General features: G+C 37.2%; 1 protein-coding gene across 6 annotated transcripts; it reads left to right on the forward strand.

Annotated features, from left to right (window-relative positions):
- Positions 1–102,634: 102,634 nt before the first annotated feature.
- On the forward strand, positions 102,635–478,687 carry PDE1A (phosphodiesterase 1A). 6 transcript variants are annotated; one of them, XM_043894606.1, is made up of 16 exons: positions 102,635–102,650; positions 103,060–103,170; positions 355,058–355,171; positions 381,237–381,419; positions 388,543–388,609; positions 392,245–392,361; positions 393,201–393,341; positions 401,404–401,504; positions 406,959–407,084; positions 418,929–419,030; positions 419,139–419,259; positions 429,491–429,572; positions 431,623–431,743; positions 432,811–432,956; positions 474,762–474,875; positions 477,169–478,687. In XM_043894606.1, exons 2-15 carry the CDS (start codon positions 103,070–103,072, stop codon positions 474,830–474,832), a joined length of 1,593 nt encoding a protein of 530 aa, XP_043750541.1. In that variant the 5' UTR covers positions 102,635–102,650; positions 103,060–103,069; the 3' UTR covers positions 474,833–474,875; positions 477,169–478,687. The 6 variants fall into 6 exon arrangements, with proteins under 6 accessions (XP_043750541.1, XP_043750539.1, XP_043750538.1 ...); XM_043894604.1 differs by having other exon boundaries at positions 102,641–102,779; XM_043894603.1 differs by lacking the exon at positions 102,635–102,650 and adding an exon at positions 102,737–102,826 and having other exon boundaries at positions 474,762–474,832.
- The last annotated feature ends 16,038 nt before the right edge of the window (positions 478,688–494,725 follow it).

The following is a 494,725-nucleotide window of genomic DNA, read 5'->3' on the forward strand; positions in this document are numbered from 1 at the left end:
AAAGGTGCAGTCTCAGAAGGAGAATCGTAAGTAGAGATTCTGAGTTAAGAGAATGCTTTTCTACTGGAGTTGCTGAGATATCCAAAGAGACATGCCAGTTCTCATGAGGTGTTACTCTACTATTGCTAAGCTGGTTTTCTGTATGTTTCTTTATCCTTAGAGTGGTCATTAACTATCAGAGTCATCTGTGTTTGTGCTATGCAATTTGATTGAGTTTACCTAATACTCTGGCTGCTGCCTCTTACCTCCCGAGGCAGGTTAGTTAATCCTTTAAGTTCCAGTTATCTCATTGGTAAATGAGTGGATACCTTATAAGATATTCTAAGATTAAATAATCAAAATGTAGCCACTGCACCAAATTGTTTAACTTAATACATAATTTATTTAATTTTTGTAATGTCCCAGTGAAGTAAGTGCCATTTTAACTTTCATTTAATAGCTGAGAAACTAGGACTTCTTAAAATTCAATAATTTGTTCAATATTGTTCATGGCTTATTTCATTAATAAGGCTACTGATGAAGTTAATTTATTTGTCTTAATCTACTAAGTATATTATTGTCACCATATTTATTTAACTTCTACACAGAGCACATCATGAAAAATGCTGGGCTGGATGAGTTACAAGCTGGAATCAAGATTACTGGGAGAAATATCAACAACTCAGATATGCAGATGATACCACTCTAATGGCAGAAAGCAAAGAGGAACTAAAGAACCTCTTGATGAGGGTGAAGGAGGAGGGTGAAAAAGTTGGCTTAAAACTAAATATTAAAAAAAAACTAAGATCATGGCATCCGGCCCCATCACTTGATGGCAAATAGAAGGGGAAAAGGAGGAAGTAGGGACAGATTTCCTCTTCTTGGGCCTGTAAAATCACTGTGGATGTTGACTGCAGCCATGAAATTAGAAGACAGTTCTTTCTTGGCAGGAAAGCTATGACAAATGTAGACAGTGTTAAAAAGCAAAGATATCACTTTGTTGACAAAGATCCGTATAATCAAGTCTATGATCTTATCAGTAGTCACGTATGATTGTGAGAGCTGGACTGTAAAGAAGGCAGAGTGCCGAAGAATTGATACTTTCAAACTGTGGTGCTGGAGAAAGCTCTTGAGAATTCCTTGGACAGCAAGAAGATCAAACATATCAGTAAAGGAAATCAACTGTAAATACTCATTGGAAAGACTGATGCTGAAGCTGAAGCTCCAATACTTTGGCTACCTGATGGGAAGAGCCAACTCATTGGAAAAGACCCCAAAGCTGGGAAAATTGAGGGCAGAAAGAGAAGAGGGTGACTGGATGACATCACCGATGCAATGGACATGAACTTGGGCAAACTCTGGGAGATGGTGAGGGACAGGGAAGCCTGGCGTGCCACAGTCCATGGAAGTCATGAAGAGTTGGTCATGACTTGGCAACTGAACAACAACATCTACTAATAAATAAGTTTCTTATTTAGCATCTGATGATACATGGTTTTGTATTGGTTTTGAATTTTTCCAAGTGTAGTTTTGTCTTTCCAATGAAATTATAAATTTTATATTCCCCATAAGATTTTAACTTTCCAATAAGATATAATATACAAGTAACCAACTCTTATGTTTTGTTTGCATCCCTTGCTGCTCTTGGAGCAGGAGGAGAATGATCCTGTTATGTTAAAGAGAACCAAACTGATACCTAGGGAGGTAAAATAATTTCAAGTTACTCACTGAAGGGGAAGTAGAACCTCAGTCTACTGACTTTTATTCTGGAGATTTTCACTGGACCTCATTCTCATGGAAACAGGAAAGAAATTTATGTAACAATTGCACACCTTCTCAAACCATCTGCCATAGCTACATGGTTTTGGAAACAGTGAAAATGACATAATTCTGAACTCAATTACAAATGAATTTTCAGGAAAATAGAGTATCCTAGTTAACCAAATATTCCGGTTAATGAAGACTTTCTATACATGTCATATAGGAATTATCTATTGAAAAATCTCATTATATGAAAACTATGCAGCATATATCATACTTACATTTGATAAGTCATAAAAGTCTGCTGCTGTGGTTTAGACCACAGGAGCATCACTCAGGTAAGACTGAAGAGATAAACTAAATTACTTTAAATACTATATAATAAAGTAACTTTATAAAAATAGCAAAGAAAACATTTTCATATAATAATACTGCAAAAATGAAAAAATAAGTTAATTAGGAAGATAGAGAATTAAAATTTATAGAGTTTCTATGATCATTATTTTAGATACTTTTACTTCCATTATGTACTGTTTTGCAATAGCAAATTCCTCCTTTCTGTTATTAATATTTTCCTATCTTGAATTTGTATCTTGAATACATGTGAAATTTATGTCTCTGTCTAAGCAACCTGATAATACACAACTCATAAGGACTAAATTCTTATATATTAACCATATTCATTCAGAACATAGAATTCTTATAGAAGAGATGACTAAATAATCTGCAGTTTTCTCTGAATACTGAAATACTGTACATACATATCTATTTTGGTTGAAATTAGTACTGGGCTCATGTCCTTTGTGAAGCAAAGTATATTTGAGTTGACTCTTTGTTGTCCTATTACAAGCTGTTGCTTTGATACAGTTCAGTGTTGAGACTGAGACTTTGTCAGCAGGATACAGAAAGTGTCTGAGCAACAGGCCAAGCCAATCTTGTTTTGAGTAAAGTCGTAATTTGGCCAAACATTATCATTCATTTATATTTAACTTTGCTGCCTGAAGTCAATTATCAGTTTCAGGTATTACAATTTTTAATATCTGCATACGTTTGCAATTCTTTTGCTTTCACATAAATCTGATTTTTTTCTTTTTCCCTCATTCTCCCCCAATACATATCTCATGGCAGTAAATTGTTAAATTTAAAAACAATGACTAAGGGAAGGTATAAAATCATCATCTTTGGAAGTCTTTAACAATAGGATAGATTTTCTATAGTTATTTTAGGCCATAGGTTAAGGTAGAGGAGAGACTCTGCCTGCAATGCAGCAGACTTGGGTTTGATCCTGGGAAGATCCCTTGGAGAAGGGAATGGTTATCACTCTAGTATTCTTGCCTGGAGAATCGCATGGAAAGGGGAGCTTTGAGGGCTACAGTCCATGGGGTAGCAAAGAGTTGGACATGACTGAACTACTGACACTCACATTTTTGGGAGGGCAAATCTTTAACAATAAGACAGATTTTCTAGAGTTATTTTAGGCCATAGGTTAAGGCAGAAGAATAAATTTGTGTAATTTTCAGAGTCTACTAGCCTTAGGGTTCTGGAATCAATGCTATATAAAGCAAAATGAAAGATGAATTGAGATTTAAATTTACTGACTGCTGGTACTGGTTGAAAGTGAAAGTCTTTCAATCGTGTCCGACTCTTTGAGACCCCATGGACAGTCCAGTCCAGGGAATTCTCCAAGAGCTTCCCTGGTGGCTCAGATGGTAAAGAGTCTGCCTGCAATCTGGGTTCAATCCCTGGGTTAGGAAGAGCCCCTGGAGAAGGAAATGGCAACCCACTCCAGTACTCTTGCCTGAAAAATTCCATGGATGGAGGAGCCCGGTAGGCTACAGTCCATGGGATCACAAAGAGTTGGACATGACTAAGCAACTTCACTGGTACTGGTTGAGAAGATTAGATCAATGAAAAGTATAGCAAAAAGGGAATACTGTGCCATGGCATTACTTTATGGTGAATCTTTTGGCATTTACATTTAGATACATTTTTGTGGGGTAATGTTTCCCTTCTTTGAAATCACTTTTACCTAGTTTAATATTGAAGCTTATTTTTCCTTGATTTTCCCTAATTCTAAGCTACCCACATACCCACATTGTAGGTGGTAAATAGTTTGGAATTCTGTGTGACTTAGATGCTGAGTAATTCTATGTTATATAGTGTCTTAAAATGTCAGTACATGGAATTAGCAGTGGGCTGAATCACTTAATTGTACTCTTTAGGTATGGAGGTCAGGGGACTGGAGGGCCAGGGAGACACAAAGAAAATTGGGCAGTATAGGGCAGAGCACACATTCACTGCCCGAATGTTGATATGTCCAGGAGGGATGAGTGAGAGGAATGAGGGACAGAGGTGACAAGGCTGTCTCTAACGGCCTTGATAACCTCAGATTCTGCTTTTAGGCTTAAAAACTTTCCTCAGATCATATGACAATTCTATCCTTAATTTTTTGAGGAATCTTCATACTGTTTGCCATAGTGGCTGTACCAGTTTACAGGTCCACCCACAGAGGAATAGGGTTCTCGCTTCTCCACATCCTAGCCAACACTTGTTATTTCTTGTCTTTCCCAATTATAGCCGTTTTGACTAGCATGAGGTGATATCTTATTGTGGTTCTGATGTGCATTTCCCTGATGATTAGTAACATTGAGCATCTTTCCATGTGCCTATTGGCCATCTGTATGTCTTCTTTGGAAAAATGTTTATTCAGATCCTCTGTCCAATTTTTTAAAAAATTTATTTTTTATTGAAGGATAATTGCTTTACAGTATTTTGTTGTTTTCTGTCAAATCTCAACATGACTCAGCCATAGGTATACATATATCCCCTCCCTTTTGAACCTCACTCCCATGTCCCTCCCCATTCCACCCCTCTAGGTTGATACAGAGCCCCAGTTTGGGTTTCCTGAGCCAGACAGCAAATTCCCATTGGCTATCTATTTTACATATGGTAATGTAAGTTTCCATGTTACCCTCTCCATACATCTCACCCTCTCCTCCCCTCTCCCCATGTCCATAAGTCTATTCTCTATGTCTGTTTCTCCACTGCTGCCCTGTAAATAAATTCTTCAGTACCATTTTTCTAGATTCTGTATATATGTGTTAGTATATGATATTTATCTTTCTCTTTCTGAATTACTTCACTCTGTATAATAGGCTCTAGGTTCATTACCTCATTAGAACTGACACAAATGCATTCCTTTTTATGGTGGAGTAATATTTCACTGTGTATATATACCACAACTTCTTTATCCACTCATCTGTCGATGGACCTCTAGGTTACTTCCATGTTCTAGTTGTTGCAAATAGTGCTGCAATGAACAATGGGATACATGTGTCATTTTCAATTTTGGTTTCCTCAGGGTATATGCCTAGGAGTGGGATTGCTGGGTAATATGGTGGTTTTATTCCTAGTTTTTTAAAGAATCTCCATACCATCTTCCATAGTGGCTGTATCAATTTACATTCCCACCAACAGTGCAAGAGCATTCCCTTTCTCCACACCCTCTCCAGTATTTATCATTTGTAGATCTTTAGATGATGGCCATTCTGACTGGTGTGAGGTGATATCTCATTGTACTTTTGATTTGCATTTCTCTAATAATGAGTGATGTTGAGCATCTTTTCATGTGTTTGTTAGCCATCTGTATGTCTTCTTTGGAGAAATATCTTTGAAGACCTGTTTGGGTCTTTTTCCCACTTTTTGATTGGGTTGTTTGTTTTTCTGGTATTGAGTTGTATGAGTTGCTTGTATATTTTAGAAATTAATCCTTTGTCAGTTGTTTTATTTGCTATTATTTTCTCCCATTCTGAGGGTTGTCTTTTCAACTTGCTTCTAGTTTCCTTTGCTGTGCAAAAGCTTTTAAGTTTAAGCAGGTCCCACTTGTTTACTTTTGTTTTTATTTCCATTACTCTAGGAGGTGAGTCATAGAGGATCTTGCTTTGATTTATGTCATTGAATGTTCTGCCTATGTTTTCCAGTTTTGTAGTTTCTGGTCTTACATTTAGGTCTTTAATCCATTTTGAGTTTATCTTTGTGTATGGTGTTAGGAAGTGTTCTAATTTCATTCTTTTACATGTAGCTGTCCAGTTTTCCCAGCACCATTTGTTGAAGAGGCTGTGTTTGCCCCATTGTATATTCTTGCCTCCTTTGTCAAAAATAAGGTACCCACAGGTTCATGGGTTTATTTCTGGACTTTCTATCTTGTTCCATTGGTCTATATTTCTGTTTTTGTGCTAGTACCATACTGTCTTGATGACTGTAGCTTTGTAGTATAATCTGAAGTCAGGAAGGTTGTTTCCTCCAGCTCCATTCTTCTTTCTCAAGACTGCCTTGGCTATTCAGGGTCTTTTGTGTTTCCATATGAATTGTGAAATTTTTTCTTCTAGTTCTGTGAAAAATGCCATTGGTAATTTGATAGGGATCGGACGGAATCTGTAGATTGCATTTGGTAGTATAGTCATTTTCGCAATATTGATTCTTCCTACCTAGAAACATAGAATATCTCTCCATCTGTTTATGTTGTCTTTGATTTCTTTCATCAGTGTCTTATAATTCTCTGTGTACAGTTCTTTTGTCTCCTTAGGTAAGGTTATTCCTAGATATTTTATTCTTTTTGTTGCAATGTTGAATGGGATTGATTCCTTAATTTTTCTTTCTGATTTTTCATTTTTGTATATAGGAGTGCAAGTGATTTCTGCCTATTGATTCTGTATCCCTTGAGTTTGTTAAATTCACTGATTAGCTCTAGTAATTTTCTGATACTATTTTTAGGGTTTTCTATGTACAAGATATTTCCATTTGAATGTAGAGTTCCAAAGAATAGCAAGGAGAGATAAAAAAGCCTTCCTCAGCGATCAGTGAAAAGAAATAGAGGAAAAAAACAGAATGGGAAAGACTAGAGATCTCTTCAAGAAAAGTAGAGATACCAATGGAACATGTCATGCAAAGATGGGTTCAATAAAGGACAGAAATGGTAGGGACCTAACAAAAGCAGAAGATGTTAAGAAGAGGTGGCAAGAATACACAGAAGAACTGTACAAAAAAGATATTCAGACCCTGATAATCACGATGGTGTGACCACTCACCTAGAGCCAGACATCCTGGAATGTGAAGTCAAGTGGGCCTTAGAAAGCTTCACTAGGAACAAAGCTAGTGGAGGTGATGGAATTCCAGTTGAGGTATTTCAAATCCTGAAAGATGATTCTGTGAAAGTGTTGCACTCAATAGGCCAACAAATTTGGAAAGCTCAGCAGTGGCCACAGGACTGGAAAAGGTCAGTTTTCATTCCAATCCCAAAGAAAAGCAATGCCAAAGAATGCTCAAACTACCTCACAATTGCATCCATCTCACACGCTAGTAAAGTAATGCTCAAAACTCTACAAGCCAGGCTTCAGCAATATGTGAAACGTGAACTTCCAGATGCTCAAGCTGCTTTTAGAAAAGGCAGAGGAACCAGAGATCAAATTGCCAACATCCTCTGGATCATCCAAAAAGCAAGAGAGTTCCAGAAAAACATCTCTTTCTGCTTTATTGACTATGCCAAAGCCTTTGACTGTGTGGATCACAATAAACTGTGGAAAATTCTGAAAGAGATGAGAATAACAGACCACCTGACCCACCTCTTGAGAAACCTATATGCAGCTCAGGAAGCAACAGGTAGAACTCGACATGGAACAACAGACTGGTTCCAAATAGGAAAAGGAGTATGTCAAGGCTGTATATTGTCACCCTGCTTATTTAACTTATATGCAGAGTACATCATGAGAAACCCTCGGCTGGAAGAAGCACAAGCTGGAATCAAGATTGCCAGGAGAAATATCAATAACCTTAAATATGCAGATGACACCACCCTTATGGCAGAAAGTGAAGAGGAACTAAAAAGCCTCTTGATGAAAGTGAAAGAGGGGAGTGAAAAAGTTGGCTTAAAGCTCAACATTCAGAAAACTAAGATCATGGCATCTGGTCCCATCACCTTATGGGAAATAGATGGGGAGACAGTGGAAACAGTGTCAGACTTTATTTTTTTTGGGTTCCAAAATCACTGCAGATGATGACTGCAGCCATGAAATTAAAAGACGCTTACCCCTTGGAAAGAAAGTTGTGACCAACCTAGATAGCATATTTAAAAGCAGAGACATTACTTTGTCAACAAAGGTCCATCTGGTCAAGGCTATGGTTTTTCCAGTGGTCAAGTATGGATGTGAGAGTTGGACTGTGAAGAAAGCTGAGTGCTGAAAAATCGATGCTTTTGAATTGTGGTGTTGGAGAAGACTCTTGAGAGTCCCTCGGACTGCAAGGAGATCCAACCAGTCCATCCTAAAGGAGATCAGTCCTGGGTGTTCATTGGAAGGACTGATGCTGAAGCTGAAACTCCAATACTTTGGCCACCTCATGCAAAGAGTTGACTCATTGGAAAAGACCCTGATGCTGGGAGGGTTGGAGGCAGGAGGAGAAGGGACGACAGAGGATGAGATGGGTGGATGGCATCACCGACTTGATGGACATGAATTTGAGTAAACTCCGGGAGTTGGTGATGGACAAGGAGGCCTTGGTGTGCTGCGATTCATGGGGTCGCAAAGAGTCGGACACGACTGAGCAACTGAACTGAACTGAACTGATGTACAGGATCAAGTCATTTGTAAAGAGTGAGAACTTTCCTTATTCTTTTCTGATCTGGATTCCTTTTATTTCTTTTTCTTCTCTGATTGCTGTAGCTAGGACTTCCAAAACTATGTTGCATAATAGTGATGAAAGTGGGCACCTTTGTCTTGTTCCTGATCTTAAGTGGAATGTTTTCAATTTTTCACCATTGAGAATAATGTTTGCTGTAGACTTATCATATATGGCCTTTACTCCGTTGAGGTAGATTCCTTCTATGCCCATATTTTGAAGAGTTTTAATAATAAATGGTGCTGAATTTTGTCAAAGGTTTTTCCTGCATCTATAGAGATTATCATATGGGTTTTACCTTTCAATTTATTAATATGGTGTATCACACTGATTGATTTGCATATATTGAAGAATCCTTGCATTCCTGGAATAAATCCAACTTGATCATTGTGTATTAGATTTTTGATGTACTGCTGAATTCTGTTTGCTAAAATTTCACTGAGGATTTTTGTATCTATGTTCATCAATGATATTGGCCTGTAGTTTTCTTTTTTTTGTTGCCTTTGTCTGGTTTTGGTATCAGGGTGATGGTGGCCTCGTAGAATGAGTTTGGATCTGGTCCTTCCTCTGCTAATTTTTGAAAGAGCTTTAGAAGCATAGGCATGGAATACATTCCTGCCCCCGCCCCCCCCCTCCCCTTTCAGTCTATATGTGTCTTTAGGTCTGAAGTGGGTTTCTTGTAGACAGCATATATATGGGTCTTGTTTTTTGTATGCATTCAGCCAGTCTGTGTCTTTTGGTTGGAGCATTTAATCCATTTACATTTAAAGTAATTATTGATATATATGTTCCTTTTGCCATTTTCTTAATAGTTTGGGGTTGATTTTGTAGATCTTTTTTCTTCTCTTGTATTTCTTGACTATATAATTCCCTTTAACATTGGTTGGTTTGGTGGTAGTGAATTCTCTTATCTTTTGCTTGTCTGAAAAGCTTTGTATTTCTCCATAAATTTTGAATGAGAGCCTTGCCAGGTATAGTAATCTTGTCTGTAGATGTTTCCCTTTCAGTACTTTAAATATCCTGTGATTCCCTTCTGGCCTGCAGAGTTTCTGCTGAAAGATCAACTGTTAAGTGTATGGGGTTTCCCTTGTACGTTACTTGTTGCTTCTCCCTTGCTGCTTTTAATATTCTTTCTTTGTGTTTAGTCTTTGTTAGTTTGATTAATATGTGTCTTGGTGTATTTCTCTTTGGTTTTATCTTGTATATGGACTCTTTGTGCCTCTTGGAGTTGATTGAATGTTTCCTTTTCTATGTTGGGGAAATTTTCAACTATAATCTCTTCAAAAATTTTTTCATATCCTTTCTTTTTCTCTTATCCTCTGAGACTCCTATAATTTGAATGTTGGTTCATTTGATATTGTCCTAGAGGTCTCAGACTATCCTCAGTTCTTTTCTTTCTTTTTACTTTATTCTGCTCTTCTCAAGTTATTTCCACTATTTTATGTTCCAGCTCACTGCTTCGTTCTTCTGCTTTAGATATTCTGCTATTGATTCCTTCTATAGTATTTTTAATTTCAGTAATTGTGCTGTTTGTCTCTGTATGTTTATTCTTTAATTCCTCTATGTTTTTGTTAATTGATTCTTGCTTTTCTCCATTTTTTTTTCAAGGTTTTTGATCATCTTTACTATCACTATTCTGAATTCTTTATCAGGTAGTTTCCCTATTTCCTCTACATTTATTTGGACTTCTGTGTTTCTTGCTTGTTCCTTCATTTGAGTAGGATTTCTCTGCCTTTCATCATCATCATTATTATTTTTTTAAATTATTGTGTTAGAGGTCTCCTTTTCCCAGGCTACACAGAAAGTTGAATTCTTTCCTTGAAATAGGTTCAATTCTTTCTTCCTTTTTGTTTCTTCCCTCCTCAGGTTGGTCCAGTGGTTTGTGTAAGCTTTGTATAGGGTGAGATTTGTGCTGAGTTTTTGTTTGTTTGTCTTTCCTCTGATGGGCAAGGCTGAACGAGGTGGTAATCCTGTCTGCTGATGATTGGGTTTGAATTTCTGTTTTGTTGTTGTTTAGATGAGGTGTCCTGCACAAGGTGCTACTAGTGGTTGGGTGATGCCGGGTCTTGTATTCAAGTGGTTTCTTTCGTGTGACTTCTCACTACTTGATACTTGCTAAGGTTAATTCTCTGGTCTAGGGCCGTGGGGTCAATGCTCCAACTCCTTGGAGTCAGTGCTCCAACTCTAAAGACTCAGGGCTTGGTCTCTGGTCAGGAACAAAGGTTCCACAGGTAGTTTGTGATGGCATTAAGTGAGATTAAAACAAATATTCAAAAATGAGAAAACAAAGAAGAACCCCAGACAAATGACAGTTACAAAATCAGGCTAATAGTAATTAAAATAATGGAATATACATATATATATATATATATACACCCACAAGCAAAGTCAAAACAGTCCAACAAAAATACAGTAGATTGACCTGGTGAACAAGAGAAAAAGTTATATATACCAGTTAAGAACAAAACTAACTAAAGCACAAACTGGAAAAGAAACCTAAAGTAAGGTGCCAAGTGGGGAATAAAGGAATGAAAACAAAACTAACAAATATGTTGAGAGGAAAGGAAAGAAAGAAAAGAAAGAAAGAATAGATATGCAGAGTTAAATAGAGGTAGATGAAGATTTGTATACATTAAAGATTAACTGCAAGGGAAAAGAACAGTGGAAAAGGCATACAAAGGAATGAATGTAGAAAAAATATAATAAGTTTAGAAAAATTAATATTATACAAAAGAGAAAAGAAAAGAAAAGAAAAAGGAAGAAGAAAGAGAAAAGGAAAAAAGGAAAACTCCACAGAATTGCAAAAGCCCAATGTAGAGGCAGAGGTTTAAAACAACAATATAAAGTGTGACTGAATATACATATATACATATACACCCATAATCAATATTAAAACAGCCCAACAAAAATAAAGTACAATAGACTGACCCGGGAAACAAAGGAAAGCAAAAATTACATCTACCAGAACAAAGCTAACAAAAGCACAAACTGGAAAACAAAACTAAAGCAAGGTGCCAATTGGGAGATAAAGCAATGAAAATAAAACTAACAATATGTTGAGAGGAAAGAAGAGAAAGAAAAAAGAAAGAATAAATATTCAGAGTTAAATAGAGGTAGATAAACAAGATTCATATATGTAAAAGACTAACTGCAAGGAGAAAAGAACAGTAGGAAAAGAAAACAAAAGAATAAATGTAGAAAAAATAATAATAGGTTTGAAAGATTAAAAATTAAAATTTAAAAAAGAGAGAGAGAAAAAAAAGGAAAATTCCACAGAATTGCAAAAGCCCAACATAGAGGCAGAGGTTTATAACAACAATAAAAAATGTGACTGAGAAAAAAAGCTGAAAAGCTTAATTGGATTTCTTAGTGTCAATAAAATTGACGACTACAACAGTGGGGGTAAAAAAGGAAAAAAAAAGAAAAAGAAAATAATCCAAAAGAATCTACAGAATAAGTGAAAACATAAGAATAATAAATGTTTTTCTTGAGTCACTGCTATCAGAGTCCTTTCCCCCTCTGGGAGTCACAGTCCACCTCACCTCCCTAGGATGCCCTCCAACACTGTGCTGGTCTCTGGACCTGCTGTGGGGGCAGCTCAGATTCTAATCTGGTCCTACTCCTGTGTGTTCTTGCCCCCAATGTCCACAGCTATCAGAACTAGTGCATCTTCTTTTGTGGGAGGTCTCAATGGCCTTTTATATATTCCATAGACATAGAGTCTGTTGAGTTGATCATGTCGATTTAATCAGCAGCTTGTACAGCTGGTGGGAAAGTTTTGGGTCTTCTTCCTTAGCCACACTGCCCTTGGGTTTCAACTGTGGTTCTATTTCCACCTCTGCATGTGGGTCATCCACTGGGGTTTGCTCCTGGGGCTGCCCTGGAGGACTTGGGTTTGCCCTTGGGAGGGCCAGGTGTGGAGGTGGTGCAGCTGTTTGGGTCACAGGGGTTCTGGCAGCACCAGGTACTCAGGAGTTGGTGGCTGGGGTAGCAGGAAATATGGTGCTCCAGAGGGTATGGCAACCAGTATTGGCCAATATTCTTGGATGGAAAACCCCTCTCCCTGACAGAGAAGCCTGGCAGGCCACAGTCTACAGGGTCGTGAAGAGTTGGACATGACCAAAGCGACCGTGCATGCATAGACACAAGACCTTTTTAGCCTGTGGCAGCTCTGCCCCAGTGAGAGTTGGTGTGAAGGTGGTGCAGCTGCTTGGCTTGCGGGGACACTGGCGGCATGAAGTGTGCAGAGACACGGACTGCCTCCATCGCAGGAGTTATGGCCCTATTAGTGTCTTTTTTCAAGCCTCTGGTAGCTGGCAATCAGAAGGCCTCTTTGGCCAGTTTTTCTCCACAGCTCCGCCTGTTCAGGCGCTTAAAGGGCTCCCTTGCCTGGGGTTCTTCTCTGTTGTTCCATGCATCAGGCACATAGAGGGGGCCCCTCTGGCTTGGGTCCTACCTGTAGATTGGCACATCAGGCACTTAAAGGGGCACCTGGGTGGGGCCCTACTCTGTTGTTCAGTGTGTCTGGAATTTGCTGGGCCAGCCTCCCTATTGTTCAGCTGCAGATGCTGGCATTTGGGGAGAGAGAGGCTATGGTTATGGCTTCACCCCCTATGCGTGACTCAGCAGTATCGCCTTGCTTCCATGGCTGCCTGGCGTTCCTCCACTGGCATTTCCCACCACAGTGTTCTACCCCACATCCCCTAGATCTGTCTCTCTGCAGTCAACAGCAGCCCTCACCCAGGGATTGCTCCACAATCCCTAAACTCCAGCTTCCAGTTACTGCACATTCCAGGGGAGCAGCATTCTTGTCCGGGGTACCTACGGCTGCAGCAAGGACTGTCTGATGTTCATTCCATTTAGGCTGCCACAGATCAGCTGTTTCACTCTCAGCCTTAAATGTTTCTCCTCTGACTCAGACAATTGCCCCGATGTGGGGATCAGACCCCTGCTTCAGTTCCCCCACCCACTGAGGGTAGGTCCAGTCCTACTAACACTCCTGTTTTTCCTCCTAGCTCTTTAGTCCTACCAAGTTTTGTGTGGTTCTATATATTCTTTGGAGAAGGAAATGGCAACCCACTCCAGTGTTCTTGCCCTGAGAACCCCAGGGACGGGGGAGCCTGGTGGGCTGCCGTCTATGGGGTCGCATAGAGTCGGACACGACTGAAGCGACTTAGCAGCAGCAGCAGCAGCAGCATATATTCTTTTCCACTGGTCAGGTACTCCTGCTTTCTCTCAGCTGGTGTTCATCAGGCACTTCTATATCTGAAGGTGTATTCCTGAGTTATGCGTGGAGAGAGGTGTACTACAGGTCCACCTACTCCTCTGCCATCTTATTCTCCCCTCCTCGTTCCACTTTTTAATTGGCTTCTTTGTTGCTTTTTTATATTGAACTGTATGAATTCTTTGTATATTTTGGATAGTAACCCCTAATCAGATACACAATTTGCAAATAAATATCTTCTCCCATTCAGTAGGTAGTCTTTTAATTGTATTGATTTTTTTTTTTTTTTTTTTACTGTGCAAAAGCTTTTAAGTTTTATTAGGCCCCATTTGTTTATTTCTGCGTTTGTTTCCCTTGCCTGAGAGACAGATCTAAAAAAGTATTTCTAAGACTGATGTCAAAGAGAACACTGCCTATATTTTCTTCTATTTCTGTGGTTTCCAGTCTTAAATTTAGGTCTTTAATCCACTTTGAGTTTATTTTTGTACTTGATGTGAGAAAGTGTTTTAATTTTATTCTTTTACATGTAGCTGTCAAATTTTCCCAACACCAGTTTTGAAAAGACTCCCCCCTCCCCCTGCCCCACTTATGTTATTGCCTCTTATGTTAGAGATTAATCCAGCAATCCCACACCCAGGTATTTATTAGGAAAAAATGAGAACATTAATTTGAAAAGATATACATCCATCCCAATGTTCAGAGCAGAATTACTTACAATAACTGAGGTATGGAAGGAAACTAAGTGTCCATCAACATATGAATGGATAAAGAAGATGTGGTATTGTGGTATATATAATGGAATATTGAGTGAGTGAAGTGAAGTCCCTCAGTCGTGTCCAACTCTTTGCGACCCCATGGACTGGCGCCTACTAGGCTCCTCCATCCATGGGATTTTCCAGGCAAGAGAACTGGAGTGGGTTGCCATTTCCTTCTGAGCCATAAAAAAGAATGAAAGTTTGCTATTTGCAACAACTTGGATGGACCTGGAGGGTAATATGCTTAGAGAAATGAGTCAGAGAAAGACAGATATGTTTTCACTTATATGTGAACTCTAAAAAATATAGCAACTGAACAAGTATAACAAAACAGAAAGAGACTCACAGATACAGAGAACAGACTGCAAGTTGCCAGAGGGGAAAAGGGTAGGGATAGGTGCAAAAAGGGTGAAGGGGATTAGGAGAAACAAACTGCTGGGTGTGAAATAGATAAGTTACAAAGATGTAATGTCTTGTCCCCCTCAACTTCCTCATGTTCTCCATATTCCTAAACTGAACAAATGATTACGTTTGTCATTTTAAATGGCTCTTCATAAGAAATGCCTTTTCCCTCTTCCCTGAATATGACTATCTTCTGTGATAATGAAATGATTGACATGTTTAAAATAAACATCATTCAGTTGTGTTCTGACCAATTTCCAAAAATTAGCAAACTTCCCTTTGAAAGTAATTGTGTAATGACTTCAATTTTCTATTGCTAGTTTAATCATGGCTTAAAAAGATGATAACACTTTGAAATTGTTAGACTGGTTATCCAAACACTTCTACATATAAATTAAATATCTATTTTAGTGCACAGAAACCACAAGTTAACCAAAATTATTACCAAATAATACCAAAATTATAACCAAAAATAATAACCAAAATTATTCCAAATAAAAAATTAAGATAACATTTGATTATAATACTTAATTAGAATCACTTTCAAATATGAATTTTAAAATCTTATTCTATATTGCAATTTCTCCATAATTTATAGTTTAGGAACAGTGTATAATTAAAAACAACTTTTTTTGCTAAAAGCTACATTTTAAGAGTGTTAGTCGCTCAGTCGTGCCTGACTCTTTGTGATTCCATGGACTGTAGCTGACTAGACTCTTCTGTCCATGGATTTCTCCAGGCAAGAATACTGGAGTGGTTTGTCATTCCCTTCTCCAGGGGATCTTCCCGACCTAGGGATCGAATCTGGGTCTCCTACATTTCAGGCAGATTCTTTATGTCTGAGCTACCAGGAAAGCCTCACATTTTAAGAAATAATGTGTAAGTTATTTAATAAAATATCTATTTTAATTCAATGAAATATTAGTGGTTTGAGATATTTCAGAGTAAAATAAGATTACAGACATCACTCTATGAAATTAGGAGTTTAATTTGCTGCAATTTTGAATCTTATTAATACTGTGACTCTTTCTTGATATGGAATTCAGATTTTTGGATGATGTTTCTAATTGGCATGAGTTTTATCTTTAAAAATGAATTTAAGTTAAAGCAATATCTTGTAGAATAAAATAAACCTTCTGTGACTTAATTTAGACAAATTATTTTTCTATTTTGCTTTTCTCACAGTTTGCATTTTACTTGAGTACCTTACCTACACCCTGCAACTGTTAATAAACTTTACTCATCCCTTCTTTTTCATTCTCTGGTGACCAGTATAGTTATAGTTGGGCTTCCCTGGTGGCTCAGATGGTAGAGAATCTGCCTGCAATGCAGGAGACCTGGGTTTGATCTCTGGATCAGGAAGATCCCCTGGAGAAGGGAATGGCTAGCCACTCCAGTATTCTTGCCTAAAGAATTCCATGGACAGCAGAGCCTGGTGGGCTACAGTTCATGGGTTTGCAAAGAGTTGGACACGACTGAGCAACTAACACTTTGACTTTTTCATAATTACAGTTAATACCATTTTCATGGAGTGAATATTCAGCAAATCCAATGACATATTCCTCAACCACTACTTACTGACAGGAAACATGACAGAACTTCTAGAAGCAAGGAAAGACACAGTACACCTCAGTTATGACCATGAACTTATTCTTTCCATTGATTTGGCCTATCTTTAGACCTGACCATATTGCCTTTCAAATTAATATCATAGATGAAAGATATAGGGACTATTTCCACCTCCCCTACCATGGCATTATTTTTTTCTTTTTTAAAGTACAATCCAGTGTCCACTCCTTAGATGCTCAGAAATTCTACTGGGTTATCTTATACTCTTAGATTTAATATAATTAGGTTCAACGTCCAACCTGAAGATCTGGGTGTAGAATATATGATTTCACTTTTTGATTCCTGTAGAAGGAGTAGAGTTTAGTACTCTGACATATGTAGTTATTCAGAAATATAATCAGATATCATATTTGAATCTTTAACAGCCATAATTGAAACTCTCTGGTACCTATATCACTAGGATATGTGCTTGAGGAGGGCAATCTGATAAAATGTGGGACATTCAATTAAATTTGAATTTCAGATAAACAACAATTTTTTTTGTGTGTAAGTATGCCCTAAATATTGCACTGGAGATTCTATTTATGCTAAAAATGATTGATCTGAAATTCAAATTTAATGGGGAATTCTGTATTTTTATTTGGTTTTCTGACAACCTTGTCAGTTTAGAACAACATGAAGCTTAAGAATCAGGATATATACATAAAAAGTATAAGTAGAAATACAAGGAAATACCTTGTGGTGGTTTAAACATATATATCTACAAATTCTTGGGCACTCCTTCATTGAGAGATGGAGAATATGTCTCTTTTTTTGAATCTGGTTTGAATTTAGGGATTTCCTAGTAACCAAGAGAATGCAGAGGAGATGCCACTCCATGGCTACCAAGCCTGGGTCATAAAAGGCAATGTGTGCAGACACTGACTATTAAAGCACTGAGCTACCAGATAAGAAGACTAATTACCCTGGGGCCTCCATGCTGTCTGGAAGCCGAGGCCACAGAGACAGGCTCAAGTGGCTTCTTTAGTTGACAGCCCCAGCTTAAGTCCCGGTGAGGCGACAGCTTAGAGCCAACATCAATCACCAGGCCTGTGAGTGAAGTCATCTCCAGATGGTTCCAGACCCTAGCTGCTGAGTAATTCCCAGCTGAAACCCAGATATTGTGGAACAGAGATAAGCTATTCCTGTTGTGTCCCATCTGAATTCTTGACCTACATCATCTGAGAGCATAATAAAGAGGTTGTTTTAAGCCACTAAATTTTGGGGTAATTTGTTATGCAGTAATACTGATTGTGATACACATGTAAATACAAAGTGAATGATTAACAAACTGTGACTCAGTTTAATGGAGGGAGAAGTCACCAAAAGCTTGGGTGGGGATGAGGCTCCCCTGCTTGGCTTTCCACACTTGAAAGGAAGTGCAAGACATGGACAATGAGAAAGCGAAAGTGTGAAAGCAGGTTTAATGGCAAAGATCTTTGTTCTTTTTCCTTTAAAATTCTTCTCATAGAGCAATTGGAATTTAAAATAAATCAGCTTCCAAAGCAGTGGGAAAAGAAGATAAAAGGTTGAATGGAGAAGGAATAAATTAAACTCCCCTCTTCATTTGTGGACTGTGCTTCTGAGTGTTTAAAGATGAAGCTATTATGACTGTGTATAGGACTTAATAATCTTTAGGCAGACTGATAACTGAGAAAGAGATTGCCGTAATTTTGGTTTGGTGACCCACTAGGCTGACTCAGTCACTTAAATTTCACATTTCTTTAAAATTCTGAAACAAGGGCATTCTTAAGTGTTCTATTAAAAGAACAGAAGAGTTTCATGGGAGAGCAAAGCAATCCGGTGGAAGGAGTCTTTTCTTCATGATTTAATGCCTTTGAGGAAGTTTCCAAACTGCAGGATGATGAATGATAAAGGCAAAAAAGATTATTTTGCCTTTATTTGTGGAAAGATTTTTTTTTGACAGCTATCATGTGCAGATGGTGTGGCAAAAGATACTGAAGGTTGAGTCCTTTTCTTTGAAAACTTTATAATGTCAGGAGATGTTTATAATGTGAAGAATGTTTGTACACTTCTCAAAGGTAACACCTAGAGATTGCTATGTACAAAGACAGTAGTATACTTTGTGGTTTAGGAGTGGACTTGGAGCAAAATGTTGAGGTAGGTGTTGCTGAAACAGCTTCCTTCCTCTTACTGTATTCTTGCTCTACACACTCCTGTTCCCTCACGTCTCTCTGGACCTTCCCAGAACCCCTCAGTTCTCATGCTATCTGGGCCTATCAATCCCTCCCTTTCTCTACTACACTTTGCCAGCACTCATTTTTCTGAGTTTCCTCCAAGCTATGCTTTGAGGCTATTGATGGCTCCTTCACGTGTGCCCATCCAAATAGATGTATCTTTCCTTGGTGAGATGTGGCAATGACATGGACTGGGTTTTCCAGGATAGGTAGTATACAAGTAATCCCATTATCTCCTTATACTGAAATTCCTCAGAAATCCCAACATTTTGATATTAAACTGTATGTCTCAGAACTTCACTCAGATTGAAGAGGGACCCCAAATCCTTTTAGATCATGTGTTTAGATTCCGTGTGTTAAAAATTCTTGTCCTCCATACCTCATTACTCTATCTTTTAAAAAATCAGTGTTTTGGTTACTCTACAGCTTTCATTGGATACACTGGCATTTGCTTTACTCTTCTTGTCCTTGCCCAAGTTACGGTATTTTCTCATCCACCCACCCATCCGTCCATTCAGTTTTCTATTTATGTGGACAGCTCATATTATACCATAGCTTCATAGTTACTTGTAGTTCTTAACTTTGATGCCTTTATTTCTTTTTCATTTTAGTTATCTGGCACATAGTGAACATTACGTTAAGGAAATAAAAATACTTGAAATACAAGCATCTGCAGATTTTTGTAACAGATGGAATCATCAGGTACTGATAACACAAATTTCACTCACCCTCACTCTCTCTAAGGATGTGGTACTTTTATTGTTGTTGTTTAGTTGCCAAATCATGTCCAACTCTTTGCAACTCCATGCACTTTAGCCCGCCAGGCTCCTCTGTCCATGGGGATATTCCAGACAAGAATAGTGGAGTGGGTTGCCATTTCCTTTTCCAGGAAATCTTCCTGACCCAGAAATTGAACCCAGAAATACCTCCTCTAAGCCCTGCAAATTTTCACCCAGTTAAGACTTTAATCTCCCTGAATGTGAGGGTGGTGGTGGTGTCTTATATACGCCTCAACAGTGTCAGGTTCAGTCGCTGTACATTGTCTCTCCTGGTTTTCCTCTGTCACTTCATGAGCTTCTCAATCTCCTTTGCCTGAGGGGATGCTTGTCAGTGCTCTACCTGCACGTTCAGTTCAGTTCAGTCGCTCAGTCATGTCTGACTCTTTGCAACCCCATGGACTACAGCACATGAGGCCTCCCTGTCCATCACCAACCCCCAGAGTTTACTTAAACTCATGTCCATTAAGTCGGTGATGCCATCCAACCATCTCATCCTGTGTCGTCCCCTTCTCCTCCTGCCTTCAATCTTTCCCAACATCACGGTCTTTTCAAATGAGTCAGCTCTTTGCATCAGGTGGCCAAAATATTGGAGTTTCAGCTTCAACATCAGTCCTTCCAATGAACACCCAGGACTGATCTCCTTTAGGATGGACTGGTTGGATCTCAAGGGACTCTCAAGAGTCTTCTCCAACACCACAGTTCAAAAGCATCAATTCTTTGGTGCTCAGCTTTCTTTATAATCCAATTCTCACATCCATACATGACTACTGGAAAAACCATAGCTTTGACTAGATGGACCTTTGTTGGCAAAGTAATGTCTCTGCTTTTTAATATGCTGTCTAGGTTGGTCATAACTTTTCTTCCAAGGAGTGTCTTTTAATTTCATGGCTGCAGTCACCATCTGCAGTGACTTGGGAGCCCCCCAAAATAGCCTATCACTGTTTCCCCATCTATTTGCCATGAAGTGATGGGACCAGATGCCATGCATGATCTTAGTTTTCTGAATGTTGAGTTTAAAGCCTGTAGCTATCTTCTGTGAAAACATCCATGCTCATGCCACATGTTGATTATTTTTGAATTTCCATGGTTTCCAGATCTTAAGGTAGGAAAGAATGCAATCTGTTGTTACACTTTTGTCTTGGTGACTCAGCAACTTCACTAGGCCTGTCTTATCTCAGATATTCCTTCATGAAATAAATGGTTTTTACAGTTTTGATTTAATTTTCTTGTGCTGCAGGCTTTTAGCAGTGGTTTTCAACCTCGACTGTGCCTTAGAATCGCCTAGTTAAACCATCCACTTAAAAATGCTGATGCCCTACCCCCCAGAGATTCTGATTTAATACATCTGGGTGTGACCAACATTAGGTGATTCTACTGTGCTGTGAGGGGGAGAATCTTTGGTTTATAGGCACTGACAGGAGGTGGACATAGTGCTTATCTCCTCCCAAGCTTTCTTTCAGGTGCCTTCAAAATGGTGTTTCTCCTCCTTTGGATCAGAACAGCCTTCGAACTTCAGCAAATCTTATCAAAGCACCTACTTGAAGGTGAGAGAAGTCTGCATTTTAGTTTGGTGCTTAAAGTAAGAGTCCATAGAAGTTTTTATAAGAAAAAATTCCAAACACAGACTTCCTGGGGGAGAAAAAGCCTTACTGGGACTGGAGGCTTCCCCATTCTAAGCTATCAGAAAAATTTTTGGTCCAGTTTTGGAAAAGATTGACAAAAAAAAGCATGTACTACCTCATTTTCATCTTTAACCTGTCTGATTTTTCTATTAAATGTATAGGAACACAGTTAATGTCACATATAATATTAATTCTGGATTTTGATAGGTTTCTCAGTTTCCCAGGGTCACACACTAAGCACAGGCAAATCATTTGAAAAGTCAATCAATTGTGTAATTTTCTCTGAATAATCTACAAGGTGGGTTTAGTGATGACAATAAAGTTGGGACCTAGAAACGTTGGGACCTAGAAATGTCTCCCTTTAATCATATCTTTGTAAAATTTTTATAAGAAGGCTTTTTTATGTTAAGAAGGATTTTCTTCCCCAAACTGCAAAAGCTTCAGCCTTGCCTCAACTTGATCATGTGGAAACCTTGAGGGTTGTGTCAAGGTGAAAGAGTTCTTATTTTAATGTCTTTATCTTTCATTTTCTTTTCTACTAGAAAGAATAGCAAGAAAGACTTAACATAGGCTTAATTTAAGCCAATATGTGCCACTAACCATATACAGTTGTTAAATGAAGTACCACTCTACCTTTTGGTATAAGATCCATGCCTCAAGCCCCCAAATGCCCGCCTACACTACCATTCCATCTTACTGGTTGTTCCCGTGAAGCTGACTGATGCCCCAAGGATCCAACCCCTAAGAAGGCAACATCCAGCATACCAGGGAGCTCTTCAGAACTCCGATTCAGTGCTATGACTACCAGCATCCAATCTGATTGGTCAATACCTGTGCTAAATTAATTATTAAATATGTCAATTATTATTCTTGCTTAAAAACAACTTCAATATTCTGCAGTTATGTATCATAGATAGAAGACTAAATGTTTAATGAAATATTTTTATACAATAAGTGACACTATAAAAAAACCAATCTCTTTTAGAAATTATTTTTGGAGATCTGTTTTGAGCCCATTCAATATCTGGTTTCGATATGACTAAGAAAATTCATGTCATATAGAAACCAGATCTCAGCTCAGTCAAAAAGGATTTGAGGAATACCTTAATAGACCTTTAATTTACAACTAGGATATTTCTTAAAATATATTGAAAAAAGGAAGCCAGCTGCTAACACAAAGGAATACACAACTTAATAGACATTGTGTAGGAGTTGCTGTGAGTTCTAGAAAGGAGACAGCACAGATATTCAACAATTGCTTAAATCTTTACCAAGAAATACATTTGGGAAGGTGCTGTACTTACACTCTATTTAAAGTTAATCCACATTTTAGGTTTAGAGAGTTATGAGCTCAGGTCATTCTATGCATAATTTGGCAAACTAAGAGTTAATACATCATTTGGATCAGATTTGATGCACATGAAAGTTGAAAGTATATGAAAAATTAAAACTAAGTTGTTTAAAACATATAAGCTCACTTTAGAACATAAATCATAGCATAACCTTTGCAAAGAATAACGTCACATTATTATTTTCACAGATATTTTAATTGTAAACTGAAAAGAATCTTTGGTTATGCTACTGGTGTTTTGTTGTTTAATCACTAAGTTGTGTCCAACTCTTTGCGACCCCATGGACTGTAGCTCGCCAGGCTCCTCTATCCATGGGATTTCCCAGGCAAGAATACTGGAGTGGGTTGCCATTTCCTTCTTCATGGTTACTCTATATTTATAGATTTAAAAACCCTTGTTTGTTGTTGTTCAGTCACTCAGTGATGTCTGACTCTCTGATTCCATGGACTGCAGGACTTCAGGCCTCCTTGTCCTTCACTATCTCCTGGAGTTTGCTCAAATTCATGTCCATTGAATCGGTGATGCCATTCAACCATCTCATTCTCTGTCATCCCCTTCTCCTCCTGCCTTCGGTCTTTCCCAGCATCAGGGTATTTTCCAATGAGTTGGCTCTTCTCGTCAGGTGGCCAAAGTATTGGCGCTTCAGATTCAGCATCAATTCTTTGGTGCTTAGCCTTCTTTATGGTCCAACTCTCACATCTGTACCTGACTACTGGAAAAATCATAAATTGGACCAAACGGACCTTTGTTGGCAAAGTGATGTCTCTGCTTTTTAATATGCTGTCTAGGTTTCTCATAGCTTTCCTTCCAAGGACCAAGCGTCTTTTTAATTCATGGCTGCAGTCACCGAAAAACCCTTTGGTAATATAATTATTAATAAACAGATAAAAATAAGCAACACAGGGGACATGTAAAAAATATTTTTGGATAAAAAATTATGACATAAATACTTTTTCAAGGCAGGTTCATTTGAAGTTTCACAAATGGCCCAAAATCACTCAAGGGTATACTCAAATTTATAGATGCCAGTAGCTTTTCTGAGTAAAAATCTGCCTATTCATTCAAGACTGAAAAAATATCCTTTGTTGAGTATGTAATATATTCCAGGTATTGCATTAGACTATACATATAAAAGGATGAAGATGACACAGTCCCTGTCCTAAAGGGCACATTCTCAGTGGTGGAGACAAACAGGTAAGCAGAAAGTTCCACTCAATATAGCATGTAAATGGTTTGTAGAAATGAACTAGTGATCAATATAATTATATATCTTTTTAGTATAGGATTGCTGCTTGGCAGAAACTCCAGAGGAGTTTTCAAACCCAGCATGGATTCTCTCCCACGAGTATGACTCATCAGGAGAGATTATTCTGTCCTTGTTATGCTTGGAGTCCAGATTCCCTGAGTACTTCATTGGTACAACAGTGCAGCAGTGGGGATTCCATTTGATCTCCGCCAATCTCTCCCATTTTTCTGGCCCATCTGTACTGCTCTTCTGCCCATATTTCTGAGACAAATACTATCTGTTCTCTGCTTCTTTCATAATGAAAGAAAACTTAGCCATAATTGGATTCAAGTGCACACTTGCTCAGCTTAATCCCCAGTTTGAATCCCAAATTCCACCAGCAGGTGGTAGGGAAGTCAAACACAGTAAGCCTGTTTATAATTGTTTTGGGCTGAGACCACGGTACAGTAATGATTTTGACACTTCTGGGTAAATAACATCTTCTATGTTTATAATAACACTTGTAGATATTGTTCTTGATTACTTTATTTGGCTCCTAAAATTTATGTATTTTTTTTTAAATTACATTTTTAGTCTCAGAATTTCAAGCATCAGCATTATTATTATTGTTAAAGAATACTGCATGAGTGTATTTTTATTTGGCTATTTAAAGCTTGCTTAAAATGAGTCCCTGGGGGCTCAGTTAGTAAAGAATCTGCCTGCAGTGCAGGAGACCTGGGTTCGATCCCTGGGTCAGGAAGATCCCTTGGAGAATGGAATGGCAACTCCACTACTCTTGCCTGGAGAATTCCATGGACAGAAGAGCCTGGCAGCTACTGTCCATGCGGTCACAAAGAGTTGGACGCAACTGAGCGACTACCACACACACACACACACACACACACACACACACACACACATAAAGCAGCCACAGTCTTCATATTCAAGAAGAATACCATTTTAGAATCTGAAAACGTAATTCAAATGTGTAAGTACAATATCTAGTAAAGTCCTCTTTTTAGAATAAAAAAATCTGAGAGTCCATAAGGTTGCATTTTAAGTATACTTTGTACCAAATATCTCCATGAATGTATTCTGAAAAGAAATTATTTTTAAAGGGTATAAAATCTAGGGTCTGTCTACTTTTAAAATTGACCAGTTATGATTTTTTTTCAAGACAGGATCCCATCCCAGTGAGAAATTGTTTGGAATGAATAGAAAATTGGCCAGTAGAGCGACAAGTAGAGGACCAAACAAAAATGTTTAGGTAAAACTGGGGAAGGAGACAAGACATGGGAAATCTCAGCAAGTTGTCTTATTACTTACCTTTCTAAAAATCACTCCCCAGAACAGGGAGCTCTGAAGTTAAAAACATATCTGAATTTAATGTCATAAAAATTAATGGAAACCAATTTTACATAAAAACCCCAGAAATTATTGATGTCAAATAAAAAAAAAATTATTACAAGAATAAAAGAAAATAAAGATGAGAATAACATTTTTATAGATAACACAACTCTGTTAAAAAGACATGTTCCTAAAGCAGGTAAAAGTGGTAAAATCTATTATACTACTTCAAAATGAGTTGACAATAAGAAAATGATGCAAATTATGAAAATAATATAGTTAGAATTAGAAACTCTAAGAAAGTAAGTTATGGAATGTGAGAATTAGAAAAGATAAAGAAATACAAGAGTGAATAAGTACAACAAATAATGCTTTAAGAAAAATATGAAACAAAGAAGAGAAAAAAAATTTAAATCAAAAAGAAAAAAATAAGGATTTGAGAATAAATTATAGATACTGAAAACAAACCGAGAAAATCTAATATAAGGATAACAGAAGTCATTTAAAGAAAAACTAAAGCAATGAAATAAAATATCATAATATGAAATTTAAGAAAAATCTCCTGAATTTATAGAATATGTATCTGAAACTATATTTTTGAAACAGCATATAATGAACCTGAGGATACTGGCCCAAATGACCACCACCAAGACATATAGTAATGAAATTATTGAAGGAAGAACTCCTATATTTCCTAATTGAACATTACATGGAAACTAACAATTGCATACCTCTTGTTTGAATGATCAAACTTGTATGTGATTAAATAGAAGTATGTAAAAGTCTAAATGTGACAAATTTGTTAGGTATCTTGAAAGCAATTACTTCAGATATTTTGTCTGTTTACTGGATGTTTGAGGCAGGAGGGTAAGTTCTATACCTGGAACGCTTTCTTGACTAGAAATGAAAGTGCAGTTTGGCTGCCTTTTCTTTATGTCTTACTTTATCTGTGCTTCCCCAAGACTCAAACCCACAAAATCTTATAGTTTCCTCAAAGCACAGGAAATATCTGTATTTCTACATAAAATAAATGATTCTTTGACATTAAATCTTTAAGTCTTTGAGTGTTTTTCCCTGATGTTCCTTGTCACATCACCAAATTGTCTGTTTACCTCGTATGTTTATACCAATCTTCAAGGAATATTATAATATTTTATATTGTTGCTGCAATACATTATCACAAATTTCAAAACTCAAAACAGTCCAAATTTATTATCAAACAGTCTGTCGGTCAAAAGTTTGGGCATGGAGTGGCTTGAGTGTTTCCTTTGCTTCCAGCCCCACAAAGCTGGAATCAAAGCGCCAGCTGGTCTGTGATCCCTCCTGTAGGCTCTGGGGGAGAATCTGCTCCCAGGGTAATTGTGTTGTAGAAGGAATTCAGTTCCATGCGGTTGTAGGACTGAGGTCCCTACTTTCTAGGTGTCAACTGAAAGGGGGGATGCCCTTGTCCTCAGAGCAGGTGAAAACTGGAGTCTGTACTTGCAAAATGTGTTTCTTAGCACACCACTCCTGACTTTATCACCCAGAGGTGACATATTTAGACAATGGCAACATAGCACTATGGTTTTCCCATTGGGTGGAGAACAGCTTAGAGTGTTCCCTCCTTCTCTGTTGGCAGGAGGATCCAAAAGTGAAACCCAAAACATGCTAAGTCAAACAAACTCATTTCTTTTCCCAATTGCATTAATTCATTTCTTTTCTTTTAGAGGGAGTTGATTAATGAGGGAATTGAGAGACATCAGGAAAATAGAAGATGAGGAGTAACATTTCCTCTTCTCCCCATCACCAGTTTATAGGGATGTGTGATTTCTAATCATGGACAAGAGGTTCTTTCTCCCATGCAAGTCAATGAAAATGGTATTAGGAGTATATGGGACAGATTACCCTATTCCACATGTCACAGGTACCACACCTCTAGCTCTCTTGCTACACTCTCCTCTGAACAAATTCTTTGTAGTTCCTGCACAGATGTCCACTCTCACCAAAGAATTTTTCCTTGGAAGAAATAATACTATAGTCTTTCCCCTGGGGGCATGTAACTCTCTTCATATCTTAAGCAGTTAGTATATATGAATGGTATCTTGTGTAGATAAGCTTAGCTGTTGGGTAGAATTTGTTCCAGTTTCTCCCGAGACTTCAATTGCATCTGTTTCTGGGTGGGTTATTCACACACTAGCACACCTTCAGAGGTAAGGCCTCTGGGTCATCTAGATCTTTTACACTTATAGTTCTTTGGTGGGTAGATTAGAAGGTCTCAGTACACTGTCCAGGGAAGGAGAACAGTATGTGTGGAAGAGATGTCTGTCTTGATAAATTTATCAATTGTACTCTATTCCCTCTCTGTTTTACTTCCTGATTCCCTCTTTCTTTTTCTCAGCATGTCAGTCATAAACTCTCTGCCACTCTGCCCAGGGGTATAATTTATCTAAAACATCTCCATGGGGCTGTGATTATTTAACTGGATTCACTTGATTTGGCCTGTCCTATTTTTGCTTGTGTTTTATACACAAGAAAGTAGCCTCAGCATATCTAATCATGGATGGGGACTAGCCAGTTTTTATCAGCATAATCATTATTTTACACAGGTCTGGCATAACTAAAATTGAAATCAGAATAATCTAAAACCATCTCTCAATTTTCATTTAGGGTAGTGATGGGAAGATATGCACCAGTCCTCAGGTTAAAGAGAGCCCGTACGTGGATTCTTCACTATTCAAATCTCATTGTCCAAATATTTACTTTACATATTTGCAAAAATTTTTCCTTATAATTCCTCGAACTGAAAACCTGCTATAATAAATGTGTTTGTGCACCATCAAAATCAGTTTAATTGGGCAGGACTCAGGGGGAGAAGATGTAAAATATTCTGCATCTCAACTGTTCTCCTAATAGAAATAGAGTATGTATGTTTTTATTGTTCAATGAGTTTGCATTATTGCTATCAGGTTTATTACTTTTGCCCTGACAGTTCAGCCTTTAAGTTTCCCAGTGTCTGTCTCCATGAAGTACCAGCAGGTCCTGCCAATTACAAATGGTGATTTTATTTGAAACCAGAAGGATGGTTAGTTAGCATTTGAAATACTCTAATCAGGCATACTTTCTCAACATGCAGTTAGTTAGCATTTGAAAGAAACTAATCAGGAGAGCGCTCTCCAGAGGCACCTGCTACTAGCACTTTCACTTTCTGCATCTAGATCAATACCAGTAGATGTCCTAATTACAGCATGTGGGAGGTTGAAATGATTTTTCATTGGTGAAATGACTGTTCAAGGTATATGGGTTGGTTAGAACTACTGCAAAGACATACATAAAGAGATATACATTAAAAGAACCAAAGTGACCTGTGATCCAAGCAGCCTAGATTGGGAGTCCTTGACTAGGGGGTAACTTTTCAGTTTGGTGATGTTTACAGTTTTGCTTGTCTCAGTTGGAAGGAGGGGCTGCTGCTGACATCTTGGGGGTAGATGACAGGGATGTTACTTACAATGCTATAATGTACACCACCTCTGCCCCACCAACATCCTCCCGACAAAGGATTCAGTTCAGTTCAGTCGCTCAGTCGTGTCCCACTTTTTGTAACCCCATAGACTGTAGCACACCAGCCTTCCTTGTCTATCATCAACTCCCGGAGTTTATTTAAACTCATATCCATGGAGTTGGTGGTGCCATCCAACCATCTCATCCTCTGTCATCCCCTTCTCCTCCTGCCTTCAATCTTTCCCAGCATCAGGGTCTTTTCAAATGAGTCAGTTCCTCTCATCAGGAGGTCAAAGTATTGGAGTTTCAACTTCAACATCAGTCCTTCCAGTGAATATTCAGGACTGATTTCCTTTAGGAAGGACTGGTTGGATCTCCTTGCAGTCCAACGGACTCTCAAGGGTCTTCTCCAACATCATAGTTCAAAAGCATCAATTCTTTAGTGCTCAGCTTTCTTTACGGTCCAACTCTCACATCCATACATGACTACTGGAAAAACCATAACTTTGACTATTCAGACTTTGTTGGCAAAATCATGTCTCTGCTTTTTCATATGCTGTCTAGGTTGGTCATAGCTTTTCTTCCCCAAGGAACAAACATCTTTTAATTTCATGGCTGCAGTTACCATCTGCAGTGATTTTGGAGCCCCCCCCCCAAATAAAGTCTCTCATTCTTTCCATTGTTTCCCCATCTATTTGCCATGAACTGATGGGACTGGATGCCATGGTCTTAGTTTTCTGAATGTTGAGTTTTAAGCCACCTTTTTCACAACAAAGAATCATCCAGCCCAAAATACTGGTAATGTTAAGGTTGAGAAACCCTCACCAGGACTCTTCAGGATGGTGCCCTAGGTCTAGGGATTTATTTGTCTCTATGCATCACTATTAACTGAGGATTTTGTCTTCTGCTTTTAATTAGAAGTTTAGCTGACATTGGCTGCCAGAATACTGCTACAATTCCCTCAAGTAAATCTTTCATGCAAGGTGCTACTTGGAGTTCATAACAGGTCAGAGAACTGAGACACCACTATTATTGTGCCTGCTTGCTAATATATGTTTGGATGGAAAGAACAAATAGTCAATATTATGGTCAAGGTGTCCACTTGAGAAAGGCTGGCTGATTATTAGGTGTTATTATCTTGCTAAGTGTGTAATCATAAATCTTGTGAGGTCACTCTGAGAGTGGATGTGCTAATCACTGATGTGATGAACTCCTAGTAACCAGACTCATGAGGCTGATGAACAGAATACATGTTAATATACCAATATTTATGAGTGTTGGCATATTCAGGGTATTCTTGACCTTCAGGCACATCTATCTGGAATCAGAATCAGGGCACTGAGATTCAGATACAAATTTCTTTAGTGTGATGTATCTATCTCCCTGAAAGGAAGAACATTTTTCATGAGAAGATAGTACTCTAAGTGTAATTGGCTAAGATGTTTCCTCTCTTGAATAAAGTTTGTCTGGGCACTCCTTGTTTTTACTCCTTGAAATTTCAGTTTTGATAATTTCATGAGAGAACACTCCTACTTTTCCATGTCCTCCACCAATTTATGATGGACACATTCTTTCTTTAATTATATCATTCATTCAGATTGAATTTTGTCCTTTTGGCCAGGAATCTGTGTACTCATGAATTAGTTATTGATTTAAACTCTCAATTAAGACTGTCACATATGCCATCGATGAATTACAACATTGACTGTGTTTCCCCTCCTTCTTCCCTCCTTCCCACCCATCCTCTTTTCTTTACTTTAGTCTTCTGTCTCCCTCTCTTTCTTCTTCCCTTTCTTACTCCCTCCCTTCCTTCCTTCCTTCCTTTCTTTCATATTCTTTTTCCCCTCTCTTTCAGAATCATATCTACTCTTGTTAAATTAAAAAATTATAATAATATATTTGTGACAAAAGCTCATAAAAATTTACTCTTTTAAATTGTTACTTTTATTGAGTGCCAATGCAAATTTAAATAATATTAGGAGCAAAGAATTAAACCTCAATCCTTGTGGTAGATTTATAATCTTAATTAGACATTTAAATATGACCACTTAGACAGGCGGAGATACCTTCTAAAATCCAGACAATAGATATGATAAAATTGTCACACAGGTGTTCATTTTTACGAATCTTGCAGTGATATTTAAATTTATTTCTGAAGAGAAAATTTGACAGAAGTTAAGAGCTTCAGGGGAAGATTAAGTTTCTAGTACTTAAAAGGTCTTCTAAACATTCAGAATAAGAGAAAGAATTTATGGAAATTTAATACTTCAGGAATTTTTTTACCTAACAGAAAATTCAGCAGACAAGAACTGCTTTGAAGTGTGCTAAGGGTCAAAGATAAGGGCCCCTGGCCCACTTCTTGAGATGTAAAGACGACTCTTAATAGAGCTGCAGGGAAAAGTTCAGCTCTGCTCCATTTTCCCCAGAGTTTGTTTCACGCTATAATGAACAGATGATAAGGCGGAAATGCTTTCAAATTTATTTACTTTCAAATAGACATTCTACAAAGCTTTGCTTTGAGTAAGGATAGTTAATAGCAAAGCAGTGCTACCGGTTCTTCATTCTTCAAATTTCAAACTGATTCCATCAAAAACACATTCTGCTGAGACACAGTAACCCCGCAGCCAGAACAGTCTCCCAATATGTTGAGCATTCGTTTGACTTTCTTGTTAGTGACTCAGATATTACTCAAAGTCACATCAAGTTGCTTTTTCTCTCATACTAAATGTCTTCTTTAGTTGTGTGGTATATTGAATAAACATCACCTGCATATTTAATGTTTTTAATTCACACAAAGAACTAAATTCAATGCTTACATAATGGATGAATTAGACACTTAATTTTTTAAAAATTATGTTCTTATGATTCAGAACTGCCCAATAGAATTTTAGACAAATACAACAAGATATAGCATCAACTCTTGGAGAGGGGAAGTCAGTAGGCTTTTTCCAAACCCGCTTTTGATTTGCTCCCATCTTGGTTTAATCTATAAGTAGCAAATTAATGATATACTTGCCTTATTTTCTTAAAGAACTTCTTGGAGCATTACTTGAATTAGTATACAAAAACTTGATTTGATTATAACCACATGAAATATCTTTAGAGTTACTTATGTAACAGTGAAAAAATATAGAATAGTTTTAGTTTTAATTACAGAGATACTTTTCATTCTATTATAGATAGACCTGAAACATTGATGGCTTCTGTCTGTACCTGGTTAAAGAGTGAGAAACTGGAGACGTTTTGGGCTGGCATAGACACATTTAAGGACTGACAGCAGAAGAATAGTTATCTGAAGTTACAAAAGTCACAGCTCGCCTGTCCAGAGTCATCATCTTGAAGGGCAAGACCACTAATCCTAGAATAAAGTCAAAACTCTTTAAATATGAAACATAGGACCTCAAACTACCATAAAATTGTGCTCATTTCTCATGCTAGCATGGTAAAATGCTCAAAATCATTCAAGCTAGGCTTCAAAAACACATGAACTGAGAACTTCCAGATATACAAGTTGCATTTAGAAAAGGCAGAGGAACCAGAGATCAAACTGCCAACAACTGTCAGAAAAGGTGACAGATTTCATTTTCTTGGGTTCCAAAATCACTGTGGACAGTGATTGCGGCCACAAAATTAAAAGATGCTTTCTCCTTGGAAGAAAAGCTATGGCAAAGCTAGAGAGCATATTAAAAAGCAGAGACATCACTTTGCCAACAAAGGTCCATATAGTCAGTTTTTCCAACAGTCATGTACGGATGTGACAGTTGGACCATAAAGAAGGTTGAGTGCTGAAGAATTGATGCTTTCAAATTGTGGTGCTTGAGAAGACTCTTGAGAGTCCCCTGGACTGTGAGATCAAATCAGTCAATCCTAAAGGAAATCAGCCCTGAATTGGAAGGCCTGATGCTAAAGCTGAAGCTCCAACATTTTGGCCACCTGATGTGAAGAACTTACTCATTGCAAAAGACCCTGATGCTGGGGAAAATTGAGGGCATGAGGAGAAGGGGGCAACAGTGGATGAGGTGGTTGAATGGCATCACTGACTCAATGGACATGAATGTGAGCAAACTCCAGGAGATAGTAAAGGACAGGAAAGCCTGCGTGCTGCAGTTCACAGGGTCGCAAAGAGTCGGGCATGACTGAACAACAATGGCAACAACAAAACCTCAGGTAACCTGGTCTTTGCCTGTCGCTTTCAGGGCCCCAGTAATGCTGAGCTGCTTTCTCACCCACAGGTTTTTGCTTCATTGTCCTCTTTGTCTAGAACACTTTGGCCCTCTTTAATTTTTCACTGAGCTGATTCCCACTCATCTTTTTGATGTCTGCTTAAGTGCCTCTTCCTTTGTGAAAGCCTTGATACCCCAAACTGGGTCAGGTGTCCTTTCATTATGCTCTAGCACCTCTGTGGTAATATTTTACATACTAAACTGTAGTTGACAGTTTTCTTGTCCACGTCTATAACTAGACTTCACGTTAGGAAAGGATAAACACTTTATCTTTCCTACTTTTGTATTCCAGTGCTTGATACACAGCATGCATCTGGTAGACATTTACTGAGTAAATTGATGCATAAATAAACAAATGTTAACGTAAACCAGTGGTTTTCAACTGTGGTGCTTGATCTTGCTTACCAGGAAACATTTGGCAATTTCAGAAACATTTTAATTAAGATTTGGGGGAGGTGGTACCATATCATTTAGTGGGTAGAGGCCAGGTATGCTGCTAAAAATCCTACAGTGCACAGGTCAGCCTCCCATAATAAACCATTATCTGATCCAAAATGTCAGTAGTGTCAAGATCGAGGAACTCTGGAGTGAATAATACCATGTTTATTGTAACAGATAATACAAAACTGTATTCAGGAGTAAGTAATAGAAAAAAGTGGGTAGCAAATGTAAATAATTGGCATGTTTGTAAGGCATTCAAACTGAGATACAAGGAGAATTGTTCAAAACCAAGGTCATGGAGAGCAATAGGAACCAATCTTCCTGTGATAGTTGTACTATGTGTTGCGGATTAAGTAGTGAAGTTCCAAAGTTTCACGCTTAGATGTACTCTCTAATATATTTGTTATTCTTTTCTTACCCCTTCTAGTTACTGCTTTTTTGTTTTGCCTTAATTTCTGCCTACTTTCCATTAAATATTTGTCACTCAATCCTGAAGTTTAAAAAAATATTCTTTTTGAATATTTCAGACTGTATACTGAGGAGGAAAGCTGAAAATGAATTCCCCGTAATTTGTAGGAAAAAATTGAGGGAGAGGGTGATAGCTTATGGTGAACGGTGTGAGATTCATGATCTCTGAAGAGGATTTAGCTTCAGGATCAGGGATCAGGCTTGGTCACTCAAGAGCTTTTGTGTAGGAGAGTTTTATTACAGTGTGAAAAGTGACAGAGAAAGCTTCTGACATAGACATCAGAAGGGGGACAGAGAGTACCCCCGCGCTAGTTTTAGCGAGCTGTTTCATGTCTGTTAGAAAGCTGTTATTCAGATAGGAGAGCCACCTCAAGGCTGAAGGAGTTTCACCAGGCCCCTCTTACACAATATGCATTTTTGAGATAGGATGGCATGAGGTATGTCATTCCCCAGCCATAAAACAATTGATACGAATACTGGTTTATTGAGCTATTATCAGCCTAAGGTTTGAAAAAAGTTAAGTTCAGGTGGAACCAGGTGTTGTCATGGCAACACAGAATTTTAAGAGACATTTGCAGCCTATTTCCTCCTGCCATTTAAGGGAGAGATAAAAAATGTCTGACACTTGCAACCTGTTTCCTCCTTTTGGAGACCCCTGGCCTTCCTGCCTGTTACCCTCTCAATAGAACCTCAAGTGTTTCCTATATAAGAATAGAGACAACATTGTCTTTCTGGTCTATCTCGTTAGAAAACAGGGGTATATTATGTTTTACGGTCTATATTACATTTTTCTTTGATCATGTTTTGTCTAAAGTTAAACATACTAAGACTATTTTTTCTATATGTACATTTGAAATGCACCTAATGTTAAATAAAATAGGCTTTTAAAATCATATTCAGTATAATAAAAATGGAAGCAATTTGTAAACAAGAAAATGTTTGGAATATTGAATAAGGACAGATGATATTTACCTGGCTTTGTAATTTATGGTCTATCATTCTGATTAATAATCAGACTTACTGTATCTATGGAAACGAAGGGAAAATTACTTCTGCTTCCAACAAATGTACAAAGATGAAAAATATTTTGCTTCTCTAAATAACTAGCACAGATGTTGCCTTCTTTGTTAACCTTGTGTTATTACCTGTTTTATCACAAAAAGAGCAAAGTCATGTGGGTGGAGATCAAAAGATGTAAGATTAAGAAAATGTATTGAAGATGACTTAAAGAAAATTTTATACTATCTATTAACTGAGGAAATGAAAAATGTCCAAATCTAATGGTTTCTAAATCAAGTCTGTGACTTGACTTATAAATATGACCATTTTCTGTATACTTTTAAGAGAAAATTTTATAGAAAATTTTTAAGATTAAGAACACAGAAAAAAAAGAACATGAAAGAATGAAAATTAGCCAAAGTGGGAACCCAAAATATATTTCATAAAAATAATATTCCATTAATTTTTAAATGAGATGTCCAAGGAACCATGCTGATATCATGAATCTGGTTTTCATTAGGGTATATAGTTTGATGAGATTTCCTGAAAGATATCAATACTTTCCAAGTTATTCTCACCAGATATTAAAGAATAAATAGAATTTATATGAGAGTTGGGCTTCCCAGGTAACACTAATGGTAAAGAACCTGTCTGCCAATGCAGGAGATGTAAGAGATGCTCGTTTGATCCCTGGGTTGGGAAGGTCCCCTGAAGAAGGTAATGGCAACCCACTCCAGTATTCTTGCCTGGAGAATTCCATGGATAGAGGAGCCTGGAGGGCTACAGTGCAGTCGGACATGACTGAAGCAACTTTGCTTGCAGGCATGCGTGTGAGAATTAGGGCTGAAATGCAATTCCTACCACCCCACATTCATCATCCATCTCTTATCTCTCTAAAGAAGTTAAAAGATTGATGTATTCCTCTATTTCAGCTTCAAGGTTTTATAATCAATACAGCTTTTTAAAGATCAGGGAATTGAAAAACCCTCCTATTTGTTTATATCAGGTTTTTTGTTTGACTTTGTTTTGTGGTTTTTATGGAGGGGAGGGAGTAGAATCAGATGAAAAATGAAGTTTTTCTCATATTGCTTTTCATGGTGGATTGAATGTATTCTGTCGGCATAGTTAATGGTTGGGCTTGGTTCTTTTCTTATGCTCTAGAAAGTCTGAAGCACTGTTCTCCTGGATTAAGGGAAAGGAGAGCCAGTTACCTCATGGATCCAGGCAGGTGCTCCATTTAGACACCCTGCTAAGGGGTGAGTCACAACTGAAAATGCTGACAGGACCCTGGTAAGAGGCTCCCATCACTTTAAGAAGGAGGGGAGGTGGTGAGAGCAGAGTCTCCCCTGCAGGAGTCTGTCTTTGCCTTAACACATCTAGTCAACACCCTTGGTAAACGCTGGAGCTCTGCACCGCCATCTAACACTCTAGTGGACTGAGACGGTACTAAAGGCTGCCATGTTCCTCACACACATTTCCTCACATACAACCCACACAACTCCCTGGCCAAGGGAGTAGGTGTATCTTGTTTTGTAAAGACAAGGAAATAATTTGCTCAAAGTCAAAATCAGTGGTAGAGTTACATTTCGAAATGAGGTCTCTCTAACCCTAACACTGCTGTGTTCTCTCTCCCCAACTCCTTGTGGTTCCTTGCAAGTGCTCCAGAGTTGTCTTTCCAACTAAATGAGGAAGTAGCATTGGTCATATTTCCAAGTCAGATCATACAGAAATTTTGTTTTCTAGTCTGGCAATCAGAGGTTAAAGGATTTTATAATATTCTAGAATCTCTTAATTAAAATCTTGACTCAATTATATTGTTAACTTTGAATAATTTTGACTTTTTCTGTGCAAAAAATTCATCACTCCAGTGTGTTATCTCATACAGCAATTCTGTGGAAAACTTGATGGATGATCTTAAAGTTTCTGCCATGAGACATCACATGATGAAGGCAAAGTGTCATCACTGACTGGGAACACAGAACAGCAGGAATATATCAATAGCTTTTGATGTCGTTAATCTCAAAGAAAAATTGCACTGGACAAAGAGTAACAAGTAGGGAAGGCTTTTCCTCAAGACGACTGCAACCAGTGACAGAGACTGAACTCAATTTCACTGAAACAAAGGGCTGTAGACTTTTTAAGAGTTGGGATGAGGAGAATCATAAACCATCTGTACCTCTGAATTGTCCTAACCCAAAGAAAAAGTAAACTTTCTCACATCTTCACAACAGAAGGAAGTCTTGTAGCAAGGTATCCACTGAAATTAGGCTCTGATCCTTGCACAAACTCTCAGAGATAGGGGCAATATCTTAATGCATGTGATTCAAAATGATGACTGTCAAGTCTTTGGGAAAGGCATTCCCATAGACTGGGTCATAAAACTAGCAAGACGCTTCTAATGAGATCTGTATACATTTTAAAGAGAGCAGAGAAAGAATTTGTGATTGTAAGTTTTGTAAGGTAAATGCTCTAAGAAAAGGGACTGCAGTTTGGAAGAAACATTTAAAGTTTAGTCAAGCTGAGGGGAAGGTTGAAGTCATCTTGGTCATTAACAATAAGGCTTTGCTGAAGCATCACTACAAACAAAGCTAGTGGAGGTGATGGATTTCCAGTTGAGCTATTTCAAATCCTGAAAGATGATGCTGTGAAAGTGCTGCACTCAATATGTCAGCAAATTTGGAAAACTCAGCAGTGGCCACAGGACTGGAAAAGGTCAGTTTTCATTCCAATCCCAAAGAAAGGCAATGCCAAGGAATGCTCAAACTACCACACAATTGCACTCATTTCACACGCTAGTAAAGTAATGCTCAAAATTCTCCAAGCCAGGCTTCAGCAATACGTGAACCATGAACTTCTAGATGCTCAAGCTGCTTTTAGAAAAGGCAGAGGAACCAGAGATCAAATCGCCAACATCCTCTGGATCATCAAAAAAGCAAGAGAATTCCAGAAAAACATCTATTTCTGCTTTATTGACTATGCCGAAGCCTTCGACTGTGTGGATCACAATAAACTGTGGAAAATTCTGAAAGAGATGGGAATATTAGACCACCTAACCTGTCTCTTGAGAAACCTGTATGCAGGTCAAGAAGCAACAGTTAGACCTCGACATGGAACAACAGACTGGATCCAAATAGGAAAAGGAGTATGTAAAGGCTGTATATTGTTACCCTGCTTATTTAACTTATATGCAGAGTACATCATGAGAAACGCTGGGCTGGAAGAAGCACAAGCTGAAATCAAGATTGCCGGGAGAAATATCAGTAGCCTCAGATATGCAGATGACACCACCATTATGGCAGAAAGTGAAAAGGAGCTAAAAAGCCTCTTGATGAAAGTGAAAGAGGGGAGTGAAAATGTTGGCTTAAAGCTCAACATTCAGAAAACTAAGATCATGGCATCTGGTCCCATCACTTCATGGGAAATAGATGGGGAAACAGTGGAAACTGTCAGATTTTATTTTCTTGGGCTCCAAAATCACTGCAGATGGTGACTGCAGCCATGAAATTAAAAGATGCTTCCTCCTTGGAAGGAAAGTTATGACCAACCTAGATAGCATATTAAAAAGCAGAGACATTACTTTGCCAACAAAGGTCCATCTAGTCAAGGCTATGGTTTTTCCAGTGGTCATATATGGATGTGAGAGTTGGACTGTGAAGAAAGCCGAGTGCTGAAAAATTGATGCTTTTGAACTGTGGTGTTGGAAAAGACTCTTTAGTCACTTGGACTGCAAGCAGATCCAACCAGTCAAACCTAAAGGAGATCAGTCCTGGGTGTTCATTGGAAGGACTGATGCTGAAGCTGAAACTTCAATACTTTGGCCAACTCATTCGAAGAGTTGACTCATTGGAAAAGACCCTGATGCTGGGAGGGATTGGGGGCAGGAGGAGAAGGGGATGACAGAGGGTGAGATGGTTGGATGGCATTACCAACTCGATGCACATAAGTTTGGGTGAACTCCAGGAGTTGCTGATGGGCAGGGAGGCCTGGCATGTTGTGATTCATGGGGTCACAAAGAGTTGGACACGACTGAGCGACTGAACTGAACTGAAGCCTAAAATTAGTGCTATATTTGTTATACATTACAATAAATATTTGGGAGCTGGCGTTACTTGTTTCCCAAAGACTTATGGGCTCTGAATAATCATATTGTTTTGAAGTCTGCAGACTAAGAAAGAAAAACCCAGATATTTTGGATAAACAGACAACCATATCTCCATCCATGTAGCATAGTCACAAGTATGTCGTAGGCATTCAATAGTTTTTTGTTAAAATACATCGATCAGTTTTTATGTCTCTTTGGAGAGAATACCCACATCACCATGCCAACTGACATAACTTTAAAGATTCCTGTCCAATTTCTTGCTTTATATTTCCAACTCTGTGGAACGGTCCATCTAAATGGACATTTTGATACTTTCCACCTTTGCATTTAAGTCCAGGACAGCCTATAATGTGAAATCTTGGAATGTGAGTTGCAAGTTAGAGTGAAGGGGGCAGGCAAGTAATTTGCCTTTCTTTAATGATAGACTAGATCACTTAAAATTCTATTACATAAGAAAACTATTGTTCACTTTGGTGCATAATTCAAATACTACTTTAGGTTAAAACAAACAAACAAACAAACAGATTGCTGTCAGTATTCACAGATAATGGAATTCTTATACAAAGTCTCTTCAGTTGCAGAATATGTTTGCTTAGCTGGTGCCGCCCATTTTTCAAATCTACAGAATGCTGCTGAATGCTGACTGAGTCTGTAGACTCTCCTCTTGGGATGAGAAAATCTCCATGAAGTCATTTGTGCTTTTTTCCCATTCTGTCCTTTTGTGAGTCTACTCTCTAATAATTAAAACTATGAGAATACTTCAACAACCTTTATTTTTCCTTTACTAGGTATTTCTGGGGCAGTTCTTGTTCACTGAATTTGTGTGACACCTATGAAAAAAGTATTTTGCCCAGGGACTAAAATTTGCTTTGGTATAATTAAAACCAGCTAGTGGGTACAGTTTTAAGTTACTAAATTTTCTCTCATCATTTTTTATTGCCATAAAACTCAATTTGTGAAGGAAATTATGACTGCTTGTGTGATTATCTTACTGGATATTATCTAATATTGTAACCAAAACTGAAAGCAGTAGAAATGGGATAACACACTTTAGACTGGGAGAATAAGATTGACATGATACAGAAAAGGCACATTTAATTTAACAATTGGATATCATTTTTACAAGGCATACAATTACATGGAACAATGGGAAAAAAGAAAAGCTTAAATATTCTCTAAGCTCAGTGAATAATTACTCTAAAAAAAGATAAACAATGAAGCTATACAAGACTAACGCTTTTGTTGAGCAGGTGTTAGGCAAAGAATGTTTATGAAAGCTGTTGAAAAGAAGTTCCCCGTTTGTTAAAGATCTCTTGGATTTTAGTATGCTCTTTTATTAAAAACTTTACTATACATTATTCCTGGTAGTTAGAATGACACTAAATACATTGAATAAGTTGGTTGAGAGCACAGTTTTTCATTAAAGTAGTAGTAAAATCTTTTCTTTGACCTTGTTATGAGCTGAATTATGTCCTCCCACATGCATATATTAAAGTCCTAAGCCTCTCAGCATGTGGCTGTGTTTGGAGATAGGGTTTTTAAAGAAGTGATTAAATTAAAAGGAAACAATAGGATGGGTCCTAATCCAAATGACTGGCACCCTTATAAAGTGCGGAAATCTGGACACAGACAGGCATAGAGGTAAGACGATATGAAGACACAAGGTGAAGATGGCTATCTGTAAGCCAAGGAGAGAGGCTTCAGAAGAAACCAACCCTATCAACACCTTTATGTCAGATACTAGCCTCCAGGGTGAAAATAAATTCTATTGTTTAAGCCACCCACCCAGTCTGCGGTACTTTGTTATGGCATCCCTAGGAAACTCACATAATCCTTGAGACTAGAACTCAGTAGTTTCTAAATGATTGATTTTGCTTTGATTTTATGACAGATAAATGAATTTATTAATAATTTTCATTTATAAGAAATAAAAATGTAATATCAAGTTTAAAACTAGAAGCTCCTAAGCATTTTAGGTATAGTGCAATTCACTACAACTGGCCTGTTAAAGGATTACGTCCATAATGAAAATGTAGTATGTGTCTCCTAGAGTTGCTGTAACAAGTAACAAACTGGTGACTTAAAACAGAAATATATTATTTCACAGTTTTGGACTCTGAAAGCCCCAAATCAAGGTGTTAGCAGGGTCACTCCCTCTGAAGCCCTAGGAAGGAAGGAAAATCCTTCCCTGCCTCTTCCTAGCTTCTAGCAGTTGTCTGGCTAGCTTCGATGCTCCTTGACTTGCAGCAGCTGCAGAACTCCAGTCTCTGCCTCCATTACTGTGGGCGCCCTTCCTATGTCTCTCGTGTCTCTTCTCTCATAACGCTCAGGCATACTGGACTAAGGGTCTATCCTACTCCAATGTGACCTCAACTTAATTAATTGCATCTGCTATGACTTTATTTCAAAATAAGGTCACATTCTGAGGTACAGGGGCTTAAGATGTCAGCATATCTTTTAGTGTGACACAATTCAACCCATAACACATCCTTTAGGACAGCGGTCCCCGACTTTTTTGGCACCAGGGACTGGCTTCATGGAAGACAATTTTCCCACAGATCGGGGTAGTGGGGATGGTTTCTAAATGACTCAAATGCATTACATTTATGGTGTACTTTATTTCTATTATTATTACATTAGCTCCATCTCAGGTCATCAGGTCATCAGGCATTAGATCCCTGAGGTTGGGGACCCCTGCTTTAGGATATTGTGAATTTCTTGCTACTGGAAGGGCAAATTCAGGAAATTCAAATGGTTGTTTATTTAGTGTTAGTAGTCAAAAGAGTGGTTATATATAGTTTGTTTCACAGATGTCATTAGCATCTGGAAAATTTACCTGCCTTTAATTACATCATATCGCATATTATTAGCCACTAGTGAAGTATGTACTGATGACCTCATGAGGAATATGAAGGTTTGCCAGACATTTTTTTATTAACCACTCTTCTTGTGGAATGAACACTCTCTATATTCATTCCAGTCCCAGAGTCATTATTCTTTTGCTAAAATCATATGTTTATATTGATTTATTTTAATAATTTATATAAAAGAAATTTAGATTTAAAAGCTCATTTCTCCTTTTCTGAACATACCATATATTTGCTTCCAGGTATGAGGGAAAACAGACATCTTCCTCTTCTAAAACTTGCTCTCTTTTCAGACTTATGCCAATAATGATAGTCTAAGTGGCTATATATACCCTTGGCTGACCTCCAAGCTGCTACAGAACATACCACTTGGGAGAAATTAAAGATACTTGTTATTCTTTGCAGAAGAAATCTTCATTAGCTAGGCTAATTGCTAATTATTTAGAAGTTTATGTCTCTGTTTCACTAGGAGCTACTTGAAACAAAACAATCATACAGCATAGCACCTAACTCATTTATTGAAAACTTATGTGCCTGGCACCATTTTAGGGGAATATCTTTTATTTTGTAGATAAGCAGATGGAGGCCTAAAGATAGGTTAAGTAATGAGTTAAATACTCTACTCCAAGAGAGTGTCAGGCAGAATTTGAATTCAGACATTGGACTGCAGGGCTTGGGGTTAGCTCCATTTAGTCATTCTGCCTTCTTACATTTAATAGACTGCTAACCAATAAATAGGCTTCCCTTCTGGAGAAGGAAATGGCAGCCCATTCCAGTATTCTTGTCTGGAGAATTCCATGGACAGAAGAGCCTGGTGGGCTACAGTACATGGGGTCACAAAGAATTGGACACGACTAAGTGACTAACAACATTGTTGGCTCAGACAGTAAAGAATCTGCCTGCAATGAGGGAGACTTGGGTTCAATCCCTGGGTTGGGAAGATCCCCTGGAGGAGGGCATGGCAACCCACTCCAGTATTCTTGCCTGGGGAATCCCAATGGACACAGGAGCCTGACAGGTTAATCGGACATGACCGAGTGACTAAGCACAGCACCACCAATAAATACATTCTTTAAATTCATGGTAGGGTGTTTATATGGGGATTCTCTCTAATAATCAAGTTAAAGTTAAGTGTTCATGACCTCAAAAACTGTTTTCAAGTTACTTATTTCACTCAAAGTAAAAAAAAAAAAAAAAAAAATTCCCTTTCAAGTGACTAGATTACTACTAAATGTCCTTTAGGAAAAGGAAAGGTAAACAATTTCATTGCCTAGAATTTAATTTTAGAGATCGTATTTTTTGAGGTCTGTGCAGAACTTTACATTTTTTCTTTACTAGGTTAAAAAATTACAGAGCAGTACTTAACTGTTGCAAAAGATTGAAACATGTGTCTTTAAAGAGCCTGATCATATCCTTCAACTCTTCCTCCGGTCCTAAACTAATTAATATTTATATCCTACTGTCTGCCCTCCTACACTCCATCCAAGTAGGAACAAAGTATATACATTTCTGCAACTTGCTGTTTTTATTGAGCAGAAATATCATTCCCTCACATTCATATGTAAAGATTTATTTTTAAAATAACAGTATAATTTTCCATTGTATAAATGCACTAATTCAACCATTTCCTTAGTGAATGGTTTCAGGTCATCTGTACCCTTTGTTGTTAAAAAGTGAGTTTGTTGGCCAAAGTATACATAGATTTAAAATTAGATGTTGACAGATTATCCTAATTTACTTCTTTAACACTTTATAATATAGACTTTCTTTCTGAAATCAGACACTATTGCCTTTTATATATATTGGAAGTTTTAAAATCTCTATTGCAATCTTTTACTTGTCTGTTATATCCAGAATAAAATTCATCAGAAACTCAGGTGATATGCTCAGTAGATATATAACTAAAAGGAGACCTTTAATCTTGCTTCACGATTCCTTCCAAAGGGTAGAAAGGAGTTTGGAAGAAAATAGATCCAGGTTATATTTTATTATGAGGGTTCCATGACTTAGGTTGGCTCATGATCTTGGTGGGATTTAGGTTGGTTCATGATTGAAAGCCGGAGGAGAAGGGGATGACAGAGGATGAGATGGTTGGATGGCATCACCAACACAATGGACATGAGTTTGAGTAGGCTCCGGGAGTTGGTGATGGACAGGGAAGTCTGGTGTGCTGCAGTCCATGGGGTTGCAAAGAGTCAGACACGACTGAGCGACTTAACTGAATTGAACATGGCCTTTGGTTCCTTCTAGACCAAATTTCACAGTTCAGAAAACAGGGAGAAAAAGCTTTCTTTATGGTCCCTGTGCAAAGATACTTTTTATTTTAACTAAATTCTTCCTCATTCTTATTTATTGAAAGGGTGTGCATTCAACTGTCTTCGGCAATTCCATAAACTGCTGAGTGCAATTTTAGAGACTATCTCAAACAATGGACCTGCTGCCATATTCAAACATTTCCTGACTATCATAGTGTTTGAACCCTTCAACTCTTTGCTTAGTTATTCCAAAAAGTGACAGTCTGCCAGAAGTTGTGACTGTTTATCTTTCCCTGAGTCTAAGTACTTCACAAGTCAATGAAGATTATATGTAAGATATTTGGCTGTCCAAGCTCTGGCATGTGGGGAAGAGTATCTCTTAATCAATGTAATCAGACTGTATGTTTGTAGAACTGAGAAATATGCACATTCAAGATGGGACAGAAAGTTTATTCTAATTAATTCTTAATTATGTAAAATATAAATATTTATATCAGTACTACAGCATAGTTTAGTAGAATGATGCAACTGAATTTGAAACTCAGCTTCACTTTGTAGTAGTTGTGTGGACTTGGCCCAGTTAATCATATTCTCCAAGCTACAGTTTGCTCAGGTATAAAACTGGGTTATAACACCAGTCTTTCAGGGTAATGTAAAATAAAACCAGATAGTAACAAAAACAAAATTAGATAAATTAAACTATATAAAAATTAAAGACTTTTGTGCATCAACTGGCATAATCAATAATGTGAAAACCAACCCATAGAATAGGAGAAAAATATCTGCAAATCATAACCCTGATAAGGGGTTAAAATCCAGAATATATAAAGAACTCCTACAACTTAACCACAATAAAGATACTCCAAATTCAAAAAATGAGGAAAAAACATGAATAGACATTTCTCTGAAGAAGATATACAAATGGCCAATAGGCACATGAAAAGATGTTGAACATCATCACTCATCATTAGAGAGAAGCAAATCAAAACCACAAAGCCACTGATATAATCACATACTCATTAGGATGGCTACTGTAGAAAACTTAGAATATAAAAAGTGTTGGCAAGGATATGGAAAAATTGGAATCCTTAGGCACTATTTGTGGGGATGTAAAATGGTGCACCCACTATCCTCAAAAAATTTTAATTAGTATTACCATATGATTCAGCAATTACACTTCTGAGTATATACCCAAAAGATTTGAAAGCTTCACCTTTCAGAGATAGTTTTACACCCATGTATATCGAAGCACATTCACAATATCCAAAAGGTAGAAGTAATATGAGTATCCATAAATGGATAAATAAAATTCAAGCTGGAAAGAATTCTGAAGGTGGGTGGTGGTGAAGGTTGCATAACAATGTGAATATACTTAATGCTTACTAAACTGCATACTTATAAATGATTAAGACAGTAAACTTTATTTTATGTATATTTTAACACAATTTTGAAAAAAGTGTATCAGGTAATATATGTATTGCAATTGGTATGGTTTCTAGTTATAGCAGATGATTAGTATATAGTTTTTTTTTTACTAACAACAGTGATAATTAATCTCAGTGGGTTACTACTTTTCTCTGATGTTTTATTTTTAATTAAAAACATCCTTTTATATATGTAAGTTTTAAAACATACAGAAAAGGTGAAATAGCTCAGTAAACAACTATAGATCCTTAGCGAAGATTCAGCAGAATTAACTTTTGCCATGTTTTATATCTACCTATCTATATATTTATGTGTTTATGTATGTTTGTATACATTTATTTCTATTTGACTGATGTTATCGGAATTTTGTATATTCTATGAAATATATTTTTACTGAACCATTTAAGCTATTATTTAAAATAAATTGAAGAAATCATCACACTGTACTAAATATTTTAGCATGCATTTCTTAGGAATAAGAATAAACTTCTACATAATCATATGACTATTGTAATAACTAAGAAAATTATGTATCACACATTCATACACAAATATTATATCCAATTATCTCCAAAATGTTTTTAACAGATTTTTTCAAACCAGGATCCTTTTAAGATTTATGCTTTACATTTGGTTATTATATCTCTTTAGACTCTATTCTAGTTCAGCCCCATGTTTGTTTTTTCCTGTGACACTAGTTTTTTGAAGAGATCAGTCTAACTACTTAGAAACATCACCCATTCTAGACTAAAAAAAAAAAAATGATTTCCTTAAAGCATGGTTCAGATTGTTCTTCTATGTCTTCTATTTCTCTAAAGCTGGAAGTTAGGTCTAAAACCTTGATGATATTCATATAAAGTATTTTAAAAAATAACTTTACTGAGAAACATCTTTGACATATAAAACCTATACATATTTAAGGTGTGCAATTTAATGTTTTAATATATGTGTACCTCGTGGAAAGATCACCACAGTCAAGCTAAATATCTTATTCTTCACCTCTACATAGTTACCATTGTGTGTATGTGTGTGTGTGGTGAGAAAATTTAAGATCTGTTCTCTTAGAAAATTTCAAGTATATAAGATAAAACATTTTGGCAGGAACCACCTCACCAGTAATGTCTTTATATTAGCTCCCAAGAGGCACATAAAAGCAGGTTTTGCTTCCATGAGTTTGCTAAGATAGATCAATGGGGTAAGAGAGGGTTGTCAGATCTTTGTGCTATAAAGGATATAATGTGATTGCCAAGCAATCTGATAAAAACATGCGTGAAGCCTGCGTCCTACCAGCCTTACTGCACATGGAAAGTGAAGTGAAAGTGTTAGTTGCCCAGTCATGTCCGACTCTATGAGATCCATGGACTGTAGCCTGCCAGGCTCCTCTGTCCATGGAATTTTCCAGGCAAGAACAGTGGAGTGGGTAGCCATTCCCTTCTCCAGGGGATCTCCAGGACCCAGGGATTGAATTGGGTCTCCTGATTACAGGCAGACTCTTTAACATCTGAACCACCAGGAAAGCCCTTAATGCACGTACCTTTAGCATTCTTTGATTAAATCAATATTTCATTGGGAGTTTTAAAATGAACATGAATTAGAATTCCTCCAAAACAAAAGAGCAAGTTAGATATTGAATTCTTCCTCTTTAATGATCAATTTTCAGGGTTAAAATTGGGAAATACCTGTCTCTTCCAGTTGTGGTAAATGAGATTTGTCTTTCACTTTCAAACACTGTAGGTCATATAAATGTATAGCAATGGATTTTACAACAAAGTAAACAATTCTTAACAAGTCCACAGCTGATATCTTGCCATAATTTCCTAAACTGGGTTATAGTGATCATGATTTAAGGTAACAAACTCAGATCTAAGAAGAGAAGGAGCCTGTTTATACCAACAGAGGATTAAACAACCTTCTCTTGCCTTTCTCCTTTACCAGATCCCTCTAGAGTTACATCAAATTATTCCCCTTGGCTGAGAGGAGACATTATTGTATGAATCTCTTCCTCACTCTTTTTTAGTGAATGCTCTTTATTCCTTTTCCTTCTGCCCCTTCTGTTCATAAAATAAAGGCTCCTTACAAGCACACGAAACCTACTCCTGGGAATACCTTCTGCTGACGTCCATTTGAGCAGCAAACCATTTTGAACAGCTGCCTAATGAAAGGCATACACTCAGTTTCTGGAGCTACACAGAGATAAAAAGCACTGTCCTCGTCTTTTAGGAGCTTATGATTCATTTTGAAACTATCTTTTGAAGAGTAGTAAGCTGATGCTTCATGTATAAGAGAAATAAGCTATGACCAATTAGGAGGTCATTGCAAAGATGACAGCTAGTCATTTGTAGGAAGTGAACATAGAAAAAGGTCAATTTTAAAAAGAACATTATCTGGATAATGAGACAGGGTTAAGCTGTTGCTTGGTTGAAGATTTAAAATCCTGCTGACATAATGCATCATAATCTCTTTTCCAAAAATTTGCTACTACATTGGAGATCTAAACATTGTTCAACCTTTGATGCCACTCTCAAAAATCAAGTTTACTGGCATGTAAACTTTATACGATTGATATTATTTTTTTTTTTAATACAAGTTTATAGTCTATTTAGTAGCTACTACATTATTTTTTCCTAATGTGCCAGGAGAGTAGCAATTCATGTTACCTTTAATTCAGTAAAAAGTAGTTCTTGCATTTTACCAAGATTTTCATTTAAACGACAGAAAGAGATTATCTTCCTTATAACTCATGATATTTTTTTTTCACCATTCCATACTCACTTTAGATAAAGAAATTAAAATCAGTGACTAAATAAATCTCCAAAATCTTACAATTCATAGATGACCATCTCATGCCATTTTCTTATACTTCTTTTAGTTTGGCCATACCAACTTTTCTATCATTTTATTCAGAGAATAATACTAAGTATATCTGTATTTTCCTTTTCCATTCTTTTCTGCTTGGTAAGACTACAATGACTCAAATTTTATTTTATCTTTTAAATTAACTTATTTATTTTAATTGGAGGCTAATTACTTTACAATATTGTAGTGGTTTTTGCCATTCATTGACATGAATCAGCCATGGATTTACATGTGTTCCCCATCCTGAACCTCCCTCCCACCTTCCTCCCCATCCCATCCCTCAGGGTCATGCCAGTACACTAGTCCTGAGCACCCTGTCTCATGCATTGAACTTGGACTGGTGGTCTGTTTCACATATGATCATATACACATTTCAATGCTATTCTCTCAAATCATCCAACCCTCGCCTTCTCCCAGAGTCCAAAAGTCTGTTCTTTACATCTGTGTCTCTTTTGCTGTCTCGCATATAGGGTCATCGTTACCATCTTTCTAAATTCCATACATATGCATTAGTATACTGTATTGGTGTTTTTCTTTCTGACTTACTTCAGTCTGTATAATGGGCTCCAGTTTCATCTACCTCATTAGAACTGATTCAAATGTATTCTTTTTAATGGCTGAGTAATATTCCATTGTGTATATGTACCACAGCTTTCTTATCCATTTGTCTGCCAATGGACATCTAGGTTGCTTCCATGTCCTGGCTATTGTAAACAGTGCTGCGATGAACACTGGGGTACATGTGTCTCTTTCAATTCTGGTTTCCTTGGTGTGTATGTCCAGCAGTGGGATCGCTGGGTCATATGACAGTTCTATTTCCAGTTTTTTAAGGAATCTCCACACTGTTCTCCATAGTGGCTGTACTAGTTTGCATTCCCACCAACAGTGTAAGAGGGTTCCCTTTTCTCCACATTCTCTCCAGCATTTATTGTTTGTAGACTTTTGGATAGCAGCCATTCTGACTGACATGAAATGGTACCTCACTGTGGTTTTGATTTGCATTTCTCTGATATTGAGTGATGTTGAGCATCTTTTCATGTGTTAGCCATCTGTATTTCTTCTTTGGAGAAATGTCTGTTTAGTTCATTGGCCCATTTTTTGATTGGGTCATTTATTTTTCTGGAATTGAGCTGCAGGAACTTATATATTTTTGTAATTAATTCTCTGTCAGTTGCTTCATTTGCTATTATTTTCTCCCATTCTGAAGGCTGTCTTTTCACCTTGCTTATAGTTTCCTTTGTTGTGCAAAAGCTTCTAAGTTTAATTAGGTCCCATTTTTTAATTTTTGCTTTTATTTCCATTACTCTGGGAGGTGGGTCATAGGGGATCCTGCTGTGGTTTATGTCAGAGAGTGTTTAGTCTATGTTTTCCTCTAGGAGTATTATAGTTTCTGGTCTTACATTTATATCTTTAATCCATTTTGAGTTTATTTTTGTGTATGGTGTTAGAAAGTGTTCTAGTTTCATTCTTCTAGAAGTGGTTGACCAGTTTTCCCAGCACCACTTGTTAAAGAGATTGTCTTTTCTCCATTGTATATTCTTGCCTCCTTTGTCAAAGATAAGGTGTCCATAGGTTTGTGGATTTATCTCTGGGCTTCCTATTCTGTTCCATTGGTCTATATTTCTGTCTTTGTGCCAGTACCATACTGTCTTGATGACTTTGGCTTTGTAGTATAGTCTGAAGTCAGGCAGGTTGATTCCTCCAGTTCCATTCTTCTTTCTCAAGATTGCTTTGGCTATTCGAGGTTTTTTTGTATTTCCATATAAATTGTGAAATTATTTGTTCTAGTTCTTTGAAAATTACTGTTGGTAGCTTGATAGGGATTGCACTGAATCTATAGATTGCTTTGGGTACTATATACATTTTCACTATATTGATTCTCCCGATCCATGAACATGGTATATTTCTCCATCTATTTGTGTCATCTTTGATTTCTTTCATCAGGGTTTTATAGTTTTCTATATATAGGTCTCTTGTTTCTTTAAGTAGATTTATTCCTAAGTATTTTATTCTTTTTGTTGCAATGGTGAATGGAATTGTTTCCTTAATTTCTCTTTCTGTTTTCTCTGCAATGACTCAAATTTTTAAAACAAAGCACATGAAAAACATTATTCTAAAAATTTGAATTGTGAGCAAAACCTTCAGTTTCTTTCATAATAATGGTTCTTGCCATTCTCTTCATAATAAGGAAGAACTGAGTGAATAACATGTGGGCATCCTTTGAGATAAAATCCTTGGCCTGCCTTCTCAATTTTCTGTTAAGTATTTCAACATTACTATCTGTTTAACATAAATTAGTAACTATTTTATATACTAGTTATCACATGCCAGCTCTTGTTCAAACTTTATCAACATTACTGTTATAATGCTCATATCAATTCAATGATATGGGTACTATTATTATTCTCATTTTGTAGATAAGGAAATTAAAGCAAAGAAATCTAAAGTAACTTACCCAATGTACTACAGCCAATTATGTGGCAGAGCCTGTGCATTTATCTCTATCCTGTGCCACTTCCCCACAGAATGTCACATGTCAAATATATGGAAACATTCACCTTAAACTCTCCACCATCTGGCCTACCTCAGAAATGAGGTTAAGAGAGTATTACATATTGATGACTGAAGGATATGTTCCAATTATTTTTATTGTGTCTATTAATATGATTATTTATTTCAAATAATAAGAAAAAGAATATTAAAACAACTTTCACTGCTGTGTTTGATGTCATGCCTTTTATTGATGAATGCTATAAGATCAGCCTCATAAGCCCATCACTGTATTTGACATGGGAATGCTACTAAGGACATTCTCTACTATATTACTGACTCCTGCATTATAAAGCACTGAGTGAGAAATTCCTTTTAAAACTTAGTGATAGGAAAGGGATTTGCTTTCACTGATAATTCCCCCTCCTTCACTTTTCAATAGTAATTTATAATTGGTCATATTTCTGTTTTCTATTTAGCTACCAGGAATAGCATAAGTAGCTTAGTCAAATATGTTTTTTGTCAAAAATGTAGCCAATGATAAAAGTTTTAAGAGTTGGTTCTTACAACCTCCATTTTTATATTTAATACTTCATACTTCTGTCCTTTTATGTCTTGGCTTCCTATTTTAGCTTATATTTTTTCTGCTCCAGTTTTTAGTGCACATTATTACTTTTGAACATTCTCTGTAAGTTATCTCAAATGCCTCATGGAATAAGACAGGTACAATCTTATGTCCCAGGGATGCAGAGAAGCAAAAGGCATGGTGTCTGATCTTATGAAGCTCAGACATTACATCATTGGAAACATAGCACATAGTCACAAAAATAAATTGTTAATGAGGTTGAACACGCTATGAATTCCAAATGAGTGGTATAGATAAAAAATTCTATCTGAATCTTGAGTGAAGTCCAAGGAAGTTGGAAAAAATAGAAAGAAAGAGAAACTAAGTTGGACACTGAAGAAAAGCTAGAACTACAATAACAATAATATGGAATGGAGGAAGACATTTCAGGAAACGAAATTTTGCTGAACAGAGATACCGAAATGGAAATATGTTTTATTTGAATAACAATGGATATATAAATATGGCAGAAGAGTGTTAGTTCCTTGCTCTGACATTCATTCTCCTGTTTTTCCTCAATTGCTGAATCTTAGTTTTATTTCCAGTAGTTATGTATGGATGTGAGAGTTGGTCCATAAAGAAGGCTGAATGCTGAAGAACTGATGCTTTCAAATTGTAGTGCTGGAGAAGACTCTTGAGAGTCCCTTGGACTTCAAGGAGATCAAACCAGTCAATTCTAAAGGAAATCAACTCTGAATATTCATTGGAAGGACTAATGCTGAAACTAGAGCTCTAATACTTCGGCCACCTGATGTGAAAAGCTGATTCATTGGAAAAGACCCATATGCTGTGAAGGAATGAAGGCAGGAGGAGAAGAGGGCGACAGAGGATGAGATGGTTAGATAGTATCACTGACTCAATGGACTTGAATTTGAATGAACTTGGGAGATACTGAAAGACAGAGGAGCCTGGTGTGCTGCAGTCTATGGGGTCGCAAAGAGTTGGCCATGACTCAGTGACTGAAAAACAACAATTTTATTTCAAAGCCAACATGCAACCACATTAAAAAAAAAAAAAGTTTTCCAGCTTCACGTTGAAACTAAGTTCACTTAAGTATTAAGCTTTTGGTAGTGACATGTAAGCACAAGTGTTACATCACTGCAAGGGACTTTGGAAGGTCTCCTTTAAAAGAAGAGTGATAGAAGGGGAGAAGGAGGACATCCTCCTTCTATGCTGAAAGACATAGAAAGCCTTCTATCACCCTACTGCCCAGAAGGCCAAAGAACAGCTGGAGCTTAAGTGGGCATCTTAGACCTTCAGGATAAGGGACACACATCACCATGGAGCTCAGAGCCGAAAGCAGCTTGGGCCCCTGATGCCTCCATCAGTGGCCAGACAGCGCCGGACTGCCCACTTCTAGACTGTTTTCTGTGAGAGACTAAAGCCTTGTGAATTTAAGAGGGATCTTTTCTACGTTGCTCTGACTCATATACTAAGTGCAGTTCTTCCCTGATAAAACCATTAGCCAGAGTAGAGAATTTATATAGAGCATAATGAAAAATTGAGGGTCAGAGCTAATATCAGGCAAACAAATACGGACTTTATTACTGAAGAAAACTGATTGTATGCGGACTTTCAAGGAAAAGTTTCTAAGTTGTTTTATTCAGTTAAACTTGTATAAACCAATTTTTTTTCAAGTGAAATTACATGTTTTATACCAGTGAGAAATATAGAAATACATACCTAGTCTGTGTTTACTGTTACTATAAAAACATTTTATAATAGCACAGAAGACACATTTGGAATAATTTTTAAATGTCTTTAATAGCAGCTAAGGAAATCAGGAATACAAGTTCAATGAAAAATATATCCTTTCTTAAGTTTATAAATACTATCTTCAGTTTAATAACTCAGTTTAAGGACAATAAAAATTGAACAATAGTATTAAGGTGAGGGTGGGATGTTTCAAAAGAACAGCATGTATACTATCTATGGTGAAACAGATCACCAGCCCAGGTGGGATGCATGAGACAAGTGCTTGGGCCTGGTGCACTGGGAAGACCCAGAGGAATCGGGTGGAGAGGGAGGTGGGAGGGGGGATTGGGATGGGGAATACGTGTAAATCTATGGCTGATTCATATCAATGTATGACAAAACCCACTGAAATGTTGTGAAGTAATTAGCCTCCAACTAATAAAAAAATTAAAAAAAAAATCTAACTAGAAGTAACTACATAAAATTGCTATACAAAAAAGTTGTTTACAAAACTTAAGCTTTATAAAAATTTATTATGTAAAAGACCTTGAAAACTTATTATTAAAAGAGGACTTAAATTTTCTCTTAACTAAGAATGTAAACAATATCAATTTGAATATTATTTTTTTCACTATCCAGTTTTGCAAGTTGAGATTTACAACTAACCCTTTAAAACATTTTTCTTGGTCTTTGCATCTTCACACCTATGTAAATTTAAGGAAGTGTATTTTCTTTGATACTCTATTAAAGAAATACAAGGAAGATGAGAAGATATATACACGCTGTTGAAATCTCCCAATTTGGAGGCATTTCAAACCTAAATGAGTAACGATTTCATTTTTCACAGCTGATTGACCCTTAGTTTGTTAGCCAGGTGTATCACATTCCAGGTTTCTTATGTAGGTGCCCCCAAAATAAATTAACAGTACTTCTGCTATAAAACTCCTTCCTCCTGCTGAAAATTACCTGAGAGTATCCGGTCACCAGCTGGCAGAGATCCTAAGAATGATTATGAATCAGCTGCCAAGAAAATGAAGTTTCTTACTCATTTGACTCGATGATCACAATTGGAACTGAGACTTTTGTGGTAATCAGCTAATTTTCTTACTTATTTCCTTATTCTTGACCTCAGCAAACAGTTGTGAAATGGCATCAGTGGGAGTGATTAATAATATCATGCAACAAAATTGGTTACAGCAGAAAAGAATGTTTCTTCATTTGAGTGTTATAATTAACTAATTGCCTAATTAATTAATTGCCAAGCTAGACACTTCCAGGGCTTTTAACTCTTCAAAATTATTCACTCTAAAAGAAAATTCACTCTAAATCATAAGCATATAGGGAACAAAATTTATAAGGTTATTATGGATTTATTTCTATGTTGCAAAGCAAGGATAAATACTAAGCCAAGTCTAGGTGTTCACAAAAACACATTCAAAATTTGATTGCTTGAACTTGTTATGCAAAGGCCAAGTTTATAAAAAATATTTGCATAGCAGTGCTGCAATTTAGAGAAGGTGTAAAGCAAACTCATAACTGGTAGATGGTCTTAGACTGTTAACAAAGAAAGAAAGACTAGGCAAAATCACCACGAATTGGTTTTCCATATTTATAGAAGTTTTCCTCAAATACAAACTACAAAACTTTAAAGGCATACTATCAAAATAAACACCTAAAATTGATGCTTTATCCAGTTCCATGCTAGAAGTCATACCTTGAGTAACTGGAAAGAAATATTTAAAGTAAAACACCCAAAACTCGCCTCTTATTCCTGTATCATAGCATTTATACTTAACATGTTATTATACAAAGTAATATATATTTGGAATATAAAACAAACAGAAATCTTTGTCCTCTCTCCATTATTTCCTATCTTTCTTCTTTCTTTTCCTTTTAATCTTTATAGGTAGAAATATTGATAACTAGGAAGTTTCCCAGAGTTACATGAAATATAACTTTAAAAATTATATTATTAGGAGCAGTAGGGACAAAACTGTGGCAGATACAGAATGAATGGAGGATGAATCGATGGAAAACTGGAGAAGTTTAACAAAAGGTTCTGACCCAGGCTGGTTATATTTCAAAAAGGGAGGATGTAGATGTGAGATATAAAGGAAAGTTTGTGGATGGCCTGTATAAAAACAAGTCAATGTTTTTAAACTTGAAGTTTAAAGTAAGAATGTCAAGAAGAGGATCTGGAAGCTAGTTTTAACCATCCTTAATGCTCTCAGAGCTCCCTCAAATCACTGATGTGTGTTCTCAATGCTAATGTGTTTACTAATCCCTCCACCTACTTTCCAGCCACTGGCCACACCCTACCTGCTCAAAGGGTAACCATTACTTTGTCCTTTAAAAATGTAGATTAGATTTGTCTGTTTTAAAATTAGATTAAATTTATTTTAAAAACACCTAATGGAATCTTTACTGTGAACTGTTTTGTGTTTTTGTTTTTGTTGTTGCTGTTCAGTCACTAAGTCCAGTCTGACTCCAAGACCCCATGGATTGCAGCATGCCAGGCTCCTCTGTCCTTTACTATCTCCTGAAGTTTGCTCAAATTCATGTCCATTGAGTCAGTGATGCTATCCAACCATCTCATCCTCTGCCGCCCTCTTCTCCTTTTGCCTTCATTCTCTCCCAGCATCAGGCTTCTTTTCCAATGAGTCAGCTCTTTGCATCAGGTGGCCAAAGTAATGGAGATTCAGCTTCAACATCAGTCCTTCCAATGAATACTCAGGACTGTCTTCCTTTAGGATTGACTGGTTTGATCTCCTTGCTGTTCAAGAGACTCTCAAGAGTCTTCTCCAGCACCACAATTTGAAAGCATCAATTCTTTGGTGCTCGGCCTTCTTTATGGTCCAACTCTCAAATTCATACATGGCTACTGGAAAAAACCATAGCTTTGACTATACAGACCTTTGCCAGCAAATTAATGTCTCTTATTTTTGATATGCTGTTTATGTTTGTCATACTTTCTTTCCAAGGAGCAAGCACCTTTTAATTTCATGGCTGCAGTCACTGTCCGCAGTGATTTTTGGAGCCCAAGAAAATAAAATTTGTCATGGCTACCACTTTTCCCCCTTCTATTTGCATGAAGCGATGGGACCAGATGCCATGATCTTAGTTTTTTGAATGTTGAGTTTAAGGCAGCTTTTTTACTCTCCTCTTTCACCTCCATCAAGAGGCTCTTTAGTTTCTCTTCACTTTCTGCCATTAGCGTGATTTCACCTGTATGTGTGAAGTTGCTGATATTTCTCCTCACAATCTTGACTCCAGCCTGTGATTCATTTAGCCCAGTATTTTGCATGATGTACTGTGCATAGAAGTTAAATAACCAGGGTGACAGGCTTGTCATACTCTTTTCCCAATTTTGAACCAATTTGTTGTTCCCTGTCCAGTTTTAACTGTTGCTTTGACCTGCATACAGGTTTCTCAGAAGACAGGTAAGGTAGTCTGATACTCCCATCTCTTGAAGAATTTTCCACAGTGTTTTGTGATCCATACAGTCAAAGGTTTTTCTGTAGTCAGTAGAGCAGAAGTAGAAGGGAATTTATGGAATTCCCTTGCTTTTTCTATGATCCAATGAATGCTGGCAATCTGCTCACTGGTTCCTCTGCCTTTTCTAAACCCAGCTTGTACACCAGGAAGTTCTCAGTTCATGTAGGGTTGAAACCTAGCTTGAAGGATCTTGAGCATAAGCTTGCTACTAATAGCGTGTGAAATGAGCACAACTGTCCAGTAGTTTGAACACTGGTTGACACTGCCTTTCTTTGGGATTGTAATGAAAATCAACCTTTTCCAGTCCTGTGGTCACTGCTGAGTTTTCCAAATTTGCTAACATATTGACTGCAGCACTCTAACGGTATCATCTTTTAGAATTTGAAATAGCTCACCTGGAATTTCATCACCTCTACTAGCTTTACTCATAGTAATGAGTAAGGCCCACTTGATTTCATACTCTTGGATGTCTGGCTCTAGGTGACTGACTGCACTATCATGGTTACCCAGGTCACTAAGGCCTTTTTTGTATAGTTCTTCTGTGTATTCTTGTCACCACTTCTTATCTCTTCTGCTTCTGTTATTACCGTTTCTGCATTTTATCATGCCCATCCTTGCATGAAATATGCCATTAATATCTCCAATTTTCTTGAAGGGATCTCTAGTCTTTCCAATTCTATTGTTTTCCTCTATTTATTTGCATTCTTCATTAAGAAGGCCCCCCCCCCCTTTTTTTTTTAAATCTCTCCTTGCTAGTTTCTGGAACTCTGTATTCAGTTGAATATTTCTTTCCCTTTCTCCTTTGCTTTTCACTTCTCTTTTTTTAAAAAAAATTATTAATTTTTTAATTGAGGGGAAATTCCTTTACAGAATTTTGGTGTTTTCTGTCAAACTTCAACATGAATCAGCCACAGGTATACGTATATCCCCTCCCTTTTGAACCTCCCTTCCATCTCCCTCCCCACCCCACCTCTCTAGATTGATACAGAGCACCTGTTTGGGTTTCCTGAGAGAGCAAATTCCCGTTGGCTATCTATTTTACATATGGTAATGTAAGTTTCCATGTTACTCTTGCCATACATCTCACCCTCTCCTCCCCTCTCTCCATGTCCATAAATCTATTCTCTATGTCTGTTTCTCCACTGCTGCTCTGTAAATAAATTCTTCAGTACCATTTTTCTAGATTCCGAATATATGTGTTAGTATACGATATTTATCTTTCTCCTTCTGACTTACTTCACTCTGTATAATAGGCTTTAGGTTCATCCACTTCAATAGAACTAATTCAAATGTGTTCCTTTTTATGGCAGAGGAATATTCCACTGTGAATATGTAGTACAATTTCTTTATCCAATCATCTGTCGATGGACCTCAAGGTTGCTTCCGTCTTCTAGCTATTGTAAATAGTGCTGCAATGAGCAATGGGATACTGTGTCTCTTTCAGTTTTGTTTTATTCAGGGTATATGCCTAGGAGTGGGATTGCTGGGTAATATGGTGGTTTTATTCCAATTTTTTAACAAATCTCCATAACATCTTCCAGTGGTTGTATCAATTTACATTCCCACCAACAGTGCAAAGGCATTCCCTATTCTCCATACCCTCTTCAGCATTTATTGTTTGTAGACTCTTTGATGATGGCCATTCTGACTGGTGTGAGGTGATATCTCATTGTAGTTTTGATTTGCATTTCTCTAATAATGAGCGATGTTGAGCATCTTTTCATGTATTTGTTAGCCATCTGTATGTCTTCTTTGGAGAAATGTCTTTGAAGACCTGTTTGGGTCTTTCCCACTTTTTGATTGGGTTGTTTGTTTTTCTGGTATTGAGTTGTCTGAGTTACTTGTATATTTTAGAAATTAATCCTTTGTCAGTTGTTTCATTTGCTATTATTTTCTCCCATTCTGAGGGTTGTCTTTTCAACTTGCTTCTAGTTTCCTTTGCTGTGCAAAAGCTTTTAAGTTTAATTAGGTCCCACTTGTTTACTTTTGTTTTTATTTCCATTACTGTAGGAGGTGAGTCATAGAGGATCTTGCTTTGATTTATGTCATCAAGTGTTCTGCCTATGTTTTCCAGCTTTGTAGTTTCTGGTCTTACATTTAGGTCTTTAATCCATTTTGAGTTTATCTTTGTGTATGGTGTTAGGAAGTGTTCTAATTTCATTCTTTTACATGTAGCTGTCCAGTTTTCCCAGCACCATTTGTTGAAGAGGCTGTGTTTGCCCCATTGTATATTCTTGCCTCCTTTGTCAAAAATAAGGTACCCATAGGTTCATGGGTTTATTTCTGGGCTTTCTATCTTGTTCCATTGGTCTATATTTCTGTTTTTGTGCTAGTACCATACTGTCTTGATGACTGTAGCTTTGTAGTATAATCTGAAGTCAGGAAGGTTGTTTCCTCCAGCTCCATTCTTCTTTCTCAAGACTGCCTTGGCTATTCAGGGTCTTTTGTGTTTCCATATGAATTGTGAAATTTGTTGTTCTAGTTCTGTGAAAAATGCCATTGGTAATTTGATAGGCATTGTATTGAATCTGTACATTGCATTTGGTAGTATAGTCATTTTCACAATATTGATTCTTCCTACCTGGGAACATGGAATATCTCTCCATCTGTTTATGTTGTCTTTGATTTCTTTCAACAGTGTCTTATAATTCTCTGTATACAGTTCTTTCATCTCCTTAGGTAAGGTTATTCCTAGATATTTTATTCTTTTTGTTGCAATGTTGAATGGGATTGATTCATTAATTTCCCTTTCTGATTTTTCATTGTTAGTAAATAGGAATGCAAGTGATTTCTGTTTATTGATTTTGGATCCTGTGACTTTGTTAAATTCACTAATTATCTCTAGTAATTTTCCGATACTACTTTAGGGTTTTCTATGTACAGGATCATGTCATCTGCAAACAGTGAGAGCTTTACTTCTTTTCTGATCTGGATTCCTTTTATTTCTTTTTCTTCTCTGATTGCTGTAGCTAGGACTTCCAGAACAATGTTGAATAATATAGGTGAAAATGGACACCCTTGTCTTGTTTCTGATCTTAGGGGGAATGCTTTCAGTTTTTCACCATTGAGATTAATGTTTACTGTAAGCTTATCATATATGGCCTTTACTATGTTGAGGTCAGTTCCTCCTATGCCCAATTTTTAAAGAGTTTTAATCATAAATGGATGCTGAATCTTGTCAAAGGCTTTTTCTGTATCTACCTAGATTATCATATGGTTTTTATCTTTCAATTTGTTAATATGGTGTATTACACTGATTGATTTGCATAAAGAATCCTTGCATCCTTGGAATAAACCAAACTTGATGATGGTGTATGAGCTTTTAAACATGTTGTTCAATTCTGTTTGCTAAAATTTTATTGAGGATTTTTGCATCTATGTTCATCAGTGATATTAGCCTGTAGGTTTTTTGTGTGTGTGTTGTCTTTGTCTGGTTTTGGTATCAGGGTGATGGTGGCCTTGTAGAATGAGTTTGGAAGTGCTCCTTTGTCTGAAATTTTTTGAAAGAGTTTTAGAAGAATAGGCATTAGCTCTTTGCTAAATGTTTGATAGAATTCTCCTGTGAAGCCATCTGGTCCTGAGCTTTTGATTTTGGGAGATTTTTGATCATAGCTTCAATTACAGTGCTTGTAATTGGGTTGGTCATACTTTCTGTTTCTTCCTGGTTCAGTCTTGGAAGATTGAACTTTTCTAAGAATCTGTCCATTTCTTCCAGGTTATCTATTTTATTGCCATATAGTTGTTCATAATAGTCTCTTATAATCCTTTGTATTTCTGCATTTTCTGTTGTGACCTCTCCTTTTTCATTTCTAATTTTGTTGATTTGATTCTTTTCTCTTTTTTTTCTTGATGAGTCTGGCTAAAGGTTTGTCAATTTTGTTTACCTTCTCAAAGAACCAGCTTTTAGTTTTATTAATCTTTACTATTGTTTCTTTCATTTCCTTTTCCTTTATTTCTGTGGTGATATTTATTCTTTTTTTCTTTCTGCTAATTTTGGGTTTTTTTTTCTTCTTTTTCCAGTTGTTTTAGGTGTAAAGTTAGGTTGTCTATTCGATGTTTCTCTTGTTTCTTGAGGTAGGATTATATTGTTATAAACTTCCTCTCAATACTGCTTTTGCTGCATCCCATAGGTTTTGAGTTGTTGTGTTTTCACTGTTCTTTGTTTCTAGAAATGTTTTGATTTCCATTTTGATTTCTTCAGTAACCTGTTGGTTATTTAGAAATGTGTTGTTTAATCTCCATGTGTTTGTGTTCTTTATGGGTTTTTTCTTATAATTGATATCTAGTCTCATAGCATTGTGGTCAGAAAAGCTGCTTGATATGATCTCAATTTTCTTAAATTTAATGAGGCTTGATTTGTGACCCAAGATAGGGTATATCCTGGAGAATGTTCCATGTGCACTTAAGAAGGTGTATTTTTCTGCATTTGGATGGAATATCCTGAATATAAGAGTGAGATCCATCTCATCTAATGTATCATTTAAGACTTGTGTTTCCCTATTACTTTTCTTTTTTGGTCATTGTCAATTGGTGTGAGTTGGGTGTTAAAGTCTCCTACTGTTATTGTGTTACTGTCAATTTCTCCTTTTATGTCTGTTAGTGCTTGTCTTATGCATTGAGATGCTCTTATGTTGGGTGCATAGATATTTACAATTGTTCTGTCTTCCTCTTTGAATGATCCCTTGATCTTTATGTAGTGTCCTTTCTTATCTCTTGTAATATTCTTTAAGTGCTATTTTGTCTGATATGAGGATTGCTACTCCAGCTTTCTTTTGCTTTCCATTTGCATGGAATATATTTGTCTACCCTCTCATTTTCAGTCTATATGTGTCTTTAGGTTGAAGTGGGTTTCTTGTAGACAGCATATATATGGGTCTTGTTATTTGCATCCATTCAGCCAGTCTGTGTCTTTTGGTTGGAGCATTTAACCCATTTACATTTAAAGTAATTATTGATATATATGTTCCTATTGCCATGTTCTTAATTGTTTGAGGTTTGATTTTGTAGATCTTTTTCTTCTCTTATATTTCTGGACTATACAAGTCCCTTTAACATTTGTTGTAAAGCTGGTTTGGTGTTAGTGAATTCTCTCAACTTTTGCTTGTCTGAAAAGCTTTTTATTTCTCTATCAATTTTGAATGAGATCCTTGCTGGGTTCAGTAATCTTGGTTGTAGACTTTTCTTTTTCTGTACTTTAAATATATCTTGCTATTCCCTTCAGGCCTGCAGAGTGTCTGTTGAAAGTTCAGCTGTTAAATGTATGGGGTTTCCCTTGTATGTTACTTGTTGCTTTTCCCTTGCTGCTTTTAATATCCATTCTTCGTGCTTAATCTTTTTTAGTTTGATTAGTGTCTTGGCATGCTTCTCCTTAAGCTTATCCTGTATGGGACTCTTTGTGCCTCTTGGACTTCACTGACTATTTCCTTTTCCATCTTGGGGATAATTTCAACTATAATCTCTTCAAAAATTTTCTCATATCCTTTCTTTTTCTCTTCTTTTTTCTGGGACCCCTATAATTTGAGTGTTGTTGTGTTTGATATTATCCCAGAGGTCTCAGAGACTATCCTCAGTTCTTTCGTTTTACTTTATTGTGGCCTTCCAAAGTTATTTCCACCATTTTATCTTTATCTTTAGCTTACTGATTCATTCTTCTTCAGATATTCTACTATTGATCCCTTCTACAGTAATTTTAATTTCAGTAATTCTGCTGTTTGTCTCTGTATGTTTATTCTTTAATTCTTCTAGGTCTTTGTTAATTGATTCTTGCATTTTCTCCATTTTGTTTTCAAGATTTTTGATCATCTTCACTATTATTGTTCTGAATTCTTTTTCAGGTAGTTTTTCTATTTCCTATTCATTTATTTGGACTTTTGTGCATTTGTGCAATATTTTTCTGCCTTTTCATTATTTGATTTTAAGCTTATTGTGTCTGAGGTCTCCTTTTCCCAGGCTTCAGGGCTGAATTCTTTCTTCCTTTTGGTTTCTGCCCCCCTAAGGTTGGTGCAGTGGTTTGTGTAAGCTTCATATAGGGTGAGATTTATGCAAGTTTTTGTTTTGTTTTGTTTTTCCTCTGATGGACAAGGCTGAGCCAATCCTGTCTGTTGATGATTTGGCTTGTATTTTTGTTTTGTTTATTGTTTGGATGAGGCATCTAGGGTCTTGGAGTCAGTGCTCCCACTCCAAAGGCTCAGGGCTTGACCTTGAATTTTTCATGGTTCTATATATTCTTTTCTGCTGGTCAGGTACTCCTGTCTGCTCTCAGCTGATGTCTGCATGCACTTATGTGTCAGAAGGTGTATTCCTGATGTATTTGTGGAAAGATGTACTCCACGTCCATCTCTTCTCTACTAGAGTAGATGTACTCTACTCCTCCGCTATCTTGTTCTCTTCATTTTTTTTTCTTTTATTAGCTATTTGTAAGTCCTCCTCATACAACCACTTTGTCATTTTACATTTCCTTTTCTTTGTTATGGTTTTAGTCACTGCCTCCTGTAAAATGTTAGGATCCTCCATCCATAGTTCTCCAGGCAGTCTGTCTACCAGATCTAATCCCTTTAATCTATTCATCACCTGCACTATATAATCATAATGGATTTGATTTAGGTCATACATGAATGGCCTTGTAGTTTTCCCTACTTCCTCAATTTAAGCCTGAATTCTGCCATAAGTAGTAGATGATCTGAACCACCATCAGCTGCAGGTCTTGTTTTTGCTGATTGTATAGAGCTTCTCCATCTTCAACTGCAAAGAAAATAATCAATCTGATTTTGGTATTGACCATCTGGTGATGTCTATGTGTAAATTTGTCTCTTTTGTTGTTGGAAAAGGATGTTTGCTATGATCAACATGTTCTCTTGACAAAACTCTATTAGCCTTGCCCTGCTTCATTTTGTACTTGAAGACCAAGTTTGTTCTTACTCTGGGTAGCTCTTGACTTTCTACTTTTATATTCCAATCCCCTACGATGAAAAGGACATCTTTTTTTGGTGTTAGTCCTAGAAGGTCATGTAGGTCTTCATAGAACCATTCAGTTTCAGCTTCTTCAGCATTAGCAGTTGAGGCATAGACTTGGATTACTATGATGTTGAATGGTTTGCCTTGGAAATGAATTGAGATCATTCTTTCTTTCTTGAGATTGCACCCAAGCATTGCATTTCAGGCTCTTTTGGTGAGTATGAGGGCTATTCCATTTCTTCTAAGGGATTCTTGCCCACAGTTTTAGATATAATGGCTATCTGAATTAAATTTGCCCATTTCTGTCCAATTGAGTTCATTGATTCTTAAGATGTCTATGTTCAATCTTGTCATCTCCTGCTTGACCATGTTCAATTTACTGTGATTTATGAGACTAACCTTCCAGGTTTCTATGCGATATTGTTCTTTACAACATTAAACTTTACTTTCACCACCAGACACATCCACAACTGAGTGTCATTTCTGCTTTAGCCAGCCTCTTCATTCTTCCTGGAGCTATTAGTAATTGCTCTCTCCTCTTCTCCAGTAACATATTGGACACCATCCAACCTAGGGGTTCTCATCTTCCTGTCATATCTTTTTGCCTTTCTTACTGACCACGTGATTCTCCAGGCAAGAATACTGGCGTGGTTTGCCATTTCCTCCTCCAGTGGATCATGCTTTGTCAGAACTCTTCACTATGACCTGTCCATCTTGGGTGGCCCTGCATGGCATGGCTCATAACTTCACTGAGTTATGCAGGGCCCTTCATCATGACAAGCCTGTGATCGATGCCTAATGATATTTGTGAAATTCATTCATGTTGTAGATTCGTTTTAATTCCTGTGCAGAACTTCATTGTGTGAATAGTGCACACTTTATCCATTGTACTGTTGTTGGGAATTTGTGTGTTTTCCAGTTTGGGGCTACTTGAATAATGCTTTAAGAATAATTCCATTAAAGCATTTGTTTTTGTTGGACATAGGCATGCATTTCTATTCAGAATATACCTAGGATGGGTTTGTTGGGTCAAGAAATATGAGTGTGTGCAGTTTAAGCAGACCTTGCAACATAGTTTGCCAGAGTGGTTGTATCAGTTTACATTCTCATCACTTCTCATCAGGAGTTGTATCAGTTCACAATTCTCATCAAGTGTTTGAGAATTCTGGTTGCTCCATATCTTCACCAACATTTACTATTGTCAATGTAATTTCAACTGCGCTAATGAATGTTTTGTAGTCAGAGTGATTTTTATTAAAGCCATGAACAAGATTACATTTCTTCCTTTTTTAAAAAAACCCTGCAGTATCTTCTAACCTCACCTAGAATAAAATCCAACCTTGTTGTGATTTATAGACCTTTAAATGATCTAGTCCTTCTTATCCCTGATTTTACTTTCTGTCACAATCTCCCTTATTCTCAGGATTCTAGACTCACAGACTTTATTTCTGCCTTTTGAAAATTAAAAACTCTGTCTCACTTAAAATTTTACTCAAGGTTTTAATTTCAGATCTTTACTTATCCAATTTGCTATTTTAATTCTAAAAAGCTGATTATTTAGCCAGAAATAAGGAGAACAAACATGATTTGGAATGTTCACTTTGATTGGGGTATTGTATCAAAGTTTGAAAACAGTGAGACTTAAAACATCCATTTTGTTTTCCCTTTGGATTTAGGTTTAGCCTTTGTTGGTAGTGAGGATCATCAGAATGTGTTGCCCAAGTAGTGCTAGTAGCTCAGTTCTGTTTGACACTTTACGATCCCATGGACTGTAGCCTGCCATGCTTCTCTGTGCATGGAGTTCTCCAAGCAAGAATACTGGAGTGGGTTGCTATTTCCTTCTCCAGGGGATCTTCCCTATCCAGGGATCAAACCCAGGTCTTCTGCATTGCAGGCAGATTCTTTACCATCTGAGCCATGAGGGAGAAGAGAAAACTCTTCAATAGCCTTTTGGAGTCACCAGAGTCAAAGTGTTGATATTAACTCAAACCCACTTCCTGATCTGCATAAATTTCTTTTCCAAATGCAGACAGGACGGAGAGTTCATTTTTTTTTTTCCCCTGTGGAATACTACATGGTATGAGCACCGACTGTTTAAATATTGTACACTATGATTTATGGAGAAATGGAAAGAACATCTATCATTTTTGGAAATCTTTTCTCTTCAGCATGGCTCTTATAAATCATTCTTGTCATGCACTATGAAAGAACGATTGGACATTTTATTGTTACTATATTCTTTGTCAGTGTTCTGAAATTTTAGTTGATGATATATTTGCTGCAAAGAAAAGATTGACAAGATCTTGTATCTTTTACTTCTGGTAACAGTAGTGGTTTTACGGGAATTTGAAACAATTATGACTGTCGTAGTATTTATGTGCTAAAATAATTAATGATTATTAAAGCTTTAATATTTGTGTTTTTGTATTATTAAGAACTGGTAAAGAGTTAAATAGGGAAAAACAGTGGCAATGAATACAAACATTAAGTAAGCATATGAGGTATGCAAGTTTGGAAAGATCCAATATATTCTTTTTGAATCAACAAATATTAATCAAATCTAAACATAAAACAATAATAGATATTAGATTCTAATTCTAATCTTTGTAGACTCACTTGTTGTGAGTCTACAACTTGTTGTGAGTCTATAACTCACTTGTTGTGAGTCTATAACTAATTATAAAAATTAGTTGTCAAACTGTTTCATATTTCTTTGAAAATTCTTCACATCTAACGAGAACAAATTAACAGAAAGATATTGACCTTGACCCTTCTAAATTTACAAGGAAGAAAAATCCTACAAAATTATATAAAGCATCAGTGATAAATAATATTCAACTCAAACATAGAAAAGAACATGGAAATATAAAGAACGGTGTTAGAGATAAACAGGGCATCCAAACACATTTTGTACTTAGTATTTAGTACAAAATGTTCAAAACAACAGATTTTTATAACAACTTCTTAAAAAGAAGAGCTCAAATTTTTGTGGCTATAGCAGTTAAGAATTTCAACAGAAATCATGTTGAAATGATTGCTACAGACTGCTAGCCATTTTCAATAGTTGATAATGAAGCCTTTTAAAGATTTGCTTAAGTAATGAAACGTTAGCATAAAATTCTCTCTAGGAAATATACTGTTTAAAACTGTTTCCTGAATTATATTCTTCAGAGCATAGAAAAGTTAAATACATTATTAAGTGGACCAATTGAAGTAGGAATCTATTGTATACTGACTGCAAGAACAATCTAGAGATGATAGGGCTGAGAACTTATTCTGAGACAATGATATAAAAATTTAGAAAACTGAGGACTAGAGTTTTAAATAACCTGAAGTAATAAGTGTTTTTGATAACATTTTATTTATTCTTATGTAAGATGCTTTTTCCATGGTGATGATATTTGGTTTTGAAAGTGAAAAGTGAAAGTTGCTTTGTTGTGTCCTACTCTTAGTGACCCCATGGACTATACAGTCCATGGAATTGTCCAGGCCAGGATACTAGAGTCAGCAGCCATTCCCTTCTCCTGGGGACCTTCCCAACCCAGGGATCAAACCCAGGTCTCCCACATTGCAGGCAGATTCTTTACCATCTGAGCCACCAGCGAAGCCCAAGAATATTGGAGTGGGTAGCCTATCCCTTCTCCAGCAGATCTTCCCAACCCAGAAACTGAACTGGAGTCTCCTGTATTGGAGGCGGATTCTTTACCAGCTGAGCTACTGGGGAAGCCCTGTTGGCTTTGAGAGACTGTTAATTCTAACAAAGCTTTGTGGAAACACATATTTATGGCACCACTGGTTTTATATACTCATTAATGATATGCATGTACTAATAGTCTGAGGATTTTAAGTTCAAAGCCTACTATCTTAAGTACACAGTAAATTAAATGTATTACAAAATGGACAGAGAAATGGAAATAAAGGCTGAAATGAAAAAGGCTGAGTTAAAAATGACATAAACAGTATTTTTAAATGTCAGCTAATTATCATGATTTCCTAATATCATTAAGTAATATTTTAAGAATTAAAATTAGGAAAGTGCATTCATCATAAGTAAAAGTTAATGTAAATCCATCTTATAAATAGTCTTCACAATTTTAGATCTTTAAAGGGATGATTATGCTATTATTTTAAATTCCTACTGTGGCTATTAAAGAGCACTTCCTAACAGGAGAAGTGTTAACTTCCTCCATTTCTTACTGTTTGCTGTTACTTGCAGTATTATTATATTATTAATCTTTAATTTATTTACAGGAATATTTTTAAACCATTTCTGCATGTTCTGAGAATGATTCAGTTAACACTATAGAATAATCTATAAATCAATTTAACTATTTATAGGTAAACCATGAAGACTTAAATATTCTGGTGGCTTGAAACTCTGTTCCTCTCTCACTACCCCGACAACCAAATTGTCTTTAGAACTCAGCCTCATCACCATACTTTCTTTTGGTTATGGTCTTTGGTGGGAACCTTTAAGATGATTTAAATAGATATTTATTTCTTAAGGTTCCTCTTGCTCCATGTTTGTGGATACTATTTTAAATAATTTTAATGTAGTCATATCTGACTTCTTTTAAGTACTAACAATTTCACTGTTGGCAAGGATTTTAGATCTAATGTATGTCAACTCCCTCATTTTAGTCTTTGATTTCCTTCTATTAATAGTTAGTTTTAATTTTTTCCCTTCTTTAACTTTCCAATTCTTCTGTCTTTCAGCTATCTAGCTAAATTATAGACTGCCTTATTTTTAAGTCAAAACAACACTACACTCAAAGAATATTACCTTTAAAAAATTCCTGATAACTAATAATGACATTTCAAACATTTCCTTTGTTCTAAACATATTTTGGCAAACATTTTCTCAGTGCAAAGTATATTCATTCTCAATACATGCATGTTTTTAAATGGTGAAGAAAGGATTTTATGATTTTTAAGACAGTCATTTTTTTCCCCACTGTAAAAGAACTGGATAATTTGCATGAAAAAAGAAGTTAATTTACATATACAAGAATTTACTAGTTATGGTAAGTGGCATCTACATGGATTATAAATAATTTATTTTATTGTTGTTCTTGAAATCTTGATTCTATTTTCTTACTTGTATTATCAAATGCTCTGAGCATCTTGACAAAACATTTCCCAGCAGTGTGTTTGAAAAATGTAATGAACCTGATCAGATAGCATGCAATTTGTTTCCTGTGAGTTAGAAAGAAACTTCACAAAAACCTCTCTCTCTTTTTTTTTTTTGGTTAAGGTTCTGTTTATTGTCTAGAGGATTTTTTTTTTTAATTAATTAATTTATTTTTTCAGTGGGTTTTGTCATACATTGACATGAATCAGCAATAGATTTACAGCATACTAACACATATATATGGAATTTAGAAAGATGGTAACGACAACCCTATATGCAAAACAGAAAAAGAGACACAGAAGTACAGAACAGACTTTTGAACTCTATGGGAGAAGGTGAGGGTGGGATGTTGCGAAAGAACAGCATGTATATTATCTATGGTGACACAGATCACCAGCCCAGGTGGGATGCATGAGACAAGTGCTCGGGCCTGGTGCACTGGGAAGACCCAGAGGAATCGGGTGGAGAGGGAGGGGGGAGGGGGGATCGGGATGGGGAATACGTGTTTATTGTCTAGAGGATTTTGAATCAATTAAAAGCTCTGAAGTCAGGGAAGCAATTACTGAATCTATTGAAATTAAATTTGTCATACAAGTCATTGCCCAGTTGTGATGTCAGGTAATAGATTACATTTGTTCACATTTCTTTACTTTATATGAGTGTTACAAAACAGATAGCATTGATAAGGTTTTATGGATTATTTAACATTTCAGGTCTTTCTCTATTTATACTTTTGAAACCTTGAAATCCTAACAGGGTATCTATGACATTATCCACAGTTTTTGCAAGGAATTCCTTTCAGATTTTATGATGAAATGTAGCTAATGGGTGGAGCATTTATTTTGGCAAATTTCACCCTGAAACCAAATTTTTCTATGGGATGGTAGAAAGAAGAAATTTCTGAGGCAGCTATCCAATATTGAAAGATGATGCCTTGGAAGTTAATAATACTGGCATGAACAAAAATAATGATAATACTATCAATCATTTATTGAGGAGTTACTTTGTGTTGGGCACTGTGCTGAGTGCTGTACATGCCTTATTTCTTTAGGATAACACTATGACTTAAATGGTAATTATATTTCCACTTTATAGATTAAGATTCTGGAACTCTGAGAAAAAAGTTAAATAATTTGCCAAAGTTCACATGAGTGGAAGTGATGGAATAGGAATTTAAATGTAGGTCTGCTTAATTCCAGAGCCCACGCTTTTAAGCACCTATCTAGATATATCATCCTTGGAGATGCAAGCCTAGACCAGGAGATGACTTGGCAAGGATATGCTAGAAAGGCTTCCAATATCAGCTGGATGGTTGAACCAAGTGAATTAAAACTTTCAAACCCTGAGAATCTGTGATTCTATGTTTATATCACTAAGAAATGTATTTTTATGTACCTTTAAACTTCAGAAGAAGAATCGTGACTAGAGTTTCATCAAAGATGGATTTAAAATCAGTTTTAATTTGAAACACTAAAAAGGAATATGAAATAGTTTAGAAAATTTGGTTCCAAAACAAATGTTCGCTTCAAATTGTGAGTTAAATTTAGTCAAAGAAAAATGGTGCAATGCCTTTGAAAGATGCCTTGTTTCAGGCCCTTGTATCTCATCTAAATATTGAAGTTCCTTCTTCACTGGTCTCCCTGCCTGAGACTAATTTCAATGCACCATTTACCCTATTCATGTCAATCACCACAGAAAGTCCCAGATTTCCTGGTCAATCCATCTTCAGCAAAATCCTGGTATTATTGACTCCTTGAATGGTCCCTTTACCTTCTTGCTCCGGTGGAAATCGGCCTTTTTACAAGAGCAGTGCTTTCCTGTAGCCTTCTTAGGTTATGGCTGCTTTGTATTCTACAGTTCTTATACAGGTTCACCTGAAGAAGGGAACAGACATTCTCTTTGTCCCTAGCTGCTGTTTTCACATCATTCTTTTCCCATCCTCTCTAAAGCTCTGAACTCCATACCGAATTGCCTACTGTTGCCGTTATTAACTAATTCACAGGGTACCCCCAATCCTGTATTCTCTATGATTTTGGTTTGTGGCTCAAAATCCACTTTCCTTAACATTGTGACTTTATAGGTAAAGATGAAGATCAATATAATTGGCATCCCACTTCTTTGATCTTCTCTTCTCCAATGATCTATCGTCCATACTACTTCAGTCACCAACAGCCACTGTCTAACTCCCTTCTCCCTCTTACCACACTTGGTGTTTTCTTTCCTTCTCTCCCCTCCATCCCTAGCTGCAACTGTGTTATTTTTTACCTTATAAAAGACTATATGATTTAATTTATTCTGTTTAATTCTGCTTTTGTTTTCCCCCATATTGACTGTAAATACCTCAAGACCAGAGATTTTTTTTTTTTTAATTGATTGCAGGAAGTATTGGCTAGTTATTTTTCAAATCTTTCTTCCTGGCACACAGGTAGACTGTATTTCCCAGTTACCTTTGTGATTTGTTTCGGCTAAGGAAATGTGAATGAAGTGATACCTCCACGTTCTCTCTCTTCCTCCATCGGCTCTATGAATACAGAGAATGCAATCTATGACTGATGCTGTCTTTATGGTAGTGGAGCCACAAGACAATAACAACCTGGGTTCCTGAATCACCTCCTGATGGCAGCTCAGCAAACATACTCACTGATCTTTTTACCTGACACAGAAGTCGAGTTCTATTGGATTAAGCCTTGAGAATGATTGAGTTGTTTGTTATGGCAGTTAGCTATTCTGAATTACACAGTGTTATATCTCAAGCACCCGGATTGTGACTGAAGCATGATAATTGTTCATAACAGATTCATTTCTCCTTTACACTTCAATATGATGGAATTAAAGATCATAAAATAGCTAGCACTTGCTTAGCTAGAATTTCAAAACTAGTCATATACGAAGGCTAGCACAGCTTGGCTCAATTGCCCTGAACTTTGATGAGCTATGTCTAGAAAATAGTAGCCCAGGGCATGATTTCCCTGGAAAATCAGGTTTTACTCTAGCTGTAACAAAATAGAATGGAAATGCTAGTGAAATACTTTTGTGAATTAATCTATTCCAAACTAACTTATTTATTTCTTTTTTCTTAGTGTTTAATACCTTTGTTTAGTGCTCAGGACATTTTTGATGTACTTGGAAAGACCAATTAACTGATTATCTACCATTTTCACATTTACTTTATTTATAGTAACAGTTTTCTAGTATGCCGAACATAGTTGATGCCCTATTTTAATGCCAATCTTATGATTTTCTTAGATATCTGAGCTTAGGAATATACTGCTTCTTTTCTAGGAATTGCCAAGATTTACCAAACATTTACCAAAAATATTTCTCTTCTTATTCATAAACGGATAAAAAATTTGATGATGTTGAATGACAATGAATATATAAGTAAAAAAGTTGCCAGGGAAAAGTTAACTACTACATAAAGATAATACCTAAATTCAGAATAATAAGGCTTTCTACCTGATTTCATGTGTATATCAACTTGCCTTAACCAAATGTTATTATTTGCACAAACAAAATTATATATCACAGACAACACAAACCATTTAATAACCCTGGCCATAAGTGGCATGAACACACACACACACAAACAAACCAAGAAACATTTCACTGAAAGAACCCTAATAACTTGGGAATTAAAGGAAAGTAATATATGTTAGGAATACTATTGTTGCTTCTTTTTTCTGTATTACTTCTATTTAATTTCAAATATTAATAGAGTTTCTTAGTTTTGCCCTTACCTATAGTGAGTGACTTGAAGCAATAATAAAATCTAGACTGAAAAGGCATTTGTTTTTATATTTAAGTACACAATTTGATCATATTTACAGACATTTGCCAGAGATCTGCAAATCGTATTTTGATTTCCTAATTCACTCTTTTCTTCTGCCACATGCTATATATTCATGTATAATACAATCCTCTGTTGCTGATTACATTACCATTAATTCATGACTTAACATATGATTTTAAATAGCCTGTGTTCTTTCAAAAGTATTGGCTTTATGTCTTTTGAGATTATTAGTCAGTTTGTCACTCAGTCTGTCTGACTCTTTGCAACCCAATGGACTGCAGCATGCCAGGCTTCCCTGTCTATCACCAACTCCTGTAGCTTGCTCAAATTCATGTCCATCGAGTTGATGATGCCATTCAACCATCTCATCCTCTGTCATCCCTTTTTCCTCCTGCCTTCAATCTTTCCCAGCATCAAAGTCTTTTCCAGTGAGTCAGTTTTTCGCATCAGGTGGCCAAAGTACTAGAGCTTCAGCTTCAGCATCAGGCCTTCCAATGAATATTTAGGACTGATTTCCTTTAGGGTTGACTGGTTTGACCTTCTTGCAGTCCAAGGGACTCTCAAGAGTCTCCTCCAACACCACAGTTCAAAAGCATCAATTCTCCCATGCTCAGCTTTCTTTATGGTCCAACTCTCACATCCACACATGACTACTGGAAAAACCATAGCTTTGACTATACAGACCTTTGTTGGCCAAGTAATGTCTCTGCTTTTTAATTATTATTATTAAATTATTAGTAATGCTTGTAATTTAAAGAAGCAAAATATAAATGAATAGAAACATAGCTCTGGTTTGCAAGTTAAAGTAGAGACTATCTCATAAAAACCTTCAACAGGAATTGACTGTGTCTGGTGTTATAATTTTTTCAAGATTTTTCTTGAAAAGGCTATTCAGATATATTTCTAATGCTTTTTGAAACATTTCCCCCCACCCAGAAGAATATGTTTCTCAAGGTATTATGAAACACTGATGACTTAAGGATTCAAAATTTCTATAATCCAAAGTGTATTACATTTGAGAACTTCAAAGTGGCTTATAAATGATAATTTGTTTTAAAATGTGTACTAGTATACAATTATCTTCACTCTGTATTATAAGCTGGACTTAAAAATATTTAATATGTCTCTTGTTAGTCTTGTAAATTGTGATTTTAGGAAATGTTTTTTAGTTGGCTATCCCATGGAACATTCCTCCATTGCAGTAGAAGTCTCCAAACATTTACAGAACATGTACTGGTCAGTTTTTCCATTGTGGAGTTGCTATTTGACCTTAGCATGACCTATATGAGGGAACCCAGAACCACAAGTGGAATCTGTTTCCAAGTGGGAAAAATATCTTATAGTAGTGTGCATGAACTAGGAAACTACCAAAGAGTCCTAAGCTACCCCAGATGGGAGTTTAGTCATTGAAAGAAAGAATTTCGTCCACAAAGGTAGAAATCTTTAATTTGGGGGAAAGTGCCCTAACACTCATTAAAAAAAAATTCCTTAAAAATGCAAAGAGAAGCAGCATCTGCCTCTTTGTTCTGTGTGTGCTTTTGAATAAACTCCCCAGTGTATCTTTGACCTCAGCACAGTTTATTAAGAGCAGTTGGCAGGCACAGATTTGGGCCCACATTTTCCTAATCTGCCTTCCAAATTCCTTCTTTCATTTTACTTGGTTGTATCCTGTGCACTTCAACTTGGCATTTCAGCATTTGTCACTGATCCTATTTTAAAAATCTAGCTTGCCGTTGTTTTGGCTCAGGTACTTTAAAAACAAAAATTGAAAAGCAACCAACTATTTAGGAGGTCTTGGGAAAGAAGGCAGGCCAGCAGCTATTTCCTGTTAGTAAGAGTTGAATGTGTAACATAGGATTTCTTCAGGCTCTGTCTCATCTTCTGTCCACAATTTCTCTTTTGAAGTCTAAGAAAATATCATATCAACTGAGTTAAGATGAGAATAAAAGCAAATTCCCCTTCCAAATTTCAGGGAAGTTCTTTGGGAAAAACACAAGGTTATGAAAGGAGTTATGTTTATTTTAAATTTGAGATAAGAATTAAATGGAAGAGAAGTCTGATCCTAGGAGAAACTGTGATATTTGCTTTAGGGTGAGCCATTTCCAGAAAGGAGATCCAACTAGTCCGTCCTAAAGGAGATCAGTTCTGGGTGTTCACTGGAAGGACAATACTGAAGCTGAAACACCAACACTTTGGCCACCTCATGCGAAGAGTTGACTCATTGGGAAAGGTCCTGATGCTGGGATGCTGGGAGGGATTGGGGGCAGGAGGAGAAGGGGACAAAAGAGGATGAGATGGCTGGATGGCTTGATAGACATGGGTTTGGGTAGACTCCGGGAATTGGTGATGGACAGGGAGGCCTGGCGTGCTGCAATTCATGGGGTCGCAAGCAATCGGACACGACTGAGTGACTGAACTGAACTGACTGAACTGAAGCCATTTCCAATTCCAGGGAGGTGTGGTGTGCTTCATTCCATGGGTCACAAAGAATCGGACATGACTTGGTGACTGAACAGCAACAACTCTTAGTCTCCATTTACCAGATCCTCAGATAAGCAGGGTGACCATCTACAGCCTTGATGTACTCCTTTCCTGATTTGGAACCAGTCTGTTATTTCATGTCCAGTTCTAACTGTTGCTTCCTGACCTGCATACAGATTTCTCAAGAGGGAGGTCAGGTGGTCTGCTATGCCAATTTCTTTAAGAATTTTCCACAGTTTCCTGTGATCCACACAGTCAAAGGCTTTGGCATAGTCAATAAAGCAGAAATAGATGTTTTTTCTGGAACTCTCTTGCTTTTTCGATGATCCAGCAGATGTTGGCAATTTGATCTCTGGTTCCTCCGCCTTTTCTAAAACCAGCTTGAGCATCTGGAAGTTCACGGTTCACATATTGCTGAAGCTCGGCTTGGAGAATTTTGAGCATTACCTTACTAGTGTGCGAGATGAGTGCAATTGTGCGGTAGTTTGAGCATTCTTCCAGATGTTCAAGCTGGTTTTAGAAAAGGCAGAGGAACCAGAGATCAAACCAACATCCGCTGGATCATAGAAAAAGCAAGAGAGTTCCAGAAAAACATCTATTTCTCCTTTATTGACTATGCCAAAGCCTTTGACTGTATTGGTCACAATAAACTGTGGAAAATTTTAAAGAGATGGGAATACCAGACCATCTGACCTGTCTCTTGAAAAACCTGTATGCAGGTCAGGAAGCAACAGTTAGAACTGGCCACGGAACAACAGACTGGTTCTAAACAGGAAAAGGAGTATGTCAAGGCTGTATATTGTCACCCTGCTTATTTAACTTCTATGCAGAGTACATCATGAGAAACGCTGGGCTGGAAGAAGCACAGGCTGGAATCAAGATTGCCAGGAGAAATATCAATAACCTCAGATATGCAGATGACACCACCTTTATGGCAGAAAGTAAAGAGGAACTAAAGAGCCTCTTGATGAAAGTGAAAGAAGAGAGTGAAAAAGTTGGCTTAAAGCTCAACATTCAGAAAACTAAGATCATGGCATCCAGTCCCATCACTTCATGGGAAATAGATGGGGAAACAGTGGAAACAGTGACAGACTTTATTTTCTTGGGCTCCAAAATCACCTCAGATGGTGACTGCAGCCATGAAATTAAAAGACGCTTCCTCCTTGGAAGGAAAGTTATCACCAATCTAGAGAGCATATTAAAAAGCAGAGACATTACTTTGCCAACAAAGGTCCATCTAGTCAAGGCTATGGTTTTTCCAGTGGTCATGTATGGATGTGAGAGTTGGACTGTGAAGAAAGCTGAGCCCCGAAGAATTGATGTTTTTGAACTGTGGTGTTGGAGAAGACTCTTGAGAGTCCGTTGGACTGCAAGGAGATCCAACCAGTTCATCCTAAAGGAGATCAGTCCTGGGTGTTCATTGGAAGGACTGATGCTGAAGCTGAAACTCCAATCCTTTGGCCACCTTGTGAAGAGTTGACTCATTGGAAAAGACCCTATTGCTGGGAAGGATTAGGGGCAGGAGGAGAAGGGGACAACAGAGGATGAGATGGCTGGATGGCATCACCGACTCGACAGACATGGGTTTGAGTAGAATCCGGGAATTGGTGATGGACAGGGAGGCCTGGCATGCTGCAATTCATGGGGTCTCAAGGAGTCGGACACAACTGTGTGACTGAACTGAACTGAACTTGAGCATTCTTTCGCATTGCCTTTCTTTGGGATTGGAATGAAAACTGACCTTTTCCAGTCCTGTGGCCACCGCTGAGTTTTCCAAATTTGCTGACATATTGAGTGCAGCACTTTCACAGCATCATCTTTTAGGGTTTAAAATAGCACAACTGGAATTCCATAACCTCCACTAACTTTGTTCATAGTCATGCCTTCTAAGGCCCACTTGACTTTACATTCCAGGATGTCTGGCTCTAGGTGAGTTTGAGTGATCACACCATCGTGATTATCTGGGTTGTGAAGATATTTTTTGAACAGTTCTTCTGTGTATTCCTGCCACCTCTTCTTAATATCTTCTGCTTCTGTTAGGTCTCTACCATTTCTGTCCTTTATTAAGCCCATCTTTGCATGAAATGATCCCTTGATATCTCTAATTTTCTTGAAGAGATCTCTAGTCTTTCCCATTCTCTTGTTTTCCTCTATTTCTTTGCATTGATCGCTGAGGAAGGCTTTCTTATCTCTCCTTGCTATTCTTTGGAACTCTGCATTCAAATGGGAATATCTTTCCTTTTCTCCTTTGCTTTTTGCTTCTCTTCTTTTCACAGCTATTTGTAAGGCCTCCTGAGTTTTGCCATTTTGCTTTTTTGTATTTCTTTTTCTTGGGGATGGTCTTGATTCCTGTCTCCTGTACAATGTCATGAACCTCCATCCATAGTTCATCAGGCACTCTCTCTATCAGAGCTAGTCCCTTAAATCTATTTCTCACTTCCACTGTATAGTCATAAGGGATTTGATTTAGGTCATACCTGAATGGTCTAGTGGTTTTCCCCACTTTCTTCAATTTAAGTCTGGATTTTGCAATAAGGAGTTCATGATCTGAGCCACAGTCAGCTCCCGGTCTTGTTTTTGCTGACTGTATAGAGCTTCTCCATCTTCTCCATATACAAGGGTATATATTGTCACTCTGATTATTTAACTTATATGCAGAGTACATCATGAGAAATGCTGGGCTGGAGGAAGCACAAGCTGGAATCAAGATTGCCGGGAGAAATATCAATAACCTCAGATATACAGATGACACCACTCTTATGGGAGAAAGTGAGGAAGAACTAAAGAGCCTCTTGATGAAAGTGAAAGAAGAGAGTGAAAAAGTTGGCTTAAAGCTCGACATTCAGAAAACTAAGATCATGGCATCCAGTCCCATCACTTCATGGGAAATAGATGGGGAAATAGTGGAAACAGTGTCAGACTTTATTTTTGGGGGCTCCTAAATCACTGCAGATGGTGATTGCAGCCATGAAATTAAAAGACGCTTACTCCTTCGAAAGAAAGTTATGACCAACCTAGATAGCATATTAAAAAGCAGAGACATTACTTTGCCAACAAATGTCCATCTAGTCAAGGCTATGGTTTTTCCAGTGGTCATGTATGGATGTGAGAGTTGGACTGTAAAGAAAGCTGAGCCCCGAAGAATTGATGTTTTTGAACTGTGGTGTTGGAGAAGACTCTTGAGAGTCCGTTGGACTGCAAGGAGATCCAACCAGTTCATCCTAAAGGAGATCATTCTTGGGTGTTCATTGGAAGGACTGATGCTGAAGCTGAAATTCCAATACTTTGGCCACCTAATGAGAAGAGCTGACTCATTTGAAAAGACCCTGATGTTGGGAAAGATTGAGGGCAGGAGAAGAAGGGCACAGCAGAGGATGAGATGGTTGGATGGCATCACTGACTCAATGGCCTTGGTTTTGGTGGACTCTGGGAGTTGGTGATGGACAGGGAGCATGGCGTGCTGCAGTTCATGGGGTCGCAGAGTCAGACATGACTGAGTGACTGAACTGAACTGAACTGATCCTCAGATACTGCTATGATAAGCACTGTTATTTAACTTTCTTGAAGGTTCTTCTTCTTCAAAACTTACTTATCCTATGTACTAACCTCTCAGAGAATTAGAATTCAATAATTGATCAATTAATTAATGCAAAATGTTAAAAAGTAACTCTTAAATGCACTGGCTTTTACTTTTAAGTAAGCAGCACTGATGCACTTTATCCTAATCATAGAAATTTTTAGATCTGTAATAGGTCATTTCTGAGTGTCATTTTGGTCAGCGTGAGTCTTCAGTAGCTGCCAAATCTCATTATATAGGCAACAACATCCTTGATCTCTTACATGCGAATGAATGTAGACCTATATTTTTTTAGGATGTTTGTCCATGCATCCTTCCTATGCAATCTAAAGAGTTTGACAAGTGTCTCTATGAATTACGTGTTTTACTTAGCCCTTTCTGGTGTTATTGGTAAAGGAGGCCTGGCTTCTTTTTCTGGTTCTTCTCAGGGAGACAAATGTGGAGAGAATCAAGAAGATATAGATAATATAGGCAGAAAAGCAAAGCTAGTTACTGCAATTATAAAGTGTTGAAACAATATTACATACACAGCATTTTAAGAGACATTCTCCCAACTGAAATGAGAAGAAGGAGAAGGGATTGGGAATGAGAAAGAATATATATCAAACAAACCCACCTCTACTGCATTTTTTTCCCTTAGGCTGACCTTGATTTCTTGCCACCAGAGCAGGTTCCTCAGATGTTTAATTTTCTGAGCTAGCAGTATGTCCCCAAGCTCATGTTTTAATGAATATTGTACACAACACTTTTTCTTATGACTTAAACTCATCTAGACTCAAGGATCTACGTTTGGACAGTAGAAAGAAGCATAAACAATAAAATGAAGCATCACTCTTCCTATAGAAGAGAAAATCCTTAAAAGTGGACTATAAACAGGGGAGAGAAATGAGACGACTGTGTTGTGCTTCAGTTCTTTTTTGTTTACTTCTGTCAGGGATAGTCTAGCTGCCACTCTGAGCAATTTGCTCTGCTTTAATTTTGTCAGTTTCTATTCATCACCTAGCCTTGGGCTTTAATTATGGCCAAGTAATTGCTTCTCACCTCTAATCTCCATTTGGAGATGTTTTATATGTTGATAGCCCTATAACTTTAAGCAAGTCACCAATTTTTAATAAGGTTAGGGTTCTTTTTATTTTCTGCCTTTTATGATTAGGAGATCCTTACTGAAGAACACAGAGACCACTGTTAAGTAATTTATACCAGAGGCACCCAATATCATGACAGAATTCAGGATGTGGTGGGAGACTGGCAGGTGCGGAAGGAGACAGAGAGGAGTAGTTGGCAGGACCTGTGTGTATCATCTTCTTAGTTTAGAAGCCCATATGGTGCTTCATAATGCTTTGCTCAATTGCCTTATAGGTTTAGTCTAAATTCTATTAAAAATAAACTCTAATAGGAAGAACATTTCAGATAAATTATAAATCTCATAATCTACAAGAAATTTTAAGTAAGAGTGTTCTAAATTTAATATAGACTAACCTTGAAAGATAAGACATTTACTTTTTTCATGAAAAAATATACTTATTTCTGAAAGGTTTTTCTGCTATTTAAAAATTACATGTAATTTTTTAATTAGACTTAGTCTATTTTTTAAAAATAGACTTAAAATAAGGTTAAGTGCAATTTTAATGTCATGAACAAAATAAAACAAAACAAGACATAACAAATAACCCCCCCCAAATTCTCCCACACTCTACTGTCCATCACGGAGTCATGCTCTGTTCCTCTCATACCCTGATGGATAAAGATGTAAATTGTAATTTTGAACACTGGGGATGAAGTGCCCCAGAGAAGTCACAGTCCTTGACCTTTAGAATCTTGTCACTTAGTTTGTCTGATTAGATACAGCTATAAGAGCAGGTTGTAGTGGTCACAACAATAGTCAGCAACTTCTTAGGGACTAATCTTACAGTTGACAGTGTGCTGCTTGGAATTAGTCATACCAACCTGTAAGTTCTATTGATTTTTTAGGACATATTTTGGAAAACATAAATAAATATAATTAGAATATTGATATTTTTACATCTGAGCTGTTTACACCATCAACATTTCATACACAGTCAGTTACAAAGAGTATTTGGTGGTCTTCAATATTTGCCTTGACTGTGTCAGTGTCAGAGGTTCACCCTGTCCTCTGATGGTTATACTTCCTACTGCCCAATGCTTCCTGGATTTATAACAATAAAACAGAGCAGCTGACTTGGGTAGACTTATTTAGAGCACACTCACAAAACAGAGACTCCTACAAATGCCAAAGAGAAAGAGAGATATGGAAGTAATGAACATCAATGATAATTTTGATAAATGTACTCACCCTCTGATCTGCTTTATCATTGTCCTGTAAGTTCTGGCTTTTGAAGCTGGAGACATATGCTTATTTTCATTAGCATGATTTCTCCCTAAAAGACAAATATATGGGTTTGGCAGAGAATTCTAAACAAATGCGAAAACTGAGAAACATCCAAGTTGTTATCTTGACAACTGGCTTTTATGCACTAGTTGGACATCTTTAAGAACTCAGATTTATCATCAATTGACATAAATATATGGTGTAGAAATTCTAAAGATATGCCATGGAACCAAGAGATTTCTATTCCCAAAATGGGTATTACTATTTTATTATTTTTAATTAATATTTATTGGAGTATTGTTGCTTTACAATGTTGTATACATTTCTGCGTACAGCAAAGTGAATCAACAATACATGCACATATATCCTTCTTTTTTGTATTTCCTTCCCATTTGGGTCACCACAGAGCACTGAGTAGAGTCCCCTGTGCTATACAGTAAGTTCTCATTAGTTGTCTATTTTATACATAGTATCAGTAGTGTATATATGTCAATCCCAAGCTCCTAATTCTTCCCACCCTCTGTTCCCCACTTGATATCCATGCTTGGTTCTCTACATCTGTGTCTCTATTTCTGTTTTGCAAATAAGATCATCTATACCATTTTTCAAGATTCCACATATATGTGTTAATATATGATACTTGTTTTCCTCTTTCTCACTTTCTTCCCTCTGTATTACAGTATAACAGACTCTAGGTCTATCCACATCTCTACAAATGACCCAATTACATTCATTTGTATGACTGAGTAATATTCCATTGTACCACATGAACTACATCTTCATCATGGACCACAGGTACCACATCTTCATCCATTTCTCTGCTGATGGACATTTAGGTGCTTGCATGTCCTGGCTGTTGTAAACAGTGCTGCAGTGACCACTGGAGTGCATGTGCCTTTTTGAATTATGGTTTTCTCTGGGTATATGCCCAGTAGTATGATTTCTGGATCATATGGTAGTCTGTTTTTGGTTATTTAAAGCTAAAAACCTTCCCTACTCTTCTCTATGGTTGCTGTATCAATTTACATTCCCATCCAACAGTGAAAGAAGGTTCCCTTTTCTCCACAGCCTCTCCAGCATTTGTTGTTTGTAGGGTTTTTGATGATGGCCATTCTGACCAGTGTGAGGTGATACCTCATCGTGGTTTTGATTTGCATTTCTCTCATAATGACTGATGTTGAGCATCTTTTAATGTGTTTGTTTGTCATCTGTACGTCTTCTTTGAAAAATGTCTGTTTAGCACTTCTTCCGATTTTTTGATTGGGTTGTTTGTTTTCTGATATTAAACTGTGTGAGCTGTTTGTATATTTTAGAAATTAATCCTTTACCAGTTTCTTAATTTGCAAATATTGTCTCCCATTCTGAGGGTTGTCTTTTCATCTTACTTATGGTTTCCTTTGCTGTGTAAAAAATTTTTAAGTTTAATTAGGTCCCATTTTTTGAGTTTATTTTTATTTTCATTGTTATTTTATTTTTAATAGGATAATAAAATATACTATAAAGAATAAAAATGAGATTCATAGTAATCTCAAATAATAAAAATAGCAATAATAAAAGAATGCAATCAAGTTTTATATTTAGAATATATGAAGTATTATATATAATTTAATTCACACTGAGCAAATGAGAGAAAGAGACTGGCAAATCAAATATTCTGGTTGATAGTAACAATGTGAACATTAACAGTCTCTTAATGAGGTCATTAGTGTAAGCAAACAGGTTACAAAATTTGAAAAAGTTGCCTTTAATGTATGCATAAACTATTTAGTTTTTCTTTCCTGATTCCAAAGTTATGTCAGGCTTATTATTTGGATCATAAATTAGTTTCATATAGCAACTAACTAGCATGGTACTCAGTAAAAATTTATAGAAGAATAAATATCTGCAAGCAGATGGTAACATAATTCTGCTTGAGAGAATGAGTGGCTAACATATTATATAGAACATGTAGCACTTACATTGACCTTACAAAAAATTTTAATTTATACATAATGTTAAATATTTTCATACATTCCTAGTGATTTTTTTTTACCCCAAATTTGCTTGATAAAACTACTTGGTAGCAGTTAAAAAAATTTGGCATTTTCTCTAGGGTTATAAAGTAATTTGGTCTTAAAGCACATATATAGATACATCTGTCAAATAAAGGCTAAAATGCATCTATTTTTTGTTAAATTGAGCATAGTTAAAAATAATCACAGAATATATGTTAACATATATTGAAGTATTTAAGGTTGAGTTTTTAACTTTATGTATTTCCCTGAAATTGTTTAAGTTTAGATATTATAAAATGACAAACTAATTTGAAAAGACAATACCTAATTTAAAAATTATCTAATAAAATCAATATATTTTATAATTATATAAATTATACTAGGTTTTAAAATATTTTCAGTAAATATTTCTAAATACCCAATGTATGACCCTCAAATTCATTTTAATTTTGAATCTTTGGACTTAGAATTGATAGGTTTATTAGTTGGAAAAGGAATTTTAATGTCCAGGCACAGCCTTCAGGCAGTCATTTCCTGCTCTATTCATGTAAAACTTCATTTACAGTAGTTAGTTTGGGATTTTAAAACTTAATTAATATTTCCTTTTCTAACATTTGGAGGTAATTAAGTCAGAGCAGATTTGCCTATAAATATTCATAACTAAGTAACTAAATACTTCTAGAGTTTCTCCTATGTTCATTGCATTAATACTCTATTATCAGTTAAGTTAATTAAGTATGAACAAATATAGGCCTAATGGTCAATCTGGAATGGCTTTAAAAGTAATTTAGACGTGTAATAATTTTTCATAAGCATTAGAGGCTGAGCCTCACAAGAACAGTCCAAGGTTGGCAGGGCGGCTTTTCTTAAATCTCCTTATTTTGTAATGATAATTCTCATTTGTTGACTCTTCTTCAGTGAAGGACCATGGTGACTATGTTACATGCATTATCTCTCTGTGACTTCATGACAACCTAATGAAGCAAGTTCTATTATTAGTGGCACATTATAGTTGAGGAAACTGGAAATGTAAAGTATAATAATTTCCTCTAAGATTGGGTAAATGGTGAGGCTAGAAATAGATATGAGCTTATCTTTACCACTTTGGCTTCTTATTTATAGACTAAGAAATTCAAAAAGTAAAAATGCATAAGATGACTAGCAAAATTAGATTACTAGCAAGGTGTAGGGTGAGAAGCTGAACTCAGTATTAGTTCTAAAGTATTTCCAATGAATATTTAGATTTAAAAATCTCTATTCACATGTATTGAAGTGTTTCTGTTGTCCAGAGTCCATTTGTAAGGTATGAATAATTACTAGATTAATTTTGGAATTCAAAGCTGAACATTTGAAAGGAGCCAAATATTTAAGCTATTTTGCTTATATTGCACAAAGCAAATAAGATTAGAGATGAAGTTCCTGCTCTATTTAAAAAACATGGTTTTTAAAAAATTAAAAAAATGTTAAACTGGGGAAGAGAAAAATAAAATCTAAATTCTCTAAATTAACTGTAGATTAATATCTTTTCATACATTATATCACTTAATCTTCACAATATCTATGGAAGATACGGTTGTTCATGACATTTACTTAACTAATATTGGTGGAGCACCTACTTTATTTCAAGCACTATTCTAAGTGTTGTAGGCATATCAACAAGCAAGAAAGATATGGTCCCTGTTTTCATGGAGCTTACATGCGAGAAAGAACAACACGCCACAAAAAAGTAGAATACAGGATGATGTGACTGAAAGTGTCACCAGAAGCGGACTGGTATTTTTGGTTGGATAGAGAGACCAAGGATACTAACGGAAGCACACATTTGAAGGTAAGAGACAGGTGCTGGTGAAAGGGAGAGGAATTTCAAAAGCCCTAAATGAGGCAAGAGCTTTGTATGTTTGTTTAATCAATGGGGCTCCCCAGGTGGTACAGTGGCAAAGAATCTGCCAGACAATGCAGGGGATGCAAGAGACTTGGGTTCAATCTCTGAAAGATCCACCAGAGTAGGAAATGGCAACCCACTCCAGTATTCTTGCCTGGGAAATCTCATGGACAGAGAGGCCTGGTGGGTTGCAGTCCATGAGGTTTCAAAGAGTCAGACATGACTGAGTGACTGAACACACATACATACATGTTTAATCAGCAGAAAAAAGGCGAGTATAGCTGGAGCAAAGTCAGTGAGAGAGACAATATCAGGGTAAGTCAACCTGAGGGGGCTTTTAGTACATAAATCAGAACCCTTGACTCTCCTGCTCAAAATCCTTCAAAAGAGTCCCATTTACACCCTGGTGGCTAAGTTGGTAAAGAATCTGCCTGCGATGCAGAAGGCACAGAGAAACAGGATGGATCCTTGGGTCAGGAAGATTCCCTGGAGAAGGAAGTGGCAATCCACTTCAGTCTTCTTGCTCGGGAAATCCCATAGATGGAGAAGCCTGGTGGGCTATAGTCCATGGGGTTGCAAAAGAGTTGGCTATGATCAAAAACAACAGCAACATGGTTTCATTCACTTCATTTTCATTCTCTGCTCAAGAGTTACATCACTGCAGAAACCTTTCCTGATTATCAGTAAAATCTAATGCCCTCCTATCATTCTCTTTTCCTTTACTCTGCTTCTTCCAGTTTCTAAGGCTGCATCAGAAATTGTATCAAAAGCTGGCTGCTTAAAACAACAGTAATCATTGTTATCTCCCACAGTGTCTACAGGTAAGGAATTTGAGTTGCTTAGCTGGGCAGTTCTGGCTTGGGGTCTCTCATGAAGGTGCAGTCAGACAGTTGTATCTGGGGTCACCTCTCAGCCTTCATTCACATGACTGGCATCTGGTCTGGATAAGACTCAAAAGACTGGGAACTGGAACAGCTGGATTTCCTAAGTTACTTTTCTCTTTCTCTATAAGATCTCTCCTGCATGGTGGCTTCAGGACAGTCAGAACAATTACTCTGAGAGAGACAGAGAGAGGCATTAAAAGAGAGGCATTAGCCATATCACCATTTATGATCTAGCCTTGGGAAATCAGGCAGTGTCACTTCTGCTGTTTTCTGTTAGTTGGGGCAGTTACAAAATTTTACCCAGCTTCAAGGGAGGAGAAGGGTATAGGCCTTGTATCCTGATGGACAAGTGTCAATATATTAATAATATTGTAAGAAGAACATGTGGGATGAGAGATATATATTCTCCAATATTTGGAATATAAAATCTGTCACATTGCTTTATTCTTTCTCCAAAGCAGTTTTCAACTGTGTTTATTGCCTGTTTCTTACAACTCTTGATGGTCTTCTTTGCTGATGGTCAATCTTCTTTACTACCCAAATCAATGATTAGCATATAGTAGGCACTTAAATTTTCTATTATTGAATAAATAAATATTTCTTGAACCAAAGATCTATCAAGCACTAGGGTTTTAGAGATGGAAAATTTTTTTTATAATATTCTGTAAACTGTTACAGAAATGTTGTAAGAGAATAGAATATACTAAAATTATGCTAAAAGTGAGTAGGCACATAATGTGTGCCTAAACAGAAAAATAAATGCCTCTTTTATAATATTTTGGAAAAATTAAGACTTTTAAATGACATTATACTTACTAAGTTTTTGGTTGATACAAGTCACAATAGTGAAAGAAGTGTAAATTCAGGATGTAATCTGCTTATGTGTGCAGATTGGTGCTGCTGCTGCTAAGCCGCTTCAGTCGTGTCTGACTCTGTGCGACCCCATAGACGGCAGCCCACCAGGCTCCCCCGTCCCTGGGATTCTCCAGGCAAGAACACTGGAGTGGGCTGCCATTTCCTTCTCCAGTGCATGAAAGTGAAAAGTGAAAGTGAAGTCGCTCAGTTGTGTCTAACTCTTAGCGAGCCCATGGACTGCAGCCCACCAGGCTCCTCTGTCCATGGGATTTTCCAGGCAAGAGGACTGGAGTGGGGTGCCATTGACTTGCAACATTGCAAATAGCACATTAATCTTGCAGTCACAGCTGTACAAATGCCATCATTCAGCTCATTCTAATATCAATGAAGATGATCAGGCTCCTTTACTCTCTATTTTTGACTGTTCACTTGACCATTTTCAGTGGGCCTAATTTTTTGCTTTTTAAAAAAATTGACGTATAGTTGGTTTACAATGTCATGTTAACTTCTTTTTTTTTTTTTGAAAAGCAGATTGTTGACATCCAGAAGGAAAGTATTTCTTCAATCTTTACAGAAAAAAAATGTAATTTTTCTGAATCCAAGAAATATTCATTTGAAATTCATTCTTCATAAGGGTCAGTTAGTGATTTGTAACCACAGCTGTAGGAATGTGACTTAAGGTTGACATTTTAAGAATAAGTCTCAAGGACATGAGAATCACTACATGAACAAGAAAAATGGTGATTTTTTTTCATTCAAATTTAAAACAACCTAAATGCTCACCAAAAATAGTCTAGACATTAATTATGTACCACAGGTTAACATACAGGCACTTAAAAAGTTGTTGCAAAAGAGAAGGCAAAAGATAATTTTTCATAGCTGGCGGGATTACCTAAACTAAACTACATAAGGCTCCAAGATAATTAACTAAAAAATCAGAACTAATATAAAATTCATTGTTAATTTGGATAATATGAATTATAAAAAATGAATAGTTTTCTGATAAACAGCAAAGATTAGAAGACATAATGGGAAAGTAAGAAAGCATAAAAGCAATGAAATATAAAACAGGACTGGCAACAAGCTGAGATGGACCAGAGACAAGGCAATACATTTAAGGATCTCAGCCCTGCTCCATGCTCAGCCCCTCAGCAAGTAGGCTGAATGGGTCTGCAGACCTTAAATGACAAAACTGTCCCTGGTGACAAAAGTATTAAAAATTGCGATTTTCTGTTTTCACCACCAGCACTTACTGTAAGAGCATCTATTCTTTTTCTGATGCAGAGTTTGCCATCCAAGAATGTAGGCAAAGCTAGAGGACTTTTCAGTTTCCTTTGCAGGGTACAGATGCACAGAATTTAATGTCCTAGCATGAGAAGTGAGCCTCAGGCTTGTTTTGCTTCGAAGACACCACTGAGTTAGAAAACTCTCCTCAAATCTGGACCCAGAAAGAATCAAGTGGACATCAAAATGACCAAAGGAATTCTCCAGAAACAGCAGTGGGGTAACCCCCTCCAGGGTACATGAAACCAGCCTTTGAAGACAGGCTTCCTGCCGTCAGACTGGGCTGCCCTGCGTGGCCTGGACACCTCAAGCCCTCACAGGTCCAGGGGGTTTTCAAAACAAATGGTACTTCCAAGGACCAACATCTGGTTCTTACTCTTCAGACACTCCTTCCATAAACACATAACACCCACCCTCTAATTCCGAGAAGACCCTTCAGGGATGCTGTCCCAAGACAGAACTGGAGGGTCCTCGGAGGCCAGCAGAGAGGAAGGGCCCCAAGCAGACCTACCCAGCCTGACCCCTTCCCTGTTCGACACTTCTGCCTCTGGGAAAGTGGCTGCTGTCCCTTGGGAGGACTCGGAAGGGAAAGGCCCATGGCCAAAAAGTCGACCATTCCAGGTGTGGCACAAGAGACTAGACTTTGGCTTCTCTGATGATGCCACCAGCAAAATGCTTTCCTCACTGAAGATACTTGATGTAGTTTGTTCAGGATTACATAGAAAAAATTGAAAAGGAAGGCTAGACATACCAGACACTGCAGGCCCATTCAGGAGAGAAACTCAAGGTCACATATGAGTACACTGCCCAAGTCTGAAGCAAGGCCCAAGGGGAGGCCTTGGCCTTCCAAGTGATCTTGAGGAAGAAGCATTTGCTCACTGGAGGACACTCAACAGTAAACTAAAGAAAATGATGAGTTGATCAGAATCTGTTGTCTATTTCATGTATAAGATCTGATGTAGAAGTTTCTGACCAATGTCCACCTCTCCTTCCTGTCTGTCTGTCTGGTTCTTTGTTAGATTTCATGTTCTTCTCTCTTGACCTCAACTTGTTTTTAAGCTAGATTGCTTCAAAAAGAAGAGTAAAGAGGATGGACCTAGGTATTAGCATAGTGAGAAAGCCAGATAGAGAAAGAAAATATTGCATGATACCATTAATATGTGGAATCTAAAATGATATAAATGAAATTATTTATAAAACAGAAACAGACTCAGACATAGAAAACAAACTCATGGTTATCAAAAGGGAAAGGGGCAGGTGAGGGATAAATTAGGAGTTGGGGATTAAAATATACACACTACTATATATAAAATAGATAACAAACAAGGACCGACTGTATAGCACAACTGCTACTGCTAAGTCACTTCAGTCGTGTCCGACTCTCTGCGACCCCATCCCTGGGATTCTCCAGGCAAGAACACTGGAGTGGGTTGCCATTTCCTTCTCCAATGCATGAAAGTGAAAAGTGAAAGTGAAGTCACTCAGTCATGTCTGACTCTTCACAACCCCATGGACTACAGCCTACGAGGCTCCTCCGGCCATGGGATTTTCCAGGCAAGAATACTGGAGTGGGGTGCCACTGCCTTCTCTGGTATAGCACAAGGAACTACTTTATACTCAATATGTTGTAGTAACCTATAACGGAAGAGAATATAAAAAAGGAATATATATATTTATATGTATGTAAAACTGACTTACCTTACTATACACCTGAAACTAACACAACATTGTAGATCAACTGCTGCTGCTGCTACTACTAAGTCACTTCAGTCGTGTCCGACTCTGTGCGATCCCACAGACGGAAGCCCACCAGGCTCCCCCGTTCCTGGGATTCTCCAGGCAAGAACACTGGAGTGGGTTGCCATTTCCTTCTCCTATATTTCAGTTAAAAACAAAAAGAAAGCTTCCCTTTCATAAAAAAATTAAAAAAAAAAAAAGAACTTCAGAGTACTAGTTTTGGAATTAAAAATTTCCCAAGTAGCACAGTGGTAAAGAATCTGCCTATCAGTTGTGCAGGAGACACAAGAGATGTGAGTTTGGGTTTGATTCCTGGGTCTGGAAGATTCCCTAGAGTAGGAAATGGCAACCCACTCCAGTATTTTTGCCTGGAAAATGCATGGACAGAGAGCCTGGTGGGCTACAGCCCATGGGGTTGCAAAGAGTCAGACACAATTGAGTGACTGAACATACACACACAGTTTTGGAATTACATACTAGATTTAAATTCTGACTCTGTCATGTGCTAGCCATAGGGTTCAATCTCTTCCACCTGTTTCCTTATTGATAAAATGAGCATAATTATTGAAATATTGATGCAACATTGATAGATGATGTATGCCTGGAAAAGGCACTTGAAAATAATATCTATTAAATATAGTTTAAAATGCATCAAAATCTTATTAGTAACTATCTGTGAGAATTACATATCCGACAGATGGAGCAATAAAATAGCACAGATGCTTCAGGGTCAAAATACTAGTATGTATAAAAATATAATGTTTGATGAAAGCCACAATACAAATCAGTGAGAGCTGAAGAAAATATTAAAAAAATGGTTTTGGACTTCGGGTGAAATCTTTGGGAAAAAATAGCTAGATGTGTGCTTTTCATGTAAACACACATAAATTCCATAAAAATTAGATTGTTAAATAAATAAAATGAAACTATCCATCAATTAGAATAAAATTGAAGTCATTATGTATTCGCTACTGACGGGGGGGGGAAACCTCCAGGTTGGTCATAGCTTTTCTTCCAAGGAGCAAGCATCTTTTAATTTCATGGCTGCAGTCACCATATGCAGTGATTTTGGAGCCCAAGAAAATAAAGACTGTCACTGTTTCCACTGTTTCCCCATCTATTTGCCATGAAGTGGTGGGACCAGTTGCCATGGTCTTAGTTTTCTGAATGTTGAGTTTTAAGCCAACTTTTTCACTCTCCTCTTCACTTTCATCAAGAGGCTCTTCAGTTAATCTTCACTTTCTGCCATAAAGGTGGTGTCATCTGTGTATCTGAGGTTATTGATATTTCTACCAGCAATCTTGATTTCAGCTTGTGCTTCATCCAGCTCAGCATTTTGCATGATGTACTCTGAATATAAGTTAAATAAGCAGGGTGACAATATACAACCTTGACGTACTCCATTCCTGATTTGGAACCAGTCTGTTGTTCCATGTCCAGTTCTAATTGTTGCTTCATGACCTGCATATAGATTTCTCAGGAGGCAGGTAAGGTGGCCTGGTATTCCCATCTCTTTGAGAATTTTCCACAGTTTGATGTGATCCACACAAAGGTTTTGGTGTTGTCAATAAAGCAGAAGTAGATGGTTTTATGGAATTCTCATGCTTTTTTGAGGATCCAATAGATGTTGGCAATTTGATCTCTGGTTTCTCTGCCTTTTCTAAATCTAGCTTGAACATCTGGAAGTTCATGGTTCACGTACTGTTGAAGCCTGGCTTGGAGAATTTTAAGCATTACTTTGCTAGCATGTGAGATGAGTGCAATTGTGCAGTAGTTTGAACATTCTTTGGCATTGCCTTTCTTTGGGATTGGAATGAAAACTGACCTTTTCCAGTCCTGTGTCCACTGCTGAGTTTCACAAATTTGCTGGTATATTGAGTGCAGCACTTTCACAGCATTGTCTTTTAGGATTTGAAATAGCTCAACTGGGATGCCATCACATCCACAAGCTTTGTTCATAGTGATGCTTCATAAGGCCCACTTGACTTCATATTCCAGGATGTCTGGTTCTAGGTGAGTGATCACTCCATCATGGTTATCTGGGTCATTAAGATCTTTTTTGTATAGTTCTTTTTTATACTGTTATCACCTCTTCTTAGTATCTTCTGCTTTTGTTAGGTCCATACTGTCTTTGTCCTTTATTGTGCCCATCTTTGCATGAAATGTTCCCTTGGTATCTCTAATTTTCTTGAAGAGATCTCTAGTCTTTCCCTTTCTATCGTTTTCTTCTATTTCTTTGCATTGATCACTTGGGAAGGCTTTCTTATCTCTCCTTTGCTATTCTTTGGAACTCTGAATTCAAATGGGTATATATTTCCTTTTCTCCTTTGCCTTTTGCTTCTCTTTTCTCAGCTATTTGTGAGGCCTCCTCAGACAACTATTTAGCCTTTTTGTATTTCTTTTTCTTGGGGATGGTCTTGATCACTGCCTCCTGTACAATGTCATGAACCTTCATTCATAGTTCTTCAGGCACTCTGTCTATCAGATCTAATCCCTTGAATCTATTTGTCACTTCCACTGTATAATCATAGGGGATTTGATTTAGATCATACCTGAATGGTCTAGTGGTTTTCCCTAGAAATGTAAATAAGGAATGTTTACAAATCAATAATAAAAATTGTAAACCCACTAAGAGAAAAATGAACAAAAAGTGGAGCAAGTATTTTGCTATAGTGGTACAAAGAGTCAAAAAATACCCCAAAACAGTTAGTATAAAAAAATCTCAACAGCAAATTTAAATTAAAGACATTTTTTGCATATCATAGTGGTAATAATTCAAAAGAAAAGTAGATAATTATTATCATTATTAGTCAGGGTACCCTGAAATTTGAGCATTCACAGATTGCAGATGAGAGAATAAATCTGAATAAATGTTAAGGAAATCATACTAGATTTATAACTCAACATAAATTTTTTTACAAATTTATCTTAGGAAATAGAGAAGCAAGCAAGTACTGATACACCAAAATATTCATTAGTGGATTATTTTAATAAAGGAAAATTGGAAAAAATAAATGGGGATGGCCTAAATTATGGTACAACCAAATGATGGTATATGCAGCAGTCAGATGGACAATTTTGAAGTAAAGTTAAGGTAATGGGAAAATGTTTATGGTAAATTTTAAAAGTATAAAGGAGTACACAATCTTATAAACTTCTATATCATAATCTAATTTTTAGTGGTTATTTTCTCTTAGGGGTTATGGATAGCTTTCGTTTTTTACTTTGCTGTTTTTCAGTATTGTTTAAAAATTGTCTTTAATATTGATATGTAGTTTTATATTTGGGGCTTCCCTGGTAACTTTATATGTAGTTTTATATTTAGGAAATGTGCAAAATGCTGCTCTTCATAGTAAGTAAGTGAAACTATGAAATGTATGTGCAGATGGTCTTAACTATATAAATGAAACTATCCATTTTAAAATCATTTTAAAGAAAACATAAAAAGGCAAGAGCCTGAGAAGAAAGAGTTTTAAGTCTATTGGCAACCAATGGACAAGCTGAGAAAGTCTGTGGGCAGGGCATCATGTGATCAAAACAGCAGTTAAGATGAATCACTTAAGAGGGGTCTAACAGCTGTTAGGTAAAGATGACTCAGATCAGGTTGTGGTAGAGAGATGGCAAGAAGGGGTTAATGTTGAGTTGTTACTCAGTGTCAGGCATAGAACTGAAAGTACTTGGAGAGTGGGGAGTGGGTCATGAAGGATATGTAGGAACCAAGAACAAAATTTTCTTAATATTAAAAACATATATGACTATTGTATAAAATTGAAGTTATACAAAAAGCACAAAAAAGCAAAATAAAAATAACAGTAAATATTTAAAAACAAAGTGCCAGTTTACATGGAAATTTGGAGGAAAAGCTGGTTTGCAATAGACGATAAGTTAATTCTTAAACTTGAGTGGAATGTGTGCCAATAGGGTACTAAAGATATATTCAAATATCTCCTTTAGTTTTTATTATGTAATATATGAGCATAGTAACAACAATCAAATAGAGAAAATTATACATTAATATCAAATTTTCCACTGACTTTCCTGTACTACAAGTCCTACTCTTCATTAGTAACCACATTCAATTTTCATTTACTTCCTCTGATGATCAATTCCATATTTATGGAACTCAAATCTTGATATTTTGATCTCTCAATATCAAATGTTACTTATTTTCTTCATACTCTGAGAGACCTGGAAACTGTCCTCTCTTCTTAATCTTACGTTAATAATTACTTTTGGACATTATTGGTAACAATTTTAGCATATTATATGTACACTTCTGTAAAAAGTTTAAACTTTTATGTCTCCGTTGATCAGCTTCAGACAGTATGGCTGAAATCCCTCGATATAAACTGAGTGCATCTGTGATTACAAATTCCACCTCTCATCCCTCTTTTTTTCCCCTGTATCTACCAGCTTAGCTATTACTTTTAGCAAGGTTTAAAACATTTATATTTTATTCTATAACTATAATAAAATAATTTATATTTTGCCTAGAGGTTGAATTCTAAAAAGTAAAACTGATAAATAGAATTTAATAATTGTATGATTATGTAAACATTATTGATGTAGAAAATATTCAGGACCCATTGAGAAAGAAATAGAATTCTTTTTTTTTTCTTTTTAAACAACTTGCACACTATAAAATTCACCCCTTTTAAGTATAAAATTCAAAATATTTAGTGAACTTACCAAGTAGTGCAATCTTCACTGTAACCCAGCTTTGGAACATTTTCATCACTCCAGTAAGGTCCCTCATCTCCATTTACAAATAATCCCCTTTCCAACCCCCAACCTTAGGTAAACATTAATCTACTTTCTGACTCTGTAGATTTGCCTTGTCAGATTTTTTTTTCTCTAAGAAACATGGTTTTAAGATTTATAGATGTTGCAGCGTGTACCAGTATTTTGTTCCCTTTATTGTTAGATAGTATTACTTTATTTTGGTTTATCATGACACCAGTTGATGGACATGTGAGGTTTTCCACTTTTTGGATATGATGAAGAACTCTACTAGGAACATTTGTGTGCAGGTATTTGTGTGAACTTATGTTTTTTATTTCTCTTTGGTTGATACATAGGAACTCTAACTTTGTATTTTTCTATACCAGTCTACTCCTGTAATATTGTACAGGTGGTGGGTGACCAGAGCCATACCAAAGAAAATGAAATGCAAGAAGGCAAAATGGTTGTCTGAGGAGGACTTACAAAAAGCTGAGAAAAGAAGTAAAAGACAAAGGAGAAAGGGAAAGATACCCAACTGAATGCAGAGTTCCAGAGAAGAGCAAGGAGAAATAAGAAAGACTTATTAAATGAACAATGCAAAGAAATAAAAAACAATAGAATGGGAAAGACTAGAGATCTCTTCAAGAGAATTGGAGATACCAAGTGAACATTTCATGCAAGGATGGGCACAATATAGAACAGAAATGGTATGGACCTAGCAGAAGCAGAAGAGATTAAGAAGAGGCAGCAAGAATACATAGAACTGTACAAAAAATGTCTTAATGACCTAGATAACCATGATGGTGTGGTCTCTTACTTAGAGCCAGACACTGTGGAGTGTGAAGTCAAGTGGGCCTTAGGAAGCATTATGATGAACACAGATAGTGTAGGTGATGGAATTCCAGCTGAGCTAGTTAAGATCCTAAAATATATTGCTCTTAAAGTGCTGCACACAATATGCCAGCAAATTTGGAAAATTCAGCAGTGTTCACAGGACTGGAAAAGGCCAGTTTTCATTCCAGTCCCAAAGAAAGGAATGCCAAAGAATATTCAAACTACCATACAATTGCACTCATTTCACAGGCCAGCAAGCTAATGCTCAAAATCCTTCAAGCTAGGCTTCACAAGTATGTATTTAGAAAAGACAGAGGAACCAGATTGCCAACATCTGTTGGATCATGGAGAAAGCAAGGGAATTCCAAAAAAATCTACTTCTGCTTCACTGACTATGCTAAAGCCTTTGACTTTGTGGATCACAACAAGCTGTGGAAAATTCTTAAACAAATGGGAATACCAGGCCATCTTACCTGTCTCCTGAGAAACCTGTATGTGGGTCAAAAAACAACACTTAGATCCAGAGAAGGAACAATGGACTGGTTCCAAATTGGGAAAAGAGTATGTCAAGGCATATATTGTCAACTTGCTTATTTAACTTAGAGGTAGAGTACATCATGGCAAATGCCTGACTGGATGAATCACAGGCTGGAATCAAGATTGCCAGAAGAAATATTAATATCCTCATATATGCAGATAATGCCAGTCTAATTCTAGAAAGTGAAGAGGAACTAAAGAGCTCCTTGATGAGGGTGAAAAAGGAGAGTGAAAAAGCTGGCTTAAAATTCAACATTCAAAAAACTAAGATCATGGTATCTGGTCCCATCACTTCATGGCAAATAGCTGGGGAAAAAGTAGAAACAGTGACAGATTTTATTTTCTTGGGTTTTAGTATCACTGTAGCAGTGAGTGCAGCCATCAAATTAGGATACTTGCTCCTTGGAAGAAAAGCTATTACCAACCTAGACAGCATATTAAAAAGCAGAGACATCACTTTGCCGACAAAGGTTTGTATAGTCAGAGCTATGGTTTTTCCAGTAGTCATGTCCAGCTTTGAGAGATGGGCCTCAGAAGGTTGAGTACTGAAGAACTGATGCTTTCAAACTGTGCTGGAGAAGACTTTTGAGAGTTCCTTGAACAGCAAGGAGATCAAACCAGTCAATCCTAAAGGAAATCCTGGATATTCATTGGAAGGACTGATGCTGAAGCTGAAGCTCCAATACTTTGGCCACCTGATGCAAAGAGCTGACTCACTGGAAAAGACCCTGATGGTGGGAAAGATTGAGCAGAGGAGGAGAAGGAGATGATAGAGGATGAGATGGCTGGATGTTATCACTCACTCAATGTGCGTGAGTTTAAGCAAACTCCAGGAGATGGTGGACAGGGAAGCCTGGTATGCTGAGTCCATGGGGTAAAAAGAGTCGGAAAGAACTTAGTGACTGAATGACTGATGACTATCCAAAGGAAAATATCCCAATTATTAAGAGCCTCTGGAGTTTTTTTTTTTTTCTTATATGTCATTAATTAACTTTGAATTGTTTCATATTTTATTATCTAATCATGGTTTTTCATTCAGATATTTTCTCTTAGAAATTTAAAACAATTTTAAAATTAATATTGCATAAATGCTAAAAGTATAAAGATATTACCCATAAACCTTCATATTTACAACCTACTTAAGGAATAAAATACTTCCAGAACAGTTGACAGATCTTATGCATTTTACCTCAATAGCATCCCCTCTCTTCTTTTTAGAGATGACCATTATATAAGTTTATCATCTTTATGCAGTTTTAAAGACTTTTACTAAGTATATAAGTATTTCTCAATTAGTTAAAAACAAATATTTATGCAGTTTAAATTCTAACTGGACTTGACTTTTTTCTCAACATTTATTTGAGATTTATCCATGTGGATAGTTTTTTTAGCTGAAAATCATACATTTTCATTGCCATATTGTATCCCATTTTATGAATATGCCAACATCTACCCATTTTTCAGTTAATTGGAAGTTAACGTTTTTTTTTTCCACTATAAACATTCTTTGTCCCCGATCCAAGAATGTCTTCTATCAGCATCCAGCAAACTGTTGTAGGCTGACATGACAGCTTGTATAAATGGTGACATCTCAGAACCATAACAGCTCTTAACATTTTATTTATTAATAAGATATAGCAATTTTATTGATCTTCTCAAAGACCCAAATTTTTATTTCATTGTTGTCTCTATTGTTTTTGTTTTCTATTTTATTGATGTCTGATTCATTTTCTTTTTTTAAACTTATTTTGTGTTTAATTTTCTCTTTCTCTTCAAGTTTTTTAATGTGGATCCAGAAGTCATTACCAGGGGAGCTTTGTTTATTTCTAATATACTGACATAGTGCTGTAAATTTTCCCATAAATACTGCTTTAGCCACAGCTCATAGATTTTAACATGTTGTGTTTTCATCTTCATTCAGTTCAAAACACATTTTGTGTCCTTTTTATTTTCTTCTTTGACTTGTGGATTATTTAAAAGTATATTATTTAGTTTCCAAGTATTTGGGGATTTTCCAGAGAACTTTCTGTTAGTTACATCTAATTTAATACCACTGGGGTGAGAGAACCTAGTTGGTATGATTTGAGTCTTTTTAATATTATTGAGGCTTGTTTTATGGCCCAAAATGGAGATTCTTTTGGTAAATATTCAATGTGTACACTTTAAAATAATGTGTATTTTGCTGTTGTTGAGTATACTATAAATGTCAATTATGCAAGACTATAGATAGTGTTGTTCAGATATTTTATATCCTTAATGGGTTTCTCTCTATTGGTTTTAAAAATGAGCAATGTCAAATATCTGACTATTTGAGTGTAATTGTAAATTTGTCTAGTTCTCTTTAAAATAGCATTATTTTTGCTTCATGTATTTGAAACTGTTATTATTAATATGTGCATATTCATTTTGACACCTTCATTTTATATAGGCCCACCTCTGTGTTTAAAATTATATTTATTATTATTTTCCAAGATTGGAAAATGTTTTTTAGTCTATGGCCATACCACCCTGAACGCGCCCGATCTCATCTAAAAATGTTTTTTAGCTTGGAAATTTTCTGCCATATTATTAAAATTTATATCTTTTCTGGATTTTTCTCTTGTCAATTAAAAAAATATGCTGTCATTTAATCAATAAAATAATTAATGTTTTTAGTTTGTTGCAATTCTTGATAAATTTAATTCTTTTTTTTTTCCTTGAAGCTATCCCTTTGGTTTCTTGTTTTAATTTGAACGAATTTCTTCTTAACCATTCTTCATAGATGTAAACCTGGGATTTTGCTTTTAATCTCCATGGCTAGGTTAGGTAAATGCCTCTGATTTTTGTCACTAATCACTTTTTTGATTTTCAAGTGTACTGACTCATGCAATTATTTTAGAAAAGTATTTGAGTGATATGGTTTTTGAATTTGGAGCTTCTGAATGTCATCATTTATCTTTGTCATTATATTATAGTTTGCTGGATGTTGAACTGTAAGTTTAAAATTGGATCCACAGTTTATGCTGTACTATATTTTGACATCAATCGATACTGAAAGATCATTCTACAATTTCTGTCAACATTTCAATTAAGTATTAGGTAACAAGAATAAAGGAACTTCTTATTATAATAGAGATAATTTATGTGAATATAGAGTTAAAGTAAGAGATATAACACCTGAAATAAGAGACATATTAGATCAACTTTTGTCATATTCAGGACCATGTTCTAAATTCCTTTCAGAACTAACATTGACTGTTTTGTTTTGGCAAGCATATTTTAATTTCTTAGAATCCATTCTTGTTGTCTTATTTCTTTTTCTCAAGTCAAACTTTTTTGATTTAGTTTAATTTTACGAATGCAACATTTCAAATTTTTCTCAACATATTAATTAGAAAAAAGTTATATGCTATACCCTATGTTCTACTCTGTTCTCTTCAATGTGACTTATTTTTTTATTTCATTAGTATAACTTGCAAACAATAGTTACAAATTAGAAAATAAAACTGTTTTGAATTCTGTATATTGACAGAAATAGCTTTTGATGATGCTTAAGGCTGAAGATTATTTTGGCTAAGTATTTAAATAATAAGCTGTTTTATGTAGCTTATTCAAAATTTTATTTTATGAAACATTTAAGGCAATAATTAAGCATTTTTGAGTTTTAAGTCAATATTTAATCAATATAGTGTGAGTTCTTAAACATCAATTCAATATATGATTGAAGTGACATGCTGAAAGCAAAGGGCAAGTGAATTTTAATGAGGAGATAGCATTCACCAACAAATATTTGAGTAGAATAGACCTCACTCTTTACATTGCAATACGATTGGTGAGCTGGCCAATGTGAGGGCTTGAAATTTCAAGGCATAATTAGAAAATCACTTGTAGCCTCAAGGACTTTATCTTGGCTCATAAAATAATAGAGGTGGAGTACTTGCTTTTTATGGATATTTTCACTGTGATTCATCTTTGAGAGCCGAATTCATATGTTTGTTGCTTATCTCACTACAACAAAATCAGGTAAGAGATTATTACGTGAATGTAGCTACGGTTATAAATGAAGGCAGTTATAAATGAAGGTAAACTCAGTGCTTTCAGAGCAAAGACTAACTTCTGACAACTCTGTTAACTGCTCATAAAAGTGAGGCTGTGATTGTGTAAAGCTGTCTGCTAGCTAAAGACATTAAATTCAGGTGTCAAGTTCAGGAAATAGCTTTTCAGAGAGGAAAACTGAGGTTTCACTTGATTTAACCTCTTTTTTTTTTTTTTCCTTTCCTAGAAACCGTTTATTCCGTCAACATTATTTCTATCCCGTGTTTAAGAGTCAGAGAGAGACTAGCTTAAGCCCACTCAGTGGTTGCCCCTACCCGTTCAGCAGTCGCAATGGCGGACCGCACACAGCCATCGCCAGCACTGAGGCTCGTCCGCAGTGGGGAGCTGCTGGGTGGGCACAGAGGACACCAACGCCTTCAGACTCGTCTGTGACCTCGGATGCGGTAGCAGTGAGTCGGGGTGCTGAAAGTCCCCCTCGGTCACAGCCTTTCCAGACCGGCCTGCTGTTCCTTTCCGTCTCTTGGGGATCTCTGTGGAAATGGAGGCCCGGCTGACCTCTCAGGATTGCTGACAAATGATCCTTCCGCGCATGCGCAGAACTTTCCGGGCCAGAGTCTTGTCTCGTCAGACCCCCAAGCGGGAGCCCCATTGCCCTCCTGAGGTGATGACTATGTCCACATGGTGCAGAGGAGAGTCTGTGTCATACACGGTGAGATCGGTGAGTTCACATAAGGACCTCAGAGGCTGGTGGTCAGCCCTCGGATTGGTAGCCGCCTGAAGCTGTGACTGTGGAAAGGCGGCCAGTAATAGGAGTGGCCTCGGTGGCCAGTATCCCTGGAAGATATGATACTGGCATCAGCCCGTTTTAACAGCGGAGCTGCTTGAGGAAGCATCTCCTGTTCTCCTCAGATTTCTGAAATAGATGCCCTCACTTTTTATTTTGTAGATGATTGTTACACTTGGAAATCAAGGTTGGTGCCCCCTCAGTAGGTTCCTGAGGACATTCTCTTTCTTCCTTTGCAGTATGTCTGGGACTCAGGACACGGTGAAAATTACCCTTTGAGTTACCACAGGAACCCAGTCAAGATATGTAGCCCATTCTCTGAGTAGCATTGAAAAACCATCTCTTCTAACTTGTTAATCAGAGGGAAATTCAAAGATCCTTTTTTTCCTACAGCTGACTCTTCAACAACACACATTTGAACCTGTGTGGGTGTGCTTATACATGGATTTTTTTTAAGAGTTAATACTGTAGTACTACACTGTTGTAGCCACATGTTTCGGGAAACAAACTCACTCAGAAGGACAATGCAGATAGTGGACTGCAGTTTATTACACCGGCGGGCCAAAGGCAGAGTCTCCTCTTAGCCAAGGACCCCAACCAGTTTTTGTGAAATGGCAACCCACCCCAGTATTCTTGCCTGGAGAATCCCATGGACAGAGGAGCCTGGCGGGCTGCAGTCCACGGGGTCGAAAAGAGTCAGATATGACTGAGCGACTTCACTTTCACTTTTATATACCCTAAGTGTATGAGCACAAACCCACCTCTCCAAATTCCCTGACAATCAAAGTTAACCTGTGATTCATATGCCTTAAGCCTAGGTGGTTAACAGTGGGCAATTATCAATAGGCCTGTGGCCATACCCCATAACATAATAGAATGTATGATTCTATTCAGTTACACAGATAATTAAGGTATTCTTTTAGGCGATGGAGAGCCTTGGGGCTCTTCCTTCTGGGAGCCTGGTTTTCCTGTTGGTACGTCGTTTCCATAGATACTGGGCATATAGCTCCAAGTCCACAGTCTGGCCCAAGATGGAGTCCTGCTTTCAAGATAGAGCCTGTTCTGTTTCTTCCTTCAACGCCATCTGCTGATGAGGAACTGTGGCTACTGAAGAATAGTGAATACAGATATGGAGAACAATGTGTATGGCGGGCTGACTGCAATCTAGATGCAGATTTTCCAATGAGGGCTGGGTTGGCGCCCCTAACCCCTGAGTTGTTCAAGGGTCTACCGTTCATAGGAGAAGGAAATGGCAACCCACTCCAGTATTCTTGTCTGGAGAATCCCGTGGATAGAGGCGCCTTGTAGGCTACAGTCCATGGGGTCGCAAAGAGTTGGACACGACTGAAGTGACTCAGCACGTACATACTACTGTTCATATTACAACTTTAACTACTAGTTATGGTCAGTGTTTCTTAGACATAGTAGCTTTATAGTGGAAGGTTTCTTTGACAGTAAAATCATAGTGCTTGTTTTAAAGGATTGGATTTAAATCTGAGGACTGTCTTTATTTCTCAGTTTTCTCAACTATTAAATGGAAATATTACCTACCTCATAGACTTTTTATAAGAATTTGAAAAAGTAATACTATTAGGTACTGGGAACAGTGTCTGACACATAATAAGTACTCAATAAATATTAGAGATTGTTACTTATCTACTGTCTGTGAATATCTCTACCTTAAACCTTAGGCTAACAGACAAGCTTTCTTGCAGGGAGGAATAAAACTACATTTGTGTCTCTAAACAAACACAAAGAGGTATTGCTTTTAAGTATATTTTTCTTAGCAGCTTGCACATAGCAATAGCTGTTTTGAAGCGCATACTCGAGGTCTGTGCTTGTTTCAAAGAAAGCTCACCATGTGTTGGGAGTTTGGCAGACGACTCAGTTCTGATCATTTTATGTCCACTTTCTCTCATTTTTCTTCTGAAATGCACAAGCAGCACAGCGTCGTTTTCTCTCTTCTTCTCCATCTTCTCTTCCCCCTCTACCCTCCCTACCTTTCTTTCCCTTCAACACATGCACGCAAGCATGCACGCTAGTTTTCTCTTATTTATTTTTTTAATCCCCAAGGGACTCATGGAGCAGTCTGTGTGCAGCTGCTGTGTTTTCCACTTGTTAAATTGGCAGTTACCTACTGTGTAGAGTTGCTAGGAGAAGGTGAATAAGCATGATTGGAGCATCATCGGTGCACACATTTTTTTCAATAACAACCTGTGGAGCTCTGTGGTCTGTCTTCTGTGTGGCTCTTATGTTATTTTTCTCATTGTTGTCATTAATATTTGTTGAATTTATCGTTAGAGCCTTGTATTTTTTTTAACTCTTTAAATCCCAGATCAATTGAGAGACAAAAACCTTGGCATTTAAACCAGCCACTTTTTTCTCAGGGTGGTGCTGCGGATACTGGTTCCTACCATCTGTTTTCTTATTACATCCAGCCCTCCTTCCGTTGGTAGAAAGGAATTCAGCTTCTTCTGGTGCGCTAAAAGTCATTCATGTTTCTCTTTTGAATAATAGATCTCAGAAACTGTAGGAATTCTGATGTGCTTCAGTGCATGGAACAGTAACAGATGAGCTGCTTTGGGGAGAGCTGGAGCGCTCAGTCGGTCAGTAGTACAGTAGCAGGCTCACATGTGCCGATTGTTTCTGTGAGGTCAGAGGATCTGTTTATACTGCTGTCTGCTTGAAGGGGGGGTGGGTGATGTGGTGAACGGTGGATATGCCTGTCAAAGTCAATAGCAATTCTGGCAGAAGCTGCCGTCAGCTTAGTAAATCTGCAATGTTTTGATAGATAAGAGATGCTAGTGTATAACTGTTTAAGATTTGTAGTGGACTGAGGAATGCTTGTTCTAGCTGCTGAAACTGACTGTAAATATATTGCCTTAGGCGTATCATCATGGGGTCTACTGCTACGGAAACTGAAGAACTGGAAAACACTACTTTTAAGTATCTCATAGGAGAACAGACTGAAAAAATGTGGCAACGCCTGAAAGGAATGTGAGTAAGCTCTTTGCTGGGTTCTGTGTTTTTATCCACCTCTCTGATAAATAATTTTTTTTGAGTATTAACATATTGAATTATTGGCACTTTCTGACTGTGGATTAGTGTTTCCTTTAGAAAGATTTTCTCTTAAAAAAATGTGTCAGTCTCAGCTAACAACTTGCTTGAAGGGTGAATAGTTTTTGTGCAGGTATATTTTATGTAAAGTAAGGTAACTCCCTAAGAATTCACTTCATTGTTAGACTGCATGGCTTCTTTTATACATTCTGTATGTGTTACTTAGATACGTGGTTTAGATATGCAGAAAAGTAATTAGAAAAGCTGCTTGCCAGGGTACTTGCGGAAATAAAATTTCTCTCAGATAAAAAGAGAGATTGCTGTTAGCACTTATTTCTTTGTGATTAGATTTTGAAGAAAAAGGACAGGATTAATATGATAATAGATCATTATATTCCATTGTGCTTATTCATTATGCCTTAATTAATAGTACATTTTTAAGGAGAAAAAGTTTATGTTGTAAAATTACTAGCAGCACACCAAACTTGCTTGAGAGTTTTGGCTTAAATCAACTCATTTCTGAGACTACAGAATAGCTCATGGTATGAAATAGACTTTTGTAAGATGGGTCAAGAAGTGTGCTTATGTCCGCATGAAATGTAAGTACTAGAGTCAAACTTTAATTGCAGTGCTATTTACCTTGCTATTTAAAGAGCATCTAGGTTTTTTTCCCAGTGTATGTAAATTATTCCTGCTTAGTGTTCCAGCACACTATGTTTATATGCTTTAAAAAATTATGTCATAATTGTAAAATCAGATTTAATATTTGTATAAAAATATGAAATATGAATTTTTACAGCCAATTGCAATTACTTAGCATATTTGCAGACTTCATATGAAAATATATTTGCTTTTCTATAATAATAGCTGAAGGAATCCTACAATAGGAGATACAGAGGTTTTTCAGAATTCTTATTTCTAATGTTATATATACATTTTGTTGTATAAAATGCAATATTTGAATAAATTTAATGTTGCTGTCTTGATATATATGATTTTTTTAAAGAAAAATTATATCAAACTATGTTAGGTAAAAATTCTACTTTCCTCTATTTGAAATGTATTTAATGATGTTTATATAATTAGTGTTCACTGTATATTTTTTTACACTTGAAGTAGTACATGGTGTTACAGTGCACTGGTATAAGAACACACTAATAATGCAAACAACGTTTAACAGAGAATCACTTTTTAAAAGGAAGCCATCTTTACATCATTTGAATGAATTAGAGAAATATGTTTCCAAGACTCATTGAAGATTTAGAAATCACAGGTTTTTTTTTTTTTTTACATAGAGGTGGTTCTCTAGTAAAACAAATAATCCTAAAAAGCAAATAACAGCTTACAAAATTAATCAGTACAGATGAAAATTAGACATTGGCAGTCATCAGATGATTTGCATCCTAACCTAATGAGTGGTTGAACATCTGTACTGGAAAAATTATATTTCATATTTCAACCTAGTTTAGATTTTCTTCCCTTTAGCAGGACAGGATGGTTTTGGTTTTTAGTTTGTTCTATTTTTCTGCAGTTATTTGAATGCATGAAGATGTATGGTAGTGAGTTTATGCATATGTCTTTAAAAAATTTAAAAAGTGAATGTGTGTCTACCTAACATTTTAGGGCGAAGTTATCCGACTTTCACTTTAACACTTGCTGTCAAAGATCAACTTCTCTTTTTTGTTTTCGGAAGAAGGTGATAGAGTCATTTAGCAGTAGAGCTTCATGACTTGATATTCAACATGGATGTAGGATATTATTATATACATACCTATATAAATTTTGAATTATGTCTACGTGGAGCCACTGGATGACCATATAGAACACCAAATGACCAAATTACTAACCAGTTTTTCTGTTTTTTAATGATTGCTAACCTGATGGAAATAACTGAACGCTTTTGCATCCCAAAGCAAGAATTTCATTTTGATACTATTTTAACTTGTACTTTGACTTAAGACATTTCCAGTATTCCAGGTTTAGAATTGTCAAAACAAAAAGCTCTACATCTAAAATCTGCATGACTAATGACAACCGAATTGTTTAATTATGGTCTTTTGTGTAGTCTGCATTCAAAGGCATGATGTGAGGGACTCCCTATTCCATTGCTGAGATTGTCTTGCCTATTTAAAATGTTATATGTTATATTGACTCAAACAGAATTTTAACTTATTGAAATGTCTAGTATGAGAATTCCAGTTTTAAGTATTGGCAATTAAAATTATGTTACTCATGAATGCTATCAAATAATTTTACAATAATTTCTTAGTTTGGCAAAAAAAAAAAAAAACCAACTCAATCCTTAGGATGTTTGTTTGGAAAGTAATTTTTAAAAAAATTTTGCACTGCAAAATGCAAACTTTACAAATGTGTTTATTTACTTCAACAGGATATTCTATTCTTAAGTGGGTTTACAATAAGTACATTTCTGAGGTTAAACAAAAATAGAGACAAAGGTTAAAGTAAAATAAGGTAATTCCAGTATACCTTAAAAATGGAAAACAAGAATCACTACAGGTAGATATTTACAAAAAGTATTTTATAGGTGTTTTTATATAACATTATATTTTAGAACACTTTTTTTTTTCAGTCCATAGAAGTAAGTTTTATGTTTTGTAGCACATGTGAAAATGTTGGTAAACTGAATTAAAATATCAATTCTTCTCTATCATTTTGTTGATTTCTTTCATTGAACTTTTAAATCTCCTCATACAATATTAATTAAAACAGTATATTCAGTGATGTGCTAGGAAATCTCTTATTCCTTTGTGGGAACAAAGGTGAAACAGTTTTCCTTTCCCATTTCTGATGTAGACTTGTATGCTTTGTTCTATTAATTTTCTTTTTATAGTTGTGGACTTTTCTTTAGCTTTCTTCAATCCATCTTCTACTACTAATTTGTCAGTCAGAATGATAATTTAGGTTCTACACAATGACTCACCATCTCTGATGGTAGGAATGTTAGCAAATGACTATGGCATCATGTTATTCATAAACTACCTTTAAAAAAAAATCATATACTTGTCTATTAATTACCAGCTGTTTAGGATTTGGAAAACACTTAATTCTTTTGCCGCCTTTACATCTGATGAAATTCTGGTTCAGAAGTTTCCTGTGACTCTGGGGCCTATATTACTTCTTACACATTGAGAATAGTTTTCTAACAGTGGTCTTTGCAAAGTTGTTAAGTTTCTTATTTTCTATGCAGAAAGTTGAAGATTTTATATTTTTTTCATTTATAGATAGTAGTTTTTTCAATTTAAAAATAATCTTTTTGTATGTCATGATAAAATTGCTGATAAATCCCAGTCTCTATTCTCATGTGGATGAGTATGTGACTCTTGATGGCTTAGCCAGGCAAATCAGTTAAGAAAATCAGTTCGTTAGTCATAAAACTAATTTGAAGAAAACCATCTCATGAAACTTATATTGGTGTGTAGATAAAATGTTAATATAAATCTCCTTGCATAGCATTATGTTGTGCGTAACATTATGTTATAGTTTCTCTAATAGGCATTGCTGAGGTGAAATACCTTAGAGATTAAGAAATTGAACTCTGAAAACAGTCAGATATTTTCTAATGCTATCCATTATTTAACTGAGTGACTGGAAAGATTCTTAGCTTTTTGAACTTCACTTATTTGTAAAATTGAATTGTTTATTTAATCATTCATTCAGTCATTCAATAAATACCTACTGATTGTGTAGCGTCAGGCACAGGCACTTACATTCTTGATGAGGAAACAAATGACAAAAAAGTAAATTACAGAAAAGTAAGCTAAAATGGAGTAAGAGATGACCTGAAGAAAATGCACCAGGTCATGTGATCAAGAGTTACTTGGAGAAGATATTTTGGATAGTCAGGGATGACTTCTTTCAGGAGATGACCCTTCAGCTAAGATGGACAAAAATTGATACCTATCCCATTAGATCTTGGGACAAGAGAGAGAGCTAATGAATGACACAGATAATCTTTGCCCAAGTTCAGAATTAAGTGAGGGACAGATATAGGAGTCCATAGATGGAGATAGAAATGACAGTGAAAGTGAAAGTATGAAAGTGTTAGTTGCTTAGTTTTGTCTGACTCTGTGTGACCCCATGGACTGTAGCCCACTAGGCTCCTTGGTCCATGAGATTCTCCAGGCAAGAATACTGGAGTGGGCTGCCATTCCCTTCTCCAGGTGATATTCCTGACCCGGGAATCAAACCCAGGTTTCTTGCATTGTAAGCAGATCATTTACTGTATGAGCTACCAGGGAAACCCTAGAAATGACAGCCTTATTGAAAAACTAAACTTTTAATGAAGGGTAGGTTTTTGGTTTGCAGCAAAAGAAGCCAAAATGCTTCTGAATTCAACTGACTCCCCCAAACTGTAGACTTTCCCAAACAGAAACAAAATCACTTCTCCTAAATTTACCTTATGATCTTTAACATGTGAGATATGCTTTCTTACAAGTAGAATATCCCTTCCACACCTCCTGAAAAGGACAGCTTAATACACCTAAGTCTAATTTCTTCTGCACAATTCACCAACCAAATGTTGCTTCTCTTCCTTTGTGAAAGAGTGTGAAAAGCAGCAAAGAGAAGTCTGGAAGGCTTTTCAAATAAAAGGTCTTTCTACCTAGAAGGAAGTTTTAGGATCTGGAAATCTAGGTTTGCCAGAATCAAGATAGTGAAAATTATAAATAATGTATAACTGAAAATGGGAAATATATCCTTATCAATTTTATAGTTGTTGGGAAGATTAAATGCATTAATGCTTATAAACTGCTTAGAACAGTGTCTAGAATTCAAGAAACCCTAAGTGTATCACCATTAGTACTGATAATATATGCAGAAGCAAAATACTATTTCTTAAGGTAATTTTCTTATCAGAATCAGTAGATAGAGCAGGATTGTCAAGATGAGAAAAGAAAGCTTTCTTTTAGCTCAGAGGAAGTGGTCTCACCAAGAGACCCAGGTTTCCCTTTACCAGAACAATTGCACTCAAGGATTTACATTTCTCTGGGGCAAGCGCCTGTTATGTCAGAATAAAATGCTGAGGCAGAGAAGCAAACTGGTCTTGAGAGTTTCACTGATAGACAATTGCCTTGATGGATTCACTGTCTTTTGTTCAGCATTTTGTAGTGGTCTTAGAATAGATTTTAGGTCTCCATAATCAGGTATGACCTAGGGCTAATCTGGTTTTCTGAGTCACTCAGGCTTGAAAATCACTCATTAGGTCTTTTCTTATCCCTGTCTAGGTCTGATTCTTAAGAGAGTTTATTTCCAAGTAATAATTGTCATGTCCCATGGTCATTCCTTGTGTCAGTTCATCTTAGAATATACCAGATTACCATTATGTTATTAGATTTTGTCCTTTATTCTAACATATTTCAGTCAGCTAATCAAATTAAATATTTGAGCAAGTCTGATTCCCATCCGAAAGGACTGTGCTATAAGCCATTTGTATTTGAAAGAAACTGTTCATTAGCATTATTAAACAGATGAGAGTGTTAAAGGCTTATGAGAATTCTGGTATTCCTCATACCTGATCTGAGAAATAACTATTTATTGTTAAGAAAAGTTATAAAAATGTTAACAAGTTATAAGAGGCATATTTGTGAGACATTTTGACTCTTGGTTTCTCCTTTTTTTTTTCCTTGAAGTTGTTCAAAGAGATTATATTTTATTTTATAATTTGTAAAATATTTAAAAACACATTTTTGTTAAATAGACCCCAAAATGCTCAAAGCAAATAGTTTCTTGTGGGTAAAATTTTCATATTTATAGCTATTCAAAGAAAGTTCATAATGAGTCATGAAAAAGTAGTAAAATTTCTAAGTGCCATTGTCTATAGGGCAGCAAAACAGAAGTCGGCCTTAATTAAACTCTACATAATCATGGAGCATTAGAAGATTCTCGGAATTTTGTATATGAATCAGGTCCTTGATAAATTAGAAGAAAATCACAATAGACTCATTAGATAAGCAACAGCATGATGGCTTTAATTCATTTAAAATTGATTAAAGACTTTCTAAGACTTGGTTAAAAATAAACTGCATTTGGAGCAAGCCAAGAAAAAAATACTTAAAAATCACCTTACAAGTGAATCATAGTGATAATCACACCTTATAATTCTTTTGTGTTTTATTCCTTCTAAAATATTTTTCTTTTGATCTATATAGTTCAGATTTACATGGTTCAAATTATCTTGTTTTTCTGATGAGAAAACTGAGCCTCAAAGACATTAAATCACCTGACTAATGTTCCTCTATTAGTAGGAGGGGAACAAGATACCTAGGCCCATATCTATTTCATTTAATACTGACTTAGATAATTTCATTTAACATTTGAGACTCACTATAAAACCTGACATTTCAGGAGTTAAAAGCTGCTCTCTTATTTTGATTTTTCCACAATCCTGCCATCTGTTTGCCTAATTCTAAATACTCAAAGATGAATACTAAGGGGAGTTATCACTTGGCATATGCTTTAGATGTTGGAAACCTCCCCAGTTCTATTTCTCTCCTTTTCTAGGGTATGTATCACCATTATCCCTTTAATTAAATTATTTAAACAATGATCCTAGCTAGAATTTAAAAAGGAATTTGACCTTTCCTAAACTTTATTGCCCTTTTCGAGCTTGGACTCTTACAAAATTATTCTAATTTATTTGGCCGTTAGTAAGCCAAACAACAGAGAAAGATAACCGTGCACAGTGGAAACATCAGGATGTCTGTCTCTGAAGATTTTTATTTACCAATGATAATAAAGCCAGGAGTTCTAATGATTAACACTAAATATTTTATTTTGACTATGCTTTCTCTTCTTTCCGTATTATAAAGGATTTTAAGCATATGGTACAGTTCTTTTTTAAAGTGAGCATTTCTCCTTTTGTTTATTTTAGAAAAATCACCTAAGTGGAGTTTATTCTGCTTTATTGCCCATAGTTAAAGGCACATAGTATTTTCCTCATTGTTTCATTTGGAAATGGTTACTAGATGGGTTAAGGAGCTCTTTTGAACTGTAAGAATTCTCAAAATCTTTGGTACCTCCTGGTGGTTCCAATATGAAAAAATATCTTTATTTGCGTGACCCTTTTGATATTTCATCCCCCAGCCCATCTGTGCTTTAATCTCTCAAGTTTTCCAAAGAGCTCTCTATTTTCCAGGAATTCTTTTATGCTGTTGTTTACTATTACAGTACGGTCTAGTTTGTTCATTACTTCCTGCATCCACTCTGGGATTATCCCTCCCATACTGACCCTGAGCTTGTGTGTTGGCTGACTTGCTTTGGCCAATGGGATGTTAGCAAATGAGATACAAGCAAAGGCTTGGGAAGGGCTTATGTTTTGGGGTTTACTCTATCATGTTGCTCTTTGGAACTCTCATATTAGTGCTGGAAGAAGCCTGGTTAAGCCTATTGGAGAATGAGCATGTGGCACAGATATAAGCCATTTCCAGCTGAGGCTCCTCTAGACCAACCAGACCATCAACCATCAGATGTGTGAGTGAGATCTTCCTGGATTATCCAGCTTCCTCAAAATCATGACAAAATAGTAAATGTTTATTGTTTTTGGCTACTAAGTTGCAAGATGGTTTGTTATACACATACATAGACCCTCCCCCTACATGACATCAACTGATAAATAACTAAAATCAAACTCTTAGCCTCTAAATTTTTTATATACTTCTCTGGCTTCTAGTTTTTTCCTGCTAACTCTCTTCTTTTCTTTTTCATCATCTCCTATCATTCATTTCTTTTACCCAATCAAAAATTGGGAAATATTTCAGAGATTATAAAAATAAAAATGGAAGTCCCTATTTTCAGAAAGTGAGTCCAATAAAATTCTCTTCCATGTTATTTTCACCAGTAACAATGTCCATGATACTTACACACACAGTATTTCTTCCAATACATAATCACTCAGTAGCCTGTGCATTCAAGTTATATTGATCTTAGATTTCTTTGAACAAATATAATTTTCCACCAAATAGAAGAGAAACATAGAATATGGCAGAGAAACTGAATAGTTTCATAAGAGAAGATGGTTCATATCCTGTTACCCTGGCAACAGGCACTGGGAACGCCAGGGCTCCCCACACATCCTGTTGCCCTGACAACAGGTCAGGCAGGGCATGGGAAGGCCCGGTTCCCACTTTTCTAGGCCTTTTCCTTGCAACCACAAAGAAAAAGGAGAAAGTGATTTTGCATTTTGTTCTTCCCTACCGGAATATTTCTTCTATTATCTGAATCATTCCAGTATAAGATTATCTTTCCAGATGTATGAGAGGGTAAGAAAATAGTGACCTGAATTTTTATATTCATAATCTCCGAAACATTTGCTGATTTTTGACTGAGCTAAAAATGATAGGAAAAAAAGGAGAGGGAGGGAATAAAGCAGTAGAGGTAGTAAATCGTGGACACCAGATCAGTAGTGTACGAATAATACAGCAGCCAAGAGCTGATTTGGAGTCTGTGTCATTTAGCTACATTGGTTAGGCTTAGTTAAGTTTTAAGGAGTTCATCTGGGAAAGTCAAATCTGTGAAATGGTTGCTTATTTGGTTCCTGTATTTTGTGAACAGGCAGTGCATAGCCAAACACCATAAAATGACATTCTGTTATAAATTGTTTTGCCCAATTAATTTTCAGTTCTGTAGAACTTTTCCTCTTCTTTATTCTTATTCAACTCATTATTTTTCATCACTTATCTTTTCTTATGATATAGAGTTGATAAGAAAGCAAGCTGTTTGAATTCTTATTTTCCTTCCTTCTCTGTTACTTAAGCAGTTGGTTTGATTATGTAAAAGAAATACACTTTATTTTGGGGGCTGGAAGTTATTTTGTCTTTATAATATTTAGTTTTGTATAAACTAGTTGTCTGTTTAAAACTGACAAAAACATTTGCTGTTGTTTAGTTGCTAAGTTGTGTTTGACTCTTTTGCGACTCCATGGACTATAGCCCTCCAGGTTCCTCTGTCCATGAGATTTCCCAGACAAGGGTACTGGAGTGGGTTGCCATTTCCTGCTCTAGGGGATCTTCCTAACAAGGGGTCAAACCTGTGTCTCTTGCACAGGCAGGTGGATTTTTTACCACTGAGCTACCAGAGAAGCCCATGACAAATAACATCAGTTATGCTGTCACTGCTGCTGCTGCTGCTAAGTCACTTCAGTCGTGTCCGACTCTGTGCGACCCCATAGACGGCAGCCCACCAGGCTCCCCTGCCCCGGGATTCTCCAGGCAAGAACCCTGGAGTGGGTTGCCATTTCCTTCTCCAATGCATGAAAGTGAAAAGTGAAAGTCAAGTTGCTCAGTCATGTCCGACTCTTAGCGAGCCCACGGACTGCAGCCCACCAGGCTCCTCCGTCCATGGGATTTTTCAGGCAAGAGTACTGGAGTGCTATTACTAGTCTCCACCAATTTCCCCATGAGTTAAAATATTAGTTGATTCCTTTAATTTTAAAGGTAGAATAACAGAATACCTAGAATTTCTAGGTAGAGTAGCAAGCTTAAAATTCTATGAAACAGAAATCTTGAACTTCTGTAAACCAGAGTCTTATTGTTGAAGAGAAGAGAAGCTAAATCTTTCACTCAAAAAATAGGAAAAGGGATTTGTGGAGAAAAGACTAAATTTAAATGGAGTGAAAAAGGAACTATAGGCTGTAAAGAGGAGGTATCTTTGGGAGACTATAGCTAAGTTAAAGCTGAATTTCTGAAAGACGGGGTAAGAAAACTGAAGCCTAATCAGAATATCACTAAAATCTGTGAAAAAACACTCAAGACTATGTGAGACTAGATAAGATGACCCATCTAGGTACTCTAATTGTACTTCATGCATTATTACTGGGGGCTTCCCTGGTCGCTCAGATGGATTTTCTGCCTTCCTGGCAACCCTTCCAACTTCCCAAGAGGTAACAAGAGGGGAGAGGTAGTATCCATTTGCCATTTGTTTAGTATTATATTCTCAGTACCTTAGAATAGTACATTACATAAAGTAAGAACTTAAAAAACTGTTTCACAATAACAAAAACCAATAATTAGGCAATGTGTAACAACAACTTCAGCTAGTAAAGCTGTATTGTTTCAGTTAAGTTCAGTCGCTCAGTCCTCTCTGACTGTGACCCCATGAACCGCAGCATGCCAGGCCTCCCTGTCCATCAACAGCTCCTGGAGTCCACCCAAACCCATGTCCATTGAGTCAGTGATGCCATCCAACCATCTCATCCTCTGTCGTCCCCTTCTCCTGCTGCCCTCAATCTTTCCCAGCCTCAGGGTCTTTTCAAATGAGTCAGCTCTTCGCATCAGGTGGCCAAAGTATTGGAGTTGCAGCTTCAAAATCAGGCATACAATGAACATGTATGGATGTGAGAGTTGGACTATAAAGAAAGCTGAGCACCGAAGAATTGATGCTTTTGAACTGTGGTGTTGGAGAAGACTCTTGAGAGTCCCTTGGACTGCAAGGAGATCCAACCAGTCCATCCTAAAGGAGATCAGTCCTGGGTGTTCATTGGTAGGACTGTATTGTTTAGCAGCAACATTAATTCAGGCTGGAAGGTCAAGAAGATTTGATGGATTGGTAGAGATTATTGCGGATGAGATTACATGACAAACAAAACCAAAACCAAAAGATAAGCCTTATAATACAGTAGTTAGAATCTCAGAGGGTGGTCATATTGTGGCTGTTCAGTCTCTCAGTCATGTCCGACTCTTTGAGACCTCGTGGACTGCAGCAGGCCAGACTTCCCTGTCCTTCACTCTCTCCCGGAGTTTGCTCAAAGTAAAGTCCCTTTAGTCTGTGAAACCCTCCAACAGTCTCGTCCTCTGTTGTCCCTTTCTCCTCCTGATTTCAATCTTTCCCAGCATCAGGGTCTTTTCTAATGAGTCGGCTCTTTGCATCAGGTGACCAAAGTATTGGAGCTTCAACTTCAGCTTCAATTCTTCCAATAAATATTCAGCATTGATTTCCTGTAGGATTACTGACTTGATCTCCTTGCAGTCCAAGGGACTTTCAAGAGTCTTCTCCAACACCACAGTTCAAAAAGTCAGTTTTTTGATGCTCAGTCTTCTTTATGGTACAACTCTCACATCCGTAGATGACTACTGGAAAAACCATAGCTTTGACTATACGGACCTTTGTTGGCAACGAATGTCTCTGCTTTTTAACATGCTGTTTAGGTTGATCATAGTTTTTCTTCCAAGGAGCAAGCGTCTTTTAATTTCATGGCCGCAGTCATCATATGCTGTGATTTTGGAGCCCAAGAAAATAAAGTCTCTCACTGTTTCCATTGTTTTCCCCATTTATTTGCCATGAAGTGATGGGACCAGATGCCATGATTTTTTTTTTTAATGTTGAGTTTTAAGCCCACTTCTTCACGGTCCTCTTTCACTTTCATCAAGAGTTCTTTAGGAAATCTTTGCTTTCTGCCATAAGCGTGGTGTCATCTGTATATCTGAGTTTATTGGTATCTCTCCCTACAATCTTGATTATAGCTTGTGCTTTATCCAGCCTGGCTTTTCGCATGTTGTACTCTGCATATAAGTTTAATAAGCAGGGTGACAATATACAGCCTCAACATACTCCTTTCCCAAGTGGAACCAGTCCATTATTCCATATCCAGTTCTAATTGTTGCTTCTTGACCTGCATACAGGTTTCTCAGGAGTCAGGTAAGGTAGTCTGGTATTCTCATCTCTTTAAGAATTTTCCACAGTTTGTTGTGATCCATGCAGTCAAAAAGGCTTTAATGTAGTCAGTGAAGCAGAAGTAGATGTTCTTCTGATATTTCCTTGTTTTTCCTATGATCCAACAAATGTTAGCAATTTGATCTCTGCTTTCTCTGCTTTTTCTAAATCCAGCTTGAATATCTGGAAATTCTTGGTTCACGTACTCTTGAAGCCTAGCTTGGAGAATTTTGAGCATTACCTCGCTAGCATGTGAAATGGGTGCCATTGTGCAGTAGTCTGAACATTCTTTGGCATTGCCTTTCTTTGGAATTGGAAAGAAAACTGACCTTTTCCAGTCATGTGGCCATTGCTGAATTTTCCAAATTTGCTGCATATTGAGTGCAGCCCTTTAACCACTTCATCTTTTAGGATTTGAAATAGCTCACTGGAATTCCATCACTTCCACTAGCTTTGTTCATAGTGATGCTTCCTAAGGCCCACCTGACTTTGCACTCCAGGATGTCTGGCTCTAGGTGAGTGATTACACCATTGTGATTATCTGGGTCCTTAGGGCCTTTTGGTGTAGTTCTTCTGTGTATTCTTGCCACCTCTTTTTCATATCTTCTGCTTCTGTTAGATCCATACTGTATCTGCCCTTTATTGTGCCCATCTTTGCATGCAGTGTCTCCTTGGTATCTCTAATTTTCTTGAAGAGATCTCTAGTCTTTCCCATTCTGTTGTTTCCCTCTGTTTCTTTGTATTGATCACTTGGGAAGGCTTTATCTGTCCTTACTATTCTTTGAAACTCTGCATTCAGATGGATATATCTTTCCTTTTCTCCTTTGCCTTTCATTTCTCTTTTCTCAACTATTTGTAAGGCCTCCTCAGACAACCATTTTGCCTCTTGGCACTTCTTTTTCTTGGGGATGATTTTGATCAGCACCTACTGTTCAATGTTGTGATCCTCCATCCATAGTTCCTCAGGTACTCTGTCAGATCTAATCGCTTAAATCTGTTGTCACTTCCACTGTATAATCATAAGGGATTTGATTTAGGTCACACCTGAATGGCCTAGTGGTTTTCCCTACTTTCTTCAATTTAGGTCTGAATTTGGCAATAAGGAGTTCATGATCTGAGCCACTATCAGCTCTCAGTCTTGTTTTTGCTGACTGTATAGTGCTTCTCCATCTTTCACTGCAAATAATACAATCAATCTGATTTCGATATTGACCATCTGGGTGATGTCCATGAGTAGAATCGTCTCTTGTGTTGTTGGAAGAAAGTGTTTTCCATGACCAGTACATTCTTTTGGTAAAATTCTGCTACCCTCTGCCCTGCTTCATTTTGTACTCCAAGGCCAAATTTGCTTGTTTCTCCAGTTATCTCTTGACTTCCTGCTTTTTCATTCCAGTCCTCTATGATGAAAAGGACATCTATTTTTGGTGTTAGTTCTAGAAGATCTTGTAGGTCTTCATAGAATTGTTCAACTTCAGCTTCTTCTACATTAGTGGTTGGGGTATAGACTTGGATTAAATGATTTGCCTTGGAAACAATCAGGGATTATTTTGTCATTTTTGAGATTGCACCCAAGTACTGAATTTTGGACTCTTTTGTTGACTGTGTGAGGGATACTCCGTTTCTTCTAAGGGATTCTTGCCCACAGTACTAGATATAATGGTCATCTGAATTAAATTTGCCCATTCCAGTCCATTTGAGTTCACTGATTTCTAAATGTCGTTGTTCACTCTTGCCATGGTAATTAGACCACTTCCGAATTACCTTGATTGATGGACCTAACATTCCAGGTTCCTATGCAATATTGTTCTTTACATCTTAGGACTTTACCTTCACCACCTGACCCAGCCACAACTGGGCATTGTTTCCCCCTTGGCCCAGGCTCTTCATTCCTTCTTGAGCTATTTCTCTGGTCTTCTCCAGTAGCATATTGGGCACCTGCCAACCTGGGGAGTTCATCTTTCAGTGTCATATCTTTTTGCTTTTTTGTAGTGTTCATGGGATTCTCAAGGCAAGAATGCCGAAGTGGTTTGCCATTCCCTTCTCCAGTGGACCATGTTTTGTTAGAAATGTCTACCATAACTCATCCATCTTGGGTGGCCCTACACAGCATGGCTCATAATTTCATTGAGTTAGGCAAGGCTGTAGTCCGTATGGTCCAGTTTGGTTAGTTTTCCATGATTGTGGTTTTCATACTGTCTTCCCTCTGATGGATGAGTATAAGAGGCTTGTGCAAGCTTCCTGATGGGGGGCACTGACTGTGGGGAAAACTGGGTCTAGTGTCTTGCTATTGTGGGCGGGCATGCTCAGTGTTTAATCTGTTTTTCTGCTGATGGGTGGGGCTGTGTTCACTCCCTGTAGTTTGGCCTGAGGCCGCACTATGATCTTGTTTCCCTGGACTGTTGGAGTCAGTGCTCCTGACCCAGCATCAGGCCACTATAGACCAACACTTCCACCAGACCTCTGAAACAGACTCTTGTGCCCTTCAAGAGTCTGTTTCCCCAGTCCCATGGGAGTTCTGTAATCAATTCGCACTGGCCTTCAAAGTCAAATTTCTGCTAAGATGGTGGAATAGAAGGATGTGTGCTCATCTTCTGCAAGAACACCAAAATTGCAGCTAGCTGCAGAACAACCATCAACAGGTTATTAAAGATGGTAGGAGGGGCAAAACTGTGTTTAGACTCAAACTTCATACTCACCAGAGATGCTGGGAGGGCATAAACAAAAGCTTGTGCACCCTGTGACCCAGGGAAAGGAGTACTGACCCCCATTGGAGACTGAACCAGATCAACCTTTGAGTGTTTGTGTGTCTCCTGCAGAGGCAAGGTTAACAGTGGCCTGCCACAGGGACAGAGGCTCTGGCTGCAGCAGACCTGGGAGGCGCAGCATGTGGCATAGTCCTCTTGGAGGAGGTTGCCATCAGCCCCACCGTAAAGCCAACCCACAGACTGTAGATGATCCACAAACTGAACAAATACCAAAGAAGTTCTCACACTGTTGTGAAAGTCCTAGGGCCCACAACAGATTTCCCAACCCGGGGATCCAGTGAAGGGACTGAGACCCCCCCAGGGAATTTTACTTCCAGGGCCAGTGAGATGATCATGAGGGGTAAAATAATGGAGTTAAAGTACCCATACCCTGTGTCCGGCACAAAATGAGCATCTGCAATTATAAATTGCCTTTGTGGCACAACTCTGTATGAGACAGTGTGTTTGTTTTTGCCCATTCCTCTGCCAAATATAGATTGAGATAAAAGTTGACCCTAAGAACTGTATGATGGGTAGAGGCAGAGCAGATTAAACATTGAGTGAGCTTCCCACTCCAAAATTCTGATTTCCTAAGTTCTATAGAACTCATATCCTTGGAAAACTCAAATTTCTGTTCATTGTGTAGTTGAGCTGTTGGGATTGTACAGAGAATATCTTTCAGTGCTTAGTGAATATTCTGAGTTGACTTGGCCCAGTAGCCCAGAGAATTCTTGGCGAGTGAAGACTGCTGTGTATCCCATGAGAGTTAGTTTCCTGCTAGAATTTCCAAACTAATGAGTCAGACAAAAGGTGATAAGCTAACCGAATTTGGAGGAGATCAGCTTAAATACTTTATATTGGCTTCTGGGCTGTAGCAGTTTGTCTGCTACTGAGTTGGAGAAGACAAACTAATCCTCTTTGCACAGTTCCTCAAAGAGAGACTGCAAAAGAAGTCTTAAAATGTCACAATTGACTGAGAAATTTTAACAGTGCTTGAGGTTTATTTTTACCAGACATTCAAGTCCAAGGTGTGTGACAAGGCTTCAACTAAAGTCATAATTTTCAAGCTGTCATTTAATATTTGTGTTCTCTGACTTCATGCTGTCATGTGAATCATATTTCAATTCAGGATAAATATTTGCAAAATGTGTATCAAAAGATGCCTCTGAGAGCAAACCCTCCTACCATTAATGGAGTCATGAATTAAAGAAAGAGCATACATACTTAATGAGTGAGAATGTTCCAAAATGAAATTCACAACCAAAATAGTAGTATACAATTTAAAGAATTAAACTATAACTGGTATTAGTCCCCAAATGACTTTATTATATATACTTTCCCTCTGTTTTACCTAAGGTATTATAACAAATTTTTGATTTGTTACCATAATGGTTTTAGTTTTCTAAATAAAAAAATGATTAAATAAAATGCTAAAAATTCTTTTGTTTACCATTATTCTAATAGTTCTTTAATTTGTATCTATAACAAATTAGCATAACATCACATTCTCTTATTAGATAAGTTGGTTGATCCATTGATAGTTATAGCACATGGAAAATAAGAAATAACATGGAATTACTTTAGAGCACTTTGGAATTAGAAACAGGTTGCCAAGTAATCTTAGTTCACTAGAAAGAGGGAATGTTTAAGTTTAGAAATAGGGAATTAAGAAAGAACTCTCCTTGATAAACTCGAATTGTTTTTTTAAGTATATGTCTTATGGGTATCAAAGTAAACACTAATTTACACAGTGTGAGTCAATCTATGGTTATTTTAGTCACTGATTAAACTATCTTAAGAATGAGAGTAAGAAATAAAGTTGTAGCAGTTCATCAGGACTATACTGACATTTGTAAAGATATTGAGGTACTTTGTAAAGGAGAACTAGTATTATTCAATTTGCCCAATTCAGATGGCTTGTTAATAAAATTTAATCATTTGTTCATTCAGTGACTACTCATCATTGGGCACACAGAGAGTCCCAGCATCATTCTAGGCACCAGGGATACAGTGATAAACCGTACAGTCATGATCTGTACCTACATGGAATTAATCACATTTTGATGGTGAGGATGGATGATAGACAAGCAAACAAAAAAACATGCAATGTAATCTTAATAAAAGCAAATAGAATAAAATGGCAGTGTATCTGGGAGGTTCAAATGTGGCTATTTCGGTAGAGTGCTCATGGAAGGGCTTCCATGATACTGACTTGTGAAGAGGGCCCTTAGTAGGATGAGGAGTGAGCTCTGCCAAGACCTGAAGTAGTGGGGTCCTAGACAGAGGGAGCTGAGGGCACAGCCCCCTTGATTGGGTGCATGTGGCATGCGGAGGAAAAACCAGACCAAGAGGACCTTGGATCACAGTGGGTGAGGAAAAGAGAGGAAGAATTGTGTGTGGAGAGAAAGGGAGAAGCCAGATCATCTAAAACCCAACAGGTCATGATAACAAATTAAGATTTTATTCTGAGCCTCGTAGAGAGATTTTGGAGCTTTGAAGCCATGGAGTGGAGTGTCTGACATAGGCTTTAAGAAGACTTCTCTGGTCATTTTGTGGAAACTAACACTGACGAGGGGGAAGTCAGGGAAGAACAAGATTAGAAAAAGCATATGTTAAGAGGTTATGGCAATTGTTCAGTTGGTAGCTTTGGTAACGCTGGTACTTATAGAATTGGTAAGAAATATTCAATATTCAGATTTAGGACATGTTTAAGATTCAAGCTGGAGGACTCATGGTGATTTGGATTGGGAATGTAAGGTTTGAAAAGAATGAGATATAATGCCTTATTTTGTATGTGTGCGTGTGTATGTGATCCTTATCAACTGGGTCTGTGGTCCCTTGTCTGAAATCCTTGGATCCAAATGTGACCTGAATTTATAACTCTTCAGATTTTAAAATGGTAATAAGATGCCTATTCAAAAAATTACTGAATATTCTCAGTGGAATCCAGGGTACCTGCCAATGAATACTTCTGGAACAAAACAAGTAAATATTCACTTAATAAAGACAAAAATCATCTGTGTTCAGTTCAGATTTTGCTGCCACATAAGTTCAGGTCAGATCAGATTTTACTGCCAAATGAAAATGTCTGGTTTTAGGATTTTCATAGCTATGGATAAGGGATTATTATTAACCTGTTACATCTCCCCACATGAGGAAGTTGGTGGTGAAGACAAAAATTTGTTTTGGAACCATGAATTTTCAGATGCCTAGTAGACATTCAAGTAGCCTTGCAAATAAATAGATAGCTGGAAAAATTAGAGGTCAGGGATGAAGGTATAAATTTGGGAGTCATCAATATATGGATATAAAGTCATGGAGCTAAATGAGATCATCTGTGGAGTTAAAATTGGTATAAGTGAGAAGAGAATCAAAGGTTGAGCCCTCAGCCACTCCAATAATTAAAGGTTGGGAAAGGAGACAGTAAAAGACACCGAGGAGTAGCCATTGTGCTGTGGCATCTTGGAAGCCAAGAGAAGACTTTTAAGAAAGTGAGTGTTTTGTCAAACACTGCTGAGGGGTCATGCAGCATGAACTGTGCCTTGGCTATTGGCTTTTGTGTTGTAGAGGTCTTTGGCTACTTTGGCAAAACCCTCTCAGTGAACTGAATGGACAAAATTCTAATAGGACTGGGTAGAAGGGAAGACAAGGTAAAGAAGTGGGGGCAGCATGAATAGCTAACTCTTCAGAGAATTTTCTGTAAGGGACAGCATAAAGGTAGGGTGACAGCGGAGGTGGTTAAGGGTAGAGAAGTTTATAAAATTAGAGATGCTATTAGAGGATTCTGATGGGAATGATGATAGAAATGATTTTGTAGAGAGTGAAAAATCAGTGCAGAGAAAGAGAGAGAGATCTACAGCTCCTTGAGTAGGTGAGAGGTAAGGACTGCTTAAGCATAGGGACTGGATATAAGAGCAAGGTTGATCATCTATGGCAACAGGGAGGAAGGTGGAATGTTTGGGAACACTTGCAAGTAGATAGGTGTAAACATGGTGATGATCCCTTCTGGTTACTTTTATTTCCTCATGGAAATGAGATAAGAGGCTATCTGCAGAGACTGAGAAGGGAAGAAAGTAGTGGAGATTTGAGGAGAACATGTGAAATAATCACCTCAGAAAGAAGGACTGTGACTAAGGTGGACTTGATGGGCAGAGCTCATCCACTTCAAGGGTATATTTAAAGGGGCATCAGCCTACATCCCTGTTTGCTTTTTTTCCTGCTTCTATGGAGGGTCAGAGCAGATGTAGAACTGGGTTTACAGAGTTACTATTTTGTCAGAAAATGTAAATGCGGTGGATGAAGAAGGGGAAACTGGGGTTGAGGGCCTCTTTAAGGTTAAAGTCAAGGGGAAACGTGAGAGCGTGGGCAGAATGATGGCCAGTGAAAAAGTGGATAAGGTCAGAAGGTTGGATGTAGAGACAGAAATAATGAATTTCTGGAATGAGATGCTAGAATCAGTGACCTTTTTCTCTTCTCAAAGACACAAACTGATATAATAAACACATATTATGCGTAGACAAGCCTATATAAGAAATACAATTTGTGAAATGAATCTATGGTAGGTGATTTTATTTTCCCCTCTTTACAAAAGTCTGCTCTGAGCTCCTTTACATTTTGTTACTAGGCTTTCTCTTCAAAACAGAAGAGGCTGTTAGAAGTGTGACCATTCCTGCAAAGAAAACAAAGCTGTCAGAGCTAATTTTAGGATGCTTTTCCTTGACAACAGCCTTTTAAATATTGCTTATACAACAATATAAATTGGCTCCAGAAATTAATGAGAGTGCATTTGGTCAGGGAGGTTCAATTCCCTTTTACACTTGAGCTTTTCACAGTGTCATGAGAACATATAATAGGGTTTTCCCTTCACTTTGCTCCAGTGACTGATGTTTTACTGTTTATAGTGTTCTTGTGGTAGATGGTGAATTTTAATATATGTATCAGTAAAATGGGCTGAACATGAAATGAAGGACTGCTGTGAAATATGGTTTTCACAATAGGATATGGAGATTGTTTCACTACATAAGAGTTGTTATGCCTCTTTATTTTGATGGTAGCTTAGATAACCTAAATAATTCAGACTTTAAGTTCCTGCTTGAGAACCAAATCATGTTGTGAATCTGTACATGCTAAGCAACTACTTGTCTCTTTTTTTTAATGATTTTATTAGCAAGAGTGAAATATGCTTGGTTGAAATTGTGTAATAAAGCAGTCACATACATAAATACACACATATTCACACAAAATAATGATATTTAGTTATGTACTTTGGTATAAATGCAACTTCCATTTAGTAGCTATATATAATATTAAGCTGATCAAGTGTAAAGTGAATTAAATGTTGTAGTTTCTTTTGATATTTATTTATTTATTTTTGACCATACTATGCAGCTTGAGGGATCTTAGTTCCCGGAGTAGGGATTGAATCTGGTCCCAGCAGTGAAAGCACTGAATCCTACCCACTGACCTGATTTTTATCATGATGTCATTATATATAGAATTTGGTAGGTCATGACATTAAACAGTTATAAGACTTAAATGTAAAAACCACTTGTGGATAGACTTTATGTTTACTCTTCCCAGTAAATTGAATCTTCTGTTTTTGTGAAATAAATTGAGGATAATCATATGTGAGTTCTATGAATATTTGAAAATTATTCTTCTAAAATGGTTGCTGTATTTTCTGTTTGGCATTTGAGGGTTGATTTTATTTGAAATTTGGTACCAGGTTGCTTACCCCAAAATAATTCTTATAATTCTTAGACCCTTGTTGAGATGTCCCCATAGGTAATGCTATGCATTTTACTGTTGGAAAATTAAATTTCTTTCTCCAGTACATGGAGATCTTCCCTCCTGATTTTCCTTCCTTTGAGGATTGGCATGAATATGATCTGAAACTACATGACTCCTATTTATTTGCCATCAAAGCTGTACTTGAATGTCTAAAAATGCCAGTCACATGTTTTGGCTGGGTCTTTAGAGAAATGTAAACTTGGCTTCCTTGGTACTAATCCTGTACATTGTGTAATACTTTTAATTTCAGAAATTAATTCTAGTTTTTATTAAAGTATTAAAGTAGTACTGTAAGACAAGGAAACAAGTTTACTCCCCCACCCTTTGATTCTACCTGGGTCGTCTTCCTGAGACATCGACTTTCATCTTTTAGTTCTTTCTTCCTATAAGTTGTCTATAGTTTAAAATACCAATTTTATATAGTTGTTCCTTGATTTATCTATTTTGAACATTATTTGACTTCATACAGCAATGGATGAAAATGTAGCACTCTTAGATCAAGTTCTAGCCACCCCCTGCTTGACTTGCCCCTCATTTTTCTACTGCAGTTCTATTATCAATCCAGTGAATCACTATTTGGTGCTTATAGTATATGACTGAATTGTCTTCACTTCCAAGCCAAGAAATGAAATATGGATATATTTCCTGTAGAAATCGCCCTTTGTTTTTTTCCTGAAATTATTAACTATTTCATTTTAATTGCTAGTTTATTGACCTCGATTACTATACACCTATCCCTATTTCGTTCCAGAGTCATCAAAAAAATTGTAAGACACTCTTCAATATATTTCCCACATTTCCAAGCACACCATGTGCTTTTTCTGCCCCACTCTTTTCCTTGGAGACATTGCTCTTTGAGTCTTTGTCCCAGCTCCTTCTGGAGCTCTCCATGCCCAAGGCACAACTCTCCCCTGAGACTTCCCATTGCCTTCATTCTGGGAAATAGCATCAACACCCTCAGGAGTTGGGTCTGTTATTTCCTGGGTCTCATTCTTTCTTGGTTTACTTTCATTTAGGGTATGAGCTTCCTGCAATAGGACCCTTGAGAAACACACTCTCTTAAAGTACATTCATATATGAAAATATACTTTTTCTTTTATTTTGCTACAGCTTGATTGGCTCTGAAACAATAAGTTAAAATAATTTTTTCTCAGAATTTTGAAAGTATTGCTTCATTGTATTTTAACTTTTAGTATTGCTACTAAGAAGTCTGATGCCATTTAGCCTTGATATTTTTCTGTGATATTCTGCCCAACATCCATAAGCCAGGACTTTGTTTTTATTCTCTTTTCTTTGGAAATTCCATGATAATAACATTGGTGTGAGAATTTTATAATGGAAAATTGGTTGGTCCTTTCAGTCTGGAAATGGATGCCCTTCAGTTTGGGGAAAATTTCTTCATTTTTTTAAATTTGATTATTTTCTTCTTGCCACTTCCTTCATTTAATCTTTCTGGGATTTATATGTTTTTCCTTCTGCATTAAGCCTCAAATTTTCTTATATTTACTCTCTTCTTGTCCATTTTTGCTTTTTACTTTTTATTTATTGAAGCAGCATCAGTTGATAACAAGTTTCATGTGCACATTATATTTTGACTTCTATATATACTAACAGCATGTTCACCACCACAGTTATTTTGACCATATAGTCATTTTTACTTTTTAAAAAAAAACTTAAAACTTTAATGCTTATCTTTCAATATCTCCAATACTTTCCAAGACCTGATCTCACTCTTATTTTAATGGATTTCTATTTGTAGCATTCCATGTTTAACTATTAATAATGCATTTAATAACACTTCTTACAGTTCTGAAATTCATTTTTGTTGATTAATGTTTTTCTTCTTCTATTTGAATATATTCCACTGAGTTGCTGTTTTCTGTGTGTTTGTTTCAGTTTCTTTCATGATAAATACTCTTCTTAAAGGTCTGGTGATTCTTGACTATCCCCTCACTTGTAAAAGGGAGACACAGCGAAGCTAACTGAAATAAGCATGTGAATGGACACTGCTTGTTGACGTGTGGGCTTCATAATAGGGTGTGAAGTGCTCAGCTACTTAGATGATTACAAAATGCCTGTAATCAAAGGTCTTTTCTCTGGAGCTACTTATTTTCTATCTGGAAGACAGTCTAATCACCAGTCTTGAGATGTTAAAACCTTATTGTCCTTATTCTAGGACTAAGAGTTGGGGTCATATATTTCATTATGTAGTTTTAAACTTAGTTTCCTTTTTTACAACATAGAAGCTCACCTCTCTCATCTCGGTGGCTTAATGTCACTAGAAGATAAACATCTAACTAGATAAAAATCTATCTTCCATGGTGACATGAAGGGGGCAGGTAGTTGTCAGATATTAAGGAGGAAAATGAAGAAAATCCTACTTTCAGTCCTACTCTCATTCTCTGACTTTTGCAATCTGGTGCCTCCAATTCCTGCATCATTTCATGGTTCTTAGTGTGAAACATTGGAGAAGGCAATGGCAATCCATTCCAGTACTCCTGCCTGGAAAATCCCATGGACAGAGGAGCCTGGTAGGCTGCAGTCCAAGGGCTCGCTAAGAGTAAGACACAACTGAACGACTTCGCTTTCACTTTTCACTCTCATGCATTGGAGAAGGAAATGGCAAGCCACTCCAGTGTTTTTGCCTGGAGAATCCCAGGGACGGGGGAGCCTGGTGGGCTGCCGTCTATGGGGTCGCACAGAGTCGGACACAACTGAAGCGACTTAGCAGCAGCAGCAGCAGTGTGAAACATTTGTTTCTAGCTGATGTTCTTTGCTAAGATTTCCACTCTCCTGTTTCCAAGTTTCCAAAAAATAAGTAGATTCTCTTGTGTTCTGCTTGTTTTTTCCCACTTACTTTGTAATTATGGGAAATTTACAGTGTCTTTATGTCTTTACAGTGATGATAGTGGAGCTTTAAGGGTTAGCAATGATGAATGCATGTTCAATTAGCATGATTAAAAAGATATATATGTTGGACTGGGTCCCTTTGCTGTTCACCTGAAACTATCACAACATTGTTAACCAAATACAAAATAAAAAGTTTTTTAAAAGTATTTCATAATTTTAAGATTATTTAGGATAAATTCAGGATATCTGTTCTTTATGACTCTCCATAAGAATCCAGTTAAATGCCAATTTAATCAAGTTATTCAGTAAACCATTCCCAAACTGGAGGTTAGCATCTGATTTACATTATTAAAGATGAGCATCATCAATAAGGTATCTTACTATACATGAGAGTATTAACAACTTATAAAGTATGTATATACTTGTTAAAGAAAAATGATAAAATTTGTCTAGTAACTAAATCTTACTTAAATGTGTATATGTTCATATTTCACATTCTAAATGTTTCTTATTTTGATGTCTCTAAATAAATGAATCTAAATGGAAGTAAGGCTGAAAAAGCAAATTAAATGACACCAAAGAAAAAGCCTTTGAGTTGTATAAATTTCTGTAGGAAATAAACATATAATTCTTCACTTTTGAATATGTACATATTTACCTAATAAAAATCCTAATTAAGAAATGTGTAACATCATTAAGAATAGGAAAAAAAGAGATGCAGTAAAGTTTTTCAATAATTTTAAAATTAGTCCAAATTTTCTTTTCTCTTTAATTCTCTTGAAAACCTGTGAGGTAAGACCATAAGTTCTTTTACATGTAAGGTAACAAAAAGAGGTGATCTTAGAGATGATCTTCTCAAAGAAGTAATTAAATTACACGGGGTTCAGTGCAGGAAATAGAAACCATGCTGGCATTTGAAATAGAAGGGGACTCAATATAGGAAATAGATGTTTACAAAATCATAGGAATGTTTGCAGGGGCTAGAAGTCAGGAGCCACCACTGGACTGGTAAACTGAATGTAATTCAGAGGCAGGAAGATACTACAGCTGGGCTTCCATAACTACGGCTACCACCCACTGCCTCTAGACACCTGCAGAGCCAGTGGCTGGTGATGAAAGATGGAGTCCAGCCAGTAGAACTGTCTCATGGCCTTGTTTGTCAGTCAAAAACAGTGGCAGGAACATAGCTTCTCCTAAAATTTAAACATTTAATTATAAAAGAATATAAATCACATTCAATTGGTGGCCCAAATGAAATGAGTATCTAAAATACAATAACAGTGTAATTGGCAAGATTTCTTTTAAGGCTTTTGGTCCCAGCAGTATTTGGTAATATTGAAATGGAAGATTTTACTTTGATTTTCATTGCACAGAGCACATGGACCTATATTACATGCTGAATATTATACGAGACCACTTGAGGAATACAGAAGTAAAAGTCTTAGTCTTTAAATGGGTAGATAAAACTAACTTGTATCAATTGGTGGTACATGATAAAATATGGAAGATAAATGTTTTCTTTGTGGATGAGCAAAAGACTGTTAGGAACTATATTTTAATCTTTTTAAATCTTCATACAAAATTTGTAAGTTAAAATTGCCATCCCTAATTTAGAGAGCGGTAAATTGCCACTCAAGAAGTTTAGAGAACTCACCAAATCATGCTGACATTGGACTATAGAGAAGGATTTAAATATTAGACTCTTTCTTTTTACCAGTATCTCCTTTGAGATTTAATATGAACCTGGAGGATACGAACTTCATTCAAGCTGGTTTTAGAAAAGGCAGAGGAACCGGGGATCAAACTGCCAACATCCGCTGGATCATCAAAAAAGCAAGAGAGTTCCAGAAAAACATCTATTTCTGTTTTATTGACTATGCCAAAGCCTTTGACAGTGTGGATCACAATAAACTGTGGAAAATTCTGAAAGAGATAGGAATACCAGACCACCTGACCTGCCTCTTGAGAAACCTTTATGCAGGTCAAGAAGCAACAGTTAGAACTGGACATGGAACAATGGACTAGTTCCAAGTTGGGAAAGGAGTACGTCAAGGCTGTATATTGTCACCCTGCTTATTTAACTTCTATGCAGAGTATACATCACGGGAAATGCTGGGCTGGAAGAAGCACAAGCTGGAATCAAGATTTCTGGGAGAAATATCAATAACCTCAGATATGCAGATGACACCACCCTTATTGTAGAAGGTAAAGAACTAAAGAGCCTCTTGATGAAAGTGAAAGAGGAGAGTGAAGAAGCTGGCTGAAAACCCAACATTCAAAAAATGAAAATCATGGAATCCAATCTTATCACTTCATGGCAAATAGGTGGGGAAACAATGGACACAGTGAGACTATTTTTTGGGGCTCCAAAATCAGTGCAGCTAGTGACTGTAGCTGTGAAATTAAAGATGCTTGCTTCTTGGAAGAAAAGTTATGACCGATCTAGACAGCATATTAAAAAGAAGAGACATTACTTTGCCAACAAAGGTCCATCTAGTCAAGGCTATGGTTTTACCAGTAGTCATGTATGGATGTGAGGTTTGGACCATAAAAAAAGCTGAGCACCAAAGAATTGATGCTTTTGAACTGTCATGTTGGAAAGACTCTTGTGAGTCCCTTGGACTGCAAGGTGGTCAAACCAGTCAATCCTAAAGGAAATTAGTCCTAAATACTCATTGGAAGGACTGATGTTGAAGCTGAAGCTCCAATACTTTGGCCAACTGATGCAAAGTACTGACTCCTTAGAAAATACCCTGATGCTGGGAAAGATTGAAGGCAGGAGAAGGGATGAGGATGAGATGGTTGGATGGTATCACTGACTCAATGGATATGAGTTTGAGGAAGCTCCAGGAGTTGATGATGGATAGGGTAGCCTGGTATGCTGCAGTCCATGGCATCACAAAAAGTCAGAAATGACTGAGCAACTGAACTGAACTGAACTGGAGGATATAATTGGATTTGGATGGAGAGAGGGATAGGTCATAGTTGAGTCAAATCCCACATAGGCCATTGTTGAGGAAGGTGGGTTGGATGGTGACTATGGCAACTCAGAGGATACCTGTTGCCTCTTTAGTCAGCAGCCTCTTAGCTCAGCTTCTATTTATTTGTTGTATCACCAGATAACCTTAGAAATAGCTGAGAAAAAAAGAGAAGCGAAAGGCACAGGAGGAAAGGAAAGATATACCCATCTGAATGCAGAGTTCCAGTGAAGAGCAAGGATAAGAAATCCTTCCTAACTGAACATTGCAAAGAAATAGTGGAAAACACTTCTTTCAAGTGGAAAGATTTGAGAGCTCTTCTTGAATTTTCTTGAGCTCTTCAAGAAAATTAGAGATACCAAGGGAATATTACATGAAAAGATAGGCACTATAAAGGACAGAAATGGTTTGGACCTAACAGAAGCAGAAGACATGAAGAAGAGGTGACAAGAATACACAGAAGAAACTATTCAAAAAATATCTTAATGACCTGGATAACCATGAAGGTGTGATCACATGCTTAGAGCCAGACATCCTGGAATGTGAAGTCAAGTGGACTTTAGGAAGCATCACTATGAACAAAGCTAGTGGAAGTGATGGAATTCTAGTTGAGCTACTTCAAATCCTAAAAGATGAAGCTGTGAAAGTGCAGAGTGAACCGGTGGAGTTGGGGTTGAAAGAGGGAGGTGTGAGTGGTCAGGTAGAGGACAAAACATCTCCTGCCCTAGGAACTGCAGTCAGAGGACCCAGGGGGAACATTTCCAAAAATCCTGTGTGTGTTGGGATCACACCAGAGTAAAAGTCAGTATCTAGAAGGAACTGACTTAGGAAATCAGTTGTACCTGCTGAATAAAACTGTGCTATTCCTCCTAATTCACTTTCTCCTCTGCCCTAGTGACTTAGAGAGTTGGGCAGGAAGGAAACTCTCACCTGAAGCAGGGCTGAGCTTGGGGGCGGGAAGATGAGGCTAGAAAATGCTTCATTTGGAAAAAAAAATATAGTTCTGATTATTACACTGGATGTAGGACATTTTGACTTCTACAGTGAAATTCATCTTGTAACTGAAAGGGGCCAGAAAATTTGTGGGAGCTGGCTTTCATCTGGTAGTGGAAACGAAATTCAGAGGGTGGGTGTGAAGGGTCAATGTGGGAAAAGAATAAAAGTTTCCTTACTGATTCTAGCATGTTTCTTCAACATATATCTGTAAGACATGTGTCTGCAAGTGAAGACTGTGTGTCTTCATTTGGAATCTCTGGGATAGAGAAAGACAGGTGTTTTGGGGACAGGGAGCAAGCACAGGATGAGAATGTATAATCAATAATCAATAACACTAAGTAATAAAAGCTTGGAAAGCTTTCTGCATAAAGATTCAGCATTCTATTTTGCCTTTTTAAAAAAATTTGTAGAATCCAAATGACTTTGTAAGGTCCTTACTTCACATTTAGATGAGTGAACAGAATTGAGAGTGCTGCTGCTTTTAGACAGGTGGGTGGTTAACATTTATCTTAGCTTAGGAGATAGCGCAATAAAGATCATTCAACTTTTCTTCAAATAATAACACATTACTCACTGACGACTCAGTAAATGATTTTGTAGCTCCTTTGGAGTCCACAGCAGTTGATTTTTAAGATGTACATTTTTATGATGTTAAAACATTTTTTAAAGTTTTAACAATATCATCAAATTAAAGAACAGTATTGTTTTCTGATTACATAACTTTTGAAGTGTGATTATCTGGAATTTGTTCAAATAGTGGTATAAAATGCATTGCAAAAGATCATCTGAAAAGACCTCTTGCTGATTGCAAGTTTGTGTAAGTGAAGGGGGAATTTGTGTTATGTATGGCAAAGAATACTTTGACTAATTGTTAACATTTTTGCTTTGAATTCCTGTTAGTGTCTTCTTGTCTTGGACTGTGTAGCTCCTGCAGTGATTATGACTGAGGTTAGCACAGAGTAGATGTTTTACACACACAAAAAAGACAGTGTGGTTGAAAACCCTGCTGGTCCCTTGCCCAATTGCTGTCACGCCAATAGAACACATGGGCATTGCACTGCCTGACACTCATTCTTAGCCTGGAAATTATTTGTGTTTCCCCACACAATTAAGTATGTGAGTAACAAAGGCGGTACTAATGACTTTTTGGCATGTGGATATCTCTTGTCACAGAAATCTCTTTGAGAATCAGGCTTTATTTAAAAACATGTTTCACTGGATTAAAAATAAAATTCATTTAGCATTGTTTTGAAGTATCACAATAAACAGCAGTTTGTGTTTCACAAAAGCACATGATAGGAAAATTGATTCCCCCCTAAGTGAAACTAATTCACAAGATGAATAGTTTTCTTTTGATCCACAGTCTGTTTTAAGGTCATATAGGCAAAGGTTCTAATTTATGTGATGCTTTTATAACCCTAAAACATTTAGATCAATAGGTCAGGCAGTTAAATTTAATTCCAGAGTTTGATAGAATCTTGCTACTAGATATTTTATGTAAGGTTTAGAATTGAAATTTGAAAAGTATACATAGATCTTCATTTATTCATTCATCATCCATTAATTCACTCCCTGCATCAACTCACTCATGCACTCATTCAGTAAAATGTACTGAACTTCTACCAGGTGGACAGCCTGCTTTTTAGGTAAATAAAAAGACTCTGAAACCTTAGGAAGTGGGGTGCTTAAAATCTAATTAGAGAATTTGACATTAGCACAAATAATCAGATGCGATATATTTATATATTTGTAATATATGTTTATGTAAGCACATATTTATATATGTATGAACACATACAATGTGGTATGCATACAACTTGGTGTCTGACTTGTTTCTGTTACATTTCATTCCCTGCTGCTTCATTTTCTTTATATATTATGTTTTACTTGGTAACGTGGTGTTTACTGCTTCTTTGTTGCTAGACAACTGTGTTGTTTCTAATTTAGGGCTGCTGTATAGATAACACCAGGAAACATCTTTTCCATAGATTATATTTTTCTTTCCAACACATTTCCAGAAGTAGATATGCTGGGTGAAATCTAAATTTAAAGTGGCCAAACCTCCTCTTATTTTTAAGCCTACTCCTCCTAGCACCTCCAATCCAGGAGGTTTTCACCCTACTGGGACCCCCAGTTCATTATCCATCTACATTATCTTCTCTTTGCTCCTCTCATGTGCTCATGTTTCCCCAACGAGCTTTAGATTCTTTAGTTCATTCTCATATTTCTTGCTTGTGTACTCATTGACTCCCTTGTTCCTCTCATAGGTACAATTCCAGGAAAATCCTATTTCTGGTTAGTCACACTTTTTGATCATTCATGCCCACACTTATGTAGGTGAGTCTGGCTAGACAAAAACACACTTCTATGCTGACTGCTGTTACTTTAAAATGCAGGGCTAGGAAACTCAAATGGACCCTAATTGTCCACAAACACATTCTTGTGTCCCCTGTAACCAAGAATGGCTGTTCTGGACCATCTCCTACCTCCTGAAACCTTAGATGCTTCCTTCCTATTTCTCTGAGAAAATGTATTACTACCCAGAACCCTCCCCAATCAAGTCTTCAACCCCACGTGTCCCTCCCCACCCATATTCTGCCTTCCCATCTGTTACAATGAATGAACTGTCAGTGCTTCTATCTAAGACCACCCCCCATTCGTGTACTGAAGTGTGATTGTCACTCAAAGACAACATCCCTATAATTATACCTGCTTTAGATTGCATTCCCCCCTTTTCTACCATATAATTATATCAGCATATAAGTATATGGTAATAATTCCAAGTTGTGTTACCTTCCATTTAAGTCAGATTTCCCCTTTACAGTAAAACCTTTCAAAAGAGTTGTCTGCACATACTGTTTCTACCCACTCTCCTTCCATTTGTTCTTGAATCCACCTTAATAATTTTGCATATTTATTTGCTAATTTTTTTGTCTCCCATTAGAATGAAAACTTCATAAAAGCAGTCACTTTTTTTTTTTCTTTTTTGATCATTCTCTCTCTCCAGTGCCTGGGTCATGCCTGCAACTTTCTTGACAGCTACCACTTTTTGTGTTGAATGGATGAATCAATAGTCTATTTACATTGATATTGTTGAATCATATTATCAAATTTTATATTACATAATTTCTGTGAGAGCTGTTTTCATTGCACACCTACAAGTATTGTGTAATATTTTAATTCTTGCTAGTTTAGAAAAATAAAATTACATGTTTTTGATTACTTATACATTCCACCTTTCATTTTTCACAAAGCTAGTGGAGGTGATGGAATTCCAGCTGAGCTATATTTCAAATCCTGAAAGATGATGCTGTTAAAGTGCTGCACTCAATATGCCAGCAAATTTGGAAAACTCAGCAGTGGCCACAGGACTGGAAAAGGTCAGTTTTTATTCAAATTCCAAAGAAGGACAATGCCAAAGAATGTTCAAACTACCATACAACTGCACTCATTTCACATGCTAGCAAGGTCATGCTCAAAAATTTTCCAGCTAGGCTTTAACAGTATGTGAACTGAGAACTTCCAGAGGTACAAGCGGGGCTTAGAAAAGGCAGAGGAACCAGAGATCAAATTGCTAACATCTGCTGGATCATACAAAAGGAAGGGAATTCCAGAAAAACATCTCCTCTGCTTCACTGACTAGGCTAAACCCTTGACTGTGTGAATCACAACAAATTGTGGGAAATTTTTAAGGAGATGCAAATTCCAGACCACCTTTCCTACCTCCTGAGAAACCTGTATGTAGCTCAAGAAGCAACAGTTAGAATCGACATGGAACAACGGACTAGTTTAAAATTGGGAAGGAGTATGAAAGACTGTATATCATCACACTGCTTATTTAACTCTGTGCATAGTACATCATGGGAAATGCTGGGCTGCCTGAAGCACAAGCTGGAATCAAGATTGCCGGGAGAAATATCAGTAACCTCAGATATGCAGATGACACCACCCTAACAGCAGAAAGCGAAGAGGAACTAAAGATCCTCTTGATGAAGGTAAAAGAGGAGAGTGAAAATGATGGCTTAAAACTCAACATTCAGAATACTAAGATCTTGGCATCTGGTCCCATCACTTCATGGCAAATAGTTGGGGAAGCAATGCAAACGGTGACAGACTATTTTCCTGGGCTCCAGAATCACTGCGGACAGTGACTGTGGCCATGAAATTAAAAGACACTTGCTCCTTCGAAGAAAAGCTATGACAAACCCAGGTAGTATTTTAAAAAGCTGAGGTATCATTTTGTTGACAAATGTCCATATAGTCAAAGCTGTGGTTTTTTTCAGTAGTCATGTACAGATGTGAGAGTTGAACCATAAAGAAGGCTGAGGGCCAAAAAATTGACGCTTTCAAACTGTGGTTCTGAGAAGACTCTTGAGAGTCCCTTGGACAGCAGGAGGATCAAACCAGTCAATCTGAATGGAAATCAACCCTGAATTGGAAGGACTGGTGCTGAAGCTGAAACTCCAATACTTTGGCCACCTGATGTGAAGAACCAACTCATTGGAAAAGACCCTGATTCTGGGAAATATTGAGGGGAGGAGAAGAGGAGGTGTGACAGAGAATGATATGGTCAATCACTGACTCAAGATATGAGTTTGAGCAAACTCCAAGAGACAGTGCACGGTATGGAAGCCTGGCGTGCTGCAGTCCACGAGGTTGCAAAGAGTTGGGCATGAGTGAGCAACTGAACGACAACAGTTTCTAGTGGGAATATAATAGTAATTGTATCTCATTTTGACTTTAATTTATATTTCTCTAAAGACATAAGTGTGAACACCTTTTCATGTGCCCATTACTTACTTGTATAGTTTGTTTCATAGAATATTCAAGTTTTTGGCCCATTTTAAAAATTGTGTAATTTATTTTGAATTTTAAGCGTTCTTTATACTTTTGTTGCATGTCTTTTATCATATCTGATATACAACCTACAAATACATATATTTTTCTCTATTGCTTGTCTTTCATTTTCTTAATGGTATCTTTTGAAGAGCAAAACTTTTAAAATTTATTGAAGCCCAATTCAATTTTTTTTCTCATATGGATTGTGGTTTAAGTATTATATCTAAAAAAATATTTGCCTAATCCAAGGTTACAGGATTTTTCTCCTATTTTCTATTAGATGACTTTGTAGTTTTAGGTCTTACATTTAAGTCTGTTATCCTATTTGAGTTAATTGCTATGTATGGGTTGAAGTAAGGGTCTACGTGCATATATTTGCATGTGGATAACAAATTACCTGTCAACATATGTTGAAAAGACTATCTGTTTCCCACTGGTACCTTTATTCAAAATCAATTGATAAAAATGTAAGAATATATTTCTGGTCTCTTAATCCTGTTCTATTTGTCTATGTGCCAGTTTACACCGTACCAATTGTCTTAATTATTGTAGCTGTATAGTAAGTTTGAAATCACACATATAAACCTTTTAACTTTGTTCTTCTTTTAAAAAATTATTTTGGCTATTCTATGTCCTTTGTAATTTTATATCAGTTTTAGAGTCAACTTTCCAATTGCTACAAAAATGCCTGGTGGGATTCTGATAGGGATTTTATTGCATCTATAAATTGATCCTAGGGGATTACCATGTTAACAACATAAAGTCATCAGCTCATAAACAGTCACCAGCTCATAATGAAAAGTTCATTGATTTTTATTTTCTTTAATTTCTCTCAATAATATTTTTGTAGTTATTACTATACAAATCTATGATTCTTTTATTAAATTTATCCCTTAGCATTTTATTCTTTTTGATGATATTTTGAATGAAATTTATTTTTTATTTTGAATAGTTACTATAAGGACCCATGTCCGACTCTTTGTGACGCTGTGGACTGTAGCCCTCCAGGCTCCTCTGTCCATGGAATTCTCCAGGCAAGAATACTGGAGTGGGTAGCCATTCCCTATAATTGAATGTTAGCTAAACTTAGTGTGGTAATCATTTCACATTAAGTTATATAAGTTAAATCATTTCTTATACAGTGCTATATATCAATTGTATCTCACTAAAACTGGAAAAAATTTATAGGCAGAACAATAAAAAATGGAACATTATAATAAAAAATATAAATTAAAAAAATGCAGTTTAATTTTTATATTGATCATGTATGCCCCAAACTTGCTAAACTTATTTATTAGCCTCTAGTAGGTTAATTTCAATAGTTCTTTAGAATTTTCTACATATAGGAACATGTAGGCTGTGAATAAAGGAAGTTTTATTTCTTTCTAATTGGTATGCTTATAATTGCTTTTAGTTGCCTTATTGCCCTGGGTCAGTCTTCCAGTATGATGATGAATAGAGTGCTGAGCACTGATGTCCTTGCCCATCTTAGGTGGAGAGCATTCAGCATTTCTTTTTTCAACTAAAGATGCCTTTTAAGTTGATGTTCCTTTTTATGCCTTGTTTGTGAATATTTTTTAATGAATATGTATTACATTTTGTGAAAGTTTTCTTACATCTATTGGGATGATGATATGCTTTTGTCCTTTACTAATATGATATATAATATTAATTAAATTCCACATTTTAAACCAATCCTTCATTTTTAGAATGGATATTAGACATAATCCTTTTACATATTGTTGGTTTGTTCTTATTTTGTTAAGGACTTTTTTGTAAGTGTTCCTGAGGGATATTACTTTGTAATTTTCTTTTCTTGTGATGTTTTATCTAACTTTGGATTTATAGAATAAGTTGGGAAATGTTCTTCCAGATGCTATCAGATGAAAGAATATTATTTCTTTAAAAAAAATTTCTAGAATTTACTGGAGAAGCCATCTGGACCTCAGTTTTCTTTTTTTGGGAGATTTTTAGTTACTTGACAATGTCTTGGGTTTCCCTTGTGGCTCAGCTGTTAAAGAATCTGCCTGCAATGTGGGAGACCCTGGGTTCGATCCCTGGGTTGGGAAGATACTCTGGAGAAGGGAATGTCTACCTACTCCAGTATTCTGGCCTGGAGAATCCCATGGCCTGTATAGTCCATGGGGTTGCAAAGAGTCGGACATGGCTGAGTGACTTTCACTTCACTTCATTCAATGTCTTTACTTGTTACAGATTTATTCAGAATTCCTGTATCTTCATTAGTCAGTTCTGATAATTTATATCATGCTAAAAATTGTCCAGTTTTATTTAAGTTGTCTAATTTTTATTGTAGAGTTGTTCAAATTATTCCCCCATTGTCCTTTAATTTCTGAAGGGTTGATAGTGATGTTTATGTTTTTATCCTTAATTTTAATGATTTGTGTCTCATCTCTTCCTGGATAATCCAGCTATACAAAAACCAATTTTGTTCATCTTTTCAAGGAGCCAACTTTTTATTTCATTGATTTTTCTCTATTGTTTTATGTTATTTATATCATGCATTTCTGAATTGTTATTATTTTGCCTTTTGCTTGCTTAGGATGTAATTTAGTTTTCATTTTTAGGCTATTAATGTGGAAACTTGGATTACTTTTTGAAACCTTAATTTTTTTTCTAATGTAAACATTTAGAGATATACATTTCCTTTTTAACACTGATTTAGATGTGTCTCACACAACTTGATATGCTGTATTTTCATTTGTTAGGTTCCAAGTATGTCCTAATTTCCATTGCAGTTGCACCTATCCATGAGTTATTTAGAGTATGTTATTTTTTATATATTTGTGAATTTTCTCAAATTATTTTCTGTTGTTGATTTATAATTTAGTATAGATGTAGTTGGTAGGAAACCATACTTAAGTGATTCCAATTATTTAAAATTTATTGAGACATATTTTACAGGCTAGCATATGGTCAATTCTGGAGAATATTTGTGCACTAGAAAGGAAAGTATATTCTGTTGTTTTGGGGTAGCATGTTCTTTAAATGTCAGGTCTAATTGATTGTGTTTTTCAAGTCTTCTATATCTCTGTATATTTTCTGTTTAGTTTTCTATCAACTATTGAAAGTGCAGTGTTGAAATATACAACTCTATTTGTTTAATTTTCCATTTTCTTTTTAATGTGATCAACTTTGCTTCAGGTTGTTGGTGCCTCTCTTTGGTATACATTTCTAAGTACTTTATTTTCCTGAGGAATTATGAATGCTCCTCTTTGTCTATGGTTACATTTCTTGTTTCAAAATTTGTGTTGTATGTTATAATAGAGGCAGGTTACTCTTCTTGTGATTGCATGGCATATCTTTTCCCAGTGGTAAACAATATTCCTGCTAATGCAGGAGATGGAAGAAACGCAGGTTCCATCCCTGGGTGGGGAAGTTCCCCTGGAGTAGGGAATGGCAACCCACTTCAGTATCCTTGCCTGGAAAATACCATGAACAGAGAAGCCTGGAAGGCTACAGTTCATGGACTTGCAAAGAGTTGGACATGACTGAGAGACTAAGTGTGCATGCACACATGCATTTTCAATTTATATCTTTTGTGTCTAAAGCATGTCTCTTATAGATAGCATATCGTTTCATCTTGCCTTTTGGTGTAGTCGGACAATCTCTACCTTTGGAATTTTTAATCAAATCACATTTAATGGAATTGGATTAATGTCTCTTATTTTGCAGTTTATTTTCTCTATGTCATATTCCTTTTTGCCCTCCATGTTTTTTGTTGTTGTTCAGTCTCCAAGTCATGTCCAACTCTTTGTGACCCCATGGACTGCAGCACACCAGGCTCCTCTGTCCTCCACTGTCTACCGGAGTTTGCTCAGATTCATGTCCATTGAGTTGCTGATCTAACCATTTCATCCTCTGCCTCCCCTTCTCCTTTTGCCTTCAGTCTTTCCCAGAATCTGATTCCAATGAGTCAGCTCTTTGCATCAGTCAAAATATTATGTTTCAGCTTCAACATCAGTACTTCCAATGAATATTCAGCACTGATTTCCTTTGGGATTGACTAATTTGGTTATATTCAGTCCAAGAGGCTCTCAAGAGTCTTCACCAGCACCACAGTTTAAAAACATTAATTCTTTGGTGCTCAGTCTTCTTTATGGTCCACTCTCACATCCATACATGACTACTGGAAAAACCATAGTTTTGGCTATGTAGACCTTTTCTGGCAAAGTGAAGTCTCTGTTTTTTAATATGCTGCCTAGGTTTGTCATAGCTTCCCTTCCAAGGAGCAAGCATCTTTTGGTTTCATGACTACAGTTGACATGCACAGTGATTTTGGAGCCCAAGAAAATAAAATCTGTCACTGTTTCCACTTTTTATTCTTCTGTTTGCCACAAAGTGATGGGACCAGTTGCCATGATCTTAGTTTTCTGAATGTTGAGTTTTAAGCCAGCTTTTTCACTCTCCTCTTTCACCTTCATCAAGAGGCTCTCTAGTTCCTCTTCACTTTCTGCCATTATAGTGGTGTCATCTGTGTATCTGACTTTGTTGATATTTCTCCCAGCAATCTTGATTCCAGCTTGTGATTCATCCAGCCTGGCACTTTGCATGATGTACTCTGCTCATAAGTCAAATAAACAGGTTGACAATAAACAGCCTTGATGTACTCATTTCCCAATTTGGAACCAGTTCGCTGTTCCATGACTGGTTCTAACTGTTGCTTCTTGACCTGCATACAAGTTTTTCAGGAGACAGATAAGGTGATCTGGTACTCCCATCTGTTTAAGAATTTTCCACAGGTTGTCGTGATAGACACAGTCAAAGACTTTAACATAGTCAGTGAAGCAGAAGTAGATGATTTTTAGAATTCCCTTGCTTTCTCTATGATACAACAATTGTTTGCATTTTGATATTTGGTTCTTCTGCCTTTTCTAAACTCAGGTTGTACATCTGGACATTCTCAGTTCATGTACTGCTGAAGCCTCGCTTGATGGATTTGGAGCATAACATTGCTAGTATGTGAAATGATCACATTGTATGGTAGTTTGAACATTCTTTGGCATTGCCCTTCTTTGCCCTCCATATTCTGCTCCAGATCAAGTTAGGCACTTCCAGCAATGAAGTTCCTGGTTTTTAAGCCCAGCATCACTGTGGTAAAACTATTATGTTGATCCAGCTAAAGTGGTAGATGGAGAGTAGCTCTAGGTTAGAATGCCATAGACTCTCAGCTTTAACTGATGGTCAGAGTTTTTGGTGAATGTATGCTTTTAAATTTGGGTAATTTTTTTGCCTTTGGTTGATTTTTACAGTCCTGACAGTAGATTGTTTTTGACAGTATTTCACCAGTTGCATAACTTTTGTTTTTATGGAGAGTATTTTTATTCTTTCACTCCCCCATAACCAGAATTCCCCAACATTTTAGATTTCATGAAACATTTTGATGAAATATGTGGGCTTTATTTTTTCCAACAAATAAAATACAGTAACTTTAAAATCCTATATTTATAGTCTTTTCTCTTATAATTGATTAGATTGTTAAAGTTAAGATAAAGGTCTTGGGAAATAAAAGTTATCCTCAATATTGATATATTGTTTGATCTTCTGGCAGTCTAAAGAAAAGCTGATGACCTAAAAGTTATATAAATTTTATAAAGCTTAAAATTTATTTTTTAAATCCGTACTTCCTACAGTTATTATGGGGAGAGTTTATTTGGTTAGTGTGCTTATATTTTTGGTTTTGTCAGATTCTAAATTGTAATTAAAGGTATACAAAGTGTTAATAACAAAGTGAAGTGGTTATGTAAAAATTCTACTTTGTTACTAATATGTAACAAAAGCAAGGAAAAGGCAGAGACTCTTCACATTTGCTTTTAGTTAAATCTCTGGTCTATTCTTTTAGATTTTTGTCCCTGCAGAGCAGACAGCTCAGGGCCCCCTGTGTGTGCTTGTTACAAAGGGTTGATCAGAAGGAGAATGTCTCATATGACTAATAGGAGATATTTCTTGTGGGTAAGAACATTAATTTTAGAATCAGGCAGACATGGATCCGCTCTGCCCGTCGGTAGGGCTGGGTGACCAAGCAAGAATAATTTATCCCTAGTCTTCGTTTCTTTGTCTATCAGTTGGGTTGCTCTTCACAGGGTTTTCATAAATAATATATACAATAACATATTCCAAGCACTTAAAACAGAACTTGAAAATTAGTAAATTTTTGATAAATGCTGGTTATTATTTATTGATTTTTAGGTTAATTCAACAGATATTTAGTGAGTACCTACTATATGCAAAATACTGCACTAAATGTTGGGATTATAAACAGTAATATTTGTTGGAAACAAAAAGCTATTAAAAGCAGTAAACACACACATTTTGGCTTTCATGGAGCTTATAGACTTGTGGAAAATTCTAGATAGATAGATATACACATAAATGTATAAATATATGAAAAACCATTAGTGTTATTATACTTTTAATAATAAGGGATATGTACAATATTTCTTGAGGTCTAAACATAAATTTTTTCTATAATTGTACCTGGTTATATTATTAAACATCTCTCTTCCACACAAAATAGTGGCCCCCTTAATAAAATATCAGTGGCTTTAGAAAACTTCTCAATCTCTTTTGGTTATTAAATTAATGCCTTTTGTTTCATTAAGACTTGGTCTTGTTATTTTAAGCTATCAGTCTTATATTCAATTTAAAACTCTTCTCATCCCTTCCTTAACCCCAAGTGCAAGAGAAGGAATGGCTTTTTCTATTCAGACAACTTGCTTGCCACACCTTTCTCCTTGGCACCAGATGCTCTGATATTGAACCTGGGGAAACAGCAGAACAGACCAAGGGTCCCCAAGTTACTGCAAAGTACAGGTGATGGCTGTAGCAGAGAAGGAGGGGAGGGAATATCCTTTCCACGAATGCAGCAGCCTTTCCTCAAAAGTGACCTCCTTCCCATCAATCATTCCTTTATACCATTCTTCTGTATTAGGAGACATCTGTGTGTGTATGTCAGGATTTCTAGTTCTGTTAACCAGTCCTTTTTAAGAAAGCCCTTCAGGTAGGTGGTTATCTGTAACAGGTGAAGCTCTCTGGCCTTTGGAAATGATCCTTGTAATTGGTGCTTTTGCTCCTAGCTATGGACTTTAATCACCATGTACAGGTTTCAGCATGTGGCACCGCTCTGTTCCTAGCTATGAAAGAAAATAAATGCTACTTGGCCATAGATCTACTTGGTAGTGGATTTTTGCCATTCGGAGGGAACATGATATTGGATTCTTTTTTATAGAAAAATTACTATTTTTTTAATAAACTTTTCTTTTTCTTAGCTGTCATATATGTAAATACTATCGATGATCTAACTGGTGATAGTCTATTTTTTTGTTGTTATTCTTGAATATAATGGTGCTGAATATGTAATTGCAAAAATTGTTTGTAATTAAAAGGAGAAGATAATTTACACCATGATTTTTAAGAAGTTCTTTTCTTTGTATGACGTAGATGTGGTAGAACCATTTTTTATCAGGTTATCAATGTCAATAGCACAGAATTTATATCTACTAACTCTGTTAATATCCTGTAGAAGTCTACATTGCCTCTCTTCCCTGTATACATAAAGGAATCAAATGATTTTGCAATAAAAACCTTTTATAAGAATGTTATGATAATGTAATAAATAAAAACAAGAAATTGTGATGCAAGATATGATATATATGAAAAAAATGAAAGTGAAATTTTGTTCTGTTAGAAGAAAAAGGGTTTCCCTGGTGGATCAGCTGGTAAAGAAGGCGCTTGCAATTTGGGAGACCTGGGTTCAGTCCATGCATTGAGACCTGGGTTCAATCCGTGCATTGGGAAGATCCCCTAGAGAAGGGAATGGCTACCCACTCCAGTATTCTGGCTTGGAGAATTCCGTGCACTGTATAGTCCATGGGGTCACAAAGGGTTGGACATGACTGAGTGACTTTCACTTTCATGATATATATATATTTCTATAACATTTCTAAGACACTATGTATACTTTATTATGTGTTCAATATTTAATTAATAAATACAGATTACAATAAAAACGGAGATGCATTGTACATTTATCTTTTCTTTTATAGTATTTAATGTTGTGCCAGTTGCACTTTAGGCATTTTCATCTTTTGAGACTAGATCTAAATCAGTTTTAGATTCTAAGCTTGCCTGTCTGTCTTCTTTATTTCTTTTCCTGTTTTTTTTTTTCCCATGAAGAAAAGGACAAAATTACATCTGCAAACTTGACACTAATGATTCTGTAAATTAGAGGTTCAATTAAAGCTCTCACATTTCATTAAAACTTGTAAAATCCAAGTTTATCTAAGAATTATTATAAGTGTGAGTGTGGTAAGCTGTCAATTTAACTATCTTTTGGATGAACTTTCAAGTGGGAGTAAATGTAAAGACAGGCATATTGCTTTCATGTATTCTTGAGGTTGCCTACAACTGCTGATTTTTATAAAAGTGAAGTTTGCTTTCCATGCTTTGGGTTTGTCTAAGAAAATTGTAACACCTCCTATATAGATTGTCCTATAAACATGTTCTGAAAGGATTATCTTTTGCTAGAATTAACATTAACAAGTACTTTTTGAAGTACTTTAGGCTTTCATCTTTTATCTTCATTTCTAACTAAATGGGATCAATAGGAAGTGACATGTATGTGTGGTTTCAGTAACTTCAAGTTAAAGGAAGCATCATCAATCAAATCCAATGTGGTTTGGCATAAAATATTCTGTTATAACATTATACAACAGGAAAGGAGTCATTTATCAGACATCGTGACGTTATAGTTTTAGTTTGGACAAGAAAGTGTTTTAATAGTCAAGTCATCAAAGGCAAGAACAGAGGCATTCCCACATGATGCCATTAAGATCCCATGGGCCAGAACTAAGACTTGAGACAGCCAAATAGATAACATTAAAAAAGAGAATGCTCCTAAAATGGGAATTGTGTACACGTGGCATGCATGAATTTCTCTGCCAAGGTCAGACATTGTTCATCTATCATAGCACCCCTTCCCAGTGAGTCTGGACAAGTCCCTCAACACAGGGCTCCAGGTCTACTGCTAGTCTGCCAGAATTAGGAAAAACTTGTGTATGTTTGTGTGTGTGTGTAACAGTAGTAACCAACTGAGTACTCATTAGTGCCTAATGGATATTTGCTTCATAAATGAACTGAACAAGATTGTCCTTAATTCATAAAATTTTCTTGGTGTTTTGTGAGTTGTGGCAAATACAGCCCAACAAAGAAATTTCTCTTTGGAATTATTTTCAAACTTCCAGTCAAAAGAAATACTTGTCAAGAAAAACACACAGAAAAATTTAGTGATGGATCCCTTATGTTTGTTTATATTGGTTTGAACAGCTTCAAGATTAATTTCAACCCAACCCGCAGGTGCTCTTTTGCTCTCCTCACTTGGAGGGGACTCTGTCCTTTGTCATGGCAAGAGTATTGAGGCAGGTTCCATGACTTCTCTGCAACAAAACCTCCCTGTTTTCTGCTATGTACCTGACAAGAGCAGAGATCCTCCAGACCTCCACTGACGACACCGCCTGAATGACCTTTTCGTGACTGTGTTTTGAACTATGCCATACAGCTTCTGTCAGAAGCACAGAAGGGTTTGGGTTTTCCAGTTTTGATATCTGCCCAGTTTAAGCTAACTATGCAATTTTGGGCTTTATATGACTTCAATTTTCTTATCTGTAAAATGGACATTGCTATAATAGCACTATCTACTGTTTGGAGTGGTTTTATGAAATGAAATTACGTATGTGAAAATGCTTATGAAGTTGTAAAGAAGTGTCAGTTAGTATTCAGGCTGTGCACTATGTCTTTTAGAACATGGCACTTAACAAATGGGGAGGCAGGATAATGTGAGAATTGAAAGCATTGTCTTTGAAACCAAACACTTTAGGGTTCACATGTCAGTTTCAGCATTTACTAACTCTGTGACTCAACGTGGATTTCTTGACCACTCTGAGTCTCACTTTCTCCATTTGTCTAGAGGAAAGCCAACTGTTATGAGGGTTAAATTGTCCCATGTTTAAAGCACTTGGCTCCTTGCTGATGTCAAGTAATTAGCCAATTAACAACAGCTATTATTTTTTTTACTGTTCTATTTAAAAATGTATTTTATTGAAGTACACTTGATTTACAATGTTGTGTTAGTTTCTGCTGTATAGCAAAGTGATTTGGTTATACACACACTTATAAATATATATATACATGCATATATTTTTTATCTTACTCTTTTCCATTATGGATTTTCAAAGGATATCGAATATAGTTCCCTATGCTATACGGTAGGACCTTGTTGCTTGTCCATTTTGTATGTAATAGTTTGCATCTGCTAATCTCAAACTCCCAGTGCATCCCTCTTCTCCTTACCTTCTCCATTGCAAACACAAGTCTGTTCTTTATGTCTAACAACAGCTATTATAATCGATAAATACTAGTTGATGTAATGAAAATTATAATCAGAGAAATGCTACCCACTGTGCTTTTTTTTTGGGGGGGGGGTCCCTGGTGGCTCAGACAGTAAAAGCGTCTGCCTGAAATGCTGGAGACCCAGGTTCGTTCCCTGGGTTAGGAAGATCCCCTGGAGAAGGAAATGGCAACCCACTGCAGTACTCTTGCCTGGAAAATTCCATGGACTGGAGCCCCCAGAGTCTACAGAGTCAGACATGACTGAGTGACTTCACGTTCACTTTCATACATTTTTTAGTGTAACATGTGTCAGATAATCAAAAAGCTACATATATGAATTGCTATGTATTATCCTGCACTACAATTATCACTACAGAACATCAACATTTTTTAATTGGCTTTCTGTTGATGATCTTTTATTTTATTTTATTTTTCCATTTATTTTTATTAGTTGGAGGCTAATTACTTTATAATATTGTAGTGGTTTTTGTCATACATTGACATGAATCAGCCATGGATTTACATGTATTCCCCATCCTGATGCCCCCTCCCACCTCCCTCTCCACCCGATCCCTCTGGGTCTTCCCAGTGCACCAGGCCTGAGCACTTGTCTCATGCATCCCACCTGGGCTGGTGATCTGTTTCACTATAGACAATATACATGTTTCAATGCTGTTCTCTCAAAACATCCCACCCTCGCCTTCTCCCACAGAGTCTGAAAGTCTGCTCTGTACATCTGTGTCTCTTTTTCTGTTTTGCATATAGGGTTATCATTACCATCTTTCTAAATTCCATATATATGTGTTAGTATGCTGTAATGTTCTTTATCTTTCTGGCTTACTTCACTCTGTATAATGGGCTCCAGTTTCATCCATCTCATTAGAACTGATTCAAATGAATTCTTTTTAACGGCTGAGTAATATTGCATGGTATATATGTACCACAGCTTCCTTATCCATTCGTCTGCTGATGGGCATCTAGGTTGCTTCCATGTCCTGCTATTATAAACAGTGCTGCGATGAACACTGGGGTGCACGTGTCTCTTTCAGATCTGGTTTCCTCAGTGTGTATGCCCAGGAGTGGGATTGCTGGGTCATATGACAGTTCTGTTTCCAGTTTTTTAAGAAATCTCCACACTGTTCTCCATAGCGGCTGTACTAGTATGCATTCCCACCAACAGTGTAAGAGGGTTCCCTTTTCTCCACACCCTCTCCAGCATTTATTGCTTGTAGACTTTTGGATAGCAGCCATCCTGACTGGCGTGTAATGGTACCTCATTGTGGTTTTGATTTGCAAAAATCCTTAACAAAATTCTAGCAAACAGAATCCAACAACATATTAAAAAAATCATACATCATGACCAAGTGGGCTTTATCCCAGGAATGCAAGGACTCTTTAATATCTGCAAATCAATCAATGTAATACACCACATTAACAAATTGAAAGATAAAAACCATATGATTATCTCAATAGATGCAGAAAAAGCCTTTGACAAAATTCAGCATCCATTTATGATTAAAACTCTCCAGAAAGCAGGAATAGAAGGAACATACCCCAACATAATAAAAGCTATATATGACAAACCCACAGCAAACATTACCCTCAATGGTGAAAAACTGAAAGCATTTCCCCTAAAATCAGGAATAAGACAAGGGTGTCCCCTCTCACCACTACTATTCAACATAGTTTTGGAAGTTTTGGCCACAGCAATCAGAGCAGAAAAAGAAGTAAAAGGAATCCAGATAGGAAAAGAAGAAGTGAAACTCTCGCTGTTTGCAGATGACATGATCCTCTACATAGAAAACCCTAAAGACTCTACCAGAAAATTAGTAGAGCTAATCAACAAATATAGTAAAGTTGCAGGATATAAAATTAACACACAGAAATCCCTTGCATTCCTATACACTAACAATGAGAAAACAGAAAGAGAAATTAAGGAAACAATACCATTCACCACTGCAACAAAAAGAATAAAATACTTAGGAGTACATCTACCTAAAGAAACAAAAGACCTATACATAGAAAACTATAAAACACTGATGAAAGAAATCAAAGAGGACACAAACAGATGGAGAAATATACCTTGTTCATGGATTGGAGGAATCAATATTGTCAAAATGACTATACTACCCAAAGCAATCTATAGATTCAATGCAATCCCTATCAAGCTACCAACGGCATTTTTCACAGAACTAGAACAAATAATTTCACAATTTGTATGGAAATACAAAAAACCTCGAATAGCCAAAGTAATCTTGAGAAAGAAGAATGGAATTGGAGGAATCAACCTGCCTGACTTCAGACTATACTACAAAGCCAAAGTCATCAAGACAGTATGGTACTGGCACAAAGACAGAAATATAGATCAATGGAACAGAATTGAAAGCCCAGAGATAAATCCACGAACCTATGGACACCTTATCTTCGACAAAGGAGGCAAGGATATACAATGGACAAAAGACAACCTCTTTAACAAGTGGTGCTGGGATAACTGGTCAACCACTTCTAGAAGAATGAAACTAGAACACTTTCTAACACCATACACCAAAATAAACTCAAAATGGATTGAAGATCTAAATGTAAGACCAGAAACTATAAAACTCCTAGAGGAAAACATAGGCAAAACACTCTCCGACATAAATCACAGCAGGATCCTCTATGACCCACCTCCCAGAATATTGGAAATAAAAGCAAAAATAAACAAATGGGACCTAGTTAAACTTAAAAGCTTTTGCACAACAAAGGAAACTATAAGCAAGGTGAAAAGACAGCCTTCATATTGGGAGAAAATAATAGCAAATGAAGCAACAGACAAAGGATTAATCTCAAAAATATACAAGCAACTCCTGCAGCTCCATTCCAGAAAAATAAATGACCCAATCAAAAAATGGGCCAAAGAACTAAACAGACATTTCTCCAAAGAAGACATACAGATGATCTTTTAAAATGACGAAAATACATGAATGCCTTTGAATCATTATGCTGTTCTTTTTGTTCTTTGGTTTCCTTATATAACAACTCATGTAACAAACTCTTAATAGAATTTAAATATTTAAAAAGTTTCTTCTGATTTATGAGGTGAAATAAGTTGTATATAATGCATAGCATTTCATTTTTTACCTCAGCTGCAAAGAAATTTAGAACAATGGTTAATTCACAAAAACTTTAGCCATATTAAAAATTGAAATTTCCTTATATAATTATTGCTCCCTGATCACTTATACTATTGATCATTACATTTTCATGTTAAAATATTCCAGTTCTATAGCTTAATTTTTTTTTGGTAAACAGGCACAAGTCTCTTTTTAAGTAGATGGATCACTGAAAATTAGAAGAAAGAAACTACTAAGTTCTGATAAACTTTGATTCTCCCTTTGCTATCTTGTAACATTTGGATTTAATTTTGAGACTTAATTAAATGAAATGCTCCAGTAAGCAAAGCAATGTGTTGTATATTATGACAAAATGAGTGCATATGAATTTAGCCATAAAATAGGTAACACTAATTATGATAAATATATTTTATGCTAATTGACAGTTAACCTGTAGATGTAGAAAATACATATTTTTTGTCCCAATATTTCCTTTAAAGGAAAATTAGTCACAATATTAAATAGGCTTTTCAATATTATTATGAGTTTTTGAGCACATGGATGAAATTTAGTTTTCTCGTGGTGAGAAAAAAAGAAAATTTGTTTTATTCTCCAGGGCTTCCCTGGTGGTTCAGATGGTAAAGACTCTGCCTGCAATGCAGGGGATCCGGGTATAATTCCTGGGTCAGGAAGACCCCCTGGAGAAGGAAAAGGCAATCCATTCTGGTATTCTTGCCTGGAGAATTCCATGGACAGAGGAACCTGGTGGGCTACAGTCCATGGGGTCACAAAGAGTCAGACCCAAATGAGCAACTAACACTTTCACCCTTCACTTACACCTTAAATGCATGAAGTTCTTTATCTGTATCCTACCTTCTCATTAGTTTTACTGTGTTATTTTAAGAGCAAAACTGAATTAACTAAAATATTATTATATAACATTTTAGGAAGTAAACATTTAAGGATTAAAAAAAAGCTCTAATTTCATTCATAGTACTTTTTACTAAGTATATAGTCTGAAGAAACTGAGAAAACACTTTTGATAAGTGAAATAAAATAGAGTTGTTCCTTATTTTCATTAAAGGTAAGAGAGTTGAAAAAAAGATCTGTTGTATCTGAGAAACATTTTGTGGTACTTGTTTAATGATGGAAGAAAGAGTGATGAGAATATTTTTTTCAAGAGGATGTAAAATAATTTCGGTCACAAAGAAATGTAACCTTAGCTTTTCTAGAATGTATAATATTAGTAATATATCACAGCAGTAATGGAAATGGTAAAACAATGTAGCCCGACTCCCAGTTCCAACCCCTTGGAGTTGCTTGGGCTGCAAATCCCCTCTCATCTTTCATATTTATTCTCCTCAGTCAGCTCCAGGCCTGTTTGGGGTTGGAGTCTGGGCAGAGGAAGCAGGGAGATTCATTAGTGTTAGCTCACATCTCTTTCGGGCTTCCCATATGGCACAGTGGTAAAGAATCCGCCTGCCAATGCAGGAGACACGGGTTCGATCCCTGGGTCCAAAAGATCCCCTGTAGGAGGAAATGGCAACCCATTCCAGTATTCTTGCCTGGAAAATTCCATGGGCAGAGGAACCTGGTAGGCTACAGCTCATGGGGTTGTAAAGGGTTGGGCATGATAGAGCATGCACACACACATGCACACACATCTCTTTCCTGGTCTAGCCTCTATCAGTGGTGTTAATCAACTAATCAATACTCTGTCACCTGATGGTCTCCAGCTGCATTTTTTCCTACTAGCCCAAGCAGCACTGATCTGGGTCTTTTATCTGGGGTCTCACCTTGACATTGGTGACATTTCTCACCATGATATGAAAGTCATCCCATTGTTGTCACACACCTTGGAGTAAGGGAAGATTCTGTTTTCTCATTAGGTTTCTAAAAGGGTTTAACTTTCTTTCACCTTCTTCTTTTTTTTTTTTTAAAGAAGCTATAGTCAATCCTTACGGCTAGAGAAGAAGCCATTCAGGGGCAACAAAGAACTACATCTAAAAATGCTGTTTCAAGAGATCCCTGAGGGTGAAGCCCAGGTTCCAGCCACACTGACTATTCTCTCTTAGAGACTGTCCATTTTCCATTGGACATGGGAGAGATTGCAGAGATATTTGTCTTCACTTTTCAAGGGAGTCTTAATTTCTGTACATCTGAACCCAGTTGTCCACATTACTATATTCTTCTCTTAGAATAGCTTGTGGTCTTCTGTAAATAGGACTCTTCAGGGTCAACTTAGACAATGGAGTTTCTGGTCCTTCTCTCTCTCCTTTTTTAAAGAGCAAACTAATGTACCTATATATATATATAATTGTTTTCATATTCTGTAGTTTCCTTTTTCCATCTTATTGAGGAAAAGCATCAACTTTAGAGGCCTCCTCTATGTCACTAAAATAAATAACCCAGTTAAGCAACTAGTATATGCTCCACAATAATCTCCTTGAATTTTCACAACATTCACGACAATAGAAATGTATATTTTATGGATAAGGAAACCAAGATTCAGAGTTGAGTAGATTGCAGATTTACTCCTCAGACTTTTAGAGAATTAAATAACCTGCCTTGCTGTCATATGTTATGTGAATACATTTCTTTGATAAAAATGTTTACAAAGACATATTTCTCCACTCAGAAGTGAGTCTGTCTTAAGTAAAAAGTAAAATTTTCATGATAGTAGTAAAATACCTAGATCCAAGTAAATATGTATCTCTATGTTTATTTATCACTTTCCACAAAATAGTTATACAATATATAAGCATCAGTTAATTGGTAACATTGAGGGAAGCTTATGAATCTGGATACTAAAGGTAGATCTTTATATTAAAGAAGTACCTCTTTAAGTCTTAAATGGATTTTAAGATAAGAAAGTTCGGGAGGAAGAGAGTCTCATGAAACTCACTTTGCAATCACGTTGCTGAGCCACTGACTTTTCTATTGATATTCACTAAAGAGTTGGAACACTAAAGAGTGTGATAATTTCTTTCCTGTTGAAAAAACTTTCAGCAAAAGAGTGTTTTTTAAAAAGAAGAAAATGCCAACTTAAAAAATTCTCTTCTCACAGTTCAGTATAACTTAGTAGTGAGCAGTGCATAGCATCTGAGTGTGTATAAAGAATTGGGTTGGCATATCTTGAAGAAGAAACACTTAAGAAACTTTTACTTTACTTTCTACCCTTCACTCAAAGGCGATTCTCACTTTAACCCAGATTTCTTTGTTTTGCTTTATTTCAAGTGGGCTTCCTATGACAATAGCCAATAATTGTACTGTTTATAAAAAAATCCTGGGGACTTCTAGTAGTTGTGGGATTAGATGAGGTCAGTTCTTTAGTGGGCATAGGGAAAGTTTCCTGTTCGTATTATTTCATCTGCTTAGTAAGTATTACCTTTGTGATATATTATAACTTTAATTCAATGAATAATTACTGAAATTTATCTCCATTATAATTTTTATGTGTTCTAAAGCCATATGATTATGTATTATACTGGTGGTTTTAGAAAATATTTTCCCTCTGGATCTAAATGTATCGATCTGTAAAGAGATTTGATTTCCCTGAAACTATTTAGAAAATTTAGTTCACTCAGTCGTGAAGATTGTCATTTGCCTACCCTCTGTGTTCTAGATAAGTGTGTATAATTTTAACTGTTTGAAATGTTATTCCACCTACATGCAGCACTCAAGTACAAAAATCACTTAGAACACAGACAAGGTAATTCATGAAAAACAAATCACTTTATCAAAATAGTCATAGTATCACTGTAAAATGTGAAGTCAAATGTCATCTCCCACTGGATTGAGCCTAATGTGCCATGTGCAAAACCTTTTATTCTAAGTGTTCTGTAACAGGGTACAGGCTCTCTTCACTCTGTGAATGTATCCATTTATACTTCCTACTTGTTCCATGAGCAGTGTGTATTCTCTCTTGCAGCTGTCCTCACTCCTGCAGGTCAGCTCCTCATCCTAGGGTCTCATTTGACATCAGCCCACTCTCTGAAGCTTTCCTGGACTAGAAGACTGGGTTAGGGGCACCTTAATCTTGACTTTACAGAATCCTGTATTTGCCAACATCACAATGTTAGTCATGCTTTTATTGAAATCTCTGCTTTTCCTCTTTCACTAAACTCTAAAGTTCTCAAAGAGAGAGGCTATCTTCTTGTTAATTGTTAAATAGTTATTCCTATAATAATTGCTCATAGATGGTAACTGCTCAATTAATATTCAGCAGAGAGAGTTGCATGTAACTGAACATTTAGAATTTTATATTGAGAAATTTATTACCCTGGCACAGTTCATGATGGGAATTACAGGCAATAGCATGAAACTACCTAAAATGCCTAAGTATGCATCACTACTATTGATTACAGTACTACGGCCTGCACTTTACATATAAATAAGACGAGCCCAGTCCACTAAAAGTTTCTTGTGCATCATCCTATTTCACATAGGCTATGTAGACCAGTAGCTCTGTGGTTGTTGAGTGAGTGAGTGATGCGTGCTCAGTCATGTCCGACTCTTTACGACTCCATGGACTGGAGCCTACCAGGTTCCTCTGTCCATGGGATTTCCCAGGCAAGGATACTGGAGTAGGATGCCATTTCCTTCTCCAGGGGATCTTCCCAGCTCAGAGATCTAACCCACATCTCCTGTATCTCCTGCACTGGCAGATAGTTTCTTTGCAGCTGAGTCACTGGGAAGCTCTGTGGTTGTTGAATGTCTTTCTAAATCCACAGCAGTATTTGAAAACAGACAACTTGGATTTATGCTTTTTCTGAGATTTAGAAATAACAAATATACAGCACTTTCTTTTCCTATTGAAGCTCAGATTCTAAAACTATCATGTTAAAGAAAAGTTGATAAAACTTTTCCTGGGAATCTACTATTTTCAAGGAACTGGGCTAAACATTGTTTCAGGTATGAAGTCATTGGTCTCATTAGCCAAGATTCTTAGAGGAAATTATTTACTATTAGGTAAAATCCATAGATTCTGAGAGATGAACTTTTTGCAATTTTGGCAGAACCTAAAATTTTCATTATTTTTGTAGTTGTCTAATTACAACTTTGGGGTTTTAGAGGAGGCCATGATTAGTAACTATGACCCAGTGGGTGTTTGCTTCTGTGACTTTGCTATTGTAGGACTGATCTGCTCCTTAATTTTTCTGAGTTTTCTAGGAGAACTGAAGTCCAGAGAGGTGGCAAAAATTGATCATTGTCAAACACTTGAGAGAATTGGAATGAGAATTCAGATCTAGAATTTTTCTCTCTTAGTCTAATTTTTCTTTCTTAGTCTAGTGGATTTTATGTGGTGAGGAATAGGGAGCCTTTTTAGGTTCCTAGGAAGATAACTCATGGGAAGAAAATGTGATCTGAGCAAGATAAATATGATCTCTTTAAATAGCAGGGAGCAAGATGAAACTCTGACAGGCACAGGAGCCAAGAGGCTTGAGGTATCCCTGAGAATACAGGTCAGGTTAGACTGTGGGTCAACTAGAAAGGTATGAATCTAAAGATATTGCAAAGAAAACATGTGACAACACATATAAGACCTTGGGAAATAAGAACTGGCAGGGTACAAAAAAAATAGGATTGGACCTACCTTAAAATTCTTGCTCTAGATTAGCATACATCTTATCATATTATGTCTGGTATAATAAATATTAATGTGTTTACCTATTTATATAAACTATTTTTACTACTTAATGTTTCCAGACTTATTCTAGATACTGGGGACACAAGCTTGAATCATTTATTTAATGATGCTCTCACCATCAAAATACATATGCCAGAGTTTTACTAAGATTGTTGAAAAAGAAAATTTTGATTCTGCAGTTATTTTTTAAGAGAGGAAGTCATAATCCTGAATCTGGAAATACTTAGAAATAGATTCCAAGTTTGTTTGTGGATAACACCATTCAAGTAGGCATGAAAGCAGAATATATGTATTTTTGTTTAATGAGGACAAAAATTATTGTTTTAACTTGCATCAAACAGGCTTTAAATTTAATGTTATCGGAATAATTTAAGTAATGCTATTCTCAAATACCATACTTGACAAAGAATAGAAAAAAGGAAATGCTTCTAAACTGAAGAGAATTTTTTATCCTCTTTAAAAAATACTTGTGATCCCTGTGGTTTGTTGGAAGTACATAGCTCCTCAGTATATCAGTATTATATATGCAATTAAAATTTTTTGAGACACTGCTTTAAATTTGTTTATCAAAATATACTTAAGTTTCTCAAATCCCAATTCTATTATATGTATATTTGGAAAGAAAAAGTGTAAAATCCTCAGATGTAGACATTTACAGGATTTTTGGCAAAATGCAATGGCACTCTGAGTTGACCAGCAAACTTTAGGTTAAATTTGAAATATATGATGGGCCCAAATTCCTGTTACATTATCATTGGTAGAATCTTTATGAACCAAAGGCATTGTCTCTTCCTCTGACTCTCATGTCTTAGAATGAAGCCAAAGAAAATGAGGTAATATCGAGGTAATCTACCCAAAATGATTCCCTAAGAAAAGTGAAACAAAAATAAAAGGCAGTGAAAAGTGCACATTCTCACTATTTCTGTTTAAGTCTCTGTTAAGTCTTTAAGTCTCACTCTTTGTCATTCAGTCAACATATTGTTGAGGGCTCATCATATGTCAGTCTTTGCACTTTGCAGGAGAAATACGGAGGTGAAGAAGGCAGAGGGGTCCATCCATAACAGTGCTTTCTTCTAGATAGTGAAGACAGGTATTAAAGAGTTAGCAAATAAGTAAACAGGATACTTTCAGAAAATGACAAGTGACTTGAAAGAAATAAGCTATGGAATAGAAAATCAGAAGCTGTTGGGTCTACTTTATAAGAGAGTGGCCAAAAAAAAGTCCTACTGAGATGTATTACTTGAGCTGACCTGTGGAAGAATTAGAATTTACTAGATTCACAAAATTGGATGCAGGAGAATGGACTTAGCTTTGTAATGTCCCCAAAATAAATGAGCCCCTTATAATAGATTAGGTTCTAAAAGGAAGTAGCTTTGCCTCTGCATCCAGGATGACATTTCAGTTTTGACACCTTCCCAACCCGTATGACAGACTTTCAAAAGACAGTAAGAACAAGGCAAACGGAGGACAGTTGTTGCTGGAAGTAATAATAAAGTTTGGTCTTTACACGTTTTCCTTTCAAAAGTGTTATTTTTACAACTAAAAAATTATCCTCTGGATCTGAAGAATGATTCTGAATATGGTATCTATGTGTCATTAAATTTTTTGATTCGGGGCTTTAAAAATAATTGACTCCTTTTGTTTCCTATACCACCTAGTTGTTCTGACCATAGTACATCTTTTGAGTTGAGTGGAAATTTGCTGTTTCTATGGTAACTTACTATGACTAGAAAGAAGTTATATCAGTCGAAAATAAGAATAATCACTTTGATAAGCCTTTTTATTATTTAATTAAAAGCAAAGTTGAATGTACTCAAAAAGCATCCTGAAATGCTTAATGGGTTGACAAAACTGAAGTGGTTTTTATAATACCCAAATTATTTAACAATAACTTTCTCTTCAGTTCCCAACACACAAATATTATTTCTCTTTCTCTCTCTTTCTCTTCAGGATTTCTTAGATTCACTGTTTAAAGAAGGGCAATTTTCAGTCTTCAATCAGAGGCCTGGTTTTCGCTCTTAGGTAGAACAGTTCTTAAATTGTTCTAGATAGATGTAGATTCTCTTCTATTAAAAAAAATCTTTTAAGAAGAAATGTTATGTTCTCCTTTAACAGCCCATTTCTGGCATGAGAGCCTTTCTCTGTAGAATCAAATATAAAGCTGATGGTTTTGGAATTTCCACTCAGAGTTTTAAGGGGTGAGAAATTCTTCTAGTCTCCACGAAACCAGTATTCTAAAGAAAACACAAGGAGTTGTTTTTTTTTGGAGTTCTGGATCCTTGGTGCTGTGTGCTGTAAATGACCAGAACAGGATGCAGAAGAGAGATTTGGTAGAGTCAGCATAGTCATCACCATGGCTCTCAACTCCTATTCACTTCTCAAACAGATAAAGTGAGAGATGGGGCTGGCATAGAAACAACTCTGTCCACATCATTACCAGCTGAGTCCCGTGGCAGGAGTTTCCCTGCCATGAGATAACTCAGTTACCAAGGGCTCCCAGAAGTGTTCCTTGGCAGCTCTGAGTGAATCTAGAGTGTGATTTCATGCTTTTGCTTTTTTTCTGCTTGTTTTGCCTGTGATTTTTGAAAAACTAACTATGAATTTTTAATTATTTGTTCATATTTTGCATATTATCTGAACTCTATAGGAATTTGGACATTATCTTTTATGTACTTGTTAATTTTAACAAGACAAAATTTTTTCCTCTTGAAATGCACTTTTTCTTCCTTATATAGAGCAGTATGTGTGAGGGAAGATTCTTGAATTCTTGCTACTTATGTCTGCCAGAAGAAAATAAAAGTATGTCTTCCATAACCATTTTCTTATGGTAGCCAGTGTTATTTGAGGCTGTTAAAATGCCAGCAAGTTGCCCCCTTTCTAGTCCAATCCAGTGCAACATAAATATTCTCTTCTTTTCCATAAAGCAGCTGAATCAGAGTGAATTTAATTCTTATATCTAAAGGTTAAAGGCTAAGGGATAAACTGAGCCCAGTATATTCTTTGTGATGTGGCTGCTGTAAGATTCCTGGGGATGAGACATAGGTTAGCTTTGTAATAATTTATTTTTTTAGTAAACTAATATTTTTAGATACATCGAGATCCTTAGATTTGGGGTCATTTTATTAATAAGATGCAGAAGATCAGTTGTAGAAAAATATATTTAAATTTGACTTGAAGCTCATAAATATAAAACATATTGTGAAAAAACATAATCGTTGGGTTGATAAACCATAGCAAATCCAGACAATAGAATATTATTCAGTGCAAAAAAAAAATGAGAAGACATGGAGGAAACTTAAATGCATATTACTAAGTGAAAGAACCTTATCTGAAAAAGATATATACTGTATGATTCCAACTGTATGACATTCTGGAAAACACAAAACTATAGTAACTATAAGATCAGTGGTTACCGGGGTTGAGGAGGAGGAGGAAGGATGAGTAGGTAGAACACAGAGGATTTTTAGGGCAGTGAAAATGCTCGATATGAAACCGTAATGTTGGATATAGGTCATTAACATTTTTCCAAACCTATAGGATGGGCAACATTAAGAGTGAACCATAATGTGAACTATGGACTTTGGATGATTATGATGTGTCAATATAGGTTCATAAGTTGTAACACATGACCCACTGTGGTGGGGAATATTGGTAATGGGGGAGGCTATGCATGTGTTAGGCAGGGAGTACACAGGAAATCTTTGTGCCTTCTTAATTTTGCTTTGAACCTTAAATTGATCTAAAAAATAACGTCTTCATTAAAAAAATCCATAATCTCTTATTTTCTCCTTAAAATTTCAACAAAGAAAAATAATTCAGTGTTGATATTTTATTTTTAATTTAAAATATTTTGCAGAGGAAAATAATGCAAGAATTTATTATTGAGGGTGGTGGGCAGGAGTGTTTGCCCCCACTCTCCACTCCACTACTGCCTTGCCAGCTCCTTGCCTATTTCTTTTTCTTCCTGATCCCCTCAAAGGTGGAGATATTGGTAATGTGACTAGTCAGTGTCTGGGAAAATTGGGCAGAAATATTGCAAGCTAAAAGGCAGAAGCCATGCCCAATTCCCCTCTCCTACTTCCCAGTGCACACCTCGAGCAGATTAAGCCTACTGAGGGCAGTCCCTGTAACTGTCACTTCCTACAATCAGGCCTAAGCCCACTTGAGTTCTCAATCCCAAGATTTTGAATATGAAATTGCTGAATAGGGAAAGAAGCATGTCAAGCTGTATATTGTCACCCTGCTTATTTAACTTATATGCAGAGTACATCTTGAGAAATGCTGGGCTAGGTGAAGCACAAGCTGGAATCAAGATTGCCAGGAGAAATATCAGTAACCTCAGATATACAGATGATACCACTTTATGGCAGAAAGCAAAAAGGAACTAAAGAGCCTCTTGGTGAAAGTGAAAAGGAAAGTGAAAAAGTTGGCTTAAGACTCAACATTTAGAAAACTAAGATCATGGCATCCGGTCCCACCACTTCATGGCAAATAGATGGGGAAACAGTGGAAACAGTGACAGACTTTATTTTCTTGGGCTCCAAAATCACTGCAGATGGTGACTGCAGCCATGAAATTAAAAGACACCTGCTCCTTAGAATAAAAGCTATGACCAACCTAGACAGCTTATTAAAAAGCAGAGACATTACTTTGCCAACAAAGGTCCATCTAGTCAAAGCTATGGTTTTTCCGGTAGTCATGTATGGATGTGAGAGTTGGACTGTAAAGAAAGCTGAGCATCGACGAGTTGATGCTTTTGAACTGTGATGTTGAAGAAGACTCTTGAGAGTCCCTTGGACTGCAAGGAGATCCAACCAGTCCATCCTAAAGCAATATATTCTGAATATTCATTGGAAGGACTGATGCTGAAGCTGAAACTCCAATACTTTGGCCACCTGATGCGAAGAGCTGACTCATTTGAAAAGACCATGATGCTGGGAAAGATTGAAGGCACGAGGAGAAGGGGACGACAGAGGAAGAGATGGTTGGATGGCATCATTGACTCGATGGACATGGGTTTGAATGAACTCCAGGAGTTGGTGATGGACAGGGAGGCCTGGCGTGCTGCAGTCCATGGGGTCGCAAAGAGTCGGACACGACTGAGAGACTGAACTGATTGACTGATGGGAACCTAGTCTTTTTTTCTTTCAATAACAGATCCAAACTGCTTTTGAAAGCCAGCCCTCCTCCATTATTATTGGTTGATGGAATTGACCTCATTCCCAACACACAATGGACAGAAGGGCAGGAGGAGCCCTGATTGGCTTCATCCAATAAAGATGGGCTACCTCCCTGGTCCTGAGACTGGTTCACAGATGGGCATGTAACCCTGTCAGAACTATAAGATACAAGAGAATATTTTGGTAGCTTCTGAGAAAAAATAGCTAGGGTCTTCCTTCTGCTAAATGTGAGAGTGTGAAGACTCAAGGATTAGAACTGCGTGGCCTTTTTCCTACCAAAAGGGATTTACCATGAGGATGAAGCTGACTCACAGAGGAAAGCACAGCTGAGACACAGAGAAACCCATTTCGATGACATCAGTTCAGACTCTGGGTCAAATCACAGCTGAAGGAAGCACTAGCACTGAATCATCCTTTTATAGGTCTGCATATTTCCTATTTTTCTTTAAATCAATTGAGTTCAGTTCTTGTTGCTTGGAAAACAAGGATGCCCCTGAGCCCTCATAGCAAATAGGCTAATCTCTGATACGTGTAATGCCCTCTGAGCCTACCAGCTGAGCAATATGCTTGCTAAGAATCTATGTTTCTTTCCAAACTCATTAAAGCCCATTGTGCTTTACATAGTAATTATACAAATTAGTGAAATGTTAAATTAATAAAATGTAAGTATGAAAAGAAAGTTATTGTTATATCAAAAGTAAGTTTAATATTTTGAAAAGACTCATGCAAATTAAGTCATACTAAAAATGTATCTAATTTAAAATGAAAAACATAAGAACAAGTGTTTGGAAGAAGAATTAATTAAATAAAACTAGTATGGTCTTGACCTTAGTTTGCTTTGCAGATATCTTAAATTCTCATTCCACTTTAAAAAAAAAAATGGAAACTAAGATTCACAGAGAGGCAATTTGATTGCAGTTCATACTAAAAATTGAATTGACGCTCTGATTAGCAGACTCATGCAAAGAAAAAGCTTTGCTTCTAAGCAAATGATTGGCCAATAAAAGCATTTTCACAAATTTCAAGTTAAATTAAAAGTTGTTAATCATAGTTTAATGCTTTCCTGCTTTAACCAACACTTTGGATGACAACTCCACGTTTCCAAATTCTATGCAATCAGGAGTTTTTACTGCTCTTAATTGGAAGGAGGAACCAGGGATGAGAAAGTCTCATTGATGAAGTGATGCTCAAACTGTCCAAGGAAATGAATGTGCACCTGTTATAGGAGAGGCTGGAGGCACTGTGATGAGGAGAAACTGTTAATTAGGGCATCAGGGTGTGAGATATTCTCCTCTTTGCCTTTGACGCAGGTAACCCTTGTAGGTAGTCAGCAGCTAATTACTGATGGATTTTTAGGCAGATTTATATTGTAGAAAAATCACTCTGGTGGTATGTAGGAAGATGAATTGGAATGAACAGGAAATATATTAAAGGAGGATTGTATCAATGGACGCGGTCACCAACTAAATAACAAGAGTGAGGAAAAAGCAGGAACAAAGGTTGGCTTGGCAGTTGTCAGTGAATGGAGAATGAGGTGCCTAAGAAACAGACACTTTGATCTTAAAGAGGTTAAAGTTGAACAGTGTGCTGAGATGAACAAAATATTTATTGGGCCATTTTGGTGCTAGATATGGTGTTGGCACAATAGGGAAGATTACAATTCTCTAGAAGCTCAAGAGTTTTGAGAAACCATGCTACAGTGGATATTTTCTAGGGTTTAAAATTATTTATTTTTGTTTGCTCACATTCAACCCTTTTTGTAGAATTCCCCATGGGATGTTAGCAAAAGGGTTGTTTATCTCCCATTACGGAGGCCAAAGGTGGCCAGACATTTCCTCTCCCTTCTCCCTGAAAGTTATCATTCCTTTAGGGGACCCAAGATCAGCCAAAGGGATGTTCTTGACCAAGCTCAGAATTTGGAGTTATTGATATAAAGATATTGGGTGGTTGGAGATAGGGTGAGTCCAGCTACATAATAGCCTTCCAGTAAATTCCTTTTGTGGCCAAGTTTGATCAGAAAGATATAAATGCAGGCATTACAGGATAGAACAGAAAGCATGATTTCATAGAGTAGGAAAGGGAGAGGCCGTTAAAGCATGCCATCAGTACTGAAGGAAATTCTCTTGGCCCACCTTCCTTCTAATATGCTTTAGGAAGACCCTTCTCAAGGGGGATATTGATAATAACATTCCCTCCTCTGAGAGCTTAGCTTACAGAGGAGCCCTGAACTCTTTTCTTAAGATATTAAGATTTTAGAACCATATAAGGACTTCTGTCTTTGGCATTGGTATATCAAACTTTCATTAACTGCATATTGACAGCTTACACTGGGAACATCTACATGTTTGTTAGGGTTAGTTTAATGGCAGATATAAATGGAATAAGCCAGACAGCAAAAAGCAAATACCACATGGTATCACCTAAATGCAGAATCTTAGAAAAAAAGAATTCATAGAAACTGGGTATAAAAATGGTTGCTGGGGCCTAAGGGGTGGGGGAAATAGGAGAGATTGGTAAAAGGATTCAAACTATCAGTTATATGATGAATAAGGTCTGAGAGTCTAGGGTATATAATGGTTACTATAGTGAATTCAGTATAACTGAAGCTTTCTAAGAGAGGAGAACTTAAATGTTCTCACACAAAAAAAGGTATATGTGTGAGGTGATAGACATGTTAATTAATTTAATGAGAGGAATTCTTTCACAGTGTGTACGTCTGTCAAATTATCACATTGAGCATTAAAATATCTTACAACTTTATCAATTATACCTCAGTAAAGCTGAAAAAATAATTTAATAGCAAATGATAAGTGTATGTATTTTACATTTAAGGGTTGAATGAAAATTGTTATAAATCAAATGCATTTAAAAAAGAGTTTATGAGTTCAGGAAACATCGCAAATGAATTTATTATGTTTATATGTTTTTTTAACTATATTGTATAAAAATAAAAAAGGAAAAGAAGAAAGATTTTAAGCTTAAAGAGTCATCTTTAGAATATGATAATTCAAAATTTGGACCACTAATAAATAGAATATCTGTGATACTCTGTTTATCTGGCATAGATAACTATCTGGCATAGTTATCTGTGCAATGAGAGCACTTAGCATCATTTTAATTAGTGTAAATTTATAATGTTGTTTTTGCTCCCTAGTGTTTTTAAAAAGTAGTTGCCTACACATCAGTCCTGGCTTCTCTCTCATTTTGCTCTATTAAAGAAAGCTCTTCAAACCAGAATAATTTCTCCTGATCAGATTTAGATGGTATAATAATATGAGTACAAGGCTGAGCTGGGAACCTAAGACTTAGTACTGGATCTGCTTCTTCCTGTGATTCTCTCTGGGCCATAATTTTCTCATCTTAATATAAGACTCAACTAAACCCACTTTATTTCCTTCAGAGTGCTTTTGTGAAGATTAAAGTAATGACAGATAGAGAATATCACCCCATCACTCTCCATCCCACACACTGATTGTTTATTCTTACAATACCTCCTATCTTTGCTGTGTTTGCTTACCCAATTATTCTCTACCTGAGCTAGAATGGAAACTCCATGAACACGGAGACTTTATGAGTTTTGTTCACTGCTTTATTCCAAAAGAATAGAGTGGTTCCTGACACAGAGCAGGTTCTAAATAAAATTTGGTTGGCTAACAAGTGAAAAACGCTGGGCTGGAAGAAGCACAAGCTGAAATCAAGATTGCCGGGAGAAATATAAATAACCTCAGATATGAAGATGACACCACCTTTATGGCAGAAAGTGAAGAGGAACTAAAAAGCCTCTTGATGAAAGTGAAAGAGGAGAGTGAAAAAGTTGGCTTAAAGCTCAACATTCAGAAAACTAAGATCATGGCATCCAGTCCCATCACCTAATGGGAAATAGGTGGGGAGACAGTGGAAACAGTGTCAGACTTTATTTTTTGGGGCTCCAAAATCACTGCAGATGGTGATTGCAGCCATGAAATTAAAAGACGCTTACTCCTTGGAAGGAAACTTATGACCAACCTAGACAGCATATTAAAAAGCAGAGACATTACTTTGCCAACAAAGGTCCGTCTGGTCAAGGCTATGGTTTTTCCAGTGGTCATGTATGGATGTGAGAGTTGGACTGTGAAGAAAGCTGAGTGCCGAAAAATTGATGCTTTTGAACTGTGGTGTTGGAGAAGACTCTTGAGAGTTCCTTGGACTGCAAGGAGATCCAACCAGTCCATGCTAAAGAGACCAGTCCTGGGTGTTCATTGGAAGGACTGATGCTGAAGCTGAAACTCCAATACTTTGGCCACCTCATGCGAGGAGTTGACTCATTGGAAAAGACCCCGATGCCGGGAGGGATTGGGGGCAGGAGGAGAAGGGGACGACAGAGGATGAGATGGCTGGATGGCATCACCGACTTGATGGACATGAGTTTGAGTAGACTCCGGGAGTTTGTGATGGACAGGGAGGCCTGCTGTGCTGCGATTCATGGGGTCGCAAAGGGTCGGACACGACTGAGCGACTGAACTGAACTGAAGAACTGAAAACAAATACTGCTACCCTGAGCTATGAAAGCCTTTCTTGGAAACGTTGTCTCGGGTTGAGATTAGGCCCAAAATCTTTGATTCAAGGAAGTTTTTTCAATTTGATGAATGATCTTCTCTGTTTGTTTTCCATTGTACTACTATTTTCGCACATTATCTCAAGATGAGATCTACTGCATCTTCCTGAAGTTTTTATGCAAACTATTTGCTATAGCTACTGTTTTTTATTTTTAAGTAAATATCTCACTATCTTTATATTGCTTTTATTTGCTAATATCGGTCCTTTCTACATGACTGTTTCCTTTATTGGTAGAGAAATATATGGGAATTTTGGCTCAAACATTTTACTTTGCCCAACACATCATAAATAAATTTTTGTATAAAAGTTAATACATTTTTAGAATCAAAGTTGCTATAAATTAAACAGGACACTCTTGGGAAAAAAAGACTTCAAGGGCATAAGTGAGAAGCAGGAATCTAATCTTTGTAAGGGCAGCATGTGTCTGTCTTGTTACTGCGTATAACCAGCGCGCAACAGAAATTCTAGCTCTGAGTTGTCACTGATTTGAATGAGGAAGGAGAGATGCTTGAAAAAGGCAGTACAGAGTGGAAGTAGTAAGGGAGCAAAGCAGTAAAGAGGGCAGAAGAGAGTAAATATTCTTAGTGCAAAGGCAGCTCTGAACTGGCACCGGAGACAGCGGCACGGCACAACTCTTAGCTTCCGCAGGTTACTCTTGCTCTCTTTCCACAGTCCTTGCACCATCAAGGTTTTAAGCAGCCAGAAGATAAGCTGTGCCCTGGGGGGCTTCCCACTGACCTCAAGTCCCTGTGGCCTCAAGTCTCTGACCCTGGCTTGAAAGAGGAGCAGGATCCCCTGTAATTCATGATTTCTTATATAAGTTGAGGAGTGTTTAATACATTGCAGTGATTTTTATAAAAAATGGTTAAGCATTTAAAAAAGGCTGAAAGAATCCAGCTGCAGTTGCCTAAACAATTAAATAAGATATGGTATTTTCTGATGGTGACGGTTGCCAACAAAAATACATGTGGGGACAGTGTGTATTTCTGCATTTCTCTTTTTATATATGCAAGTATATTATGATACATTTAAAATATTTTTACAAGAAGAAAAATACCTTTCAAGTACATATTTCTATAGTATTGGTCATTGAAATATAATTAGGAACCCAGCCTCTAAGTTCAATGGCAGTTACAGAATACAGGCATGCATTCTTTGTAAATTAAATTTGTTGGAGGAAGGCACTTGCTTATGGTGATTCATGTATTTTTGCCTTTCTCTGTTATTTTTAGAAACTGGTACACCAAATAGTGCCAGCTGTAGTTATCTGTTTTCCCCGCTTTGTAGTCAAGATACATTAACTATTTACAAATGTAAGCAATTCTTATTTTTTTGTGTGCTTCTCATCTTTTTTACACATAGTGAAAAGCCAGCAGTTCACATACTGTATTGCTAATATAACATCTCTGATGAATAAATTATAATTTCCGAAGCATGACTCCTTGGAAATTTGAAAAACAAAACAATAGCATTAAAAGGAATGAGCCTGATTTGATCTTAACCAGTTCTTGATTTAATCAAACTGCAGGGGATTTTCATTTCCTTAGTAATGTTGTTTATTTTATTAAAAAAATATTTTTGAGAGCTAGCTTGATGTCATTAGTATATTGTTTCCTTCCATAAGCCAATAAATTCACTTTCATGGGTAAATACTTAGTTTTTGGCCGCTAGGCACACGAACTGAGGTGGAGTCATAAACTGGCGAGTCCTGAATTCTGCTCAAGGAGGATTTTATAATTTTTTTTCTCCAACTGGAAACTATCTGGCTCAATTTGGCACTTTATGTCCCCATTTCTTCTAGTTTTCTTTCATCCATTCCATCATTCTCTCTAGTTAGTAAATTTTTATGAGTGCCATAGTCCTTTGAAGACATGATATTTGCCTGAGGATCCTTTTATTTCCTTTGATGGGGAAAAAAAGAGAGAAGGCAGTCGGCATGCATACTTGCGTGCTAAGTCACTTTAGTTGTGTTGACTCTTCATGACCCCATGGACTGTAGCCCGCCAGGGTCCTCTGTCCATGGTTTTCTCCCAGCAAGAATACTGGAGTAGGTTGCCATGCCCTCTTCCTGGGGATCTTCCCAACCCAGGGATCAAACCCTCATCTTCACTGGCAGGAGAGTTCTTCACCACTAGTGCCACCTGGGAAGCCCAGGCAGCTGGCATAGGAATAATTAAGAATATTACCAATGAGAGTAATGATGGTGATAATGAAAAAGCCGATACTTATTGAGCTCTTGCTATGTACCAGGTACTGCACTCAGAGATGTGTATGTTTGTCCTATCTTATTTAATCTTGACAACAGCCCTATGAGGTAACAATAATTTTAACTAACAAGTTTTATGTGATAATCAATATTATAAAGGTTTTAAATGAATTATCTAAGTTGATTTAATTTGATGTGTTACAAACATTTAGGCTGAAGTCTAAACATTTTCAAAAATGTAAGTGCTATACACATTATAGAAGTGTAAAAATCTATTGTGATTACATTTAACTATTAGGGCAATCCTATATAGGATTTATTACTCTCAAGTCTACTTTACAAATATGGAAACTGAGGCAAAGAGATGAGAAAGTTATCCAAGTTCAAATAACTAGTAGGTGGTGAAGGCCAGTATTCCAACCCAGGTCTTTTTCATATTTGTTTTTAATGAATATTTATACTTTATGATGCTTCTCAGTAATAGAAATACAGATGAACATGCCAAAAAAGTGTTGAGTCCCTCTCAGTGACTGTGGAAAACAAACCTGAATGAAATAAAAATTAGATAGCTATACTTTCTCCTTTCAACTTGAATTACTCTTGCCAATATTTAGACCTCAAATACCCTCTTTCTTGCTAAAGGAATAGGGTAGAGGTAATGAGGGGAAGGAGTTATTTTTCTTTTCCTTTTTTACTGTTAATGACATTGAATGAATTTTTCATTGAGGTTTCACTTTTTTTTTTAAAGCTAAATGGGTGATCTTTTCATTTGATATTTTTTGGTATATTTCCTGGGTCAGTCTGGATATTTAGCAGGGACACTTCCACATTTGGCTGTGTTGTCATTTTGTGATACCTTTTCTTTATAGGCTTGTTACAAGAACTGACAAGACTAGTATCTAAGATCTTGAGGGGTTTCTCATCTGTGTGTATATGTGTGTGTGTTCCTGTAGATTGTATGATTCTATCAATTGCCAATAATTATTTTAAATTTAAAATTGCATTTGAAAATATAGAGAAGAATTAACTTCAAGTTTGTGAAATAGAGGGAAAGGAAACTGCTTTAGTGTGTCTTGTGGCCTCAGTTTTCCCCAGAGGAAAATACAGGGTCTGAAGTACTGATAGATGTTCTCTATAGTACTTCTTCACATTGGAACCATAATACATGTTTGCACCTGCCATTGAATGGAATCATAATAGATTATGACAACTTCTGTAATACACACAGCCTTTAAAAAATATCATTTAGACTTCAGCCGTTAAGCCACACTAAATTAATTTAAAAGTCTGTGGAAAAGAACTGTAAATGAATACATTTGTTGATAGATGAACACTGGTTGGCATGCACAGTCATTAGCAGTGGGTGATAATTTTTTTGACTGTAATGTGGAAAGAACAGGAAGCAATTTTGGAATGCCTTTGAAGTTTTTCTTTCAGTTCTAAATATCTGAGATTCTTTACATTTTTCACAGTATAATGCTCAATAATTTTTCCTGGGTCTTAAAAAGTCACATATGCTTTACAGTCATGGAATTTCAGGGTACTTGTAAATCAGACTTCAATAAGAAAAACTTGTAAGTTGAAAACAGTAATTCAAAGGTAACTCTAAATTCCATGTCTTTAAAGGCCGCTTTTAATATGAAAAAGTAAAAACAATCAAAGTGATAAGATTAAGCAAATCACATGGTTTTAAGTTTTTTGTTTTTTAATTTGAAACATATGCTCCAACATGGTTCAAATGGTTTAAAATAAGAAAGGAAGGAAGAAAATCAAAAGTTACTGAGCATACCCAATGTGCCAAGCATGAGTGTCAGGAGCTTGAAATGCTAGGAAAGCCAAGGATTTGCATAATTAGAAGAGTCATCGACTTCATAATGGAGTGCTAAAATGCTAAAATGCAGCTTCAGGTCATATGAAGTGCCTGGAGTCTGTGAGAACAGCCGTGACATTCAGGGACGTGGAATAAGAGCTTCCAAGGAGATCAAGCCAGGGCTCCAAGAAAAGCTTGTGTTCTAGCTTCGTAATGTAAAAAAAGTTTTCCAATGTCAATACTCATCAGAAACATCCTTGTAACAGAATATAGACAGAGCTATGAAGCACAAGACAGTCCAGACAGTTTAGAAAAAGTTCAAAGGGGGCTAGTTGATATTTATTTATTCATTCACCCATCCATCCATTCATCAAGTTACTAACTACAATGCACAGAAGCCTAGGACAGATGTCATTGCCATAAGGAGTAGAAAGTGAAAGGTATACGTCAGTTTTGTGACTTTCCACAGAGTGGGGGGCACCAGGGAAAACATCACTGAACAGATAGGCTTTGAGCTGAACCTCACTGGGCAGGCGTGGATGTCTCATAGAGAGGCTCCTTTAGTATCCAAGACTTCCTAAGTTAGGATCCTTACTGGGATGTGTGCATGAGTGCCAAGTTGCTTCAGTTGTGTCTGACTCTCTGCGACCCTATGGACTGTAGCCTGCCAGGCTCCTCTGTCCATGGGATTCTCCAGGCAAGAATACTGGAGTGGGTTGCCATTTCCTCCTCCAGGGGATCTTCCGGACCCAGGGGTCGAACCCGTGTCTTATGTCTCCTGCATTAGTAGGTGGGTTCTATACCACTAGCACCAGCTGGGAAGCCCAGGTGGGAAGTGTAAAGACTGATTTGGTGGTGGATTTCCAGCATGTATCTTCTTTTCCTACTTGTGATATTTACTCCCATCAGCAAAGAGGTATCTTTATGAACTGAAGTAGGGAGGGTTGGTGAGGGAGGTTAGAATTTGGTTGTAAGGGGGAGAAGTTGGGGAAGGGGGTCAAGGTGTATCTGTAATCTGTAAAGACCCCAGCTGATCCTTTTGTGGTTTCTTTGGATGGCCATCTCTCATTCACCTACTTGGAAATTATTACTCATAGATGACATGAGATATTAGGACATCAAAACTAAGTGCAACTTTATCTAGGAGTATTTGGTAATTGAGAGATGCTAAAATTTATGGGAAGGGGTTCCTTATAATAAAGAGAGTAATATAAAATATGAACAGAGTATACATGTATCATAGGGGTGGAGAGACTTTCCTTCCACCTTCCTAGTTTTTTCTTTAAAAAAATTTTTATTTATTTTAATTGGAGGATAATTTCTTTACAATATTGTGGTGGTTTTTGCCAAACACTGACATGAATCAGCCACAGGTGCACATGTGTCCCCCATCCTGAACCCCCCTGCCACCTCCCTTCCCATCCCATTCCTCTGGGTTGTCCCAGAGCACTGGCTTTGACTGCCCTTCTTCATGCATCTAACTTGCACTGGTCATCTGTTTTACATATGGTAATATACATGTTTCAATGCTATTCTCTTGTATCATCCCACCCTCACCTTCTCCCACATAGTCCAATGGTATGTTCTTTACATCTGTGTCTCTTGCTGCATTGCATATAGGATCATTGTTACTGTCTTTTTAAATTCCAAATATATGTGTTAATATACTGTATTGGTGTTTCTCACTCTGTATAATAGGCTCCAGTTTCATCCACCTCATGAGAACTGACTAAATGCATTCTTTTTTACAGCTGAGTAATATTTCATTGTGTATATGTACCACAGCTTTCTTTTTTTCTTTTTCTTTTTTTTTATTTTTTATTTATTTATTTTTTTTATTAGTTGGAGGCTAATTACTTCACAACATTTCAGTGGGTTTTGTCATACATTGATATGAATCAGCCATAGATTTACACGTATTCCCCATCCCGATCCCCCCTCCCACCTCCCTCTCCACCCGATTCCTCTGGGTCTTCCCAGTGCACCAGGCCCGAGCACTTGTCTCATGCATCCCACCTGGGCTGGTGATCTGTTTCACCCTTGATATTATACATGCTGTTCTTTTGAAATATCCCACCCTCACCTTCTCCCACAGAGTTCAAAAGTCTGTTTTGTATTTCTGTGTCTCTTTTTCTGTTTTGCATATAGGGTTATCGTTACCATCTTTCTAAATTCCATATATATGTGTTAGTATGCTGTAATGTTCTTTATCTTTCTGGCTTACTTCACTCTGTATAAGGGGCTCCAGTTTCATCCATCTCATTAGGACTGATTCAAATGAATTCTTTTTAATGACTGAGTAATATTCCATGGTGTATATGTACCACAGCTTCTTTATCCATTCATCTGCTGATGGGCATCTAGGTTGCTTCCATGTCCTGGCTATTATAAACAGTGCTGCGATGAACACTGGGGTACAGGTGTCTCTTTCAATTCTGATTTCCTCGGTGTGTTTTCCCAGCAGTGGGATTGCTGGGTCATATGGCAGTTCTGTTTCCAGTTTTCAAAGGAATCTCCACACTGTTCTCCATAGTGGCAATACCAGTTTGCATTCCCACCAACAGTGTAAGACAGGTCCCTCTTCTCCACATCCTCTCCAGCATTTATTGTTTGTAGACTTTTTGATGGCAGTCATTCTGACTGACCTGAGATAGTACCTCATTGTGGTTTTGATTTGGATTTCTCTAATAAGAGTGATATTGAGTGTCTTTTCATGTGTTGATTAGCCATCTGTATCCCTTCTTTGGAAAAATGTCTGTTTAGTTCTTTGACCCACTTTTTGGTTTGGTTGTTCATTTTTCTGGTATTGATTTGCATGAGTTGCTTATATATTTTGGAGATAATTCTTTGTCAGTTGCTTCGTTGGCTGTTTTTCTACCATTCTGTAGCTGTCTTTTCACCTTGCTTATTGTTTCCTTTGTTGTGCAAAAGCTTTTGAGTTTTTTGAGTGACATTGTACAGGAGACAGGGATCAAGACCATCCCTATGGAAAAGAAATGCAAAAAACCAAAATGGCTGTCTGAGGAGGCCTTACAAATAGCTAAGAAAAGAAGAGAAGCCCCAGTGTTCATCGCAGCACTGTTGATAATAGCCAGGACATGGAAGCAACCTAGATACCCATCAGCAGACAAATGGATAAGGAAGCTGTGGTACATATATACCATGCAATATTACTCAGCCGTTAAAAAGAATTCATTTGAATCAGTTCTAATGAGATGGATGAAACTGAAGCCCATTATACAGAGTGAAGTAAGCCAGAAAGATAAAGAACATTACAGCATACTAACACATATATATGGAATTTGGAAAGATGGTAATGATAACCCTATATGCAAAACAGAAAAAGAGACACGGATGTACAGAACAGACTTTCAGACTCTGTGGGAGAAGGCGAGGGTGGGATGTTTCGAGAGAACAGCATCGAAACATGTATATTATCTAGGGTGAAACAGATCACCAGCCCAGGTGGGATGCATGAGACAAGTGCTCGGGCCTGGTGCACTGGGAAGACCCAGAGGGATCGGGTAGAGAGGGAGGTGGGAGGGGGGATCGGGATGGGAAATACATGTAAATCCATGGCTGATTCATGTCAATGTATGAAAAAAAAACACTACAATATTGTAAAGTAATTAGCCTCCAACTAATAAAAATAAATAAAAAAAAAAAAAAAAAGAAGAGAAGCTAAAGGCAAAGGAGAAAAGGAAAGATATTCCCATCTGAATGCAGAGTTCCAGACAATAGCAAGGAGAGATAAGAAAGCCTTCCTCAGTGATCAATGCAAAGAAATAGAGGAAAACAGCAGAATGGGAAAGACTAGATCTCTTCAAGAAAATTAGAGATACCAAGGGAAAATTTCATGCAAAGATGGGCTCGATAAAGGACAGAAATGGTATGGACCTAACAGAAGAAAAATATATTAAGAAGAGATGGCAAGAATACAAAGAAGAACTGTACAAAAAAGATCTTCACGACCCAGATATTCATGATGGTGTGATCCCTCACCTAGAGCCAGACATCTTGGAATGTGAAGTCAAGTGGGCCTTAGAAAGCATCACTACAGTCAAAGCTAGTGGAGGTGATGGAATTCCAGTTGAGCTATTTCAAATCCTGAATGATGATGCTATGAAAGTTCTGCACTCAATATGCCAGCAAATTTGGAAAACTCAGCAATGGCCACAGGACTGGAAAAGGTCAGTTTTCATTCCAATCCCAAACAAGGCAATCCCAAAGAATGCTCAAATGACTACACAATTGCACTCATCTCACACGCTATAAAGTAATGCCCAAAATTCTCCAAGCCAGGCTTCAGCAATACATGAACCATGAACTTCCAGATGTTCAAGCTGGTTTTAGAAAAGGCAGAGGAACCAGAGATCAAATTGCCAACATCAGGTGGATCATCAAAAAAGCAAGAGAGTTCCAGAAAAACATCTCTTTCTGCTTTATTGACTATGCCAAAGCCTTTGACTGTGTGGATCACAATAAACAGTGGAAAATTCTGAAAGAGATGGGAATATCAGACCACCTGACCTGCCTCTTGAGAAACCTGTATGCAGGTCAGTAAGCAACAGTTAGAACTGGACATGGAACAACAGACTGGTTCCAAATAGGAAAAGGAGTACATCAAGGCTGTATATTGTCACCCTGCTTATTTAATTGCTATGCAGAGTACATCATGAGAAATGCTGGGCTGGGAGAAGCACAAGCTGGAATCAAGATTGCCAGGAGAAATATCAATAACCTCAGATATGAAGATGACACCTCCCTTATGGCAGAAAGTGAAGAGGAACTAAAAAGCCTCTTGATGAAAGTGAAAGAGGAGAGTGAAAAAATTGGCTTAAAGCTCAACATTCAGAAAACTAAGATCATGGCATCCAGTCCCATCACTTCATGGGAAATAGATGGGGAAACAGTGGAAACCATGACAGACTTTATTTTCTTGGGCTCACTGCAGATGGTGATTGCAGCCATGAAATTAAAAGACGCTTCCTCCTTGGAAGGAAAGTTATCACCAACATAGAGATCATATTAAAAAGCAGAGACATTGCTTTGCCAACAGAGGTCCATCTAGTCAAGGCTATGGTTTTTCCAGTGGTCATGTATGGATGTGAGAGTTGGACTGTGAAGAAAGTTGAGCGCCAAAAAATTGATGCTTTTGAACTGTGGTGTTGGAGAAGACTCTTGAGAGTCCCTTGGACTGCAGGGAGATCCAACCAGTCCATCCTAAAGGAGATCAGTCCTGGGTGTTCACTGGAAGGACTGATGTTGAAGCTGAAACTCCAATACTTTGGCCACCTCATGTGAAGAGTTGACTCAATGGCAAAGACCCTGATGTTGGGAAGGGTTGGGGGCAGGAGGAAAAGGGGACAACAGAAGATGAGATGGCTTGATAGCATCATCGACTCGATGGACATGAATTTGAGTAAATTCCAGGAGTTGGTGATGGACAGGGAGGCCTGGCGTGCTGCAGTCCATGGGGTCGCAAAGAGTCGGACACGACTGAGTGACTGAACTGAAATGAACTGAGTTACCTTCCTAGTTTTGATAGCTGGACAACAGGTAGATTAATAGGAGAAAATATATGTAATTTATTAATTTTTAATATTACTTTCAGGAGAGCATAACAGGAAAAAAAGAGCTGAAATTCAAAAAAGCATTGAGAGTTGAGATCTTACATATTGTCTTAATAGGGACACACAAACACAAATATGTGAAAATTGTGGTTCATTCAGCATTTAAGAACTGTGATGCAAAGAAAAAAAATCCTCAAGGTAAATATTTTTCCCAAGGTTGTCCTTCTGAATCTAATCAAATTGTAATTCTAGACTTTTGTGTATAGATTCAGATGAAAAATGAAACACATGCATTTACCAGGGATATATATTATCTCATTCAAAACACACCAACTCCCACGCAGGTGGTCACAACTATTACTCCTTCTTTGCAGATGAGGAAATTGAAACTCAAATTTATAAAATAACTTTCCAAACGCCACACACCTTGTTAGAGAAGTGGCTGGGATTCTAACCAGTGTAGGTCTTTTCAGAGATTTGATGCTCTTTATATCAAAGATGATATCATTTAAAGGTGCATAAGAGTACTTATGCAAACATTTAATTATTTGAACTTAACATTTCACATGTGTTATGTGGGTCAGTTAGTAAGCAAACATCAAAACCACTGAACTTGTTAATTATACTTTTATCCTTCCACTTCCATGCATAAAGCAATTTGTCTGTCTGAATAATTACTCTGCTTCGCAGTAAATGGACATTGATTGTTAGTTCTAAAATCTGACATTTCAAACAGAGCATTGTTGGTCTCAGATGAGGTATGTTGTAGTAAGCACTCTCTACCAAAACAGCAGACTGTACTTAATTTAACAATTGTTTAATGTCAATAATATTTCTTTCCACCCTTTGACCTGATTTTATTTGTAGTAAACAACATACCTTTATGTGATCAGTGGCTAAGATAAATTTATCTTTGTCCTATGTTAACTGAACCTTGTGAGGATATTCACGTCACTGGTATGCTGTTTTAGTAGAGTGGCGTGGTCCACAATCTCTTCCAGGCAGGAAGTTTGGTATCAGTGCATGCTTTTCATCTAGTGAGCTTTTTAAGATACATAAAATATTCCTGAGAAACCATTGCTAACCATTTTACTTTTTAATTAGTTTATTCTACTAAATTAATAACAAAAGTTGAGATGATAGAAACATGATGCCAAGACTACCATTTAAGCTGAAATGAATTGAAAAAAAAACTTATTTGTACTTTTATCTTGCATATTAGCATTTTAATTAGGATGACACTTGTACTTTTATCCTGCATATTAGCATTTTAATTAGTGATAAATATTGAATATTCATGTCCCAGCATGCTATCATTTCTATCATAACTAATTGCCTAATAAGGTTTGATGAAATTTTGTTTTGATGGTAAAGGCCTTTGACCATATCAAACGTTTTAAAATATTAAGTCATGATGAGGGTTAAAGAAAATACTCTTAAGAGGCATGAGTGATTTTATGCCAGCATGCTAATCTTTAAAACAGCCCAAGTATTTTTGAGCTGCAATAATGGAAAAAACAACAATATTGGGCAGGAATGAAACAGGAAATGTTTAAACTCTTATTGCCCTAAGCAGAAACTGATGTAAGTAATGGTATTAAAATACAGTATTTTGTCTCTTAATATTGCCAGAATATAGACTTTCCTCTTATGTATAGCTTTCATACTGAAGCTAATTTGATTTTTATTGGCATAAGATATTTTCCTTTAAACTCCCAGATCAGCTAAAACAATATTTATAGGTTTCAATTCTCCTGAAGGGAATCACCAACATTCATGGACCCTAGGAAAAATAACCTTGTTTAGAAGCAAAACAGTGTCATTTGATTCTCTGTCAGATGGGAAATGGAATGTTTATTTTGAGGAGATAGCTCAAGGCATAAACTATTTACTCTGATTTGTTTTACTGTTGTTTTTTATACCAATAAAATGTTGACTTCAGACCATTCTATCAACTCTGTTGAAGTCTTTATATTTAGAAAGAAATTCCTTTATACTTCCTCATTGTCTTTTGCAGATATTTGCATTTCTATGTCTTCAATAAATAGTCTTAAGTTAAACTCCATTGCCTTTTATCTGCATTAGCCTCAAGTGCTGAGAAATATACAGTCATTCACTTTTCAGCATATACTTAAATTATTTAGTTGCACTGAATGCTCAAACATCATGTTATACATTTCCAAACACAACTGTAGTATGGCCCAATGTAGTCTAAAATTCCATTTTTCACAGCCAATAAAAACAAGGTTTTGGATCAGGTCCAGGGTATGCCAAGTTTAACTTGTGTATCATGGGACTGATTTAGCATATTAAACCCCAAAGCGTTAGCTATCTTTTCCACTCTTTCCCCCTTGTTCTTCTAAAGAAGAATAAGAGTACTAAATTAAATACTGAAGCCAACCTCTAGGAAAATATAATTATATATGCATTCATGTATGTGTGAGTAGATGATAGATATATAGGTAGGTAGATAAGTTTCTTTTATTAGAGGACAGTATATAGAAGCCAAGATCTGGGTGCTGGATGTGCCCATTTCTACTGAACTGTCACTGCTTGCAGACCTGCCAGTGGACAGAACAAGGAAATAAGAGAGAGAAATTTCTCCCCAAACTCAAAATTCATAGGTAGCATTTTGCAAAAGTACAGTACAGATAGACATTTAGTTATTGCTAATGTATTTTATGCAAGGCAGTGAAAGATGTTTGTTATTTCTCCAACATCAGACAGGAAAGTTACAGTTAATGGTGGACCAAAAGAAGTAAAAAAAAAAAAGATATTGCAGTTATGCTATAGATTCCTTAGAAGTAAGACGTGGAAGTAAGGATGCTCAACGAGCAGAGAAGGGGCATCCATATCAGAGTTGGTTCTCAGCGAAGGCTCTCAGAAGCAAGGGATATCCACACTGAGAGTTGACCAGTAAGCAAGAAATGGCTGGAGGAAGAATTTGAAGGAAGTGTATTCTAGACTGAAGAACTCAGAAACTGTAAATTTCTATAGAGAACATAATGATCTAAGTGAAATGAAAGTAATTCAGTATGGTTGTATATCTATGTAATGAGTAGTGGGTGGCAGATTTTGAAAGATATAGCTGGAATATATAATATGTATTATATATGAAACATATAATACCATGTAATGTATCATTTTATATAATATGATGTTAAAGAGTTTACACCTTGTGGGCATCCGGGAATCATTGAAAGATTTTAAGCAAATTGGAATTCTACCTAAATTTAAAGAGCTTTATTTAGCTCATTGTCAGAGATAATACGTGTATAAATAACTGTTATCCAAGACAGAAGGTTTTATATATTCCAGAAAAGTTAAAGAAACAGTGGTATATAAGCTAAGAGTTAGAAGATTATTCCTACTTGAAGAGCTAAGGGAAACCTTTGTGAAGGGAGAACATTTGGTTGGGCTTACAACTCAGCCAGGGTAGTACATTACTTATTTATTACTGATCATTTGCCTTTACAAAATAATTGTGAATATAAATAACACACAGGTGTCATTCTCCTAAAGTTAACCTTGCTTCTGAAAAATGACATTTATGTTTTGATTTGCAAATTTTATTGTAAGATACAAAATTTAAAGGTAATGCTGAATTATAAGTTACAATGAAAAGTCAATTGTACTTTGATTTTTCAATGTCTAAGATTTCAATCCAGATTCAAAAATTAAAGTTGTAACAATGTTAAAAATTTTTTTTCATTTCATAAGATTTTAAAGTTTAAGAAAAATTACAGGAATAGTACAAGGAACTCCAGGAGCAATTGTTTATATTTTGCTCCATTTATCACTCTCTCTCTCTCTAAATAAATAAATATATATATTTCTTATTTTATTCAATGGGTAACAATAGGTTATAATCATTATTTACTTTGTTGCTCACATTTCCCATATTTGATCAATATAGCCTCTTTAAGCTGTTTCCTGTATTTTTTTATGTCCTCTTCATTCTTTGAACGTTTCCTTACAGGTTTATCTTGCACTTTCCTTCCCCAGCCCTAGATTCAGCTTATTTTTTAAGGAATTCTGATTTCTTTTAGTAGTGAGGGGTATATAGAAAACAAAATTTGGGTGATTGTCGTGTTAATTGTTAATGGTGTCTCATTGCTTCTCAGCCTCTTCAATGAACATAGCTAGACTTATATTTATTACCTATAGTTCATACCACTATCTCTAACTTCTTTGCAACATCACAGGATATATTCTAGTCTTTCACTTTCCCATATGTGGAGTTCCCTTCTCCAATCATGAAAAACTGGCTCCTGGCTCTTTAACTTTTTATATTTGATAAAAGAAGAAAAATTGATAAGGAAGAATACATTTTTGTAGAAGAATAACTTGTATATGTACTGAAAAAAATTTTGTGGGAAGGGGGAAAACTGAAGGAGGACTGGTACTACCCAGTATTCAAACATACTGAAAGCTTTGTTAAATAAGCCAGCGTGATACTGGGGCACAAAAATCAGCAGAAGAGAAGAGACTCTGGGCCAAATAAACATGAAAATTGAATGTCTGTGAAAAGTGGTACTTTAAGGTAAAAGAGAGAAAATAAACTAAAGGAGAACTTTTATCTTGCTGAACATATGATTATTCCAGCATAGAAATTGCTTTTGTTAAGGCCACCAGTCACTTTTATATTGATAACTTTGATAGAGGCGTTTCTGATTTTTTTTCATGTCTCTTTAAAGCTTTAATTTGTTCTCTTTTTAATTGCTCTGCACATTTGGTACTAGTGGCACCTTTCTCTTCCTTTTCCTTCCCTCCTCTTTGGTTGTGGGACGAACTTTCCCTCCAACTTTCTAGTGTCTCTGAGATCTTCACTGGATATGCTTCCCTCTGTATGTCAGGTTTTATTCTTGAGTCTTCACTCCTCTAACTTACATGTTCTCTCTGAGCAGTATTATCCACATTCATAGTTTTATACTTAGGTAGCAACACCTCCACCTTCCATATGCATATTTTATCTCTATAACTGATTTCTTTACTTTCTCCCTGTAATTTAAATATCTACTTGTCCATGAAACATCTCCATTTGGGCCATCCTTTAGTACTGCAAATTCATTATGCCCCATCAATGAACTTTTGATTATACTTTTTTCTTTTTTATAGTTTCATTATTTATATTATTTCATACTTTCATTATTTATTATTTTCACTTTTTATGCTTTCATTATTGCCCTTTTTACTATTTGGTTCTTGGTGGTGGTATCATCTACTCAGATAATAAGCCAGAAATGAAAGTATTGTCTTTACATCCTCTTCTTTCTCATTCAGTATACCAAATCATTCACTAAGCTCAATGCTTTATGGGCTTCCCTGGGGGCTCAGTTGGTAAAGAATCTGCCTGGAATGCAGGAGACTGGGTTTGATCCCTGGGTCGACAATATCACTCCAGTATTCTTGCTTGGAGAATTCCATGGACAGAGGAACCTGTTGGGCCACAGTCCACGGGGTCGCAAAGAGTCAGATACGACTGAGTGACTGGCATTTCACTTGATACTTTATACCTGTTAGTGTCTGGAAGAGGCTCTTTTCCAATTATGTCTTTGCCTTACTTTAGGTCATTTTCATCTCTTACCAAGATTACTCTAACAGATCTTTTACTGATACCACTATACCTGGACTTACTCTTCTCAAAATGTCTCCCACATTTTTATCAGTAAGGTTTTCCAAGACTGTAAAGCTGAAGGTGCCATTTCCCTGACTGTAGCCCACAGAGTACCCATTGCTTGTTGGATATAGTCTAAGCTCCCTATATGGCACACACAATGGCATTTGTTGATTTTCCAGCTTTATTTCCTGCCACTCTCCCTCACACCTATACCCTCAGTCATAGCAAGATACCGACCAGTTTGTGAAACTATGGTATTTCATGCTTCTATGTTGTTTTTCATCTTCCTTTGCCTAGACTTTCTTCACTGTATCTTGCTAGTAAACAATTTTCCCTTGCTGAACTTCAACTTACTGGATAAAACTTGGTAAAATATAATATATTCCTCTGTGAGTCTTTATTTCTTTCCCTTCTGGGTTTCTTCTGTCCCTTTTATTTTATTAAATCACTTATTAAATTGGATTGAAGTTGCTTTTAAAAGTGGATGATTTCTTTCCTTTTAAACTTGAGCTCCCTGAGGAAAGAGCCTGTGTTTTACTAATCATTGTTCTCTTAACCTCTAGTAAATCCTTTGTCACATTGGCTAGTGAAATTAAGCTGTGCTATCTTTAAAGGTAGTGTATAAAAGGCAAAAAATTTACCTAAAATAAAAATTTACTTTTCAATGTGCATAGACAATGACTACATTGAGACTAAATACTACTTTTCTGTACTCCCAACACAGCCAGTTTTCCCTTGTTGCTGGAAGAGACTGTTGTTCGATTGTGTACCAGGTGTAGAGGTTAGTATACTGAAGTCTCTATCTTGAAACAGAAATAGCATTCAACAAAATGAAACTCTCATGTTATGAGAGGTTCTTGGGGAACGGAGATCAAAGAAACAGCAGATTCACTTCTTCCAGCTCAGAGACATTACTGTAAGCCTTTTCTGAGAGGACAAGCAAGAGGAATTCTGCAAAGGATTGAAAGGTGAAAAACTTAATGGCAAAGGTTCCTTTGGATTCCAGGAGTCTATGATTCTATTTATAACAAGTAACTCATTACCTCAAAGCCAAAAATAAAAGCCCATGAGCTCTTATACTGAGACAATGTGTACATTTAAAACAATAACAGTGTTCTGTATTTGTCGAACAACTGAGGAGAATGAATTCACAAGCAGCCACAATTTTAAGAAGGTTAGAACTGATGATCTTGGAGTTCATCACTGGAAAACGGAATTGTTCATGAAGCAGGAACAAAAGGAGAGGGAGAAGATTAAAAAATACTAAGTGACCCTGAGAAACAGAGAAAAGGAAATCAAAGTGAATCAGATAGCCCCGATCACGGGAGTCGTTGAATGCATGGGCAATGGAGGAGAGAAGTCCTGGGCTTAAATCTTTGCTTAACCAGTCCCAGCTGTGCAACATTAGCTTTCTCTAAAATAGAGATCCAACTCCTATCCCAGGTTGCTGTCAGGAGAATTCAATGTAATAAGTTTTGTAGAGTCTTCAGAGTGCCTGGCCCATAGGATGTACTTAGTGAAGCAACAGTTGTCAATATTATCCTTGTAGTAGAATATAGAGGGTAGGTAAGGCAACTCTGAACTTTTCAAGTCTATGACCCATCCAACTTTCTGGTGAAAGTTAAGTATTTAATAATGCAGTTTTGAAAGAGGGTGAAAGTGAAAGTGAGAGTGAAGTCACTCAGTCTTGTCCGACTCTTTGCGACCCCGTGGACTATAGCCCACCAGGCTTTTCCGTCCATGGGATTCTCCAGGCAAGAATACTGGAGTGGATTGCCATTTCCTTCTCCAGGGGATCTTCCCGACCCAGGGATCGAACCCAGGTCTCCTGCATTGCAGGCAGATGCTTTAACCTCCAAGCCACCAGAAAGAGGGTAGGGAATTCTAATTAATGGATTAATTTTTTAATGATTTGGATTTTTTGTGAACATGATTTTAAAGAGAGGATTGCATTATATACATACACTTCAGCATTGCAGAGCCATTCTGTATATTGGGGATAGAACCACAACTTCACTTATATATTTAGTCTGAGTTTTTTTTTCCTTAGAGTTTCTCAGTGATATTTTGACCAAAGTTTTATTTATCCATTCTTCTTCAGTAGAGATTATAGAGCAAAGAATAGTAAAACTTAAGCTTTAAGATCTTGAAGTTTAATCTTCTTTTCTTCTGGTTTTTGGGCTTCACTCATCCATGTATGTGTGAGGCCTATATTGTGAGAATGACCCAAAGCGAGCTAATGTGTCTCTGAAATTAAGCCTGTATTCTCTCTAGGGCTGTACCTAATTCAAATGGTCAGTGTATTATAGTTTTCAAACTGTGGTAGTAAACTAGCATGCCTTTTTCTTTAAGGCTGCTATTAAAACACATTCTAATGTGATCATGAGGAGGCAGTGTTAGTAAGAATTAAAATATCAGCATCAGACAGAACTAGATTTAAACCCTATTACTGTAACATATAAGATATATAGCCTTTGGCAACTTATATGGTTTTTCTCAACTCTAGATTCCTGAGTGTGCCTTGAAAGTAAGAGAATCTGCTTTCTAGGTGTGCTATGTATAATTAACTGAAATAGTGCATGTAAGGTATTCTGTCTAACATACAGTAAATGATTGATAAACACATAACAACCCTCTTGCTTCCATACTTTCCATTGGGCTAGATGGAGAAAAGAATAGATGGGGGAAGACTGTCATTTTATGACTATACAGCTTGATAGAAGTTAATAATGTTTAGAAAAGATGCAGAATTTCTAAGATAGACATCGTTTCCAATATTTTGATAGGCATTGGGCCTTGTGTCAGATGATACAGTAGAAAATGTGTTTGGTGTTGGGCTTGGGAAAATATTCAATGATCAGTTTAAATCCTCTATGAATTTAAATGTAGATTTTAATTAAATGAATGTAAAAATAAATTATGATAAGTGTAATATGTCATGGAATAATTGACTGAAATGATGTATTTATATGAAAAATAAGATATGTAAAGCCAGAGATGAAATTGGCAAGGATAGATCATTTCAGTGGATGTGGAGTAGAAGAAAGTCAGCTGAAATAGAAAGAAAAGCTGAAGCTGGACTGAGGTTTTTGAGAAATGAATGGGTATAAAGGTACAAAGTATGTATGGCCTATAGTTATTATAAAATAAGATAGTTTTTATTTAAAAAGGTATAAGCAAGTACATTTGAGTTATTTATCAATATATAGAAACTAATCAATATATAGAACCTACCACACATACTATTATAAGCTTGGCAAACTGAGTGATTGCTTCTATTCAAAGTCACGATTATCTCTATTTCTGTCTAATTCTAAAATCTTGGAGAGTCGATAGGTTAACATTTAGAAATTTTCCACTTACTGACATTGATTTGATTCATTTCTTGGTGGTAACTCCACACATTTATTCATAGGCATTACTGGAAGCTTAAGACAGATTTTTTTAAAACTGCTAATTGGATTTAAAGTCATGTTGAAACCAAGCTTAAAATATTGAGGAAAGCTGGTAATGATGACTCAGTACTGATGCTAAGTTAATGATTTAGTGATGAATTTCAGACCTACAAGGAAACTCAACCAGCCTCGGTGTTTAACTACCTTTGGACAACTTCCACTGACTGAAAAATTGCAGATAACATTTTTGATGTATTTGGAGAGTAATGGAATCCTTTGACTCATACACCTTTAAACCGTGATATCATATTATTTTCCTAATTGTGACCACTCTTCTTTTGTGATGGTGGAGTCTGTGATTCTACAGATAATGTGATAGGACTTACTCCACACTGCCTCAGTTGTAGTGTGCCCTCCAAATCCCGTGTTGTTGCCTCATGCTTAGCGATGAAAATACCCAGCTTGCCTTTCCTCTTAGCCTGCTTGTTGAATATCTATTCTTCCTTCAAGCCTCTGTCCAACCATCTCTTTCTTAGTCCTCTGACTCAAAGGGCATTTTATATTAAGGAGGTCTCTTTTTGTAATGTTTATTCACTATATTTACTCACTATGCAAAAGCCATTTCCTTTTATAGTAGATTTGATGTTGCTTGATACACATTGGTGTTTTGGCATTTGGCTATGAGAATATTTTTTAAATGATTCTTTTTGTTGTTGTTGTTGATGATGATATTTTCACAGAATGCCACATTCATTCAAAGGAAGTTGAATAACTGCCAGCACTAAAGGCTGTCAGAACTTGTGTGCGTACTGAGTGGAACCAATCAAACTTTAGTTGACCTGTTTGTATAGTTCAGTGACAAAGAGGAATTTGTCCTACTATTTGAACCGAAAAGGCTCTATTCTTACACCAGGCTAAAGGGTTAGCCAATTTGAAGAACAGTTTTTCCTTGCCACTTGAAGCTATAAACCAGGTCTTCTTTATTAATTAATTTTAGAAAATAATTCTGATATGTTTTTTTATTGAATAAATGACCAATAAGTGTTAAGTTTGACACACAAGATAAGCAAATCTAATTTAAATCTCTTAGCTAGGTAGGTGCTTTTTGCCCCTAAGGCAGAAAACATTTCTTAGTCAAACTGAGAACTATTTCCAAAGTGATTTTTAGTTGCCCTCAATATTAATAATCCTATTATATTTATTCTCAGATAAGTAGAGTTTCTGATTTGAAGAAGTATAATGACAAATATTTTAAGATGGAACATGTATGTAATCAGAAAATGTTTTGAAGCATTGCAAGAGATCAGTGAGTTTATTTTTAGGTTATTACAGACACACATGAGGACAAACACACTTTCAGAGTAACTTGACTAGATTTATTTATTTATTTTTTAGAATAAGAGGTTTATTTACAGGACCAACAATATTTTTAAAATTGAAATATAGCTGTTGTACAATATTATGTAAGCTATAGGTGTGCAGTATAGTGACAAGGACAGATCATTTTTTTTTTTCATTTATTTTTATTAGTTGGAGGCTAACTACTTAACAACATTTCAGTGGGTTTTGTCATACACTGACATGAATCAGCCATGGAGTTACATGTATTCCCCATCCCGATCCCCCCTCCCACCTCCCTCTCCACCCGATTCCTCTGGGTCTTCCCAGTGCACCAGGCCCAAGCACTTTTCTCATGCATCCCACCTGGGCTGGTGAGACAGATCATTTTTAAGCAGGCCAGGAGCAGGGATAATGTGGTGAAAAAATGAAGATTTAATTTTAAGGTAGTCAGGAACAGTTAGATGTTCTGATCTTTTCCTCAGTTTATTGCATGCTGCAGAATGGACATGTTCATTCATTGAACAGATGGATTTGTAAATGAATATAATGCAAACTATGATACTTGCTTTGAGGGAAACAGAGACCTGAAGGTGTATAAAATACATATGGGCTTGTCAGAGGAGTCACCTTTGTGAGGAGGGGAAATTGCAGCTACATATGAGTAGTGAGCAGGAGAAAGAACATTTTAGGCAGAGCGAACAGTACATGGAGAAAAGGCAGGGAAGAGGGTGGAGTGTTTGAGGAACAAAATGCCAATATGGCTAGGGAAGAATTAACCTAAATGTTAGGGTTTCGAGATGGAAGTATAGGTAGGTGAGTGAGGGCTAGATAGGGCAGATGGTTAATATCGTGATATAGTTACTCACTGTGTACCCACTGAAATGAATGAATACGAATGCTTCATAACATAATGGGAACAGTGTGATTTTCTTTCTTTCATTTTGATGTATATGATCTTTCCTTTTTCCCAGTCTGTCAGGAATCCATTTGCCTCATGCAGTGTGGTGAGAGGGGTTAATGTTAGCCAAGTTGAAAGACAGACTTAGAGAGTCTTGCAGCAGTCTTGCAGTAAAGGCTGATTGGGCTCAATGAGATGACCACCGTTCCCAAACTGAGCCAATTGAACAGACCAGCTACAGATTTCAGCAGTGGATGTCAGCAGTGAGTGAAGTGACCAGACAGTTAAAGGACATTGTTGCAGATTCCAGAGAACACAAAGGATGGCAGGAACCTGCTGGTTTGGGTTTGAGACTCCCTTCTTTCTGCTGCTGAAAGGTCACAGAAGCCCGCCTGTCTATAAACTCAGATACGTCTTTGAAGAAAAATAGTGGGTTGGAGGACATAAAATTGAACATTTACCAGATATGCCCACGTTTTTAGAAAAAGAATATACAAGAAAATAATGAGGTAGCATTAATTAGCACTTTGTGTTCATTCATTCAATAAATAACCATGACTGTCTCTTACATGGGCTTCCCTGGTGGCTCAGTGGTAAAGACTCCGCCTGCAATGCAGAAGACAGAGAGAGGTTTGATCCCTGGGCTGGGAAGATCCTTAGAGGAGGGCATGGTTAACCCACTCCAGTGTTCTTGCCTGGAGAATTCCATGGACAGAGGAGCCTGGTGGGCTGCCATCCATAGGGTTGCAAAGAGTTGGACCCGACTGAAGTGACTGAGCACACATTCATGTCTCTTATATATTGTGCATAGGGAATACAACGGACACCAACCCTTGTCTTCCTGGATCTCACATTCAAGTGACTAGTTCCCAGTTGAAGCTATAGAAAGAAAGAAAACTGCCTAATTAGAAAAATGAATATGTAGTTGCACATTCAATAGTAGTATGTTAGATAGCTTTAATTTCACAACAGTAGTAACGGAAAGTATTCTGGTGGTATGCACGACCTTGTTGTGGTCAAGAAAAGCTAAAAATGATTACAGAGTTTATTCTTGCTTGGACACTAAGTTTAAATAACTTGACATCTTATCATATGTCAGTCATAGAGTCATAAAAAGTTAGGACTGGAAAGATCTGAGAGGTCATCTAGCCTGACATTTTAGTTTGGCTGGTAAGGAAACAGTCATAGAATTGAAGAGGATATCACTGCTAAAGTTGGGATTTAAATATGTGTTCCTTGACATTAGTTCAAGGCTGTTTGTAATGGAAAAGAGTTTCCATTCAGATCTTTGTAGAACATATTCATTGATTATTTCACCTTGATATCAATAGACCATTTCTTGGGCTGGCTCTTGTAAGTATTGGAAACATAATGAGTCATGCAGTGATGTTTAAGTAAGGATGAGGATTAGGAGAAGAATAGACACTCATCAGAGGGGTTAGTTTCTTTTGTTTCTCTTTAGAATGTGGATGATAGCCCAGAAAGGACGCAATGCCTACATTTTACCCCTTCTCAGTAGGGGTAAAAGCAGGGGCTCAGGAGCAAGGCATCTGGGTTCATATCCCAGCTCTACCATCCATCAACTAGCTTCATCATCAGTGTGAAACCTGTAAAAAATTTTAAATCATATTGTATGTATACAATGAGAAAATCTATAATCCCATCTGATCATTTCTTTCTTGCACTTCCTTCCTCTTTCTCCACTTAATTTAAAAACTCACTTAAACATATAACTTGTAACACTGTGATTAATTGAATTGTATTGGGACAAAAGCACACCCTCTTTGTCTCAGACTGATATTTGAATGGAGTTCTGCGGTGAAAAAACAACCAGTAGCTGCACTCAATTTCCAGTTCTTGGACTGACGTATTCACAATACTATATGATTTTTATACTATTGCATGCTATTTAGCTCTTGTATATCACAAACAGGGTCAAAGAATAGATTATTACAATCAAAAAACAAGAAAAAGTAAAGTTTATCATTTTCCATGAGGCTTCACACAAAATGCCATGACATACTTAGTACCCACTTGGTTGGAAAAATCATGCAAGTTAATCCATGTTTTTCATCATATAAAATGAGTTGCTTATGATGGATATGTTCTGTGTGTTGTGCTAAGAATTCTAATAAATTAAGAAATATTTGTTGAGCACCTATTATAAGAGTCTAACAGTGCTGAGTTGGGGGAAGTGTGCCGGTATATGTACGGGGGTGTGTGTGTGTGCAGAGTAGTGGTAAAAGTGTTAGGCTAAGTCACACTGAGAGTTCACCTTGATAGAAAAAATATAAAAACAATTTCTGACAGCCAACCCCTGAAAAAACTATTCAAAATAGACTATACTTAGCATATTTTAATAGGAGACAGCCTGTATGATGTTTTAGCATTTTTCACAGTATAGTTGTGTTAAAGACTATATTTTTGGAATTTAAGCAACAACAGTGAGGTTATTTCATCTTATTGAATACTACATTAAATTAACAAAGCAAACTTTTCTTTCCAATATTAAGTTTAAATGCTGTTTGAAAAAATATTAATGAAAACTTTTAAGAAATAGATATTTTTCTCTGTGTCAAATGACTATTTAACTTACTGTTATCGTCTATGGATCCTTAAGTTTTAAGATTGGACTTTAAAATAAATTCAGTGCTTGATGTAAGTGAGAATCTAAGTTTTCTACTTTAACTTCAGAGCAAAAAGAATATGAACCTAATGCAACAATGATGTTATGGATTTTCTGTAATTAGCTTAATAGCTTTCAGGTTCTATGGTTAATAATCAAGGCTTTGAGCCTCAAGTAAGAGTGTATGCTTGCTTGTCATTTGAATTGTACCTTGGCTATATGTTTATTAGTATTTTGTTGAATTCCTTCCAACACGTTAATGAAGAAGTCATCACACTTTTCTAAATCAAAAGTAGACAAAGTGGAAGTTATTTTTTAAAAGTTGATAGGCTTATTTTTCTCTTGAGTTGTTCCTCAGGGATATTTATGCTAAATTAATAGTGATATAGATAAACCATGAGTACAGAAATTGAATGCCATCCATAAATGCAGAAATCTTTCCAGAAGATCTCTGTAATGTGCTATTACATATACAAAGAAAGCAAAAGCATAAGGTTGTAATGAAGCCACTACCCTAAGGTCTGCATATCAGTTTACATGTAGATGGTCTCTGGATATAGCTGTAATATTGCACACATGTCAAATTATGGTTGAATGCTTATTGATGGTGAAGAAAACCTTGATTTATACATAATTATATTGATACATAATAGCTACATAAATATATAAAATGATCTTCCTTTTTATTACTTCACATAATGAAAATGTATTTTTTGGAGTATCATGTACCATAAGGCCCATGCTAGTATCTCTGCAAGCAGCAGACTAATCATACTTAGAAAGAGTCTGTTGGAATGACTACAGCTGGACAAGAACATAGAATTCAACTAATATTATAGCTTTATTTTACAAACAGAAACTGGAGCTCAGATAAGTCAAGAAATTTTCTCACAATGGCCCAGCATATTCATAAAACTAGGACTAGAAGCCATTTATTTTATTTTTAGTTCAGTGCTTTCTCAGACTGATTCCATTTCCTAGCATGGATTAGAACTGCTCAATGTAATCAGTGATTTATTTTTAATTCTCTTTTTCTTTGTCTCTCCTGTGGGAGGAAAATAAAAAGGTGTTCTTGCTTCTGTGGACATATCTGGAGGGTGCTAAGAGTTACAGACTGCTATCACATAGAGCATATCCCCCTCTGTGACATTTAAATCTTATTTTTATGGATCATTCAGTGAAAGCATGTGTGTTTCTCAGTTTATCCTCCTTTTAACATGTGTACTTTTAAAACATTTAATCATGCTTTGAGAATTTTTTTTTTCATAACAAACCTCTAGCCTGGAATCTCATGACATTACTGATTGAGAGGAAATTTGTTACTGATTTAGATACAGGAATGTCTCCAGAATGTTATATTAAAATATGAGAATTCACCTTATTTGTAACTTGAACAAAAGTCCCTACAGTGTGAGTCTGTCTTCCAAGTAAAACAATTTTTACTGTTTATTTTCAGTTCACAGCTTCTCTCTTATACCTACTTTTCTTCCTTTTTATTTTCATAAATTAAAATTTGATTTTATCATATAAAAACCTTAGGTTCCTAGGGAGTTTTGGGAACTAAAAAAAAGTGTGATGTGTGTGTGTGTTTCCATATCTTTTTGCAGTGTCCTTTCTTAGTTGAAAAGCTGCATTTGGGTACAGTGTCACTGATGGAATTGAGCAATTTTTGTTTTTCTAACTTCTGTAGCTCTGGCCAGCTTCACAGGGCTTCTATCAGTTGAAATGGCATCTTTGACTTTAGCCAAGTGTAGGTTATTAGGTTATGAGTGCCAAAAATGATGAGTTGTCTCCACACTTCATCCAGCATGAATAAAAGCAAGATTGTAAAATAATTATAATCTCTCGGAGCAAAGCCAGCCATGCAGCTTCAGCCCATCTTTCTTCATTAATTTGTATACAGTTCTTATTTTAACAGAACAAACTTTCTGAGGGTACTCACATGGGACTGCTGAGCCAGCTGGACAACTTTTATTTTGAAGAAAAAAAGTTGAGCCTCGGAACGGGCTGTTTTAAAGACAGGGAGGGACTTAGCGTTTCCGAGCTTGACCAGCATGTGGAAGGAGCGCTCTCATGGCTGCGATAACTTAGGGAGCTCCTACCTGGGTGCCACAGGGGTAGGAAGGTTTCTGTTCGTTTTGCTCTGTTTCCGAGGGTCCCGTGCACGTCCCTTGCCCATGTCAACGTGACTGTTGGTGTTTCCGCACACCCGGCTCTGTGGGGGAGTGCCCCATCGTGCCTGTCTTATGTGGCCTCTATGGACACATTACTCAGCTGGCAGAGAGCAGGGAAGTTTTCTCCCAGCACCCAAAAAGAGAAAGAGGAAACCACTTTTGCCTTCTGGGCTCCTTGCAGGACAATAGATCAGGATAAGCTTCCACATTCTCTCCCTGGATTTCTGGAGTGGTTTCCAGGAACAAGCTAAACTTTCACCTTTAAATGGATGACCATGTCACAATCAGGAGGAAACATCTCCAAAGACCCATCTTTAGGTAAGTCATGATGTATCCTAGATGGCTCCAGGGCTATCAGGAAAAATAATTTCTTTTTCATCCTTAACTTGTGAATTCTGGCACTAAGTTATAACAAAGCAATAAAGACTGTGCCTAAAGTGTAACTTCATGCATCCTGAAGGAGTTCTTTTATTTTTTATTTTCTGAAACCCAAAGCACAAGCTTTTATCAGTTTTTCAAGATGTATTTTAAAAACGTATTAGCTTTTCATGTACTTCAGTGACATAGCACTAGAAAAACTTTTGAAACATTATGCAATCCCTTGCTGTTTCTAGTGGTTGCATAGCCCTGTAAATGGGAAACGTGTGGTTCTTTCAACTGATTTCTCTCAGAAGTAGTATTTTAGTGCTGTGAATGCTATGCTTTTTTGCAGTAATGTATGGGGAGACAAATTTGAACTTGATGGCTATTGTACTATAGTACGTACCTTTTACAGCTAATTTAGGAGTATCTGTATAGCAGTTAAAGAAACAGCAGGGCAATAGGAGATATTTTGCACTGGGGTGGAATCTTTGCCCAGGCAGAATGTAGATCTCGCATAATAGATTGGGCTAAGGTTTTATTTTGAGGGGGGAGAGACTTTTTCACTAAGAGACAGCAATTTCTTCTGTCTTGATTCTTTAGTTACCTGTTATGTAATTTAGAATCCAGAATTTGGAATTAAAGTTAACCATATATCAAATTTGGGCCTCCCCCCAGATACTATCTTAAATATAGCAAAGATATCACATGTTAACAACACTAAATGTTAAGTTGTAGTCACTGGCTGTTGATCTTGAATTAACTACAGGGTTGTAGAAGTTTATGGATGAAATTCCTGACATTCTGTGGATGTTAAATAATGAGTGGGCCTTCAAGGAATAGAATTATATATAAAATGTTTCCATTCTTATGTACTAATTAAGCATTACTATAATATTCCTAGTAATATCTATATACTTTCATAATGCTTAAAACAAAATGTTAGCTCAAATCTGTTTTAAAATCTTTTGAAGATATTTTCAAATCTCCATTACAAATTTAACATTATATGTCTATTTAAATATGCACTTGTAAATTTAACCAAAAATCCAAAAGGTGTATTCACCTCCGTGTTTCCTATGGCCGGAGCTGGAAATGTTCTTTCAGTTCCTGTGCAGTTTGCTACTATTTTCTTTCCAAGCACATGTGTGACTTCAAGGAGGCGTGAAAGTTGCACAGACAATCCCAAACTCAACCCCACTGAGACGTCACTTAAAGAGGGTACCTACAGAAGTTCAGGAAGGCAGGGCTCTTTTGGATAAAATCAGATGCACTTAGCCATCAACTTAAGTGTCTTATCCCATTGTGGAACTGTTGCTGGCAGGTGGTCATTCACTGCTTTAATGCCGAATCCTTGTCCGCTCCCGACGAATGCTATGTTAAGGTGCCGCTCTCAGGGGAATTGCCATTCAGGTGTGCTGCTCTTCTGTATAAACAGTAGATCCTTTGTGGAAGGTGGGATTCTTTGTCCAGATGATTAGAATACAGTTTGGTAGATTCAAATGATTGTTTCATGATACTGATGACCTAGAAGAGAACACACAGCTACCAAAGAGGATATACGTTTACCCAGGCAATTATTTCAAGCAAGTGCTGAAATGGGTTCCCGATTGAACACAGGTTAAGGCCAGATGTGGAATCATGGGTCTACTGGCATGTTGACAGCTGGCTTTGCTTTTATCAAGATATGACTGTTATGAAGGAAAGGAGGGTGGAGAGTATCTTAAAAAATCCAAATGACTAGATACACTGTCTCAGAGAAAGTTTTAGGCTGTTCTTTAGTGAAATGCAGCATGGGCTTTCTAATAGCTAGTTGTGCTTTTGGGCAAGTTGAGAAATGGGTTAAGCTTTCCTTTGGCATCTTTGGGCTTCTCTGGTAGCTCAGACTAGAGAGCCACCTTTTTTAACTCTGGTGGCAGTAAAAAATTTGCCAGCAATGCAGGAGGGCTGGATTCTATCCCTGGGTCAGGAAGATCCCCTGGAGAAAGGAATGGCAACCCACTCCAGTATTCTTGCCTGGAGAATTCCATGGATAGAGAGCTTCGTGGGCTACAGACTCAGTCCATGTGGTCACAAAGAGCTGGACATTACTGAACAACTGACTCTCTCTTGGCCACTTTGGCTCTTATCCCATGTCCCACTTTATTTTCTTTGTTAGCCTCCTTTCCCAGCTCCCCTGTTCCCTTGGCTTTCCCTTGAGCTGTCCAGCCTTTCACTCTGAGACATCTTTCTAGGCTTCCTTTTCTGGTCAGAGTCCCATGAACAGACTTTTCCTTGTCAATATGTACAGTACGTGTACACCCCACTTCCTAAGAGATTTGCACACCTGTTCTCAATCTGTATGCAAGTCTGTGCTAGATTGTTTCATATGTGCTAGGTACAAGTTTAATAGAAATTTTGTGAAATATCTTTGCTATTTTTTATAAAATACTCATTTAAAATTTTTGTCTTTAAGAGATCAGCCTAGGATTTTTTTTTTTTTTTAGAAACATCTGACATTGACACCATTCAAATTTCTATATACAGGCTATTTTCTTCTGCAGTTGAGCCCACAACTTTAATTCAATTCACCTGTCATTCTCTGCTTGACTAGACATGACCATATCTGGGCTAAGGCATTGGGGAGGCCAGGGTTCCCAAGTGGTAAAGAAACCACCTGCCAATTCAGGAAATGCAAGAGATGCGGGTTTGATCCTTGGGTGAGAATATGCCCTGAAGTAGGAGACAGCAACCCACTCCAGTATTCTTGCCTGGAAAATTCCAAGGACAGAGGTGGGTTACAGTCCATGGGCTCACAAAGAGTCAGACACAACTGAGTATGCATGCACCATTGGAGAGGCCAGACACAATAACAAAAAAACAGCCTTACCTGCCCTTACAAAGCATATCATCTCGTGTGTATCTAGGTAACCATGACACAGGCAGGTGATGGGTGCCAAAAAGAAAATAACAACATCCTGGGAAATTATAATGGAAAAGACAAATTTCAGTGAAAACTAATTCTGGCCCCTAAGTGAACTGAGAAAGATAAGAGCAATATTTTTTATATTATTATTATTTTTTAATGTTATATTTCCTTCAATTTCTAATTTTTTAATTAGTTTTTATTGGAGTTACAGTTTACAATATTGTCTTAGTTTCTTCTAAGAGAAAGATTTTCTTTTAAATTTAATTTTTGAGACAGAATTAATATTAATGTTTCATCAGCATGATCTCCCTAAATTTCAACTAATAAAAATCATCCATCAAGTGTAAAAAATTAGCTGAGAGGTTTTAGAGGAGATGATGAATATTGAAATTCCATGGCTGGTATGCTGTTGGGAAGGCTGGGAGGAGTCTTATATGCTATTTAGAAACTCTCTAAGAATGTCTTGGTCTCCCACAATGCTGATTCCCAAATCATTTCACACAGTTAGGTTATCAAATCCATGTTTTAAAAGTCTTCCATGGAAAATTTAGATATACATTTTCATGTCAGATCTGTAAAGCAAGGAACAAAGACAAGGCTTCTTTTATGGCCAAGGCTGGAGTCTGTACGCACACGTTCACACATTTTGCATGTTACTTTGGGATAAATGAGACCGTTCAGCCTGGAGCGTATAGAAACGATGCATCGCAGACACATTTTGTGGTTCACTCGGCAGATATTCTTGCCACTCAGAATGGTACAGAGAAATCACTCTCCCTTTACTCAAGAGAAACACTTTAGGCTTTATAATTTTCCAGGAAGGAAATACTGTTACAAAACATATATTAATGTGTTTTCCATCAACAACAGAGTTTGTTCCTCAGCACTTAGAAAATGAATTTGTATAGATCTTTAAAAATCTAAGATTTGAATCAGCACTTGATATTAGAGCTCTCTGATACACACATTCTTTAGACATTTAAAAACTTCTTTTTCTGTGTTACCACAGAGTTTGATCTAGTAATTACAATTAATCTACTTATGTAAAAAGATTCATCAATTTATAGCACATTTCAGATGAAGTACCTTTGTCTAACTTCAATAAAAGAATTGCTGAAGATACTTCCATCTTATTGCATGCTCATAGCTTAGTGAACTTTCTATATTCCCAGAATATTACTCAATCTTAGACTTTGATACCAAGAAAAATCTATTTCTCCTAATAAAACTGCATCAGTGAAAGTAATTCTTACCTGAATTACACTGCTATGAAATATATAAGTCTGGGTTTTTGTTATAATTATCTTCCCCCACTTGATTTGATATTTTATTTTTATCAAATTCTACTATATATGCATCTTTTTTTTTCTGTTTGTTGCTTCAAAGCCTTTCTGGAAGTATGTAGGAAAAATGAATTAAAAAAATAAATTGAAATTTTTTTCTTACATGTTAAGCCTCATTTAGTTTTCTTTGGAACCAACAACCTTTTGAACCTCTCTCAGGATTCAAAAGTGGATGCTACTTTTGTGGTGACTTTACATTAGAAGTAGCATGAGAAAGCTACAAATGAAATCATGCAAATGGTTCTTCCTCAGCCCTAGAACTGAGAACTGGTCGATGAATCCAGGAGCTGAGACAGTAAAGTGCAAGTCGAACGGCTGCCAGGGCCCAAGACCAATGAAAATCATGTTGGGTTCCTCACAGCATTTAGAACATGCTGTTTCTTCTCTTTATGCCTTTTCAAAGTTTTATTTTTACAAGTGGCTGTTAGCAGAGGAATTCTGAGTGTGTTTTTGGCAGGCATATTCTCTTCACATGGAGATGTAGAAAGCAGTGAGATGCCTAGGAAAAGAAAGGCAGTCCTAATTTTGTTTGTGTACCTAATGAGGATGATTAGTACCCTATTGCTGGGTCTGAATTCTTATTTCAAGGTTGTGATCTATGCTTTATAGAGAAATAGCATAAAATATCTATTACATATTTAAAATTGTATGCCTTTTGGAGTGTAATCATTTTTATTTAGTCCCACATTTAAGCTCAGTGTGTTAACATCGGTGTTAAAGCTAGTTCAGAAGTTTCAGAGGTGACACCATATTCCTGATTTTCAGATAGGAATAAGTAATCAGTAATATTACTGATTTTTTAAAAAAATTTTAAACAGTAATAAGGTGGAACACCTGACCACTTTGCTGATTTACAATAGTTTTCTAGGCAGTTTTCTACTCAATGTTTCAGAGTCATTTACTTCAGTGTTTTGGGAATAATAGAAAATGGGAACAAGTAACATAAAATGTAAACTCACTTCAAAATTTAAAGAAATTGTATTGTTCATACATTATTGATATTGGCATTTTCATCTCATAAATATGTATTTATAATATCCTGTGCTTTAATTTCTTTTTAACACTTCCTCAACAAAAAATGTGTACTTTAGCCAGAAATTTTAGTACAAAGTCATCAGAGTGAAAATTACATAGAAAAAATTAGCTGGTGAAGTAGTATAATATATTGGGGCTTCCCAGGTGGCTCAGTGGTAAAGAATCTGCTTGCCAATGCAGGAGACTCAGGAGACGCAGGTTCAATACCTGGGTTGGGAAGATCCCCTGGAGGAGGACGTGGCAACTCACTCCAGTATTCGTGCCTGGGAAATCCTATGGACAGAGGAGCCTAGCGGGCTACAGTTCATGGGGTTGACAAGAGTCAAACACGACTGAATGCACACACATACACACCCACCCAAAAATGTGTGATTCAGATAGAAATGTATATAGTACAAAGTCATCAGAGTGAAAATTACATAGAAAAAATTTATTAACTATTGAAGTAGTAGAGTATGTTAAATACCTTTTATTTTATGAAATGTATTTTCTCCTAAGAAAAAGTTCTATGTAAATCAAATCCAAAACTTAATACAACTTTATATATATGAAGATATTTTGCCAGTTTTTGTTTCTAAGACAAGTGATTGTGAATTCATTTATTTAAGAGAGAAAAAGGAAGTTGAATTGACTTGCAATGGAAACTTAGGCTCAAGGGTTTTCTTTAATAAATGATAATTTTAAAGTAAGTGACATTTGATAGAACAAAATAATTGCATTTATTTCTACTTGCTATAAAAGTGAAAAATACTTCTGGAAAATAGACATAGTGATATGAATTTAAAGTTTATGACATTATCAGACACATTGCTAATTAATAGAACAAATATATTTTATAACAGACATTTATTAATATTTTTGTTGTCAAGATACTATTGCTGCTGGTCAGAAGTCATTGTGTGACATTTAAGGAAGAAATAATTACAAATTGATCTTCAAAATAAATTATGAAGGTCAGAGTAAAACAACAAATACATTTGAATGTAAGGCAGAAAATATTTATCAAGAAAACATCTTAGACATTGTTGAGCCTTTTTCCCCAGTTGTGAAAAAAGTAGCTCTAATTTTTAAGTGGTTATCACAAATAAACTGTAATTTGTTATACATTTTGAAGTCAGGCAATGAGTAATCTACTCCCATACTATTACTTCATCCACAATTTACAAAAATTTAAATTATTTCCAATAAACTTATAACTAGTGGCAACAGCAGCAGTAGATATTAAAATTAATACTGAGAGCTACCATTCATCACAATCTTAGCATATTTTTAGACAAGATACAAGCATATAATCTTTAGGGCAACTTCATGAGGAAGTATTAAATTCATAAATAATAATTTTGGGTATAGGACTTCCCTGGTGGCTTAGATGGTAAAGAATCTGCCTGCAATAGAGGATACCCAGGTTCAATCCCTGAGTTGGGAAAATCCCCTGGAGAAGGGAAAGGCAATCCACTCCAGTATTCTTGCCTGACAAATTCCATGGACAAAGGAGCCTGGAGGGCTGTAGTCCATGGAGTTGCAAAAAGTTGGACATGAATGAGTGACTAACACATACACACACATGGATCCAGGAACAAGGAATAGATAAAACACAAGAAAGCACTTCTCACTAGGGAGCTATGCAAGTCCTATTTTCTAAGCCAGAGATGCTTGGTGTTGTTTGCATTTATCTTGGATATTGGTATTGTTTAGAAACTGCTTTTCAAATGTTTGTAATGTTTGAAATGAGGAAAATCAAGATTATGCAAGTAAAATGATCTAGTGGGGATAATTTTATGGTTTATATTATCTTGAAATTTTTTTATTTGAAAATAAATTTGAAATAATCAGCCTACTACTTATAGTGTTCAGGTAAAAAGCAATGAAAAATAATAATAATAGCAATGAAAAAATATTAGTAAGCTTAAAAATGACCTGTTGGTTTACAGAGAACAAGGTTAAAGAAGTCTGCATTATTTATAAACCTAGTCTCTGGTTCTGTGACTTGACATGACATAATTTCGATAGTTCTCATGGGAAAATTTCAGTTTATTTATATATTTGATTAAGTCCATTTGGACATGATCTTTAATTGAGCAAAATCCAACATTTCCTGAATTGGAGCTGCTGCAAGTGTAGGGGCAAGTCTACAGTGCATTTGAAGGAAAAGATGATAAAGCTTCCAGAGTTATCTTTGAAACATCCCAAGCGTGCTCTGTTAGAGTCATATTTTTGTTTTGAAGAAGTGTTAATTCTGAGTCAAATTTGTGTCCATTTTTGCTATTTTGGTGACTTTATCTTTTATTTTATTATTATTATTTTTTTACCCATATTTCAAACAAGTTTTATTTATTTTGGTCAAGAGAAAAGTCCTTTTTTTTTTCTTTTTTTTTTCCATTTATTTTTATTAGTTGGAGCCTAATTACTTTACAATATTGTAGTGATTTTTGCCATACATTGACATGAATCAGCCATGGATTTACATGTGTTCCCCAACCCGATCCCCCCTCCCACCTCCCTCTCCATCCCATCCCTCTGGGTCTTCCCAGTGCACCAGCCCTGAGCACCCGTCTCATGCATCCAACCTGGGCTGGTGATCTGTTTCACCCTTGATAGTATACTTGTTTCAATGCTGTTCTCTTTGAACATCCCACCCTCGCCTTCTCCCACAGAGTCCAAAAGTCTGTTCTGTACATCTGAGTCTCTTTTTCTGTTTTGCATATAGGGTTATCGTTACCATCTTTTTAAATTCCAATATATGCGTTAGTATACTGTATTGGTCTTTATCTTTCTGGCTTACTTCACTATGTATAATGGGCTCCAGTTTCATCCATCTCATTAGAACTGATTCAAATGAATTCTTTTTAATGGCTGAGTAATATTCCATTGTGTATATGTACCACAGCTTCCTTATCCATTCATCTGCTGATGGGCATCTAGGTTGCTTTCATGTCCTGGCTATTATAAACAGTGCTGCGATGAACACTGGGGTGCACGTGTCTCTTTCAGATCTGGTTTCCTCAGTGTGTATGCCCAGACGTGGGATTGCTGGGTCATATGGCAGTTCTATTTCCAGTTTTTTAAGGAATCTCCACACTGTTCTCCATAGTGGCTGTACTAGTTTGCATTCCCACCAACAGTGTAAGAGGGTTCCCTTTTCTCCACACCCTCTCCAGCATTTATTGCTTGTAGACTTTTGGATAGCAGCCATCCTGACTGGCGTGTAATGGTACCTCATTGAGGTTTTGATGTGCATTTTTCTGATAATGAGTGCCTCATCATCAAGACTGTATGGTACTGGCACAAAGACAGAAATATAGATCAATGGAACAAAATAGAAAGACCAGAGATAAATCCACGTACCTACGGACACCTTATCTTCCACAAAGGAGGCAAGAATATACAATGGAAAAAAGACAACCTCTTTAACAAGTGGTGCTGGGAAAACTGGTCAACCACTTGTAAAAGAATGAAACTAGAACACTTTCTAACACCATACACAAAATAAACTCAAAATGGATTAAAGATCTAAATGTAAGACCAGAAACTATAAAACTCCTAGAGGAGAACATAGGCAAAACACTCCGACATAAACCACAGCAAGATCCTCTATGACCCATCTCCCAGAATATTGGAAATAAAAGCAAAAATAAACAAATGGGACCTAATGAAACTTAAAAGCTTTTGCACAACAAAGGAAACTATAAGCAAGGTGAAAAGACAGCCTTCAGAATGGGAGAAAATAATAGCAAATGAAGCAACAGACAAAGGATTAATCTCAAAAATATACAAGCAACTCCTGAAGCTCAATTCCAGAAAAATAATTGACCCAGTCAAAAAATGGGCCAAAGATCTAAATAGACATTTCTCCAAAGAAGACATACAGATGGCTAACAAACACATGAAAAGATGCTCAACATCACTCATTATCAGAGAAATGACTCTAGCTTTTAGGATCTTAAGATGATATTTTTAGACATACTGTTTATTAAATCAAAACATATTTAAATATTAATTATATACTCATTAACCAGGTGTTTGGTAGGCATTGAAAGTCATGGACTTTTATTATGAAAATCACCACTTCAGCTTTAAAAATATGAATATTTAATTTGACACTTTTAAGGATCAAAGAGCTTAGAACAAATTGTTTAGAGACCACTGGTAATAAAAAACAATAGGATTGTATCTTCAACATACAAATGTGGTGATTTTCTGAGTCCTAGAATGGAAAGAAAATTCTAATAGGTCAAGTAACTTTTTAAATTGTATCATTAAATTAAAATTTGGATGAAAGCAGAGACATGTGACAATCTGGACCACCTGTTTGTTGGCAAACTCTAATAAAGATTTCAAATGCTTATAACAATTCCAGTGGTGATGTCTTTGAGAAACAACATAAAAAGAAGTCTGTAGTTTTTCAGCCCACTAATTGCGCATTGGCTTCATAATCCAGCTACATTCAATTGTTTCTAATTCTGTGATCCATCTCATTTTATCTGTATCTCTTTCACTGCATGTTTTACTTCAGTCTATTATAGTTACCTAAGGAAATCACCTCTTCTCCAAAACTGTAGGATTCCTGAGGCTAGAATTCATATTGAATCTCTGTATTTCCTATAACTTTTGATAGAATGTGAGTCATAAGTAAAAACTTCTGTTCAGTTCAGTCACACAGTTGTGTCTGACTCTAAGTGAGCACATGGACTGCAGCATGCCAGGTATCCTTGTCCATCACCAACTCTCGAAGCTTGATCAAACTGATGCCCATTGAGTCGGTGATGCTATTCATCCATCTCATCCTCTGTCATCACCTTCTCCTCCTGCCTTCAATCTTTCCCAGAATCAGGGTCTTTCCTAATGAGTCGAATCTTCCTATCAGTTTGCCAAGGTATTGGAGTTTCGGCTCTTGCCCACAGTAGCAGATATAATGGTCATCTGAGTTAAATTCACCCATTCCAGTCCATTTTAGTTCACTGATTCCTAAAATGTTGATGTTCATTCTTGCCATCTCTTGTTTGACCACTTCCAATTTGCCTTGATTCATGGACCAAACATTCCAGGTTCCTATGCAGTATTGCTCTTTACAGCATGAGACTTTACTTTCATTACCAGTCATATCCACAACTGGGTGTTGTTTTTGTTCTGGCTCCATCTCTGCATTCTTTCTTGAGTTATTTCTCCACTGATCTCCAGTAGCATATTAGGCACCTACTGACCTGGGGAGTTCATCTTTGTGTCCTATCTTTTTGCCTTTTCATACTGTTCAGAGACTGAGCCAGAACTGTATTTGAGTGTCTCCAGTGGAGGTATGGGTCAGCAGTGGCCTGCCACAGGGGCAGGGGCTCTGAGTGCAACAGATGTGGGTTATGGCCTAAGCGCTCTTGGAGGAGGTCACCATTACTTCACCATAGAGCCTCCAGAACTTACACAAAACTGGGGAAACAGACTCTTGGAGGGCACAAACAAAAGCTTGTGTGCACTAGGACCCAGGAGACGGGAGCAGTGACCCCAAAAGAGACTGACCCAGACTTTCCTGTGAGTGTTCAGGAGTCTCTGGCAGAGGCGTGGGCCAGTGGTGGCCTGCTGCAGGGTTGGGGACACTCAGGGCAGCAGTGCATGCATGGGACCTTTTGAAGGAGGTCACCATTATCTTCATTACCTCCACCATAGTTTGACCTCACATCAAACAACAAAGAGTGAGCACAACCCCACCCATCAACAGAAAATTGAATTAAAGATTTACTGAGCATGGCCCTGTCTGTCAGAATGACTCAGTTTCCCCCTTAGTCAGTCTCTCCCATCAGGAAGCTGCCATAAGCTTCTTATCCTTATTCATCAGTGGGCCAACAGAATGAAAACCACAATCACAGAAAACTAACCAAACTGATCACATGGACCACAGCCTTTTCTAACTCAATGAAACTATGAGCCCTGCCATGTAGGGCCACCCAAAGTGGACAGGTCATGGTGGAGAGTTCTGACAAAATGTGGTCCACTGGAGAAGGGAATGGCAAACCACTTCAGTATTCTTGCCTTGAGACCCCAATGAACAGTATGAAAAGTAAGAACTTACCCAGTCTTAACTTAAATACCTAAAAGAACCAGGTCAGTATTATAAATATTTGAAATAGGAAGTGTTGGGAACTGTGATAGATGAAAAGCAAAAAGCATTTGGTCTCACATTTTTAAAAAACACTGATAGACTAGACAAAATCCAACTGCAGTCTGTTAGCTGATAACTTTGAATGAATGATAGAACAAAGAATAATTTGTTTTCTTAGGTCCACATAGTGGTTATCTCTCCATTTTCAGGGTAAGTTATGGGGGTAAATCTTGACTGAGAATTCTGGCAACTATATCAAGAGGATTACTAGAGGAATGGGTACATGGCACTTGTTTCTAATGCCAGTTAAAGAATGAGAAAACCACTATAATCTACAACACACTTGTACTGATAATCTGTATATAATTTTGTAGCACTAAAGGGATAGATGAAGAAACATATAATGATTAAGTGAATAAAATAGATTCATTTTAGGCCCATCTTGAATCATCCTAGAGTCAGGGAATTCAATGTCTATAGCCCTATCCTTCAACAACTATGATTTGTTAGAAAGTACCTTGTCAAATGGAAATCTGTCTTTCTATCAATATAACCTTTTTTTCTCTCTTAGTAGAACTGGCACATGAAGGATCCAAATGCTGTCTATAATAGCACAACCTTTCAAACACGGGAAGACAATTGTGTCTGCTTTTAATGTTTATAAATCTCCCTAATGGACTTCTCAGGTGGCACAGTGGTAAAGAATCTGCCTGTCAATGCAGGAGACGCAGGCTCGATTCCTGGGTTGGGAAGATCCCCTGGAGCAGGAAATGGCAATCCATTCCAGTATTCTTGCCTGGAAAATTCCATGGACAGAGGAGCCTAGTGGGCTGCAATCCACAGAGTTAGATAGCATCAGACTCGACTGAGCACACACACACAGCATAGCAACTTAAAATGACGTGAGTCTACAGATTAAGCCAAGAGGCTTGGTAATCTGTGTCAAATTCGATAGATCTCAGTGGAGCTTTCTCATGCATCTATGGCCAGAAGATGAGTTTGCTGTGAGCTGGCTGGTCTAGGAGGACCTTGGTTATATCAATACAACTTGGATTTCCTCCATGTGTCCCCTTTTATCCCTTCAGCAAATTAGCCTGGTCATGTTCACATGGTACTAACAGAAATCCATGAGAAGCAGCATAAACTCACAGTTTTCAAGGCTCTGATTCAGTCTGCTTTCTACTTCCCATTGGAAAAATCAGAAAGTTACATGACAAACCCAGAATTGGGTGGATGGCATTAATAAAAAGAAACACATGCGGCTGGGTCAATTAATACAATTAATGCTCTCTGAAAGCACTTTCTGATTTTCTTTCTGATTCTTCTTTCCTTTAGTCCATCTGTAGTTCATTCAACCATTGAAGAGACAGCAATAATTTGAATTTTCCTTTCATTCTATTAAAGTTATCTGAGTGACCAGGGAGAATAGGAAATATATACATATATATTAGCAGAATAGTGAAGTCCAGTTTTTCCTTAGGTGGCTAATAGGCCAAATGTGGCTCACCTGACTTCAGGTTATAGCATGCCTGAAATCATTGGTTTAAAAAGTTAAAAAAAGAAAAAAAGCTTAAAGTTAAAAAAAGTTTCACTTAATTGCCTAAAACATGAGCTGTTAAATCCGTAATGATGGCCTATACTTTCCTAATTCCTTTTGGAGAATTGATTTTTACTGTGTCATGCTAACAGACTTGAGAAAATTAGTTATCTTAATAAAAGCTGAATAAAATTTATTACATGATTTTGGGCAATTCTATTCCAGTTCCACTAAAACTATGAAAAACTATTAGAAAAAAAGGCCTTGTAAATAGTAAAATAAAATAATACTTCCTTTTGCATTTGAATAATAAAGTTTCATCAATAATGTGTCTTCTCTAGGGATTTATGATTATATTCTTTTAAAAAGGATTTATTTTTTATGAGATAGATTTATATTGTTTTCTACTACTAGACCCTCCAAAATAGTACAATAATAAGTAAATGTTTTCATAAAAGCAACAAATTATAAAATTCCTCTTAAATCAGTGATTCACAGAATGAATGTTTGCTATTGATACTAAAATTACTGTTTACAAAACTAAACTCAACTGAACTGAACTAAACTAAAATAAGACAAGTTCTGCAGTCCCAACCTCAGAGATTCTGCTTCTGTAGGTCTGGAAGTAGAAAGCTTTGATAATTTTTACGTGCTCCCCAGTCTATTGCTGATTTATAGCTAGATTGGGAGCCACTTTCCTTAATGATATAATTTACATACAATAGGAATGGAAAAGCAGAGTAATTTGGAAACCCTTTTCATAAGATTAGCATCAACATTGGAAATATAAACCAAACAATTTTTTTCAGGTGCAATGAATGTTGTTAATTAAATAAAACAGTAATTAATTTTATTTAAAGCAATATATCCCTTCCCCTTCCCACATCTGGCAACCAGCAATCTGTGCTCTGTGCCTATGAGCTTGTTTTGTTTTGTTCTAGAAATGCATAGGCGAGGGCATATGGTATTTTATTTTTTCATTCAAAAATTTCTGTGAGTACAGGGGACCTACGAATATGAAGAGGGCTAAGTTTCTCCTCTAAAAAACCTTAAACCCCTTTTTAGGATGTAGGTCTGTAAAATACAGAGACAAATTACCATGAACTCCAAAGCAGTGGTTCTCAGCTTTGGCTGTTTTACAGTCACTTGGGAATTAAAAATCCCCACCTATTATATCAAAATTTCTGGATGAGACTTAGGAACACGTGTTTTAAAAACTCTGTAATTATTCCTAATGCATTAGGAATACAGCCACATTTGAGAACTTCTGCCTTTAAGAGGAGCACACATGAAAGATGGTGACAGGAGAGGGAGGAACAACTGAACACTGCGCAGTACTAGGCTTTTGACAGGCAAGTAGAAGAAAGAAAAGACATCAAAAAGATGGCGCAGCATAAGCAAAGGCATGGGCATGCAAAGGTACATGAAGTGTTGGAGAGTATTTTGCCAATAGGGAGAATTTCTGAAAGGCTAGCATAGAACTGAGTTTTGTATGTGGAAAAGGCTTGTGGCTGAAAGCTTGGTTGGGGCTAGTGAGTCAAAGTCCATACTACATTTATCTTGTAAAGGTGTGCGTGGTGTCACTCCCCTGGTCTGTTGTTAAAACCGACAGAACTGATGAATCAAACTCTTGAGCTCAGTATTTCCAAAATGCTATTTTGCTTAGAGCACTGTCCCCCAGAGATACTCTGAACAAAACCATTGAATAAGTTTGGAAAATGCTGCCCGTCATACTTTTTCTCCTCTTAGAGATTTATAAAGAATATTAGAATTCTTGCAGTGAAACAAGTTTTTTACTCCAGTATTACCCAAATCATATTGTTTCTATATGATGCTTACTAATAATCTCCAGAAATTAATGCTTCAAAGTATACACTTTTATTCCCCTAGATTTTTTTTTCAAAAAATGGCTCTCTTATTTTTCTGAAATTCATTTTATTTTTCAGGTAGTCTTGTTTTCTTCCTTTAATTATTTCTTCTCTTATTTATGTTACTTAGAATAGAGTTTGACCCCAAGAAATGTCTTCATAGTTAACATTTTTTATCCACTCTTAGAGAAGCTTAGGCAAAATAATGTTGCCTAGTTGAGTGAATAGGTAATATTCTATTACATAACTGTGATGGTGTGAGTTTAAAAAAAGGAAAAGAAATATTTTGAAAAGGTTGAGAAGTGATGAACAATGTCACATTATTGAAACAGCTGAGAGCAAATTAAGAAATAACAGATGGGAACTATGTGTGGATTATCACACCCAGGTATCACTATACACACAAATTTGGCTGCATTTTACCCACATCTTGTGCTTCATCATCTGCAAGGTTCTTTCTGCTACCTAGCAAAATGAAGTTTATATTATGGTAGAAACAAATCTCTTCTGTTTAGAAACATTTTCAAAGTAACCATCTGAACTTTACCTTTCTATTCCCTCCTCTTTAATTTTTCTAAAGACAGTATTTTATATCCTAAAATTCCTAGTAAAGGCTTTACATATGACATGTCAAAACTGTATAATTCTCACAGTAAATCATGTGGCTCAGAGAACACATAGTCACTTACTTTTGCTCTGTTTTTCCCTTGCTTTACCTAGAGAAAAGAAAATGTTCATGTGTATCATGTGTATTAAATAATTGTGAGTAGCTAATTTTAAAAAGTGATTCGGATGACTACATTGTTAAGTGAGAATGCGTTATACCTCAAGGAATGATCGTATAACTGCCTTGACATCCACATTAAGTTCTCCTAATGTTATCTGTTATGAAGGTGCAAGCTATAATGGAAGCCAGGCTTAAATGCTTGCTCTTAATGTCAGCATTCTTTACTGTTTCTTCCTTTGACTTATTGTGACCCCTTGAGTGTCAATTTCTTCACCTATGAAATAGTTTTCATTCTATTTCATAAGGATATTGTGTGAACAGATAGTACAATGGATGTAAAGAAAAAATTTTTAAGGCCTTGACATGAGATTCTACACAAGCATAAGCCATCATTATTAAAAATTGTGTTATTTTTAGATTAAACAGTCTACATTTCACTAAACATGAATTTAAGGGCAATGCTCTTTTAAAGCATTTTGTTGGTACTAAGTACATTCATATTGTTGTACAATTCTTACCATCATCCATGTACTGAATTTTTCACTTTCCTAAACTGAAACTCTGTTCCATGAAACACTAAGTCCCAATTCCTCCTACCCACCTCGTCCCTGGCATCTACCAGTACACTTTCTGACTCCATGAATTTGACTATTCTAAGTACCTTGTGTAAGTGGAATCAAACATTATTTGTCTGTACCTACTGTATATTGGAATGCATTTTTAAGGTTAACTTTAATGTAGTACAGATTGTACAATGGTGCCACTTGCAGAGATGGAGATGGACCTAGACAGTGTCCTACAGGACGAAGAAAATCAGAAAGAGAAAAGAAAAACAAATATCATGTTAATATATAAATGCATATATGTGGAATCTAGATGAACCTATTTGTAAAACAGAAATAGAGACAAAGACATAGAGAGCAAATGTGTATATCAAGGCAGGAAGGAGGGTGGAAAGAACTTGGAAATTGGGATTGATATATATATAAAATAGACAACTAATGAAAATCTACTGTATAGTACAGGGGAAAAAAGATCATTCTTGAGTGCCATAAATATTCCATGTTTTGTTATTTTAAGATGTTTTACTTTATTGTGATAGCTTTTCTAAAAAGTTATGCTAAAAATCTATTTTTTGGAGGGAAAAATATTAGGTTAGGTTGGTGCAAATGTAATTGAAGTTTTTGCATTGTTGAAATTTGCCATTTGATATTGGAATACATTCTTAATAAATGTGGTTATGTTATACATCATTTTCATGCCCATTTCTTGCTTTATGTTTTTGCTAATGACTTATTATTACTTGCTGTCTATTTTATAGTTATTTTAGACTATGGTAAATGTTGTTATTAATAGACAAAAAGCAAATATAAGCAAATTTTTAAATTTGAGTTCAAAATGGTTTATAAAGCAGCAGAGACAACTCACAACATCAACAACGCACTTGGCCCAGGAACTGCTAACAAATGTATAGTGCAGTGGTGGTTAAAGAAGTTTTGCAAAGGAGGCGAGAGCCTTGAAGATGAGGAGCATAGTGGGAGGCCATTGGACGGGGACAACAGGAAACTGAGAGCCGTCATCGAAGCTAATCCTCTTATAACTACATGAGAGGTTACTGAAGAACTCAGCAGCTGACCATTCTACGGGCATACGGCATTTGAGACAAATTGGAAAGCTGAAAAAGCTCAATAACTGGGTGCCTCATGAGCTGACCACAAATCGAAATAATTGTCATTTTGAAATGTCATCTTTTCTTATTCTGTGCAACAACAAGAACCATTTCTCAATTGGATTGTGACGTGTAATGAAAAGTGGTTTGTATATGACAACCAGCGATTACCAGCTCAGTGGTTGAACCAAGAAGCTCCAACGCACTTCCGAAAGCCAAATTTGCACCAAAAAAAGAGATCATGGTCACTGTTTGGTGGTCTGCTGATGATCTATTCACTCAACTTTCTGAATCCCAGTGAAACCATTATATCTGAGAATTATGCTCAGCAAATCAATGAGATGCTTGAAAACTGCAACACTTGCAGCAGGCATTGCTCAACAGAAAGGGCTCAGTTCTTCTCCATGACAGTGCCCGACCACACATCACACAACCAATACTTCAAAAGTTGAACGGACTGGGCTACAAAGTTTTGTCTTATCTGCCGTATTCATCTGACCTCTCGTCAACCAACGACCACTTCTTCAAGCATCTTGACAACTTCTTGCAGGGAAAGCACTTCCACAACCAGCAGGAGGCAGAAAATGCTTTCCAAGAGTTTGTTGAATCTTGAAGCACGAATTTTTTATTCTACAAGGAATGAGCAAATTTATTTCTCATTGCCAGAAATGTGTTGATTGTCATAGTTCCTATTTTGATTAATAAAGATGTGTTTGAGCCTAGTTATAATCATTTAAAATCACAGTCCAAAACCACAATTACTTTTGCACCAACATAATAAATGCTACATTCTATTAGGCAAACAATATAGTGCACTTGTAAGGCTATTTTCTGTCTTAAGAATCAAATATTTAGGAAAGTTTAATAAAGGATATTTGTTTTGTGGCACAGGGTGATAAAGATGCAAGTTGTTTAAAACATATTCTGTTTCCAGATTGGATTCATTATTTCTTGATATTTGCTTATTTAAACAATGGAAAACACTTCCTGAGTACATTCTATCTAAACAGCTGTTGTTACTAAATAACCATTGACCTAAACTTTATGTAAAAACTCCTATTAATTCTGTATACGAACTTTTAGACAAACTCATGTGGAATTTAAATTGCTAAAGCTGAATAATTTTGATTAGTGTGTATAATCAGGATAATTTGTTCTGCTTAACCCTTCTTACCTTCCAACACATTATTCTCTCTCTTTTTAGCCCAGCTGAGAATTCAGCTCCAGTTACCCAACTTGTCTAGGTAAAAATTAATGTTACTCCTTCTTACCCCCTGCTCTTTTCTTTCCTCCTCCTCTCCTGCCAGACCCCAGAATGCCTAGCATTTCCTGTGTGAGAAGAATTTACTATACACGGAGAAAACTAATAGTTATGCCAATTAGTGTGTTATCCTGAGGTGTTCTGCCTCCAAGTATAAACATTAGAACATTTAAGGCCACCTTACAGCTGTGAGTTTAAATCTGAGACAGTGGCCCTAGGACTTCCAGGTGGAGTATCAGATCTGAATTTCCCCTTAAATATTGAGATGTCAAGAGAAGAATCTGGAATTCCATATTTAAGACTTGTCTTAGACTAAAATGTTTAGGTGACATCTCCATAACTTGCTGAGTAACTTGAAGACCTCATTCTGAAACAGTTTTCCCTTAGGTTTTCTACTCTAAGTTACAGTCCAATCTCTCTTCCTTTTATGCATTAGTCTTTAAAATGTAGACTTATGTTGTTTCCACATCCTCTTAGTAGCTTCTCCAGTCCATTGAAAACCATCTCCTTTTGTAATCTCAATGATCTGCTCTGCTAGGAGATTCCTAAGTTTACATTTATAGATCTCAGCTCTATCCAGAGTGACGCTATCTTCCCACCTCAGATACATTCACCTGAATGACCTCCGATGTGTGCTGTGCTGAGTCTCTCAGTCATGTCTGACACTGTGACCCCATGGTCTGTAGCCTGCTAGACTCCTCTGTCCATGGGGATTCTCCAGGCAAGATTACTGGAGTGGGTTGCCATGCCTTCCTCCAGGGGATCTTCCCAACCCAGGGTTTAAAAACAGGTCTCCCACATTGCAGACAGATTCTTAACCAACTGAGCTACCAGGGAAGCCCTGACCTCCCAATACCTGATACTAATCTACCCCAAGGAGATTTATTACACCATGAACTTCCTTTGTAAGAGTAAGTTCAAGAGCATACATGTGCCTGTCTCTCCAAACTTTGTCTCTTGCAACATAAGCGCCCCATGAGAATTAATAGTTTTATACACACACATGTATACACACACATATTACTATACTATTTCCTAGAACTTTATCATGTTTATGTAAAATGTAAATATTTAGGAGGATGATATGCTATTTAGTGTTTCTTAAATTGATTGTGGAAATCTTTGTGTCAAATAACTACAAAGATATTAAAGTCTCCAATAATACTTTTTGAAAAATATTGCTTAGATGAACAGCTTAAGCCTAGATACTGTGTTGATAGCTATTAAGGAAAGCATAAATTTTTTCCCTGCTCTTTTACTTCTCTTGCCATTTAGACTTGAAATCGCAGTTATTTTTAATGCCCCTCTACTTCTTATCTTCCATAACAAAACAAATATCAAGTTCTTTCAGTTATGTCCTTAAAAATTACATATTTCTCTCTTTTCTTTGTGACTTTTTACTTCAAAACCCTTTCTCCCCATCTAAAATTTTATGATATTTTCAAACTTATTTTTTAGTCCATGCCCCTCCCTTTCACAATTCCTTGTTTCTAGAGTTTTCAGGTTAGTCTTTAGATCTCTGCCATAGTTATGTCACTACCTTCTTCCATAATTTACAATGACCCTTCATTTTCAATTAAGACAGCTATTGATTCTTCTAGCATTCCAAGCGCCTTTTACCTACTCTCCATTACCTTATCTCCTTCCTTCATTCACAAATCCCAAGCTACAGTCATGTTTGATGACTCCTTTTCCCATAAGACTGTCTTACATTTCCCTTCTTGAGCTTATTATATCCACTCTGCTTCAGTGTTTCTCCTCCATCTCCTGTCTGAACTTTATCCTCTTCAAGTTGTAATTCAAATGCTACTGTCTTCATGAAGTGTTCCCTGAATTTTCCAGCAAAAATAAGCTTCTCTTCTCTTGAGCTTTAATGGGAGTACACCATTTTTTCTTGTAGCTCTGTATTTCTGAGTATATTTGCAAGAAATTGATAGGATTTAGTATATATACTTCTTCCCTTACTATGAATCTGTTGATGACTGAAACTTTGTCATGTTTATAGAATTATAAAAATGATTAGGTTGAATACCTTATATCTTGTGAAACTCTTTTTTCATAGATGAATAAACAAAAAAACTTCAAGACACTAAATTTCTTGACCAAGTTCATACATATCATATATTCATCAAAGACAGGTACATACATATAATATATCAAAGACTTGTACAAACATGTTCTTAAAAGCACTATTTGTAATAAACTAAAATATCATCAAATGTTCTTCAAAAGTAGAAAGCATAAATACATTGTATTGAATGCTATTAAGCAATGATAAATAAGGAACCAAAAATACATGCAATAATATGGCTAAATATCACAAAGATCTGTTGAATGAAAGAATCCAGACACAAAAGAGTATATATTGTACAATTCCATTTAAGGTTTTTCCATACAGGAAAAACTAATTTAGGTATTAAAAGTAAAAAAAGCAGTTATCCTTGGAAAAGAAGCATGAAAAGAGATTCTAGGCATGGTAACATATTTTTATGTGGCTTCTTGTTACATCAGTTCAGTTCAGTTGCTCAGCACTGAACATGGACTGCAGCACACCAGAGTTCCCTGTCGATCACCAACTCCCAGATCATGCTCAAACTCGTGTCCATCGAGTTGGTGATGCCATCCAACCATCTCATCCTCTGTCGTCTCCTTCTCCTCCTGCCTTCAATCTTTCCCAGCATCAGGATCTTTTCCAATGAGTCAGTTCTTCACATGAGGGGGCCAAAGTACTGGTTTTTGCTTCAGCATCAGTCCTTCCAATGAATATTCAGGACTGATTTCCTTTAGGATTGACTGGTTGGATCTTCTTGCAGTCCAAAGGACTCTCAAGAGTCTTCTCCAACACCAGAGTTCAAAAGTATCAATTCTTTGACACTCAGCTTTCTTTACGGTCCAACTCTCACATCCATATGTGACTACTGGAAAAACCATAGCTTTGACTAGATGGACCTTTGTTGGCAAAGTAATGTCTCTGCTTTTTAATATGCTGCCTAGGTTTGTCATAGTTATTCTTCCAATGACCAAGTGTCTTAATATCATGGCTGCAGTCACCATCTGCAGTGATTTTGGAGTCCAAGGAAATAAAATCTGTCACTGTTTCCATTGACTTGCCATCTACTTGTCATGAAATGATGGGACCAGATGTCATGATCTTCATTTTTTGAATGTTGAGTTTTAAGTAAGCCAGCATTTTCACTCTCCTTTTTCACTTTTATCAAGAGGCTCTTTAGTTCCTCTTTGCTTTTTGCCATTAACGTAGTATTGTCTTCATATCTGAGGTTATATATATTTCTCCTGACAATCTTAACTCCAGGTTATACTACATCCAGCCCAGCATTTGACATTAGGCATGATGCATATAAGTTAAATAAGCAGGGTGACAATATACAGCCTTGATGTACTCCTTTCCCAACTTGAAACCAGTCCGCTGTTCCATGTCCAGTTCTAACTGTTGCTTCTTGACATGCATACAGATTTCTCAGGAGGTAAGTAAGATGGTCTGGTATTTTCATCTCTTGAAGAATTTTCCAGTTTATTGTGATCCACATAGTCAAAGGTTTTAGCATAGTCAATGAAGTAGAAGTAGATGTTTTCTGGAATTTTCTTGCTTTTTTGATGATCCAGCGGATGTTGGCAATTTGATCTCTGGTTCGTCTGCCTTTTCTAAATCCATCTCGAACATCTGGAAGTTCTCAGTTCACATACTGTTGAAGACCAGCTTGAAAGATTTTTAGCATTACTTTGCTAGCATGTGAGATGAGTGCAACTGTGTAGGTAGTTTGAACATTCTTTGGCATTGCCTTTCTTTGGGACTGGAATGAAAACTGACCTTTTCCAGTCCTGTGGCCACTGCTGAGTTTTCCAAATTTGCTGGCATATTGAGTGCAGTGCTTTCACAGCATCATCTTTCAGGATTTGAAATAGCTTAGCTGGAATTCCATCACCTCCACTAGTTTTTTTGGTAGTGATATTTCCTAAGGCCCACTTGAATCATACTCCAGGATGTCTGGCTCTAGGTGAGTGATCACACTATCATGGTTATCTGGGTCATTAAGTTCTTTTTTGTATAGTTCTTCTGTGTATTGTTGCCACCTCTTCTTAATATCTTCTGCTTCTGTTAGGTCCATACCGATTCTGTCCTTTATTGTTCCCATCTTTGCATGCAATGTTCCCTTCGTATCTCTAATTTTCTTGAAGAGATCTCTAATCTTTCCCATTCTATTGTTTTCCTCTATTTCTTTTCATTGATCACTGAGGAAAGCTGTCTTACCTCTCCTTGCTATTCTTTGGAACGCTGCATTCAGATGGATATATCGTTCCTTTTCTCCTTTGCCTTTTGCTTCTTTTCTTTTCTCAGCTATTTGTAAGGCCTCCTCAGACAACCATTTTGCCTTTTTTGCATTTCTTTTTCTTGGTGATGGTTTTGATCACAGCACCATGTACAATGTTACAAACCTCATCCATAGTTCTTCAGGCACTCTATCAGATCTAATTCCTTCAGTCTATTTGTCACTTCCACTGTGTAATCGTAAGGGATTTGATTTAGGTCATACCTGAATGTCTAGTGGTTTTCCCTACTTTCTTCAATTTGAGTCTGAATTTTGCAATATGGATTTCATCATCTGAGCCACAGTCTTTTTTTTTTTTTTTTTCTGACTATGTAGAGCTTTTCCATCTTTGGCTGTAAAGATATAATCAATATGAGTTCAGTATTGACCATCTGGTGATGTCCATGTGTAGAGTCTTCTCTTGTGTTGTTGGAAGAGGGTGTTTGCTATGACCAGTGTGTTCTCTTGGCAAAATCCTGTTAGCCTTTGCCTTGCTTTTATTTTGTACTCCAAGGCTAAACTTGCCTGTTACTCAGGTCTCTTTTGACGACCTACTTTTGCATTCCAGTCCCTTATGATGAAAAGGAGGTCTTTTTTTGGTGTTAGTTCTAGAAAATCTTGTAGGTATTCATAGAACTGTTCAGCTTCTTTGGCATTAGTGGTTGGGACATAGATTTGAATTACTCTGATATTGAATGGTTTGCCTTTGAAATGAACAGAGATCATTTTGTTATTTTTGAGATTGCACCCAAGTACTGCATTTCAGACTCTTTTGTTGACTGTGATGGCTACTCCATTTCTTTTAAGGGATTCTTGCCCACAGTAGTAGATGTAATGGTTATCTGAATTATATTTGGCCATTCTGGTACATTTTAGTTCACTGATTCCTAAAAATGTCAGTGTTCACTCTTGCCATCTCCTGTTTGACCACTTCCAATTTACCTTGATCCATGAACCTAACATTCTAGGTTCCTATGCAGTATTGCTCTTTACAGCATCAGACTTTGCTTTCATCACCAGTCACATCCACAAATGGGTTTGTTTTTGCTTTGGCTCAGCCTCTTCATTCTTTCCTGAGCTATTTCTCTGCTCTTCTCCAATAGCACATTAGGCACCTACCCACCTGGGGAGTTCACCTTTCAGTGTCCTGTCTTTTTGCCTTTTCATACTATTTAATACTGTGCCTTTTCATATTTTTCATACTATTCTGTTTACATGGTGTATTTTATTTTCAAAAATTCATCACCCTAACACATGATTTGTATGGTTTTTCAGTATGAATGATATAATTTAGTAAGAAGCTAGAAGAAAACTAGAGCATTTTCTATGGAAAGACCCAAACACTCCATATTAACTGACTGCAGATGAAGCTTCAGGGAAAACTGGATTGTGGTGCTGGAGAAGTTTTGATGGGGATACATTTTGCAAATGACTCTAGATTGTATGGGTGGGCGTGAAAAGAATGAACAATACTTCCCTTCTATGCCTTGTTAATGGAAACCTATCAGAGAAATTATTAATAAATGTAGAAGACAAATTAGAAGTTGATGGGAATACATCTAACTTTTAAATTTTCTATGTTTATCCACACATCTCACAAGCTTTATTATTTTATGTCATTAATGAAAGTGATTAAACTAGTCTCATGGAGTAGAGTTTGAGAAATGGAAATGCTTTACACATAATGACACAGATCATGTGATCCAAGCTATATTATTCTATTATATAGCTATATATTAATTGTATTGTGATTTTTATATGTTCATTAGCCAGATATTCCCACATTCATAGTTTAGATTACCAGTCATTATTTTACAGTTGGGAACAATTCATATCAAGGTACAGGCTTTATATAAGATAAATTATACTTTAATAAATGTTTAGTTTCAAACTGTGGGTATATTTTAAAGTGATAAGTTCATTGATTTTTTATTATACACTTTTGAATTTTTTCACAAGTTTATTCCTATTAAATATAAATTTAGAAGCTATTCATTAGGAGATATCATGTGGAAGCATGAGAAATGCCCGGTTTCAGAGGGAGAGAGGAGAATAAGGAACGGAGGAAGTCACCAGAGTGCCACACAGCAGTTACTGACTAGTAGTGAAAACGGAGCAAAAAAGGCATGCTTTGGAACAGATCTGTGTCTCCGCCCAGCCTCTCGCTAGTGAGATGAATTGCTTCACTAGTCCGAGCTCCAGTTTTCTTTTGAAGGGTGAGTGAATTGGCCACAAGCAGATTTTGCAGTCCCTGAATTTGTTGAACCCTTTTTGAGAGAATGAGCAAAGGCCATAAAGTTGATCTTTGTTGATAAGTGAGGCTTTTAGAAGAATGGAAGAAAGCATGAAACCATGTGGTGCTAAAGAAGGGGCAATGAGTGTAGATCATTTATATCAATAGTTTGTAAGAAACTAAATTTTTAGCAAGAAAGATATCATGATTAGTTTTAAATGTATCTTAGGAAAATAAAATAAACCCTATGTTTAGTCCATCACCTATCACAAGTAATTGCTGCCCAAAGAGTTTGAAATATTTAAGAGTTGGTAGGAGATGGCGGATGCATGGCCAAGACTAAGGGATAATCATGATAGTTATGCTGAATGAGCACCTAAGGAGTAAAAGTGCCTCTTCATTTGTTACATGTGTAAAAGTTTTGTCACACTGGCAAGTATTTTCTAAAGTTGAAAAATTAAAATTGAAGGGGTAGCTAACTTGCTTTACAATCTCACAGTTAGAAAGCTAGAAAGTAGCAGAGCCAGAACTCAAACTCAGTCTTCAAGACTATGCAATCCATGCGGTCTAAACACATTGTATTGTCTCAAATAGCTGGGAGTAATAGTGTGGGGGATACAATATCGTCAAAAGATCAGGTAGCCACTGTTTTTTAATTGACTAGTACTTTAAATATTATTATTTTTGCATTAATTAACTGACTAAATCCCTTTGGCTCAAACCAGTGGAAATTGGCAAGTGTGGGACAAGGCAGTTGTCCTTAATGGCAGTCAGGCACTATGATTGACATTTTCTGTAGAGAATTTAAAAAACAGTAATAACCTGCTAAAAGTCAGCTTGCTTTTAATTATTACCATGTTCCAGCAATGCTAAGCATTATCAGTCCTAACACCTCCTAACTCCTAAATAATTGGTTTAACTTCTAAAGAATTCCTGTGGTACTGATGAGTTTTAATTATTTACGTATCTATACACATTATACATGTATACATGTATATATCATGTGTGTGTATATACATATATAGAGTATGTTTTTGTGTTTATACATATATTTTATACATACATACATATATTACTCTATCTTTAATAAACATTATGTTCTACATGGGAGATACTTTGAGGGAAATTCCACTTAGTCTCCCAGAACATGAAGACTCAGCTACATCCATTTGTTTCAGAAGTAAGCAGTCAGCCAACTTTTGTTTTTTTGGTCACTGTGTAACCAAAAGTGTGGTCTGGCTGCTTTATCATTTATACCCAATTGTCACACAAACATTGTACGTGTGCTTTTAGCAGTAAACTTAAAGCCAGCAGTGATATACATCATGAGTAGTTATACTCTGTGACAACTTAATTAAACAATTTTTTCCATCCTGAACATTGGAGTCAAAATTATGGTTAGAAGCAAAATAATACCTTCCCATTAGAATTCTCTGTTGTCAAAATCAGATCAATATTCCAGGAAAACCTTGTTTTCTAAACAGAGAGAAAAGAGCAAATTCAGTCTTGCATCAATTTACAGTTAAAAAAATTCTTTACCTAACTAAATTCAGTATAACCTTAATCCTGAAAATGTAAAAGTTCTTTTCTCAAAGTTCCTTTTTCACAAATTTTTTAAATCATTTTCTGGATCCATACAATTTTTCCCTTTTACCCATTCAGAAACAACCAATTGTAGGACAAAGTTAATCATCATTTTTCCTCAACAAAAATATCTCCATTCTTTATAATTTCTCTCTCTGACAACATATCCTACTTGCTTCACACACCGTAATGTCTCCCTTGCCATTTGTACTTATTATGATTTTTAACCATTGAAACTTCAACAAAACCAAGAAACAAGTGATTGGAATATTATACCAGCATTTTCTTGTTGGCAAACTTAAGAAAATATTCCTTCATAGCACAATTTCTCTTTAATGTGGTACCATGTGTTTTTAATAAACCCAAACATCTTTAGTTTCCCTCTTGGTCTTGTAAGAAGACAAAAGTAAGTAAATTTAAATTTGACTTACAAAGCACTTAGTTTTAAAAGCCAATTAAATAGAACTCTTTATAAATTAACCTCATCAATTTTATCCAAAGATACATATAGAGACATACATACATCCAAACAGAGATCTCATTATTTCATCTTTTTACATTTCATGAATTAGGCATCACAGTTAAACTTATCAGTTTGTGAATAACAGTCAGAATTATCAAATTTATACACTCAATTTTAAAAGGTTTCTTTTTCTTCCCTCCTTTTTCCCCCCTTGGCTTGAAGTTTTATTAATTAACCAAAAGCTGAGGTCCCAGGCAAAGTGGGCTGTGTTTGTATTTCAATGACATGATTAGAGTTAACTTCAAGTTTTCTCCTAGGATGTTTTTGTTATCTCAGGATCAGAATTCTGAAAAAAGTATTTTATCAAGCTAGTTTTCTCTAACTGCATGTGCAAAAAAGAACTTTTGGCATTTTCAGTAGTGTCATCTTAAGCAATTTTTTCCAGAGTCTAATACTGTAGCCATATATCGGTTTAAAAAAAAAAATCTTTCTTCTTCGATCATAGTTTTATAGCTTAATGAATTGAACCTGAATTTCTCATTTTATAAAAGGCAACAAGAGCACCAATCACATAGATAGAAAACACATTCACACAGGAGGCCCAAACACTTTTCTGACACAAATGGTCCTTAATGGTGGACAAACATCAGAACCAATTGGCTAAATGCCCCAATGACCCTCAGTGCTCACAAACGGTTCTCAGTATTAGACACACATCAGAACCAATCGACAAAAATGCCCACATAGCATTTGAGCACTTTGTAAACAAAAGAGAAGTTTGCCTGGGTGCCCACTGGTGAACTTACCCGTCTTGGAGCTTGTCAACTCAGCCAGATGCCTGTTTCCATCCCACCAAGGAAGAGAATAAGTTGGCGGCTAGTGATGAGCAGAGGAGAAATAGGGAGGATCTCCAAAACAAATGGTTTTGGCAGCTGCTAGGAACGTCCCCCAAATCTGCTTCTCTGGGCTAGCTAGCCGTAAGAAGCTAGCTCATGACAACCATCCCGGTGTGTTGTGATGGCTGTGACTCTCCTCTGGGAAACCGAGGGGCGTGAGATGTCACGAGAGCATAGGAGCCGCAGCAGCCCCATATTGGTTGCCAAAATCCGCAACTGAAATTGGGGTCTGGCTCTAGCCACTGAAAGTCATTAAAGAGGCAAGGTTGGTGGAAAGGAAAGTTTGCTCTGTGTGGGATACCGGCAACCATGGTGGGGAGGGGGTAGGGCAGATGCCCGTCCAAAGGCACATGCCACACCCCCCGCCCACTGACAATCAGTGGGAAAGAGCTTTTATGGGCTGAGGAAGGGGGCCACATGCAGAAATAGCACAGTCAGCTCTTATAGTCTTCTTGAAATTGATTGTCCATGGTCTGATGAGTGTCATCTTGATTGTCTTAAGTACAGTTAATCTTTAGTTTCAGGGTTGGCTTGTTTCTGTTTCCAGAGACCAGTTCTCGAAGTTGTTGGAACTTTTATCCTGGCTACAGTCTGGTCATCCTGTAGTTAACTTCTTCCACATGATGGGGGTTTCAGGATCTATAAGACAGCTCACAGGACGTGGCTCAGAATAATATCTATAGCCCTTGAGAAGGACTAAAAGTCCTTGACTATGCTTAATAACTAGACTCTAATTATTTGGTCTCCTTTGACTCTTTTTGCTTCTACATTTTCTCACTTCTCTGATTAACCTTATTTGTCGACTAAAGTTTTTCTACAGACAAAAGGCAGACTGAGGGCATGGTGGTGGTGGTGGTGAGGACCTAGAGTCCTGCTCTGTCTCAACTGGACTATCATTCATTTCAAATGTAGTGTTTAAAATGTGCTGAAGAGAGTAAAAACTGTACTTAAATCAGACACAAACAATTCTGAGCAATTATAAACTTTGGAAAAGTTTACCAAGTGTAATACAAATTAATGCAGACTTTGTAAGTTTGCAAACTCTTCCAGTAAAGATATTTTAGTAGCAATATTTTGACCAAAGAGGTATTTGAAAGCAATTAGAATCAATTCTGAAGAACAAAGACATGAGCAACATTTTATTGTTGAGATGGAATTTTGTAAATCTCTGCCAAATTAGGCTTTAATACTTTTCCTATAATTTGATATTGGTTGCTTCATGTGAAGGAGATATTTTTAGAGTAAAATTCAGATAAAGTGCTTTTTGAATTACTCTGAGCAAAGATAGATCAATTAATCTGGTTACACTGTCTGCTGAAAACGACTATGTAAAGAAGATCAATTTTGACAACTTTGTTGAAAAATATTCAGAAGTTAAGGCTCAAAGGAAAAACTAATATTAATGATGTCCTTAATAAAATCCTATGTAGATATACTTTCGCTACCTTTCATAATTAAAAAAATCAATCCATTCCTTTTACATTTTTCTGTAATATCTCTAATTAATACATTTGAAAAATTTTTTTATATTTGTATATGGGTATATGGGCACAATTCATCTAGAGAAAATGTTTGCTCTCTATATTTCCTTTCTGGCCATTTTTATTATTGGTCTCATTTCATGATTATTTCTGAAAACAATTTTTTTCATATATATAATAGGAGGATTAAAAATGACCTACTTTGGGTATCCAATGTGCTAGATGTGCCACTGCCTAAAACAGTTGTTTTTTAAAATCTTAAGTGATTGTGGAAAACTGCTTTTTATTGCTTTGCTTCTACCAGAGATCTGAGCATAGCAGTTGATCATACATACTTATTGAATGAAAAGAAAAATGATGAATGGATAATAAACAAATGCTTAAAATAAGCTATGTTTGGTCTGCTAACATTACTGGAAATCTACATTTTTACTGTGAGCCAAGATCCTAAAAATAATTTGACTGCTTATCAAAACTACTTCTTTAGGTTTATGGCTGAAGATGAAAAGTACTAAATAAATTCAGTAAACTTTAGAATTTTTAAAGCCTGATCCCTTAAAAAGAATCTGTAAAGAATTTTGGAATTTCAGTCCTGGCTTGACCTTTTGTTTTCTTCATCTGGTGAAGTGAGAGTAATATTAGTAGGGCCATTTAAGGTTGGGATGAGAGTAAAATGAGATAATACAGAGAGAGAGGATTTAACAGTGCTCAAAGTAGTCTAAGCATTTGATAAACTATAGCTATCATGATCACATAGAAACTTAATTTTTTTGGTTAATTTACTCTGACCTAAAATGAGTCCATAATCCTTTCCATTTGAGGTGAACATATTTGTAAGTCAATGTTTTTTTCCTTAACACATCGTAAGACACTAGGACTTGGTGACTATAGTTCTTGTCAGAATCAAATGAAAGCCAGAAAATGATGAAAATGGGAAGGAATACAAACATAAAGTAGACAAAGTGATTAAATCTTTTGCGAGAGACAGACATATTTATAGTTGCCTGCAAGCTAACATTATGTCAGACCATTCAACAAAATCCTAGAACTTAGGCTTATGAGATGCCAGTTTCCCCCGACCCTGCTGGCATCTTGCAGTGTAGAGCAGCAGTAGGCTCCCTTTCAGTATCAGCTCTGTCTTCTTGTTTTCCTTGTATAAATAATACTGGAGATGTAGAAGAGTGACAGAGGATGAGATGGCTGGATGGCATCACCGACTTGATGGGCATGAATTTGAGTAAACTCCGGGAGTTGGTGATGGACAGGGAGGCCTGGCGTGCTGTGATTCATGGGGTCGCAAGGAGTCGGACACGACTGAGTGACTGAACTGAACTGAACAGTTCACTTATACATTTAATTTCCTGTGTACTTCTCATTTTATCCTGAGATAGGACTGTGCCACTGAATTTTGTATATTTCTATACCACTGAAACTCTGTTCTCAGTTATGCCATCCACCAACATGGCTGTGATGTGCCTTCACTGCCTGTAAGTGTACACCACTTTGTGTGGTTCATTCTGTTGTCATTTGGATCTTATTGACCCATAGCAGACTCTCTTTATTGCCTGCTTGTTTTGGGAAAAGCAATAGTCCTCTCTCACATTTTTTTCTTTAGGCCAATAAAGAAATAATAAAGTTAACTAGTCTATTTCTATAGTTCATATACATTCTTCTTCTATTGTTTTAGATTTAAATCTGATGCAAACCCCAGAGGAAGAGGCAGCACTTATTATTCTTCCTACATATGTCACAAAAGAGATGGTTATGGGTTGGAGACCATAAGTGCAGAGTCAGGAGTAACATATTTAGTAAGTAGTGAATTCCCATCAGGAGCACCTTAGAGTTTATGATAGAAATTTGCAGTGAAAATACAGTTCGTAGCAAAACAATATTGGATTGAGAAGGTACAATATAAGATAATAAAAGCTAACTAGGAATTTGAATTTTATTTTGAAACCAAGTTCAAAACTTCTGTTGAACAAGTAATCATGTTAAGGGAGTGATTGTATTGTTATTACTGATACAGTAATAATTCCACAAGTGTGGAAGTCTCTCAAGCAACTCCGAGAGAACAATTTTGTGTGACTCATTTTTCATCACTGTTGTATTTCAGTAATTTTGAGAATAGGGGACATGTTGGCCACCAGTAAAGCAGCAATCGATAGAGATTTATGCCCAAATCTAATTCTTGACAAGCAGTCTTCTATTATTTTCACTTATAATCATTGTGAGACTAGGCAGTTTATTTTCTCTTGACTTCAGGTCCTGCCTACTAAACTACACTTCTTATTTTACCCCTTTACTATGTGGTGCACTGATATTAAACATCCCCATGCTTGCAGCTTATTGAGTTTCATGTTTTTCTTAAATAGAGATAGAAATAGTGATGACTGGTAAATTACCTCTATAAAAAGAAATATAAAAGCCTTTACTTGTAACATTAGCCAGTTTCCGTGGTGTAAATATTTCCATCATGGACTTCAAACTGGGAAGACAGCACAAAGAGCTCTCAAGAGATGGAGGGGCTGGCTCCAGCCCAGGACTGGGAAGGGGATCAGAGACCACCCCGCTCCAACCTCATAAGTCACAGAGGAGGAAACTGAAACCAAAGCAAAAGTGAATGCTCACCCTTTCTCTTTTTTCTCCAACTGTGAGTACATAATTTAGTAATTTACTATAAACTACCTGAGGGCTGAGCCATTTATCCCAAAGAGGAGGTAGAGGTAAGTAGAGGGCAGGATTTTACTCTATAAAGTATATATGGTGGATCGGTGGTAGAGAATCTGCCTGCCGCTGTAGGAGACACGAGATGTGAGTTCACTCCCTGAGTTGGGAAGATCACCTGGAGAGAAGGAAAGGGCAACCTACTCAGGTATCTTGCCTGGGAAATCCCGTGGGGAGAGGAGCCTGACAGGCTACGTTCCGTGGGATTGCAAAGAGCTGGACATGACTTGGCAACCGAGCATGAGCGTGGGAGATGAAATAAAGCCAAAATGTGTTGATAGCTGGAAGCCAAAAGAGCTGATGGCAGAAAAACGCTCTTCTTACCTATAGATGTTATTCTGTAACCACACAGATTAGATTGACAAATTAAAAATCATTGAGCACTGGACTGATGCTTGGAGCTCTGATGCTCTATGATATTGGAGAGATATCTGTCACTTTATTTTTTAATATTTATTTATTTGGTTGTGTCAGGTCTTGGTTGTGGCAGGTGGGATCTTTCGTTGTGGTGCAGGGGCTCAGTAGTTGTGGCGTGCGAGCTTATTTGCTCTGTGGTATGGGGGATCTTAGTTTCTCGACCGGGACTGAAGCTGTGTTCCCTGCATTGCAAGGCAGATTCTTAACAATTGAACCTCCAGAAACATCTCCAGAAATATCTGTAGCTTTAAGTAATCTGTTACAAGTTTGTATTTTTCTATGTCATTGATTGGCTAAGTCACAGATTGACTTCCTTGCTGTTGTTCAGTCGTTTAGTATGTCTGACTCTTTGCAATCTCATAGATTGCACACACTAGGCTTCCCTGTCCTTTACCACCTCCCAGAGCGTGCTCAAACTCATGTCCATTGAATTAGTGATGCCATCCAACCATCTCATCTTCTGTCATCCCCTTCTCCTCCTGCCTTCAATCTTTCCCAGCATCAAGGTCTTTTCTAATGAGTCAACTCTTCCTATCAGGTGGCCAAAGTATTGCAGCTTCAGCTTCAGCATCAGTCCTTCCAGTGAATATTCAGAACTGATTTCCTTTAAGATTGACTGGTTTGATCTCCTTGAAGTCCAAGGGACTCTCAAGACTCTTCTCCAACACTACAGTTCAAAAGCATTATTTTTCAGTGCTCAGCTTTCTTTAGGGTTCAACTCTCACATTCATACATGACTACTGGAAAAACCATAGCTTTGACTAGATGGATCTTTGTTGGCAAAGTAATGTCTCTGCTTTTTAATATGCTGTCTAGGTTGATCAAGCATTTCTTATAAGGACCAGGAATCTTTTATTTCATGGCTTCAGAAACCATCTGCAGTGATTTTAGAAGTAAAATAAAATAATGTCTGTCACTGTTTCCATTGTTTCCTCAGCTAGTTGCCATGAAGTGATGGGACTGGATGCCATGATCTTTGATTTTTGAATGTTGAGTTTCAAGCCAGGTTTTTCACTCTCCTCTTTCACTTTTATCAAGAAGCTCTTTAGTTCCTTTTCACTTTCTGCCATAAGGATGGTATCATCTACATATCTGAGGTTACTGATATTTCTCTTGGAAATCTTGATTCCAATCTGAATGAAATGTGCTGCATTCAGCCAAGAATTTCTCATGATGTACTCTGCATATAATTTAAATAAGCAGAGTGACAATATACAGCTTTGATGTACTCCTTTCCCAATTTGCAATCAGTCCATTGTTCTAACTGGTTCTAACTGGTTGCATCATCTAGTCCTAACTGTTGCGTCTTGAGCTGCATACAGATTTCTCAGGAGGCAAGTAAGGTGGCCTGGTATTCCCATGTCTGATCCACACAGTCAAAGGCTTTAATATAGTCAATGAAGCAGAAGTAGATGTTTTTTCTGGAACTCTCATGCTTTTTTGATGATCCAATAGATGTTGGCAATTTGATCTCTGGTTCTTCTGCCGTTTCTAAATCCAGCTTGAATATCTGGAAGTTCTCTGTTCATGTACTGTTGGAGCCTTGCTTGGAGGATTTTGAGCATTACTTTGCTAGCATGTGAAATGAGTGCAACTGTGCAGTAGTTGGAACATTCTTTGGCATTGCCTTTCTTTAGGATTGGAATGAAAACTGACCTTTTCCAGTCCTGTGGCCACTGCTGAATTTTCCAAATTTGCTGGCATATTGAGTGCAGCACTTTAACAGCATTATCTTTCAGGATTTGAAATAGCTCAACTGGAATTTCTCACCTCCACTAGCTTGTTCTTAGTGATGCTTCCTAAGGCCCACTTGACTTTGTATTCCAAGATGTCTGGCTCTAGGTGAGTGATCATGCCATCGTGGTTATCTGGGTCATTAAGATCTTTTTTATGTATAGTTTTATATATTCTTGTCACCTTTTCTTAACATCTTCTGCTTCTGTTAGGTCCATACTGTTTCTGTCTTTTATTGTTCCCATCTTTGCATGAAATGTTCCCTTCAGTTCAGTTCAGTTCAGTTGCTCAGTTGTGTCCGACTCTTTGCAACCCCATGAACCGCAGCACGCCAGGCCTCCGTGTCTATCACCAACTCCCGGAGTCCACCCAAACTCATGTCCATCGAGTTGGTGATGCCATCCAGCCATCTTATCCTCTGTTGTCCCCTTCTCCTCCTTCCCTCAATCTTTCCCAGCATCAGGGTCTTTTCCAATGTCAGCTCGTCGCATCAGGTACCCAACGTATTGGAGTTTCAGCTTCAACATCAGTCCTTCCAATGAATACCCAGGACTGATTTCCTTTAGGATGGACTGATTGGATCTCCTTGCAGTCCAAGGGACTCTCAGGAATCTTCTCCAACACCACAGTTCAAAAGCATCAATTCTCCAGTGGTCAGCTTTCTTTATAGTCCAACTTTCACATCCATACATGACCACTGGAAAAACCATAGCCTTGACTAGATGGACCTTTGTTGGCAAAGTAATGTCTCTGCTTTTCAATATGCTATCTAGGTTGGTGATAACTTTCCTTCCAAGGAGTAAGCATCTTTTAATTTCATGGCTGCAATCACAATCTGCAGTGATTTTGGAGTCCAGAAAAATAAAGTCAGCCACTGTTTCCACTGTTTCCCCATCATTTTGCCATGAAGTGACAGGACCAGATGCCATGATCTTAGTTTTCTGAATGTTGAGCTTTAAACCAACTTTTTCTCTCCTCTTTCACTTTCATCAAGAGGCTCTTTAGTTCTTCTTCACTTTCTGCCATAATGGTGGTGTCATTTGCAAATCTGCATTTCTCCCAGCAATCTTGATTCCAGCTTGCTTCCTTCAGCCCAGCATTTCTCATGATGTACTCTGCATATAAGTTAAATGTTCCCTTGGTATCACTAATTTTCTTGAAGAGGTCTCTAGTCTTTCCATTGTACTGTTTTCCTCTATCCTTTGCATTGTTCACTTAGGGAGACTTTCTTCTCTCTCCTTGCTATTCTCTGGGTCTCTGCATTCAGATGAATAGATCTTTCCTTTTCTCCTTTACCTTTCACTTTTCTTTTCTCAGCTGTGATAAGGCCTCCTCAGACAACCAGTTTGACTTTTTGCATTTCTTTTTCTTGGGGATGGTTTTGATCACCACCTGCCATAGTGTTATGAACCTCCGTCCATAGGTCTTCAGGCACTCTATTAGATCTAATTTCTTGAATCTATTTATCTATTTGTATAATCATAAGGGATTTGGCTCACCTGAAGGGCCTAGTGGTTTTCCCTACTTTCTTCAATTTAAGTATGAATTTTGCAATATGGAGTTCATCATCTGAGCCACAGGCAGCTCCCAGTCTTGTTTTTGCTGACTGTATAGAACTTCTCTATCTTCATCTGCAAGAATATAATCATTTTGATTTCGGTGTTGACCATCTGGTGTTGTCCATATGTAGAGTCTTCTCTTGTGTTGTTGGAAGAGGGCGTTTGCTATGATCAGTGCGTTCTCTTGGCAAAGCTCTGTTAGCCTTTGCTCTGCTTCATTTTGTACTTCAAGACCAAACTTGCCTGTTACTCCAGGTATCTCATGACTTCCTACTTTTGCATTCCAGTCCCCTATGATGAGAAGGACATCTCTTTTTGGTGTTAGTTCTATACGATCTTGTAGGTCTTCATAGAACATTTCAACTTCAGTGTCCTCAGCATTAGTGGTTGGGGCATAGACTTGGATTACTGTGATGTTGAACGGTTCACACTGGAAGCAAACTTCTATCATTCTGTCATTTTTGAGACTGCACATACGTACTGCATTTGGAACTCTTTTGTTGACTATGAGGGCTACTCCCATTTTTCTAAGGGATTCTTGCTCACAGTAGTAGATGTGATTATATCTTTATGATTATACAAATACATAAGTAGACTCAAGGAATTAGATCTGAAAGACAGATTGCCTGAAGATCTATGGATGGAGGTTCATAACATTGTATGGTAGGCAGTGATCATCTGAATTAAAATTGGCCATTATGGTCCATTTTAGTTCACTAAAATGTAGATGTTCACTCTTGCCATCTCCTGTTTGACTACTTCCAACTTACTTTGATTCATGGACATAACATTCCAGGTTCCTATGCAATATTGTTCTTTACAGCACCTGACTTTACTTCCATCACCAGACACATCCACAACTGATTGTTGTTTTCCCTGTGGCTCAGATCCTTCATTCCTTCTGGAGCTATTTCTCTGCTCTTCTCCAGTAGCATATTGGGCACCTAATGACCTGGTGAGTTCATCTTTCAGTGTCATATCTTTTTGCCTTTTCATACTGTTCATGGGGTTCTCATGGCAAGAATACTGAAGTGGTTTGCCATACCTTTCTCCAGTAGACCACATTTTGTCAGAATTCCACCATGACCCATCCATCTTGGGTGGCCCTACACAGCATAACTCATAGTTTCATTGAGTTAGACAAGGCTGTGATCCATGTGATCAGTTTGGTTAGTTCTGGATTGTGGTTTTCAGTCTGTCTGGCTGTGACTTTCTAGTGGGTCACTTAGATGCTGATTCAGTGATGGTTTTGTTGCTGTTCCTCCTGAACCACACTTAACCAGTTGAGTGTTAGATTTTATCTCTAATCCTTAGCTTTTCATTTGCACTTGGTAAAGTTAACTGGGACTTATGCACAGATGAGGCTTGACACTGCCATTGTTTCAAGATGTTCTGATTCTACTTTCAGTTTTTCTGGCTCTTCATGTAGATTCTGACATCTGTTAGGCTTGGTTTTTGCCATCTCACTCCTGGTTTCTTTGTCATTAATTTTTTGAGATCAGTTCTGCTGGGTTATTCTTTGACTCCTATGGGATTATCCACCTGTCAATGCTCTACTGTTGTCTTCTGATATCTTCTACATTAGCTAACTCTTAGCTTTTATTTAGCAGGCTTCCTGGGTGGCTCAGTGGTAAAGAATCTGCCTGCTAATTCAGGAGACACCAGGAGTCCCAAGTTCAATCCCTAGGTTGGGAAGATCCCCTGGAGGAGGCAGTGGCAACCCACTGGTATTTTTGCCGGGAAAATCCCATGGACACAGGAGCCTCATGGGCTACAGTCCATGGGATCACCAAGAGTTAGACCTGATTTAGTGACTGAGCATGCACTCACCTTTTGTTTAGCATCTCGACTTGAATCTCCTAACCTGTGCTCTGTCTCTGGTCTCCCCATCCACCACGCCCATGTCTCTGGTCTGAAATTATCAGATATAAGGTGAAAAGGATAAAGACACCATTTTTTGTCTTGTATAATACTTAATTATTAATTATAATTTTAAGTATTAGTTAGTTGAAAGATGATTTAATGAAGATTCTCTCAAAAGGCTAATGACTTCTAGTCAATAAATTTGAATAACAGTAATAAAATGGATGTATTCCATTCTGTATTTGACCATTTTTTTCCAGATATGGAGGGGCTTGAAAAATTGACTAAAAGTGAACTGTTAGTAAAAATTGCAACTGTCAGGTGAAAGAAAAAGTTGGACTTTTTGGTATAGAAGGGTCTTCTTGGGATGTTCTTTTGTGTGCCAAAGTATGAGTCATCTCTCTTGAGTAATTTTTTAAGATCTATAGGATGGTCTGTCTATACATGGTCTATAGAATATAAAGAATTTTATATGCTTCTCATAGTAATTTCCCTCTGCTCTTCTCTTGGGCCATTAGTCAAAATGTATCCAAGAGAGAAAAAGATGGAGCCACCAGGTTTGGGGCTTGGATGAACTTCTAGTCTGCCTGTAACATGGAACTTCTTGACTTATTCCATATTCACTGAAGACATTTTCAAAGCATACTTTTCTTCTAATAGAATATAAATTTTTAAAAAATTTATTTTTATTGGTATGTGATAGCTCAGATTAAAATAAGCCTTTTGCCTTATTCTATGAAGAAAAGCCTTGGGAGATAGTTTTTTCATGTGCACTTATGATTCATAAATAAGGACTTATAGCAAAATGTGAACATAGTGGAATAATAAAAACTCCCCTTTAGTAGGAGTTGTTTATGTTTTGCACTGGACTCGAAGGCCAAAAATGCTGATATTTTTGACAAAGGTGGTATTTTCTATTACGTGGAAAAAAATCTCTGTGGCAGGTTTAGAGCAGGTCAACCAAAATAGTGCCTCCGATTATTCATCCCAACAAGTGGTCCTTCTCTGGCCTGCTGTTTTGGCCTCATTTTCCTAACCTTTTCCCCAACCTGTCCTTCCCTTCATTGTATTAAACTCAAAATATATAATGTCATCTTCTCTTCTGGCCATAAGAGAATGATTCCTTTGAATATAAACACTGCTATGCTTAGTCCTTTTGTGGCTTAATTTGAATCTCTCCCCTCAGGCTTGTGCTTCAGTCTTCTGAAAAGATAATTAGGGCTACAGCATCTAAGGAGACATTCACAGACTCCTGCAAGTCAAACTGTAAAGAGCTAGGGCAGTCATGATATGCATGCTGGAAAGCTCTTCCTGCAGCCGTAAACAAAGGCACATTGCCTGGGAGCATTATTCCTAAAGGGTTTATCTAAAGTTACTATAAAACAGATGAAGCAAGCATTTCTCAGTTTGTAGAAGTCTATTTTAAAATGTAAAAATCTACTGCCACCGTGTCAGAGAGGTTGCTAACTTGAGACAATGCTTGGGGAAAAGAAAATGGGAAATTTTAATATAGTTTGCTCGGTATCTGCTATATATCAAGGAAACTTACTTTTCATTTAGTCATGTGAAAACTCAAATAGTTTGATAGAAATGTGTTCAATGACATGAACAAGAAACTAAAGATTAAAATCAATTACTACTAATTATTGTGAGTCATGTTATGACCAAACTTCTCCCCAGCTACTGAAAAGAATGAGTTCTGTATTAATCTAGTGTGCGTCTTCAGTCATTCAGCCATGTCTGATTCTTTGCAACTCCGTGGATGATAGCCCACCAGGCTTCTCTGTCCATGGAACTTTCCAGGCAAGAATACTGGAGTGGATTGCCATTTCCTCCTCCAGCAGATCTGCCTGACCCAGGGATCAAACCCCCATCTTCTGCACTGGCAGGAAGATTCACCACTGTGCCACCTGGGAAGCCCAAAAATAATCTGGAAATATTCCCCAAATATATTAATATTGAAAGAGTAAGCTTGTAAATTGTACATTCAAATGGTTTCACTAAAAAAAAGTATAAGAAAAGAAAGAAAGTGAAGTCACTCAGTCGTGTCCAACTCTTTGCGACCCTGTGGACTGTAGCCTACCAGGCTCCTCCGTCCATGGGATTCTCCAGGCAAGAATACTGGAGTAGGTTACCGTTTCCTTCTCCAGGGAATCTTCCCAACCCAGGGATCGAACCCGGGTTTCCCGCATTGGAGGCAGATGCTTTAACCTCTGAACCACCAGGGAAGCCCCCCCCCCCAAAAAAAAAAGTATAGGGCTCTATAAATTTAAATATATATATATATATATATATAAATGATTTATAAATTGAGCATGGAGAAAGTTGTAGAAGGGTACATATCATACTATAATGTTGATTAGCTTAGAATGAATGGAATTGGTAAAAAGAATGGGAACACACTGATTTTTAAATTTAGGTACTAATGCATATATTTTTAACTCTTTAGAGTAAGCATGTGTTAATTTTACTGTTAAAATGTATAAAGTTGAGGAACATATCTGTAATTTCTGGGGATGAAGTGCTGGGGAGGGTTTGACTCAAGAGAGCAACATGAGTGGCTTTCAGCTGTTGGACCTGTTCTGTATTTAGTGTGATGGTAAGGGTTGACACATGAATCTGTACATGTTCCAAAATTCATAGAATTTTACATCAAAAAAGCACATCTTATTGTATATGAGTTTGTATTAATAAGAAACTAAAAATCAGTGAAGGAAAAAATTGAATGTTTTTTAAAAGTTGAGAACTGGATAATTAAAAATAGTTTCTCCAAATCTACTAATTACAGACTGGACTAAAAGACAATTTTTTTTTTCCCAAGAGAAAACCATGCTATTGTGTTGAAAGCTTTAATATTATTTTCCAATTTGAGCCCACTTAGTCATTGACGGTCAGGACAGTTAAGCCAGTTAATTGATAGGATAGATCAATAGGTATTATTCACCCAGTTTTATAAATAGCTAAACTAAAGCTTAGGACTATTTAGTAATTTACCCAGAGCTACATAGTTAATAGGACTTCAAGTTTAAATCCAAACTTCAGGAAAAAAAGGAGGTCAAGATTTCTAAAAGTGGAAAATACATGGGATACAAACTGTATGAATTAACTATAATGTCAGCAATGAAAAATCTAGCAAGATTTGAGATAGCAATATGCTCCTTTACAATAAGAGTAATAAAATGACCTTAAACATAAGTAGTTACCCATCTACCCAGGCACTCTTGCAGGCACTATGGATAAGTGATCACAAATTATTGGAATTATCCAAGTGCATAGTTCCATGATGCTGAAAATAAAGTAACATAATTTTTTATAAAGAATCTTAATTCTATTCTGCAAAAGAACTTGACTTACACACTTGCAAAAATCCATTAAAAAGTGAAATAGTGGAGGGTAAAGAGTCAATGGTAAATGATTTAACCTCGGGTCACTGCAGTAAGAAGAGGAGTATAATAAATTTGAAGTCTGTTTGGTAGTGCTTCATTAACATCTTATGACAATGTTGAACCCTGCGTTTTCATATCAATAGGAGTTAAGTGGCAAAAGAGATCAGAGTTACACAGTCAAGGTTGACAGTTTTCATTGTAATTCATAGATATGTACATTTCCAATACTAGTAGTAAATATGAAATATCTGTCTTCCTTTTAAGTGATCATAATTTAAGACGGTCAGTCACACTCAGTTACTCAGTCATGTTTGACTCTTTGCCACCGCATGGACTGTAGCCCACTAGTCTCCTCTGTCCATGGAATTTCTTAAGCAAGAATACTGGAGTGGGTTGCCATTTCCTCCTCCAGGCGATCTTCCTGACCCACCTTTCTTGTCTTCTCCTGCATTGGCAGGTGAATTCTTTACCACTCAGGGCCATCTGGGAAGCCCCTATAATCAAGATAGCACATTGTAAATATAAACTGTTTTACAAAAGTAAAACAGGAATTTCCTCACTGCCTTCATCCAAGTCAAGGTTATTTATTTATTTATTTTTAAATTTCCTTTTATTTTTCTTTTTCAGTGTCAAACACTGCTTGTCATTTTTGTCTCATCTGTCTAAACTGTGTTCATCCTTTCTGAGCTCAGTTGAAAATTTTTATGTAAACCTCTTTGGAAATAACACTTTTTATTTTCTAAAATCTTACCATACTTAGTATGTTAATTTCATCTCTCCAAACAGATGTGAGTAATTTAAGTGCAGAGACTATATCATGCTCCTTTGACAGTTCCCTAGCATCCATTCATTCAAGCAGTTAATAGGTACTGATCACCTTCTATGCTCAAGGTACCATATTAGCTGGGGAAGGAGATACAAAGATGATTTAGAATTTGTCTTGATTTTAAAGCAGCGATCTCCAACCTTTTTGGCAGCAAAAACAAGTTTTGTGGAAGACAGATTTTCCACGGATGGGGTGGGAGGATGATTCAGGGATGATTCAAGCACATTACATTTATTGTGCATTTTATTTCTAAACTAATGCTGACCCTGGTCTGACAGGCGGTACCATTCTGTGACCCTGAGTCTGGAGACTCATGCTTTAAAGAATTTATCATTCAGTAGAAGAGTTAGAACTTGCTGTTCATGTTCCTCCATTGTGTGGTACAAAGTGATGAAAAAAGAGATTAAAAAAACACTGGAGTATTGGTACAATTGGTGGAGGGTATTTTTTTCTGATTTTTGAAACAGTTAATGAAATTTCTATCCTAGTCTGGTTTATTATCCCAGAAAATTTCCCTTATGTCTGACACTAACAATAAAAATTATATATAACTTTTTTTTTTCCTGGGAAAGAACTTACTGAAAAATACCATTTTTTCCCCCAATTCATTGCAATGATGTACAATCCCCTAGATTAAAATATACCTGAAATTAGGTGGTGTCTTTTAATAAATGATGTCTTATGATGCTTTTTGAGAAGATGACAATCATGACATATCCGGTTAAACAGTATGAAACTGATATAAACATTTTTTGGCCTAAAAAAGCAGCAATTTTATATGACATAATTGCCAGCCCATTTGTAAATTTTGTTATTTTTCCCATTCATCTTTTCATCAACTCAGGTGATGTTAGTTATCGTCTTTTTACCATACATGTTGAGTTATTAATTGTCTGTGAAGAAAGGCATGAAAACAGGGCAGTGGGCCCTATATTTGACACTGTAGCAAATATTCACTGTGGGCTTCCCAGGTGGCTCAGTGGTAAGAACCTGCCTCCCAATGCAGGTGATGAGGGTTTGATCCCTGGGTTGGGAAGTTACCCTGGAGAAGGAAATGACAACCCACTCCAGTATTCTTGCCTGGGAAATCCCATGGACAGAGGAGGCTGGTGGGCTACAGTCCATGGGGTGGCAAAGAGTCAGACACAACTTAGCGACTGAGTATGCATGCATTCACTATGGGGTGCTGCCAAGTCGCTTCAGTTGTGTCCGACTCTGTGCGACCCCATAGACGGCAGCCTACCAGGCCACTATGGGGTAAATTACCTCAATTATCCATTTTCTTGCAAATCAATAACCAAAGGCTTGAAGAGATTTCAGAGGTGACAAACACAGATAGATAAAACTGTGCTATGTTCTTCCTTAGGTATATGCACAAACATTGCTTTTACTCTCCAGCTAATACAACTGAAAGTAATAGCAGTTTGCAAAATCACCTGGATTGGTGAAATAAATACCAAAGTGATGATAAGTACTCCAAAGTGACCCTCAGTGCATGCAGGAATATTGTGAAATCATTCTTTTATGGTTTAATTGACAGTTTTTGTTTCTTTTTAGTGATATGAAATTAATAGTGTCTCACAAAGTTTTAGATTCAGTGCCACTGAATAATTTATATATTTGTTCTTTCTTTTAAATACTTGCTCTTTTAGAAACATTTGAAAAGCTGTTTACACAAATTATACTATACAGAAATATAGATTGTTCAAATGACTATATTCTTTCAGTTCAGTCGCTCAGTCGTGTCCAACTCTTTGTGACCCCATGGACTGCAGCACACCAGGCCTCCCTGTCCATCACCAACTCCCAGAGCTTATTCAAACTCATGTCCACTGAGTCAGTGATGCCATCCAACCATCTCATCCTCTGTCGTCCCCTTTCCTCCAAGCTTCAATCTTTCCCAGCATCAGAGTCTTTCAAATGAATCAGCTCTTTGCATCAGGTGGCCAAAGTATTGGAGTTTCAGCTTCAGCATCAGTCCTTCCAATGAATATTCAGGACTGATTTCCTTTAGGATGGACTGGTTGGATCTCCTTGCAGTCCAAGGGACTCTCAAGAGTCTTCTCCAACACCACAGTTCAAGGGCATCTATTCTTCAGCGCTCAGCTGTCTTTATAGTCCAACTCTCACATCCATACATGACCACTGGAAAAACCATAGCCTTGACTAGACGGACCTTTGTTGACAAAGTAATGTCTCTGCTTTTTAAAATGCTGTCTGGGTTGGTCATAACTCTTCTTCCAAGGAGTAAGCATCTTTTAATTTCATGGCTGCGGTCACCATCTGCAGGGATTTTGGCCTGTGGCTCAGATCATGAACTCCTTATTGCCAAATTCAGACTTAAATTGAACAAAGTAGGGAAAACCACCACACCATTCAGCTAAGACCTAAATTAAATCTCTAACAATTATACAGTGAAAGTGAGAAATAGATTTAAGGGACTAGATCTGATAGAGTGCCTGATGAACTATGGACTGAGGTTCGTGACAATGTCCAGGAGACAGGGATCAAGACCATCCCTAAGAAAAAGAAATGAAAAAAGCAAAATGGCTGTCTGAGGAGGCCTTACAAATAGTTCACAAACACCCATTTGAATGCAGAGTTCCAAGGAATAGCAAGGAGAGGTAAGACAGCTTGATCAGTGCAAAGAAACAGAGGAAAACAATAGAATGGGAAAGACTAAAGATCTCTTCAAGAAAATTAGAGATACCACGGGAACATTTCATGCAAAAATGGGCTCAATAAAGGACAGAAATGGTATGGACCTAACAGAAGCAGAAGATATTAAAAAGAGCTGGCAAGAATACACAGAAGAATTGTACAAAAAAGATCTTTATGACCCAGATAATCACGATGGTGTGATCACTCACCTAAAGCCAGACATTCTGGAATGTGAAGTCAAGTGGGCCTTAGGAAGAATCACTATGAACAAAGCTTGTGGATGTGATGGCATTCCAGTTGAGCTATTTCAAATCCTAAAAGATGATGCTGTGAAAGTGCTGCTCTCAATATGCCAGCAAATTTGGAAAATTCAGCAGTGGCCACAGGACTGGAAAGGTCAGTTTTCATTCCAATTGCTAAGAAAGGCAATGCCAAAGAATCCTCAAACTACTGCACAATTGCACTCATCTCACATGCTATAAAGTAATGCTCAAAATTCTCCAAGCCAGGCTTCAACAGTACATGAACTGTGAACTTCCATATATTCAACCTGGATTTAGAAAAGGCAGAGGAACCAGAGATCAAATTGCCAACATCAGGTGGATCATCAAAAAAGCAAGAGAGTTCCAGAAAAACATCTCTTTCTGCTTTATTGACTATGCCAAAGCCTTTGACTGTGTAGATCACAGTAAATTATGGAAAATTCTTCAAGAGATGGGAATACCAGACCACCTGACCTGCCTCTTGAAAATCTGTATGCAGGTCAGGAAGCAACAGTTAGAACTGGACATGGAACAGACTGGTTCCAAATAGGAAAAGGAGTATGTCAAGTCTGTATATTGTCACCCTGCTTATTTAACTTATATGCAGAGTACATCATGAGAAATGCTGGGCTGGAAGAAGCACAAGCCGGAATCAAGATTGCAGGGAGAAATATCAAGAATCTCAGATATGCAGATGACACAACCATCTATTTGCCAAGAAATGATGGGACCAGATGCCATGATCTTAGTTTTCTGAATGTTGAGTTTTAAGCCAACCTTTTCACTCTCCTCTTTCACTTTCACCCAGAGGCTCTTTAGTTCTTATTCGCTTTCTGCCATAAGGGTGGTGTCATCTGCATATCTGAGATTCTTGATATTTCTCCCTGCAATCTTGATTCCGAATCTATGATCCATATAGAGCAATGAGTTAAGTAATAGTTCAAGATGACATTAGAGATGACAGAATAAATATGCTGGCAAAATAACTGGCGCAGACAAGAAGTGCTTCGGAATTCTCAAAGGGAGATGATCTTGAGAGTGGGTGTAGAATTTCAGGAAGGATTTTGTGTCTTGAAAGATGGGTGGCAAAACATTTGTTTAGGTCCTTTGCCTATTTTTAGATAGGATTATTTACTTATTTGCTGTTGAGGTTTATAGAGTTTGGATGTTAACCCTTTGTTTATCTGATGGATATATGGTTTGCAAATAATTTCTCCCATTTCTTAGATTGCCTTTTCATATGATTTTTGTGTATGTTGTGAAATAAGGGTCCAGTTTCTTTGTTTTGCATGTAGATATTCAGTTTTCCTAACACCATTTGTTAAGAACACTATCCCTTTCTCATTGTGTATTCTTGGTATCAAAGATCAGTTGATACACATGTGTGGGTTTATTCCTCGGATCTTTATTCTGTTCACTGGTTCATCTGTTTGTTTTTCATGCCTGTACCTTACTGTTTTGATTACTATAGCTTTGTAGTGTGAATTCAGGGAGCATGATACCTTCATCTTTGTTCTTCTTTCTCAAGGTTGTTTTGGCTATTCGATCTTTTGTGGTTCTGTTACAAATTTTAGAATGATTTTTTCTTGTCCCATCAAATATGCCATTGGGATTTGATTGAGATTACATCAAATTGTAGACTGCTTGGGGGCATATAGATACTTTAACAGTACTGATTCTTCCAATCCATGAACATTGAATATCTTTCCATTTTTTGGTGTATATTCTTCAATTTCTCTCATTTGTGTCTTAAAGTTTTCTGAGTACAAGTCTTTTACCTTCTTGGTTAGAATAATTCCTAGGTATTTTATTCTTTTTGATGAAATTGTATGTGAGATTTTCTTAATTTTTTTCCTGCTAGCTTGTTATTTGAAATGCCACTGATTTCTGTATATTTATTTTGTATCCTGTGACTTTGCTGAATTCATTTATTTATTTATTTATTTTTCCTTTAAAATTTTTTTTTAAATTAATTAATTAATTTATTTTACTTTACAACATTGTATTGGTTTTGCCATACATTGACTTGAATCTGCCATGGGTGTACATGTGCTCCCCATCCTGAACCTCCTTCCCACCTCCCTCCCCATCCCATCCCTCTGGGTCATCCCGGTGCACCAGCCCTAAGCATCCTGTGTCATGCATTGAGCCTGGACTGAAGATTCGTTTCACATATGATAATTTACATCTTTCAATGCCATTCTCCCATATCATCCCCCCCTTGCCCTCTCCCACAGAGTCCGAAAGACTGTTCAATACGTCTGTGTCCCTCCTGCTGTCTTGCATACAGGGTTATCATTACCATCTTTTTAAATTCCATATTCTTTTGGTGAAGTCTTTAGGATTTTCTATATGTAGTATTATGTCATCTGCAAATGGTAACAGTTTTACTATTTCCTTTCCTATTTGCTTGCCTTTTATTTCTTTTTCTTGATTAATTGCTGTGGCTAGAACTTTCAATACTCTGTTGAATAAAAGTGATGAGATTGAGCATCCTTATCTTGTTCCCAATGTTAGAAGAAAAGCTTTTAGCTTTGATGTCTTTGATGGCCCATTTATTGTTTAGTAGCATGTTGTTTAATCTCTATATTTTGTGGGTTTTCATGCTTTTTTATTCTTGTGATTCTTTTCTAGTGTCACGCCATTGTTTTGGGAAAAGATGCTTGATACAGTTTAAACCTTCTGGAATTTATTGAGACTTGTTCTGTGTGAGATAATTTCTAAATAGCTTTTTAATTTGGTAAAAAAATTAGCACACATGCTATTATTCTCAAAATGAATAAGGAGATGTATCACAGGGGTATAAATGGGTAGAGGCAATAGTTTATTCTACCAAGACAGGAGAGAAAGAAAACTTGGAAAGTTTAAAGAACAGCTGGGTTTTCTAAGATGAACTAGTTTTGGAGAGGGGATCAGGGCAAGCATGAATAAAGGCAGAGGTACATGATAGAGCCCGGGACTGTGATGGAGAGCCTAAAGAGAACGTATAGGAAGAGAAGACAAAAGAAAAGAAGAGAATAAGACTTTGGTGGATCTGATCTATAATGCTTAGAAGTGTGTCATATTGATGGTGTTCCAGATTCTTCAGGTTAGCCTATGATTTGCTGCAAAGTAAGGTGTTCATTCAAGTCCCTGGACCGTCACGAATGAGTAGAATAGAAAATATTTCATCTTGACAGAATCCACACTGACTTCTTTAGGCCAAAGAAAGATGATCCTGACAAATATCCACTTTTGAAAAGAAAAGATATTTTATAAATAATGCATGTTTATCTTTGAAGTAAGAACAGCCCTGTTAACACTTTATGCTTAAATATTTGTTTTATATTATGTTACTGTACATTTCTTTCTACCTAAACTTTGCAGAATGATGCATTTTTATTTCCTCCATTTGCAGGATTATTTAGTCCTACAAAATCCTTGCCTGTGAGCATTGCTTTATTCCTGTTTGTGCTGTTAAAGTTCAGCCAGATGGAACTCTTCCAAGCCCTCATTTCAGTCAGACATGTGAGCAGCTGGGATTGTGTTGTTTCTGAGTTTGAAGGAAAGAATCTGTAGAGCTTGTGTCAGCAAGGGCATGAGCTCTCATGATCTCTCTCAGTAGTTTTATATTCACACAGTTTCACTTAAAAAAGACTAACATCTTAATATGTGCCAAGATCAAGAAAGTGAAAAGAAATTGCATCTAATATCTGACTTTTAACATTTCAGGCCACTTGTGATTGCTGTATTAAACTCACTTTAGAAAATTGTAATGATACAATGTAATGATTGTAATGATGATTCTATCTTGTGAAGTCACTTGGCATGAAGTATGTATTAAAGTGGCTCTAGGATAATTTCTTTTGAAAGGGGGTTGAGATTCACTATGTTCAATTTAGATCATTAAGTGGAAGATAATTATGAAAAATTGGTGTTGCTGTAGCATGTGAGATTTATCTCAAAGATAAAGTAAGTTTCGAAAAGTATTCCTTATACTATTCAAAAAGGATAGAGTTTATTTTAAATTCTGATAGTTGTTATAAATGAGATTTAACCAAAATTTTTTTTCTGTTCTCATTTTTCATAGCTTAATATTCATAAAAATGATATTTAAAAATGAATGTTAAAATAAGTAAATAAATTCCCACTTATTGCGTGTAATTTTGTGAGTCATGTTGGAAGTCTAAGCAAATGCCGTGATCAGATTAGAAACCACCGAGTTTTGTTGCAGATAAAGTTATGCTAAAATAGTATTGACTCTTAAAAATAAGATAACATTGGATAATAAAAAGATTTCATAGTAAAGATTTGTAATAAAAAGCAGAATTTTAATAGTAATATAATCCTGACTGGAGATGAAATGAGAAGTTGGGAAGATTGAGAGCCTTTGAATAATATGGTGAAAGACATCTGAGTCACAGCTCATTAGTTGCAATTTGAAACTCATTAAAGAGCTATGTGATGTTAAACTTCTAAAATAATAACATGCAAATAGCTCTAAGTATAATCTATGGAGTCCCTTCAATAATTATTTTCATGGAAGCTAATACTTGGAAAATTGTTACAGTTTTGATGAAAATTTTAGAATAGAAAGGGACTCCTAGAAATCATGTGGTTTAATTTCAGTTCTGTTTAATTGATTGGGGCATAATTGACATACAGTAAAACACAGATTATGTGTTTATTCCAATGAAATTTGACAGCTGGGCTTTTGTCTCAGTCCCCTTTCACAAGTAACGAGTAGATACCTCACCTGTACGTGCTGCCAACCTCAATCTCTGTCCTTATGCCATCCCTGCTTCTGGGTTGTCGTGTCCAGTCTTTCCTCTATCCAGGAAACAGCCTTGCCTTATGCTTCAGGTTGGTGTTTGAGCATATTCTGCTTATGGGAATGCTCCCCAGATGATAACCACTTGTCCGCCTTACTCTTGAGCATTCAGACGGTTCTGAAATCCTCTGTTTGGTTCTCCAGTGTTCTCAGATTGGTTATCGAGAATGAAAGGATTTTGAATTTGAAGCGGAGGTTGTGGCATTGGCACCTTCTTAGACTTTGTGCATTCTTACCCTGAAGAGCCAGGCCTGGGTTGAAGTGTGTGTCTCACTTCTCTACCCTTCCTGGCCCTGGATTCCTCACTAATTCAGAATGTTGTGCTTCCCTTGTACTTTAGGAACTGCTCTGATACTGGTGTTTAACAGTGCTGTTTAATTCTTTGTCATTACTATTTTCACATCTTCACTGTTTCAAACAATTCACAGTGTCTGCTGAGATACAGTGGGGAGAGTTTGCTCTTACTTTTATTTGCAGTTGTTGGCATCTTATCTCAGTACAGTCCTTTCCCTTCACTCAGCTCCCTCAATCCTGTTAATAGTAAATGTTTGTCAGAATAAGTTTTCATCTCAGGAGACCTGATAGTCATATTTAAAAATAACATTTCAAATAAGATATTGCTTGGAAGTTTCTTCTGATTTTCTTTCCTTAACAAAACAAAAGTTGGCAGGATCTTGATCTTAAATAGAAACTGATGCCTGTAGGTATTAAAAGAGTAATTTAATATGGAAGAAATCTATATTTAATAAATGTTTATAATACATATTTTATAACCACTTTTTCCATGATCTTTTTTGGGACTGTTGTTCTAGTGTTTATCAGTGATGTTAGAATTGTGTGACGTTAAGTTGTGATTCTACGCAGCTGCTACTTTGGATAGGCAAAGACTGTGTGCCTAGCCTGTACCTCTGGGAAAGTTTTTTCTCTTTGTAATTCTCAGATATGTTAATTTATCCTATTTGATTCATTCTCCCTTTCTTCTTTTCCTTCTCATGGTAAACGTTATAAAGCTTCTCTCTGAAGTTTTTTTTTCTTTCTTCTTTATTTGTTGGAAGGTCCCTGAAGGCATCTAAAAGATCACAGTTTCAGTACCTTCAGTAATAGTCCATTTAACAAACTCGTAATAAATTCTTTAATCCAGTGATTTCCCCGCTATGTCAGCATCACACTCCCATAGTCCTATTTTTGAGATCTTGAATTTTGAAAGTTCCTTTCTGGCCACAGTTTTCTTCCTATCCTTGCCTGAATTCTTCTAGCTGTTCATAATTCTTCCTCCCAGTTTGTTGCCTACTCTTGGCCTTCTTTCTCTCCCTGCCCTGATCGGAGAGTGTTTTAATAATCTCTTTAATAGCAGCCTTGCCAGTAACAACAGTCTCCTCACATTCTTTGGGTCCTGCCTTCTAGAGTCAATCATCAGCTTCCTCTTGGCCTGCTTCTGGTCCAAATAGTGCTCAGGATGGATTGCCTGACATCATTGCCAGTCATTCTTAAGGAAGCTTCCAGTCACAGTCAGTCCTTCTTGGTTTCTAGTTGATGTCATTCATATTTACTGACTAACTCATAGAAATCTTTACAACTTTTCTCAAAAACTCAACACTCAACAAGTTATCCATTTATTGGATATTCAAAAAACTGGAATCCATCAGGTATAGTCCCTATTAATTTCATCCATCTTCATCTCAAAGTTTACCTAATTAATCAGCCACGTTTTCTCCTCTTATCTGAAAAGGAAAATCTGAAATTTCTTTTCAAGACTTTCTTCATACCTACCCTCATTTGAAGTTGTGAATTCATCTGTAGTCTTTAATTTAATTAAAACTTAATTTAAATTCATAGTTTCTCATGTATATTACTATATGTGAAATAGATGACCAGTCCAAGTTCGGTGCCTGAAACAGGGCTCTCAAAGCTGGTGCACTGGGACGACCCAGAGGGATGGGATGGGGAGGGAGGTGGGAGGGGGACTTCAGAATGGGGGACACATGTACACCCGTGGCTGTTGTCATAGGAGTCAAAATAGTTAACAGGTTTAATAACAAATCAATAAAAGATGGCTTTTATCTCAAGGATCCTTAATATTCACACTCATTTAGCATATACATTTTTTTCATCTTTTCATCTGGTTTCCAAATCAAAAGAATGAATAAAACAGGCTTGCTAATTTTTCTAAATTGCCAATTTTGTGAACTATTAAATATTCTTGACCAAAAGAAGTGGTCTGTTGTTTGCCATAGTGGCCAACAGTAATTTGAAGAAAGATGGTCAACAAGTACTTGAAACTTGTTTTTATAGTTTGTAGTGTTTTGTTAGGTTTACAGCTATCTTGTCATAATAAAAAAGCCTGTGATGACTTAACATGGGCTTGTGACAATGATGCTTTCGTCTGTTTATTTCTGTACCACTCTTTTTGCTGAAGGAGCTGCTTTCTTCATCCCACATTAGCCAGGACTGCCAAGTCTACTAGTCAAAACAATTTTACAGTTGAACATTAATGGACTCAAGAACATTAGCAGGAGCAAACATAAGCAGGATGCCATAGTAACCCATGGAATCTGAGGAAATGATGTTCTGTTAAAGGGACAGATGATGTCCAAAAATAAAGTTTTACATGAACAGATTGACTTCTCATATTTGAAATATCTCTTAATGTGAAATGAGCTTCCAATTTCACACTGTCTGTATTTCTCACTATCATCATAGTACTTCAAAAATTCTATTAATACTTAATTCATTTTTAAAATTTAAGATTGAAAGATTATTAAATTAATTGGGGGGAGAAGATACTATTACGTTATATAGAGGTAGTTTTGAGTTTTTAAAGTTGTCTGATAAATTAAAAAAAATAGGCAAATCATAGGTAATAGATTACTGTGATTTTAGATTCAGCATTCACAGAAATGTCACTTCACCTGTAAAGGCTCATAGGAACACACCCCTCATTCTATTTCTTTTTTCTCATCTTTTTAATTATTTTGGTCAGTCACCTCTCTGCAAATGTTTATTACAGTGGATTTCATACTTTTCATGTTTGAAGCAAACTCTTTAACACTAGAAGTTTTGGAGCCTCCCTTGAAAGAATATTTTAAAAAGAATACCGCTAAACACAGAAGGAATAAGTAAATTTTCAAAACTGCTCCAGTAGAGATACTTCTCACAGAGTCTACTCCTATAAAAGTAATCACAACTGCACAGAATTCATGTCATCACCTTTCAACAGCGTGTCACTGAATATAACTGTTTATTGCCACATGAACCTCTTTTAGTACTTAGGAGGCAAATTCCTGCACGTTGCACACACTTTAGCATCTTTCAACATTTGGCTACACACCTAGGAAAAATGTGGTAAATAGCAGAGGTGAGAACCACTGGTTTATTGAGTGTTTACCGGGTGCAAAGCCCTGTTAATAAGTTCCATGCACTCTCTTCATCTCCTACTTTGAGTTCAGTTTCTTTGAGGGCAATAAAAAACGAGGAATACCTTTCTATGCAAGGGAACTAGCAAGAGAGTTTTTGTATTTTATTCAATCAGGATTCTAGGATGAGTCAGCACATTTTTAATATTGAGAAAAAAAGCACAAATCTAAACAATATTAATTCTGTTATAACAGGCCCTAGAAACTGGTAAGGAGGCGGGGGAGTTAAGGAGAAGAATATAGTGTAAACAGGAAGAGGGAAAGATAAGGCACATGTGGAGTCAGTGATTCACAGGCAAGAATTAACTTAGAAAGGTGCTTTTCCATTAGTTTTATGTCCATTTTGTGATTGAGAGGCTTTAGTTTAGAAGATTTAATTTGATTCTCCTTGCTTTGTAATACATAGTTAATATATTTATACTCAGCTGAGTTAAATGTGTAATGCTCAAAGTCATGCCAGCAGAGGGATGATCTAAAACAACATGGTTATATTTAATTTCATGAAGACAGGAGAAAACAGTGCTAGTATTTGGAAATCATCAGTTATTTGAAAGAATAGTTTGTAAAGGAGGAATCATGTAAATTCATTATGACCCATATGTAGGATGCTGTTTACTTATTTGCCTGGCATTATCCCAGTTTATACCCGCTATCTCCCCATGTTTACTAAGGGTGTCCTATTTCATTCTCGGAAGTGTTCTGGCATGCATGATAAAGAATATAAACACCCTTTTCATGTAGTGAAATTATAGTGATACAGATTTATTAATTCAAGTTTAGAAAGAACTTTCCGTAAGTAAAAATTGTTCAATAATGGAAGGAATTGCTTTAAGAGCCAGTTGAAATGTTTGTAGTTCTCAATCAGATGCAGAAAAATGATTAATCAAGGGGCCTAAACCAGATAATGAGCTTCCCTGGTGTCTCAGACGGTAAAGAATCTGCCTGCAATGTGGGAGACCTGGGTTTGACCCCTGGTTTGGGAAGATCCCCTGAGGAAGGCATGGCAACCCTCTGCAGTACTCTTGCCTGGCGAATCCCCATGGACAGAGGAGCCTCGTGGGTTACAGTCCATGGGGTCACAAACAGTCAGACACGACTGAGCAGCTAAACACAAACCAGATAATGGTTAGAGCAGCAGATTTATTAACTTGAATTACACAAAGGTGCCAATATTTATTAAATTTGCAAAACTGTTATTTTTATATGGTTCAACCTAATATAATGACTGTCAAACTCTAGGAGTCTGTATTATGTTTATAGTCTCTGAAAAGATGTAGACAGATTATCTATATCTATTTGAAAAGTAATCTACAAATTGTTTTGCTTTGAAATCTTATCAGAAGTAATAAGTTTTCTGATGAAAACTTCATCAGAAATAATAAAAATTAAGCTATTCCTTTATGTGCTATGCCTTTAATGGAATAATAAAATGTATGAGTCAGAGGGACAGCCCTGAAAGCTTAAGAGAAACGTTGAATGTATTTTGATGCCAAGCTGTCATGAAATGTCAGAGCACTATACTAGCACTTCCTGTAACGGATAAGATTCCTAGAAAAGAATTCAGAGTACATTTTTTAAAAACAGAGTGTTCTAATGTAGTCTGGGAATGCTATAAAAGCCATGTTAAATTAAATCATGATTGATAATAGTTAAGATTAGTGAAAGGCTTAAAAAGTAGATGAATATTTATTGATTTGTAAGACTGCATTATAATTGTGTTTTCCAAACAGATAACAGTCTCCAGGGCCCCTGTTATTTGGGAAATTGTATTGAGGCAATGGTTGCCTGTAAGCATATTAACTGACAGACATTCTTAGGAATGAAAGGACAAAAAGACTCACAGACCCAAACAAAGATACTTGAATCAAATGGTTTATTGAACCGAAAGAAAAACAGCAAGAAGCAAGTGAAAGAGTAGAAGATAGGTTAACATACTTGGGATAGAATACTATCTGAATCCTGTATTGCAGAATTTGTATTTGTTCTGCCTCTCTCTCTGCTACATCAGACTTTCTTACTGAAGATGTGATCAAATGTTACATTGAACAACGGGGCTTAGGGAAGGTAGGTGCTTGATAGCAGCACATTCTTGTTCTATTTAGGAGGAGGACCTAATAATTTGCTGTCACTTTCATGTGACCTGGTGAATAGCTTTGCCTTTTCCCTGTACATGTGGGGCAGAACACATATGGAACCAGTAGGAATCATGATACGTGTCACAAATGGGTGGCTGACTTAGTGATGATGTTCCTTTCAATCTGAAGGTGTCATGATTTATGTCTGGTGACTTGGTCCTTCACTTTCCATCTATAAATGATACTCCTGTTTATTCCATTCACTTTAAATCATATATTCCATTTACTCTGTCTATAATAGAGATATCCTTCTCTTACAAGTTACTAATTTACTTTTTATCTATACATAACACATGAATTTTACCTAAGTTTCCAAAACTACTTGTTTGCTCACCATCTCATCTTAATATTTCTTGTGAATTTTGTTCATTTCATTTTATTTTCTACAAAGCAGAATTGAATATTCTTAAATAATATGGCAAATATACATTGCAGTCCCATAAGAGGAAAGTAAGGAAAATAAGCGAGAAAGGCTGGACATCTCTATTTCAGCTTCAACCTGAGTAGCTATAATTTGTCCTTTTACTATTTTGTATATTTTGTTTGGGATCTTGGGCAGCTTAGTGGTGCTAATAAAAGAATCTGAAAGCCAGTGCTACAAAAGGTTATCTACTTCATTATTTACTATTTAGATTTGATTAGTTATTTCATAATTATAAATGAATTTTAAAATGCATGATTGCAAGTAAGTCAGAAAGAGAAAAACAAATATTGTATATTAACACATATATATGGAACCTAGAAATATAGTACTGACGAACCTATTTGCCAGATAGGAGTGGAGATGCAGACATAGAGAACAGACGTGGACATGGCAGGGCAAGGAGAGAGTGGAAGGAGAGAGCAACACTGAAACATATGCATTATCATGTGTAAAATTGATAGCTAGTGGGAAGTTGCTGCATAATGCAGGGAGCTCAATCTGGTGCTCTGCAACAACCTAAAGAAGTAAAAAATCTATTAAAATCCAGTATGTTAACACTTTTAAGGGGTCTGTTTTAGAGACAGAGGAGGAGTGGAGTGGGGGGACATGTAAAGAAAAGTTTCATAGAAGAATTGAATATTGAACAAGGATTGAAGGAGATGAGAAAATAATTAGCATAAGGATAGGAGAAACACCTGTAGACAGAGGAAATGGCATTACTGAGGGCATAAAGGGAAAACAGATGTAGATTCCAGATATAGAATTATCAGGATATAGGACCAAGACATATCTGGTAGATTCCAGATATAGAATTATCAGGATATAGGACCAAGACATATCTGGTTATGGTTCTTTTATGCTATGAAATAAAGATTAGAACTCACTCTAAAGCTGAAAAAGAGCATCTGAAGAATTTTAAGAGACTAGTGTTATCATGTGAATATATTTGCAATTGGAAAGATAACTATGGGAGAGAAGAATGAACAGAAGCAAGACTCAATTGATTAATAATCCATGATAACAATCCAAACAGAAAGCAAGGGGTGGAGAAGATTCTCAAGTTATTTAGAGAGCTGTTGTTGTTTATTTGAGAAGTCATGTCTGACCCCATGGACTGTAGCCCACCAGGGTCCTCTGTCCTTGGGATTTTCCAGGCAAGAATACTGGAGTGGGTTGCCATTTCCTCTTCCAGAGGATCTTCATGACCCAGGGATTGAAGCTGCATCTCTTGCATTGGCAAACAGATTCTTTACAGGTGAGCCTCCTGGGATGTACATTTAGAGAGCTACTGAGGATTAGATCACATCTCCTGACTTCTCATTAGCCCAGTACTATTTCTAGCTCCTCATTCCATCACCATTACAGAGCAAATACTGGTTAATACCATACACATCTGTAAAATATTTTTTGGCTTGCACTTCAGTTTAGAAGATGTGTGTTGACTTTTTAGTCATTTCACATGTTGCATCAGAAACATTTTCTCTAAGCTTAGCTCCCTGTAATGAAATTTAAAACTGTTGAAGTTCACATATGTTTGTGAAATGAAATCAGTTTTCTTTATTAATATCACTGTAGTTAATATCACTGTTGCCTCTTATTGAGATACAAAGCAAATGACTATAAACATAAAATGATGCTGTTCGTATTATATAGAAGTTATTTTCTAAAGTTGTTTATGTTCATTTTTAAACACTATAGGTACTGACTTCTCTCTCCTCAATCTATAAACCTCTTACTCATCAGAGCTCTAAGTCTTTCAAACCTTGTGTCTATAATTTGTGGGAAACATCCCTTAGTGAGACCATAGCCTTGTTAGTCTCTAAAGGCATTAGTTTCTAATTCTTCCTGATGAAACCACTCCATGATTTTTTTTTTAAGTATTTTTTTTTTTTATTAGTTGGAGGCTAATTACTTCACAACATTTCAGTGGGTTTTGTCATACATTGATATGAATCAGCCATAGATTTACACGTATTCCCCATCCCGATCCCTGCTCCCACCTCCCTCTCCACCCGATTCCTCTGGGTCTTCCCAGTGCACCAGGCCTGAGCACTTGTCTCATGCATCCCACCTGGGCTGGTGATCTGTTTCACCATAGATAGTATACATGCTGTTCTTTCGAAACATCCCACCCTCACCTTCTCCCACAGAGTTCAAAAGTCTGTTCTGTACTTCTGTGTCTCTTTTTCTGTTTTGCATATAGGGTTATCGTTACCATCTTTCTAAATTCCATATATATGTGTTAGTATGCTGTAATGTTCTTTATCTTTCTGGCTTACTTCACTCTGTATAATGGGCTCCAGTTTCATCCATCTCATTAGAACTGATTTGAATGAATTCTTTTTAACGGCTGAGTAATATTCCATGGTGTATATGTACCACAGCTTCCTTATCCATTCCTTATCCCTGTACCATCCATTCCTTCCATATCCAACCTAGATGCTGATGGGCATCTAGGTTGCTTCCATGTCCTGGCTATTATAAACAGTGCTGCGATGAACATTGGGGTGCACGTGTCTCTTTCAGATCTGGTTTCCTCAGTGTGTATGCCCAGAAGTGGGATTGCTGGGTCATATGGCAGTTCTATTTCCAGTTTTTTAAGAAATCTCCACACTGGTTTCCATAGTGGCCGTACTAGTTTGCATTCCCACCAACAGTGTAAGAGGGTTCCCTTTTCTCCACACCCTCTCCAGCATTTATTGCTTGTAGACTTTTGGATAGCAGCCATCCTGACTGGCGTGTAATGGTACCTCATTGTGGTTTTGATTTGCATTTCTCTAATAATGAGTGATGTTGAGCATCTTTTCATGTGTTTGTTAGCCATCTGTATGTCTTCTTTGGAGAAATGTCTGTTTAGATCTTTGGCCCATTTTTTGATTGGGTCATTTATTTTTCTGGAATTGAGCTTCAGGAGTTGCTTGTATATTTTTGAGATTAATCCTTTGTCTGTTTCTTCATTTGCTATTATTTTCTCCCAATATGAAGGCTGTCTTTTCACCTTGCTTATAGTTTCCTTTGTAGTGCAAAAGCTTTTAAGTTTTACTAGGTCCCATTTGCTTATTTTTGCTTTTATTTTCAATATTCTGGGAGGTGGGTCATAGAGGATCTTGCTGTGATTTATGTCGGAGAGTGTTTTGCCTATGTTCTCCTCTAGGAGTTTTATAGTTTCTGGCCTTACATTTAGATCTTCAATCCATTTTGAGTTTATTTTTGTGTATGGTGTTAGAAAGTGTTCTAGTTTCATTCTTCTAGAAGTGGTTGACCAGTTATCCCAGCACCACTTGTTAAAGAGGTTGTCTTTTGTCCATTGTATATCCTTGCCTCCTTTGTCGAAGATAAGGTGTCCATAGGTTCGTGGATTTATCTCTGGGCTTTCTATTCTGTTCCATTGATCTATATTTCTGTCTTTGTGCCAGTACCATACTGTCTTGATGACTGTGGCTTTGTAGTAGAGTCTGAAGTCAGGCAGGCTGATTCCTCCAGTTCCATTCTTCTTTCTCAAGATTACTTTGGCTATTCGAGGTTTTTTGTATTTCCATACAAATTGTGAAATTCTTTGGTCTAGTTCTGTGAAAAATACCGTCGGTAGCTCGATAGGGATTGTATTGAATCTATAGATTGCTTTGGGTAGAATAGCCATTTTGACAATATTGATTCTTCCAATCCATGAACACGGTATGTTTCTCCATCTGTTTGTGTCCTCTTTGATTTCTTGCATCAGTGTTTTATAGTTTTTTATGTATAGGTCTTTTGTTTCTTTAGGTAGATATACTCCTAAGTATTTTATTCTTTTTGTTGCAATGGTGAATGGTATTGTTTCCTTAATTTCTCTTTCTGTTTTTTCATTGTTAGTATATAGGAATGCAAGGGATTTCTGTGTGTTAATTTTATATCCTGCAACTTTACTACATTCATTGATTAGCTCTAGTAATTTTCTGGTAGAGTCTTTAGGGTTTTCTATGTAAAGGATGATGTCATCTGCAAACAGCAAGAGTTTTACTTCTTCTTTTCCTATCTGGATTCCTTTTACTTCTTTTTCTGCTCTGATTGCTGTGGCCAAAACTTCCAACACTATGTTGAATAGTAACCACTCCATGATTAATTTTGTCTTTCTAGGCAGTGTTACATGCTGCAGCTAAATAGTGTAGGATTATTTGAATTTTCTTTCTGACTTCATCTCTTACTACTCTGTACCCAGCCCAACACTGGGCTTCACTTTCCCTCAGATATACAAAGCTTGCTCCCTCGTTAGAGTCTCTGTCTGTGTTGTTCCTTTTGCCAGGAACACACTACTCCCCAGTGATCCATGTTGCTGACTTACTTTTAATAATACCTTATTCAAGTTTGTGTTCAAATGTCATCTTCTTAGTAAGCTTCTTCCCTGAATATCTTACTTAAAGTTGCTTCCTTGGGTCAATCCCTCTCCTCTGTTCTAGTTTTTCAATGATACTTAGCATTCCATAATGTGTTTTGAGTTTCATTTATTTATTGTGTTTATTTTCTATCTCTCTTCCTCCATTAGGACAAAATGTCGTTGAGGTAGGGATTTGTATCTTGTTTTCTTCCTTCTGTTCTGTGTAGGCATATATGTGCATCTATCTGTATGGTTATTAAATATCAGCAACTGCATTCTCAATAAATAAGTTTGAAAATAGAAGGAAGATAAAAGGAGAAAATTGAAAATTAGACAAACATCTTTGACATCTTATTATGGTTTTCCTGGGACATAGTTTTTAGCACTAAAAATTCCGTGTCTTGGGAACCCTCTTAACCTTTAGCAAACCAGGACAGTAGGTCACCTTTTATTCTTGTAATTGCCTGTCATTGTTTAATGTCTTTATCACCTATTTCTGTCTTGGTGTGAGATGGCTATGCCACTGCTGACCTCTATGTTTCTAATAATTCTTAATAACATTGTGTATGCTTACCCCATCAATGGCCTGACGGGCTTCCTTCTTTAACTGACGAATTTCTAAGTTGTCATTTCTTTGTCTTCTGACTTGCATTGCAGGGTGAATGCATGTTGCTCTCACTAATGCTTCTGTTATTATGAAGGAATGACAGACTAGTAAACAAATTCTGCCACTAATCCGCTCAAATCATCTCACTACTTTAGCCTTGGCTTTTTTCTTTTTTAAAGTGAAGAGAACAGATGTTAAACCACATCCTTTTCACCACTAACATCCTTGAATGCTCGTCTGTGGGTTTCTTCTGACTTGCAGTTGTAACTGTTGGTTTTGCTCAGGAGACGGCCTAGCCACTTTACCCCCTCAACTGGAAAACTGGGCACTTGGGAACGAGCAGGAGCCTTCTTGGGCCACAAAATGTTGAAAAACTTTATTTTTTTATTTTTTCTATGTTAGAGCCTTCCCTACCCTTTTCAACTAAGATTTCCCCATGACAAACTGTGGTATGACTCAAAAACATTTTCTTCTGAAGTAACTTTGTTTCCTGCTGGATTAATTTGTTTTTTAAAGGACCCAACTGTCTTTTGAACAATTTAAAACTTAATTTGAATTTCATAATTTACCAGCAAGTTCCTCATAAAATACACATGTGCATGACTGGAAAAAAACACACGTCTCTGAGACTGAACTGCATGTGTGTGTATAGATTAAAGGAAACCTAACAGCTCCTGTATTTTCCTCGTTTAGGTTTAAACTATAGTTTTATGACTTTGACTAAAACCTGGATGACAAACAATTAGTTTTGTTTATATACAGCTCTCATATTTGGATCAAAAATGCTTTGGGGAAAAATGTTAACAAAAGCAAATGTCATAATTTGCAATTAAATGCTTTACATTTAAATGATGCTTAGGTATTAAGAAATCTCTTCCTTCATCTGTGGATCCTCATAATGACTCTGGGAAGAGAAAAGGTATTCAAATGTGTACCTTGAATTTGTGGGTTCATATGTTTGCTCTACCACTCCCTAATGTGGGTAATTGGGGAATCAAGTCAGCTCTCTGATCCTCAGTATGGGCAGGTGTATAATGGTGATTGCAATGTCTGCCTCATTCAGGTTAACCTTTCTCCGAGTTGCCGTAGGACTAAATAAATTAACACTTGTACCTCGGACAGTGTTAAATACATAGCCACTGTTATTATTACTGCTGTTTATAGAGAAAGAAACTGAGAGTAGAGAGGTTAAGTGACTTTTCCAATTCACAAAACTCCTAACTTGTGGAACCAGGATTCTAGTCTAGGGTGTTTTCTCTGCCAGCCACAGTAATAATCTGAAGCTAATCAAGAATCAACTCAACAAGAGTTTACCTAAGTTCAAGGCTGCGTTATGACTTTCTTGGACTGTGGACACTTTGCTTTCATGGGCTTCTTTCACCTTAGAAAAAAGTCCAGGTGAGATTCATTGCAATATATGCATTACTATTATATTTACTTTTGTTCATATTTTAAGGAAATTAAAATAAGAACATATCCATGGGTCTGTAAATATATCATGGACTCTAGACACTGTACGCACTGTACCTAATGGTTAAATGAACCTTAAGTTAGAAAAAACCTGCTTTGTACTGAGACAAGCAATAAAATAATGCATTCTTCTCTCCTGATGTTTGGTCTTGCAATTCAAGGTTCTAATGAGGTCTTTCAGCTGTCCCCACAGTGTCTTGCAAAATATGCCATGGTTAGCTTCAAAACTAAGTTAGACAAAACTGGGACATCAGCCAAATCCTATTCCCTCATTCTCTGAGGATGATGGAGAGGATTATACAAATTTAAAGGATCATGATAAGGAAGTTAATATTTTAAAACATAAAATTCAACAATTCTTCCCTATGTCAGATAATGTAATCTAAGATTAATCACAAACAAAGGCTCACTAGGAATTGTAGTAATTCATCATCTGTTCTCCAGAAGTGGTTGTATATTGAAAGTTCCCAAACAGTGTCAGAGTCAGTGTCTGGAGTCAGTGTAATCAGGAAAGAAAAGTGGCCTAGAGTCATGCATTTTAAACCTGTAGATGTCCTGTGCTAATTTCCATGAGGAAGAGGAACACTACAGCATTTGGGCTCCACTTTGAAGACTGTAGAACTTAGGAACTGAGGGCTTGAACTGTATAGAATCATTGGACCATCTTCAAGAAACAGAGATAAATAAACAAGTCATTGCTGTGTAATCTCAGGATAAACCTACCCTTCTTTGCTGGGTATTTTTTGGTGTGGCATGACTCCCCAGACAAGAAGGTTTATGAATGCGGGGAATAGAAGCTCATGGGAAAATGCCTTCTGTAACCTTTTCCCTGTTACTCTTCTTAACTAGTGGGAGCTTTAATCTCAGCAGCATAAAGTGTGTCTACAACACACAATCCTGTACAGATTTTAACTAGTCAATTACTATGCTGACATGGACATCACACCACAAAAAAAAAAAGTACTTTATTAAAGTGACATCAATAATGTTTCTGACACGCAAAATGCTGCTTCAACTTGGGGGAAATGTATTAGTTCAGATTAAACTTAGGCATCTGAATTGTTGCACCGAGCAACTGATCTCAAACTGAAAAAGTTGTTTACATTAATCATTGAGGTGTCAGCTGAAAGGTTATAAATTTGTCATCTCTAAAAGAGATTTTATGTGATAAAGTCACTAAAATGAAACCCTTCAAGTATGAGATGGAGGGGTTTATTGCCATTATTTATTACAAATTCTAACATAATCATTTCTGTTTTTCCCTTTAAAAAAATCAATTAAATGAGTTAGTGTGCCCTGAAAGAGTATACTTAAATTTTGCTTCAAGTGGTTTCTGGTTTTCATCAGTTACAAACTAAGGAAACAGAACTGTTTATATATAATTTACTTAGATCTGTCATACTTTTATAATGTTTGTTTGGGAAGACACTGTGCCTACCTTTACTTAAGATCCATTCATGTGTGTTCAAACAGTGTTAATTAATGTTCAAGAAACATTTCGAACTACTATAATAGGCAATGAAAAGTGAAAGAAAGAGCAAAAGGAAGAAAAAAGGAAGGAAAAAGACAGGGTAGGGATAGTTAAGAATGAGGGTTATGGAGTCTGATGGCTTGAGTTTGAATATTATTTCTTCCAATACTGAATGAGAAACAAGGCCTTGAGAATTTACTTCTCTCTGCCTTAGTTTTCTCATCTGTAACATTGGAATGATAACAAGGTTGTTATAAGGATCAAATGGGTTTATGCATTTTAAGTGCTTAGATTCATGCCTGGCACTACTGAGTAAGCCCTCCATAAATGTTAGCCGTTAACTGACTATCCCTGCTGTCAAGAAACTCATACTATCTCAGGAAAACAGCAAAATACAAATGCAGATATACCATATAATACAATACTATAAATACTATGATATAAATCTGAACAAAGTCCTAGAGAAGGCACAGAGATTATTCTAAAGGAAAAAAAATAATATTAATAGGCAATGGAGGTGACAACTGACAGAATTTATTTTCTTGGGCTCCAAAATCACTGTGGATGGTGACTGCAGCCATAATATTAAAAGACACTTGCTCCTTGGAAGGAAAGCTTTGATAAACCTAGACAGTGTATTAAAAAGCAGAGGCATCACTTTGCTGACAAAGGTCTGTATAGTCAAAGCTATGGTTCTTCCAGTAGTAATGTACAGATGTGAGAGTTGAACCATAAAGAAAGTTGTGTCCTGAAGAATTAATGCTTTTGAATTGTGGTGCTAGAGAAGACTTTTGAGAATCTCTTGGACAGCAAGGAGATCAAACCAGTCAATTCTAAAGGAAATAAACCCTGGATGTTCATTTTAAGAACTGTTGCTGAAGCTCCAATACACTGGCCACTTGATGCCAAGAGCCGATTCATTGGAAAAGACCCTGAACCTGGGAATGATGGAAGGCAAAAGGAGGAGGGGGCAGCAGAAGATAAGAGGGTTAGACCACATCATCAACTCAATGCACATAAATTTGAGCAAACTCCAGGAGATGGTGGAGGACAGAGGAATCTGGTCTGCTGCAGTCCGTGGGAATGCGAAGAGTCAGATATGACTTAGGTACTAAACAACTGGATAACACAAAGGAGGAGAGATCAATTCTGATTAGTGAGTTAGACAAAATAACAATGTAAGTTGACTTAAGAAATGTCAAACTGTAAGATGTCCCTCGAGGGAGGGAGTGGCTGAGTGGAGGGAGATGAGTCTGGAAAGGAAAGTTAGAATCAGGCAGTCTGGGGCTTCTGATTAACATATGAGGACTATGAAGCCATTAAAGGAATTACCTAAAAAGGTGATACCACTGGATCTGTCCTTGAAAAAAAAAAATGAGTGTAGAAGAGTGGAGTTATGCACACTCAAAATGGAGCTGGGAAACTAGAGTAATTATGAAGAAAATAGAAGGTGGCTAAGAAATGGTTGAAAGGCAACCAACAGGTGTCCATCCACTAGAGGTAAGAGCTGCAACACTGCTCATCAGAGTGAAAGAGGTGCCCACTGCCCATCCCACTTCCATCTCCCTTGATCTAGAGTTCTAGAGTTTAGGCATCAATCACACCAAATGCTACCTTGGGGCAAAATGCTTAGAAATCTAATTCTTTCATGATCTACTGATAATAGTTTATTTCTTTGAGGCGTGTATTTAACTCAATGGAGCTACCTTTGAAATGCATTATTGTTATTCAGTTGCTCAACCATGTCCAACTCTTGTGGCCCCATGGACTGCAGCACGCCAGGCTTCCCTGTCCATGACCAACTCCCGGAGCTTGCTCAAACTCATGTCCATTGAGTTGGTGATGCCGTCCAACCATCTCATCCTCTGTTGCCCCCTCTCTTCCTGCCTTCAATCTTTCCCAGCGTCAGGGTCTTTTCAAATGAGTCAGCTCTTCGCATCAGGTGGCCAAGTATTCGAGCTTCAGCTTCAACATCAGTCCTTCCAATGAATATTCAGGGCTGATTTCCTTCAGGATTGACTGGTTTGATCTTGAAGTCCAAGGGATTCTCAAAGACTCTTCTCCAACACTATAGTTCCAAAGCATCAATTCTTCAGCACTCATCTTTCTTTCTGGTCCAGCTCTCACATCCATACACGACTATTGGAAAAACCATAGCTTTGACTATATGGACCTTTGTTGGCAAAGTAATGTCTCTGCTTTTTAATATGCTGTCTAGGTTTGTCATAGCTTTTCTTTCAAGGACCAAGCGCCTTTTAATTTCATGGCTGCAGTCAACATCTGCAGTGATTTTGGAGGCTAAGAAAATAAAGTCTGTCACTGTTACCATTGTTTCCCCATCCATTTGCCATGAAGTGATGGGACCAGATGCCATGATCTTAGCTTTGAATGTTGAGTTTTAAGCCAGCTTTTTCACTCTCCCACTTTCACCTTCATTAAGAGTGTCTTTAATTCCTCTTTGCTTTCTGCCATAAGGTGGTGTCATCTGCATATCAGGTTATTGATATTTCTCCCAGCAATCTTGATTCCAGCTTGTGCTTCATCCAGCCCAGCATTTCGCATGATGTACTCTGCATTTAAGTTAAATAAACAGGGTGACATCTTTCAAATCCACATTAAACATCCAATAACCATTCAAGACACTTTCTCCAAAGAAAAGCTGTAAGAGTCTTAAACATGTTTCTATATTATCTGTGAACTTTTCAAAAACACTTGGCATATAAAGAGATAATAAATACTTAGACCACAAAGTTTGCTCTTTTCCATAGAGTGTCATAATAACACTTTATTAAATTTTGTGTTTTAGTTCAAGTCTGGAACCTTCCATTACATATGCAAAACAGAGTTGGTTATAAAGCTAATTATTTCCAGGCTCCCTCCAAAGCAGTTTTTTTAAATTTATTTTTTTTTTGTCATGGGGAGAGGGGAGGAGAGGGTGAAATGTATGGAAAAGAGTAACATGGAAACTTATGTTACCTCCAAAGCAATTTGATAACTAAAATAAAATATGGACACAGTAATATTGTATTCTTACTCTTACAGGTTACATTATTGGTTAGATTTTTAATAAAGCATTTTTATGAGGCTCTATGGAAAAGTAAACTTTGTGGTCTAAGTATTTGTTATCTCTTTATATGCCAAGTGTTTTTGAAAAGCTCACAGATAATATAGAAACATATTAAAGACTCTTACAGCTTTTCTTTGGAAAAAGTGTCTTGAGTGGCTATTGAATGTTTAATGTGAATTTGGAAGAATTATTATTTTGTACTTTTGTCTTTTAAAGTTGAGTTATGTTGATTTCAAAAACATTGAGAGGTATTTTGTGTAAACATTTAAATTCCTTGTAATTCTTTTCAGGAGGGCGATATTAGTAGTTTTTTTCTGCTGAGATTTGATATTAATAAAGTAGTGATATTCTTATATAAATCATAATGATCTTAATAGCCAAGGAAATAAGTAAATTTTCTGCAACTCTCAAAAGCTTTTTGGTAGTATAATTCAGTAAAACTTAGTCTTTTAATATTGTAGGTTGACTTCTTATTTTAAAGAAAGGCCAGTGAATTTGTGATAATTAATGTTGTTTCAGTTTTTTCCATATACACTTGTCAACAAATATTAATCAGTTAATTAATTAATCTAAGAAAGAAATGGAAAATTTTATTTGAGCCATATTTGAAGATTATAACACAGAAAGAGCATCTCAAAGCTCTGAGAGCTATTCCACCAGTCAAAGCACAGTTATGTGCATTTTTTAAGACAGGACTGTATGTTAAATGATGTGTTATTAACAGCTTAAAATCCAGATCTAAATGTCATCATGGCCGTTTATATGATGGAGAAGGAATGTTATCTTTTTAAGGACTTGTCTTGTTGCTGCTAGGAGAATATTGGTCTTTATGGTTGAGCAAGTATTTCTGTTGATGGGGGAGGCTTGGTTGTGATGATGTATAATGTAGATACACAATGCACAGTGTATGGAGAGAGGAGGCCAAAACAGAGAAAATTTTTGGTTAAATTTTCCTTGTTTGCCATAAAATATAAGTTTTATTTCACATCGGTTCAGTTCAGTTCAGTTGCTCAGTCATGTCTGACTCTTTGCGACCCCATGAACCTCAGCACACCAGGCCTCCCTGTCCATCACCAACTCCCAGAGTTTACTCAAACTCATGTCCATTGAGTTGGTGATGCCATCCAGCCATCTCATCCTCTGTTGTCCCCTTCTCCTCTTGCCTTCAATCTTTCCCAGCATCAGGGTCTTTTCAAATGATTCAGCTCTTTGCATTAGTTGGCCAAAGTATTGGGAGTTTCAGCTACAGCATCAGTCCTTCCAATGAACACCCAGGACTGATCTCCTTTAGGACGGACTGGTTGGATCTCCTTGCAGTCCAAGGGACTCTCAAGAGTCTTCTCCAACACCACAGTTCAAAAGCATCAATTCTTCAGCACTCAGCTTTCTTTATAGTCCAACTCTCACATCCATACATGACCACTGGAAAAACCATAGCTTTAACTAGACAGACCTTTGTTGGCAAAGTAATGTCTCTGCTTTTTAATATCCTGTCTAGGTTGGTCATAACTTTTCTTCATTACACTAAGATAATTTAAAGCAATAAACTGATTTCAGGGATGATGAAAATATTAATGTCATCTAAGTGTTTAGACAGCTACCTCTCTTCTCCTCTCTGGTCTTCCTTTTGTCATTCCCCTCTTTAAAAAAATTTCTTCCTTGTTCTCTTTCTCATAAAATGTTTATCATAATATTTATCATAAAATAGCTAGATCATTAGAAGCCAAGGAGAAATTTCTATTTGGGTTAATAATTTATTAATTAATGTTATAAATTGGTATAATAAAATTCTCAAGATTATTATTTTTTATTTTTAAATGGATCCAAAAAGATATTTAACATAGGCATATCCCCAAGGTCATGTAATCTCTTATTTTTTTTGGTTTTTTGCTCTGTAGCTTATTATACTATCAAAGCATTTCTTAGTTATTATTAAAATCTTCTGTCTCTGGAATTCAGCAATTTTGTAAAATATCTTTGCATTTTTTGTGTGGTTCAATTGTATCTTAATATCAACACTCAGCAGGGTAGATTAAAAGCTCTTATTACAATCAAACTGACCTTTAGCTATTTTCAAATTGTGCAACTTTTACATAGGAGATGTTATCCAACTTGGACTTCCCTATCCTGAAATATAAACAACTCATAAAATTGTTGGTAAGCTTTGTTTCTTTCCAAATCCCTATAACTCAATGTGACTTGAAAGTATTGCAAACAAATCATTTTAAGGGGGAGAATCATTTGAAATTAAAAGCCTAAAATTTCATTAAATATGTGCTCAATTAGAATTGTTCACTTTGAACATTACATTGAAAGAACTACACTAAAATAATGAGCTGTCATAGAAATAGCATTGCTACCAAAACTCTACCTTAATTAAAATCATTTAAAAATATGTGCCTTGAAATTATTTTTAAGAAACAGATGTCTTATGTAGTTTTAATTTGATAGCAATGATTTTAGTATTAATGGATACATGTAAAATTCAAATGAGGATAATATGATTATAATAAAAGCCACATAAACCATGTAGATGTGAAATCCGGTCATTTAGAAATGACTGAAATCTCTTGAAAGTTTCTTAGTTTTACAATTTTATTTTCAAAGCTAGACTCATTTTATAAGAACAAGAAAAATTGGAATAAAATTTCCTGTTTAAAATGACAGTAATTTTGACCTATTATATTATAATACTTCCATACTCTTATCATCTTCCTGTGCTATGAATACCAAGACAAATTCTGACATTGATTAATTTACATATTGACGGGAATATGGTACTATGCTTTAAAGATAGGAATACCCATATTTATTTTAGTGTAATTGAGCTATTGATAGACTGTCAGTAGAGTATTCACATATATACATTTCATTTGCATTTAATTACATTTTGGGGGGTATATGAAAAGATAGGCTAATAGTAAATATTCATGTGAGTTAAAATATGAGACCTTTACATATCTTCTATTTGTGTATTCACCAAATTCGCTGACAAGTCAGTAAACTGTATATTTTATTTATACTTAAGTTCAGAATGGCAAGAGTTAGAGCATACATATTCAGATGTGGAGTGATCAGAAAGTAAACCTATATTTGCATTCCATCAGTATACTTGATTTTCATAATATGCATGTCACACCAAAGAAGTCTGGATTTCGCAAATGCTGTTAGGCTACTATCTTTGATAAATGTTGGCTATCTAACAGTTAATCTAAACAGTTAATTAACTGATTAATTTTTAGAATACAGGTAAAAGAGAAGCATAATTGAATTCAATGTGCCTGTCTACTATGGCCATTAGTAAGTAGTTTCCTGCTTTGTTTTACAAGTTTTCACCTGTAAAATAGACATGAATTTTCCGTGTGTAATTGTGATACTAGTTGTCAAGGCACAGTTTTGCCTATCCAGATGTTCTAATTTAACTACTATTACTTTGTAGTTACAATGTTTCATTGGAACTCTACAGTCCAGCCCAAGTGAAACGTGTTATTCAAGTACTGATTTTTGATTTATATGTGTCATATATTTGAGACACACTATGTTAAGTTGTTGGCTTAATTTTTTTTATGATTTTAAAGTTCTCACTTTAAAACAGATTGGCTAATGGTTTTCTTGACTCAAGATGAAATGTGTTTACTGCTTAAATAAATGCAGCAGCTGTGTTTTGTTTATGAAATCTTCTCTAAAATAAATGCTTTCTGCCATGTATCAAGTCAACTCTTGTAGGCAACTCCTTTAGTCCAGCTGGCAACTGGGCAGAGCACCCATACAATTAAAAGGAAAATTAACACTTTTTAAGGAGATGAGCATTAGTTGACAGTAAGTTAAATGTCCTAGTCTTGATATCTATGATATAGTTTTTTTCTTTTTTATTCCTTAATTTATTTCCTTCTTTCCATTTTCCTTGGAAATGAAATGTAATGTTAATTATGCTTCAGTATTTTTTATTTGTATCCCTTTGTCTTGGAATAGATTAACCCGGTGCTCAGTCCTTCAGTCGTGTCCGACTCTTTGTGACCCTGTGGACTAGAGCCCGCCAGGCTCCTCTGTCCATGGGATTTCCCAGGCAAGAATACTGGGGAGGGTTGCCATTTCCTCCTCCAGGGGATCTTTCCCACACAGGGATCAAACCCACGTCTTCTGTGTCTCTTGTATTGCAGGAAGATTCTTTACCACTGAGCCATCTGGGTAATTCCAGATTTAACCCTAGTTACAAGCAAATAAATTAGCCTATTACTGCTTCATAGATGCTGGCAGAAGACATGAGACTTCTAGGTCGGAAGCAAAAACTTTATTACTTGAGGCACTGCAAGCAGCATGAGTATCAGCATGTGTGTTTGCTACCCTTGACCCCAAATCCCACAGGCCAACTTATATGGATCCAGATGGACACTGCCCATGTAGTCATAGCTAAGGAACACTGGGCTAGAGGAACCCACCTTTTTATAGCAAATAGTAACCAAGCCTTCTCTTTGTCCTAAAGAGAGACATTATCACCTCGTCCCTCAAAGTTGTTTACTGCAGACACAACCTGAGAAATGGTTTGGATGAAAAGATGAAAAGCAGCCATCGTCCTGAAATCTCAGCATACTCGGCAGGACATGCAGGAGGGCTAGAGACCTATGGAGGCCTCCATCATGTAACACCCTTATGTGTGGATATTATAAATGCTTTGACATGCATAACCCTACTTTAGGGAGATATGTGTGAATATTTTTCACATTTTTTGGCATGTGACTAACTGAACATGTATATGACAAATTATATATTTATCAGTTCACCTTATTAGTCCAGGTTATGTCCTAGAACATTAGCATCAAGTAACTTATCCACATTAATTAGTTATAGTTCAGGTTCATTGCCTTAAAAAATCAACTTATAGGTTCAATAAAGTTTATATGCACACAGCAGAATACAGCAGGGTCTCGAGTGTGGTTTTACATTTGGAAGCTAGAGTAGACTGCTGTGACTGATTGTAAAATGTCTGTGTAAGGAGCCCATGCTGACACCTGAAATACTTCAGATGAAATGATTAGTTCATGACAAGCATTCCAAATTTGGAAAGAAAAATGACTTATTCTCTGATATAACCCTGTTGAATATTTTCACTTCATACCCACTGTTTGGGCTTCCTTGGTGGCTCAGATGGTAAAGAATCTGCCTGCAATGCAGGAGACCCAGGTTCAATCCCTGGGTCAGGAAGATGCCCTGGAGAAGGAAACAGCAACCCACTCCAGTATTCTTGCCTGGAGAATGGGGTACAGTCCATGGCGTTGCATAGAGTTAGACACGACCAAGCAACTAATAGATTTCATCAGATCCACTGTTCAGTTTTTACATTCCAAGCTTCTATTGATAATCTTCCAGATGTGGGCAATCACCTGACTTTCAGTTATTCTATGAGAAATTGACTTTCATCAGTTTGAGACATTTAGAGAAAAATAAACATCTAGAAACTACCCCTAACTGTGACCATTGTTAATGTATTAGAAAATTCAAGCACTTATCTGCATTTATGACTGTTGAAAAAAATGGAAAATTTGATAACTACTTTGATAAAACAGCAGATTAAATTGTAGAAGCAGTGAGCTAAGAGGGCAAAATCATTTGTGCTGCTCAAGTGGTGCTAGACATCAGAGTTTAATGAAATTATTTTTAAGATCCCTAGAAGTCAGAACCTGCCTATTTCAAATGTATTTTTGTCTTCAAATTATCCTAAGAAGAACATGTTCTGTAGCTCAATGTGCTTTTTGTTAACATTGCTGAAACAGTAAAAAAGCAAAATGGCCATCCTTTGCTATGTCGGCCTTTAATTTGTCATAATTCATAAAAATAAAAAGCTGTACAAGTTGTAACGACCAGAGCCCTTCTCTGGGAGTCAGGAAAATCAGAGATCAGAATATTGTAGGTTAGGAAGTAAAGACAGATGGGGGAGTCAGCTGGTGAGTGTGATAACAGTGGTGGTTGTGGCGGGGGGAGTCAACCATCCTTACAGTTGAGTGCTGGGGGTCTCTACCCTGGTTCCTGCTCTAGCCTCCTCTGACCATGCCCACAGACAGAGAAGTCCACAGAAGCAACTGGAAATGTTCTCTGAGTGCCTGTACATGCCTCAGTTCTTTTTTTATAATTTTATTTATTTATTTTTGGCTGCACTGGGTCTAAATGGTGCACGGGCTTTCTCTGGTTGTAATGAGTGGGGGCTTCTCTCTAGTTACAGTGTGTGGGCTTCTCATCACTGTGGCTTCTCTTGTTGTGGAGCACAGGCTCAGTACTTGTGGGGCATGGGATTAGTCACCCAAGGCATTTGGGGTCTTCCTATACCAGGGGTTGAAACCCAGGACTGGCTGGCAGACTCTCAACCACTGGAACACCAGGAAGTCCACAAGCCTCTCTTCTTGACCACATTTGAGGAGCTTGGAATGCCAGGATTCCATACCCATGTGGATTAGAATCTGATTCTAGGCCCTGCAAGAGCTTCCTCCCCAAGTCTATCTTCCTGAGGGTGGACTGATCCACCTCAGTAATAATACCATTTACTTCCTCTCCTATTTTGCTTCAGTTGAGTCTCATGTGGTTTCAGAACTTCTCCCTCAGGAAAAGGCAGATTTCACCTAAATGTCTTAAAATTCTGTCGCTGATGTCTATAGGTCTAACTTTACTTTCCTTCAGTCATTAAACACTATAAATAATTATATTGCAAGTGGCCTCCATTGAGAGCTCGCCACTCTTACTGTGGCTATTTCTCTTGACTGGATCTAATTTGTAGAACTTTAATCTACAAACATGTATGGTGTGATTTCTCTCTTAGGACATGCTTGACTTCCAAGAGCTCTGGAAATTTCCTTTTCCTTTTTACCTTAGCTGACCTCCTGAACTTGACTCTGTTTTTGCTACTCTTCAGCTCTCTTCTTTTCAGAAAGGTTCTTGTCTTGGTCTCTCTTTGATCATGGTACTTTCCCTTTCTTTTCACTATCATTTAATTTTCTCTAGATATTGTCTTTTACATAATTTTCTCCTTTTTCACCTCAAAGATGCTTTTGTTCCTGATTTTAGTATTTCAAATATAATTGCAAATATTGCAGAACAGGATAAGGAGGTAGAAGGGATTTACCACAAGCATTTCTTTTATATAAATCCCCTTGTGATGAATGGCCGGTTTTTGTACATGCCTAGGGATGGTTTTCGGAGAAGGCAATAGCAACCCATTCCAGTACTCTTGCCTGGAAAATCCCATGGACGGAGGAGCCTGGTAGGCTGAAGTCCATGGGGTCGCTAAGAGTCAGACATGACTGAGTGACTTCACTTTTCACTTTCATGCATTGGAGAAGGTAGTGGCAACCCACTCCAGTGTTCTTTCCTGGAGAATCCCAGGGATGGGGGAGCCTGGTGGGCTCCTGTCTATGGGGTCGCATAGAGTCGGACACAACTGAAGCGACTTAGCAGCAGCAGCAGCAGGGATGGTTTTACTGTAGATTGGGGCAGGGGGGCTCATGGAAAGGGGAGATGCCTGCCTCAATTTCCCTAAAGCCCACCCTGGGACCTGGCATGTCACTCAAGGAAACTGGCATTCCTCAGAACTGGCCTATTCACAGGTGGGCTCCTGGTTTCTTATGAGAGTCTGCAGGCAACTGAGAATCCCTTGCCCCACTGAGAGAGATTTTTGGCCAAATATGTGCCTAGGGACCCTGCTCTTCCTTCTTGTAGCCTTGTTGAGTCTGGATTGTGATTGTTCTGGTCAGTCTGAGGGAATTATGCAACTTTGGTGACTCCACATATAAGCTATAAGCACTCCACATGAGTGCTATTATGCATGTGTGCTCAGTCGCTCAGTTCTGTCTGACTCTTTGCAACCCCATCGACTATATGACCCTCCAGGCTCCTCTGTCACTGGGGATTCTCCAGGCAAGAACACTGGAGTGGGTTGCCATGCCCTCCTCTAGGGGATCTTCCCAACCCAGGGATCGAACCCAGATCTCCTCCATTGTTGGAGGATTCTTTACAGTCTGGGCTACCAGGGAAGACTGAATGCTATTATAGTTGCATTTAAAACTGGTATTCTACAACATAGATATAGAGGGCACAATTCCTGCTGATAATTTTAACTTTAAAATTTTTCTTTACTGGAAATCTTGCTATTCACCAAGTCAAGAGGAAGAGGAAAAAATTATACCACTAACTGCACTTTTCCTGCTTTTTAAAAAGGGAACATTGTATTTTTATTTTGTACTGTGCCCTGCAAAGTTTGCAGCCAGCCCATATGTAGACATTCTTTGTGAGAAAACACTTCTGCTTATGCTCAAATAAGGATGCAACAGTCAGCACACTAACGCTGAGCAGAACATGCTGGTAAAATCCAGCAATTCAACTCCTAGGGAAATGCCTAGTAGAAATACATAATATATTCATCTAAAGACATGCACAAGAATAGTCGTAGAAGCACTTTTTCTCACAGCTCTAACCTGAATGCTATCCAAAAGCCCAATAATGTGGGGAAAAATCATGTCTAAAAGGAACAATATGCTAAGGAATCCACAAAGATCATGATGAATGAAAGAATCCAAATATGGAAAAGTGCATACAATATAATTCCACTTATATCAAGTCAAAAACAGGCTCGACTACTCTATAGTTTTAGAAGTCAAGATAATAGTTACTATTTTGAGGGGTTGGGTAAGTACAAAAGGAAGGCATAAGTGGAAATTTTGAGGTACTGATAATATTTTCTTTCTTGATCTTGATCCTGATAAAAATGATATGTTCATATGTGAAAAATTATCAAGTTGTAACTTAACATTTGTGCACTTTCTGTACATGTATAGTTCAATAAAAAGTTGAAAAAAATGTATCATGAAACAGCCTCCCTTCTTCTCTTCACCACTACTATATAGTATGACCTGATTCTGTTCATGTGAAGTTCAGTGGAAGAAATAATATAGCAAAATGAATTTACTTTCTTGTTTATGCTAAAATTACTATAGGGCTTGTAAATAAAGAAGAAACCTTTGTTTTTGATTAAAACTTTGTAAAAGTATAAAGAATAACAAGAGGCAAAATACATTTCTATCACAAAAGTCCCTCTAGACAGCAATTGGCAATGACTTGGAAGGGGTGACATTATAAGAGATGTCCTATGGAGTATAGTTCATGAATTAGAACCATCCTTGGTGAGGTTAAAGCAATGTGCTTTTGTAATTAAACTAAAAATGGGTATATAAGAGGAATGTACTCCTGCTGGTTTAGTCTAATTATATATTTTCTCTGTTTTGTTAATTGTCAATATTGATTTACGAGCAATTAATTCAAGCAGTTTCAAATATCCTCAGACAGTTTTCTCATAGAAACAGTGAAAACTTTGTATATTAATAGATTTTGGCAAATTGGAGAGGATTAGGCAAATAAAAATTCTTACTAAAACATAAATTTGTAGAATATTTAAAATAATTAATATTCTCTACTTTCCAATATTTGACATTTATTATTGTCAAATAGTTTCAAATCCATGAAGGTTGAACTATAATAGAAAAATAAATGTCTGATGATAGAATATTTAGCTAACTTATTATTATCTGTCCCTACCATATTTGCAGATTCCTATAGAGTTTCTCTGGGGCTTCCTGGGTGGGTCAGTGGTAAAGTATCCTCCTGCCAATGCAGGAGATGCGGGTTGGATCTCTGGGTCAGGAGGATCCCCTGGAGAAGGGAATGGCAACCCACTCCAGTATTCTTGCTTGGGGAATCCCATGGACAGAGGAACCTGGCAGGCTACAGTCCATGGGGTCCCAAAGAGCTGGACATGACTTAGCAAGTACCCAGCAGCAGCAGTATAAGGTTTTTCTGCCAATGGTCTCTTTAGACAGTTCAGCTTCCTTTCTATCACAAGTTAGTTTATTAAAAAACAAATCTGATAATATTAATTATGTAGTTACAAGTTTGACTTCCTATTACCTTTTGAATAAGATCCAGTTTACTTAATCTAGTCTACAGTGCTCTGCACGGTTTGTTCCTAACCTGGTCACAAACTGTTCCTTTGAGAAGAGGCAATAAATTGAAATTCCAATCTGCTCCTACTATATAACCACAGCAGGACAAAATATTCTCCTACTGTTACCCTCCAGAGACTTTAAATATCTTTCCTTTTGAATATATGTGTGTGTGTTTGTGTTGGTGTTTTAATTTTCAGACTAAGTATCATATCTAGCAGCCTATGGCTTTGGAAAGGAATGCGGTTTGACAAATCTTAATCTTCCTAATCAGAAAATTGATGGTTCACAGAAATTTCAAGTGCCTTTCAACGTCAGAAATACTACTAAAAATTCCACCAACCTGATCTCTGACCAAGTACAACAGAAAACATGACAGAAAAATCTAAACATAAATGCCTGTCACTGGAAAGCTTTTCCATTCAATTTGTTGTTGTAGTTAAGATCCCAAGGACTCAATGGCCATATTATTTTACTGACCTGTACTGGCTCCATTGGAGGTCAGTACATGATTTTGGCAAAGAGAAATGGAAAGTGTGTCTTTTTCAGACAGATTCTATGTTTATCCTGTTTACTTATAATATTTTAAAAAATTATATTGTTCACCCACAGATGCTTCCCTTTTCCCCCACTGAGGTCCATTTTGTAATCTGGACTTGAGTATATCAAAATCCTGCTCCTGGCATCCACAGCCAAGAGCTTTCTGACTAAATAAATTTAGCAGTCAAAGGTCTGGCCTGTACACTCACTTGGGTTATTTTCAATTCTCCTGAGACTAAAATCACCATAGCAATGACATTTTATTCTACCTAACTCCTTATTGGAGATGCCTATTAATATACCATTTATCAGAACAGATTCATTTATTTTGGTACTACAATAACACTTTTTACAGGAATTCAAACTATCCCTCCTCTTTTGCACAGCCTTTTCTTTCTTGAATTCTTTCCTCTGATCACAGACAAAATCAATCTGTTTCCCTACGGAAAAGCATAGAGTAATTTGAACCACATATTTAGAGTAAGATACAATTACTGTCCCAGGTGTGTAGGAGCCCAAAGCTCTGGCACAAGGTAAGACTCTGAGATGCAGGGCTGGAGCTTCGAGTGTAACTGGACATGGAGCTGAAGGGAACAGACTACTCTGTACTGCAGGAACAGAATGGGTAGGATCACGTGCAGTCCAGAGAGACCGATGGCTAGATGTGATCCACACACATCAAACACAAATGTGCCGAAGAAAGGAAATACATGTGTGAGCAATGAGGAGAAATCCCCTAAGCCACGTGAAACACAGGAGGAAGCTTTCCTGGGGAATCTGTGGTCCACGGCTAGGTGGTCTGAGCTCATTTGTATGGGAAATGAATATGCCCAAATGCCAGTGACCAGCAGAATACTGCTGTGCTATGCACGTTCTTGGCCGCATTCACCTTTTCTATATACTCCTTTCCTCTTAACTCTGATCATTTCTCTTTCTTACTAGAAGGCTCTAACAATCTCCCTGAATTCCTGAAGATTCTTATCAATATACACAGACTAGGAAAGTGACCCTTTTCTGCCTTTTGTATTCTTTCGTTTGCCTGTCCTGATTTCTTCAGGTTATTGATGTAAAATCACTATATAATTTAACTGGTACATTATTTTTTCTTAAACGATTTGGGTTTACAGAGAAGAAGTAGGTCCGGAAGAAATAGCAAACATACTATTGGCTTTACATCATCATAGCATTATTGAGTTTAATAATGTCTTCAAATTTCCAGGAGTGGATTTATTTCATTTGTGGCTAGCACTAAATTTTTCCTATAAAGTACCTGTTGCTTCCTTTAAAAATGATCTTGTACCACCATAACACTGTGCCTTTTTCTTATGCTTTTTCTCTCATCTAGCGTAAATATTTAAAAATTTTCAACTTTCAAGTCCCTCCTTCATGATGCTATTTCTGATCCTCTCTGTCAAAATCAATGCTTTCTCTTAAGTGCTCTCATTGTACTTTATCTCTTTGTTAATGTTTTCACATTATGATTGTTTATGCATTTCCCATCGGATGGAAATCTCTTTGAGAATGGAGAACATGCCCTTTTCATTCTTATTGTACAGTATGTAGTGTGGCACCTGTCTTAAATTAGGCATTTGATGTATATTACAGAAAATTCATGCTACAATTAACAAAATTTTCAATCCATAATTGTATCAGAGGCAAAGGAAGTGATATTATTAAGATCATAAGAGAAACATAATTTTAACAAAATGAAATAGATATCCAAGTGCATTAATATTGATACTGAATAGATGAGTTATATACTGGGATAGCACAAATTAGTTATAACATTGCAGTCTCCAAAGGCTTTAGTATTAATTTCAGAGTTTACAACTTTAAATTAGATTAATAGGTGAAGTTAGCAAATTGCTTTCTTTGTAGCAGAGTCTGTGTATACTCCCTTCCCCTTGGGTTAATGAGAGATAAGGCCAGTTATCTATTAAAGGAATAGCTGGAGCTTTATATAAAATTACAATAGTAATTAGCCTCCAACTAATAAAAATAAATGGAAAAAAAATAAAAAATAAAAAATTTTGTATCAGGATTTAAACATATTTATGACAAAATAGCTTTTACATTCAGGCCACAGGGAAAAACAAAATTTTATTGTTTATTGTTGTATTCTTTCTCACATGGATGAGGATTTAACCCTTAATGTTCAGATCTGCCTTTGTAGACCTTTATCTCAGATCTTATTTAGAAGAAATTTATTGGAAAAAACAAACAGAAGGTCTAACTACTTACTTCTTAACTAACTGTCAAGTGAAGGAAAAGTGCTTCTATGGAGGACAAGTCAATTTCTTTTCAGCTCTTTTGGGGCTTCCCTGTTGGCTCAGATGATAAAGAATCTGCCTGCAATGGAGAACCAGCTTCAGTCCCTGGGTTGGGAAGATCCCCTGAAGAAGGGAATGGTTACCCACTCCAGTATTCTTGCCTGGAGAATTCCATGGATAGAGGAGCCTGGCGGGCTATAGTCCATGGGGATGCAAGAATACATGACTGAGCAGCTAACACTTTCACTTTCACTTTCTGGGTGAAATACCTGGGATTTTTCTTGGTTATGGGCTTTAAAATCAGACAGGCAGTAGTTCAGACACCAGTTCATCCATTTATTTTCTGAATGATTGTGGGATTGTCATTCAGACTGAGTTAATTTTCTTATTTTTAAAACAGGACTCAACTATCACTGGTGTAAAAATATGTCAATATGCATACATTTGTATGTGTGTGTGGATCACTTCTAGAAGGTTTTCAAAGAAATAGTTATAGTCTTTCCCTCCAGGAAAGAAACAGGTGACTTCTGGGTGTCAGGAATGGAGGACAGATGTATTTCTTATGGTATATCCTTTTGCACATTTAGAACATTAGAACATTGTATCATTACATGTATTATCCCTTCCAAAGTAAGTTTCTTAACTAAAAAAATCAAACACAATAAAATATAAAATAAAAATTTGAACCCAGTTCCTGACCTGGCTGGGGAAGGCTACCCACTCCAGTATTCTGGCTGGAGAATTCCATGGACTATATAGTCATGGGGTCACAAAGAGTTGGATACGACTGAGTGACTTCCACTTTCCTGACTTGGTATTCAATAAATATTATTGTTTACACCTTTCCTATTTCATCCTCTAACTTACCCTCACTGAGCTGATATCCGTGGAAAATATACACACTCTTCTATGGAAATTTTAATTCTATTATATTTTATCTCAATTCATCTTTGGGTTTCACCAAAGGAACTTTTATTTTGCTTTTTCAAGCGTTTGTGACCATCAGTTCAGTTTGGTCATTCATTCATGTCTAACTCTGCGACCCCATGAACTGCAGCATGCCAGGCCTCCCTGTCCATCACCAACTCCCGGAGTTTGCTCAGACTCATGTCCATTGAGTTGGTGAGGCCATCGAACAGTCTCATTCTCTGTCGTCCACTTCTCCTCCTGCCTTCAATCTTTCCTAGCGTCAGGGTCTTTTCAAATGAGTCAGTTCTTCACATCATGTGGTCAAAGTATTGGAGTTTCAGCTTCAGCATCAGTCCTTCCAATGAATATTCAGGACTGATTTCCTTTAGGATGGACTGGTTGGATCTCCTTGCAGTCCAAGGGACTCTCAAGAGTCTTCTCCAACACCACAGTTCAAAAGCATCAATTCTTCAGCACTCAGCTTTCCTTATAGTCCAACTCTCACATCCATACATGACTACTGGAAAAACCACAGCTTTAACTAGACAGACCTTTATTGGCAAAGTAATGTCTCTGCTTTTTAATATGCTATCTAGGTTTGTCATGACTTTTCTTCCAAGGAGCAAGCGTCTTTGTGATCATAAAGTAAGCTAAAATTCAACACTAATTTGAAATAGTTCAAGGTTTTTTGTTTTTGATTATTACTTCTTGTGGGTAGGGATACTATATTTTAGAAAGTTAAATCTTTTAGGCTATTTCAGCTAAAATGGATAAATGTTAAAGATGTTGATGTTTTAGGAAATTCAAATTTTGAGCACTTAGCTTGTCATTTGTGTAATGAATATATATATAAAAGTCTGATGATAGCACATTCATTCCTCTAAGAGATTTATATGTGTAGGTGTCTATTTTTGCTGTGGGTGTCTATTCTAGACTCTTGAGCAAAAAAGATAACTCTCCTTCTCCTTGCTGAGTTTACATTACATGAGACAGATGATAAACAATAAACATGATGAATAAGCAAATTATTTAGTATGTTAGGAGGTAGAATTTGCCATGGAAATAAGACAAAGAAGATCAAGATAAGGAAAAATGAGGGCGCCAGGGTTTGTGATGACATTCACTACAGTAGTCAGTGTGGTAATATTGAGAGAGACTTGAGCCAAGACTTGCAGTAGATAAGAGAATCAAACCACACAGATCCCTGAAGGCAGAATAGAGAGAACAACCACCATTTTAGATTCTAAACAGAAGCATGCCTGAGTGTTCAAGGAATAGCAAGTGAATGATGCAAGAGGAATGAGCAAAAGGAAGTGTGATGGGAGAGGAGGTTTGGGAGCAAATGGGTTAAGATCATGTAGAGTCTTATAAGATGTATTAAAAAGAAATCAGTTTTTACTCTGAGTGAGATGGGGAGGCACAGTGGACTTGCACAGAGGTTGGCTGCTCTGTTCAGAATAGACTGTAGGAAGGCAAGAAAAGAAGCAAGAGCTAGTATTTATCAGTGTACTGTAGGCAAGGAATTGTGTCCAGAGTGGCAGCCTTGGACTTGATAGGGGATGTAATTGACAGGCAAAGCCCAAAATAACTTGAAAATATGTAAGTGGGACACCTGGAAGAAGGGCTTCTCCATTAACTTAGATGGGGATAACTGAGAAACAATTGAAGATGGAAGGGGGTGATATTGGCAGTTCATTTTTACACATATTTATTATGAGATATTTATTAAATATCTAAGTGAAGATGGAGATAAGCCAGAGAGGTTCAGCCTAAAGATATAAAGGTGGTAATCATCAGTCTAAATAAAGACTCTGAAGCTAGTCACCTCCTTCCAGCACGCACCCCCCCCCCCGCCCCCACCAAACAAGTTCAGGGATCTATCTACCTGTAAAGGAGATCCTTGTTGATCTTAAAGCAGAGAGTACAGATCTCATAGAAAGCCAAGGGAAAGGGCAGTGGTCACTGTATCAGGCTGTAGAACACATAGCTCTCTCTGTGGTTGCTTAAGAATAAAGTGCCCGTTTCTATATACTGTGTTTGGGACCAGCTCATTGTTTTTCTGCAAAGGTTTCTTTCAGGGAAGACAGATAACCATAACTGGCACTTTGAACCAGACCTCCGGATAAAAATACCCTTCTGAAATCTTTGAAATCTTGTGTGTGTGAGAGAGAGAGAGGGAAGAAACAAAAAAAAAACAGGCAAAGAAAGCCCAACATACACCACACTATTAAAGATGCAAGCCGTTTTTTGCCTTGCAAAGATAAAGATACCTTTAGTGCAAATATTTCTTTGTCCAGAGGAAAGCACAAAAGTAATGACATCACTGTGAAGCAGAAGCCGTGGCTGGAAGTGGAGGTGTTTAAGAAGCCAGGGCAACAATGAGCTGAATGAGCTGAGTGATTGTGTACAAATGGTGGGGATTTGGGGATGCTTATAGACTAAGTTTCCTTTGTAAAAGATCTAGTTGTAATCATTAAGTTGTATAAGTAATTTCTGGTCTTTAACAGGGAATGGTTTCATGTTAAAGCCTGAACTTAACTGTGTTGTAGAATTTAGAAGGGAAAGTTTGCTATCCACATTTTGGCCATTTAGGTTGCTAAAGGAGAGTAGTGGGCCCCCAGGCAAGCGTCAAGGGCCCAGAGCAGTTTAAGTGAGCTGCAAGGGTATGCTGAGGGAGGCAATAATGCAGTGCTCTTCAAAACTGGGAAGTAATACACTCACAGCTTGGACTTCCAGTACACCTAAGGATGGAGGAAACCCCAAAAGGAATCTCCTTAGGTGGAGGTCAAAGCTAGCAGAATCTTGGCTTACATATGAATGTGATTTTATTCATACACTTAGGGTCGTAAAATCTGGAGACAAATTATATATAGCTAAGTAATAATAGCTGAGAGGATTGAAGCCAATTTGCAATCATTACTAAGAATAGTAAAAGTAACCATGCAGTGAATTTGTATATGCTGATATATATATTTTTAAACTGGGGAGTGGGGGTAGGGTTTAAGCTTTGTTTCTTTTTCTTTGTAAATATTTCATTGCATATTTGAAAGCTTTCACATATTCATATGTTTTATAGCATAATTCAAGACATAAATAGTATTTTTCAATAGATATTAATGATGGTATCAAAAACATTGTGAATACACGTTGTTATATAATTCAGAAGAAATATTAAGTATAGACTATGGATAATCTTGTCAAAGATGACATTTACTACTTAATTCCTAAAAATGAGAAATCATAGTTATAATAATTCTCCCACTTTGGTACTCAATTTAATCATGATGATTTGGATAACTATATCCCAAAACACTTTAATAGTCTGAAGATGTAGATCTGTATAAAAATCCAGCCTTGTCAATTAGGCTGCAAAAAACTTTAAGAGTAATAATTTTTAAAGAAGGGGCAATTTTAGTGACAGATTTTCTAGTTTTTTATCTTAAAGGAAACATTGTATTCTATGGTTTCTATGAGAACAAAATTCAAAAGAAGTGTCACCTAGTTTGGTCTATTGCTTATTAAATTATACTGAACACCCTCAAACCCCTTTTGTATTTAAAGGATGTATTATACGATAAAGTGGTTGATTTCATATAGTGTTGTATATCCATCCAATAAAAAAATTACCAAATGAATACCATATGCTTGCACAATAAGCATTAAATATGATTATTGAATTTAATTTATAAATCAGCCCATATTTTTTTGATTTTTGTTTCTCATGATATCATTATATAAAGATGTTTACTGTATTAAAATTTTCACTTTCAAACCATAGACCATATGAGAAAAGCAATATATACTTTGCAACTTTTCCTAATTTCTTGAAATGAGTACTAAAGTCATTATTAGCCTTTCTTCATTTCTAATATCTACATTTAGTGATATATGATTTTCCTCTATTTTGTCTTTTCTGCATGTAAAATTGCATTTTTGTTAATAATTCAGCTCAAAAATAGCTTGTATAAGATTGTCTCTGACCCATGGATTAATCACAAAGGTATTTCTTAGTTTCCAAGCATATAAGGGATTTTCTACTTATTATTTTGTTGTTGGTTTCTGCCAGTGAACTGCAAACACACTCTGTTTCCAAGTGTTTGAGATTTGCTTTATAATCCAGATTCTCAGTAGCAAAATATGAGCAAATTCTGCTACTATAGAGCAGGTAACTAAAGAAAAGAATGTACCAAATTTAAAAGTTTTTTCAAAGAAATTGTACCATATAAACACAATAAAACACTAGAATAAGAACAATTTTCTTCCTGTGAAGTTACAAAGAAAGTTTTATAGGTAAAGGCTTATGCTGTGTCTGTAATAGCAAGAACAAAACTGCATCTTACACTCTGTATTGAAATATCTGACCAGGTCAGGATGGAGTTTCTGGGGATGCTGAATCTCAGGGAGGGTTACCAGAAGGTAGACTGTAAAGGTCCCATTTTAGATCACCATTTGGGTACATACTGATGATAGAAATGACATCTATAAACACGTCATTAAAAGACATGCAGGAGTAAGAGCCACAAATATTTCTGTTTTTTCATAGTTAGAAACTTAGAAAAGTAACCTACCTCGACAATAACCATGACTCAGAAATGACTTCATTAATAGAGTTCACTGGTTGGGAGATCAGAAAATGAATTTGGCACCGGATTAGCTACTCCCTGCATTTACAATTTAGGTAGACTCTAATTCCCTTGAATTTTGGTCTCTCCTTAATGAAATGAAAAGAATTACTACTGCCCCTCCTCTCAAGAGATTGTGAGAATTGGGTATCAAAAGTTATGGTGTTTGAAAAAGACATTTTAGACTGTAAAGTATTATTAAAAATTTAGATTTTATTATTAATGAATAGTCTAGTGTCCACAGGCTCAACACCACATTAAGCAGTACCAGAGGATGCCAGAGAAACATAGTCACTGACCTGAAAAAAAAATGTGTACTTTGGAAAATTCTAGGAGAAAAGCATTATTTTAAGTCAGAGTGCTAAGAACTCAGAGACATTAGAAATTTAAATTACATATCCAAACTCTCCATTTTACAAATGCAAATTCTAAGACCTAGAAAGACTGTTTCACTCGTTCAAGGTTCCACAACTAGTAAGCCTAGGCTTTATTACTCTAAGATGGTCCTACCACACCATTACATTGGCTAGTAAGGAGGGGAAAGTATGCCATCAGTAACATCTTATTATTTGTGTGATATTTCTAAACATTCATGTTAAAGTTGAACATTTATGTTGATCTAATATTTGTAAATATGTAATGAAATGCTTGTTTAGAATTTGAATTGGATTACATAAAATTGGGTGTGGGTTCATCAAATAATATATTTATATTTTAAAAATGTAGTACTTGTAGTACTTGTGTGCCAAGTACTGTGGCATGAGCCTGCTCTTGTTGCAAAGGCAGTTATCACATTTTGGAGCCTCTTTAACCTTTATGATAATTTCCATCCATTTAACAGTATCTTGGGGTGTCAATAGAGAGAAAATATATCTTAAAAAATTTTTATTTTTAAATATTTTTTCTTGTGTTTCTTATAAAAAAGCCTACAGAGTAAGAATGTATTTATATTCCTTTTCTAATGGGAAGACCACTTTCTGCCATGTCTTTTTCTGAATTCAAGGAACTATTTTATGCAAGTCCAAAAGGTTTCTAAATAAAAGTTAAAAAAAATTATCTACAGTTAACCCATTTGATGTGTGAAAATATTCATCCCCATTAATAAATTATTAAATTATATTCAGTTCCCATATTTCAGTTTATTTCTCCCTGTTTTAACATCAGGGCTATTTTCCCTGACATTCTAGCTATTTTAATGCCATGCATGGCATAATCATACAATTTTTAGGGTAAAATCTTCCTTAAAAACTTTTCCTACATGAAAATCTGAAGATGCTGTATCTTCTTAATATCTAGCTTTTTTTTTTTTTGTATTCTGTTTCTAGTTTCAAAGTTTTCACTTTCTCCTGTTTTACAAGGGGTATTTTATGAAGTGAGTTTTATGAGACAAGGTTCTTTGGGCTTAGATTAATGGCCAAAAGTAAAAGGAGGATTCGGGGACCAAAACAGGCTTCAGAAATTTTGTTCTTCAGAATTTATTCCACTGGGAAGCTCTCTGAAAGTTTGACAGCCAGTTAGTCTTCAATGATGAGAGCAAACATTAGCCATACAGAAGTTATGGTTGTGCATTTTATTAGACAAGCTTTTTGAAGAATAAAATTTAAATTTGATGTAATATCCCTGAGAGCAAATGAAAACACACATGTTGTATTTTTTACAAATGGCCTTAAAAGTATCTATTTGGTTATTTTGAAACTATTTATACTTTTGACAGTTCATAAATCCTGCAGACTGAATATACTTCATTTTACTATTTATCTTGGCTTTATCATAATTCAACAATCCCCATAAACTACTCTTCAATAAAAGCTGCATTTTATAGTATAATCTCAGTGATCTATGCCCAAGCTATGAAACAGGAGATTCTTTTATCACTTGGAGGCAGTTTTATATCTTTACAATGACAGGATAATGAATATATGGTTATTACCTCCTCTACCCCAAGTAAATTGAGTTAAGACATTTAGAAAATAAAAATTACATTCCTCCTTTCACAAAACATAAATATAATTGCATTATGATTCACCTTATGAAATTCATATAAAGCAGACCTGCTCAAAATCTCACAGAGTGTTATTATTTTTAAAAAAGTTCCGCAGGTATTTATGATTCAACAGTTTTGTGAACTTTTGTCATAAATAGAAGTGGAATATTTACTTTTGCCTGAAAACGGGATCAGCCCTTGCCTTATAATTCCTAGTCATTCAAGATTTAAAAATGCATACGTTTCCCCTAGATTGAACAGAACACTTAGAACTTGGGGCACTTTTATGTTAATATTTTTACCCAGAGAATTGGATTGAGTCTCTTTTCGAAGGAATTACATTTTGATGATTATTTAAGACTACATATTGTTAATGAAAAATTTTTATTTAAATTAAATAAATTAAATTTTGTTTCAACTAGATCATGTTTGAAGTTTATAGCTCTCTTTATAGTGCTTTTCAAGGAGTAGATTTTGTTACCATATTTTCATTTATAAAATGGAAATTTATGGGTACTTCATAACCATAACATCTAGTTTATACTAAACATTTCCTTCAGTTCAGTTCAGTTCAGTTCAGTCGCTCAGTCATGTCTGACTCTTTGTGACCCCATGAACGTAGCACGCCAGGCCTCCCTGTCCATCACCAGCTCCCAGAGTTTACCCAAACTCACGTCCATTGAGTCAGTGATGCCATCCAACCATCTTATCCTCTGTCGTCCCCTTCTCCTCCTGCCCCCAATCTTTCCCAGCATCAGGGTCTTTTCAAATGAGTCAGCTCTTCGCGTCAGATGGCCAAAGTATTGGAGTTTCAGCTTCATCAGTCCCTCCAATGAACACCCAGGACTGATCTCCTTTAGGATGGACTGGTTGGATCTCCTTGCTGCCCAAGGGACTCTCAAGAGTCTTTTCCAACACCACAGTTCAAAAGCATCAATTCTTCGGTGCTCAGCTTTCTTTATAGTACAACTCTCACATCCATACATGACCACTGGGAAAACCATAGCCTTGACTAGACTGACCTTTGTTGACAAAGTAATGCCTCTGCTTTTTAATATGCTGTCTAGGTTGGTCATAACTTTTCTTCCAAGGAGCAAGTGTCTTTTAATTTCACGGCTGCAATCACCATCTGCAGTGATTTTGGATCCCCCAAAAATAAAGTCAGCCACTGTTTCCACTGTCTCCCCACCTATTTCCCATTAGGTGATGGGACTGGATGCCATGATCTTAGTTTTCTGAATGTTGAACTTTAAGCCAACTTTTTCACTCTCCTCTTTCACTTTCATCAAGAGGCTTTTTAGTTCCTCTTCACTCTCTGCCATAAGGGTGGTGTCATCTGCATATCTGAGATTATTGATATTTCTCCTGGCAATCTTGATTCCAGCTTGTGCATCTTCCAGCCCAGCGTTTCTCATGATGTACTCTACATAGAAGTTAAATAAGCAGGGTGACAATATACAGCCTTGATGTACTCCTTTTCCTATTTGGAACCAGTCTGTTGTTCCACGTCCAGTTCTAACTGTTGCTTCCTGACCTACATATAGGTTTCTCAAGAGACAGGTCAGGTGGTCTGGTATTCCCATCTCTTGAAGAATTTTCTACAGTTTGTTGTGATCCACACAGTCAAAGGCTTGGCATAGTCAATAAAGCAGAAATAGATGTTTTTCTGGAACTCTCTTGCTTTTTCGATGATCCAACAGATGTTGGCAAAGGTAACACTTTGTTACCTTTCTTAGGTAACAAAGAAATCAAAAGATAACATGAAAAGGTCTTGGTATGATAAAAGCAACATTGAAAAGTACAAATAACCTGGAAAGATCTCACAATCTATTAAGCAAACAGCAAAGCCTTCTTCTTGTGGTTCTTTTAGCTCTACCAAAGACCTATAATTTTTTTTGTGTGTGTGTGCAATGATTCAAAGAGAAGGAAATATGCCTTTGAGGTTAGAGCAAAGTTATCCTTTCATAGTTATACAGGAAAAAAGAAAAGCCTTCACAAATCCATGAAGACTTTCATGAAAATTCATGTTCTTCAGTAAGACACTAATAAGAACCGAGCGAAAACAAGGTTAAGAAAGGGTTTCAAACAGATCATTAAATGCAGTCTCATTACCACTGAAATATTGTTTTTTGCCATCGGTGCAGTCATGCAAGAGAAAACAGATGACTTACCTGCCTGTCATCTCAGACTCTTGCCTCCTGGTTACAAATGAAACCATATGCTTAGCAGAGGTGACAGGGACCATCGTGAAAGTGAAAAATGGTTTTGATTGCATAGGTGCTTATGTCAGTTGCCGTCCTAAGAGCTCAACTATTAAGAAAAGGGCTCTCATGTTAGTTCAGTAAGTGACCTGACATTGATTGAAAGCAGTTAATGTGCTCAATTCTTTAATTCATTGAGAAAGTGGTATTATCCTCATTTTACAGGTGAGGAAACTTAGGCCCCAGAGGCCCAAGTAACCCCACATCAAATACTGGGTAGCAGAATCCGAGTTCAAGGGCAAGTGTTTCTGGTTCCAGCACCCTGCCTTCTACCCTTGCCCCATTTGTGACAGGAAGAGAATGAACTCAGTGGGTCCAGAGTTCCATACATTTTAGAATGATTGCTCATATCTCTGGCATTATTTCTTGAATGACGGTGTTAGAACTCGTCAGTCAGTCCTCTGTGCTGACAGTGTGAAGGTACTGCTGATGGATATAAAAACCTGGGGCATCCAGTAGGAGGAATACAACTAACAGTTGAAAATGATATAGGCGTAACGGCTCTGGAACTTCAAATGACAGGTAGCTCTTAGAGGACAAAAATTGACAAAGAAGGTTTTGGTTAGTGTCTAATGTTTTACTGGAGACCACCTGCAATAGAGCAGATGTAGGTTTGATTCTTGGGTCAGGAAGATCCCCTGACAATGGCAATCCACTCCAGTATTCTTGCCTGGAAAACTCCATGGACAGAGGAGCCTGGCAGGCTACATAGGCTCCAGTCCATGGGGTTGCAAAGAATTGGACATGACTTAGCAACTAAACCACCACCACCAATGTTTTACCCTAGATATCACCAATGATAGTGGGATATCAGCCTTTCTCTGAAGAAAAAAAAAATCTACTGATGTAGTTACCTTTAGTATACTGAAATAGATCATCCTGGTTTTTGTCAAAAAGACAGAAATATACATTTAGTCCAGTTTGACAAAACCCTCAAGTTCAGATCAGTTCAGTGGCTCAGTCATGTCCGACTCTTTGCGACCCCATGGACTGCAGCATGCCAGGCTTCCCTGTCCATCACCAACTCTCATTACAGGGTAGACAAAACTCTATCTTTTGATAATTATTACAACAGGTGACTCTTTGGGTAGGAACCAAGCCTATCAGTCACGTATAGGGAAAGGAAAACAAGACGTCTTTAAAAAAAATAAATAATTGGAGTACAGCTGATTTGTCAGTTTATTTCAGTTCAGTCGCTCAGTTGTGTCTGACTCTTTGTGACCCCATGGACTGCAGCACACCAGGCCTCCCTGTCCATCACCAACTCCTGGAGTTTACTCAAACTCATGTCCATCAAGTTGGTGATGCCATATACAACCATCTTATCCTCTGTTGTCCCCTTCTCCTACCACCTTCAATCTTTCCCAGCATCAGAGTCTTTTCCAATCAGTCAGTTCTTCACATCAGGTGGCCAAAGTATTGGAGTTTAAGCTTCAGCATCAGTCCTTCCAGTGAATATTCAGGACTGATTTCCTTTAGGATGGACTGGTTGGATCTCCTTGCAGTCCAAGGGACTCTCAAGAGTCTTCTCCAACACCACAGTTCAAAAGCATCAATTCTTCAGCACTCAGCTTTCTTTATAGGCCAACTCTCACATCCATACATGACCACTGGAAAAACCACAGCTTTAACTAGATGGGCCTTTGTTGGCAAAGTAATGTCTCTGCTTTTTAATATGCTATCCAGGTTGGTCATAACTTTCCTTCCAGGGAGCAAGCATCTTTTAATTTCATGGCTGCAATCACCATCTGCCCTGATTTTTGAGCACAAAAAAATGAAGTCTGTCTGTTTCCATTGCTTTCCCATCTATTTCCCCTGAAGTGATGGGACCAGATGCCATGATCTTAGTTTTCTGAATGTTGAACTTTAAGCCAACTTTTTCAATCTCCTCTTTCGCTTTCACCAAGAGGCTCTTTAGTTCTTCTTCACTCTCTGCCATAAGGGTGGTGTCATCTGCATGTCTGAGGTTATTGATATTTCTCCTGGCAATCTTGATTCCAGCCTGTGCGTCTTCCAGCCCAGCATTTCTCACGATGTACTCTGCATATAAGTTAACTAAGCAGGGTGACAATATATAGCCTCGATGTACTACTTTCCCAATTTGGAACCAGTCTGTGGTTCCATGTTTAGTTCTAACTGTTGCTTTCTGACCTGCATACACATTTCTCAGGAGGCTGGTCATGTGGTCTGGTACTCCCATCTCTTTAAGTATTTTTGAGTTTATTGTGATGCACACAGTCAAAGGCTTTGGCATAGTCAAAAAAGCAGAAGTAGATGTTTTTCTGGAACTCTCTTGCTTTTTCGATGATCCAACAGACGTTGGCAATTTGATCTCTGGTTCCTCTCCCTTTTCTAAATCCAGCTTGAACATCTGGAAGTTCATGGTTCATGTACTTTTGAAGCCTGGCTTGAAGAATTTTGAGTGTTACTTTGCTAATGTGTGAGATGAGTGCAATTATGTGATAGTTTGAACACTCTTTGGCATTGCCTTTCTTAGGGATTGGAATGAAAACGGACATTTTCCAATCCTGTGTCGACTGCTGAGTTTTCCAAATTTGCTGGCATATTGAGTGCAGCACTTTCACAGCACCATCTTTTAGGATTTGAAATAGCTCAATTGGAATTCCATCACCTCCACTAGCTTTGTTTGTAGTGATGCCTCCTAAGGCCCACTTGATTTTGCATTCCTGGATGTCCAGCTCTAGGTGCGTGATCACACCATAGTGGTTATCTGAGTCATGAAGATCTTTTTTTTGCATAATTATTCTGTGTATTCTTGCCAGCTCATCTTAATATCTTCTTCTGTTAGGTCCATACCATTTCTGTCCTTTACTGAGCCCATCTTTGCATGAAATGTTCCCTTGGTATCTCTAATTTTCTTGAAGAGATCTCTAGTCTATCCCATTCTATTGTTTCCCTCTATTTCTTTACATTGATCACTGAGGAAGGCTTTCTTTTCTCCTCTTGTTATTCTCTGGAACTCTGCATTCAGATGGGTATATCTTTCCTTTTCTCCTTTGCCTTTCGCGTCTCTTCTTTTCTCAGCTATTGGTAAGGCCTCCTCAGATAGCCATTTTGCCTTTTTGCATTTCTTTTTCTTGGGGATGGTCTTAGACCAGACCAAGGCAGTCGATTTGTAGTGTTGTGTTAACTTCAGGTGTACATCAAAGTTAATCAGTTATATATGTACATATACTGATTCTTTTGTGATTCTCTTCACCTATAAGTCATTACAGAGTATTCTATAGGGTTCCCTATTTGGTTCTTATTAGTTATCTATTTTACATATAGTAGTATATATATGTCAGTCTCAGTTATACAGTTTAGTCCTCCCCACCTTGTCCCCCTGGTAATCATAATACTATTTTCTACATGTGTCACACTATTTCTGTTCTGTAGATAAGTTCATTTGCACCATTTTGTTTTTAGATTCCACATATAAGTGATATCATATGATGTTTGCCCTTCTCTGTCTAATTTACTTCATTCAGTATGACAATCTTTAAGTCCATCCATATTAATGCAAATGGCAATATTTTGTTCTTTTTATGACTGAGTAGTATTTCATTGTATACATGTGCCTATCTTTTTTATTCATTCCTCTGTCGATGGGCATTTAGGTTGCTTCCCATTTCAGTTACTGGAGGAAACCATAATTCAAAAAGATACATGTACCAATGTTCATTCTAGCACTATTTACAATATCCAGACATGGAAGCATTTTGAACTACTTCTTTTTGATATGTTTCTGTTTCGTTCTAAGTTCTTAGATATCTGAAAGTATAAGACGAGGCCATTCTTCATTATTTGTTTTTTGTTGTTCAGTCACTAAGTTGTGTCTGACTCTTTGCAGCCCCATGGAATAGAGCACTCCACGCTGCCCTTTCCTTCCCGACCTCCTGGAGTTTGCTCAAACTCATGTCCATTGAGTTGGTGATGCCATCTAACCTTCTCATCCTCTGTTGTCCCCTTCTCCTCCTACCCTCAATCTTTTCCAGGATTGGGGTTCTTCCAGTGAGTCAGCTCTTCACATCAGGTGGCCAAAATATTGGAGCTTCAGCTTCACCAGTCCTTCCAATGAATATTCAAGGTTGATTTCCTTTAGGATTGACTGGTTTGGTCTTCTTGATGTCCAAGGTACTCTGAAGAGTCTTTTCCATCATCACAGTTCAAAAGCATAAATTCTTCTGTGCTCAGCCTTCTTTATGGCCCAACTCTCACGTATGTACATGACTATGGGAAAACCATAGTTTTGACTGTAAGGATCTTTCTGGAGAAGGGAATGGCTACCCACTCCAATATTCTTGCCTGGGAATTCCTTGGACAGAGGAGCCTGGTGGGCTACAGTCTATGGGGTCATAGAGTTGGACAAGACTGAGTGAAGACCTAAAAATAAAAAAAAAAGGCTTTTTGTCGGCAAAGTGATGTCTCTACTTTTTAACACACTCTCTAGGTTTGTCATAGCTTTCCTTCCAAGGAGCAACCATCTTTAATTTTGTGGCTGCTGTCACTGTCCACTGTGATTTTGGAGAACAAGAAAATAAAATAAAATCTATCACTACTTTGACTTTTTCTCCATCTATTTGCCATGAAGTGATGGGACCAGATGCCATGATCTTCATTTCTTGAATGTTGAGTTTTAAGGAAACTTTTTCACTCTCCTCCTTCACCCTCATTCATGAGGCTCTTTAGTGTCTCTTTGATTTCTGCCATTAGAACATTATCATCTGCATATCTGAGGTTGTTGATATTTCTCCTGGCAATCTTGATTCCAGCTTGTGATTCATCCAGCCCAGCATTTCACATGCTGTTCTCTGCATATAAGTTAAATAAGCAGGGTGACAACATACATCCTTTTTGTATTCCTTTCCCAATTTTGAACCAGTCTGTTGTTTCATGTTCACTTCTAACTATTGCTTCTTGATCTGCATACAGGTTTCTCAGGAAACAGGTAAGGTGGTCTGTCATTCCTATCTCTTTAAGAATTTTCCACATTTTGTTGTGATCCACCCAGTCAGAGGGTTTAATGTAGCCCATGAAGCAGAAGTCGATGTTTTTCTGGAAATCCTTTGCTTTCTCCATGATCCAGTGAATGTTGAGAATTTAATCTCTGGTTCCTCTGCCTTTTCTAAACACAGTTTGAACATCTGGAAGTTATTTGGTACTGCTAAAGCTTAGCTTGAAGGATTTTGAGCATTATCTTGCAAGCATGTGAAATGAACACAGTTGTATGGTGGTTTGAACAGTCTTTGACATTGCCTTTCTTTGGGATTGGAATGAAAGCTGACCTTTTCCAGTCCTGTGTCCACTGCTGAGTTTTCCAAATTTGCTGACATATTGAGTACAGCAGTTTGACAGCATTATCTTTTAGGATTTAAAATAGATCAGCTGGAATTCCATCATCTCCACTAGCTTTGTTCATAGTAATGTTTTCTAAGACCCACTTGATTTTACACTCCAGATGTTTGGCTATAGGGGAATGACCATACCACCATGGTTATCCATATCATTAAGGCCTTTTTTGTAGTTCTTTTATATATTCTTGCCACCTCTTCTTCATATCTTCTACTTCAGTTAGGTCCTTGCTGTTTCTGCCCTGTGTTGAGCCCATCTTTGCATGAAATATTCCCTTGATATCTCCAATTTTCTTGAAGAGATCTCTAGTCTTCCCATTATATTCTTTTCCTCTATTTCTCTGCACTGTTCACTTAGGAAGGCTTTCTTCTTATCCTTGCTATTTTCTTGAACTCTGCAATCAGTTGGATGTGTCTTTCCCTTTTTCCATTGCCTTTTGCTTCTCTTTTCTCAGCTGTTTGTAAAGCTTCCTCAGACAACCACTTTGTCTTCTTGCATTTCTTTTTCTTGGGGATGGTTTTCGCCATCACTTCCTGTGCAGTGTTACAACCCTCCATCCATTGTTATTCAGGCACTTGTCTACCAGATCTAATCCATTAAATCTATTCATTACCTCCACTGTATAATCATAAGTGATTTGATTTAGGTCATTCCTCATTATACACAGGACTTAAAACTATTAATCTGAGTAAAATTTGAAGATCTTATTGGCTTTATTCAACAGTTCATGAATCAGGCAGCATTGGTCTAGTGACAGAAAGGAACTCTGAGGAGCTGTACAAAATGAAAGACTTTACAAGCAAACTCCAGGGAGCAGAAATAAGGAAGTACTAATAAGAAGTTGATTGGTTATGGCAAGGTCATGTTACTTTAGGGGATGGCAGGGATCCATCAAACCACCTCATTAGTCCTGATCGAGGGATTCCAGATTGTTGGGTTTAAAATTCCATTTCTGGGAGAGGCCAAAGTTGATTAACGTGCCTCAGTTTGGTGATATGAGGCTTCGCATATGTGACTCCGTTCTGAGTCCGCTGTCATAGTTTTAGCAGTGGAAACACTGGTGAAAGCTAATTTCCAGATTGTAGAGGCTAATTTTCACAGTTGAGAAGATAAAGTGACATATTATTTACCAAAAACTTCAGGTAATTAATAATTTTATGACTTTGAGATGACAGAATTATTCATTATTCTGTCAAAGATTCCACACATACTTTCCATTTAGATGGTAAAGTCAATGTAACTTAGTCTTACGATGTGATAACCTAAATATATTCCAAATAATGTTAAATGAAATTAACTGTGAAGCTCCGTTATTATGTAGGAGATTTTTTTTTCTTTCCATTTAGTTTACTACTGGTTTTTCTTTTGTATATCTTTCACGTAAAAGTTCACAATCTTTCTGTCTGTCTGTCTTTCCCTGCCCAAATCCTTTCCCCACATTTGAGAATTTGCACTTTACACTGTAACATATAATGCAAAGGGAACAGATTCAAACCTTAGGTAAGGAAAATAATGCCTAACATGTACCTACCATTTACAATGTATCAGGTACTCTTCTAAACACTTTATAGTTTTATTGCATTTTAATTCTCATAGCCAACTTATGGCATAGGGGCTATTTTTTTAATCCATTGTTATAGATGTGAGAACTAAGATACTGAAAATTTAAGTAACTTACCCAGTTACTAAAGTATGATGCTTCTGATCAGCTGCTCTATAACTGTGTGATTTCTCATTGCTGTTGTTTAGCCACTAAGTCATCCCTGAATCTTTGTGACCCCATGGAGCCCACCAGGCTCCTCTGTCCATGGAATTCTCCAGGCAAGAATACTGGAGTGGGTTGCCATGTCCTTCTCTGGGGGATCTTCCCAACTCAAGGACTGAACTAAGAACCTCTCTGTGCCTCCTTGCTCATCTGTTATGGAGGTAGTAGAAATACAAAGTAAATAGATAAGCTTCAAAGAGTTTGGAGTCTTCTTGGTAGAGATGTTGAATGAGCAAGTTAAAATGTGAGTCTGGAATTGAAGAGGCAAGGTAGAGCTCTAAGCCTGGAGACCAGCCCCAGGGAAGCCCTGAGGGTAAAGGAGACCTTCAGGAAGAACTCACTGAGTGAGCGAGAAGATTACCAGGGCAGGACTCGGTGGGGCAGGGGGAAGAGGAAGTATGACCTGGGTGCTGAAGGATGAAAGGCAGAGTGTGGGAGGGAGGTTAGAGAGGCTGGAGCAGCACGGAGTGATACTCCTGAAGCAAAGGACCTGACCAACGAGGTCAAACCTAGCTTTTATATTTAAAGCCTTGTCATTGTGTTTGGCGATGAGGTCATTCCTGACCTTTTGAGAGACGCCTTCCTAGAGCTGCAGTGGTGGAAGTGGGCTGGCAGCAGATTCTGCGGAGGGAGACGAGGAGGCTTAGGCAGGGTGGGGAGTGACTGTCCCAGCAGTTTGGTGCAGAGGGCGGGCGGCAGCCCGAGAGAGTGCAGTGCTGGGAAAAGGGCTTGTGGACAGGGCCCATCTGCGTGTGTTTCTACACAGCGTTTAAGGATCAGAGGAACAACAGGGAGAGCCTGAGAAGAGGGAGAGCAATAAAGTAACCTTCAGGAGAAACAAACAGGCCTAGAGCCCTTCTGAAAACATTTGCATTTTACCAATTTTTCAGTGCTATTGCTCAAGAAATAACTGATGAAAATTTGAGATTCATTCAACAATTAATTTTTATTAAGTTGTCACTACATATCTGATACCACTTTAAGTGCTGGAAATCCAACAATGATAGTAAAAGCAATATAAACAAAATTCCTGCTCTTAAGACACTTTCATTATGGAGACTGTTTAAAATAAACAAGAAACATGCAAATGAATGGATAGAAAGTGTTAGTATGTCCAGTGGGAATAAGTAGTATGAAGAAAACCAAATTGGAGTAAAGGAGTAGAACTGACCCCTAGGGGGTTGGGATTGCTGTTGTTGATGAGGAGTAGGAAAGCTTATTTGACAGGGAGATGTTTGAGTGGAAATTTAAAGGAATGAGAATCTGACTTTTATAAATATATGGTGAGAAAATATTTCAGACAGATGAACATGAGTGCAGCAGGCTATAAGTGCAAAGATTTTGTCAGATTCAAGGAATAGCTGCAAAGCCTCTGTGGCTAAAGTGAAATGGGCAAAGATGCCAGTGGGAGCTTGGCAAATGTAAATTGTATAAACAGGAGTCCCTATGCCTATAGGTAAAGACAGCCTTAGGAATGCATTGCATTTAAAGGATTATTTTACTTTTCTTATATATAATTTTTTGCCTTGGTAGTAGTTTATGTATTGGGGGATATATGACTATTGTGAGAACCTATTGAAAGCCATGGATTCTTAAAGAAAAAAAAAGGACATAGGTACCCAAAGAAAAGAAGTTGCTTACAATTTCAGAAGATTCTGGAATTTCTAAAATCCTTTCCATAGACTCTAGGTTAAGAATTCTTGCTTTAGAGGAAGAATTGGTGAAGCGGTTTCCAACACTGTTCTTCAACATCACTTTGATTTAAATAATGCAGAGACCCTTGCTCACTTATCCTTGAAGAGTTAATCATCTACCTCACTGTTTCTCCACATAGAATACTGGCATCTCAATTCCTTGATCCCATCAGCCATTCGCAACCACCTGCCACCATGATCATACTCTGAGCTGAATGACTGTGGCCCTTCCACATTCTCAGCTTTTAGCCTCTCAGGTTCTAAAAACAACTTCCTGTTTTTCCAGTTCACTCCCTCCAGTGTCCCAGCTGCAAAAACCTTGAACCAAATGAAACCTCCTATCCATGGGTTTCCCTGGTGGCTCAGACAGTAAAGAGTCTGCCCACAGTGCAGGAGATCTCAGGTTGATCCCTGGGTCGGGAAGATCACCTGGAGAAGGAAATGACAACCCACTCCAGTATTCTTGCCTGGAAAATCCCATGGGCAGAGAAGCCTGCTGGGCTACAGTCTATGTGGTCACGACTGAGGAGCTAGCATGTTCACTTTCACCCATTAATCCTACCACCGTTTTATTTCGCCCCCGTCCCTGAACTGTGTCTTTATTTCTCTTCTCACACACCTCATACTCAGTGGTCCGTAATTGCATTCATGACCTTCCTTACATTCTCAATGCCCTTGTTGCCATGACTTTCTGTATTATTCTTCTGGCAAAACCCTGACACTGTAAAATTCCACTTTCAAACTATTTGTACCAGTCCTTGGCAAATGTGGTTGAATAAAAACAAAGTCATGATTAATATTCTATGTTCAAATTCATAATCACAAACCTCAAATAATCGCTTAAGCTTGCCTGGCAATCATACTGTTTCCCTACTGCTTCAGGCTCAAACACTCTCCTAGAAAATATTTTCCATTTTCCTAGTCTTTCCTTTCATGTTACCTGTCCCTCACTCTCAAATGGAGTCTTTGTGACTTTGTTTCCTATTTCACTGAGAAAGTAATTCAGGCAAGAACTTGCAAGATTGATAGCATACCCACCCTCCTAATTACACCGTTTGTATATTCTGCCTTCAATCCTGTAAATGTAGGTAAGCGTGCCCATGGGAGCCATCACTTCTACTTATACCTTAATTGTATTCCTTCTCTCCTTCTCAAAGATTTTATCCATCACTCCTTCTTTTCCCCACATCATTTGTCCTTTTGGACCAGTGCTTTCAGCATAAAAATATACTTTTACATTTTCCATTTAGAAGAAACTGTCCTCAAACCACATTTCTCTCCAGCTTTCTCTCCATTCTCCTTTACCATTTATAATAGCAAAATCCTAATGTGTTATCTGTATGCGCTTTCTCTACTTCCTTTCCCCCCCCCCGTATCTCTCAACCCCGCTTGGATTAGGATTTATTCCCACCTCTCCTCTAAAATAGCTCTAGTCACTCTTCAATGACCTTACATTTCTAAACTCAGTGGTCCTATCTCTGTCTGCTCATAACTAAATTCCCTCTCCTAATTGACGTGATTTCTTTTTTTAAAAAAAAAACACTCTTTAGTTATTTATTTTTGGGTATGCCAGGTCTTCATTGCTGCGTGAGCTTTCCTCTAGTTGCAATGAGCAGGGGCTGCTTTCTAGGTGGCCATGAACGGGTTTCTCCTTGCAGTGGGACCTCTCATTGTGGCTCCAGGTTGCACCGGTTTCAGTAGTTGCAACACGTGAGCTAAGTAGTTGTAGTTCCCGGACTCTAGAGCACAGGCTTATTGCTTGTTGCTCACAGACTTAGTTGCTCATGGCATGCGGGAACTTCCAAGACCAGACCTGTGTCTCCTACATTGACAGGTGGATTCTTTACCACTGAGCCACCAAGGAAGCCCCTTGAGACAGTTTCTTCACTTAGTTCCACCCTCATCTCATTGGTGACTCTGTCTCAGTGACTTTGATTCTCTCTCATCTTCTTATCTTTAAAATTTGAAGCATTTTTTAAAAACCTCTGCTGCATTCATACTGACTTCCACACTTTCTTGAATGCCTGTGTTTCCTTATCTCAGGGCTTCAGCAATTCCATTGTCCTCTGCCTGGAATCCTCTTCCTGCAGAAATCCACATTGCTTATTTTCCTTTCATTCAGATCTTTAATACCACATTATCACTTTTTTTTTTCAGACAGGTCACTGGCCACTTCATAAAACATCCCTCACCTGCTCTCACCAAGGTAGTCCCTTCTCCCCCAAACACTGCTTTATTTTTCTCCAGCATTGATCACCATCTATTGCATATTTACCCAGTTGTTCACTGTCTGTCTCTCCTCAAGTATGTCAGCTGTATTAGGACAGGAACTTTGCTTTATACACCATAGTGTCCCCAAAGCCTAGACTAATTCTTGGTGTGTGCTAGACATTCAATCATTATTTGTTGAATGAATGAGAGGAAACAAACTGACGTAGCATCACAGGTTTGTGTGTGATGTACTGTTTACTCAAAATAGCCTGTGAACGTTTTGAGAACAGGAGCCATGACTTCCTTATGTTATATAAATAGTGAACAAAACCCTTGATACATAAGTATAAAATGTTGACTAAATGAACAAAAAAGCAGCTGCATTGCCAATATTTAAAGTAATGTGTGTCTTCCCTCTAACTTTGACCCCAATCCACACAAGTACATTTTTTTAAAGGGTTGTAAGCTCAAGGGTTGTGAGCTCACCTTCTTAAGTAAATGCAGGCATGTATATTTTTAAATTGTGGTAAAGTATACATAACATAAAATTTACTGTTTTAATAGTTTTTAAGTCTACAGTTCCATGGCATTAATTACATTCATATTGCTATGCAATGACCACTATTATTCCAGAACTTTTGGATCATCTTCCCAAACTGAAACATTATTCCCATTAGACAATTCCTCATTCCTGGTAACTACTTATTCTAGTTTGTTTCTATGAATCTGACTACTCTAGGAATTTCATGTAAGTGAAATCATAGTGTATTTGTCTTTTTGCCTCTGGTTTATATTACTTAGCATAACATTTTCAAATTTCATCCATGCTGTAGCATATACTAGAATTTCTTCCCTTTTAAGGGTAAATTATATTCTATTGTATGTGTATGCCACATTTTGTTTATCTATCCATTCATCAATGGACATTTGGTTTGTTTCTATCCTTTGGTTATTATAAATAATGAGTCTATAAACACTTATGTACAAATATCTGTTTGAGTTCCTGCTTTCAGTTTTTGGGGGGATATTCCTAGAAGTAGAATTACTGGTTCATATGATAACTCTATGTTTAATTTTTTTGAGGAGTTGTCATAATATTATCTACAGTGGCTGCACCATTTTAAATTCCTATCAGCAGCACACAAGGGTTTCAATTTTTCCACATCCTTGCCAAGGCTGCTTATTTTCTGTTTCTTGTTTTTTTTTTATACTAGCCATCCTAATGGGTGTGAATTGTAATCTCATTGTAAATTTGATTTGCATTTTCTAATGATCAGTGATGCTGAGTATCTTTTCACGTGTTTATTGGCCATTTGTATATCTTCTTTGAAAAGATTATTATTCAAGTCCTTCGCCCATTTTTTAATTGGGTGGTTTGAGTTTTTGTAGTTGAGTTATAAAAGTTCTTAGCATACCCTGTATGTGAATTCCTTATCAGAAATATGGTTTGTGAACTTTTCCTCCCATTCTATATGTTGCCTTTTCCTTCTTTCTTTTTTTTTTTTTTGATAGTGTCCTTTGATGCACTTTGTTGTTGTTCTTCAGTCTCTCAGTCCTGTCCGACTCTTCGAAGCCACGTGGACTGCGGCAGGCCAGGCTTCCCTGTCCTTCACCAACTCCCGGAACTTGCTCAAACATTGTGTTGGTGATGCCAACCAACCATCTCGTCCTCCGTTGTCCCTTTCTCCTCCTGCTTTCGATCTTTCCCAGCATCAGGATTTTTTCCAATGAGTCAGCTCTTTGCATCAGGGTGCCAATGTATTGGAGCTTCAGCTTCAGCATCAGTCCTTCCAATGAATATTCAGGGTTGATTTCCTTTAGGTTTTTAATTTTGAGAAAATCAAATTTTTCTCTTGTTGCCCAAATTTTTGATGTCATGTCCAAGAAATCATTGACAAATACAACGTTATGAAGTTTTTCCCATTTCTTCTAAGAGTTTTGTAGTTTAAGCTCTTGTGTTAGATCTGTGATCCTTGTTGAGTTAGTATTTGTATAGAGTGTAAGGTGAGAATACATGTATACTTTTCAGTCATATGTGGTTGTCATGTGTTGGCACATGACACAATATCTATGTGTCACTAAATTATTAATCAAAGAGTCTATAGTTGCCAATAATTGTCATATTGAAACTTAAATCCTCCTACTTCTAATTTCTCAACATGGTCATCCTTTATTACACTTTTTGCTCCTGTTAACTTAACAATGGCATCACCGACTCAATGGAAATGAGTTTGAGTAAGCTCCAGAAGTTGGTGATGAACAGGGAAGCCTGGCATGCTGCAGTCCATGGGGTCGCAAAGAATCGGACATGACTGAGTGACTGAACTGAACTTAATAAATGTTTATTCATAGCCTAAGATGTTAGCCAAGATGTGTTGTTGGCATACAAAAAAAAAAAAAAAAAAAAGCAATGAATTCAAAGTCCAAAGCATGGATTAAATCCTAGCAATAACTAGTTCCTGAGCAAGTCATTAAACATTTCTGAGCTGCAGGAGTAATTGTGCCTACCTCAGAGTTTGTTGTGATAACTTCTGTTAGAGCAACTGGCGCATAATAAACACATTAATGTTTGTTGACTCTATTGCCCAACAGTGAACCTCTAATTTTTTATGAATGACTAAGATCAGCTGACTAGTCCTGTGTTGAGGGCAGTCAACAATGCAGTAGACAGAAGGTGAAGAGGGCAAACCACCCACGCTGGAATGATAAAGGCCGGCTGCTGAGGGATATCACAGAGGAGTGTAGGTGTGGAGTGAGCACGCTTACTTCAGTAGGGACCCTCAGAGCAGTGGTTTTGTTTTCTTATAGATTGGGGCCAAAATATAAAACTTCAAGCAGAAAGTAATGGCCATAGCAAATTTGATCTCTAAAATAGAAAAATTCTTGGCATTAGGTAGAAAGTACAGTGCTTGGATTGGGGAGAAAGTCTGAAGTTTTAAGATTACATAGGAGATCTCTGATTTCCATCTCTTTTAAATTTTCTCACATACAGGTAATTATTAAAAGTAAGTTTTTACATTTTGAAATTCCCTAAATTGTGCATATAATTTTTATAAGTAGCATAATTATAATTTCAAAATACCCTTAAAGTTGTATACATTGATCTGAAAATGGATGATCCCAAAATGGAGTTTTAGAAAAAGGATTAATATGAGGGAGTCAATATCTAGTGAGGAAATTAAAATTGGATAGATTCTGTTCCCTGATACTTAACTACTGAGGCATAGAACTTTTAGTGTTTTAGTCTCTCCTCAATAAAACTGAAATAATATTTTTTACCTTATCTCCTTCACAGTACTATCATGAGGTATAAATGAAATGAAGCATATAAACTTGTAATGAGTATTTTTTCCAAGTACTAGTCTTGAAAATGGACAGTAAATATTAATAGCACCACTAGTATTTATGGCTCTGTCTTCCACTCTCCTACAGTATTTCAAAACTGGGATGTCTCCTGTCCTAGCCGTACTGAGTCTCTGATTGATTCCCTAGCTCATTAAGAAAATCTGTGCTGTACCTGAAAAAATTGTTTATTACTCTAGAAATCTGCAGAGCAGAATTTCATTGCCAGGCTCTGTAGCTTTGTGTAGGAAGGTAGGGCTATACCCTGGCCTAGCCTGCCAGGATGTAGGGCTCCTGCCAGAAGCCCCTTGAAACTGATGCAGCCTCTCACTGCTAGAAGGAGGGCGCGCGGATGGCTGCTCTGAGTTCCTGCACTTTTCAACACCATCCTTGTGGTCTTTGGGGACTTCCTCACCTTGTTTCATTGATGACAGTTGGACATACTTCCCCAGGCAGGATCTACAAGCAGGGCTTACATAGGAGGTAGATTTAGCCAGTTCTCCTCTGACAGACACTTATGTCTTTCCAAAGAATTCCCCCTTCTCTCCATAAACTTGAAAGAAATTTTTAGCTCCAATTGCTAGACATTAGGGCAGCAGTTGAAATGTTTTCCAAAAAAAATTTGTTTGGTCTGGTTTTAGTCTGTGTTCAATTTCCTAACTGTCCCTGTATTTCTTCTTAGAAAAATATTCATTATTTTAGTTATTACTTCCTTAGTAGAGAATTTCTCTATATAACTTTTGTGACTGAATCCCGACCGAAAAAACAAAAACAAAAACTAGTTTCTTATTTTGGGAGGAAAAGTGTGAGTTTTTTTTCTTGTTAATATCATAAGATGTATTAACCAGCATTGACAATAAATGAATATTTTAAATTATTAGACAAAAAGGAAAGAAACTGGATGTGTTTTCCTGTTCTTTACTTGTATATATCTTCTTGAAATATCCTTTTCTTCCCCCACTGCTTTAACTTGTTTACAATACCAAAAGCCTTTACAAAGCCATTTATTTTAGATCTGTTTGTTAAAACTCATCAGAGTAAACTAATATTTCCTTATTTTGTAGCTTCCAGCTTCACCATTAGAAATTAGAAAAACAAAACATTTTGTAAAACAGTTGTATTATACATAACACTCAGAATATTGAGCACTTTTGGGAATTCAACTAAAATTCATTTTGTGGAAACTAAATGTGTTTAAAATTTTATTAACTCAGGTAGTTACAGTATTTCTTTCATGGAACACCATCTCTGATATGATTTCTGGGTCTAAAGCCTATTTACTTATTCATTTCTGAGAAGCCACTTAATCTCTCCTCTATTTTTTCATAAAATAGAAAGAATAATAAGAAAAGAATATAGCTTCACCTATTTATTCCACTGGCATGTTCTACAAATGTTTTTACTAAAATTCATGAAGTATTCTAAATATCTCAAGTAAAAATTCCATCAAGTTGAAAATGAAAAATATTGGTGAATCACATATAATTTTACTTGTGTAGCAGATTTTACATCATGAGAAATGAATTCAGCTTCTAATAATCCAAGAAACTGTGAAGTCTAGAATTGCTTCTGTGGCTTATTAGCTGTCCAGCACCATAGTAAGAAATTTCCATACAATACTGGATTTAATCCTGGGGATGTAGAGCCTACTCTCACTCCTTTTATAAAAGAAGTCTAGGGAAAAAACCTAACTTGTTCAAGATCACCTAACTGGTAAGTGGCAGGGAAGGACTTAAAGTCCAGTGTAACTTGATAGCTCTCATTTCCAATGATTAGTGACAGACCAACAACTTTTATTCTAAAAACAGTTACTTTGAAGTTACAGAATCAGAGGAAGACAACATCCTAGAATCTTTGAATGGTGAAGCTGGAAGAGATCTTAAAAGATTACCTCGCAGTTTATAAACTGGTTCTTAGCCTTGAAACTCTACCTGTAACTAAAAAATTAACTGGCAGCTGAAATATGTATTTGGAGTCACTGTGCAAATTCAGAGAGCTCTATCAAAATGAGTAAGGGCAGAAGGTAGCCTTGTGCAATTCTCAGTTCGAGATGCTTTCTGAGGGAGTCCCAAAGAACCTTGCCAGAATCAAGTCCTAGGGGAGTAATTTGGAGAACCACTGTTAAGGTCCAATTATATTCATTCCAGAAATGAAAAACAACAACAGCAGATTTTTAGTAATGTAGTTAAAATGAAAGAAATGCTATCCAAGTGATAAGGTCTCCCCTGTTTATGCTTTATCTCTCTCACTGCAGATTCATATGGCAGGTCACTGACCACATTTTTTTTCTTCTACTTTTAATTACTGAAGCTCATTACCAGCTGCCTGGCACCTAATGGGAACTCAACATTTTTTGTGTGAATAAATTAAAGAATAAATGCACAAGATAACTTTCTTTAAAATGTGTGTGCGTATGCTAAGAGTTGTGGGGGGAAAAGAATTTTTATAGTTATGTGTACATCTGTAACTAAAATCTTCAGGCTTGCTCCAACACATTGCCTTGGGGAGAGTTTGTGAACTATTAAAAATGGGGACACAATGTCCCTTCACAGAGAAATAAGCAATAAGTGGAGAAATATGCCAATTGAAACTCCAGGAGAGCTCAGAAATTTTGGCTGCGATTTCATGAGTTGGAATCCGGGCAGAGGGCATCAGTAAATGTTCTTAGTGGAAAATGCCATTACTGCTGTTTTTAATGACCCTTTTAGTTTTATATCTTGCTCAGTACGCAAAACATCTATCTACTTTATAGTTACACAGAAGTCATTAGCCATCATTTGCCCTAAATAGTATGTTTTGCTTCTCATTGAAAGCAGATTTATTTTCCTCAAAGCACTTTATTATCACCTATTGAAACAGACTGAATGTGTAAATATTAAGATAAATTGATATTTAGTTAATTATATTCCTGCTAGTGGTATAGGACAAAATATTTTGCAGATATGTAATAATTTACTTGCAAGATATTTCTAGTTTAGGATAGCAACTTGGAGATCATCCCATGGAAATTAAGGAGTCACAAAATCAGAAATGGTGAATCTGCTATTCTAAATCCTCAAGATAATCTGTCAAATAATATGTGTAACTTTATGTTTAACAGAGGCTTTTGTAAAAACTAGCTCATTTGCAAACTGTTCAATTGAAGTTAGCTAAGAGCAAAGGAAAGGTGATTCAATACTAAAAATAACAGTTAATTTTAAAAAGCTAGTTTTATTTAGTCCCCAAAAAAGTAAATTCAAAACAAATTCCTACTTGTAGGTAATGATATCTACTTATTGAGATAATAAAGATAAATATGAATTTTTAAAAACATATTTCTTTTGTTCTAGAGAATATTGTTCTCTTATTTGTTTATAATATAGCTTTACAACATAATAATTAAAATATTTCTTAAGCTTGTGGAAAGCCATACTTTTCTCTCAAGTTTCCTTCTACCAATTTCTTCCTGGTCAATGTGGCCAAACAGAAACCTTGCATCCTGCACCTCCTAGAGGCTCTGGTACATTACAGTGGATAATCTGCTGCATGAATACATAGGTGCCACGGCTTGCATACCTTTGTCCACTCAGACAACCTACTAAAGCAACCTGGCACATTCTTGGCTCTCTGGACATAATAACAAAGAAGATGGTCAGGAGTCTCCCATACTTAGATTGTTTGTCATTAATTTCAGGGTCATACCAAGTGTCATTCATGACTTTGAATATTGATTAATTCAACAATTACTGCATTTTCCCAGTCTTCACTATGAACTAAGACAACTTGTGTACCTTCCAGCTGGCCCTTATTTTATAGACCTTAATGGATGGCAGTCACTGACATAGCTTACCAGTGTCCAGTCCAAGCAATGCAGACCACAGACATAGTACATATTCTTCTGTAGAAGAAACTTCAAAGGGGAAAGCTGCTTTCTGATTTAGCCTGGCCTCAGTGGCTCAGATGGTAAAGAATCTGCCTGCAGTGCAGGAGACCTGGGTTTGATCCCTGGGTCTGGAGGATCCCCTGGAGAAGGGAATGGCAACCCACTCCAGTATTCTTGCCTGGAGAATTCCATGGACAGAGGAATCTGGTGGGCTACAGTTCATGGGGTCACAAAGAGTCAGACAATACTGAGTGATTAACACACACACATAGAATCCAGTAGAGGCTGAATAAATATTCAGAATTTTATGGCCTAAACACTGAAGAAAATAATCCCATTGTATGACAATTAAACAATGTGTATCATATTTATTTGCTTTATCATGCCAATTTTCAGAGGAACTGCAACTTTTTGTTGTTCCTTGATGGGTTTCTGTGCTTGTCAGTGGGGACTAAAGTCATTCTGGCAGCTTCTTAGGAACAGCTGTACAGATAAGGATGACTCAGCCAAGAGAAAAAGGAAGAGGGCTTAAGTATACTTCTTCTCATAGCGTCACTCTGAGCCATCAGAAACTCTATCTAGGGAAAATTATCTCTTAGGTGGGTTACCACAGAAGTAAATTAAGTCCACGTAATGATAACCCCATTTTAATACATTTATTCTAATTGTTTAAGCAAAGGAGTTCTCATACAGAAGTATGAGAGTAAGTAAAAATACAAGTACTACTAAATATGAACAGATTTAAAATGCAAAATTAAGGGCAAAACCATCCTGAGCATTTTAAAGTTTGTTGATTAAAGGCAGAAAAATTAAACTAGAATTTTAGGATTAATTTATTATAGAATCTTTAAAAATAATCTCCTTTAATAACTAACACTTTCATCATCAGTGTTTTAGATAACACTGTGTATTTTAATAATATCAATTAAACTTGGTAGGATATTTTAGGTTTTGTAAAGATTAAGTGTTGGTTTTTCTCCTGTGTGGTTTAGTTGCTAAGTCATGTCAAACTCTCTGTTTCTCCATGGACTGTAGCTCACCAGGCTCCTCTGTCCATGGGATTTTCCAGGTAAGAATACTGAAGTTGGTTGCCATTTCCTTCTCCAGTCTGCTGAGCATTGAGCCAGCAAATCTCCTTATAAAAATTAAAAAGAACCAATTTATCCTTGTAGAAGAATCATATTGCGTGATTTTTTTTTCTTTTTGGCAAAATCAGAAATTACAAAAGCAAGAAAATCAATACATGATGAGAAATAACCTTGCCCTTTCAAGACATAAAAGCATGAAGAGTAAAATGAGAGAGGGGGCGATGGAGTGAAAAGAAAATATTCGTTCTCAAAGGCAGTTCTGAATACATTTACGTATACATGGGAAGGATGACTAAGAAAATAGGATAATGAGTAATTCATGTTGAGAATACTAAGATGCTGAAATAAATATGGGCTTAGCAGAATCTTCTTAAGTTTATAAAAATGAACAGAATAAAGAGCCCATGTCACATAGAATGAATCACATGTAACTCCAGAGGAAATTAGGACCACTGATGTCCTACAAAATTTTAGAAGCCGGGAATTATCATGTTGTTATAAAGATGTTACTTTCCCCTTGGAGTATCTGTGACATTGAAGTGTTTGGCAGCAGTATGCATCTGAGGGCCTCCCTGGTGGATCAGGTGGTAAAGAATCAGCCTGTAATGCAGGAGATCTGGGTTCGATCCCTGGGTTGCGAGGATCCCCTGGGGAAGGGAATGGCAGCCCACTTCGGTATTCTTGCCTGGAGAATTTCATGGACAGAGGAGCCTGGTGGGTTACAGTCTATGGGGTTACAAATAGTCAGACACGACTGACTGAATAACACTTCCACTTTCTGTCCTGTGGGTGAAGATCTTTTCATTCACATGGTCGTCACAGGGGCATCACGGTGAGAGGGCCAGAGAGAGTGTGAAACCAGCACCCTCTTACTGTAGCACTGAACTTCCAGGGGAAGAGCCTTTCTACCTCTCATCAACGCTTTCAGTGAAAACTTGTTTCTTGATTATATAGATTTATATATATAGTCAATTTTTTGAAATGTGGAGGGTACCAAAAATGGCAAACATCGGGACTCATTTCTTCATGTGAAACAGCATTAGAATGTGTTAGGCTAGGGTTAGTAATTTTTAACTGGGGTGGGAGGGTGCATGTAGGTTGAAAAGTACATAGTTGGCATTGTAATTTTATATTTGGAAATAAATATGTATTACTTGATTTATATTTCAAACTAGAGGGATTGAAAACCTTTGCTAGTGAAAATTATAGTGATTTACATTGAGGGAACATATTATATCAACTATAAGTGTGGGGTGAGATTTTCATGTTTGTGAAAGGCATAAGGAGGTTTTAAAACTTGGAGAAACTGGTGTAATTAAAAGAAAATGCATATTGTAGCCAGAAAATCCAGTACTTGATTCCCAGCTCTGCTTGTGTGGCCTAGAGCATCTGAATTCTACTCTGAGTCTCTTTGCATTGATGTTTAAAGTGGAGACAACCATATCTTCACACAGTTAGACACTCATATCTATATATTTTTTAAAAAGTTATAGTACTTAAGGTGCCTGGCACATGAACTAAGCAAATAATAATTCAGGCTCTCCCCTTCTCTGCCTATTTTCCTCTCTCGAATGTTTGTTCTAGCTGTCTTCCTGGCTTTCTGATCTCTATTTTTTTCCCACCTAGCATATAAGCAGCCACAAGAACTAGTCAAAACCTAAACAGAGTGCCACCTCTTTTGTTGCTAGGTTCCCCACCTTGTTACCACTCTGGCTCTCTTCTTCCCTTCACGGTACAAGTTCTTGGTTCACATTCACTAACTCCACCTTCCCATCGTCTGGTCAAGCCTCCACCCTTTGCAACAGGCTTTGTTCTCCATCATTCCAGTGTAACAGGCCCTATTAACATCCCTGGTTCCCTCAGTTGCCAAATTTAATCAGTAGTTTTCAGGATTTTCTTTCTGGACCTCATCTTCAGGAGTACCGACATTCTAACTCTTCTGATACATGCTACCTTGAGGTTTTCTCCCCCATGCTCCTCATTGCCAGTTCATTTCTCTCCTTACATTGTCCATCTTTTCTTGGCCATCCTGTAAATAATGTCATTTTCATGATTCAAGCTTTAATGTCCTTTTCTTCCTGTTTACAGAGTCTTCTGGAGATGTTTATTCACATCAACAGCTTCCACTACTCTTCACGACTGAGTATGTGGTCTCTGAACAATGTGCTTTGGAGTCACTTATGAGCCCTTTGTAGAAGTGCAAGTCTGAGGTTCCACCAGACCCTCTTCTGCTCACATTCTAATATATTTCAAGTACATGTCACCACTTCAGATCTCTCTCCTGAATGATAGACCAAGTACCCGGCTCCTTCTCAGTATTTTTGCTTGGGTGTCCCATGAGCTCCACTTGCTTGAGGTTCTCAGAACTGAACTGGGCATTCCTCTGAGTCCAACCTGCCATGACCACTGTCCGGGTGATGCTCACTAATCTTCCTCAGTTTCTAAATTCTAGCATCTCCCTCTCTTTCATCATCACAGCCCATCAGTCATCAAGCGCCTCCTCTCCCCTCGCACTGCCTTCTTGTGTTTCATACTTGGGTAACAAAATAGCCTTGGTTTTCCTGCCATGGTCCTATCTCTCTTAGATTTGTCCTTCAGCATACTGCAATATGTCAGGAGTGGTATTCCCTACTTTATTTGGTTGCTGGCTCCCCCACAGGCCTCTGAATAGATTCCAAACCTCTTCATGGTGCATATGGCCCCTACCTGCCTTCTAATATCATCAGCTGCCACACCTCACAAAGGGGCCCTAAGATCCCGTGTGTTTAATGATTTGCAGTTTCTGCAGGCATTCTTACTCTTATCTGCCTTCAAGTCTTTGGGCATGTTATTCTTTATGCCTGGGTTTCTTCCTTCATGTGACTAACTCCTACTATAGCTTCAGTACTCACTGCAAGGGTAACCCCCAAAGCTCCCCCCAGGAAACATTCTACATCATCTGGAGTGAAAGACACATGCTTGGTTTGTTTGTTTGTTTCATAATAATCTATGTTTTCCTTGGTCACAGCATTACTCATCTTATATGGTGACTATCAGAGCCCTTGTCTGTGGCACGTCTAGTCTAGGGGAATGAGAAGAGCACCTTTCAATTAAAACTCTGCCACACCATGCACAGTACCTAGCATAGAATAGGTGTCAATTGATACAGGTTTGTTAATGTACTTATTTGTGAGCTAATGGCTTTTTAGGTGGATGATGATAGCATTGTGAGTGGAAAGAAAGATACTCTTTGGAATGTCTTAGCTCAGCAAGTCATGGTTTTATCAAACAACACTTTTTTGTTGTTTTTTTTTAATTGAAGTATAGTTGACTTTTAATATCATGTTAATTTCAGGCACATGACATAGTGATTCAACATTTTTATACATTATGAACTGATCCCCATAATGAGTCTGATTACCAACTGTCACCACACAGTTATTACAATATTACTGACTGTATTTCCTGTGTTGCACAATACAACCCATGACTTATTAGTTTATATATATTTTTAAAGTTTGTGATAAATGTTCAAAGATCATCTTTAAAAAATTTATCATAAATATTTAAAATTTAACTCTGGAGCCACAAGTGTCATAAGGCATAAATGTGTGAGAGTATTAACATCTGGTTAGGATGGAACTATGTTTAAGTGTGGGTGTTAAGATGTGTTGCATAACTGAATGAGTCTAAACTTCAAACCAGAAATTTATTATTTGGAAGCAAGATGAAACCAAAATACAAGCCTTTTAAATCTAAACACAGCCTAACCAGAGGAAGAACAGGGAAAACATGTCCATTCTTAATGTCTTACAAAAGGAGATAAGTAACTTTTCATTTTTGTTAATGAGTTCTGCAATCAAACAGGAATTTGGCAGACTTTCTTCACTTAATATTAAGCTGACATATATCAGAAATGAAAGAAACTTCCAAGGGACTCTCAAGAGTCTTCTCCAGCACCACAGTTCTTACAAACCTAGACAGCATATTAAAAAGCAGAGACATTTATTTGCTGACAAAGGTCCATCTAGTCAAAGCTATGGTTTTTCCAATAGTCATATGGACGGAGAGTTGGACCATAAAGAAAGCTGAGTGCTGAAGAATCGATGCTTTGGAGTGTGGAGTTGGAGAAGACTGTTGAGAGTTCCTTGGACTGCGAGGAGTTAAAACTAGTCAATCTAAAGGAAATCAGTCCTGAATATTCATTGGAAGGACTTATGCTAAAGCCAAAGCTCCAATACTTTGGCCACCTGATGCAAAGAACTGACTCATTTGAAAAGACCCTGATGCTGGGAAAGATTGAAGGCAGGAGGAAAAGGGGACAACAGAGGATGAGATGGTTGGATGGCCTCACTGACTCAATGGACATGAGTATGAGCAAGCTCTGGGAGTTGGTGATGGACAGGGAAGCCAGGCATGCTGCAGTCCATAGGACCACAAAGAGTCGGACAAGTCAGAGTGACTGAACAACAACAAATTTATTCAAATGATAAAAATATATGAATGCTCTTTGTAAAACTTTAAATGTATATAAACTAACAAGTCAATAAAAGTAACACATTGCAAGCTGAAAAAAATAAGGCATTTTTTTCAAAGTTGACAACATATATTACCTCATTTTTATAGAGGTAATCTGTTACCCTGTTGTTCACGAGGATGAATGAGGATAATCTAACATTGTGCATTTATTTCTTAATAACCTGTGTTTAATATTGACTCTTAGATGCATCTTCCCAGCATAGATCCAGTAGTCACATTTACAGCCTTACTCAATCAGTGCTGGGAGACATTGGGATGTTCCCTCTGCACTCACAAACACCATGCAGATTCTGCTCGTTCTGAAAAACTGATGCCTTGGTCAGTTTTCATTGCTTGTGAAGTCACTTACGAGCAGAGCTTTGCCAAGCCCCTGCTGCCAGTGTCCACAGTGGAAATGATGATGTGTTTGCTTAGAGGTGATTTCTTCTGGCTCTTCTAACACTTCATTCCCCAGAATCCTCCCTGCTAAAACCAGATGGTAGTCCTTGAAACTGGGAATAAACATCTCTTTTCTACTGTGCTGTACTCAATTGCCTGAACAATATAGAATTCTGTTCGTGCCCCAGAGTCCATCCCTTAAAAACCCTCATGAAAATATTCCCAGACCACCCAACTCTGTACTTTTTCTCTCTAATGGAATCAGTCTCTTGAGTGGGGCATGGAGAGAATCACTTCATTAAAAAGTGCTGAACTGTTTTCTGCACTAAGTCACCCTTTTGTATTCCTGTGACATCTGAGTTTCAAGTTGCTCCATCTCTAGGTTTCTTCAGTCCTTTTAGATGTTAGACTTTAATATTTGATTAATTCAATGTTTATGTAACTATTAAAATGATTTTTAAGGAGACTGCTTTGTAATATCTTTTCTTCACAAACCTACTAATCTTTTATCCTGTACCTAAAATAGATCTATAATATCAGCCAACTGATAAACAAAACAGTATTCCCTATTAGATACTCATAGCAGTGGAAGCCTCCTGCTTTCTACTAATTCTCAATATGCTCATAAATGAAGATCAAGGCGGGATATGGAAGTGTACAAAAAGAGGCCAAATAGAGAAAGAAAAATTCCTTGCCAATTAGAGCAAAATGGTCTTGTGTATCTGTAAAAACACTGGGAAATACAGTGTAAGCTGGGTTCCTAGGAGGAAAAGGATACGAGTTTTGTGAGTACCTAGTAGTGTCTCTGCCCTAGGTATGGATCTGTGAAGGTGAGATGTGCAGTCCTAGAGTGCCGAGGAATCCGTTTATGCGTAGGAAGCTAGTAACATATGTAAGAGAATGTGGGAGGAACTAGATACAGGAGTACACTGCATGCCAAGATTAAGAAGTTTATATTGTCCTTGGGGCAGTAGCTGGCCAAAGGTGTCCTTGTAAAATAGGATGATACTTGCCTATTACTCAAAGGTATGCTGAGGAGTGAATACAGAAGTACCCTGAGGCTGTCTTTCCTGGTTTATAAAGCACTAAATGAGCATCTGGGAGCCTCCCAGGTGGTGCAGCAGTAAAGAATCTGCCTGCCGATGCAGAAGACGGAAGAAATATGGATTCAATCCCTGGATCAGGAAGATCCCCTGGAGAAGGAAATGACAAGCCACTCCAGTGTTCTTGCCTGAAGAATCCCAGGTACAGAGGAGTCTGGCAGGCTACAGTCCCTGGGGTTGCAAAGAGCTGGACACGACTGAGTATCTGAGTGCACACACACACACACACACACACACACACACACAAATATGACAAATTTTGTGTTAATTTTAAGTTTCTGCAGTTTGCAAAACAATCATTATGTTCAATGACTTTCCCTGGAAAGCTCAAATTTTTTCAGGAACTTTTGAACTTCTCTAATAATTCTCTCCATACTCTCCAAAGGAATAGTTACTTCCTTTGCTTGTCTTATTCCTCTCTGAAGAAAAGATAATAACTTATGAACTATAAAGGAAACAAAGCCACAAGATTTCTTACAACATTTCTGTTCTTTGCAGTCCTAATGTGTTGAGGCTAAGGATATAGTATTACCATCTGTGCTAATAAAAATAACAATAATGTGCACAAATAATGTTGAAATGTAGAATGATGTAGTATTATTTCAAAAAATGAAATTAAGTCCTATTTTGTTTCTTTCTGCAGATGTCATTTTTGCCTTGTTTGTATTTTTCTTTTATCTTTAGTATGTTCATTGTGTCCTGCCTCAATTACCCAGAGAACTCTGCTTCTCTCCTTAGGGTTGTCTACCAGCTGATCACTTCTAAACCAATTTTCTTTGTTACATTGGCATTCTCTCTCTCTTTCTTTTTAAATTACCTTCTCAATAACTTTGAATCCAATTTAAACTATTTTATTGAGTTACAGAACAATTTTCACATCATTCCTGAGCTAGTCACATCCATCACTGTAGTTATTTCACCTCTCTGCATCTTTATGTGAGAAACACTCTTAAAATTATCCTTTTGATATTTTGCCCAACTGTATTTTCATGCATATTTTTATCTTGCTTCATATATCTGCAAAGTAAATGTTTCCTTATCAATTCACTATTTTCAGCTTTTAAATAACAGCTCATTTTTTGAATGAGATTTTAACTGAAATGACTGGCTTGATATTCAGATTGAATAATTTATCCTTTCTCATCTTTGATGTTTTATCAGACTCCACCAAGCATGATCATGGCAAATACTTTATAGTCTTAGAAGATAATTGTGATTCTATTACTGGGAAGCTGGTCGTCAGTCTTTCTCCTATCACTTTGGTTACCTATTTGTTTTTCTGCTTTCTAGGCTCTGCATTTCATTACTAGAAATGGAAATGTTTGGTTAGGCATAGGAGCAAAAAATGATCTTTCATTGTGTTTACCCATAATTATGAAATTATAGTAATTGTATTATGTTCAATATTATTCTGTATTCTACACAAAAAAATCTCAACATAAATATAAAATGCTAATTTTTCTGTATATAACGATACTATATGAATTAAAAATATATATGTTTATATCAAATAAGGATACAGTTTATCAGTTTTCTCTTTTCAGAATTAATAGCAAATTGAGTCTCATAAATAAACATAAAAACACATCCAACTTTTCACCTGAAAGGAAAACTTAGGTTTCATGAAATTCTTAGAGACTGATTTGTAAACCCTCTTTGTCACTTTTTTTTTTTTTAATAAAAATAAGATTAAGGCCTACCTTATAAACCAAAGTGCACAAATGCATGTGTCCTCAGCTGGTGTCCAACATTTTGTGACCCTATTGACTGTAGACTGCCAGATTCTTCAGTCCATGGGATTATCCAGGCAAGAATAAAGGAGTGGGTTGCCATTTCCTCTTCCAAGAAATCTTCCTGGTCCAGGGATCAAATCTATGTCCTGCATCTTCTGCATTGGCAGGTAGATTCTTTACCACTGAGCCACTGGGGAAGCAAGTAGATGTTTATGTGGCTTTTATGAAAAATAGTAGAACTAAGAAGTAAGGACAAAAGAAATACTATTTAAATTTTAAAAATAAAAATAAACATGACAGATCATGGATAAGTAATAGCACTAAGCTGTTTTTTTTTAAATAATTCTGGAGAAGGAAATGGCAACCCACTCCAGTACTCTTGCCTGGAAAATCCCACGGACAGAGGAACCTGGTAGGCTACATACAGTCTGTGGGGTCGCAAAGAGTCGGACACGACTGAGCGACTTTATTTTACTTTACTTTTACTTTAATAGCCTTTTATGGGATACAGACTGTGCTTTTTAACTATAGAGAAAAAAGTCACGTACATTTTGCCTTCGACTGAATAAAAGAAATTAGTTGAATTGTTTCTTATGCTTTTAATTCTTTATAATGTAACTCATGTTGTATCTGGAAAAATACATAAATGTACAATGGGCTGCAGTCCATAGGGTTGCACAGAGTTGGACATGACTGAAGCGACTTAGCATGGATTCATAATTGGATGAAAATGAAAGTTTTCAGTTGAACAGTTTATGGATATATAGAAGAATGAGGCAGTAATTCCAAATACCATAATTTTTCTCTCTACCAGTGAATCACATTTATATTATCAGTGTTGTTTAAAATTTTAAAAAATGTGCTTGGCCAAGTTTTACTTTTAATATTATAACTATTTATAATATAAATAACTATTTCTGTTAATTTCTGAATTGTTCTATTTAATCTTTTTATTTATTTTGCCTGTTTAAAAATGAAAGAGGAGGAATAATGATAAACATAAGCATTTAGCTAATTTACAATTGTTTAGTATGCAGAAATTTTGTTTTTAAAGTTTTCAGTGACTTGAGCTTATCTTTCAGTTTCTTTATTAAAAATTTCATTGTATTTTATTTAGCACTTCAATCTCTAATTTTTTTTAGCAATTTAAAAGTGACGATTTACATAACCTACATTCATTTTTATTGGAGTGAAGACATTTATATTACTACATAATTGAATTCATTATAACAGTATGCTTTAAACAATGACTCTTTCATGCTTCTAAGTTATTACATATGTTACATGTGGCTTGTCTTCCTGAGTGCTCCAAGCTGAAAATTATTCTCTTCTGATTTAGGCTATAGCTATTAAACTTGTGCAGAATATTATTGTCAGCAAGTCTTGTCATCTGAAAAAAAAATAATTTCCTCAGTGTATATTATTTTTCAAATTATGTAGTCAATAAAACTGTCAACGCCTTAATGCTAAATGTTCAAAAAGTTCACTTTTAAAGATAGCCTATTACAAATACATTGTTTTTACTATAAAATACTAATTTCAAAATACAAGATCTTGGCAATTATTTTAGACTATGTATGATCTTTATAAACTTTATAATCTCTTCATAGAGATATTCATAATTTCTTGTGACTTGGAGAAATTTCTAAAGTCTTTCTTGAATATAGAGGCAAATAATACAGAACTTTAGACCATGAAGGAAACTTAGAAATAATTTAGGACAAGGATAAGCAAACAATCACCCAGGGACTAAATCTGGCTGTATTCTGTTTCTGTAAGCAAAGTTTTATTGGAACACAGCTACTCCCTTGTAAAACCTTCCCCTGCTCAACACCCTGGGGAACAGTACCTCTTATATAGCAGAACTGAAAGTTGAGTATGGGAAGCATCCATCACCTAAGTGGGTCACTGGGAGAGACAGTACAAGGGACTACTTCTAGTTTGACTCTCGGTTCTCAGAGCCATGTGTTCTAGCTGTTTAGAGACATGTGCTGTGCTGGGCTTAGTTGCTCAATCGTGTCCAACTCTTTGCAACCCCATGGACTGGAAACCCACCAAGGTCCTCTGTCCAAGGGGATTCTCCAGGCAAGAATACTGGAGTGGCTTGCCATGCCCTCCTCTAGGGCATCTTCCCAACCCAGAGATCCAACCCAGGTCTCCTGCGTTGCAGGTGGATTCTTTACCATCTAAGCCACCAGGGAAGCCCTTTAGAGATGTTGTATCACACAATAGCCACTGACTCTTAAAGGATAGACCCCAAGCCCACAGAGTAAGAGTGTCATACATAAACTAGTGGTTTTCTTGTGCCTCGAAGAAACACAAGATAAAATCCAACATTTTATCAGGCCAGCAGATTTGGGGTAATGCAATATATAGTAAAATGAGTGATATCTCATAGCCATGCACTTTTGGTCACCTTTGCTCGACTGGTTTTTCCAGTGGTCATGTATGGATGTGAGAGTTGGACTATAAAGAAAGCCGAGCGCCGAAGAATTGATGCTTTTGAACTGTGGTGTTGAGAAGACTCTTGAGAGTCCCTTGGACTGCAAGGACAAGTCCATCCTAAAGGAGATCAGTCCTGAGTATTCACTGGAAGGACTGATGAACTGAAACTCCAATACTTTAGCCACCTGATGCAAAGAGCTGACTCATTGGAAAAGACCCTGATGCTGGGAAAGATTGAGGGCAGGAGGAGAAGGGGATGACAGAGGATAATATGGTTGGATGGCATCACCAACTCAATGGGCATGGGTTTGGGTGGACTCTGGGAGTTGGTGATGGACAGGGAGGCCTGGTGTGTTGCGGTTCATGGGGTCGCAAAAAGTTGGACACGACTGAGCGACTGAACTTAACTTCACTGTAATATAGGCCCTTTTTTACTTGCAATCAAAAAGAAGTTATACAGGATTCAATGACAGTAAATCTCCCATTCTTTGAGCTCTTGGATAGTACTGCTGGATGGGACACTTAGGAAGAAAAGGCAAATCCATAGCAAAATATTTATCAATCCCAGCAATGACAATTAATTGCCCTTTCCATGAAGGAAAGGGTCAAATATTACCAACTTGCAACCAAATGACTGGCTGGTCTCCTTAAGGGAATGTGTCATATCAAGTCATCACTGTTGGTTTTTTGATTATGACATCGGTCATTCAACAGAGGTAACATTAATAGTTAGATTAGCTTTCAAAGAGAAAGCCCATGCATAGTCTACATCTGTGACACAATAACTATTTCTCCCATGGGCCATTACACAATAAGTGTAGCACCCACAGGGAGAAAACTTATTCCACTAGACAGGTAATTCTATCCATTGGTTATTCAGTGTTTATACTGCAATAAAGCATTTGTACAAGAAAAGAAGCTCTACAGGCTTTGTGACTGCCTCCAATAATTCCTTCCACTATTTCTTCTCTAGACACTATTACCTCTAATCTCCCAATCCATCTTTCCAAAGCTCTCAACCACACAGTCAGATCATTTACCACTGTTCAGTATTCCATACAAAGCCTTCGGTTCAGTTCAGTTGCTCAGTCATGTCCAATTCTTTGCAGCCCCATGAATTGCAGCACGCCAGGCTTTCCTGTCCATCACCAACTCCCAGAGCTTACTCAAATGGCTGTCCATCGAGTCAGTGATGCCATCCAACCATCTCATCCTTCGTCCCTTTCCCCGTCATCCCCTTCTCCTCCCACCTTCAATCTTTCCCAGCATCAGGGTCTTTTCAAATGAGTCAGTTCTTCGCATCAGGTGGCCAAAGTATTGGAATTTCAGCTTCAGGATCAGCCCTTCCAATGAATATTCAGGGCTGATCTCCTTTAGGATTGACTAGTTTGATCTCCTTGCAGTCCAAGGGACTCTCAAGAGTCTTCTCCAATATCACAGTTCAAAAGCATCAATTCCTCAGTACTCAGCTTTCTTTATAGTCCAACTCTCACATCCATACATGACTACTGGAAAAACCATAGCCTTGACTAGATGGACCTTTCTTGGTAAAGTAATGTCTCTTCTTTTTAATATGCTGTCTAGGTTGTCATAACTTTTCTTCCAAGGACCAAGCATCTTTTAATTTCATGGCTGCAGTCACCATCTGCACTGATTTTGGAGCCCAAGAAAATAAAGTCTGTCACTGTTTCCATTATTTCCCCATCTATTTGCCATGAAGTGATGAGACCGGATGCCATGATCTTAGTTTTCTCAATGTTGAGCTTTAAGTCAACTTTTTCACTCTCCTCTTTCACTTTCATCAAGAGGTTCTTTAGTTCTTCATTTTCTGCCATAAGGGTGATGTCAACTGCATATCTGAGGTTATTGATATTTCTCCCAGCAATCTTGATTCCAACTTGTGCTTCACCCAGTTTGGCATTTCACATGATGTACTCTGCATAAGTTAAATACGCAGGGTGACAAGATATAGCCTTGACGTACTCCTTTCCTGATTTGGAACCAGTCTGTTGTTCCATGTCCAGTTCTAACTGTTGCTTCCTGACCTGCATATAGGTTTCTCAGAAGGCAGGTCAGGTGGTCTGGTATTCCCATCTCTTTCAGAATTTTCCACAGTTTGTTGTAATCCACACAGTCAAAGGCTTTAGCATAGTCAATAAAGCAGAAGTAGATGTTTTTCTGGAACTCTCTCACTTTTTGAGTGATCCAACAGATGTTGGCAATTTAATCTCTGATTCCTCTGCCTTTTCTAAATCCATCTTGAACACCTGGAAGTTCATGGTTCACGTACTGTTGAAGCCTGTCTTGGAGAATTCCATGGCCAATTTGTCCACACAGTTGGTGACCAGGTACACTACTCAAGGTCCTGCCTCCTGGGAGGATTTCCCCTTACTATGGTCTTTCAGGGCTGTCACTGAGATGTAGTGTGGCATTTTCAGCTCCCCACAATTTACTGCAATGGATTATCAAGAAACCAAGCACAGATTTTCCTCTAGCTCCATCAGCTTGTCAAACAGAACCACCCATGAAGTCTTAGGAGCGAGCTGAGAGAGGTGTCATTGCAACACAGAAGTCTAGTCCACCTGTTCCTGAAAGTTACTTTCTCAGTATACTAAGTATGTTAGGCTTCATCCCATAAGTAACATTGCCAAATGTGTTATGAAGTAAATGCCTTCAAAATGTGTTCCTTTCTTACTGCTGGAGGTGCAAAGTACAATAACATGCTCTTTATCTTGTAACGTGTTCTGGCATGTTCCCGACAACTGGGCTCCTAAACCTTCACTTGAATCATTAGAGGATTTGTTTCTTATGCTCTGTCAGACAGATGTCCCAGTGTGGGTTTCCTTATCACTTGCTGCTGCTCAAGTTTGAGTAACATGTTATCGTTAATAGAGTGGATTAGTGTGATGTTCTGCAGATTGTCCAAATGGTCAAGGTCCCTGTATTGGGTCAAAAAGCTGGAGAACTAACAATCCTGGGGCATAATCATGAACATATGCTGCTATCTAACCCATGAATCTAAACTTCTTCTGATCCTCCTTTCTGTGGGATATTGAAAGGAAAACATTTACCACTTCAGTAGTTGCATATCATGGGTCAGAAGCTTTGTTAATCTGCTCTAGAAAAGATAACACATTTAGCACAGAAACAGCAAATGGAGCTATTAATATTGCTTAATTTGTTTGCAGTTAGTTGACCAACATCTGTCATGATCTAGCCTATTTCTGCAGAGCCAGAAAGATAAATTAATTGTGGAGATAATGGAAATGATGGTCTCTGTATCTTTGTCTTCCATGGTGTACGAATATCTGCTACTACACCCAGAATGCTATATTGCATTTGACTTACATTCCTCACCAGAGGGAAAGAAGAAATTTTAAGGACTTGTACATGATCTTTCCTGCCATAACGTTTCTTACTGTAAAGATTTAGAAATCAGTTCAAAGATTTTGTCAGTTTACATCTGTCCAGATTCTGCATTCAGAGACAGGGGAAATAATCATAGGATAGATCCATGGACACAATGGATCCACCATGAGATAGATATGAGCCAGGACTCCATTTACCTCCTGTCATCTATACATGAACTCTAAAAAAAATCAGTCCATGATGGTATTTACGGTCCCCTGATGTCCAACAGCCCTCAAAAGTGTGAGCATTTTTTTCCATTGCATAGCAATGCTGGTATTTGGGGGAACTTGGGGGAATGTTGGGGAATTTCTACTCAGCATATTTGTTGTGCTGTTGCAAGGTACTTCCTCAAGGGGACCCTGTTTCCCTAACTGATGGTTTTGAGTCTAGAACAAGTTCCGCTCTGGAAACTGACTGAAAGATTACAGCAGCAAATATCAAGCTTCTGTTCACCTGATCTCTTATTTAGTGTGTGTGTCTGTGTGTGTGCATGCATGCATACCAACCTTAGAGTCCACTCCTTATATTTCAGCCCTTATATTTCAGTATCCTCAAGATCAATTCTCGGGCATGGGCTCTCAGCTTTTGCTGTTATACAGTATCAAGCTCCTACAGCTCTTTGTAAATTGTCTCTTTCCTCTTATAAAAGGAACTGTACTTCTCAAGCCAGTTCAAGCTAAGACTTGACTCTAGTGATTGGTTTGGAAGTAGGGAAGTAAAGTGAGGGGAGATCAGCTTCTGAATCATCAGTACAGACTCCAGAGAAGAAAAGCCTGTTATTCTTTAACAAAGGAGTGATTCACCTCTTTTAGGGTTCAAGGGAATTTGAGAATTGTTTACCAGGTATATCCACTCCACATCCTATGGTCACATTCCTTTCTTAACAAGGCCTTACTGTAATGTAAGGGACTGTCCAGTTTTGTGTTTCAGTCTTTCTCACAAAAATGTCTTAGGACTGATCTACAACATATTCCTCTCATTATAAAAGATAAGTGTCTAAACGCTACCATAAATACGTTATGGCCCTCACACCTTCCTCTGAGTTGAGAATGGACTCGACAGACTCTGTCATTTTCTTTCTTTAAGCACTGGTTGACACTTAACAATAAACATTCAAATCCATAGTTCCTTTAGTTATCGTTGATGCCATAGCTCTTGAATACTTTGCATAAGTACCTCCTATCTGTCTTTTATCCCCGTTCTTCACAAGTGAGCTAGCAACTGTGATGCTGGAGTACACCAAGGATATCACCATTGCAATTATAACCAGCAGTGGGACTCTTCTTGCTACCTGGCTGGCAAGTTATCCAATTCCACTAACTTGTGTATCTGCTTTTTTAATATAGAAAAACACTGTCTTTGTTTGTGCCCTCCCAAAAGCTGATCAGTTGATCTCTGGAAACGGTGCTAGGGAAGAGATACATGGAAAGATGTTTTAGCAAGCAAGTTATGAGTGTGGGCAACTGGGATTTACAGGGAAATTCTAGGAAGCAGTGTGGAACATGTGCCATGAAATGATGCCATGCAAAGGGTGAGGGAAGTGGGTAATTATTATGACAACCATTGCTGTTGTCAGGTACTACTCAAGGCTACTTCCAGAATCAGGCATGACAGAGTGGGCAGCGGCATCCAGAGAGAGTCTCAGGTAAAGATGTGGGGTGCTGATGTTGGGAGTGTAGGAAGCCTGGATGAAAGTAATAAAGCCTAAATAAATAGCACCTGGTGTAAGTGACTGGCATAACATCTCAGAGTCTATATGTAGTATAATGAAAATAAGAACATGGGCTTTCAGACTCCTGTTGTGGTGAACCTACACTAAGCTATTTCTTTCACATTCATTTCAAAATTCCAAGAATATTGTCTAGTTCGTACTTGAGAGTGGCATATGTAAAAATGACTCCCAATCAAATTTAATGAGAAAATCTTCTCTCTGTTGTCAGCTCAGGGATAAAAGAAAAATAGCTCTTGTTTTTTTTTTCCCCCCACTGAGCTCAGGAAATGGAGCTCAGGACAATTAGCAAGGACAATATCTTCCTGCCAGTGGGAGGAGGAGAGTGGAAAAGAGGATAAGTAGGACTTTTTCCACTAATGGAAAAGAGCAAAACAAACAAAAAGAGACAGAGGAAGTTTGATGCAATAGGTAATAGTTTTTGTAACCCAGGAATAGCCAAAATTTACTTTATAGTTAACCAAGGCAGGAGCAGAATATACATCTTAGCACACCCACTGCCTCGCAGGTTAGATTTTACAGCCTATAAAGGCAATTTTTCAGGGTATTCCTTACTTGAAGATGAGTGTCCTCTTCATTAATTGGCATTATTTCTCTTGGGAAAGAGGCCTTGGGCCACCCACTGTACACCCCTAAGGGAAGAATAGAGAGATACAGGGAGGGTTCTAGGAGCAGCCATGCAAACACTGACACATCCCCACGCTTGCAAAACCAAAGGTGCTTTTTTCTCAGTGCACCTTTGCTGTTAGGCAAGCGCTTGTGTGCCTTGCAGAAGGAAATGGCAACCCACTCCAGTATTCTTGCCTGGAGAACTCCATGGACAGAGGAGCCCGGAGGCTACACTCCGTGGGGTCACAAAGAGTCGGACACGACTGAGTGACTAACACACTGTGTGCCTAACCTCTCTTTCATCTCCCTGTATATGTCTGACAGCGAGGGGAAGTAACAAGACTAAGAGAAAGGAGGTGAAAATCTTCATAGTGGGAAGGTTGGGGCACAGCAGCCAGAGAGCCTGTCCCAAAACTCACATGTAGGCAGTTTACTTTCAGTTAGCAGTTTCTGCTTCATTTCATGAATTCCAGTGCATCACATAGACTTTTACTGCAGCTTGCTATTGTTATATATTTCATTTACTCATCAGTATTGTGGTTGAAACTTTAAAGGCATTAATATTTAAGTAACTAAAATGTTTGAAGTACTAATGTTGTTAAACCACTATCTTTTGATAATGTTTTAAAAATGTAAATGCTACTGTTTTCTTCTAATTTATTTTAGATTCCTTTAGCCAAAATAAATCCTGCAAGTTTTCTTGGAGGCATTTATTAATGATGCAAGAGCTCTAGATTTTTTGTTGCCTGCAAATTCTATCCTACATTCAAATCTGAATCTGTGAGGAAGGATCTCATGCAACTTGCTTTGTAGAGGATCCAGAGTCTTTAATTCTTAATTAGTAATTCTTAAAAAGAAAAAAATAACTGTGTGTGTATGCTCAGTAGCTCAGTCATGTTCGACCCTTTGTGACTCCATGGACTGCATCCTGCCAGGCTCTTCTGTCCTTGGGATTTTCCACACAAGAATACTGGAGTGGGTTGCCATTTCCTCCTCCAGGGGATCTTCCCAGTCCAGGGATCAAACTTGTGTCTCTTGCATTGGCAGGTGGATTCTATACCACTGAGCCAAATGAGTAGCTAACTTAAAGATAACAGGTATGTAGGTTGTTACTCTCCAATAAGAAGTGTAATTATCAAGAGGTGTGGAGCCTTGTGTTATTCATTAGCGCACTGTGTCCAGTACACTCTACATTCATGATAAACTAAATTGTAATCAGGTGCCTTGAGGATGGTGGAAGCTTGCAAGTCAGGGAAACTGGTTAGATGTCCTTAATAGCTGACATCTACATGCTTGATTGCCCAGTGTATCCATCGTCTATGGCTCATCTTTTTTTGAAAAGCTTTTTATTTTGCATTGTGGTATCGCCAACTAGTGGGTAATGTAATGGTTTCAGGTGAACAGGGAAGGGACTCAGTATGGGTCATCTTTTTGTTTATCCCTTTTTTAAATCACCATCTACTTAGGATTAATATTTTTAATACAGCATGTGACATTTAGGGGAAAATGGTATATATTGGATAAAGACTAACATTTTAAGAACTCTTATAAACTGAGTAACCTGTGCTCTCAACCTGGAATACTGTCTCCATCTTTTCCACTAACCATCCCATCTGCCTTCCCAGCATGGACCCTGAGGTGAGTAAGCTGGGGCAAATGGCCAGGTTGAGGATTAAGGCTGCTACATGAGATGGACTTAGGATGCAAAGGCATATGTTTAAGATTTTATAATTAGAAGTGCACACTCTTTTGAGTTATTACTTATTTGTTCTTTAGCTAGCTATCTATTTATATGTGAGGATGATAGGTAGGTACATAGGTAGGTAGATAAATAAATATATAATCATTCTTTGCCTATTCAAAAAAAGTGTGATCGTTCCAAATAAATAGCACATTTCTTAAGTATATGTGAAGTTCTTAGACTTCTTCATAATCCCCCGAATACCTAGTAGGGTGACATTTGCCAAGATGATTCTCAAGTAATATGTGATTAATATGGTGAATAGAGGACTTCCCTGGTGGTTCAGATGGTAAAGAATCCGCCTGCAATGCAGAAAACCTGGGTTTGATCCCTGGATCGGGAAGATACCCTGGAAGAGGACATGGTTACCCACTCCAGTATTCTTGCCTGGAGAATTCCATGGACAGAGGAGCCTGGTGGGCTACAGTCCGTGGGTCACAAAGAGCTGGACATGACTAAGCGACTATGCACACACCCAGCACATAGTGAATAGTGGAGCAGGAGGGGTGATGTGATGACTGGCCCATAAGCTCTGAAACGCCTCAGTAGCAGTCCATGTAACCTTCTCAATGAAAGTCAAATGGTGAAACACTAGGATGGGTAGATATTCTTCTGAGAGCACAGATTTACTTTATATTCTAAAGGGCTCCTTCAAAATCAAATAATAGGAAACAGACATCTAAGGATGTAAATAACCACACACCCATTCTTGTGCTCTTTTGTTCTCTAAAGAATGCCTAAATTTCTTCATTCTGTTCCTAAAACTTGTTTCCATTCATAATTCATATTATGGAGAAGAAGTATTTATTACTATGACATTTTACAAGCAGAACCTGAAAATCATACAAGAATAAAGTAAAGGGGCAAAGTTAGTAATATGAATTGAAGTAAAAAAATTGATGATTTTTAAACATTTTCTAACTGAATTCTACTAAAAATATTCTTGAACATATTCTTTTACAGACTACTTTTTTAAAGAGAAGATGAATATTTCTTAGCAAATGATAGTGGACAATATTTATTGGATGTTTAACATGTCAGACACCACTGTATACATTTATGTAAGTGGAATATAGCCAAAGATTTTTGTCTTTTTAGAAAAGGTAAAATGAAGAGATAGTTGCTCTGTCAGAAAATAAAATGTGCATAATACTACCATAATAAAGAGACAATACTATATCATAATGATAGAAAAAATAGGTTAATAGTGTATCTAAGTAGTATGTTGAGATTTTAATATATCATACATGTGAAATTTGAAACTAGTATGGGAAATATAGACTATAATGTAGATGATTTGGAAATACCAGTAATCAGTGTTCAATAGAATTAATTTATGCCATATTTCACAACATATTAAATTTCAGAGGTACTAAAGATCTAAAGACTAAATATACTTATGAGAGTAATTTTAGATAAAAACTTGAAACAACCTATCAATTCTACTAACATGAGAATAGTTAAATATTTTTGAAATGAGATATTATGGTGTTGTATGATTATATTTATGTACATTTCTATAAGCTAAAACTAATCTAGGATGAAAGAAATAAGAACAGTAGTTGCTTGAGGTGAGGGTGGGTGATGCAGTGTTCTATGGGAAGTGATGCAAGAGATCTTTGGGAGTGATGGAAATGTTCGAGTATCCATTTACACTAGTGCATACATTTGTTGAAATTTGTTAAACTATACACTTAAGATTTATGTTTCATTATAAATAAATTATACTTTATTCAAAATGTTAAAAGATTTGTAACTATATTTAGATCATACTGAATTGAAAACCTGGTGCTGAAACATGAATACAATTTTTTAAAAACATTGCAGAATAGTGTGTAGACTATATCTCACTTTTATAACAAAAAGTTGTACTATATATATGGATATTTATAGGTAGACATATTATTATAGCCATGGGGAAAATTTTGGAATGAGAAGCATCAGGTTTTTAATTTAAAAAGAGAGTTTTACCCCTCTATATTCTTCTAAATTATATAGTATGTGTGGTTTCTACTTTCTTTTTTGTGTTTTCTGCATTAAGAAAATTAAAATGCCAAATTTTATATTATTATTCAGTAATACAGAGTTGTTGATGAAAATATACTCTGAATATAATATGATGGGACTATACTATGAATGTTGAATATTCTTTTGAAGAATATATATTCTAAAATGAAATCCTTATAAAAATTATGGCACAGACTACCTAAACAAAAATTAGGGCTAAAAATGTTAAATTTTGTTTTAATTGCAAATAATAAATATATAAATTGTACAAAAAATGTAAGGCATTAATAGTATAATTCTTTGTAAAAGTCATAGAAATCTATCAGATCTATAGACACTACAGCCTCATGTTCATTTGTTAAAAAGTTAGGCATAGAGTGCAGTCAATACACATAACCCAGGAAGGAGCTCTCCTAAATATCTGCAGTATTACTTCATGATAGGATTATTAGAGAAAGAGCCTCTGGTCATTCAGAAATTTATATGGATAACATTTGTGAAGTCACTTCACACGGTATATCCAGGAATTTAAGGATTAAAAAAAAGAGAGAGAATACTTCCCACTTTTACTGGACAGATATTTATTTCCATATTAATGATGCATTTTCATAGATCATACTGCACTGTGATCCTTATTTTTAAAAATCAAAAAATATGCCATTTTTGAAGTAACACAGGCTTTTTATAAGTAACACGGGCTTCCCAAACATGTTTTACACAGCAGTAATTCAAAAGAATATTTTCAGAAGGGAGAACATAATGAATATATTTGTCCTTCAGGTTTCATACAAAAACATGATTAAAGAAATTTTAAGAAAAATCTTCTGAATGTCAGAATTTAAATTATATAAACAGACAAATAATAGTTTTTCCCCATATTTAACAGAACCCTTTCTGCAAACCCCCAGGATAGTTTTTGTTTTGTTTTTTTTTTTAGGTTGTTCATTTCTTCTGTGCTTATACTATTGCAACCAGTTTCCTACTTGTTTTCTGGGCACCATATTCCATATTCCAATTTATGCTCTAAGTTATTGTGGGGATTATCATCCAATTTTTAAAAAATTCTTTTGTTTCCCAGTGTTCTCAGAGGAAATTGGTGTATTTTTATGCTTAAAAATTCTGTTCACTCTCCTCAAAGATAAATAGCCACAATGCAAAGCCTCAAAGAGCTTACAATCCAGTATAGTCATGTAGACATATAATCATACAACAGTGTAGTAAGTACAAAGTCAGAGATATGCAGCATATACAATCACATTAGCAGAAGGAATTATTTAATTCTGTTTCAGTATGTCAAGAAAAATCTCACAAAGGAGAAAGCTTTTTATTGAATTCTTGAAGGATGACTAGTAGTATATCATCTTCCAGGATATGCTAAGGAATTTCCTTTCAGAAGTCCAAAGGCAACAGGGATCCTGGAGAGTTTTTACCTTGCTTGAACATGTGGTTTATTAAGATTATCTCAGTGGTAACATAATGAAGGATTGTTTAAAGCAAGTGGCTGGGAGCACCTAGGGGGTAGAACAATTAGTAGACCAGGCTGACAATCCAAGCAGGAGACGATCAGGATTTGAAGTACAGTTATTACTGTAAATAAGAAGAGTGGTTAAATACACGAGGTATGATGGGAACTTAGTGGCCGTCAGGTGGCTAACTGAATATCATGGATTAGTGTTAAATGTGAAGTCTGAGATAAGGCTGATAACCACAGTTCTAAGCTGCAGGACGGGATGGGTGGTGGTGCCACCAGAGGAATCGGGTGGAGAGGGAGATGGGAGGGGGGATCGGGATGGGGAATAAGTGTAAATCTATGGCTGATTCATATCAATGTATGACAAAACCCACTGAAATGTTGTGAAGCAATTAGCCTCCAACTAATAAAAAAATTAAAAAAAAAAAAATACAGTGAAAGGAGGAAAGAGCAGGTTTGGGGTTACTAAGCTCAGTCTGGAGTTATGGAGGTTGAGGTCATTGGGGGCATCTACATAAGGAACACGGGTAGGAAGTGCTGTAAGTTGGAACCTTCACGAGGAGCAGGGAATGTAGATTTATGCTGCCAGCGTAGAGGTGACAGTAGAATCTGGGGACACGTAGGCTAAAATGAGAAGAGAAGCAAGTATGTAATGCTGAGCGACATTAACACTGAAGCTGAATGATGAGAAGAGAATTAGTAAGAGGCTGTAAAATATGACCACATGAAGCAAAATGAGAAGTGAGGGAGTGTCACAGGGGCATGGGAATACAGGATTTCAAAGAGGACAGCATGGCAAGGATCAAGGAGGCCAGGGAGACTGGACTGTTTATTCTTTATATGTGAGGTAGAAACTCATCTGCCATTAGTTCTTCCATATTTAAAAATTAAACCCAAGTTGCAACTCACTCTACCCTTGTTTTTCTCATTTTAACCCTGGTTAGTGTTGGCTAGACAACAGTCTTAAGCTTTGGGGAAATAAGCAAATATTCAGTTGAACTCCATTAATTGTGGACTTTAATCTTTCCACCTAGGGATTTAGAGATTATAAAACACTTTATTTTGTTTTGAATGTTGCATGTGCTGGATACTCACTTTGTTTTAAAAAAAAAAACACATACAAACATTACCCATAAATGAAAGTGAAGTCGCTCAGTCATGTCCAACTCTTTGTGACCCCATGGACCGTAAGCTACCAGGCTCCTCTGTCCATGGGATTTTCCAGGCAAGAGTACTTGAGTGGGTTGCCATTTCCTTCTTCAGGGTATCTTCCCGACCCAGCGATTGAACCTGGGTCTCCCGCATTGCAGGCAGACGCTTTACTGTCTGAGCCACCAGGGAAGCCTAACATTACCCATAAGATGCCCACAAATATGCAAGTACATACATATTCTATATGCTTTTTTCCTCTAGAGTTTTATCATTAATGTAGATTAAAAGTAACAATAGACTCAAAGGTGAAGGGGAGAATTTTAGAATTAAGTACATTTGCCTTAGTAGACAAAAGGCAATAATAAATTTCAGGTCTGGAAATCCAGTAAAATAAATTGAACGAACTGTTACATTTGAAAAAATAGCTGTAGAAAATGTCCTTATTGTTAAATGTTAAAATGGCCCCTCTTGAAATCTGCTTTCTCTTGAAACTAGAAATGAAAACTAAACAAAGAATAGTTTGTGATTAGAGAAGACACAGAAATACTAAAACACTGGGAGTAATGGCTCTCGCTAGTTTAAATATTTATACACATGTTTATTTCATTTGTTCTGGTTGTTATGTTACCATTGCTCTTTTGCCTCTGTATCCTTCTATATGAAGCTGGCACTATGCCCCAAGTGACTTGAGGGACTCTTGACAAGTAACTGCCCAAGATATCTTTTTGTTCTGCTTAATTTCCCCAAATCCCAATCACTGGAGACTTCAGAAGGTGTGTTTTTAAATAAACAAAATTTTTGCCAAGAAAGAGAAAGAAGTATTTCAGACTTTAGCCTTTGTCCTTTTTCCTGATATCTAAGCAGATAGAAAACACAGAAAATAAGGGTAATAAGATAGAAAAATACTGGTATTGTAATGACAGTGGGAGAGGAATAAAGTAGCAGAATCAGAGAAGGAAGCAAGCATAGTGGTCTTGGGGAATTACCTAGGAAAGTAATGTCTTTGGAAGTCACATAGATCCCAGGAACCCTAAGGAGTTACGAACAACCAGAAGCAGTAACAGGAGGAAATGGTGCTATAACAGAAAGACCATGAATCCAGGAACAGAAGCTGGAGTTCCAGCCCTTGCTGTCCCTAATGACAGACCTCTCTGAACTAATTTGTTTCATTGACAAAAGAAAGATCTTAAGCCCAATTAATGCAAAAACATCCTTCAACATATGAAATTCTGAAACGATGATGTTTTAACTCTTAATGTAGCATCCAGTTCTAATAATCTACTGTTTAAGCCAGAATGAGGTTGGGAGAGTGGTGAAGTAGTAGTCAGAAAGGGAAGCAAGCATCAAGGTTCATGGCAGTGCTAGAAGCAAAATGTAGCAACTCCTTGTAGATAACAGGTCTGGCACTGCATCAGTGCTTTTGTTCAAGATTTCAAATTTCCTGCACGCTAGATATACTTACCCTCTCTGTCTCTTACATGCAGAAACTAACATTACAGGTAGCTTTTATTGCCTTGTTGGCCATGAAGTAATTCTGAGTAGATTTGTTAGAATCTATTATGCCTCATATCTAGGCAGGAAGTATTGAATGATAGTGTCCTAAATAAAAGGGATGTTTTAGTAAAATGCTAGTATTCAAATTTTAGATAGTGTGATTGTTGCTAGGCAAAGAACACTGCAAATTTTTTTTTAGCACTTCAGGACATAGCTGTAACATTGTGGTTTGCAAATCTTATTTGCCCTGTGTATAGTGGTTACTCTTGATAGCTTTCTGATTTCAGGAAAGTTACAAACTCTTTTGCTTCAGCTTTGAAAACTCATATAGTTCTTATAAAGTATGCACATACTTTATAAGTTCTCAGCAATTATTAACTGCCATAAATTTATTACTTCAAACTTTCTATTGGAGAAGAAATAAAATAAAAAATCTTAATTCCACATTTAATCAAACTAAATTACATTATTAAAATTATTAAATATTAAAAAATGTCTTTCATTGTTTTAAGTATCAAGATTTTGACTTTCTTTGTACCACTGTGCTTTTTAACTTCTAATACACATTATAAATTTGTTCTACATTTGCACTGAGATTTCTAATGTAAACTGGAAGAATAATTTAATTAATTAAACGGAAGAAGCTATTTTGTCCCAGACTTTAAAATTTAATAGTTTCACTGCATGTAAAATTTTTATTTAGGGGGAAAAAGTCCTGAGTCAATAGAGAAAAGTATATTATATTTTCTATCCCCAGACATTCCATTCAGATTTTTAGGCTCAGTGGGAAGTAAAGAGGACCCAAGTTGGTCAGCTAAGACTTTATGCATAATTTGACCAGTTTATTTCCTAGTAAATTTAACTTTCAGCTCTCCTTTGTAATGTTAAGAAACAAACCTTCTTTGCCTTTTCAGCTCAGTGGAGTTGGTTAGGGCATGAAAGTTTGCCTGCTCATGCGTAGAAATTTTAACAAACTTCATTAATGAGTCAAATTTGCTGAACACTAACCATAAGGTAAACAGTGCTAGCATTCTAGGGTGGTGGATAAAACACAAAATGATCTCTGCCTACTTATACTATGGGAAGAATAGATAGATAAGTGAATAGTTATGTAGATAGTTAGGCAGATAGATAGATAGGTAGACTTACTAAGTAGATTCCTGATAGAAAGCAACATATCAAATTGTCATAAGATCTATGCAGAACATTAACAAAGAAGGATGTACTAGAAAGTGACTGGGTGACTATTTTAGATGGGATTGTCAGCGAGGACTTCTTTGAAGAGGTGTCATTTAAGCTGAAGTCTTAGTGGGAGGAAGGGTGCTAGCCATGTGAGGATTATAGAAGAGTGTTCTAGCAAGAGAGAAGGGTCAGTAAGAACACTCCAGGAAGGAACTGGTTTGGATAGTCAAGGAAACAAAATAAAATCAGTGTGAGTATCCCCTAGTGTCTGATGAAGAGACAGACATGAGACAGGTTCAGAAAGGTAAAGCAAGGACAAGATTACAAAGCACTGTCTAAGTCAAGGTAAGGAGTCTGGGTTTTAGTCAACGCACTCCTGGGAGATGTTGGAAAATTTAAACATGGGAGTCAGATGATCCAATTTTTGTTTAACCAACAAAAATTCTGGCTCCTGCCAGGAATTGAATGGTGGGAGAACCAGTTCTGGAAGGACAGAGACCAGCAAGGAAAGTAGGGCAATGTATGGCTGGCCGTCCATCACACCCATCACCTCTCTTTCCTTGGCACACAACTGGATAGCCCTTCTCAGTCTCCTTTAAAGTGAGATGTGACCGATTTCTGGTCAGTGTAAGAAGAGTGGAAGTTATGAGCACCACTTCGATCTCTCAACCCTAATGCCTTCTATATGCAACAATCTATGCTTTTTTCCACTCCATTGGCTTGATACATGAGTCCAGAGATCATGGAAGCCAGTATTGAAAATACTGGCACCACATGCAGGAAGGAACTTAGGTCCTAAATCATTTACTAACCAGAAACTCATAGCTTGAATTCTTTATGAGAAATAAACTGTGATTGTAATAAGCTACTAGGCTAGGGTTTTATCTTTTATAATAGTGAGAAATACTTTAAAATTGGGACTAATGCAGTAAAATAAGTAAATTAAGGTACTAGCAGTAAGGAGAGAAGGAGATGAATAAATGACATATATTGGAGGCAAAATTGAAAAAAAAAATTGATTGAGGATTGGACAAAAGGGTTAATGAAGGAAGAATCAGAGGAGACAGTTTGATCACTTGTGAGCTATGTGAAACGAATTGCCATTTTCAGTGTTAGGTACCAAGGAGGAGGAAATATAATGAGCTCACGATAGCACCTATAGATTTTAAGGTCTTTAAGTGACTTCACAGAGTAGTTTGCAGTAGCATATTTGAGTCTGGAGATGAGGAGGACCTTCTTTGGTGGAATAATAATAGCAGGCATCAATTGGGGTCATATTATATGTCAGTTTTTCAGTCACTGTGCTAAGTACTTCACATGTATTATCTCATGTGCTTCATTTCCTCAACAACCCAAGCAAAGCAGACACCATTTTCCTCTGACTTTACAAATGAAAGCACTTAGAATTGTGTTATGGTAGCTTATTTGCCATTTATCACAGTCTCACACTTGGATAGTGAAGCTGAACTTTAACTTCCTAGTCATTTACAACATTTGATTTTTAAACCTTTGATTTCTTATTCATGGATCTGCATATCTGCTGTTTCTCTGCTGACCTCATCTGGGATCAGCTCAGCAGGCCTCCAGGCTGTAGGTTAGATTCTAGTCTGTTCCACATGGTTCCTCATTGTCATCAGCCGGCTACTACTTGGGGTGTGTTCTGCTCCTCTTGAATCACAGGAACCCAAGAGAAGAAGGCAAACTGCAAATACTCTCAAGACTGCCACTTGTTTCAAACAACACATTGCATTGGTTAAAGAACGTGGTCAAGGTAAATATCATTGTAGCAGATGTTTAGGAGGGGAGGGTTATACTCAGTCTATTGTACTGCACAGGCTCTTAGAAAGGAAAATTGAGAAAGAAACTTTAGCACACCATATAAAGATGATGCCAGAGTCAACAAGAAAGGAGAACATTCCAGAAAGCATTCAGAAATGAAACATGCCGTAGAGTGTGAGAAGCATAAGAACCAAGGAGCATCCCTGGATGTAGCTATGAAAAAATCATGATAGGCAAGACTGGTTTCAGTGCCGTGGCATAGGTGAAAGGTGGGCCCTGAGGAGGGAATAGTGATCAGAAGCAAGAATGTGACTATTTGTGGGGAAGTTTGCTAATGAAGGGATGGCAAAAGACTACAAGAATAGTAGCTAGAAAGGACTAAGGATAGCATGGTAATTTTTTAAAATGTATTTTGCTTTTGGTTGCACTGGGTCTTCACTGCTGATTGTGGACTTTCTCTAGCTGCAGCAAGTGGAGGCTACTCCCTAGTTGCGGCGCACAGTGAGTTCTCATCACTGCGGAGCTCAGGCTGGAGGCCCAGGGCTTCAGTAGTGGCAGCACGCAGCCCCAGTAGTCGTGGCTCCCCAGCTCTAGAACACGCGGGCTTCCGTAGCTGTGGCATGAGGGCTTCAGTGCTCCGGGGCATGTGGGATCTTCCTGGACCGGGGATTAAACCTCTGTCCCCTGCATCGGCAGTGGATTCTTATCCACTGTACCACCATGGAGGTCCAGCATGGTAATTAGTACAATATTGAAGACTGTCTGGCTACCTATCTAAGAAACGACTTGCTAGTTGTGTGATCTTGGGTAGGCTACTAAATCTCCCACTATCTCAGAATGCTCATATAAAATCAATATAAATGTAAAATTATCTAACAGGATTAATGGAAGATCAAATGAGTTGATAAGTGTAAAGCACTTTAAAGAGTTTCTGACACAATGTGAATGTTTAATAAGTTTTAGCAATTATTTTTATGGGAAAATATTTAGCATGTTTATATGTTGATGACAGAAAGCTTGTACAAAGAAATGATTAAAAACCTAGGGAAAAGAGAATTTAATGTTATGTTTTTATTTGAAAAATCACCACTCATCTATATTTTCTGTTGACTTAAATGAGAAAATCTGAAATTTTTTATTTTCTTCTGATTAATTTAGCCAACACGTCCCTTAAAGCAAAAACAGCTTGTTGCATATCTGATAGTTAATAACATTATAATGAAATTCCATTTATATTCCTTTCCCTTCAAAATATATTTTTATTACTCTGTAGCAAAGATTACTGAAAATAAAAAAAATTAGCCAGTGATTCTTAAAGTTCATGAGTTTGCTCAAGTTGATTTTATGTGCTAGTTTTGCATCATAATTCTCAGTCATCTAATTAAACTCTTAGTGATATATCAGTTGATAAAATCCTGTAATGCAGCTAGTCACCTATAAGTATAGATATTACTTTGGATTTAAGATTCTTTCTAGCTAAAAATTAAGCCAGATAGTCCTATCAAAACTGCTTTTATCATGACCATTTCCTAAAATCACTCACGTAGTGTAAGGTCTAGACACCTGACTAGAATTTAAAATAATAGATAATGGGTCTTCAGTGAGGCCTTACCCCTTCTTGCCATCAGCATATCCCCATATAAGCCATCTCCTTACCTTACTGTCTATTGAATTCTCAAATTCATATATGCTTTCCTGCAATAGGACAGGTTAAGGCTATCAGGTCACTAGTTGCTTGAAAGTTGAGATCTAATTCAATTGGAGAAGGAAATGGCAACCTACTCTAGTATTCTTGCCTGGTGAATTCCATGAACAGAGGCGCCTGGTGGGCTATAGTCCATGGGGTTACAAAGAGTCGGACATGACTCAGTGACTTTCACTTTCACGTTTTACAAATTTTACTGTTAGAAAACCACCTCCTTGAGCTCCTAATGCCCCAGTTATCCTAAGTGCCATTAGGTGTCAGGTATCATTGACATTTTACACTATCCTTAGAATAAGATGTTAAAATGGAGTTTGAGCATATACAATTTTTAAGACAGGATGCTTTTCACAAGCGTGGGTTTGTTGCCATGGAGTTCTAGAAAACCACTAATTTAATCAAAAGCATTTTCCCTTGTCTGGCTTTCACTTTATAATTTTTAAATGTGTGTCAAAAAATGCCAAGTTATAGTGATGCTTCTTTGTGTCTTTTGTTTTGGGTTAGGACTGTAGTTCCTAAGAATGATATATTTTCTTTTGCAAGGAAGTGTTTTTTGTTTCCTTTCAGAAAAACTACAAATATGTGCCTTTCTTTGTTAAACTAATGGTCACTCATGATTTGTTCTGAGTTAGCAGTTGAAAAGATTTTAAAAAAACAACTTCAGAAATAAAATCAAAAGCCCAAACAGAGCCCCATATTGTTTTATCATTTTCTCAAATCTGTTTGTATTCAATAGCATTAATGAAAGTTGCCACTGAGTTATAATGTGTGTGCGTTTGTGTGTGTTGTGTGTGTGTGAAACTCAGGTACCCTTCAAACCAAAACCGAGTTTCCTTATTGATAAGGTAGACTCCTGAAGGACAATGTGTTGTCCTTTTTTTTTGAGCACTGTGTTATGTTATTCTGAGAAGGATTCAGCGGTTGAAAAATTCCATAAGAATCACTGTAATTATGCCATATCCATGACCATTCACACTAAGTATAAGGCTTAACTGGCTGTATGTATTTGGACACTCAGCAGATGTCCAGAACTGTTTGCTTTGCTATCACTTTTACTAATCTTTAAGAATGAGTGCATCAAAAGCTGACAGTTTAAAATGTAAAGATTTGAAAGGAAATATTCTTTCCTATTGCTTATTGACATTGGCAACATTTCAGGTATTTGCTAAACATAACCAGTCTTGTATTTAGCTTGATACATAAGGAAAAGGCATGAATTTTTGAGAAAAATGGACTAGTTTTAGATATGCTTCTTCCACTGTTTAATTGTGTAGATGTGGGCAGTTTAGTTAAAACTCTGAGCCTCAGTGTCCTAACTTTAAAACTGAGAATAATTCGTTAAGGTTTTTGTGAGAATTAAATAAGTTTTATGATCTTCAGATAGATTTTAAATAGTTTTTTGAATAAACAGGACTACCAATGGTAATTTAGGACTAGGAGATTTATTATGCACAAGACTATATGTAGACTATTCACATATTGGATGAATCATTTATAAATTACAAAGTATTCGATTAAATTCTTGGTATTTGTAGGGAAATAGTGCCAATTTTGAAGCTGATGTTTGTGTGTAAATACACACACATACACAGCTAGCACAAAGCTTCAGTGTTAGTGTATATGATATGGGTAAACGGGGATGTCCGTAGTTGGATCCCAGGGTATGCTTGTGCAATGGAACCGAGAGTTGGACTTCAATGGAAGCGATGCTTTTGTGCTGAGTTTTTTGTATGGTTGAGTTAAGGTTGCTGCAAATTGTATATCATTGTAACAGAGACACCTATGAGCCTAACTAGTTCAAAGGGGTGAGTTTCATCTACATAGAACATTTTTCTTAGCGAAAATAATTGATAATTCAAGTCAAGCTTTGAGATTAGAGGAAAGGTCACAACTTGAAAAGTATATGCGTATTAAGTAAACAGTTAACAATACTGTATTGTATTCTTAAAACTTGATAAAAAGATGGATCTTAAAGTAAATCTCACCCCCCCCCCCATACGCAAATACTATATACATGTGATGGATATGTTATTTAGTTTAACTTTGATCTTTTCACAGTGCATATTGATATCAAAACAAGTTGCATACTTTACATATATACAATATTTATATCTTTAATATATCTCAGTAATGATGTTCTTTTTAAAAAACAAAAAAAGGATGCAGTGACTTCCCTTGACAATGACCATTGCCTCTGAGAGGAGAGGAATAGCCAAGACCTAGCTGAGCATTGGTAATTGAGGAAGACTTACTATACATAACAAGAAATGATTAAAGGAGAAAGCTCAAGAGCAAGAAGATAATGAGGACAAGTGAGGTGAAGAGCAGTAGAGAGGTTAAGTGAAATGAAGTGAAGTGAAGTGGCCCAGTCGTGTCCGACTCTTTGCGACCCTATGGACTGTAGCCTAACAGGATCCTCTGTCCATGGGATTTTCCAGGCAAGGATACTGGACTGGGTTGCCATTTCTTTCACCAAGAGAGGTTAAGATTATGGTTAAAAATCTTCTCTGTGAGGTTACTGAGTTGAGTCACCAGAGTTAACTGGATGGATCTACTCCAACTTCAAGATTAAGCTAGATAGTTCTAACATTCTGTCTGAAATAACAGCATCACTGTATTGAGGATGACATAGTTTCAGATGATGGAAAGCCACAGCTACTGGGGAAACAATCTAGATGGTCAATAAAAAACATACAAAACTTTATTGATAATGTATTGGTTTCTTATTTCCAACATTTTAATTCAAGGTTTATTTCTTTAAAACATCTTTTGTTGTAGTTCGGTCGCTAAGTCCTGTCCGACTCTTTTCGACCCCATGGACTGGAGCACGCCAGGCTTTCCTGTCCTTCACTGTCTCCCAGAGTTTGCTCAAACTCATGTCCGTTGAGTCTGTGATGCCATCCAACCATCTCATCCTCTGTGGCCCCCTTTTCTTCCTGCCCTCAATCTAAGCAGTCACTGAGAAAGGTAGTTTAAAAAAAATAAGAACATGTTTACAACCTCATTTCTTTGAATATACTGACATTTGTCACACACCACTGCTTTCTTCAGTTCTCTTCTGGCTATAAAAGCACTTGGTGAATGTAATGTACATTGAGTGTGAATAGCTATTTTCCCTTCCTTAGTTGCAGTAGCAGCAGTGCCTTTTCTCAACATCTGGCTCTTTCATGGGGCAACTGTTTACTGGAGTTCAGATCAAGTCTTCTAGTCCATATGGTTAGCATTCAGATAGGTTTCTTGATGTTACTTTCTATTTTGTCAGTATCATTTTAAAGTTGCATGACTGTTTTGCAAACTTGGTTTAAGTAGTTGCTTTGAAAAGTGATGTTCTTTTAAATACCACTAAGATAAAGCACTCATTATAACATTCTTCAGCATGATTTTTTCATGCTGAAGACATTTTAAAGCCAAATGGCAGTAGAAAACCAGCATCTCTGTTACAGAACCTGAGAGAATATCTCACCTTTAGACAAAAATTCTAAAGTAACTGATGAAGACAGAAAATTAATGCTGAATTTAACAAAAGAAAATGACTCATGCATTTTAGAGTACACTGACTCCTTCAGAATTTGTCTCCCCGAGCCTTTATAGTCGTAGTCGTGGGGGTGGATGGGAGTAATGAAGTGGAAAACCATTGAATTGCATGCCAATCAAGTTATTGTTTCTATCAATATATCAAACCTGATTCTCCCTACTATCCAAGTGAATTTTCAGCTATAATTCTTTATTTCTTGTTTCTCCAGTCATTTTTTCAGCCCCAGAAAAAAGACAGTTTTTCTTCTGCTTGTGAAAACCACTCTGTAATCTTTTCAACACCAAATGGTTATGCCCATTTGTACCAGCCCTCTGTTTCCTGCCTCATTATTAATATTTTGTTTAATTACTGAGGTACTTCATCAAAAATGAGTTTTCATCTTAGCCATACCATATTATCTTCTTTTTGTTAATTTAGTTAGGCAGCAAGAAAAGAAAATACTTACTTTTGAATAAAGATAGTGGCCTGATATGTGTATCTTTTTTCCACTTGAGACCTCCTCTACAATGATACCACAGGAGTAGAATTTCATAAACTTACAAAACCGAAAAAAGAAAAAAGGAGGTATTAAAGGGTAGGATATTTTAATGAATTTTTGAAATATGGAAAACAGAAGGACTGTCAGAACAGAGTGACCAAGGGCATTACTCCCTTTAGCAGAAGAAACAAAGCAAAATTTTCAAATTTTAGGAGAAAATATTTAACAATCTAGAATACTCTGTCAAGCTGTCAATCAAATGAGAAGAAAGAACAATGATTTTTAGCAGAGATTCCAAGATTTATATCACATGCATACTTTCTTGGTGACTACCAGCAAAATGTGCACTTTTCAACAAAATGGGAGAATTTAGAAATAAGAAAGATGGTAGACTCCAGAACCAGGGGGGCTACAATACTAGGGAGTGTGGTTAAAGGAAGGCTCAGGATGAAAACTGTTTTGGGTCTGGAAAATAACTCATGGGGATTTCAACCAGGAGATAAAGAACTCCAAGACAGAGTTCTCCAGAAAAAAAAGGGGAATTGCTAACTGGTGTTTGGCACATGCAAATGAGATTTTAGGGGGGAATTTAGAATAGACATAAAAAACAAATACATGTAAATCCATGGCTGATTCATATCAATGTATAACAAACCCACTGGAAAAAAAAATAATAATAATAAAAAAAAATAAATTAAAAAAAAAAAATGAAGCACTTAATAACTTCAGGTAGTTTGAGCATTCTTTGGCATTGCCTTTCTTTGGGATTGGAATGAAAACTGACCTTTTCCAGTTCTGTGGCCACTGCTGAGTTTTCCAAATTTGCTGACATATTGAGTGCAGCACTTTCATAGCATCGTCTTTCAGGGTTTGAAATAACTCAACTGAAATTCCATCACCTCCACTAGCTTTGTTCATGGTGACGCTTCCTAAGGCCCACTTGACTTCACATTCCAGGATGTCTGGCTCCTGCTGAGTGTGAGTGATCACACCATTGTGATGTTCTGGGTCGTGAAGATCTTTTTTGTACCGTTCTTCTGTGTATGCTTACTACCTCTTCTTAATATCCACTGCTACTGTTAGGTCCCTACCATTTCTGTCCTTTAATGGAGCCCATCTTTGCATGAAATGTTCCCTTGGTATCTCTAATTTTCTTGAAGAGATCTCTAGTCTTTCCCATTCTATTGTTTTCCTCTATTTCTTTGCATTGATCACTGAGGAAGGCTTTCTTATCTCTCCTTGCTATTCTTTGGAACTCTTCTTTCAAATGGATATATCTTTCCTTTTATCCTTCGCTTTTCGATTTCCTTCTTTTCACAGCTATTTGTAAGGCCTCTTCAGACAGCCATTTTGCTTTTTTGCATTTCTTTTTCTTGGGGATGGTCTTGATTCTTGTCTCCTGTACAATGTCATGAACCTCTATCCATAGTTCATCAGGCACTCTTGTCTATCAGATCTAGTCCCTTAAATCTATTTCTCACTTCCACTGTATAGTCATAAGGGATTTGATTTAGGTCATAGCTGAATGGTCTAGTGGTTTTCCCCACTTTCTTCAATTTCAATCTGAATTTAGCAATAAGGAGTTCATGATCTGAGCCACAGTCAGTTCCCGGTCTTGTTTTTGCTGACTCTATAGAGCTTCTCCATCTTTGGCTGCAAAGAATATAATCAATCTGATTTTGGTGTTGACCATCTGGTGATGTCCATGTGTAGAGTCTTCTCTTGTGTTGTTGGAAGAGGGTGTTTGCTATGACCAGCGTGTTCTCTTGGCAAAACCTTGTTAGACTTTGCCCTGCTTCATTCTGTACTCCAAGGCCAAATTTGCCTGTTACTCCAGGTGTTTCTTGACTTCCTACTTTTGCATTCCAGTCCCCTATAATGAACAGGACATCTCTTTTGGGTGTTAGTTCTAGTAGGTCTTCATAGAACTGTTCAACTTCAGCTTCTTCAGCATTAATAGTTGGGGCATAGGCTTGGATTACCATGATATTGAATGGTTTGCCTTGGAAATGAACAGAGATTATTCTGTTGTTTTTGAGATTGCTTCCAAGTACTGCATTTCAGACTCTTTTTTTGTTGACTATGATGGCTACTCCATTTCTTCTAAGGGATTCCTGCCCACAGTAGTAGATATAATGGTCATCTGAGTTAAATTCACCCATTCCAGTTCATCTTAGTTTGCTGATTTCTAAAATGTTGACGTTCACTCTTGCCATCTCCTGTTTGACCATTTCCAATTTGCCTTGATTCATGGACCTCTTATTCTAGGTTCCTATACAATATTGCTCCTATGCAGCATTGAACCTTGCTTCTATCATCAGTCCCATCCACAACTGGATGTTGTTTTTGTTTTGGTTCCATCCCTTCATTCTTTCTGGAGTTATTTCTCCACTGATCTCCAGTAGCATATTGGACACCTACCGACCTGGGGAGTTCATCTTTCAGTGTCCTGTCTTTTTGCCTTTTCATACTGTTCATGGGGTTCTCAAGGCAAGAATACTGAAGTGGTTTGCCATTCCCTTCTCCAGTGGACCACATTGTATCAGATTGGACCACATTTCTGGTTTTAGAAAAGGCGGAAGGACCAGAGATCAAATTGCCAAAATCAGGTGGATCATCAAAAAAGTAAGGGAGTTCCAGAAGAACATCTATTTCTGCTTTATTGACTATGCCAAAGCCTTTGACTGTTGGATCACAATAAACTGTGGAAAATTCTGAAAGAGATGGGAATACCAGACCACCTGACCTGCCTCTTGAGAAACCTGTATACAGGTCAGGAAGCAACAGTTAGAACTGGACGTGGAACAACAGACTGGTTCCAAATCAGGAAAGGAGTACATCAAGACTGTATATTGTCACCCTGATTATTTAACTTCTATGCAGTACTCATGAGAAATGCTGGGCTGAAGGAAACACAAGTTGGAATCAAGATTGTTGGGAGAAATATCAATAATCTCAGATATGCAGATGACACCACCCTTATGGCAGAAAGTGAAGAAGAACTAAAGAGTCTCTTGATGAAAATGAAAGAGGAGAGTGAAAAAGTTGGCTTAAAGCTCAACATTCAGAAAACTAAGATCATGGCATCTGGTCCCATCACTTCATGGCAAATAGATGGGGAAAAGTGGAAACAGTGACTGACTTTATTTTTCTGGGCTCCAAAATCACTGCAGATGGTGATTGCAGCCATGAAATTAAAAGACGCTTACTCCTTGAAAGGAAAGTTATCACCAACCTAGATAGCATATTAAAAAGCAGAGACATTACTTTGCCATCAAAGGTCCATCTAGTCAAGGCTATGGTTTTTCCAGTGGTCATGTATGGATGTGAGAGTTGGACTAAAAAGAAAGCTGAGCACTGAAGAATTGATGCTTTTGAACTGTGGTGTTGGAGAAGACTCTTGAGAGTCCCTTGGACTACAAGGAGATCCAACCAGTCCATCCTAAAGAGATCAGTCCTGGGTGTTCATTGGAAGGACTGATGTTGAAGCTGAAACTCCAATCCTTTGGCCAACTGATTCGAAGAGCTGACTCATTTGAAAAGACCCTGATGCTGGGAAAGATTGGGGGCAGGAGGAGAAGGGGATGACAGAGAATGAGATGGTTGGATGGCATCACCGACTCAATGGACATGGGTTTGGATGGAACCTGGGAGTTGGTGATGGACTGGGAGACCTGGCATGCTGTGGTCCATGGGGTCGCAAAGAGTCGGACACAACTGAGTGACTGAACTGAACTGAACTGAATAAATTCAGGAAATTTTTTAAAGTCCAAGGGTGGAAATATAGTCAATATACACTATTTGGCCATGTAACAAGCATTTTATGTGCTGTGCTTTGTTGCTCAGTCACATCCGACTCTTTGCAACCCCATGGGTTGTAGCCCACCAGCCTCCTCTGTCCATGCGGATTCTCCAAGGAAGAACACTGAGTGGATGCCATACTCTCCTCCAAGGGATCTTCCCAATGCAGGATCAACCCTGGTCTCTCGCATTGCCTGTACAAGGGAAGTCCAAGCATTATATACATAATCATAAAATGTAGACACTGATTAAGTTATGAGTTGTACTGAGAAGTATTAGGAATTTAGAGTAAAGTAAAATGGTCACTCAGAAATGTGAAACACATAAGTCTTCAACTATCCTAACAGGAAGTTGATAGTTATCAAATATTAAAATCGAGAAATAGAAAAATAAGTATACCATTAAGAAATAATGAGAAAAATCCCACAGAAAACAGCAAGATAGTATTTTAAAATAGATGTTTTGGTGAACAGAACATGGCGTGAGACTAGGTGGGTGAAGAAACTGCCAGGTTTTTTTTAGAAAAAGATTTCAAATATAGATTAAATTATATACTTCAGTAAATAATTTAAAATATATTAGATTATATATTTAATAGTCAAATGTATGTATTTGATTTTGTGCATGATTTACTCTGGCTTCCCTGGTGGCTCAGTTGGTAAAGAGTCTGCCCACAATGCAGGAGACCCAGGTTCAATCCCTGGGTTGGGAAGATACCCTGGAGAAGGGCATGGCTACCCACTTCAGTATTCTTGTCTGAAAAGTCCCAGAGAGAACAGCCTAGTAGGCTAGGCTACAGTCCTTGGGGTCGCAAAGAGTCGGACACAACTTAATGATTAAACCACCACAATTTGATAAAAATATTTTAAGAGTTAAGGCCAAGAAACAAGAAAAAAAAAAAAAAAAGAAAAACCTTCATATTTTAATCTTACAAAAATCTCCTTATAATAAGTCAATGCTATAAATTTGAAACCCCAAAGACTACAGTGTAGGAAACCAAGATTGATTCACTATAGAAAGAAAAGGAAAGCAAAATTCTAGAAGTTGGGGCCATGAATGTACTATCCATAAGGAGAATTACTCTTCTCAGCAACCAAAATTATCAATACTTTGCTTTGTTTGGTCATCAGCTACTCAGGAAACCAACCCTAAAAAAGAATCAGAGCCAATGGGTCTTTTTGATCTTTGCTATTTGGCTACTGTTTTCTAACTGAGAACACAGACAGGCCACTTATTATAGTATGAGATTATCTGGAAGTTGAAAAACAGGCATAGCTGTTACGCCCAAAAGGGCATGGACCTTAAATAAATAAGGAGGCAAAGAGAGAATAACCTTTTTAGCTTGTTACATATCTTAGAGAGCTCTCTGATTCTGTTGTGGTGGGTGGTTTGTGAGGTTCTGTATATTATGATCATTTAGGTTGTGCTTGCTAAGTTTATAGGATGATGCTATTTTCCTCCTACTACAAGACATTGTTGAAAATCTGCTCATCCTCTGCCTATTAACCATGAATATTCATTGCCTATATAATAATATGTATAATAAAAATGATTTATATAATAAATCCAAGGTTAAAAAATCAAAGTCTACTTTTTAAGAATCCTGCTGAGATACCTTGTTTTCATTAAACCCCAGTTATTGTTTAGTAGAAGATAATTTATGGAAAGTCTCTAAGAAACTGTGAAAGTCTGTTACTTGCCAAGATAAGGGGTCTGGGGGAGAGAGAAGTGAAGTTGAACCTTGGAATTTCAGCCTTAAACTTAAAAATAAAATAAAAAAACTTCAAGCCTTCTTGGGCGGGTCAGTTCTATCAGATTTTTCTTCCTGCACACTCCTTCAAATTAACCACTGCTGAGCTACTATAGAGAATGAGATAGAGCTTACCAGGGTGAGGACTATCTCTGGAAAACCAAGCAGGTATTGACTTCGAAGCCTGCTCTTACATTTCAATCTGCATGAAATACTGTCCATTTTTTTTTCTGAGTGTTGACAAGAATCTGATATGATGTATATGTTCAGGCTCTCAGTCATGTCTGTCTCTTTGCTGCCCTATGGACTGTAGCCTACCAGGCTCCTCTATCCACGGAATTCCCCAAGCAAGAATACTGAAGTGGGTTGCCAAGCCCTCTGCCAGAGGATCTTGTTGACCCAGGGATGGAGCCTGCATCTCTTGCATCTCCTGCATTGGCAGGTGGATATTTTACCACTGAGCAATGCAGGGAAGTGCAATGCAGGACATTAGGGGCAGATAAAAATCCTATTTAGGAAAAAGTCTAGGACAACCAAGAGTAGCAACTCAACACTGTCCTTAGGGGAGAACTTGGAAATGCCAACTCCACAAGACAGAACCTATGACAAAAACCCTCGAGGGTGGGACCATGGTCTTCACTCAATACCACAACTACCAAGAAACCAGGTGTTCTAATCTCTGGATTTCTCCAGTGTTCTCTGGCCCATCTGCATTTTTTCCAAAGACTGTGGATCACCAAACAGAAAAAAAGTGACACAAGACACTTTTGTGATCAGTAATACACCTTAACTCCATAATCATATCCCAAGAAGGCAGAATGCCCAAAATAGTTGTATTAAACACATGGTCCTTAGGAGAAGGAGGGAAAAAAACCAGGTAGATATCACACTTCAGTTTAAAATCTAGTTCTGCTCAAATGACGTCACTTGAAATGTCCTTGATGGAGATCAGAGTTGGTCCCTTCTTCAAAGCTGGGTGCCTAGAGCAATGAGTCTTTATTCCCAATAATCCTAATGCAGGATTATTTGCACAGTGTTTTCCTTGGAGGTCAGAAATGTTTCTTATCAGGACCCATGGGCATGCCAGTCATGAGCATGGAGTTCATGTTTATCTGTCCCTCGGGACCACTGCTGCCATTCATAGGCACCGAACTACAAGCTGCATGATTGCCCTGGTGGGCAAACTGCTGCTGGGAAAGGAGTTGTTTCAGGTCAGGGTTCCTGAGGGGCAGCCCTTCATTTCTGAGGAGATGGGTGCAATCTGGGTGCTGCATCATGGGATTCTGGGAGACTTGACTTAATTATTTAAGCATGTTAATCACATTTTTAACCATGCTCATTTCCAGATTAGCCTTTGTTTTGAGGTAAATTGGAATCTTTGTGGGGTTAAAGGAAAGAACTAAGAGTTACATTTCTCAAGAAATTGATGTGTTTAATCACCATATTAGAGATGCTTTGTGAAGAAATTTTGATCTTCCAGAAAGATCAAGATCTAGAAATCATGTTCAGACACAGAGAACACAGATTTGATATAGGTCTAGTGCTGTGGATTGATTGACATTAAATAGACTAACTAAGGGTTGAAAACTCAACATTCAAAACACTAAGATCATGGTATCTGGTCCCATTATTTCATGGCAAATGGATGGGGAAAAAATGGAAACAGTGACAGACTTCATTTTCTTGGGCTCCAAAATCACTGCTGACAGTGACTGCAGCCATGAAATTAAAAGACACTTGCTCCTTGGAAAGCAATGACAAACCTAGACAGCATATTAAGAACCAGAGCATCACTTTGTCAACAAGGGTCCATATAGTCAAAGCTATGGTTTTTCCAGTAGTTTCTTATGGATGTGAGAGTTGGACCACAAAGAAGACTGAGCGCAAAAGAATTGATATTTTCCAATAGTGGTTCTGGAGAAGACTCTTGAGAGTCCCTTGGCCTGCAGGGAGATAGAACAAATCAATCCTAAAGGAAATCAACCCTGAATATTCATTGGAAGGACTGTTGCTGAAGCTGAAACTCCAATACTTGGCCACCTGATGGAAAGAGCCCACTCGTTGGAAAAGACGCTGAGTCTGGGAAAGATTGAAGGCAAAAGGAGAAGGGGGCAGCAGAGGATGAGATGGTTAGACAACATTACTGACTCAGTGGATCTGAATTTGAGCAAGCTTGGAGAGACAGTGGCATTCAGAGGAGCCTGGTGGGCTACAACCCTTTGGGTTGCAAACAGTTGGACACAACATAGCGACTGAACAACAACAACAAAGGCTGGTACTTGCCAGGCACTCACTGTAACCCAGTTATGGCAGAGATTCAAAAGAGTCAGACAAGGACCTTTATTGATTTTGAGAATCATTCCAGATGAAGAGCTTCCTGACAGCTCATTATTGTCTCAGAAGACCATTTAATTTTATCTGAAATACTTGCTTAAACTCTGTAGCAGTGCATCTTAATACACATGGAGGTGCACTGACCTCAATCGACTTGGAGGAATTTGCAGAAAAGCACCTAATGTGAGGTGTCATTCAAGTATCTAACAATTCTCTAGTCAGAAAATCTACACCACTGAGAATTCCCTAAAAACTAGTCGTGGGGAAAATTGGCCTAAGGCAGTTTTCTTATTGTTTAGCATGTCACTTCATGTTTGAAATCAGGAATCTGTCTTACTGAATTACTTGCCTTGTTTGCCTCAATTAGGAGCAATGGACTTAGAAACAAAAATATGTGGAGAATTCTGTCTATGACTGTGTAGTATGAGTATGGAACAGGATCAATGCTTGGTCTGTATTTTGAATAACAAAAAAATGCATCCAGGTGAGGATAGCAACTGTTCGTGGGGTTCTCAAGGCAAGAATACTGAAGTGGTTTGCCATTCCCTTCTCCAGTGGACCATGTTTTGTCAGAACTCTCCACCATGACCTGTCCATCTTGGAAGGCTCTAGACAATGGCTCATAGTTTCATTGAGTTAGACAAACTGATCCATGTGATTAGTTTGGTTAGTTTTCTGTGATTGTGGTTTTCAGATTGAAGGCAAGAGGAGAAGGGGACGACAGAGGATGAGATGGTTGGATGGCATCACCGACTTGATGGACATGAGCTTGAAGAAGCTTTGGGAGTTGGTGATGGACAGGGAGGCCTGCATGCTGCAGTCCATGGGGTCGCAGAGTCAGACACAACTGAGCAACTGAACTGAACTGAGGGTAGCAATGCTGCTGTGTGTATCTGCTAGGAAGGTGCAGTTTCCCCAAATAATTGCTTTTTGGAGCATCTCTTATAGGGCCATTAAAAATTTTTTTTTCACCTATACTATAGGAATGCATGAGAGTTATGTCTCTATTAGTTCTGAAAGAAATTAAGAAAGAAAGAGAGAAAAGAAACAGAGAGAAAGGCAGGGAAGGGAGAGAGGAAATATTTTATAGTTTTATGTTCCTTCTTCCATTCTAGATTTAGTTGCATTTTTCATTGTTTTATGTGTTGAGGGTGTTGGGATAAATTGTACTTGTAATACTTTTGTTAAAATATACTTTTCAAAAAGGTAAAATCATGAGTGATGCAAATACAAATTAAATATCTACAAATTTTTTCCTTAAATCAATAATGAGGAGATCAGTAAGATGTTATGACTTGTTCAAAAGACATTTAAGAAGGTGTACATAGACAATGTTCTGATAAGATTTTTGAGGTAGATGCACAGCAGGCTAATGCTTACAAACAGGTCTTAAACCTGTGAAGTTGTTTGTTCCACTGGATAAAACTGTTGTTCACTTCTACAATAGATTTCTACAAGGCAGAAATCTATAAGTACAATGAACAAATAACTTCATTAAATCTGAATCCTTGAATCAATAGCAAGCTAAACTACCTACATTCCTCTGGATAACTCTTGATTGGATTTGTCCAAACTGAGAGAGAAGACATGTTACCCACCTTTCTGCCTTATTTCCAAATCTCAGAAAAGATTTTTGACACTTTCTGGTTACTGTGTATTCAGATGTATGACTTGTTTGCCTTTGGGTCTACTCCTTGTTCTATCCCTGCTCTGCTCTGTATCATCACAGCTGAATTTCCCAGCCTCCTTTGTCAACTGGTATCTGGCTGAATTTAGCCAAAGGCAGACACTGTGAGGAGGTTGAAGGATAAGTAAGGAAGAAAAGAGAAGCCATGGTATATTTCTCTTTCCTTCTCTGCCCTTAAGGAAGCCTTCCTTGTATCAGTTGCATCTTTTCTGTAATTCTAGTTGCCCCTCCTGTGCTCCTTTTTTCTACAGGAGCTCCCAAAACAGCAAGGCTCTGGAGACACTGTCTCTTTCCCTTGATTCCTAAAGTCTCCAGTAGTTGCTTATTTAGAGGAATCTACACTATTTTCCTGGTTGTCTTATGATCTTCCATCCTCCCAGTAATCAATTTTCAGAATTAAATTTTCAGTGTTAAATGTTCACAGCTGTTATGTTTCCTGGGTAAAACATGACTAATTCATTCTAGAGTATTTTACTTTTTATTCCTATTGTTCAGTTCAGTTACTGAGTCATCTCCAACTATTTATGACCCCATGGACTGCAGCACACCAGGCTTCCCTGTCCATCACCATCTCCCTGAGCTTGCTCAAACTCATGTCCATCAAGTCAGTGATGCCATCCAACCATCTCATCCTCTGTCATCCCTTCTCCTCCCGCCTTCAATCTTTCCCAGCATCATGGTCTTTTCAAATGAGTAGTTCTTCGCATCAAGTGGCCAAAGTATTGGAGTTTCAGCTTCAGCATCAGTCCTTCCAATGAATATTCAGGACTGATTTCCTTCAGGATTGACTGGTTTGACTCCTTGCAGTCCAAGGGACTCTCAAGAGTCTTCTCCACACCACAGTTCAAAAGCATCAATTCTTTGGTGCTCAACTTTCTTTATGATCCAACTCTCACATCCTACATGACTACTGGAAAAACCATAGCTTTGACTAGATGGGCATTTGTCAGTAAAGTAATGTCTCTGTTTTTAACTGGCTGTCTTAGCTTTTCTTCCAAGGAGCAAGTGTCTTTTAATTTCATGGTTGCAGTCACCATCTGCAGTGATTTTGGAGCCCAAGAAAATAAAGTCTGTCACTGTTTCCATTGTATCCCCATCTATTCACATGAAATGATGGGACCAGATGCTATGATCTTCATTTTTTGAGTGTTGAATTTTAAGCCAACTTTTTCATCTCATTTTTCACTTTCATCAAGAGGCTCTTTAGCTCCCTCTTCACTTTCTGCCATAGGGTGGTGCCATCTGCATATCCGAGGTTATTGATATTTCTCCCTGCAATCTTGATTCCAGTTTGTGCTTCATCCAGTCTGACATTTCACATGATGTTCTCTGCATATAAGTTAAATAAGCAAGGTGCAATATACAGCCTTCACGTACTCCTTTCCCAATTTGGAACCAGTCCATTGTTCTATGTCCGGTTCTAATTGTTGCTTCTTGACCTTCATACCAATTTCTCAGGAGGCAGGTAATGTGGTTTGGTATTCCCATCTCTTTAAGGATGTTCCACAGTTTCTTTTCATCCCCAGTAAAAGGCTTTAGTGTAGTCAATGAAGTAGAGGTAGATGTTTTTATGGAATTTTCTTCCTTTTTCTATGATCCAACAGATGTTGGCAACTTGATCTCTGGTTCCTCTGCCTTTTCTAAATTCAGCTTGAGCATCTGGAAGTTCTCAGTTCACGTGCTGTTGAATCCTGTCTTGGAGAATTTTGAGCATTACTTTGCTAGCATGTGAGATGAGTGCAATTGTGCGGTAGTTTGAGCATTCTTTGGGATTGCCTTTCTTTGGGATTGGAATGAAAACTGACATTTTCCAGTCCTGTAGTCACTGCTGAATTTTCCAAATTTGCTGGCATATTGAGTGCAGCACTTTCACAGCATCATCTTTCAGGAATTGAAATAGTTCAATTGGATTCCATTACCTCAACTAGCTTTGTGTGTAGTGATGCTTCCTAAGGCCCACTTGGCTTTGCACTCCAGGATATCTGGCTCTAGGTGAGTGATTACACCATTGTGGTGATCTGAGTCATTTTTTGTATAGTTCTTCTGTGCATTCTTGCCACCTCTTCTTAATATCTTCTGCTTCTGTTTAGTCCATACCGTTTCTGTCCTTTATTGAGACCATCTTTGCATGAAATGTTCCCTTTGTATCTCTCGTTTTAATGAAGAGATCTCTAGTCTTTCCCATTTATTGTTTTCCTCTGTTTATTTGAATTGATCACTTAGGAAAGCTTTCTTATCTCTCCTTGCTGTTCTTTGGAACTCTGCATTCAGATGGATATATTTTTCCTTTTCTCTAACTTTTGCTTCTCTTCTTTTCTCAGCTATTTGTAAGGCCTCCTCAGACAATCATCTTGCCTTTTTGCATTTCTTTTTCTTGGGGATGGTTTTGATCATCACTTCCTATCCATCCTCTATCCATGGGATTCTCCTAGCAAGAATAGTCAAGTGCATTGCCATTTCCTTCTCCAGAGGATCTTCCCGACTGTGGGATCAAACACTTATCTTGTATTTGAGGCAGATTCTTTACCACTGAGGCCACCAGGTAATGTTCCTATTGTTAAGCTGTACTAAATTTGGGACTCAGTAGTTTAAACTAGTGATGATGCATTCTTAAAACTGATTCTGTCAATGTCAATGTAGTGTTCCTGAGATCTCAGAAGGAAAGAATTATTTCCAGTGATCCTGAGAGATTATGTATATGAAAGTTACATTTCTGTGGAGGCAAGGAAGATTCTGCAAAATCAAAGAGGAATTTGTGTCCTCCAGTTTTAGTAGTGTCTTGAAATCCAGAGTATTCATATACAATATGGAGGTGGGTGAGATCGGCAGGGAGAAGGGAGGAGAGTAGTAAGTGAGAGTATTAGGGACAGGAAAAGAGGGAGGGAAAGAGGGAGGAATTTGGGGAGGGATAGGGAGAGAAAATCATTCAAATTAGGATAAAATGATCTTATCTAATATATACAGCAAACTTTGCAGTAAAAGCCATCTTCTCAATCAATTTGTTGGAGGTCAGTTTGATCACTTATTTTAACATGTCACCAATTTCATCCCAAAGAAGAACTGCTCTTTCAAGACACTCTGCTTTAATTGACCCCAATTTTCCTATCTCTGGGTGATAAGATTAACAGGAGAGCTTCTCTATTTCTCTGCTTGCTGGTAGGATTTTAACTGTATTTGCCATGGAAATATTTCTGCTTCTTAGGTTTTCTGATGTGTATGATTTATTGTAACTGGAAAAAATCCATGTTGACTTTTCTCTCCATAGTTTCATATTTTTGCAGGCATATTTCTTTAAAGATCTATTTTAATATGATTTTCCTTCTCTGGTAGTGTATTTTTGAAGCATTTTGGTACAAGTACTGCATTAATTAGGAATAAATGTCCTAAACACACTTTTAAACATTCGTTTGCTATTTTTGGTGGAACTGATGCTAAAGTTGCTTTGCCCAGCCAGTATAGTTGTAGACTTTCTGGTTTCCTGTCCCTTATTGCTTTAGGAGCACCGCGTATTCATCATGTTGTTTCCATGCTCAACCTCTTGTCTACTAATTTTGTTGTTGTTCAGTCACTAATTGTGTCCAGCTCTTTGTGATCCCATGGACTGCAGCACACAAGGCTTCTCTGTCCTTCACTAGCTCCCAGAGTTTGCTCAAACTCACGTCCATTGAGTCAGTGATGCCATCTAATCACTTCATCTTTTTTTGCCCCTTCTCCTCTTGCCCTTGAACTTTCCCAGCATCAAGTTGTACTAACTTTAATTCTTTCTAAACCACATCTTCATCTGACCTTTGTAGCACTACTTACTATGCTTTTCCCCTTTGTCTGATTTTGCAAAAATATGTAATAAATTCAGCCATCATAGTTCACTCTACTCTCATATTTTATACTATTTCCCCATCTTTCCCTTTCTGTTTTTCACATATTTCCTTTTCTGTGTCTACCTCAAATCTGAAATGTGTGTGCCTGTTTTCAGTCAGTTTAGTCCATGAGCCTAGAACATGTGATGAACAGGTGTATATTTAATTATTATGTATTATTTTCTTTCCTTTGGCTTCACTGTGTGTCTAAAAGAGGCTAGAACACCTGGGCTTCAACATAATCATCAAATCATGATTGAGATGTTTTGTTATTTTGTACCCTTTTAAAGTCTTTGCTCGCAATTCAGGATGAATTTTGATATCTTGCTATTTTTCAGTCATTTACATTTGTCGTGGTCAGTGATTCCAAAAGTACTGAATAATGAACTTGATTTCTAAGTTAAATGTGAGCAATTATTGTTTTGTGAACAATATATCAGATGTTATACTTTAATAGGGGATTATTTCATTAAAACTCTTTTTATTATTATCAAAAAAAGCAGTCAATTTCCCAGAATTAAATAATCTCAATGATTTAGTTCATTTTAGCTATTTTTCTTTAGCATATTTCCAAATAATATGCCTTTATATTTTTTGATTTATCAATTTCAGACTTTACCAACTGACATCTGTAATGTTAATAGAGGAAATTTCTATTGTATGTTACAATTTCAACTTCCCTAGCCTCATCTTCTCAAAAGAGTTTTATTATATCTTATTTTGTTTTAAGATCACTGCTGTTTATAGCAGTGTGGTTTGTAAGTATTATTCACTTCTCAATCAAATAGAGTCAATCAAATGACTTATATCTTGTATAATTTTTTTCTTTTTCCTTGATTTCATAAGCAGTGTATTTTTATAATTTTATGCTCAACTGATCTGTCAGAACAAAGTTCCAAACATCCCATCAGTTTCTTTGTTCATCAGTTCCATTTTTACCCCCAGAGACTTCCCTCCTACTTCCTTTCTTCTGTACTCCTACTTCAATCTGGACTAGTTAATTCCTAGGATGCACACATATCTCCTTTGGAGGCTTCTCATTTTCACTTCTCTGTATTAAAGTTCCTGCTATGTTCTTGTTTTGGTCAAATGCATCTCCCAGTTGCTTACTGAAATAGAATGCATAGAAAGTCAGATTTTTACAGTCACTGAATATCTGAAAATGCCTTTATTCTTTCTTCAAGCTTGATTGATAGCTTTACTGAGTATAGAATTGCAGGTTGACCCCAGGACCAGCTACATAATATACAGGGCCCAGTGCAAGTTGAAAGTGTGGGACTTCTTGTTCAAAAATGATTAAGAATTTCGAAATAGTGACAGTAAAGTGCTAAACCAAGGGTTGGGGGGGAGATTCTCCTAATTGCAAGGTCCACTATGACTCTGAGGTTGGATACTCATGAAACTGACCCTCGTGGTTAGTTGGACCCTTACAAAATAGAGATTTTTAGTTCTAGAAATTGTCCTTTTTTTGAGAATTTCCTCCATTCCTGGTGTCTAGAATTTTGCTAATTAGATATTAGATCTCCAAAACCAGCATTCTAATTTTCTAATTCTAATTCTTATCATTATTATTCTATTATTCATTTTGCTGTCTTTATGTCTACTTCATGGGTTATTAGACATTATCCTCTACCTCTTCTGTTGACATTTTTATGTAAATCATCAGTTTCAGAATCTAAGAGCTTTTTCATCACTATTTACTCTATTTTTAAAAAGTCACAGCATGTTCTTCTCTCATGGATGAATCTCTTCACTATTTTTCTCAGTTTTTGTAAAATGAAGTATAGTTGATTTATAATGCTGTATTAGTTCCAGGTATACCACACAGTGAGTCAATAATTTTATAGATTATACACCATCTAAAGTTATTATAAAATAGTTTGTTCTCTCTATTGATGAGTCTGTTTATGTTTTGTTACATTCATTCATTTATTTTCTAGACTTCACATATAAGTGAAACAGTGTTTGTCATTCTCTGTTCAACTTATTTCGCTAAACATAATACCCTACGGGTTCATTCATGTTGTTGCAAATGACAAAATTTCATTCTTTTTCCATGGCTGAGTAACATTCCATTATATATCAGTGTGTGTGTGTGTGTGTGTGTGTGTGTGTGTGTGTGTGTACACCACATTTTCTTTATCCATTCATCTGTTAATGAATACTTAACTTACTTTCATGTCTTGGCTATTAGAAATAATGCTGTGATAAACATTGGTGTGTATATATGTTTTCAAATTTGTGTTTTCATTTTATTCAGATAAATAGCCAGAAACCTCCATACTCTTTTCCATAGTGACTGTACAAATTATATTCCCATTATCAGTGAACTAGGGTTCTCTTTCTCCACATGCTTGCCAATGTTTATTATTTCTTGTCTTTTTTATGGCAGCCATCTAACAGGTATGAAGTAATATCTCATGTGGTCAGTTTTTGATTGGAGTTTTGACTGGAGTTTTTGATTGGAGTTTGATTTTGTTTCCCTTTCATCTTGATATTATTTCTGTTTTTTGTAAGTTTCTTTATTTTATTTAGATAAATCAATGTCTTTCATGTTTGGGGTTTTCCTTCAAGGCTTGCTCATTGATGACAGGCCATTAATATTGAAGAATGTGTCTGAAAAGTGATTAGAATCTCTTTGTTATAGGTGGTGCTTGTCACCTTCTGGGCTTCACTGAAAGTTGGAGGGAGAACAAGGACAAACTTTTGTTTCCAAAGTTTTATTTGTCTGGGACTTTTCCGTCTCTCCTGTGGTTAATCCCACAATCTCCATTCTGTAAATAGGTGGGAGAAAAGAACCTGAGGTATCATCACTCAATATGCTCATTTTTGTTTAATTTCCCTGTTTCCAACCTGGCAATCTTGTCTCTTTTCTAGGTTTGCTACAGGAGTAGGTAAGGATAATCTCCTGCTACTTGGGGTGGAGAAAGGAATCGAAGCTGTGAAAAGATTTTCACCATTTTTTTTAAGCATAAAGACAGATCCTTGGATTACAAGATCTTTGCTATCCCTATTTCCTCAGCTATTCTGAGCTTCTCTGGACATTAGTCATCTTGCTTCTCTCAATGATCACCCATCAAAAGCTCTTTGCTTTGTCTTTCTTGGTATCTGCTGAATCAGTTACCATATTTCACTATTTTTCCAGAAACTGTATTATAAGCTTTTCTTTGCTCTATTATCTTCTGTTCTTTCTCCTTGTACCTCTTTTATGTTTTCAGTCTGTTCATGTTATGTTAATGATGTTTCAGGGGTGAACAGTAATAAAGGCATTTTTTAGTCCATCAGGCTCCACTGCCAACCACAGTTCTTTTGTCTATTTCTTTCCTTTAAATTAAAAAAATGATATCACACATTCTCTGACCCAGCTAGCATCAGCCAACCCCCATAAACACTCCTTTCCAGAATCAGGCTCCTCCTGTGTGAGGGTGGCAATTTAGTCCCACGGTTCTCCTGCATCTCCTATGGAGCATCTGGTCCTCAGCATTATGTGCAGTTTCCCTGGGCAGAGCTCACTCTAAAGCTGATCACTACAGAAAGCTGGAAGTAGCCCTCTATTTAGGGTGTTACTTCTCTCCAGGAATACCAGGAAAAAGTGAATGCAAGTTGAGTGAGCCCCACTGACTTTAAAGCCCTAGCCCTATAGTCTTTCCAACACTACAGTAGAACTATATTGAACGTCTCTGGTATGAGAGGATGGTGCTGTAGGGAGTGTCATAGAAGTTAGGTAAAAAAGATTGACATAGTAAAATCAGATCATTTGAGGAGTAACTAATAAAGAGAATATTTAAAGTTGTTACACCCATGTAGGGAATTACGAGGGTAATGCAATACCTCTGGGCTGATAACATTAGGCTCCAGGGATGTGTTATACTTGAAAAGAGAAAGAGAGAGAGATTGAAAGGGGACTCGGGAGAGGGTTGTTTGACAAATGACCTTCTGTGCTGGGTGCCTCTCCAGGGAGGAGAGAAGAATAACAGGGCCTTCATGCCTCCCTTCCTCCTGTTTCCTGAAACCAGATCCAAGGTCTGCTGAGGTCTCTGCATTCTCTCCCTCAGGGCCAGGAGCGGGGCAGAGCCCAATAGATGGATCTGGAGGGGCAAGTGAAAGACATTTAACACAGAGGGGCCACCTAAGCTCAGTGCTAGGCATGTGTTTTGCAAGGTCCAAGAGAATGACGTAAAATGTTAAACTATGGCTAACAAACACATGAAAAGATGCTCAACATTACTCATTATCAGAGAAATGCAAATCAAAACCACAATGAGGTACCATTACACGCCAGTCAGGATGGCTGTATCCAAAAGTCTACAAGCAATAAATGCTGGAGAGGGTGTGGAGAAAAGGGAACCCTCTTACACTGTTGGTGGGAATGCAAACTAGTACAGCCGTTAGGGAGAACAGTGTGGAGATTTCTTAAAAAACTGGAAATAGAACTGCCATATGACCCAGCAATCCCACTTCTGGGCATACACACCGAGGAAACCAGATCTGAAAGAGACACGTGCACCCCAATGTTCATCACAGCACTGTTTATAATAGTCAGGATATGGAAGCAACCTAGATGCCCATCAGCAGACGAATGGATAAGGAAGCTGTGGTACATATACACCGTGGAATATTACTCAGCCATTAAAAAGAATTCATTTGAATCAGTTCTAATGAGATGGATGAAACTGGAGCCCATCATACAGAGTGAAGTAAGCCAGAAAGATAAAGACCAATACAGTATACTAACACTATATATATATGGAATTTAGAAAGATGGTAACGATAACCCTATATGCAAAACAGAAAAAGAGACACAGATGTACAGAACAGACTTTTGGACTCTGTGGGAGAAGGCGAGGGTGGGATGTTTCGAGAGAACAGCATCGAAACATATATATTATCTAGGGTGAAACAGATCACCAGCCCAGGTTGGATGCATGAGACAAGTGCTCGGGCCTGGTGCACTGGGAAGACCCAGAGGGATCGGGTGGAGAGGGAGGTGGGAGGGGGGATTGGGATGGAGAATACATGTAAATCCATGGCTGATTCATGTCAATGTATGAAAAAAACCACTACAATATTGTAAAGTAATTAGCCTCCAACTAATAAAAATAAATGGAAAAAAAAAAGTTAAACTGTTCTTCAGTGGGTCTGCTGTGTGTGCACCCTATCTCTAATGTTTCTTCCCTGGTTTAAATAAATACTTAGTAGTAGGTGAGAATCATTACTTTTTCTTCATCAGAACAAATATATTTAAATATATATATAAAACATAAATATATTTATCTACTTAACATATAAATATATTTACTATATAAAAATGGAGTTTACAAATATTTTATATTTTTATAAATATATATTTTAAATGTGTATTTATATAGTCAAATATTTATATTTAAATATGTGTATATTTACATATGTATTTACTATACATAGTTATTTAAGTATGTAATTTTAAAGAAAATCCTTGAGTTGATATAGCCTGTAGTATTTCAGAGGTGTGACAGTAACCAGATATAAATGATTGGTTCTCCCTTTAAAGTTAATATGGTCTTATTGTTCTTTGCCTCTAAGGAGGAACAAAATTGATCTTGAAAGCATTTCTAACTGTTCAAGTGTTTGTATCTCTGTACTTAAAAGGAATACTTCAAAATGTTGGGAACCATGCAGTGCCCATTTCTGTGATTAAAAAGTACACTCTTGAAGTAAAGTGATAAATAGTTAACCCAAAATGTGATTTGGAAGAAAAGGAAGAAAAATTATATATTTCTTTGCACTTAAAAATTCATTTTTCCATTCTATGTTCTCCACTTCAGTGGAGAACATTTTGCTTCTTTAAATGTAGACTGTAAATATATTTTAAAGGCCAATAATGTTTGCCATACAATTGTTCCCATTTTTTCAGTGATGCCAATTGTTTTGGGAGTTATTTATTCTATAAAATAAAGATATCAAGGGATTTTACAACTGTAACATTGGCCTTTGTGGGAAAAAAAGTTTCTTAAAAAGACTTTCAATTTATAAGCCTTTCTTTTTCGACAAAGGTTAGACTTTAATTTCCTAAGCATTGACCTGCAGAATAGACAAGAAAACGTCACTAAATAATGGCTTCTTGTCATCATTTTTTAATCATGTTAGAATTAGAGGCAAGCAGGACTTACTGAAAAGGACAGAGCAGCTTCTAGTTCTGGCAGTCCCAGTTTGTATGTCTTTGTGCACTCCTGTGTGGCCATATTTTAATGTTAATGTTAATATCACTCTAGATATTCCTTTAGCATTACCTCTTCTGCTTCCTAGTGTGGCATTCTTACAACCACATCCTTCCCTCTTTTGTATTTCAATTATGTAAAAAATAGGGACATTGATAGAAGTATGATTATTTTCAATTCTCTTTTAAGTTAAAATTATTAACATACACATCACTCATGCTTTACAGCATTAGAGATATCCTGGGCATTTTTATCCTAGAATTAATGAAGACATGCATAGACACATGGGATTTTTCAGTATAATATCCTTATTATGTAAGTGGTTCTTTTGCAAGATAGGGTTTTATAGCAATATCTTAGAAGCTAAGTTTAGAATATATGAAGTACTTGATTCTGAAAACTACATCATTTTACATTGCATATTTTTTCATTTGGAAAGTGGCAGTTCTATATTTGAATAAAAGTACTCAAATCATTTTCTACAGCTCAGTACTCTTTGTTCAAAAGTAGAAATTGCTTTTCTTCCATGACTGCTTGACTGGATCACTAATTAGATCACAGATCACAGATCACAGATCTAATCAATTATTTTCAAAGATGGTTTCTATTTTCATTGCTGGCTTCTTTTAAGTGTTCTGATCCTTATAAAGTGAGGAAGTAGTCCCACCAAAAAGCTAAGAATATCAAAACCTGTTCAGTACATAATACTCAGGCTGATTTTAAAAGTCTCATGAATTATCAAAGATTAGTGCCTTTCTTTTTGAAGAAAAACCATTAACATTTTAATGCTGCTTTAGAGTGCTTCCATGTCTTTGATATTACATATTAAAAATTTAAGTATTTTAATGGAATTGGTTAAAAGTACAGATATGTAACAGAAACATCTATTTTGCACATATCCATTTTCTATCTCAAATTACATATTTCATTTTATAATTTATAATTTGATAAGTATGAACATACGTATGCACCTATGAAACCATCACCACAATCAAGAAAATTAACATTTCCATTACTATCAAAACTTCTTCCAGCTCCTTTGTAATCTTTCCCTTCCTCTCTTCCTTCATCTCTACTTCCTAATTCCGGGCAACCTCTGATCTGCTTCCTGTCTCAGTAAGAACAGACTGCATTTAAAAATTTTATACAAATTGGATCATACAGGATGCATATATCCTGTCTCACTCACCATAGTCATTGTTCAGTCACGTCACTGTGTATCAACAATTTATTCATTATATTGCTAAGTAGAACTTCTTTGGATGGATATGGCCCAGTTGGTTTTCCCTTTACTTGTGGATGAACATTTGGTTTGCTTCCAGTTTGGGTCTATTACAAATAAAGCTGCCATGAACATTTATGTCCAAGTATTTGTAAGGACATATATTTATTCTTCTCTCCACCAAAGAATAGAACAGTTGAGTCATGTGACAGACACATGTTTAACTTTTTGGGCAATTGTTTTCCAAATTGATTGTACTTATTTACATTCCCAGAAGTTGTGTGTGGTAGTTTAAATTGCTTCACATTTTTGCCAGTATTTGGTATGATCAGTTACTTTAATTTTAGTCATTCTAAAAAGTATTTGATTCCTTGTTGTTTTAATTTGAATTTTTCTGGTGACTACTGATTTTGAGCATCTTTTCATGTTTGCCATGAATATATCAGTTTTGGTGATATGAAAAAATCATTAGCAGATTTTGTATTGGATTATTTATCTTATTATTTAGGTTTGCAAGTTCTTAACATGTTTTCTAAAAATCTTTATCAGATATATGATGTACAAATATTTTCTCCCAGTCTGTGGCTGGAAGTTCTTAATATTGGTGAAGTTCAACTCATTATTTCATTGCAGGTGTTGTATGTATGACATCTTTGGCTTAACCAAGATCACAAACATTTTCTCCTATGTTTTCTTCTACATGTATAGTTTTAGGATATACATTTAGATCTGCAATGCAGGGATGGAACAAAGTTCCTTTTACACATGGATATTTCTAATTATCCAGTATAACTTGTTGTGAAGGTTATCCTTTTTCCTCTAAATTATCTTTGCGTCTTTTCCCAAAATAAATTAACTATATATTTGCGGGTCTATTTTTAACTTTATAAATCTATTGATTTAGCTATTGTATTATCTTGGTGCTAATAATGCAGTGTATTGTGCCATTTATACTGTACAGACTACTGTAGCTTTAGAATGTCTTGAAGGCTTATGTCTTGAAGTAGTGTAAATTCCCCAACTTTGTTCTTTTTGTTAAATTTGACTATTCTAGCTCCTTGATTCAATGTGAATTTCAGAATCAACATGTCAATATATATAACAACAAGAGAGCCCGCTGGGATATTTACTGGGGTTACATTGAATCTATAAATAAATTTTTGGAGAAATGACATGAAAACAATATAAAGTCTTTCAATCCATAAGCATGGGTGTATCTTTCCATTTACTTAGATCTACCATTTTTCCTTTCAGTGATGTTCTATAGTTTTCAGTGTATAGGGCTTGCACATACTTTGTCAGATTTATAGCTAGGAATTTTGCATTTTCAGAACTATTGTAAATAGTATTGTTTTATATTTTAATTTCAGATTGTTCATTATTATTGTATAGCATGATATTAATTTTTGTATCTTTTTATACTGTAAACTTGTTAAAATCATTTATAACGTTTTATCACTTCCAGTAACTCTTTGGTATATTTCCTCAGATTTGCTACTTAGACAATCACATTGTCTGTGAACAAAGACAGTTTTATTTCTTTCTTTCCAATATGAATACCTTTTATTCTTGCCTTGTAGCTTTGGCTAAAAGATCCAGCGCAATTTTGAATATCTGTGGTAAGAGTAGAATCTTGTTCCTGATTTTGGAAGGAAAACCTTCAGTCATTTAGCATTATTTATGACATTAGCTAGATTTTTTTGAATTTTTCAGGTGAGTCAGCTCCCTCTAATCCCTAAAGTGCTAAGGATACATAAGTGGTATATTTTTAAGCTGTTTCAAAGTATGAAACTCTTTCTTTTACTTTCTACATAAAAGGAAATTTTACTAAGTACAATGTGTTTGGATTATAGAATTACAAAAATCCCCTAAAACTCTGTGTGTTGCTCCATTATTATCATATTCCGTATTTTACACAAGCCTCAGAGCCAGGCTTAATTTTTCTTTTCTAAGTAACCTGTTTTAGTCATTGATATTTATTTTGTTTTGCTTTGCTGACTCTGGACAAATAAGACTTTTATCGACACATGGAATTTATTTTGCAAAGTTGTTGTTTGATAATATTTTATCATACAAAAATATGTGATACAAAAAGTAATTGTAGTTGCCTGAATAAGAAGTTTTAAGCTAGGTATGGCTCTTTTCCATGGAGAAATAAAGTTTCTTATGGATGAAGAAATGTAAAATACCACTGCTGAAATTTGTAACTTGTCTTGATACCCTAAACTGTGGTATTGGAAATCATCCAAAGTAAGTTTTCAGAGAATCTGTTATACTATCTTTAAGGCAGTGCCTAAAAGTAGATGTATTCTATTTTCTCTGAAATACCTTTTCTCAAGAAATTAAATTCTGCCTGCTGACAGGAAAATGGGTGAATTGTATTCACAATGCTTATTTATAGTGTATAGTGACTAAAGAACATGTTTTCTTTTTCTTTTTATTAAAGGGAAGTATCTTTAGAAACACTTGGTTTATAGTTAATGCATAGAAATTTCTACAAGTGTTAGAAAATTATTGAGATAATTTGTACTATTTCACTCCCTGAGATATCTATTTCTGCCTAAAAAATTATTTCAAAATGTAGTGACTTAAAACAATAGTATTAATTACATCACAGTTTCTGAGTCAGAGATCCAGAAATGCTTTAAAATTTCTCAGTTGTGATACATGATTCTATGGGCAACAACATGAGAAAACATTTTGTAGTTTTGCCTCAACTGAAAAATCATTGCAATAAAAACACTAAGCTTGTATACATATATTTTTTCTCATCTTAATTATATTTTCTTGAATCTTTTGCCTTTTATTTTTGTTTCTACTGCTATAACCAGTGAATAATTGATACAATACTGGTCAAAAGAGTACCTGTTAAGTATTTCTTATTGCCAACTCTGAAGAAGCACAACAGCCATAGAATAAATTCTAGTATTAGAAATACTTTTATGAAAATAACCTATATTGTTTGAATTTTCAGAAAAACTGTGTTTGAAATATGGTACATAAACCTGCAACCTATAGTCTTAATATTATTGAGAGGTGAATATAATTTCTGATAGTTGTTTAAGTAATAAAGATTGATCTTAATTATACCTCAAATATACCTGGACATATTGCTATTTAATAACCTGGAAAGATAAGTTGAAAATTTAACCCAATTTGTATATTTAATATTGACTCTTTTCCTTATAGTCATGATAAATCTCTCTCTTTTTCTTTTCTTGGCTACTTTTTGAAATAGACTAAGATGCTTAGTGAAGCAGCTGGAAAAAGGTGACGTTAATGTCATCGACTTAAAGAAGAATATTGAATATGCAGCGTCTGTGTTGGAAGCAGTTTATATTGATGAAACAAGGTAAGTTTTAACCCCCTTGCCCTTTTAACTTTTTTGCTTGTCTCCTTTTTCCCCCTGTTTTCTTGACCCTGCTTTCATATCTTGGCTAAGAAACCAAAATCAAAATCTTATTAAAGCTTAAAATGTTCTTCTTGATGTAGCCATATTAAGAACTGTGATTCTTTCTTTTAAAAAATACACACTTTAATCTAAATGCTTGAATGATACAAAACAGTCAATCAATAAAGTAATAAGCAAATTAAGTCTCCTCTCCCCCTGCTCTCACAGTCCTTAAGCCCAGAGTTTTAAATGTCAGAGATAGATGTAAGCTTACACTGATTTTCACTGATATAAGAGTTTCCCTATTATCTCAAGATTTCAGAGTTCCTTCTGAGAAAACGTGTCACATGTCCATATCATGAGAGGTATCTATCAGACACTGTATAAGGGCTTGCTAAGTGCAATTCCCCATGTGTATTTGATAATCATCTAAACTCCATCATAATTATTAATACCAGAGTGGTAAGGAGATTCAGAAATGGGAATTCATTTGAAGAGGATTGTTACCTTAGTCCTATGGCGCTCAATCAGGCCATTCGCTTTCAAGGTGTCATTGGGCAATTTCTGGAGACACTCTCGGTTTGGCTGATGGGAGCTAGCTACTGTTTTAACAGGTAGAAGTCAAGGGTGCCACTAAACATCATAATATGCACAGGAAAATCCCCCACAAAAAAGAATTATCTAGTCCCAGATGTTAATACCATAGAGGTTAAGAAATCTTGGCCTAAAGGAGAACAGTTGAGGGATCCTGTTGAAAGAGAATGGACTTCCAGATGTTGGTACAGAAAAGGTACTGAGTTTTTCAAAGTCAAGAGGCAGGTGGAGGAGAGGTCTTTTGAAGGCGTTGTCCAACAGATACGGATTTCAGAGGGTAAAAGCAGACTTTGTGGGCCGATTGTTGATATAGAAGACAGAGTAGGAATCAAAAATTCAGCATAAATATCAAAGAACAAGGTACCCAGTTGGTGTAGGGTGCTGTCTCTGAAGGAAGCACGGAAACTCCTCAGGAGAGAAAAAGTAATCAGCATTTGGGTATTTGTCATGCAGATGACAGCAAACCCACCAGTCTTGTATGACCCTTTGACCCCTGTCTGCCCCACCACATTGCCGAACAAGAAGAAGCTGCATAGTGAGTGGGACAGGGGACCAAACACGGAGGCTGAATCCATCACACTCGTCTCCTCTGCAGGCGTCTCTGCCTTGTCGGCCTGAGTGTGGGGCAGGTGAGAAGTGTTAAATCAGATGCGAGATTGAGGTGTACTGGACTTACACACACACACACACACACACACACACACACACACACACACATGTTATTTGGTAGGTAATAAATTCACAAATCAAAAATCAAAACAATATAAAATGGTACCTGATGAAAGTCTTTATCCACCTGTTTCCTAGTCTACTCAAGTTCCCTAACTCATAAATTTCTTATGAATATTTTCAGTGATTTCTTACAAATTTTTATTTCATATTTTCCCTCTGGTTCTCATAGAAGATAACATACTATTCATAACTTTCATTCTGATTTTTCCGCTCAACAAGGGAACTTGGTCTTCCCATATCGTATACCAACATTTAAATTTTAGGCCATAAGAATTTTTACTGGTAAGTGATAAAAAAGGGTGTGGTGAAGACCAGGCTGCACAGTGATTCTTTTTCTCTAGAACAGAACTCCTCTGTTAAACCACAGTGTGAAGTCATAAATTAAGAGAAAAAAATCATAGGCACACTTTTAGAATGATTTTTAGTTAACTTTCACTGAATGAACATAAATGTATATGATTCTTATACACGAACAGAGATTCAATGGGTAAATTTTTTTAAAAATCAAATATTTTTCCCATAATTTCCTTGCCTTCATTTTTGTGTGTGCTTTTTCTTGTTTACAAGTTGACTGAACTTAATTTAAAATTTCTTCAATCTGTCCTGGACATTTCATTTTTTATACTTATTTATAAAACTTATGAAATTTTGCCTTTAATAATTATTTGGAAATTTACACTATTCATCTTGTAATGACATAATACTATCCATTTTGACAAAATATTATATGCTTTATTTATTAATTTTTCCTTTATATTTCCTTTCCTAGAAAATTATGATTTCAAAGATATTTTTAACTCAGTTCCCCAGGATCCTTAATTCATTTAAACATATGTTATATTTCAAAGTATAGTTCCTTTTCATTTGAAACTTGCTCTTTTGTGGGAAGAAAAAAATGCTTCACTGCTTCAGGATACAAATGTGGGTTTTTTTTTATCTTTACAATACAACAAAACATCCCAGCTCTTAACAACACATTATTTCCAAATGCTTACTCAAATGACACAAAACTTCTCACTCTTTTATTTTAATGCCTCAATAGCATCATGAATTTTAAATTGGATTAATAATAACATCGCACGTATGTACCATCTTCCACGTTTTCTTAGTTTCATTAACTTATAGTAATCTCAGCACAGTCCTGTGTAGTTGGCAGGGTGATCATTACTTTCTGTATTTTACTAGTGAAAGAACCAAAGCGTCTGAAGTAAACTGGTTTGCCAAAGGCCACAAACCTAGACTTTGGCAAAATTGGGACTAGTAAGTAACGTATGACATCTTTCTTAGTGCTCATCCCTCTATAACTGGCAGAATGTTGTTATCAAGCAGGGTTCAATGAACCCTGAAAGATTTAGATGACAATGTGTAAAATATTGTGATAGTTAGATTGTAAAATCTAGAAAAATAGTACCTAACATTTATTACTAATAGCCTATTATTATAGCTATATGACAAGAACTCTTCTAAGCACTTCAATGTACTATTTCATTTAATAATCATAGGAATTCTAATGAGATTAAAACTTATATTATTACCATTTTACATATGAGCAAAGAGAGTCACAGGAAAGTTAGATGGCTTATGTAAGATATACAGAGGATAATTTAAAGAGTAGAGTTAGGTCTTGGCGCCTGACTCTAAAGGCTGGGTTTAAGCACAGTTCTCATCTGCATCCTTTTATTCACATCTGACAAAAAGGTGATTTTAGAGACTTCCTGGAGTTTTGATGAAAGCTCACATAATAACAGGATTGTCAGGCCCATTGGTTGGTTGACTGTGGTTACATCTTTTCTCAACTCTGCCTTCAACATCGTTTGCTTGAAATTGCCTATAGATAGAGTATTTATGGAATGCAAAAGTAGAAAGTCAAGAAACACCTGGAGTGACAGGCAAATTTGGCCTTGGAGTACGGAATGAAGCAGGGCAAAGGCTAACAAGGTTTTGCCAAGAGCACACACTGGTCATAGCAAACACCCTCTTCCAACAACACAAGAGAAGACTCTATACATGGACATCACCAGATGGTCAACACCAAAATCAGATTGCTTATATTCTTTGCAGCCAAAAATGGAGAAGCTCTATACAGTCAGCAAAAACAAGACCAGGAGCTGACTGTGGCTCAGATCATGAACTCCTTATGGCCAAATTCAGACTTAAACTGAAGAGAGTAGGGATAACCACTAGACCACTCAGCTATGACCTAAATCAAATCCCTTATGACTATACAGTGGAAGTGGGAAATAGATTTAAGGGACTGGATCTGATAGACAGAGTGCCTGATGAACTATGGATGGAGGATCGTGACATTGTACAGGAGACAGGGATCAAGACCATCCTCATGAAAAAGAAATGCAAAAAGGCAAAATGGTTGTCTGAGGTGCCTTACAAATAGCTGTGAAAAAAAAGAAATCAAAAAGCAAAGGAGAAAAGGAAAGATATATCCATTTGAAAGAAGAGTTCCAAAGAATAGCAAGGAGAGATAAGAAAGCCTTCCTCAGTGATCAATGCAAAGAGATAGAGGAAAACAATAGAATGGGAAAGACTAAAGAGCTCTTCAAGAAAATTAGAGATACCAAGGGAAAATTTCATGCAAAGATGGGTTCAACAAAGGACAGAAATGGCATAGACCTAACAGAAGCAGAAGATATTAAGAAGAGGTGGCAAGAATACACAGAAGAACTGTCCAAAAAAGATCTTCATGACCCAGATAATCACGACGGTGTGATCCCTCACCTAGAGCCAGACATCCTGGAATGTGAAGTCAAGTGGGCCTTAGAAAGCATCACTACAAACAAAGCTAGTGGACGTGATGGAATTCCAGTTGAGCTATTTCAAATCCTGAAAGATGATTCTGTGAAAGTGCTGCACTCAGTAAGCTAGCAAATTTGGAAAACTCAGCAGTGGTCACAGGACTGGAAAAAGTCAGCTTTCATTCCAGTCCCAAAGAAAGGCAATCCCAAAGAATGTTCAAATTACCACACAATTGCACTCATCTCACACACTAGTAAAGTAATGCAGAAAATTCTCCAAGCCAGGCTTCAGCAGTACATGAACCATGAACTTCCAGATGTTCAAGTTGGATTTAGAAAAGGCAGAGGAACCAGAGATCAAATTGCCAACATCTGCTGGATCATCAAAAAAGCAAGAGAGTTCCAGAAAAACATCTATTTCTGCTTTATTGACTATGCCAAAGCCTTTGACTGTGTGGATCACAATAAACTGTGGAAAATTCTGAAAGAAATGGGCATACCAGACCACCTGACCCACCTCTTGAGAAACCTGTATGCAGGTCAGGAAGCACCAGTTAGAACTGGACATGGACCAACAGACTCGTTCCAAATAGGAAAAGGATTACTTCAAGGCTGTATAGTGTCACCCTGCTTATTTAACTTCTATGTAGAGTACATCATGAGAAACGCTGGGCTGGAAGAAGCACAAGCTGGAATCAAGATTGCCAGGAGAAATATCAATAACCTCAGACATGCAGATGATACCACTCTTATGGCAGAAAGTGAAGAAGAACTAAAAAGCCCCTTGATGAAAGTGGAAGAGGAGAGTGAAAAATTTGGCTAAAACTCAACATTCAGAAAACAAAGATCATGGCATCTGGTCCCATCACTTCATGGGAAATAGACGGGGAAACAGTGGATACAGTGTCAGATATTTTTTTGGGCTCCAAAATCTCTGCAGATGGTGATTGCAGCCGTGAAATTAAAAGACGCTTACTCATTAGAAAGTAAGTTATGACCAACCTAGACAGCATATTAAAAAGCAGAGGCATTACTTTGCCAACAAAGGTCCATCTAGTCAAGGCTATGGTTTTTCCAGTGGTCATATATGGATGTGAGAGTTGGACTGTGAAGAAAGCTGAGCGCCGAAAAATTGATGCTTTTGCACTGTGGTGTTGGAGAAGACTCTTGAGAGTCCCTTGGACTGCAAGGAGATCCAACCAGTCCATCCTAAAGGAGATCAGCCCTGGGTGTTCATTGGAAGGACTGATGCTGAAGCTGAAACTCTAATACTTTGGCCTCCTCATTGGAAGAGTTGACTCATTGGAAAAGACCCTGATGCTAGGCTGGATTGTGGGCAGGAGGAGAAGGGGATGACATAGGATGAGATGTTGGATGGCATCACCAACTTGATGGACATGAGTTTGAGTAAACTCTAGGAGTTGGTGATGGACAGGGAGGCCTGGCATGCTGCGATTCATGGGGTTGCAAAGAGTCAGACACGACTAAGCGACTGAACTGAACTGAACTGAAGAGTATTTATACTATAAAAATTGGCATATGATACAAATCAGGATTTTTTTTTTCTTGGTGAATATGTGGTTAACTATTTGTTATCATGCTACTGCTTAGACCCAGCATTACTTTGTACATATCTTCTAAAACTAGTTTGATGATTAAAAATATCAGCTCAAGAAATTTTAGAGGAAAAATACTTGAAATGGTTTGATTTTCTATAGACTTAGTAAGACACAGGGCTTCCCTGATAGCTCAGTTGGTAAAGAATCCGCCTGCTCTGCAGGATACCCTGGTTTGATTCCTGGTTGGGAAGATGACCTGGAGAAAGGATAGGCTAACCAATCCAGTATTTTGGGGCTTCCCTTGTGGCTCAGCTGGTAAAGAATCCACCTGCAATGTTGGAGACCTGGGTTCAATCCCTGGGTTGGGAAGTTCCCCTGGAGAAGGTAATGACTACCCACTCCAGTATTTTTGCATGGAGAATTCCACGTGCTGTATAGTCCATGGGGTCTCAAAGAGTCAGACACAACTAACTTTCTCACTTAGTAAGACACAGCATCAGGCTGAGATACTTTTTGTTGCCATGTGTATATAATTTTTAAAACTGCATTTGCCTTAGGGATATTAGTAAAACAGAGATAATTGAGTAAGCATTTAGTTTCTTTTAAACTTTAAAAATACTGATGACTTCTGAGATTTTTTTATTAGAAAATTCTCTTTCTATAAAAAAATGTTTCAGTAAGTATTCAAGAGAGGCATTTGGAGGGGGCTGAACTTCAAAAAAAGATTAAAACATGATAAAGCAGGATAGAATGGAAACTATGAATTGGTTTAATTCTCCCCTATACACACACACACATACATATATACATACATACATTTTCCCACTAAGTTTTAACAACTGCAGGGTTTCAGTTAAGATAAATCAAAGCACAAAATCTCTCTTGAAATATGAGTAGAAAAAATAAAAAACAATTTCTTTTAGAATTAGAATTCTGACTTTCTTTCAGGAATTATAGCAAAACTCCCTAATGAATATGACTGTTGGTTTTTTGACAAAACACTTTCAAATGCAAATACCAGCATTTTATGAGTCCTGCTTTCAGATGTATCACTAGAGGCTTTTGTTTTTCAAAGCCACACAGATAAAATCGAGAAACATGTGACCTACAAAAAGCTTCTGTTTGATTGTCCTTATTTATATTTGGATATTGCCAGGAAAAGTAGCATTCTTGACCTCATAAATTGCTATTCAATAGGATAGGCAGCTGGCTGGGAGATACACTTTAAATGACGGAAATTATGCTTATTAATATTGCCCTGCAATACAATTTGAGGAGGGCATGGCAGCCCACTCCAGTATTTTTGCCTGGAGAATCCCATAGACAGAGGAACCTGGTGGGCTACAGTCCATGGGGTTACAAACAGTCGGGCATGACTGAAGTGACTTAGCACACACACACAACACAATTTATAACTTTATTTTCTTGATATGAATTAATCTAAGTCTTACAATTACCACTGTTTGATTACAGACTCCAAATTCAGAAAGAGTGGGCTGTTCAAAGTCAGAATGCTCCACCCAATACTCTCTTCTTAAGAGTTAAGCAAGTGACTTAACTTCTATATTTCCTAGCTTTATCTTTGTAGATTAACAATAATGACAGTGCTAAGTGCACAGTTTTGCCTTGAGATTAAGTGTAACACCATATCTGACAGAATAAAAGTTAAATTATAGAGTAAATTTTAAATTGGGACTTCCCTGTAGCTCACACAGTAAAGAATCTGCCTGTAAGGCAGGAGATCCGGGTTCAATCCCTGGGTTGGGAAGATCCTCTGGAGAAAGAAATGGCAACCCACTCCAGTATTCTTGCCTGGAGAATCCCATGGACAGAGGAACCTGGCGGGCTACAGTCCATGGGGTCGCAAAGAGTCTGACACCCCTGAGTGACTTACACTACTAAAAGTTAAATAATAACAACTTTTTGTTGTACTAATAAATGCAGAGACTTCTGGGTACATAACACAGTAAGATATATAATTTATTTTTAAAAATCAAATAATTTATTGAGAGCAATTTTTGATCCTGAGAAATGAAGTCAGGTGGGCTTAAGTTACCAGGAAAAGAGAACAGAGTGCAAACTGATGGAAACAGACCTTAATAGGATACCCATCTTGATTTCTAAAAAGATCTTTACTTGACTCATCTAAATGTCCTTAATTTTGAGAGATTGTCTGAGTGAGACTGCATGGTTATCAATCAGTAATTCAAGAAGTTAGTCTGCTAGAAATTGACTGAAATCCAGGGCACCTTGAAGTCTAAGTCCCTTGAAATCATCATGTACCAGAATTTACTAAGGAATGTTCACTCATAACATAAATATCTATTGAGTATGTGAAGTGAACACCAGACACATCGCTCATCAGAATCCAGAGTACAACTGTGCGGATAGCTGGTCATTAGAAATGAGTCAAGAACTGGGAAGATAAATAGAGGAAACAGGACTAATACGGTGAACATGAAACGGAGGTTTGGAGTGAGTGAAAAACCCAAGCACACTGAAAGATTACAAGAGGAAACACGTTTAACAGCAGTAAACCATAACAGGAACATGGATATAAAATGGGATAGAAAGTGTAGAGTTAAGATTCCAAACCAGGCAATGGTTGGAATTACTTAATATTAATAAATCTAGCTCCCCAGCAAAACTCCCTGTGCCTGTTCTCAAAGACATGGCTTCTAACAAAAGGAATTAAGGTTAAATAAAGGGGAGTCTGGAATGTGCTAGATATATGGACACGAGAGCTCAGAAATATGGTGCCAGTTAGAGATGTGAATTTAGGGATTATAATCCAGGAGTCTCACGTTGGTTTTTTTTTTTTTTTTTAAATAATCAGAATTCCGATGCTAATTCAATATGTGATGTGGGAACACACCATTTAAAGTTAGGAATGGAGCAACTTCAGAGGATACTCAGGAAGTACAGACATAGAAGAAAGTATATCTGGAGAGTCTGGAGTAGCAAAGCCAGGGTTGCTAAAAAGGGTAAATCAATATGCCACAGAAGAACCGCTGAATGCAGTTAGGAGAGTCCTGATGCCTCTGAAATGGAGTTTCACAAAGAGAAAAGGCCACCAGTCAGATTACGGTAATATGAGGAATGGAAGTGGAATGTCTCTAGAAGAAAAAAGCGTAGATTATTTTTCAAGAATTTCCTAGCCTGTAGGAAAAAGCAGCGATTTAACAGTCTATTTAATAGGAATGAATTTTTTTCATGCTTTTTTTTAGAGCAGAAACCTTCCATGAACCTTAAGATAAAAAAGAGATTCAGATTAAAGAGAAAGAGTAACTATGGAAAGATTAGGTCAAGAAGTTATTCTTTGTAAGTTAGTGTAGCCACAGTGAAAAACAGTATGGATATTCCTCAGAAAACCAAAAATAGAATTACAATATGATCCAGGAACCCCACCCTGGGCATATATCTGGATAAAACTATAATTCAAAAAGATGTAGGCACCCTTGTGTTAGCAGATATGTGTTTATATATAGAATGCATGAAACAAGGTCCTACTGCATAGCATGGAGAGCTATATTCATTATCCTATGATAAACTATGATGAAAAAGAATATTTTAAAAGTGTGCTGTTGTTTAGTCGCTAAATCATGTCCAACTCTTCTGCGACCCCGTGGACTCTTGCCCACCAGACTCCTCTGTCCATAGCATTTCCCAAGCAAGAATACTGGAGTGGTTTGCCATGCCCTTCTCTAGGGGATTTTCCTGACCCAAGGATCAAACCCATGCCTCCTGCATTGGCAGGCGGATTCTTTACCGCTGAACCACCAAGGTAGCCTCCAGAAAAATGTACTGAGTCACTGCTATATTTGTTGTTGTCGTCCAGTTGCTCAGCTGTGTCTGACTCTTTGCAACCCCATGGACTGCAGCACGCTAGTCTTCCTTGTCCTTCCCCATCTCCCTGTCCTTTACCATCTCCTGGAGCTTGCTCAAATTCATCCATTGAGTCAGTGTATAGTAGTCATTAACACAACATTGTAAATCAACTGTACTTCAGTAAAAAAGTAGTCTTAAGTTATCTTGGAAAGGAGACAAATAGCCAGGCATAGGTGGAAAATGAAGGTGAAGATGGAGCTAACTATAGCACATATCTAAGGATCTTCAAATAAGCAAAACATGCATAGCACAATACAATCAAAAAGGTCAGTAAGCATTGGTTTTAAACTCAGTTGCTCAGCAAGAGTAACAGTGTGGCAATAATTTTGACAAAAATTATAGCCCATGGACTCTAAAACTCAGAGATCAACATGATGTAGAGAGCAAACCCTGAGTGATTAATCACGACAACCTACACATCATGATGGCACTGACTCTTGTATAATCCTCAGACACTTAGAGCCAGGGTAGGGAAGATGGAGAAGAGAAAAGAGCTGGACTAATGGACACCTTTCATTAACATTTCAATTACAGGTAAAAGAAAAGCCAACAAAATCACCTTAAACAAACTCTCATTGCCAACACTGATGACCAGTGCTGACTGTAAGCATTGGTGAATCAGGACAAAATGATATCAAAAATCTTCCTGTTTTGATTACTCTGGAATGACCTCTCTCTGAGGCTTTGAGGGTAGCAAAACAAGACAGAGGTGGTATTTCCAAGCGGTACCTCCTCCCACCTTCGAATCCAGCAGGAATAAAAGAGGCTTTCTTTTCCAGCAGACACAACTTTTCTGTTTCATTGGCTCTAGTTAGGTCATTCGCTTATCCCTCACACAATCGTACCCAGAGGAACTGACTATACACGTTCACTGATAAAGCATCTTATGAGGCAGTTCAAAGGTGGATTTTATTTCAATCACATGCCTAGAATTGAGAATGGAAGAGAGTGCTTTCCTAGACAGCAATAGCCACAGTAGCAGCAACAATGCTCTCTCCAGAGTGAAAACTAAAATGTTATTACTACATGCAGGTGGAGCTGGAGCAGAGTCTGTGTGGGATACTGAGCAACTCGTCCTACATTTGCTCCTGCGACAAACCTTTGGGCAAGAGATTTTTTTTTTTTCCCCTCTAGTCAGTGGTTTTCTTACACAGAGATGAAGTCAGCAGTCCCTTTCTGTTCTCAAATTCTATGGTTTTATTAATGGTCCCAAAGTCCCCTGAAAAGACCTGCTTATGCCTACGGTCACCAGGAGGGTGACCGAGCCTACTGTTTATCAGATGCCTAGTGGGGGAGCATTTATAAATTTGAACTCTTGTGCTCTTTAGAGTTGCTTCTGTTTGGAGGTGTCCCTAAGGAAATCAGTTTGAAGGGTATGTGCTAAGGCATTGCTGGAGTTCAGTAAACCATTAAAAAGCAAATTATGGTTTTTATGAATTCCATTTTTATGGTGTGAGCTGTGGGGAGGGGTGGCTGTTTGGAGTGCTGTGTTTGTGGGCTGTTCTCACCCTGGAGATGGAGTGTGAAAACCAGGCTTAGAAAAAGTTGCAGTAACTTTTGGTTGATTTTCATGTTTTTTTGCCATCTGTGATGTGTTACTTTCTGCAAAATTTCAAAAACAGCCTCACTAGTGAAAGGGGGGAAAAAAAATCTGACCAGATCTTTTGAGAGATGGCTGACATAAGAAGCTCAACGTATTAAGTATGATCTTACTGTTATGATATTTTGGGTCAATAAAATATAAATGAATATTTCCTGAATTTGAAAAAGGTAAACTTTTTAATGTTATTCTTTTCTAATGATGATATTAATAACAAGATTATTTGATAGATAATTATATCCAAGGCAATACATTATGCAATTTGCATATATGATTCTATATCTCAAAAATTCTGTTAATATGTATATTATTTTCACTATTAAGTTAAAAATGTGAGACATAAAAAGGTAATTAAACTGCTTAGAATCATATAAGTATTATGTGTCAGAGACAAGTTCAAACTGAGATGGAGATTACCAACATCTATTCTTTTCTTCCTTGGTAATAGAACCCTTTTTTTTTTTTTCAATTATTCACTCTTCTCTGGAAAGCCAGTGATTCATGGGAGACCAATCTTAGCCCCAGGCTTAGGATGGGTATATCCTAATTGATCCAAATCAGAAATTAGTCCTCAACTCCCTAACCAGCAAGTTTGGACATGGACATGTGATATAATTCTGGCCAATGAAACAAATGGGGAGGGTGGGGTTCATCAAAAGATTTCCTCCCCATGCAAAAGGAGTCCTTTGCTTCTGGGTATTGTATCTGGGTATGATGCTTGAAAATGATACAACCATCTGGCTGCAAGCTTAGAGCTAAACCTAACACTAAAGTTGGCAGCACAGAAAGATGGAGAAAACCCGAGTCCTTGATGATACTGTTGACTACTGATTTTTTAAAAAAATCCCTACTGGAGTCTCCCTGTCTTCAACTTTCCTGTTAAGAAAAACAATAAATCCAATTATTTAAGCCACTTTGGGTTAGGTTGGATGTCACTTGCTACTGAGAGCATCCTTATAGCCTTAAAGATCTTCCTTGCTCCAAAGCCCATGTTCTTAATCTTCAAACCTTGTAGATAGTCACCTTATCCTAAGTCCTAATACAAATGTGTTATCTAAGATATCTAAGATAACTATTTAGAATATATTTTCCCATGAAACAAGGCAAGAGGTTGATTGAGTTTCCAAGGCAAATCATGAAATATATTGACCCCATGATACAGTTAAATAGCACAGGTGGTTCTTGGGCAAGTACCAGGTACTGAATGTCAGAGACTTGTTTTTTCTTATTAAAATAAAAAGGTGCAAAAAAATAAATTAAAAAAAAAATAAAAAGGTGCAGTTAGGGAGTGGGCAGGGCATCTAGCATCCTTCTGCTCCAGGATCCTAGAAATATATTGGGATGTGCTATTTTCCCACTCAATGTTTGACTTGGTTTGGAGAATTTCAGATTGGACTCAAGTGTCCTTTCTCAAGATCTCTTCTGTCTTCCTAATTAATGTAGGGCTTCTTTGGATGATAATAGGAATGGAAACTCTGCTCTGAGTCATCACATATTCTTCCATCATCTTTGGGCCTTTCCTCCTTCTCAAGGACCTAGATTTTGCAACTTAAATCCAGGAACAGGAGTTTTTCCTCCCCAGGTTATTCTGTGTCATACATAGAGAGTCAGTTAATGAAGACATGGCTAAATATATGGCCAGGGTAACAGAAAAATTTTAATCGTGAGATTATCTTTTCACACATGGAGCAAGACGTGACTGAAAATGATTTTATTCCTCACCTAACTACTGTAAGTATCTCAATATTCTATAGCCTCTAAGACCAAAGACTCTCTGCCTATGTTTTTATACATTTATTCACTTACTCAACAACTATTTATGAAGGACACTATATGCATTGATAATTATTTTGCTTTTCTGTTTGGCTGTTGTTAACTCCTTCTTGTCATTACCCTTAGTCTTTCAGCTTCATAGGTTTAGAAAGAAGTATATTCCTCCTCTTCCTTCACACCCCCGTCCTTCAGATATATCCCAGCTCTTCTTAGTATCCATTCTCTGCTCCCCGAGAATTTGGCGCCTCTGTGCATAATGGTGACTATAGTTAATAATACTGCAGTGCGTTTTAAGAGTTGCTAAGAGAGTAGACCCTAAAAATTGAGAAATTGACTCTTCTACTTTCAGTTAAGTAACATACAGATTATTCTTGTTCATAAAATGAGTTTAAAGATTTATTAATTAAGATACTTTTACTGAGATTCTTCTGCTAGTTCCTTCCTATTTTGTTCACTCACTTCTCTCATAGTGAAATAATGGGCATATGAAATAAGCAGTACTGCTAAATCCACATTGCAGAAAAAGATTAAACCTTACTTCCTTGGCCACGATCTTCCACTGATTGGCACACCATGAATGGGTGAGAGCAGTTCTCAAAGTATTCATCAGAATCACCTGGAGGGCTTGTTAAGTCAACAAGTCTGGAGTAGAGCCCTTGAAGTTCCAGGTTTAACAAGTTCCCAGTTGCTGCCGGTTCTGCCAGTCCAGAGACCACACTTATAGAGAATGTCAAATTAGGCTACAGTAGGAAAAATATACTGCCTGGAGAATCCCAGGGACAGAGGAGCCTGGTGGGCTGCCGTCTATGGGGTCGCACAGAGTCAGACATAACTGAAGCGACTTAGCAGCAGCAGCAGCAGGAAAGATATACAGAGACTGTTGGGCTTCCCATGTGTCTTCAGAGGTAAAAAGCCACCTGCCAATGCAGGAGACTCAGAAGACATGGGTTCGATCCCTCAGTCAAGAACATCCCCTGGAGGAGGAAATGGCAACCCACTCCAGTATTCTTACCTGGAAAATTCCACAGACAGAGGAACCTGGCAGCTACAGTCCATATGGTCACAAAGAGTTGGACACAACTGAATAGACATGCAGACACAGAGAATGTTAGAAATCTAATGGCTAGAATTTTGAGGCCTTATCAAAGGAATGTGGCCCAAATATTGCCCCAAGTTGTATATGAAGCCTGGGGGCTAAAATGCCTCCCCCAACCAGGAAATTTCATCTTGCACCAGGAGCAGTAGGCAAGGGTGCTGAATTGGAGGTAAGTAGTGCCTCGAGCAACAGCTCTTGGGCATAGAGGAAGCCTGTCCTTGGGTCTATAGTGTAATCACCTCTCCCAGATTGGGCAAACCGTGGCCTTATGCTCCATCTCTGGGCCACAACCTCAAATTTTTTCTTCAGCCTGCAACTTGGAGAGCCATGGAAGGACATTTACTTAAATCGACCTTGGAATACCCTCCTCTCTGTCTTATTACCTTGATTAGAAGAAGCAGCATATCATTCTCTGAAAAGTGGGACAGGAAGATCAGTACTAGGTAGATATTGTAGAATTGTCATGAAATGTAAGATAAAATGTACCATTTTCAGTGTACAATTCAGCAGAATTAATTACATTTACAATGTTGTGCAACCATTGCCACTATCCATTTCCAAAACCTTTTCATGATCCCAAACAGAAATTCTATACCATTAAAGAATAACTCCCAGTCCCCCTCTCCCCTCAGCCCCTGGTAACCTCTATTCTACTTTCTATCTCTATTAATTTGCCTATTCTACTCTTTAAAATTTTAAAGTAGGTAAAAAGTATTTTTGGCGATCCCTCCCACTGCCTCCTTACAACCCGTAGAATGCATAAGTTTTTCTTTGGTTCCCACAAGTGCACTTTGACAAACTTCTTCCTTTAATGTCGGAAACACTTCCGTCACAAGATACCTTCCCTTTACTGCACATCATAAATTGATTTGCTTAGAGTAATTCATGCAGGTGTATAAATGGCTGGAGATTACTGAGTGCCTTGTGTCAGACACTATTCTAAGTGCTTTCTGTAACTGTTTCATCCTCCAACCCCACCACTAGAGGTACTGTTACTATCAGCTCTATTATCAGATGGTAAAGAATCTGCCTGCAATGAGGCAGACTTGAATTCGATCCCTGGGGTTGGGAAGATGCCCTGGAGAAGGAAACCCACTCCGTATTCTTGCCTGGAGAATTCCATGGACAGAGGTGTGTGGCAGGCTACAGTCATGGGGTCACAAAAAGTCAGACATGACTGAGTGACTTTCAGTTCACTACTTATCACTATTATTGTCTCTCTTTTATTGACAAAGAAACTGAGATTCAAAAGATGGACTGTTTTTTCCAAGACCACACAGCTAGTAGGTGATGAAGCCAGGATTCCAACTCCTGAGGCAGTTCTCTTAACTGTAGAGGATGCTTACTAATCAAAAAAATTGGTAATTAGTGGAATGTCAGGCTTTGAGCCTAGAGGAATATTTTTGAAGATATTTTGAGCCAAAAGGACTTCCTGGTAGGAAGCCAAGAGTCATCAGTGAGGCCCAGGGCAGTTTTCTGCTTTACCCGTTGCCTCCATTTCCATATCCCAACTGACTCCCTAAATACAATCTTGATCCTAACTCTCTGAGATCCTAACCCCTTCTCAGAGCCTGCCCCAACATTTCCTGGCCCTTCTTTCCTGTCCCAGGGGATGACCCTCCCGTTCCTGGAACTCTGCTTCCTTTGGTGGGTGCAGAGGAGGTGCAGAGCCTTGCGCCTTAGCTTGGACAGAGGCCTAGTAGGTAGACAGAAAAAGAAAATTGCCAAAAAACCAAAACCAAGCAAATAAAAAAAAAGCTGTTGAAATAAATCTGTGAGCCTGCCATTTTAAGTCTTTTGAAACAAGGCAAATAATAAATAAATAAATGTATATGGGTGGTGGCCTGGAAAAATTAATTCAAATGTATTTAGTACTTGGGAAATAGGTTCCAAACAAGTCGACAAGGCTTTTCAAATGTATTACCTCTTTGCATCCTGGCATTCAATTTATTACGCTTCAAAGTACCCTGAAATTCTACCATCCGGATATATTTCTCTCTGAGAAAATGATTCAACACACCAGTCATGGAAAACAAATTTAAGCTTCTTCTAATCATAATTCTGGTGAACTAAACTCCTTTAAGATTTTTTTTTTAAGATCAATTGTTTTTAAACCTGAATTTCAGTGTAGAGATGGGATAGAGAATAATGATTGCTGATATTTTTGTCTGAATTTAAAGGGAGTCTGGACACTTAGTCAACAAAAGACACATTTGAGGTAAAGAATAGCTCATCAGTTAAAAACTCAGATCCTGAAATCAGAGAGACTTGAGCTCAAAAAGTGGAGTGGCTGCCTCCAGTTGTATGATTTGAGCAAATCACTTAGGGTGTCTGTGCCTCAATTTATTCATCAGTAAAGTGCAGGTACTGATAGAAATATCTTCCTTATGGTGGTGTTTTGAGAATTAAATGAAGTAAAGCATGGTTCCTTGCCTGGTTCATAGTAAGTAAGCAATAAAGTTAGCTGACTTTATCATCAAATCCATCCTCGGATGGTTCTGAACTCAGAGTGAAGACAATTACCTTGGGGTTTTTTGGTGGAGAAGGGGTATGTGGAGAGGCTGCAGGCACCTCAGAACATAGGCATATGTTAACTAAAGAAATAATGCTAATAGACTTGCTTATGAGAGAACCACTTATCTCCAAAGAATAACCATACTGTAGAAATATCAACTTCTCTAATTCTCCCAGTTATACCAGAAGGGCTCCCTTGGAAGGTGTTCACTGAATATGAGGCCAGTACCACCCTTAGCCAGTGGAACTGCTTCTCTGGACACTGTCCCCCACATGAGGGTGCTCAATGATGGCCATCTTTTGGTCTGCCCCTTCCCAGGGGTTAGAAGGTCTCCAAGGCCAAGGAGAAACTGAGCTCATGACTTTTCCCTGCTGGATACTCACATCTTGGAATTCCCTGCCCTGTCCACTGTGCCCCTCTGCCATATTCTGGCCCTGAGACCCCAGAGTTCTCTACCCAAATGTCTATCAGCCTGTCTCCTAAGTCTTCATGGGCTTCCTCCTTAGGTCTTTTCTCCTGAGGAGGCCCAGGGTACTGAGGGTGTGTACACCTCTCCACCCTTAAAGAATGGCCAAGCAGCAGCTGCTTTCAAGCTTGGGCGGATTGATGGAAATTGTACTGGGACCACAGTGTCCACCTGTTCTTACAGCAAGGGCCTGAGCTGCAGGCAGCTGGGTGCAGCCCTATCACACAAGGAGTTGAGAATTCTTGTTTCCAACCCAATTTGTCAGACTTTTATGAAACTTATTAAAAGGCAGAAGGATAAAACAAATGTAGCTGTTTGTTCTCTTGATATATAGCTTTAAATACTTAGTGGTGAAATATTCAGAGATATGTGCTCCTACTGTGGGCCCAGCAAATATTAGAGGAAGAGGAGAATGAGTTAGTGTTTTGTTTAAGTGTGTCCTTTATAAGAATAATAAAGCAGGAAAAAGAAAATTTCAAATTTAAGTCAGTTTCCCCTAATTGCATTTGGCACTTGAATTTAGATACTTAATAGGTATAAACGTGGGCACTGAATGCCTGGAAATAACTGTTTGGGTACATGAGTGTAACTATTTTCTAAGAGTCTACTGTGGACAGAAATGTTTTCACTGATATAATTGTAAGAGTCAGAATCCCATGACCTCTCCTTCCGTGGCCGCCTCTTTCTTTATTCCCTTTTCCTACAAACTCTCTAGTTCAAAATATAAGCCCTTGGGGAATTGTGTCATCAGATTTCAAGAGAAAATTTGGAGTATAAATAGCTTCCAAGGATCAGTAGAGTGCTGACTGGAGGCAGGGTCAATTTCCACAGCTCACCGGCCCCCCAGTGACCCACAGCTTATGTTTAGGGACCCCTCACTTTCTGCTTTATGGACTAAAAACAGTTGAATCAAACACCAGTTGAAGCATTTTTCAGAGGTCAACAGTGCTAACATTTTGGATGTATACTCCTGATCCTTCTTTTCAGTGTAGTGCATTTTAAGAATTCCCAAGGGAAATGTACCAATGATTTTTGCTTTCATGTTATAAGTTTCTTAAACACAAAGTCTTTGTTTTTTAAGAGCACTCATGGAATAAACATTTATGCTTACCCTGCCATCCAACCCTAGGATAAAGCACAGTCAAGTGGTTGGATGTTTTGGAAGCAAGATTCATTATAGTATTTGAAATCTCATTTTAACAAGCTACTTGAACAAATGTATGTCAACAATGAAATGAGGGCAAACTACTCTAAAATGTTTGATGTGTGATAGTCTTATTTAGATATCTTCACATCTTAGAGAAATGTATAGAAAAATTATTTCTGGTAACTCTCTAGCAGCCCAGGATTACAGGATTACTATTTGATATTATACTGGAGTTTTCATTCTTGCCCTATCTAGCATGGTCAAATGAAATCTGAAGGTCTCGCTGTTGTGCTCAGAAGAGTGTTCAGGGCAGGTGCCAGGGAAAGGAAAAATGAATAAGGGAGGAGAGGAGAAATATGCTCCATTAGGTGTATCTGTTTATTTTTAAAATTCATTTAAGTTTCATCCCCCTGCCTTTAAACTTTCTTCTATCCAAACTTAATTAATTATCTTAACCCACTCCAGTACTCGCCTGGAAAATCCCATGAATGGAAGAGCCTGGTAGGCTACAGTCCATGGGGTCGCGAAGAGTCAGACATGACTGAGCGACTTCACTTTCACTTTCTTTCACAACTTATTTGGGTCTTTTTAAGGAATTTATTACCATGCTCTGGGCTTCCCAGGTGGCACAGTGGTGAAGAATTGCCTGCCAGTGCAGGAGATGTGGTTTGATCCCTGGGTCGGGAAGATCCTCGGGAGGAGGGCATGGTAACCCATTCCAGTATTCTTGCCTGGGAAATGCCATGGACAGAGGAGCCTGACAGGCTCCAGAGGGTTGCAAATGTTGACGCACCTGAGCAGCTGAGCATGAGCTTGAACGTGTATCTGTTCATTCCAAACTCCTAACTTATCTCCCGCCTATTTTTTCCCCTTTGGTAATGATAGTTTTTTTTCCCCCCCCTATGTCTATGGATCTATTTCTGTTTTGTATATAAATTCATTTGTATCATTTTTAAAGATTCCACATGTAAGTGATATCATATGATATTTGTCTTTCTCTGTCTGGCTTACTTCACTTAGTGTGATAATCTCTAGGTCCATCCATGTTGCTGCAAATGGCATTATTTAATTCTTCTTGTGTTGAGTAGTATTCCATTGTGTAAGTGTACCACATCTTCTTTATCCTTTCCTCTGCTGATGGACATTTAGATTGCTTCCATGTCTTGGCCATTGCCAGTAGTGCTACAGTGAGCATAGGGGTGCATGTATCAGTATCTTTTCAAATTATGGATTTATCCAGATATGCTTCCAGGAGTGGGATTGAAGGATCATTGTAGTTCTATTTTTAGTTTTTAAGGAACCTCCATACTGTTATCCTAAGTGGCTACACCAATTTACATTCCCACCAACAGTGTAGGCGGATTCCCTTTTCTCCACACTTTCTTTAGCAGTTATTTTTATTTTTTATTTATTTATTTTTTTTAGCAGTTATTTTTAGTCTTTGTAATTATGGCCATTCTGACCAGAGTGAAGTAATACCTCGTTGTAATTTTGATTTGCATTTTTCTAATAATTAGCAATGTGGAGCATCTTTTCATGTGTTTTTTGGACATCTGTATGTCTTCATTGTAGAAATGCCTTTTTAGATCTTCTACCAATTTTTTGATTGGGTTGTCTTTAGGTTATTGAGCTGTATGTGCTGTTTGCATATATTGGAGATTAATCCCTTGTCAGTTACATCATTTACAAATATCTTCTCCCATTCTGTAGGTTGTCTCCTCATTTCATTTATGGTTCCCTTTGCTATGCAAAAGCTTTTAAGTTTAAGTAGGTCCCATTAGTTTATTTTTATTCTTATTTCCACTGCTCTGGGAGATGGATCCCAAAAGATATGGCTGTGATTTATGTCAAAAAGTGTTCTGCCCGAGTTTTCCCTAGGGGTTTTTATAGTATCCAGTCTTATACTTGTCCTTAATCCAGAAAAATGTCTAATATTTTTCCAAGTCAAATAAATATTTCCCCATAATTTGCTTCAAAAATTCTAAAGAGATCGTTCAAGAGCAAATTAACATACAGGTAATAAAGAGATGATGGCTAATAGTGAACTACCTCAGGATGCTTTTGTGCTTATCAATCAAAGAATATGGGACTCTTTAAAAGACTAAAATTTCTTATACTATCTCCATCCTTACTCCACTTCCCAAAGGTAATCACTTGTAATAGTTTAGTGTAGATCTTTCTGGATGTTGATCCCCCGAATCTGTGCCATTCACTGCTGTAGATGCCGGTACAGCAGTGCATAAGATACAAACCAACTCTCTGACCTGTCTTTATAGTCTACTGGATAAAACATTTTGAATAAAAAAAAAACTAATAAACATATGGCATGACATTAGCAGTGGTAAGTGCTAAGAAGTCTATAACAGGATAAAGAGAATCAAGGTGTTTACTATTTGAGTTGGGGGGAGGGGGGTGGTCAAGGAAGCACTTTATGAATGCAGTGAGGAAATGATCCACACATCTTGAGAAAGAGATTCTAAGCAGGGGAAACAGCAAGTGTAAAGATTCTGAGCAGAAGCAAGCTTGGTAGATAGGATTATAGCAAGGAGGCCAGCACCGTCGAAGCAAAATGAATAAGGTAGAAATTGTTAAGAGATATAAGTAGAGATGTAGCTTGTGGTGCACTTCATAGGGCTGTATGAATTAAGCATTGGCATGGTCTGACTTGGGTTTCCCAGGTAGTTCAGTGGTAAAGAATCTGCCTTTTAATTCTGGAGACCCAGGAGATATGGGTTTGATCCCTGGGTTGGGAAGATCCCTGGAGGAGCAAATGGCAACCCATTCCAGTATTCTTGCCTGGAGAATTCCATGGACAAAGGAGCATGGCTATGGTCCATAGGGTCACAAAGAGTAGAACATGACTAAACACGCACACACATGGTCTTACTTATACTTTAAAGGAGGCAGACACTGGCTGGAAATTCTGACAGATGTAAATGTTGAGTCTGACAGTAGTTTGGAGGCAAGATTCCTTCTTATTGTTTAAGGCCTTTGATTGGATCAGGTCACTCACATTATGGAGGGTAGTCTGCTTTACTCAAAGTCTACTGATTTCAATGTAAACCACATCTAAAATATACCTTCACTACAAGATCTAGACTGGTGTTTGACCAAACAACACAGCATCATAAGCTAGGTGTGTGAACATAAAAAATTAACTGTCACAGAGTTGTTTGTTGCTTTTTTGAGATTTGCTTTTTTGTACATTAGAATATTTCATGCTTTTCTCCTTATGCACTCTGTTCCTCTATTTTTATATTCATTAATTAATCTATATCACTCTTTTTCCCCCTGAAGTTATATGTTCTTCCTTCTCAATAAATGACATCATGCATGATGACTAAGAATTGCTAGACTCCTGGGTACCACATCTATATGTGAACTCTCATATGCTGATTTGATCATGTTTGATGAACTGTCATGGATAATTTATGATTTTAGGACATATAGTCCTAAAGTCCTCCACATCAGATTCGCAAAGGACCAATTGACAACCATTACCGTGTGTCTGTCATTCTACTCAGTGTAGTTGAAAATCAAGGCAGCAGTAGAATTCTTGGAGCGCAGTGACATCATAGGATTACACACAATGATTCCCATTCCACCTGTCCTGTTCTTTGGCTTTATTTGATCATTGCGTAAGGAATAATAGAAATGGCATCAATAATAATAGAAATGGCATAAGCCCTGAAATTTTCAAACTATGTAGTGGAAATGTCTTGCTGTGATTAACTGAGGAATCTGATTTTAAATGAACAAAAGGAGGAAAAAAACAATTTGCTTTGAATTACAATGTCCATGTGTTAGGTATAAATCAAAATCATCCAAATGTAAGAGCCAAATGAGAATTAAATATGATTTAGAGTAAGTATTAATATTAACTTCTATGTCTTTTTTATCTTCATGTGTGTACATGTAATTTTGTACTTCCTGCACTTAAGTTGTGTATATTTTTTCATAAGGTATTTCATAAATGCATTCATACTTGTTTAGTACTTTGAAAAATAAATATTGGCAAAGGACTGTCATCCAAACATTTATAAAATGCAGTGGAACATAGCGGAAGTCATATTATCTTTTGAGCCTCTTTTTGGTAGTTTCGGGTGCTTTCGATGAACTTCCTGCCTTTGTGCCCTTTCCTTGATCCCTGCTCTCTAGAGATGATATGTGGCCTGTTCTGGAGGCTTAAGCACACGCTGTCAGCTCTGGCTACCTTCCCTACATCGGCTCGTAATCCTTAGGCCTCAATCTGTAAAAAAAGAAATCTACCAAAGTGAATGGAACCCAAAGGTCAAAGCTAAAATGTGCCAAAAATAGCTCTGAGTTCTTAAATTGGTGCACCCACAAAGAAACAACAGTCAAGCAACAGACAGAGCTAGCCTGTGTTCTTCCTGGAGGCAAAGTTCAATTGCTCTGTAAAGTCTCTGTGTATTTGTGTGAAGCCTTTCACACTATTTTGCCAGTTCAGACCCTTAGGAAGTTCTGGGTCACTGGAGCTGCCCAGCCTTAATGCAGTTATTATTACTGGCCAGTGCCGTCAACGTTGTCTATCTGGGGCTTATACTGGAGAGCGGCAGGGCAGTACTTTGAGCTCCTGGTTACTTCCTCCTCGCACAGCTGATTTTCTCAGCCAGCAGTTCTAAGCCCATCAGATCTGCACCCTCAGGACAGATAGCATTTGCTCTAACTTTTCCACTTGACACTGGCTGGGTCACCCAAAATGAGCTTTTCCATTTGTTTTCATCTTTCTTTTTTTCACCTTCTCATCTGTGCTGTTGATAACAGAATGAATATCTATGGAGTATTTTTGTAAAATTTAAGGATATGCATCAAATAAAATAAAACATGTGAATGACTTCTGTAAACTCCAAGGACTATACACATAGTATGTACTTTCTGTGCTCAGTATACACAAACTTATTAAATAGAAGACAATTTTTATAACTTCAATTCCCCTTTTTCTTTCCATCCAATATATCCTTTAATAGACATCTGTATATGAACTCTTTTCCCTATCTTATTTTGTTGTTTAGTCACTAAGTACTGTCAGACTGTGACCGCATGGATTGTAGCCCACCAGGCTCCTCTGTTCATGAGATTTCCCAGGCAAAAGTACTGGAATGGGTTCCATTTCCTTCTCCAGGGGATCTTCCAGGATCAAGGATCAAACCCACATCTTCTGCATTGGCAGGCGGATTCTTTGCTGCTGAGTCACCAGGGAAGCCCCTTCCCTATTTTATCTTAGTTTTATTCATTATTGGAATAATATATTGATGATATTAATAATCAGTATCTCCAGACTGATGTCACTGTACTTAAATGTTTGGGAACTTATCAACTGTTCAAGTCCATTAGTCTTTGCCCTCAAAAGATGACCAATTTGAGAAACTCAGAGCTTTCCAAATATTAACCTAGTGAATTTTTGATATAGCTCATATTAAAAGATGATCAGAGAGTGACTTGCTATACTTCAAATCCTATTTCTCTGCTTGCTTTGTTGTTAGTTTTTCTTCACTTTTTCCTAAAGTTTAACCACTATAAAATTTTTAAGTTAATTAATTTTAATTGGAGGATAATTACTTTACAATATCGTGATTGTTTTTGACATACAGTGACATGAATCAGCCACAGGTACACATGTGTCTCCTCACTCTAAACCCCCCTCCCACCTCCCTCCCCAACCCATCCCTCTGGGTTTTCCCAGAGCATCGGCTTTGAGTGCCCTGTTTCATGCATCAAACTTGCATTGGATATCTATTTTATATATGGTAATATACATGTTTCAATGCTATTCTGTCAAGTCATCCTACCCTCACCTTCTCCCACAGAGTCCAAAATTCTGTTCTTTACATCTGTCTATCTTTTGTTGCCTTGCATATAGGGTCATTGTTACTGCCTTTCTAAATTCCATATATATGTGTTAATATACTGTATTTGTGTTTCTCTTTCCAACTTACTTCACTTTGTATAATAGTCTCCAGTTTCATCCACCTCATTAGAACTGACTCAAATGCATTCCTTTTTATAGCTGAGTAATATTCCAGTATGTAAATGTACCACTACTTCCTTATCCATTCATCCGCTGATGGACATCTAGGTTGCTTCCAAGTCCTAGCTATTGTAAACATTGCTGCAATGAACATTGGGGTACATGTGTCTCTTTCAATTCTAGTTTCCTTAGTGTGTATGCCCAGCAGTGAAATTGCTGGGTCATATGGCTGCTCTATTTCCAGTTTTTTAAGGAATCTCCACACTGTTCTCCATAGTGGCTGTATTGTTTGCATTCCCACCAACAGTGTCAGAGGGTTCCCTTTTCTCCACACCCTCTCCAATACTTACTGTTTGAAGACTTTTTCAGGGCAGTCATTCTGACCCGAGTGAGATGATATCTCATTGTGGCTTTGATTTGTGTTTCTCTAATAATGAGTAATGTTGAGCATCTTTTCATGTGTTTATTAGGCATCTGTATGTCTTCTTGGAGAAATGTCTGTTTTGTTCTTTGGCCCACTTTTAGATTCGGTTGTTCTTTTTTCTGGTATTGAGGTGCATGAGCTGCTTGTATATTTTGGAATTTAATTCTTTGTCAGTTGTTTCATTTGCTATTATTTTCTTCCACTCTGAAGGCTGCCTTTTCACTTTGCTTATATTTTCCTTCATTGTGCAAAAGCTTTTAAGTTTAATTAGGTCCCATTTGTTTATTGTTTTTATTTCCATTACTTTGGGAGGTGGGTCATAGAGGATGTTTCTGTGATTTATGTCAGAGAGTGTTCTGCCTATGTTTTCCTCTAAGAGTGTTATAGTTCCTGGTGTTACATTTAGATCTTTAACCCATTTTGAGTTTATTTTTGTGTATGGTGTTAGAAAATGTTCTAGTTTCTTCTTTTACATGTGGTTGTCCAATTTTCCCAAATCCAGTTGTTACAGAGATTGTCTTTTCTTCATTGTATATTTTTGCCTCTTTTGTCAAAGATAAGGTGTACATAGGTGCATGGATTTATCTCTGGACTTTCTATTTTGTTTCATTGATCTATGTCTGTCTTTGTGCCAGTACCATACTGTCTTGATGACTGTAGCTTTATAGTATAGTCTGAAGTCAGGAAGGTTGATTACTCCAGTTCCATTCTTCTTTCTCAAGATTGCTTTGGCTATTTGAGGTTTCTTGTGTTTCCACACAAATTGTGAAATTATTTGTTCTAGTTCTGTGAAAAACACCATTGGTAGCTTGATGGGGATTGCATTGAATCTATAGATTGCTTTGGGTAGTATACTCATTTTTATAATATTGAGTCTTCCAATCCACGAACATGGTATATTTCTTCATCTGTTTGTGTCATCTTTGATTTATTTCATCAGTGTTTTAAAGTTTTCCATATATAGGTCATTTTTTTTAAGGTAAATTTATTCCTAAGTATTTTATTATTTTCATTGCAATGGTGAATGGGATTGTTTCCTCAATTTCTCTTTCTGTTTTTCATCATTAGTGTATAGGAATGCAAGGGATTTCTGTGTATTAATTTTATATCCTTCAACTTTACTATATTCATTGATTAGCTCTAGTAATTTTCTGGTGGTATCTTTAGGGTTTTCTATGTAGAGGATCATGTCATTTGCAAACAGTGAGAATTTTACTTCTTCTTTTCCAATCTGGATTCCTCTTATTTCTTTTTCTTCTGATTGCTGTGGCTAGGACTTCCAAAACTATGTTGAATAGTAGTGGTGAGGGTGGGCACCCTTGTCTTGTTCCTGATTTTAGAGAAAATGCTTTCAATTTTTCACTGTTAAGGATAATGTTTGTTGTGGATTTGTCATTTATGGCTTTTATTGTGTTTAGGTATGTTCCTTCTATGCCTGCTTTCTGGAGAGTTTTTATCATAAATGGGTTTAATCACTATAAATTTTTTTGTAGGAGACTGCTGGATACTGATGATGAGCTCAGTGACATTCAGTCGGATTCTGTCCCATCAGAAGTCCGGGACTGGTTGGCTTCTACCTTTACACGGAAAATGGGGATGATGAAAAAGAGATCTGAGGAAAAACCAAGATTTCGGAGCATTGTGCATGTTGTTCAAGCTGGAATTTTTGTGGAAAGGTAAGTGAACTTGCTGGTATATTAAGACAAAATTTAAAAGGCAGAAAATATACTTAATATATCAATATTATGAGAGTCCTGTAGTTATTGAGGAAAACTGTAATCATAAGTATACCTGGAATAAGTGGATTTAGGACTTTATGAGGAAATTTACCCTATAACAAAAAATATCTTGTCCTGGACTTTTTTTTAATTTATTTTAAATTAATATAAAGACTTAAATAAAGTATAGACTTTTGAATGGCCATTCTCAAATGAATCTTTATGAGTAACTGTTTAAAAACAATTATAATACATTCATATGCTATAAACCTAACATTACCCAAGTAAAATGTAGTGCCTGATAAAATAAGTTCTATACTACATAACAAAATCACGCAGGCCTTTTCTCCACACTTAAGTGAAAAGGCCATCCTCTTACGACCTTGGAGTAAAGCTCTCTCATGTCCAATCTCCTTGAAGAGCTTTTTAACTTTTCTGTCACTGAAGGAATTCTGTTACTTGCTGGCCCTTAGAAGCAGCAAGTCAAATCACTAGAGTTTCTAATGTGAAATACATGTTAATATGACAGGATTTTATATTATTTAGCCCTTAATAACATAGCTTATTTTTTCTGTCTGGAAATAAGATGCTTCAGAACTAAAACTATAAAAAGACTCGAAATAAACATCTTACATCTGACAATGTTGAGAAATAGTTCTTAAAAGTTACTTATACTTACTTAGACTTAGAAACAATTATGCTACATCAAGTTATAAATAACAAAGGTTATCAAAGCAAAATTAAGGAAGAGAAATTTTTTATCAATGTGTTTAAAATTAAAGGAGACCACATTATTTTTTATCTTCAGACATCTCTAGTTATTACCTCTAATAAACTTCCTAAACTTTCATCTTCTTCCTAAAGGAACAATGAGAAGCCCTCTTGGGTTTCTAAAAATCTAAATGACAAGCATTGCAAGAAGTATTTGATGTGATTTAAAGATATATTATAACCATAAGAAACAAAGCATCTATGATCTTGGTTTATGCCTTTATTACCCAAATTATTATTATTCAAATTACTTTGTGTATGTTTTAGCCATGTTCAATTGCCTTTGATAAAGGAACCTTCATAATAAGCATAATGAGCTTGATTAGTTAGGTGAGATGATACCTCCAACACCTAGTGCATAAACTGCTCCCAACTCTGCCAAATGGGACCTGAAATCTGAAACAGACAAGTAGGGCTGGAGATAAATAATTTTTATAATAATATTCCTATTTTTTAAAACAAGTTAGGTAAGTGTGTGACAGTTGATTTTTCTTAGTATCAGTTTGAAAACATCTAAATAGTAGTTCAGAAAATCAGTGAAAGAATCAGAGATAAAAGAGTGTATGTTTGCTTTAATGAAGAAATGTATATTTTGCCTTTTTGTTTAAGAAAATATAGAATTTGGCAAACTGAAAAATAAATTAAAATTGTAAAAGTAAACCAACTAAATTTCCATTCTCATTAAATAGAAAATCAAAACAAATTCTGTGAAATATATTGATATGTTAAACTTTCATTTTTTTTTTCATTTGCTGCACAGAAACATCAAAACGTACTTAAGGTAACTAAATTAGTAAGTAGTCTTAAAGAAATCAAAGTACTAAAACACATAGAAATGAAATATTTTCTATTACTTTTGAATTTCCATTAGTAAATATGTAAACAAAAGGATATGTTTATCTAGAATTTTGAAAAATAATCATCTTCAATCATGAAAGTTAGAAAGGCTTCTTGAGTCTTTTCTCAAGTAGCCCCTTCCAAGAATCAGCCCGTCAGCAAGTCCAAGCAATTTGCTTACACCAGTGTATCCCAAACCTACTCACTTTCTCATCTCCTCTCCAGAAACCCCAATCTAAGCCTTTGCCACCTGCCATCAGAAATGTGACAATAACTGTCAACTAGGCTCCCCTCTTCCTCACTTGCTTTCTCTAAGCAAGTCACTTTCTACAGTGATTTTTAAAATGTAAATTCAGTTCTGTCATTCTTAACCTTAAAATAATCTGATTGCCTTTACCATTTCACTGGATGTACCATTTCACCTGGTATTAAAGGCAACTTCTGTATCACAGCTTGCATGACTAGGCCCCCTTATCTTCTAGACTCATCTAATGCTACTATCACCCTTTACTGAATATCTATACTAGTGTGATTTCAACTCCATGAATATCCAATACTTTGGCCACCTGATGCAAAGAAGTGACTCACTGGAAAAGACTCTGATGCTGGGAAAGATTGAAGGCAGGAGGAGAAGGGGACAACAGAAGATGAGATGGTTTGATGGCATCACTGACTTGATATGAGTTTGAGCAAGCTTCAGGAGTTGGTGATGGACAGGGAAGCCTGGCGTGCTGTGGTCCATGGGGTCACAAAAAGTCAGACACGACTGAGCGACTGAACTGAGCTTTCTTCCCTTGGGACCAGTAATTCTGCTCTTTCCTCTATCAGAAATGATTTTCCCCAAACTTCACTCTGACTAGCCATTTCTATCTTTCCAGAGGCCTTTCCTGGTTACTCTGTATACTGTTCATCACTTTCTCTATCCCAACCAGTGGTTTACCTCATAGCATTTAGTGCTCTTTTTACTCATGTATTATTTCTTATTTATTGTCCCTCTTCACCACTAAATAAACCCTGTGAAAACAACACATAGGTTTCTTATTCTCCACTGAGTAGTCTCTTGTCCACCACAATGTCCGGCATATGATAGTTTTATTTTTTTTAAGTTTTTGAATTATATTCTGCAACTGTAATAAAAAACCTTCCAAAAATAATCTTCCCTATTTCCAGTAGAACTTTTACCACTTACAGGAGAACAGGAAATCCATTGTTCTTTTTCAGCAACTTGTAATATAATGACTATTTACTCATATGTGAGACCACTGCATTAAGGTTTCTCCCACATTCATTCTCCAGAATGAGTTATCCTACTTTTCCACACTAATTTTTAAAGTTTTCACCCTAATATCCTATTCCCAGCTATAGAGTTAGAAAATGATAATGAAGTGGTTTCTCCTTCTCCTTAGAAGAGTAATCTTCTTCCTTCTCTTTCTTTATATATAATGAGAATATACAGGGATATTCATTTCTCAAACCTGCTCCAAGTCTAGGAAACATGAGAGTTCTCACCGAACCCAAAGAGCCTTGAAGAATGTCAGAATTGGAGCCAATGGTATTGGCTGCAGAGTAATGAGAACAGTAATGTTAATATTAAGAATAATGACTTTCTGGGACTTCCCTGGTACTCCAGTGTTTGAGAATCCTTCTGCCAGTGCAAAAGACACTGGGTTGATCCCTGCTCTGGAAAGATCCCACATGCCTTCAGGCAACTAAGGCCATGGGCCAGAATTACTGAGCCCAGGCACCCTAGAGTCAATTCCCCCCAACAAGAGAAGCCACCACAATAAGAAGCCGGCACACTAACTTCTCCAGTTGCAGGGACCGGGAGCTGCTAAAGAGTAGTTCCTGGTCACTGCAACTAGAGAAAGCCTGAACACAGCAACGAAGACCCAGAACAGCCAAAAATAAACAAACAAGCATTTAAAAAATAATAACAGCTTTCTTATATTGAGTACTTATAATAATGTTACACTAGGCGTTTATATCATTTATCTTCATAAAAAGTGTATGATTATCCTTATTTTACAGATAACTGACATTAGCTTTCTAGAGGTCACACAGCTAGGGATTGGTTACCCTGTGATCCAAGATCTAAATTGTGTGTTCTCCTTGCTACATAATACTGCCTTTTGTGCCATGAAGTTACACAGATGTAAAGTTACTTAATTTTTAAAGTTTCTTATTCCTGACCACTTATCTCCTTGCCCATCCAACTTCATTACCCCGTACCTCCATTTTTTAGTAATGATTAAAAAAATAGAAAAAACTATTTGTTTCTTAAAAAAAAAAAAAAACAAAACTAAATATCATTTCAGTTCAGTTCAGTAGCTCCGTTGTGTCTGACTCTTTGCCACCCCATAGACTGCAGCACACCAGGCTTCCCTGTCCATCACCAACAGCTGGAGCTTGCTCAAACTCATGTCCATCGAGTCGGTGATGCCATCCAACGATCTCATCCTATGTTGTCCCTTTCTCCTCCTGCCTTCAATCTTTCCCAGTATCAGGGTTCTTTTCCAATGGGTCAGTTCTTTGCATCAGGTGACTGAATATTGGAGTTTCAGCTTCAGCATCAGTCTTTCCAATGAATATTTAGAACTGATTTCTTTTAGGAGGGACTGGTTTGATCTCTTTGTAGTCCAAAGGACTCTTCAGAGTCTTCTTCAGGACCACAGTAAAAAAAAAGCATCAATTCTTTGGCACTCAGCTTTCTTTATGGTCCAACTGTCACATACATACATGGCTAATGGAAAAAGCATAGCTTTGACTAGACGGATATTTGTTGGCAAAGTAACGTCTTTGCTTTTTAATATGCTGTCTAGGTTGGTCAGAGCTTTCTTCCAAGGAGCAAGTGTCTTTTAATTTCATGGTTGCAGTTACCATCTGCACTGATTTTGGAGCCCAAGAAAATAGTCTCACTATTTCCATTGTTTCCCCATCTATTTGCCATGAAGAGGTGGGGCTGGATGCCATGATCTTAGTTTTTCGAATACTGAGTTTTAAGCCAGCTTTTCCACTCTCTTTCATTTTCATCAAAAAACTCTTAAGTTCCTCCTTGCCTGGACCTTTTATTTTTATTTTTTTATTTTTTATTAAAAAAAAATGCCTGGACCTTTTATATTGTGATTAAATTGTTTCCTTGTTCTGCAAGATTAAAATATATATACCTATCTTAGTGGAGCAAGTAATGTTAGTATTTTTCTGATAGGCTGCTCTGAAATCTTCCAACTGAGATAGAGGATAAGGATAATTTTTTATTATAACTGTTTGCCACATCTAAAAATTATTTAAGGTCATTTAATACTTCCTGGTGGCTCAGACAGTAAAGCGTCTGCCTACAATGCGGGAGACTTGGGTTCAATCCCTGGGTAGGGAAGATCCTCTGGAGAAGGAAATGGCAACCCACTCCAGTATTCTTGCCTGGAAAATCCCATGGACAGAGGAGCCTGGTAGGCTACAGTCCATGGGGTCGCAAAGAGTCAGACATGACTGAGTGACTTCACTTTCACTTTCAAGACAAAAATTAAATTGTGTTCAGTAGCTCAGCAGTGTCCGATTCTTTGTGCCCTCATGGACTATAGCACAGCAGGCTTCCCTATTCTTCACCCTCTCCCAGAGCTTGCTCAAACTCATGTCCATTGAGTCAGTGATGCCAACCAACCATCTCGTCCTCTGTCATCCCCTTCTCCTCCTGCCTTCAATCTTTCCCAGCCTCAGGGTCTTTTCCAAGGAGTTGGCTCTTTGCATCTTGTGGCCAAAGTATTGGAACTTCAGTTTCAGCCTCAGTCCTTCCAATGAATATTCAGGACTGATTTCCTTTAGGATTGACTGGTTTGATCTCCTTGCTGTCCAAGGGACTCTCGAGTCTTCTCCAACACCACAGTTCAAAAGAGTCAGTTCTTTGGTGCCTTCTTTATGATCCAACTCTCAGATCTGTACATAACTACTGGATAAACCATATCTTTGTCTGTAGGGACCTTTGTTGGCAAAGTAATGTCTCTCCTTTTTAATATGCTTTCTAGGTTTGTTATAGCTTTTCTTTCAAGGAGCAAGTGTTTTTTAATTTCATGGCTGCAGTTGCCATTTGCAGTGATTTTGGAGCCCAAGAAAATAAAGTCTGTCACCGTTTCCATTGTTTCCCCACCTATTTGCCATGACGTGGTGAAACCAGATGCCATGGTCTTAGTTTTTTGAATGTGAATTTTAAAATGGGAACATGGAAATAAAGTAACAAGGTCTCTGTAATAAAATGGGAAGATAGTTTATCAAGAAAGCCTAATCTCTATGTAAGTAAATACAATACTTTAATTCTGAGCATCTGAGAAGTGAAGATTAAAAAGGAAAATATGAGAAATTATTTGGCTTTTATTATCTTAAAAAAAGATAGCATTTACATAGGAACTGACTAATGTCTTATGGATTTTTAATATAAGATATATTGAGTCAAAAGGGTTAGTATTTCCCTTAGTGATTCTATAAAAGATGCAGAATATTTTCTTATATTTCTTATATTGACCCCCAATATAATGATATAGTCATTAAATTATGGCTTTGTTCAGGCATCTTGTGAGGAGAAGTTTACTACAGTGTAATCTAGGAATGAAACTTGCTTGTGAGCTAACAATGTAAAAATTAAGGGACATGATTATTCCATGGTTTTCACAGGACTTTGTGGAGGAACCATGTTTCTTTCAATCCTGGTTAGAAACCTATTGCTATTTCTACACATTAGGGTATCACGTTGATTCTATTTTTGCACAAATCAGTGGAAGACTTTCTTATATTTATTTAAGTCATCTTGATTTTCCCTTGGAAAATGGAACCAACAAATTACTGATTAATAAAAATATTTTTATTGTTGCTATTATAAAAATAAAAATATCCTTTCTTGATAATCTTTATTAAATAATATTAAAAGACAGTTTGAACAAACTTAAGCAATTTTTTTCAATATGGTTTCCTCCCAATATTCTTAACTAAAACAAAAAAAGTAAGGTGTGTAAATTCTGGTGATGTTACATATTCTCTTCTATAATTTTCATTTTGTGAAAAAAGAAAGAAAACCTATAAAGGACTATTTCAGTGACATTCAGCTTCCAGACTGAAAATTTCGTAACACAGGACAGAAAACAAGGCTGCTCTGCTGTCTTGAATGTGATGGTCTGCTAAAAAGTATTGTTGCTGCACATGCAAATGACAGTCTTTTTTTTTTAATAAGCTGAAGTTTAGGAAAAGATCTCTTTACATAGACGTTAAAACCATATTGACTTTATATGTGATTGTGAGTAAACAAAATACTATTTTCATTGTAAACATGTAATAAATGATGGCAGTAATTATCACTGTTGCCAGAAAGAGAATCTGTATCTAATGATACCAGGTCAACAAGTCAAAGGTAATTATTTCTTTGTTTTTAATAAACAGTTAAAACTTTGAGTAAATGCTTTTTATACACACACTTATTTTTCTTTTTCAGAATGTACAGAAAGTCCTATCACATGGTCGGCTTGGCATATCCAGAAGCTGTCATAGTAACATTAAAGGTAAAAAGTTTTAGTTATCTTAGTTTATAAAATAGTCACTTTTTCTAGTCTCTTTGAAATGATGGGAGGAAAATAAGAATAGGTCTTTGATGTAGTTTACATATCAGAATATAAAAAATTATTTTAACCATTTACAAATGTCATGTGTTTCAAGTCATAACTTGATTTAAATGAGGATCAGTTTGTTAATGTTTATACTAACAAACTCAATACATATAGATGTTTATCAGTAACAACTGGTAATACCCATGTATAAATACACATATGTGTGTGATGTTGTCTTTTTTATGCTTTATGCTTTTTGCTTTATTTAGGTGGGGCTTGTATTCAACTTTGAGAGGGCATCAGCATTTGTCAGAATACACATATTTTGTTACTATATATTATGAAACGAATGCATTATCAGTGAAAAGACATTTCAGTCAAATGTAATTAAAGGACAAAACTTAGATCGAAGAAAATTGTTTAGAATTTTAGGTCTGAGAAAATATAAAAAGGAAGATAAAATTAAGAAAGTAAACAAAAAAGAAATTTATCTCTTTTGTCTCTGACTTTCCCTGTGGTTGCCCTAGTCTGAGGCCCAGTTGCAGTATTACATGCGTTAGAAATAACTAGAGTTGAAAATCTGATGTGGTAAAAGTTTTTGACTCACTTGTTCCTACTTTGTTTGTGTGTGTGTGTATGTGAACACTGTTCCTAGACTATATTACTAAAGAGGCATTTTGTAGGCTTGTCATTCTACGTTCCCTATTTCATTCTGTTGCTTAATTTGGGTAGGAAATTCAACTTTGTCTCCTCTAATAGCTTTATAGTGGTTTCCTGTATTAACCAAAAATTTAAAGAATACTAGCAACAAGTTACTTTATTTTTGATATATTAAACCCCGTTCCTAGTTTACATTTATATTGATTTCTTTTGTTCCTTAATTCCCTTTTAAACATCCCCTTTGTTTTTTCTCTGCATTTGTTTTTTTCTCTGCTGCATATTAGATTTTAATCTTATTCATTTAAAAAAGCAATGTTTTTCTCAGAAGCTTTTTTATATTCCTGTTTCTAAAACTATAATAGAGCCTAGTATATAACTGAAATGTCATATTATTGGATATGAATTATTCCTTAGCTCTTAAAAGATTTTTATTTCCTCATTATTTCCTCAACTGTAGACAAGAAAATCAATTTTATTTTTATAGAAACCAACTTCCAGAATATTTTGGTATGAGAGACTGCAAGCAGATTTCAAAAACGTAGTATAGAGGAAACACGAACTAACAGGTTGAGGAGAATTATCACTAAGCATGTTTTAATAATTCTGATTTTCTGAGATACCTCCAGCCTTGTTTGTTCTCAGCCTGACAATGTAAAAGCCAAGCATCTTCAGAAGTTTACAGATATAAATTATCATTGCTGATAAAAAAAAAAATGCCCCCAAATGGAGAGTTAACCTTTTCCTCAGTTGGAAACCCCTAGCAGGAACTGTAAACAGCAACCTTGCAACAGTCTGAACTGATTCCTCTGTGTTAGCTTTGGAATTTAGTAAGAGATTTGTTTGTCTCCTTTGAGCTTTATTAATGGCAAAATGACTTCTAACAGAACTCTGAGAGATTTTTAAATTTACAAACAGATCAAGCAAGTATTTGGGGATCAAATTAAGGCCAAATGCAAAGAATTTAACAAAGGTACACAAGCAAGCCAAAAAATATTTCCTTGGTGTTCCCAAATGATTAAAACTGCATTTGGAGTTATTGTTACTGTTTGTCAAAAGAGTTTTAAAAGATGGCTTGAATACTGTTTATCATATTTTCAGTTTATTTTCAGTTTATTACATTATGTATTGTTGTCTCTGTGAAATATGCTAAATGAAAAGTTCTAATACAGGGCCTGCTTAAATTTGAAATTAATATACAGCTTTAAGGTTATCCACTTACTGTCCAATGCTAAACCTATTCTGTGTGTGCAAACACTAGACCTTCTTTGCTAATAATTTCTGATAATTATTAGAACTGATTCTGCTGTGTTTCTGTAGATTTCTAAATTTCAGAGATTTATTTATGATTGCAAACTCAAACTTTATCTTAATACATATTTAATGTACTGATAACACTTACTGCAAGTCCATCTGTGGGCTTCTCTGCAAGTTTTTGACCTGGAATTACCTGAATCAATATCCTTAGGTGGCTGGACTGGTTTGGTATACCTGCTCATTGCCCTCTTTCCCACAATTAGGGGGTACTTTCATAGGGTATCTGTTTCACTACAGGCCTGATCACTTCCCTGGGGAATTGCCTGAAATGCCAAAAACACTATCCTCCTCCCCAGTCAAGAGGCCCACTTCCTTTATCTCACCATCTGGCCCTGGTGAAAAAGTAAAGATGAATCAGCCAAGGTTAGAGTGAGGAATCAGGTACTATTACTCTACCTAGAAACAGTACTCTCTCTTTCTCTCTCTCTAAAGCACCTGCGTATTTAAAAAAAAAAAAACAATTATTTACTTATTTTTGGCTGTGCTGGTTCCTCATTGCTGAGCAGGTGTTTCTCTAGTTGTGGAGGACGGGGCCTCTTCTCCAGCTGCGGTGCGCAGGCTTCCCATTGCAGTGGCTTCTCTGGATGCAGAGCACAGACCCTAGGGCACGCGGGCTTCAGTAGCTGTGGCGCGTGGGCCCCGGAGTTGCCGCTTCCCGCCTCTAGACCACACGCTCCGCAGTTGTGGTGTACAGACTTAGCTGGTCTGCAGCGTGTGGGATCTTCTCAGACCAGGGATTGAACCTGTGTCTCCTGCATTGCCAGGCAAATTCTTTACCCCTGAGCCACCAAGGAAGTATCTGCATCTTGAAAAAAAGGAAGACTCAAAATATCAAAGGGCTAAAGCAAATTAGTAGCTCTTAAAAGGTGGACCCACCAGTCCATCCTAAAGGAGATCAGTCCTGGGTGTTCATTGGAAGGACTGATGCTGAAGCTGAAACTCCAATACTTTGATCACCTGATGCGAGGAGCTGACTCATTGGAAAAGACCCTGATGCTGGGAGGGATTGGGGGCAGGAGGAGAAGGGGACAAGAGAGGATGAGATGGCTGGATGGCATCACCGACTCGATGTACATGAGTTTGAGTAAACTCTGGGAGTTGGTGATGGACAGGGAGGTCTGGCTGCTGCGATTCATGGGGTCGCAAAGAGTCGGACACGACTGAGCGACAGAATGAACTAAATTGAAAAGGCAGACGTTCAAGCAGTATAGTAGGTGTGTGGGTGGGGAAGGTAAATCGGGGTCATCTTCCCTCTATCCCTCAATTACATCACCCACATAACCTGGAATTCTACCTTAAAATTAGGCCCACTTTGGGAAAATAATTTATGGCTTTCATCTGGAGAGAGACTAAGAATAAGGGAGTTATAGTTTATTATATCAAATTGGATAACCTTGGGATTAAGGGGGAGAACTTAAGTATACAGACTTCACTGTTGTGGATCCATAGACACTGTGTCCCTGTCATATCAGATGCTGGTGAAAGTAAAGTCTGATGTGCTGAATTGAAATCTGACCTGCTGGATGTATGATTCCTGATCTTTCTAAGAATTTTTCATAGAAAGAAACAAAACCACATGATGTTGTCATATAAAATGTTTACTTTTTTTCCTACAGGATGTTGATAAATGGTCTTTTGATGTATTTGCCTTGAATGAAGCAAGTGGAGAACATAGTCTAAAGTTTATGATTTATGAACTATTCACCAGATATGATCTTATCAACCGTTTCAAGGTCAGAAACATGAAACAAAAGTAAAATGCTCTTAGAATGAGTTATCTATATGAGAGTGTAAATGCAAAACATTGACTCATTAATCAATTCATCTAAAAATGTTTTTGGGTTGGCAGATCACAGAACTGTGGGGATGAGTTCACCACATGATATGGCTATTCTCCACAAATCACTGACATTTCTTATTTCCACTGTGGTATCATAAAGCCATGATAGCATCATTGCAACAAGATATGAATGTCACCTTGAATTACTCATGGAACACTCGTGTACACATTGGAATCTGTGTCTTAAAGAAATATGAGTTTCCTAAAATGCAAAATGAACCGTTTCTGGCAGCTTTTCTTAAAATGAAAGGGCTTCTAATTAACTTCACTTAGACCTATCTCAGCCACAAATTTGATTCAGATTTCTCAGTGTGTATCTATGGAGTCATGATATTTTTTAGAGTTAGAAGTTACTGGGAGGTCATTTATTTTAACCTCCTTGAATTACTGGTAGAAAAACTAGATTTTACCAGTTGTAATTGGAAGAGTTTATGCCTTTAAAAACTAACCTTCTTATTTGACTCTAGATGATATAAAAATTTAAAGATTGCTGTATGGTTAAGACTGTTATTTCGTCTATCTTAATTAAACATTTGGGGGTTATAATTCTCATCAGCATTGAAAACTGACAGATTAATGAACTGTTTTCTTGGAGCAATCCACATTTAACTTTAAGAAACTACTGCCCACATCTGACTCACTGATGTGTCCCATCCCAAGCATCTTTATGCTCATGTTAATTTAGTGCCACTCTTTTGGTCAAAATATAATCATAATTATTACTTTCTGCAGATTCCTGTTTCTTGCCTAATTGCCTTTGCAGAAGCTCTAGAAGTTGGTTACAGCAAGTACAAAAATCCATACCACAATTTGATTCATGCAGCTGATGTCACTCAAACTGTGCATTACATAATGCTTCATACAGGTATCATGGTAAGAAAGTCTTTGTGATTGAAGTTTGTTAGTTAATCCCATTCCCTTCTCATTGTTTCTTTATTACTCATAAAAGTATTATAAGTAACTATCTTCTGGATTTTTGAGGGTTAACAAATTATCTATAATATACATTTTTCAAAAAATATTTTAATTCAGTGAAAAAAGATCTCCAGAAGCAAGTGAAAATATACTGCAAATTCTTCAAAATTTGGACCATATGACATTTTTCATTTGTAAATTCCTGTGGCTCAGATAGATGGTAAAGAATCCACCTGCAGCACAGGAGACCAGGATTCAATCTGTGGGTCGGGAAGTTCCCCTGGAGAAGGGAATCACAACCCACTCCAGTATTCTTGCCTGGAGAATTCCATGGACAGAGGATCCTGGCAGGCTACCTACTGTCTATGGTGTTGCAAAGGGTCAAACATGACTGAGCGACTAACACTCGCTCACTCACTTTCCCCATAGGAATCAACTCCCAGAAGGTGACCTAGAAAAAAAGCCTGTGGAATAAAAGTTAGTTGTAGTGCTCTTCCCTCATTTCATTAACCAGGCTGACCTCACTAGCTTTTTCTTTTCTACATGCTTGTATCACCAATTACAATCAAATCCTAATAGATATTTTTGTAAATTATTCATGTGGATTTTCCCAAATTCTTCTTCTTCCTCTTTGCATCTGAATGGATCAGTTGATGACTGGATAAGTGGTTCAGCAGTGCAAATCCTGGGGCAACGAGTATATGATGGGAAGTCTGAGACGGCCTGGAATTCCTGTAATGTCTCAGAGCATAGGATGACTTCCAAGAGATAAAAAGGGAAGGGCAGTCCTTCCTTCTGAAGGTTCCAAACTGGGAGGGGTTCATCCCAGGGTATGAGTCATTGTTGAGATCCCCAACATCTAAGTGCATTTTTGAATTCTCATGTGTTGACCTATGTGAAGCAATACCATAAAACACATATAAGTAAAATAAGTAGAATGGCCTAGCAAACCCTATAACATACATTGCCTACCTGTTTAGATATCAGACATCATGTCCTTTTTATTGGTATGGGTCATTGGCATTCAGAGCTATATGACTAGTACTCGTCCATATTTCTGCCCCAGAGACTGTATTCCTTACCTAGTGCCATGCAAAACCCTTACAGATACAATATGGAGACCTGAAGATCTTGAAAACTTATAACAGGTACATGATTCTCCAAGTTTACTGTATACCCGTGTGTTATATGCATTTTCCCCCAAGAATCCAGTGTGTTATTTACTACATGAGACCCCTTTGCTATGATTTGTCGAAAGGTGCCTCACACAATGACTAAAAAATGATCTATTTTACTTCTCCATCTTTTTTTTGCCTCCTAAATATTGCAGATACATCAATGCTTTGGGCTCAGATTCCACTCCTGCCCAGTGTTTCAATGATCTGTTTCTTCAAAACAAACTACTCTAAACCTCAATGACTTATAACAATAATTTATCATATTTCTCAAGGGTTGTTGGTTAGAAGAGTCCCAAACAGAAGGTTCTCACTTGGGGTCTCTCATGTGATTGTGACCAGCTAGCAACTGTGGACACAGATATCTGAAGACATCACTGGGCAGGCATCTACAGTGGTTCAGTCATATGGCTGGCAGTTGTCAATGGCTAGTAGCTGGAAGCTCAGCTGGGCTTTTAATGAAGAAATTTTTTGGAATATCACTGCCAATTCAATAGAAAATTTCATTATATTGACAGGATCAGCAAGTAATATAACTGCTTTGGAGTTAAGGCCTACTTTGGGAGAGGCAAAAATCAAAAACCTTTGCTGATGCAGTAGCAAGATTCTCTTGTAACCTTCTAGAAGGCTGAATTATATGTAATTGTACCTTTGTATTCTCTTTTTAAGTTGTAAATATATATATCACTCAGCTAAGGCATAAGTGTGCGCAATGAGCCAAATCAAATGTAGTTGTGGTTGGACTTGGTCCTTGGTTGAAGTTTACTCATCATTCATTTGACACTTAAAAGGAAGAAGCAGGTAGAAACAAACATTCAAAGATATAGCTTTAAAGTATTGTACAATTTAAAAAAGTAGTATATATGACTTTCTTTATATCTGTTTCCCTTCCCAGCATATGTACATATGCATACACACATACACACAAATTCTTTTAAAGCTCCCATTGGTTTAATCAGACTTCATTGTCACAGCTGTTCCTTGAACTCTGTTTTCCCTGGGTTTTATATGCATGGCAATTAGTGTGAAAAACAGTGCCTCCTGACACCTGCACATGCTGTTACCCTGGGAAAAAATGCTGTAACATCTTCCTGGCTAGATCTGCTTGCTTTTTCCTTTCTAAGGCCTTGGTCTTGAATCTGATAGTGAGGTGGTTTTCATTTTACATGTTCAGCATTTCTTCTTTTCTGAATCCTGTGGCATTGAAAGGTTAACTGAAAAATGAAATATTTAAGTGTTAGTTTGAAATGGAAACTGAACTAATTACGTTTCCTCAGAACAAAATAGAATGGAAAAGCTCTGCCTGCTTTGGTATAAAAATATCGGCTTTAATTATGAAGTATGAGGAGAAGATATATGCCATTCAGGGTGGTAGGTAACCAGGATGTTGTTCTAAAATACATTTTTTTGCTTAAGTACTACAATGTAAAGGCAACCAAATAAAAGTCTCCTTGTTCAGCTTTGGAATCTCTGTGCTGAACGTGACATTAAACAGATGAGGGATGCTATATTAGCGGGCAAATAGAGAAATTCAAACCCACAATGTGAGTTTACCCTCAGCCTTGCAAGGAAGGCTTGTTCCAGAATCTAACAAGCTATTCCAACTTCTCTGGGAGATGGGAAATCTGGCCCAGCCTGGCATGACTCCTAGAAAGTTTAAATTGTTAGTAAAGATGACATAGTCACTTTTTGAGATACTAACCGATAAATATAACTTTACTATACTATAGCACGTTTGGTTTAGAAACTTATTTCTAAATTCATCCTTTAACAAGAAAAGTGTCGATGGACTCCATTCTTACCCCTTAGCTTGGCCATTACAAAAATAGTTGAGTTGGAGACTGTCAGTGTTGTCTAGGATCAGGAAAATACATTTAAACGATTGCAAAATTTTATGATTGATGATGAGAGGAAAAGCAAAATGAATTTTCAGTGTATTGACTATTTTGTCAAAACTAGGTTATACTACCAGCTCAATGGTTTTTTACCAGGTATTTTTAGAAGTATTTTAGATTAAAAAAAAAGTGGTAGAAGTTGAGTATTAATTTTCACACATATGAATGTATTGGTTCTTTGAAACAAACAAACAAAAAAAGCCTTATAGAAATATGCATTTAGCTGAGGACCCAAAGATTTGATATGGTGAAGACAGGGTCACTTACGTTAGTGTTTTAGCCAATGCCCTGCTGTTTCAGAATGGTCTTATCGGCATGACGTTTATGGAGCGCTCCAGTAGCAGCCTAATACTGTCAGGCCACTGTCAGCCTGTTAGCTGCGAAATGTTCACAGGACCATTGCCTGAAAAGGATTGCGATGAAGCCACTGTCCTTCAGTTTGTTAGTGTCATATTGGGATGCTCTCAGGCCTGGAGCAGGCAGTGCAGAGCTGAAAAGACAGCTGACCCTCTGTCTCCCTCTGTCTCCTTTTCTCACTTAATTAACTTGTTGCTCTGTGCAAGGTGACAGGGGCGTGTGGTAGCTTGAGCTATTTGCTAAAGATCAAATGCTTCACCATGTACTGCCAACCCGCTTCCAAATGACTCTTTGAATATGAAACCATCTGAGGGCCTTGGCAAGAGAACACTTATTTTTGAGGGCTCCTGGCATTGCATTCTCTCTGATACTGAGTCGAAGAGAAGTAACTTGAAAACTATTCCTTTGGAACTTGTGGTCCACTTACTACACCCAGAAATAGCCCCTCATACTGTGAAACTACTCAATTTTTCTCCAGTCTACAAAAATTTGCCACTATGTCTCTATTCTACAAACTACATGGAAATTCTCTTCTTGTAAATGACTTCCAATACAATAGTGTTTGGAAGAGTGAACACAGTCTGGGCTTTCAAGGCAAGCAGATATTGATTTCAAACCTAACTTCCCCACTACCTAACTTCCCTGCTGTCTACTCTGTTCCCTTGTCACTAAAATGTGGTTTAATAATCCCGACCACCTGGTAGTATGACAGTGAGGCATAATGATATCATATGTGTAAACCTAACCTAGTTACTGAAACGTAACAGCAATTAGTAAGAAATATTATCAATTTATTACACTATATATTAACTTATATGTATTATGTATTAATACTATTATACTCACTTTCCACATTGGGTTAGTTATAGCAAACTAACTCAGTCTATTCAAAGGGATAGAGAAAAAAGGTTCAAAACTACCTATACTGTAAGGGGTTATTAATTATGCTTTTTTAGATACACCAGGAACCAACAGGTTAGTGTGACTTTCTAACCTAAAATTCTCCCAGCCTTATACACACACACATACATATACATTCTCTCTTGTATACACGCACACACACAAAATAATTCAGATATGAAAATTACATCATAAGTCTTAAAGCTTTGTTAGCTTCCCTATCCATCAGTGTATCCAGTTAAATTATCTAGAAATTCTGTGTTTGAAACCTTAGAAGAATATATTTAACATATTACTCCCTTAAATAATGAAGGCTATTGTCATCCACAGAAAGAAGGAACACTGTGATCTGTTGAAAGAACAGAAATTTTGGAATCAGACAGATACAGTTTGAATTCTTGCCCTGCCATTTGAAAGCTATGTAACCTTCTGCAGATTGATTCACTTCTTTAGGATTTGGCTGTGTTATCTGCCAAATGAGGTTTAAAACATTTACCTTGTAAATGGTAAATAGGGTGATTATAAAAATGAAATGAAACCATCTGCCTAAAATGTCCAATTAATGTTAGTTCCTTCTCCTTTCTTTCCATCAACACTGTACATGGTGTTAATGACAGTTAATACCTTTCTCTGGTGTAATTTGAGGACTTTACAAGTAAGTCTACCTGAGCGCTTCTCTAGGCAAAATGCAGTTTAGATGAAGCACAATATCTACACTCCTCATGACTCTTCATTTTAACTCTTATTTTCTGTCCATTAGGAATAAGAAGAACTTGGGTTATGTACTGACCTCTGTTCTGGTTGGGAAGAGTGATATGATTTAGGCGTATTCTCTGTGACTTGTCCTCATGAGTCATTTACAAAATCCTCGAATTTAAGCAACCATTTTCTGAGTTAGAATTCTCATTTGACACCAGTATAAAATAAATTTTCAACTAAGAAGATAAAAATTAGCCCCCAGCTCTACTTTCACTAATATGAAATAGATGTATTTTTCAATTAAATGTGAATGTTCAATGTTTCTCTCTTCCCAAACTAGTTTTTTATGTTAAATTTAATTGTTAAGATGGTAGTGTGACAAAAAACAAGATGAATTCATGAAAGAAGTACTGTTTATGGGAGGCAGAGATTAGTAAGACCAAAAACAGGAAGCATATGTATAATCAATTTTGACAGCTAGGAAGATAACAATTTTAAATACTTTGATATAATCTATAACTAAAATTTATCTCTGATTTCCTAATTTAAGTTTTTTACAATGGCAACTTCATAGTCTCTGTTATCATAGTAGATATAAAATGTTGCTTTTAAAAATCACAGGTAAGTCTGTAAATCTTAAATATAACCAATAGGAAATATTTAAGAAAATGGGTGATTTTTTTCTCTAACAACAATTTTCTTTAATGAAACAATGGATTTCTGGGGGTTACAAAATTTGGTCCAACTTAAATTGCTATTCATTTCATGGTGTTTAATTCCATAGTCTCAATGGGGACATTGGAGGCTCAGTCCCAGTTCAGCCTGTAATATAAGCCTTTAATATGTCATTTCCTTTTAATGACTCACAATTAAATGCACCTATAAACACAGTGCGGCTAGTTATATCAACTCTCCTTGGTTCTGAATATCATTTCTGCTTCAGTCATCCAACTGTGAGGCATTTATTTTTGAATTGCAATCAGTAAAGATATGTTAGCTCACTATTATTTTCCAGATTCAATACCTTAAACAGTGTATTTAAGGAAATGAAAGTCAGTCAGTTGTGTCCGACTCTTTGAGACCCCATGGTCTATACAGTCCACGGAATTCTCTAGTCAGAATACTGGAGTGGGTAGCCTTTGCCTTCTCCAGAGGATCTTCCCAACCCAGGGATTGAACGCAGGTCTCCGCATTGCAAGTAGATTCTTTATCAGCTGAGCCACAAGGGAAGCCCATTTAAGGTAATAAGTTTGGTAAAATGTCATTTATTCTGTATTTACTATATGGTAAGACTTGTGATAGGTGCCACACATATATATCAACTTTAAATTTCTTTTAAAGTCCACAGGGGAATGATCACTAATTCTCTTTTCATGGAAACTGTACCTGAGAGATTAAATAACTTATTTGCCTGGTTTAAAACCAGAATTCTCTGATTGCACAGTCTCTTTCCACCATTCCCTATTACTTCCTCCTAAAATTAAAACTGGTGAAATTCAATTCAACAGACAAATGTTAAGTTTCTACTGTGTGCCAAATACCATGATGTGTTATATGAAAGAAGCAAAGATGAATAAGACTGTGCCTTTTGGCAACCATGAAACTCAACAGTGTCACCTCCACTGTTTGATTCATAGACTTACAGTGGCTTCTCCTTGACTTTTATTCAAAATCCTAATTCATCAGTTCTAATCAAGGTAATCTATTGATTCTTTCCCATATTCCACCTTCTCTTTTCAGTCTCGCTTCACTTGACTCTCCAACACAATTGTATTATTAGCAGTGCAATTTCCAGATAGGCCTCTACAGTACCATTCCATATTTACTCTTTCTATTTAGAATCTCTCTGTTCTCAACCTTGCATTTAACTACCAATATTTGTCCATCCTTCATCCAAGATCCACTGCCACCAAATAGATGTCCTATCTACACCTTTATTCTGTGAGTTTTCATCAAGTATGCATGTACTTTACATTGTATTTTTCTGCTACTTTGTGTAAAGCCTTTTCCATGTATATGGAATAAGACCATTAAGAGCAAGTTCCGTGTCATTTTGGATCTTCCATTCCTGCCATCAGGTACTACCCACTTACAGCACTCTCCAATAGAACTTCCGTGGTGATGGAGACATTTTCTGTCTGTACTGTTCTATAAGATAGCCACTTGCTACGATTGAACAATTGACATGTGGCTACTGTGACTGAAAAAGAGAACATAATTTTACTTATTTTTAATTTAAATAGTCACATGTGATTGTCATATTGAACCATGCAGTTAAAGTGTTACACAAAATGTGAGTGGTGAACAAACTATTGAATTACATAAATAAACTTATAAGAGTAGAGAAAATTTGTTAAACCATCTAATTGATAACAACAAAATATCAATGTATTTGAAGCAGTGCTTTGGATTTTATGTGAAAACATTTACTCTTTCATTGCTATTAAGTTTCACTGTATAGTCATAAAATAGATGTATTAAGAAGAGCAAGCAATAAACTCTTGGAAACTCTTCTAAATTTCTAAATATAAAACTTAAGTTCAGTTTCTCTAATGACCAAAGTAAACATTTTCAACTCTTTTCTCATAGTAAATTCTTCTACAAAAGTTGAGCTAAAAGACATTTTAATATTATATAAGTTATATGTTAAAAATTACTAAACTCTAAATGATTTCATTAGAACCCAAATTGGTAAGGCTGTAAATTCAAAATCCATTTAGAGCTTACCTTTTAAATGATGAAATATTACCATTTTTTCCAATTAACAAGGAAAATTACAATGTCTTGCTTTTTAACTTACAAGTCATTAAACAATCATCAACCTTGTGAAGCATCCACTATGTACAGTTAATGGAGATGAAACAGGGAAAATTATTTAAACTTCATAGAAAGAATTTTATAGAATGATTTATACTCTGTGCAATGAAGCTTTCTGTAGAAAGACGACACTGATTCTACTTTTTGATGTGATGGAATCTTTCCTTAATTTAATAGCACTGGCTGACTGAACTGGAAATTTTAGCAATGGTCTTTGCCGCTGCCATTCATGACTATGAACATACAGGGACTACAAACAATTTTCATATTCAGACAAGGTAAGGCAAAGGATTAACTTTTCTAAGTTAAAATTTGACATTTGTTTTTCTGAGTATTACTTATTCTTTAAGAGGATTTCAAAATAATAATGAAGATGTCTAAAAAAATGAATTTAATAGATTTTAGCAAAATGCCTTAAGCTGCAAACACTTCAGTCAGTTCCTATTTATCAAGAATCTTGTATTTTTTGGTGGCATATTTAGCAATTTAAAGAACATAAAATCACATAAGATAGTTTTTCTCTGCCCAGAACTTACATTAAACTGTCACACAAGTCAGACATTTATTCCCTGGAACAAATCTTGCATCATTTGTTTGATATCAGTTTGTCAGTTTCATGTCAAGGCATCAGTTTGGTGTCATTATGTATTTGAAAACCATGAAAACTTATTTTTGAAAAAAAAATCTAAAAATAAAAGAAATCTTATTTACAGGTTAATAAGAAATGTTAAATTTAAAACAATGAGAAAATTGGATTTTTAATTGTGGTGATAATGGTAGTTATTAGAATCAAAATACCAGAGTAGAGGAGCATTAGTTGGTTAAGGCTGTCACACAATACTACAGTTTGGGTGGTTTAAATAACAGACATTGTCTCAAAGTCCTAAAGACTAAACATGCAAAATCAAAGTGTAAGCAAGTTTGATTTCTTCTGAGGCCTCTCCCCTAGGCTTCCAGATGGCTGACTTCTTGCTGTGTCCTCAGTGACCTTTTTTCTTGCTTGAGCATACCTTGGGGTCTCTTCCTGGTCTTACAAGGACATCAGTATATTGGATCAGGGCCCCACCCTTATGACCTCTTTTAACATTAGCTATGTCTTTGAAGGCCTTAGCTTCAAATGCAGTCACATTCTAAGGTACTGGGGTTAGGATTATAAACCTATAAATTTTGGGGAACTCATTCAATCCTTAATAGAAAGGGGCTTTAAGCTCTTTCTGGTTGCAAAAAGATCTCATTGCTTGAGAGGCAAAATTTGGTCCAGGACCATCAGGATCCGATTCTCTTGTATACATGGGATCCTGAATTTCTGTGTCTTCCACTGGTCAGAGATGCTTAAGATGGAGATGTAAGTTAAGAGACTGATTTCACTCTGGAATTACTATAGAGCTCTCTTCTTATTGGGGGAAAACTAAGCTAAGTTATTTTTTGTTGTTTATTTTTAACTCCTAGAGTAGATTTAGATTTACATAAAAATTTAACAGAAAGTACAGAGATCCCATGTACTCCTTCCCCATCCCCACAGTTTCACCTGTTTTTAACATCCTACCTCAGGTGTGGTACAGTTGTTACAACTGATGAACCAATATTGATACATTATTTTTAGCTAAAATCTATAGCCTACATTTGGAGAAGGAAATGGCAACCCACTTCAGTATTCTTGCCTGGAGAATCCTGTGGACAGAGGAGCCTGACGGGGTGCTGTCCATAGGGTCGCACGAAGTCGGACACAACTGAAGTGACTTAGCATGTATGCATAGCCTACATTACAGTTTACTGCTTGTGTTATATATTTTATGAGCTTTACAAATGTATAATGACAAGTATCTACTATTACAGTATCGTCCATAATAGTTTCACTGCCCTAAAAGTCCTCTGTGCTTCATCCTTTCATTCCAGCCTCCCTCCTTCCTGCTTTAACCACTGCAATCCCTGATCTTGTTAAGGTCTCCAGTTTTGCCTTCTCCAAAATGTTATCTAGTTGAAATAATACAGTATAAAGCCTTTTCAAACTGGTTTCTTCCACTTAACAATATGCATTTAAGGTTCCTCTATGTCTTTTCATGAGTTAATAGCTCATTTCTTTTCATTACTGAATAATATTCCTGTGTGTGGATGTCCCAGAGTTCACTTATTTAACTCCTGAAGGGTATCTTGGTTTCCTCTAAATTTTAGAGTTTATTTAAATGTTCATGTGCAGATTTTTGTGTGGTCTTTTTTTGTGCAGTTTTTTAACAGCAATATTTTTAAAACTGACTTCCTAGCTATAGGAATTTGTTGTTTTTATGTGGGGAGCATAGATACATTAAAATACTTGGCATTTTAGAGCTTCAAGGGATTCTACAGTGACCGAGATCCACATTCTATAACCTCTGGTCTAATCCTCACAGTCTAAGAAGAGACAGCAAAGATCTCAAAAGGAGGAAATTACCTAACTACATGCACATAGTCGCCTGATGGCAGTAGCAGGGCTGAGACACTGAGATGAGGGATACTTGCTCTCAACGCAGTGTACTTAATGTAACTCTGCTCCCATGGCCAAAGACAGACATGTAACGGTCATAGTCTTTTATAGCCTTCAGTGGGTGGACTTCAGAATTATGGCCCCTTGACAGAAACAGAAGAGTTGGAATTCAGGCAGTGAAATGTTGGAGAAAGCATTCTGTGTACCCCTAGAGTCTCCCAGATTAAAAGAGCATGAAGTGAACAGGAAGGCCTTGAAGTCTGGTTGGGCAGCAAGAATGTTACTAACCTAACATTTATAGCATATGGAGATATCGTGTTTTCATTTGTGTTAAACATCAAAGGAAAGGGAAACTATGCCGATCATTTTTGCTTAGCAAAGACTCTTCTACATCCACTAAATTCATAAGTGGGATTTTAAAGACAGCTCATTACTGAGCTGGGCCCTGAGTAGGGTCACAGTTTGGGGAATTAGAGAAGGGAGCAAGTGATTTGTTTCCTAAAAATATTTCTTGCTCTTTCTACTTTGAAAAGTAAAGGCAATGGACTGGCCTCCAGGAGCAGTATAAATGATCATTCCTAGCTTTCTCCTTTTATCATTGATTTACAACTGGATGAAGATTCGTAACTTATACTTTAGACAGCAGAGAAGAAAAGTAGATGGCGAAAAAGGAGGAGGAAGAAGAGAAGGAGAAAGAGGAGAGGGAGGAGGAAGATGAAGAAGAATACACTTTTCTCCATTTTATGTTAAGAAGCTTTGTATTAAAAGTGAGGGAAAGGTCTAGTATTTTATTTATTTTCTTATAAATTTTCTATTAGGATCAATTATTTAATGGATTAATTCTATAAGAACTTGAACATTTTATGAACAAAAAGATCGCAGTGATCACAGATGCATCAATATGATGTGCTTTTAGAAGCTCTATTGGCTTTACACTTTGTCCAAATATATGTTGGTCTTATGTTACTGATATTAATAATTTGTATTTTTTATTATTCTTTGTTACTTGGATTTAGAGTTGCTTTTCTAATATGGAAAACTATTTACTAGATAATGCAAAATATCTGAAAAATAATTTAAAACATGGTGCAAGGCTAGATTTGAGTTCAACACAGCCATTGTAAGCCATAGAAATCTTTGAAAGCATAAATAAATAGAGATAATTTCCTCTTTGTGAAAAGCAAATGCTAAACGACATGTTACCATGGACACTGAGTATTGCTTAGAATTCTGTTCTTTCCATAGCAGTCAGAGATTATCTCAAACATTAAAACCATTCTGTATTCTCAGCATCTTGTTGGATTTATGGGACAAAATCACATAGACTTTGCTGTAATTAAATCTGATTAAAAAACACATCTTTACTTGTTGCTGAAAGGAAGAAATAGTGATGTTTAGATCCATATTATACAATAAACTTGACAAAACTGCCATGGCTAAATCTGAGATTGTATGATACAAAATATGTGATTTGCAAATCACAGTTTTACCCATGATCTCAGCAAATTTCTGAAGATACTTGCACAAAATATATTTAATTTTCTCTAAAAGGATAGCATATATGTGTTCCTAGTTCAGTTTTCTGTATATTGAGCTATGATTATTGTAATAAAATTTAAAAGGGAATGACCTATTAGGGACTAGAATAGTTACTTCCTCTTTTGTTTCCAGAACTATTATAAAAGTGGAATAACATATGCAGTTAGCTAATGGCATATATCACCTCCCCCCAATAGATTTCCTTTTAAAGTTGATCTTTAACAAAGAAGCAAATGCAATACACTGGAGCAAAGATAGTCTCTTCAACAAATGGTGCCAGACAACTAGACAGCCACATTAAAAAAAAAAAAGAATCCAGACACAAACCTTATATTGTTCACAGAAATTAATTTAAGATGAATAATAGACCTAAATGCAAAATGAAAAACTCTGAAACTCCTAGAAAATAACATAGGAGAAAATCTAGATGATCTTAGGTATAGCAAGAGAGTTACAAGATTAGCCAGAATAGGAGAAAATGTTTTCAAAAGGTACATATGATAAAAAGACTATTGTACAGAACATATAAAAAACTCTTAAAAGTCAACAATAAGAAAACAGCCTGATTTTAAAATGCTCCTTACAGACACTTCACCAAAAAAGATACACATGACAAATTAGCTTATGAAAAGATTCTCCATATTATATGTCATCAGGGATATGCAAATTAAACAATGAGATATCACTATACATCTATTAGAAAAGCTAAAATCCAGAACATTGGCACACCAAACACTAGTGAAGATGTGAATCAACAGGAACTCTCAGGCGTTACTGATGGGAATGAAAATGGTACAACCATACTGGAAGACAGTTTGGTAGTTTCTTATGAAACTAAATATATTCTCACCATATGAGCTGATAATTACTCTCCTTGGTATTTATCCAAAAGAGCTGAAAACTTATGTACACATGAAAACCTGCACATGGGTATTTATAGCAGCTTTGTTCATAATTGCCAAGACTTGAAAGCTACTAACATGCCATTTAGCAGGTGAGTGGATAAATAAACTGTGTTACACCTAAATAATGTAATATTATTTAGTGCTCAGAAGAATTGAGCTATCAAGCCATGAAAAGATATGAAGGTAGCTTACATGCATACTAAAAGGTACAAGAATCCAATCTGAAAAGACTACATAGAGTCATATGATATTCTGGAAAAGGCAAAACTGTGAAGACAATAAAAAGACCAGTGGTTGCCAGGTATTAAGGGAATGGGAAGGGAAGTCTGAATTGGCAGATCACAAAGGATTTCTAGGGCAGTGAAAGTACTCAGTATAATACATTAATGGTAGATACATGTCATTGTACATTAGTCCAATCCCATAAAATTTACACCACTAAGAGTAAACCCTTAATGTAAACTATGGTCTCTGATAACTATGTTTAATGTAGGTTCATCAGTTCTAATAAATGTACCTCTGTGGTTGGGAATGTTAATAATGGGGGAGGCTATGCATGTGTGGCTCCAAGGGGTATATGGCAAGTGTCTGTACATTCTGCTCAATTTTGTTGTAAAACTAAAATTGCTCTAAAAGATAGTCTGTTTTTTAAAATTGTTATACAGTAAAAAAAAAAAAAAAAAGGAAACTAAGTACCTCTGTAAATATAGGTGTTCAATTATTGGATTTTTACTGATATTATTACACCTTATGACTTGGGTATTTTTAATAGATACTCATGAGGTCTGAAGAAATCCTCTAGTAGGCATTTTGATTTTATTTCTTAGGTCAGATGTTGCCATTTTGTATAACGATCGCTCTGTCCTTGAAAATCATCATGTGAGTGCAGCTTATCGACTTATGCAAGAAGAAGAAATGAATGTCCTGATAAATTTATCCAAAGATGACTGGAGGTGAGTTTCAGAGGAAATATAGAGGAAATTTAATTTCAGGGAAAATGTTATGTGATTTAATGTGAAGAAAACAGATGAAAGTCAATCCTTTAATCACAAAACAAACTAAATTCCTCTTGATTGGAAGATTAGTACTGGAAGGCTATTCAGGAACAAGGCCCTGTAGATGGAGCTGAACTATTTCAAGGCCAATTCAACATCTATATGCATCATAACCAATCTATAAGACCACATAACACCTTAAGATACATAATTACATACTCCTTGAAATGGTGCTAAAGTGCTTAGTCACTCAGTCATGTCCAACTGTTTATGATCACATTAACTGTAGGCCCCCAGGCTCCTCTGTCCATGGAATTCTCCAGGCAAGAATTGTAGAGTGGGTAGCCATTCCCTTCTTTAGCGGATCTTCCTGATCTGGGGATGAAACCCACGTCTCCTGCATCTCCTGCATCACAGGCTGATTCTTTACCATCTGAGTCACCAGGAAAGCCCTGGTGGAATGGAGTTCTGCTCAATTGTACCAATATGTGGTCTTACATTAATTCAGAATTTTTGTGTCTGATTCCTTCATATATTAATTTTTTGTACATGGATATGAGCTTTTCTAAAAAACAAAAATTCGCTACTTGGGGAAAAAACTACAAATATGCTAAAATGACCTAGATGCAGAGGGTAATCTTAAATATTTTCCAAACCATTTGTATTGTTAAAAAAAATTTACATGAAAAGTTATTGCTTATTGGCATGCAGAAGAAAATAAGATGTATCCCTCCCAGTCAGCATAACATTTGCTCCTTTTCTCTTGATCCTCTGGTCATCATTATCCCCTTCCTTTACTGTAGGATTGCCAGATATATCAAATAAAAATAAAAGACATACAATTAAGTGTAAATTTCAGATAAACACAGATTTTTTTAGTGTAAGTACATCCCTAGTTAGCTTTATGGTGGGGTTAATGGTGACCTCCTCCAAGAGGGCTTATGGCATACCCAAGTCTGCTGCACCCAGAGCCCCTGCCCCTGGGGCAGTCCACTGATGACCCACACCTCCACAGGAGATGCTCAAACACAGTTCTGTCTCAGTCTCTGTGGGGTCCCTGAGTCCTGGTGCACACAAGGTTTGTTTGAGCCCTCTCAGCGTCTCTGTTGGGAATGCGGTTTGATTCTAAATGCGAATTCCCCTTCCTACCGCCTTGCTGGGGCTTCTCCTTTGCCCTTGGACATGGGATATCTCCTCACAGCTGCTGCAGCACCCACTGTCTTACTGGGGATTCTCTGACCTTGGATGTGGGGTATCTCCTCATGACTGGTCCAGCGAAGCACAGCCGCCACCCCTGACCTTGCTCGTGGGGTATCTCTTCACAGCCGCCACTCCTGACCTTGGACATGGGGTATCTCCTTTTCACACAAAACTGTGATCAATAGACTGTAAACATGCTCCTTAAGTTCCTTGGCTACATCCTTCAGGTCGCCCAGGACTACTTCCAGATCCTCCATGATGATCTTGATCTGTTCCTTCACCTTGGTTTTCTTTGGGTTCCAACAAATTTTGGGGGGGCTCCAAAATCATTGCAGATGGTGACTGCAGCCATGAAATTAGAAGACACTTGCTCTTTGGAAGAAAAGTTATGACCAATCTAGACAGCATATTAAAAAGCAGAGACACTACTTTGCCAACAAAGGTCTGTCTAGTCAAGGCCATGGTTTTTCCAGTAGTCACGTATGGATGTGAAAGTTGGATTATAAAGAAAGCTGAGTGCAGAAGAATTGATGCTTTTGAACTGTGGTGTTGGAGAAGACTCTTGAGAGTCCCTTGGACTGCAAGGAGATCCAACCAGTCCTGAATATGCATTGGAAGGACTGATGCTGAAGCTGAAACGCCAATACTTTGGCCACCTGATTTGAAGAGCTGACTCACTGGAAAAGACCCTGATGCTGGGAAAGATTGAAGGCAGGAGGAGAAGGGGATGACAGAGGATGAGATGGTTGGATGGCATCACCGACTCAATAGACATGAGTTTGAGTAAACTCTGGGAGTTGGTGATGGGCAGGGAGGCCTGGCATCCTGCAGTCCATGGGGTCGCAAAAAGTCGGCCACGACTGAGTGATTGAACTGAACTGACATCCCTAGTATTCTGTGATCTACTTATATTTTTTAAAAAGCCTTTATCTTTAACAAAGATCTCGTTAAATCAGTTAATGTGCTGAAAAAAATCCAATTCAGATGCAAACATCAAAGGTTTCTTTGTTTTTTAATTTAAATCAAGCTAAAAGGAAATGTCCAAAGGAGTAACCTGGGATTAAGATCTGCTTTAAAATAAAGAAATAAGAGGTTAATTTAGAATTTAAAAGAAGCCCTAATTTCCCATGGTTATTTTTTCAAATATTCAAACTTGCTGGATTTTCAAGGCCAGGAAAAACATGGGCTCACTTTTACAGACATAGAAAAAGCTCTAACGTGGGAGGAAAGAAGCATTTTGTTTTGGGAACCCAGTTCAGGTCTTACATTTCATTCCACAGGAAACATAGCCCAGATGGGTCACCAACCTAGGAAGGCCAGGATCTAATCATAAAAGGCACCACTGTTGGGTATGTGGAAAATAGAAGGGTAAGGGTAGAATCAGGTGCAGAGTTGGTTCCTAAGGTCGCAGAGATTGACTATTTCCATCTAGAATATTAATTTATTGCTTCATCAGTGATTATCCTTCCCAGAGGTTATATTTGCATTATTAATTTTTGTCATTCCTTTGAATTAACCCTCTTCTTCTCTAAGTTGATTCTGTTGCTGCTTCAGTGTGATATTTTTCTATTACAGTTTTTTTTTTTTTTTGGTCATACATTGATATGAATCAGCCATAGATTTACATGTATTCCCCATCCCGATACCCCCTCCCACCTCCCTCTCCACCCGATTCCTCTGGGTCTTCCCAGTGCACCAGGCCCGAGCACTTGTCTCATGCATCCCACCTGGGCTGGTGATCTGTTTCACCATAAATAGTATACATGCTGTTCTTTTGAAATATCCCACCCTCACATTCTCCCACAGAGTTCAAAAGTCTGTTCTGTATTTCTGTGTCTCTTTTTCCGTTTTGCATATAGGGTTATCGTTACCATCTTTCTAAATTCCATATATATGTGTTAGTATGCTGTAATGTTCTTTATCTTTCTGGCTTACTTCACTCTGTATAAGGGGCTCCAGTTTCATCCATCTCATTAGGACTGATTCAAATGAATTCTTTTTAACGGCTGAGTAATATTCCATGGTGTATATGTACCACAGCTTCCTTATCCACTCATCTGCTAATGGGCATCTAGGTTGCTTCCATGTCCTGGCTATTATAAACAGTGCTGCGATGAACATTGGGGTGCACGTGTCTCTTTCAGATCTGGTTTCCTCAGTGTGTATGCCCAGAAGTGGGATTGCTGGGTCATATGGCAGTTCTATTTCCAGTTTTTTAAGAAATCTCCACACTGTTTTCCATAGCGGCTGTACTAGTTTGCATTCCCACCAACAGTGTAGGAGGGTTCCCTTTTCTCCACACCCTCTCCAGCATTTATTGCTTGTAGACTTTTGGATAGCAGCCATCCTGACTGGCGTGTAATGGTACCTCATTGTGGTTTTGATTTGCATTTCTCTAATAATGAGTGATGTTGAGCATCTTTTCATGTGTTTGTTATCCATCTGTATGTCTTCTTTGGAGAAATGTCTGTTTAGTTCTTTGGCCCATTTTTTGATTGGGTCATTTATTTTTCTGGAATTGAGCTTCAGGAGTTGCTTGTATATTTTTGAGATTAATCCTTTGTCTGTTTCTTCATTTGCTATTATTTTCTCCCAATCTGAGGGCTGTCTTTTCACCTTACTTATAGTTTCCTTTGTAGTGCAAAAGCTTTTAAGTTTCATTAGGTCCCATTTGTTTAGTTTTGCTTTTATTTCCAATATTCTGGGAGGTGGGTCATAGAGGCTCTTGCTGTGATTTATGTCGGAGAGTGTTTTGCCTATGTTCTCCTCTAGGAGTTTTATAGTTTCTGGTCTTACATTTAGATCTTTAATCCATTTTGAGTTTATTTTTGTGTATGGTGTTAGAAAGTGTTCTAGTTTCATTCTTTTACAAGTGGTTGACCAGTTATCCCAGCACCACTTGTTAAAGAGGTTGTCTTTTTTCCATTGTATATCCTTGCCTCCTTTGTCAAAGATAAGGTGTCCATAGGTCCGTGGATTTATCTCTGGGCTTTCTATTCTGTTCCATTGATCTATATTTCTGTCTTTGTGCCAGTACCATACTGTCTTGATGACTGTGGCTTTGTAGTAGAGTCTGAAGTCAGGCAGGTTGATTCCTCCAGTTCCATTCTTCTTTCTCAAGATTACTTTGGCTATTCGAGGTTTTTTGTATTTCCATACAAATTGTGAAATTCTTTGGTCTAGTTCTGTGAAAAATACCGTTGGTAACTTGATAGGGATTGCATTGAATCTATAGATTGCTTTAGGTAGAATAGCCATTTTGACAATATTGATTCTTCCAATCCATGAACACGGTATGTTTCTCCATCTGTTTGTGTCCTCTTTGATTTCTTTCATCAGTGTTTAATAGTTTTCTATGTATAGGTCTTTTGTTTCTTTAGGTAGATATACTCCTAAGTATTTTATTCTTTTTGTTGCAATGGTGAATGGTATTGTTTCCTTAATTTCTCTTTCTGTTTTTTCATTGTTAGTATATAGGAATGCAAGGGATTTCTGTGTGTTAATTTTATATCCTGCAACTTTACTATATTCATTGATTAGCTCTAGTAATTTTCTGGTAGAGTCTTTAGGGTTTTCTATGTAGAGGATCATGTCATCTGCAAACAGCGAGAGTTTCACTTCTTCTTTTCCTATCTGGATTCCTTTTACTTCTTTTTTTGCTCTGATTGCTGTGGCCAAAACTTCCAACACTATGTTGAATAGTAGTGGTGAGAGTGGGCACCCTTGTCTTGTTCCTGATTTCAGGGGAAATGCTTTCAATTTTTCACCATTGAGGGTGATGCTTGCTGTGGGTTTGTCATATATAGCTTTTATTATGTTGAGGTATGTTCCTTCTATTCCTGCTTTTTGGAGAGTTTTAATCATGAATGGGTGTTGAATTTTGTCAAAGGCTTTCTCTGCATCTACTGAGATAATCATATGGTTTTTATGTTTCAATTTGTTAATGTGGTGTATTACATTGATTGATTTGCGGATATTAAAGAATCCTTGCATTCCTGGGATAAAGCCCACTTGGTCATGGTGTATGATTTTTTTAATATGTTGTTGGATTCTGTTTGCTAGAATTTTGTTAAGGATTTTTGCATCTATGTTCATCAGTGATATTGGCCTGTAGTTTTCTTTTTTTGTGGCATCTTTGTCTGGTTTTGGAATTAGGGTGATGGTGGCCTCATAGAATGAGTTTGGAAGCTTACCTTCATCTGCAATTTTCTGGAAGAGTTTGAGTAAGATAGGTGTTAGCTCTTCTCTAAATTTTTGGTAGAATTCAGCTGTGAAGCCATCTGGTCCTGGGCTTTTGTTTGCTGGAAGATTTTTAATTACAGTTTCGATTTCCTTGCTTGTGATGGGTCTGTTAAGATCTTCTATTTCTTCCTGGTTCAGTTTTGGAAAGTTATACTTTTCTAAGAATTTGTCCATTTCATCCAAGTTGTCCATTTTATTGGCATAGAGCTGCTGGTAGTAGTCTCTTATGATCCTTTGTATTTCAGTGTTGTCTGTTGTGATCTCTCCATTTTCATTTCTAATTTTGTTAATTTGGTTTTTCTCTTTTTGTTTCTTAATGAGTCTTGCTAATGGCTTGTCAATTTTGTTTATTTTTTCAAAAAACCAGCTTTTAGCTTTGTTGATTTTTGCTATGGTCTCTTTAGTTTCTTTTGCATTTATTTCTGCCCTGATTTTTAAGATTTCTTTCCTTCTGCTAACCCTGGGGTTCTTCATTTCTTCCTTCTCTAGTTGCTTTAGGTGTAGAGTTAGGTTATTTATTTGGTTTTTTTCTTGTTTCTTGATGTAAGCCTGTAATGCTATGAACCTTCCCCTTAGCACTGCTTTTACAGTGTCCCATAGGTTTTGGGTTGTTGTGTTTTCATTTTCATTCATTTCTATACATATTTTGATTTCTTTTTTGATTTCTTCTATGATTTGTTGGTTATTCAGAAGCGTGTTATTTAGCCTCCATATGTTTGAATTTTTAACAATTTTTTTCCTGTAATTGAGATCTAATCTTACTGCACTGTGGTCAGAAAAGATGACTTGAATGATTTCAATTTTTTTGAATTTTCCAAGACCAGATTTATGGCCCAGGATGTGATCTATTCTGGAGAAGGTTCCGTGTGCACTTGAGAAAAAGGTGAAGTTGATTGTTTTGGGGTGAAATGTCCTGTAGATATCAATTAGGTCTAGCTGGTCCATTGTGTCATTTAAGGTTTGTGTTTCCTTGTTAATTTTCTGTTTAGTTGATCTATCCATAGTTGTGAGTGGGGTATTAAAGTCTCCCACTATTATTGTGTTACTATTAATTTCCTCTTTCATACTCGTTAGTGTTTGCCGTACATATTGCGGTGCTCCTATGTTGGGTGCATATATATTTATAATTGTTATATCTTCTTCTTGGATTGATCCTTTGATCATTATATAGTGTCCTTCTTTGTCTCTTTTCACATCCTTTATTTGAAAGTCTATTTTATCTGATATGAGTATTGCGACTCCTGCTTTCTTTTGGTCTCCATTTGCATGAAATATTTTTTTCCAGCCCTTCACTTTTAGTCTGTATGTGTCTCTTGTTTTGAGGTGGGTCTCTTGTAGACAGCATATATAGGGGTCTTGTTTTTGTATCCATTCAGCCAATCTTTGTCTTTTGGTTGGGGCATTCAACCCATTTACATTTAGGGTAATTATTGATAGGTGTGGTCCCGTTGCCATTTACTTTGTTGTTTTGGTTTCACGTTTATACAACCTTTCTGCATTTCCTGTCTAGAGAAGATCCTTTAGCATTTGTTGAAGAGCTGGTTTGGTGGTGCTGAATTCTCTCAGCTTTTGCTTATCTGTAAAGCTTTTGAATTCTCCTTCATATCTGAATGAGATCCTTGCTGGATACAGTAATCTAGGTTGTAGGTTATTCTCTTTCATTACTTTCAGGACGTCCTGCCATTCCCTTCTGGCCTGGAGGGTTTCTATTGATAGATCAGCTGTTATCCTTATGGGGATCCCTTTGTGTGTTATTTGTTGTTTCTCCCTTGTTGCTTTTAATATTTGTTCTTTGTGTTTGATCTTTGTTAATTTGATTAATATGTGTCTTGGGGTGTTTCGCCTTGGGTTTATCCTGTTTGGGACTCTCTGGGCTTCTTGGATTTGGGTGGCTATTTCCTTCCCCATTTTAGGGAAGTTTTCAGCTATTATCTCCTCGAGTATTTTCTCATGGCCTTTCTTTTTGTCTTCTTCTTCTGGAACTCCTATGATTCGAATGTTGGGGCGTTTCACATTGTCCCAGAGGTCCCTGAGGTTGTCCTCATTTCTTTTGATCCTTTTTTCTTTTTTCCTCTCTGCTTCATTTATTTCCACCATTTTATCTTCTATCTCACTTATCCTATCTTCTGCTTCCGTTAGTCTACTCTTGGTTCCCTCCAAAGTGTTTTTGATCTCATTTATTGCATTATTCATTTTTAATTGACTCTTTTTTATTTCTTCTAGGTCTTTATTAAACATTTCTTGTATCTTTTCAATCTTTGTCTCCAGGCTATTTACCTGTAACTCCATTTTGTTTTCAAGATTTTGGATCATTTTTATTATCATTATTCTAAATTCTTTTTCAGGTAGATTCCCTATCTCCTCCTCTTTTGTTTGACTTGGTGGGCATTTTTCATGTTCCTTTACCTGTTGGGTATTTCTTTGCCTTTTCATCTTGTTTAGATTGCTGTGTCTGGAGTGGGCTTTCTGTATTCTGGAGGTCTGTAGTTCCTTTTTATTGTGGAGGATTTACCCCGTGGGTGGGGTTAGACAATTGGCTTGTCAAGGTTTCCTGGTTAGGGAAGCTTGCGTCAGTGTACTGGTGCGTGCAATTTGATTTCTTCTCTTTGGAGAGCAATGGAGTGCCCAGTAACGAGTTTTGAGATGGGTCTATGTGTTAGGTGTGTCCTTGGGCAGCCTGTATGTTGATGTTCAGGGCTATGTTCCTGCGTTGCTGGAGAATTTGCGTGGTATGTCTTGCTCTAAAACTTATTGGCTCTTGGGTGGTGGTTGGTTTCAGTGTAGGTATGGAGGCTTTTTGACAGTCACTTATTACTTAAAATTCCATGTAGTCAGGAGTTTTCTGGTGTTCTCAGGTTTTGGGCTTAAGTCTCCTGCCTCTGGATTTCAGTTTTATTCTTCCTGTAGTCTCAGGACTTCTCCAACTATACAGCACTGATAAGAAAACTTCTAGGTTAATGGCTAAAAGATTCTCCCCCGTTAGTGACACCCAGAGAGGTTCACAGAGTTACATGAAGAAGAGGAGAGGGAGGAGGGCGATAGAGATGAGCAGGAGGAGCAAAAGGGGGACTCAAGAGGAGAGAGACAGATCTACGCAGCTGTCTGTTCCCAGAGTGTTCTCCGTAGCCCAGTCACCTACCAAGATTCACAGAATTGGATTGGGAAGAGAAGGGGAAAGGAGGAAATAGAGGTGTTCTGAGGTAGAAAACAGAGAGTCAAGATTGGGAGAGAATAATCTTCGGTTTAAAAATAGGGCTTCTCTTCTTTTTTTTTTTTTTTGTAAGGTTATAGTGTATTGAAAATGAAAATTAAGGAGTAGTAGAGGAGTACTAGAGGACTTTAAAAGAAATAAGAGAAAAAGAAAAATAGAAAATAGAAGAGAAAAAGGAAAGAAAAAAAAAGAAGAAGGAAAAAAAAGAAAAAAAGAAAGAAAAAAAAATTTTTTTTTTTCCCTAATTAAAAAAAATCGTAAAAATCTCCTTTCGAAGACAATGGGCTGCTTTTCTGGGCGCCTGATGACCTCAGCTAGCGATCAGAAGTTGTTTTGCGAAGTTTGCTCTGCGTTCAGTTATTCTTTTGATGATTTTGTAGGAGAGAAAGTGGTCTCCCCGTCCTACTCCTCCACCATCTTGGCTCCTCTCTACAGTTTTTTCTTTAACATCTTTATTATTTATTCTAATAGTTTGCTCCTGTAATATTTTATATTTTTGTACAGTAACAAGTAGCTTAGTGTACAAAACATCCTAACTGAATGGTTTTATAAATTTTTTTTTTTTTTTGGCCATGCCACACAGCTTAGGGGATCATAGTTCCCCCACAAGGGATTGAACCTGTGGCCCTGGCAATAAGCGTACCAAGTCCTAACAACTGGACTGCCAGGAAGCTTCCAAATTTGTTTAACAAATACCATAATATTGTTACAGGGTCCAGGCTTTCTCTGTTTGCTGCACAATAGGCCAGTGAATCCTAGAGACAGATGTTGAGGCAAGGAAGAGACTTTAATTGGGGAGCAGGCAGACAGAGAAGATGGTAGGCTAGCAGCCATCTTATTGGTGTCTGGATGCCAGGTTCTTTTTATAGATTAAAGGTGAAGGGAGGTGAGAAATCAAAGTGAAATGGCTATTAATGTTGCAAACATCTCCTAGAATGGCAAACCTCAGGCAGGGAATGTGTTAATTTCTTCCTTCCTGCCACCCAGGGGTGGACAGGGTTGTGAACAAAGGCACTTCAGTTTAACAGTCAGGCAGAGGGGCAAGATTCTCTGAGGCAAACCATTCTGTATGATTATAATAACAAAAGCAATGAAAAACAAATCAAAGAGACAGTTCCAACACGGAGTCAGAATTGGCCTCCTCCCTGCAGCAATATCACATGATTTATGAGATATATGATTTATGATATGGTAGAATTTAATAAATCCAACGCTGTTTCCAAAAGCTATAAAAATGTATTTGCTAGTATAACCTTAATACTATTCCACCAAGAATTAAAATATGGATAGCTTTTTAAAGACTTGTAGGTTTTCTATTTGCATATCTATTTCTTCAAGTAACTTTAGTAACCATGAATGCAGCGATTTTTAAATTTTGGCAAGAAAAGTTTATAAAAAATACATTTCCTTTGTATACCAGTTTATTGATATATTATTAGTTGATTATTGATAACACCTAGCATTTACTGATTACTGTTACAAAACAGAATTCAACTGAGTAAATTTTAAAGATCTTATTGACTTTATTCAACAATTCATGAATTGGGCAACATCCCATCTAGCAGATAAAAAGGAGCTCCTAATAACTGTACAAAATGGCAGAATTTTATAAGTAGAAAGAGGCAAGACAAGAAAGTTATTCTAGCAAGGATCTGATTGTTTCCTGCAAAATCACCTTTCTTTGGGGGATAGTAGGGGTCTATCAGGCGGATTTCCTTCCTAGTGCTGACCAGATAATTGGTTGGTTTAAGTTTTCACTACTGGGGGAGGTTAAAACTATAAATTAGGTATTAAATCTTGGTTTGATGTGGGCTTAGCACAAATAATGCATTTTGGGTCTGTTGTTTCTTTTTTCACATTACATCTGCAAACTACAATGTATTTATTAAATCTTACAGATTTCATAAAGCTTTTCTCTCATTTTTCCTACTTAACATGAATGTTTTGGTACAGTTGGTATTGTAACATGGATATCTCATAGTTTGGAAGAAAAAATATAATTGAGAATAATTGTATTAACTTCCTTGATAGCTTCCATTCCCTTATATTTGGGTAAAAGTATATTCTAAGAAGGCTATCCAATATCATGAACAGTAAGTAATCAGAATATTGTTTTCTCATTGCTCCCATCTGAAAACCCAGATGAGTTGAGCACCCATAATTTTCACCAAGAATCTCCAATATGTATTGTTTTTAAAACAAATCATCCAATCATACCAACTTTAGGTAAAACATCTTTGACACACGATCATAATTCAAGTTTGCCATACACTTGTAATTTAGCTTACTCTACTGGCCACAGAATAAAAATAAAATATGATTTCCAGCATAAGTGACTGTTTTACCTATCTGTACTGAGCAAGCAGTGAATTGTAGAACATGCAAGGCTTTGCTGGGGTTACTCATCTCCTGCTTAGTGTGAATGATTTATTCATGCATAGGCTTTGTGATATGGTCACCATATTTACAGTGTCTTGGTTACAATTTCAACAGTACCAGTAGCTCTGTCTATGATATGTAGGATCAAGGTCCCCAGAGCTTAAACAGAGAATTCCCAGTCACTTATAGTCTTGATTTCCTGGAGTTCTTATGATGGAAACTTGGTACAATGGAGTGGTCCAACTGTCAGCTTTGGTAGTACTACTCTTGAGGTTGAGTCTGATCTCTGCTATATACTAACTGTGTGACTGGGCAAACAACTCAATCCTCTTGGGTTGGAAATAATAGTGCCCCTCACATAAAAAGCACTTAAAACACTGTCTGGAATGAATAAATATTGGATATTGGTGGTAGTTTTATTAATAGTAAATTCTGCCTTAAAGTGATTTTTCTCTAAAATTGGTTAGGAGCCTTTCTGATATTAATTATTTCTAAAAGTAATATTTAGAAAGTATGAGTGGGGAAGGGTTGTGTATATGGGAGGGAAAGCATCCAGTTCTTTAAAAGGAGATGTTACACAGCATCATTCACAGATTGCTCTCCTGGCGACATCCTAAAGCCAAACTTCCATAAGCTCTTTTATATTTAAAAATATAGCATCTTTTCTGCTCATGCCATTAGAAAAAATAAAATGTAATTCTTAATATTAAATGTTTCACTTGAGAACAAAGAAAAAAGGCCAAACCTTTCTGCTTTTCATGACTCCACAGGGATCTTCGGAACCTAGTGATTGAAATGGTCTTGTCTACAGACATGTCGGGTCACTTCCAGCAAATTAAAAATATAAGAAATAGTTTGCAGCAACCTGAAGGGTAGGTTATAATTTTGTTTTCATATTAAAGATCTGTGGGCTTGGACTTGGAAAAGACTGTAGTTGGTTATTTTGTTCTGATAATTTGAGCATGCCCTTGTTTTGACAGGCTTGACAAAGCCAAAACCATGTCCCTGATTCTCCATGCAGCAGACATCAGTCACCCAGCCAAATCCTGGAAGCTGCACCACCGGTGGACCATGGCCCTAATGGAGGAGTTTTTCCTACAGGTGCCTCTTTCACACTATGTCTGTGCAAATGCTTTTGGAAATAGTGACTGTGCATATTAACATACCTCTTTTCTGTACAGAATCCAGACCTTGTGACGTGATATTACCAACTGGCCACAATACATTTTTGGGACTTCAGGCAGAATTTATTAATCTCTCAGATAAATGTATTAAGTAATCCTATGTAGTATTATACATGTTTTAAAGAGGGTCAAGTCTTGGATCTTAGATGCCAAGCTAGAGAGAAAGAAATGAACAGATTAGAGTTGTTATCTCCTATCCAAAGGTACAATGCTAGGGTTAGAGTTTTCAAAGACAGAAAATAGCTTTCATCATAAAAAGGGAAAGGGAGGATGTATAACACTTCTGCATACATCTTTTTGTTTGGAATTTACTTACACATGCATAGTTGCAAGGATGGTTGAGAAATATAGTTTTTAGCTGGGTGAACATGTACCTAACTGCAAGAAGCTATTGTTATGTGAAAAAGCAAGCCTGGATATTGTCAACAAAAAATTAATCAATAGCCAATATAAGAAAGAAATGGAAAATTTTATTTGAGTCAAACTGAGAATTGTAATCTAGGAAAGTCTCTCAGAGAGTTCTGAGAACTGTTCTGAAGAGGTAAAGGGGGAGGACAGTATATATGTGATTTTGGCAAGAGGGATGCGTGTAATCAAGTACATGTTCCACAGAAAGTTGTTGCTAGTCACTAGGAACAGACATCTTAGTTACACTTTTCTAAGTATGGAAAGATACAAGACACGTTCATAAGAAATTTCTGCTGAAAATATTTAACTGTCTAAGGGCCAGTTCTGTCCATTGCCCTAGCACAAAGTGCCTCATTCTACTCTTCACTCTGAATTCCTTTCAGTGTGTGTTATAAATCGGCAACCGCAGTGGCTAATGACTTCTTGTAGAACTGGATGGTGGGCAATATTCTTTATTTTACAATCCCTTCCCTTCAGGTCCTAATTTTGACCAAGATTTAGGAGACATTTCATGACCAGTTTGTCCCATGGTGCTCGGAATGCTCATTCCCATGTCAGGCATGTGTTTCATTCATAAACCCACTCAATATACTATTACTGGACTGTACCCATTAACAGTGGCCAAAAACTTCTGGAACACTTGTCATACTATTCTGTTATAGTTCAGGAAATGGTTTCATCTTGCTGCTTCGTCCCATACCTAGAGTTACACTTTTATAATCATTGATCCTATAGAACTGTGTATTTGACCCATTGTTTCAAGCTGCCTAGTCATTAATTTTATTTGAGTCTCAGCCACATATTTGGTAATACAAGAAACAATAATCATGAAAAATCAGCAGAATACAAATGATAGAGCTAGTAACATTAATAAGTTTATAAGTGAGTACTTAAGAACTTCCGTTAGGTATGGTCCATATCTCCCCAGGTCACCTGACCAGTCTGTTTTGCATGAATCACTATCTTTAAGGGAAATGATGTCTTGGCATTGTACATAAAGTTCATCAAAGATGGCTGCACATACAAAGCAAGCAGTGGGTCATCTTGACTCCTGGTGACACTGAAAAAGTTATGTTATTTTCTAAGGAGTGACATGGCTGGTGCCAGAAGGAGAAAACTTCATCTTTATGATTAAGCAGGTATTTCTGCTCCTGGGGAGATTTGGTTAATACATAATGCATGTTCACAATGGACACTTGAGGGGAGGGAAAAGGCCCAAATGGGCAGAGCAAAAAATTATGTTTAAATTTTCCTTGTATTGCCTTAAAATGTGAATTTTTATTTCATCAACATGGAGAATGACCAGCATTCTCTACAACATGTATACATGTTTTTTCCTGTGTGGTGTCCCTCTTCGGTTTCTACTCCCACTTGGGGTTCTAGAGTATAGTGAGTCAAGTAATTCAGGAAATCTCTACACTTAACAATTATAATTTTATTATAAAGAATACAACTCAGAACAACCAAATAAGGATGGATAAAGGGCAAGGTTTGGAAGGGTCCCAGACATGGAGCTTCCATGCTCTCTCACCATAGAGACAGGGTATGCCACCTTCTGGTACAGCGTGTTCACCAACCAACATGTGCTGCTCAGCTTTGGGGTCAGGAGTTTTTATGGGGGGTTCATTTCATAGGCATGATTGATTAAATCATTGGCCAATATAATGGAAGTCAATCTCCAGCCCTCCTTTCATACCAGGAGAGCAGGCTGCCCCAGTATTCCAGGCCTCTAATCATGTGATTATTCTCTCTGGTGACCAGCTCCAACCTGAAGCAATCTATGGGGTCTCGGCCATGACTCACACAGTTGTTTTATTTTTATTTATTTATTTGACTGGTTAGGGTTAGGGTTAGGGTTGTGCTTCACTAAACAACAGATTTTCAATGTAAGGAAACAGCTTTCTATGGGAAGAAGATGCCATCTAGGACTTTCATAGCTGAAGAGGAAGTACATGACTGGCTTCAAAGCTTCAAAGGCTGACTCACTTGTTAGGGGCTAATGCAACCGGTGACTTAAAGTTGAAGCCATTGCTCATTTACTGTTCTGAAAATCCTTAGGGCCCCTAGTGTTAGTCGCTCAGTTGTATCCAACTCTTTGTAACCCCATGACTGTAACCTGCCAGGCTCCTCCATCCACGGGGTTTTCTAGGCAAGAATGCTGGAATGGGTAGTCATTTCCTTTTCCAGGAGATCTTCCCTACCTAGGTCTCGAACCTGGGTCTCCCACATTGCAGGCTGACTCTTTACCATCTGAGCCACCAGGGAAGCCCTTAAGAATTATGCTAAGTTTGTTCTACCTGTACCCTATAAATGGAACAATAAAGCCTGAATGATAGCACATGTGTTGACAATATGCTTTACTGCCTATTTTAAGGCCATTGCTGAGACCCACTGCTCAGGAAAAGATTCATTTTAAATTATTACTGTTCGTTGGCAATGCACTGGTTATCTGAGAGCTTTGATGGAGATGTATAAGATAATGTTGTTTTCATGCCTATTAACACAACATCCATTCTGCAGCCATGGATCAAGGAATAATTTCCACTTTCAAGTCTTATTATGTAAGAATTACATTTCATAAAACTATATCTGCCATAGATAGTGATTCCTCTGATGGATCTGAGCAAAGCAAATAAAAACCTTCTGGAAAGAATTCACTATTCCAGATGTCATTAAGAACATTTGTTATTCATGTAAAAAGTCAAGATATTGACATTAACAGGAGTTTAATAAAAGTTGATTCTAACCCTCAGGGATGATTTGGAGGAGTTCAAGACTTCAGTGGAGGAAGTAACTGTAGATGTGGAAATAACAGGAAAGTTAGAATTAGATGTGAAGCCTGAAAATGTGACTGAATTGCTGCAATATCATAAGACGACTTCAATTCATGAGGAGTTGCTTCTGACGGATGAGCGAAAAAAGTGATTTCTTGATATGGAAACTATTCATGGTGAAGATGCTGTGAAAATTGTTGAAATGACAACAGAGGATTTAGAATATTACATAAACTTAGTTGATAAAGCAGTGGCAGAGTTTGAGAGGGTTGACTTCAATTTTGAAAGAATTCTGCTATGGGTAAAATGCTGTCAAACAACACCACATATTACAGAGATACCATTCATGAAAGGAAGAGTCAATTGATGTGCCGCATTCATTGTGTTCTTATTTTAAGAAATGGCACATCCACCCAACCTTTAGCAACTACCTCCCTGATCAGTAAGCAGCCATCAGTACTCAAAACCTCCACTAGCAAAAAGATTACAAATCCCTGAAGACTCAGATGATGGCCAAAATTTCTATCAATAAAGTATTTTTTAATTAACCTATGTATATTGCTTTTTTAGGCATAATGTAAGTACACACTTATTAGACTACATTAGACTACAGTATGGTATAAACATAACTTTTATATACACTAGGAAACAAAAAAACTTGTAGCTTACTTTATTGCAATGCTTGCTTTGCACTAGGAAACATAAAAACTCATATAGCTCACTTTATTACAGTGCTTGCTTTATTTTGGTGGTCTGAAACCCAACCTAGAATATCTCCAAGGTATACCTGTACTAGTTCTTTTTTATGGCATTTCAAAGAAGAAATTCCAACAACCCCCAAGGGAATTGCTAAGACAGACATAAACTGTCAGGTCTGAGCACATCAGGCTACTTGAGTTTCCAAGTCGATGGAACCACTTTCTCAACCCCTACCTACAGGCTCATCTCCAAGAAAAGATGCATTTATTCAGGGGCATAACTAAGTTGTTGGTTAAATAATTGAGTTTAGTGGTCTCTGTTCTGCTCAATTCAGTCGCGAAATCAAGTCCAACTCTGCAACCGCAGGGACTACAGAATGCCAGGCTTCCCTGTCCTTCACTAGCTCCTAGAGTTTGATCAAATTCACATCCATTGAGTCTGTGATGCTATCTAACCATCTCATCCTCTGCTGCTCTCTTCTCCTCCATCCCTCCATCTTTCCCAGCATCAGGGTCTTTGCCAATGAGTCAGCTCTTCACATCAGGTAGCCAAAATTTGGAGTTTCAGCATTAGTCCTTCCAATGAATATTTGGGACTGATTTCCTTTGGAATGATTGGTTTGATCTCCTTGCTGTCCAAGGGACTCTCAAGAGTCTTCTCTAGCACCACAACTCAAAAGCATCAGTTCTTTGGTGCTCAGCCTTCTTTATGGTCCAATTCTACATCAGTACATGTCTACTAGAAAAACCATAGACCTTTGTCAGCAAAGTGATATCTCTGTTTTTTAATATGCTGTCTAGGTTTGTGATAACTTTCCTTCCAAGAAGGAAACACCTTTTAATTTCATGGCTCCAGTCACTGTTTACAGTAAATTTGGAGCCCAAGAAAATAAAATCTGTCACTATTTCCACTTTTTCCCTTCTATTTGCCGTGAAGTGATGGGACCAGATCCTATGATCTTAGTTTTTTTTTAATGTTGAGTTTTAAGACAGCTTTTTCACTCTCCTCTTTCACCCTTATCAGGAGATTCTTTAATTTCTCTTCATTTTCTGCCTTTAGGGTGGTATAATATGTATATCTGAGGTTGTTGATATTTCTCCCAGAAATCTTGACTCCAGCTTGTGATTCATCCAGCCTGGCATTTTGCATGACACGCTCTGCACACCTAAGGCTCCCAGGTAGCACAGGGGTAAAGAATCTGCCTGCCAATGCAAGAGATTCTGGTTCAGTCCCTGGGTCAGAAAGATCCCCTGGGGGAGGGCATGGAAACCCACTCCAGTACTCCTGCTGGAAAATTCCATGGACAGAGGAATCTGGCAGGCTATAGCCCATAGCATCACAAAAAGTTGGACATGACTGATCACGTACACATACACTCTACATGTAAGTTAAATACGCAAGGTTACAACATACAGCCTTATTGTACTCCTTTCCCAATTTTGATCCTCTCCATTGTTCCATGTCGAGTTCTAACTGTTGCTTCTTGGTCTACATACAAGTTTCTCAGGAAGCAAGTAAGGTGGACTCATATTCCCATCGCTTTAAGAATATTTCACAGTTGTTGTGATCCACACAGTCAAAGACTTTAGTGTAGCCAATGAAACAGAAGTAGATGTTTTTCTGGAATTCCCCTGCTTTCACCATGATCCAGCGAATGTTGGCAATTTGACCTCTGGTTCTTCTGCCTTTTCTAAACCCAGCTTGTACATCTGTAAGTTCTCGGTTCATGTACTGCAGAAGCCTAGCTTGAATGGTTTTGCACGTAACCTTGCTAGCATGTGAAATGAGTGCGATTGTGCATTAGTTTGAACATCATTTAGCATTGCCCTTCTTTGGGACTGGAATGAAAATTGACCTTTTGGCCACTGCTGATATTTCCAAATTTGCTAATATATTGAGTGCAACACTTTAACAACATTATCTTTTAGGATTTTAATGACCTAGGGACCTAAAATTTTGCATCAACCACTTATCTGATTCAATGCATCAGAATATACATGTATTCAGTAAGTTTTTTTATTTTTAAAAGTATTTTTTTGGCCTCCTATGGTTAGCATCCTCAAATGAAAGCACAACCCCCCAAAATATATAAACCGGTTGACGTACACAGTGTCTATTGCTTTTGACCCTGATTTCACTTTGATGAAAAGTAAATGTTCCCTATTCAGGAACAGAATAAGAAAATTGTTAAGTCTGTCAAACTCACCCTCAGGGATCCTGACTCCCTCTTTACATATCTTTCCCTTTCCCTTAGGAGTCTCCCTTGTCCTCTAGGGTTCCTGGTTCCCTCAGAATCTGGCTACAAGGCCCCCTACTAATCTTGTGCTCATGGCCTTTATTCACCCTAAAGAATAAGTAACACTTTGAAATATTTATAAACAAATAATTAACTCACCTTAGCATTCAATGTGTTTAGCAGTGGAAGTTTAATATTCTAAATCAATTGTGGAGTACAGGAAGCAAGTATAATATAAAATCTCCTACTTCATCTGTAGGAAGATCAACCCTCCATGCATTTGTCAAATGCCTAAGTCCTATATGAAAATTTTAGCATCCAGCATTTTATGAAATTTAGTTCGTGGAAAATAAATCATCCCAATGCCTTTTTAAGGCACAAATGATCATTTTCAGGTCAAGGAATTTAAATGATATAAATCTAAATCTTTAAAAATATCACCAACACTGTAACTAATAAAAGCAATTAATCATCTTTGCATATGTCAATTAGGAATTTACAATATTGCATTTCCCATGAGGTGTATAACTAGCTTTATTTCTATTTTAATAAGGGTAATGTCATTTTATTTAACAAGCTATTAATGATATTATTCTTTTACTTTATTCTCAACATGTTAAAATAAAATTCATAATAGTCTTTCAATCAAGCCCTCATACAGGTTGTCTTATTTCTATCTATAGTCCCAGAGTCTCCTTTTCATTCAGTTTTGAAGCACAAGCCTCATCCTTAACTTATCCCAAGCCACCCCTATGCTGCCTACAGATTAATGTTTCAGAAACAGAATTCCTGTTATGTCAATTCCATCTAAGCAATAGAAAGGGAAAGCCAATGCCCCAGTCCATTAGAAGTAAATTAAGTACCAATCCTTTTTCTTGTAGTTTAACACCATCCAAGATATGCATCACACATCATAAACACCTCTAATTTGCAGGTGCTTTTGCTATTATTAATTATGATTTTTGTTGTTGTTGTTGTTGTTCAGTTGCTAAATCACGTCCAACTCTTTGTGATCCCAGGGACTGCAGCACCCAGTTCCTCTGTCCTCCACTCTCTTAATGAAGTTTGCTTAAATTCATGTCCATTGAGTCAGTGATGCTATCTAACCAGCTCTGATTTTTATTAGTTAATATTTACTGACTACTGACTATATATTAGGTAGTGTCCTTAAACTTCATATATATTATCTTAGATAACCTCAGGATAACTCTATTAGACAGATGCTATTATATCCTTATTCCTACAATGAGTCAACTGAAATCAGAGTTAGTTAACAGAGGAGGAGAATTCGTTTCTGCAAAGCCTGTGATTGGTTTGTCTGAAGGAACAGAGATAGCAGTGATACAACTTTGTGTCTTGTGACTCCAGGGCTAACAACACTCATAATTCACCTCCATTTGTCCCTTAAGCCAAGTATAACTATTAATTCCAAAAGGAATGGATGTTATTCTCTTGGGGAATGATGAAGTTTCCTGGGAGAGGTCACAGCAATTCTATCTCTATTTTCTGTAACTTGTGACATAGGGAAACATTCTTGTTTGTAGCTACTTGGCCTACTAATTCTTTGGTGACCATATTAGATCTTCCCAAGCAATTCTGATTTCAAACTTTCTGCCCCTCTTAATCAGAGGCATGGATCAGAGGAATTGCACCAGAAAATATCATCAGTAAAAACTTTAAAGCCGCACATTGACATAATGTAAAGATCATGATGAAAAGATGTTAGAGAAAGCAGACAAAGGAAACAGAAGTTCTCAGACAGGTGTTGCCTTGTAACATGGGCTCTGCCACTAAATGTACACCACTCCCTTTTGTCCCCTGATCTTAGGACCAGATCATATGTCCTAATAGTGGTCTTATGGGGCTTCCCTGGTGGCTCAGATGATAAAGAATCTACCTGCAATGTCAGAGACCCAGGTTCGATCCTTGGGTTGGGAAGACCCCCTGGAGGAGGGCATGGCAACCCACTCCAGTATTATTCTTTTTTTATTTTCTTTAAATAATTTTAAAAATTAATTAATTTATTTTTAATTGGAGGCAAATTACTTTACAATATTGTGGTGGGTTTTGCCACACATTGACATGAATCGGCCACAGGTGTACATGTGTCCCCCCATTCTGTCTTTTTTTTTTTTTCCATTTATTTTTATTAGTTGGAGGCTAATTACAATATTGTAGTGGTTGTTGCCATACATTGACATGAATCAGCCATGGATTTACATGTGTTCCCCATCCTGAGCCCCCCTCCCACTCCAGTCCAGTATTCTTGACTGGAGAATTCCATCTGTCCTCTCCCCTCTTCAAGAGTATACTCTCAAAGTATCCTCTCTCCTCTTTCAAATCTCCTTGAATGCAAAGAGCCAATGTTTGATAAAGCTTATCATAATTAAGGGCTTCCCAGGTGGCACTAGTGGTAAAGTATCCTGCCAATGCAGGAGACACAAGAAATGCAGGTTCTGTCCCTGGGTTGGGAAGATCCCCTGGAAGAGGAAATAGCAACCCAGTCCAGTATTGTTGCCTGGAAAATTTCAAGGCCAGAGGAGCTTGGCAGGCTACAGTCCATGGGGTCACAAAGAGTCTGACACGACTAAGCAATTGAGCATGCAGTCATGCTATCATAGCAAAAAAGTTTTGTATGTAGTAGCCACCTTTAAATCTATTATCTCTTGTGATATTTAGCCCCTCCAAAAATGGAGTTCTTCAATATTTGTGTTCAATTCATCTACAGTTGATAAGATCAAATAGTAAAAAACATTGATATTTCAATTTTTTCTGATAAGACTACATTAAAATAAGATTTATGCAAACAGTAGCTCAGTTGATAAAGAATCTGCCTGCAATGCAGAAGACCCCGGTTCAATTCCTGGGTCGGGAAGATCCGCTGGAGAAGGGATAGGCTACCCACTCCAGTATTCTGGGGCTTCCCTTGTGGCTCAGCTGGTGAAGAATCTGCCTGCAATGTAGGAGACCTCAGTTCGATCCCTGGGATGGGCAGATCCCCTGGAGAAGGGAAAGGCTACCCACTCCAGTATTCTGGCCTGGAGAATTCCATAGATTGTATAGTCCATGGGGTCACAAAGAGGCAGACACAACTGAGGGACTTTCACTCACATGCAAATAGAATGTAAGAATATTGACTATGTTCCTCATTACTTGCTGTGGGAACTTCAATAAAACTTGGTTTATAGGTAGAAAGATCTTTCAAAATGCTAATACACTTGAAAAAAAAGTGTTTAATTTTATTTATTTGAGTGTACTGGGTCTTAGTTGCAGCATATGAATTCTCAGATGCAGTATCGGGATCCAGTTCCCCAAGCAGGAATCAAACGCAGGCCCTCTGCTTTGGGAGGGTGGTGCCTTAGCCACTAGATCACCAAGCAGCTGCTGCTTAGTTGCTTCAGCCACGTCCTACTCTGTGCGACCGCATGAACTGCAGCCTGCCAGGCTCCTCTGTGCATGCGATTCTCTAGGCAAGAGTACTAGAGTGGGTTTCCAGGCCCCCCTCCAGGGGATCTTCCTGACCCAGGGGTTGAACCTGGGTCTCGCGTATTGCAGGCAGATTCTTTACTGCTGAGCCAAGGAGGTCCCTCGTAAGTTTAAAAAGCAGTCCAATCATGAATTCTTGATACTGAAGATCTGCTGATGTTATTTGGCATTGGGGGAAAAAAGCAGAAAATTCATGAGCTGGAATGTCAAAAGCCAAATAACATACCAAGATGACTAGCTTATGGCGACTTTAGGAAATTCCAAAGAACAAAGGTTTCTCTCTCTAGAATAGCAGTGCAGTGTCCAGGTGCTGAAAATGTTCATGTTATTTTACTTCTGCATTGTGTACCTTGTACAACACATCCCCAAAGGGAGACCAACTCAGTAAAGTTATATGAACTTGAATAACAGCTTTTGGTTTTATAATAAATACACAAAGCCAATTAAGAAATAAAATATGCAACTTTTTAAGGCTTTTTATCTAAGTTGCTCTTATCTTAGTTTCTCCACACCAAGTCTGTACTAATGGGCTTTTCTTTCTGTAGGGAGATAAAGAAGCTGAATTAGGGCTTCCGTTTTCCCCGCTTTGCGATCGGAAGTCAACGATGGTGGCCCAGTCCCAAATAGGTAATGCTGAGAATTGGTGGTTATGGAGAGCGAGTGTGTGCCTGTTAGTTTTCAAATGGATACACAATGTTGTTCACTCATGAAAGTCTACTCCATATGCATGATAAATTTAATCTTTAGACTGATCTTTATGGAGGTGAATGGTAAGAATTTTGAAACGTTCTCACAAAATGAATCAAGAGAGCAGAGTTAGTGAATAATTTAATTCTCTTTGTAATCCTTTTATAAAATACAGAGCTTTCTTCTCTTTCTGTGCAAGAGACAGCATTTTTTGTTGTTTTGTTGCTGATTATTTTCTGTAATTTAATTCTTTATATATGGAATAATCCAATGAAAATATTAATGTATCCGTTCTGTTATCACTAAATTTGAATAATATGCCTAATGTACTAGCTCATATTCTTTTGGGAAAAAATTCTTAGGATATGAATATGTTAGGGAAACCAACAACAGGAAATTTGTAAAATGACATTGTTCCCAACCTTATTTATTCTTTTCATTTGTGTTTATGTTGGGAACTTCAAATCCAGCCCATGATTAAAACATATTACTGCTATTAATATACTAAGATGGTATTCCCTGGGCCAGCATCTTCATTTCTGGCATCTATGACCAATAAATGAAAGAATCACCGCCTTACCTCTGTAGTTGGTCCTACAGCGCCTCTCTCCAAACTGGTGATCACCTGTCAGAAAGCTTCTTGTGCTCACCTTTCCCCCTTCCTACCCGTGTTCTAATAGCTGTTTTCCTAGCTATCATAACGCAGGTGCCTCTCATCGTTTACAAGGTGTGGATACGGCAGGTTAAGGGCCTCTGTGGGCAGACTGAGAAAAATTAAGTTTCTGAGGCTTGTTGCTGTTCTGTGATTGCTGCCATGTTAGTAAAGGTGACTCATTTGACAGTCTCTAGATCCCAAGCATTTAAAACCACAGACAAAACTTGAAAGAACACCCTGGTGGTCAATTAACAGTGACTTAACTTGAAGTCATCAATTAAGATACAAAACTACTGAAGTTTTTTGAATTAAAAATGTACCTTAACATACACTATGGTGAATCCAATTGTATGAAATGGAAATTACTTTATCCAAGTTCCTGATGAATAGGATATTTTTTAAATGTAGATATTTCCCAGGACACTGTCATTGAAAAAGCATCCCCACAGTGTTCTCTTATATTCAGATGGTGGGCTGTTGCTCCCCATTGTGTTTAAGGCAACAAACATTTGATTTCCAGCGCCACACTTCTCCTGGGCCCTCGGGTGTTGAATGTACACAGAGCTTGTCTTCTCCACCTAAACACAGGTAGTAAATGCTTCCTAGAGGACCATGCCCCATTCTCTGTGTCTGTCATTTTCTAGTTTGATGAGTACTTTAAATGTAAAAGTCTTTATTCAGTCCTGACAACTCAAAGTGGTGGGATTAATGCTGTCTCCCGGAGATGTTACTGTTCTCTGACAGATTTAACAGAATACACCCACGCTCTGTGAACTAACATTTTGTAGCCCGAGAATAATAAACAGCTATTTGAAATATTACCTCACTGGCAGAAAGCTCTGACTGATATAGTATGAGAAAAAAATAAAAGTGGTTGCCTTCCTGTGGCTTGAAAAAATAGTTCAACTATTTAGTTTCTTTGGAGCTTGGATATTATGTCTTGTTGGTCAATAACAAAATTCAACAAACAAGTGAAGATTTTTTAGAAAGGAGAGTGATCCCTCTCATTAACAGTGAAAAACAAATTGACTCTGGTTAGTCTGAAATTATTGTTAACAATAATATGAGGCTGAATATTAACAGGAAACCCAATACACTTGAGTTAGCAAGTTTAAATTGTATCCCATTTTTACTGCTTGAGAGATGATTTTGTAGAGCAGTTAAACTCTCCTAAAGATTGTATTGGATTAAAATTAATTGCAAAGGGTAAGCTAAGCCAACATTGTAGTTGAAAATTGCTATCAGGAGGTTAGATCTGAATTATTACTAATTTAGAATTTAGGAAATTATAACACTTGACTTTATTGATATTTATTTATGTTTTTGCTTTTGTAGGTTTCATTGATTTCATAGTAGAACCAACATTTTCTCTTCTGACAGACTCAACAGAGAAAATTATTATTCCTCTTATAGAGGAAGACTCGAAAACCAAAACTCCTTCCTATGGAGCAAGCAGGTTTGATTGTTTTCTTTTTTTGTGTCTTTTCTCTTTTACTTATAATTATCTTTATTATTCCTTACATTAAGCAGGAAGTTCTTAGAAGAATTACTAGGTAGTATTGCCACCTAATGGCTCTATAATATATTGCATCTGCCTTTGAAGTTAGGAACTTGATGTCCACTAGGAAAAATATCCAAGTTTAATACTAAAGAGTATTATAGAATCTTATTCAGTACTCAGGATAGTAAATATTATTTGAATTTTTATTGAAATGTGTGAATTATATCCTGGATATATTAACATATCCAATCGTGGTAGGCAGTTGGGAGAGGGGAATTATGTTGTGCTGCTAACAAACAAATCAATCACAGACCACTTGTATATCTAGAAAGATGCCTATTTCAAAGTTAGCCTTTTAGATGACATGAATACAATGGATCTGGATAATGTGTAATAGTAAAGTTCATTTATATACAATTTAAAACATTTCAATCTAGATTTTTTTATTGATAAATGTGTTAAAGGATATTATTTAAAATGTCCAGTTGCAGAAAAATTATGCTAAATTCTCGCCCATATGAACACATAGCTGTTCCTAATAACATACCAACAGGTTCCTTAAATGTTGCCCTAGTGAAGAAACAGAGGGGATGTTCTGCCTGAGAAAGATCCAGGTTGGCCTGGCGATTAAATGATGGAAGGAGGGGCAGGGACGGTTATCTGACTTTGAGCTCCAGAACGCTGGTGTCTATTTTGTGATGTTCACCAGTGGACTCACCACTAAGTCAGCTGTCTCAAGATTCCGCTCCTCTGTTTAGGCCTCACCCACTGCCATCCCCACCCCGTAACACATGCTGTGGGATTATGACCTGCTGCTCTGGCCCTGTCCACGAGGGAAGGAAGGTGTGCGGTGAGCAGCCCTGGGCCTGGCTGCTGCCTTCCTGCTTCTCCAGCTGGTTTTGTGAAGTGTTTCAGGCCTTGCTTCCTCATCCCATATTCTGCCCTTGGCATTTTCTGGTTTCTTTGGTGGTTAGTATTAGCTCAGTAACCTATATGTTATCTCACATTGCTGATTCCCTTAGACGATCAAATATGAAAGGCACCACGAATGATGGAACCTACTCCCCCGACTACTCCCTTGCCAGCGTGGACCTGAAGAGCTTCAAAAACAACCTGGTGGACATCATCCAGCAGAACAAAGAGAGGTGGAAAGAGTTAGCTGCTCAAGGTACAGTTGTTTATGAGGACTTCCTGCCATCCCTCTCTGTCCTAATGCCTCCTCTGAGATGTTGGATTGTTTTTCTCCCCAGATTTCCTCTTTTACAAAATATGCAAGCTCTTAGAGGTATTTATAATTTGGCTATTCATGAGAAAATTGACTATTCATAAGACTTTGACTATTCATAAGAAAATTGGTCTGTCTGTTAAATAAAAAGAAATTCTGCTCTGTTTGTGCCATGTAGGCTGTAGAAGTATTGACGTGGGTGACAGGAAAGTGGATGTGAAGGAAGGATGGGACAGTAAAAGCGTGACCAAGTTTTACGTGGCACAGTACCCTCCTGTTCATTTCTAGAGGTGCTTTTGATCCTGTGTTTCAGGCCTTCCAAATAGATTGTGTTGCACTAGGGAAGCAAGACTTTGTGTCAGAGATTTGAGTTTTTTTTTTTTTTTCCAGTTTTACTAAGTTATTTCTTTGGCTGACAGTTTCACTCATGAGTTGGAAAGATCATTTGTAATCTGCTACTGAAGAAATATGTCCCTGGCATATCATAGGTGCTTTATTTATTGAATGTGTTTTTGAATGAAAGAGTGAATGAATAAACTTCACTTTGAATCTATTTATTCAGAAAGGAAAACAAATGAACATATTTTCAGAAATAGAAAGAAGACAGGAGGGAAACAAGATTTCTGAAACGCCTCCTATGTACCAGGCATTTTACATGTATTATCCTATTTCCTTTTGTAACTGTCTTTTGAAGTGGAAAATATTACGCTCATTTTACAGTCTGGAAATAGAAGATCATACAGCTTCTAAGCACTAGAGTCAGAACTGATTCTCTACCCAAGGTTTTTCCCACTGCATGCTATTATACTGTCGCGTATCTTTCAAGAAAGCATGAAAAAAATTGAGTTGAAATATTTATATTCAATAAATCTAAGAATCCAATTGACCAAAATGCACTCTTCTCTAAGAAAGTTTTAACTAAAATAACAGTGAACCCCAAACATCAACCCATCACTTAGAACCTATTTGTTATAAAGGAAAACTCTGTGTCAGAATTGGATTAAGTACAATTGCTCTCTTTCTAATAAACTTTATTGTGTTGCACACAGGGGTAAATTTTAGATTTGCCTAAAGTTCTCAACTTACATTTCTGAAATTGAGTAATGATAACTCAGTCCTGCAGGTATAAAATGTGCAACCAAGATTTGAACATAGGAAGTCTGGCTTTAAGCAAATTAAAATCATAGAGCATTTTAATAATATAATTTCCAAGGGTACTTATGAAGAGCATTCATTGTTTGAATAAAGAAACTTATATTGAATTTTATTTATAAAATTACATACTTGGTTTCTATTTCCAATGCAATGGTAAACTAGATAAACTTAAAGAAATATGGTAAAAAAAAACCAACTAGCAATGCTGGATGAAATATTGCTGAAAAGAAATTGGCACCCGTAGTGAAAGTGAAAGTGTTAGTCATAGCTGACTCTGCGAACCCATGGACTGTAGCCCACCAGGCTCCTCTGTCCGTGGAATTCTCCAGGCAGGAATACTGGACTGGGTAGCCATTCCCTTATCTAGGGGATCTTCCTGACTCAGAGATTGAACCCGGGTCTCCAGCACTGCAGGCAGAGGCCTTACCATCTGAGCCCCCAGGGAAGCCCTGGCACCCACAGGACCTGTTCAAATAAAGATAAAACAGAAATTCAGAGAAATAAAGAAACTTTGAAGCAAGGATCTCTCCTGAGGGCATCTGTTTACTGAAGTCATGGGTTTGCAGACTGAATTTACTACCACATTGGGCTTATGCCAGAAGCGCAAATTTGGCTTTACATTTAAAAATTCTATTACTGCACTCATCATATTAATGATAGAAAGAGAAAAATGTAAGACCTCAAGAAATGCATAAAGAACATTCAAGAAAATTCAGTATACATCCACTTTTTAAATTCAGAGGAACATTCCTAATCTACTATTTTTGTTTTCCTACTTGTCTTGCCTTCATTCTTACTGCTTGAGATTTCTTTTTTATCCCAATATATTTCCTTTATGGTTTGAAATATTTGCACTCTATTCCTATTATTTTCATAATTAATTAGGAAATGTTAAATCTAATAATAATAATAGTAATCAATAATCAATAGTAAATAACAGAAAAGTTAACCAGTAAGTTTACCTTTCCACCAAACAACAGAAAAATCTTAAAAAATAATTTTAACTGATATTTTATTTTTTAAAGTTTTAGAAATACAGAAATACAGTAATTAAAATTTAAAACATCTTCTTGAAATTCAAGAGGACAATGTCTTTTTAACATTGTTTTGAAAAATGAAGCTCATGCAGGAAGACCCCTCCAAGGTTCTTCCTCAGCCAGCCAGATATGTTCCTCAGATAACCATAGCAGAGCTATATCAGACCTTCCAGGTCTATTTGATTGCTGGGATTTCTTTTTGTTAAATCCTAGCAGTTACTCCAAATTTGGACCACAATCTCAAGCTTGCAAAGCTGTGGGGTTTCCACATTTATTCTAAACTAAATCCACCACTTTATATTGGAGAAACTGTTTTTTTTCCTGTCTTATCCCAACACAAATTGCGTCTACCTGTGGCAGCAAAGCTGGTTTCCATTCTCAAGCTGCTGTTGTCGGGGGAGGTTGAGAGCAGCTCCAGGCAAGAAGGTCCAGGTTCCTGCTGTTTGTACCAGAATCTCCAGGAATTTTTCAAGAATAAATGCTTCTCAAAGTGTCGTGTTGCCTTGATTGATTTCCAGTGTGATGGAATAATTGTTTTGTTCATGTTTTCCAATGCTGTGTTTCTTTTCTGTGAAGAAGAAACCCTTGGCCTCTTTATATCACAGCAACAGGAAGTCCTCTCTCTCCGCATTGGCTTTGGGAAAATTAAATAAGTTGATTTATATAATTTTCTTACAGGTACCTAAAGTAGTAGCCATTACATGAATTGGCTTTTATTATTGTAATTGTTACTTACTGTGCTTCTGCTATGTGTTCTAGGAATTAGGAGTACAGTAAAAAACAAGCAAAACAACACACACAAAAAACTAGAGACACTTAACTTCACGAAAGAATTCAAGTTAGGAGCAAGATTACGACTTTAAATAAGGTGCATAGGAAAGATTTTACTGAGAAGGTAATACTGTAAATAAATACATGAAGGTGGTTAGAAAGACCTATGAGGAGGTCTGGTGTAAGGGGTTGGGGAATAAGTTTTCAGACAGAGGAAATGACCAGCACTGGGAGGTGGGGCTTGGCTGACATGCGAGAAATAACAGGAGGCAAATGAACCAGGGAAATTAGGCAAGTGGGAATAATGTAGGTAATGTGATAGATGGGTAACGTGACGCGACATCATTGGTTTGGGTCCAAGAGAGAAAGGAAACTTAATATAGATTGAAGAAGAAAACTAAAATGTTATGAACTGAAATTTTAGAAGGACTGCTCTGACTACAGAATGGAAACTGTTATGTTTGTTAGGTAAATATGAGAGTCGTGAGAAGGAGGCAAGACACAGCTGTTCATAACCCAGAACAGAGGTGTAGGCTACTGCAGGTTAACAGTGGTGGAGGGGCAGGGTCTAGTGTGGATGCCTGACCCAATAGGCATGAGCGGGAAGGGATAGCACAGAGATTGGATTCTGGATCTGTGCTGAAAGTAGAACTGGTAGAATTTGTTAATAGATTAGATGTGCCATATGAAATCCAGAGAAGAGTCGAGAATAATGCCAGAGTGTTCAGTTTTCTTAAATGTGTGTGAGTAAATTCCTATAATCATTTTGCAGAACTTTGGCATTCTCTAGCAAAGCTGAGGACACAATGCTATATGTCCCCAAAATCTCACTTGTATGTTTTTACCTTAGACTTTTGCTCATGTGCATCAGAAGACATAAAACATTCATTGCAGCATTGTTCATGAGTGCAGAAAACCTAAAAACAGTGGCAAAATGGATTCATAAACTGTGATTCTTATTCATGTTCATACAGCTGCTAATATAAACCTTCATTGTGAATATTAACAGGGATGAAAGACACAAATAATATTAAGCAAAATATGCAACCTGCTGTGTAATATAGCAAGACACCATTTATAGAAAGTTTAAAAAACTAAAAACTGAATAATAGGTTTTAGAATACACACTAAAGAATGATAGGGGAAAATATTCATCATTGTTCCAGGGAAAGGATGGAGAATTTATTTAGGAGTTAGTAATATTTTATTTCTTTAGTCGAGTTCTAGACACGCAGATGTTCGTTTGGTGATTATGGTTAGGCCTAACATATATGCTTTATATATGTAATAAAATCCATTTTTATGAATAGAGCATTTCATAATACAAGATTTTAAAGTGTGATTTGCTACAAAAACACAGCAACCAAAACAGTCATCTGTTTTGAAGTCAGCGTGTTTCAGATACTGCCATTGTAATTTCCCATTGCCATCATCTCTGGTCTGAAATACCCTGAAGATGAAGGTTTCCTTATTATAATTGCATTAAGATGAAAATAAGCAGGTTATATGATGCTGAGAACTTTGGAATATTAATTAAACATCAAGGTTCTGAGCAAATATTTAATCATTGTTATGCTACCTCTGGACTTCCCCAGTGGCTCAGATGGTAGAAGTGTCTGCCTACAATGCCGGGTTCGATCCCTGGGTCAGGAAGATGCCCCTTGAGAAGGAAATGGCAACCCAATCCAGTACTCTTGCCTGGAAAATCCCATGGACAGATGGAGGAGACTACAGTAGGCTACAGTCCATGGGGGCGCAAAGAGTCGGACATGACTGAGAGACTTCACTTTCACTTTCATGCTACCTCTGAAACTATGTTTCATAGTTATCTCGAAAACATCCCACTAATCTAGAGCTGTGGATGGTATGGATGACTAGGATCCATGGTAGGTAGCTCCTGGGTTGTCAATAAAACACTTTTAAGAGGAATAATTTCATTTAATAAGTCTTCAGTTCAGGATCTGTGAACATCTGTTAAAGAATGTTGTATGAAAATTCAGTCCTTTTTTAAACCTATTTTAAACTTTAGGCTTTTTATTTTTTTATTGAGGTATAGCTGATTAACAATGTGGTAGTCTCAGGTGAAGAGTGAAGGGACTCAGCCATCCATATACATGTATTCATTTTCCCCCAAATACCTCTCCCATCCAGGCTGCCACATAACATTGAGCAGAGTTCCGTGTGCTAAACGGTAGAGCCTTGTTAGTCATCCATTTCAAATATAACAGTGTGTACATGCCTATCCCAGACTCTAACTATCCCTTCCCCCTGTCCTTTCCTCTGGCAACTGTAAGTTCATTCTCTAAGTCTGTGCATCTCTTTCTCTTTTGTAAGTGCATCTGTATTATTTATGTTCAGATTCCACATATAAGGGATGTTGTACAATATTTCTTCTTCTCTGACTTCACTCAGTATGACAATCTCTAGGGCCATCCATGTTGCTGCAAATGACCTTATTTCATTCTTTTCGATGGTTGAGTAGTATTCCGCTGCTTACGTGTACCACATCTTCTTTAGCCATCCTCTGTCAGGGAACATTTAGGTGCTCCCATGTCTTCGCTATTGTCAACAGGGCTGCAGTGGACCTTGGGGTGCAAGTATCCTTTTGGATCATGTTTTTCTCTGGATCTATGCCTAGGAGTGTGATTGCATAGTCATATGGCAGCTCTATTTTTATATTTTTACTCATTCCTTTTTGACACAGGGTATTTTCAAAAAGTAAAGCCCTTGAGTGGCAAACACAAAAAGGAAAACATGCTTTCTTCCATCCCAAACTCGTTTTGGTTAAAGGTATCCATTTAGAGTGAGTAAATGCCTTCATTATCTATTCAGCCTTCCTTAGCATCTTAAGTCTTTGCCCAATCTCCACCTTCTTCCGTACTACTTAAGAGCAGCCAGGAGATTTTGAGAGAGTATGTGGCTGTCTTTCTACTGAGGCATGTGGACGGAAATGGTGGAGATAGTCACTTTTCTATTTCTACCTATGGATTTTCAGACAAATTATAAAACTTTTCTTACCCTCGATACTTGGGAAAATCATATCTTTTCTAATGAAGGAGCAGGCATTCCCATAAATTCTGACCAGTCTCCATTTATGCTCCAGAGTTCTGAATGTCTGTAGTGGAGCACTGAAAACAAAGCATCAAGGAAATGAGAAAAAAGAGTACATTTGATGGCCAGTGGGTGAGAGATACTCCCAATTAACCACCAAGAAAATCCTTTACAGGAAAGAAATGTAAGACTAAATCATTTTCACTGGTGACGTGCCTTCCTATATCATGAACAATGCCTGTGTCTGAAGCTGAGATGGAGGAGTAGATTACATTTTGTTTAGAACAGCCCAAGTGGCAAACACAAGTATCTGTTCTCCCTGGAAGCAAAAGAGTTGCTTTTTTTAAGTCACCTGAGAGTCTGGATTCTCTTTAGACATGAGAATTCCAAATTGACCTAGGTCCACTAAAACTAAAACCATAAATGAATCCCAGATCTGTTTTCTTTCCTATCTTCTCAAAGAGAATGTGTACTTTAGAAAAACTAGTTATGTCCCAGGGTGAAATCTGGGTGGTCAGTCTGGAATGGAATACACGATGTTTCTTACTGTACTGAGTAATTTTGTGACTTATTTGATATTGATTCAAACCCCAAAATACTAGGCACAAGGAAGATTAAGAAGTGGAAGAGGAGGCAACGTGAGAACTGAGACGCCACTGGAGTTGCATTGTGCACAGACCACAGCTCTTTAGAACCAGGAGGAAGCCTAGAGCTAGCTTAAGGCAAGCGCGACATTTCAGAATATCTATTAAAAATGTCAAACATACCAGCGCTTTCCAGTTTCTTTTTGTGACATACTCCCTACATAGTTGCTCTAGAGGCATAGAATGTGTTCAGTATAATATCATTCATCTGAAACTTTTGAAACCTACTTTGGCTAGGTAGCTCCTATGCTCCACCAAAAAAAGGAAAATAATGGAGTTTTTAGCATAATCTCTTTGATATAAATTTGGGGGAATTGTCATCTTTATAATATTAAGTCATCCTATTCATATTTATCTTATCATTCTTATGTCTTCTTTTATGTTTATCAGAAAACTTTTTTTTTTTTTTTTGGTGATGATAACAGTAGTAATGATGACAGAAAATACTTGTTAGTGATATTAGATGTTAGGTACCCTCCTAAGCATATAATATATTATGTAATCACTTGATATTTATGATTAATAATACTACATTTTAAATTCCTGAATATAGTTTGTTGGACTTTCCATCAGTACTTTATATTTTTATTGCTTTGTGAATGAGTATTTCTTGCAGGTGTATAGAAATACAATTTGCCTTTGTATACTTTTCTTCTACAAACCCCTGGAGGAGGGCATGGCAACCCACTCCAGTCTTCTTGCCTGAAGAATCCCATGGACACAGGAGTCCATAGAGTTGCAAAGAGTCAGACATGACTGACGCGACTTAGCAGGCACACACAGGCACTTCTACAAATGACAGTTTTTTCTTCTCCAAATGTATACCTTTTGTGATTGTTTCTTTTGAGACAACTACACTAGCAAGTTTATCTAGAATGATCTGAAATGGAAGTAATGATGGCATTCAGCTTGTCTCTGAATTTAAAGGGAAGGTGTTTCATGTTTCAGCAATAGTGTGATATACCTTAATTTCTTTGATCTGCTCTTTATGAGGTTAATTATATTCCCACCAGTATTAAGAAAATAAATTTAAAATAAAACGTTTAGTTTTAACAAATGTCTTTTCTGTAGCTTTTTAAAATAATTCACATGATTTTTCTTTTTAATTGATTCATACAGTGAATTACATTAATAGATTTTCTAATGTTGAACTACCTTGTATTTCTTGGATAAATTCAATTGTTATGTATTACCTTTGTAAGATATATATATATGTATTTATGTTACTTTGGCTAGCATTATAAAATTTATATTTGTGGATGAGATTAGCTGTTGTTTCCCTTTCTCATACTGACCTTGTCTAGTTTTAGTACTGAGATTACAGTAGCCTTATAAAATGAGTTGGAGTTTGAAAATGCTTGACTTTAAGTGAAATTGGTAGAACTACCTTTAAAATCCCGTTAAACTCAGTGTTTTATTTGTGGGTTAGTTTTTAATCTGCTGATTCGGTTTCCTTAATATTTACATTGAATTTTTTAAATTATACAGTGTTCAGGGTTTTTAAATTTTTGTGAGATACAGCATATTGCAAAAGAATATATAAACACATATGTAGTATTTATAAGTTAATAAGAAAGTATACATTATTTTAATAGACAATCATTACAGTGGCCTATAAGCAATAGTGGGCGTCCCAGGTGGTGCTAGTGTAAAGAACCCACCTGCCAATGCAAGAGACAAGAGGCCCAGATTCGATCCCTAGGTGGGGAAGATCCCCTGGAGGAGGTCATGGCAACCCTCTCCAGTATTCTTGCCAGGAGAATCCCATGGACAGAGGACCCTGGCAGGCTACAGTTGATAGGGTCACAAAGAGTTGGACACGCTTGAAGTGACTTAGCATGCATGCACACACAAGACATAGTATGCTAGCAAAATTTAACAACTAGCTAAAAAATGTATGTATACACACACACACATATGTACATGTGTATATATATGTTTATTATTATTATACAAGTTTATTACTGTACAGAATGTGTAGCACATAATTTATAAGTACTAATATACAATAGTCTTATAAATTCTGTATAGCTAATTGATTCTCTCAGAATACTTTCACCAATTTTTGACAAACTCTTGTGTCTATTGTCAACTTATGGTTGCAACTGACAAATGGGTGTCATCCAGACTGATTTTTTATTTATGTCAAGAAGGAAGATGAATGTACAGAAATACATATCTGAATTTAAAAAACAGGAAAGGCATATTCAACTTCACTTGTTCATCAGAGATGCAAATGACTTCTTTGTTGTTTAACTGGATAATAGCATTTGAATAGTGTGTGTGGGGGAATTCCCTCAATATTTTGTACTATTTATAATGTAGCAACTATAGACATGACACACTTTTAAATTCAATCTTTATTTTTAACATTATCTCCACCATTTTAGACAGGAATAAAACAAGAAATCAAGCCCCAGTTTGGAAAGTTTGATGATATCCATGGTGTGAATATTCCCCCTGTGGCCTGTTTCAAGCTGTCTATATAATTTCTCTAAACATGGAGTTGGGAAATGGCAGAAATAATTAAGCTCATGATATAGATAACAGTAAAATGTATCAAAATAATCATCACATGATGGTTTCTAAATACCACCTTTGTTTTGAATACAATTTATTTAATTGTAAGTTTATATAATTTTACTTTTAAGAGTAAGTTGGTTTAACAAATAGCTTGTACATTTTCTAAAATGTAACAATTGGGTTTTGATGCAGTATGCTACTACCTATAAAGCTTTATATGATCTGCCTTCATCTCCTTCATCTTGCTGATTCAGTTTCCACTTCTCTTCTCCCTTGCTTGCCTTACTCTAGCCATGCTAACCTCCACACTGTTCGTTTCCTTTCTTACATGTCAGATACTTTCTGCTTTAAGAGCTTTCACCAGAATCTTTGTTAGAAATGTACCCCGCTCATTCCCCCTCTCTGCTTTCAGGTCCAGCTTCAGTTGTCACCTTGTTAATGAATTACTCCTCCCCTGGAAAAAAGCTTCAAATTCCACCCATGTTCCTCCCTTGCCCCCTGATAATCCCCACTATTTTCCCAAAACACATCACTCTCCAGCCTATAAATAATTGACTTATTAGCTTTAATTTTTATTGTCTCTCTTGTTGTCTTTGTTGTTCAGTTGCTTAGTCATGTCCTGCTCCTTGTGACCCCATGACTGCAGCACACCAGGCTTCCCTGTCTTTTCCACCCAGTGTTTGCTCAAACTCATGTCTACTGAGTCAGTGATGCCACCCAGCAATCTCATGCTCTGTTGCCCACTCCTCCTGCCCTCAATCATTCCCATTATCAGGGTGTTTTCAGTTCAGTTCAGTTCAGTCACTCAGTCATGTCTGACTCTTTGCAACCCCATGGACTGCAGCACACCAGGCTTCCCTGTCCATCACCAACCCCCAGAGCTTGCTCAAACTCATGTCCATCAAGTTGGTGATGCCATCCAACCATCTCATCCTCTGTCGTCCTCTTCTCCATCCTTCAATCCTTCCCAGCATCAGAGTCTTTTCCAATGAGTCATTTCTTTGCATCAGGTGTCTTTTTCCCAATAAAAATAAGGTTGGTGAGGACAGGGATGTTTGCTTTGATCACTGATGTATCCCAAAATGTGAGAACAGTAGCTGTCACAAATTTGAAACTCAAGCAATTATATGTTGAAAGAAAAATAGGAAGCAGAGGAGGGAGGGACAAAGGGAGGTAGAAGAAGGAGCAAAAGAAAAAAGATGGGAAGGAGAGAGAAAACCTACCATCTAGGCGAAGAAATAGAATATTTCCATGGCTTAGTAGTTCTATGAAAAGAACAGTATGAAACAGCAAAACAGGTTGGTAGGTGCCCAATATGCTACTGGGGATCAGTGGAGAAATAACTCAAGAAAGAATGAAGGGATGAGGCCAAAGCAAAAACATACCCAGTTGTGGATGGGACTGGTGATAGAAGCAAGGTCCGATGCTGTAAAGAGCAATATTGCATAGGAACCTGGAATGTTAGGTCCATGAATCAAGGCAACAGGAGATGGCAAGAGTGAGTGTTGACATTCTAGGAATCAGTGAACTAAAATGGACTGGAATAGGTGAATTTAACTCAGATGACCATTATATCTACTACTGCAGGCAGGAATCCCTTAGAAGAAATGGAGTAGCTATCATGGTCAACAAAAGAGTCTGAAAGGCAGTGCTTGGATGCAATCTCAAAAATGACAGAATGATCTCTGTTCATTTCCAAGGCAAGCCATTCAATATCACGGTAATCCAAGCCTATGCCCGAACCAGTAACACTGAAGAAGCTGAAGTTGAACGGTTCTGTGAAGACCTACAAGACCTTTTAGAAATAACACCCAAAAAAGATGTCCTTTGCATTATAGGGGACTGGAATGCAAAAGTAGATAGTCAAGAAACACCTGGAGTAGCAGGCAAATTTGGCCTTGGAGTACGGAATGAAGCAGGGCAAAGGCTAATAGAGTTTTGCCAAGAGAACACACTGGTCATAGCAAACACCCTCTTCCAACAACACAAGAGAAGACTCCACACATGGACATCACCAGATGGTCAACACCGAAATCAGATTGATTATATTCTTTGCAGCCAAAGATGGAGAAGCTCTATAGAGTCAGCAAAATAAGACCAGGAGCTGACTGTGGTTCAGATCATGAACACCTTATTGCCAAATTCAGACTTAAATTGAAGAAAGTAGGGGAAACCACTAGACCATTCAGGTATGACATAAATCAAATCCCTTATGACTATACAATGCAAGTGAGAAATAGATTTAAGTGACTAGATCTGATAGACAGAGTGCCTGATGAACTATGGATGGAGGTTCGTGACATTGTATAGGAGACAGGGATCAAGACCATCCCCCTGAAAAAGAAATGCAAAAAGGCAAAATGGTTGTGTGAAGAGGCCTTACAAATAGCTGTGAAAAGAAGAGAAGAGAAAAGCAAAGGAGAAAAGGAAAGATATTCCCATTTGAATGCAGAGTTCCAAAGAATAGCCAGGAGAGATAAGAAAGCCTTCCTCAGCAATCAATGCAAAGAAATAGAGGAAGACAACAGAATGGGAAAGACTAGAGATCTCTTCAAGAAAATTAGAGATACCAAGGGAATGTTTCATGCAAAGATGGGTTCGATAAAGGGCAGAAATGGTATGGACCTAACAGAAGCAGAAGATATTAAGAAGAGGTGGCAAGAATACACAGAAGAACTGTACAAAAAAGATCTTCATGACCCAGATAATCATGATGGTATGATCACTCACCTAGAGCCAGACATCCTGGAATGTGAAGGTCAGGTGGGCCTTAGAAAGCATCACTATGAAGAAAGCTAGTGGAGGTGATGGAATTCCAGTTGAGCTATTTCAAATCCTAAAGGATGTTGCTCTGAAAGTGCTGCACTCAATATGTCAGCAAATTTGGAAAACTCAGCAGTGGCCACAGGACTGGAAAAGGTCAGTTTTCATTCCATTCCAAAGAAAGGCAATCCCAAAGAATGCTCAAACTACCACACAGTTTCACTCATCACACGCTAGTAAAGTAATGCTCAAAATTCTCCAAGCCAGGCTTCAGCAATACATGAACGGTGAACTTCCAGATGTTCAAGCTGGTTTTAGAAAAGGCAGAGGAACCAGAGATCAAATTGCCAACATCCGCTGGATCATCAAAAAGCAAGAGAGTTCCAGAAAAATATCTATTTCTGCGTTATTGACTATGTCAAAGCCTTTGACTGTGTGGATCACAATAAACTGTGGAAAATTCTGAAAGAGATAGGAATACCAGACCACCTGACCCACCTCTTGAGAAACCTATATGCAGGTCAGGAAGCAACAGTTAGAACTGGACATGGAACAACAGACTGGTTCCAAATAGGAAAAGGAGTACATCAAGGCTGTATATTGTCCCCCTGCTTATTTAACTTATATGCAGAGTACATCGTGAGAAATGCTGGGCTGGAAGAAGCACAAGCTGGAATCAAGATTGCCAGGAGAAATATCAATAACCTCAGATATGCAGATGACACCACCCTTATGGCAAAAGTGAAAAGGAACTGAAAAGCCTCTTGATGAAAGTGAAAGAGGAGAGTGAAAAAGTTGGCTTAAAGCTCAACATTCAGAAAACTAAGATCATGGCATCTGGTCCCATCACCTCATGGGAAATAGATGGGGAAACAATGGAAGCAGTGTCAGATTTTATTTTTTTGGGCTCCAAAATCTCTGCAGATGGTGATTGCAGCCATGAAATTAAAAGATGCTTACTCCTTGGAAGGAAAGTTATGAGCAACCTTGCTATCATATTAAAAAGCAGAGACATTACTTTGCCAATAAAGGTCCATCTAGTCAAGGATATGGTTTTTCCAGTGGTCATATATGGATGTGAGAGTTGGACTGTGAAGAAAGCTGAGTGCCGAAAAATGGATGCTTTTGAACTGTGGTGTTGGAGAAGACTCTTGAGAGTCCCTTGGACTGCAAGGAGATCCAGCCAGTCCATCCTGAAGGAGATCAGTCCAGGGTGTTCATTGGAAGGACTGATGCTGAAGCTGAAACTCCAATTCTTTGGCCACCTGTTGCAAAGAGTTGACTCATTGGAAAAGACCCTGATGCTTGGAGGGATTGGGGGCAGGAGGAGAAGGGGACGAGAGAGGATGAGATGGCTGGATGGCATCACCAACTCGATGTACATGAGTTTGAGTAAACTCCGGGAGTTGGTGATGGACAGGGAGACCTGGCGTGCTGAGATTCATGGGGTCGCAAAGAGTCAAACACGACTGAGCAACTGAACTGAACTGAAAAGTCCTTCTCTGATCATTTCTTTCCTTCTCTCCCTCCCATTATCTAATCACTACCCTTAATTTTGTGATAATTATATCTTTTCTCTCTCTTTTTTGTTTTTTAAATCTGTTACTCATATTTGGGTAACCTTAAACAATGCATAGCTTAGTTTTGCTTATATTAAAACCTGGTGAAAATGGAATCATGTCATTTATATTCATTTATGTATAGTTTTCCACTCAATGCCATGTTTTGTGAGAATTATCCAAGATGACCCAAATATCTGTTGTCTATTTCAGCAAAGATTTGTGGATCCTGACAGACAACATGAGGCAGAAAAAAATATATCCAAATACTGTACAGATTTTTAAAACTATAAGTGTTTAAGTTTTTATTTAATAAATAGTATATTACTATATTATTTCTTGGTCCACAAAGTGGGTGCACAAATATTGTAACTTCCATTATTTTTCTGTGACCAAGCATGTTTTCTAGCTTAAGTCCCTTTGTTGCATGATTATAGAAAACATGTGTGCATAAACTTACTTAAATGTTTTAATTGAATCAGAGTAAGTTTGGTAAGCACTTTCCTAGTGGCTCAGGTGGTAAAGAATCCACCCACAATGTGGGAGGTCCAGGTTCGATCCCTGGGTTGGGAAGATCTGGAGAAGGGACTGGCAACTCACTCCAGTATTCTTGCCTGGAGAGTTCCATGAACAGAGGAGCCTGGCGGTCTACAGTCCATGCAGTCGCAAAGAGCTGGACACGACTGAGCGACTAATACAGACACACCCACAAGCTTGGTAAATGTAGGATATTGGGGAGGAAAAATTAAGATCTTTTAACCTCCTTTTCCTTCTTTAGCTGGCATCAAAGTCCCCAGAGACTAATGAAGTGCTATGGGTTTGGGATAAGCACAGTCCTTGTTTGACTTCTGGACATGCTCCCTCTCATCCTTCCAGACCAATATCCTCCCATCTGTTTCAGGCTATTAGCTCCTGCTTCTGACCGTGAATCCCTTACCCCATCACTATGGGCCATCAACACTTTGCTCTCTGTAGTCTACTCACTCTTATTCTTCTTTACTTTTGATGCTTCTCAGGCCTAGAGGACAGGCTGCTCTTCCTCACATATGACTGAAAACCACTTTTCCAAACTTTTTCTCTCACCTTCCACATAGCCAACTCTACTCTAGGCTTTGCCCCTGAGAGCACCTACCTTGCTTCCACCTCTCAAAATTCCAAATATGGGAACTCTGAGGAGACTAAGTTCTCCTTTACTTGTAGATCCCTGATTTTATTTCTAAAATCTTTCATACTTTCCCACTTAGAAATAACCCAAAATGTGACAGGTCTGGCTAAACCCAGGGTCCTGTCTCAGAGGCTGTAAGTTTTTAGTTTTCTTGTATCTTTCAAGTCTCTTCCCTCTCCATTTTCCTTCAGTTCCATAGGAACGGGAAAAATTTCCACTGGAACAATGAGTCAAACCTTTCCCACCTTCAGTCTGAAGGCTACCCTTAACTTTCTTGTTTTTCTTGGTAAAAACCTCAGTCCATGCCCATGAAATGAGAACCTTGATCTTCTGGCGGTATGAGTGGGAAAGTAAAGAACTTGACTAAGTATCTTTCAAGAAACTTTGTCCTATACACGGATATGGCTTTTGAGTCTGAAGGCTAAGAGCATATGCCTTTTCTGGGTACTTCAGTAATAATGCCTATGTCTGCTTGTCTCAATGAGCAAGGACCTTGGTGACCAGTAAGTGGGAACAAAACCAGATAAGCTAATAGTTCACAGCATCAGTGCAACAAGGCAAACAGCTTTTGTAGTTGTTTCAGAAGAGAAATTAAAAATAAAGTGATTGCTAAAGTTACTTCATTTAAAACAATATTACTCAATGAACATTTATCAAGTGTTTTGCACTACTTTGCAAGAAAAAAAATCAAAGTTTCATTTCTCTTTTAATTTGAATGATTTTAAATGAACTGAATCATGTAATACAAAATGAAATTAATCTTACGTTCTTTGAGGTTTTTCAGTGTGGTTAATAGTTTTAAAAATTGTTTTGGAGGGAAACTGGCATTTTTGATCATAGAAAAATCAGTTTAAAAAAAAAGAGAGAGAGACAATCATCTCTTTGCTAGTAAGGTCCAGTGCAATCTTAAGACATATTGAGGAAGTTGAATTCAGTTAAACTATCTTTTTCCTGTAAGTACAGGGTCCAAAAATCCCATTTTAAGAATTGAATGCTATGAAGAAGTGAAGTGAAGTGAAGTCGCTCAGTTGTGTCCGACTCTTTGCGACCCCATGGACTGTAGCCCACCAGGCTCCTCCGTCCATGGGATTTTCCAGGCAAGAATACTGGAGTGGGTTGCCATTTCCTTCTCCAGGGGATCTTCCCGACCCAGGGATTGAACCCAGGTCTCCAGCATTGCAGGCAGATGCTTTAACCTCTGAGCCAACCAGCTTGCTTCATTTCCACTCAGTGTCTAACTTAGGGAACTTTAGGAACAGTGCGAGAAACTGTTGTCTCACATGCACACGCATACTCACTGATTGCTCCGGATTTTCCTGTCCTTTTAAAAAGTCCACTATTTAAGTCAGGCTGATTCTTCTTTTTGGTTTCAATAGGGTGTGAGAGTTGCCTCTGGAGCAATCAGGAGTAATCCCATCTGAATGTCATATTTCTCTTCCTCCTTTGCTTCTCTGGGGGAAACCTGGATACTTGGGCATTATCAGGAAACTAGGCTGAGTGGCTTCAGGCTCTATTCCCAAAACCTTTAGGGCACTTAGAGAGCTTCCTCAGTGAATCATCAGGTTAGAGCTGATAGATGATAAACTGCTCGGGAAGAATAAACTGTTAGCCTAAGTATCACACCCAAACCAGTGACACAGCAGTACTTACACTCCCAAACACCTATATCACTCTGCACACATATCTCATAAATCTTGGTTAGATTTTTTTTTTCTTATTTGCCAGCAATCCCTATTAGTCCCTAATAGTGCACCTCACTCTTACATCTGTTCCCTAGAGAGAATAAAAATAGGTTTTTAGAAAAGAACAAAAGCATATCCTTGTTACTTTGCATTGAATTACTTTCAAAGGTAGTTTATAAATATTTGTTCACAAAATATTTCAGTTACTCCTTTCCATTATCTTTTTATAAAACATAATATATTTTATGTTATAACTCCTAAACCCCCAGAACTGTGAATCTCCAGCCTATTTTTGAGAAAATATTGCATACTTTTTATATTTCAGAAGGGACAAGTAAACAAGCAGAGGGAAGCAAAGTCTTTCAGAGATAAAAACTAGAGCTCACTCTCATTTTCTCTCTAATTGTGGTAAAAAGTGTAATTGCCAGTCTAAATGAGATCTAGATAGTAATTTTTAAGTCATATTTTAAATTATGAGTAAATTATGTATTCTATTATAATTTATTGTATTGTTCTTATTTCTAATTTAATCTCTTCAACTAGCATTCTACATGATATTATTAGTACAATAGAACAAGAGTATGCATTTGGTAGAATGGAATCTTTGGAAGATCAGAATTATAAAGTTCTAAGAGGTGGCATTCACAAAAGTCACAAAAGTTAACCCTAGAAGAGCTTAAGGAACAGTTCACACAGTGAGTATGTGCTTATATGTTATTCATTCATTCACTCACTCATTTATTGAAAAGACATGACTCAGTTGTTTTCAACCCTGGCAGCATATTAGCATCATCAGGACTGCTTTGTTTTTTAAAAGTTCAATTGGCTTATCTCCAGTTCAGAGGTAGTTAAAAAATAGAACAATTCTGTGTGTTGAAATTAATATGGAGGATATGAATGGGAGGGTGGGAAACTTGATCAGCTCATGGTCAAGACAAGCCAAGAGCTGATTAGGATCTGAGCCAGCTTCACACTGGCAAACTGGACCAGGCAGCAGCAGTACGCACCTTGATAATTCTGTCCCGTAAAATATCACCTTGGACCACATGTCTCTACCCTGGAACGTTTGCCTTCTCCTCTGAAAAAGTCAGTGGACTCCCTCTGTACCTTTATCCTGTTCTTTCCTCCTCATGGAATGCACTTCTTGGACACCTTCATCCACTTTGCTTATTAAAATCCTACCTATCATCCAAAGCTCCATTAAAATGCCTTCTCCAAGAAGCCTGTTACTTACATAATAAGTATAACCACCTCATTCGTGTTTAGAATCAAACCCCATTCCTGCCAGAGACGCTCAGAGGGCTCAAACAAACCTCGTGTGCACCAGGACCCAGGGACCCCACAGAGACTGAGACAGAACTGGGTTTGAGCATCTCCTGCGGAGGTACGGGGCAGTTTGGCCACAGGGACAGGGGCTCTGGGTGCAGCAGGCTTGGTATGGCATAAGCCCTCTTGGAGGAGGTCACCATTAACCCCACCACAGAGCTGCCAGAACTTACACAGGACTGGGAAATACTCTTGGAGGGTACAAACAGAACCTTGTGCACCAGGACCCAAGAGAAAGGAGCAGTGACCCCACAAGAGACTGACCCAGCCTTGCCCAGGAGTGTCCAGGAGTCTCTAGTGGAGGCGTGGGTCAGTGGTGGCCTGCTGCAGGGTTGGGGGCAGTGCGTGTAGCAGTAAGTACATGCATGGGACCTTTTGAAGGAGGTGGCCATTATCTTCCTTACCTCCACCATAGTTTGACCCCAGGTAAATAGCAGGGAGGGAACACAGCTCCACCTGTCAACAGAAAAGATTTACTGAGCATGGCCCTCCCATCTCTCTCATAAGGAAGCTTCCATAAACCTCTTATCCTTCTCCATCAGAGGGCAGACAGACTGAAAAACACAATCACAGAAAACTAAGCAATCTGATCACATGGACCACAGCCTTGTCTAACTCAGTAAAACTATGAGCCATGCCGTGTAGGGCCACTGAAGATGGATGGGTCATGGTGGAGAGTTCTGACAAAACGTGGTCCACTGGAGAAGGAAATGGCACACAGCTTCAGTATTCTTGCCTTGAGAACCCCATGAACAGTATGAAATGGCAAAAAGGTAGGATACTGAAAGATGAACATCCCAGGTAGGTAGGTGCCCAATATGCTACAGGTGATCAGTGGAGAAATAACTCAAGGAAGAATGAAGAGACGGAGCAAAAGCAAAAACAACATGCAGTTGTGGATGTGACTGGTGATAGAAGAAAAGTCTGATGCTGTAAAGAGTAATATTGCATACGAACCTGGAATGTTAGGTCCATGAATCAAGGCAAGTTGGAAGTGGTCAAACAGGAGATGACAAGAGTGAATGTTGACATTTTAGGAATCAGCAAACTAAAATGGACTGGAATGGGTGAATTTAACTCAGATGACCATTATGTCTACTACTGTGGGCAAGAATCCCTTAGAAGAAATGGAGTAGTCATCATAGCCAACGAAAGAGTCTGAAAGGCAGTACTTGGATGCAATCTCCAAAACGACAGAATGATCTTTGTTTGTTTCCAAGGCAAACTGTTCAATATTACGGTAAGCCAAGCCTATTTCCCAACCAGTAACACTGAAGAAGCTAAAGTTGAATGGTTCTATGAAGACCTAGAAGACCTTCCAGGACAAACAGCCAAAAAAGCTGTCCTTTTCATGATAGGGGACTGGAATGCAAAAGTAGGACGTCAAGAAACACCTGGAGTAGCAGGCAAATTTGGCCTTGGAGTACAGAATGAAGCAGGGCAAAGTCTAACAAGGTTTTGCCAAGAGAACACGCTGGTCATAGCAAACACCCTCTTCCAACAACACAAGAGAAGACTCTACACATGGACATCACCAGATGGTCAATACCAAAATCAGATTGATTATATTCTTTGCAGCCAAAGATGGAGAAGCTCTATAGAGTTAGCAAAAACAAGACCGGGAACTGACTGTGGTTAGATCATGAACTCCTTACTGCCAAATTCAGACTTAAAATGAAGAAAGAAGGGAAACCACTAGACCATTCAGGTATGACCTAAATCAAATCCCTTATGACTATACAGTGGAAGTGAGAAATAGATTCAAGGGAGAGATTAGATCTGATAGACAGAGTGCCTGATGAACTATGGATAGAGGTTCATGACATTGAACAGGAGACAGGGATAAAGACCATCCCCATGGAAAAGAAATGGAAAAAGAAAAATGCCTGTCTGAGGTGCCTTATAAATAGCTGTGAAAAAAGTGAAAAGCAAAGGAGAAAAGGAAAGATATATCCATTTGCATGCAGAGTGCCAAAGAATAGCAAGGAGAGATAAAAAAGCCTTCCTCAGTGATCAGTGCAAAGAAATAGAGGAAAACAATAGAATGGGAAAGACTAGAGATCTCTTCAAGAAAATTAGAGATACCAAGGGAACATTTTATGCAAAGATGGGCTCAGTGAAGGACAGAAATGGTATGGACCTAACAGAAACCGAAAATATTAAGAAGAGGTGGCAAGAATACACAGAAGAGCTATGCAAAAAAGATCTTCATGACCCAAATAATCACAATGGTATGATCACTCACCTAGAGCCAAACATCCTGGAATGTGAAGTCAAGTGGGCCTTAGGAAGCATCACTATGAAGAAAGCTAGTGGAGGTGATGGAATTCCAGTTGAGCTATTTCAAATCCTAAAAGATGATGCTGTGAAAGTGCTGCACTCAATAAGCTAGCAAATTTGGAAAACTCAGCAGTGGCCACAGGACTGGAAAAGGTCAGTTTTCACTCCGTCCCAAAGAAAAGCAATGCCAAAGAATGCTCAAACTACCACAAAATTGCATTAATATCACACGCTAGTAAAGTAATGCTCAAATTTCTCCAAGCCAGGCTTCAACAGTACATGAACTGTGAACTTCCAGATGTTCAAGTTGGATTTAGAAAAGGCAGAGGAACCAGAGATCAAATTGTCAGCATCTGTTGGATCATTGAAAAAGCAAGAGAGTTCTAGAAAAACATCTATTTCTGCTTTATTGACTCTGCCGAAGACTTTGACTGTGTGGATCACCACAAACTGTGGAAAATTCTTCAAGAGATGGGAATACCATACCACCTGACCTGCCTCTTGAGAAATATGTATGCAGGTCAGGAAGCAACAGTTAGAACTGGACATGGAACAACAGACTGGTTCCAAATAGGGAAAGGAGTATGTCAAGGCTGTATATTGTCACCCTGCTTATCTAACTTATATGCAGAGTACATCATGAGAAATGCTGGGCTGGATGAAGCACAAGCTGGAATCAAGACTGCTGTGAGAAGTATCAATAACCTCAGATATGCAGGGGACACCACCCTTAGGGCAGAAAACAAAAAAGAACTAAAGAGCCTCTTGATGAAAGTGAAAGAGGAGAGTGAAAAGTTGGCTTAAAACTCAACATTCAGAAAACGAAGATCATGGCATCTGGTTCCACCACTTCATGGCAAATAGATGGGGAAACAGTGGAAACAGTGACAGACTTTATTTTGGGGGGCTCCAAAATCACTGCAGATGGTGACTGCAGCCATGAAATTAAAAGATGCTTACTCCTTGGAAGAAAAGTTATGATCAACCTAGACAGCATATTAAAAAGCAGAGATATTACTTTACTAACAAAGGTCTGTCTAGTCAAGGCTATGGTTTTTCTGGTGGTCGTGTATGGATGTGAGATTTGGCCTATAAAGAAGATGAGCATCAAAGAATTGATGCTTTTGAACTGTGGTGTTGGAGAAGACTCTTGAGAGTCCCTTGGACTGCAAGGAGTTCCAACCAGTCCATCCTAAAGTAAATCTGTCCTGAATATTCATGGGAATGACTGATGTTGAAGCTAAACTCCAATAGTTTGGCCACCTGATGTGAAGAACTGACTCATTTGAAAAGACCCTGATGTTGGGAAAGTTTGAAAGTGGGAGGAGAAGGGGACGACAGATGATGAGATGGTTGGATGGCAGCACCGACTCAACGGACATGAATTTGAATAAACTCCAGGAGTCGGTGATGGACAGAGAGGCCTGGTGTGCTGCAGTCCATGGGGTTGCAAAGAGTCAGACACAACTGAGCAACTGAACTGAACTGAACTGAAACTTATTTCTACTGCAGTTAGAATATTTATGTTCTGCCTTCCAAGTTCCAGAATGGAAGGAGAAAAAATATATTCAAAAGGAGTATACCAAAATCAGTGCTGGAATAGGAATGGGAGTGGAGGGGATTTAGAATATGATGTCAATTACACATGCCTTAAAATTCTGATAGTCCCCTTTGGAGATGTGCACCGTCCCCCACCCTATGAGGCCCACTACGTATTATAAGCTATTACAGTCAGAATGTGTTAGACATGCCAAAACTACAGAGCTTGATAAAATATTGACAGTTGCTGATGAGGTCATTCTGAAAATATTAACAGAGGCCTACTAAGTTGAAAACAAATACCTATAGATTTTTTTGAGAGCAGAACTCATGTGACGTTCAGCTTTGGATCTTCAGTGGTTACTGCTCAGGGCTGTGTAAGAACTCTGTTAGTGTCAAGTAGAGGTGAGTTGGCTGTTTTCTAGTAATGTCTCATTTTACTGGTGAGTTCATATAAATGAAAGTGGTACCATATTTTTCTTTGTTAGCTTAAAGATCTAAAATCCACAGATAAATGGCAAAAGGAAAAAGTAAATGTGGGGATGTTTCCCCTGAACTACTCCCATTGCTCACTGTCTAGACTTTTATTTTCAGACACCCAATAACTAGTCCCTTGTGTTAATTCTACTTTGCAATAAACTACGATAAATAAATGTAAGCGTTCACAGGAGTTTTGTCGACTCTGAAAACTCTGGGCTAAGACATGTGACAGTAGATATCTTGGGAATGAAGAAGGTGGTGATGGGGAAATTTGTGTGGGGCTGGATGCTGCACTGTTGAGCAGAGATCATGGAGGGCAGAGGGGTCTAAAGAGGAGGGGCATTAAGTAGGGAACAGCCCTTTGAGACAGTTTTCCCTTTCAGGTCCTACTCTCTTCCAGCACAGCACGTGTAATCAGAATTTATACTCAGAATTTAACTGAGTCATTTACTCAAGACCTTTTCAGCTCCTCCACTAATTAACTCAGTTCCAAGTACGTTGGAAGCTTTATTGTCTTAACATTATGCTTTAAAGCAAAAATTTAAATCATCGTTTGTCACCACTCACCTCTGTTCTGTCTCCAAAACCCTAATCTTTCATTTCTCTTGACATAAGAGCTCTCCTCTTCTCTTTCTTCTCTCTGTCTTTAAAACCCCTAGTTGCACAGAGCAATGTAGTTCTAGCCTCTCAGATTTAACCCACTGAACAAAACAAAAGTCTGACAATTGGCTTAAAGTATCTATAGTTCTTTATGCATGCTCGAAAGTCTCTAGTGTGATCATGGTTTGTTTATTATTTTCAACTTCATTAAATCCTTATAAAAACTTTAATTTTCTACTACTCTCAGGACATTTTTAAAAAACTTCATCCCTATACCTATGACCTACCTCTGTAATTAGAAAATCATCACAGGAGTTACTGATAAGTTGGAAGCTTTCTTATTTTTAACATAATTTATTTGAAATGTATTGAATATATAATAGCATTATAGTCAAACATGTTTACTTAAAATCATTTATTTTAGAAGAACTCACAGATTTTTCTCAAAAGGAAACAGAAGTTTTCTAAAATAGCTCATATTATTGCTTGAAAAATTAAACAAAACTGGAAATCTTTCCCACCAGTAGTAAAGGAAACATTTAAAATTGATGAAAGAGCATTAAAATTTTAAAAGATCAAATTTACATTATAATTAGCATAACATATTAGTAGACTGTAATAGGTTCACTAATTAAAGCTTACATATTGTTATTTGGATTTGAAATATCTTAAATTGCAATAGTGTATATTATATATAATAAGTAATTTTTGTTATTATGTTATTTTTAGTGCTAAACCGAATACAAACTTATACTCCACTAAGTACATATTTACTGGCCAGGCAATATACTGAGTTCTTTCACAGTCATTATCCACTTAACAGCCAAACAACCTTAAGACTTAGGTATTATCACCATTTACCACTGTGAAGACTGAGGTCTAGAGGAGGTAAGTTAAGCCACGCAAGCCATAGATTTGCACACGCGTTATAAATGAATCAAGCTTCATTTCTCTTCACAGTTTCATATAATACACTGAGAATAGCAACATGGTAGGAGGAAACCCAGAAAAAGAAAAAAAATTCTTTGAAATCTTATTTAAGACTAGCATAATTACTTTATCAAAACTGTTTCTGTCTCATCCCAACATACCTGATCCTATGAGCTTTCAAAAAACATGCAAGTTATAGCTTAAAGATGTTTTTTTGTTTCAAAATGTTGAAAAATATGAAATGTTGCATCATTTATTTATTTGCCCATTGGTCATTTATATAGACATTTATTATAGCAACTCTATAAGGGAGGAATTGTAGTCTAACAAAACCGAGGCTCAGTGAACCTAAATTATTTGTCTAAATTCACACAGTCTTTGAAAAGGCTGGGATTTGTGCCTAGTTTGTCTATATTCAAGCCAGTGATCTTCTGAGTAGTTTCTAGATCATCTTTGAAAAGTTATTTGTTGGTTTATTTGCATTTTCCAAACTACTACACGTGAAAGTGAAAGTTGCTCAGTTGTGTCCGACTCTTTGCAACCCCATGGACTAGTCTTTCTCTTTTCCAGGGGATCTTCCCAACCCAGGGATCGAACCCAGGTCTCCTGAATTGCAGGCAAATTCTTCCTAAACTGAGCTATCAGGGAAGCCTCAAACTACTACATAGCAGAAGGCTTACTGGAACTGTTCACTGATGGAGGAACTATAACAACTGCAGAATTTAGGGGTTTCCCTTGTGGCTCAGCTAGTAAAGAATCCACCTGCAAGGCGGGAGACCTGGGTTTGATCCCTGTGTTGGAAAGAGCCCCTGGAGAAGGAAAAGGCTACCCATTCCAGTATTCTGGACTGGAGAATTCCATGGACTGTATAGTCAATGGGGTCTCAAAGAGTAGGACATGACTGAGCGACTTTCACTTAAATGATTGCTCTAGTGTGTGTGAACTCCTCACCTATGTTTGCATGGATAATAAAGCTTGGAAAGAATGTAGGAGTCACAGGCTTGTTTCTCCTCGTGATTATTGGTTGGTTCAGGGATAATGTAGAAATGGTTTCCCCGAGGGTGGTAGGAGTACAACAAGCAGAGATCTGGGCTGGCAGGAAGGTGAGTGGAAGGAAGATGTGGTCCTTACTCAATTTGTAAGTGGAGGTGGTCTTTGAAGCTGATGTATCTTGGGGCAATAACTCTCCATCCATCTTATTTTGGAGATTATTTTACAATGTATATAAATATTGAATTATTATGCTACCTACCTGAAACTAATATATAAACTAATAATTATATATATAAATTATACCTCACTTTAGAAAAATGACACAGCTTATTAGATTCTGAGAGTATCTACTTTAGTTGAAATCAATTAGAATTGAGCCCTGGGAATCTAGACTTTTTAGGCAATAATTCAAATGCAGAAAAAAATAAACTGAATTAGAAAAAAAGAATCATCTTCAGGATCACCACTGATGAATTTAAAAAAATCATGAAAGTTTTTAGGATCAAAGTAAAAATGTTAAAAATGAAAAATATATCAATTATATTTATCTTGATAATTTTAGCACAATAATTCTTACAAACATGACTGGTCATAAATGCTAATTACAGTTTAGCTTTTCACAGCTTTTTTGTATCATTTCTATAGATTGTTAAAATAAGATCCTTTTTTTCAGAAGCAAAAACTAGTTCACAGAAGTGTTATGTTTTCCTGATCAGTAAACATCTTTAAGTAAAACCTCATGCATGGTGGCAGCTCTAATTTGACCAAAAGACTTGGAGATTTCAGTCTACTTCTTGGAAATCTGTGGAGAGAAAGGGGATCCATTTCTGCAGATTGCTTAATTAGTATTGCCAACCACATAAGTAACAGCTAAAAATTCCTTGGTTCACCTAGCTTAGCTGCTATGACTATGTCAGCATCTTTATGTTCTCAAATATTTGCTTAAGTGGCATTTTGTAGCATTTTTCTTTACTAAGATAATATAGTATGTCAGTAAATATTCTTTGAGCAGCTAATCACTAGTTTTGTCATTTCTGCAATAAAGCTTATCCTTATATTTCTGCCTTCCAAGACACCGAAAAGGTAATGTGTTTTTCATAAACTTAATTTATATTTTATATTAATTTAACCTTTGTTCTGCTGACCAAATGCCTTAATAATTTTCTGCCATTATAAATGATTTATAAAAAATTTAAGGGACAGTTATCTTTGAAAAAATGTTTATACTTTAGTAGGTGTGAATGACAGGGGTAAAATAGCCTAATTATTTTTTGAAATTTGAGAATGACTTGTGCAATATATAACTGAGTTTAAGATTAGCCAAAGTACTTTCCTCCTGAAAAGTTTATTGTTTGGGGAATTACTCTTCTACTCCTTTTTCATTGTGATCCCCTAACAGCTGACTTAATGGTTATGATACTAGACTAGTAGGAACATCCCAATAATTAATTAGCTGAGGCTGGCTGGTGTCTAATACTGAAGAATGTATTGTCACAAAGAAATTATTTATTCTTACTCTCTGGATCTGCCTTCATAAAAATAAAAAAGGGAGGGGAGCTATCATTTACTCATCAGATGTAATTTCAAAGATAAGGCATATAATCATACTGAGGAAAGAAAAAAAAAATAGCACGTATTAAATCACATCCAAGAAAAGGCTGCATAGAGTCCAGACCCAGAACCCTGGAACTAGACCATCTTATTCATCTCTGTTCCGGTCACTTATTTCTAAGTAATCAACAAGTTATTTAATCTGTTTTCATTTGCTCATTTCTAAAGCGAGGATCGTAAAAATGACTGTTGTGAGAATTAAATGTCAATACATATCAAGTGTTTAGAATTTAGTGTTTTCTACTGTAGTTCTTTTTATTCTCCTGGACTCACATATATATCTCAAAATTATACGGAGGTCTTAAAAAAGAGGCTTCCTTAAGGAAGTATACTATGGAAAAGCGCTACCTGCTCATAAAACTCTGAAATGAGTTTCTGCTTAACTTACGAGAAAATGTGCAGCAGATCAATTCCATTAATCAATTGAGTGAATTACGGTAGAGTGAATTGATCTTGACTCTTCTATCAACTTCGATTCTTAAGTTAATCCATCAGGATAGCCCATAGAGTACATCCCGCAAATCTCTCTCAGATCCATTCAGTTTTCTGCATGAGTAAGGAAGGAATGGAACTGACTTATTCAAGTTACTCAATTTGTAGAGCCGAAATGTTTCACCTTTAACTAAATACTTTCTGTTCAGGATTCTGCCACTTAAGATACTTGCTTTTACTTTTTGTCGGCACAGAATCCTTTAGGAAAAGAAAACATTTCTAAAAAAGAGTATTTATTCTGCAGACCTCAGTTCAGTTCAGTTCAGTCGCTCAGTCGTATCCGACTCTTTGCGACCCCATGAATCGCAGCATGCCAGGCCTCCCTGTCCATCAAAAACTCCCGGAGTTTACTCAAACTCATGCCCATCGAGTTGGTGATGCCATCCAGCCATCTCATCCTCTCTCGTCCCCTTCTCCTCCTGCCCCCAATCCCTCCCAGCATCAGTGTCTTTTCTAATGAGTCAACTCTTTGCATGAGGTGGCCAAAGTATTGGAGTTTCAGCTTCAGCATCAGTCCTTCCAATGAACGCCCAGGACTGATCTCCTTCAGGATGGACTGGTTGGATCTCCTTGCAGTCCAAGGGACTTTCAAGAGTCTTCTCCAATACAACAGTCCAAAAGCATCAATTTGTCAGCGCTCAGCTTTCTTCACAGTCCAACTCTCACATCCATACATGGCCACTGGAAAAACCATAGCCTTGACCAGACAGACCTTTATTGGCAAAGTAATGTCTCTGCTTTTTAATATGCTATCCAGGTTGGTCATAACCTTCCTTCCAAGGAGTAAGTGTCTTTTAATTTCATGGCTGCAGTCACCATCTGCAATGATTTTGGAGCCCCAAAAAATAAAGTCTGACACTGTTTCCACTGTCTCCCCATCTATTTCCCATGAGGTGATGGGACCAGATGCCATGATCTTAGTTTTCTGAATGTTGAGCTTTAAGCTAAAATTTTCACTCTCCTCTTTCACTTTCATCAAGAGGTTTTTTAGTTCCTCTTCACCTTCTGCCATAAGGGTAGTGTCATCTGCATATCTGAGGCTATTGATATTTCTCCCGTCAATCTTAATTCCAGCTTGTGCTTCTTCCAGCCCAGTGTTTCTCATGATGTACTCTGCATATAAGTTAAATAAGCAGGATGACAATATACAGCCTTGACGTATTCCTTTTCCTATTTGGAACCAGTCTGTTGTCCCATGTTCAGTTCTAACTGTTGCTTTCTGACCTGCATATAGGTTTCTCAAGAGGCAGGTCAGGTGGTCTGGTATTCCCATCTCCTTCAGAATTTTCCACAGTTTATTGTGATCCACACAGTTGACGGCTTTGGCGTAGTCAATAAAGCAGAAATAGATATTTTTCTGGAACTCTCTTGCTTTTTCGATGATCCAGCAGATATTGGCAATTTGATCTCTGGTTCCTCTGCCTTTTCTAAAACCAGCTTGAACATCTGCAGACCTAAATGCTCTCAAATAGAAGACATTTTAGGTAATCCAGGAAACTTGGCTTGTGGCAATTCACTTTTTCCTCAAAAGAATATTTCACCATTGTAATTATTATCCCTTAAAGTGTGCCTAGAGTTAGACCTTATATACAGCCCAAACTTTTCAATTCTGAGTTTATTTCCTCTAGGAATGTTGTTCAGACTTTGACTAACATAATGTTGCCTTGTTAACTATGGGAATCTAGGAAATTCCCAGAAGTCATGCGAAAAAAAAGATTTACAGGGGAAGTCTTTGACCTTTCCTCAGTCAGTTCAGTCGCTCAGTCGTGTCCAACTCTTTGTGACCCCATGGACTGCAGCATGCCAGACTTCCCTGTCCATCACCAACTCCCGGAGCTTACTCAAACTCATGTCCATCAAGTTGGTGATGCCATCCAATCATCTAATCCTATGTTGTCTCCTTCTCCTCCTGCCTTCAATCTTTCCCAGCATCAGGGTCTTTTCTAGGAGTCAGTTCTTTGCGTCAGGTGGCCAAAGTATTGCAACTTCAGCTTCAGCATCAGTCCTTCCAATAAATATTCAGGACTGGTTTCCTTTAAGACTGACTGGTTTAATCTTGCAGTCCAAGGGACTCAAGAGTTTTCTCCAACACCACAGTTCAAAAGCATCAATTCTTCAGTGCTCAGCTTTCTTTATGATCCAATTCTCACATCCATACATGACTACTGGAAAAACCCTAGCTCTGACTAGATGGGCCTTTGTTGGCAAAGTAATGTCTCTGCTTTTCAATATTCTGTCTAGGTTTGTCACAGCTTTTCTTTCAAGGAGCAAGCGTCTTTTAATTTGGTGGCTGCAGTCACCTGCGGTAATTTTGTATCCCAAGAAAATAGTCTGTCACTCTTTCCGTTGTTTCCCCATCTATTTGCCATTAGTGATGGGTGTGGATGCCATGAAGTTCATTTTTTGAATGTTGAGTTTTAAGCCAGCTTTTTCACTCTCCTATTTCACTTTCATCAAGAGGCTGTTAGTTCCTCTTCACTTTCTGCCATAAGGGTGGTATCATCTGCATATCTAAGTTTGTTGATATTTCTCCCAGCAATCTTGATTCCAGCTTGTGCTTCATCCAGCCTGGCATTTTGCATGATCTTTCTTAGATATATTTAATTTCTCTGAAGAAATTATGAAAAGTGTAGGGGAAAAGAAAAATGATCCAATAATTCTCTTCAACTGAGGTTTAGTACATAAGCCTTCTAGGGAAAATGGTGAAAACATTCAAGAATCTGATGCTCAAACTTTATTTCTATATCATCTCCAAAACCCAACCTAGGCTCATTTTGTAGCAAGATAACTTATAATGAGTGACCTTTGAAGAGTTGGGCTACTTGTGATTTGTATCAAGAAACTTTTGTGAAAGTTGAAGAGAGAAATTGAGCACAAGAACCCACACAATAATAATATCTCATTACTTTGGACATGGAATTCTTTCAGAAGTGTTCTGTGTCCACATATCGCCCTTCTATCTGGACTAAGCATCTATGCAGGTGCTGGTTACAGAAATCCCAGAGTCATCCATAAGAAATAAAAATCTCATAAAATAAAAGAAGTTCAACAAAAATAAGGTAATAGTTTGGTGTTTTCTTCAATGTAGAGATAAGAGAGTATCTATAAACAGGTGAAAAGGAAGGACAGGGAAGCCTGGTGTATTGTAGTCCATGGGATGACAGAGTCAGACACAACTTAGTGACTGAACAAAAACAGCAACAATTTTAAATAAGTTCACCTCCATCTTGAAACCTGCCTGGTGGCTCAGACAGTAAAGACTCTGCCTGCAATGCAGAAGACCTGGTTCAATTCGGGTTTGGAAATATTTCCAAGGCCCCGAAAATAAAGAAGTTTTTCCTTAAAAATAACGGAACATTTCCTTGGGCTTCCCTGGTGGCTCAGATGGTAAAGAGTCTGCCAGCAATGCAGAAGACCCGGGTTCGATCCCTGGGTCCAGAAGATCCGCTGGAGAAGGGAATGGCAACCCATTCCAGTATCCTAGATTGGGAAATTCCATGGACAGAAGAAACTAACGGGCTACAGTCGATGGGATTGCAAGGAGTTGGACACATCTAAGCAGCTAACACACACATCCATCATGAAAGTAATTCTGTTACATTAGCCATTGTGGTTTAGAGATCACACTGCTCCCACAATCCTGGCTAAATGTCACCGATCAATAAAGTGCTCTGTGACTAATTGCTTAAAGTGCTTTTATTTTAAAGCATGGCTTTACAAATTATAAACGTACTGCAATAGGAACAAATTGCATGCATGACCAGGAGAAGCAATTTATTCTACTACTAATTACAACTAATTATAAGTAGACAAGGTACTCTACATACTTTTCTTCAAAACAGCCCCTCATCAGAGGCAGCCTAAGTTAGGAGGAACATGTACATAGGAGAGAAAGAATACGTGGAAGGCATTTTGTGAGAACATTAGTCTTTCTCATTCCAGATTAGATAGCTGGATACATGAGACTGGTTTCTACTTTGGCTGACTCTTAGACCTTGATCAGTGTAGTTATCAACTAAGCCTTCTAAGATTTGGTGACTAAAACTAAACAAGACAGAAAAAAACAATTGTTTGGGCATTTAATATCCTGAAGTCAATTCAGTCTGTATGTTTGTCAAAAAATATGAATAAAATATCATCAGGTATATCTAAAGCCTCCTCGAATTTTGGATTATGCACACCCCTAATATTTTGTGAATCTCTTTTTCTGTAGTAAGTACCTACTTGCTGAAAATTATGTATTCAGCTTGATGAAGATTGTAAGTGGTGTTGTCTCCAAGGGGAAAATGACAAACAAAATCAATTCATAACTCTTTCTTCTCTCGTCTTTCATAGATGGAAAATCATACCCAAAAAACTGCTCTCTCCACTGAAGAATTTGATCAGAAACACTAAAAAATTAATAATTTGTGATGTTTGCAGTCTTAGAAACAATTCATTGTTCTTGCTATGTATGAATATGCATGGAAAATAGTGTATGCAGTTTGCGATCCCTAAGGTCTGCAGTTGATGGTGTTGCAGGATGGAAGTCAGAAATCACCGAGACAGAAATGGTGGTGGAATTTTCACATTTACACCTTTTGACTTTTTCAGTGTACTTACCTCAGTCATATATTTATGCTAGATTTTAAATAGAATAACTTCTCATTACTCCCAGAGAAAGGGAATGTCTATTATTTCTTCTCCATGGTATGAAAATATGGCAAGAGAATATTTGGGTCCTTCTTGAACCCTTCACTTTGAAATACCCCTGAATATAGGCCTTGTGTGGGTCTTGGAATCTGAGTCTTAGCCTGTCTGTCCTGCAGGTGTTACTATAGGAAGTAATAGTAAAAAGAAAGTTTTGTTTTGTAGGGAGTGCTGCTCACCTTTCTTACTCATTCTTTTCTGAAGAACTGAATCTTGAATCTTAATAGCTTGTCAGAACAGGAAGATTAAAAACGGCATGTTTTTTCAACTTCAGTCTTTGCACTGTATTTCTCCAGGCAACACAGAATACTATTGCTCTTTTAGAAACCTGCCCCTTTGGGTCAGAGAGTTAACACTGTGTGACCAAACTATTTGATTTAATTCATGACTCTGAGGTTGAAGGCTTAGTTTGGCTCCTTAGCTGGTATGTGACTTTGGGCAATAGAAATTTTGGGGAGGATTAAAGGGTAAAATATAAGGAGCATTGGACATAGTGCTTGGTACATGGTAACCATTCTTTGAATATTAACTACTGTTTTTGCTGTTGCTGGTAATACTGTTATTAATAGCAATAAACTTTGCAACTGTTACTTATTAACCTACATTCTAACAGATCACTTATGATTTAATAAATCAATATGTAACAGCACATTCATGTTAAAAATACATGTAGACAGACTTTAATAAAGATTTGAAATTTAAAGTTGTTTATATATTAATATTGTATACTTTTTAAACGTTTAGTATAAAGACCTAGTGGAGAAGGAAATGGCAACACACTCCAGTATTCTTGCCCGGAGAATTCCACGGACAGAAAAGCCTGGCAGGCTGCAGTCCATGGGGCCGCAAAGAGTCAGACACAACAGAGCAACTAACGCATACACTGATAAAGACCTAGAGTTTAAAGTCTGATCATATCTTCCTCATGTTCATGTTTGGGCCCTTTTAAAATACAAGAGCTCAGAACCTTATGGAATATTGTAGGCTAGAGATTGTGGATAAGTGGGAAGATTATATAATGTGCATTCAGCATTGGTTTTTCTAACATTATTAAAATTGAATAATTTAAGAAATAAATTCCTGATTCTAGTAGCATAATGTTATAAAATCTCACACTGAAAGTAAAAACTTAAACTATTTTTTTTAACTTTCAAATTGAGTAGAATTGATGACAAAGCAGTAAAATAAAGAATCGATCTTTTAATAGTTCCCTAGAGCCAGGAAACATGGATAATACTCTATTCTACATGTATAGGGGAGTGAGAATTAATGACTTATGCTTAGAACAATAACCCTCAGGGTTTTTAGCAGGGTTATCTATTATTAAAACAAATTCAATTATGTTCAGTATTCTCCATTTAGGCACAAAAGTAGATTTGCATTAAACATTTTTACTGAAGGCAGTTGAGATCTCTTTTTTTCTTAATCCAGGTTCAAATAGAAAACCTAATTAACTAGAATACTAAAAGCAAAGCCAAAATGTTTTAATCAATTTGCAATTTTTCCCAACTTTTAACTTTTGAAACTAGTTTAGATGAATACCCCAAATTAGTATTCTTTATGTATTTTTCCTCTCTTCGTCTATAAAAAATAAAGAAAATGTGAATTTTTGGCACACTTCTCAGACTCAGTTTTCATCCTATATTTTCCCTGATTGAAAAAGTAGAGAAGGCCCATATTGCCTTTCACAGCAAATTGGTTCTAAGAGCCAAATCTTAAAATACCCGCAACTGTTTCCCATCACTCTTTACAGCAAAGCATGATTTGAGTGATTTTCATTTCACTACCCTGAACCTTCTTTCTCCATCTTCCCTACCTTCAGAGATAATCAATGCCCTTACGTTTTCACCATCTCTCTGCCACCAGAGCCTATTTTCTAAAAATAGAACTACCATGTGCATGCTTGCTTAGCAGTTACAGTCATGTCTGACTCTTTACGACTCAATGGATTGTAGCCCACCAGGCTCCTCTGTCCATGGGATTCTCCAGGCAGGACTACTGGAGTGGGTTGCCATGCCCTCCTCCAGGGGATCTCCCCAGTCCAGGAATCAGACCCAGGGATCAAATCCCCCGTCTCTGGCATTGCAGGCAGATTATTTACCACTGTGCCACTGGGGAAACAACTACCATATGAACCAGCAATCCCACCACTGGGCATGTACCCTGAGAAAACCGTAATTCAAGAAGACACACACATCCCAATGTTCACTGCAGCACTATTTATAATAACTAGGACAGGGAAGCAATTTAGATGTCCGTCTACAGATGAATGGATAAAGAAGATGTGGTACATATATACCATGGAATATTAGCCATAAAAAGGAATGAAACTGTCATTTGTAGTGATGTGGATGAGCCTAGAGTCTGTAATACAGAGTGGAAATATGTCAGAAAAAGAAAAACAAAATATCATATATTAATGAGATAATTGGATGGCATCATTGATGCAATGGACATGAGTTTGAACAGACTCTGGGAGATAGTGAAGGACAGGGAAGCCAGGCATGCTGCAGTCCACGGAATCGCAAAGAGTTGGACATGACTTAGTGACTGAACAACAAAAATACATATATATGGAATCTAGAAAAATGGTACTGATGAACCTTTGTGCAGGGCAGGAATAGAGACACAGACATAGAGAACTGACTTGTGGACACAGGGAGGGAAGAAGAGGGTGGAACAAATTGAGAGCGTTGCATTGACATTTATTTTAATACACTACTATGTGTAAAGGGCTTCCCAGATGGCGCTAGTGGTAAAGAATCCACCTGCCAATGCAGGAGATGCAAGACACACAGGTTCGACCCCTGGGTCCAGAAGATCCCCTGGAGTAGGAAGTGGCAACCCACTTCAGGATTCTCACCTGGAAAATTCCATGGACAGAGGAGCCTGACGGGCTACAGTCCATGGGGTTTCAAAGAGTCGGATACAACTGAACAACTAACACCATGTATAAAATAGATATCTAGTGGGAAGCTGCTGCATAATACAGAGAGCTCAAGTTGGTAATCTGTGATGACCTAGATGGGTGGGATGGTGGGGGTGGCTCGAGAGGAAAGTCTACGGAAGATGATGGACAGGGAAGCCTGGTGCGCTGCAGTCGGTGGGGTCGCAAAGAGTTGGACACGACTTAGCTACTGAACTACAATAGGTGATTCACGTTGTTGTATAGCAGAAACTAACACAGCATTGTAAAGCAATTATACTCTAATAAATAAATTAAAAAGAGACCTGTGATTCAGTCAGACAAATCCCATCTGGGAATAAGTATTTCAATAGATATTAGAGCATTCTCCTAAAAGAATGGTGCTGAAGGAGAAATTATTACTTTAGTTATATTGGGTAGGAACACTAAGCCAAGTTTTCTCAACTGGGCTTCACTTCTTCCTTGGTGCATCTCTTTCTTCCCAGTCTCTTGCCTTCGTTCATGTTTGGCTTGTGTATCTCACCTCCCTACTCCCCTTGTTAGGAGAATATTCCTATCTTCATGCCACCAAAACACATGCATCCTGTAGACCCAATTTTAGACTGAACTCTTTTAAGGAGCCAGTTCATTACTGCTCTACATTGTTTTAACTCTAGTTTCAATGGAACTTTCAGATTTCTGGCTGTTGGATGTGGTACTGGGTCTCTAAGTTGAGCGACATGTTATTGAAAGGCAGTTGAGTATAGAAAGAAATCTTTACTTTCCACAGATCATGTCTAATCAGCTCTGTGTACAACTCACCACATCTTTAGGTGCCTAACACATGTGGACTGGGATTCATTCTGGCATTTGCCAGTGTGAATCAGTGTGTTTTGTATTGCTTTAGTGAACCAAAAAATAATTAGCCATTTCTTGATTTGTGTCTTATGTAACACTTTGTGAAATAAGGTGTTACTTCCTCTAACTTTATAGGGTTGTAACTAGCACATTTGGAAATGGGTGGAATTTTTCTTCAGCAGCCTCACCTTTTTTTTCTTCTCATCTCTCTTGGTGTTTAGCATTCACTCCTTCCTTTGTTTACTATTATCTTCATGCATGAAGCAAAATTTATCCTCAGGCAGAAAATATACAACTATTTACTCTCAAGAGGCATTTAAATGAAGAGTAGTTTCTCCTGGTGTGAAGATTTCTTATTCCCAACCTATAAAGCAAATTGTGTCATACAGATGCCGAAACACTGATTAGAATCAGAAGCACTGATTTATCTCACATTACATTTCTCCAATGACTGTAGCTTTCAAATCCTAGATCATATATTCTTTCTAGTTATTGGCAACATAAGCTATATAAATGGAGCAAAAATAGAACTGGATCAACCTAGACGGATCTACCTGCCTGAGCAAACACTACTATATGAGCAAAAGTAGTATTTTTCTTTTTCAAAAAATATATTTATTTATTTGGTTGTGTCAGGAATTAGTTGTAGCAAGTGGGATATTGTGTTATGTGTTATGTTCTGTTACATGGCATCTTTCACTGGGGACACAGACACTCTAGTTGTAGTGCTTGGGCTTAGTTGCTCTGAAGCATGTGAGATCCTGGCTCCCTGACCAGGGGTTGAACCCACATCCCTTGCATTGCAAGGCAGATTTTTAACCACGTGGACCACCAGTAAAGTCCTAAGGTAGTATTTTTCTTATGAAGAAATGAGAATGCAGTATAACTTGGAACTAGTGTTTCTGTTGAAAAGATTACACAAACTGATTTTTGGCCAAGTATTTTTCAAGCACTGTTTGTTGTTGCTGCTTAATATGGAAAATTAACTGGAGTATTTTTAAGGGATAATATGGGGGACTGTCTCCCAAACCCTTCTAGGCCATGGTGCCTTGGAGTAGTCAGTTATCACTTCTCACTGTGTTTTTCTCATGCCTAAGATGGAAATTATGCTGATAGTTTTACTACTGTATGTAGGGATTGTTGAATCAGACAAGAGAGAAATATGTGAAGGCAAATATTGATACAAACCATTAAATTAAATCAATTATTGTGTTTTTTATACCTACAGATATAAAAAACTCTTTGTTAGTTATGACTTCTACATATTAGGAAAACACAACAAGCACATGAAAACGGTTATTTCTTTCAGTTCTTTTCAGTTCAGTTCAGTCGCTCAGTCATGTCCAACTCTTTGAGACCCCATGAACCATGAACCATAGCACGCCAGGCCTCCCTGTCCATCACCAACTCCCGGAGTCCACCCAAACCCATGTCCATTGAGTCAGTGATGCCATCCAGCCATTTCATCCTCTGTCATCCCCTTCTCTTCCTGCTCTCAATCTTTCCCAGCATCAGGGTCTTTTTCAATGAGTCAGCTCTTCGCATCAGGTGGTCAAAGTATTGGAGTTTCAGCTTCAACATCAGTCCTTCCAATGAATATTCAGGACAGATTTACTTTAGGATGGACTGCTTGGATCTCCTTGCAGTCCAAGGGACTCTCAAGAGTCTTCTCCAACACCATAGTTCAAAAGCATCAATTCTTCAGTGCTCAGCTTTCTTTATAGGCCAACTGTCACATCCATACATGACCACTGGAAAAACCATAGCTTTGACTAGATGGACCTTTGTTGACAAAGTAATGTCTCCGCTTTTCAATATGCTGCCTAGGTTGGTCATAACTTTCCTTCCAAGGAGCAAGCATCTTTTAATTTCATGGCTGCAATCACCATCTGCAGTGATTTTGGAGCCCAGAAAAATTAAGTCAGCCACTGTTTCCACTGTTTCCCCATCTATTTGCCATGAAGTGACAGGACCAGATGCCATGATCTTAGTTTTCTGAATATTGAGCTTTAAGTCAACTTTTTCACTTTCATCAAGAGGCTCTTTAATTCTTCTTCACTTTCTGCCATAAGGGTGGTATCATCTGCATAGCTGAGGTTATTGATATTTCTCTTGGCAGTCTTGATTCCAGCTTGTGCTTCCTCCAGCCCAGCATTTCTCATGATGTACTCTGAATATAAGTTAAATAAGCAGGGTGACAATATACAGCCTTAATGTACTCCTTTTCCTATTTGGAACCAGTCTATTATTTCTTTGGGTATTATTATTTAGGACAAAACCAATCTTTGAAAAGAGAGTAGGTTTAAAGTCTGTGTGTAAAAAAATATTAGTAACTAAGAATAAATGACAGATACGGCAGGAATGGTGAAGGTGGTATGTTAATGACTGTAGTTTGGGAAATGGTAAAGCTAGAGGGCAAGATTCTGGTTTGACTTTGTCAGAGAGATCCAGCCATTAGGTAGCCTTGACACCTGAGGCAGATGACTCGACCTACATCTCTTTCTATAGTTTGCCATGAAGATTCAGGGAATTAAGATGAATGAAGCACTTAAAATAGTGCCCACCACCTAGCAGTTGTTCACAAAGTGTTGTTATTGTTCTGTTTTCAATGTATAATAATTTATCCCAGCAGATTGTTTTTTAAATAAGAGTTCAACAAGACCATAACTGGACAGCTGGAGTCTCTAATACCCAGCTGATCACGTGCCTTATGTTATTCCCTACAAGTATTGTTTTTATCATCTATGAGGCTAATGTATTATATTAGAGTTACTAATATAATAGTGAGCTCAGATTGCAGGCTGAGTTTAGATCAGCTAAATTTAGAGGATTTCTGTTTATTTGGGTAGATCTGTCCCTCCTATGAGCACTATCCTCTCCCTACACCCCACCAATTTTACACTATGTTTATAAAGCAAAAACCATATTTCCATCCTTTTACAAATTATTTTTTTCAAATTTCAACATTTAGATGACACCTAAAAGCTCTTTGAGATGAACAGAATTATCTGTTTCCTTATTTGCACTACTTTTTTCCTGGCTATCAGAAGAGCTTCTATGCACTTGCTTTGAGCAAACCCATTGCATTCATTCCTAAGGTGTAGCTTTCTATGTATGTGAACTTGCAAATCTCTTTACTAAAATGAAGTTCCAAGATCACTTTATGGGTTTCTTTGAAATAATAGTGACTTGAAAGTAACCAATTTTGACTTCAGTTTATCTATTAATATTTGTGATCTGCACTGAAGGAAATCACTTGATTTCTGGGACCGATTCTTACCCATAAAATGAAGTTAGACTAGGTCAAAGATTTTAACCTAGGTTATATAGATGGAGTCTATACATTTGGACAGTGATTTTTTTACTAACCTACAATGAAAATTTAGGATTTCCTTCATTTGTAGGCAACAATACGCAGAGTAACGTTTGTAATAGTTGTGTTTGTCACCAATGGACTTAGTCACTTAGTCATATCCGATTCTTTTCAATCTCATGGACTGTAGTCCGCCAGGCTCCTCTGTCCTTGGGATTTTTCATGCAAGTAAACTGGAGTAGGTTGCCAGTTCCTCCTCCAGGGGATCTTCCTGACCCAGGGATCGAACCCATGTCTCCTTATTGCAGGAAGATTCTTTACCTTCTGAGCCATTGGTGAAGCCTGTCACCAATGGAATCATCATTATTTTCATAACATTTAAATTCATGAAGAAACATTATAGTATCCTTTGATCTTATTTTTTCAGAATTATATAGATGATAGACCTGCAGCTAGACCTTGTTATTTAATGAATTAATGAAAAAGCACATATGTTACTGTATCGTATCTTAAGGATTACTTGAAGATGTTGATAATTATATTTGATATAAATGAAATCCTTTATATTTCATTTATTTGTGAATTTTATTTTAAGGAAATCATAGGTTTTACCAAACTAAAAGAGGGGACAATTCAAAACTGTATGGGACCTTGCATTATAAGGATGTTTCTTAGAAGGTCTTTTACACAGACCACTCTTTGGTCATGAATATTATCTAAAATGTGATGAATTTATCTAAAATTGATGAATGTGATAAATTGAAAAATGCAAATAATTTCTTTTCTGACAGAATGATATCATATTTCAGAATGATATGGCTTTCTCTTTTTATGAAAGCCTAAGAGTCACTTTCAAAGAGTATTATCCAAGTTAGTTGTAAAGTCTTCTATAACTAAAGATTTATTAACTAAAAGTAATATGATTTGAATATGCTGAAGACCTGAATTCAGTATTTTCCTAAGCATTCTGGCTGACATGCAATTGACTGGTAATGTTATGTATGTGCCCCTGAAACATCTGAAATTTTACAGTTTCAAGGAACAGGTTGTTTTTTCCCAGGGCTACATAAGTCTTGTCTTGGGTTGGTCAGTTTTAAATCACTACTTTCCTAATTGTGTGTATGGAATTACTCTGGGATGTAGCCTATGTAACATTTTTATAATGCTGTGTTTTAACCATTTGTTATTTTACTCCTCTTCCATTCTTTTATTACTGGTGAGCTTTTTATCCACTAGAAATAAGAGCTTTTGGTTATTGGTAAACCTCAGTGTCTTTTGTCCACCATAAAAGGTTCTCAAAAATTTTGAGAGGATTACTTACTTATATTTCTTTCTTTTAATTCAATCTTTTTTTCCACTCTGTTCTGTTCTGTTCTATTTTTTTCTCTTCTAATCTAGTCATAAGTAGCAAGATTTAAATCAGAAGTTTAAGACAAGACTAGATGATAAATGTGAGAAATACATTGACTTGGGAAGCAGAAATTTCAAAGAAGATCCAAAAGTCAATTATAGGGTGCCTATAGCCATCACCCAATTCAAATAATTGAAAAGGTCAGGTTGTTGATAGTTAGAATAGGATTTGTGAGGAAACGTTCTTTAATGCATTCTCTGCTATTGGGAAAGGTATAGAAATTCTTCCCTCTTCACCTCAAATCAAAGGAAGATAGTTTCACCCTTGGAGAGCTTGAAGTAAAGGGGATATTGGGAATGGAATCTGTATCTTATGTGAGAGATATAAGAGGTTAGAAGATGACAGGTAAGCTGAAAGAGAGGAAGCTATGTAGATTTCAGCCTTTCCTCAACTAATTTATAGGAATAAAGGCCTAAAGAATGCTTCATGTGAACCAAATGTAGCGTATCTTTATTTGGAAGCATGATAGGGCCTCAGGAGACAGAATCTGGAGATGCACTAAGAAATTTCAAGGGGCTGTGGACATTGTAAAGGAACACGTGTCCATGCCAAGGTTGTGAGAAGTCTCCAAGAGTGGTCCTTGGCAAGAAGTCACTGGAGAGCCCATGCATGTGCTCACAGAGTAGTCAGCTCTATACACCTGCCAGGTCTAGTGAATCCAAAGCCATCCTGCAGCGGTGGTCTTAGTCTTCCCTCTCTTGCTCCAGCTCAGGGGTCCAGGGTAGCCAGTTGACAGAGGACAAGCAACACTGCTTGCTGCTTGCTTAATAAATCCTGCCTGCTTGAGCTTAAAAGAATAAAGAAAGAAAGAAACATCAATCAAACTCTCCTCTCCCACCCCCCATCACCACAATTTCTAGGCTCTGCAACAAATCCAAGGTTGGGAAGAAGTTTTATCTTTTTTAAGGTTGATGTATATTGTATGTGACCAGACCTAAGACACTGGCAATTTAATGTGATCACACAATGTTTTTATTATCTAAGAATGATTGGAAAAGTCCTGATACTACCTAAAAGATTGAACCTGGGACAGAAGTTAAGTTTCCCCTGCTAAGTGTATTTTAAAGAGAGTAAAGGACAAAATAATTTTGTTTTGTGATAATATTCCTGTATGTTCACTAATTTTATGAACTCAGTAAAAATCTATTGCAGTTGAGACAATGCAGTCTTACAATATATCTTGGAAAAACAATCTCAAAATCAACTGGTGCAAAGTTTAATTGTCAACATGTTTTCAATCAAATTTTAGATGGAAAGAACATTCTATCATATATGACTATGACTATTTTTTGAAATATCAAAGTATTTTGAGTAATTGACTCAAAAACTAACTTCCGCTAATTTTTAACTTTCTCACATAATAATTCTCTTTTATCTGTACATTTTGCTTTGTGTTTCTATTTTTTTTATACATTCTCTGCAGCCTCTCTAGAAATGGAACATTTTCCATGCTACTTTTTTCTCAAAGTTTATATAGAAGCTGAGTGATTCTAAGATTATAAATTCCATTAGTTTGTTTTGACAGATGATGTATCTTAAACATTACATTCTCTTATACTCATTTTTTAAAATTCATAGCAACTAAGCAATGTGTGATATAAGACAATGAACTTTAGAGGGCTTGTTTGAAAGAATATATTTCAATTAAAAATATTTGGGAAAAACATGCATAATTTTTATGTTTGATTTAATAGATGCTTGAACATGCCTCATCTGTTTCATTTCTGTATCCCCAGATTAAATCTCAACTTCACAAATTTGTATAACCACCAGAAGATGACTTGTATACTCTATAAATCCACAGGCTGAAAAGAAAGTATTTGGTATCTTTGAAGAAATGTGCCACAGATCCATTATAAAATCTAGTCTTCAGTGTTTTACTGATCACTTCAGTTTCCTGACCTAATTAGGTTTTCCCCCTCAAGTCTATTTTGTTTTTGTTTATTTGTTGTTTGTGTGCTTATTTTTCAGGTGAACCTGATCCGCATAAGAACTCAGATCTAGTAAATGCCGAAGAAAAACATGCTGAGACACATTCATAGGTTTGAAACACCTTAAAGACATCTTTCATTATAAGTATGGGAGGTAATTTTATTTTTTAGATGAAACATTTATTTCTGAAGTGGATGGTTTGGAGAGTATCATTAGAAACAAAGTTATCTTATTTGAATATCCTTTTGGATTCTTTTCTTTTAAATCTCTATTTTCTGAGGCAAACCCTTAACAGGTAAGCTTTAAATATTTACTGTTTATCTTTTCAAAGGATTCTTGACTTACTCATCAATAAAAATTATATTTACTGAGACCTTTTAGTCCTTTAAAAATAATAAGCTATATCCTATGGGGAGATTTAATTCTGTTTTCTTTTACTACTTCATAAAAGAAATATGAATTTTTATACCAGTTTCCTTTTCTACTTCATGTAGGAAATATGAGTGTTTACATTGGGTGATAATAACAAAGCAAGTACATATTATAAAACATCAATATTTGCTAAAATCCATGGACATTGCAGCAATGATTATCTTTTTAAAAATTCAGCTTCTAGGGCTCACCTTTGGTTTACCAAATTACCAGCTCTGGGAGTGATGCCTTAGGAATCTGAATTTTTGATAATTTGATCTGTTGCAATTTCTACATACTGAAGTTGAGAACCACTCACTTGGGCAGAGAAGGTGCACGCAGCTAGAAAGGAGTTAGAAGGGAGGAATGTACTTTTATAGTGGAGATGTCTTAATGTCTGTTTAAAAATTATAAAAATGAGTCTTGCTATTGGCTTGATGGTGGAGGCAAGAAAAAATGCTAAAAAAAAAAAAAAGAAAGAAAAAATGCTGCAGGTACCATATCAAGTCTTTGAGATGTTATTAGTAGCACCTCAAATGTTGCTTTAAATCGATGAAGTTAAAATGTGATTAGCCATGACCGTTTTGTATATGCTGCATTTAGACTTACTTATGGCAAAGAAGGCATTTTTTAAAGGAAACAAATTCACAAGAAATCATGAAGCTATATTAAAGCTACATATGCCTAAAAAGCTCTGAGTTCAGGTCCCATTGCAGTCACAGAGGAATGAACAGAACTCCCAACCCCCCTATTTTATATAGTGAAAGTGCCTCAGCATGGTTGCAGCTGCCACCACTACAGTGAGCTGTTTTACAGATGTTTTCCACTGAGCATCACAATAAAGGGAACCTTGCACTATGAAAAAAAAGAAAAAAATGTGGTTAGCTTTTAAGACGAATCATTTCCCAGTATTCTTGAGTCAGTTGTAAGATTCTTGAATCGATACTAATAGTTTCACTAATAGCAACTATCAGTGTCAGGCACTGTGATGAAATCTTATATTTAGTCCTATCAACAGTTCCAGAGTTGGTGACTGTGATTAATAGTTTACATATGAATTGCGGATAGAAATCAAATCACAAAGTGGATAGAAATTTTAAAAACCAGCTCTATATTAAAAATTTTTAAGATATTGTCTTATATTGAAACTCCAATACTTTGGCCACCTGAGGCGAAGAGCTGACTCATTTGAAAAGTCCCTGATGCTGGGAAAGATTGAGGGAAGGAGGAGAAGGGGACGACAGAGGATGAGAAGGGGACGACAGAGGATGAGATGGTTGGATGGCATCACTGACTCAATGGACATGAGTTTGGGTAAACTCTGGGAGTTGGTGATGGACAGGGAGGCCTGGCATGCTGCAGTTCATGGAGTCGCAAAGAGTCAGACACGACTGAGTGATTGAACTGAACTGAACTGAGCTTGTATTAGTTAACAACAATTTCTCTCCATAACCTCCATCCAAACTTTAGACACACACACACATATACACACAAAAGAGATAGGAAGAGAAATTCCAACTGATATAAAAAGAATATCTATCATTTTCTGATAAATCTCTTATTTTTGTGAGGTCAGTAAAGTCCAACCTGAAATTGCCACACAATATTTGATGCCTATATGTGACTAAAACATGATCTTCCTTTTCATTTGGATTTTATTTCAGGATAATGAAAACAGCACTAAAATATTCTAAATCCTCAATTGTTCACAAATCTTTTTCTCCTCTTTCAACACACACTCAGAACAGGCCATTTTATGAACTCATATAAGAGACGAACATAAATTCTGAGCTAGGAATTCTAGCCACATAAATACACTCAAAGTTGTTATCAGAGATTTTCGCCAGTGCTTCTGCCATTGCTCTTTCTCCACAATTTGGCCTTCTTCAATCAAACCAGAGAAATTTTAAGGCAAAAGTTGGACATTTTCAAATTTGTATCACTTTCAACCCAGTTATTACATAGGCAACTATGCAATATATGTACAGAACATGAGGCATTTTAAAATTTTACTTTCTTGCTTTGTTTTACACAGAGTGCTGTAACTACAAAACTTTCAAGCTGCTAAGTAAAACGAAAGCAAAAACAAAGTTATAGAAAAATATTTTTGCAGCTCTGAGGCTATTTAGATTGTCCTTGTTGTTTTAAATACTTGGGAACCAAGTGAGAAGAGGGGCTGCTCAGAAGTTGTAGTTGAAGTCCTGAGACAACAATGAAGCATCAGAGCCCTGACTCTGTGACCTGATGAACTCTTCATTGTAACTCTCAAGCGGGGAAACCACAGCGAAACCTGTTCCTGAAAGCAGTGAACCCGCCTGTACCCACCACTGTTATTGCAAAGCACTGAAGCATCACCCACATGGGGGTCATCACAATGCAAGTCACACAAGACCGATGATCCAAGATGACAAGAACCTCCAGCCCTTGCTGGAGACAGACACTAGAACTGAGAATGAGATTTGCCTTCTGGGGTGTTAATCTCATCAGGATGTAACAAAATATATTACAGGTCAAGGGATAAGTGACAAGAAGTGTGTGTGTGTGTGCGCACATATGTGTGTGTGTACTCAAAACTGTCTGTGAAAATGGAAGCCCACACTTCTGCACAGAGAACATTGTTTGGTGTGAATTTATAATTTTACTACAAGCTGCAGCCATTGGAGACTGCTTCCTTGTCATGTTTTGCCTGAGCATGTGCAGAGCCTTGCCTTTGTTCCAAATTGAAGAACTACCTTTATTTGTTATTAGCTGCCAAGAAAGGTCAAGCCCAAGTAGGTGATGTAATTTTCACTGTACAAACTCTTCAATGATTGTGAGACTAAATGAATTTGTTTTTGTGACAGGTAGAAATTAGATGGAAAAGATCAAGAGTAGTCATCAATTAAAGAAGAAAGTGAAGGTGGATATGTCCATCCTAATGAGTTTTCTGTCGCACCTGCTTCTTCCCTGGGTTCCACAGTGCTAAGCAATATTTTAGAATGGATGCAATCAGAAGCTTTTAAGTCTAAGTAGTGGGATTTTATAACTCACAACTTAGATATCTTTTCATGTGTAAGCCATATTCTATATGCATATTAGGTATGCATTATTCTAATTTAAGATATATTTGTGCATAGACTGTGTATAAGATGCTTTTAAATGTTCTGTGAATAAGGTCCTTCGCTTTTGTTTCACCTGAAGCATATGTAGAACACAGATAAATAATTGCGTTGTATCGTAGATATTATAATGCAATTGATATTTTAAATGTAAGCAGTAAAGATTGATCTATAATGATGTGTTGCAGGGAAAATTTATAGATATGTACATCATGGTGACTTTTTGTCCTTTAACAATGGATTTCTTATTTCTATTTATGGAGAAACTGCAATTACTGCTTTTAATGTCTTTTTTAAGGTAGCTATTTACAAACTAGAAAATATTCTGCATTTAAAATAGAATCTGACTGTCTGGGAAGTCTAATTACTATTGTTCCTATTTGAGCCAGTTGTTTTTCATTAAAGGTATAGAATCTCTCAACAGAGAAATAAATGGAAACACTGCTTCTGAACTGTCATAGGAAACATGTCCACTTTGTTCCTATTAATACTTAAAGATATGTAGACTTTATAACTAAAACAATATAAGAGTATAATGAAGTCATTATTTTCTGTATATGGGTTTTAACCTAATTTTCCAGGCTATGTAACTTATAAGGCACTGTGACAGAACTTCCAGGGAATCCGAGAAAACATGCTTCATCCCTTCAGAAGAGTTGTCATGCTGTTGATGCATTTATTCCTTTTAAACTAACCTCCCTGTCTCACTTCCTCTTTCCCTCCTTCCATTTCCTGTCTTTACTTTTCTCTTCTGTATCTTTCTTATTCCCTCCTTCATCCCTTTAAGACAGCCACTGACTTGTCTTAATTAGCAGGAAATTAGAGGGAGGGTAGTGCTGCCCATCCCTTCTTGCCAACATGGTGTGGAATCCATCCTGAAGAGAAGGATGGATAAATTTAACTCCTGAGCCTTAAATGTTTTGCTTAGCATTGTACCTTCAGCTACCCAACATATATCTAACAATTTCTAGGCCTTTTTATTTAAGCAGTATCTCTTTTATTTAATTTTTAACATGACAAGCTACAATTCTTGTGTTTTTATTCCGCTGTAATTTTCCATATTTCCTATTATATATGATTGTTAAATAAATCTTACTGGAGGGAAAATATTGTGAACCATTTGGTGCCTGATATAATTCGATTTGGTAGGGCATTATAAAGTTGATGAAATCAGGGAAAACCAGAAGTACATCATCCTAAAAATTGATATGAGTTCTATCAGAAAGTGATTTTTACTCAATGAAAGAAATGTTCATTGAACATGTATTATTGCACCTATTATTTGTGTGCTCCTGGCTAGATGCATGTGCATATAGGATTCTGGAAAGCTGAATCGTTACTCTAGAAATTTCCTATTTTATAGAGGAGCAAATCTATACACATAAATAACTAAAATGCCACATATAAAGTAATCAGGTACAAATAAAATGCCCCCCTCTGGGTATTAAAGGAGGTAAACACTGCCCTTATCTTCAGGGCTTCCAAAAATGGATGGCACATGAGTTGACATTTCAATAACAAATAATAAACAAAAGCTCATATTCATTGCCTATTTTCTATATACAAGCTCCAGGTAAGCACTTAACAAATCTCTAATCCTCAATCATCTGGTAAAGTGGGGATCAATATGAGTAAGGAAATCATGTCTCAGAGAAAGAGCCTTGTCTAAGGCTATGTGGGTCTCCAGACTGGAGCTGGTTCTAGAGCTCTCTGGCAGCAGAGGCCTCTTTTTCTTTCCACTGCATCTATATAAGCTGCGGCAGAAGCACAGAGGGGAAGACAGTTCTGTGAAGAAGAATAATGTGAATAAGGTAACACTAGAGGAAAAAAAAAATGAAGAAGTAAAGAGTGTCACGGTAAAGAACTAGAGAGTTTTAATTAACTCAGTTAAGAGGAACTGGCTCAGTATGTGTCACCTCTTAGGCTGTGTCTTCATGATGCTAAAGCATTCTCTATGAAAAATGTAGAAATTTTAAAAAAAAATGTAGAAATTCATCTAATCATCAGATACATGATTCTTAACTTTCTACTTTAAATATGGTTCCACGATAAATTTTCACCTAATATCAAAAAGCTTTTGAAGGTCATATTTTAATTTTGAAAATAATTTAATTTTGTTTAATGTGAATATAAAACACATCTTTCCTTTGGAAGATACATAAAGCCTTGCATCCTCTGTTTAATTGCTCTCCTTAAATATCACAAAATTTATCCAGCATTTAGCACAAGCTTTAAACAATAATGAAAATATATACTTTAGAGTCAAAAAACAAACACCTAATGATATCCCACATTACATCCCTGTCCTTTCTTCAGAGATAATTCCAAATATTTAAGACACAAATTCTATATATGGACCAACATGCATATTTAAAGCTCTTTGGGGAACTATTTGTCCTTTAGTAGCATTAATAAATTTTCTAGGTTATTTCCTTACCAGTTGTGATGGTTGGCGAGCTTCCTTTGCCTCTCAGGCTGATAGGTTTTTATCTCTAACAATTAGATAGTCAATTATTTAGTTCTTGTTATAGTCTTACTGCTGCATTATATTATCTCTTACATTATCTCTTTTATTCCCTATAACTGCTCTTTGAGGATGTGTTATCCCCATCTTTGGATGAGGAACCACGACAGAAGAAGGTAAATCATTTGTGTAGCTCATATAGCTATTAAGTTGAGGACCCTGGATTTGAAGTCTGAGTGTGACTCCCTAAACCACTAGACGGACTGTCTTTGGCCAATGTGAGAGGATCAGTCCTGTCTTCTCCACTCACATTATCCATTACTTTCCTTTTCTAACCTTTACTCCATCCTACTCTTTATTCTCTCTAGTTATTTGTCCCTAAAAGCTACCACTCTGAGAGGGCAGAATTTCTACCGACCAACAGCAGGGACAAGTATGCTTGGGTGACCAGTGAAATCATGTATTACAGCAGAAAAGGCACCTTTGAGTTCTCTGGATGGAGGAATTATTACCCATGCTTAATATGTGACCTTAAATTTTTCCTTTTCAGATAACCAGTGGTATTCAGTCCAGACCTTTGCTACTGAAAGTGTGGCCCCTACTTGGGAACTTCTTAGAGAGGAAGAATCTCAGGGCCCATCCAAAACTTTTAAACTCTAATTGGCCTTTTAAGAAGATAACTGGTTGATTTCTATACATATCATTGTTCTATATGTTAATCAAATATTATGGAGATAGTTCTAAATACCTACCAAGCACTTAGACATGCAGTTTTTCCACCACACTAGACAAGAGCTCCAGAGTTCACACTCTCAACACTGTTCTACTCCCTCAAAACTAAAGCAAACCAAACCCCTACAAACTCTTCTTTTTTTTTTCCATTTATTTATATTAGTTGGAGGCTAATTACTTTATAATATTGTAGTGGTTTTTGCCATACATTGACATGAATCAGCCATGGATTTACATGTGTTCCCCATCCTGAACCCCCCTCCCACCTTCCTCCCCATCCCATCCCTCTGGGTCATCCTAGTGCACCAGCCCTGAGCACTTGTCTCATGCATCAAACCTGGACGGGCGATCTGTTTCACAATTGATAATATACATGTTTCAGTGCTATTCTCTCAGATCATCCCACCCTTGCCTTCTCCCACAGAGTCCAAAAGTCTGTCCTATAAACTCTTAAACTGGACACAGTTACAATTTCTTCAGTTGTTGAGAAGCTTGCTATGACATAGCACTTGGGTTGATTGAAAGTTAATTTATGTTGTCTCTATAAGCATTAATGACCCATTTCCTTTTTTCTATCAAGAGAGCATTGCATGGTTTAGATCTTTACCTTCTCACATGTGTTCCACATTTGGCTTCTCTACTTTCAGCTCTTTTCACTTTTTCTTTTCTGCACTCTGTTATTATATTGATTTTTGTATCTTACATATGTACGTACATGAAGTCACTCAGTTGTATCCAACTCTTTGCAACCCCATGGACTGTAGCCTACCGGGGTCCTCAGTCCATGGAATTTTCCAGCAGGAGTACTGGAGTGGGTTGCCATTTCCTTCTCCAGGGGATCTTCAACACAGGGATTGAACCTGGGTCTCCCACATTACAGGCAGATGCTTTACCATCTGAGCCACCAGGGAAGCCCATTATTATATTAAATCTCCTTAATTCATTCTTTGGAACTACCACTCTTCTTCTCAAAAACAGTTTATCCCTATTTACACCAGGGGTCAGTAAGCCCTTTCTGTTAAGAATCAGGAAGTGGATATTCTAGGTTTTGCAGGCCACTCCCATAACACTGTCTTTCCTCCTCTTCTTCCTCTTTTCCTTTCCTATTTTTACAAGCCTTAAAAAATGTAAAAAGCAAATATAAAGACAAGGTAAAAGCCATTCTTAACTCGGGGGACAGGAGTGGTCCATCAAACTAGGCCCCCTGGCCTCTGACACTTGCTTCTTTTCAGATGGAAGAGTTTGTACCCTAAAGAGTAAGCTGCTGATGCCACTGTTGTCATCCCCAGGAGACGTAGCTTCCCCGGGGCCTGCACAACTACCCTGAGGAAGAGGGCGGTGATTATTTCCAGTTCCCCTGGCACCCAGGCACAGCCCGGGGAGCAGTTTAGTAGGGCCGGCTCCACCACTGGTTCTCAACAGTGAGAAGGCTTCAGCCTCACCTGGAGGGCCTGTTAAACTGCAGATTGCTAAGTCCAACCTCCCAGAATGTCTGATGAACTACGGACAGGTTTGTGACACTGTACAGGAGGCAGGGATCAAGACCATCCCCAAGAAGAAGAAATGCAAAAAGGCAAAATGGATATCTGAGAAGGTCTTACAAATGGCTGAGAAAAGAAGAGAAGCTAAAGGCAAAGGAGAAAAGTAGAGATATACCCATTTGAATGCAGATTTCCAAAGAATAGCAAGGAGAGATAAGAAAGCCTTCCTCAGTGATCAGTGCGAAGAAATAGAGGAAAACAACAGAATGGGAAAGACTAGAGATCTCTTCAAGAAAATTAGAGATGCCAAGGGAACATTTCATGCAAAGATGGGCACAATAAAGGACAGAAATGGTATGGACCTAACAGAAGATATTAAGAAGAGGTGTCAAGAATACACGGAAGATCTATACAAAAAAGATCTTCATGACCCAGGTAACCACGATGGTGTGATCATTCACCTAGAGCCAGACATCCTGGAATGCAAAGTCAAGTGGGCCTTAGGAAGCATCACTATGAAGAAAGCTAGTGGAGGTGATGGAATTCCAGTTGAGCTATTTCAAATCCTAAAAGATGATGCTGTGAAAGTGCTGCACTCAATATGCCAGCAAATTTGGAAAATTCAGCAGTGGCCACAGGACTGGAAAAAGTCAGTTTTCATTCCAATCCCAAAGAAAGGCAATGCCAAACTACCGCACAATTGCACTCCTCTCACATGCTAGCAAAGAAATGCTCAAAATTCTCCAAGCAAGGCTTCAACAGTATGTGAACCGAGAACTTCCAGATATTCAAGCTGGATTTAAAAAAGGCAGAGGAACCAGAAATCAAATTGCCAACATCTGTTGGATCATCGAAAAAGCACCAGAGTTCCAGAAAAATATCTACTTCTGTTTTATTGACTACACTGAAGCCTTTGACTGTGTGGATCACAACAAACTATGGAAAATTCTGAAAGAGATGGGAATACCAGACCACCTTACCTACCTCCTGAGAAACCTGTATGCAGGTCAATAAGCAACAGGTAGAACTGGACATGGAACAATAGACTGGTTCCAAATAGGAAAAGGAGTACGTCAGGGCTATATATTGTCACCCTGCTTATTTAACTTATATGCAGAGCACCTCATGAGAAATGCTGGGCTGGAGGAAGCACGAGCTGGAATCAAATTGCAGGGAGAAATATCAGTAACCTCAGATATGCAGATGACACCACCCTTATGGCAGAAAGTGAAGAAGAACTAAAGAACATCTTGATGAAAATGAATCAGGAAAGTAAAAATGTTGGCTTAAAATTCAACATTCAGAAAACTAAGATCATGGCATCTGGTCCCATCACTTCATGGCAAATAGATGGGGAAATGGTGAGAGACTTTTTGTGCTCCAAAATTGCTGCAGGTGGTGACTGCACCCATGAAATTAAAAGATGCTTGCTCCTTGGAAGAAAAGCTGTGACCAACCTAGACAGCATATTGAAAAGCAGAGACATTACTTTGCCGACAAAAGTCTGTCTAGTCAAAGCTATGGTTTTTCCAGTAGTCATGTATGAATGTGAGAGTTTGACTATAAACAAAGCTGAGCACCAAAGAATTGATGCTTTTGAACTGTGGTGCTGGAGAAGACTTAAGAGTCCCTTGCGTTGCTAGGAGATCAAACCAGTCAATCCAAAGAAAATCAGTCCTGAATACTCATTGGAAGGACTGATGCTGAAGCTGAAACTCCAATACTTTGGCCACCTGATGAGAAGAACTGACTCATTTGAAAAGACCCTGATGCTGGGAAAGATTGGGGGCAGGAGGAGACGGGGTCGACAGAGGATGAGATGGCTGGATGGCATCATCGACTGGATGAACATGAGTTTGAGCAAGCCCCAAGAGTTGGTGATGGACAGCGAATCCTGGTGTGCTGCACTCCATGGGGTCACAAAGATTTGGACAAGAATGAGGGACTTCACTGAACTGACCTCCCAGAGAGTCTGATACCATGAGTCCGGGGTAGAGCTTGAGGTGATACTGATGCCATTGGACTAGAGATCTCACCTTAAGAACTCTGGTTTACAAATGAGCAAGGCTTAAACACTTTAGCGTAGTATTCAAAGTCCTTTGCAGTCTAAGCCCAGCCTATCATTTTAGCTGCAGCCTTCACTACACCGCTCACCGCTCCTGAACCTCAGCTCTGCCTCTGCACATGATGCCTCCTCGGCATGGACCTTGCTACCCCCTTTTGCCACCTTTACCTCTCCCTGTCCCTCCTTCTAAGGACCTGAGAACAGAAAGCTGCTTCTCCCAGAAAGCCTCTTCTCATCACCTGGTCAGAACTCTCAGACCTTCTCTGGATGAACACATCTCATATCCCTCTGTGCTACTTGCAGTTCTCCATTTCATGTGTTTGCTGCCAGATTTTAAGATAAAGAAGCACTGAAACTTACACACAGTAGTAAATATTACACATTTTCAGTAAATATTCATTAAATAAATGAATATGAATAAGTAAATGAAGGTAAGAAGGAAAAGTTTATTTTTGTTTGTTCTGATATGTGATTGAGTTAATCTTTTTCAGATAACATCTCTAGTTAATTCAACCAAAATGAGACTCACTTTTCAGGCTTTTTATATCTACATAATTCCAAGAATCCATTTGTGTTTTTTTTTCCCCCCTCAGAACAGACAAATGGCGGGGGGCAGGGGAGGGATGTGCATTAATTCTTAATAGCTTGCTAAAAGCAAACCTGGATACAAGAAAAACATTAAAGTCTCCCCATCTGTCTCTTGTCTACCATTGGGGAGATGGGTCTGCTGGTGCAGACATATGAATTATAGCTAATCTTACCAACTTTACAAGGAGAAAAGCTCACATTTCCTGGCTGATTTTCTATAGCATTGATGATTCTTATGGGAAACAATACAAGCTTCAGAGCAACAATGGCCTCAATTCATAATATGTCTTCGGTAATTGGTAGCTGTCAAGCTTTATATTTCCTAACTTCTCACCACAGAGACTTTGGTAGAATGGCAAAATAACAGTGAAGAACGTTTAAAGGACCTAGACTGTACTTGACACACTGTTGGTTCTAAATTAACAGAAGTTAATATTATTTTATTTTTATCCAGGTGTTGTTATTTCTTGTTGAATTTTATGTAGAAGACCTGAGGCAAGAAATATCTCATCCAAAGACTGAATTTGGCCTTTAGTTCAATTTTAGACTTTGTTGATTACAGTTTCTGTGATCTTGGCCTCAATTTTCTCACCTATGAAATGGAGATAGTAAGAGTACCTATTTTATAGAATTACTGGAATGATTACATGAAATGGCCCATGTAAGGTGCTAAGAATATCCACTGACATATAGAAAAGCTGAAATAGTACGAACTATAAAAATAATAATATCAGGAGCTCCACCTCAATCCTTTAAAATGAATTATTGCTTATAGTTGCAGGATTTTGACTTCAATAGCAATATCCTAAAAGTCCACATGATGGAGAGGTTGTTCCATGTGAAGAGTAGGCCACCTGTTTTATAATAGAGGTCAGCATTTATGTCCTTGGCTTTTAGAAAAGCAAAATTACATATAGATATATTGAAATACAGTTTGACCTATATAGACAAATAACAATATTGATATATGTGGATATTCAATTTTAGGGACTTTATAAAATGTAAATATTGAAAAACATGAACATAAAGATAAAATAACTATAACCTTTAGACTTTCTGAATGGAGTGTTAAATAAAACACATGATTTGACAATCCAAGTGTACTTAGAAGCAACAGTAGCAGTTTCTCAAAAAAAAAAACAAAACCCTGCAGGCAAACTTCTCATTAACAAAATTTAAAAAAAAGCTCTCTTTGGTGGAAACTAAAAAGGGAGGAGAACTTTGATAATGTGGAGATTGTGAGAGAAGAGCAGATGTGTCCACTAAATGTGGTAAGTCAGATGCCTTCTAGGAGCCAAGTGGGTCAACAATGAAACTGTAATCTTACAATACACTGGAGACAAGAGGGCCACTAGAAATAGCCATGGTGCAGAAGACACATTCAGCAGGAAATGACTTGGCAGGTGTGGACAGGAACTTATTAAGAGCAAGCTGTGCGGTCAGGGAGGGGAGAGAGGAGGAGCTGGTCTTGCCTCTGCCTTGGGCTCGCTCTCTGGCTCCTTCCTCTTCCGCCTCCCACTCTGCCACAGTCCTGCGCCTTTGTCTTGTCTAGTTCATTCTGGGTCTCCCTCCATTCCCACCTAGCTTTCTCTTAGAAAATAATTTGAAAACAATAACTTAGGGAAGTATTTATTTTAAAGAAGTTTTAATTCTGTGTGCTTAATCTAATAGCAAATGGGTTAAATCTCTTTTTGCCCTTTAAAATAAGCTCCATTTTTATTTCAGTGTGGTTACATTATGTACATGTACATACACAGTTGTACACATATGCATATATTTTATGGGCTTCCCAGGCAGCTCAGTGGTAAAGAATCTGCCTGCCAATGCAGGAGACATGGGTTCGATCCCTGGGTTGGGAAGATCCCCTGGAGAAGGAAATGGCAATCCACTCCAGTATTCTTTGCCGGAAAATCCCCATGGACAGAGGAGCCTGGCAAGCTACAGTCCGTGGGGTTGCAAAAAGGCAGACAGGACTTAGTGACTAAACAACAGCAACAATAATGTTTAAAACACCAGACAAATGTAACAAATAAATGACAATCTCAAATAGGAAATTTATGTCCCATTAGGGCACAAGAAGAAAGATGAGAGCAGCATCTGGTAATGTGATTAGTACGATTAGGGAAACACATCTACAGAACTTACGCTGCAGGGGAAATGTAATGGGAAAATACCCAATTACTGCAATGCCTTGACAAGTGCTAGTCTCTAAAAAATAAAGGAGAGAAGATATTCTCTTATGATTCTTGAAGAGATCTTTAAGCATCTGCAAGTAATTTTTGCAAAGTTCTTATTGTTCCACTGCTTTGATTAATAGTTATACCGTTGCAGAGGTTATAGTTATACTGTAGCAGAAGAAAGACAGATTAATAGGAAATAAGTATACATGTACATTTAATATAAATTTTGCAGGACACAGGAATCTTCATAAGGAAATGAAGATCCAAAGAAACAGATCTGAGTGTTTTTTTGCTAGGATTGATGAAGAATGGACAGCCGTGGAAGAATATGACAGGTTAAGAAGTGTGAGATGGACAGAGGAAACGGGGAAACCTCTAAGGCCTGTGTGTTTGAATTCCTCGGAGGGTCCCTTTGTCTTCAGAGACAAGGATCCTTCTCCCCAGGTCCAGGGAGGACACCTTTCACGTGAGGATTTTAAGCCTGTTTCAGTGGAGAAGGACAGCGAGAAGGTCAGAGTGAGCCTCCTTTTTCTGTTTTCTCAGAATCCTCCAACTTAAAATATCCAGTATGCCCAGGTGCCATATTTGGGAGTAGTGTGTCCTGAATCCCATCACTACTTTTGAGAAAAATGGATTTTTAAATTCCAGCGCAACTCCTTCCTCAATTAGTTTGAGGAGAGAAGCAGTTAGAATATTGTTTGGTTCCTCCTTAAGCAGCATGTTGCTTTTTCAATACTGTAATATCTATAGTATATTCTCTATAATTACTCATTTAGGTCTGTGGTAATTATGATTATTTACATTATTTTTACTTTTTCTGCAATATATAATCTGGGAGATGGTATGTGAAAAATTATCATTGCTCAAATTCTGGAAAAGAGATGGGGAAAGATAATTTGATAATAAAAAATAACAACTTGTGCAATTTACTTTTATTTTACAATTTATTAAAAATTAAGAAAAAGGAACAACTTAAAAAGATTGATGTCTTTTTTTCTCTAAGAGTAGATTGTACTTAGGATTGTCATAAACTTGGCAAATCTTTTTTTTGTAAGATACTAAAGACTATTTTTTAAGGGAAGCTTGGTGTGCTACAGTCCATAGGGTCTCAAAGAGTTGGACAGAGCTGAGTGACTGAACAACTACAAACATAGGAAGGGCTTTCCTGACGGCTTGCTCAGTAAAGATGTGCCTGCAGTGCAGGAGACGCAGGTTCGATTCCTGGGTCCGGAAGATCCCCTGGAGAAGGAAATAGCAACCCCCTCCAGTGTTCTTGCTTGAAGAATTCCATGGACAGAGGAGCCTGGTGAGCTACAGTTCAAAGGGTTTCAAAAAGCCCAACCTGACTAAGGGCCTAAGCACACATGCAAACATAGAAAAGATTTCTAAATGTGCCAAATACTTCAAAAAGAGTTTCAGATTTTCTTTTTTATTGGCCATAGGTCATTTTAGTTTGAAGTCAATGTCAAAGCATCAAAGTAAAACTCAGGTCCTTCTTCCCACCCCAGTCTCAGCAAAAGTATCCCCATATGCTTTGTGTATGAAATGTAGAAAACTTACTTCTAAGTCAATCTATAAAGCACTATAAGAAAACATGAAAGCCTATGGTTCCTAAGGAGGATAGGCTTTTTCATCCTAAAAACTATTACAACTTCTCAAACAGATCATAAGACAGTGGAAGAGTTTGTTGGACCATTGGTTCATTTAGGGCCACTTTCTTTGGACTGTAGTTTCCTCGTCTGTAAAATGAATCCTACCCATCATACATATTTAATGTGATTATTAGCTGAAAAACAGGTGAGGCCGCTTTATTAATTGTAAGGAACTGAGCATATAGTTACTAGCAGGATGGCAACAATAGAAGCCTTCTCATTTTTATAACTGACATTTGAATTGTATGTAGTAGACTATCAATATATATGTGTGTGTGTATATATATATATTTGTGGAAATAAATTGAATCAAAACCAATAGCATTTGAAAAGCAAAGGAATAAATAAATATAATGGAATTTGAAAAACAAGAAAGAAAATATATTTAAAAGCCTCCTTATTGTAAGAGAAAATCTATTGCGACCCCATGGACTATACAGTCCATGGAATTCTCCAGGTCAGAATACTGGAGTGGGTAGGCTTTCCCTTCTCCAGGGGATCTTCCAACCCAAGTGCTCAAACACAGGTCTCCCATGTTGCAGGTGGATTCTTTACCAGCTGAGATACAGGGAAGCCCAAGAATACTGGGGTGGGTAGCCTATCCCTTCTGCAGTGGATCTTCTGGACCCAAGAATCGAACGGGGGTCTCCTGCATTTCAGGCAGACTCTTTACCAACTGAGCTATCAGGGAAGCCCCTATTCCAGAAATAGAGAAACTAAAAATGAATCACTTAAAATTTACTCAAATTCAAGATGTCACTTTTGGCTATAGAGAGAAATAAATTGAAATGAAAAAGAACTTGGCAAATAATGTAGCATCAGTGATTAGCCAAAAAAAAAAAAAAAAAAAGAAGGAACAATTAATGAAAAGCATGTCAATGTTTATGTATAAAATATTGAAAGTACTTCAGAGAGCAGTCCTGGAGAAAGAAAATGACACATGATGATGGAGTTGGAGGTGATGGTGGTGATGGGTATTTGTTTTGCATTGGTATTTTTCCAAGCACAAGTAGGAACACAGCACTAAATCAGCTTCTGTTTGTTATCAACCCATTTTGCACCTGGAGGAGAAAAAGAAAATAATTATTACTTCAGAACACAGGGGGAATATTCCAGAGAATTTAATACCATGTCATGTAAATCTCTGTAGAGGGAAAAATCTGCTATGCATCACTTAAAGGCAAGAAACTTGTAATGCTTAGATAAATTATCCAATTGGAGATTTGTGAGAGGAAATTTTTCCTGGAAAGATTTCCTTTTAAATTTTAAAAGGATAAAAATTTATCACCAGTTTTCAGACCATTTTCTAAGAAGTCAAAAGAGAAAACAATTGGCTACAATGCTAATGCTGTTACATGCATGCATACTATACATACATGTAGTATATGTGTATTTCTAACTGAAACAATTTTGTCCTGGTGGCTCTCAGACAAGCATTCAAAGATACCCCTTTTCTCTTCTGATCCCATCTTCCTTTAGTGCTGCTGCTTTCCGTCTAGTCCCATCTCTTCTGTCCTTTGCTGCTTGTCTGCAGTTCCTGAAAGAGCCAAAGGGGGAAACAAAGGTCTTAGGGTTGGAAGGAGCCTCACATGATCATCTGGTTACCCCTCCCCCACATCATTCTTCACATTTCACTGATTAGGACTGGGTGCCTGGCTTCCCGGTCCATCACCAACTCCTGGAGCTTGCTCAAACTCATTCCAACGAGTCAGTGATTCCATCCAGCCATCTCATCCTCTGTCATCCCCTTCTTCTGCCATCATTCTATCCCAGCATCAGGATCTTTTCAAATAAGTAAGTTCTTTGCATCAGGTGGCCAAACTATTGTAGTTTCAGCTTCAGGATCAGTCCTTCTAATGAATATTCAGAACTGATTTCCTTTAGGATGTACTGGTTGGATCTCCCTGCAGTCCAAGGGACTCTCAAGAGTCTTCTCCAACACCACAGTTCAAAAGCATCAATTCTCTGAGATGTTAAGGACAATGAAAAGTACCTAGATGCCCATTGGTGTCTGGAGGCACAATTCCAGTTCTGAACATTTTCCTGCATGATGTATAAATAAACCTCTATCCATTGTTTGCTGGTTTTCTATTATTTGCTGTCAAATGCTTGTTCTAAAAATAATGAAGACTCATTTGCTGAACATACTCCAGAATTCTGTTATTTTTAGGATTCTAACATGATAATGCCGTATTCTCCTGGGGCTTGCTGTGCGCATTCCCTCAAATTAGCCTCATTTTTACAAAAAGTTAGAGGAAGGGGAAAATTTTGGTAAGTCATATTTGTAGATTGAGAAGAAAAGTGAAAATAAATCCAATACCATTTTAGTCTACTTTCTCCAATTGTTTTCTTCAAGTTACCAGGCTTCTTTGAGTTCCTTCCTTCACCTCCTTTTCTCTCTAATCTACTCTCATGTTCATCTTCTCTCTACAGACCAAGTCTCCATTATCTGCATAAATTAAGTATGAAATGCAGTGAGAGAAGTGGCCTGCACCAATGTCTGTATCCACAGAATAAGGGAGCCTCACACTAAACATCTAGGACAGTTCTATGGTTGAATGGTAGACTCTTTACAAAATGCAATCAGGCACCTGTGCATTCATGTAGATTATCTCATTTAACTCATACAACCTTGTAAACTATGTTTTTACCTCCATTGCTATGTGAATTCTATGGGATATTTGTAAAGTTTATCACCATAATTATTTACAATTTACAAAACTGAAGATGCTCTCCATCATTTTCCAAAAGCTCTTCTTACTCTGAAATTTAGTTCTTTAGAATATTATGAAGACTAATAATTTAATTTCTTCAACAGATTTCACATTTCAGTAACGTACACATTTTTAATGCAGGAGACATTAGAGACGTAGGTTCGATTCCTGGGTCAGGAAGATCCTGATCCCTGGGTCAAGAAGATCCCTTGGAGGAGGGCATGCTAACCCACTCCAGTATTCTTGCCTGGGAAATCCCATGGACAGAGGAGCCTGGTGGGCTACAGTCCATGGGGTTGCAAAGAGTCGGACATGACTAAAGTGACTTAGCACACATGTAGGCATGCATACCTACCAGCTTTGAAGACTGGTTTTTAGAATCAAGGACTTAGAAAACTAAGGACAGTTCTTTCCCATCCTCCTTTGGAAAAATCAAGTACTCAAAATTCCATGTAACCGTAAACACTTCAGTGTAGTTAGACATGCTTTTCCATTATCAGTTGCACTTTACATTGCTTGCTTTTAGATATGGGTAAATAGAATTTTTAAAGCAATGCAATGTAAGTGGTTTATTTATGAATTCATAAATCCATATTGCTTCTAAGCAGACTCTGCAATACTTGCAATTAAGTTGTTTGCTATGACAATACCCCATAACAGTGTTTCTAAAACTTCACTCAATTGTATATCGCTTTCGTGATTTTGAGGTATCACTTCTACTATGATTCAGTTCAGTTCAGTCACTCAGTCATGTCCAACTCTTTGTGACCCCATGAACAACAGTCCGCCAGGCCTCCCTGTCCATCACCAACTCCTGGAGTCTGCCCAAACCCATGTCTATCGAGTTGGTGATGCCATCTAGCCATCTCATCCTCTGTCATCCCCTTCTTCTCCTGCCCTCAATCTTTCCCAGCATCAGGGTCTTTTCAAATGAGTCAGCTCTTCGCATCAGATGGCCAAAGTATTGGAGCTTCAGCTTCAGCATCAGTCCCTCCAATGAACACCCAGGACTGATCTCCTTTAGGATGAACTGGCTGGATCTCCTTGCTGTCCAAGGGACTCTCAAGAGTCCTCTCCAGCACCACAGTTCAAAAGCATCAATTCTTCAGTGCTCAGCTTTCTTTATCGTCCAACTCTCACATGCACACATGACTACTGGAAAAAACATAGCCTTGACTAGATGGGCCTTTGTTGGCAAAGTAATGTCTCTGCTTTTTAGTATGCTGTCTAGGTTGGTCATAACTTTCCTTCCAAGGAGTAAGCGTCTTTTAATTTCATGGCTGCAGTCACCACCTGCAGTGATTTTGGAGCTCAGAAAAATAAAGTCAGACATTGTTTCCACTGTATCCCCATCTATTTGCCATGAAGTGATGGGACCAGATGCCATGATCTTCGTTTTCTGAATGTTGAGTTTTAAGCCAACTTTTTCACTCTCCTCTTTCACTTTCATCAAGAGGCTCTTTAGTTCTTCACTTTCTGCCATAAGGGTGGTGTCATCTGCATATCTGAGGTTATTGATGTTTCTCCCAGCAATCTTAATTATTTAACTATGATTATTTAACTACTATGATTGTTTAACACCTTTTAAAAATATTGATTTAAAATATACTCACACTTTAAGCTTGTCTCATCCTAAGCAACAATAGCTTAAGGAATGGTGATTAAGTATCCTTTCTAATATATAATCGTATTTATAAATATAAAAATAACTTGTCAATGGCTAACCTAAAATCATCCATTTCCACAATATAGACAGCAGTGATATAATTGAAATACAATTTAAAATGGATTGTTTTGAATTAAAATTTAAAAGAATGGTGAAACTTTTTTAAGAACAGAAAATTGTCTGAGAATTTTGTTTATTATAAAGATGCTTACCCTGCACAACTCTGGGAAGAAAAGGGGGTTATAAAATTATTGTTTAATAGAAATAAATCTTGCCTAGAATTCTGCTCTACCCCTCTATACTCTCTGCTTCAGGTCCTCATGTGTAGAGGGATTTAAAAAATACTCAGCTAATCCAACTGACTTAATCTTTCCCAGATTCAGAGTATGCAATGCAAGAGTATCAAAGAACAAGTGGCCAGCATGGTAAGAAAGGACTGGGAGGAACTGATGAAGTATTATCTCAGAAAGGAGACCACTTAGCAGATGACACCAGAGTGTTCTTCATTATCTGAACAGATGTGATACGGGAAGGAGGTAAAGAGCAGCAGAAAGAGAGAGATTAACACACAAAAGAAGAAAGTTCCTTGGCTGGGTTTGGGATTCAGCTGGAGGCATTCAAGAGTAAGAGAAGCAATCTCATGTCTGTGCTGTTGTAGGGGGTGTATGAGAGAGAGTCTCAGGTCATTTCTCATTCCAGCAGCACTGATAAACACCAGTTATTAAATACTCATTATGGGGGTCGCAAAGAGTTGGACATGACTGAGCGACTGAACTGAACTGAACTGATGCTGGGCTAAACTTTTTATAGACCCATCTCTTTTAATTTTCACAATTACCCAATAAGGGTAAGTAAGTATGATTGTACTCATTTTACAGATGGAGTAAAGACTTGGTAGAGGTTGAATTTGAACCCAAGTCAGTTGACTCAAAGCCCACCTACTAACCATTAT

This window comes from Cervus elaphus, chromosome 33, assembly GCF_910594005.1.
Source record: "Cervus elaphus chromosome 33, mCerEla1.1, whole genome shotgun sequence".
NCBI lineage: Eukaryota > Metazoa > Chordata > Mammalia > Artiodactyla > Cervidae > Cervus > Cervus elaphus.

Bases quoted from the DNA above. Each gene is read 5' to 3' on its own strand.
- PDE1A (XM_043894603.1), top strand. From the start codon at position 102,744: ATGAGCTGCTTTGGGGAGAGCTGGAGCGCTCAGTCGGTCAGTAGTACA. The intron at 355,172-381,236 runs GTAAGTTTTAAC...ATTTTTTTGTAG, and splicing joins GTTTATATTGATGAAACAAG to GAGACTGCTGGATACTGATG. The intron at 401,505-406,958 runs GTAAGGCAAAGG...TTTATTTCTTAG, and splicing joins AATTTTCATATTCAGACAAG to GTCAGATGTTGCCATTTTGT.